Source organism: Carettochelys insculpta, chromosome 1 (genome assembly GCF_033958435.1).
Source record: "Carettochelys insculpta isolate YL-2023 chromosome 1, ASM3395843v1, whole genome shotgun sequence".
Taxonomy (NCBI): Eukaryota; Metazoa; Chordata; order Testudines; family Carettochelyidae; genus Carettochelys; species Carettochelys insculpta.
The window spans coordinates 248,296,424-248,873,139 of NC_134137.1; the positions used below are offsets into that span (position 1 = coordinate 248,296,424).

General features: G+C 43.1%; 5 protein-coding genes across 8 annotated transcripts in view; 3 read left to right on the forward strand and 2 right to left on the reverse strand.

Annotated features, from left to right (window-relative positions):
* The first annotated feature begins 104,884 nt into the window (after positions 1–104,884).
* SCUBE1 (signal peptide, CUB domain and EGF like domain containing 1) lies at positions 104,885–455,594 on the forward strand. The gene is made up of 23 exons (XM_075003815.1): positions 104,885–105,009; positions 107,763–107,885; positions 148,086–148,214; positions 197,323–197,457; positions 296,256–296,381; positions 305,967–306,083; positions 308,987–309,076; positions 324,243–324,359; positions 362,034–362,156; positions 394,152–394,268; positions 401,606–401,728; positions 409,346–409,465; positions 411,712–411,804; positions 414,343–414,459; positions 419,058–419,216; positions 420,741–420,944; positions 422,737–422,898; positions 431,111–431,278; positions 432,093–432,254; positions 433,394–433,591; positions 437,650–437,802; positions 438,956–439,035; positions 447,941–455,594. The coding sequence occupies exons 1-23, from the start codon at positions 104,922–104,924 to the stop codon at positions 448,091–448,093; spliced, it is 3,057 nt and encodes a 1,018-aa protein (XP_074859916.1). The 5' UTR covers positions 104,885–104,921; the 3' UTR covers positions 448,094–455,594.
* Positions 455,595–460,784: 5,190 nt separating this feature from the next.
* On the forward strand, positions 460,785–505,979 carry TTLL12 (tubulin tyrosine ligase like 12). Its single transcript, XM_075003828.1, has 14 exons — positions 460,785–460,945; positions 467,007–467,188; positions 477,896–478,094; positions 479,935–480,094; positions 480,815–480,948; positions 487,831–487,907; positions 496,276–496,392; positions 496,492–496,686; positions 498,659–498,770; positions 499,590–499,741; positions 499,851–499,932; positions 500,717–500,785; positions 503,082–503,220; positions 505,289–505,979. The coding sequence occupies exons 1-14, from the start codon at positions 460,826–460,828 to the stop codon at positions 505,438–505,440; spliced, it is 1,890 nt and encodes a 629-aa protein (XP_074859929.1). The 5' UTR covers positions 460,785–460,825; the 3' UTR covers positions 505,441–505,979.
* Positions 505,980–506,504: 525 nt separating this feature from the next.
* TSPO (translocator protein) lies at positions 506,505–527,741 on the reverse strand. Its single transcript, XM_075003842.1, has 4 exons — positions 527,586–527,741; positions 513,819–514,020; positions 508,928–509,066; positions 506,505–507,963 (listed from the first exon to the last, which is right to left on the reverse strand). The coding sequence occupies exons 2-4, from the start codon at positions 513,998–514,000 to the stop codon at positions 507,787–507,789; spliced, it is 498 nt and encodes a 165-aa protein (XP_074859943.1). The 5' UTR covers positions 514,001–514,020; positions 527,586–527,741; the 3' UTR covers positions 506,505–507,786.
* Positions 527,742–537,981: 10,240 nt separating this feature from the next.
* MCAT (malonyl-CoA-acyl carrier protein transacylase) lies at positions 537,982–542,134 on the forward strand. The gene is made up of 4 exons (XM_074983710.1): positions 537,982–538,459; positions 539,633–539,720; positions 540,525–540,742; positions 541,057–542,134. The coding sequence occupies exons 1-4, from the start codon at positions 538,007–538,009 to the stop codon at positions 541,477–541,479; spliced, it is 1,182 nt and encodes a 393-aa protein (XP_074839811.1). The 5' UTR covers positions 537,982–538,006; the 3' UTR covers positions 541,480–542,134.
* A 27,289-nt stretch (positions 542,135–569,423) lies between these two features.
* The window catches only part of LOC142007160 (uncharacterized), a 10,284-nt gene continuing 2,991 nt past the window's right edge, over positions 569,424–576,716 (reverse strand). The window contains exons 2-5 of one of the 4 annotated variants that reach the window (XM_074983712.1): positions 575,343–575,488; positions 572,896–572,997; positions 571,038–571,155; positions 569,424–569,936 (exon numbers count right to left, since the gene is read on the reverse strand). In XM_074983712.1, coding sequence (XP_074839813.1) covers positions 569,835–569,936; positions 571,038–571,155; positions 572,896–572,997; positions 575,343–575,488 — 468 coding nt within the window. In that variant the 3' untranslated portion in view covers positions 569,424–569,834. The other 3 variants (XM_074983711.1, XM_074983713.1, XM_074983714.1) reach the window with 3 other exon arrangements.

The following is a 576,716-nucleotide window of genomic DNA, read 5'->3' on the forward strand; positions in this document are numbered from 1 at the left end:
AAATCAGAATAATATAATCACAATACATAACAGTCTTAATTTAACAGCCGAAGGTACCGTCAGTAACACACACAAATGCCTTTGAGACTTACCTTTCACTCTCTTGATGCCTTGCTGAATAAGTAGCTGGCTGGTTACTAACATTCTTGGTGACTGATAGAACAAGCTGTCTCCCTCCAGCCTGACTGCTATCCAAACTGACACTAGTCACTCCCCTTTATTTTCCTTTACAACACCCCTTGAGATTTAAAAAAAAAAAAAAATTGAGATTTCCCTCATAACCCAAAACAGGGTGTGACATGCAGTAGGAAAAAAATACCTGCAGCTGTACCACATAAGTTTTAAAATTGCATGCCCAACACTTCCAACATACAGCAGTAAGACTCAAATCCCCACAGCAACAACATGCTAACTATTCTCTTCCCCCAGACTTATGGAGCTATGGGATGGCTGCCAGGGAGATACAGAGAAATGTAAAAAAGGGTTCAGGAATATGAATATTAAAATAAAAATCACAATCCTGGATGTTAGTTCTTTTTCAGTCTCCAACATTTATGAGTCTGTTAAATGACCTATCCATCTTCTTACCAGTGTAGGAATGTTCTCCACACAATTATTTTTCTAGGATTTTGTCCCGTTTACTTTTAAATGTCCCCAGAGCTCTGATCCAAAACCACTGTACTAAATGGATGTCTTCCCACTGCCTTCACTAGGAATTCCACCACTTCCACTGGGAGATTATTCTGCAAAGGGACTACTTATTTATTTGAAATTAGGCACATTTCTTTAATCCCCTGCTGAATTGGGGCCTCAGAGAACTCATTTTATGGAATTTTCCTGCATTTTTTCCCCAAACTTAATTTTTTTCTTTTTTAATTTCATGCCAGTATTCTCATGTGTAAGTACCAAACAAAATAATTCCAGCTAGTCTTTAGCATGAGTTACCTTGCCACTGAAAACTCACATTTCATATAAACTTCTCTTCCCCCATCCCCACTCCGATTCTCATTCTGCCTTTTGTTGTTCCTCCAATTCCCATCTTTCCTTGTACATTGTGGTACAATCCCCCTACCACATCCTTTTTTCAGTCCTATGGCAAACACATTTGTTTTTGAGGCTTGCCTGTAACCTTCCCAACTATTGGACAGAAGCCTGGATCCAAAACCACCATGGCTCAAGTATAGTAGTTTTCACCTTAAATGGCACATAGGTTGTTAAAATACCACAGTGTGAGCAGAGAATAGAAATGAAGAAGTGTAAGTGTGAAGAAGAGATGTATTGAGGTGAACTTTGCAAATATATGAAACATCAATGAGGCAGAGAGGATGGTTATTCCAGATCCTAAGAGCTACAGAGGAGAAGCTGCAGCTTTTTCACCAACAGCAGTGAGTTAATGTGAAGAACAAGACAGTGTTAGTTAAGTGGGAACAGGAGAGGATATCTGAGGTAGGTTAGAGTTTGTACGTGGAGAGCCTGAAGAACTGGGATTTGGGGATTCAACAGAGAAAAAATTGAAAGGAGATGAAGACATTTAAATGCAGCTTTAAAATAGTGAATCTCACATTTTTCAGTGCAAGGGGTTCTTAAAATAAATTACCTTACAGACATGTATGAGCATTTGTGACTGACAATATATCTGTAAAGTGTGGCTCCTTAAGATGCAAACTCATTTTTGATGGAGTAAATAAACCTAATAGTGCCTGGTGGAAGGTTTAAATCTTCTACTGCACTGCAGAAAAGCTGCTCTAATTGAGCTACTGTCTAAGAAATAGAAGCAACTTATGTGAGATAAATATGCAGAAACATTATTTTTAAAAAATCCAGTGCCACAAATTGTTCTACAGTAATGTTGCCAGCTATCACAGTAACACTACTACAAGATGTAGTGTTTGCATCAGTGTTTTTCTTTCTCTTTTTTTTCTTTTTTTTTTAAAAAAAGAGGTGCCAGCACACAAACACACACGCACCCAGCCAATCCCAGGGCGGTGGCTGCTGAGGTTCCAGTACTCAGTACCAGCAAGTACCAGTATGAAAAATAAGCACTGGTTTGGATCAATTATTATAAAATAATCTAGATGTTTTTGTTTTAAACAGGGGCTGGATTGATGGGGATAGTCCAGCATTAAAGGAATCTAGTGCTATCAGTAAAAATGTGGTTATTTAATTTAATGTGGGAAATGAATTGGATTGTCGAATAGGTTTTCCCTCTATAACTCATGTTTACATAATCCTGACATAAACTGGTAAATGGGATCATTCTGCTGCTCTCAGTTATGACACAAAGAACTGAATAGATGTTTTTCTACATGAAAGTCTTCAATTAAAAAAAAATTCAAGGAGTATGTTCTTTTTTTTATTTTTTCTTTGCTGAAACAATCAGAAAAATACTGGCAAGTCAAAACTACAGGACAATCTCTTCTAGCTTGGTTTGAATTTACCTTAAAATGGAAACTCAAATGTTCTCAGTGTATTTATTCACTTTAAAACAAAGCTGACACGATTAAATGGCAATTAGACTATGATATCCATTCAAATGTACTCATGGAACCATTAGGTCTCAAGTGATTCCTATAAGCCAGTGGTTTATTGTGTAACTGCATATTTAGAAAACTTTTTAAAATGTATATTTTCTGAACTAAATCTAGCACTGAAATATGCTCTGAAAAGTCTACTCTTCCCAATGGCGATGTGTTATGTACCTGCCATTAGTGTCAATGACAGTTAAGAAAGCATGCTGAAAGGAGTATAAATTCCTTGGGGATAGTCGAGTTATAATTTGTATTGTCATTTGAGGTGTTTTTCTCCCACTGAAAGCTCCCCAAAGGCTTCAATGTTATGAATTAGTGATCTAAAAGTTCTATTTAGAACCCCAGCCCCTTTTTAGGCACAGAAGTACTAGACCAAATGAACCCATTAACTTTTCTTTAAGATATCAGCTTAGTGCTTCCGAAAGGTGCCCGCATGACAGCCTTGCACGCTGAAGTCCTCTGCAAGCTTCCTTAAACTGCCTTTGTATCTCAAGCCTGCCTCTTAAGAGTAAGAAGTGTAGTTCAGACACCATTACCATTCATTCTGGGACCTCTTTGTTGCAACTGCCAATAAATATACTCGTTATGGTGATTTTTGTAACATGGATACCTCTCCACTGGAAATGCCCCTGAGTAGTCATGAGATGGCACAAAAGTTTTATAGTGTAAAAATTTAGAAATTGCACTTGTCACAGGTTTCATAGGCCTCAACTCTCAGTCATGCCTTTAGGCTGTGACTGAGGACAATATGGACAAAGACACATAACTGCAGCTATGCTGGCTTAACCTTGTGGTGTAGATGCAGTATACACCAACAGAAAGGGATACTATCTCCCCAAGCTATGGTAGCTAGGTCAACGGAAGCATTTTGCTATCAACTTAACTTGATCTAATCTGGGGGCAAGTTTGGCACAGCTACATCACTTGGGGGTGTGAGGTGATTCTTATCACCTAACAGGATTTAGTATCCCACCAAGGCCATCATTTGTTTTCACACATCTGAACTGCTGTTAGTAATGTCTGATTTGTAATGTGGAAAAATGTGTTTTGGTGACTCAGTGAGACCTCTTATTTCACTTTATCTGACACTACCTCGACCACTTTAAAAATAATTAAATTATTTTTCCTTATTTAAATCAAAAAGCCCAGACAATATTATGTCTTGTTGCTCATAACTCTGCCTGTCATATATTGAGTAAAAAAAAAATCCTTCATTAAAATTAATTTTCTTCAAATTAGTTTTCCTCCACTGATCACAAATACAAGTAAGTTACTGAACATGTTATTGTCATTATTTTAGTTTTAAAGAGCACTGAAGCAGTTGTTGGGTGCAACCGTCACATAAATATTATATGGATATTGTAAACTGATATAAAGGAAGGAAATAAGATACATTGAAGTCTGTTTCCTTTTTAAACTATGCCTCTGTGCTCAGTTCTGCAGAATTTGATCAACTGGAATGTTTTACTTATGGTATACTGCAAATCTGGACAGTCCTGTGGACAGACAGGCAGACAAAGAAGGAAGATGCGTACAATACATTCAGAACACATGATTACAATCTTTCATCCAAGTAATCTAGTAGTTATGCAGATTTAATACGTTCACCACTCAGAAACCTTTTAGAAAGTATTATTTTAAATTATGATCACATGATTGCACTTTCTAATAATTCCCTTATTCCAACACCAGCAGAAGATGTTCATTCTTCATTTTATAAAGATTTTTAAATGATTAGCAGTACCACTCACTGGATCATGTCCTGGAGTACACAAGTATTTGCTCACTTTGGTTTTTTTAATTCTAAAATACAAATGCAGCACAATAATATTTCTGTTCTCACTTCAAACCCTGAAGAAGCTCTGTTTTGCAATACATCATGAACACCAAGTATATCTTGGAGACAAGAGTAGTACAGTGTTTGCATTGGGAAACATCCTGAGCAAAGAGAAGACATTTATTGAGACTAAATAAATTATAATCGTAAATTAGATCTCCAGTAAATGTACCCAGAATATTATACTGGAATAAAGTGTTAAATTGGCCACATTTTCTTAGTATAAACTAAGGCCTGTTTCAGCAAAACAACAGTTGTGGTTAAAGATTATTTATATTAATCCCAAAATAAATTAGAGGAGGCCAATCTAGTTAAGTAAATCTAATAAAGAAAATGTTAAACACATACATAAAAGCTGCAAAGTTCTTCCATTACTCTTAAGAATCTTCTTCCTCTCTAAATGTTCATCAAACTTCATTTTATTATTATAGGAAGTTAAAAATTTGCATTAAATGAAAATGATAAACCCCTAAAGTAAATATTCATCTTAAGGAAAAAATGACTGTAAATGTATAAATGCCATAAAAGCATCAGCAAGTCAATGCTGTGCTTATTTAATTCTATACTTCAGTTTCAAATTTAGGTTTGTAATTTTATTCAGCACTTATGGTATGTTTAAAAATATTTTATATTTGAGAAGTTTGGAAGTATATACTACAACATAAATGAAACAAACCAGTAGTTGGAGTGTCTGGTTTACACTTACAATTGAGAAGCTCTGTTCCCAGTCATCCTTTGATACTCTTAACCCAGACAATCTACTACGTGGGTTATGTTATACACAATGGCCAAACCCTGGCCTCTGGACACACATATATGCAATTTCCCATTGAAATATCCTCACCTGAGGTGATTGATATGTCCCTGGCCATGGGCTGTGGTGTCTGTGTGTTCATCCCCACATCCTAACCAAAAGCCTTGGGAACTAAGCATTTTAACATCTATGTTGTTTAATTCATGATTTTGTTCCCTATCAGACCCATAGAAGCACTTTATAAAAATCTACTGTAAAAAATCACCTTTGAAAAACATCTTATAGAACTGTCTAGAATGAAGTAAACAAGAATGACAGTTAGAAAATGACAGTTGGTATAAATATTTATGAGGGGCAGTTAATATGTATAAGTTACAATTTGAAATCCTAATAGTTAGTTGGTTAGTTTTGGATACCTACTAAATATGTAACATATAGCGTTCCTCGCTTGCTATGGCAACCAAAATGCAACATGGACTTCAAACAAGTCCTCACAGGCCCTATAAAGTTAGGAGCTTGAGGCCCTTGCACTCACTCCTTCTGGGGACCGGGACCTGGACTGAGCTGAAATCACTAAAGAGCTGAAGAAGAAAGAAGAAAAGAAGGTGACAAGCTTCGTGTCAGTCGTCGTACCCCAGCCGCCGAGGGACATCGAAGACCCAAGGAGGACGCCTTCAGGAACTCGGACTTTGTGCCCCTAGTCATCGAGGGACAAAGAAGAGCTCCTGATTGCAGCCATTTTGAAGGCTCCGGTTTTTCCTGGCAGGTTTGCTCCGGCAGGTGACGCCACCTAACGAGCGTGCGCCCTGTGACAGGGACAAACCGCAGCAGCGGTCCTGCCCTTCTCCTCCTCGACCATTGCCGTGGCCGGTGGGGAGAACTAAGGCCGTTCTGAAATCACTACAAATTTGCTTGCTTATTTGCAAATTTGTTATAGGAGGTTTTTGTATCCCAAGTTGGTTCTTTTCCTCCTGGTTCTTTTCTTTAATCCTCTTTCCTGTCAGGCCTAGCACGGCGCTGTAAAAACACCCCTGTGCAGCCATACTTTCCTAGCTCCTGAAAGAAGCAATTGCAGGCCCAGCGCCTGCAAACAGAGCTAAGGAAGGAGAGGTAACAATCAAATGTACTTGTAATGACCTGGTTAATGTGTGTATTTTACACATGTTGTCGTATCTTTGCTTGTTGCTGGATGTGCTAACCAAAAGCAGCAACGCATTATAGGTGGTAGGCTGGGACTGCCCCAGTTCTGCTAACACAATCCGAACTGTGTAACCCTTTGTTTCTACTAGCCCATGTAAAGCACAGGGGGCGCTATTTATAGCCAGCCTGAGATATCTTCAACCCTCGGAGTATACTAAAAGCATAATTTACTTTGCCAGTAAGAGGCAAGGATTAATTTGACTGGCCCATAATAGGGCCAGATATTGTATTTGGAAACTACCGTGAAAGGGGTTTCTTACCTTGGGCCAGCCGTTAACTGGCAGTCCAATCTAGGGAGTCATAGTAAGAGGTGACCCCAAACCTCAGGAATCGTCGTAAGAGGCGATCCTTAAGGGAGTCGTCGTAAGAGGTGACCCCAAACCTCGGGAACTGTCATAGGAGGCAGTCCCATTCCATCTGCTCCCCCCTGTTCGAGAGGGAGGTTGAGCGCCCGGATCGTCGTAAGAGGTGATTCTGGAATTAGGGTTGAGAGCCTCGTGGCTCTCCCTCCTGCCTGTGAGGGAATAACTCCCTGCAGCAGGTTACTTCTTATTCTTTGCTGTTAACTTATAAAAGAGGATTGTGTAATATTGTGCTTTAACTACTTTCCCCTTGCAGCACTCAGCAAAGACGTCATGGGATTCCTGGGATTCGCTGTAAGTAGCGGGACACTTTGAGGGTGCTGCTCATTGCAGCTTTACATAATTCAAGGGCTGGTGTCATAAATAGACAAACTCTGTGCTAAAAAACTAGTAGAGGAAAGGGAAAACCTATAATCTGTCAATTTAGGTTTATCCTTGTGTGTAATTCCTCTCCCCTTAATAAATTCCTCTTGTGGTTGTACCTTTAAAGGGACTCATTCGTTCTTTCAGGACAGACAGTGTTCAGCACCATTTTTCTGCGGATCCTACCACAACCCTGTAAACCCCATTGTGAGCGAGCACTGCGTACACCGCACGGGGTTGCGGGGTAAAATCCAGTGAGACACTCTACCAGCATCTCTAAGGGTGTGGTTAGGTGTCTCGGGGGCAAAAAATCAAGAAAAATTTAAATTTGGTGCCGTGCCTCAGTTTCCCCAAGTGCACACACATTGCTTAACAGCGTTGCCCTCCGTGATATTTCCAATGGGCCAAATCCCATTTGCCTTGTTCACACAAGTAACTTCACACAATTGACTTCAATGGGGCTACTTATAAGAGTAAAGCAAGCAGCACTGGGACCACTGAATTATGCACGCACATCTGAGGGAAGAATATGGCATCCAATGAGGAGACATTGTAGTTTCGCCTATCTAAGGTATGAGTGATACAAGCCTAATATTAATAAAACTTATATAATTTTGTGTGTCGAATTAAATTTGTTTGCATTTAAACATTCAAATTCAGTGTTGACAATCCAAATGCTACAGCACAGTGTTAGTGCATGAAATTAGAAAGTTAAACTGACCAATCTATTTCTTTTGCTCAACGTGAGTGAAATGCAAAAAAGTAAGAAAGGAGTTTAAATGGGCAAAAGTAAGGTATAATTTAAAAATTCTCTGGTTAAAAACAAGGTGCTGGCAGTATTTTTTTTTAAAATGATCTAAAATGAATCAACAGTGCTTTTTGAAAACATATCATTTCTCTGTTCTGATAAGTAAATGATAACACCCATACAGAAGATGAAGCAATACGCCCTATTAACCATGAAGCCAGATCATCCCCTCTAGTGGTAAAATCTTTGGAAGAGGAAAGCTGCACAGATGTCCCTTCATATTATTCTATTAGGGGGCTACGATTAAACCAGCAAGTTTTGCCAGCAAAACCCTGTTTTTTGTTAACAAAACTCATGCAGTGTGCACACGCAAAATGGGATTTGTCAACAGTATCTGGACAAAACACAGCACTTTTGCTGGCACTTTGCTGTCAATGCTGCTGTTGAAAGATTCTGTTGACAAAAAATACGTGTGGCCGCTCTGCGGGGCCTCCTCTCGACAGACAGGGCATCCACAACAATGGGCAGCCCTGTCTGCTATGCTTCCGGGTGCCTGTTTTGTCAAGAAAGCAACCAGCAGTCCGACTCCTTTGTCAACAGAGCGGAGCACTCTCCCGATTGGCTTTTGTGTGTGGCCACACTCTGCCAACAGAAGTTTTGTCGGGAAAACTCTCTTGACAGTGACGTCTGTTGACAGACCGCTGTAGTGTAACGGTAGAATGAGGTTCTGGAAAGACTTGCCTGTAGAAAAAGCCATAGAATCATCCCCAAACCTTCTTTAGATAGCCTCTTTCAGCTAGACAAAATGTGTATCAGCTTCTGGACTCACCTCAATCCTCCCTTTACCTCTCTGAATAAACTCTAATCTTGATGCACAGGGTGCCTTCCACGAGGGCTACAGGAGAGGGGAAGGTGCAGAGACAGCTGAGCTCTCCTACCTTCCATGTCAAAGATGGGAAAGCCACATATTGAAAAAGCCCTCAGTGCATGCAGCTAAGGAAGCAGAGCTGGGGTGCTGAGTTCTAATCCAAATACACAAATATTGTAAAATGAAGCTGAAATGTATGTGGCTATTTTGTATGTTCCTTATGTATACCAGTATGGCTGATCAGGGTTACAATTCCTCAATCCTTTGCTCATTTGAGGAATGACATATCCCATTAAAGTTAACGTGGCTACTTACGTAAGAAAGGGTTCTCAAGGTCAGCCACTAGACGTAGTTCTGAGAAAAGAATGTCAGTTTATGCTTATAGAAACAGTAAAGCAAAACTTTGTGACTAATGTTCCCTGTAAGCTGAGTGCTTGGGTGGTCGCCCAAGAGAGATTCAGGAGCTGCCCAGCTGATTAGCAGACTGCCCACAGCCACTCACAACTGGCATGTATTTCTGTAGGTGGTGCATATCCACCATGCCTTGGTGCACATAACAAAATTTATTCCATCTTTGGATAGAAAAAATTAGAAAAAACACTGTTTGAGACATCGACAAGTCACCGGTATTCTCCTCCTTCTTCTTCTTCTTATTGCAGTGCCTAGGAACCATTTTAGAATAGGCCTCATTGTGCTATGGGTACTGTTCAAACATAGACTAGTAGACAGTCCCTTCCCCAAAGAGCTTAGCTGGCAATGCCACACTAGTGCTTTTACACAGGTGGGGGTTTGGGGAGTGGTTAAGAAGAGATCAGCTATTACACAGAAGACATGTTCAGGGACAGGAGTTATGGGAATAGAGCAGGTGAGAAGAGGGAAGGGATGGAAGGTAAAAAGGGTGGAATGGAGTAACGCTGATATTAAGAAACTGCAGGGGGGCAGTTGGAGCAAACGGCCAATCAGTAGAGGGAAAAGAAAATCCTGTCACAACTGTAGAAAGTATCAGTGTCCCCTGACCTCTCCTTAAAGGGCTTCTGCACTTGCCCTGCTGGATTCAGTCTCTGGCTGAAAAGAAAGGTTAATTAAAGTCTGAAGAATTGGACTAGGTCTATAGAGAAGGAAGTGGGATAGCAGATCAGGAACGAAACATTCTGCAGGAAAAAGTGACTTTAAATAGATGTATATACCTTACCATATTGATCGTAGTAAGTACCTATGTAATTAAATAAAATGGAATATGTTGAAAGAACATTATGAGCCCAGTCCTACATCCAGTGAAGTCATTTAACTCAGTGAGTGAATGGGGATTAAGCATTTTAGTCAAAGTAATGAACCCATTCCAGATTAGCTGTGACTGGAAGTTGTTAGATAAGGAGGGTGAGTTGGTGGTACTCACATAACTCCTGATAACACAATCTCATCTGGCACACTTGTTGGCAATTTCAACAAGGAATAAACAGACATAAAGAGTGCACTACTTTCCAACTCTAGAAGTGGTCCCTGCAGCACCAATAGGATATTCATTAGCAGAACACTTCCACTACTGTCCACAAAGTATCTGCTCTACACAGAAACAGTTGCAGGACACCATTTCCACTCTATCACCTTTCACTTGCAGTAAATTCACATATATTTTACCTGGGATGAACATTAGATCCAACACGTGAGCTTCTGATGTGGAATAAAAATGAGAAAATGAATTTAGAGAACTTCCTCTCCTACATGCACAAAAAACAGTTAACATTTCTGATAGCCACAAGCCAGAATATTGAGACTTAATGCTAAACTCCCTATCAAATTCAGGAACAATGTATAGGGTGGTGCATGATCACTGTGCACTCAAACCCCTCACGCCCAACTCTGTTCATGTGTGCACTCCATGCAGAGTCTTGCAGTGGAGGGTCCAGAATAGGCAAGCAGCTCTCACTCTTCTTTAATATAGTCACATTCTGTCTCTTCGAGTTTAGACTCCTTTACGTAAATACAGCATGTATAAAAGAGTCTCATGCTATCTTACATTTTGCCTCTGAATTTAGCTCTTTATTGGTCTTCTGTCAAAGCAAGATCTACAAAATGGCCTTTGTGGATTTATTTTTTATTATTACTAATACTTTGAATGAAAATTGTTATTAAAGTTTTGAGTATTAACATTTTCACTATACACTGTTTTTCTTTGTTAACTAATTATTATTGTTTTCTATGTCTGGAAACAGGACCTGTTTTGACAAATGGACAAAACAGTTTTTCTTTGTTTACTATTTATTATTAATTCATCTGCCTGGAAACAGGAACTGTTTTGATGAATGGATTAAATAGTAACCTGGTATTATAGGTTTAATTCTTTATCATAGGGCTTAATTCTCATGTACTTCAATGTCTAAACTCCTATTGACTTCAGTGTTGCAAAACTGTGCCCATAGTGACTTCTTCACATAACTCTATCTTCTACTGAAATACAATGGCCAAATCCAGTGGAACTACTCAGGTTAGTGTGGTTTGGAACTCAGAGCTCAATTCTGTTCCAAATTATTTCCACAGGAGCAGGAGCAAACAATTATTTTTTGTCTTCTGAGAGAAACTCCTCAGTGAACCACAACAGATATTCCCACAAAGCCACAATATGCTGGGGGCACTATTTCTCCCAAGATGCAGAAGCATGTGTGTCAACAAAAGATAGCATGAGAGGGGTAGCCGAGTTAGTCTGTATCTTCAAAAACAACAAGAAGTCCTGTGGCACCTTATAGACTAACAGATATTTTGGAGCATAAGCTTTCGTGGGCACAGACCCCCCACTCGTGCATCTGACAAAGCCAGTCTTTGCCCACAAAGGCTTATGCTCCAAAATATCTCTTAGTCTATAAGGTGCCACAGAACTTCTTGTTATTTTTAAAAACAGGTAGTGTGCTTTATCAGTTCTGTAACCCTCTTTATACTGATACCAATAGCTTCCACACAGAACATGTAGATTTTTTTTAAAAAAGTACAATTTGTGTAAATAATGCAAGTGTCAACTTTATAGTTGCACTTTTATACCATGTACTGCTTTGTATCACAAACAAATACCATTTCAATATTTTTTAAAAAAGATCTCAACTTAATGCAAGGCCCTAAAAGATGCATTATAGATTTGCTCTGGTCCATAAAGCACATTTGTATATCTTGAAATTGGCATTGTTCTATATGTGAACATGTGTAGGTATTTTTAAAATGATTCTACTTCTAATTAAATAGAACGAGGAAATGGTGTGCATGTAGATAATGTACATTACAAAGAAGATAAAAATTATAAGGGTGCACAATCAAGATTTTCTGTACTCTGAGATAAATAAAGTAAATCACAACAGAAAAGCCAGATCATACCCAATTAAGTCCATGGCTGAATTACAGCCTAAATACTGTGTATCCATAAATTAATGCATTTATAATATATAGCACATCTCCTAAATATAAGAATGCCAAGAAAATCCATATGTGATATAACACTTCAGAAAGTATTATGCATGCAACTCACTGCCAAGGCGTCTGGCACCTTGAAATACAGTTTATTATTCATGGGTCCTATTACAAGCAACTACTCCTCTGCAGGATATAATGGTCCCTTAAATATTTTTCTCAAAAAAAAAATATAAATTCTTCTCATAGGGGTCAAAAGCCTACTTTGGTACATAAATTTAGGATGCAAACTTGTATTTAAAATACATAGTGAAATGCTTTGGAAGTAGCATTCGCACATGTCAGCAGTAGCCACTTTCATAGTTTAATAATCTTGGTGACATTGATTGAGAATAGCAAAAATCATTTTAGATCATATTATAAATTAATCACTTGTTACATTTATTTAACTTTTACTGAAGTTGGAAAGGAATATTAACAGTATAATATATAGCAACTCCCTTTTTAACTATGGCATTGTCAAAACAGGGATTGTGCGTAGTGAGTACACCTTGAAACATTGATCTTCTTGCCAAGCAGTGATGGAATGTTTCAAACCTTCGGATATCGTCCAATTTATTTAAACCAATTTTTATTTTCCTGATTTAATTTTCTATATAATGCACACATACCCTATATTCCATATTGACTATGCCATGGTCAGTAAATAAAGGTTATTTGTAGCTGCAACATATGCAATACAGTAATTAATAAAGCCACAAGTTATAAATAGCTAAACAACGCCTTCATCTCCAAATGTTTCAATCCTTGCCCCCCTTGCAAAAGAACACATCAAACTGTATACAAACCCCACCACTATCTAACACATGACACCAGAAGCACCCTAAATTCTGAAAAAAACTTCTAGAACAGTTTCCTGCTAAACCAAAACTTTGGAAGGTCATTAACGCCTCTCCCTCGGCAAAGGGGACCACTCCAGGTACACCAGCCCTTGGTTTTGTCACTCGGGGGGAGACCACAAACCAACCTCGCGAGCTCTGTAGCGCCCGGCTGGGGACAGAGACTTGAAGATGGGGTGATGCAAATACCACCGCGATGCCCTGGCGCGAGGTCCAGCCCCGCCCCCCAGCGGCTGTGGCTCCAGAGGGGTGGGCATTGCCCAGGCTGCCCTGAGGAGCCTCCAGCCCGGGAACTCCACAAACAAAGTAACTTCCCCGGTGAGGCGGGAGCCCGGAGCCCGGGGAGTCGGCGAGGGGGCTCCCCTCCACCCCGCACCCCCTCGGGGAGCTCAGAAAGCCGGGAAGGGCGCGAGCAGCTCGGTGCTTACCTCCAGCCAGCCCCCGCCAGCGCCCGGCCCCGCCAAGCAGCAGCAGCAGCAGCAGCAGCAGAGCCGCGCCGAGGCAGGGGAAGAAGGGGAGCGAGCCGCTTGCCGCCGCCGCTTTCCCTCTTCTTCCTCCTCCTCCTCCTGCCGCTGTGGCGGGCGGGCCGGGAAGCTAACGCCGCGCAGCCCGCGCACGGCTCCGGGGCAAATGCGGGCGGCTTCAGCAGGAGCCGGGGGCAGCCCGCCCGCGCGGGAGCCGCCAGCCCCTGACGCGCGCAGGGGTGGGGAGGGGCGCGCGGGGGGTTCCAGACCCTCGCGCGGCGCCGCCCCCCGAGAGTTAGACGCAACCTGGGCGCCCGGCTGCCCATCGCCGCCCGCTTCGCAGCAGGGCGCTGCGGCGGAGCCCCCCTCCCCCCGCTAGCGGGAAGGGGGGGGCTGCGATGACCCGCCCCCCCCCGGTCCCTGGAGGGGGCCAGACCCCCGAGACTTACCCTCCCCGCCAGGCTGCCGGGCGGACGCAGCATTTTGTAGTGTGATTATTGTTATTATTGGCAAGCCGCCGCCGCCTGCTCCCGCGACAGCCCGGCCTCCCCTCCCCTCCTCCGCCTCCGCGGGGGCCCCTAACCCCCCCCCCGCCTTCCCGCGCCGCCTCCCCGCTGTAAAGCTCGGGGGCGGCCGCGGGGTCCGGGACTGCTTGTCCCCTTGCGCTCTGGAGGGGGAGAGAGCCCCCAGCGCTGGGGCGCGCGGGTGGATCCCCTCCCTTCCCACCTGGAGTGGGGGGATGGGGTGGTTGGGGGTCCCCCTCCAGCGCTGGCTGTTGCCCGGAGCAGCCTGCTGGGGGAGGTGGGGAGTGCGTGACCTGCATTAGGGACCCACCCTTGGGCTGCTTTCCTTGATCTCAGGAGGTGGGGGGACCCCCACTTGGCTGAGGATAAGGGGTGCCCAGACTGTGGCTCAATTGGTGTAGGGGTTCCAGAACCTGAGAAGGGGTACGCTGGGTATCCCTCCAGGCTTCTCTGGCTGGTTTGGGGCTCTTAGGGTTGGAACCCTGGGCCCTGCTCTATGTTGTTGGCAGGCCTGCGAACCAGAGTGGAACAGAGGGGAGGGAATTGCCCTGGACGGGTTAGTCAAGGGGCCCGGGGCTCACAGCCATTGCTATTGCTACTGTGGCAGCAGTGGTGGCTAGGAACCCTGAGCCCCTTAAATTGCCAATGGAGCACTGCTCTGTTCTGCTCTGAGGGCTGGGGAGCAGAGAGACAGTGCCTTGGCGCAGGCATCGCTGAGCACTGGTTGACAAGGCCCTACACCTTTCTGTCTAAAGCACCACTCCTTCTGGGGTGTGGAGCGGGTGCTCCCCCACACCTTGCCTGGGGGCCCATGGAAGCTCTTGGCCCCTCTGGTCGTTGGGGACTTTTTTTTAGAAGTCCTTCCCCAGTCTGGGGCTCTGAGCCCTCCTCCTCCCTGGGCATTGACTTAGGCCAGGATTGCCACCCAATGCCATAAGAGTGGCCAGACTGGATTGGATCAACGGTTCTTCTAGCCCAGTATCCTGTCTTCCCTCTGTGACCAGTGCCAGGTGCTTCACAGGGAATTAGGAGAATTCTCCCTTCCCTCCCCCACACGGCTTTCCTTCAATTTTATGCTGATGATTTGATACTTCTTCGAGGCTGAAAGGTATTTATCATCTCTGGCAAGAGCAAAAATATCCAGTGATCCTATAATGACATTGTAAAAAAACTAGGAGCTATGTGAACACCGTGGTTTCCTCTGGTATCCTTTACCAAAATTTCCCTTCTCTGCCTTGGTAATCCAAATAGAATGGTGGCTATCTTGCCACTCAGGGTGTCTGTGTTTCAGTGGTACTGCCTGGGCTTGTCTACGCTATCTCCCTACTTTGAAGGGAGCATGGTAAGTAAGATGTCAGGAGATTACTAATGGAGTGCTGCAGTACATATGCAGCACTTCCTTAAGCTAATTCTCCCCCGCGGCAACTCTGAAGTGTTAAACTTCAAAGTGTCTGTTCGTGTGTAGCCGTGGCTAACCCACTGGTACTTCAAAGTGCCTGGGGAACTTTGAAGTCCCTTTGCTCCTCAAAATTTTGAGGAGTAAAGGGACTTCAAAGGACCCGGGGCACTTCGAAGTACCGGTGGGTTAGCCGTGGCTACATGCTAGTTGACACACTGAAGTTCAACTCTTCGGAGTTGCCACGCGGGAGAATTAGCTTAATGAAGTGCTGCATATGCATCGCAGCACTTCATTAGTAATCTCCTGACACCTTACTTACCATGCTCCCTTCAAAGTAGGGAGATAGTGTAGACAATCCCCCTGAGAGGCACTTAGTAGTCCTTTGAGGGAAAGATGCTATTCAAAATGTAAAATATTTACACCGCTCCACTGAATAAGTTGCGACAAGGTCCCTGCCCCCGACTGTTTGTGACATGGCTTTCAAAGGTACTGAGCATGCACAGCTCATGCTAGTTTCAAAATCAGGGAAGGAACATAATATGATATATTAATGACCCTATCAGATGATATTATAGCTAGAGAACATGAAAATTAAATGAGTACACAAAAGAAAGATCATAAACGTAAGAAGAGCTATGCTACTCAACCTTCTTCTAGTATAAAAGAACCTTAGAGTTATCAGCTGACCAGTCAACTACACACCTCATTTGGAACTGGAACTATGTACTCATGCAGCAGCATCAGAGACAAACAACAAACAAAAATTCCTTCCCCAATACAGTGCACTATTTAGTTAAACATAAACTACTTAGAAAGAGGAAAGTTAAAAAAAGACAAGGTAAGGAAATTGTGTACTTGTTTGAGTTAAAAGCAGTATTTTTCTTCTGCACAGTAAAGTTGCAAAGTTGTAATAAGTCAATGTTCAACTGTAAAGTTTTTACTCCTGGGGAAATTGTGCATCACTGCATATGTGCAGAATTCATGGCCCTGCAGATTTCTTTTCTTCCCTGCAGAGAAATAACGTATGACAGAACAGTAAAGGGAGACTTCCAAGAGCTGCCACATGCCTCTCCCCAGCAGCGCAGGCAAGTTGGTTTGGCTGCTCAGAGCAGCTGGTAGAGACATAAATCGCTCGAAAGTCTGTATCTTCAAAAACAACAGGAAGTCCTGTGGCACCTTATACACTAATATATCAGTAGCTAATGTGGAGGTGTGAACATCAAGACTGGAGAAACTGCTTTTGTCATTGGCCAGCCAGTCCCAGTGTGTTCTATCCTTCAAACGAAACTGATAATGGGCCACATACTTCCTGACTGAATTGACCTGATTTCTCCTCTCTTGATGTTCACAACTCCACATTAACTGCTGTTAATGGGCCACATCCTCTTTGTGTTTGTGTATAAGGTGCCACAGGACTTCTTGTTGTTTTTGAAAGGGAGAGTGGGCTGAGCAGATACTCTTGGTCACAACTGCAACATGCTTGATCTGCAAAGGCAAGGCTTTGTGATATTTCTGAGAAGGTATGTATGGGGCAGGCTCTATCCCTCAGGCAGAGCACAATGTAGCAGCATGCCTGCTTAGTGAATTGTACCCATTACTCTTAATGATGTTCCTCAAGAGCATAAAACAGGTGTTAACATTTTAAGTCTCCTTTACATATCCAGAGTGGTGCAAAGGAACCATATTGTACAGTATGGCCTTATAAATGCTTATGGTGCTTTAGTGATCAGTATTGAAACATTTTCTTATCAAAGGTGTGTTCCATGAACTGTTTGCTACTGACCTTTCTAGAGATGATCAGTAGCCATTACCAATATAAATTGTGAGTTTGAACCCCCAGTCTTTGGTTGCACTTCAGTTTTCTATAATGTAACACTATACAGCTGTATATATTTGTTGACAAATAACTGAAAGTAAAGGATCAATACTAGCTATATTAGTATTAGAGGAGGTTGTTGAATGTTCCCCACTTCTGTTCTCCATCCATTGTACAATAGCTTAAATAAACTATCAAAATAATTGAAACCAGTATGGATTATATCGTATTTTACCAAGTAAAATTTGCAAAAAATTGCAAAATTGTAATATATTGTATGCATATTTTTGAATTTTTTTTTGGCACAAATCTCCCACAGGAGTAGTTTTTGAAAGAATAAGTGTAACATTTTGTTCAGAGTTATGAACAACCTCCATTCCTGAGGTGTTCACAACTCTGAAGTTCTGCTGTAATTCTAAACTGAAATCATTCAAACCTGGCCAGGAATACATTGGACACCTGTGCAGTGATTCAAATGTATCTTACTTGAAAATGTGCTCAGCTCTTCACAATTAGGCCACCTATTTAATGTTTAAATGGCTAAATGTGAACTTCAGAGGCTAGCTTTAGATATCCATTTTTGAAAAATCTTGGGGCATTTGGTTTTTCCATTTTTTTCACGTGTATATATAAGTAATATATAACTTTTTAAAAAAACCTTTAAGATACCTAGAAAAAAACAGGTCTGTATAGGTTCTAAGTATTATTATCTAATATTGATACCCTAACAGAAAATTATGGTCAAAAGCTCTATAAATAATCTAATCTCATATGTTACTCAATCAGTCATTTACATATATATTTGCTATATGATTTTAATTCAGTTCATGGGGTTACAAAACTTTTTAAAATATGAGCTGCAATTGCCCTTGGTTATGCAAAGAGATTGATCCTTGTATATGTAGATTTTATATCCTATTTTTAAATGATTATTATTGACAGCAGAAATTGCAACATATGGACATGTTATTTATGAAATAGCAGACAAAAACTGAAGAATTTCATATAATACAGAAAGATGCAACTTGTTTAAAGGACAACATAGTTGTGCAAAATAAGTTCATTGTGATCAGCAGGGATGGAGTGAGAAGTGGTGGAGCAGTGCATCACTTCATTTTTGTAAAGCTTTTTGGGGGATGCTGGGTTTACTTTGTTGTTAATTGACAATAATTTATGTATGGATTTATTTAGTTCAGTGCACTATAACCAGTATGGACATTTATTGAGTAAACAAAGGGTGCAGGCTCCTGTCACCAAAGTGCCACTGCAGAGTGGGATACAGGAGCATTAGTACAGTGATGAATGGCAGTCTGTAGTCAAATGTGGGCATCCAGTGGTGGTCCTGGGTTCTGCTGCCCATGAGTAATCTGCTACTCAACTTCTTCCTTTCACTCACTTCCCCATCCTCAAATCCTTCACTCACTACACAGCTCTTTTCCTTCCTCCACCCCATAATTCCCTTTTGCTGAATTTCCTCCCTCCCTGTAAAGTCACTGTCAAGTTTCAGGTTTGCTATCTGTCAGGTATTGATACTTAGTGGATCAAAACCAAAGAAAGAGCTGTATTTTTTACATCCTTTGTTTAATAGTGTATGGGATCATTCTTTCATGTCAACAAAACCACAGTCAAACTTGAAAGTATCTTGATTTGGATCACATAGAATGAGAGATGACAGAAGTTAACAGGTTGCATTTTCTAACACCAGTATTTAATTGTAGATCAAAATGTTCTGGGTTCTTTTCAGCTGTCGCCACATTGAGTGGCACATCTGCATCAGAGCAATTTTTCACTCTTTGTCCCATCATGCTGCTGGGTTTTCTTGCAATTTAAAGACAGGTGATACTGAAGTGAATATCCTCTGTCTTTCTGTCTGAGCTCTCTGGTGGGGCTTATGCAGAGACCCCCTTCTCTCCCACAGTACTGTCTACCTCTATGGTGATTAGCCAGTGCAGAGATCAAATCTAATCAGAGATGTCAGGAGTGGAATATTCTGTAGAAGAGGCAGCAATAACAAGAGGATTTGCCTTCTTGACACCCTGGCTATGATTATACTAGCAAGTTTTGCCGATAAAACTGGTGGAATGTCCTCATGCAAAATGCATTTTGTCTACAGTTTGTTGACAAAACTCAACATTTTTGCTGGCAGCATTCTGTCTCTCAGCTTCAGTCAACAAAAAAAGCCACATGGATGCTTTTGGGGGGTGGGGGGCTTCTCTTGACAGACAGGTCAGAACAATGGGCAGCCCTCTCTGCTGTGCTTCTGGGTGCCTGTTTTGTCGAGAGAGCAGCCAGGAAGTCCAGTTGCTGTCGGTAGAGTGGAGTGCTCTTCTGATTGGCTTTTGTGTGTGGTCACACTCTGTCGACAGAAGTTTTTTTTGGAAATCTCTTCTGACAGTGACTTCTATCAACAGATTGCTGTAGTGTAACCATAGCCAAAGTAGAGAATGGGAGACACAAGTGTGAAAAAGACACCTAATGTGATACTTCCTTGTTGTGCAAGGTGTGATGTCTGGGGTCTCCTGGTATAATTCCTGTCCAAACTACTACTGTTGTAATATTGAAGGCATGTTGCACAGTAAAGCCAATGAGATTGGAGAGATTAAGCTGGCCTAATGTTTAAAGGACGTGGTGGAACAGATGGGACCTCAGCAGAGACAAGTTTTCATTTTATATTATATTCATTTTTATATTTCCTTTTCTTTGTTTTTGTGTTGCCCTTCAGATTTTAACAGAGAATCACAGATTGCTATAGAATTGCATTGGATAGCTAAGAAATTTATAGAAACTGTAATTCTGAATTATATTTCATTTTGTTTTCAGTAAATACTATAGAACCCTATTCACTTCATCCCTATTACTTTCTATATGGATTTTCCATGAGGATACTTGGAAAGCACTAAACAGAGAATGGAAAAATCAAGACTTTTGTGAGATGTAGATTCACATTTGGGAACAGTAGAGAGGCAGAATTAGGAAACAGTTGCCCCTTTGAGCAGATTTATGCCCATGTGGAGACTGACAGGTATGCAATATAGACTTTCTTTCCTTAGTATTTCACTTGTCTTGCAATAGAAAGTGCAAGCTGATCAGTAAATAAATTGATTGGAAAAGTTGCCTAGTTTCACTGAAGCAGAATGTAGGTACTAGAGAACAGGTCAGAAAAAGTCAATGAAAATGAGATTTTGATGAAAAATGGACACAATCATTTCACCAAACTATTTCCTTTGTTTTCTGATCTCAAATATCTGTCTCTTCACAGCTAAACTGGTAGTCTACAATCCTGTAAGCTGAACCATGCAAGACAGGCTCAGTGCAGGCAACCCTATGTGCATCATCTCCAGGAAGGGGCTGTGTTTTGTAACATTTTAGCACAGTAACCTTCAGTGAATTATAATGACTATCCCTCTTCATCGTATAGTATTTAAGGGAGTTGTTTTCTAGGCAATGGGAGAATATCACTGTCACAAAAATATGCAAGATTATCCTAGACTTGTTTTATACTGATAGATTTACGAATAGATTTGGGGAGAGGCTAATATATTCCACAAGAATTTCTAAGGAGATCTCTTAAAACAATTAAGAGTAAAAAATAAATATGTAGTCAGTACCATATACTAGATTTGGAAGTCACCTCATTCTCACTATCACAGGCTGCTTCACTGAAAACTTGGACTGCCTTTTTTAACTAATGGGACTTCTGTTCCATCTGTTGACATCTAAGATATGAAACTCAAGTGCTTCTACTCAATGTAGTTTGATGACCAACAAGAATCCATGAACTGTAGACAGTATTATATAGCCTTTCCATCATATGGTATAGAATTTCCCTTTGCCAAGTTTGGCACAACCAATTATCCATTAACAAAGATCAAATGGACATCAGTTGCTAATCATTACTATTGTAAACTATTTATTTCTGCATCACTGGTGTCTCTGGCATTTTACAAGACACAACAGGTGACATGGTCCCTAAGTGGCAGTTTTCCTTGTAAGCTGAGAACTTGGGTAGTCGCCCACAGGAGATTCTGGTGTCACCCAGTTGATTAGCAGAACACCCTCAGTGGGCAGCATATGTTTCTATTGGGGGAAACACATCCACACATGTCTGGGTGCCTGTAACAAAATTTATTCTGCCCATGGATGGAAAAAATTAGAGGGAACATTGCTGAGTAGCAGATGAGCAACATAAAACAATTATATATAATCAGGCACTTATTTCTAAGTAACAGTGATACAGTAATTGGGAGTATTATAAGGCCTCCTACTTAACCAAGCACAAGAAAAAATAGTCTGTGCTACATATTGTATGGCTGGCATCTAGGATCCCACAGAACAGTTATATAAAGCTGTCAGGAAGAGTGGTACAAAGACAGTCCAGGCCAAGAGGGGGCACATGAGAGGAGGCTAACACTTATAGAAGGGGGAGTAGGTTGGTCAACTATTATTGCATTTAGGTGATGACAAATGAAGCAGTAAAAGTCCCAAATCATCCATTGTAGCATATAGATCACAACCACAATGTATTCTCCCCTTTTACCCAGAAAAGCTCCAATAGCATGCAGTTTGATGAGGGTGATTAGGGTGATTATTAACGGGGCACAGATTTTTGGTGGAGAAAATCCTCTCCATTGGTTTGCGTAGGGTGTTATGTTTTACTGGAGTTTTAATTGAGCATTACTGATGGTTGGTGTTGGTTGCTTTTTTTTTTGTATTAAATAATATCAGAGGTACCCAGAGCTGAAGATGGATACCTATTTGCTATTTCATATCATTATTAACAAAAGGAAATAACAATATTCATCCTCATCTCAGAAAACCAGGAGCCATATTTTTGAAAGGCTTTTATAGATTCCTCTGCTAATGCAAAGAAAACTAAAAATTGAGGTGAGACTTTCTGTGTTTATTAGCAAGTTGTATTTTTCATCAGTGACACATACATTCTTCAGTTTTAAAAATACACTTTTTGAAATTACTTTTAGTAACAACCAGTGTTAATATGTGTACTTGGGTTTTTAGGAGTGTGGCTCCTTCTGGATACGTTAGATCGTTTCTAATGCAATTTTTCATAGAATACAGCAACAATTTTGTAGAGTGTCTTTCAAGTAAAGTGTACACAAAGGGGTTAGTGTTTGATTTGGGTCCCTCCTCCCCTTTGTTCTTTTGTTTTTCCTTTGGATAACTCCCCCCACGTTCTCACCCCCCCTTTTTTTGATAGTTCTCATAATCTTTTCCATTCGTCATCAGCCAGGTTGCTGATTACGAGAGTAACTGCCAAGCTTTCAACTCCTTGTCATCAATGGGCTGTGAATGACAGACAGCATTAATGCTGGCAAGCTCCCACTCTCCTCTTCGCCTTTCCCAAATGTAATTAAACTGCAGTAATATGGCAAAAGAAAAGCTGCAGCTTTATTTTACTTACCCTAATAACATAACAATTAAACCACAGAAGCACACAATACAATCATATTAACCCATTATGACTGGGAATGCCTGTCTAGAGGTTACAGCAAAAGGCTGAATTAAGACTGCTCTCTTCTGTTCCTGGCTCTGCTACTAATTTATTGTTTGACTTTTTGGGCAAATCATTAAAGCCAAAATTTCCAAGAATGGCCACTCATTTTTGACCTTAACATCTCTATTTGCCTCCCACCGCTGAAAATGTAGATAATTATCATACCTTGCCTCATGGGTATCGTTTCTCAATGAAAGAGTGTAAGGGCATTTTGAGAGTCTCATATAAAAGGTATTACATAAGTGGGAAGTATTGCTACATGAATAGTGGGGGACATTTTGAAAAAACAAACAGATATCATGATACCTGATTTGTCATGATCCATAAATATTAGTACTTTTTACTGCTATACCTTTTGGTTTTCCACAAGATATAAGTTAATATATATGTTACAAAGTATCTATAGGCTCCCATCAGGATCAGAGGCCCATTGTGATAGGCACTGTACAAACAGGAAAAAGATACAGACTCTGCTTCAAAGAGCTTAAAAACTAAGAATATGAATAACTGAGGCTGGAGGGCCTGCCTATGTTTTTAACCTGAACTCTGGATTTCAGGATATTGTAGCCCAACAATGATGTTAACAAAGTTGTTTTATTAGATTATTTAGATGGTCAGAAAACGGTAAAATTCCCCACCCCCCACCCCAATAATACTGCACTTTTCAAATCTATTAGACATTTGAGAATGGGTGAGTCTTTCACTTGGTATTTTGGGTCTTCTGGCTAAACATACTAGTAATATTATACAGACCTTTTCATCTGTTGACCTAAAAAGACACTTAGAAGTACATGCAAAAGTATATTATTTTCTCCATACATCATTTTAAGACCCTTGCACTCTCTTTTTTTTCCCTATATTGTGACCCTTTAAATTATTCCCTGTAGCAGCTAGATGTTGTTTCTGTGTAAAGGTAATATTAGGGAAGTATTGAGGAAAAAGGAGGAACATCAACTTTTTTTTAATGCAGTCTTTGCACTTTAAAAGATTGGTTGCTTTTTGATTACTTCCTACTAGTTCCTATCTGAAATGGCTTTATTTCTTCTTTCCATAGGTAAGGCTTTACATTTATTAGGACTATCCTCTTCATGTCTCTTCATATTTAGAGTTGCCTCTGCATGGTTGTGGCTCAGCTGTCATGAAAAAACACCTGACAAAACAACACATGAACCAGTTACAAGTGTGAGGAAAGGAGCTATTTTTTAAAGCTGGTCAGAAAAATGTCTCAGATGATGGAGACCAAGAAATTAAGCTTGAAGGGCAAATTTCCAAACTTGGGTCTCAATACTTAAGGTTTTAAGAAAGTTTAATCCAATTTTCCAAAAAGCTGAATACCTTTAACTTCAGTTGACTTATGAGGAAATAGAGAGGGCTGAGCACTTAGAAAATCAGTCAATCCATTCCTTGGGTGTTTCCCAGTGTCCTTTGTCTTTAGTCAGGTGATTGATTGCAGCCCTCAGCTGACACTTCCTATAAAAAGGAGACTGCAGAGGTGGGGAGGAGGCCTGGGCTAGGATATGAAGGAGGTCAAAGTTTTGGTAGGTATTTCTCTTGACAGTGCAAATCTCTTTCATCTTCTTGTAGAGGATATCATGTCACAGCCACTAGCTATAGCAAGTGCAGAAATATCCAGTGCCCATAACATATTTTAAGAAGAACTGGATAAATGAGAATGTATGCCTTTTAAACAGTTTTAAATGCAGATTTACATTCAGGAAGTATATTAGAATCATCAGATGTTGTTCTTATTTGGATTCACAACTTGTGGACCAGAAGACAAGGAAACTGGCCACCCAATCCCACTGCATTCTCACAGTTGTGGAAGTTGTTATGCCAAATACCTGTATCTACTGTTGTATTCCATTCCCATCAAGTGATTATCTCAACGCATTGCCCCAACTCAAACTGTGAAATCCTGGCCCCATGGAACTCAATAGCAAAGCTCCCATTGTCAGCCAGGAATTCATTCCAGAATTTTAAAATATTTGGATTGGTTTTCTTTCAGTTCTCTCTGTGACTTTCATTCTGTGTGCATATTGCTTCCACACGTGGGACAAGGCTACATGCTTGACTGTAGTTTATACTAGTGACACAGGCAGTGACTTAAAAAAAAAGCAAAGAGGATCCTAAAGTCAGGGCCCTAAATTCCCATTGAGGCATCTGCCAGACTTTGAAAAGTGCTGAGCATTCAGTAGCTCCCTTCAACTTACACAGGATGTCCTTTCCTCACATAGGTATGTAGTTATACGGAAGACCCACCATAAAACCTCAAGCCAAGTTTCCTGAACCTCAGTTCATGAGAAGGAATGAGAACCTGTCTCTTTTATGAATATATTGGAACACTCCCCATATACTTCAAAGGTAAAAAGAGGTGGAGACCTGGGACCTGTTGAAGGAAAGGTAAATCTGTGAGGAAGGAAAAAGTAATTGTGACAAAACTCACTAGCTGCAAGTATCCAGAGGTCCATGGACTTCATAATCCTATCATTTTCATTTTAGGTGAATCTGAAACACCAAGAAAATGCAACAAAGTTAAGATGTGTACCATAAAAATAACCACCAGTTTGAGATTAGAATACCAACTCAAACTGAATTAAGTGGGTTTCACACAGTTCTACATACAAGCTTACTAGACTGCTTTTGTGGCTTACTAAAATAAAATTATTATTATTATTATTATTATTTATTAGTTGTGTTGTGGAGTTGCTTAGTGGCCTCAGCCATGGATTGGGACCCATTGCTCAAAGTACTGGGCAAGTAGAACAAAAGTATGGCTCCATAAGTTTAACAAAGTAAACATAAGGTGAAACAGCATGTGGATACAGACAAGGAAGTACATGGAAACAAGTCAACATTGTTGGTCAGCATGAAAGTGCACCAACCCCCTAGCTGTTGTGAGGTTTTTTGTAGGCATTATGGCAAAGGGGAGGATAATAATGTACGTTCATGGGTAGGGGAGCTCCTCCAGAACGTAAGGGGCAGTATTACTGACTGATTGCCCTTTAGAAATTGGAGGATCCCATTTTTGGACCAAGGCTAACATTATGTATTTATGTAGAACTTGCCAGCAAGCCTACCCTGGGGTTATGAAAATATTTAGTTTCGGGGTTTTTTTGTATGCAAAAAGAATGTGTTTGGCCATTTGAAAGTGTACAATGGAAATAAATATTGGCAAAGGCAGAAATGGTCCCCACACTCTACGGTTGTAAAAATGGGATGGGTAACACAGGTCCAAAATAGGAACTTTTTTTTACACTGCAAGAAAAAACATGTTAGAGGATAGTATTAAGCTTGGAAACTAGGAATCTCATAACAGGAATGTTACAGTCACAGAACTAATGTGTCAAAGATGTTGGAACATTTAGAAATATCATCTTTTATGGTTTCAATGTCATCAACATATTGTTCTATTTTCCATGACAAGAGAACTTATTGAATCAATTTGTGTTCAACATGTTAAATGTATTGTAGTGGGTGGATAAGCTATTGTTATTTATATTGTACTAGAACAGAAAACACTAACAATACATACTTAATGCCCCTAGCAATCTTGAAAATTTCTTTTAACAGCAAACCCAGTACATCTGTTCTGTAACAGTTATACTTTTCCTCAGACCTGACCTTGTATATTTTCACAAATGAATAAATTCAGGGGAAAAGGCAAGGAGACAAATTGATTTATGCCACTTAAGTAAAAATGAAGGATGTTGATGTGGCTTTTGTTATTTTTGCTTGAACAATTGCCCTATAGATAATGTTGTCCTTACATTCTTGCAAACTTTACCTAAGTATAGGGCCTTTTGATTCTGAAGTGTTTCCCCTTCTAGTCCATGTTTTGTATCAAACCTGTTGCTTCCTTTGCCATTTTTTCACTCCCTTTCATTCCCTCTGCACCCCCACCTGTCTTTGAACATGCAGTCTGCCCTGCCTGCCTCAGTTTTCTCTGTGCTAGATCATATATCCTGTGTAATACGGCTTCCACTCCTCCACTGTACTGAGACCTACTAATGTCCTGCTTCTGGCGAAGAGCAAGGAGCTTGCTCTCTGTGCTAATTATCCCTGATTTTGCTTCAGTCTTAAGAACAGCCAGCATTTTACTGTTTTTTGAACATCTGCTCCCAGGACTTTGTTGATATTGCATTTGACTGATCATCCTCCCTTCTTTCTGAATGCTCTGGCCCTATTCAGTGGTTCCTCTCTATCCTATGTGTCACCATGGGTCCTTGGCCTCTCTCTCCTGTTGTTTTTATATACCCTTTCAGTGGATGACCTCATTCACTCTCCTGGCTTTAATTGCCATCTCCTTACCAGTGACTCCCATGTCAACTTTGTATTCCCCTGACCTTTCCTTTTGCTATCAGTCTGGCATTTACAGCTATTTGCTTGAACTTTCATCTCGGATGTCTAGCTGCCCTCTCAAACTGCGCAGAGCTAAAATGGGACTCTTTCTCTTTAACTTTTCCCAAAGAATCTCTGTCTCTCTTTTTTGTCAAGCCGATACCAACTGAATCTCTCTTGTCCAGCACCCTTAGGACCTGACTGGTGCCAGACGAGAGAATTTGCTGGACCATGGGAGGTCAATATTTCCTAGCACATTACCAACACTTCTAGTGCTTACTGGGCTCTTAGAAGACATTTAGGGGTAAATTACACCTAAGTAACAGCACAGAACACTGACAGCTAGGACTGGTGGCTGGAAACAAAATTTATGGGACCACAGAAAACTCAGCCACAGTCATGATAGGTGGTTGTCCAGCTAACTAAAATCATGCCAGATTATGCAGTTTACCAGGTGAGAGAGTTCCAGATTAGAGAGGTTCAACCTGTAGTTCCACGACCCTTATCTGTTTGTTGCCATATTTATTTCTGTAGAATTTGATAACACCAAATCACATACCCATTGAGTAGTTGCAATAAGTTTACAAATTCAAGCTACTGGATTCCATGCACAAATTCAAGGTGCTGGCCATCTACATGCATCTAAACCCCCAAATCAGTGTCTCCCCATCCCCAAGTGACCATGAACAAAGGTGAAGTTTGGTGTATTCCTGGAAGATTAACAAATTTTTATATCAAATTAACCCCAGAATTAAAGAGAACTCTCTGCTGGTTACTTCCTCCTATTTAACCTGAGGTGGCACAGATGCCTCTGCTGATCAGTTAGGATATGATTGCCCAGAAAGAGAGAGAAATAGAAGTCAAACTAGCCATACAGGCTCAGAATCTCAGTGTCCTGCCTGAACTCCCTTTCCCTTTCCCAACCACATTCAGGGTGCTGCTAGATCTTTGTTTGTTTTCCTATAAGATCTCCATAATAAGTCCTTTCTTCTTTATCTCTAATGATAAAATCATTGGTCTTATCCGTCTCTTATTTTGCCTTAGCTACCACAGCCTACTTTTATCTTCAGGATTCTTACATCTCTGTTCCCAAATCTATCCACAGTGATTCAGCAAAAGTCATTTTCTTAGCTTACCACTCCAGTGGTGTCACTCCTCCAGTCAATGAGATTCCACCTTTCAATCTCTGCATTGGCTTCTGATCTCACTCAACATCAGATTTAAACTCTTCATTCTTAAATTCAGAACAATACCACCTCTTTGCTTTCCTATATATATCATTTTTGAACTAGTCCCATGCTCACACTCTGCTCTGCCAGAAAAATGTTTCTTGTCACTCCTCTGCTGGTGTGTGCAGCTTTTCTTAAAGCATATCTTTCTCTAGAATATAGACTGTGATCCTTTTCCATGCAACTGTACTTGCCTCAAAATACTTCTTTCAGTTTGACTTGTGAAAACCTCTCCTGATCTTTGTACCACTTTTTCTGTTGCTGGACTTTGCTCCTTTAAAACTGAGTACTTCCAAAAGAAAAAGGGAATTAACGATAGGTGTATGTACAACAACTGATATTCTTTCACAGTTGCAATGCTTGCCGTTTCCCAGCCCCCTTGCCATATTACTTGTTTGGCATCCTTGACGGTGCTGTGTCTTCATTACAACAAATCTGCTAGGCATAGAGTTTGCTTCAGTGGAATTACCTGGGAAAGTAAGACTACACCTGCTAATAAGTATTTACAGGTTCATGTTCTAGGACTGTAAGATCTTTATTTGTCCAGAACATTGCCTCCAGAAATAGTAAATAATAGAAATGCAAAGGAATTGGTATTTCTTCTTAGCATGTGTAAAAAATTATATTCAAAATACTCTCAGGAATCTCCAACAGTTGATGCAATAAAGGGTTTCAGCCACTCAGAGCTATATAATTGAACATTTAGAAAGAAGCTTGGATTTTAGAACAAAAGCTTCTTACGGCAGAAGTCTTATCTGCCTCTGTGTTACACAGAGTGAAGCATACTGTCAATGCTCAGCATATAATTGTTACATGAGAGTCCAATTTAGAAATGTGGGTACCTTAATAGCATGTCTAAATGCAGGAATTGGACACTCTATTAAGGTTACCCTATGCTCACATAATTTGAATCAATTTGCCAATAATGTTGGGTACTTTTTGTAAAACAAAGCCTAGACAAAAAAGAAAGAAACGTAAGACACAATACAGATAATGTGAGCATTATTCGAAGCACAAAGTAAAAGGTGTACAGTGGTAATGTAACTGTTAGTCTCTGGAAATAGGAAGAATAATTCTTGAATGTCTCTGATCTAAATCATTGCAAAGTCATGAACTAGGGGCTCAGCATCAGAAGAAAAAGAAACCCATGAGTAACAGCAGTTCTACTGAAGGTAGAAAGACTTGAGTAGTTTCTGTCATTTGCATGAAATGATAATTACATTATAAAACCTTTCATTTTCTAATTATGAGCTTACCTTAAAGTGTAAGTAAATCAGAATTCACAGCCAGTAATAGGATGCAATGTAAGACATAAAAAAGGTCTGCTCATACATTGTAACCATCTTGTTGTTTGGATTTCACTGCAAGCAGCTATAATTAATTCCAGATATAGCTTTGTACAAATATGGAAAATAAAGAGTTCAGCATTTCCAATATTGGGTATAAGAAGGAAGCAAGCCTGTGGGAGGGAGAGGGTGTAAGCTCTCTGGGGCAAGGACTGTCTTTTCCTCTGCGTTTGTGAAGTGCTTAACACACTGAGGCTACTGTCCTAACTGTAAACTTTGACCTTTGTGACTTTTACGGGATTACTGTAATAGTAAATCTAAGAGAGGAGGTAGCAAAATAAGCCTTTAAGGAGCATGTATTCACAGAACAAATTTAACCTGCCAGAAAATAGTTCACACTATGAATTAAAATTCTCTAAAGTGTTGCTTAAATAGAGAATTTTTATACACACAATTCATATGAAACTCTGTGTGTAGTAGAACATAATTGATAGCTTCCTTAATTTGTTTAATTATTTACATTTTTCTTTATGCCTATGCTTAGTGTTGTTTCATTACTTCCCAGGGCACCAAACTGTCACATAAAAAAAACAATAACACTTTTCCTTTCCCCTGACTTTCAAGACACAAAAGCATAACCTTTTAAAAATTCTATAAATGTGCAGAAGGAACCAGTGTTGTACAATGAGTTCTAAGTCAGAACTCATGACTTTTTTGCACAGCTAGATCAATAATGCCCTCTAGCCTGATTCATCTGAAATCAGTGTGAATATTCCCAATGACTTGTTCAAAGTCATGTAACCACTCTGCCTCAGTTTACCTACAAGAAACCTGAATATGGAAATGCTAATCTACTGCTTAATGGTGTTGTGATGCTAAATTAATGAATATGTGAAGAGCATTTTAAAATCTTTGGATGAAAGGAACTGTAGAATTTTTAAGGTAAGAGGTTTATTTATGGTAGCTTTTTAAAGAGGAAATTAAAGTGATTGAGGAAATAACCAGTATTTTAAATGTATATGAAATGTACTTGGAATATAGACTGTTGGAGAGGAATGAATGGTTTACTTTATTAGCTGGCGAGAAAAGTATATATGTCATATGTACTCATTCATAAGCTGAATTTTTTGGTAAAATGTGAATCATTGAAGGCCTATGAATGGGTCAGCAAAACAACATTGGCTCCCAGCCTGTTAGTGTAAGCTGTTGGCATGCCAGGATGGTTTGTTTTTGTGGAGAATCAGCAGATATGGAGTCCCATTGCTCCTGTGTCTTTGATATCTGTTCCCAGTGTGAGCTGTGGGACGTGGCATAGGCTGTACATCCAGACACTCCTGTTGTCCAGAAATGGCAAATTGCAGACACTGGTAATTCCAGGGCTTCATGCTTGCAGATGCTCCAGGTAAACAAAATATCGCAGCACTCTAGTGGTTTACCCTGGGAAACAAAGTTTGCCAGTACCTGAAATACAGGGTTGGTTTATGAAAGAGTCATAGCATTTTGCCATGTTTGCCTATACATCTTCCAGAGTCAGCTCAGAAATCAACAGGTTGATGAATGTGCATACATGGGTAATCCATTGTTTGTGGTTGCCGTCAAAATGCTACTAGGAATGTATGGCCAAATGAGCTATTTGTGTCTTCATTTTTGCTTTGTTTGTGATTTTGGCAAAACAAAAATAAATGGATAGAGTTGTTTTGCATTCTCTAGCAGTGGTTTCTGAGATATTCTCCTTGAGTTGGGTGCAAAAGAAGCTTTTTGTTACTATGTTGCAGTTGTGCTTAGAGGCCTCAGAGAAGACTGTGACTCCGTTGCTTGAGTCTAGGCACTGTGTCTACACATAGTGCGTGCTTACGTTCTAGACAGATGAAGGGTGGGAGGAGAGAAACGGAGGCACAGAAGGGTAAAATTAGCTGATTACATATCAGAGCCAGGAATTGAACACAGGGCTCCTGACTCACTGTCCAGTGACTTGTTGTCTGGATCATGCTACCTCCCCAAAAATTATTCCCCCTCCCCCCCACCAAAGAAAACCAAAACATACCCTAGGTTAAATTATAGCCTTTGAATGCTTCAACTTGAAATCGACTTACGTGCCAGCACATTATATTTGATGTGTTTAAATACTAATATTATTAAAAGATGCATACAGAGATACCTTTGTTGTTTTTAATTTTATGGCAGATTTTTTTTTAAAAAACTTGTTTTCCAGAACATGACCTGGCAAGAACATTCTTTAAAGAAAAAGTGATAAAGCCAAATGAGATTAATCAAAATCTTAAATCCTTACTATTTGTAAAGGAAATGGGGATGGTGTAAGTCTCTTATTTTATCTCTGTATTTTAACAACAGACACAAAACTTTCTTTGTATTATCCTTTGTTCTTCAGACAGAATTTTCCCCTAATTATTACTTGTCCTCTATGGTAAGATTGAGGAATAGCATTCTTTTAACTCAGGTAAACATCAAAGCAGCCTTACTTGTAATGGCACGACTGCATTCATGGGAGAGAGAAATATAGTGAATTAAAAAATGAATTTAGTACTGTTCCAAATCAAATCAACTATTAATTACTTCTGAATAATGGCTACCCAGTTCACCCAGCAACACTTGTCCTTCAGATCATTTGCAAAGTTAACTAGAAAAGAATTTTGGAACAGACTGTTTGCTATAGTGGTGAGTGGGATAATGTTAGTTATGTTTCTCTGCCCCAATTCAGAGACCCTCCGACTACCAAATAAATCAATAAAATCAGTTTGAGAAATGTGAAGATTGACACCAGCTACCAACGCTGTCCCCTGGATATTCTGGCAGCCAGATATTACCAGGATACAGGAAGGACACTCTTACTATGTCCTGTCCCATCCCCCAGCCATGCCTCCTCCGGTGGTTTGGAGGGATGGTGACATTAAAGCTTTTATGGTAGTTCTACACCACATAAGCACCTGCACACATTAGTAGAATCCTCAGTATTGCTAAATCTCATAATTATATCATAAACCTCAAAACATTTTGTACTTTTAAAAAGCCTCAGCTCCTGGAATCATGTGATTATGTGATAATCTCAATTTTCATTTACAAACCAAATTTCTAGCCTTCCTTATTGTGGCGAAAAGCTTGAAAATGTCAACTCTAACTGGTCAAAATTAAAAATGATAGATAAAAAGAATCCAAATCATTTAAAAAAAATCATGAATTTCAGCTGGCAATAGTGAATTTTTGTTGGGGAAATGGAACATGAATTTTTGAAAGATTTTCTGTCAAGATTTTTGCTCTATGAAAAATGGTGATTTTTTTCTTAGAAAATAACATTGAACAAAAAGATGTCAGCTGACATTGATTTTCTGGATTTGGTAACAAATATGCGTAAAGTGCTTTGAGATCTTTGCTACAGAGTATAATAATTAAAGGATGCTACTTTAATTTATTCTTCCTTTTCTTACAAAAAGCATCTTTCTTCAATAACATTGGCTACATATTTATGTGTAAGTGAGATTCTTGGTATCTTGTTTCTGATTTTACGTCACTTTTCTATAGTCTCCAGTGGAATTTTCTCAATGTGGTTGAAAACTCATACTTTATATAATGTTTGCTCCCTTTATATTCCTTAGCAGTGCTTTTTTTGTGCCTGTACTTGCTGGTACTGAGTACCAGCACTTTGGCATCCACAGCTGTGAGATTAGCTGGGGCGGGAGGAGAGCTGGCTGAGTACTGGCCCCTCTTTTATGACAAAAAAAGCACTTTTCCTTAGCAATTTTACAGTCCTTGTTTTTTAGTCCCACATTGAAACAGTTTTCGTTGTCATTATTCATTGTGCTCGTGTGATGGCTGCCACCCTGCTCAAGATATTGAAGACTGAACCCAAAACTCCCAGATCTAAAAGCATGAGTTGTTATTGCTTGTGCTAGAGAGCCAGAGTGGGGGTAGAATGGCTTCAGAGCATCTATGGATCGGACTCTGAGGGAAACGTGTGGTACACTACTAGTGGGTTACATGATCAGCATAGCTACCCTTTGAGCTAAGGGTGTGATTTTCAGTTAGGGGAGACATGCTGTTTGAGGTAGCATGCTAAAAAGAGTCCAGCAACAGCAGTGTGAGCTGGAAAAGGAGTATTAGCGCCTAATGGGCATGCATTTGAGGCAGCTAGCTCCTCTGGTCATTCATACAATCTGTTTTAGCATACCCCAGAAAGTGAGAATTGTACATACAGCTCCAACTGCACCCAAGCTCCAAGACTCACCCAAACAGATGTATGAAGTGGAAGTCACGTCCTTTTGAACGCCAATCAGACTCAGAGAATTCTACCCCAGTGTAATATGAAACAGGAGCTGCAACTAAGAATGAGGAAGTTTGTATATTTAATCACTGCAGCAGAGAATAAACATTTCCAGAAAGAAAGACACCATTTTTAATTAGAAAGAAACAGACTTTTAAAGGTGTCATTAAACAAAGGAAGACTCACAGGAAACGTGAATTTGGCAGAGCATGAAGGAGAGTGTGACTAATTGTGTTTAAAAGCTTTAGACAATATTGTTTTGTAAATTGTGCAGTTTTGGTACTAGGATGGGGCTTTGATTTCTTCTGCTCATTGAAGTTAGATACAGACACGATTCTCTGGAGCAAACAACCTTAGTATAATACTGATTTGGAGAAGGAGAGTTGCTTAGAGAGTGAGGCAGTGGGCTGGATGTCAGGATTTTGGGAACTTGCCTTACGTCTGGTACTCACTGTTTGCCTCTCTGGACTTAAACTGACCTATCTCTGAAGGCGCTTTATGTTTAATTAACATGCTTGCTTACCTTTGTAAGTTAGGTACTAAAGAGGGGCCTAATTCTACTGCTGAAATCCATGATGAGCCATAGCAGGTATAGAATCAGACCCAAAATGGTAATTACCGTAGATAATATGATGGTAAGGGGTTCATTGAAAGCACATAAGATAGATTTTCTTTTCACTGAACAATTAATCTACTATATATTTGAGAGAGAGTGTGTGCGTCTGTCTGTTTGGCTGCATGTTTGTGAGTCCATTTGTTCAAGAACGCCTCCTAAATGGTAAAGCTACACCTACACTAGAGCATGTTTTCAAAAGGGTGCCTTTTGAAAACAAGGAATTGACAGATGCCCTTTCAAAAGCTAGCATCCGCACATGAGCCAGGGCTGGCGCCATCAGTTTGTGCTTTGAAAGGGCTATCTGCCCTTTCAAAAGGGGCCAGGCACTCTTTCGAAAGAGAGTGTTTACACTGCCCCATGCTTTCTTTCGAAAGAAAGGGCCAGGAAACGCTGCGGACAGCATTAAATTGTGGACAAGTCCATTGGAGCCACAGCCAGCCACTCCTTTAAAGGACCCCGTCCCAGCACCCTCACCCTACGCAGCACAGCACAAGGTCTGCGGAGCTGCCACAAGCTGGGCAGATGCAGTGCCTGCAGGGACAAACATGAACAAGCAGTAGCAGCTCAAGACCCTGTTGGCCACTGCCAGTGGTGTGGTTGCCCTGCTGGCCACAGTAGTGGTGGCCACCCTGCACCTCCTGCTGGGGGCCACTCCCTTGGCAGAGCCATGGACACCTCAGACCTGCAGCTCCTCCAGCGGCCCCCTCTCCCCACCGGGGTGCTCCCCCGACTCTGGAGCTACCCACCAGCCCAGAGCGGTGGGAGCACCTGCTCATGGGGGAGTGAGACAACAAGCAGTGGTTCCAGAATTTCCGGATGTGGCAGCAGACCTTCCTGGAACTGTGCCAATGGCTGTCCCCCACCCTGAGACACCCGGATGCAGTGTGGCTTCACCGCCGAGAAGAGGGTCACGATAGCTGTCTGGAAACTGGCCACCCCAGACATATTCCACTCCATGGCCACCAATTTGGTGTGGATAAGGCCACAGTCGGGGCTGTCGTGATGGAGGTAAGGACCCAAGCAACACTGGGTAAATCTTCTAGTATATTAGTATTCTACAAAATCATGTAAAATCAGCTGAATATTTTAAAAATCATATGAAACTCCCATTATAAGCTGTAATGTATGATTTCCAATATGTGACTTCAGAGCTGCAGATTGCCAAATTGGTTTGATCTGTGCTTGAGTGCAGACTTTAATACATTGTTTTCTGTCTTGGTTGTAGTTTATTTTGTATTTATTTCATATATTCACATGTGGAAAATATTTTTAGTTCACTTCCCATGTTGCTACCATTTACTTTGAAGTACTATCCTGTACTATTTTATGTTCACTAAAAAAAATGAAGAGGCTCTGCATAAACAATGTATAAATCTAACTAGAATTCCATCAGTCTAAAGAAATTAAGTTTGACTGAAGTAGCCTATATACACTACAGAGCTCAATTCAATCATTCCATCTTTAGGAATTCAAAAATAAAATGCCCCTTATACCTAATTTGCCCTGTTCAGTGAAGGAGGACACATATTGGTGTTCAAAATATCAAATGTATACAAATTAGATGCACAGTAATAGTCTGTACTAGTACAGTCTCAGGCAAAACTGGTAGATTTACGTTAAGTGATAACCAGACTCAGACTTCTTTTTATTTTAGTTTTATAATTAACACACCCATGTACATCAAAGAACTAGATCCATATTTTTACACAGGAACTTTCACAGTGCTCAGTGCAGACATACAGATTTCCCCAAACACCCATACAAGGTGGAGTTGTCAGCGTGCATATTTATATGGATACATGTAATTTCACCTTGCATACTTACATATGGAGAAGTGTGCATCTAATTTGTATACATTTGAAATTTTGAACACCAATATGTGTCCTCCTTCTCTGAACAGGGCAAATTAGGTATAAGGGACATTTTGTTTTTGAATTCCTAAAGATGGAATGATTGAATTGAGCTCTGTAGTGTATATAGGCTACTTCAGTCAAACTTAATTTCTTTAGACTGATGGAATTCTAGTTAGATTTATACATTGTTTATGCAGAGCCTCTTCATTTTTTTAGTGAACATAAAATAACACACAAAATTTAAACTAAAAAGCACAATTATCTCTTTATCATCCTCTTCCTAGACTAAAACAATGACAGTGACTGTATTGAGCTATTTTAATGAAGAAGTAACAGACAGATTGAATTCAAATTGCCACTTTGGGGTTGAAGCTATCATTTCTGGGATGCTTGAATATCAAGATGTTTTAAAAATGCTGTTCTCTGTGAAATACATAGCAGACTTTGGGGGTTTTGTGAAATAACAAATAATACACAAGTAATAGAAATATGTGTAAATTTAGAAATGGATCTCTCATTTAATTTACACTAGATAAAATTCTACAACCTTTACTTATGTATATAGATCCTTTATTTGTTACAAAACAAGTGATTGAAGTGTAAAAATCTTCAGGTAGGCTAAGCAGTTTGATTGTTTTTAATCATAAACAAATATAGCAAATGCCATGAAAGGCTTCTTAAAGCTGTAGGCAAACCGTGTGTGTGTCTTACATATTCAGAATTGTCGTCTTCCATCTCTTGCATCTGAATTTTAATGTGTATTCTCTAAAATGGGCACTTAATATAAACATACCCTGATTTTAATTCATTCTGACTTTTGGGAATGATACACTTGCAAGAAAATCTGTTAGACGCTACAATAACTTATGTGACATTTTCATCCTGTGGAAGTTGGCTTAGCAATTCCTGGTATTAAAAAAACAAAACAAAACAAAACAAAAAACCCCAAAACCTCTGTCTCCTAGTAGATCTGCTAATAACAAGTAGTACTGTAGTACCTTACAAACTAAGAAATTTATTAGGTCATGAGCTCTCATGGCTAAGACCCAGCTGGGTTATTTGTGAAGCTACAGACTAACAGGGCTACCCCTCTGATGCTAGATCAGATGTGTGTATTGTGGAAAGTTGCACCATCTAGTGACAGGTTCTGCATTCTGCATGCAGGCTAGTAGAGATTCCTGGACTTGATTCTAGGATCCCCACTGAGGTTAGATGTTCACACAAGCAAGAACTTTTCAAGCAAAAAAAGTCAGGATCACACCCTCAACAGATCAGGCCCACAGACATTTATTACATTGAAATATTATCAGAGGGGTAGCTGTGCTAGTCTGGATCTGCAAAAGCAACGAGCGGTCCTATGGCACCTTATAGACTAACAGAAATGTACGAGGATAAGCTTTCGTGGGCAAAGACCTGCATCTGACAAAGTGGGTCTTTGCCCATGAAAGCTTATGCTCATACATTTCTGTTAGTCTATAAGGTGCCACAGGACCCCTCATTGCTCTTACACTGAAATAGTATTCAATAATCAACATAAACACTTCAGAGTTTTAGTCAAATAATCACAACCCTGGCTTGCTGCAGAAGGTGGAGCTTTCATTGTTAATGCAAGAGGCTGCTGCTATCCCTTTTCTGGCATAGTTGAGATTATGAGAGGCAGTTGCTGTGAATGCCACCAAGCATAAATAAAAGGAGGCTTCTGGCAGGACAATCTGAGTGGCCCTTTCTACAGAATATGCTTCCCTCAAGATCCCAAATCTGTTTATCTTCAAAAAGCACTGCAAAGAATATCATCTTGGGGTTCCTGGTAAAGCAAATGCAGTTCGAGGTGACATTTAGAGGAAAGAGTTTATTTTTGTGCAGCCTGGTTTAGAATTTTATGATATGTTATTACTGCATATGTTATTTTTGCAGTTACTGTATTTTTAAGTAGTTGTCAGAAGAAAGTAAATTGCTTGGATAAGCACCACTTTTTACTGTAGAAAGCAAATAAATATTGCCAGGCAAACTCTACAACAGCAAGTTTTGTGGGGAAATGGAAGCTGTTTTATTCAAACCTGGTCTGCACTAGGACATTAGGTTGAAACTAAGGGTCTTAGGTCAATTTATAAACAATCAGTCTATACCACAGCATTCAATTGGTCAATTTTAAGAGCCTCTAGGGTCGACTTTTGTAATGCCGAATTTACCAGGAGTAACTCCTAAAAGTCAATTTTACAATGTTGACCTATACAAGTACAAATGGCAGCATTACTAAAATCAATTTTATTAGCTTCCAAAGTATCTCACACTGCCCCTCGGTGTGGCGTTTCTGGTCATCACTTCATCTCTGCCGCTCATCTCCCCAGAAATGCCACTGTTAGGATGAGCTTCATGCTATTCTGGGGAGAGGCACGACTCTTTCCCCAGAAGACGCATGGACTCCTCAGTATGTGTTGGTTGGCAGGATGTTGATGCAGGGTCTGATTTGCTGGATGAGGAAGAGATGGAAGACAGCAGGTCAAGCTGAGTGCAGAAGCAGATCCTGCAAGCCAAGGCATGTTTCTCACATTGGAGCCCATCCTCTTATCTCAGGAAGAGGCTTCAGAGCCAAACCGGGATGCTGGAGAGGGCACTTCTGGTGAGTGTGTTTTTTTCCTACTGATAATAGTATGGTGCACTTGTGGGGGGAGGAGTCTATATCTGTTTCCTTTAGAATAACTTGTTAATATGTCTCGTGATGGAGTACTGATCCTGTTTGGTCATCTCATTGAAGTTCTTTTATTAGTCTGAGGAGGTTGATGTCTCTTTTGGCAACCTATAATGTATAGGAAGTTTTGTGAGTTACAAGTGATTTTTTGCCTGTGACCCACTCAGTGCAGAGCAAAAGTCATTCAGCATAACTGACTTTTAAATTTTGGCGTGGCTTTAAAATCCAGGCCCTGCTTTAAGCAGCCTATGCTGCAGCCACTCCCCACCCCCGCCCGCCCCCAAGCTGGCATCCGATTATACACATGGCAGCCTTCCCCACCCGCAGCCAGCATGCGATAGGACTCTGCCCTGTTTCTTGTGCATGCCTGCAGTAACTTTTAACGATTTTTTAAATCCTGGCCCATCCTGCTTTAAAACCCTCACCACTCAGTGGCATGCCTCATCCACGTGATTTATTTCCTGTGAACCATAAGAACTTACCGTTGTGTTCAAGGTAAACGCCAGCTGCAGAAGAGCTTAAATCGTTCTGCTTAGAATCATGCATTCTTCAGCCTTAAGAGCCCACAGAGGGACCCTGCAGTTGCAAGAAGCTCTTCCGTAGAGACAGACAGCCATTCATTCTGTCAGTGTGCCCATTGTTCTGAGTAAAGATATAAAAGTTGCTATTGACAGTGTCCTTAATATTTCAACATTTTTTAAGTGCAGGAAATGACCTCAAAAACAAGGTGTACAGTCCCCAGCAGAGAACCATTCCCCCCAAAATGAGGTTGCCACAAATGTGGAGGAGGAAGAGGTTACATCAAAAAATGATGGCAGATTATTTTGAAGTGGCAGGAAAGGAAAAAGAGCAGCTGAGAGAGTGGAGGGAAGCGATAGAGAACAATCAAGCTAAAAGGAATGCTTCAGTCCTGTCAATAATCAACAAACAGACAGAGATCATGAAAGCAATGCTTCAAAAATCAAACTCCATGAACTCTACATCCCCTGTCCAATACACCCTATCCATATTCATTCTCCTTACCTGGTCTGGGTTCTGTACCCCCCAGCCACTCCAGGAATCCCCATTTACATGCCACACTTGCCACATTCATTCACCTTCCCTGGTCACAGCTCTGTATCCCCACCCATTCCACCCCATCCTCTCACTGGGGACCCAGAATGAGAGGGGAAGATCATGGATATCCCTGCTTTATCCCAGGGAATCATCCACCAGCAGAAGACTAACATACAAACCATGAGCTTATTATCCATTTGTTTTCCCTATACCCACCACTCTGCCAATGGGCGCCCCTAAATAAAAACATTGTAGATTGGAAAAAGAAAGTTGTGTTTATTAGTTGACATGTTTTGGGGTTGGGTGTGGTGGTGAGGGTTATGATGCAATTGGAGGGGGTATCATAAAGGACAAGGAAAGAGCATGGGTATGTGGGGGATGCTAGTTCATGTCCTTCATACTCATTCACAAACTTGGTTTACGAGGCATCCCTGATTTTCATTGCCTTTTTCTCTGCTTTCCCGTTTGCCTTTGTGTTCAATTGCTGATAATTTCTGGCCATGATCTCTGCCTTTGCCCTGCATGCTGGCATGAAATTCTCCCGCTTCACTTCAGAAGTGTTATGAAGACTACAGCAGGCCTCAGTGACAAGGCCTGCGCTCCATGCTGTGCAGTGACTCCAGTGCTGCCACCAACTCCATGATGCTATTCTCCATCTCATCACATCCATTAGTACCCCCTCCCTGCATCAATCCACTGGTACTTCATGGACATTAGCTTCAGAATATACTGCATCACAATGTGGGAAGTCATCACAAAACACTGCACCAAATATTGAAGCATCTCAGGATCCATGTTATTCTTTGTAATGGCAGGTGGCAGCCAATGTAAAAGTGGTGAGAAAATTCCCTCGTCTGTTTCTTTTCAGCGGGAAGTGGGAAGACGGGGAAATGCACTCTGGGATGGTGACATCAGAAACCCAGAACCACTTGTGACTTTTTTTTTCCCACAAGACAGTGGCACAGAATCCCAAAATACAGTGAGTCTGCAGGAACTGTGGGATAGGCACCCAGAATGCACTTCTGCTGCAGTTGAACTTAGGCAATCTGGGGGGGACACTAAGTCGACTTTGTGAGCAGTTTCGGGACAAATTTGACTTTATAAAATCTAGTGTCAAAAAGTGGACTTCAGTAAATTTGACTTTATTCCCAAATGTAGCCATTTGCTAAAATACCTAGGTCTTGAGCATAGAGGGGAGAGCTGTCTATGTGCTATCATCTCATTGTGGGTAGTTAGGTCTAGCAGCATTCTGATCTGTATACAGATAGGACTATAGCCATGCTTTCATTTCAGCAGACTGGAATATGGGCATGATTTTTGGAAGCCCTGAATGCTGCCTGAGAGGGAAAATATGGTTCTAATTAGAGGCATTGAAAACTCAAATGTTTAGCTTTGCCGGCATTTGTGCAAACATTTTCTTTGGTTTCAGTTTGCATAGTCTCCCCTCCTATCTCATTTTTCCCTCCATATTTCACTATGAGTTTCAAGTTCACACAGATGCAAAAAGCTGGAAGTGTAACTCAAGTGAGTACTGCCAGGTTACTTACAGTTTTGTTTTGTTTTTTTTCAAAACCCCATAAGTCTCTGTCAGGCTTCACTTAAGAGGCTTACAGATTTTCAGTAAATCTGATGCTTGAACTTGTAACAGGATCTAGTATGCATCAAGTTTCTTATGGTTTTATATTTTGTTGCAAAACTGTTGCACAGCTCTGGTTCTAATCCATTTACAACTGATTTTGAGGTACAGTAGAACTAGTATTTTCTGAACTTTGGTTAACCAAAAGTCTTGGCCAGATGTGTGTCCTCCAAAGCTTACTGCACCACCAACTGAAGAAGGAATTTGAGCCATTAACTTCCCTTAGGCTAGAGGAGAGGAAAGGGGAGAACTGAACAATGTTATACATTATAGGCTTCTGTGCAAATGTATTTCCTCTTATTTTCTTCTCTCTTCTTCAGCTGCCCAAGGAAAAGCCAGCTGCCTCAGATATCTGCCTCTTTCAACTCACCTATTCCTCAATTAGCATAAATCCTGACTATAACACCCTATTGTGATGCATATTTTTAGGAAAAGTTAGGGACAGGTTATGGGCTTCCATCAATTTTTCTTTATTGTCCATGACCCATTTTGGCAAAATATCCATGAAAAAGATCTTGGTCTTAGTTATTAATTAAATTTTACTCCATCTTAAAACTCTCATTTGCACAAACTTACCAGCACTAGTCCTCTCTCCCATTGTGTTCAACATCTGTGTGAAGCCCAGATGGTACAGCAGCATGAACTAGAAAGCCAGCAGTATGCAGAGGACACCTGGTTCTCCATCCCCAAAACGTCAAACATCGAGAGAACCATGTAGCATCTTACTCGTCAGCCCCTGAATGGAGATGAGCTAGTTCTAAACCTAGGCAAGAAATAAGTGTAGAGAAGTGATCTGCCAAATTCCTCTATCATCCCCCACCACTGGAAGCATCCATCTTCCTTGAGTCGCTAGCATTATGGAATCTCCCCAAGAAAGCCAAGCCTATTCACGGTCTGTTTTACTAGATGGTGGGTCATGCACCCCCACCTGCTTTTCTCCATTATAATCTCTGAAGTGTCAGCAGTGTTAGCAAAGCAGCAAATATGAAAGATACATGCACAGGTCAATATTCCTAACTTCAGATACAAAAATGATACATGCATGTGAATGAGGTAATCATGTTCAGTAAATCATAACCTTTCCAGTGATACCTTGCATGAGCCATCTTGCACAAGCATATCTCAGTTATGTCTTTCATATAAATATTTTCATACAGCATATGGGGTGCCTCAGTGTCCATCTGAGTTTTAGTGCTTGATTCTTGTTTCTACCTGTTAATTGGGAATCCTAATAGCTGTACCTAATACTGATCTGTGTTCTGTTATTACCTTTGTTAACTATTATCTGGCCAATAAATAAATTCTGGGTTGCACCTTAACTGTTGTTCAGTTTTTGTTGCAACATAGCAGGGTACAATCCAGCCTAATGACTACTGATGTTATCCTTCAATGTTAGAGCCTTGCTGAAGTAGCTCCCACCTGGGCTGCCACAAATTCCAGCATGCAAGCCACACCCCAAGTGTGTGTGTGTGTGTGAGAGAGAGAGAGAGAGAGAGAGAGACCAGCCACACTTGGCTCTCACCAGTCTTGATTATTTTGCAGAGTGTCCCCAATACATCCCCAGTCCCAAATTTGTCCCAGAAATATATGTCCTGTACTGCCAAGCCCTCTCCTGGACTGTACAAATATTTTAAGCCCATTATACCTTAAATGAAATAATGTAACATCTTTTCAAATAGTTATTGTTTAAACACACTGGATTAAATAAAACAGTAAGGCAAATTTCTTAATTTGAAAGAGAGAGATTTTAAGTGAGTGCCTGCACTGAGGCATAGGTAAGAAATAGTTATAAGGAAAATAAAACAAAATGTTTACTAATGCCTAACTTGAACTATTTTAGATTCAAACAAAGTTTCTCACCACACGCTTTAAGCCAGGGGCAGACATTATGGGCCACGAGCTGGATCTGACCCACCACCTCAGATGCCACCAAGCCCATGGCCAGCCTCTGGGGCTGCAGAGTGGAGAGACCTTGGGCCAGAAACTGGTCAATGGGAGCTGAGAAATTGTGCTGCACTGCCCCTGTCTCGCTCCGCCAGCAAAATCTCTCATTGGTTTCTGGCCAGTAGAAGCCGAGAGATTTTGCTGGCGTGAGAGCAGCACACACAGCCCTCCCCCGCCAGCACAGACAGATGTATGGAGCAACTAGTGGGCTGGGACTGCTGGTAGGCTGAGAAGCCCTCTACACCTTCTTCTCCCCATGCCCCAAGTCACAACTCTCAGACCCTGCAACTACTCCTGCATCCCTCCCCCAGCTCAGAATCCTCTCCTGCACCCATTCCCCTTCCTGAACCCTGCACCCCAACCCCTGCCACAGGCCACAACTCCCTCCTTCACCCAAACTCCTTCTCAGAACTCACAACCTATTCTGCACTCCAGGCCCATTCCCCAAGCTCCCTTCTGCACCCAGCCTCCATCCCAGACCCCCCACCTACTCCACAGGAAAGCGTGGCTCTTGACTTCTTACCAACATTTTGGCGCGTCCCCCGTCAAATTGCCCACCCCCACTTTAAGCATTGTTGGTGATCAAACTCTGTAGGTCTAGACTTATCCGATGGAGACCAGCAAATGCTTCCTTTATCTCTTCAGCTATAATGAATGTAATGGGGGCGGAGAGGTGTGCCTTGTGGTATTTGTCCCTTCTTTTTATAATTTCAGTTCCCCTCTTGAAAAACATTTTCAGCTGTGCTGAAGGAAAGAAAGTCTAGCTGGAGTGATGTTCCCTGCTAGCTTTTTCTCAAGTGTTTGCTTCCCTCCCTGCTTGATGAATGTTTACTGGTTAAATGCAAATTAAGGCAACCATACATTCCTTTGTTTAGGGCATACCTGTTGCTGTCTTCTGCTTGAGCTGTGGGGTTTCGGCGCATGTGTTAATGTCATACAAGGAACTCTTTACTCCACATGCATTACAGTCAGTGGCATCAAAAGTCACCAAGGGCCCGGGGGCAAGTGGACGGGGGACCCAGCTCCCTGCCCTGAAAGGGGTGGAGTCAAGGGCAGAAGGGGAGGGGCTTAGGCAGTCAGCCCTGGGCCCTCCCCATGTTCCCTCAGAGCCACACATGGAGCAGCAGCACAGCACTTCATGCATTTCAAAGGGGCCCAGAGCTCCAGCTGCTGCTGCTGCTGCTACTTCAGCAGAGGTCATGGCTGGAGCTCCAGGCCCTTTGAAATGCCAGGCCCAGGAGCAACTGTCCCCTTTGCCTGTCCTCCATTGACGGGCCTGATTACAACGTTGCTCCACATTTTATCAAGACAATACTGAGCAGCAAATTATGAATTTTAACACTATAAGATTTGCCTTATGTAAAAATTACTACAATAGTGTATAGGGTGAAAACATTGGTATTTGCTGTTGCACACTACCACCATCACCACCTCAGTTCCCGGGCAGCATACTTTGTTGGGGCTATACTATTATGGACTGACCTGTATATGGGGATAGTTGTGTGAGTTCTACCAGGAAGATGATGCTGTCTGAGATTTGTAGTACCTTTCCTGCATATGTGTGTGAGGCCAGAGAGCTGATCATATGCTCCTGTCCTTTACTCACCAAAGGTGTATCTACATTACAAGATAAATTCAAATTTCAAGGCTTTAGCTCAATATTAAAACGTGACTGTCTTCACACACAATACCGTTAACTCGATTTATTAAGCAATAATACTGATTACAAAATATTGATATTACAGAATGGGTACAGCATTAATTTTGCATTTAAAATCTCGAATCAAGGCAAGTGTGGTCGCAACATGTCCTGAATTCGAATTTGTTAGCCTCCAGAAGTGTCCCATATGTATCCCACAAAGCTATATGGTGACCCGCCAAGTATGGCCGCTTTGTTGTGCTCAGGTGTGCAGGAAGAAGGTCAAATTAGGCATGTGAAGTTTTGATTGAATTTGAATTTGAATTTCAATTAAAACTTAAATTGGAATTCAGCAGCACCCATCCCTGCAAATATAAAGGGCGTCCATTATGAAAATATCCCTTTGCCCGTTGCATCACACTGCATCAGTAGCCATCTCACTGTATTGATAGCAATTATCAGTAGCCCTGTACTGCAATCAGGAGCACTCAGGGTAGTGATCTGACTAGCACTTTTCAGGTTCACAAGAGAGCCCCAGCTTGGACCACCAGTAGATTCTGGATCTCATTGCCATTTGGGAAGACCAATCAGTGGTGAAGAAACTTCGGGTGGTCAAGAGGAATGTGGTCATCTCTGATCAGATGGTGCATGAGATGGCAGCCTGAGGTTACTCCCAGGACCCAATGCAATGCCAGGTGAAGTTTAAAGAACTCCAGCAGGCCTATCAAAAAGGCCAGGAAGTCAACCAGTGGTCAGGGTGGCTCCGCTATTATCAACAGCTGCACATGCTAATGGGGAGTGACCCCACTGCGGAGCCTGGACTGAATTACGACACAGGTAAAGGCACTGGTATGGAGTTCAGGGTGAGCCCGAAGGAGCCGGGTCACCTGAAGGAAGAGAGCGACAGATAGGAGGAAAGGAGCAATGAGCAGGGGACAGAGGAAGTTGTTCCAGACTGCCTGGAGCTCTTCACTATCAGCCTGGTACTGGTCCCCTCCATGCTGGGACCCTCCATGCCAGTCACCTCCACACCAGTCCCTGAACCCCCTGGAGCAAGTGCTGAGTATTTATTCTGCTTGCTAGAAGCGGGTTGGGGATGGGTATAGCTGTAGGGTTGTGTATGGGTATAGGTTTGCTAGCTGTGCTTCTGTGCCCCTCAGAACAGCATGTTAAAATGTTTCTTATGATGGAGCACTTCTGCTTTTAGGAGATCTCCTTGAAAGCCTCATCTAGGCACTCTTGTATTTTTTTTTCACAAGGTTCTTGGGCAGGCCTGACTTGTTGCAGCTTCCACAGTAACGCTCGTTGCCATGTCAGGCAACCAGATAGCGATCTAGTGTCGTGGCACCACACAGCATTTTAGCAAATTTTCCAGGTTTTTGGTTACACAGCTGGAACAGCAGGAGTAGCTGTTCTTTCTCCATATCTGTTAGTTTTAGCAGGGTGATTTCTTCTTTGGCAACCTGCAGAAGCATGGGAATTTGCATTTGTTTTTTCGTTTTTTTAACATGCTTCCAGCCCCTTTACACCGGCCTGCAGCAGCTGGTGAGCACTCCATTCCCCACACCACAACATGGTTTGCAGGCTCTGCAAGGGTTCCCTCTCCCCATGTCCCTTTCCAGCCAGCATTTCTTTTAATTTTTCATGACTTGGCCATGCCACACTGCTGCCGGGCTCTGCTGTGCATTTCCCATGCCATGTCTCCTTCCTCCAGCATTTCGTTTCCAGCATTTCTTTTTGTTTTTCAGGTCTCCCCTGGTGCCGGGCTCTGTTGTGCTTTTTCCATCCTGTGTCCCTTTGCCCCAGCATTTCTTTGCATTTTCCTGGGGCTCCACAGTGCCCCACAGCTACTAGGCTCTGCTGGGCATTTCCCCTCCCAATCCCTCTCCCCCAGCATTTCTTTTGATTTTCCAGGACTCGCCGGCACCACACGGCTGTTGGGCTTTGGTGTGCATTTTTCCTCCCAAGTCCCTTTCCAAGCCCCATTTGTTTTCAGTTTTTAGGAATCCCCTACGCTATTACGTGAATTGTATCTTAATTTTGACCTTCTTTTTGCAAACCCAGTGCCCAGCGTTACAGAGGAAACCAGAAGATGGAAGAAAAGCAAACAAGAGCTGATTCTGCAGCACATGGAAAACACTGAGGCAGAGCACAGGAACCCGTCAAAGGACACTGCTCCATGGCATCACAGTACAGCTGAGTGGTGTCAGAGTCAAGGAAACTTTAATGAGAGAATGCTTGACCTGCAGCAGCAACAATTGTCAAAGATGAATGAGGACGTGGCAAAGCAGACCAAGATCACAGCAAAGCTTGGAAAGGCCGTTACTGAGCAGACAGAGGTCCTGTTCTCCCTGCTGCAGCTGTAGCGGGACTCCAAACCCAGCAGGGTATCAGCTGATACTCGCTGGCTGGAGATGCCTGAGGAGAGGACAGCCACTGCCCATCATTGCAATCCCCACGTTGAGTCCCCTGAGGAGATGTCGCCAACCCCCCGTCATCACAGCACCCTTGAGAAGTCTTCTTTTCCCAGCCACTTAAACCTTTCCTGCCTGCAAAATAAAAATATTTCTTCAGCTTGGTGTGATTTCTTGTCCTGCAGCAGTGGGAGAAGAAGAACACAAATCAAAACAGGCGGGTCAGGGGAGGTAAGGGCCGCTGAAGGCACAGCTGGCCAGTGGTACTCCCTGGTCTGCAGCGGAAGCGTGGCTGAGGGAACCAAGTGGTTGCAGGGGGCGAGCGCTGAAAGCACAGGTGCATGCCGGTTGCATTCTATTTACTGCAACTTAACCCCCTCCCACCAAGTAAAAGCATTCATTCATTACAGCACAGTACGATTTATTGGCCTTATGGCAGAGAAACACATGGGTAGCATGTGCATTACAGGTCAGTCATGAAGCTGTTTTTTAAAGTGTCCCTTGTTGCTGCAGCCTGAGCATGGCTACTGGTGGATGGCTGTATCAACAGCTGTGAATAAGCCCTGCCTACTGCCTTCGCTTCAGAATTCCAGATAGATGGGAAAGTCTCCCACCTTGATTCACATATGTTGTACAAAATAGCGCACACTGTAATAACGGTGGGGACATTAGCTTCAGAAACATCCAAATTAGTCAATAAACATCTGAACCTCACCTTTAAATGTCCAAAGGCACATTCCATGATCATTCTGCTCCTACTCAATCTGTGATTAAAGTTTTCCTTTCTGGGGTCCAGGGCTCCTGTGTAGGGTTTCATCAGGCAGGGAAGCAGAGGGTAAGCAGGGTCACCCAATATAACCATGGGCATCTCCACATCACCAATCTTGATTTCCCAATCACAGAAATAAGTCTCGAATTTCAGAATATGCACGCGTTGTGAACCTTCCTTGACCAGCTAATGTTAATGTCAGTAAAACGACCCTTGTGATCTACCAACCCCTCCATGACCATGGAGAAATACCCCTTTCGATTAATATACTCAGAGACCCGGTGGACCAAGGCCATGATGGGGATGTGGGTGCCATCTATGGCCCCACCGCAGTTAGGGAAGCCCTGGGCAGCAAAGCCATCCACATCTCTCAGGGTCACAGTCTTCCTGAGGAGACACCAACAGACTGAATGGGCCACCTCCATCACCATGGACCCCACTGTAGATCTGCCTACCCCAAACTGATTTGCCTCTGACAGGTAGCCGTCGGGGGTTCAAACTTCCACAGTGCAATTACCACTCATTCATGAACCATTAAAGCCTGCCTCATTTTGGTGTTGCTGAGCGGGCACCAGCACGTCACAAAGTTCCATAAACTTGGGCTTGCACATGCGAAAGTTCTGCACCCACTGCTGGTCATTCCAGGACTCCAAAATGATGTGATTCCACCAGTGTGTGCTGGTCTCTCGAGTCCAAAACTGACACTCCACTGTCAGCAATGAATTCATGGCAGCCAGCAGCCCTGATTTCTTGGGCCACAGTTGGGAGATTTGCTCTTCCAAACCATCCTCATCATCAGCAGCAGCAGCACCACCACCACCACCAGTAGGATAGCGAAGCATCATTGAGCTTTGGATTTGAAGGACAAACTGCGTGACTGGTTGCTGAAATGACCTATGCCATGAGTTGGAGAGTTCATGGATCCATGTTTGCAATGGAGTTCTGCAGCAGGAAATAGCGCCATCTCCAGTTCTTTTTTCATGAGGTTAGTGACGCAGTGAATTCTGGGACAGCGCTTGGAATTCTGGGATTCCAACGTGAAACACCCACAAGCAACCGGGCCTAAGGCACTGTGGGATAGGTACCCACAATGCAGTGCTCATGCTGTAGAACTTGCATAGGGTAATGGGGACACAGAGATGAGACACAGAAAAAAGGTGGGTCAAATTTCAAGAAGCTTTGAGGACATTTTATTAAAATTCATAATATCGAGGTTAAATATTTGAACGTATTAAATATTGAATTTATCTCCTAGTGTAGACGTAGCCCTAGTCTTCACCATATCGGCCAGCATAGACCTTGGCTGAATGGGGATGAAATGGTGTCATACATGCAGTCAAGCCACCCATGCCTTGCAGCATGGTGGGGAGCAAGGCATGGTAAATGAGGATCTAGGAGTCTATGATGTGTCCTTTGGTATATGTAAAGCACTAATCAGGATATATTTCTGAAAGCAGGGAAGCTGGTAGTGTATAATTCCTCATGGGGAGCTGCATAGTCACATGAACAACCGGAATATTTTACAGTTCTTCACCACTGTGGAATCAGTTCAGGCTTCCAATGGAGGTTTTGGGAATGAAAAATGAATCAGTTTTAGCAATACAGTTAAATAATGTATTTGTAGGGAGCTGAGCAGTACTTTCTTTAGTCATATTTTAAGTCAGCTTTAGCATTTGGCATAGTGGTCATGGCCACACTAGCCCTTCATTCTGGAAGGGCTATGGTAATGTGGAGCTTTGGAATATGTTAATAAGGCAGCACCATGAATATGCAGTGCCTCATTAGCATAACGGTGGTCACGCAGACTTTGAAATTGCTGGTTTTAAAAGGTGCACCACCCTTGTAGCCAGGGGTCTTTCGAAATGAACCCCCTGATTTCGAAAGCATTCTTGCCAAAGCCAGATGGGCGGAAGGGGCTTTCGAAATCAGGCAGCCGTTTTGAAAGGCCCCTGGCTACACAGGCGATGTGCATTTCGAAACTGGCCATTTCAAAGCCTGCATGGCAACCGTTATGCTAATGAGGTGCTGCATATTCCTGGCGGCACCTTATAAGCATATTCCAAAGTGCCATATTACCATAGCCCTTCTGAAAGGAGGGGCTAGTGTGGCCACAGCCAGTGTGTTCTGTCAGACTTTTTTTTGGTTATTACTAATATGCAGAAAGTCAGAACTATTTGATTTGCAAAAGAAACAGTATTAAGGTTCTGCTGATATGGTTGATTCTTTGGAAATTACTTTGGAACCCATTAGCTCCATAAAAGGAATACTTTCTTCCATGGATTAGAACTATTTTTAAATTCAGTTTTATTGCAGCATGGATTGAGACTGGTAGATTCCAAGTGGTCAGGGCAGGGGAAGAGGGAAGCATGGAATTTTAGTTCTGATATCACAACTGATAGTATGTGTGGGCTGAGAAATGGAGCTTAATCGGTTGTTTTTCTTGCTGATTGCTAATGATGTCTCAGTTTGCTCATGAATCTACGACACTCCCACATGTCTGTTTTGATGCATTGTTCCTGTTTTTTAATTGAACAGAAGATGTGAATATTATAAAGCAGATTTTAACTAGACCATGCTGATGCATTTCAGTTCTGGACATAGAGGAGACTGTGGATGGATACATACAAAATTCCACAAGGAGGCAGCAGCATACTTCATTTTGCTCACTTGCTTAAAAATTCAGAGCTTATATTTTAGGAATATTTTCATCTGGCATGTGTATGTTTTGTATAAGAAATTTTAAAAATGTTTAGTTAAGAAAAAGTTACCTCCTCTCTCTTTCTCCTACTACTAGGAAGTTCAACATTAGTCTTATATTTCCCTGTGAGCTGTCACCCAAATGATTTACAGGTCACATAAGAGGAGGAAGAAATATGCATTTGATTAGAAACTAAAAATCAGTGTTTCATATGAGAGAATATAGAGAAAGTTCTGTCAATATTTCCATTGTGAAACCTTGTTTTCTACGTTTTATCACCAAGAAGAGGAAAACAATTCTAATGTCTTGAAATTTGCATTTGAAGGCCCAAATATGACTAATATATGTGAGCAGTCCAGTGATGCCAGTTTCTGAAGGCTCCTTTCTAAACTCTGTATGACCCCACCTCAGCTCAGTATTTCATGGGATTCCCTAAATGTAAAAGCAGCACACTAAAAACCAAAGTCAGAGCTGCTTTAAATATGCCTAAAGATATACTAACAATTTGGACCTTAATCGCAGTAATTAAGTTAATCGCAGTTTAAGTTAAATTTTTCTTCATAGGGTAAATTTAACCAGATGAATGACAAATTTTCATTTTTATTCTTAAAAATTTAAGAGGATTTAGTGCTTACAAAAGCTGGTAGATTTGTCTCTACAACAAGAAGATCATGGCCCGCAGCAGTTAAGCTTCTTCCATGCAGTCTATCTGACCCGGAAGTTATTTCTAAGAAAGAAAAGTGCTTCTTCATGGTCTCTGCACTGAGGCTGATCACCTTAGTACAGTGCCAGCTATAGTATTGGTTTTGTTATATGGGTACCTCTTTCGATTCTTCTCTTTCTTGTAAAATTTTGTTGAAAACAAACTTTTATTTTAAAAATTTTAGATTTTTTAAAAAAAATAATATTCAATGATAAAACCAGATTTGTCTGTCTAAACAAAAAAGCTTCCCATATTTTCATGACAATGGTTTTTGCAGAAATTTATTTAACCAAAAGGCCATCCGCTTTCCAAGAAAAAGAGGGGGAGAAATTTTGACCAGTTTTAGTACTGAGAACTGGCCTGAAACCACCAAATTCATTTCACTTAGGTCAATGAAGAGCCATCAGATAGTAACTTTTAGCCCTGTTCAACAAGGGCAAAAAAGTACTGATGATCTAGAGATGAAAGATACTAGATCCCGTTCCCAAAGCATTCGTTAGCCAGTCCTGCAAAACATACTTTAAATTGAGCAGGACCAGCTTAAAGCATTTTATGTTGTACGGAAACAACTAACTTGGCTGTCCTTACTCCATGCCATTGGGGAGCCACACCAGCAAGTCTCCAGCACCTTTAAAGGGGCTGTGACACTAATATGTGCTGTAGTTTCAACAAAGAGGTGCAATATCAGGGCCTGTAGTTATGAAGCAGGAGAGTAGAATGGTCCCCCCCACCCTGCTCCAAACAGCAACAAGAGGTCAGCTCAAACTAGGAAGGCACTCAGAATCCCCCCATAGGGGCATTTGGAAAGTAAGAGAAGAAGACGAAGAAGACAATGCTGGGGTACAAAGGGGGTTTGCTGGGGAAAGTAAGCTAGATCTTGAAGGATAGTGTGCAAGGAACCAGTTGCAAGAGGCACAGAGCATATGACCTGTAAGCTAGACCCATGGGACACCAATAGAGGGAATACAGTTTGGGAGCCTGGGGAATGGTGGTTGCCCTCTGGCTGAGATTAGAGCTGTTGGAAAGAGGTGCAGTCATTGCAATGTCAAACTAAAGCAGCCTCACAAATCTTTGTTGAGTGAAGCTGGACTTTGCAGCCAGAGAGAGGAGTTGATTCTCTCTTGGAGTAACACAGTGTGATGTGGAAAAACATATTTTATTGTGATAGCAATTTGGTTTGCTATTTTCCTGAGCAAGGATTTGATGTTACTTTGTATTGTTTATTTATATAAATAACAGAATAATATCTATTGTTATTTCTGTCAAATTTCTGGGTTTGTCCTTTGTAAAGCTTAAAATGTAAGGTTATCTCCACTGTCTTGATTAGCTTCTGCCTCTCCTCGTGGTAGGCATAGCCTAGCCGAAGCCTGTGTCACTGTATTTCCTCCATTTCCAACATGAGAAGCTTCTTCAAACTACAGGCACAGTAAAACTCAAAGCCAGTCCTGGCACCAGAACACCTTTTGGGAGAAGGTGTCCTGCCCTTATAGGTTGTTTCCGATGCCAGTAGGCAGCAGCATCCGCATGAAATTTCACCAAGCTCCAGTTCGTGGTTATCTTCCAACCCCACCCCAGACCTGGGATAACTGAAAGCAAAGTACCTGCAGCACCAAAATCTTTAGCACTGGCCTTGAAGATAAATTGTGGGGTACATACTGGAAATTAATCTCCCTGCCCCAGTGCTCCATCTATAAATTGAGATTAATTCTTTAAAGGGGAGTTATTAAAATAAATGATAATAAAAATAAATGAGTTGAGGTGCTTGGGGGTTACGGTGAGAAGGGACATTTTGATATCTGAGACAGATAAATTAGCACACTCTTATTTTTTTGCTGCTGTACTCTTTTATTAGGAGTTGGTATCATCATTAAAAGTACTTCTCTTGGCAGTCTCGCTGTAAGTGAAATGCCATTGCAATTAAAGGTGAGGAAAGGTTATTTTTTTCAGGGATAAGATGTGGAACTCAGGTCGTGATGATTTGTAATTATGAAAGTTTCTATGGCAAGAGTCAGAGGGACTGTGGGGGCTGGGGTTCCTGCTCAAGCAATTATTTTCTGTCTATTTTTCAGTTAGATGAGGCATTTTTCACATCTTCAGTATAGTGTTCCTCTGTCATTTCAGCAGCTTTTCATTTTGCTTCAGATGACACCACATTTCAGTGATGGGTGAAGTGATTTCTATATATAGTCTGTAAAATAATTAGGGATTTTTCCAGATGACAAGAATGATATAAATGCCATTTATTAGTGCAGTGGTTACATAGTCTGATAAAGAATACGATAGGGGTGGGGGCAATTTCTGGCACTGTGTTATAAGCAGCCCCAGTTAGGCCAATATTGGGAATTGAATGTGAGACCTTCAGAGAGAAAAGGCCATTTTGCCCAATTTCATGGGGTAGCACCAAGCTCCTGGTTCTGTATTAGTGGCAATTTGTGAATGTGCTGTCCTTTTTCGCCTCTCACTACAAAAGGAAGCAACTACACTAGTCTTCAAGACTAGTTTAAAAAACGCAACGTTTCCTAGAATGTGGGATTTCTCAGACTGGATTCAGGTCACTGGCCCATCAAGTCAGATAGCCTGGCTCTATAGGATGCTTCAAAGGGAACTGAGTAAATATACATAGCTGATAATGGACCTAATGCTGCAAATGGGTGAAGCAGATACTCCTCTTAGGCCTGTAGAGTTCAGCTGAGAGCAAAACAGGAGATCTGATTACTTCTTTCTTAATAAAGGCAGGTCCACACTATTGCTTAAATTGATCTAACTTGTCACTCAGAGATGTGGATAAGATAATCCCCTGAGTGACACAAATTACAGAGACCAAAGTTCTGTTCACTCTCCTGCAGACATAAAAGCAGTCCAGCAGCGCTTTAAAGACTAAAAATATTTTATTAGGTGGTGAGCTTTCGTGGGACAGACCCACTTCTTCAGAAGAAGTGGGTCTGTCCCACGAAAGCTCACCACCTAATAAAATATTTTGTTAGTCTTTAAAGTGCTACTGGACTGCTTTTTTGTTTTGATAGAATATAGACTAACACGGCTTTCTCTGTTACTATACAATCCTGCATACGTAGGTACTGCTGCTCATGGAGATGGTATAATTATACCAATGGAAGAACACTTTCCTGTTGGTATAGAGCATCTTTACCAGATGCTCTACTATAGATTTACCGAGGTAGCTCTTCTCATGTGGGCCTGCCCTAAGTTATATAACCTAATGGTATCCAAAAAATCATAAAATTATGCAGGCCTTCAAGCACCAGTGTTTTACGGTGACCCTTCCATAATAATGAATTCCAGTGGCTGTAATATTTCCTTTTAGGTGTCTTCATTTAGCTGCTATTAATTTAATCAAAGAACCCCTTTTTGTATTATTAGACAGAATAAAAAAAGAGAAAAACAATCAACCCCCCCCCTCTGATTTTTCTTTCCATGCTTCCCTGGTACTTTAAGAGAGAAGGGAGGGGTGAGGTTTAACATATGAAAAGAGTTATTAACTGTTCCATTTACTTGCTTACTAAATGTTTCCATGGCTTTCCTTTTTTCTTTGGAGATAAATGTGGTTAGACTATCAAACCAATTTCAGATCACTCCATTTTTAGAAAGATGCAGAGAAGCAGCTCCAATACATGAAAACATATGAGTGGGATTTAAGGGGTAAGAAAACCAACAGGAGTTCTTGATTTTTCAAAGGTGCTCACAAAGCCCTTAAATATAACTACTCTGTGTAGTGAGTTTAGTCACAGAAGGTTTCTTGAACATTCCTTAAAAAGGAACTTGATGTGAATTGGAAAAAATATTACAATTCTTCTCTGTTAAAGGGACTAAGTGCAAGACTGACAACTGGATTTAGGAGTCTGGGTGCTTCAGGCGCTGAACTCAAAATGAGTTTTGCCACTGAAATTCAGTTCCTCACGCTTGGTGTATATTAGTGAGGCAAATAAGGCTCTGATTCTGCAGTTTACAGTGCATGGAAGTCACCTATCAAAATTGTTTACCAAATTTAAGTTACTGGATCATTTCTGCGTTCTTTGGTAGCTTCACTGAAAGCGGCAAGGTAGCTGCAAAGGTGTCACAGAGGGAAGAACCTGGCCTGCATATTCCCTTATTGGCAACCAAGTGAACACTCATGTTCTGATTCTTGACTCTATCAGAAGATAGTGTTGTAAGTTTAGCCATGGTCGAAGTTTTAATGCCTGCTGATATTTCTGTAAATGGGATATCACCCTTTAATAGGTGATCTTTTCCTTTTGTTGTTTAAGAGTTGATGCCAAACTACACTTAACCTTAGTGACTGTAATTACAATGCACAAGATCAGTGATTCCCAAACTTTTTGGCATCATGCCCCCTCTTTTGATTTTTGAGAAACCATCTTATCCCGCTACCTCTTCTTTACCATCATCCAACCCCCCTTTAAAAAAAATCAAATTGTCATTTAAAATAAACACAAATTCTTGATATAAGTGTTATTTAAAATGAAAAATAAGCACAAATAGTTTTTATTGCTCCAAAAATTTAATAAAAACATAATTTAACAGCAGAAACAAATTAATGTGAGAGATGATGCTGCATTTTCTTCATAAGTTGGGAAATCCTAGGAGACCGACATTGGACCATTCAGGCTAATGGCACAGGCCCCACCTTGTGGGTGCCTGGTGCAGCCCAAGCTGGCTGCCTGCCCAAGAGACAGGCCAGATGCCCCAGATGCCCATGAGCCACCCACCTGAGCCCCTCCCCTCTTCCAAAGACAGGCACCCCCAGGTCTCCATCCTACCCCATCCTCCTCCTCCCCGCAAGTCACACTTACTCACCTTTGCAGAAGGCAGTGAGCTCCATGTGGGCCCCCTTCAGCTGCCTGCTTTTTCTAGCGAATGCACTGGGTGACCCATGTTAAATGGCAGGGGCTGAGAGGCGGAAGCAAAGGCCGGCTCTTCCTGGGATGGGGAGAACAACAAGAGGGATGGCTGGGTCATCTCATGCCCCCCTGGAATTTCTTTGCACACACCTCAAGGCGGCATGCCCCCCCAGTTTGGGAAACCATGCACATGATACTGATGAAAAAGCCTCCCAAAGAATTCTTGCATGTTTCACCAATATCAGTGTGGTGACGTTGAGAAGGTTCACAATGATCACGTCTTTAAAAACACAGGATTGCTCAGAAAGCTGTAAGGGGGGACATTCTTTTCCAATTAGCAGCTTATCATTGGTAAGATAGAAAAGCCATTAGTGATCTTGGGGGATCCAGCCTATTTCTTGCTTATGAAGCTGTATGCTGGCCAACTTGACAGCTCCAAGGAAAAATTCAAGAACCAGCTCAGCAGGTGCAGAATGACTGTCAAATGTTCTTTTAGTAGATTAAATAATGCCACCATGTCTTCAGTCACAAAGTTGTAAATTGGCAGTATTTACTCACACAATTTGGATCTTGCTAAAAAAAAAAAAAGTAGCCTAATTGTTGTAGTTGCTTGATGTGTCCTGCATAATATCTGTGGGGAGAACTGAAGTAAAGAGACACTCATGTGGCAGACAGCTACTGCCCTCATCCACTTCCCCATAATCCTGGAATCCTTTCAGCCCTTTGTATCAGGGGTCCAGTCTGGCTGTTAGCAGACTGGAGCTTCAACCCCTTTTTCATTCACTTTGGCAGCCAGTCTTTCTTCCTTGCCTGTCAGGAAGAGGCTGCCTTCTGCTCTGCAGAACAGCCTTTTTTATCTGGCTGGCTCAACAAGCTTTCTCCCTATTGGCTGTCAATAAGTTCATCCCCACTTGGTTGGGTTCTGTGCAGGCTCCCTTGGGTCTGCTTTAACCCCCTCCTGTGCCCAAATGTCAAAGAACTCATGAGTTATATGATGCTTGTTGCAAATTTACACATATGACTGGATATTTTGTTGAAGCTTTGAGTTCTGTGGTGCTGTATACTTACAAGTACTGAGTGTTTTGAGTACCATTATGCATTTCTGTAGTATACATCTTGAACCACTGAAGATGTCTTTATTTTAAAAAAATGTGATTTTACTGAGTGGAATAAAACAGTGTAAAAATTAAAAAAAAGCAGTACAAATGTTTAGTGTAAATTAACCAAAGGGAACTTCAAAATTGGAAAACCGGATAACATTTCAGTTAATTTAATGCACAAGCATTAATGCATTTGACTATACATGTACTGACTTGCTACAGGTGCAGTTCATGTATACAAAACTGTGGTTGTTCTTACTCATCTCCAGAATGGAGTGGTTAGGGTAAGGATGTGACCGAAGATGCCATGTGGAATGGGTTGGGGAGTATAGGGAACAGTCATTATTGAGTTTTCCATGGTTTGCAAAGGGTGAGCAAATATGTAACTTCTCTATCTATAGGTCAAGTAGAGTCTGCAGCATTTGTGGTTGCTGGTTCAAAAGCCCCACTGTGTCCTGGTACATCTCGCTCTCTATTTTCTCCTGTCTCTCTGTCCCTCTCCATCCTGTCTGCCATATTGCCTTCCTCTGCCTCCCCATCTCCTGGCCCTTTGTTCTTGGACTGGGGCAAAACTGGTTTGTAGGATATCAGTAACCAGATTCTCCTTAGTCCTCTTGGTCAGCATCCAGTGTTCTGCATGGGTAGATAGGTCATGCCTCAGGGCTGCAATAGCTACAGATAAAACAGGCAGATGTAGAACTGAATTTACAGCCACAACAGAAAGTGAAGGATAAGTTGGAGAACTCCCTTTCCTTATTGCCATAAAGTTTTAAATGAGACATGCTTATAGGAGTGCCTCTGCACAGCACCAATCTCCAGTCTCATTCATGGTGAGCCTGAACTGCCAGGGATAGCAGGATGGGGGATGAGGAGGGCATTCAGATTGCTGGTTGCATGAAAAAATAACATTTCAGTCCCTATTTCAAGGGTATGTTTATAGGGAAAGGGCACTAAATATTGGCACTCAAAACAAAGGTTCAGAAAGCACCTCTGGTGCTGGCATTCTGAAGCCACCTAAGTCCATATGTTTCTAGTTTGTTTATTACAGCAGTACCAACTTCACTCTGCAGAGTGGCAAGGGAAAGTATCTGACTACAGAGGAAGAAATCAGGCAGTGCATATTTTGTCTCTCTCAGGCAATCGGCCTCTCATGCAAATAGAGGCTGAGCCAGAGCTGCAAATAGCTTAGATCCCTTGGCAGAATCCAGGGTAGCATAGAATATGAGCCTTCTGAAACAGCATGCCATGCAATTTATAATAAGCAACGGATTGGAGATGCAAATATAAACTGGGCTATGGAAAATGGGCCATCTCGAATAATCTGATTTAAGCAACACTTGGAGGAGCAAGTGATTCCAGACATACTTGAAAGCATCAAGGAAAGAATCCAGCTAATTCAGGAAAATCCCAATCTGGAATCATACCATTGCTTAATTACAGCTTGTCTGAAACTTGCTCAAAGTCTGATTCCAGCCAGTACCAAAAAACTACATTTACAATATGATTAATACATTCAGTACATTTTATTGCAAGAGACTTGCAATGCCTAACTGAACTTTTTGTCTCAAAACCACAGATATAAAATGGCATGTTAATGGGAGATTAGTCCTGAGTTGCATCTTTGGGATCCAGATACTGATCAGAACTTCTCCAAAGTCTGAAGGTGTCAGACCATTACAGAAATAGAAGCCAGCTTTAAAATTCAGATCTGAATCTAAACTTCCCAGTAGTTCAGCAGTTCTCCGGTCAGATTTTCAGCTTGGGTCCATTGCTAATATATAAACTGAAAGCTCTTAACCTGCTTACCAGGAAACAGTGCTTTCGACAAGCATCTTTAAAAAGAATTGGTACTAGGATGAATTGAAACAGTGTTACGTAATAACTATGTTACATTTGCATCTATAAGTCCCGGTCAGGACTGGAACAAGCTGTGCTAGGCCTCAAACAAGCATACCTGAGTAAATCCCTCCCATGAAGAGCTTGGAGTCACAATAAACAAAGCTGGCAAAGAGTGCAGGGGAAAGACCATTCAACATACGAACAGTGATTGGATTGGAGAAGTGCAGAATGGAAGGGATTCGGTGGCATATTGGATCAGAGTGTTACGATGTCTCTGCTGTACGGTTCCTTTTGTGTAAAATTATTCAGTTTTCTCTATCTTTTTATTAATGGCTAGTCTTCTGTCCCTTTCTGCGCAGGAGACAGATCCTCTTAAAACTTATCAAATAGCCTAGGTTTCCAAAAATCCTTAATAAGCCCTGCTGCACAAATGAACTGGTGCAAAGCATGCATGGTGAAGGTATGTAGACCTGATCAGAAATATCCTGACCCCACTTGGAAAATATTTATTTTAAATTGAAAAACTATGGCACACTTCAACATTTTCAGATTTTGATAAAAAAATTTCAGTTGAGGGGTTTGGGAGTTTAGATGAAGAATGAAAGTGTTTCAGTCAAATGGTTTCCACAGGCCATTTCCATTTTGTTGAAAACCCAGTTTTTTGTTGGAGAGGAAAAACAATTTTGTGGAGTGTAACTACTTTGCAGCATGCTCCAAAATGTGACAAGAGGCACTAGTTGCGAAAAATTGCCTTCTCTCCTTTCCAGAAAAGAGACAACTGAGTATGAAACATTTTGCATCTACACAGGAAAAGAGATGGAGCACTTTAATGGAATGTCTTCTCAAGTCTCCAGCTGGTAGCTTTAAATTCTCCCTAAAATTACGGGGTAGAATAAAATGCTGCAGCAGAGTGATAGAGAATGAGCACTGCAGTCAGTACAGAATTTCCTGTACTTGCTAAAGAACTTCTGATCCAGGTTGAAGTGTAGACCTTTATTATTAATTACTATTGCATAGATGTAGGGCCAGATCTTCAGCAGGTGTAAATTGGCATAGCTCTATTGACTGGAGCCATGCTAGATTACACACATCTATTATATTTTAGAGTTTGTCTGATTGATGAAGAACTCCTATATGCTAAGAACTAGGCACACTAAATTCAGTAGACAGCTTCCTCTTACAATGTAAAGCAATTTAAGGGCTTGGTTGTGCCAAGAAAATCAGATGTGCCTGGAATGGGATTGCTTCTCATAAAACAAAACAGAAAAAGGTAGAATCACCAAATCATGTACTGTACTCAAAACTGATATAACTGAGTGGATGTTGAAAGATACTGATCCAATATAAGCCAGAGAAATAGGAGAAAACTGGAATAGGATTGCTTCTCAATAAACCTTACAGAAAAGAGATACAATCAGAGATATTTGGAGTAATACTCTGTTTTGACACAGCTAAATCAATGCTTAAGGTTTGAAAACTAGAACACATTATTAGAAGCCAAATTTACTATAGCCCTTCTTTGTTAAAATACAGCGAATGTTAAGAGTTTATAGGGATGAGGGAAAATACACTTAATAGAATTCCCTTTTTAAAAAAAAATTACTAATATTAACTTCATAAAAACAGGACTGTATTTTTGAAAACTACAATAATTTCAATAAAGCATGTATATTTCCCTTCTATTTCCTTCCCCCTCAAAAAAATTTTAAGTTAAGGACTCAGGTGATGCCAGGTAAATCTGCTGGTGTGTAATAACCTAGTCCCAGACCACTCTATACAACCACCAGTCTGTTGCGATTGGACTTACTTGCTTGGTCTCAAAAGCTTTCAGCCTTCTGTGCTGGGTTGAGTAGAGTTAGAGTCTAGTCACTGACTGTGGCCCTGGACCACAAAGAAATGTTCCTGGGCTCTGACCTCTTGTCCAACAACCTTTGCTAAGACATGGGATTCTGCTGCTGAGCTGTCTTAGCCTCTGAAACCAGTGTGTCAGCTGTCCAGGGCCTCCCAGTCATTTACATATGCTCTCTCAGATCTCCACCCTAGGCTGTGAGCATCTTAGGGTTCTAGTGTAATGCATTCTGAGATGACGTTGAAAGGAACACAGGCTTAGCAAATAAGGCTCTTAAACACAGTAATGTTACTTTTAAAGCACTCTAGAGTAAGTTGTGAGGTGCACTCTCCCTTAGTCTGAGCTAACCCCTCCTGTGAGTGAGTAGTTTGGAAGCATTCTTGGCTTGGCAGAATTTCCTCAACTCTTTCTTTCCTGGATGTCCTCTACTTGTGTGACAATGGTTGACTCACCTACACAGAGAAAGACCCCTCCTTTAAATAGAGACCCTGTTTCTCTTTGCCATGTGCTCCACTTGGATGTTCCAGTTCTCAACTCTACCTTACTCAGACCCAGTGGGGTTGGAAGCATGTAGGTCCCAGTAAAACTGGTCCAATCGCAACAGACTGGTGACTACAGACGAGTACTGGGCCAGATTATAATAGATGTATGTAATCTGCCATTGCTCCTCTAGTCAATAGAGCTATGCTGATTTACGCCTTCTGAGGATCTGGCCTATATCTGCATAAAATAGTAATGATAAAGATCTATGCTTTAGTGTGCATCAGAAAGTCTGTAACAAGTACAGAAAATTCTAATCTGACTGTATTTCTTTCTTCCCCTTGAGTCATGCATCCAGCACCTGTAAGCTCCCATGCAGAAAAAAAAGCTTTTTATGCCAGGGCTGGCCCGTAGTTGTGAGACAAAGTTGATGGCCCCAGATTGCAGTCTTGACGGTTTCTCTGTGACAGTGCTTCAGTGAGGAAGCAAACACCTGGGCTAGTCCACTGTTTAGAATACAGTGCCACAGGCTTCCATGGAACAAGGCTTACTATTGTGTTCAACACCTAATACAAAAAGGGGGTACATGATGTGACACAGACATATCCCATTCCGTTGCAACAATAGGTGAGGCTTTTACCCATTATATGTTGTAGCGAATTATTTGCAAACTTCTTTTACCTGCTATAGCTAATATTAAGTTTTAGTTAACAGTGTTGGTGTTCCATTGTAAAATCAGTTTTAAATCATCCCTGGCACAAACATTTCCAATGAAATTTTATGGAGGAAGTTTTATGGAGTTGATGCACTTTTCTTGTTGAAAGCACCTTTCTATTAGTACAAAGTATTCTCATCATGGACTGCTATGGCCAGTCCTTAGTAGAATCCTGCGTACAAAATGTCCCATTAATGTCAAAGATACTTCACTTTTTAAAATATATAGCAATTGCTCTAGGCAACGAAAATCATTACACTTTCATGCAGCATGTAATGCTAACAAATAACTAATCATCAGATTCTGTCTCTTTATACAGTTAAATGAGTACATATACTTTACTCTGTGAGGACTGGAATTTAAATCCATGCAGAATATGGCTCTGGCAGACAACAGCTGTTTGTTACATAAAATGTTACAAGTGAAAAGATACAAACCCAATTTTACAGCACTACATTTTAAAGTAGTCCAGCAAAGACAGCAGGAGAAATGGTACTTCAGGTAACATGATTCATTGCAGCTTATTACATTAGATTTATTATACAGTTACTAAGGTAGATGATTACATAGCATTGATTCAGGCTACGTCTACACTATGAGATCAATTTGAATTTAAGGCAGTTAGCTCAATTGTACCAAGTGACTGTCTTCACTGTAAATACCATTAGCTTGATTTAGGGAGCACTAATATTGATAGCATAATAGCATCAGAACTGGGTGGGTATAGCATCAAATTCGAATTTAACAGTTCAAATGAAGGCTAGTGTGGAAGCGCCATGTCTTTGAATCAAATTCATTAGCCCCCAGAGGCTGACCAGCACTTTTGCACGTGGCTCCCAGCTGCCCACCGCTCAGAGGAGCTGGGAAACTGATCAGCTCAACAGCCCAGGTCAGTTTCCTGGCTCCTGCAAGTGGCGGGGAGCCAAGAAACTGCAGGCACTTCTGCACCTGGCTCCCAGCTGCCCACCACTCATGGGAGCTGGGAAACTAACCAGTGCAGCACCTGGCTCCTGGCTCCCCCTAGTCAGGAGCAGCAGTGCTGGTCAGTTTCCTGGCTCCCTCCAGATGAGGGGACCTGGGAACCAGGCAGCAGGATGAGCTCTGTCAGCAGTGGGCATACAGCAGGGGCTAGCGGAAGGGCACAGAATGCGGGGCTGAAGGAATTGTGGGATAGGTTCCCAAAATGCACTGCTGAAACAGTCAATATTTGGCCACTCTAGTGTGGCAGCACTAACTTGACTTTGTGTGGACTTTGTGGAAAGTGAGAATACACAAAATTGAGTTTATAAAACCCAGCATTATAAAATTAAATTTAATAAAATTGAATTTATGTGTAGTGAAGATGTAACCAAGTTCAAATTTATTAAAATTGATTTTGTAATGCTGGGTTTTATAAATTCAAATTTGACTATTCTCACCTCCCCACAGACTCCCTGCAAAGTCAACTTATTGCTGCCACACTCAATCGCCAAACATCAATTGTTGCAGCAGTGCATTGTGGGAACCTATCTCACAGTTCTCTCAGCCCCATCGCATTCTGGGTATTTTCACCGGTGCGGTATAGGAAAAAAAATGCCCTGCAAGTGGTTGTGGGAATGTTATGTCATCTTCCCACATTGCATTGCCCTCATTCCCTTCCCATGGAAAGCAAATGGCCATTTCTCCAGAAGGAAGGAAGGAAAAGTAGGGAACCAAAATATGTATGTGCTCTGGAATCATCTGGAGGACTATGCCATGTAAACTGATCCCTCAGCTTCTTTTCCTCCTTTGAAACCATAGTATGGTACGACCTGTCTTAAGGAAGCCTTTTGATAAGGAACTTGCCAAAAGAAATGAAGATTGGAAAGAAAGCATCAACAAAGATTGCCAAATTAACTGAAATATCTGGCTTTTATAATTGAATTATCAAAGATTTTACATAAAGCAGCAAATGGACATTTTCTCAGAGTGAAAGAAGTAAAAGTAGGGAATCACAGGTGAAGGACAACCCAAATAGGCTGGCTTCAGAAAGTGTAATGCACCAGGCAGGGGGTCTGTCATACTGATCTGGGATCACCCAGAAGTCTGTGTCATCTCAGCTGGCCCTTCAGCCACTCCCACACCCTTGAATCCAGAAACATCATCCCTGAAAATATTACAGGAACAATGCAAAGCTTGAAGAAAGAAAAGGAAAGTAAAGTTGAGGAAAAAAGACATTTTGTGATGCATGGTTTTCGGCTCCCCACTTCACTGCACAGATGTGTGCAACATGGGGGATGGAGCTGATAAAATTTCCACATGTATGAATGATTCTGTGCCCTGGGATCACCCAAGTGTCTGTGTCATCTCAAATGGCCCTCCAGCTGCTCCCGCAAGCCCCATTGAATCCAGAAACATCATCTCTGAAAATATTACAGGAACTGAGCACAGCTTGAAGAAAGAGAAGGATAGTGAAGATTAGGGAAAAAGACATTTTTGATGCATGGTTTTTGGCTCCCCACTACACTACACAGATGTGTCCAACTTGTTGAAATGGTCCCTTCAGTGTTGCTCAGGTGTGGGGGCCAGCCCCCCTCATTCCATTAGGGGGATGTCATGGGGTATGGAGTTGTCCATTGAAAGGCCAGTTGAAATGGGCCCTTCAGAGCTGCTCAGGTCAGGGGACAAGACCATGAAAATCCTTGCCATAGGGGAAGACTTTCCCTGGTGGACAGCAAGCACTCGCAATCTCTGCTGTTGGGGGTAGAGTTCCCCCCCAGCAGGCAGCCAGCCTCAGAAAATCTTTCCTGCCTTTGGAGCCTTCACCGCATGAAAGCCAGGACATGGTGCTGCCTGGCAGCATGGTCCGCACTGAACAGTATGTATGACCTTTTATTGGATCGGGGGCGAGCCACATGATGTGGTTGGGTGTGGGAAAGATCTCGACTGCACAGCACCTGTGGGGGAGGGAGGGCTTCCCCTGTATAAATGTTAAGCACATAAAAGAAGATTTTCAGCCTTTCCTACAAGCACGGCCCCCACAGACCAGCTGCCACATGGTGCAGTGGGGAGGGGCTGGCACTAGCACTGAAAAACAAAAAAAAATTCAAGAGCTCAGCTTACAGCAGGAGAGACAGAACCATGAACTCCATGTTGGGGCTATTTTCAAAGGGTAGATGGGCTCTAATAGTGCTAATAGCATAGAAAGAAAGAAGTTTCTCAACCTCTCTTACAAGCATGACCTCACAGACTAGCTGCCATGGGTTTCCTGGTGCTGAATTCAACTTCGCAGGCTTCCTCTTACCTAATTCCTGAGCACCTGGAGAGCAGCAGAGATAGAAGTGGCCAGAGTGGACAACTGTGAGGTATTGTGGGATACATACAGGACACCTCTGGAGGCTAACAAGGTCTATTAAAAGACATGGCATTTCCACACTGGCCTTAATTTGAACTTTTAAATTCGATCTTGACATTACATCAAGTCGCTTCTCACAGGGTTATAATAGTGACCTTACCTCTCCCTAAAATTGACCTAATGGTCTTTACAGTGCAGCCAGTGACATTGTAAATTCAAGCTAACTGCCTTAAATTTGACTTTATGATGTAGTGTAGACATAGCCTCAGAGAGACAATACATTCTGAAAAAGAATTGGTTTTCAAATTTGAATATGTAGCATCAAAATTTTACTTTTTCAGTATATCTTTCATGTGAGGGTAAGAGTCACAGCTCGTCTGTGAGTTATTTAAATATTGTTTCCATCTGAAGTGAAATATTTGCCCAAGATCATACAGTGAGGTAGGGACAGAATCAGGAATAAAGTCCTCAAAGGCCTAACTTTCAATCTCCAATTCCACCCATTTCAAATCTATTTCAAAATGCTCCCAACAACGAGATCAAATAATTTTCTAAAAGCTATGCTCCAATTCAGCCTAGAAGTTATGGGGTTTGAAATGTTAATTTGGATAAAGTTCTAAGGTCTGTGTTATTGTATTCAGGAAGTCAGACTGGATCATCATAAAGGTCACCACACAAAACCCACTGGCCTTCCTTTTCCCTAAAAATTAACAATTAGCAGTGGGGACGACAGCTGCCAAGGGCCTTTAGGTAGGGCTAAGGTTGGAAGAGTCAGTGCCAAGGGCAGTCAGCTCTCAGCGCCACCTGGACCACAGTGTTGGGCCCTCCCAACTCTCTCATAGCCACACACAGCTGGAGGAGTGATGCCCTGGCCCTTCAAAGGGGCCCAGATCTCCAGCCACTGCTGCTGTGAAAGTAGCGGTGCAGCGGCCAGAGCTCCAGTCTTCTTTGAAATGCAAGGCCTAGGAGTGACTGCTCCCTTTGTCCCCGCCATGTTGGCAGGCCTGGTAATTAGTCTTCTTTAAAAACTTCCTGCAAAATTGCATTCTTCAAAACTAACTCTTTTCATGCAAGAGGTTACAAAAAGTAGTTCAGAGACCCTGAACATTTGACAGATTAAATCAAACAAATCGATTTTAATTTTATTTTGACAAAAATTCACACTGGGTCTGGCAGCCCCTTGTAAAAACAGTGTAACTAGCCGCAGTTTGAAATATGTGAGATATAAAACCCTGAGAGCAGGTTTTATAAGACAAACCTGGCAGACTCTTAACCCTAGCAGTATTATCAGTGTATGTGATGATAATACAAAGATATGCTTCAGAGCTCTTTTATTAGATTCTGACATAAGAAGGGGAAATGAGATGCTAAAAGTTATGGGGAAATGGAGAATTTGGCCTCAGCTGTGCATATTTAGCACCTAAATCAAGTGAAGGCTGTTTATTGAGTTATTGATTCCAATAAGATCTTAATTAAAAGTTTGGTTCATTACTGCACTATTGCTTGGCTGCAGGTGCCCAGACTACTAAATTGCATATTTAATTAAGTACTAATTTGGTAGGAACAGATTCTCAGTTGCCGTAAATCAGACTTCAGAGGTACAATTCCAGTTAATAGCAGCTGAGGTTCTGTCCTATTTGTTTTCCATAAAGCAGGCATTTTTTGGAGGACGGGGGAAGGAGTAAAGGAGTTATAGTGTATAGTCCCCATTTGCTGAGCAGTAGAAGACACTGACATTTTGCAGGTTGGCCTCCCATTGAACTAGAAATCTGTGATGAAAAGTATAAATTTATTCTTAGTGCAGTTAGTCCATGAACGAAGTGGTCAGAAACAGCACAAAGAGATATAAGCTAAAATACTTATGCCTGGGTCCCAGAGAATAATTCTGCCTCAAATATTTACTTTAGTTAGAAAGGCCAAAGCAGAGACCAAAATCGTTTTCTGCTTGCTAGAGTTGCTCTGAAATGAACACACAGTCTGAAATTAACAATACAGCATTTTTTCAAAGGGATAATGCACTAAAAAGAATAACTTGCAATACTGTATATAGCAGTTGCTATCTGTTGTCTCCACCATAACAATATGAACAGTATTAATACTACTAGCACTTTGTTTAGCTAGCAACTTCCATCACAAAGGATCCTACAGAACTATGGATCAGATTTTCAGATGCTTGCATTGCTGAATGTTTCTATATGTGCTGGTATTTTCAGGCACAAGAAGAAGATAGGTGAATATTGGGCCTCCAAAAGGAGGGCACAGTGTGTACATGGTAAAGAAAGGATGACTGCAAACAAGCTGCATTGTGGTTGGTCTGCCTTCAGAGCCTGATATCCCACATTTATTTTCCAGTTTGCGAAGGGTGTGCTAGAGTCAGTTAGACAAGCAATTCAGTCATGGGCAGAGCATCAGTCATAGACGCAGGCCATGTCCAATCAGCCCTCCATATCTTCAGGCTTTCAATCTCAGTGTAGTGGATATCAGGGCATGTGGAGGGGTTGGGATGGAAGGGATGTGGAAATGGAAGCAGCAGGACTATATCTGTTTGGTTTGAGGTGAATGAAAGAGACATACAAACTACCATTGGGGCAGCCACTGTAGTCACCCATACAGCTGAATTCATATGCCTTTTTCCTGCCATGTTTTGTACTGCATGCTTGTCAGAGCACTTGCCATATGTTAGGTGCATCAGCACATGCTAATGAACCATTAGGATGGGTTAGCGTGACTGGTGGAGATGGGGCTACACAGCTGGACATGGGGAGCCTAAATGACACAGAGCTATTGAAAATTGGCCTAAGGCAGCCATATAAAAGAATCAATAGGGAGAACGGCATTTTAATAGCAGCCTAGCAGGTGCACCTGCTACACTTCTATTTCAGTCCGAATAGTATTTTCCAGTTATTGATTCTGCTGTGCCTGTGGACCAGAGCATATGTCTGCACCTATCCAAAGGCTATGCCCTCACAATGCCAGATGACCATGATGGCTGTTTGCCATCATTGCCTTAACTACCTCTGGGCCTAGAGGCCAGACATGTGCTATGTAGACCCTTACCAGGTTGTATGGGAAACAGTCTATGTGGTGCACATGGTATTGTTAGCTGTTGTAATATTTATTAATATGTTGTTCTTTTCATAGTGGTTGTGGACCACAGACTGAATTTGGGCCATGGTTATAGCAGATTTTTTCCTTCCCTCCTCTTAGTTGTCTCCTGCTAGAATCTGGAGAAGGGCCCAGTGAGGGCCAAGGCCCAGAAGAAGCAGGTGCCTTCCTGCAGTCCAACCATCCCCACACACAGCAATGGTCCCATGTTTACAGGAGGGGTGGGGAGAACTGAGAATTGTAGTTTTGGTTGCAGTTGTTACTTCATTTTCACTTGTGCATAATGTAGCACAGTGCGTGCATGTGTGTTTTTTCTGTGTGATTCACAAAACCCCTAATATTTTCTATTCCAGAACTCTGGTGTGTAGGATATAAAGATCTGGCATCTGCTGGATCCCACCAGAAGCCGTGTTAGAGCAAATATAACAGTTCAGTGGCTTAGGATAGCCAGGGGTGGCAGTAGACCAGCCCACTTTCACCTCTGAACTTAGCAGAACTGGTAATAGCATCATAAGCAACAGATGTGCTAAAATGCAACAGAGCACAAGCCATTCAAGTTGTGTCTTTCCTGTTCTTGGGCTGGTCAAGGCATGATTGAGAGAGTAGAAGAGGTGTTACTGAAGAGTCCCACAAAGAGGGCAAGGCAGCCTAACGCTCTTTTTGAGAATCTGTGAGCTGTGCTGGCATCCAACCTCTGTGTGAAGACAGATGTTGGCCACACTCTTGTAAGGCCTCATTTTCATGGGCTGGTGTTGACGCATTTACAAATAAGTAAGAAAGGGTGAAGAAACATACACAACTACAGGAGTCACTGTGCTTATACTTCAAGTTCTTTGAGAACTATAAACAATGGACTACTTCCCTGTGCAAATGCTCAAGAAGAACAAAGGATAAAAATTGTAGATGCTGGATTGGACCCTGATCTGGCAAATACATATGTTGTTGAACACTTTTACTACTTTTAGGAGTCCTACTGATTTCAGTGGGATTACTCATAGTAAAATTAATTATGCATATAAGTGTTTGCTGGATCAGGGCCCTGACATGTGGATCCTCCCTATGCCAGAAGGAATATGCTTATATTAGATGTACCTTGCACCATAAGAGGGCAAGTGTTGTTATGCCTATGTGCAGCCTTCAGATGATACTAGTCAGCGGCGCCGACAGCCACTGCAGGCTCTGGAGCGAGGGAGGAGTGGGGGCTGGCTCCCTGGCCTGGAAGGGGTGGGGCCAAGGATGGAAGGGGCAGGTCCTAGGGCAATCAGTGGTACTGCCCTGTCCCCCCACCCCAAAATTCTGTGGCAGCATTTCAAAGGGCCCTGGAGCTCTGGGTGCTGCTGCTCCTAAAGTAGCAGTGTCAGGGGCTGGAGCTCCAGGACCTTTTGAAACACTGGGCCCTGGGGCAACGGACTCCTTTGCCCATCCTCCCCTCCCATCAGCAGGCTTGATACTAGGGTTTGCAGCTGCCTATTGGATTATTCTTTGTATTTGTATATGATAGTGGTTTTCAACCAAACCACTTTAGAAGGCACTTTAAAAGGATGGCTCTTATCCCACATTTAACCTATGGGCAAACTATGGCTTAAAAAGGTTAACTGATTTACGTAAACACACAAAGCAGAGCAGAATCTGACTTGTAGCCTTCCACTCCAACTATTAATCCATGTTGCTTCTGCAGACTATGGGACTGACTTTATACCCATAAAAATGCAGACATGTTGGGTGAAAAATTGCATGTTCCTTCAGAGCTGACTACTGAGAAATGCTGATTGCCTTGAAATTTTTTAACACTACTGTTACATATTTTGCTGTAAATTTTGGGAATTTATTCCCAAACAGATACATAATTTCACCAGTAGTCTCAATATTTTGAATTTTGATTAAAAATTAGAACTATATAAAATTAACATGAAACATGTTAAATGAGCTAAAAACTGGAAAGCGGATAGGTTTCACTGATGGGATGATTCTGTAAAGGGAATCTTGCAAGGATTAGTTTTTGGTTCTATGCCATTTAAATGTTTATCTGTGTTGTGGGAGAAAAAACCATCACTGATCTAGTTTGCAAATGACACAAAAACTGGAGGAGCGGTCAAGAAGCAAGAAGACATATCACTGATACAGAGGGACCTAGATCGTATTGTAAACTGGGTGCAAGCAAACAGTATGTCAACATACACATGCATACATTAAGGAACCAAAAATATAGGCCATGCAATGGGGGGACTCTATCCTGAGATGCAGTGACTCTGAAAAAGATTTGAGGTTGTGGTGGGTAATCAAATGAACATGAGGTCCCAGTGATATGCTGTGGCCAAGGGAGTGATACAGTCCTTGGATGCACAAATAGGGGAATCTCAAGTAAGAGTAAAGAAGTTTTTAAACTCTGTATTCGACACTGAGGTGAGGGCAGCTGGAATAATGTGTCCACGTCCACAGTTCAAGAAAGATGTTGATAAATTCCAGAGGGTTCAGTGAAGAGCCACAAGAATGATAAAAGAATTAGATAGCAAGCCTTGTAAAGATAGACTAAAGGAGTTTAACCCCCATGTAGCTCAACACAGAGAAATCCCTTGATCACAGTTTATAAAGTACCTAGTTGGGGAACAGATATTTAACCGTAGCTTTACGTGTAGCAGACAAAAGAACAGAACAATCCAATGGCTGGAAGTTGAAGCTAGACACAGTCACACTAGAAATAAGGTTTAAATTTTTAAATTAATCACTGGGACAATTTTCTGGGGATGTTCTAGATTCTCCATCACTGGCATTTTAAATCAAAATTAGATTTTTTTTCTAAAGATCTGCTCTAGGGATTATTCTAGGGAAATTCTGTGGTTTGTGTTATGAGGAATGTCAGATTAGATTATCACAGTGGTCCTTTCTGGTCTTGGAATCCATTAATCTATGAATCAGCAGTTCTGGACTTGTCAAACTCAATATTTTTCAATGGAATATTCTGATGACTAAAGAATTAGTTTTACCTTTAAGATTAACAGCAGAGCTGGCTGAGAATTTTCAACAGTTTTGGCAAGAAGCATTTTACAAAACTGTTTTGCTGTTTTTCAGTCATCTTGAGGTCAATATTTGAATTTTTGATGAAATTTTGACCTTTTTTGAGTTTTTTTTTTCATTTTTGCCAAAACCATTCTAGTTTTCTTCAAATGTTGTATTTGTTCCTAGCAAATATTTGGGCTTTTCCATTAGGGGGTAAACACTATGCCAGATTCACCCCTGCATAAACTTCAGGTTGACACCATTGGAATTCCCTTTCAGACAATACAGAATGTTGGTGAATCAGACCCATTGAATTTTTTATCTTCTATTCTGAATGGAGATAGTATTCCAGTTCTATGGCTGTTTTTACAAAGCTACAATGGTCTTAATGCATGTAAGATCTCATCAAGCAAACCATTTTTGTACAACCATATTATAGTGATATGCAAGTGCAAAACACTGGGAAATGTGATTGCTTGTCAGCAGCCAAAATGCTAGCAACAGGAACACAAAACGTGTTTTGCAAATTGTACAAAAATAATCCAGCCGTCTCATGGGGAAGTAATGTTGTGTCAAAAGTGAAGTTGTACTTTAAAAAAATGTCTACCTGCAATTCTTTCACAATCATTTTGAACATAGGTTAAAATTTGGGTTGTTATATATTTGACATTTTCCAGTCAGTGCACCTTAAAAGTTTAAATGAACAGTACGAGCTTTGAAAGTTTCAATATGAGCTGCTGCTAACATTTTTTGCAAAGTTTAAATGTGGTTGTTTGTCCTGCTCTCTAAATAAAGTGTCACAAAGTTCTGTCAACACTGGAGACATTTAGAGCTAATAAAAGGAAAAATCTAAAGCTTTGATCAATGCAACATTAGAGGGTGTTTTGCAGCATGAATTAACAGTTTATTGGCATTAGGTTAAGGCAGCAAATTATAACTGAATAAGTACAGCGTTTTATAGCTGCACTATGAAATCAACTCCCCCACCACCTTTTTTCAACCTTTCATCTTCGTTTTGTTTTTATCTGCCAAACTTCATCACCCCGAACCTCCCTGAAAAAGAAGCAGGAAATGGTTGCCTCCACACACTACTAAGTTTTATCTACCCCCAGAGATATGTGAGTAAATGAATCTAACTTTCTAATAGTCATAGAGCATTTCTTTAACAGGGGCTAAACTCTCCAGAAACTAGCACAAGATTATACACTAAAATCTAATTTTCTGGCTAAGTTGGGCTTCTCTTGGGAACCTTAGTAGCTGCCTGCAAGAACTTCCCTTGAACCAGCAGTATCAGCAAGCACTCCTTAAGTTGCTAAAAATATATAATGTAAAAATAACCAAACCCCTAAAAAAATGGAAGATTTAGAAACTAGGAAGGGATGGAAAAGGGAAGTACTATAAAGAGAAGGGCATATATAAAGACGGAGGGGTCTAAGCCTTTTACAATAGAGGCAGTCTGAAATAACCATGGTTTCTTCTTTGAATCGTGAGAATAGCTATTTTCTTGTTTAAAAGCTTAAAGAGCTATTAAGTTGGGCAAATCACTGGTAAAACAGCTGGAAATGTAAATAGCAATTTAAACAGCCCATTGCCCCTCAATCCAAATGTGGAATGTGCAGATCTACTTCAAAAACGTCCCTCCGGTTTTATTATATTGTCAATGGTAAGAGGATTGAGTGGGGACCCTTTCTCAGTAGGTTGAATGGAGACGGTGTGCTTTATTTAGCAAATCCACAATTTTTTTTTATTTGCAAGTGAGCAGACGGGTCTCTAATTTTCACGCCATTCTCCCTTAGAGACCTCCTTCAATTGCACCGTTCTTTCATTATGTGGAACTAATGAAGTGCTCTGCAGCCCTTAGGTCTCCAAAGAATCCATTGCTCTAGGAATATAGCCCTTAAATAAAACATGTTTTGGTGGCCAACTTCAAAAATCTGTGCTGATGGGGGAGAGGAGGGAGCAAAATAAATAACTGGCTTGGAATTAGTGTATGTATGTGTGTGCAGAGTTGCGGGGGGGACTGCAGGATGGGTGGATTACCTAACATATGCTTTTAAATTACAGTTACAGTCAAAGGATACATTTGACAATGTCATTTTTGGCTCTTTGGATTCAGTCTAGAAACTAACCAAAAAGAAAGTCTGGAAAAAAGTTCCAATATAATTATTTTGTAAATAATGCATTTTCAGGGACTGCATCATACTGCTTGATACTGACAAACTCTACTGTGTTTTGCTGTTTGTTAAAAATAATGCACTGCTAGATCAATAGGTCTAACAATCCAGCAGCTCAGTTTGAAGTGTGGCTGCCTTGGGTATCTTAATAATAACACATAGCATCTTATACAGAGCTTTCCATCTTCAAAGTACTCTGCAAACACTAACTCATTAACCTTGCTTGTTTATTCAGCCTACTGAATGCTTAGCTCAGTATTATCCATGCTGCATCAATTTCCCTATTTTCCCAAGACTATGTTGATGTTAATACCACATTTTCATCCTCCACTCCCGGCCTTGTGGAACATGGTTATTCCCTGTAGTTTGGATTTGTCAAAACCTGAAAAACCTGCAAAACCACCCTGCAAGCAGTCCCTTCCCTCTGGCATTTTTAATTGATTCTCCTTTCTTTCCTAAAGCTTTTAATTGGTCAGAGCCCCCTTTTACTTCCCCCCACCCTACAATCGCATCTTTGCATCAGAAATGTTCTTTCCCACAATATCTTTGTCTCCAAAGTTCCAGTTTTTTTTAAAAAGAAACTGTATTTAAACATATGATTTCTTATACACACCCAGCTTATATATGAACTCAAGAAAGAAATGTAAACATTTTGTTTTTATTAGCATCCATTTCCTTTCGCATTACTCGTCTTGCTTAATTTTATTTAGTGCTGGTTCTAAGTTGTAGCATATTGGAGCTTGGCTTTCACACACTGAAATAATACTATCATCATGATTATTGTATTGCTGGCATGAGAAACTGGCTGGCTTAATTTCAGTGTAAACTAGAACAGACTGCAATGTCTGTCTTTGTCTGTAAAATAATTTATATTTATAGAAACTGTTGTAATACTGTATATTGAGCAAAAGGGTTTCTTGGAGCATAACTGTTATTCAAAACACAGGATTTATTCAAACTTCTTGCCTGAAGAATAATGTATTTACGTTCAGCTGAATATATTAAAACAATGTTTGAAGAACATTGAGGTTGCATTTTCAGACTTCTGGTGGCTGGGACTGAGACACTGCCTTTAATAAGCTTCCTTTGTGCCTTGGCACGCATGCCTGGCAGTATCATATACATGGGATCAGAAATCAGAAGGTGACCAGTAATTCTGGGTGCCTAATTTGAGATATTTCAGAAGGGTCAGTTTTTCAACCATGCTTTGAGCATTCACTCTTAGTTATGTCCATTTATGGTGTTCTATGAAGGCATCCAAAATCATTAGAAATATTGGCCCTGAGTTATGTTTCTAGCTGTATCAGAGATTGTCTGTGTGATGCTGGAAAGTCACACAACTTCTCAGCACCTCATTTTAACTGTCTTTGAATGCAGACAATAATCCATATTCCCTGTAATTGAGTCTAATTCATTAACTTGAATCACTGAGTAGAAGAAACTACTATATAGTATTGCTGTGACTTCCAAAGTACTAGGTATCCACAAACTGCGCTGATGTCCTGTGCATCTGCCACTCCCATTTTAACAACTACGAATTGCAGGCCATTATTACCATTACTGCTACTGTATGAATGCAATGTAAGTTAAAAACCCAGCTGAAGTGAATTAAAGATGAAGATTCAATGTGTATTTTTATCTTTGGCTGAGTTAGGATATGTCTGCATAGCAGACTTATTTTGAAATAAGCTATTCCAGGAGGCTGCCATCTACACTAGCAAGTCCATTTGAAATTGGGGTCGAAAGACAGCCCTCTTTCAAAATTCCCGACAGAGCATCTACACACACACACACACACTGAGATCTTCGAAATTAACTTTGAAAGAAGTGGGCCGTTCTGGGACAGCACCATGGGCCACCCGGCCATTGAAGGCGGGGGGGCAGTGGGAGGCCTGCGCCACACATGTGGGAAACCCCAGGATGTGGACATTGCAGGGCCCCCAGGATGGGGAGGGGAGGGGTGGGGCAGGGATGTAGGGGCAATCACATGGAACTAATGGCCCATTCCACTCTCCCCTTCTGTCTCCACAGCTCTAGCAGCTGGCAGCCAGACCACCCCATCCTGGGCCCAGGGAGCCCAACCCCTGAGGATGAGGGGGAATGGCCCAGACCCTGACCAAGGACAATGTGGGGCCACTGCCAGGCTGTCCACCAGTGCTACCAGGGTGGGGAGGAGGAGGCGGGGGATGCTGCCCACACCGCAGCTCTAAGGGACCTCACCGGCGTACTACGGGAGTGACTCGCCATGGAGCGGCAGTCTGGGACCAGGTGGCAGCCAATCTGGATGCCCTGACCCAGGCCATAACCAGCCACCTGGTCCTGGCTGCCGCCCCCTTGTAAGCCATTTCCACCCTCGTCCCTCCTGTCCCTACCCCACCATCCTCTGTCTCCCCATCATGAGGCCACCCTCCTGCCTCTCCGCCTCCAACCTCCCACCCACTCTGGTCCCCCTGCCACCCTCACCCCCTCTGACCTCTCACTCCATGCCAGTCCCTCCTTCCACCCCCCTACAGTGTCCCCCCACACAAGCCCAACCTTGCTGCCCTGGTCCCACCCCACCTCCCACCAGCCAGAAGGAGGCTGCACCCCCGACCCCTGCTCCCCCTGTGCTGACCCTGACAAAGCTGCAGGGGCCCAAGCAGTGCCCGTACCTCCCCATGCTCCTGGCTGCTCATTAAAAACATCCTGGGTAGGCTGCATGTGACCTGTGTTTGGCCTCACCAGCCAGGCCTACAGGGGATAGGCCATGTCTGCCATGATGCAGGACGGCATTGTGGTGTCCCCAGCAGGGAGCTCCTGACGGGGCATGAAGGTCCCCTCGGCCATCTGGTGGCCCAGCTCCGAGTTCTGGAACACCCTGGCATTGTGGGTGTGGCTGGACTAGTCCACGCAGGTGTCCTGGAAGTGACTATTGGCATCAGTGAGCGCCTGCAGGACCACGGAGTGGTAGCCCTTGTAGTTTACATAGGCCCCGCCACTGTGCTCCAGGGCCCGGATGGCGATGTGTGTGCCGTCCAGTGCCCCGAAGCAGTTCGGGAACCCCAACTTCTCCAAGGCCTGGATGGCATCTTCCAGGTCCCTGATGTGGATCGGCTGCCACAGGAGGACCCAGTTGATGGCCTGGATGACCTGCAGGGCATAGTTGGGGGGAAGCACTCATGAGTGTGGGGGGGGGGTGCAGCTTGCCCGCCTGTCTCTGCCCCCATCCCTGGCGTGGGCCACCTCCACCAGTTCTCGACAGTGCCCCTTGATGGGGTGCCCCCTGCCCCCTGGCTCCTGCAGTGGTGGGGGTGTGACACAGGCACGGCTTACCTCATCAAGGACAGCCCTAACAGTGGCCCTACTCACCCCAAACTGGTGGCCAATGGATCAGTGACTGCCCAGGGTGGCGAGTTTTCAGAGGACGATTGCCACCCCTGTCTGGAGCAGGAGTGCCGGCCTCATGCGGGTGTCATGGTGCTGGAGGACTGGAGCAAGCCAGTGGCACAGCTGTAGGAATGTCCCTTGGTCATCTTGGAATTCAGTAGCCACTGGTCATTTCCCCAGTACTCCAGCACCCAGTTGTTGTTTGTGGGGAAATCCCACAAGTGGCAGATGACCCGGGGGCCAGGTGGGAGCACCGTGCCCTGAGGACAGCCTCCAGGGTGGTGGCTACCAGGGTGGCCACCTGGAGCCAGTGGTGCACTGCAGCCAGGACTGTGGCCAGCATGCTGCCCATGGCCTCGACGGGGTGGGGAGATGATCGGGGTCCATGGGGACCTGGGATCCTCCTCTGCTCGGTCTTGGTCTGCATGGCTAGGGACAGCTGGCTGGCCGTCAGTGTGTGCAGGCCGAGGCTGGGGTGGCAGGCGGCAGCCCCAGAAGGGCTTGTCCACCATGCAACCCTGCCCGTGGCATTTCCTGGCCCTGTAATTTCAAAAGGGGACCCTGGGATATTTGGCTGCTGTCTTTCAAAAGTGCACTGGGGGCCTGTTGAGTGGGTGGATCAGACTTTTGCTCCCCGTTTGTCAGTGTGGATGCTCTCTTTTGAAAGGCCATCTTTCGACATTTAGTTTTAAAAGCCATCTTTTCAAAAGGGAGCTGTAATGTAGACGCAGCCAAAGAGTTATTCCAGAATAGCTTATTTTGAAATAACCCTGCTAGGCTATGGCTGTGTCTACACTATGAGATAAATTCAAATTTAAGGCAGTTAGATCAATATTCCCATGTGACTGTCTTCACTGTAAATACCATTAGTTCAAATATAGAGAGCACTAATACTGAGATTACAATATCACAGTTACCTGACATCAAGCTTGAATTCAGAAGTTCGGTTGAAGGCCAGTGTGCAAGCGCCACATCTTAAAATTGAATTAGTTGGCCTCCAGAGGTGTTCTGTATGTAACCCACAATGCCCCTCAGTGATCCACTCTGGCTGCTGCTCTCCAGTTAAATAGGTAACCTCTGAATTTCAAAGCAGGAGCAGCAAGTCCGTGGCTGTGGGCTTATGTTAGTATGAGAGCCTGAGAAACATCTTTCTTTGCTATTATCTCTGTGAGTGCTTCTACCCATTACAAATAGCCCCTGCAGGGAGTTTGCTGTTCTGTCGCTACACTTGTTATTTTTTTCTGCACTGCCTGGAGCCAGCCACTGCCCTGTCGCCCCACGTAGCAACAAGACTGTTGTGGGGGTTGTGCTTGCATAAGACACTGAGAAACTTCTTCTCAGTGGTTTACATTTGTGCATGAACCCCCGGTCCCTCCCCCACAGGCACCGTGCAGCCGGGGTCTTTCCCACGCTCAGCCACATCACGTGGGTATCCCCTGACCCAATAAAGAGATGTGCCGGCTGTTCAGTGCTGACCATGCTGCCAGACAGCACCACGTCATAGATTGCATGTGTTTAGGGCTCCAAGGGTGGGAAAGATATTTGGGGGCTTGCAGCCACTGGAGGGAAGTCTTCCCCAGTGGCTAAGCTACTCAGGGAGGACTACCTCAACTGGGCTGCCACTGAACGCCCGCCCCCACGCCCATAGCATGGGACCACTGGGGCTTGCTGCCGCTGGGGGAAGTCTGCACCGGTGGCTAAGATAGTCGGGGGGGGGGGCTACTTCAGCTACTTCAACATTCCAAGCCGCTCTGCAGACCACAGCACCCCCCCGCATTCCGCCAAAAATATTCTCAGGAGCTTGCTGTCCATTGCAGACACTAGGTGGTTTTATATTTCGGTTATAGAATCTTTTTGCTACTATCTGCTATCTGTCTTCATGCTTTGAAGACATCAAAATCATGGGGGTGGGGGCTAGTTGAGATTCCTGTTTGCATTAAAAGTTCAGTGTATGATATTTCACTGCCATCATCCATGTTGGCAATATCTGTATAATGAAGGGAGAAGCCAAAAATTATTTTTTCCTAGACTTTTCTATCCTCTTTGCTCTAACTTTGAGAATGCAGTCAGGGCCCCTGTATTATTTTCAGGGATTACATGCAGTGATGGGAGGTGGGAAACTCTGTGGATGGCCAGTTGAGTACACAGTTGTTGCACAGAGGTCTTATAGTGCACCAGAAAGCCAAAGACTCTCCCCATCAGCAGCTCTTCTGTCTGAAAAACTTTCCTATCTCCTCTTTCTTCATGTTTTTCAGGGCCCCTGTATTATTTTCAATAAAGTCAAATATTTTTTTCTAGACTTTTTTATCTCCTTTCTTTTAACTTTGAGAATAGAGTCAGGGCCCCTGTATTATTTTCAGGGATCAGATGCAATCACAGGAGGGGGGATGCTCAGTGGATGGCCAGTTGAGAATCCAGCTACAGAAGAAAGACATTTCTGTAAACTTTTTTGCCATCTGTGTGGATGCCTTACTTTTGGACATTTGCTTAGCACAGGAGGGGAATGATGAAACTGCAATGTGGGAAGGTGCTGTCAAAGACCAGCGAGCATACCCAGAAAGCTACAGGGATGAGGGTACTGTGGGATAGGTTCCCACAATGCACAACTGCAACAGTCGATGTTTGCCAACTGAGTGTGGCAGCAATGAATCAACTGCGTGAGGAGCATGTGGAAGGTGAGGCTGGTCAAATTCGAACTTATTAATTCCAGAATTACAAAATTGATATCTATAAAGTTGAATTTATCTCTTAGTGTAGACTCAGCCTATGTCTACACTACAGCAACCTTTCGAAAGCAATTCTTTCTGAAAGATCTCTTTCAAAAAAACTTGTTTCAAAAGAGCATGTCCACACACAAAAAAGCAGATCAAAAGATAGAGAGCAGCCACACAACCTCTGCTCTTTCAAAAGAATGGGCCAGGGATCAAAAAATCCAGCACCATGAGGCCTACTCTTTTGAAAAAGGAGCCCCTGGGGCATCTACACATTTCTTTTTCTGAAAGAATCTTTCAGAAAAAAGGCCCTCTTCCTCCTCTGGGAGAGGAAGAGGGCCACCGGTAAAAGTGCCTCATTCTTCCATTTTCAGATCAAAAGAGTGCATGTTGTGTGTAGACGCTCCTCGGTTCTTTTGAAAAAGGTCCTGCTTTTCCAAAAGAACTTGCTATTGTAGACCCAGCCCAACACACAAAAATGCATTTCAAAATAGCTATTTTGAAAGACAGCATCTACACATAGGCTGTGTCTACACTAGCTCCCAACTTCAAAGGAAGCATGGTAAGTAGGGTGTTGGGAGACGACTAATGAAGTGCCGTGGTGCATATGCTGCATTTCATTAAGCTAATTCTCCCCTGCGGCAACTTCGAAGTGTTAAACTTTGAAGTGCTGTATTGCGTGTAGCCACAGCTCACCTGCCGGTACTTTGAAGTGCCTGGGCTACTTTGAAGTCCCTTTACTCCTGCAAAATTCTGGGTAGGGAGCCCAACTTCCCTTTAGTCCTCAGAATTTTGGGTAGGGAGCCCAACTTCGAAGTCCTTGGAGTAGTGCCCTACTTTGAAGTTTAACTTCAAAGTAGGGAGTGTGTAGATGCTCAACTTCAAAGTTGCTTACTTCAAAGTTGTACTTCGAAGTAAGCAACTTCGAAGTTATTTTTGTGGTGTAGACACAGCTTCGTAGTTTTTAAAAATGGTTGTTTTTTAATACCTTGGTCCTTTCTTTGCTCTACGTATCCAGAAGTAATTTTAAAAATTGCAAGTGACGGGCTTTCCGAAGTCATCATAGCTTTCTGTGTAAATCAGTATTTAACAACACCATGCCAGTTCCTAGTCTGGGTGGTGGTGGTGATGATGATGGTGATGATGATATGCAGTGTTTGACTGTATGTGGCAGAGCCCTGTTGTGTTAGGCACTGAACTGGCATAGGAAAAAGATGCTTGTAGACCAACAGCGTAGGTCAGGAGTCAGCAACCCTTTGGCACGAGTGCCAAGAGTGGCACATGAGCCAATTTTCATCAGCATGTGAGGCAGGAGCTCAGCCCTCCTACTCTCCTCCTTGCAGCTAGGAACTTGCTTGAAGCCATGCCACCTGTGGGATTAACAGACCAGGTAATGCTACCAACCACTACCAAAATGGCAAGGCTCTGCATCTTAATTTATTTATTAATGAAGCTGTTGTAAGTAGGGCTGTAAGTGACTTTAAAAAGGAGCCCCGGCACTCCGACCATGCACAGAGGTCAAAAGGTCAAATTTCAGCATTCTGCCTGAGAAAGGTTGCTGATCCCTGGCATAGGTGCTGGAACTTGGGATGCAGGGGATGCTGCTGCACCATTCCCAGTCTGAAGTGGTTTCTCTAAGATAGAGGGCCTACAGTTTGGTCAACTGGCTGTCAGCTCCCCCCACTACACAACTTGTTCCAGCGCCCTGCCCAAAAGACCATATATGTTCTAAGTTTTATACAAGAGAGAACTGGTGGATGTGACAGGCAGATGGCAGGAGCACAAGGCAACAGGGAGATGAATGTGATCAGCCTGATAAGCAGAGGTCATGACACACTGGCTGTTTGTCCACAGCCCAGTGGTCCTCAAGCTTGTGAGAGTCATGCCTCACTTCCTCCTGCTTGTGCCCCCTCCATTTCTTCCCCAGAGCCAGGGCCAAGAGCAGGGCCACAGAGGGAAGGGGCAATGCAGACAGGGCGAGGGAGTTGAGGCTGAGACCACAGTTGGGGGGTGGGGATGGAGCTATGGCTCCACTTGTGGCCAGGAGAAAGACCATCAAGCCACAACCAGAGGTTAAGGGTGGGGGATGGGGCAAGAGTAGAACCACCAGCCAGGCTATGGTGGGAGTCAGAAACTGCATGAGGCTTAGTTCCTGGCCCCACTCCCAGCCTTAGCCCTGGACCAGGAATGGAGCCACAACCAGAGGCTGAGGCTGAGGGCAAGAATGGGAGCAGAGCCACAGCCAAGCCACAGTAGGGGCAAGTAACTGGGCCCATGGCTGCATGTAGAGCTATGTTGAGGCTGGGGCTGGGACCACAGCTGGAGATGGGGTGGAGCTGACGGCACTTCCTTCCTGCTCCCTGCGGGGGCTAGCCCCACCCTTCCCTCCCAAATTTTCCTCTACTCCCCCTTAGGGGGATGCTCCACACATTTTGAGAACCTCTGCCATAACCACATTAACAACATGAGCATACTGGCAATGAATCCTCACAGATCTAAACTATACTGAATATTGTACTGGAATAGTAAGGAGTGAGATTTCCAACCCAGTATGATGGGCCTAATACACTATTATCCTGTGCCCCGTCTAGTTATTTATAAGGAAAACACAAAACATTATCATATGGGTTTGACAGTGTTTTATACTTGTAATACGCACGTCTGAAAGCGCGGTGCAAATCTTTACATAACTTAAATCTGCTGTGGCCCAGGCCTGTCTACTACACAGAGAGTGCAAAGCAATGGAAAATCTTGGTTCTACATGACTAAATTGAGAGATCTGATGTGTATGGAGGGTGGGATATCACCGTGTATTGTGTTGTGATGGCAAATATTTAGGCATGTGCTCCAAAGGCAACACTGACCAATTTCTACCTGCTACTCAGAGATGTGTATATGAAAACTCTATCAGACTTCTTATGCTGGAGGCTTCAGGAAAACCAGTTCTGACTGGGCTGCCAACAAGACTTAATCTACCAGATGCATAGAAAGACCAGAAAGGACACATCAACCAATTGGGAGTCAGCTGGCCAAATAAGAAGGCGTGCCAGGGGAAATGCTGGGTGAGGCTGAAGTAGTAACACAGTGCCTCAGAACTAGTTCAGGCCACCAGGATCTGGTCAGGACCCTGAGTTAAAGCACCAGGACTAGCAGTTGTGTTTAAAGGAGCAGACAGCCACATTCTGAGTTTGTTACTGTTTGAAAACAGTAGCTGAGTTCTTGGCATGTATTACTCTGGTCCAAACAGGCTGTGACACCTTGAAAACTTAAGTAGGGAGGTCCCACAGTGCTATATTTCATCAGAAAGGACACTGATGGAGAGGCCATACATATGGCTATATGCCAATAAGAGAGAAATCCATTGTACAAAGTTCCCGGCAGAGTCTGAACTTCCAGAAAATCCAAGTGTGTTTTATCATCTGCAGTTCTCTTGCTTATCCTTCTGCAAACTTGATTTGCCCTTAGGGCCTGACCCAACCTCTCTGAACTCAATGGGACTCTTTCTGTTGTCTTAAATGGAAGTTGTATGGGACACATGTTGCCTGTATGAATCTATACTATAAGTAAGCCATTGGCATATATTAACATTTATTTTAACTGATCTTATTTAAGTAGTTCAAGTGTGGTCTGAATTTGGCAGGGGAATATCTTCAGGGCTGCCAGGACAGGATTTACTTCTCATATTTTAAAAGCAGATCTAATCTGCTGTTTTCCTGATGCTTGAAGCTTGGTCTGAACACACCTTTGTGAATTAATTTTATCTACCCACTTTAATAGGTACACAGCCTTCAATGAAATTTAGTATATCATGTATATTAACAAGATCAAGCCCTAACACTATACAAACCCTATCCTAATTGAACTTTCTAAATGCAGAGGTGGAAGGGACCCTGAAGGGCCATTTAATCTATTCCACCGTGCTGTGGCAGAGCTAAGACTAGCTAGACCAACCCTGACTGGTTGTATGAACTGTTCTTAAAACCTCCATAGATGGGCTTACATGTCCTTCCTAGGTAACATATTCTACTACTTAACTATACTTTTCGTTCAAATCTCTTCCTAATATCTAATATAAATCTCCTTTACTGGTGATTAAGCTGTGTGCTTCTTGTCCTGCCTTCAGTGGCCATGGAGTACAGTTGACCATGGTCCTCCTTATAACAGCCCTAAACATACTGTTATCAAGTCCCCCTCACCCCCACACCATCTTTTCTCATGACTAAACCTGCCCAGTTGTTTCAACCTTTTACTTATAAATCAGGCTTTCTAACCCTTTTATCATTTTCTTGATCTCCTCCAGACTTTGCCCAGTTCCTCCATATCTTTCCTAAAGTGTGGCACCCAGAACTGGACATCAAGGGCAATGCGCAGGAGGTGGGGGAAGCACAAGGGGACATGTGAACCTCCCCAACACTGTGAGTGGAAGGGGAAAGCAACCAGAGCCTCTGGGTGGCCTGCAGTACTGTTGGGGGTGGGAGGCTTGCCACCTGCAGCATGATGTGGGTCTCCCACACTCACTGGCAGTGGGGGTGGGTGGGGGCCAAAGTGGACCCATGTGGCTCTGCTGTCCCAGCTCCCAGATACATAACTGAGACCAGGCCCTGCTCTCACAAGCAGTGGGAAGCAGAGTGAGAAAGCCAGAAGTCAGGGAAGCAGAGTGAACTGGGGTCGCGTCACATCGCTTTGCTTCCTTCCTCCACCAGCAGTGAGTGTGGGCGGGGAGGGCAAGCCCTGTTGTCAGCACCAGGCCCCCACCAGTCCCCCTCCCTATTGCTTGTGGGAGGAGGCTTGGGGGAAGAGGCGGGATGGGGTGAATCGGGGCAGAAAAGCGTCAGGGTGGGGGGCAGAGCAAGGATGGGGAAGGAGCAGGAGTGGGAAGAGGCAGGGGAGGGCCTGGGAGAGAGCAGGACTGGGGCAGGGGCAGAAAGAGGCAGGATAGGCGCAGGCTTGAAGCAGAGGGGGCATTGTTCCAGCCCTTCTGCAGGCTAGGGGAGGAGCTGGAAGAGAGGTCATATGGCCAATGTCCCCCACTTTGTCCTGCCTCAGAAGTTGCCTCTGTTGGATACAATAATCCAGCTGAGTCCTCACCAGTGCTGAGTAGGGTGGGAACATTACCTCTCATGTCTTAAATATAACACACTGGTTACTCTCCATTATGCAGCTGCACCTTTGACTTTTCCTCCCTAATTCCAGTACTTTGCTTTATCTTGATTATTGCATTGATTGTAGACCAATTTTCCAATTTATCAAGGTCTTTGGAATGCTAATCCTGTTTTGCAAAGAACTTTAATCCTTCCCATCTTGGTGTCATATTTGGAAATATGGTGCAAGGCTTATAAATATACTTTCCACTTGATTACCGAGTCATTAATGAAAATATTGAATAATTCCAAATGGGGGACAGACCAGAGTAGAACGTCACAAGATACATCCTCCCAGTTTGAAAGTGAGCCATTTATAACTATTCTGAAAGCAAGAGTTTTCAACGTATTGGGAACCCATTTTATAGTAATTTCACATAGACCACATTTTTGTAGTTTGCTTCTGAGATTATCACATGGGATTGTATCAAATGTCTTACTGAAATTAAGATATATCTCAGTTACTCCCTCTACTCTCCTGCCATTTGTAGGCCAGTAACCCTGCCTGAAAACTACATTATGTTGGTTTGACATGATTTATTCTTGACAAATCTATGTGGGCTATTATTTATTGATCTATTTTCCTCTCGGGCTATGTCTACACTTAGGAAAAACTTTGAAATGGCCAATGCTAATGGCCAAATCAAAGAATACTAATAAGGCACTTAAATGAATATTCAGCACCTCATTAGCATTATGCTGGCCTCAGCACTTCAAAAGTGCCGTGTTTCGCTCATGCATGGCTCATCTACACAGCGGTCCTTTTTGAAAGGACCCGGCAAACATCGAAATCCCCTTATTCTTATAAACTGATAGGAATAAGGGGATTTCGAAGTATGTGGGGTCCTTTCAAAAAGGACCCCCCCGATAGACGAGCCACGCGCAAGAGAAACTCGGCACTTTGGAAGTGCCACAGCTGGCAGCATGCTAATGAGGTGCTGAATAGTCATTTCAGTGCCTCATTAGTATTCTTCAATTTGGCCATTACATGGCCATTTCAAAGTTTTTCTTAAGTGTAGACACGGCCTAGGTGTTTAAAGTTAATTGTTTAATAATTTGTTATAGCATCTTTACATGTATCAAAGTTAGGCTGACTTTATTGTAATTCCTAAAGTCCTCTTTGTTCCCCATTTCAAAGGTAGGTACTACATTTTCTCTTCTTGTGTACTCTGGAACCCCATCCATCCTCCAGGAATGCTTAAAAATAATAGCTAATGGTTCCAAAGTTACTTCATTTAGTTCATTAAAAAAATTAACATGAATTTAGTCAGGGCCCACTGAGTTAAAAACATCTAACTCTGGTGACTGGAGAGGAGGGTTCCAGGGGGCATCAGCTGCATGGCCCGCCTCCACCCCTGCCCTGCCCCTGCTCTGCTGCTGCCTGCCTCTTTCTCTGGAAGTGTGGCATTGATGGTGAGTGTAGCAGGAGTGGTACTAGGAGTGTGCATGTGACCCCATGCGCCCCCATATGACACCCTTGATATAATTCACCTAAATATTCTTTAATTTTTTCTTTCTCTATCGTGATTTGTTTTCTTTCTCCCTTTTTAATATTAATTGTGTTAAGTATCTGGTCACAATATTTTTAGTAGAGACAGAACAAGTTATGACTTAATCACTTAATCCATTATTATCCTCTCCTTTCCTGCAAAGTAGAGTCCCTTCATTTTATTCTTTATCTCTTTATTTTAAGATATTTATAGAACCTCCTCAAATTGCTTTTTGTGTTCTTTGCAAGGTATAAATCTTTTGTGTCTTTTGTGCTTTTCTAATTTTGCTCTTACATGCTTGGACTTTAGCAATTTGTTCTCATTTTGTAATATTCCTTTTTGGTTTTCAGGCCATTTAAGAGCTCCTGTTGAAGCCATGCTGGCCTCTGGTCTTCCTATATTTCCCATGGGATAGCCTATTGTTGTGCTCATATTATTGTCTCTTTATGAAACTGCCAGTTCTCCTGAACTCCTTTTCCCTTCTATTTTCTTCCAGTGGAACCCTACTTACCAGTTCTCTGCATTTATTAAAGTCTACTTTTTTGAAGTCTGTTGTCTTTCTTGTGTTCCTTTCCTTTCACTCCTTCCTTTCTTTAGAATCACTAAATTTATCATTTCATGAGTATTTCCACTTACACTGCCTTCCACCTTCAGATTTGTAACCAATTATCAAATCTGAATTACTGAATTACCCAGTCTGAAATGGCTGTCCCCTTGGTTACTTCCTCGGTCTTCTAAAACAAAGAAGTTGTATCCTGCTCAATCTCTGTGATGCCAAGTAAGTCATGATTCAGATTGTGTACTCAGACATCCAGTTTTTTCACTTTATTCCTATACTTCTTGCATATGTGTATAGACACCTATGATGTTGAGCAGATTTCCCACAGTTTCCCCTCTCATTGCTCCTGTGACTCTATTTTAGTTTTCCGTTCCCCCACTCCCAATCCCAACTTCCAGCTCTGTATGAAGGTCACTTTATTTTAAGCTTATTATGGAGTCTTTTGTCACCTGCACCCTTTGAACCTAGTTTAAAGCTCTCCTCAATAGGTTGGTGACTTGATGTCCTGAGATGCTCTTCCCTTTCTTAGTCAGGGGGACTCCATCTTTTACCAATAGTCCTTCTTCCTGGAATAGCACCCCATGGTGAAGGAAATCACAGACCTCCTGTCAACACCAACTTCACATTTGGTGTTAGGATACAAAGAGACTATGTTCATATCACGAATGTATGTTTAGTGTAGCATTGATTGCATAATAATAATCACTAGATCAAATCCCTCCCACTTTAGCCACATAGATAGTTCCGTTTATTTAGCTGCTAGGAACAGAAACAGCCAAAGCATGGGGCTGCTACACTGAGGGGGAAATGAGGCCCTGCTGGGGCTGCCTCTCCACTCAGAACCTCACTAGCTTTACAACTGTGCAGGGAATTCACACCCGCTCCCCTTCCCTTCCCTCCCTCCCCCACACTCTTAAGAAGGCCTAGGATCCAGATCATTCCTCCACTTCCCCCCTTCCCCAGCTCTGCCATGTGACCTTTCTTGGGGGAAATCCACAGCAAGCAACCAGCCAGAGACTCCAACCTATAGGAAAAGAAACAACCCAAGCTTTGTCACCTTTGGACATTCCAGTCATAATTGCTCAAACTTCTCTGACTTTCTCTGCCCTGTAGGGATTGGCTATTTGCTCCACCATTCTTCCTTCACCCCACTCCACACCCGCCCCTCTTATTCTCTTTAACCATGCCTCCTTCCTCCCCTCCCCCTGTCCTTTTCTTTCCACTTAGTTGCTTCCCTCCTGAGTAAACTCCCTTGCAAAAAATAATTGTGGTGCAAACACAACATTTGTCACCAGCACTTTGTTCCCTCTATTTGTTCCCTCTACACCATCTTCCACCCTGTGACTGTTCTCTAAGTAGACAATATTGCCTAGTTGTCATCTTGTATTTTGTCTATATTTAAAGAAGGTCATTGTTCTGTGTTTGTACAGCACAGAGTACAGTGAGGTCCTGGGCCATGACTGGGGCTCCTAGGCACTATGGTAATACAAAAAACCCTAATAAAATAATAATAATAATAATAATAATAATAGCAGCAAAATCTTGCCATTTTCCCTCTTTTGCCTCAAGGGCTCCAGAGAACTTTTCGTTACACCATCTGTATCTATAGCTACCTTTCAAGAATGGAATTTGAGGTTCAGCGATGTGACCAGGGGAGCTGACAGACTTGCTGGGCCCCTAGGCAAAGTGTGTGCATGTGTGGGGTTGTGGGGGTGGCTCTATGTTTCTGTGAGGGGAGGGCCTTTGACAGAAGGGATGGGGCTGGGGCACTCAGCTCTCAGCACTGTCCAGAGTGCGCCATACAGCATTCCGGGGGTGATTTAAACTTTCCAGCCCAGCAGTGGTGGAGACAGCTGGAGCCCTGGGTCCTGGGGCAACTGCCCCCTTTGGCTTCCCCCACCCATCAGCAGGCATGTGTATGACACACACTTTTGTGAAGTAATAATATCTGCCTTTCAATGGACCAGCAGTAGTCCTCATGGACGATTCATACCGCGCATAATAGAAAATTATAGCCTTTCCACAGGTTCTTTCAAGTACCCTGCAGAATTTAAAAGTCATGCTTTCTGGGCTCTTAAAAACAAAAAAGCAAACAAAAGAGTTTTCAGCAAGAAGGTGGTGTAGTGGTGTGACTATTTGCTTTGCAGGGATGGCTGTGGCTGGCAGGTTGCTTGTGGCAGGGCCTAAAAAAGGAGGTTTACTTTTATGAGTACTGTGTTTCATTTGTATCATCTTCTATTAAAACACTACAATGGCTGTACCACGCTCAACACTGGATAAGATGTTCAAAACCATATCATACCACTGAAGAACACATAATCAGTAGAAATTATATCTCTCTCTAACTTCCCTTTTAGACTAGCAGAAATGCATACTATTGCTCACAACAGTGTGCTTAAAGCTCATTATAAACTTTCACAAGCTTAAAAATTTGATTTTCCTTTTTTAAAGGACCTTACTCAATTCACCAGGTTACAAAAATAGCCCTTAGTGGCTTCAAATGCTTTTCACTCTGAGGTACAATAACCAAAACCTTTTAAAGACCATACTACACAATCCGAATAGTTCTTTTCACAGAATCAGAGGGCTGGAAGGGACCTCAGGAGGTCATCTAGTCCAGCCCCCTGCTTCAAGCAAGATCAACCCCTACTAAGTCATCCCAGCCAGGACCTTGTCCAGCTGGGACTTAAAAACCTGAAGGGATGGAGAATCCACCACCTCTCTAGGCAACGCATTCCCATGCTTCACCACCCGCCTGGTGAAGTAGTTTTTCCTAATATCTAACCTACACCTCTCCCTCTTCAACTTCTGACCATTACTCCTTGTTCTGCCATCTGACACCACTGAGAACAATTTCTCACCCTCCTTTTTAGAGCTCCCCTTCAGGAAGTTGAAGGCTGCTATTAAATCACCTCTAAGTCTTCTCTTCTGTAAACTAAACAAGCTCAAGTCCCTCAGCCTATCCTCATAGGTCTTGTGCTCCAGACCCTTAATCATTTTTGTTGCCCTTCGCTGAACCTGCTCTAGCAAATCCACATCCTTTTTATACTGGGGGGCCCAAAACTGGACACAATATTCCAGATGTGGCCTCACCAGTGCCGAATAAAGAGGAATAATTACTTCCCTAGATCTGCTCGAAATGCTCCTCCTAATGCATCCTAATATGCTGTTGGCATTCTTGGCTACAAGGGCACACTGTTTACTCATATCCATACTTTCATCCACCATAACCCCTTGGTCCCTTTCCATCGTACTGCTGCTGAGCCAGTCGGTCCCCAGCCTGTAACAATGTTTGGGATTTTTCCGCCCCAGGTGCAGGACTCTACACTTCTCCTTATTGAACCGCATCAGATTTCTTTTGGCCCAGTCCTCCAATTTATCCAGGTCTCTCTGGATTCTCTCTCTACCCTCCAATGTATCTACCTCTCCCCCTAGTTTTGTGTCATCCACAAACTTGCTGAGGGTACAACCCAGTCCCTCATCCAGGTCATTAATAAAGATGTTGAACAACACCGGCCCCAGAACCGAGCCTTGCAGCACTCCGCTTGAAACCGACTGCCATCCAGATATTGAGCCATTGACCACTACCTGTTGGGCCTGACCATCAAGCCAGCTTTCTATCCATCTTATAGTCCAAGGATCCAATCCATATTTCCTTAACTTATGGACAAGAATGTTGTGGGAGACCATATCGAAAGCCTTGCTGAAGTCAAGGTAGATCACATCCACTGACTTCCCCATGTCCACAGAGCCTGTTACCTCATCATAGAAGCTAATCAGATTGGTCAGGCAGGACTTGCCCCTGGTAAATCCATGTTGGCTACTTCTGATCACTTTCCCCTCTCCCAAGTGCTTCAAAATGGATTCCTTGAGGATTCCCTCCATTATTTTCCCAGGGATTGAGGTAAGGCTGACAGGTCTATAGTTCCCTGGTCTATAGTTCTCTTTTCCTCCAGAGAGATTTCGTCTTCCATATGGAGTCATTTTTCCCTGCTCTTAAACCCCTCCATGTTGTAGCAGCCTCATCCTCTGTTGCCTTACACATTGCCTTGTCACTTTTATCTATGGAAAATGGATGTAAAGCTGCTGTTCTGGTTTGGCAGCATTATAAAGCCTCTTTCCACAAGGGTAAATAATTACCTGGGCAATAGAAAATTCAATTGCTGTCTTTTATTGGTTCAGTTGTAGAGTCTAATAACAGGTTCAACAGTTGAAAGTGACATAAGAAGAGAAAGACCTTGATGTATTGGTTGACCACAGGATAACTATGAGCCACCAATGCATGGCAGGCTGATGCAACCCTAGGACGCGTTAGGGAAAATGTTTCCAGTACAGTTAGGGAAGCATTTCGCCATCAGACAAGGCAGTGGTCAGACCTCATGTGGAATATTGTGTAAAATTCTGCTTCCCATGTTCAAGAAAGATAACTTCAAACTGGAACAGGTGCAGGAAAGAGCTACTAGGATGATCAGGGGAACAGGGAGCCTACCTTATGAAAACAGACTAAAAGAGCTTTGTTTAGACTAGCAAAATGAAGGCCAAAAGGAGAAATAATATATTTTTCTGTAAGTGCTTCAGGGTAAATGTCATGGAGGGTTAAGAGTTATTTAAACTAATGGACAATGTTAGATGGACAGAATTTTGGGGAGTAAAGGCACTTTGAAGTAGCGCAGGCACTTCAAAGTGCCTGCAGCTACACACATGCCAGCACTTTGAAGTTTGATGCTTTGAAGTTGCCACGGGGGGGTGGGGGGGGAATTAGCCTAATGAAGTGCTGCATATTCGCCACAGCACTTCATTAGTTATCTCCCATCGCCCCGATTACCATGCCCCCTTCGAAGCTGGGGGCAAGTGTAGACAACCCCTTAGTGTACTTAAGTTTCTTCCTATTTTCAGCTCCTGCCTGGACTCCTTTGTGGGGTTGGCAATCATGCTCCTATTTTCAAAAAACATTCTCTTGACTTTTTTACTTTGCAGAAAATACTCACCAATAGGGAAGTTACTGCCTATACAGAAGAATACACAAGGTGCTCTCAATGCAAAACTAACTCAGCTACAAAAAGCAGTCTCTCAAACTTCATAATTAGCAGAAATAGATTTATAAAACCCACTCCCTACACATGTTCAGTTCTCACTGAACATCTGGAAACTCATTGATCTATGAAGATTATATACCTAAGCACAAGGAACGTAGAGAACAAGAAAAATATATGAAAACACCAGTACCACAGCTCATCTTTAGATAAAGGATACACCCAATAGTCATAATAACTTATCCTTACTACAGACGAGTTGAGTTGTACGCTATAGAAACATGCTGTTAAAAATAAAGGTTGGGTCTAGACTGCGGGGAACTGTTGGCACAACATACACAAATTGCACACCACAATTTGCATATCTTTTGCTGACAGTTCTGTTGCGAGAGGCTTTCCTGACATTTGTCCCATCCGCATGTCAGGAAAAGCCCCACTGCCAGGCCATCCCTTCTGCCTCATGGCATGAGGTACATAGGGATGTCAGCAGAACAAATGCACTTTTCCAAGAGTAGCCTCGGAAAAGCAGATGCATTGTTTGGATGTGGTAGACTTCTTCCAAGAAACCAGAGGTCTCTCAGAGAAAGTTTGAAGCCTCGACATAGCCTTCTAAAGATGCTTGCACTCAGAGCTCACACTGCCAGAGAACCTAAGCTGCACTGGTCAAAGAAGAACTTGTTGAAGATATAAAGAGGCAGGGGTCCAAAGTCTGATCCCACGCCAGTTTAATGCTGTTACATTGATTATGAGTTCAGATGGATCTCTCATTTTAACAGAGGAGAGCATTTGATCCCATTTTTAAAATATCTGTAATAACTCCTCTTTGTCAGTTTTTATCAAGCAAACTTAGCTTCACCTCAACTTCTTTCAGCTAAAATGTTTGAACTGCTTCTCTTGGCCAAATGGAGCTGCTCACTCTTGTCAACTCACTCTTGTCAACTCAGACATCCATCAGTTTGGAATTCTTCTCTCACATTTCCCAGGTTTGCACATTCTTTCACCACACTGCTGCTTCCCCACCATCACTGATGAAATCTTTATCCAGGCCTTAATTTTCTATTGCCTTGATTTATGGCAATGCACTTTCTCTTGATTGCTCATGCCCTCAAATCCCCAGACTCTTTGCAGACTGCTGCTGGATAGCTTATTGCAAATTCAGGAAAGTATTGCAACCTCACTCCCAGGCTCAGACAGTTCCACTGACTGCTGATTCATTTCTGCATGCATGCAGTTTTGACTTTCTGGCCTGTCCATTCTTCAGGACCCCTTCTTATCTGCCTGTCTCCCCTTGTACCTTCCCTCTGCTTCTCTGGCAGTGTCCTCCTCCCTGTCACTTAATATAATCTGTCTGATAACTGCTGGTATATGTTAAACAATATATTTTCTTGGAAAGCAAGGAAACGAACTTGTGGACTGAAGTTTGTGAAGCTGTTGTTTTTAATTAAATGGGAAGACTCAGTAAACAAATAGCTGAAGGTACAATATATAGGGAAAGAAGTCTGCCATGTTTTTTATGAGCAGAGTACCCTTTATTAGGAAATAAAAATAATTTACAAGTAGTTAATTTAAACTACTGGAAAAAACTCAGATCACTTGCTAGTATTCCATTACGCTACACTGGACACTGCAGCCAAACTTGTAAAAATGTCTGATAGAGTCTTGGACAGTGGATTACAAAAGCCATGCCTTGTATGGACTCCCTTAAAAGTCATGGCTTTTGCCAAGAGATTCAGGGTCACGTCAAACTCCATCCAGCCCTATTTTATTTTTATGATAAAGGTTTTCTCCTTTCCAGTCTCTTTCTCTTCCTTGATTCTACAGCATGAGGTCAGATTCCTGCAGTTGTGAAATCACCTTTATTTCCACTGCAAACACAGATGGGATAAACAAATGGCTTCCCAGCAAATTCCAGGCCTGAACCAAAATCTATCAAAATAAATGGCAAGACTCACTGACTTCAGGGGGCTTTGGATCACGTTCTCAAACTGTAGATGGTGGTGGTGGTGGTGAGGGAGAAATCATGTTTGGACATACGTCTTGAAAGTCATAGTGAGACCTGTGGGAAGATACTCTCAAAAGGACCAAATTCTTGTGGCTGTGAATCACCTGGGAACATAGGCTGTACAGGGGACATCGGGAAGCCTGGGAGGAAGAAATCATTCTCCTCAGAGCTGCAGACGTGCAAGTTCACATGCTTCACTGCAGTCATTCCCCATGGCTAGTGTGCCCTGAGTGATAAGACGGATGGACGGCAGAATGTGGTGCTGCAGATTTACCATGCCAGTCCCTTTGCATCGAAGGTCAGTTCATACATCTGTGCAGACCCTTGGAATTTACCTTGCTCCCCATCCTGCCAAGTAAGATCACACTGATTTCACTTAGAGCCCCCACACCACTGTGTGGGATAAGAGGATTTATTTGTATTGCAATAGTACCCAGAGACCGAATGGAGATTAAGGCCCATTTGTGCTAGGCGCTGTACACTCCAACACTGAAAGTCAGTCTCTGCCATTAAGAGCTTTACAATCTAAACAGAGGAGATCAACAGAGGGTGGAAGAGGAGACTGAAGTACAGAGGCAGGAAATGACTTGCCTACATTCACACATTAGGTAGGGGCAAAGCTGGGATCAGGATCCAGGTGTCTAAAGTCCCAGTTCCTGGACCTAGTCACAAGACCACTCTACCTCTCATTATGCTACATTGGAATGGTATTTTTTTTTTTTAATTTTCACTGTAAAGTCTGCTTTCCATCATGGAAGAATTGATTGTGCCATAAATGCTACGGTCTGCCCTCCAAAAGTGTTTCTGGAATAGTAAACATCTATAAGCTGCATTTTGGAAGTGATATTGTCCCTTCTGACCTTTAAGTCTATGCATCTACCTGTTATTTGTAGATCATCACCTCTGGCCTTGCTAGAAGAGTCTATTTTGTAGTAAATGCTCATGAAGTTGTGTTTGAAATTTTTAAAAAGAGACAAATCAAATAACAAACACCTTATTTTTTCCTTGTGGAAAAGGCCTATGAAACTTCAGACATTTTAAAATGAAGGACTAGAAACTTTTTGTAGTGTTGACAGAGGGCCAAAAATTGAACTGGATATCAGAGTTTTCAAGGGGTGTGCAAAGCAGTGTCTCCTGAACTTGTGGTTTGTGTGCCTCCCTTTGTACCTGGAGATCATTGTAATTATATTCCATTAATGCTGGACGGTCAATTCTAGTAGCATTAATGCAGATTTAAATTTCATGAAATATTGTTTGTGAAGCCAGAAGGATGAAAGGCTCAGGGAAAACTGTATGGTGACTTGCCTGCGTGATACGAAGGTTGTGGATTTCTCGAGGCATCTAGATGGACTTATGTGTAGTGCTGCCAAGGAGATGGTGGTTGTGGTACATGTAGGTACCAGTTATATAGGGAAGGATAGGAGAGATGTCTTAGAGGCCAAATTTAGGCTGCTAGGAAAGAGACTGAAATCCAGGGCCTCTATGGTAGCATTCTCAGAACTGCTTCCAGTTCCACACGCAGGGCCAGGTAGGCAGGGAGAAATTCAGAGTCTCAATGTATGGGTGAGTCAATGGTAGAGGGAGGAGGGGTTTAGATTTGTTTGGAACTGGGGAAACTTTGGGGATGTAGGGAATCTATGTAGGAAGGATGGACTCCACCTAAACCAAAGTAGAACCAGATTGCTGGCACTTAACAATAAAAAGATCATAGGGCAGTTTTTAAACTAAGCAATAGGGTAAAGCTGATTGGTGCAGAGAAGCATGTGGATTGGACAGAGACTTCTCTTAGCGAGTCTATTCATAGAGATTCTCAAGGTGTTAGTCAGGAGGAGAGGATGGAAGAGGATAAAGTTTGGGCCAGGTCAGATGAGAAACACTCACATGAAAAAAAATCTCACACATCAGGAAAGGGAAGACAAGCAAACAGTGACAAGGTTTTAAAGTGCTTGTCCACAAATGTTAGATGTCTAAATAATAAGAAGGGTGAACTAGAGTGCCCCGTATTAAAGGAGGATATTGACATAATAGGCATCACAGAAACCTGGTGGAATGACAAAAATCAATGAGACACAATCATACCATGGTACAAAATATAAGGAAGGATAGAACAATTCATGAGGGTTGGGGGGTGGCACTGTATGTGGGAGAAAATGTAGAATCAAATGAAGTAAAACTCTTAAATGAATCAAAATGTTCCATAGAATGTCTATGGATAGTAATTCCTTGCTCTAATAAGAATGTAGCAGTAGGGATATATTATCAACCACCTGACTGGGACAGTGATAGTGACTATGAAATGCTAAGGGAGATTAGAGAGGCTACCAAAATAAAAAACTCAACAATAGAAGGGGATTTCAATTATCCCCATCTTGACTGGGTACAGGTCACCTCAGGACGAGATACGGAGATAAAATTTCGTAATACAGTAGACCACCCGACTTGTGCAGACTCAACTTATGCATTTTTTATATTAACGTGAGTCAAGTACAGTCAAGAGGGGACCCTGCTTCCCTGTGCCCTGCCTCTCTGCTTAGCCCCATAGGACCCGCCTGCCAGCAACATGCTGCCGGATGGCTCAGGGCCTTCTCAGGAGGTAGCTCCTGCCTCGTGACTGCTCAGAGCTGCATCCCCGAGGTCGGGGAGGGGCAGGTGCAGCAGACAAGGTGCATAGCCAAATGCTGACAGGGCTTGTAGCCCTCCTGCTCCGGCTGGCGGCTCTGGATCTCTGTGCAGGCAGATGGGTGGGCAGGGGCCAGGTTAGTGGAGGAGTGGGGCCACCTCCTGCTCCTGCTGCCATGCTCTCAGTGCTGAGCAGCCATCATGCTCCTGCTGCCCCCCCAGCTGCCCAGCCCCTGCCTGCCCATGGAACCCTTAATGGCTCAGAGCCTGTGACAGCCAGCAGTAGTGGAGCAGCCCCAGAGCCACACATGGGGAGAGCATGGGGACCATTCGCAGCGGCAGAGAGGATGGCCCTGTGTGCATGTGACACCTGGGCTGTCTCCTCCTTCTGCAGCTCCTGGAGCTAAGGCTGGCCTAGAGGGCTCGGCTGGGACTGAGCAGGTGTGTGGAGTGATGAGCCCTGGCCAGCTCCCAGCCCCATTGCTGCTGGGGATTCCCCTGGCCCCAGCAGCTACCTGGGCATGGAGCTGGCAGCCCCACCCCCACTTGAGTTGCACAAAATTCAAATTTTGCCTGGTTCCCCAAAAATGTAATTCTTGCACAAGTCGGGCATTTACTGTACCTTAAATGACTGCTTCTTGGAGCAGCTGGTACAGGTACCCACAAGGGGAGAGGCAATTCTCGATTCACTCCTGAGTGGAGTGCAGGATCTTTTCCAATATGTAACTATAACAGAACCTCTTGGAAATAGTGACCATAATATAATAACATTTAACCTTCCTGTGGTGGGAAGAACACCTCGGTAGCCGAACACTGTGGCATTTAATTTCAAAAAGGGGAACTACACAAAGATGAGGAGGTTAGTTAAACAGAAATTAAAAGGTACAGTGACTGAAGTAAAATCCCTGCAAGCTGCATGGAAACTTTTCAAAGACACCATACTAGAGGCCCAAATTAAAAAACACAGTAAAAAAAAACAAAAAAAGAGCCACTGTGGCTTAACAATCATGTAATAGAAGCAGCAAGAGATAAAAAAGGCATCTTTCAAATAGTGAAAGTTAAATCTTAGTGAGGAAAATAGAAAGGAGCACGAACACTGCCAAATTAAGTGTAAAAATTTAATGAGAAAAACCAAAAAGGAGTTTGAAGAACAGCTAGCCAAAACAAAATGTGTTTAAGCACATCACCAGAAGTAGGAAGCCTGCTCAACAACCAGTGAGGCCCCTGGATGATTGAGATACAAAAGAAGCACCCAACGATGATAAAGTCATTCTGGAGAAACTATTAATTCTTTTGATTCAGTGTTCACATCTGAGAATGTTAATGTAACCCTTCTGCCGAAAGGAGTTGGCAGCAACTAGGGCCTAGTTCAACATCTGGAGGTTCCTTTTCATCCATCTCACACAGAACCGGCTCAAGCCCCCACCCAGTAGCCTGGGAAATTCACACACTCCTGGGCGCCTCCAAAAGTCAATGCTTGCCCACTCGCAAGCACAGAGTCTGAGTGTTGAAAAGAACATTTAATAAAAGAGGCAGAAAGGTCAATTAGCATAAGCTTGGGAACACCACACCCAGAGTTCATAATCAATCCTCAAGTAACTGTCCCAGCTCAAATGCATTGAGCAATCTCCTTGGCCTCTCAGACTCACCAGTCCAATACAGTAAACAGCCAATCCACACACCCAACTTCCTCTGCACCCCCAGTTCAAATGCCCCACTTACAACTTGGTCCAGTCTGTGCAGGCACTGACACCTCACACTGATGCATTCCCTCATAGAACCTGAGACTATGCCACCTTTGTGCTGGTCCAGTGTTCTGCTTGCTCCTACCAGCTGTCTGCTGGTCGCATCGTCCGTCCATCCGCTGCTCCTCCTACCGGCCGCCTGCCAGTCGTGCCATCCTTCCTCTGCTGCTCCTCTTACCAGCCATCCATTGGCTGTGCCATCCGTCTGCTGCTGGTTCTCCTACCGGCCGGCCACCAGTCACACCATCCGCTGCTCCTCCTACTGGCCATCCGCTGGTCACGCCATCTGTCCATCTGCTGTGGGTCTGACCCTGTGATTTCAGCTCTTAGTGGCCTCAGCTGCCACCCTGTGATTTCAGCCCTTAATATCTACCAAAATGGAGTCTCATAAAAACCCTAGTATTCAGCTCTTTCTTTTAACAGGTGGGGCAGGCTAGTCAAACCAGGCTTATAGATATATGGCCAAGGCTTAGGCAGGGCCAAGGCACTCAACTAGATTGTTCAACCCATATCCCTACCCTTCTTTACAATACTTTAAACCAGGGAGCCCTGTGTAATCCACGTCTTATGCAGTTATATTGACTAGCCTGTCCCCCACAATGACTTGGAGCATTGGTGAGATTTCACAATTTTTATACTGAGTGTTAGCATAAATTGTGATTTTGCAACAATGTGTTTACAAGAGACAAAATCTCATTGCTTCCTTGCTACCCATCAGTCTTTGTTTGCAAGGCATCACATATGCACACCTGCATTCTCATGCAAATGATCTCTGGGACACACATTCCTCCCAGCCTTCAGCAGCTTTGAGTTCCTGCTGCCATATTCCTTACATCAGGAAGATTCCCAAATCTGAGCCATCCTTTGTAGGTGAGGAATTGTCTCAGATTGAGGTGTCATTAGAGGAGGTTTTGGAATTTATTGATAAACTTAACAGTAACAAGTCATCAGGACCAGAGGGCATTCAACTAAGTGTTCAGAGAGAACTCAAATGTGAAATTGGGGAACTATTAACTGTGTTTTGTAACCTATCATTTAAATCAGCTTTTCTACCCTGTGACTGGATGATAGTTAATGCAACCCCAATATTCAAAAAGGGCTCTAGAGGTGATGTTGGCAATTACAGACCAGTAAGTCTAACGTCAGTACTGGGCAAATTAGTTGAAACGATAGTAAAGAATAAAATTGTCAGACACATAGAAAAACATAATTTGTTGGAAAAAATCAACATGGTTTCTGTAAAGGAAAATCGTGTCTTACTAATCTGTTAGAGTTCTTGAAGAGGTCATAAAATATAGTATATTTAGATTTTCAGAAAGCCTTTGAGCAGGTCCTGAACCAAATTAAGTTGTCGTGGAATAAGAGAGAAGATCCTTTCACGAACTGAGAACTGGTTAAAAGACAGGAAGCAAAGGATAGGAATAAATGATAAATTTTCAGAATGGGGAGTGGTAACTAGTAGTATTCCCCAAGGGTCAGTCCTAGGACCAATCAATTTAACTTATTCATAATTGATCTGAAAAAGAAGTAAGCAGTGAGGTGGCAAAGTTTGCAGATGATACTAAACTGTTCAAGATAGTTAAGACCAAACCAGACTGTGAAGGAACTTCAAAAAGATTTCACAAAACTAAGTGATTGGGCAACAAAATGGCAAATGAAATTCAATGCGGATACATGTAAAGTAATGCACATTGGAAAAAATAACCCCTACTAGACATACAATGTGATGGGGGCTAATTAGCTACACCTAATCAGGAAAGGGATCTTGGAGTCATCATGTATAGTTCTCAGAAAACGTCCATGCAGTGTGCAACGGCAGTCAAAAAAGCAAACAGGATGTTGGGAATCATTAAAAAAAGGATAGAGAATAAGACAGAGAATATCTTATTGCCTTTATATGAAATCATGGTATGCCCACATCCTGAATACTGCATACAGATGTGGTATCCTCATCTCCAAAAAAGATATTGCCATTAGAAAAGGTTCAAAAAAGAGCAATAAAAATTATTAGGGGTTTGGAATGGGTCCCATATGAAGAGAGATTAAAGAAACTAGGACTTTTCATCATACAAAAGAGGAGACTAATTGGGGCTTTGGTAGAGGTATATAAAACCATGAGCAGTGTGGAGAAAGTTAATAAGGAAAAAATATTTATTTGTTCCCATAATATAAGAATTAGGCAACATCAAATGAAGTTAATGGGCGGCAGGTTTAAAACACATAAAAGGAAGTTCTTCACACAGCTCACAGTCAGCCTGTGAAACTCCTTTCCAGAGGAGGTTGTGAAGGCTAGGACTATAACTGTCTTTTAAAAAGAGCTAGATAAATTCATGGAGATTAGGACCATTAATGGCTATCAGTCAGGATGGGTCAGGAATGGTGTCCCCAGTCTCTGTTTGTCAGAGGCTGGATATGGATGGCAGGAGAAGGATGGCTTGATTGTTACCTGTTTCATTCACTCCTTCTGGGGCACCTGGCATGGGTCACCGTCAGCAGACAGGACACTGGGCTGGATGGACCTTAGGTCTGACCCAGTGTGGCCATTCTCACGTACAGAGTAAGAGGGAATCCTGCGACAGATTAACATTCAATATAAGGATTTGAAACTAAATATTTTAATGCAATAAAAAGTACATTACCCCCAATAGTGCAATACAATGATTCTGCTGATTTAACAAACTTTATCACAATTATTCAAGATTGTAAAAATTAAACCATTCTCATTTTTGGATATTTCTAGTCACTTAATTTACTGACCAGCAAATGTTATTTGCCCTTCTGACCCAATTAAATGTAACTGCATGAAATTGAAAAAGAAAAGAGGTAATTTTACAAAACAGCAATCTAAATTAAATTTTCATAAAGGAAAGAATTTAATATTCTGTACAACCCAGTCAGTCCTTTATTTCTTTATCATGCAAAATTCTTACTACAATCTCTTGGAAAAAATTCCAGCAGGCTCAGGGTGTGATAATTGCTATCTACCAAACAGTGGTAATTCAGCTATTTATTGAGATTAACAGATTCTTACTACAGCATACAAAAAAATTCACTAGGTGGAGCTCAAAGGTACCAGGTAGTCTCTCTTGGGACTTACACAGAGGCAATGCCCAGTGTACCAATGGTAAGACTTCAGCAAAGAACTCACAAGTGCATCTCAAAACATTAACTCAAAAATAAGGGATTAAACAAAAATAAAATCAACGAACTCACCAAAGAGCTAACACCCAGAATGTGTAAAACACAGATCTAAACATTCAGAAAGCAAACAGCTTTATGAGCTGGCTTCTTGACTTAATCATCAGCAATTTGAGAGTAGCTCATTTGTCTATAAGAAAGAAGCCAGTTTGAACAGAAAGAAATGAGTCTTCATTTCATCAGTCCACATATATTGCACCACTGAGTGACAAGGGCAAATCTTCCTTTATTTCCTTCATGAGACTTTAAAATATTGGTGTTACTCTGATGAACAAATACATGGCAATAAAAACAAATGCATATAATTGGAGATACTCTGATAAAAGGAGGCAGATTAAAAAAGGATTTTCATTATTCTGAATATAGTGAGATGCCAGTTTTGTGGCTAAAAGGCATTCTACTTTGATTATTTGAAATGGGGAAAAGCAAACCTGGGGAAATGGTATTCCACTGGGGGCGATATTTGTAAAAAACATTGATATATAATCAGCCTGAACAAGGTATATATTTAAAGCATTTCATAGTCCTTCTTTTAAAAAAAGGTCTAATATGTATAGTTCTATGGTTACATTTGCCAGATTACTATATAAATTACCTACAAAGAAAATTATTCTCAGTGCTTGGGTAGGAAACAAAATATTTCTCTGAGAAGAGAGAGACTCAAAGATGAAGCTAATATGATCCTAAACAAAATGCATCCAGCTATGCCAACTTTTGCAGGACGGTGGAAGCAGTGGAGACAACAATGTTTTCTATTCCATAGAAATTGTCAGGAGGGTAGACTATAAAATGAGAACTCAAGAGTGTGCAACCTTGAGAGGACTTGAGAGCTGAGCTGTAGTTGTTACCTGCATTACCAGACAAGTGACATTTTCCCTCTGTGCCTGCTTCTATCATTTCTGGATCCCAGCAGTATGGCACTTCATTTATTAAAGAAATTCTGGTCGTTGTGTTGAGATGGTCAAACACAACCAGATCAATTTCCTCACTATTCTGCAGCTCTCTGCTTAAACCCTAGAATTCTGTTAAAATGTTATGGAAGTGTAGTGGCTGGTAATGACCCGAGGCAAAAGACAACACTGAGAGTTAGATGAGACTGGGGAAGGCAAAGGGGACAAAAAAAGTTTTCTTTTAGTCTGAGCCCAGGAAGCGGGGGGAGAGAAATCCCTCTTATTGGTTGTCAAGGAGATCTGCTGTTGAGTTTGCTGGACTGTCTGCCTTCAAAGCCTCCTGCCTCAACTGTGAAAGGAGCCGTCCCCTTTGGGAGGCAGGCAGACACTGAAACCCTCCGAGGCTACGTCTACATGTGCACGCTACATCGAAATAGCTTATTTCGATGAATAACGTCTACACATCCTCCAGGGCTAGCAACGTCAACGTTCAACTTCGACGTTGGGCAGCACCACATCGAAATAGGCGCTGCGAGGGAACGTCTATATGCCAAAGTAGCACACATCGAAATAAGGGTGCCAGGAACAGCTGCAGACAGGGTCACAGGGCGGACTCAACAGCAAGCTGCTCCCTTAAAGGGCCCCCCCAGACACAGTTGCACTAAACAACACAAGATCCACAGAGCCGACAACTGGTTGCAAACCCTGTGCCTGCAGCATGGATCCCCAGCTGCAGCAGCAGCTGCCAGAAGCCCTGGGCTAAGGGCTGCTGCACACGGTGACCATAGAGCCCCGCAGGGGCTGGAGAGAGAGCATCTCTCAACCCCTCAGCTGATGGCTGCCATGGAGGACCCCACTATTTCGAGGTTGCGGGATGCGGATCGTCTACACGTGCCCTACTTCGACGTTCAACTTCGAAGTAGGGCGCTATTCCCATCCCCTCATGGGGTTAGCGACTTCGACGTCTCACCGCCTAATGTCGATTTAAACTTCGAAATAGCGCCCAACACGTGTAGCTGTGACGGGCGCTATTTTGAAGTTGGCGCCGCTACTTCGAAGTAGTGCGCACGTGTAGACGCGGCCCGAGAGGGCAGAGGCTGAGTAGGCACTAGACTAGTGAAGGCTCCTTAAGGGCTTGAGACTTACCTAGGACGCTTGGCAGATGTGGTGGGAAGAGGGTCCCGCAGTACAAAGGGGCAGGGAAGGGAAGCGTGTGGTGTGTTATTTCACCAAGCAAGTCCCCCTCTCACCGATAAAAGTGAAAGGGGGCCGGGTTAGCAGAGCCCTCAACAGTCAAGAGAAAACAAACCTTGCCACCGCCTGGCCCCATGGTTTGGGAATGAGAAAGAACTGGTGGCAACAAAAGCAGGCGCCCCCCGCCTCCACCCCCCGCCTGCTTCTCACCTGTGGGGCTGAGCGCAGGGTGCCTGGGGCGGCCGTGTGAAACGGAGGAGCCCCGGGAGAGAGCGTGAGTGTGCCAGGACCTACCGCCTCACGTGGGGCGAACGGGCTGGAGCGTCTCGGCACGTTGTGAATGGCAGGGTGGGAGCTGGTAGACACTGATACAGATACACCCCCCGGGGGGCGGGGGCGGGGGCTCTTTTTGGAAGGTCCCAGGCGCAGCGCGCAGAAGGGGGACTGGAGCCAGGGCTGGGGCAGCCGGGGCGGGAGGGAGGACAGCTCTCGGCGAGGAGGCTGTGGGAAGAGTGCAGTGCCCTGCCCCCGCAGCCCCTCCCTCTGCCTTTGCGGCGCCCCCTCCCCTCTCTCCAGGCCAATCCCTCCCCGCCCGTCCCGCCCACCCCGCGGCTCCCCGGGCGAATCAGCGGGATGCTGTCAGCGCGTCAGTTTGGCTGGCTCCCCTCTGCCAGTCCCGAGCGCGTCTCGGATCAAAGAAACCCCCCAGCTGCACCGAGCCCTGTCATTGCCATGGGCGCTGTTTGTTTTGCGTGGCACTCGTGCGTGCTCGCCGCGCTCCTCTGCACGGGCAGCTTGGCGGGAGGCAGCGGGGTCCCAGGTAAGAGAGCGCCTTCGCCGCCGCCTGCCTCTCCGGGCGCGGGCTGTGCTCGGGGAACGCGGGTGAAGGGGGCTCCCTCCCTGCCTGCCCCCCCTCCCCTCCGAGTTCTGCCATGGGGAGGGGGGAGAGGCGGGTTTTTGCTGCTCCTGTTGGGAAGGGCTTTAGAAGTTGCCAGGGGGGTGGAGTTGTCCGCTGGGTTTGATGCTCTTGTGGTAAAAGGGACTTCGGGGAAGGGTTTGGTGTTTAGTTGCTCTAGGTGCGCGGGCACCAGATAACTGGTGCAGATAAATCGGGAGTCTGCGTCAGCTAAGGGGTTACCCAGTGGATAGCTGCCCTGATCCCACAGACTCGATACAGCCTCCACTTGCCTCTTCCCTTTCAAGGAACCCCCCCACCCCAAAATATAAACTTTGCCAAGTTGACACATCTCTGCAGAGATACGCTGTAAACCAGGCGGTTGACCTGATGTGCTGTTAAAGATGTACCCAGCTCTTCCCGTTTGACTAAAAACAAAAACCCTTGAGGTGGGATTTCTTAAAATCCCCCCTCGCAAAATGTCAGAGGGTCGCTGGAGCAAGAGGCACGCTGCCTGGGGAGAAGCTGGGGTAGCCCAGAAAGACGAACAGAAACGTGTGGCTGGGGGGGAAGCTCATCTTTGCTTTGGCCCTTTTCATTTGACTCATTGGCATTCACGCCTGACTCCCAGCCATCCTCTGCTCGCTGCGAAATGTCCCCCTTGGCTCGATGCAGTTTGAATTCTGACGGCATTATAAAGAGCCCAGCTGTCACTTTTGCTGATGTTGACTGGAGATGGGTGCCAGTTTAATGAGTCCAAAATATGAACCAAGGCGTTTAAAGCTCTTCTCTTTTTGTGCTTGGCTGACTCTGTGTCTGATCTGAGCAACACCCTCAGCGCCCCCTCTCCCCCCGCGAATTCACGTAAATCACAGCTAGATCTGAACTGGCTTAGCAGCTAAAATAAACGAAAGGGAAAGAAAAAAGGCACCCGGCTACAGCAGCCCCACGTTTCTCGAGGAGGCACAATACTCAGCCGTCGAGAGGGGAACAAACTTTTTTTCTTCCTAGTCCTGTTAAAAATCATCAAGATTCCTCCTTCAAACTCTTCAAGGAAAGTGAGGGTGCACCCCTGAAAGCAATTCTGTCCTTTATTCCCCCTCTTTGCAAAGTCCTCTGATGTGTGCATCGCCACAATATCTGATTATTCGCCTCCCTCCAAATAGCCCCTCCTGTCCCCGGTGACTTTGAAGGATCCTTGTTTCATCACTGGAGATGGCTGAGTGAGCATTTCTGAAACAATTAGCGTTAGGATTTCAAGCTAACAATACAACTGTTTTCACTTTACTGCACCTTTTCTGAGGATCTGTTAATCTAATTGGCATGAAACAAACTGCACAAGGATGTCACTAGATTCCTTTTCTCCTCCGGAGCTTGCTCCCCTTACTTTACAGCATTAATCCTAGCTTCACTTTATCCTGCTTTGTTGAATGTTACCCGGATAATAAAATATCACTCCTGGTCAGAGGGCTCTGCGTGTGTGTATGTGTGTGGGTAGAAAGCCCTAGATGTGCCTACTGCATTGAATTGTGAGGAAATCCATGTAAAGTGTATTCCCACTAAGGGGGGGCATTTTCCTCATTGACATTAAGAAAACAATCAATAGCCCATGGCCACTTTCTTCCTTTAGAGGGCTGTCTCCCACAGAAACTGACATTCTTCTAAAGGGTCAGTCATTTCCCTCCCCCTTAGCAGCTTCACCGCCTCTTCTCTGACAGTCACTTCGGGCATTAAACTACAGTAGCTGGAGATAGGTGGAAGGGTATGTAGGTTGCACTGGATTTCAAGTTTTCCCTTGTACACCAGCAGTACATCATTGAAAGGGATTAGCTTGTTTTTATATGTTCTCTTCATTAAGATACCCTTCTTCTCAAACCAGTCTTTCCATCTGCCTCCCCCCCCAAAAAAAAACCTAAAGAGAAAAGCAATGCTTATCTCATATGTGTCTTGGGGGGGGGTTCATTTTTTTTAAAAAAGCAATCTTATATTCTCACTTTAGAAGTCTACACATAAGTAAATACTCTAGAAGGAGAGTATCCTGAAAGTTTGGATGTGCATTTTCTTTTAAATGAGTTTTGAGATATGTGTATGTTACTTTTCTCCCCAAAAATTCTGGAGTTTCCTATGTTCTCCCATGTTTTTTATTTTTGGCCCCTTAATAAAAAAGATTAGTGTAGTTTGACTGTTCAAATATTTTTCCTCATTGCTCTGTTCAGATAACTTATTTAAACTGTATCTGTCTGTCTGTCTGAATTAAAAAGACCTGTTTTCTATCAATATTCAAATTTCCTTTCTTTTTTATGGGCCACTTATACCATCTCTTATTTTGATTAGACAGACCAATAGACTTGGTTAACATTAATTTGTATATTTTTCCCCGAGTAGGTCTATACTCCAGTGTGTAGATACAGAACACCTAACACTTACAAATCATTTGATACCTAATACACGTGAAGGACTTTTTAGCCTTTAAACTTGGGGGAGGAATAAAAGTAGCTTTAGAGAAGCTATTTATTTTGAACAAATATAAAAAAAAAAGCAACGGCCTTCTTTATGGTGAGACTCAGAAGGCAGACTAGTCTGTTGAACAGCTTTATGTCTCCATGTGAGGGGTTTTCTGATCTTTCACTACTGAGATCTCTTCTTATATCTCTCATATGTTCATTCTGTGATTACAGATGCTGATGAATGTGCAGAAGGGACAGATGACTGCCACATTGATGCAATATGTCAAAATACACCTAAATCTTACAAATGCATCTGTAAACCAGGTTATAAAGGAGAAGGGAAACAATGTGAAGGTAAGGATAACTCCTCTGTGCTTTCTCTTGCCCTCCTTTCTTATTTGCTTACTCTGTAAAAGCTTCTGTAAATAGCTGAATTCCTTCAACGATTAATGCAGATTTACAGCTGCTTAACCTCAAATCTTGGTGTTTATTGGCAAGCATCCCCTGCTGCTTCTGCTAATTGTTCTGCGTCAACAACATAGTGTCCTATAGTCCGCTTTGAAAATAAGAAAAAGGGAGAGTTGTCTTCTATCAAAGCCACTTTAGGCTTTGAACAAAATATGTTGCAAGAAGTGCACAAGGTTGTTTAGATTCCAGTGTTTTTTAAAAGGTCTTCTTCAGATCATGTGATCATAACTCTTGTGGAGAGGGATCTGAACTTGAAAAACTCCAAATAGTTTTGCTTGGTACTAAGCAGTAAGGCTGATCAGCTCTGGGTGGTTATTGGATGTGTATTTATGTAGTGGATGCAGGCACTAGATCTCTGGGCCTTCCTTTCTAATTCTCATATCACATAAATCAGTGATGGGAGAGACAGTTCATGAGTCAAGTGCAATTTCTCTTTAAAATTCCCCACAGTTACAGACAGCTAGTAGCATAAGGTGCTTTACTGAACCATTGGCCCATGTACTCCAGGGGCTCGTTCCAGCAGGTATTTCATATGATGCCAGATATTTCATAGAAAGATGCAAAAATTGTAAGCAAGTATAGGTTAACCTGTTTCTTCCCACAAAGGTTCCCTCCTAATCCCTAATATTAGACATCAATGTCAATTTTGAAGAAAGCAGGTTTATATATTTTCCAAACTTCTTTTTTTTACATAGTCACTATTATAGTTCTACCTGGTTTTGTTATACATTTAGATATATATGGATTTTTATTTAATATTGATAAGCTTTTGGGGCTCAGTGATGTCTGGTGATACCGGGGTCCACAGGAACCGGGTGTATCAAGTGACAAAAATATCTCTCTTCTCTTGTTGGCTTTGCATTTGCTACCTTTTATTGAGTGTCCCCTTGTTCTTGTGTACATGACACTTTTTCACCTCAGTCCCCTCGTTTGAATTACAATAAATAAAAAGTTCTCCAGATGTATCTATGTTTGATTCACCGACGTTATTAAGAGACTAGAAACCTTCCTGATTTTTTGGAACTTCCACCAGGAGCCCAACCCAACTCTCACTGCCATTGATTCCCATAAGACAAGAAAGGTAATCAAGACAAAAACGAGACCCAAAAAAACCTTGCGGGTGAGGAGATCTTAAAAAGACTGTATCTCTGGGTCTGTGGAACACTTTTCCTACCTGACCTGCGCAAAACTGTGGAATTAGACCTTTCTAAAGCCCACTTTTTCTTTCAAGAGGCCTTTGGCACGCTATCGAGTTTATTGTATTTACTCTGACTTTAATGGTGGCTTTGCTGTCTTATGTCTTGAAATCAATCCATTCTAAAAGTCTAGGGTATTTTCGTAGGCATTATGGAAATTAATATTTCATATTTTATAAATTCCATCTTGTCTTTTGCACTTCACCAGAGATCATTCTTTTGTTGGCAAGAATGAATATTATACTCGCTGCATAAAAGCGGGTTCTCTTTGGTTTTTTCATTTGTAGATTCTTAGCAGTTATATAAATTCCTTTCCAAATCTATATGTTTTTCTAGTGCAGACTGCAACTTTTTCAAAATGTTTAGTACAGTATAAATCCAGTCCATTAAAAAGATTAAAGACCTAAAAATGACTTTGCTGAAGTCCACAAAAATTTGAAACCACATATTATTCTCCATAGACTTTCAAAACGTTTGTTCAAGTGCCCTCAGAAAGCATTTTTGTGGCTGTCATATTTTTCTGTCTTGGGCTTAAATTGACAGAGATAAATTCCTACTGTCCATCTCTTGGTGCTATAGTGTCTCTAACCTCCAGTTTGTTGGAAACCAGTTTTTTTTTCCTCCCCTTGCAAACAGATCAAGAGAATGTTTATCCAGCACCATTTTCCTCTCCCAAGTTCCAGATAGTGAGCTCTCTACACTTTGGCTATGTCTATACTAGAGAGTTTTGGTGAAAAAACCCATGGAGCGTCCACTTTCCCAATGTGTTCTGTCAACAGAAATCAACAGAACGTGGCACTTCTGTCAACAGGGTTTCTCCACTCCCTCATGAGGCAAAATGCCTCTTTTCACAGATTCTGTTGACCGAAAGCTGGTCTGGACATTCCGGGGGGGAACCTCTGTCGACAGACAGGGCTTCTAGGACACTGGGCAGCCCTGTCTGCTGTGCTTCCAGTTGGCTGTTCTGTTCTTTCAATCCGCTTGGTAGTCTGGCTGCAATCTGTCGACAGAAGTTGTGTCGGAAGATATCTTCCAACAGAAACTTCTGTTGACAGATCTTTCTAGTGTAGACATAGCCTTAGCGAAAACCTACTTAAGGCTATTGCTGCAGAAAATGCAATGTCCTTAGCATTGATTGTTGTTGCTGTACTGTCTTTTCACATCAAACATTTCCCTGGTATTAACTTCTCTTATTTTACATGATCTCTGTTTAATGGTTGACCTGGCTGATAGCCAAATTTATTTAATGTATATATTTTTCTTTGCCTGACTTACCTTGGCTCATTTAAAACAGACAGCTCTCTAAGTAGTAAAGTACAGACTTTCCTGCACAATTGCATACAAAATGGAATTTGTATGGGTAATGTTAAAATCTAGTATTTGACGGTATTTAGCGTCTGTCAGAGTTGATAAGTAATGTAGGCAGGGCAATCTTAGATACATTCTGCATGGATGTGAAGTTGTTGGTTAATTCAGGGAAATTAATATAACCCCCCTAAATGATAATACCAGGAATTATGCACAGCACATGATATATAACCTTAGCTTCTACTAATGTTACATTGATTGTTGTGATAAGAACATTGCATCAGTTTTATATCCATCTTAAGTTCTTGTGTGACAGAAAAAAAATTTGGGGTAGGAGGGCAATCTGAGGTATTTCAGAAGTTTCCCTTCCTCAAACTTACAAACTCTTAAAACTCAGAGGTTTATAATGCTCATATTATTCCACTTAATTTGATTGGCTCAAATCACTTTATAACCATGCATTAACAATGCTCCACAAGGCCCCAGTAAGGTGGGTGGATATTATCATATTATTTTTATAGATGAACATACTCAAGTAGAGGGAGGTTAAGGTAGGGTCCCACTGTGAGGCAGTGGCACATCTGAGGTCTACCTGCTAGACTGCTACTCAGAAAGAGTAAATTAATGGTACATCTTGAGGACAAACTTACAAAAACCACAGAGAAAAATAGAGCAACAGCACTGATTGCCATGTAATGCTCTGCTACAAGACAAATATTGCCAGTGGCCAAGCTCACAGAAAGCTATTTTGTAAGATGCATACAGTTAGACCTGTGATAATGAAGATAACTCTCCCAATGAAATATGCCAAATAATAATATCTCCAGTTTCAAAGTCAGAACTGGAACAATTTATTATTCTGACTCTTTATACTGGAGTTCTTCCAAATGGTTTTCGATCTACTGAAATGTATTACCTATGAAAACAATGTCACTTTGAAAGATAATGTTCTGTCTCACTAAGGCTATGTCTACACTGGAGTTTTGTAGACAAAACTGGGGCTTTGTAGACAAAACTTGCAGAGCATCTGCACACAAAATGCATTTTGTTGTCAGAAACAGTCAACAAAAAAACTGCATAGATGCATCGGGGGGCCTGTTTGTCAACAGAGAGGATCAAAAGATCGATCCGCTTTTACGTGTAAATGCAGTCTCTCAAAAGAAGTTTTGTTGGAACATCTCTTCCAGCAGGAACTTCTGTAGATCGATGCTTCTAGTGTAAATGTAGCCAAAGTGTCCAATACAAACGCCTGTGAGAATCAGCCTATAAGTTGCTTAAGTTCTTACAAACATGCAACATAAGACAACCTTCTCTTTGTGCATTTGCTTTCTCCTTTGAACCAAAATATAATGAACTCAAGATTTAGACTCTGTTTAAGCATAAACAGCATTCACCAATGTTGCTAAATAGACTGTGAATGGGTTCAACTGTACATGGTAACATATTTTTACCAGGACCTGCCTTATTTTTTTTCCAGTTAATAGGAATGACATTTCTGGGGACTGGCCAGGGATTGAAAACACGACAATTTATAAAATTACATAAAATTGGTCAGACACCCACACTGCCTACCCAAAAAATACAAACTCACAAATCTGCTGAAAAGGCTCCTCCCCCAGTAAATCCCCTTTGGTTGTTGATAAGATTCATATCCACAAACAAGTTCATCCTCTGAGACTTCCAAATATTGCTTCTTTTCAGTTTGAGTGTTATCACAGCGCAGCCTTGTCAATATTGCCTGTAAACATTTGCTGAAACAAAACAGGAAGAAGGGTTCTTTCAAAGACAAGGTTTATTTTAGAAAGGGCCTGTCTACACTGCTTTCTTTCTTTCAAAAGAATCTCTTCCAAAAAAAGAATATGCAAATGAAGCATGAGATATGTAAATCAGTGTCTCATTTACATTTTCAATTTCCCTCATTTGCATTGCTCTTTCTAAAGAGGACTGCAAGTGTAGATGTAGCCACTGCGTCTTGAAAATCTGATGCAGGGGGCTAAGACTTGAGCTTGTATTTTCCCTGTAAGTACACAGTTTCAATCCCAATTTTTAGCCTTTACTATAGTTTTTTTATTTTTATGCCCTTTCAGAACCTGGGCTGCTTCTATACTCGCCCTCTCTTGTCAGAGGTGTCATGCTAATGAGGCAATTCAAAGCAGGCTAATGAGAGACTAACATGCATAGTCAGCCCCTCATTAGCATAACTGCAGCCACACAAATTTCAAAGTGCAGCCTTTAAATTGCAAATTGACAATATAGATGGGGGCAGCTTAGAAATAAGCACCCCAGTTCGACATTCTCTTACTCCCATCTAGTTTTGTAGAAGAATGGATATTCCATCATCTTCTAAACTCATGGGCTACGTCTACACTAGCCAAAAACTTCGAAATGGCCATGCAAATGGCCATCTCAAAGTTTACTAATGAAACACTGAAATACATATTCAGCGCCTAATTAGCATGCGGGCAGCCGCAGCACTTCAAAATTGACGCAGCTAGCTGCTGCGCAGCTCGTCCAGATGAGGCTCCTTTTTGAAAGGACCCCAGCTACTTCGAAGTCCCCTTATTCCTATGAGCAAATCAGAATAAGGGGACTTCGAAGTAGCCGGGGTCCTTTCAAAAGGGAGCCCCATCTGGATGAGCCGCGCGGCGGCAAGCCGCATCAATTTCGAAGTGCCGCGGCCACCCGCATGCAAATGAGGCGCTGAATATGTATTTCAGCATTTCATTAGTAAACTTCGAAATGGCCATTTGCATGGCCATTTCAAAGTTTTTGGCTAGTGTAGACACGGCCTAGGTGTGTTTTCCTGTGTTAAATTCTCCCATCACTCTTCACATTGAGCAGTGCCTTATGTAGTGACCTATGTTCCATCTGGAGTACAAGGATTTAAAGAAAAAAGTGCCTTATTCTGGGGACGGCTCCATTGGTTTCAACAACAGCTATTTCCAGAAAGAGGTACTACTCAATAATAGTAAGTGTGTGACAATGTAGCACTGAGTGATCAGCTGCCCATCTGACCTGAGCACAAAACTCTGGGTTCTTCCTCCAGCTAGTCCCTGTTGAGCTGAGAACATCATGTATATCTCTTGTCTTAAGCTGAAAAAGGTGTCTCTCAGTATATAATGGTAAGGTTTCTTGTTCCTCTGCAATTTTTTCTCTGTCTTGTGCAAACTTCTACATCTACATTCCAGGTATTTCACAAGATGAATCTTATGGGATTCATGAGATTACTGGATGTTGGATGGAACATAATAGCACAGAAATACTCCTTTGAGATGCTTAATGGAACTTCTTTGCACTGTAACTGAAACAGCCACTTAGGCTATGTCTATGCTAGGCAAAGTAAGTTGACTGCAAATACGCAGTTCTAGCTGTGGCCGTTTCATAGCTAGAATTGATGGACCTGCGCTCCGCTTACTTGGCTATCCTTACTGAAGCAGGTCAAGGGGACAGTTTCTCCTTTCAACCTCTCTTACTCCTCACATCTTGCAAGAAGTACAGGGGTCAACTCCAACCCGTGCGGTCAATTTCATCTGTCCCTACCAGATGTGTGAAATCAAATCCTGGAAGATTGACCTTGCGCAGAAGATCGACCCGCTCTAGTCTAAACATAGTTTTATGGTAACTTTTCTCCTCTTTCCCCTTTAATTCTTTGAGCAAGTCTCTCCTTCCTGTGCAAGGCTCTTTGAACCTTGAATTTACTCTTTTGGATTTAGCTTTTCTGCCTGTTTACCTGGTTCATACAATAAAAAAGGAAGTGTCTCCATTGTATTTGTTTTTATATCCACTATCCAGCCCACATCCCATTCATGCATCTTAGAGCACCACTATTGTCTGAGGAACAGCTCCCCCAGTGGTCCGGTTCTGAACTGTCTCCTTTTTATTGTGAACAAAATATTTTCTCCTAGCATTTTTTCAAAACTATATTCTTGAATATGAATATTGTCATGCTGTACTTACACTCTAAAGAGATACCAGGATAGGAAGTGTAGTCTTATTTATCAACAGCTCCATACCTATTTGTCATCACGGATTTTTTTTTTCCCAAGGACACTTCTCTAAATAGCTGTTAAGCTCCCCATTTGCCAGATAGGTGTATTTATGCTCTAGAAACTTCTTCATATATAAATAACTGGTCAGACATTGAGCTATGGAATCAGGTAGTGAATCCCAAGTATTGAAAAGAAAACTCTCTCTTTCTCCAAAGTACAAAGATATGGTATAAGATGTCTGCAGGGGCAATAAGTAAAATTCACAAGCCTAAATGTGTGTGTAATTTGTATTTTTTGTTGTTGCACTTCTCATGTATCTCATATATGCCTTCTTAATATTTTTTCTGTATTTCTTCTTTCTGTTTAGTTTTCTCTCCACTCCTTTTCCACCTCTTTCTTTCCACAGAAGAACATAGTTGTTCCTTGCATTCCGTCCCTTTTATATTGTCCCTAGCTTTTATCTACCTAAACACCCCTAGTCTTCATTTTGCTTTCTCCCATGTTACATAATCTTATTTCCTTTTCTGTTCTCACTCTTTACATTTTCATCTGTCTCCCTCATATTCTGTTCTCTCTTCTCTGGGTCCCCCTGAAATACTTCTAGTATCTTGTCTTCCTTTTGAGATCTTCTCTTATTCTCAGCTAATGATACCCATAGTCAACCTTCTGCCCTCACTGGGGTTGCCTTTGTTGTTCGTAAGGCACTGCCTTTCCTCTTTGCTGGTGGGGGAGCAGACTCCTTTCTGTATGGTTACATATTTCTAGAGCCCTGCAAACCCCAGATATCTGCTTTATATTTGCAGGTATCTGAATCCACAGATATGAATGTGAATATCTGTGTCTCAGTTTTGCAGATATGGATGTGGATGCAGATACAAATTTTGTATCTAGAACCCTGCAGATTTTCAGACATCTTCTTTATATATGGATGCAGATATCCACAGATCATTTTTGTAGACGTAAATGCCAATTTTATATCTGGGCAGTGCTCTACATATTTTCTCCTTGCATGGAAGGCTGCTGCCACGCTTAAGGGTGTGTGGAAGGCCAGGTCCCTTCTTTCCTTGGTCCCCAGGTGACCTTCTCTTTTCCCACCTGCTGTTGGGTTCTTATGCTATTAGGTGAAAGGCTGTGTGTACCTCCTCCAGATCCTTTCTTTTGCAAGCTTTTGATGGTCACCTGCATTGGGAGGCTCTCTTCTCTTGGTCATTATCTGCATTTGCAAGTCAACAAGAGACTGTCATCTTGATCTTAGTAGGGATCTTATGGAATTCTTAGCTTGACTGACACCAGCTGGAGATGCACATCATTCCCAAATGCATATCTTTCAGAGAATCTCACCTGACCACAGACCTCTAGCTGAAGGCTTTGATGAACCTGAAGACTGGCGTCAGTGGCTATGTTTGTGAATAAGCTGTGAGTGGAAATATCCGCACTGGGCACTTGCAAGCCTACATGATGTTAGTAATGAAGACTTTATCAATATAAAAAAGCTGGAAACTCTGTTATTGAAGGTGGAAGTTAGTTTTCACCTGTAAAGGAGTAGCTTAACCATGGGTGGGCCTGAGTGGGCCATCCTCAGCATCTAAACCCACCCCGACTGAGGCTGGAGCCCCCAAGTCCACAGCCTGGTTTTATCGTTTCCTGCTGGTGCCACACACTGCTGCCCCAGCACTAGCCCCATGAGGGGTATGCCTTATGGAGGAAGGTGTGGATGGGGCTAGAAGAGGGGTCAGAAACAGGGGCAGCAGCGTGCAGCGCCAGCAGGAGAGCTGTGCTGTAGGGGTGCAGGCTGAGCAGTAAGAGGGTTGGGGATATCCTACTGATGTTTTACTACTGTAATGTTGCTTGTTTCTGAGGAAGTGGCAAGAGATGAAAGCTTCTATCTCTGAGGTGGGCCCTGCTTATGCAGACACATAAACACGTTCAACATTAAAAGAATGGAATAGTTCCCCTTCAGTCAGGGCAATCTGCTGCTATGAATAACATCAGATTCCTGACCAAGTTCTCCTATATATTAACAATCTCGGGTGGCAATACCAGAGGTATTATTAAATACATAAAATGTTCTTAGATTGGTTTGATTCCTGCATTCAGTTTATTAGGCAAACAACCTTCAAAATGCATAGTCTAATAATGTGTTATTCATCAAAAACCTTTTAATACAGAACTATTGTGTTATGTATCCATTATTTGGCAGTTGGAGCCTTCATTCAATTATGAACCTGTGAATAGTCTCCTTAGCAATGATAGGATAATTCAGTACTTAAAGCTAAGCAGGTACGTAAGTGTTTTGCTGAAGCAGGTGATGATATATTGCAATTTTATCCAGGTGGGAGCTGAATATTTACAGTAGTGGCTTGAGTTATGCAAGGGTTATGTTCCTATGCACCCTCGCATAACTGAATTTCACATAAGTCGGGGGGCGGCTTTTTTCACTGGCAGAACACATGTTCTGCAGCTGAGGAAGCAGAAGGAGCAACTGGGGCTCCTTTCGAACGGTAAGTCCTGGGGGGGGGCAGTTGTGGAGGGTTAAGCCTGGCAGTGGTTGGGGCCATGGGAGTGGGCCAGAAGTGGGTGGGGAGGGTTAAGCCTGAGGTGGATTAGGGCTTCAGGGGTTTTGGGGGGTAGAGTTGATCCAGAGCCACATGTGGGGGTTGAACCAGGGCTGGGTGGGTGGGGATTGAGCCAAAGCAACGCATGGGGGGGTGGTGAGGTGGGCCGCATGTGCGCGGGTTGAACTGGGCAGGGGAGGTGAGCTGGAGCTGAGCCATGGGTGGGTTAAACCAGGGCTGCGCAGGCTGGGATGGGGTGTTGATCCAGGCCTGGGGGGAGCAGGATTGTGAGTTGCCCTTAACTCGCGTTAATGCACAGTTGCTTTAAGTTACAATAAAAGATGAACCAAATAGCCCCAAAGGCAGTCCAGTGCAGTGGTATGAAACATGATATCTTCAAAAAGAAGAGCAGTGAGGACCCAAGGAATTTAGCGGCTAGTCAGTCTAACCTCAACATCTGGAAAACTTTGGAACAAATTATTAAACCATTAATTCATAATAGCCTAAAGGATAAGGGTGGTAAGGAATGGCAAACATGGATTTGTCAAGAACAAATCATAGCAAATCAATTCAGTTTTCTTCTTTGACAGTGTTTACTGGGCCTAGTTAATAGGAGGAAAGCAGTAGATGTAATGTATCTTTATTTTAGGACAGCTTTTGACAGGGTGCCACATGACCATTCTTCTAAGCAAACAAAGGAAATGCAGTCTAAACGAAATTACTATAAAGTATGTGCACAAGTGGTTCAAAACCCGTGCTCATGGTAATTATCAGTGGTAAGAGAGAGAAAGCTGTGCTAGTCTATATACTATCAAAACAAAAAAGCAGTCAAGTTTATTTTGTTAGTCTTTAAAGTGCTACTTGACTGCTTTTTTGTTTTAATTATCAATGGTTCATTGTCAAACTAGGAGGACATGGGGTCCCAGAGAGGTCTGTCTTGAGTCCAGTATTATACTGTTCAGTGTTTTCATTAATGACACAGATAATAGAACAGAGAGTATGCCATCACTTTGGAGGATAGGATTAGAAATGAAAAATAGACCAATTGCTCTCAAATTAAAATTGATAGACAAGTGCAAAGTACCGCACTTAGTAAGGAAAAATCAAGTGCACAACTACAAAATTGGGAATAGCTGACTTAGTAGTTGTACTAGAGAAAAGGATCTAGGGATTGCATTGATCACAAATTGAATATGAAGCAATGTGGTGCAGGTGCAAAAAGACTGATGTTTTGGGCTGTATTAGCAGGAGTGTCTGAAATGGGAGGCAGTTTTTCCTCTCCACTTGGCGGTAGGGGGCGTCAACTGGTATATTATGCCCAGTTTTGGAAACTATGCTTTAGGAAAAATGTGGACAAACTGGAGAGTATTCAGAAGAGAAACACAAGAATAATGAAAAATTTAGAAAATATTATTTACGAGGACAAGATAGGCTTGAGTCAGAAAGACTGGGGATGGACCTGATGCCAGTTTCACATGTGTTTACAAAGATGGTGGTCTGTTGCTTTCCATGTCCACTGAATGTACGAAAAGAATGGACTTAGTCTGCAGCAAAGGAGAGTTTGGCTAGTTATTAGAAAAAGCTTTTTAATCATAGAAGAATTAATCTCTGTACTGTATTTTCTAGGTAGTTTGGAGAATCCCTGTATCTTCAGGTTTTTTAAGAACAGCATGGACAAATGCATGTCTAGGTACTGCCTCCGTTCAGGGGCTGGACTAGCTGGCCTCAGAAGCTCCCTTCCAGATCTATGTTTCTGTGAAGATGGAGCCACTCTAGTCTACTGCCAGAGATAGTCTTCCCGCAGCAGTTCCCTCCTGAAGGCACCTTTTCAAAGGATAGGTCTACTCCTTTCACATGTCTTGTTTGGACTGTCCACAAGGACTCCCACTTTTCAATCACTCTCAAATGCTCACCTATAATGGCTGTTGTTTGTCCCTTTGCCAGAAACAGTTTGTTTTTCCACCTTTCATCACAGCTCCTAATCTGCTTCACTCTCTCTTTACAATCATATTTTAAGCTGCTGCTTTCAGCACCCATATCTCCTCTACCTTCCCCTGACCTTTAGCAGGTGTTCCCTTCTTGAATTAATTCTGGAGCAGTCTACAGACTGGATGTTACATTAGAGCAGCGATTCCCAAACTAATTTGACTATGGAACACTTTTGGGCTTGAAATATATTAAGAGAACACATACATGCTCATACCGGGGCCAGAGCGGGGTTCATGTTTCATACCAAAAATTGTTGCACATAATACTCAAAAGTTGATTTTATAAGAGTTAAGTTTTAAAAATATCTTCTATTTCACTAAGAACAAAAAGTAACACAAGAAAATCATCTGTATGGACAGCTAATGTCCTTCTCACAGGAGGATGGTTAGGAACCGTATAACAAAGTATAAAAATTAAAAAGTAAAAACCCAAAATATCAATATAACAGCCAAAAGAAGGACGGTTGTACAAAAATAGAAAGGACAATATTGTTAAAAAATGACTGTCCTTCCTTAACATTTAAAAAAAAGAGAGAGAAAAAGAAATGCAAAACAAATTAGGTATTGAAAAATATTTTAAAATTTTGTGTTTTTATAAATGTGTTATTTTTACAGGAAATAAAAATAAGTGATATTTAACAGCTTTTTTTTAATGGGAAGCTTGTTTTTGCATCTCTGTTTCGGCAAGAGTCACATAATAACTATACTACTGGTTGAACCTCTCTCATCTGGCACCCTCGGGAACTGAGCAGTGCCGAACAATAGAATTTGCCAGGTGACAGGAGGTAAATATTTTCTAGCACATTACTAACACTTCCATTGCTTACTGGACTCAGGAAACATACAGAGGTAAATTTCAGCTAAATAACAGCACAGAACGCTGAGAGCCAGGACTGGTGGCTGGAAACAAACTTTTTGGGAAGTTTGGCCACACCCATGAATAGTGGTCATCCAGCCAACTAGAATCATGCCAGATTACGGAGTTTGCTGGATGAGAGAGTTCCAGATTAGAAAGGCTCAACTTGTATTATGAATGTGTTATACATATTAATGTACCTATGATCTAAATATTATTCAAATACCTTAGTATTTTTGATACACACATACTTTTTATTTAACATTTTAGAAGGAAAAATATCTTTAGCATCATAGTTTTTTCTTTCATGGAACACCTATTCACATCATGTAGAACACCAGTGTTCTACGGAATACAGTTTGGGAACTGCTGCATTAGAGATAAAGACAGTGTCCAGTAATGATCTGGCAGGTTCATTCCAATTTACAAATGATATGGAGTGATTCTTGCACCTGCAATAAGTGTATTTTCCTCTCTCTTTACTAATGAGCAACCTTTCACAGATCCTAATCCTTTTCTCCTGCACAGACAGCAGGGTGTTAGAGCTTCCCTGAGAACCAGCAATCCATGCCCCCAGGCTTCTGAGTGTTTAAATGAAGGGTAAATTAAACAAACAGAGAAACAAGGCAAAAGTGCCTTAACGTAGGGGTGAGCAAACTTTTTATATCAAGCCCCACTTTTCTTACCTGCAAGTACCATCCCCCACATCTTCCCACCCCCTGGCTGGCCAACCTGTCTAATGTAATCCAAGCCCTAGGAAATTTCAGTTATGTTCATATGAAAAAAAAACCTTTCGGCATGTGTAAGAAAAAAGTATGTAAAATATAAAAACTTTTAAAATCAGTATATAAATGTGAAAACACAGACATAAAAACAGTAACATAGTTCAACATTTTTAATGAGGGATGAGCCTGACACCCAGCAGCTGATTATGTTGTATCCCCCTGTCTGAAATTTCATGCCCCCCAAGAGGGTCCACACCCCACTTTTCACCCCCTGCCTTGATGTAGCATATGTCCAGAGCAAAATGGCAGAGGAAATTTTGCAGCAGTCCATCTTAGAACAGGTATAATCCATAAAAAGGTAAAACACACTCATGCCACACGCCATTTGAAGTTTTAAATGAAAAGTAAAAATAAAATTCTCAGCCTTACTTTGAAGGACACCGGGTATGAGGAATACAAAAGACTATTTCCTCTTGAATAGATAAAGTAAAACCACCTTGCACTGTCTCCTACGCAGCAATGAGTGCTACTGAAGTCAATGAGTCTCCATACAGGTATGACAGTTCATTTTCATGGATCAGATTATAGGATTGGGGCCCAACATTTAGTATTTTAAGTTTTGAGTGTCCCAATCCCTTTTTCCACCAACCTCTTGGACATCTCGTGTGTGTATACTGGGATAATCGTCTGAGCAAGAGACTTATCAATATCATGAAAAAAATCTATATTAGTTTTGTGACAAATATCAAAGAGGCAGTCGTGTTAGTCTGTATCTTCAAAAACAACAAGAAGTCCTGTGGCACTTTATTTCTGTGAGTCTATAAGGTGCCACAGGTCTTCTTGTATTAGCTTTATTTTCCTGAGGGAGCATAACTGAGAATTAGATTGAAGTCACAACTGGATTGAGCATAGTCAACTTCAGTAAATGCCAATCAAAATTACTATACTGCCCTTCCTCCTTTTCAGAATGTAAATCTTTTGGGTATTGGATAGTGACAAGTCAGAAGATATGAAGTTTGTGTCATAGACCAAGTCTATGCTAGGAGGTAAAATCAGTTTTTAGATACGCAAATCCAGCTACAAGAATTGCATAGCTAGAGTTGTTGTATCTAAAATCGATTTTTGCAGCTGTCCACACAGCGGGAGGTCAAGAGGAGAAACCATGACATTTCGATTTATCACATCCCTAGGATGCATCCTAAATTGAACCCCGGGATATCTACAGCCAGCAAGCCGATCCTTCCCTAAGTATAGCTATCCCATTAGTCATTCATCTTTAGTACAGATTAACAGGTTTTTTTAAATGTTTTATAATTGTGTAAACATTGTTGATAAACAGAACAGTTACACGAGGGCTACATTTTGGAATTAATCCACATCACAAAGACATGTTTTCCTCAAGTCTTTTTGTAGTGTCATTTTTAGCTCAATATAAAAGTGATTTTTGCATCTCATATGCCCCTTCCAGTTCAGATCCTCCTTTTGTTTGTGCTTGAATTTCTTTAATCTCCTTTTTTTAAAGGGTGAAATAGAGTTCCATTACAGAAGCATCTGTCTGTTTTAGCAGTCACCTAAATCATACAATCCTTTATGTGTTATAACATGGAGTCCAAATGGAGAACACACACGTAAAAACATTTAAAACACCCAGAAGTTGATGATGGCAACAAGTAGCTACAATTTAATGGAATCATGTATTGACCAATTTTATTTGCATCTGATTGGAAAGTTTTTGTATGCAATCCTCCAGAAGATTTCATTGTGCTATCTCCAAACAGAAGCTCTGTGGGATCAATTTTTGTGTGAGTTAAAGTCCATTCACAAAATCTTTATTACTGTACCATTAGGGTCAAGACACAAAATCATCAGAAAAAAAGACAATTAGGGCTAACATTTTGGTTCCCCTATTTTTATGTCTTTTTATATCAGTACAAATACTTGATTAAATAATATAAAGTGGAAGAAGTTAGGATAACTTGACGATTTATCTCACATTAGAGAAGTTACTGTGTTCCTAGATCATGTTTAAACTGTTTGGAAAGCCTGCATCAAGCTGATGTGTTGCCCTTATGAATCCCATGGAGGTGCTACCATACACACAAACTGACATTGGTATATTCATAACTTTCACCATCCCTCAAAACTAACCAAAGGTAGCAGCCCTTGTCAAGACTACTGGAATAAAACAAAATTTGATTTTCTGAATCAAGCCATATTGGAATTTTGAGCCCAAAATGAAGACATTTAAACACACTTTCAAGAAGTGAAATCTCTTTCTTTCCTATACCCGAAAATTGATTTTTATTAGACTTTTTGGAAATTTTAATGCAACTCTGGCATGTTGCTGTGATTGGATGAATGAGGGTATGAGCTGTCACGTTTTTTACAGTGCTTCAGTGCTAAATTTGAAGGAACTAACTTAACTCCACAAAGCTTCTGTGAATACAAGGAACAATATCAATGTTCATAACTGCTGGCTTTAAGGTGACCATCCGTCCTGCTCTGTCCAGAACAGTCCCGTATTTCAGGTGTTAGGAAGGTGTCGCAACATATTTTAAGAAAAGGGCTAATTGTCCTGTACTCGCATCCCCCTGATGAGCTGCCCTGCCCCCAGCTCAGCGCAGCCACAGCTGCAGGTTCCAGGTACTGACTGGAGAGCATGTGTAGCAAGTACTGACTGGCCAGGTATTCAGGCAACAGGATGAGAGGGAACTCGCAGGTCTGTGCCATAGGGTAAGGAAGGGTATGCTGGGTGTGGGTGGAAGGGTAGCATGTCCCCCACACAGTTCTTTTTGCTGTCTCTCCAGTCAGGGAGACACCCACCAGGCAGCATTGCAGCCCGGCTCCCCATGGCTTGGGGCAGTGAGGAGCTCCAGCCACAGGGCTGCAGCCCCATTCCTAGTGTCACGCAGTGTGGGGCATCTGGGGAGTACCTGCTCATGGGGCAGTAGCTCATGCAGGGCAAATGCCTGTGGAGCTTGGGAGCTCCCCTGCAGGATGGCAGACCCAGTTGCTGGCAGCACAGGGCAGCCAAGGAGATCCCCTGCAGCAGGGAAGCAGCCAGTTTCCAGCACCTCACAGTGGGAAACAGCTGGGGCACCCTTTGGTGTGGGGCAGCTGTGGAGGAGCTCTCCCCCACTCTTTTCTGGGACAGCAGCCCCATTGTGTCCCATTGCTTAGGGCAGCCAGGGAGACCTCATTTCTTGGGGCAGTTCCTGCCCCTATCTAGCCCCCTTCTCTGCCGGGTTGAATTCCTGGTGCCCCATGGCAGCTGCCCCCACAGCCAAGGAGGATCCCCCACAGGCCTGCAGGCTGCAGCCTTCATCCCCAGGGTCCTCTGTCCCCAGTGGGAAGCTGCAGCTCCTATACCCATGGCCCCAGTGCAGGGCAGGAGCCTCCCAATCCAGTGCCCCCCTGTGGAGCAACAGCTGGGAGTGGCAGGGCTTAATCCTGTATTCCCCATGTGCTCCCTGTGGAGGAGAAGCCTCCAGTGCCTATGGGGCAGAGTCAGGGCCAGATTAACCTCCTGTGAGCCTGGAGCCCAAACATTTATGTGGGCTGTTAGGCAGGCAGTGGAGCATAACACAGAACTGAGAGGCAGGCCGTTCTACAGAGCAGTAACCATTTACTTGCTAATCTATATTTTTAATTTTTTTACCTATTATTAGTTACAAAAATGTAGCATGTCTTTTTAATGGGTGTTCAGTAAACAATGTTATTTTGAACATTTGTACATGTAGTGGGGCGGAGTGGCCACTCCACTACCAGAAGGGAAGGAACCCTTCCAGGAGCCATTTTGTACTGAGCCTGTCCCCTGAGCCTGGCCCCTCCCAGACACCTGACCGGAAGTCAGCAGGCAGGGTCAGGACTCTAAAAGCCCAGACTGAGGACTCAGTCTGGGCTGAGACTCCAGAGGAACTAGAATATGACTCTGGGCTCCCTGCCTGAGGGGCTGAGGACTAGCTGAGGGAGGCTGAGGCCTGGATTGGGTTCCCTGGGCCATTGCCGGGCCTGACACCCTGTGGACCCCAGCAGAACCTGCCTGAAGAAGTCCACACAGACCCAGAGGACTGACCTGCATACCAGCCTCGGCCTGCACCCCAAGCCAGACTGAGGCAGCAGAGCCTGCAGGCCACGTAGGATTGGGCCACCTGGACCCCAGCCAGACCTAGAACCCTGTGAGCCCTGAGAAGCTGAGTAGACACTGGGTATGTGCCAGGGGAGACTGGGAGTGGCCCAGGGGGTAAGAGAGGACCATTCAAGAGCCTCAGGTCTGTGTATTGCATTGTGGATTTGCTGCTGACCCGTGCAGCAGACCACGCTGCTGTGACCTGAGCCCCTGGGCTGGGATGCAGTGGAGTCAGTGGGCCCGCATCTTCCCTGCCATTCACCTGCCAGGTGGAAGTCTCCCCTCATCTCCACCAGCACCGGCAAAGTGTCTGTGCCCATCTGGAAACTGTGTCAACTGTGAACTGGGTTGGTTGCCCTGCCCTGAGCTAGGGCTTGGGCTCAATTGTGAACTGTTTGATTTACTGCCCCACCTTGCACCAGGGCATGGGCCCTCTTGATTGTTGATTTGTTGACCTGCCCTGAGCTAGGGCCCGGGCGCATTGAGAGCGTGTGTGCTCCGCCCTGGCCTGAGCTAATTTCTGTAGCGCCCACCGGAAGTAAGGCTGGGCTTTTGAACTGCCCCCCTCGCACCCCCCCGAGGCAAGGTGGGACTCAAAGAACAAGTGACTTGGGGGTTTGTTGTGGTGCCTGTGGCAGTGGGGTGGAGTGGCTGCCCACTGACCGGGAAGGGGAGGAACGCTTCCGGGGCCCAAACTGGCTACAGTACAGCCTAAGTTTGATGGATTTCCATTGAATTTGCTGAAGTCCTAGCAATTTTACCAGGTGTCCCATATTTGGCGTAGAGAAATATGGCCAGCCCAGCTGGCTTGTACATGGCTTACAACTTGTCTTAATCCACGTTAACCTGTACAGGCAACCCATGTGCAGAGTCCCATTGAAAGCCATATGTCTCCAAGCGAGAACGGAAGATCATCTGGGGAAATCAAATAGCAGGATTGGGGCCCAATTTTTGGTATTTTAAACTATATGTATCCCAAAACCATGCCTGGAAAGTATGCAGAAAGCATGTGTCTGCTGTTTATGAATGTAGGACTCAAACTGGTGGACCAAATGTTGCTAATTTTGCCCAACATAAATTAACTTCGAAGCTGAGACCACGCATGGACAATTTCAGCCCCAATGAATTACTTGAGAAAGTTATAACACCCCACCTTTTCCAGATTGCTTATATCAATAATAAAAACCAGAATCCAGACATCACGTATTTTTATATTAACTAGTCATAGTGTGCATGCACACACATATGAGCAACTATTAAGTCAAATAGAAACAGATTAACTACTACACTTGATTAAATTGGAAGCTATTTTCCCCCTTTTGATATTTTTATAAATCTGTCCTTTACTGAATCATATAAAATTAAAGGGGAAAGCCCATAATGGAAGCAAGTTTTATACTATATTTGTAACATTATAAAACTTGTGTTTTATATTTTGCTCTTAAATTCATGTATTATAGACTATAAAACTTCACATACAGGACAATATTATATACCACTGAAGACCTACTTTACCAATGGATTTTTCTGTATGAGCTTATGATCAACAGGGGTGTATAAAACTTGATGTAAACTATGTCTGCTGGTCTCAATTAGTCATTGATATGTTCTTTTCTATTATATCATTTAAGGCAGGGGAGAGCACTTTAAGTGCTCCAGCCCATTTAACTTTAATTGCTGGGTTTTAATAGACATTTAATATGAAAAGAACCAAGTTATTTCATGAAGTAGGCTTTGCTAATTTTAATTAAAAGCTCTCTTTTGTAATTAGAAACAGTCTCAAATGAAAACTGTAATCCTTTCGTAAATGGCTTGTTTAAAAAGCTGAAGCCCTTTTGATAATAGTTATTGAGAGTGAACAAGGTTATCCATTTCGCTAGATATATTGCAAATAATTTAAAGCAATGACATCATGCAGTTTTGTTCTACTTCTTGGCTGTCAATGTTTGTTTTCAGGGGAGTGGGGAAATACTTTCTCTTCAGTACTTTAAAGGAGTATTGCTGCTCTTGTTTTTTTAAATTTGCTGGAGTCATAAATCACAAAATTAACATGTGAATTAATATAAATATTAGCTTCATGCATTTTTATATGTCCAAGTGAATGCTTATCGGTCTCTTAAATTAAATGGATTACTGGGTGTATAATTGCAAGTTATAGTAATATAGTCATTAATCCATTTAGTTTAATATCAAACTTGATATATGCAATTGATTATGGATGTCATCTTGCACTCCTTGCCCAGACAAAACTCCCACTAAAATCAAGGGCTGTGACATCAGAGAACTAAGGCACCAATTTGATAAATTGACTTAGTGTTCATGGACTGCTGTTGATTTCAGTGGAGGCCATGCAAGCATAGGGATCTGTCTGTCACATGTGAGATCAGAGCCTGAATTTGTATATACCGTAAGGGCCAGATCCAACACCCAATGAAATAAGTAGAAAACCTCTATCATTCTTCAGTTGAGCTTTTAATCTATTTAGTTAAAGGGATCATTACGTTGCAGCATTATCAGTACAGAAAATGTCCCCCTGATCTTTTGATTGTATGCTTATTTATTTTGGCATAGTCAGTCATGAGTCAGGGCTCTGTTGTGTTGAGTACTGTACAAACACGTAACTGGAAATAGTTTACTCAAATGTTCCTTTTAACACATTTTATTAGAATGAAGCTTTATTTTATTTTTTTTGCTGGATATCAGAGACTTTCTTTCATGACATATTGGCTATGTCTACCCTAGCCATAAACTTCGAAATGGCCATGCAAATGGCCATTTCGAAGTTTACTAATGAAGCGCTGAACTACATATTCAGCGCCTCATTAGCATGCGGGCAGCCGCAGCACTTTGAAATTGATGCAGCTCGCCGCTGCGTGGCTTGTCCAGATGAGGTTGCTTTATGAAAGGACCCCGGCTACTTCGAAGTCCCCTTATTCCGATGAGCAGATGGGAATGAGGGGACTTCGAAGTAGCCGGGGTCCTTTCGAAAAGGAGCCCCGTCTAGACGAGCCGTGTGGCAGCAAGCTGCATCAATTTTGAAGTGCTGCGGCTGTCCGCATGCTAATGAGGCACTGAATATGTATTTCAGTGCTTCATTAGTAAACTTCGAAATGGCCATCAGCATGGCAATTTCGAAGTTTTTGGCTAGTGTAGACACAGCCATTGTAAATCATTAATACTACTAGACAAAAGTAGTGGTATCTCAATCTTAATTTCCATACTCTCACTTATACCAGCCGTGAGTAATCTGTTTGCATAAACTAAGTGTAGATCCACTGCCTTTTACACGGAGCCTAATAGACATCCATGTGCTTTTAAGTATCTGCCGAAAGTGATTTGTATTAGTCATGCAAATCTGCAGAACTTCTTGAATTGTATTGTAGCTCCAGCAAGTCAGCTATTACATCTTTGGAACACATCTGAAGGGTTCTTATAACATTGTGTTAATGTCTAGATTGTTTGTTATAGTCTATGAGTAATAGATGTATGTCAGTTGTTAAATTGTATCCGCTAGAGATAGACAACACCAAGGTGTTCTATATCTTGGTTCAGATATCAAGTGTTCTGGTTTCCACTCGCCTCTTATACTGAGGTATGTGTTTTTTCAGTATTAAAATATCATTAAAATCTGTGGGTGGAAAATGAATATGCAGGTCGAATTTCCCTAGTTCGGCATCCTGGGGACCTGACTAGTGCCGAACTAGAGAATTTGCCAAACCACGGGAGGTCAAGTTTGTAACTTTATCTCTCATCAATCTCCCCTTCAACAATTGTTCCCATGTTGCTGGCTGTCATTTCTTCCTGTGTTGTGTTGGCCAAGACACTGATGTTACATGTTTTTTGAAAAATTTACCCATTTAAATCCCATTTTCAAAAATGATTTACTCTAAATCTCATTGACTTCCAAAGGGATTTGGTCTCCTCTACACTTATTTTTGAAAATAGGACTTGAACTCCTACATCTCTTTGGCACTTTTCAAAATTTTACCCATGGTGTCCTTGTTTTTGCTATTTTCACCTATATGAAAACAAATACAGTGTTCAGTTTTATACTGTCACTGACCAGGCTATCAAAACGAAAAGCAGTCAAGTAGCACTTTAAAGACTAGCAAAATAGTTTATTAGGTGAGCTTTCATGGGACAGACCCACTTCTTTAGACCATAGCCAGAAGTGGGTCTGTCCCACGAAAGCTCACCTAATAAACTATTTTGCTAGTCTTTAAGTGCTACTTGACTGCTTTTTGTTTTGATAGTGTATAGACTAGCACGGCTTCCTCTCTGTTACTGACCAGGCTACGATGACTATAGTGGAGTCACTGGCCATGTCTACATAGCCTGGCTTGTCAGCTCTGCTGCTGGCAGAGCTATGCTAAGCTGGTTTCTGGAAATTGCAAATGGCTTCCCATTTGCATACTCACGTGGCTAATTAGCATAGCCACATGAGATTTTGCTCTCAGCAGATGGTTCTGCCAGCAGGAAAGAGGCCATGTAGACATGCCTCTGCCAGCTAAATCCCCCTCTGTCATCAGTCCCTTATGCAGTGTAGATGTGTCCACTGTGAGTTGTGCAATATTTCCCTCTTCTAAAATGCATGCAACATTAACACTGCGAAGTCAGTGTTATAGTGAGCCTGAATCCTGGCTGCCATTGCTGTGTATGTAGAACATTGCTCTACAAAATGTCGGCAGCATGCTCAAGGTCAGAGCTACTAGCATATGCTGGCTATACCTGATCATACAAAGTGCCAGTCCAGAAATCTGCAGAGTGTGAAATTCTGTCCTGTTGAAGTTGGTGAGAATTTTGTCAATTACTTTATTGGAGCCAGGATTTTAACCCATAGATTTTGAAGAACAATGAGCAGGGTGCAACAGATGCATGGCATTATGTCCTTCTGACAGGCTTCTTTTCTCCTTAAACACGTTGGATTTGGATCATGGAGTTTAACGCAAAACTAGGCTATAAATCTACTGATTATAATGGTGTCTAAGCCTGAATACTCGCATAAGACCTTAGCTCCTACAACCATGTAGGAAAACAGGGTAATTAAACAATAAATCTTTCAGATCCTTCATTCTATTAGCCAGAACTTTCAAATAACTGACATTTTAACCATAAGTAAATTTCAGTTATGTTTTCCATAAGTACACTATAGTGAAAGTAAATACAGCAAATACAGTATTACAGTGTACAGTACTACTGTGGCTGGTAAATAAAGTACTCTGCGTACATTTTTGTTTTCTTCTGAATATCTAATTTTGTTTTTCTTTAGTGTTACGTATTGCTAGGTATACCTCTATTATCCAGAATATTTGAATATTCAGCAGACTCCTGGTTCTAGGGCTGCCAGGTTTGAGAGAGTTTACTGTACATGGAAACAGGTAACTGTACATGAAGTCAGAAATTTTTTTAAAAAAAGTATTGTTTATAGCTTCTAAATGTAAGTAAATCTAGCTTTTAGACAATATATAGATTCTGGGATGCATTAACAGGTATGTTGTGAACAAGACACGAGAAGTCATTCTTCTGCTCTACTCTGCACTGGTTAGGCCTCAGCTGGAGTATTGTGTCCAGTTCTGGGCACTGCAGTTCAAGAAAGATGTGGTGAAATTAGAGAGGGTCCAGAAAAGAGCAACAGGAATGATTAAAGGTGTAGAGAACGTGGCCTATAAAGAAAGGCTGAAAGAATTGGGCTTGTTTAGTTTGGAAAAGAGAAGATTGAGGGGGGACATAATAGTGGTTTTCAGATATCTAAAAGGGTGTCATAAAGAGGAGGGAAAAAACTTGTTCTTTTTGGCCTCTGAGGATAGAACAAGAGGCAATGGACTTAAACTGCAGCAAGGGAGGTTTAGGTTGGACATTAGGAAAAAGTTCCTAACTGTCAGGGTGGTCAAACAGTGGAATAAATTGCCTAGGGAGGTTGTGGAATCTCCACCTCTGGAGATATTTAAGAGCAGATTAGATAGATGTCTAGCAGGGATGGTTTAGACAGTACTTGGTCCTGCCACTAGGGCAGGGGACTGGACTTGATAGCCTCTTGAGGTCCCTTCCAGTCCTAGTATTCTATGATTCTATGATTTTATTCAGCATATGATGATGGGCTGCTGGGTAAACTATTAACTTGCCAAAATTGTAATACCACAGATGATCCAATGTGGGTTACATTGATACTGGGTCTGGTACTACCAGGGAACACAACTGATTTGTCCCACAATGCATTATTGAATGTGTTGTCATTACAGAAAGGTCTTGTCAGGCTTCCAGTACAAATAACATTAATGTGTTTTGTCTAATAAACTAAAGCATGGATCATAGTGTATCTCTCATGGCCTTGGGTGTGTCAACATGCAATTTAAGTAGTACTAATCTACCAAGACTGAAGCATGAAACTCACTGTATGCAGGAGTTACCAAATTTACAGTGTGTGATCAGCCACTGGTTCTTTATTATAGGAATGCAGAAGAAACTACAACTTTATGTGCTCCCACACAAAGGCCTGGAAGGGTAGGTTAGTGTTCACCAAACAATGCTGGCAAAATGAGCTTTAATTTAAAAAAAATCCATAACTATTTTTATTCTTTTTAAAATGGACAAAGATTTGAGTTACATATTTTGAATGTCAGAATTCCATGATCAGGAATTCCACCTGACTAGCTTAATACAGCTAGTGAGTTATACATGTATCAGTTGGTTGATCACATAATGGATCTTGCATCTTCATTTTTTAGGTGGCAAGAGTGGGGTATTTATTTGTTTAGCTTGAATACGTAAAGATTCTTCTTTTACCTATGACCTACTAAAACCCCAGCTGCCAAAATCCATGCATATCACATGGGTAATTAAAAAGTACAAAAGAGGCTCCCATAAGTCTTCTGAGGATTTCCTGGATTAGTCATGGAATCAACCATTTCCCTTTAAATTAAAAGAGGGAATTGTGGTGGAAGTGGTTGTGATTTAGCAGTGGTGGGAGAAGTACTGTCAGATGTCATGTTTCACATCCATAATGACTTGTGAACAGGAAGTCTCCCTGCTTGAGTTTGTCTGGTGCTGCAGCTACTAAATAAAGACAGGCTCTAAAACTGTTATGTGCTCTGCAGGTATCCATCTTTATTTTAATATCTCACTTGCAGATCAAAGAGTTTGTAGACAATCTTTTTAAATATAAATTAGGAAAAGAAAAAGTCAAACCATGAACAAATCCCAATTAGGGATTCAAGATGTCTTGGGTAGAATAACATCAATTTTGTCTTGATCTGGAGAAGTTTGGTATGCACACTGAATAGAACTAGGAATGTAGCAAGCATTACATGTGAAAGTGTTTGTTTATATCCATTTTTATGCATGTCTTATGTTCCATTATATTTGCCCCTCAATACACATGTGTAACTCCCTGGATTGTGTGTGTTCTAAGTTCCTTTCTGCCTTGCATCCACAGAGGATGTGCATGTGTAACTGCTGCTAGCTTGTGAGCTTGGCACTTATGCTCATGCTGAAGAGATGCATGCAGGCCCGCTGGTGGAGGAGGTAGGGAAGGGCATAGTTGCCCCTAGGCCTGGCATTTCAAAGAGGCCTGGAGCTTTGGCCACCACTGCTACGTTGGCAGTGGTGGTGGCCGGAGCTCCAGGACCCTTTGAATTTCTGTGGCAGCACCACTGTACGTGGCTGTGAGGGAACAGGGTGGGGACAGCGTCAGGGTCCAAGCGGCACTTACAGCTGAATGCACTAGACCCCTCCCTTTCCACCCTTGTGGAGCCGGGCCTCCCCCACCTTGCCCCAGGACCTACAAAAGCTGTCAGCGCTGCTGAATTCATGCTTTTAGGTGGGCTGGCTGGAAAACAATTCTGGTTTGTGAAAAAATTTGAATTTCTGAAAAATTCAAATTTTGGAAAATGCTCATTTAGTTAAAAAAATCCCATCAAGCTCTAGTTTTATAGCATTGGAATACTTGTCTTCAGTCCCACTCTGATGGCTAAGAAAGAAAGTGGCTGTCACACACACACAATACTCAGAATCATTTAAGGCAGTTGCATGCACCTTCGAGGAAGAGAGCTATACTTCAATGTATTCTTTTATCTGTCAGACTTGTGATTGGTCTTTTTAGAAAATAAATGAGCACTGTAGACAAAGAACACCAAATAAACTATGCCATTAGGCTGTGTTGCAATTAACACTGCTCAAGCTGAGTTCCCAGTCTTGAAAATTCACAAGCACATAAACTGACGACTTATGTTCACAGGTATTGAAGTCAGGCCGACTGGTCTGCGGTTCCTCCTTTTATCCCCCCTTTTTAAATATGGACACTAAGGTAGTCCTTCAGTCTTCTAGGACCTCTTTTGTCATTCATGAAAAAATGAAGCAGTTCCTTCAAGTGGAAATTGTATCTGCAATCTAAGGAGTGCCATATAAATTAAGACCATAGTCTAGTACTCAACCAGTTGAGCTATTGCAGGAAGACAGTAGCTTGTCCCCCACTAATCTGAATGGAGCATCATCTTTACAGCCCAGTAATAATACTTGAATATTAACATTACTTATTTAATTGCTGAACCTTGACCAAAAAAGAGCTCTGTGAAGTCTGAAAGCTAATACATTCCACCAACAGAAGTTAGAAGTAAAAGACATTACATCACCTACAAAGTCTCTTCATATTCTGGGACCAACTTGATTACAACAGTAATGCAAACAAAATATTTAATTGCTCATCATTTTAGAAGATGAGGTGGGTAAAGGAGTAAAAATGGCCCCTTGCAGTGGAAGTTGGGAATTTCTCCATGGAAGGCAATGCAGGAGAAAGAAGAAAGAAGATTCCCAAAGACAGGGATAGAAATGAGGAAGTGAATGGGGATTTAGGAGAACCCAAGAACAGAAATAGCTGTGGAGCTTAAAAGGAGAACATTTATCAATGTGAACCTATGTGAATATATAAGCAAAAATGTAGTCACTACATAAAACCTGTATTTATGCTTCTTCTGTGTGCAAACCTCCCAATTAAAAAAGTGTTGGTTATGAAAAACCCTATCATAGCAGCACATACATGCACCTGAGTGTTCACTGTGACTGGCAAATTCATATTTAAACATGTCTTTTTTGTCTCTGATATGCTAAGTGATATTTTAAAAAGAGAATTATAGAATTGTAGGACTGGAAAGAACCTCAAGATGTCATCTAGTCCAGTCCCCAGCACTCATGGCAGGAATGTTTATTCCTCAGAGCATATTAACTAAAACTAAAACTAATCTGTTTGCTAACCATCCTCTTTTCCTACTGATGCAAACCCACAAGTTTCATGGGATCTTTGATCTGGTGGTGGTGCTAAAAGAGGCATCATTATCCCATGTATCTTTAAGTAACTTGCTTCATATTTGCTATGATAATGAGATTTTTGGGCAAGGCTCAGGTTTTAATGCTGTTGTTAAATCTCCTGTGGAAGAGATGTCCTTAAGAATGAGTCTTTAAATAAGTGCCCTTTTTCTTAAAATTTATGACTCACAAGATCACTAGAGACAATATTCTTTGGAGAAGAGCAAAGACATTACACAGTGCTTCCTCAAATAGAAAAAAATTGCAGTAAGAAGTAAATCATCAGCTATTTCAAATGCTTTCCAAATGCATCATAAATTGTTGTAGGAAAGATGCAATAACAACATTAATTTTAGGACTTCTTTAGTAGAGATGGAAATGCATTGATTGGACTTTTGTTTTATTTAACTAGCATGATATATGTTCTTTTTTAGTTTGGTTTGTTATTTTTTTTTAAATATACAAGTGGCCTAAAAGGATATAAACCATAATACCAAGATATCGTAGGGAAAAAAGAAACAAATAAAACCCACACAAAGGCTATGTCTACACTAGCCAAAAACTTCAAAATGGCCATGCAAATGGCCATTTTGAAGTTTACTAATGAAGTGCTGAAATACATATTCAGCGCCTCATTAGCATGCGGGCGGCCGCGGCACTTCAAAATTGACGCGGCTCGCCACCGCACGGCTCATCCAGACGGGGCTCCTTTTTGGAAGGACCCTGCCTAATTTGAAGTCCCCTTATTCCTATCTGCTTCGAAGTAGCCGGGGTCCTTTCGAAAAGGAGCCCCGTCTGGACGAGCTGCGTCAATTTTGAAGTGCTGCGGCCGCCCGCATACTAATGAGGCGCTGAATATGTATTTCAGCGCTTTATTAGTAAACTTCAAAATGGCCATTTGCATGGCCATTTTGAAGTTTTTGGCTAGTGTAGACATAGCCAAAGTGTTGCATGTCTTCCAGAGACCACATGAAATGGTTCAAAAAACCCTGCAACACCATGGCTACGTCTACACGTGAAGCCAACATCGAAATAGCTTATTTCGATGTAGCAACATCGAAATAGGCTATTTCGATGAATAACGTCTACACGTCCTCCAGGGCTGGCAACGTCGACGTTCAACTTCGACGTTGCGCGGCACCACATCAAAATAGGTGCTGCGAGGGTACGTCTACACGCCAAAGTAGCACACATCGAAATAAGGGTGCCAGGCACAGCTGCAGACAGGGTCACAGGGCGGACTGAACAGCAAGCCGCTCCCTTAAAGGGCCCCTCCCACACACAGTTGCACTAAACAACACAAGATACACAGAGCCGACAACTGGTTGCAGACCCTGTGCCTGCAGCATGGATCCCCAGCTGCCGCAGCAGCAGCCAGAAGCCCTGGGCTAAGGGCTGCTGCCCACGGTGACCATAGAGCCCCGCAGGGGCTGGAGAGAGAGCATCTCTCAACCCCCCAGCTGATGGCCGCCATGGAGGACCCAGCAATTTCGACGTTGCGGGACGCAGATCGTCTACACGGTCCCTACTTCGACGTTGAACGTCGAAGTAGGGCGCTATTCCGATCCCCTCATGAGGTTAGCGACTTCGACGTCTCGCCGCCTAACGTCGAAGTTAACTTCGAAATAGCGCCCGACGCGTGTAGCCGCAACGGGCGCTATTTCGAAGTTAGTGCCGCTACTTCGAAGTAGCGTGCACGTGTAGACACAGCTCATGTGTCCAAGTCAGACCCATTATATTGGTGTAGCACTTTTATTTCATTGCAATGTTTTTCATATTGGAAAATAGGGCTTTGTGATCTTTTTTTAGAGGAAGTTGTAAGAACTAGATTATTTTTCTTTCTCTCTGGACACACTGACAAAAAAAAGTTGGAGTGAGGCTAACACTAGCAGGGATGCTCCTGTGGGCTTTTATCAAAGCACTTTGATGACAGAGATAGCGTAGTAACTTGTTGCACTTTTTCACTGGCCTCACAGAGAAACATCAAGCTCTCCTTTTGTGTACCTTGCCTTTCCCATCCTTGTCACCCTGGACCTTTGTTCGTAGAATAGTTCTAAAGGCTAACAAACCTTACAGTTTTCTTGGACACAAGCATCTTGAAGACATCATAAATGGAAACCAATACAAACACTTCATGTTTCTTGATGATTCATTGGAGCATATTTCAAATGTTACCAAAACTATATTAGCAGTTATGAGGCAGGAAAATGCTCAATGATTCATTAGACCATAGTATTTCAAAGGTCACCATAACCAAAAGAACATTAGCAGTTATGAAGCAAAATAAGAGATATCTTATTTCATCAGGTTGAGGGAAGGAACCAAATCTAATTAAGAAATATATTTCTTTCAATTCAAAGTAAGGAACAACCACATCCATGGAACTATCTTTTCAGGAGTTAACCTGACTTTGAAAAGGTTTGTTTGGGAAAAATACTAACTGAATCTCAAATCTCTTGCTACTCAGTCAAGATCAGACTATGTCATGAAATACTCTGCTCTCTGGAAGTCCACTGGCTGAAGTGCAAAAAATTTTAATAGATCTTTTGGGATGGGTGGAATTTGTAACATTCTTATATTTGATTTTTTTAATTTCTGTGGTTAGGCCAAATTTTGCAATTAATAAGCAAATCACAAATGACTCGAGATAACGTGCACATTGCTACACCATATTTTGCAACCTTAATTCAGGCTAATCTCCCATTGAGATTTGTATCCTGGCAGGAATCTTGCTATGGTTGTAAGTTTCCAAACAAATTTGTGATTCTGGAAAATTTGACTAATGTGGGTGAAGTTATCAGTAATGAGCTTTTTTTCCAGCTGTTCAATCCAGAATTGGCTTTCTAGTTTTAGGAAGATATATCTTTTCATATGGGAAGTATAAATATTCAAGTGGTTGTCTCAGATCACCCCTACAGGTTATCCAACATGTTTAACAATATGACCAAGAAAAGTAAATCTGTCCAGTAACCCACTCACAGGTTTTTCAATTTGTACAACTCTTACTGTTACAAAATACAGCCATTGTAACTCAGCTGTATTAGAGAAGAGGGCTGGCTTTATGTTTTTGACCTAGGACTGGGACTTAGTCCTGAGTTTCTGCTTTGCTATGGTCCTGTTGCACATTATTTAATCTCTTTCTGGCCGTGTCTACACGTGCACGTTACTTCGAAGTAGCAGCGCCAACTTCGAAATGGCGCCCGTCACGGCTACACGTGTTGGGCGCTATTTCGAAGTTGAAATCGACATTAGGGAGCGAGATGTCGAAATCGCTAACCCCATGAGGGGATGGGAGTAGCACCCTACTTCGAAGTTGAACGTCGAAGTAGGGCACGTGTAGACAATCCGCGTCCCGCAACATTGAAATAGCGGGGTCCGCCATGGCGGCCATCAGCTGAGGAGTTGAGAGACGCTCTCTCTCCAGCCCCTGCGGGGCTCTATGGTCACCGTGTGCAGCAGCCCTTAGCCCAGGGCTTCTGGCTGCTGCTGCTGCAGCTGGGGATCCATGCTGCATGCACAGGGTCTGCAACCAGTTGTCGGCTCTGTGGATCTTGTGTTGTTTAGTGCAAGTGTGTCTGGGAGGGGCCCTTTAAGGGAGCGGCTTGCTGTTGAGTCTGCCCTGTGACCCTGTCTGCAGCTGTTCCTGGCACCCTTATTTCGATGTGTGCTACTTTGGCGTGTAGACGTTCCCTCCCAGCGCCTATTTCGATGTGGTGCTGCCCAACGTCGAAGCTGAACGTCGACGTTGCCAGCCCTGGAGAACGTGTAGACGTTATTCATCGAAATAGCCTATTTCGATGTTGCTACATCGAAATAAGCTATTTCGATGTAGCATGCACATGTAGATGTAGCCTCTGTCTTTTTTCCTTTCAAATCGCTGGGCCCCAGAGCAACTGTCCCCTTTGCCGTCCTTCTTCATGTCCCTGGCTTTATGCTGCCACTTTACTGCACCTAAACTTTTTCACTTAAGGGGGTGAAAAATCACCCACCTGAGTACAGCAAGTTTCAGCTTTGTAAAGCAGTGAGGCTAGTGCTACTGCTCTGGCAACCCACTCCACTCCACTGCACTCATTGGGGTGGGGTGTTTTGGTGCATTGGTGCCAGAACTCCACAGCAATGTTAACGCACCATAGTAGCACCTCTTTGATATTTCTTGAGTGGGCATACCCTTAGTTTTAGTGAGCCAATCAACATAGCTATTTTAAACACGAATTAGCAAACTGTGTAAGTGAAGGGGCCTAGACTTCAGAAACTTCTAAGTCAGTTGCAAAACTCCTATTACTTTAATAGGATCAACATTTCCCCTTGGGATAATGTAACCTTCAGACACTGTAAAACACTCAGTTTTTCCTCAGACTTTTCTGAGAGAATGTTGCAATCAGGAAGGGTGGAGGTCTCATTTCTTATATTTGGGGTTGTATTCTTACTTGTACAATGCCTATAAATTTGCATCAGTAGTGTCGTTTTTTCCCCATTAATGCATAAATTTGAAAAATGAGGATCCTTCCTTATCTCAGGTAGGATGAGTGTCTGAGGTTTAATATGAAGTCCTTGTGTGGAAGGCATCATAGAAACACAAAATATCACTATTATATACCTGATCAATATGTATTACAACATTTTGCAATAAGGATTGTAATATTCAATCTAGTGCTGCAGGTAACATACTATAGTTGAAAAACTAGTGTGTGGACTGTTGCTTACTGCAATGAAATAAACAGTACAGTGTTGCAAGTTCTTCTCTCTCATATTCCTTTGGCAAAATCAGATCTAAAAACATATCTTGATGCTTAAGGTATGAAAATCTAAAATTATTTTCTATAATGATTCTTTATTACATTGTTTAAAATCACAGAAATAAAAAATATCTGGTCCTTTGAACATGTCTCCTTCATTTCTTGAAGAAATATTTAACCAAATGCTGGCATGGCAACAATTGAAACATTATCTTTCAAACTATTTTAGAGCCCAAACATTTTTGGAGGTATGCTGAAGTCTATGTGATACCTTCAGTATTCCCCAGATATCCCCAGTGCTAGAGTTTGCAATTGAATCTCTAATTTAGATGAAAGATGTATAAAATGGATGTGAGCAGACAGATTTCTGTTGGATATGTATTTAATCAGATTCAGAGCATAAATATTTTATTCAAATTCAATTGCAATTTAATTGTACTAAATTAAATTCCAACCTCTGCTTTTATAACTGGGACTACAGAAGGAGATTAACGTTTCTAAGAAAAAAACACTCCTTTCAATCAAACTATGCCAAAGTCTGAAGAATTATCATTGCAGACGCAGACAGCATGTGGATATTGGGATCTGTATCCTTTGATAGATTTCCGGGGGGAGGGGGAAGTCAAGCCAAATGTTCCATTTGCAGCAGTCTACAGAAATCTTCAGAGTGGAATAAATTGGATTTGGCTCTAACATTTTAAAAAGCAAGCCATACTTTATGTTTTGTGTTACTTACAATAAGACTGGGTCTAATTCCAAAACCCACAGAAGTCAAAGATTTCCGTTTTCAATGGGCTTTCGATCAGGCCCTGCATGAGCTACTGTTATGTTTCTGTGCCAAGTAGAGTAAATTTCATTAGATTCATTCCAGTGATCTTTGAAGATTCAATTGAATCTCCAGATCAATGCCCACTGAAATCAATGGAAGTCTTTGACGTCTGTGGGTTTTGGGAATAGACCCAGTCTTATTGCAAGTTACACAGCATAACAGTTGATGAATGTCAACCACTATGGCAAAAATAGGGATGGCCTCTGTTGGAGTTGGATTGTTTAAAGTCTTTGTACAAGATCCACATCTTTCTCTGCCTGTACAATATGAAACATGTTTTTAAAGCTCAATAAACATCACACTTACAACAGAGTGAACGTGGTTAGATAAAATGAGTATATTTAGTCTAAACTCTGCTTGTTTACCTGAGCATTTGTTGAGGTTCCCAAGTGTAAAACTTTTGTGTTGTTGTTGTTGTTAGCTATTATGTATCACTGTGCCTTTAGTTTCCACTGGAGTTGGAAGCAGAATTATTGAAATACTAGCAGAGAAAAATCTGTTGTTGGGGTATTTTTGACTTTGCTCAGTCAAGTATATGTGCATTTATAAGAAGACTGGCTCTGCTGAGAATTCTAGAGCGTAGTGGCTTTGCTAACCACCTGTGGACATTCTCCCTTTTAGCTAGTTAGCTGACCTGAACTTATAGCTGAATGAATACATACTTGTCAGCAGAGCCAGTCTAGTAAAAGGTCCTTCTTGCCACTGCAGTTCTTACTCATCTCTTCTTTTTAAATTTTAAAATGGACAGAGGATCTCACAGCTCATCCAGGAAGGACTTCAGGGAGAGAGAAAAAAACTTTAAAAATAAGCTGAAACACTGATGATGATGTTTCTTCTTAGTCCAGTGCTTTCACTTTATATTGGTCTTTTTATAATACTGGTTCACTAGGTAAGACATCATACACATGAGTTCGTTTGGGAATTATCAATGCTATAGAAGTTGGTTTAAAGTTTTCCTTGTACCCTTGGTGATGGGAATTTCATCAATGATATAAATGGTGCTTTTGCCTCACATAAAATCCAGATTCAAACTGTTTTAAGAGCTAAAATGCATATCTAAAAATATTTCAACCATTAGCAAAATGAATGTGATATTTTTCTTTACTGTGGGTGCAGTTTGTCCCTTGTCCTTTCCCAGCTTGACAGTACAGAAGAAAGTGTCTTACAGTCCAAGACAGATTTTCTGTCTTAGGCCTTGTAATTTCAATTGCTTACTTTTTCATGTGCTTATTTTATGTGTGCAAAATATGTGATGGGGATTGTTTTTGTTTTTTGGTATGCAGCAACTAGTCTGATGACTAACTGTCCCTGTGTGCATGTACTGTATATTAGTTATTTGTGTGCATAACTCAGGAAGTGCAATTGAAATCATGCAATTGAATGTCTTTGTCTTTAACATTCTGAGCTGCATATACTGAGGACATAAAGGGCTTCATAAATGCTGTAGCACAAATTATCTGAGGGGAAAAGTTTACAATAATTAAGACAGCTGTGGTGTTGGTAACAATTTAGTATTGGAGATGAAGAGGGATGGACGTGTTTTATGTGTGTTATTTATGATGTCAAAGGAAGACGAGCCCTGAAAATTCTCTACAGAGGATACACTAGTCTTGATTTTCAGCAGTCCTTGGTAAAGTTTTTGCACTGTGCTTAGATAAACAGGTCAGTCTTAGAACTCTCATTAGCCTTAACTACACACTTTCTAATACACATTTCCTATAGATTACTGAGAGTTGTTGCTAATATCATGGTAGCACAGGGAGCCAAATATGGACCAAACTCCCAAGTGACTTAGGAACCTAAATCTAATTTTCAAAAGTGACTTAGGCACCATGAATAAGATTGAGGCTCCTACATGCCAAAGACACTTTTAAAAATTGAATTTCGGCTTTTTAGTCATTCAGGGTATGTCTTGACTGCAGCATTAGCCTAGAGTTAGTGGCCTCTACCCAGCAGACCCTGTGTTAGAGAACCTAGAGCTTCAAACTCTACCCTGATTGTCAAGCACAGATTAAGAATTTTCTAACCTGGATTCAAAGTCATTGCTCTGGTGTCCACACTGCGGTACGCAGACTTTACTGTAACCAGCCATATGCCACTCTAGCCCCTTGACCCTGCTGACATGATGTTCATGATGACAGTTTTTCACAGAGCTGGACTGTACTTTCACGGGGAGGCTGGCACACTATTCCTGTCAAATGACATTATCATGAATGGAATTACTGTCCTTCCCAGTATTCTGGAGGACCTGGTTCATCTCCTTTTGCCAAAGTTTATAAAACCATATCCTGATATCAGAAGCCCTGGCAAAGGAAGATTTAATTTCACTCTCAGCAGGGGTAAAGCAGCTGTTGAATGTATTTGGCAGCTTGAAAACTCATTGGAGCAGAGCTGCTCATACTGTAGGTGCAGGGGGTTGGAGATGGCATCCCATAGCTTGAAGTGGTTTCTACTATAAACAAGATTTAAGGTTTGGTTCAATGGCTGAAAACACCCCCACTACACAGATTGTTCCAGCGCATTTGTCTGGAGATGTCTACAGATCCATTTGGATCCCAATGTCACCAATGCCATGTGTATTACTGTGGCTTGCTGTGCTCTTCACAGCCTGTTAAACCAGGGGCCAGCCATTTTCTTCTGAATATACCTGGGTTAGTGAGGTACTGCTTAGCAAAGGGGTCAGCAACCTCTGGCACATGTACCAAGAGCGGCATGCTAGCCAATTTTCTTCAGCACATGAGGTGGAAGCTCATCACGCCCCTCCCTGGGAGCTTGATTAAAGCCATGCCACCTGTGGGTTAACAAAAGGGCTATGTCTACACTAGGACACTACATCGAAGTAGACTACTTCAAAGTAGCAACATCGAAATAGGATACTTTGACGCGTATCATCCACACATCCTTGGGGGCTGCTGCTGTCGTTTTTCAATGTCAAAGTAGCGACAGGGAAGGTCAAAAGGAGCCACCCCGGAAGGAAATGCGGAGTGTCCACACACACAAGCGCTCCCCGTCGAAATAAGGGCCTGCGGACTGGGTCACAGACTGGACTAGCCCTTCCAGGACAACAGCAAGCCACTCCTTTAAAGGGCCCCTCCCAGACACACCCGGCCTGCACAGCACGAGGTCTGCAGAGTGCTAGCCACACTCTCACAGACCAACACACAGCAGCTATGGACCCCCAGCAGCAGCAGCAGCAGCAGCAGCAGCAGCAGCAGCTGGAAGCCTTCCAGGTTGTCACCCAGGGACCCTCCCAGGGGGCAGATGGGGATGCCCCTGACCACCGGGCTCCCTTGTTCCTCCCCTACCGGGTGCTCCGCCACCTCTGGAGCTACCCCACCAGCTCTGAGTGGTGGGAGCAGCTGGTCATGGGGGAGTGGGATGATGACCAGTGGCTGCAGAACTTCCGCATGTGCTGGCAGACCTTCCTGGAGCTCTGCCAGTGGCTCACCCCTGCACCGAGGCACCAAGACACCCGGATGCAGTGCTCGCTCCCCGTCGAGAAGACAGTTGCAATAGCTGTGTGGAAGCTGGCTGCTCCAGACAGCTACCACTCTGTGGGACACCAGTTTGGAGTGGGAAAGGCCACAGTCAGGGCCGTCATTATGGAGGTAAGGAGGCCTGGGCATGCACCCACTGGGGGGTGGGGGGGCCAGGGAGGGGGCTGGGTGTGGGGATGGGGAGGGAGGGGTGCCGGAGAGGGAGGGGCTGGGCAGGGGGTGCCTGGGGAGGTGCCCAGGAGGGGGGCGTGGGGGGAGGGGCCTGGGGAACCCTGCACACCCTCATGGGCGCTTGTGTTCCCTCCCCACAGGTGGTCCATGCACTCAATACCATGCTGCTCCAGAGGGTCATCTGAGTCGGGGACCCGGATGCAGCCATTGCTGGATTTGCTGCCATGGGGTTCCTGAACTGCTTCGGGGCCCTGGATGGGACCCACATCCCCATTCGCGCCCCAGACCACAGCAGGGCAAGATACATCAACTGGAGGGGCTACCATTCTGTGGTCCTGCAGGTCATGGTGGACAGCTGGGGCCGCTTCCAGGATGTCTATGTGGGCTGGCCCAGCTGTACACACGATGCCTGTGTCTTCTGGAACTTGAGCCTGTGCCAATGGCTGGAGGCAGGACCTACACCCCCCAGAGGAAGATCTCTCTGGGGGACACCATCATGTCCCTCTGCCTCGTGGCAGACACGGCCTACCCCCTCCAGCCCTGGCTCATGCGCCCATATACCAGCCACCTCACCACCAGCCAGGTGTGCTACAATGCCCAACTGAACCACGCCTGCCACGTGATGGAGAGAACCTATGGCCACCTGAAGGGCCACTGGTGGTGCCTCCTTGCCTGCCAGGACGTCGGCCTCCGGAACATCCCCCAGGTTGTGGGTGTGTGCTGCACACTCCACAACATTGTTGAGAGCAAGGGGGAGGCCTTCATCCAGGGGTGGGCAGTTGACGCCGGCACAGGCTTCCCCCAGCCAGCCGCTGCACCCAGTCGCCAGGGCCCACCATGAGGGAGTATGGGTCCGTGAGGCCCTGCGGGCCCATTTTGATCAGGGAGACCCCTGAGCACCTCCCTGGCCTTCCCCGGAGGGCCCTCTACACACTGCCCCCACTGAGCGCACACTGCCCTCACTGCCCACATGCCGCCCCCCCACCACCCGCACACCATCTCCTGCACAAGCATACATCTCAGGTTCTTTGGAAAATAAAACTGTGGATATTGAAAACAGGTAAACTGTCTTATGTGCACAACAAAAACTGGAACCAATATACAAGGGGAACAACTATATACAAATGGGGGACCAGCGGATAGCTCGGCCGTCGGCCCATCAATCTGGGGTGGGTGTAGAGGGGCACGACCCCCAGTGAATATGGGTCGTGGCTCCCCCCTTGTCCACGGTCTCTGCTGCGGCCGGCTGGGGGCCAGGAGGACTGGCAGGTACGGCCGGGATGCCTCCACTGGCCAGTCTTCAGCCCCAGTAGGCTCTGGTCCTGGGGGGCTGGCAGGCGGCATGGCAGGTGGCGCAGAAGGTGGGGCGGCAGGCGGTGAGGCAGGCTGCGCTGCGGGTGGGGTGGCAGGGGGCAAGGCAGGTCAGGCGGCGGGGGGGCATCGGGTGGAGTGTCAGGGAGGGCGGCGGGGGCGGAAGCGGGGGGCAGGAGCCAGGCTACAGCCTCCTGGATCGACCTGGCTATGTCCCAGAAGACGCCCATCAATTCCTGCCATGCTGCCCAGTGCCGGGTGGACTCCTCCCTATTGAAGCAGAGCCTCTCCTTGGCCACCTTCGCCTGCAGCCAGAGAGCCGCCAGGAGCTGGGGGTCCATGGGGGCCATCCCCTGGGTCCAGCGGTGGCGTGCCCGTCCTGCTGGCCTTGGAGGTGTCCCCGGGCACTGGTGGTGCCTGACCTCCGGCGGACTCTTTGGGACCACAGAGGGTGCCTGGCTGCCTGGGGCCTCGGATGGTGCAGCTGCGGAGAGGGAGAGAGGGAGGGGAAGACTGTTAGTACTGTGCCCTGGCCTGTGGCCCGTTCCTGCTTTTTGGACCCCCGTTTGGCTGCCGGGGGTGCCTGGGTCCCCTCAGGGGACAGCCTTGGGGGTACTGTGGGAGTTGGCTGGATGCCATGGCACTGGTTGGAGGGGTCAGGGTCTGTGGAGGGTGTGCAGGGCTGCCAAGTGCATGTGCTGCTACCTGCACGCTCTCAGCTTCCTGCCACAGGAAATCCAGGTCTGTGGTGCTTTAAGGGCTGCTGGGCGCAGTGATCATAGAGCCCCACAGGGGTTGAACAGATCGTTTCAACCCCTCAGCTGATTGCAGCCATGGAGGACCCCGCTATTTTGAAGTAGCGGGATGCAGATCGTCTACACGCGCCATACTTCAACGTTGAACGTCGATGTAGGGCACTATTTCCATCTTTGGATGGGAATAGCAATTTCGACGTCTCGCTGCCTACCATCGATTTCAACGTTGAAATAGTGCACGGCACTTGTAGATGCGACGCGTGCTATTTCAACTTTGTGCCGGCTACATTGAAGTAGCCGGCTAGGGTAGACGCACCCAAGATGAGCTAATACTACCAGCTACAGTCTAAACAATAAAGCTCTGCATCTTAATTTGTTTAGTAATAAAGCTGTTGTAAGTAGGACTATTAGTAACTTTAAAAAGTATCACTGGCACTTGGACCATATGTACAGGTCAAAAGGTCAAATTTTGGTGTTTCTGCTTTGGAAAGGTTGCTGTAGACCTTAGTGCTGTTACTGAGATTCAGAAAATTTCCCATCACTTGTGGGGATTTGCCTTTAGTTTTGTTTCCATTTTTGTTTGTCTCTGTGCTCCATGGCTTTAGCGAGAGCTAAAACTGTGAGGGAAGGGGGAAAAAGGAAAAGCTGCTTTTCTCCTGATATTTCCATTTGGGCTGAAATGAGGAAGCAGTGGAAAATGAGAAAATCTATTCAAATGAAATGTCCAGCCTGATTGGTTTGACCAAAGAGGTTCTCAAGAGGTTTTGGTTAATAGGACCTTGGAACTCAGTAACTTTGTGTTTCCCTGAGGTTAACTTGTAGGGTCAATGACTGAAGAATAATAGCTAAAATATAAAAATGTTGGGCCAGCTTCTGATCTCAGTTATGCTGGTATAATTCCATTGAAATCAAAGGGGTTACTTCTGAATAAACACTGAAGTAATAGAGATTAAAATAGAGGAGTCCAAATATTCACATCAGCCAGCCATTTTTATTTAGTTATCTCCTATGCAACCGCATTGGTCATTAGCAATATCGCTAAACCTACAATGCAGACCCTTAATATGATGATGTCCTTGTACTGAAGCAACATTACTGGTTTTGCTTTTTAAGGTGGCTACTATTTTACCTGCAACACAAAACCTATCAATGCCTCTATCATAGGGACAAATATCAATTTTAAAAAATGGGTGGCTGTTAAGAAATCCAAACCCATACAGAACTTGCCTGGTTCACTCCAAGTGCAAATGCGGTTGAAAAGTTTGTCTGAGTTCTTAAGCTTTTGAATAGCTTGGGATATGTATTTTATAAACCCTTCAAATCTCTGCCCAGATGCCAGGGAGAGATTTTTTTTTTCATGACATAAAACTAAGCAAAATGAATATTCATAGATCCATAGATTTTAAGCCCAGAAGGTCTGTTATCATCATGTAGTCTGATCTTTTGCCTAAAAGAAGCTATGTAGTTCAACCAGTGAGTCCTTCATCTAGTTCAACAACTCATGGATGGGTTAAAATTCTAAACCAGAGACATGTGTATCCCTGAGGGCATGCAGAGGTTTGCTGGAGGGTACTTCACTCCTCTATTTCATTGTGTCTCAGCCTGAAGCTTATGACCCCCAAGAAGGTTGTGGGACTGGTTTAGGTCGGGGAATAAGAAGTGTAGAGTTGGCCTTAGAGGGAGGCAGGCAAAGCAATTGCCTGGGGCCCCATGCTGTGGGAGATTCTGAGAAGCTAAGTTATATGCTTCAGCCTTGGGCATCAGGGCTAGGGATTTCAGATAAGGCGCACAAGTACAAAAACCCACTGAAGTGTGAGTGTTGTATAATTATAAAATTAATCAATTGAAATATATTGTAAAAATGAGGGAAGTAAGCAAAAATAAGTGAGCAGTATCTGATTTTGTAAGTAAGAATATTTTAAATAAAGGGAAACGGTGCACACAAGACAAATCTGACTCTTGTAAGTGGTAGAGTAGTCTGTAGAGGCTGAGAACCACCTGATTAAAACATATCTCGGTTTCACTTGCTTTGCTTTGTGTTGTTGGGTTCACCTAGAAAGGGGTCACAATGTCATCAAAGTCTGCCAGACTAAGGCTGTGTCCACACTTGCCCCAACTTTGATTACTAATGAAGTTCTGTGGTGAATACGCAGGACTTCATTAGGCTAATTTTCCCCTGCAGCAACTTCAAAGTAGCTTGGGCACTTCAAAGTGCCCACGGCTACACGCATGCTGGCACTTCAAAGTTTGATGCTTCAAAGTTGCTGTGCGGGAAAATTAGCAGCACTTCATTAGTAATCTCCCATGACCCTGATTACTATGCCCCCTTTGAAGTTGGGGGCAAGTGCAGACACAGCCAATATGTCCTTGCTGGGCAAAATCAAGCTTGCTCACCTAAATTCATCCCTGTGCTGTTTCAGTTTCTGAGAGGAATACAGTTATTCCTCAAGCCTCTTCAAAAGGTGTGCTCATAAAACAGAATGGCTGCTGTGCTGTACGCACAACAAGGTGTCTGAAATTCAGTCCTAGGTGAGCCTTTGCGTATACATTCCATAATGCACTGTAGGATCTCTATTGGGTATAAGATGTAATACAGATATATGATATAATTATTCATATATGTGTATTCAATGTTGCAAGTGTAGCAGGAGGAATGTTTCTGTATGCTTACACCTGTAACCCAAAATAAATAGAATTCTTGGTAAATTTGTTAATTCAAATTTCTTTCCCCCTCTGTGTTTTAGACATTGATGAGTGTGAAAATGACTTCTACAATGGAGGTTGTGTCCATGAGTGCATCAACATTCCAGGCAACTACAGGTGTACGTGCTATGATGGGTTCATGTTGGCCCATGATGGCCACAACTGTCTTGGTGAGTAATTAGAGAGGTGAAGATTAATGACTCTGCATTTTACCTATTAAAATGTGGTTAGCAAGCCATATTTTCTCTCTGAGGCGTACATAACATTGAGGTCTGATCCAGCCTCCAGTGAAATAGCCTGGAATCTTTCCACTGAGTCCAGCTAGCTTTGGATCAGGCTCTGAATATGTTCATTGAGAATGGCAAGCCCTCAGTCCATTCAGATCTAATTTGTCCTTCTCTAATATATACTTAAAAATCCACTGCCAAACACACTGGGTGGATTTTTTTCCCCTCCCAGAAAAGTTACTTTTCTTCATTTCCTTCCATTTTTTCAAAGAGAACTCACTCAGTTGCCTTCAACTCCTAGCATTCCAGGACTACGCAACACATTGCCATGTGTTTTGCCTGACTCATTGTTTTCTGTGCAGTGGTAGGGTATCAGTACGTGGTGCACAACAAGAATATGTGACTGGTCTTTCATGCGATTAAAAAAATTAAACTTCTAAGCGGATGCAAAGAATTAATAGTAATTAAGTGGTGTTTTTCCTGGTAGACACTTGGGCAGGGATTAACCTAGTTCTTGACTATTGAATCAATACATTTGGTGAGAGTACAGGATTCCTGGGGAGTAGAATGTGCAATGATACTATTATAACTGTGCCACCAATGTTTAAATTGGAGCAGAGTACAAGCTGCCAGATGTGCATGTAGGTACACATCTGGATTTCAAACACCCCAAGGTTCTGGGGTGTTTCAATCCAATGTTTTGTTTTATACCCATTTCTGATGTTCAAAACAGTTTGGGAACGAAGATGTGTATTCCCAAATTCTGTAAATTTTAGATGTGTGTATTTTACATGTAGTGCTGTTACATACATTTATAACTGTTCCAGTAAGTCTCCCCAACCCTGCCTTCATTATTCGTCTTCCTGCTGAATCCTATTGTCCATGCGTCTTGACTTCAACTCAGTTGTGCGGGTTACATGTGCATTTGCACATACATATACAATGTGCAATAGACTGAGTTACTCAAAAATCCCAGGCACAGATTACTTTGCCCAGTGTTTGACACAGACTAAACGCCATTGTGGGGTAGTAGGTGGAAAACTGTTAGGTAGATAGCAGGCACTATTGGTACTGCTAACGTTTTAGCTTAATTAAAGCTGAAAACACTGTTATATCTTGAAAACTGGGAGTTCAGTTAATGAATAACAGATAATATTATATAGTAATGTCAGTCTGCTCACAGAGAGGCTGTGGAACATTTAGAATTTTTGGGCAGGTGTTCCTTAATCTTGTAACTGATGTATTTCACACATTGCTCATTTTCGCACTGGCGTGTTGTTTGTTTAGATGGATTGTACATCTGGCCTATTACTGGCTTTTTGACTTGAATTACCACATTTTGTCTGTCGTAAAAACAAACAAAAATTTAAAAGGCTCTGATCAGACTAATTTTTAAATATAGCACTAGACTTTCCCTCAATTACCTTGCAGCATTCTCAAAATCTGTCAGTAAATTTAGGTTAAAGCTTTCTGGGCCAGATCATACCCTCCTGGATTAATATGTTTCAACTAGAGATGGCCAAATTATTAATTTCATGAGAATATAGGTCTAACAAAAAGCCATTAGTTTTAAAATATTCACACTAATGTTCATGAATATTTAGTAAAACAGGGCACAGACATGTTCAAATACTACACACTCAGTTGGCAAAAGTGCATGTGGGTGTATTGGGGGCAGTTACTGTTTTGTTTGTTTTGCAGTATTTGAACAGTTTTATTTTCAGCTCCATTTCTGAATGATCTTCTTGGTGATGGAGGGTTGGCATGGTGTGCTAACTAACAGAAAACAAGCAGCGTGAACTAATAAACACAAATTTATTAGATCTCTGCAGTTTTCCCTCAGGTCTCCAGCAATCCATACAATTATCGTTCTCTTGCCTTGTGATCATGGCTCTCTCTTGCCTGAAACCAAACCCTTATCTGAGGGATATTCAGAGCACAGAACGGAACTCTTCTGACTCTGTGGAGATGCCCATATTTTTGGTGGTTTCCCCATTGACTTTTGGCAAATTACATGTTGGTGGACATAACCCACCATAATATAGAACACTGTGTTGAAATTCATAGGCTGGGCCTACACGGCGCTCCATCCAGTGCCACTGCCAGCAGAGCTATGCAAAATGAGCTTCTTGGGATTGCAAATAGCGTACCATTTGCATACTCCTGAAGCTCATTACCATAGCCCCACAAGAGTTCAGCATTGGCAGAAAGGGGTGCTGGCACTGCAAAGGCTGTGGACGGCATAAGGGACTGGCAACAGAGAGGGGTTTAGCTGGCAGAGGCACACCCACACAGCCTCTGCAGTGCCAGCACCCCCTTCTGCTGTTGCCAAACTCTCATGGGGCTATGGTAATGAGCTTCGGAAGTATGCAAATGGCACACCCTCTCTGTTGACAGAACTGTCTACACTGTACTTCCGTACTATGTCCGCAGAGTGTTATGCCTCAAATTTTTGGGGAATAACACTGTCAAGGTAAAGGCAGAGTTCTGTTGAGTCTGTTGACAGAATGCTTTGTGTGTAGATGCTCCCTGAGTTATGTCAACAGATGGCCCTTTCTGCCAACACAACTCTTTAGTGTAGTGGGGCAGAATGACCACCCCACTACCTGGAAGGGATCCTGCCATTTTGTTTCAAGCCTGGCCCCTCCCAGTCACCTGACTGGAAGTCAGGAGGTCAAGCCAGGCCTATAAAAGCCCAGGCTGAGGACTCAGTTGAAATAGAGCCTCCAGAGGATGGCTCTGTGCTCCCTGCCTGGCAGCCTGAGGGGCCAACCTGCAGGAGAGCCAGAGGATGGCTCTGGGCTCCCAGCGTGGGAGGTGGAGGACCGGCTGAGGGAGGCCAAGGCCTGGATTGGGCTGCCTGGGCCCCTGCCAGTCCTGACACCTTGTAGACCCCAGCGGAACTGTCCTAGGGAAGACCAGCCAGACCTGGGTGACCGACCAGAGGACCTGCCTCAGCCTGCTCCCCGAGCCAGCCTGAGGCAGCAGGAGAACTGGCCTCAGCCTGCACACCAAGCCAGCCTGAGGATGCAAACCTGAGATGGTGCTCAGGCCAGGACTGGGCCACCCAGACCTGATACCCCCTGAACCCTGAGACATCGGTGGACTTTGGGTATGTGCTGGGGGGGAAGACTGGGAGTGGCTCAGGAGATAGAGTGGACTGGTAAAGGTCCTTTTGCAGCATGTTGTGGTGTGGATTCCCCTCTGACCCACGCAGCAGGTAGTACTGCTGTGACCAGGGGCACTGGGCTGGGACATGATAGAGCAGGTGGGCCTGTGACCCCCTTGCCATCCACTTGCCAGGTGGCAGTCTCCTCCTTACTACTTTGCCAAGCATGAGCAGAGTGTATGTTTGCTGCCCTGCCCTGAGCTAGGGCCCGGGCAACCCGTGAGACTGTTTCTTTGTTGCCCTGCCCTGTACCAGGGCCTGGGCCAGCCTCTCCTTGCTGCAGAGCCTGGGCTTCCTTTTGATGCGTGCTGTTCTGCCCTGAGCTAGGGCTGGGGGCCACCTAATGACTGTTATTTTTCACCCTGCCTTGCTCCAGGGCTAGGGCTCTTCTGTTGTTTCCAGCCCCACCTTGCTCCAGGGCTTGGGCATTCTTGGGCTTGCCATTCCACCCTGAGCTAGGGCTGGGGGCTGCCAAAGGCAGTGGGTTTGCTGCCTCACCCTGAGCTAGGGCCGGGGGCTGTCTGGTGACTGAGGGCTTGCTATCACCCTGACATAGGGCTAGGCCCTGACATAATAGCTAATTTCCCACAGCACCTGCCTGAGGTAAGGGAGGGGGCTCAAACTATTGCTTCTCACCCACCTGAGGCAGAGTGCGAACCCCTCCCCCAAACGAGTGACTTGGGGGTTGGTGGACTAGTGGCAGTAGGGTGGGACGGCCGACCACTGACTCAGAAGGGGAGGAGCCCTTCTGGGAGCCTGAACCAGATGCATGTAGACACAGCCATAGAGTTTTCTTGAGTAACTTCACACCACCTGTAATGAAGACTAGGTCCTCTTCATCTTATTCATCAAGTGTTGAAATACCAAGAGACTCTTGCAGATGTCAAGTCTTGTGTCCCCTAGTTGTGCTCCACTTTGTGAATTGGCCATTCTTCATCCTAATCCGAAGCCTCTACAAACCTGACTGCACAGAGGGAGATTCAGTGAACTAAAGAGGAGTGGGAGTAATATTATGTGGGCTCTTCTTCCTCCCAGGATAGATATTTAGGACATTGGATTAAGATTAAGCCTTCATCTTTTTGGCAACACGGCTCTTGGACAGAATATGTTCCTCAGAATGCGTATTGAAAAGTTGGGTTGGTGGATGATTGCTGGCATCTGGCAATACAATGATTGATCTTATACTTTCACTATTAAAAGAAAAATCAGGAAACGTTCTCCCCTTTCCCTCTTTTTAAATTTTAAATACATTTACAGTTGGTGAAATGTACCCAATAGTGAGCCCTCAGGATGGAAGTCTTCAGTCTAGAAAATGGCAGTGCAAGACCTTTGACATCCTGTACAGTCATGGTTTATTTTAGTCAGGATGACACATTTTGGAAAGTGTGTGCGTCCTTTAGAAACTGAACATCAGTCATCAAAGGGGAACATGTCTTTTTATGTAGGGGGTAGGTATATGCATAATTTCCTATAAGCTGAGAGTGCATGCCTTTAATTAGTGAGTGACATTTTTGGCTGTCTTAACATTAGTAACTGAGTTGATGAGCGCTTAAATCCCAGATAAACTGAGCTACAGAAAATTGTGCATTTCCACAAAAGAAGCTGAGGTTTCCATCAATTTTTGGAAACTTCATTGAGAGCAAACTTGAGCTATTGATGCCAGAAAGAGAGGATTTCCCCCTTCTTTTCTAATTGAGAAATTCAACCCCATAACAAATCAGAGTTGCTGTGTGTCCCTTTTCTCTCTCTCTCTCTCACACACACACACACACACACACACACACACACACACACCCTACCTTCTTTTCAAAAATCACCTTTGGGGAAAAAGGTCATTTTTTTTTTTAAATGGTTAAAAAATAGTTTTCTCATCTTTTAATCAACAGCTTTACTGATTTCTTTTTTTTTCAGCTCAATGTGCAAGTGAAATTTGCAGCAAATCTCAAAGCCAAAGGATAGCCAGTTTGAAACTGTATCATATCTTTTATACATACCTCCAGCCGCATCTACACTAGCCGGCTATTTCAAAATAGCTGTGCAAACTTCGAAATAGTGCCCGCCACATCTACACTTGCCAAGCGCTATTTCAAAGTTGAAATCGACATAAGGTGGTGAGACGTTGAAGTCGCTATCCTCATCAGGAGATGGGAATAGCGCCCTACTTCAACGTTGAACGTCAAAGTACGGCACATGTAGACAATCCGCGTCCCGCAACATCGAAATAGCGGGGTCCTCCATGGCGGCCATCAGCTGAGGGGTTGAGACGCTCTCTCCAGCCCCCGAGCTCTATGGTCGCCGCGTGCAGCAGCCCTTTAAAGCTCCCTGCCCCCTTGTTTCCTGTGCAGGAAGCTGAGAGCACGTGCAGGCAGCAGCATACACACGTGCCCAGCCTGCACATCCTCACCAGCCCCAACCCAACACCCAGCACCCATGGCATCCAGCCAGCCCCCCAAGTGCACACAGGGCACCCCCCCAAGGGTACCCAGGGCTCCCAGCCTGCCAGCCAGCGGGGGAAGAGGCAGTGGGGCCCCTCCTGGATGGAGGCCGAGATCCGGGACCTGCTGGGGTTCTGGGGCGAGGAGGAGGTGCTCCAGGTAAAGGGGAGCAAGAGGTGGAACGTGGATGCATTCGCTCGGCTGGCCGAGGGCCTGGCTGCCCGGGGTCACCCTGCCCGCACTCCTGACCATGTCAGGAGTAAGGTAAAGGAGCTGCGGCAGGGTTACACCCAGGCCCGGGACACAGCCAGCCGATCTGGGGCTGCCCCCACCACTTGCCCCTTTTACAGGGAGCTAAGGGCCATCCTGGGCCCCGGTATACCTCCTCCCCCCCCCGGCCACCCTTGACACCTCGGGTGATGAGCCCCAGCAGGCCCCGGAGACGGAGTCCACCCCGGAGGCCAGCCCTGCACCCCAGGGGCCCCCGCCAGGAGCCAACCCCTGGGACACTGGAGGAGGAGGAGGAGTCCTCCAGCGACGGGGGGCTCCAAATTGACCTCTTCTCCCACAGCTCCAGCAGGGCGTCCACCCAATGGGTGTCCCCCAACCATGGGAGCAGACCGTCAGGTATGTACCCCCCCCGGTGCACATCCCCGGGGTTAAGGGGCGGGGACAAGAGACATGACCAGGGCCCTCCACACACCCAGATGACCATGGCCCCGAGGACAGCAGTGGCATGTCCCTCAGAAGAGTCCATCAGCCCCTGCCCCCCAGCAGGACAGTGCCATGCCCCATCCCTGGGGATGGGGGGAGCGGAACCTAGGGTCCCCCGTGGGGGGAGGGTTGGACACCCATCATCAGCAGCAGCATCTCCGGGGGATGGGGATGGGGAACCAGCAGCAGAGAGGTGTGGGGACAAAGGCCACGGGTCAGGGCCCAGACTAATGGCTGTCTCCACTCTTCTTCCCCCCTCTGTTCTGCAGCTGCACCATCGGAGGGCCCGGAGAGCACCAGCGTGGTGTCTGTGGTCCCGGACAGCACACCGGGGCCATCCCAGGAGGCCAGCCCCTCGGCGGAGCATGGACCAGCCCCAGGATGAGCCCGACAGCATCGGAGCCATCCGCGGGCATCCATGGACCCCCACCTGCTTGCCACCCTCCGGCGTCAGCTGGAGGTGTCCGAGTGGTACCTGCAGGTGGAGGAGCGGTGGCTCGATTTCCAGGAGCGAGCGCTGGCCTGGCGCCAGGAGGCTTGGGGGACCTTCATGCGCACCTTCCAGGACATCACAAGGCACTTGCCCACCCGCCGCTCCACCTGCCATCCCTCCACCATCTACTGTCCTGGGGCCTGCCACCGAGGGGGACCATGGGCCTCCGGACACCGCCCGGCCCTATCTGCCGGTTCTCCTGGCCCCCACCCAGCCTTGACGGGGCCTCCGGCCCAGACATGGGTCACGCCCCCCCACACCAGGCTCAGGACAATAGGGGGTGCGTGGCCGAGGACGTTGCCCCCCAAGGCTCCCCTCCTTGGGACATATTACCCCCATCCTTGTAAATAGTTTTTGTTATACCCCTGTTTAGTTCCTGCCCCCCATGTACATAGTTTCCCCCTTCTTCTTTTAATAATTAATACACATTGCACAGTTTTGTTTCAAAAAACAATTCCATTTATTGCACAGAAGTGTGTGGGGGATGTGCTCTCAGGTTCTCTGTGGTGTGGTCATGAGGGCAGGGTGTGTTGTGGAGGATGGGGGGGTGCAGTGGGTGGCTCACCCGCAGCTGGCCCTGCCAGTGTTCACCCCGCAGCCTGCTCAAAATGGGCCCGCAGGGCCTCTCGGACCCGGATCCCCTCAGGGTCGACCTGGCAACTGGGGGCAGCGGGTGGCTGGATGTCGGCCCTGCCAGCCTCCACAGCCCAGCCCTGGAAGAAGGCCTCTCCCTTGCTCTCCACCAGGTTGTGGAGTGCGCTGCACGTGCCCACAACCTGGGGGATGTTGGTGAGCCCTGCATCCAGGCGGGTGAGGAGACACCTCCACCGCCCTTTGAGGCGGCCGAAAGTCCGCTCGACCACCTGGAGCGCATGGTTCAAGCGCGTGTTGAACCGCTCCTGGCTGGCTGTGACATGGCCCGTGTAGGGGTGCATGAGCCAGGGCTGGAAGGGGTATGCTGCGTCTGCGACAATGCAGAGGGGCAGGGTGGTGTCCCCCGCAAGGATCTCCCGCTGGGGGATGTAGGTCCCCGCCTCCAGCTGGCGGCACAGGCCCAAATTTCTGAACACCCGGGCGTCGTGGGTGCTGCCAGGCCAGCCAACATAAATGTCCAAGAGGCGGCCCCAGCTGTCCACCAAGGCCTGGAGGACCACGGAGTAGTATCCCTTCCTATTCAGGAAGTGTCCTCCGCTGTGCTCCAGGGCATGGATAGGGATATGGGTCCCATCTAGAGCCCCAAAGCAATTTGGGAAGCCCAGGCTGGCAAACTCCGTGATGGCAGCATCCGGGTCCCCAAGCCGCACGAGCCTGTGGAGGAGCAGGGCATTGATTGCGTGGACGACCTGCAGGGGAAGGACATGGGAGCACACCGGTGAGGGGTGTGCACAGTGTGTCTGGCCCTCCCCTCAGGGCTCCCCCCCTCCCCCCCCGGGTTCCCCCCTCCCCCTGGGTCCTCTTACCTCCATGAGGACAGCCCCGACGGTGGCCTTGCCCACGCCGAACTGCTGCCCTACGGATCGGTAGCTGTCTTCCAGACAGCGATGCTGACCCGTTTCTCTACAGTGAGGACACGTCGCATGGGGGTGTCCTGGTGGCGTAAGGCAGGGGTGAGCCACTGGCAGAGCTCCAGGAATGTCTGCCGGCTCATTCGGAAGTTCTGGAGCCAGCGGTCGTTGTCCCACTCGCCGAGCACCAGCCGCTCCCACCAGTCCGTGCTCATGGGGTGTCTCCACAGCCGGCGGCTTGTGCGGCCAGGGGGGGCTGGGAGGGCAGCAAGGTCTGGGGCTGCTTCCTCATCCCCTGGGAGCAGCTCATCTTCCTCAAATAAAAGATGGTCAGCTGCCTCCTGCATGGCACTGAGCAGGGCAGCCACTGGTCCGCCAGGGGCAGGTGTGTGGGCCTCTGGCTGCTGCTGCTGCTGCTGCTGCTGCTGCTGCTGCTGCTGCTGCTGGGGGTCCATGCTGCTTCCACAGGGTGTGCGTGCTTGTGGTTCTGCAGACCGTATGCTGTGCAGGCTGAGTGTGTCTGGGAGGGGCCCTTTAAGGGAGCGGCTTGCTGTTGCCCCGGAAGTGCTAGTCCGCCCTGTGACCCTGTCTGCAGCTGTTCCTGGTACCCTTATTTCGATTTGAGCCGCTTTTGTGTGTAGACGCTCCCCTGCAGTGCCTATTTCGATGTAGTGCTGTCCAGTGTTGATGTTCAATGTCGACGGCACCAGCCCTGGAGGATGTGTAGACGCTATTCGTTGAAATAGCTTATTTCGATTTCGCTACATCGAAATAAGCTATTTCGATGTAGCATCCAAGTGTAGGCGTAGCTTCCATGTCTCTTCTGGAAAAGCCATATAGTACCTGATAGGATGAAATAAGGTGCCATAGAAACAGGATTCTAAATCCTATAGACTTCACCATGCAATTTTGTCAGTTCTACAGCATTAGTAAACCATCCTATAGAATTTAGTAGAATTATATTACTACTGTAAAATTCCATGGACTGGTTTAAACATGGCTTTTTCTTTATGTATTCAGTTCAAAAGGGCCCTTCCCATAAGAGTTTAATTGACCTCACTGAGAGGTGTGCTTAGATACAAGGCAGAGGGGTGCAAATCTCAATTTTTAATGAGAGACTTATCGGTGATTCTGTAAGATTCACAGATGACTACATAGCACCTTTGGGATTGCATTTGACCTCTCTAGAATGCTGGTGACCAGAAGCTATAATCCAGTCAGAGCTGAGAAAAGAAAGCTACATCAGCACCTCCATATCTCTTGCTTCCTAAAGGGCCCTGAAAAATTTTGAGCCATCCTTCCTTGTCAAAGTTCACATTCCTTTCTGCTCCTGCATGGCATGTCTTGGCGGTTTAGTCAGGGTAGAAAAATGATTACAATCTCCTTCAGATGCAGCCAAAGATGGAGTTTTCTTAATGAATTAGACAAGATGTGGTTGATGGGTTAAGTGTTTTCTCCTGTGTTCATATTTAAACATTTTCCTTTCCTTTCTAATGAAGAGAACTTTTTTTGGATGACATATCTTGGCTACAAACTTATACTGGAAAATATCCAAATCTATTCTCTGGAGAGCTCAACTCACTCTCTGTTTGACACTTTTATTGAGGAATTTCTCAAATATAATGTGAAATGACACCATGGGGAATTCAAACTATGATGAGATCCTTGTCTTGCTAAAAATAACTGCTTTTAGTATGGCAATTCCTTGATACAGCAATAGTTCTTGAAAATTATTATTCTAAATTCTACTCATTGGATACAAGACTAGTGTTGAAGCTCTTGAAATAAACTTTCATTATTCTTAATTTGAAACCAGTAATGAAATATGTTTTCTGTTTCCATATATGGAGTACTGCTCTTTTTTTCTTAAATTAGCACATCTGACCAGATGTTGTTTTCAGTTTTATTTTCCTCCATTGATTTACTGATAAATTATATTTCCTTCATGTGCTTCATGGTTTTAACTGTACTGTCACTTTCAGTTGCTCTTTTTTGTCTAGCCCAGGCACTGGAATAAATGTGCATCCTCCCCCTGTGTGTTTAATGAGGAGGTAGGGCTGACTTAGAAGACTAAGTCTTAAAAGACAGAGGCTAAAGCAACCAAGGCACCACAAACAGCAGAGTCTGAGGGAGGGAGGAGTAATATAATCTCTATGTTTAGGAATGGCTGCATCACCAGTGCCAGCACTGCTCCTGTCTCTTCCACTTGTGCCTGTGTGCAGACAGAGAACCTAACCATGGATATCTCTACCCAGGTCCTGGTGTAGATTTGAAGGGAGTGTGGACAGTATTTCCCGCTGACAGGAAGCTAGGCTGTGGGGGGACAGCACCATCTAATGTACCGGTGGTATCTCTCAGGAAGCATGTGGGAGAGCTAGAGAAGGAGGTGGCTAGACTGAGAAGCATCCAAACTCACAAGGAATTCCTTGACAGTATTCATGTGGTGACAGCCACAGCTGAGGAAGCTATTCAGCTACAGAGGACTGCTGGCACATGACTGGAGAAGGAGGATACGGCTCTGTCACAGGTAGGACGTTGGCTGCTGATTACTTCTGGCAGCAGGTAGCGCTCTAACCCTACTCCCTATCCATCTGCCTTGGTGATGGAGAACTGTTATGCTGCCCTTAACAACAAGCAGCGAAGAATCACTCTTAAAGTTGGAGGAGGAGATGCCATGTCACAGTCACAACTCCAAGGAGGAAAGGTAGAGTAGGTGGTGGGTGGTGACTTCATTGTGAGGGGAGTGGAGACACCCTTCTGTTGCCTGGACATGGCATCCTGGGAGGTATGCTAGCTTCTAGCAACCTGTATCTGAGACTACTACCCCATGCTGCCCATTCAGAGGGGTACTAGTGGTACTGTGGGATATGAGTTCCAGCAGTTCAGAAATGACTACAAAGTTCTAGAAATAAAAGTGAAGGAGCTGGGAGTCCAGGTGATCTTTTCAATCCCTCTGTTCAATGGTAGAGTTATGTATCCTGAAGGTAAATGCCTGGCTAGAAGAACTGTGTCACCAGGAGGAATTTGGCTTCCTTGACAGGAGGGTGCTATTCCAGGAGGAAGGACTGCTTAGCATAGATGTGGTCCACCTGTTGAGGAAGAGCATACAGACTGATTAGCCTACTAAGGAGGGCTTTAAACTAGGTTTAAATAGAACAGGTGACCGAAGTGAACAATTAAGTCAAAAACGTTAAGACTTGGGAGAAGGGTGAGAATAAGGGGCAGGAATGAGCTGTAATAGCAGAGATGTGAGAGAGACGACACAAAATTGGGGAAGGAAATCAAATCTGTGTCTTAGATGTTTGTATATAACCTATCTACAAAGAAAAGGTGGATGAGGTTGTTTTTTTTTTTTTAACTAACAAAATCACCCAAAGCACAGAACTTGGTGGTAATGTGAAACTTCAATTTCTTAGTCATCTGTTGGGAAAATAACACAGCTGGACACAGAGTCTCTAACGAGATTTTGGAATGTATTGCAGACATTTTTTTATTTCAGAAGGTAGAGAAGGCTACTAGGGAAACTTGACTTTGACAAACAGAGGAACTGGCTGAAGAGTTAAAAGAGGAAGACAGTTTGGGTGAAAGTGACCATGAAGTGATAGAGGTCTTGATTCTAAGAAATGGTAGGAGGGAGAATAGCAAAATAAAGATAATGAATTTCAAGAAGGCAGAATTTAGCAAGCTTAGGGACTTGATAGGTAGGATCTCCTGGGAAGCAAGTCTATGAGGAAAAACAACTGAAGATAATTGGCAGTTTTTCAAAGAGACATTATTAGGGGCACAAGAGCAAACTATTCTAAGGAAAGATAGAAAGTATGACAAGAGACCAAGTTGGCTTAATCAGGAGATCTTCAATGACCTAAAAATCAAAAAGGAGTCTTACAAAAAACAGAAAATAGGTCAAATTACAGAGGATGAATATGAACAAATAGCAAAAGTAGAAAGGAACAAAATTAGAAAGGCCAAGGCACAAAATAAGATCAAACTAGCTAGAGACATAAAGGATAACAAGAAAACATTGTATAAATGTGTTAGAAGCACAAGCAAGACCAAGAACAGAGTATACCCATTTCTCAGTGTGGGGCAGGGGAAACAATAGAAAATGTGGAAATGGAAGAGGTTCTTAATGAATTCTTAATTTTGCTTTTCACCAAGAAAGATGGTGGTGATTGGACATGTAACACAGTGAATGCCAATGAAAATGAGGTAGGATCAAAGGCTAATATAGGGGAAGAACAAGTTAAGATTACTTAGACAAGATATGTCTTTAAGTCACTGGAGCCTGATGAAATGCATTTCTAGAATAGTCAAACAGCTGACTGAGGAGGTATCTGAGCCATTAGTTATTACCTTTTAAAAGTCAGGAAATATGGAAAAGACTCCAGAACACTGGAAAAGGGCAAGTATAGTATGAATATATTTTAAGAGAAATAAGGACAAGCTGGGAATTAAAGACCAGTTAATTTAACTTCTGTACATAGAAATATAATGGGGAAATAATTAAGCAATCACTCTGCAATATCTAGAAGGTAATCTACTATATATTTCAGTTTGCCCATTTAATTAATAACTCCTCTTCAATAGTCAGAGCTGGGACCACCAAATTTCAAATATAGCTTCCTGTTATCTTAACTTAAAGCAATGTAAGTTTTTGGTTTTGCCAGGAAAAATAGGATGTGCATGTAATGGGATTGTTTCTCACAAAGCCAAATAGAAAAACAGAGTCACCAACTCAAGTACAGTCTCAAAATTGACATAAATGAATGAATGTTGAAAGAGACTGAACCAAGATGAGCCAGAAAAATAGAATGAATCTAGGAAAGGACTGCTTCTCAATTAACCTTACAGAAAAGAGGTAAAGTGGAGAAATTTGGAGTAGTGCTCTGTTTGGCAGCTAAATCTATGCTTAGAGCTTGATAACTAGAAGAAAATGTTATTATAAAGCAATTAATTATGGTCCTCTTTTGTTAAAACATAGCAAATGATAAGAAAAATACACGTGATGGAATGCACATTTTTAAAAAGTACTAACAAATTAAATGGACAAATGTTAACAATTCCTTTTTAAAGAAATCCAAACTAAAAGTTAACTTAAAATGTATTTTTGAAAAATACAATCATTTAAATAAAACTTTTACAGTTTCCTTTTATTTGGAATAAACCTTTATTAAGTTAACGATTTGACCAGTACCTGGTAAATCTTCTAGTAAGGTGATAAATAACAGTCAACATGGATTTCTCAAGAACAAATTCTGTCAAACCAAGTTAACAGCTTTTTTTAGCAGAGTAACAAGCACTGTGGGAAGGGGAGATGTGGTAGATATGATATCTCTTGACTTTAGTAAGGCTTTTGATACTGTCTCACACAGCCTTCGCAGTAACAAATAGGAAAGGCAACCTAGATGGAGCTGCTACTAGATGGGTTCATAACTGGTTAGAAAACTGTTCCTGAAGAGTAATTATCAATGGTTCACAGTAATGCTAGAACCAGCCTTCGCAGCTAACAGCTAGGCTGGTGTCAGCCCAGCAGGGGTCAAGGTCTGGCAGGAGGTAAGGGGGCCCTGGGGCTGAGGGCAGGGGGGGTGGGCAGTAAGTCTCTGGCGGTTGGCGCACGGCTCGGGGCAGGGTGGCACAGCTCCGTTGAGTCTGCTATCCACTATTTTCCAGACGACTTTTCTGGCAACCCCATTTATAAATTAGTACGCAATCCATTCAATGATGATGTTGATACATTGCCAGAAATATTATAAGGACAAGCACTTGAAACAAAATATGATTCAAGTGCAAAAGATAATTTCAAAAACTCAAGCTTGGAGGAATTTTCCCAATATTTCCCAATGTACTTGAAAGCTGATAAAAGCGCTATGTATTCTTCAGCATACCTCTGTGGAAAAAAGGTTTTCAAATTTAGTCAGAGTAGAAATGAAACAAAGAAATTGACTGGGTGTCAAAAACGATTTGCATTGTGCGCTTTCATCTTTCAAATCTAAGATTTCCCAACTTGTGAAGAAAATGCAGCGTCATCCTTCACGTTAAATTCATTTTGTTTCTGCTGTTTCTGATGTTAAATTACATTTTTATTAAATTTTTGGGCCAACAAAAATTATTTGTGCTTATTTTTAATTTTAAATAATATTTTTATATTAAGTTTTTGTGTTTATTTTCAATTACAAATTGAATTTTTTGTAGGTGGGGGTGTGAGGGTCTTTCAAAAATCAAAAGGGGAGCATGATGCCGAAAAGTTTGGGAACCACTATATTAGTAGGAGTTTTGTATGTAAGACACAAGAATAAATGTTTCTGCTCTACTCCATACTTCCTAGGCCTCAGGTGGAATGTTGTGTCCAATTCTAAGTGCCACAGTGTAGGAAAGATGTGGATAAAGCGAAGCAAGTCCAGAGATGAGCAACAAAAATGATTCTAGGTCTAGAAACTAGGACCTCTGAGGGAAGATTGAAAATATTGATTTGCTTTATCTGGAAAAGAGAAGATTGAGAGGGGACATAACAGTTTTCAAGTACATAAAATGTTACAAGAAGGACGGAGAAAAATTGTTCTTAACTTCTGAAGATAGGACAAGAAACAACGGGCTTAAATTGCAGTGAGGGAGCTTCAGATTAGATATTAAGAAAATCTTCCTAACTGTCAGGGTGGTTAATCACAGGAATAAATTGCCTAGAAAGGTTGTGGCATCTGTATCATGGGAGATATTAAAGAGCACGTTAGACAAATGAGTCAGGGATGGTCTAGAATCCCAACTAGCAAAAACAAAAACTACCTCACAGACCTGGCTCCCAACCAACTCAAAGCTTCCCTCAATAGCAGGCAGAGGTGGAACTTGTGCTCTGCTGAGGCTCAGAGACTTGGTGTGGGGTTGGAATGCAAGCACCAGGTCACCCCACTGTGGGAGGGAAACCTTGACCCTCACCATGGACTGGACTCAAGTTAGCCAGGAGTTAGATTTGGCCTTTGGCCACAGCTTCCCCATTCCATGTCTAGATAATATTTAGTCCTACCATGAGTGCAGGGGACTGGAATAGGTGATCTCTCAAAGTCATTTCCAGTCCTATGATGCTGTGATTCTACAATCCATTCAACTGATGCCTAATAGACATAGTAAATATAAATCACCCATAGTAGATATATATTTTAAGCTTCAATGCATTGGATTTATCCCTTAAAAGTACTTATTCAGAATGGCTACGTCTACACGTGCACCCAACTTCGAAATAGATTATTTCGATGTTGCGACATCGAAATAGGCTATTTCGATGAATAACGTCTACACGTCCTCCAGGGCTGGCAACGTCGATGTTCAACTTCGACGTTGCTCAGCCCAACATCGAAATAGGCACAGCGAGGGAACGTCTACACGCCAAAGTAGCACACATCGAAATAAGGGAGCCAGGCACAGCTGCAGACAGGGTCACGGGGCGGACTCAACAGCAAGTCGCTCCCTTAAAGGGCCCCTCCCAGACACACTTTCATTAAACAGTGCAAGATACACAGAGCCAACAACTAGTTGCAGACCCTGTATATGCAGCACGGACCCCCAGCTGCAGCAGCAGCAGCCAGAAGCCCTGGGCTAAGGGCTGCTGCCCACGGTGACCACAGAGCCCCGCAAGGGCTGGAGAGAGAGTATCTCTCAACCCCCCAGCTGATGGCCGCCATGGAGGACCCCGCTATTTCGATGTTGCGGGACGCGGATCGTCTACACGTCCCTACTTCGACGTTGAACGTCGAAGTAGGGCGCTATTCCCATCGGCTCATGGGGTTAGCGACTTCGACGTCTCGCCGCCTAACGTCGATTTCAACTTCGAAATAGCGCCCAACACGTGTAGACGTGACGGGCGCTATTTCGAAGTTACTGCCGCTACTTCGAAGTAGCGTGCACGTGTAGACGCAGCCAATATGATCTCAGGCACCAGTGTAGCAAAGCAACTGGATGTGTTCTTGCGGCCAATTATTGTCAGTGTGACTTAACCCTTAATTCACAGTTAAACAGCAGATCAAGTATGAGCATAATGGTTTGCTATATTAGGTGCTGTGACAGGGTCAAGTCAAATGGCTACTGGAGAGTGATAAAAGACAGGTGCATTAGCCCCAGATTAAGCCAGTCCCTTTTTCCTGGGGTTGCTAATGGGCTTCTAGACAGCAATCAGGAGCTTGCTAGAATCAATAAAGAAAGGTTAATCAGGACATCTGGAGCCAGTTAAGAACTAGCTACTACTGGTTAGAAAGACTTCAGGGCATACAAGGAGTTGGGGACTGGGAGGTATAAACACTATCAGGTACCAGGAGGAAAGGTCCTGCAATATAAATTAAAAAGTTGCTGGGAAAGGGTCAGGGAAGAGTGGCCTAGGGACTCAGAAATGTCATACAGATGGCTTAGGAGGCACTGAAGACACCTGTTTTCCATGGGGTCCCTAGGCTGGAACTTGGAGTAGAGGGTGGGCCTGGGTCCCCCATGCCCAACTCTTTATTTAGCACAGGCTAGTGAGACACACCAGAGGGGAAGGATTACTTTGGAATGGGGTCTGGCTTGTCTACAACCTGCTCAGAGGGAGCCGCAGAGAAAATAATGATTGTTCTCCTTTTTTGACATGTTAGCCAGTGATGAGGATAGCTAAGTAAACAAAAAGCTTCTGCCCCTGGGGAAAGTGTCTAAACTTGGCTGCTGAGAGCCTCTGAGGTGAGCTGTGTACCCAAAAGCATGGGACCTACCAGCGCAGAGAAAGAGTTTTGTCACAGTCCCTAAAATCATATTCTGAAAGACAATGGGCCAGTGTGAGTAGAATTTAGCACTTAAGGTATTGCTATAATTTGATGGCTCATGCTTTGAGAAGAGTTGTCGGTTTCTTTGGGCAATTGTATTGCCTAATGGACCACAGTGCGGGTGGGTCTGTGGATAAAGAAGTTATATACCCTCATACTCAACAGACTGGTATCTAGATGTCCCTAACATTGCATGAGTTCTGTAGTTCTCTGGTTTCAATGAGTTAAGTATTAGGGGAGGTGACTAAAGCACTGGTGTTGTTAGGCTTCTTCCATTTCAGGCTAGTGTGAGTGGTTTGTATTTCTGTGATGCTGCAGTTGTGGAGATTTTAGAATTTGTTGTCCCTTTCGACTATAATGTCTGCGAGTTTGGAGTAACAGTCAGGGTGATAAATTGAGAATGACTTGAGTTTAAAAGGGTTGTGAGAGAGATTTTCTCTCTCTTTCAGTCTAATCCTGGCTTTGTCACTTGTTTGTTCTGTGGCTTCTAATCTATAAAATTGGGTGAATATGTGGTTGGCTAGACCCCCTGGGATGTCACCCAGTAAGCTGAGACATTACTGTGTCCTCCATTTTGCCAGCCTGGGTCACCTTTACCTGGCTTTGCTGGGCTAGGCTCACCAGCTTCTTCCAGCCAAGAACACAGGCAGAGCCACGTGCAACTGTAGAATGATTCTGACACTAAGGCTCTGTCTAGATTGCAGGCTTTTGTCAGGAACCCCGAGGTCTCCCAACAGAAGTCTCCTGCTCCAGGAGTCTTCTGCTGACATCCCGGTTACCCTCGTTCCATGAGCAAGAAGGGATGTGTTGGCAGAGGCATTTTCCTGACAGAACTGTCGGCAGGAAATGTGCAAATGCTTTGCACAATTTGCGTATCTTTTGCTGACAATTTTCTTGAGTCTAGATATAGCCTGAGAAAATAGAGGAAATCATGCAAACTAAGTTTGATTTACTAAAGAAATTGGTTACAAATAATAATTCCTCATCCTAGATATTGTTTGAATAGAGTCCTTCACAGTCCAGAGGTATCATTCTAGTCTGTGGTCAGCAACACTTCTTTCCCCGCCAGTTGTAGTCCTTCTGTTTGCAGGTGTTTTCAAGTATCTCCCTGAGCGGGGTGGTGGAGGATAAGCAAATTGAAGACTTTGGTTGTTTTCCACCCACATCTTATAAAAGGTTTCCATAAGGTGGGAATCCTTTGGATTCTCCCACCTCCCAGTGGAACAGTTCAGCAGTTAAAGATACAGGGTAGTGTCAGGTGACTAGGTCACCTGAATCTGTAGCATCACAGCATACATGAGTCAGTAGGAGTAGAGTATATGTAGGAAGGCCAAGCCTTTTCATAGTCCATTGTCCTCACTGAGGGGCCATACCTTTTCCATTATCGTACCTGATGTGTTGGCAGTTGGCATGACCTAAAGTAACATAGCAGAAATACAGATTCACTGGTCAATATTCTTAAGTTCAGATACAAAATGATACATGCAAACAAATAAGATACATTATATTTACTAAAACCTAGCATTTCTAATGATACCTTGCATGATTTATCTTGCCTAAATTACATCTGTTATAACACATTCATATAATAAATATATTTTCAGAAAGAATATGGAGTGTAATGGCATTATATCTACCTGCTTAGCTCACTGAAGTGTTGTGCAAATGATGTGAAGAAAGTATGGTTTGCACCTAGTAATGGTTTTCTAGGAAGATGTCTGTTCTGATTTTATCTCACAGCAGTCTTTCATCCCTCTTACAATGAGGTTTGTTGACCTACTTGCAGCGCCCTGCTGGTGGTGTTATGCGTTGGTGCTATTGTAGTACAGATCTTTCATGTGGGACATTGCTTATCATCACTATCTCCTGAGGGACTCTAAAATATAGGGCACTGCTTACTTAGTCTGGCCATGTGTCTTGCTCTATAAGCTTATAAGGTTGCTTGGAGCGACTCTGAGATATATTGGACTCAACTGTTGCCACCACTGCATGGATGATATTCAGTGTTGTGTTTCCTCTTCTCTAAACATAGATTCTGCCTTTTTCTGGGGAATCAAAGACAACTTCTAGGTTTTGGGCTTTGATGAGCAACATGGTGCTGGCATCTGTGGGGACAAAGAATGCAGTGAGCTGAGACGAACAGAAAAGTTTGAGTGTTCAGTTTTGGACATGTTAAAGTGACAAGGCATATGGGAGGAGATCTCAGCCTGAGATGCAGGAATAGATGGAATTCAGCTCAAAAACACACATTTTATACTTACCAGCATGAAGATGACTGTTAAAATTGGGTGGCTGCATGTACCTAAAGAGAGAGAATAAAGTGAGAGAAGAGGAGGTCAAAGATGGAGTCCAGTGGTACCACCATGGAGAGTAGGGAAAGAGGGCCTTCCTTTTCAGTTTCATTAGGAATCATCAGGGAAAGAAACAAAAAGAGGGTAGCTGCAACAGCCAAGCAGGAAGATCTGATGAATGTAGTTCAAGGAGAACAAGAATGAGAGATAGATCTGTGATTCAATCAAAAAAATGTGACTAGAAACTTAGGAGAGGGCATTCTAAATGCTGTACACAACTAAACATTCCCGATCTATTTAACAATTCAGAGCAGAAAATGGAGAATGCCTTGTCTATTTGAAACTGGAAGCTGAGAGAGCCTTGTTTTTCCTTGGCCTTGGTGGCTCACAGATAAGCTGATGTTCCTCTGTATTTCTGCAAAAGCAACGAGGGGTCCTGTGGCCCCTTATAGACTAACAGAAATGTATGAGCATAAGCTTTCATGGGCAAAGACCCACTTCGTCAAATGCAGGTAGTGGAATTTGCAGAGGCAGGTAAATAGGCAGGCCAGAGCAAGGCTGGAGATAATGAGGTTAACTCTGTCAGGGAGGGTGAGGCCTGCTATCAGTAGATGATCTGGAGGTGTAAACACCAACAGAAGAGAAACTGCTTTTGTATTTAGCTAGTCATTCACAGTCTTTGTTTAGTCCTCAGCTGAGGGTGTCAAATTTGAAATGAAATGCAACTCAGCAGTTTCTCTGTGGAGTCTGGTTATAAAATTTTTTTGCTGTAGGATAGCTACTTTTAAATCTGTTACTGTCTGTCCTAGGAGATTGAAGTGCTCTCCTACAGGCTTTTGTACATTGCCATTTCTGATATCTGACTTGTGTGCATTTATTCTTTTCCATAGGGACTGTCCAGTTTGTCCAATGTATATAGCAGAGGGACACTGCTGGCACATGATGACATACATTACATTGGTAGATGTGCAGCTGAATGAACCTGTGATGGTGTGACTGACCTGGTTAGGTCCTGTGATGGTGTTGCTGGTGTAGATATGTGGGCAGAGCTAGCACCGAAGTTTGTTGCATGGGTAGGTTCCTGAGTTAGAGTTGCTGTGGTGTGGTGTATAGTTGCTGGTGAGAATTTGCTTCAGGTTGGCAGGTTGTCTGTGGGCAAGGCCTGGCCTGCCTCCCAAGGCCTGTAAAAGTTGGGGATCATTGTCTAGGAAGGGTTGTAAATCACTGATGATGCACTGGAGAGGTTTTAGCTGAGGGCTATAGGTGATGGCCAGTGGTGTTCTGTTGGTTTCTTTCTTGGGCTTGTTCTGTAGTAGGAGTCTTCTGGGTACATGTCTGGCTCTGTTGATCTGTTTCCTTACTTCCTTGGGCGGGTATTGTAGTTTCAAGAATGCTTGGTAAAGATCCTGTAGGTGTTTGTCTCTGTCAGAGGGGTTGAAGCAAATGTGGTTGTATCTCAGTGCTTGGCTGTAGACAATGGATCGTGTGGTGTGTCTGGGATGGAAGCTGGAGGCATGAAGGTAGGCGTAGTGGTAAGTGGGTTTACGGTATAGGGTGGTGTTTATGCGGCCGTTGCATATTTGCATTCTGGTGTCCAGGAAATGGATCTCCTGTGTGGACTGGTCCAGGCTGAGGTTGATGGTAGGGTGGAAGTTGTTAAAATCCTGGTGGAATTCCTCCATGGTCTCCTTCCCATGGGTCCAGATGATGAAGATGTCATTGATGTAGCATAGATAGAGATGGGGTGTAAGTGGATGAGAGTTGCGGAAGCACTGGTCCAGGTCAGCCATAAAAATGTTGGCATACTGAGGGGCTATGCGGGTGCCCATAGCTGTGCCACTGATTTGGAGGTATGTACTGTCACCAAATCTGAAATAGTTGTATGTGAGGATAAAGTTACAGAGCTCAGCCACCAGTTGTGCTGTGGCATCATTGGGGATACTGTTCCAGACAGCATTTATTCCATCTATCTGTGCGATGTTGGTGTAGAGAGCCTCTACATCCATGGTGGCTAGGGTGGTGTTTTCTGGAAGATCACCAATGTATTGCAGTTTTCTCAGGAAATCAGTGGTGTCTCGGAGATAGCTGGGAGTGCTGGTGGCGTAGGGTCTGAGGAGAGAGTCCACATAACCAGACAGTCCTGCAGTAAGAGTGCCAATGCCCAAGATGATTGGTTGTCCAGGATTTCCAGGTTTGTGGATCTTGGTTAATAGATAGAATAGCCCTAGATGGGGCTCTAATGGTGTGTTTGTGTAGATCTGTTCCTGTGCTTGTGTCGGGAGTGTCCTGAGCAGATGGTGCAGTTTCTTAGTGTATTCTTTGGTGGGATCCGAGGAAAGTAGTCTTTAGAATTTGGTGTTGGAGAGTTGTCTGGCAGCCTCCTTCTGGTAGTCAGACCTGTTCATGATGACAATAGCTCCTCCTTTATCTGCCTCTTTGATTATAATGTCTGAGTTGTTTCTGAGGTTGTGGATGGCATTGCATTCTGCATGACTGAGGTTATGAGGCAAGCGATGCTGTCTTTCGACAATTTCTGCCTGTGCACGTTGGTGGAAGCATTCTGTTTACAGGTCCAGATTGTCATTTGGACCCTCAGGAGGAGTCCATGTGGAGTTGTTCTTCTTGTGCTGCTGCTGGGAGGGTGTCTGTGTACCGGTGTGCTGTTCAGTGTTGTGTTGAAAGTATTCTTTGAGTCGGAGATGGCGAAAGTAAGCTTCTAGATCACTGCAGAATTGTATCATGTTTGTGGGGGGAGTGGGGCGAAAAGAAAGTCCTCGAGATAGGACAGACTCTTCTGCTGAATTGAATGTGCAGTTGGATAGATTGAGGATATTACTGGGTGAGTTAGTGGTACCACTGCTGTGGCTCTGTGTGGCAGGTAGGAGTCTGGACAGCTTACAGTCCTTTTTCCTCTGTAAAGTAGTGAAGTGTCTAATATAAGTCTCCTGTCTTATTTTATTTATTTTATACCTGCCTCTGAAAAGTTCTACTACCTGCATCTGACGAAGTGGGTCTTTGCCCATAAAAGCTTATGCTCATACATTTCTGTTAGTCTTTTAGGTGCCACAGGACCCCTCGTTGCTTTTCCAGATCCAGACTAACACAGCTACCCCTCTGATACCTGACATCTCTGTACTTCTATTTCCCAATTGCTAATCTGAATTTGGAAAAAATAAGGAAAGAAAACAAAGTATACAGATTATACATGGGGAAGAAAAGATTGAACTGATTGTTGCATTTTAAAATCTCCAATTTGCATTGATCTTCTCTTGGTAGCAGAGTTAAGAACATTTTATCCATCTGTTTTTTGCTCAGAAAATTGTCTTTGATTCGTATTAACTAAACTGAATCCACATTTGGGGAAATTATCATGAGTCAGATTTTTTCTGGTGTAAAACCAGAATTGTATTGGGGATTAATTTTGCTCTGCATAGCTCAATAAAAGTGCTATTCATAGTTCTCTGGACTCATCCCCTCCCTCTGCTGCCATCCATAGTGTTCCCTTTTTAACAGGAGTTAGTGTTGCTTTATTACAAAAACACTGCCTGTTTTCTAGACTGCATTCACCTTAACATGTTAAGATTAGGTTTTTTTTTCATAGAGTTGTTCTTTATAACACTTCTGGGCAATAAGCCTTCTTGAGGAGGTGTAATGCAATTGTTAGCAACCACTAAATAAGATGTAATACAGATGATAATTTTTATTTCAGGCCCACCAACAGCAGGGAGCAAAGGAGGCAGTGGCTCCTGGGCCCCTTTGGAGGGCTGCAGCAGTGCTTCTCCCGCTGCATGCAACTGTGAGGGGGAGTTGGGGTGGGTGCAGCACCCTGAGAGCTAACTGTCTTTAGCCCTCCCCCTTTTGGGCCACAGAGCCTAGCCCTCCATCATATCTTGTAGAGCTGGAAAGGCCCTCAGGAAGTCAGCAAGTCTAGTCACAGCAGGACCTATCACCATCCCTCACAGAGTTTTTCTTTTTAAATTTAACCCACCCCTTCAAGGATTGAACTCAGAACTCTCACTTCACAAGGCCAGTGCTCTAACCATTGAGCAGCCGCCCCTCTGCTGATTGATTTATATTCATGACATACCAGTGAGGAAAGGGGGTTATTTTTTACATTTTAATAGAGAATTGAGGCACACAAAGATTAAGTGATCTCCTGATCTCCACACTGGATACATCTTTGAGGAGTTGGACCTAAGTGTTTATCAGATATCTTTACAGTGGGAACTTGACGACTCTGTTAATAGCAATAAAAATAGTACTCCTAAAATATCTTTCATTTGAAGGTTTTGTAGACCTTAATTAAATCCTATAACAACCTTTGGATGTAAAAAAGAGATTAATGTTGTTACCGAGATTACATCCACCACCATTGCACTGAAGCCATCCTTAACAGTAGGCAGTTGCACTGCACAATAGTGCAGGGGCAGGAATTGAAGTGAATTGACCTGACTTTGATTGGGGGTGGAGCATCAAACCAAAAGCCTGACTACTTAGGGTCATTTAGGAGCTAATTGCCCATTTCATAAAAGTTGGGATGTCAGCCCCAATGTGCTGGCCTGATTCAAACCCAGTTGACAATGATAATCTGCAACTTCAACTGGATAATATATATAACATTTTAAAGTGGTATTTCAGCATTTTCCACATCCAGCACTTCCGTGCCTTTGTTTTGTTGTCGAGGATAATTTGACTTTTAAATTGTTTATTTTAACAAGTTTACAAAATCTTGCCATGTAAGCATTAGAAAGAAACCAATCATTGCAACACTTAGCTACACTGGAACATAGTCATCAGATCTTTCTTTTTAACTGGGTATTACCATGTTACAGAGGAATCATCATTATAACTCCTATGTAACTTCTAATGATTTTTATTAAATGGGATGAAATCTCTATATATACATATTTAACAGTTCAGGTCTGTTTTACAGGTTTAACAGTCTGTCAAAGGATACTGTATAATTTGATTTTTTTTTAAATTCAATAGGAAGCCAAACCCTACCTGATGTATCTTCCCCTTTTTGATGTGAATGTGAAAACTGGGACTAGGATTGTGAGATTCTGCCTCTGAATCTAAAGCAAGAGAGGAGCTGCAAATATATAAGAAATCATTTCATATGCTCCCAGATGCAAAATGTCAACAAGTTGTAACACTAATTGATTTGAGCTTGCATAATCACTGGCATGGCTAAAAAGAGTAGTGCCTTACTTTTGATTCAGCTTTATTTTTTCTTCTCTTTTCAGACAGCTGTGTGCAATATGTTGCTCACATGAACTCCAAATGAATGCTTCTATTACTGATGTTTATTTTTCTTTATATTACCCAACAGTTCAAATAGCCTTTTTTCCTGTTAAAACATTGAACATTTTAAATGTGAAACTAAACAACTTTTGGAAAGCTTCATACATTTCATAAACACAAATATTTTAAGGAGAAACTGAATGATTGCCCATTTGTTTGGCCCTTCTGTGGCTGCCCTCCCCCAGCTTTGCTAAATCTAGGTGACAGGTAGGTGATCAGAGCGTTTGGTACGGTCACCCTCCAATACACTAGAGATGCTTTTAATGATATTATCTGTCATAAATTCTCAGAGATTTTCACAGCTGCTAATCTGATTGATTGGCAGATGGACGAGGGATGTAGAAACCCAATGACTTTATTTTCATAACTGGTCATTTTTGGTCAAACACATACAAAACCACATACTTCTATCAACTAAAGCCCTTATTCTTTTAAAGTGAACATTTTACATGAGGAAGGATTTTGGGTGTTGGCAGATGTTTGAAATGTAGGAGGAGAGTCAGACTTTCAAAATGAGTGGAAAACCTCCACACTGTGGATTGAAGTAAGGTGCAGAAGTAACTGATTTGCATACACAAAAGGAAAGTTTTTATGTGTGGGAACAGATGAATGCATGTTTATTTTACAGGCACCTTCTGAGTCCTGGTTTTAAAACCTACATTATATGACTAGGAACTGCAACATCGAATGTTTTACAAAATATTTCTAACTTCCTACTAGTTCAGGGAATTATTTTAACTATATCGTATTGTTTTAAAACAGCCACTAGTCCCCTCTGATATAGACCAGTGCCTCAAATGAATAATTACAATGATATACACATGTAAGGCAGCCATCCTTTTACTATTCAGATGAACAAAATTAAACACCTTAATTTAATAATGAACAATAGTCATCTGCATGTATATCTTCCTCCATGGATCTCTACATGTTTGACAAATACTAATTAATTAAGCCTCAAAGCTCCTCTTCAATGTAGTGTTATAATTATAGGATTAATTTTGATGTTGTTCATCCTCTTCTCCCCCCAACTAGTTTTAAGTTTCATGTTTTTCCGTCTCTTATCCATTTCTTACTACTGGCCACATGGTAACCAGAGAAAATTCTAGAAGTGCCTTCATTCAGCTCCTCAAAACATCAGGTCTGTGGCTTCTCTGGAGAAGCTGATTTTGTATGGTCCAGCAGGGACTGAAAAATACTGCTTAAAGCAGTGGAGTATAGATTTGATTACACACCCCACGGACCCTCTTCTTTCCCTCCCAGGGGACTCTCCTGCATCAGGAGTTTGACCCCCACCCAATCCCATAAGCTCCTGAACTCATCCCCTCCAAATTAGAGCAAGTGGCATTGCAATCTGGCACAGAGAGACACAGTGCCACTCAGATTTGACTCAGCCAGAAAGTAATCAGACCATGTTCCTGCTCGGTTTAAGCACTATGTGGTCCAGGCACATTTAGCTGCTAACAGTTTGTGCACCTCTTAATAGAAATACTAGTTCACAAAACACATCCTAGAGAGGCACCTTGAGTCCTTCCAGCTTTTTTAGCATGATTCTGATCAAAGGGTGATTGATGCTCCATTAAGTCTAAGGAAATTGTCACGGGTGAAGATTATGAACAATGTCTCTGTTAAAGGCACGCTCTATTAACATGTGAGAGGGAACAGGTGCTGAATTTGTTTCTGCCAGTGAGTGCTTCTCTCCGCCTCTTCCCTTCCCTCCATGTGAGCACTGGGCAGGGCCACATGGGGAAGAAGCCAAGCAGGGGCAGGACCTTGGGGATAGGCAGGCAAGCAGGCAAGGTGTCAGGGGAGTAGGCCAGGTGTGGGTGGGACCTCTGAGAAGAGAGCAGGCAGAGCAGGGCTATGGTCTGGGCACCAAGACACACAAAAGGTTAATCTGGCCTTCTAGGTACAGCTAAGTGCTTCCTTTTTTCTGGTTGATGCTTGAGCCCCAGAACACCCACAAAGTCAGCACCTATGATAGGAACTACTATCATCATTTTTGAATACCCATATGGGAAACTAAAACACAGAGAAGTTAGTGGTCTCTAAGTTTTGGATCCCTGAGTCTTTGGGAAACTCGAATTAAGAGGGCACTTTTGAAAATGTGTCCATATGTTATTGTCTAGTGTTTCACAAAGAAAGTCGAATGTAGAGATGGGAAATTCTGTTTCTGAATGGCCTGGTGTGAAGCCACTGAAGTTGATAGAGAAAGCATCATTGATCTCATTGAGGATGGGTTCTAAGCCCTGAATTTTTGCCATAAGACATTCCCTCCACCAATTGCCATGAGCCTTTACATGAAAGATTTTGTTCTCAGCACCTCTTAAATCTTTGAGCATTCAAAATTAATGCCCTGTGTTTATGTGACAGCTCTTTCTTTGCACATTCATTTGGTATATTATTGCTTTTTTTTCATCCATTGAGACTTAAATGGTCTCAGTTTGGGACAGCTCAATTGTAAATGCTGTTAGGTATGAAGAAACGGTGAAAATGGTGGAATAAATCTTGATCACAGTCTCAGCCTGTCGTAAATTTAAAAAGCCCAGAGACCGCGTGACAGCAAAATTGATTTCTTCCTCTTATTTCGTTGAGTCTTCCTGTGATTTGATTTTTCATTGCTCCCCCAGAGCAGGCAGTTAATCGAACTACAATAGTGGCATATGTTGACTGCCACTCGCAAATATGTTGTACAGTGTATTAGCATGAGTCAGTAATCTGGAAGCCAGACTCTTCTCCTTAGTGTATATTTGCTTCTCATTAAATCAGAAAGAAATGTTAAGGTCGGCTGTGACTCTGCTGTGCATATATTGACCCAGTTAGCTGTAATTGGATACTTCGACTGGCCTCATGAAAACCCAGAATGGTGTCTTTTTGTCGATATAAGTACTTTTGACCTGCATCAGTACAGTACCTGAGCATCTGGTATTTTCATGGGAGCCACTGAAATAAGGAGAGCATGAGTGACTGGGAGGAGGACATACAAGAGTGGACTGGTAAATCATTGCCCTTTTTGATTTATGATACAGTACTTATAATTACATTACAGTTGCATAGCATTTAGAATGTAGTTATATTTATCTGTGTTTCATGATAACTAATTACCACTTATTCATATAACCAGAATTTAACATGAATATATGTAACTCTCAGGTTTCATATTTAATACAAGTAATTTTAGAATCCAAGTGTAGTAACTATGTGGTATTTATGTTATCCTTATATTTCAATTTAGTTTAACATTCTGGTTTTAATAGTACGTTTAAAAAAAAAAGAGTACAGTATAAGTGTAGTGCAAATACAGTTTGAACCTCTCTAGTCCAGAGCTCTGTCGTCCAGCAACATCCGTAATCTGGTATGATTTTAGTTAGAAAGATGACCATTTATCCTGAGTGTGGCCAAGTTTCCCATGGTCCTACAAAGTTTGTCTACAGCAACCAGTCCTGGATCCTAGTGTCCTGTGCTGTTATTTAGCTGTAATTTGCCCCTAAATGTCTTCTCAGAGTCCAGTAATCAGTTGGAGTGTTGGTAATATGCTAGATAGTATTGACCTTCAATGTCCAACAAAGTCTCTCATTTGACGTCAGGTCCCAAGGGTGCCAGACAAGAGAGGGGCTCAACCTCTATAGAGTATTTAGAGTAATAGAAAAATAAAGTTACATTTTATAAGGGCAGGTCTAAAAAGAGAGTTAATACACAGCAAGCTGGGACATACATCTACTGTGAACTAGCATGCCCACACTCACTAACTTTAAGTTTTGTAGTTCAAATTGCTGTAGATCAAAGCACATTACAGAATATCTAGTGTGTGCTGGTAGGATCCACATGGCAGTTAGAGCACAGCAGTCTTTCACTATAGATTTTATATACCAGCTTGCCACTTACTCTCTGTTTACTGAAGTCCTAAAATAGATCAGCACCTAATGGGAAATATGATAATCAATAATTTTGTTAAATAGGTCCCAGAATCTTCATTTCTTTTATTTTCTCTTGGATCTTGTTCTTGCACTTCGATGTGTGCAATGGACTCCTTCATCCATGTCGAGTCCCGTTAACTTCAGCAGGACTATGTTCAGATATAAAAGACTGGATCATATTGCAAGATCAGAGTGTAAAACTCTTTGGATCTGAACATATATAACGTAAATAAGCTAGTAACTGAAATCCCATGCTATCGTACAAGTGTAATTTGTAAAATCATCCATTGAAAAAGTTGAAATGAGGGGGGATCTTGTTTCCTTGTGTTGTGAGCAATGTTGCTGTTTGTACATGATCCCCAAAGTTTTCACACAGAGCTGCCTCCTGCTGGATGCACAACAAACTGTTTGTTACCCACCACCCTTCCCATAGCTGTTACTTACGCTTACTCTGCTCAACTGTCACATACCAACTGCCAAGGAACCTTGAACACCAGCATTCCATCCAGTTCTCCCAGGGCCAAGAATGACTGAGCCTAAGAGCTCTCAACCATGTTTGTACCTCTTTCAGTTGCATCACACTGGCTTCCCAGGCATTCTAAAGTGACACAATGAGAATAGGTATGGATTTTATGTGTGTCATGAATGAGCTGTGTTTGACATTATTGTTTATGCTGGTTGTGTTATGTGGGTGGTTGTCCTGATTTGTTTTGAGGGCTAGGGGAGTTGTGCAAGATTTGTTTTGGTTTGGGTGGGTGGCAGTTAGGTTCATGGATATGACAAGTGGGTTAAGTCATCTACCATCTGTGCAGTCTCCCTCATACAACCAATAAATCATTGCATGCAAATAAACTGTAAAGTAAGGATTGTGGTTGGTTGAGTTGCCTTTGATATCAGTCTTTTTTGAAGCTGTACACAGTACAGAAGTAATTTGTAAGTTCAAAAAAGCTGAAACTGGGTGGTAACAGATCATGAATCTCCATGACGGTTGAATCTGGTGAAATCCTGAACAAAATGTGTTCTCATCCATGCTAGTGGTTGTTTCCGTATTTTCACACTGACACTACAGATATAATAACCTTCAAGCTGTGTCTACACGTGCACAAAAATTCGAAATAAGAGGCCCTTTTTCAAAAGAGCAGGAGGAGCATCCACACAAGTAAACCCATCTTTCGAAAGAAAATCGAAAGAATGGGGCGCAGACTTCAAAAGCTGAACCCCGATCCTGTATCAGGAAACCCTTGCAGCTGAGGGTTCCCCTTGCCCCAGCCCCCGCACCCAACCGGCCCCACCTTACGTCCATAAGTACAGCCCCAATGATGGCCTTGCCCACCCCGAACTGCTGTCCCCCGGAGCGGTAGGAGTCTGGGGTGGCCAGCTTCCATATGGCAATTGCGACCTGTTTCTCTAGGGTGAGGGCTGGCTGCATGCAGGTGTCATGGTGCCAGAGTCCGGGGGCAAGCCAGTGGCAGATCTCGTCAAAGGTCTGCCTTGACATGCAGATGTTCTGCAGCCACCTTTCCTCCCTGCACTCCCTTAGCACCATGCGCTCCCACCAGTCAGTGCTGCTGGGGTGGGTCCAGAGGCTGCGGGGCACCCAGGGGTTCACCTGGCGGTGCCCCGGGGGGGTAGCCCCACAGCCCCAGGGGGACCACCCAGCCACCCAATGAGATCGGGTGCAGCTGCAGCAATGGTGCACAACACTGCCAGCAGGGCATCCATGATGAGGGCATCCTCCTGCAGGAGCTGTCACTGGGCCTCCATGGTGGGCACAAGTGGGCTCTGCCAGGCTGGGAATGCCCGGGCAGCACTCAGCTTATGCAGAGGGGAAGGCGGAGGGAGGGGCCCTTTAAAGGAGGTGTGATGGAGTGGGGAGAGTGCATGTGAGACTCAGGTTGGATGTATGTGAGACAGGCAGAGCAGCTGCCAGCGGCTAAGGATGACCCTTGGGGCTGCCACCTACACTGGCAGGTAATACCTCTGACCTGAACAAAGATCAGGGAGGAGCCAAGCTGGGTTTTGAATCGGAGGCGGCAGTTAGAAGCTGGGGAAAGAGAGAGTTGGAAGGCAGCCAGCCTGGTGAGGGGGGAAGCTACACCCAGAGGGGCACCTCTCTGGCTCCTCTCCCCAGGATGGGTTGGAATGACCATCTCTGCCTGCTGTACTGACACCTCTGTGCTGAGCTGTCCCTCTATCAACTAATAAACTTCCTGTTCTACTTGCTGAGTGAGAGTCATTCCTGCCTGCGGACAGGGTGCAGTGCTTGGGGACCCCACAACCCCATCACAGGAGGCAGCTGACTGCAGCCCCGGAAGGGCTTGTTGGCCATGGGATGCCATCCGCTCCGTTTCCTGCCTCCCTTCTTTCGAAAGAGGGCTTGGAGACATGTGGACACTCTCTTTCAAAAGACCTCAACGGCACTTCAAAAGAGTGGATCAAAGTGTCGATCTGAAAAATGGCAGCAGGTGCTCCCTTTCGACAGCCGCTATTTTGACCACCGAACTTCGATTTTTGCCCTTTTGAAAGGGCTGTCACATGTAGACACAGCTTCAGAGTGCTGCGCACATATTCTGAAAGGTTTATTATATAGAGGAGACCTGAGGTGGCATCTCATACCCTTTACAAGTATGAGAAGAGGTGTGAGAACCAAGGACACATTGAGAAGTCCTGTGGCACCATATAGACTACAGATTTATTGGCCCATAAGCTTTTGTGGGCAAAGATGCACTTCAACAGATGTGGGTCTTTGCCCATGAAAGCTTATGCTCCAATAAATCTGTTAGTCTATAAGGTGCCACAGGACTTCTCATTGTTTTTGCAGATACAGACTAATATGGTTACCCCTCTGATACAAGGAGACTTTTTTTGGTCATAACTAAGCAAAATAATGGCTGATTATCACTGGGGGAAAGTCTTCATATTGTATATGATTAGACAGAACAAAGTATTTGAAGCCCTGTTGCTTGAGTCATTTAAAAAGGAATGGACAAATCACTGAAGAATGTTAAGTGGGAAGGATGGATATTTATTTAAGATTTCAGTGACATGAATATGCCATACCAAAGGAAGCTGTGGTATACATTGAAAACAATATAATGCAGGAGATGCATGATCTCATGAGGCTTCTACATCTGTTTTTCTTCAACATTAAATCAGGTTTTAAAATAAAACAATCACATTATTTAAATGTCTGAATTTTTTAAAATGTCAGTGATGCTACAAAAATTGTGTTTTAAATTGATTTTCATAAGTATTCTTAATTTAATGTAATGAGAATCATTATTACTTTAAAAAGAGAAAATAAGTGTCATTTTTCAAGGCTGAAATGGTAAATATGGACTGAAAATCTTTTCTATTATTTAATTAGTGTGATATGAAAGAACCCTATAACCTATCTAAAAATATCAGAAAAGTAATGGTGCTGTACATAGAATTTCAGCTTCATATTAAGAAAAAAGTCGTCTAAGTCACTATGATAAAATCTGTGTACTGCTGTATTTATACTCAACTGGGGACTTCAACTCATTTTTAAATGCTCTTTAGAAGCATTGCAAAACTTCATTTGTTAAACTCTGTCTCTCATTTATGTTGATGACATAAGTGAAAAACTGCTTTTGAAACTAGGCAGAGAGGCAATAAAAAGTGTTAATATGACAGTTAACATTTAACTGTACATCACATTATTGATTTATAGAAGGCATGGCCTGTTGCTTCAAGACCAACGTAGGGAGTAGAAGAATCTGAATTCTATGTTCCAGAGGCTTGCTTTGTGACTGAGGACACAAGTCATTTAGGACTTGATCCTGTAAGAGGCTAAGCATTCTGGTCCCAATCTGTCTTTTATGTTCACACATTATGGCAGTTCATTTCAGAAAAAGCAAGTTCTCTTACAAAGGAACTGGCAGAATTTCTTATAGAATTACAAACTTAAAAGAACAATTTTCTCCAGGAACATTTTCTTACTAACTTATAATGCCTAATAGCAACTGCTATAAATTAACTTATAAAACAAAGTTATAAAATAAATCCTGTATAACTTCTACTGTGTGTCAGGCCTGCAGGGTCACACCAAAAAGTGATGGGACATAATTAAGAAGTAGACCAGAGCTGTGAACTTAGACTCTCCGCTCGGAGGAACCTGCCAGTGATGCATCACACAGAGTCTTGGGCTGGGTCCCAATGAAGAGGGAAGGCCCAGGTCTCCCTGCCCCACCACTTTGAGGGATAAAGCTGAAATGCAAGTGGGGGACAGAAGATTCCTGGCCTCAGGTCAGGAACCAGGAATCTCCACCATCAAGTCAGAGAAGCAGGAGGCTGAACATTAGGTGCAGTAACCACAAGAGCTTCCAGACCTCTAAGCTGTCAATACCCATAAGAATGATAAATTGGGGAGCAGGCTGTTCTTTCTGTCCTTCTCTCTTTCCGTCTGTCTTATATAAGATTGAGCAAGTGGGTTGTTATGCCCACTTCATATTTAGGGAATCTGTGTCAGAGAGATTTGTTGTTTAAGCCTTTAGATTTCTGTTTAATGTTGTGCAAAACAAAGTCTTATGGATGTCAAATATAGGCCTTCTATGACAGATAAGTACACAACATAGATGGATAGAAGACCGTGACTTCAACAGTAGAGAAAATGTGTCACATACATAGCCATATTGTTCATGGTCCTATTATGGGTGAGCTTTAGAGGAGTTTGTTAAGCAGTCAGAAGCTATGAGGAAGTATGGGAACTGCTTTCTGTGCATGTCTGAAGAAATATTTGCCCCCAAAGGACAGAGCAAGGAAGTCAGACCATGACAAAAGATGGCCTGACATGAAATCTGGGCAATTCACATGATCCCTCCCCAGCCTTTTCCTGAATTGGTCTGATTCCATAATCTGTATGGCTGTACTAGCTGGTATAATTTAGTGCACAGATTATTGTTTGACCAATATTTCAGCAGTGAAAGTTAGGTTTCTAAATCCCTGTTCAGGCATCTGACTAAAAGCAGTCTCATTTTCAAGAGTCCTGGGGATCACCCACAGATTTCTTTGCTTCAGTCTTCACGGCTGAGGATATTACAGAGGTTCCCAAATCTGAGCCATCCTTTGTAGGTGACAAATCTGAGGAACTGTCCCAGATTGAAGTGTCAGTAGAAGAGGTTTTGGAACTAATTGATAAGCTAAACAGTAACAAGTCTCCAGGACTAGATGGCATTCACCCAAGGGTTCTGAAAGAACTCAAATGTGAAATTGCAGAGCTATTAATGGTGGTTTGTAACCTATCCTTTAAATCAGCTTCGGTACCCAGTGACTGGAAGCAGCTAATATAACGCCAATATTTAAAAAGGGCTCTAGAGGAGACCCTGGCAATTACAGACCAGTAAGTCTAACGTCAGTACCAAGCAAATTAGTAGAAACCATAGTAAAGAATAAAATTGTCAGACACGTAGAAGAACATGATTTGTTGGGCAAAAGTCAGCATGGTTTCTCTAGAGGGAAGTCGTGTCTTACTGATCTATTAGAGTTCTTTGAAGGGGTTAACAAACATGCAGACAGGGGGGAATCCAGTGGACATAATATACTTAGATTTCCAGAAAGCCTTTGACAAGGTCCCTCACCAAAGGCTCTTATGTAAATTAGGCAGTCATGGGATAGGAGGAAAGATCCTTTCATGGATTGGAAACTGGTTAAAAGACAGGAAACAAAGGGTTGGAATAAATGGTAAATTTTCACAATGGAGAGGGGTAAGTAGTGGTGTTCCCCAAGGGTCAGTCCTGGGACCAATCCTGTTCAACTTGTTCATCAATGACCTAGAGAAAGGGGTAAGCAGTGAGGTGGCAAAGTTTGCAGATGATACCAAGCTGTTCAGGATAGTCAAAACCAAAGTAGATTGTGAAGAACTTCAAAAAGATCTCAGAAAACTGAGTGACTGGTCAGCAAAATGGCAAATGAAATTTAATGTGGGTAAGTGTAAGGTAATGCACATTGGAAAAAATAACCCCAATTATACATACAAGGTGATGGGGGGCAAATTTAGATACAACAGATCAGGAAAGGGATCTTCGAATTATAGTGGATAGTTCTCTGAAAACATCCACGCAGTGTGCAGCGGCAGTCAGTAAAGCAAATAGGATGTTAGGAATTATTAAAAAAGGGGTAGAAAATAAGATGAAGAATATCATACTTCCCCTATATAAAACTATGGTACGCCCACATCTTGAGTAGTGCGTGCAGAGGTGGTCTCCTCGTCTCAAAAAAGATATACTGGCATTAGAAAAAGTTCAGAAAAGGGCAACTAAAATGATTAAGGATTTGGAAAGGGTCCCATATGAGGAGAGGCTAGAGAGACTGGGACTTTTCAGTCTAGAAAAGAGGCGATTGAGGGGCGATATGATAGAGGTATATAAAATCATGAATGGTGTGGAGAAAGTGAATATTGAAAAGTTATTTACTTGTTCCCCTAATATAAGAGCTAGAGGACACCAAATGAAATTAATGGGTAGTAGGTTCAAAACTAATAAAAGAAAAATTTTCTTCACACAGCGCACAGTCAACCTGTGGAACTCCTTGCCAGAGGAGGCTATGAAGGCCAGCACTCTAACAGAGTTTAAAATAGAGCTTGATAAATTTTTGGAGGTTAGGTCCATAAATGGCTATTAGCCAAGGGACAAGTATGGTGCCCCTCACCTTTAGTCAAAGTCTGGAGACAGATGGCAGGAGACAAATTGCTTGATCGTTGTCTTCGGTTCACCTCCTCTGGGGCACCTGGCACTGGCCACTGTCAGCAGACAGGATACTGGGCTGGATGGACCTTTGGTCTGACCCAGTATGGCTGTTCTTGTGTTCTTATAGAAATCAGCTGGATCCCATGGAAATTAATGGGAACTACAGGCATATGCTACCTTTAGGCATGTGTGAACCCCAAAAATGGGTTTTGGACTAAATTAAAGGGCACCCAGGTTTGTGACGATTGGCCTTCATTAAAATGTAGTAAGGGGCATCATGGGTAGAAAAGAACTGCTTCAAATACATGTAAATTCATGTAAATATGTTAACCTGTTCTTTTGGCAAAATATTTTAACTTGCTTTGAAATGGTGCTGAAAATAGTGTTCTGCTCAATGAGTATTGTCAAAAGACGTGTGTATAAAAAGGAGAGATGATTAATCAGAGTATAGATGCTTCAAATAAAATGTCATTTTAGTGAGCTCTAGTGTTTATTTTGGAAATGCTAAAAGCCGTGAAAAGTGTTTTGATATCTTAAAAGGGCAAATTGTGGTGCCTGATTGTTTGTGAGAAAGAAATAAACAAATGACGTCAGCAGACTTGACCTATGTGCTCTGTTGGGATAATAGCACTGAGACAGTTTATTTCTGTTCATCAGAAGGGCAGACAACATACAAACCAATATTAAGCTAACTGTTTGAAGGGAATTAAATTATTCCCTGTTATGACAGAACACAGTCTTCCACTACATTTGCGGACAGTGGAAGATATTTGATTTTTTTTAAAAATCTGGGTAGGGATATAAAACATTTTTCAATGTATTGTTTTCTTGGGGTTCTAGCTTGAGGACAAAATACCATAATGAGTAACCCAAATATTAGCATAGCAGATTGAAAGCAATTCAGGAAAACTGGTTTGTTATCTTAGCCTTCTATGCTGAGCAGACAGTCTGGCTGCATTTATAGTCTCCAAAACTGATGTTTTTTTGTTGACTAGAATAGGGATGATGATTTATTACTAGAACTGGATAAAAACCACTAAAATCTTCCCTCAAGTTATTACTTTTAAAAGGCATCTATTTCAGCCACACTTGTGCCTTACTGTGTTTCATTTTCTGTTGAAATTTGAGAAATCCAAATGTGTTTGTACAAACAGCCCTAGAAAGGGAATTTTAATATCCCACATTCAAGTGTTTGCATCGAAGACTGTGAAACCGAATAAAAACCCAGTTACGTTACATCAGTGACTGTATAGTTAGACCATAAGTTATAGCTATTGTGACACTATTTACAAGAGATAGGATATTGTTTGACACATCGTAAGTTCAAGTTGTCATTGTTCTAGAAGATGTACACCTCCATAGCAAAAAGACGGTATTAAAGAATATAAAACTTATACAGTTGATTGATAAATTTGTGCAGTTTTTTCTCCATCTTAGTGGCATATTCTTGGCAGTCACTTGATTATGAGTAGGACATCTTCATGTCACCCTCTATTTGTGAGACTGTTGATGGCTGATCAGCCCAATTCTGGAGCCATAGATTTTATCACAGTAGAGGCAGGTGTTAGTAGCTGTTGGAGGGACGCAGGGCAGTTTTTGACACTCTTTTCTTCTTCTCCTCCTCTCGTCATCTGCACTGTGGCAGGACCTCTCAAACTGCGCCACCCTCTCATGGATTACCATTCTTCAGTGGGGACAGTCTTGGGCAAGGTTCTCCCAAGTGTCGACACCGATGCAGCACTTTTTCATGAGTGCCTTCAACATGTCCTTGTATCACTTTCGCCGGCCCCCAACACTCCTCTGTTCTTCCTCCAATTCAGAAAACAGAATCTGTTTTGGGACGCACTGGTCAGACATCTGAACCAAGTGACCAGTCCAATGAAGTTGTTGATGAATGATAATGGCTTCAGTGCTAGTCATGTTCAACTCTTCCAGAACACTAGTGTTCGTACGCCTATCCTCCCAAGAGATATTTAGGATTCTGTTAAGGCTGTGTTGATGATATTTTTCAAGTGCCTTCAAATGATGCTTGTATGTTGTCCAGGTTTCATTTGCATATAGTATAGCAGTAGCATGTAGAGCATGCTTATAAAGCATAAAGGAGGAGGTGCAAGTGCTTTGACTGATCGGATTATAATTCAAAATGATCTGGACAAATTGGAGAAATGGTCTGAGGTAATTGAGATGAAAATAATAAGGACAAATGCATAGTACTCCATTTAGGAAGAGACAATCAGTTGCAGACATACAAAATAAGAAATGACTGCATCGGAGGAAGTACTGCAGAAAGGGATCTAGGGTTCATTGTGAACCACAAGCTAAATATGAGTCAACAGTGTGACACTATATGAAAAAAAGCAAACGTCATTCTGGGAGGTAGTAACAGTGTTGTAAGCAAGACATAATTCTTTTGCTCTACTCTGTGGGTATTAGGTCTCAACTGGAGTATTTTGTTCCATTCTGAGCATCACATGTCAGGAAAAATGTGGACAAATTGAAGTCAGTCCAGAGAAGAGCAACAAAAATGATTCAGGGTCTGGAAAATATGACCTATGAGGACAGATTGAACAAATTGGGTTTGTTTAGTCTGGAAAAGAGAAGTCTGAGAGAGGACATGAAAACAGCTTTCAATTACCTAAAAGACTGTTACAAGGAGAAGGGAGAAAAAAATATTCTCCTTAATTTCTGATGATAGGACAAGAAGCAATGGTCTCAAATAGCAGCAGAGGATGTTTCGTGTGGAAATTAGGAAAAACTTCCTAACTGTCTGCGTGGTTAAGCTTCGGAATAAGTTGCCTAGGGAGGTTAAGGAATCTCCCTGATTAGATATTTTTAAAAGCAGGTTAGACAAACATCTGTCAGGGAGGATCCTAGATGGTGCTTGGTCCTGCCATAGGTGCAGGGGACTGGATGAACTTTTGAGGTCTCTTCCAGTTCTAGTAGTCAATAATTCTATGACTTTTCGCTTTTAAGATAAATGAAACCCTTGAAGGGATGACTGCATTTTTCTTTTCTAAAGGCTTTGTTGTATAGACAGACTTTTCTGCTAAATCTTGTTATTACCTCCATACACCAAAAGAAGAGGAAAAGCATTAAAAGAAGCTGAAACAAAAGATGAAAAACAGGTTCCCACATGAAGCCATTGCAGGTAAATTGGTGTTGAAAATAATTATGTCTAATTAGAAGGATCCAGGAAAGAAGGCATAACCAGACTGCTACTAAGTTTTCAGCTGATGCAATTGTCTGTTTCTTATTTCTCCCTCTTCTGTAAAACTTTCTTTTTTAAGTTATATTTTAGCAAGTATTCACAGCTGCAGCATTTTTTTCTTTTTGAAGATGCAAATTATGTGAACTGATCTATACTTTGTGTAAAGTTTTGGTCACTATAATGGTGGCTACATGCTGAGATCAGTAGTTTTCATTTACCTTTTCATTCAATGTTTTTTCTGACTTTTGTCGTATTCCCTTTTTTAATCAAGGCCAGATTTTTCAGGTGTCTAGCTTTATGCATATATGTTTGAAAATTTTGGTCATGATCTGAAATTCTCTGCATGATCTGCTCCCTCATGTCCTGAAGATTGCTGATTATGGCTGTGCAATAAGTATTTGTCCCTTTCTCATTCATTCATGCTCCTAATACTTGCTGTTCCATTATCAAAAAGTGGTCCATAAACATGGCTAGAAATGATCTCACTTATAAACCTCTTGCTCTTTCACAATCACATCAGCTGTTATGATCCATCACTGTTCCCTTGACAAACTTGTCACCTGTGGTGTGAACATTTCCATAGAAGTTGCTGTCTCAGGTCAGGTCTACGTTAGAACTTAAAGTCAATCATAGATACATAGTCCCAGTTATGGCAATTGCATAGCAGGAATCGACATATCTATAATTGACTTATCTGACTGTCATCACAGAGGAGTTCCCTTACTTCTCTCAAGAGTGAGGAATATGAGTGTCAACTGTTGACACCTGATAGTTTGATTTTGTGCATCCCCATTAGATGCGAAATCGAATCCTGGCAGATCAGCCCTGATTGGGCTGACCTCTTGGTAAGTATAGCTGTACCCTCTGATATCTAACCTCCTGCCATTTGCTCAGTTCCCATGACCACTTCCACATTTAATCTTGGTGCCTCCGGTGTCATCCTGAAATCAGATCTTGCAGGATACCTCCTGCACAACATTGTTGCACTCTTGAGGAGTGTAACAGGGAGGTGAAAAGAGAAAAATGACTATATATAAGTAACTCCACAGCTAAATTAAAATTAGGCTAAGTTTTAGGAAGGTGAAACTTAACTCAGATGAAATAAAAGCAATGAATCTGAGTCATTTTTAAAAGTTTAAAGTATTCCATATGTATGCATCCGTTACATTTTGTGCACTTTTGCCTTTTTCCAAGTTATATATATGGAGATACACATCTCATGGAGCTGGAAAGGACCTTGGGAGGTTACTGAGTCTAGTCCCCTGCCCTCTTGGTAGGACTATGTGCCATCTCTTTTTTGTGGCCCCAGATCCCTAAATGGCCCCCTTAAAATTGAACTCACATGTGGGTTTAGTAGGCCAGTACTCAAACCACTAAGCTATCCCTCCCCCCCAGCCAAAGTATACAGCAAAAGTATCAAAATACTACAAATGATAGCTATAAACAGTATTTCCAACTTAGGAAGCCCTGTTCTCCTGAGATTTATGGTCAGCTTCTTGATTAAAGAGGTTAGAACCTACTGGCTTTAAGATCCCATTTCAAACAGTCAGACTTTTTAGCACTTAAATATCTCTACCCATATCTCTTATAAGTCAACAGGTGCCCCTCTCTTCTCCAGAATTGGTGTTGTGTTTTGTTAAACTATCTTGAAATCCATCATTCCAACTGCCAGCAAGCTATTTCTGTGTCACGCAGTGCTATCTTGGCAAAAGCAGCATTCTAAGAGACAACTTCCAAAAATTTTAAAGAAAAAGTTTTTGTAAATTTTTCAAAAGTTGTTCAGAAGTGATGTAGGAACTTAACTCTTACAGAAGGTCACAGGGACTTACTTTTGAAAATGAGACTTTGACTCCAAAGTCACTTAAACACTTCTGAAAATGTTGCCATAAGGCAGGGACCTGGAAAAACGGAAGAGAAGAGATTCTCCAGGAACAAGAATGGAGTGGGAGTGGATGTGCTTCCCTTGACAACCAGTCTGCCTGATTTGTTTCAGGTTTTTTCCCCTAGAAGCTTGTGGTTTTGGTCTGAGATGGGGTTGATTTTAGATGTGTCCTTTGATTGTTGGCTTTTTCCCTGGACTGTGTTCAAAAATATAGTTGATCAAAATTATTGTTGAAGGCAAGGCCCTTGGGGATATTGTCTGCAAGAGGTATGACATATCCATATGGTAACTATGATGAATTAGCGCCACAGGTGAAGTACAGGTAGGCTGTTTTGAAAAGTTTAGAAGATGGATTCATTGACAAGCCAGAACCAATTTATTGGTTTTACTTAAAAAATACTTTGATCATACATACACATGCTTTTCTAACTCCAGGTACAATACAAAGCATGCACAAGATCTGATCTCAACATGTTATTAACTATGACTCCATGCCCACTAAAAGTATGTGTCTAGATATCTGGTGGCAGTGGCACCGACAGCTGCTATGTGTCCTGGGACAATGTGGGAGAGGTTCTCAGCTTCATGCATGAGAAGGGGTAGAATCATAGACTCATAGGACTGGAAGAGACCTCAGGAGGTCATCTAGTCCAGCCCCCTGCTTCGAGCAGGATCAAGTCCCACTTAGTCATCTCAGCCAGGACCTTGTCAAGCCAGGACTTAAAAACCCGAGGGATGGAGAAGCATTGGAATGTGTTGCCTAGAGAGGTGGTGGATTCTCCATCCCTTGAGGTTTTTAAGTCCCGACTGGACAAGGTCCTGGCTGGGATGACTTAGTGGGGGTTGATCCTGCTTGAAGAAGGGGGCTGGACTAGATGACCTCCTGAGGTCCCTTCCAGCCCTGTGATTCTGTGATTATGTGAGAATCCACCACCTCTCTAGGCAACGCATTCCAATGCTTCACCACCCTCCTGGTGAAGTAGTTTTTCCTAATATCCAACCTACACCTCTCCCTCTTCAACTTCATACCATTACTCCTTGTTCTGCTATCTGACACCATTAAGAACAGTTTCTCACCATCCTGTTTAGATCTCCCCTTCGAAAAGGTGAAGGCTGCTATTAAATCACCCCTAAGTCTTCTCTTCTGTAAACTAAGCAAGCCCAAATCCCTCAGCTTTTCCTCATAGGTCTTGTGCTTCAGCTCTTTAACCATTTTTGTTGCCCTCCACTGAACCTGGTCCAACACATCCACATCCTTTTTATACTGGAGGGCCCAATACCGGACACAATATTCCAGATATGGCCTCACCAGTGCCGAATAGATGGGAACAACCACTTCTCTAGATCTGCTCGAAATGCTCCTCCTAATGCACCCTAATATGCTGTTGGCATTCTTGGCTACAAGGGCACACTGTTTACTCATATCCAGCCTTTCATCCACCATAACTCCTAGGTCCCTTTCTGCTGTGCTGCTGCTTAGCCAGTCAGTCCCCAGCCTATAGCAATGCTTGGGATTCTTCTGCCTCAGGTGCAGGACTCTACACTTCTCCTTGTTGAACCACATCAGATTTCTTTTGGCCCAATCCTCCAATTTATCCAGGTCACTCTGGATTCTCTCTCTACCCTCCAACATATCTACCTCTCCCCCTAGCTTTGTGTCATCGACAAACTTGCTGAGGGTGCAGTCCAGTTCCTCATCCAGGTCATTAATAAATATGTTGAACAGCATCGGCCCCAGAACCGACCCTTGCAGCACTCCACTAGAAATCGACCGCCATCCAGATATTGAACCATTGACCACTACCTGTTGGGCCTAACCATCAAGCCAGCTTTCTATCCATCTTATAGTCCAAGGATCCAGTCCATATTTCCTTAACTTATGGGCAAGAATGTTGTGGGAGACTGTATCAAAAGCTTTACTGAAGTCAAGGTATATCACATCCACTGACTTCCCCATGTCCACAGAGCCTGTTACCTCGTCATAAAAGCTAATCAGATTGGTCTGGCAGGACTTGCCCCTGGTGAATCCATGTTGACTATTTTTGATCACTTTCCCCTCTACCAAGAGCTCCAAAATGGATTCCTTTAGGATCCCCTCCATTATTTTCCCAAGGAATGAGGTAAGGCTGACTGATCTATAGTTCCCTGGATTGTCCTTCTTCCTTTTTCAAAGATGGGCACTACGTTTGCTTTCTTGCAGTCATCCGGGATCTCTCCCGATCTCCAAGAGTCTTCAAAGATAGTGGTCAAAGGCTCGGCAATGACATCTGCCAATTCCCTCAGTACCCTCAGGTGCATTAAGTCCAGGCCCATGGATTTGTGTGCATCTAGTTTTTCTAGATAGCTCATAACTCGTTCCTTCCCCACACCTTCCCATGCTGCATTGTATAGCACTGTAGTGTGGGAGTTGACTTTTACCGTGAAGACTGAGGCAAAAAAGCACTGAGTACTTCAGCTTTTCTTACATCATCTGTTACTAGGTTACCTCTCTCATCCAGTAATGGCCCCACACCTTCTCTGATAACCCGCTTATTGTTAACACGCCTGTAGAAACCCTCCTTGTTACCCTTCACATCCCTTGGCAGCTGGAGTTCCAGTAGTGCTTTCGCTTTCCTCATTACTCCCCGGCATTCTCCACCCATATGTGTATACTCCTTTATAGGGCCAAGGTGCAGGGCTTAATGCATTCAGCCTTTATGGACACCTGAATCCTGGCCCTGGCCCTGCCCCCACCCGCCCCCACCTTCCCTCACAGCTATGGGCAGCTGGAGTAGCAGTGCCACAACAATTCAAAGAGGCCCAGAGCTCCAGCCACTGCCACCACTGCAAAAATAACAGTGGCAGTGGCTAGAGCATCAGTTCCTTTTGAAATGCTGGGCTCAGGGGCAACTGCCCCCTTTACTCTGCCAGCAGAACTGCCCAGTGGTTTTAGATAAATGAAATTATGCTTAATTTTTATCCAATTTAATGTTACCATATTCACATACATTCTCCCAAACTATCCTGGAGTTTTCCACATTTCTTCCTTGCCTGTTTCTCCCTCCTCCTCTTCCCACCTGAAGTTGCCCCTTGCCTGTGCTCCTTGACTTTGCAAAGCCTGGGTAGAGCATAGTACCCAATCTGCCTGTGGCCATTATTATATTGCTATGGGAAATATCTGCACGGTGCCACTCCAGACATTGCACTATCCATTGTTTTAGCCATAACTCTGTGATCATCTGTGGGTTATACTCCTGGAGGCCTTCTAGAATGAGGCTTGTGGTACAAAGGTCTAGTGCAGCACTCATTTGAGACTGTATCAAAACACACAGTCTAAAACCACCCCCCTTTCTCTGCCCTCTCTCTCCATGACTGGCAGCTTCCCTGCTCTCCCAGCAGAGTGTGGAAGAGTGGACCAGGTGCTTGTGATGGGAATCCTGAGATCAGCTCATGTGAAAATGATTCCCCAGACAGTGAGTAAGAAACAATCCATCAGTAAGGGGTGGAGCCAGTCTGATAAGGACAGGGATCTTTCTATCTTTGTCAATTTGTGACCTCATAACCTTGTAATAGAAAAAAGTTTGCGGAGTTCATTTAGCCAGAAAGTAAAATGGGGAAAGGAGGCTGTGTCCCCTAAAATGGGGTTACTTGCCCTGGCAGGACAGCTTATGGTGTAGAACAGTCAGCAGTAACTGATAATGTACAAGAGCTCCAAATGAAGTATCCTTTTTTGTTGTTTGTTTTAAATAAATATGTTGTTATGTAAAGAGGAACAAAGAAACAAAGTTATCTGATCAGGTATATTTGTATCTATCTAATCTGACACAATTTGGAATATTAAAATGAGTTTGATTTGAATTTAGGGCAAGTGTTTCATGAGAAGTAGAGAAGAGTTGCTTCTTCAATCCAACATGGCCTTTTCTTTCTGTATCTTGATTTAGACCTCTACAGGTCCTCTGCCATAAGAAATTATGGCATTTCATCCCAGCTAAGCATCTGCCTGCATATTTTATAAACTGCTGAGGGCCAGATTTTCACGTGCTCAGTCCTCACCAGGTTTTCAAAGAGAACTCGGAACCCAACACACAGAGCTCTTTTGAAAACCTGATCATTTATTTTGGTGCTTAAGCTGGAGCTGCCCTTTCTGACAAGTCTTGCCCTTTAATTTTGTTCCTATATTTTTGCCGACTGCTATTTATATGTTGAGCACAAATACTGTTGCTGGGCAAATAATGCAAAATATCTTGAATTGTTTACTTTGAAAATTTTGAAGACATCCAAGAATATGCAAGAATTACTCTTCCAGATCAGCAAAGGCTTGTGCCAAAGTTCGATGAAATCAACAAAAGAGTCTGTACTGATTTCAGTGAGGTTTGGCTTTGACTCTAAATGGAGCTAACAATAGGCTAGCCAGGAAATAATAATTCATAAAACAAATTTTATTGCAAAAGTAATCATCTAAATTATTTGATGGAAGTTTATTTAGAAAGCTCCAGCAAATGGTGTGCTTGACATTTTAGATTGGTGTTTCTCAACCAAGGGTGCATGTACCCTTGGGCGTAAACCAAGATCTTCCAGGGGGCACATCAACTCATCTAGATATTTGCCTAGTTTTACAACAGGCTACACAAAAGCACTGGTAAAGTCAGCACCACCTAAAAGTTCATTCAGACAATGACTTGTTTCTACTGCTTCACATACCTTATGCTGAAACGCAAGTACAATATTTCTATTCCAATTCCTTTATTTGATAATAAGTTGGTAGAAAGTCTGCAAGTTTTCAGTAGCAGGCTTCTGTAATAATTTTGCATGTTTTTGTAAGTAAGTAGTTTTAAGTGACGGGTAACTTGTCGATATGCAAAACAAATCTGACTCCTGAAAAGGGTACAGTAATCTGGAAAGGTTGAATGGCACTTGTTTCAAGACTTCAGATTACCTTAGGATCATATTTCTCAACCAGTGGTACACATACCCTTAGAGGTACATGAAAGAAGTCTGGAGGTACCTATAATTTTTTTTAAAAAAGGTACTTCCTTAAAAAAAATGTTTGAGAAACACTGTTGTAGGTAATAGAGGACATATGGGCATTGTCCTCTAAAGCACAGTTATGCAAGGAGCTCTAAATGGGCTGATCCAACGGTAGACTGGGGCCTAAATAGAGAGACAAGCCAATGCTATACAGCAGTGGTCACCAACTGGTTGATCTTAAGGACTCTCACAGTCATTCATGATTGACAGGCTTCCTGCCTGCCCCTGCTCCACACTGCTGGCCTGTTTCCAGGAGTGGCCAGCACAGCTCCAGGTGGGGAGCAGGGAGTGTAGGCATGCTGCTCCTGGCTGCAGGCACTGGTCCTTGCAAAGCCCAGTGGATAGGAATAAGAAACAGTGGCCAATGGGAGCTGAGGGGGCAGTGTTGGCAGAGAAGGGCTGCACATTGAGCCACATGCCCTCCAACACCCCTTCGGTCCCTTCTAGGAGTGACTTGGGCACAGGGCAGGCAAAGAGCATGCATCAGCCTTGCTGCGTTACCAGCCATGAGCTGCTGGCAGTGCATGTCACCTAGTGGGAGGCCCCTTGCCAATCCTCTACCTCTTCCCATAGCAAGCACCCCATATCTCTCCTGCACCCCAAGTCCCAGCACTGACCCACTCCCTGAGCCAACATCCCAAGCCCCAGCCCTGAGACCTGTCCCTGAGCCAGCACTCCATACCACCTCCTGTACCCCAGCCCTGGTACCCCCCAAGCCCATATCCCAAGCCATAGCCCTGAGCTCCCTCCAAGAGCCTGCATCCCAAGCACCTGACCCCATTGTCCAGACCCAGCATCTATACCCACTTCTGTACCCTGACACCCCCACTGCACCCCAGGTCCCAGTCTTGACCCCCTCTCCCAGAGCCAACACTCGTACGTCATGCCAAAGCCCAACTCCCCTGTCCCAGCCCATTAAAAGTGAGTGAGTGCAGGTGGGGGAGAGAAAGTGACCAAAAAAGGGGGGAATGGAGTGAGCAGAGTGGAGTTGTGGGGAAGGGGCAACGTAGATCTTGAGTTACCCTTAACTCCAGAAAGTAATCTTGGGTATAAAAAGTTTGGGGATTGCTGCTACACAGTATATGAGGCAATCAGAACATCAGAGTTTACTGTGGAGGGAAGGGGTAGTTGTTACAGTATGGGTGTATGTGTGTTCTAGAGCTGAGAATCGCCTTCTACTCACATCTTCTCCTTTCTTGTTTTGAAAATCATGTCAGTGCAGGTAACTGGCAACATTTTGCTGTTAGATCTTCAATTGGTTTCAAAGTCTGAACAGCAGCAACATTGATTCTAAGATATAAAGAATAGGGGTTGGTGATGAATAGGGTGATCTCATTACAGACAAGGTAAATCATCAGATTTTACTGTCAAGCAGAAAAAAGTTGATAAATTACTGTGTTTGTTTCAAATTATTCATCAGAATAGCAAAGCAATTGTTCGAGTCATTTGGTGAATCTGTTAAAAGCAGCCTTTAGAAAAACCTCTCAGTTTATATCAAAATTTGTCTGTGTGTCTTTAAGTGAGATTTTTTTCTCTCCAGTTAGCATTAAGCTAATCTTCTAAAGAGCCAAGTCTACAGTCCAGTGCATAATTTTTGAAGAAATTTAGTCCAAAGCTTATAGCATATAGATTGAATTAGGGCTATTTGTGTCAATATTGACATTGCTGCAAACTCTGTTCACACACAGATGCAGACTCTTGCAAAGTCATGTATTGGAGGGGTAGCCGTGTTAGTCTGGATCTGTAACAGCAACGAAGGGTCCTGTGGCACCTTATAGACTAACAGAAAAGTTTTGAGCATGAGCTTCACAAAAGCTCATGCTCAAAACTTTTCTGTTAGTCTATAGGGTGCCACAGAACCCTTCGTTGCTGTTGCAAAGTCATGTGACTGCTCCCTGCCCTCCCAGCTCCAAGGAATCAGTCTCTCCTTAAGTGCACTTCAAATGGCTCTGAGCCTGCTGAAATGGGTCAGTCTCACAAAGGGATAAGAGGAAGTGATAATATGTTGTGAAGGGTGAGAAGCAGGCAGTGTTTGTTAGGGAGGGGAGGGGAACTTGTGGGAATTATACCTCAAAGATTCCTGGTAAAAGAGAGGGATAAAAACTAGCTACATTTTCCCATTCTGGTTAGTGTTCCCTGTAAGCTGAGCATTTGGGCAGCCACTCAGCAGAGATTCAAAGCCTCCCCACTGTTTAACAAGGTGCCCACAGTTAGGTTTTGTTTCTACTGGTGATGCACATTGAGACATGCCTCAGTGCACATAGAAAAATTTATTCCACTCATGGATGGAAAAAGTCTGCACATGGATGGAAAAGATTGGAAAGAAGATTGATTCTGGTCCGTGATAAAGGAGAAGGCATTCTTGCTCTCTAGGGCTCGAGTTATCTTCATTATACATCTCTGTGCCTGCACCAAGGTCTGCATTTTCCATCCTATATTGTGCTGAAAACTGATCGGTAAACATTGCAGTCACTTAGGTAGATCTCCATGGTCTTAAGCTGTCAGGTTCACCAGGAATGCCCAACCAGCCCGCCATTGCAGGATTAATTACTATCAAGTGTTGCTAGCATTTTAAATCTTCTGGATGCAGTATGCCTGCCTAAGCAATGTATCTGTCACTTTCATATCCCATTGTCTTTCCTGAAGAAACAGTTACTGCAGTAGCAGAGCCAATCCTGTGGAAGCATTTACAGTTTTGTCCCTTTCTGAAATGTTGGTGCTTCCTGTGAAATAGCTGGTTGTTTGCAATGCCTCATAAAAGGAACAAATTTTGAGTGTTGTAGGTGTCAGAGACTCTATTGTCCAAAGAGTTAACTGGGAAGAGGGATAATTGGCAATCTTATGCCCAAAAGATGACAGTGCTTGAAAGGTTGAATACAGGTCAGGTACACTCAGTATATCTTTTAGTGTCAGTGCTTTCCAAATAGTAAAACATATGCCACTGTTAAACAGAACAGTCTAGAAAAATTCAGTGCCAAAGGGAGGTAGTTGGGGAAGGCGGCACAGGAGGAAGGAGGAGACCCTCAAAACAGCCAGTAGCTAATGCTCAGGTCGTGGTTTTATATATTTGCCTATTAAAATGACAAAGCAGACATGGAACATTTAGATTTAAGAAGCCTTTCTTTCATTAGACAACATTAAAAAAATGGACAAAGTAGGGGGTTACGACTTCAGTAATTGAAACATGCTGTTCTGTTCAAGACCACAACTCTATAAAGCCTCTTTTCACCCAATAATGTATTTTGTGTTTGCCTGCTACCCCTGCTAGAAATTACTGGAGACCTGAAGTATGCCTTTCCAAGTGGCTAGGGAATGACAGAGCACACCACCACTCTTGGTGGGTGGGGGATCACAGCTCTTTAGAACATTAACATTCATTGTGCTTTGCAAATCAGTTTGCAACTCAGAATCCATAGTGGTTTCAACTGGATCTCTCCTCTCCCCCACCACTACCATAGCCCTTTTGATGTTAACTTTAAACCTACAATGTGAGTAAAGGAATAGAATGGATTAATTTGGACTAACTAAAATAGTGCCCTTGTCAGTTTCAATTAGCTTAATTTACAGAGTGCCTTTTGATTGGTGCTTGCTATTTAAATATGATGTCTGCATATAGATACTACATTCTCATTTTTTTTCTAGATGTTGATGAGTGTCTGGATAACAATGGAGGATGCCAACAGATTTGTGTGAACACAATGGGCAGTTATGAATGTCAGTGCAAGGAGGGTTTTTTCCTGAGTGATAACCAGCACACCTGTATTCACCGCTCCAATGGTAAGTACACCCTCTCAGAGATGTGTTCAGTGGAGATGATATTGTATTACAAAACTATGTTCTTTATGGTTGTATCCTCAGATCTCTGGAAATCATTGTGCTATAGAAGTTGAGTAGTGTGTTGTATCCATAGATTTCTGTGAGATGTGTCTGTTGACAGATTGGTGGTTTTTTGGGTCAGGTTCTTGAATCTTATTACTCAGCCACCAAAACTGGTTAATTAGTAAGGCAGGAAAAAAAAGATTTTGATATGAAATAGTAATATCTGGAATGTAAAACCACTCACTATTAGAACTGAGGAGTTGTTTAAAATGGCAACCCTCCACATTAGGCACTGTGATATCAAAATTTGCATGTAAACAAATGAGCAATTTATTTGGGAAACTATACACATTCTTTTTTGTGAGAAGCCCACAGACTGTACTTGAGTTGTTGACTCCTGATAGCCAGTATTTGTAAAATCAAGGATGTTCCATACATCTGTGCTCATAAAATAATGATGATTCTGGTTAGAGGAAGCTCCTCTTTTCCTGTAAATTTCAGTCACAGAAAACAATCTTGGGTGCAAATAGTTAAAAAGGAGCAACACAATTATAAATATTTGCAAGTAAGGGGATTCTTGATGTAAACATTTAGACTTCTGGTGACCCTAATAGTAGCAGGATTATATTCTAGTAAACTCAATTCAAAAGAGGTGATGGTGAGTCTCAGAGTAGCAAATTAAGTTTGGTCAACAAAATGACCACTTTAAATTTTCACTTTCCACACAGTGTATGAATTATTTTAAAGGATGTGAATTTAGTCACTGCACTGTCAGAAAAACAAAATCTTATAGTCTAACAGGAGAAACTTTCTTAACATTTTAAATATATTTCTCATGAGCCGTGTCTACACGTGCACGCTACTTCGAAGTAGCGGCACTAACTTCGAAATAGCGCCCGTCACGGCTACACGTGTTGGGCGCTATTTCGATGTTAACATCGACGTTAAGCAGCGAGACGTCGAAGCCGCTAACCCCATGAGGGGATATGAATAGCGCCCTACTTCGACGTTCAACGTCGAAGTAGGGACCGTGTAGTCGTTGCGCGTCCCACAACATCGAAATTGCGGGGTCCTCCATGGCGGCCATCGGCTGAGGGGTTGAGAGACGCTATCTCTCCAGCCCCTGCGGGGCTCTATGGTCACCATGCGCAGCAGCCCTTAGCCCAGGGCTTCTGGCTGCTGCTGCTGCAGCTGGGGATCCATGCTGCATGCACAGGGTCTGCAACCAGTTGTCGGCTCTGTGGATCTTGTGTTGTTTAGTGCAACTGCGTCTGGGAGGGGCCCTTTAAGAGAGCGGCTTGCTGTTGAGTCCGTCCTGTGACCCTGTCTGCAGCTGTGCCTGGCACCCTTATTTCAATGCGTGCTACTTTGGCATGTAGACGTTCCCTCGCAGCGCCTATTTCGATGTGGTGCTGCGCAACGTCAATGTTGAACGTCGACGTTGCCAGCCCTGGAGGATGTGTAGATGAAATAAGCTATTTCGATGTAGTGTTCACATGTAGACGTAGCCATGGTGTGCTTTTTTATTTAGCATTTCAGAGCTAAATAATTTTGAGTTTAAAAATATGTACAATCCAGAAAATACTTTGTTTCTCTGTATTTTAAAAAGCTTGTCAAGTTTAAAGCAACCAAAGCACTCTGATTTTGAGAACCTGCAATTAAGCTCCATCAGCCAATGTATTTTAAAGGTTATTCTCTACTAGATTTTTAGTCATTCTGCTCAGTATGAATTGTTCAAATATCTGTCCAGCATAAAGTAACCCTGACACAAAGATATCCAACAGAGCAAGGAATAGTAGCTGGAGGCTTAATGAAAACCATTTGCAGAGTGCTGCAATACAATCATTATTTCAATTTGCACATTATAAAAATTCCCAGCTGTAATAAAAGGGAATTTAGATATCCGAGATGGAAGCTAATGAAACAAATGAAAAATGAGATTCTGAAGGCAAAAGATTTTTATATGAAGTAGACTTATTGCAGGGAAATGACAGATTTTTATGGTGAGGACAATTCATAGTGTGCAGGAGGACTGGGGAAGATGATTTAAAGGGTGACTGAGGTATGCCCATAATAAAAATGTGTGGGTTGAGTGTGTTTGTGCTAGCTTGTTTATAAAGAAAGTGTGAAATGAGGATTAATTAAAGCAACTCAGTCCAATTATTTTGGATCTGAAATAAGAGGGTAGAAACCATTACAAAATGAATTTGAATGCTCTAACATTTCAGAAATTGTATTAATTTTTTTTCAAGTAAACATTATTCTCTAGTACTGTGAGTACTTTGAGCTAGCTAGCACATTAGAACTGGAAATTAAACTGAGCAATGTGTTTTCATTGTCCAAGCTGCTTGAAATTCAAATAGTAACAAGGCATTGTGAAAAGTACATGTAACCCTAGAAAAATGTCTCCAAGTAGCAAGGGTACCCTTGGTGGATAGAAAAAAGATCAAAAAAATGTCAGTCAGTAGTGCAGAACAAGTACACAGGCTCAAGGTAATGGAATCCAAGAAAAAATGCAAGTAGACCACCTGAAGATGAAAGTACAGGTTGAACATCTCTAGTCCAGCACTCTCAAGACCTGACCAGTGGCAACTTGCCAGACCACAGGAAGTCAGTATTGTCTAGCAGCATTGCTAACACTTCCACTTCTTACTGGGCTCTTAGAAGACATTTAAGTGTAAATTACAGCTAAATAACACAGAACATTGAGGACCAGGACTGGTGGCTGGAAACAAACTTTATAAGATCCCAGGAAACTTTGCCACACACATAAGGGGTCACCTGGCTAACTAAAATCATGCCTGATTACAGATATTGCCAGATTAGAGTGCCAGAGCAGAGAGGTTTAACGGGTATCACAATCTAATGTATATACTATTGTTGTACTGAAATGTACTGCACGGGATCTTTTCAGGGGAAAAGGCAAAATGCTGCATTTATTGGTAAGACACATATAGAAATCAACACTTGTAATTTTCATATGATATATTACACACACACACACACACGGTCTTGTTGCTGTTACCAATAGTTGCTCCCCTTAACTGCACTGGCCAGGTGAGTTAGATGGAGGAGGGGAGGAGCTGGGCTTCTGCAGATCCGGATCAGTGCTCCAGTGCTGACAAAACAAACCAGGGGTCTGTGCGCAAGATGCATCCCATTTATAGCAACACAGGGTCCTGTGGCACCTTGTAGACTAACAGAAAAGTTTTGAGCATGAGCTTTCATGAGCACAGACTCACTTCATCAGATGAAGTCTTCATCATCATCAGAGTCTGTGCTCACGAAAGCTCATGCTCAAAACTTTTCTGTTAGTCTATAAGGTGCCACAGGACCCTTTGTTGCTGTTACAGATCCAGACTAACACGGCTACCCCTCCAATACTTGACTCCCATTTATAGTGTCCTCTCCCTCATGCATGTTGACACCAGCTAGCCAGCTCATGCATATGCATAAACTGGAAGAGCAATCTTATGAATATGCTTTCAGCACCTTCTTCTGGGTGATGCTTCCAAAGACAGGGACTTGCTGGTGACTCCCAAGGCATCCATATGTCCAATCTTCTTTCAATGAGCCCACTTCACAGGTTCTATTGTTCTTCTTATTGGTCTGGGATCTACCTTCTCCAATTCTTGCAAGTACCTGGAAGTGCTTGTCTTCCATGCCCACCTCATTCACTCACCAGGGCAATCAATTAAGCAATCCAAAAATAAAGGGTACAGAGAGGTTTTTCTTTACCTTACCTACTTCTAGGAACTGTTCTACAAAATATAACTAAATTTCTATATAACAGGATTTAGTGCAACAATACATAAAATAACTTGATACCATATTTAAAAACTCCAATGAAAAATATAGTTAAAACAAAGATGTATCTACACTATGGAAAACAACATGATAAATGAAAAGACAATAGGCAAAGGTGCAAGAAGTGTGGGAAATGAAGCTACTTTGTTACAATACCGCAGAAATATACTTCAAGAAATATAGAGCAGCCCGTTATGCAATTATTGAGAACATAGTGATGTTCAGTGAAAGGAGAGCACCTGTACCATGACTCTTGAACATATGGGGATATACCACATGTATGCCTTCCAGAAATAGGCTGACAGAAACTCAACTGCTACATCTGCAGCTATTCTATTTGCTCACCAACTAGTTCAATTCTAGCAATTCTGTGGAACCAGCTGCAATGTAATCCACAGAACATTGATAAGCAGTAATAGTAGGGTGGAGGCGTATGACCAAGTGCTGGTACAATAAAACCATAAGAGGGCAGTGGGCAAATGCAGGCTAGTGCTGTGATGCTAGAACTAGAGGTGCTGTGGCTGCTGCCACACACCCTGGCTTGATGTAGTAATAACAAACACCAACTAACTGGTTTCTAGCATCTGTACTCCCACTGTAAAATATTGTTTCAATACTGCTCGGTTGGTGTCCCCCCCAGACTTTTCCTTTCAGCAACCTATATTCCTCATTCCAAGCTCCATGTAGATTGCCACAGATGCCATGGCCTGGATGGCAGAATTATACTCTCCAGAGCGACGAGGGTGTAATGGGGCAAGACTCACTGCCATGGCATAGTCTGCTGGTTGCTTAGGAAATCAAGTCTTCCAGTCTCTAGGGCATCCTCTTCTGGCTGGTGTCTCTCCTGTTGTTACCTGCATTTTGTCCTCCACCACTTACATCAGCACCTGTGTCCCTCCCAGACCATGGTGCCCTTCCTGAGACCACTGCCCTGATGAAGTGCACCATACTCTGAGGTCCTTCCCTCCAAAGGAACCTCCAAGCCCCAATACCCACCTTGCTTCAGTGGCTCACTGCCAGTCTTCTTCTAGCCGTTATCTCAGAGGCAAACTACAGCCTGAAATGGCCACTCATCATTAGCAAGGGGCTGTGGACCTGCTGCCTTTTTCTGCTCCCCCTGTAGGCCTAGTACCCTCCAGCCTTGTCTCAGGCCCTGCAACCTGGGACCTTACCTGGTCAGAGCTTCCTCAGCTCTGCCTGCCTTTCCTCCAGCCCTGCTCTGTGTTAGAAAGCCTCTGTAGCTTCCTTGACAGCTAGGTCCCTCTTGCTCCACGAGTCTTCTCACCTTCTGTCCAGGAGACCTCATTTATACATGTATTCAGCTGGAACCTAATTGACTGTTACATGCCACAGCTGCAGGCTCCACACTCTCAGCCCTCTTCCAGGGCTAGGTTTAACCCATGCTAGGCCATTGAGGGGCAGCTGCCCTGTCTCAGAGAGGTAAGGCTGTGCCCCTTCTCCCTTCTGCAGTGGTCATCAGATGCGGGGGGGAGAGTGCGTGCAACATCCCGCTTCAGAATATATGAATGCCTGATGCTGCATACACTTCACCCTAACATTCATAGGTATCGTGGCTGCCATCATCTCAACATCTCCAGAAGCTGCTGGAGAATCATTGGGTCTGCACACACCATTCCCATGGGCTGTGGTTAACAGCCACAACAATGTATATTAGAGGTTTTAATATCCTTTTCTGTGTATCCTTAATGGTATGTTTCTATGACTTCCAGAAGTTTTCTCATTATTTCTTATGGGCAGGAAGGATCAACTTAACTTAGCCACAGAGAAGTTAGAATTTTATAGTGAAGGGGTTAGGCTGACATTCAAGTTAGGACAAACAATCATTATGCAATGTTTGTTTTATTTTACTTTTTCCGTTGCTGACCAACACTCACAGCATCTTTTGGGAAGAGGCTATGCCCAGTAGAATATGTAATTTATTTGTGGCTAAAATTAATTTGATTTCCCTGCAGCTAAGCCACGTTTTGGTACTTTAGTCACACAAGGAAAAGAGAAGGAACAAGAACAGTGTCTTGTGCTGAGCGAGAACTTCAGAGCAGCTAAAAGAAACTTGCAATTGTTTATATAAATATTGTGCTTTTTATCTGCATTGGTAGGGCTGTGGTGACTAGTAAATTATAAAAGAGAAAACTGTGTTTTGTGGTGGCTTTAATAGACTAGTAGGTAGCTTCTAACACATATTTAACCTCTTATGCAGCATGCATTCCACAAATCCTGGGAAGATTAGTATTTTAGGCACCATCAACACTACATCAAACAAGAGTACACTAACACAAACCAGGTACCTTTTAGTTCACGCCAGCAGGTTCTACATGGGGTAATTGGTATGATAGCATTCTTTATAATTAACGCTCATCTTTCAGACTGTGTGGTCATTTATACAAGCAATTAGACACAGCTCAATTACGTATCGATGGTCCATATTGCAATTGGATGTGTGACTGAAGCCTGTGTATACATGCCGGAACTAGCTTTCAGATAAGTAGGTCATATAACAGAGTGGGATGTATAGATTCAGTAGGATACTCGGTGTGTATTCAGAAGCTACCCCATGTTGCTTCACTGTTATTGGTAGTTTAGATTTCGTTATCTCAGATAATAACTTGGATATGTCTACACTAGCAGCCTTTATCTACCATCTTTGGAAAATCATGGGAAACAGGAGAGATTCTATGATCAGCTTGCAATGTAGATGCATTCTATACCTCTGCTGAAGATTTGGACTACCTTGGTCTTCTGTACATACAGGCTCTGCACCAGTAGCCCTGCAACACAGCTGAGGTGACGTGGGAAGCCTTGAATGCAGCCACTTATGAATGTCTCACAAAATATCATGAGTGTCTAATCACAGGCATGCCACCTTTGAATTTGTCTCTTCAGTGTTCTCGAAGTTGCTTGTTTGGATTTAGCTTTAGCTTTCATGATTTTATGCGTTATTCTTTAAATAAACAAATGAATTCCACTCATAAAGTCATTTAAAACCCTAACACTTTTTTCTCTATCCAAGAAACATGTTCACTGGTGGGATTATATCAGCTAATTATTTGTTCATGAAGCCCTGTCTATTCTGGTGGTGTCAAGCAAACTTAAAAGGCAGAAATAATTGGGGGAGGTAGATTTAAGGGTTGGGAGGAGGCAGGTGGAAAGAAACTGGGCTATAAAACACAGAAAATTAAAGGGATTTGGTCAAATTATATGAAATGCTTTTAATTGGGTGTTGCCACGGTTTTTCAGGCCATTTAAAAGCCATTTGATGAGGAGTTGCTTATCCTAGAGAGAAATGGGCTTCAGTTTGATATTATTAATTGTGTAGCACTAGCCTTGAAATGTTTTGATGGAAGGTTGAAAGATTGATGCCTGGTATCAGTTCTGGTATGGACAGATATGGTCTTAAAAGTTCACTTGCTACTTCAACCTCCTGGCTTCATTATTGGTGGAGGGCAAGAAAATTATACTTCAGTTTTTCTTCGCCTCCACCTCAGCCTCACATTGTTCCCCAATTTTCATAGTTCCAAAAGGATTCTGCAGCAGAAGGATAGCAGAAAGCCAGGGGTCCAGGGAAGAAATTACACCCAGTGGGTAAAGCAGGTGGGGACTGCACGATGTACTTGTTTGTTCTATTTCCAGCTCTTTTGCTGAAACTCTGTGTGACCTTGGTCAAGTTCTTAACCTCACTTTAGCATATTTCAACCATACGTAAACTATTGTACTTCCTAAGGTCTTCAAAAGGTGAGATATCATCAGTTTCAGTGCCAATGGTGAATGGCATCATAGAAACAAAAATAATATATTAAAATTTAATATTGGTTTGTTAGGATGACTTTGAATAATAAATATGTTGCCACATTGCCGTGACTTTGGAGCATCAGAGATTCTCATCTCAGTAGTAAAAGCCCCTAAGACATGTGTAACCTGTTAAATTATTTGGATGCACCAGATCTCACCTATTCTAAGAGCAGATGCCCTGTGCAATGGAACAGTTTCTTTAACAATACCTTGTAATATTTAAATTCAAATCCTAAAATACAATGCCTATATTAACAGAGAAAAGTATGTGAGGCATGGTTTAATGAAACCAACACCTCTACACTAATATGTATAGATAACTGTCCTTTCGTCTGTTAAAACTTTGTTGTCTCAAGAACCTTTTACTAAAATACTGCTTAAATGTAGAAATAATAACTCATGTGTTTGTTCATTTGCACTGTGACTCTTGGGCAAACAGTATAACTGCTTATCTGTAACTGCATTGGAGAGAGAGGATACCAGGACAAAGAACAATGTTTAATAACATTTTAAATCACATTGTGCTTTGATAGGCACGTGCACACCCTAGCAAGGTCACTACAGATTGGATTGTAAAGTTTCTCATCTGCTGTACAGGCATTGTGTGAGAGTATCCCCCACTTGACTTCTTAGTGCAGTGCTCTAGTCCAACAACTAAGTTACTCATAAAGCACCTTATTCGTAAAGAGAAGCCTATAGACATAACGGTTTTTAATTCTTGTTGTTTCTATAAATAGTGAGAAGGTAGAACACTCAACAGCCTCTGCACTAACCTGTACCACTTTAATAGGGTGAGTTTTAAATAGAAAAGCAAAAGCTGGCTGGATGTAGGGGATTGATTTTAACCCTTGAAGTACTCCAGTAAAATTGAAAAACAGAAAGCAGTGTTGCTATTTGGAACTTAAGTTGCATCTTATTTTATAATTTTGCACATTTCTTTCCCTGAATTGTTGTCCCTGGCTTTTCTAGTGTTTGTTTGGTCTGTCTCCAGTTGTGAACTCTGAGGCAAGGTACATTTAAATGTAGGTACCGTAGTAGTAGTAGTAGCTGTTGTTGTTAAATTAATGTTGTGCCTTTCACCGTATTGACTTACTTGATTTAAACCCTTGTACTCTGAGTGGAACACATGTTATCTACAAGTCTCTTCCACTTTACTCTGTCTTGGGACAAAACTTCTAGCTGACTCCAGGAGTACTCCAGTTGTTGTCCTTCAATCTCAGTAGATCTTCTCTACATTGTCCAAGGTGTTTCTCTTTTACATTTTCCTTGCAGTGTCCATTTAAGAGCTTGACAGACTGTGCTGGATAATGGCTTTCTGAAAGTATGGCCTAGCCATCCCCACTTTCTTTTCTTGATTTGAATGTCAAGTGGTTCTTGTCCTGCTCTGTTCCAAAGTTCCTCATTTATGACAAAGTCTTGCATTTGATGCAAAGGATGTACCTCAGGCATCTGACAGAAACATCTACAAAGAAACCTACAACTGTACAAGTCTTGGGAGGCGCTGGTAATCCTCACAGATTGAGTATGAAGCACAGTAGGGAAATCCGAAAGGGAGCTGCCCTGCAGATAACCCTTCTCTCACCCAGGACAACTACCTGGTTTGGTATGTGGAACATTCAGACAATGTATCAAGTGGGGAAGACAGCACAAATTGCAGAGGAGATGAAATAGTACAAGCTTGCCGTTTTGGGCTTGTGTGAGACAAGGGCTACGTCTACACGTGAAGCCAACATCGAAATAGCTTATTTCGATATAGCAACATCGAAATAGGCTATTTCGACGAGTAACGTCTACACGTCCTCCAGGGCTGGCAACGTCGATGTTCAACTTCGACGTTGCGCGGCACCACATCGAAATAGGCGCTGCGAGGGAACGTCTACACGCCAAAGTAGCACACATCGAAATAAGGGTGCCAGGCACAGCTGCAGACAGGGTCACAGGGCGGACTCAACAGCAAGCCGCTCCCTTAAAGGGCCCCTCCCAGACACAGTTGCACTAAACAACACAAGATACACAGAGCTGACAACTGGTTGCAGACCCTGTGCCTGCAGCATGGATCCCCAGCTGCCGCAGCAGCAGCCAGAAGCCCTGGGCTAAGGGCTGCTGCCCATGGTGACCATAGAGCCCCGCAGGGGCTGGAGAGAGAGCATCTCTCAACCCCCCAGCTGATGGCCGCCATGGTGGACCCCGCTATTTCGAAGTTGCGGGACGCGCAACGACTACACGGTCCCTACTTCGACGTTGAACGTCGAAGTAGGGTGCTATTCCTATCCCCTCATGGGGTTAGCGACTTCGACGTCTTGCCGCCTAACGTCGAAGTTAACTTCGAAATAGCGCCCGGCGCGTGTAGCTGTGACGGGCGCTATTTCGAAGTTAGTGCCGCTACTTCGAAGTAGCATGCACGTGTAGACACAGCTAAGGTGGCCACAATTTGGGCAGCTACACCTGGCAAACAGGTGAAACCCTCATCTACTGAGGACATGACAAAGGGGGCGCACCACACACAGAAGGCATGGGCTTGATGTTATCAAGAGAGGTATCTGCTGCTTCAATGGTGTGGACAACATATCATCACAGCCAGATTCTACACCAAAATGCAGAAGGTACTAATTGCGCAATGTTATGCACCAACCAACAAAGCAGGTGAGGAATGTAAAACAGACTTCTGTGAGAAACTACAGTGTTGTGAACCAGAAAGCAAAGAAGTATATCTTGATTTTGATGGGTGACTTCAATGTGAAAATTGAAAGCATAAATACAAACAGAGAACAAACCATGGGAAAAGAAGGCGTAGGCAACAAGAATGAAAATGGAAAGCACTTCAGTGAATTTTGTTCTTCAACAGTGTGTTGATAGATGTTAGTGTTTCTCCACCCAAAAGGAACCAAAAGGTCACTTGGGTTTCACTGGACCACTAGATAGAAAACCAGATTGATCACATCTGTATCAGCAGTTCTTTCAGAAGATTCATGCAGGATATCCCACTAGAAGAGGAGCAGACGTATGTGCACACACCATTTGGTCACGATAAAACTCAAGTTTGAGCTCGAGATACAGCACAAAAGCGACCAAGCCGGAAAGACAAGAGACAATTTCACTATATTGCCAACCCTAAAAAACTGAGACAGGCCTTTAAAAATCATGAAATTTTCTTTAAAATCACTTTTTTATTTTATTTTTTATTTCTTTTTATTTACCTTTAGGGTTTTGAAACTTTTAGTTTAAACTCAATTGATGTTTTCAAGCTTTTCTTTCACAAACATGATGTCTGGAAACTTATCCTGTTTTTATGAAAACCCAAAATGACTTGCCCAAAGCATCAAAGGAGTTGGTGGCAGAGCCAGTGATGAGTACTCAGGTACTTACTTCTCTCATTCCATTGTCGTGAAAAATGCTATGAGCTGTCTAAGGCTGTACTTTAGTTTGACATTTCACATGTTTTTGCAAAGACCACAGAGCACTTTTCCAGAGCTTAGGTTTAGTTCTGACTCAGGGAAAAAGAATAGTGGTATTCAATAACCAACACCATGGTTTATGTCCTAGATACTGAAGAGTTACCTAAACTCAATGGCTGTGAGTTCACTGCAAATGAAAAATCAAATCTTCCAGAATTCAGAGACAGCTATGTGCCTGGGTATATTAAAATATGTACTTGGATTCTAGGGCATTCGACTGAAGCTGGTTTGCGAAGCACTGGAATATTGTAGGGGCCTCTGAGAATTAAAAAACTTTTATTCAGTGAGGTTAAAGGAGATGTTAAATACAATCAGAAATATACAACCTGCAACTCTCAGCTGGCAAGAAGGCAACAAGCCAAAAGTCTAACTTACATATATGCCACGATTGACTGGAACAGTAATCAAGGTAGATGGATACTAGAACTAGGCTCAGGGGATGAAGGGAGACACAATAACAGAAAATGTGGAAATAACAAAGGTGCTAAATGACTTCTTTGTTTGTTTTCACCAGAAAGGAACTCGTGATTGGACATCTAACACAGTGAATGCCAGTGAAAATGTGGTAGAATCAGAGGCTGAGACAGAGAATGAAAAAGTTAAGGTTACTTAGAGCTAAGTTAAATGTCTTCAAGTCACCAGGGGCTGATGAAGTGCATCCTAGAATATTCAAGGAGTTGACTGAGGAGATAGCTGAGCCATTAGCAATTTATCTTTGAAAATTCATGAAAGACGGGAAAGATTCCAGAGGAGTGGAAAGGGATAAATATACTACCAATATATAAAACAGGAAATAAGGACAACCCACGGAATTACAGACCAGTCATCATACCTTCACTACCCAGAAAGTTAATGGAGTAAACAATTAAGCAATCAATTTGCCAACACCTCGGCCTCATTGACATTGCCACTTAAGTTGACGAAAATTATGATACTTGGGGGTGTGGGAAAAAACCTCTCTGAGAAATGTAATTTACATTTTGATTTAAAGCAATTCTACACTGCACTGTGTTAGTGGGCAATGTTCTGCCACTAACATAGCTTCCATCTCTTGTTGAGATGAAGTAAGTACCTTGATGGATGCTCACTCTCCTACTGAAGCAGTGGGACTTTAGATGCAATAGATTGGTACTTATTGCAGCACTGATTTACCATGGTAGTGAAAACAAGTCCTTAGAAGAAATAAGATGATAAGTAATGGCATAGATTTATCAAAGATAATCATGTCAATCCAACCTAGTTGCTTTTTTTGACAAGGTAACAACCCTTGTGGATAGGGTGGAGCAGTCAATATGGTATATCTTGACTTCAGTAAGGCCTCTGATGCTGTCTTGCACGACTTCATAAACAAACTAGGGAAATACAACCTACATGTAGCTTCTATAATGTGGGTGTGTAACAGGTTGGAAAACTTTTGCCGGAGAGTAGCGATCAGTGCTTCACAGTCAAGCTGGAAGGGCATATCCAGTGCAGTCCCACAGGGATCAGTTGTTAAAAAGTTTGCAGATGACACTAAACTGGGAGGGACTACAAATGCTTTGAAGGATAGGATTAAAATTCAAAATGATCTGAACAAACTGGAGAAATGGACTGAAATAAATAGAATGAGATTGAATAAGAACAAATGCAACATACTCAACTTATGAAAGGACAGTCACTTGCACACATGCAAAATGGGAAATGATAATTTAGGAAGAAGTACTATTGAAAATATCTGGGGAGCAGAGTGGATCACAAGCTAATTATGAATCAACAGTGTAACACTGTTGCAAAAAATATTCTGGGATGTATTAGTAGGAATGTTGTAAGCAAAACATGAGAAGTAATTCTGCTCTACTCTGTGGTGATTAGTACTCTGCTGGAATATTGTGTCCAGTTCTGGGTGCCACATTTCAGAAGGGATGTGGACAAATGGGAGAAAGTCCAGAGAAGACCAACAAACAAAAGACCAACAAAAATCTATGAGGGAATATTTTAAAAAATTAGGTATGTTTAGTAAGGAGAAAAGACGACTGAGAAATGACATGTTAATTATATTCAGGTACATAAAAGGATGTTACAAGGAAGAGGAGAAAATTGCTATCTTTAGGCTCTGGGATTAGGACAAGAAGCAATGTGCTTAAATTGCACCAAGAGCAGTTTTGGCTGGACATTAACCATCCTGACCGAAGCTTTTTCCTAAACTTTTGAATAAATTGCCCAAGGGAGGTTGTGGAATCTCCATTATTGGAGATTTTTAAGAGCAGGTTAAACAAACACCTGTTGGGAATGGAATAGATACTTCTTATTCCCACCATGAGTGCAGAGGACTGGACTAAGTGACCTCTCACAGTCCCTTCCAATCATATGAGGCTAAGACTGTAAGGGTTAAATAAGCCTGGAAGGAGGAGTAGAATGTACATTTTCCCTCTCAGGCTACGTCTACGCTTAGGAAAAACTTTGAAATGGCTGAAAGGAATAAGGAGATTTTGATGTTTGCATGGTCCTTTCGAAAAGTACCCCTGTGTAGCCAAGCCACACATGAGTGAAACGCGCTTCATTAGTATTCTTCGATTTGGCCATTAGCATGGCCATTTTGTAGTTTTTCCTAAGTGTAGACACGGCCGCAGTGAACCAAAGATGAAGTTGTGCAGAGGTAGAGTAGTTACCTCTCCTAGTTGCAATAGCCAAGAGCATTTGGCCAGAGCAGGGGATGGAACCAATGGGAAAGAGCCTGTCAGAAATTGCATAGCTATAGATACCAACCAGTGTGGCATGGAAAGAGCAGTTGTTTAAAACACCTAGCCACAGCATGACAGGCAGGCTGCCTGCCAGAAAGGGAAGGGAATTTATAACTCCAATAAAAAACTTCTCCAAGCCAGTGTGACACAGAATGCAATGAATTCTTTACCACTCAGCTATTGACCAGGGGTCTCCAGAGCTGCATGCGTCTCTTTAAGGATGTCTTTGTGGCTCCTAATGCTATAATTGCATAATAATAAAACCTTCCTAACTATTTTCAATAAATGGTGAATGTCTAAAAGCCCAACAATGAACAACTCATATCTAAACAGCAAACGATAAATGATCTCAAAATGTTGGATAACTCCCCCTAGCATCCTCCAGAGAGAGAGAGAAGGTTCAGGAGTGAAAGTCCAGAACACAGTTGTACAAACACACACATAAAGTGGGAGAAAATAGAATATGTAAAAAATGCGTGAGCATCCTGCAGTAAACAGTAAACACATATCACATTACAAATCATTGTGTGTGCACCATTCTTAAAATAGGGATTACAAAAAGTATGGTTTGATTTTATTTATTAAGTACAGTTTTGTATTCACATGCACTGTGCCTCTTGAATTATTGAGTTATTTACTGAATCGGATAGCCGTCCTTGCTATTTTGGCTGCCAACCCCTGCTCTTGACTGACTAGCAGAACTTATGAGACTCAATTATATGCACAGTTGGAAAAGCAGCACATTCACAAGAAGAAAATATGCAAAGGAGGCCTTCACACTCAGTCATCTGACAATACTGGATGTGTACCAACATTTTGTTCACACTTTCTGTTCAGCAATCAGCAACACGATAATAAACAAAGAACTGGAGGTCCCTAGTGTTCAGCAGACTAAAACTTCAGGTGAGAAAGATCTGGGGCCATAACTAAGCCAAAATATCCTGGAGGAAATTCAGATTCATGTATAAACTATGACTAAATGAGAATAATATTAAATATTCTGTATGTATTATGCATCATGGTCCATATCTCGGATGGATGGAGGGATAAATTGCTAGATGAGGAATGCTATTCAGGCCCAGTCCTGTGGTGCTCTGAACACCACCTGAAAGATGTTCAGCTCAGCCAATGACTACTGAAGTTGTCTAGAGCATTTATTGTGGCCCTTACAATTTTTTTCCCTACATTTTTCATTAGGTTGCAGCCTACATTCCTCTTGTCTGTTGATCATGGCAATTTCATGGACAATAGTAGTTAGGTATAGTGGTTCAATAGAAGTTGCATCTGATAAAGTGGGTGTTTGCGCGCAAATGCTTATGCTCCAAAAAATCTGTTACTCTATAAGGTGCCACAAGACTTCTCGTTGTTTTTGCAGATACAGACTAGCATGATACTTGTCAGCAGGAGTTGTGAACCAGGGGCTGGATTTTCAGTCAGAGTTACAGTCAGAGTCAAGAGTTGAGACAAGGATCAGATCCCAAACTGGAGTCTGGATAAAACCAAGAGTTTGGGCTAGAGTCGGTAGCCAAAGGTGAACCAGAGAAGCATGGACTTGGAACAAGGTGGAAATCAGGCAGGGCTCAAGAGTCAGGTGAGAAGGCAGCATCCTATGCAGCAACCAGCCATCAATTTATCCAGTTTGTCCAGACAACTTCATGAGTGTCCTGGCTTAAATAGTGAGTCCTAGGCCAGTGGAGAAGCCAGACATCTCCAGTCGTGAGCTTCAAGGGGGAATCCTCTGCTCAGCCGGAGTCCACCAGCTGCAGACTTATGGGCTAAGGTCTGTTGTCAATGATCCTTCACAGGTGAATATAGGTTATGATACCCACTGAAACCCCTGTGGTTCAGTACCTCCAACCCTGCAGTGCCTCCCACTGATTGGCTCCACCCCATCCCTCCCAGCACCTCCTGCTCAAGGCAGATTTTCTGTTCCACAACATGCAGGAGATGCTGAGGGGACAGGGAGGTGCAGGGACAGGAAAAGAGACAGAGCAAGAAGGGAAGAGACAGGACAAGAATGGGTTTTGGAGGAATGGGTAGAGTGGGGATGGAGCCCATGTGAGGAAGTCAAACTTCTCCCAGCAAGCAGGTAAGTTGGTGCCTATCAATAAACCTTTTTTTCAAGTCAGCTTCCATCGCAGTGAAGATCATTAGCCTGAATAATTATATACTCCATCTTCACAGAGAAGTAGCCATGTTAGTCTGTATCTTCACAAAAGAAAAAAGCAGTCACATAGCACTTTAAAGACTAATGTAATAATTTATTAGGATATGATTATGCAAATCAGAAGAAGTGTGTTTGCCCCACTGAAAGCTCATCTCCTAATAAATTATTCTGTTAGTCTTTAAAGTGCTACATGACTGCTTTTTGTTGTTGTTGTTGCTGTTTTGTGAATATGCCGTCTTATTCATTTTAAAGGTTTCTGGGCAATAAAGGTATCTTATCTTCTCCTGCTTGCTCAAAAATTGGGCTCGGGCTCAAGGAAATGGCCTTTCTTCAGAGATTCCACTACTAATTTGTGGCTCAGGCAAGAGACAGAGTGGAGATAACAGCCCCTCTTATGGTATTCAACTCTTTTCGCTTCTGTCTGGAATCCAGAAATATACAGGCATATATGAAAAATAATGCAGAAAAGTTTTCTATAATGTTTAAGTTCTGGCCAAAAGGTCCAAGTCAATTTTTTTCTACTAATTTCTCCAATAGTCAATAAAATACATGCCCTTGTTACATTTACCTGGCATCTTGTATGACAGCATGTATTCAAAAGACTTACTTAGTCATTGAGGGACCTGAAGAAGAACTATGTGTAAGCTCAAAAGTTTGTCTCTCATGAGCAGAAGATGGTCAGACACTTTGGCCATGTCTCTACTGGCACGAATCTTCGAAATAGCTATGCTAATGGGCATTTCAAAGATTACTAATGAGGCGCTGAATTGAATATTCAGCACCTCATTGGCATTAGGATGCTTCCGGTTGCAGCGCTTTGAAAGTGCCGCTTTCTAAAAGACCCCACACATTTCAAAATCACCTTAGGGGAATAAGGGGATTTTGAAATGTGTGGGGTCCTTTCAAAAAGGAGCCCCGTGTAGCCTCACCAAGCCGCGGGCGTTCAAAAGCGGCACTTTCGAAGTGCCGCAGCCGGAAGTGTCCTAATGCTAATGAGGCGCTGAATGGTCAATTCAGCACCTCATTAGTGATCTTTGAAATGGCCATTAGCATGGCTACTTCAAAGATTTGTGCCAGTGTAGGCACGGCCTTTGTCTCTCTAATATCCTGGGAATATATGGCTGCAAGAATGCTCATTTGCCTGTAGATAATTGTGGAAAATATGTTTCTTTCACAGCTCCATCATAACACATCTACATATAGAAAAATACACTTTTCCCTTTCCATTATATGTGGTACTCCCTTTATAAGTTTTTCAGTGCATTTATATCTCATTAAACCACAGCACAAACAATGTAACCCAATATAACCTAATACAATGTGCTGTAAGCATCAAGTTGCAATGATGATTTACCAGTTTTGGAAGTTTTCTCCGCAACAAGCAATATGGACCGAGGATAATGTTAAAGCTGAAATCTCCAATCTACGTCAAACTATAAAGTATTAAATGAGTCAGGACCAAGAAAACCCATTTCTCCTCCTTTCCTAAGAGCTAACTTTTGTCAGACATTCACATATCAGTGTTGACATGGTAGTAGTTTATGTTGTAAGAATCATTTATTTAACTGACTTATATATGGCATGTTACAAGCAAATAGTGGGAGAAGTAGCACTACAAAAGTACCCTGCAGTGTACAGTCTTGACACATGTTAAGGTAGCTTCTGCCTTCCAAAGTACTGTTCTGCTAATTTATTTGCATTTCTGATACCATCTTTCATATGAAGACATGAAAGCACTTTACAAATTCCACCTAAATGTCATAATACACTTATAAAACTGATGCATAAATACTGGCTTGTGGGCTGGATTCAGTTCACCAGAGTTATTCAGTGGCAGGCCACCACCCTTCTATTTTCCTATACCTCCACAGGTTTGGGCACTTGCAGCTCCCGGTGGCTGCAAATCACTGTTTCTGGCCAATGGGAGCTGTGGAAAGCAGCATCCCAGTCTGCTCTGCTTCTCGCAGATCCCATTGGCCAGGAAAGGTGATCCACCGCTAATGGGACCTGCAAGCACCCATACCTATGGAGGAGCAATTAAAATATAGTGGTGATAACCTACCAGGGCTAACCATCTGACTGCCCACCTCAACCTATAAAATTGGTGGTATTATTTCCCATCTTATAGATCATGTAAGTGACAGAGAGAAATGTTAATTGACTAACCCATGGTTACACAGGAAGTCTATGGCAGAGCCAATAATGAAAACTGGTCAGCCAAACTTTGACAAAACTATTTTCATTCAGAGAATGCAGTTCCATCTAAATGAAAAAGCTTTGTGAATGCTGAATGCTGTGAAACTGTGCTGAAATCTAGTTTTAGCAGGAAAAAGGGCCCTAATTATTTTAAAAATCTCATGTTGACAATAGAGAAACAAAATGTTTAGTTTTTTTTCTATCAAATCTACTTTTCTTTTCTATTTTTTAAAAATATGTTACATTTTAAAAGAAAATACACTGTCAAAATCAAAATGAAACATTTTAATCAACCTCTTCTTTTATTTTGTGGAAATTTTTAAAGTTTTGGAGTTGTTGTTCCTAGTAGAGCAAAAACCAAATTTGAAATCTTCATCAAAATAGAATTTCTGTATTCTTCACAGCTCTACTAATAATAGAGTCCTGATCTCCTGGATCTCAGTATCAAAACCATACAATGCACAGCATTCCCTTGGGCCATCTGTACCCTCTCACTGGCATACGATAGTCTTTTATAATCAGAGCAACTTACATTATGCTTTAAGGACCAAATTGTAGAATTGTAAAATGTAAGCCTGAAAGGAACTCTAAGAGGCCATGTTCCTGCACAATTCCTGTGGGGGGTTCATCCACCCTGTTTTTAGAAGCCTCCAGTATGCGGATTTCACAACATCCAATTCCACCTGTTTCAGAGGTTAACTTTCCTTTTAGTTAGGGTTTTTTCTGCTGATATCTAAACCAAGTTTCTTTTGCTGCTACTTGAGCCCTTTATTTCTTGTCCTGCCTTCCAGGAGTATGGATGATGGTTGATCAACATCCGCTTTATAACAGCCCTTAGTGTATTTGAAGACTGTTGTCAGCACACACACATGCACACCTTAGTCATCTTTTCTTAAAATTAAATATGTCTAGTTCTCTTAACTTCTCTTCATAGGTCAGGTTTTCTAAACCTTTCATAACTTTTGTTGTTCTCCTCTGTGCTCTCTCTCCAGTTTGGTCACATTTTTCCTAAATCCTGGTGTCAGAATTAGATACACAACTTTAGCTAGTGCTCACCAGTATTGAGTACAGTAGGGCAATTTTGTCTCATGTCTTACATATGAGACTCATGGTAATACATCCCAGAGAGATATTAGCCCTTTTCTTTTTTTTTTTCAACAGCACTACATTAATTCATATTTTGTTTGTGATCCACAATAATCTCCCAGATCCTGGTCTACAGTACTATCACTTAGCCGGTTATTTCCCATTTTGTAGATGGACATTTGATCTTTTCCATTCTGTGAAACATACTGGAATTTCATCTTGTTGATTTCAGACTAATCCTCTAATTTTGTTAGTCAATGTCAATTCTAATTCTGTCCTGCAAAGTGCATAGAACATCTCCCAGCTTTGAGTCTTCAAGAAAGTTTCCAAACATACTTTCCATTCCATAATCCAAGTAATTAACAAAAACATTGAATATTTCCAGATCCAGAACTTATCCTATGGGACCCCACTAGATATATCCTCCCAGTCTGACTGTAAACCATAGATAACTACTTTTTTAGGCCATTCAGTTATTTCAGAGAAGATGTGGGGCCATTACTGGATGAGGGAGGTAACCTAGTGGCAGATGATGCAGGAAAAGCTGAAGTATTCAATGTTTTTTTTGCCTCAGTCTCCACAGACAAAGTCAACTTCCCAATGATGGTCCTAGATGATGCAGTACGGGAAGGTGGAGGGCAGCCATCTGTGGAGAAGGAAGAAGTTCTGAGCTATCTAGAAAAACTAGATGTGCACCAGTCCATGGGTCTGGATTTAATGCACCCCAGGGTACTGAGGGAATTGGCAGAGGTGATTGCTGAACCTTTGGCCATTATCCTTGAAGACTCTTGGAGATCAGGGGAGATACTGGGTGACTGGAAGAAGGCAAACGTAGTGCCCATCTTTAAAAAAGGAAAGAAGGACAATCCAGGGAACTATAGACCCGTCAGCCTTACCTCAATCCCTGGGAAAATAATGGAGGGAATCCTCAAGGAATCCATTTTGAAGCACTTGGAAGAGGGGAAAGTGATCAAAATTAGCCAGCATGGATTCACCAGGGGCAAGTCCTGCCTCACCAATCTGATCAGCTTCTATGATGACGTAACAAGCTCTGTGGACATGAGGAAGTCAGTGGATGTGATATACCTTGACTTCAGCAAGGCTTTTGATACAGTCTCCCACAACATTCTTGTCCATAAGTTAAGGAAATATGGATTGGATCCTTGGACTATAAGATGGATAGAAAGCTGGCTTGATGGTCGGGCCCAACAGATAGTGGTCAATGGCTCAATATCTGGATGGCGGTCTGTTTCAAGCGGAGTGCCACAAGGCTCAGTTCTGGGGCCGGTGTTATTCAACATCTTTATTAATGACCTGGATGAGGGACTGGGTTGCACCCTCAGCAAGTTTGCGGATGACACAAAACTAGGGGGAGAGGTAGATACGTTGGAGGGTAGAGAGAGAATCCAGAGGGACCTGGATAAATTGGAGGACTGGGCCAACAGAAATCTGATGCAGTTCAACAAGGAGAAGTGTAGAGTCCTGCACCTGGGGCGGAAGAATCCCAAACATTGTTACAGGCTGTGGACCGACTGGCTCAGCACCAGTACAATGGAAAGTGATCTAGGGGTTATGGTGGATGAAAGGCTGGATATGAGTAAACAGTGTGCCCTTGTAGCCAGGAAAGCTAACGGCATACTGGGGTGCATTAGGAGGAGCATTTCGAGCAGATCTAGGGAAGTAGTTATTCCTCTTTATTCGGCACTGGTGAGGCCACATCTGGAATATTGTGTCCAGTTTTGGGCCCCCCAGTATAAGAAGGATGTGGATTTGCTAGAGCAGGTTCAGCGAAGGGCAACAAAAATGATTAAGTGTCTGGAGCACAAGACCTATGAGGATAGGCTGAGGGATTTGGGCTTGTTTAGTTTACAGAAGAGAAGACTGAGGGGTGATTTAATAGCAGCCTTCAACTTCCTGAAGGGGAGCTCTAAAAAGGAGGGTGAGAAATTCTTCTCAGTGATGTCAGATGGCAGAACAAGGAGTAATGGTCAGAAGTTGAAGAGAGAAAGGTGTAGGTTAGATATTAGGAAAAACTTCTTCACCAGGCGGGTGGTGAAGCATTGGAATGTGTTGCCTAGAGAGGTGGTGGATTCTCCATCCCTTGAGGTTTTTAAGTCCCGGCTGGACAAGGTCCTGGCTGGGATGAGTTAGTAGGGGTTGATCCTGCTTAAAGCAGGGGGCTGGACTAGATGACCTCCTGAGGTCCCTTCCAGCCCTATGATTCTGTGATTCTGTGATTTCATCAAGACCTATATCCCTAGTTTGTGTCTGGATGTCAAGTAGGACTGTATGAAAAGCCTTACTAAAATCAGTGTATATTCTATCTACTGCTTCCCACCAGTCCGGTAAGCCAATAACCTTGTCAAATACATAAATTAGACTGATTTGGCATGATTTGTTCTTCACTAATTCCCCGTGACCCTATTATTCTCCAGGTGCTTACAGATGTTAAGGGACAGCAGGTTTAAAATAAACAAACAATGGGTTGTGTTTCTTCACAGTCAACCTGTGGAACTTGTTGATACGGGATGCTGTGAAGGCCAACACTGGGGTAAAAAAATTAGGTAAATTCCTGGTGGATAGGTCTGTTGATGGCTATCATCCAGGATGGTCAGGAATGCTACTCCATACTTTTGGCGTGTCTAGACCTATCACTACCAGATGATGGGACTGGATGACAGGTGATTGCCCTGTTCTGCTCACTCCCTTTGAAGCCTCTGGCATTGACCACTATCAGAAGACCAGATACTGTGTTAGATGAATCCTTTATCTGATCCAATATGGCCATTCTTATCTTATGCATGTTATTGTTCAAATAATTTTTGCCAATATCTTTACAGATATTGATGTTAAATTGACAAGTCTGTATATAATTCCATGATTCCTCTTTGTTCACATTTTTTAAAGAATGTCTATTGAGTTTTGCCCTTCTCCAGTTGCCTGGGACCTCACGAGTCTTCCTTGATATCCTTCCCAAAGGATAACAGTTGATAACAATTCTGAGATGTCCAGTACCCCCTAAGATGGGTTTCATCAGTCCCTGACAACTTGAATACATTTAACTGACCTAGTATTCTTTAATTGATTCTGCCCCTTTTCAGCTTGCATTCTTATCTGCTTGTTGTTGATATTAATTGTAACCATTTTAACCATTTTAATTTTTACAATAATGTTGCAGCAAAACAAGGATTTAGGGTGTGTCTACACTACAAAGAAATTTCGAAAGGGGGAACATCGAAAAGCAAAATTGAAATAAGGGATTTCAAAATAGCATGGCTACACACACAAAACGGATCGCTGTACCAATCCACTATTTCAAAAGAACCCCTACCCATGCTTCAAAAGGCAGCGTCTACACAGGAACGCGGGCTCTTTCGAAATAAGCAGCTAGGAAACACCATGCACAGGGTCACTTGACTGACAAGCCCTTCTGGGTCCCACAGCCAGCAGCCACCTTAAAGGGCCCTCCCAAACACACCCACCCTGCACACACAGAGCACCTCAGAGCTGTACACAGCACTGCGTGGACCATGCTCCAAGAACAGGAGGAGAATGGAGCAACAGCAGCTGCCCAAGGCTGATGCCCCCACCCACACCGGGACCCAGGTGGTGATTGCCATCCTGGGTGTGGTGGATGCCTGGGGTACACCTCCCTGCTGCACTGGGGTTCTGCAGGCCCTGGCAACAGGGCAACTGCTGCTCCCCATCCCCCATCCCCCATGGCACCTCTGGAGCCACTCCAAAAGTGGGGATTGTTGGGAGAGGCTGGTACTGGTACTGGGCCAATGGGACAATGAAAGGTGGCTCAAGAACTTTAGGATGACAAAGCAGAAATTCCTGGAGCCAGTCAAGAAGTGTGTGAGGATCACTCACCACCCCGAACAGCAACCGTGCAGTGGGGCACCAATTCAGGATGGGCAAGGCCACCGTTGGAACCGTCCTCCTGGGGGTAAGTCAGACCAGGGCCCCACACCCACCCCAGAAGGGGGGCAGAGGGGCCCCCGGGTGGGGAACCTGCAGGGGAAGAGGGAGGGAGCGGGGGTGTCCCCTCATGTGCAGCTACCACATCGGTGCCCACCTTCTACAGGTGGTCCGGGCCATCAATCACATCATCCTGCAGAGGGCTATCCACCTCGCTGACTTGGACGATGCCATGGCAGAATTCGCAGACCTTGGTTTCCTGAACTGCTTCAGCACATTCAATGGCACCTACATAGCTATCTGCACCCCAGACCATAGCATGGGATGCTACGTAAACAGCAAGGGGTACCACTCGACGGTGCTCCAAGCGCTTGTTGATGCCCAGGGCCGGTTCTGTGACATTTGCATGGGCTTGTCCAGGCAAGCCCATGACACCCAGGTACTACACAATTCCTGGCTGCGGTGGTGCATGGAGGAAGGCACCTACATCCCTTCCCAAGAACTCCCCGTGGAGGACACAACAATGCCACCATGTATAGTGGCCGATGGGGCATACCCTACGCAGCCGGGGCTGATGTGCCCCTACGCTGGGCTCACCACTGCCAGCCAGGACACTTTGAACAACCGCCTGAACCACACCCACAACACTGTAGAGCAAGCCTTCCAACACCTCAAGGGGCATTTCCAATGCCTGAATGCATGGCTGGATGTCAGCCTGCCCAATGTCCCTGGGGTGGTCATGGCCTGTTGTCTTCTGCACGATACAGTGGACAGCAAGCACGAGCACTACATGCCAGGGCGAGCTGCGGACCACGGCCCCGGCTATGAGCAGCTACCCACGGCCCCGTGCCACCAGGTACATTAAGAAGGGGTTAGGATCCGGAAAGCCCTCTGGGAGGCCTTCGAGTGGGAGCCATGCTGACCTCCACCTGGCACTTGGCTCACAGCCACCCTGCAGTATGCCCCCTCACACACAGGGGACACTGAGGTGCACAAAAAGGGCTTAATAACTGGGAGCCAGCTATGTACATATAAATAAACAGCTCTGGAAAAATGGTGTGGGGTCTTCCTATGGGAGCTAAATATGGGAGGGAGTGGGAGAGAACTATATACAATGAGGCTGGGGCATGCCCCCATGTCCGGGGCCACAGGCACAGGTGGGCCCAGTCCCCCATGGGGGTGGGGGGGCAAGACCCCCAGCAGGTACAGGGGCCCCTGCTGCCCCGGGTGTGGGGGCCCTGTTGAGGCTGGGAGGGGGTTGGCAGGACGGGGAGGTAGGATTGGCCAGGGGCTAAGGGACAGGGTGGGCTGGGTGAGGCAGGGGAGCCGGGGTGCTGGGGGGCCCGGGGGGGAGATCCTCCCCCTGGCTTGCACTGGCAATCAGCCAGCGGCCCAGGGCGAGCCGGGAGGATGGGGTGAGGGTGGGTGGGACAATGGCAGTGAATTCGGGAGCAGCCGGATCAGGTTTGGGGGCGGTGGTAGTGGATTCGCGGGCAGTGGGGGGGGATGAGGGTGGCGGGGGGGCCGGCAACGGGGTCAGCCGTCAGAGGGCTGCGGCTGCCTCAACCCAGACCTCCCTCCACCAGACCCTTTCCTCCCGCTTCATCTGCAGCTGCTCCTGGAGCACAGCAGTCTGCAGTATGGGCCTCCGCCGCCTCCTGAGGGTCATAACAGCGTCGCCATCAGGCCCTCTGGGGCTGGGCAGGTGGCAGCCTGGGCAATGAGAAGGAGGATTCTCCGGCTCCGTTGAATGGTGGCACAGGTGTGGTCCGGCCCTCAGAGGATGATGCTGTGGAGACACAAGGGGGAGAGAGGCCACTCGTCAGTGCTGTCGCCCGAGCCTGGGGGCTCCACCCACGCCACCCCCACCACCCTCGGACCATCTCCCAAGGTGGTGCCTCCCCTGCCAACCCCCCTTGGGGCTCCTATGTGCCCGCTGGGACCTCATCTGTGGGGTGACCGCTGGCTGTGGCCTGGTCCCCGCATCCCTTCCAGGTCAGGAGGGCCAGGGTGGTGTCCACGGGTGCGCGCTGGATGGCACCCTGCCTGGGTCTGGAACGGGGTAGGGGACCATGGGATAGGCTGCCTGATCCACCTGTTACCTACCTGGGGCTCCAGAGACCAGGTCTGGGGACACGGGCCTCGAGGGAGCTTGGCTGGAGGTACTGGAGCTGACTGTGATCACAAGCGCCCCCCCCCACCCCCTGAGTCGCTCCCTGGCTCTGCTGGTGTGGTCTGGCTCGAGGGTCCCAGCTGTTCGTGCAGGTCCATCTCCTAGTCAGTGTCGGGCCCGCCTGTGTCAACTGCTGCTGAGGGCTCGGGGACATCCTTCAGGCTGAGGAGCTGTTCCAATGCCCGGTAATGCGGGCACCTTGGGCTAGCCCCAGCCCCTGATCGCCTGCAGGCATCCCTGACCCGGCTATAGGCCTGCCTCATCTCCTTCACCTTGGATCGGACCTGAGCAGCCGTGCATGGGGTGTGTCCCCGCTTTTGCAACCCCAGTGACAGCCGCTCAAAGGCAGCTGCTGTCCAGGAGGGGCCCCTCCTTTTCTGGCCCTGACTCTCAGGTGACCCCCTCGGGCTGGGAGGTGGGAGCCTCCTGGGGGTCCTCAGAGTGTGGGGGGCTCATCATCCAGCTGATGGGCTGTGTGGCATGTTTGTCTGGGCTGCTGGAGCATGTGTGAGGCAGAGCTCATGCTCCTCAGGCCCTGGGCACGCTCTCAGCTTCCTGCACGGGGTTTCCAGGACCATGCAATTTTAAGGGCTGCCCCGGGGTCCATAGAGCCCCACCGGGGCTTGCTAGTGTGTCTCAGCACTCCCTGGAGCCGCTGCCGTGGCAGACCTGCAATTCAAAATTGTGGGCCTGGGGCGTCTACACATACCCTATTCCGAAATTTGGTTTCGAACGGGGCCGCTCTTCCCAATCCCGGATGGGAACAGCAGTTTCGAAATTTGGACCCCTTTTCACTGAAAACAATTTCGAGAGAGGCTGTTGGGCATGTAGACACTCAGCAGCCTCTTTAGAAATTGGGCCCCCTTTTGAAATTAATTTTGAAACAAGGGGCTAGTGTAGATGCACCCTTAGTGTCTCAGCTTTCTTAATGTCACCAGTTATTCGCTCTCCTAGCCCACTAAGTAGCAGACCTGTACTCTACTTTATCTTTCTCTTGCTCTTAATATAAGTAAAGAACCTCTTCTTGTTTCCTTTGATGTTCCCTACTAGGTGTAAAAAGCTCCTGGTACAGACATATTAGCTTCTTAGTAATCTTCCTATCTTTTCTTTGTTTTGGGATAGTTTGGTGAGCAAATACTTTCCTAGCTAATCTTGGTCTCAGTGTACTATGATGCGTGATCTATTTACCAGTAGCTTTGGTACCTAGATATCATCACATTTTTGGCTAAGATGCAGTTCATTTTCAGCTAGCCTCACCTGAGATAGCTTTTTCCATGGAATCTTAAAAGAGTTCACAAAAGGAGATAATAAACTGCCATTCCTAACTGCACCTTAAAGACATTGAACAGTTGTCTTGACAGCGAATTCTGAATTAATCTAGAGAATGTCAAGAAGTCAGTGGACTGCTGTATGCAAAAACCTTAGTGCAGAAAGCAATCTGCTGTAGTAAAATAAAAGCATAACAATACAGGTTGGACTTCTCTTGTCCAGCACCCTGGTGACCAGACCAGTGCCGGACAAAAAAAATTGCCGAACCACAGGAGGTCAATGTTGTCTAACGGTATTATCTGCACTTCCAGTGCTTAATGGGGCCTTAGAAGACATCAAATGGTAAATTAGAGTAAGTAATAGCAGAGAACAAAAACAGCCAGGGCTGATGGTTGTAAACAAATTTTACAGGATCATGGGAAACTTGTTCACAGCCATGATAAGTGGACATCTGGCTAACTGAAATCATGCTGGATCAGAGATATTGCCAGACCAGAAAGTGCTAGACTAGAGAGGTTCAACCTGTAGTTATTCTGAGTACATAGATTTTAAAAACAGAATAAAGCTGGGAGCAGGAAAGTTTGTTTTTTCTTTGTTTACTGTTCTCTTTAGGGCGTGTCTACTCTGCATCTGAGAATAACCCTCTCAGTCTGCAGACTCTGGAAGTAGAGCTCCTACTAGTGCTCAGTCTAAAAATAGCTATGTAGATCAGGGGGTCAGCAATCTTTCTGACAAGGAGTGTTGAAATTTGACCTTTTGACCTCTTTGCACAGTCCAAGTGCTGGTGATACTTTTTAACGTCACTAATAGTCATATTTACAACAGCTTCATTAATGAATAAATTAAGATGCAGGGTGTTCCCATTTACGTGATGGTTGGTAGCATTAGCTGGTCTTTTGTTAATCCACAGGCAGCATGGCTTTGAGCAAGATCCTGGCTGCATAGGGGAAAAGGGGTGGGGCTGAGCTCCTGCCTCATGTGCTGAGGAAAATTGGCTTGTGTGCCCCTTTTGACATATGTACCAGGTGTTGCTGGCCCCTGATGTAGATGCTGCCACAGGAGTTTGGACATTGAAGACCACACCCCAATTCTCCAGGCTTAGAACTTGTGCTACTGCCCAAGCTACAATGTCTACTCAGCTGTATTTAGAACGCTAGTGCAAGCCCAACTAGGACAAGTCTGTGATCCCCAGGCTGGGAAGCCGGTTCCCAGATGACATACAGATGTGTCCATAGAATCTGTTAAGGTATTCTCTCTGATCTAGAGTGAGCAAAGAACCTTTCCTACTCTCCATACTCTGGGTCCAGTTTTTAATTCAGCTTTCAGGCACACCAGAGCTGGCCATGAGCTACTTAAGTTGTGTCTATATGTGGTGGCATTTTCTTAATATAATTATTTTCAAAAAAAATTGTAAAGACTTAGAGCTATATTTCCATTCTGGATTTAAGTGCTTAAGGTTATTTTTATATCACCTGATTGGAAAGGAATAGGGAGACTTGTTTTGTTTCTTCATTTCCTGTAAAAATACCTATAAAAACATCTTTCTATTTGGAGATTCTGGCATGACTCATTGCATGGGAATACACCTGTGCTGAGTTACGTCAGTCGTGCCATGTCAAAAGTATGATTGTGGTCTGAAAAGTGGATCTATTAAAATGACATCTGAGTGTTCCAAATTTATTCTCCCCAGTGACTTCCAGGTGATATTTACATGATATTTACAAAATTTTCTCACTTGCCATCATAACCTGAGGTCAGAAAAAAAAGCATGCACTATGATTTTCTTTCTTTCTTTGTGCAACGTCCCAGAGGTTGCCAACAGTAGACTCCAGAATCAGAAAAGTAACAGAGTGTAACAGAGTGTTAGTCTGTATCACAACAAAACAAAAAAGCAGTCAAACCCAACCCCCAAACCCTACTCCCACTTCATTTCCTCCTGCCCCAGGCCTACCCATACACCAGTATGATCCCATGAGTACAACACCACTAATGATATGTATTCCAGTATGAAAATTAATATACAGGATGCCGAAGCAGCTGATTGAGACAGTCACTTTTAAAAAATGCTGGCATCAAAAAAAGTTGGGTTTGTAATCTAAATAACCAGATCTTCCTCATGTACTCAGCATCAAATAAATCTCAAAATGCAAGGAAGAACAAGAACATTAGGGCAGAACAGTAATTTAGTCCAGATTGCACAGGGGATGTTTCTTACTTTGAGTATAATATTCCATGCAACTTCACAGTGTTATAACAGAGCCAAGTTTTTCTCCCTTACTTATACAGTGCAGTACTTGGCAAATAGTCTCACTGATTTCTAAGGGGTTACTTGCAGGTTAAGGTCATACTTAATGTGCTAAGAAAGGTAAAAGTTGGCTCTACATGATTAGTAATCTGGGATTTCTTAATAGAGATCCTTCCACCTGAGACATGGTATGGGGTCCCCCTGAAGAAAATCAACCTTTGTGGGACGGGTACAGTGCAATTTGATGCCTCATAGCAGCAGGCTCTGTGAGTGTAAGAGAGAGAAAGAGGGAGGAGAGAAAGCAGGAAGGGAACAGAGACCAGAGGCTTCTTTTGCTGAAGGTAAATACCCAGATAAGTTAAAGCTAAAATATAACTGCTCTTCTCATTAACATGCTTGCTCAAAGTCTGTTGCCCACTGAAATATTTTTGCTTGCCATACTATCTGGATCATTCTTATTAACAGGCAACCTCTGACACATGACAACACATTTGATTTCTCCTCTCTGCATCAATCTTTTTCTCCAGCACCTTTCACTGCTCCTCCCAACCCTGGCTGCAAAAGCCCTTTTAACAAACCATAAATCACTCACATCTTGCCGTGCTCCCACCACTTAGCATTATTGCTCTGACTTGAGCCCTGAAATCTGATTTGTGTGTGTTAGGCTTCCTACCTGCCTTAAGCTGACATTTAGTTCAATTTTTTTCTTACAAGAAAGCAATGTGACATATTCCCTGTCCAAAAGGCTGTAGCTTATTTCACTGTAAAAGAAAACCTTTGAATTAAGTGGTTTGTAAACGCTTCAGATTGCAGAGCAAGGGAAATTCCATCTGCATATGGTACATAGACTGGAATTTGCTGTAGAAGGTTTTGTTGTTTACGTGTTAATACTAAGGTGTGTGTAAGTAATATATGCAACTGTATTGTCTTCCATGCCCTCCCATTCTTAATGATCCCATATTTTACTACAGTCCTTACAGATTAATGTGCCCCGCTCCTTATCTGGTGATGCCTAAAGGGAGTCAATAACATTTTTTGTTTTTTTGTTTCTATAGGGTTTTGTTGAATTCCAGAGAAAGTCTTATAGCCATTTTGGGTGCATCTACACTAGCCGGCTACTTCAAAGTAGCCGGCACAACGTCGAAATAGCACACGTCGAATTTACACGCACCGTGTGCTATTTCGACGTTGAAATCGATGTTAGGCGGCGAGACGTCGAAATCACAAAGTAGGGCGTGTATAGACGATCCGTGTCCTGCTGCTTCGAAATAGCAGGGTCCTCCATGGTGGCCATCAGCTGAGGGGATGAGAGACGCTCTGTCCAACACCTGCGGGGCTCTATGGTCACTGTGTGCAGCAGCCCTTAGCCCAGGGCTTCTGGCTGCTGCTGCTTCTGCTGCTGCTGCAGCTGGGGGTCCATGCTGCGTGCACAGGGTCTGCAACTAGTTGTTTGCTCTGTGGATCTTGTGCTGTGCAGGCCGAGTATGTCTGGGAGGGGCCCTTTAAGGGAGCAGCTTGGGGCTTTGCTGGCCCCTTATTTTGACGGGGAGCACTTGTGTGTGTGGACGCTCCACATTTCCTTCCAGGGTGGCTCCTTTCGACATTCTCCATTGCTACGACAACATTGAACATCGACGACACCAGCCCCGGAGGACATGTAGACGATACACATTGAAGTAGCCTATTTCGATGTCCTTACGTCGAAATAGTCTACTTTGACGTAATGTGCTAGTGTAGACATAGCCAGTGTGTTTTATTTTAATGCACATCCAATCTTTCAGATTTTTGTCATTTGTCATTTTTGTAAGTAATGTTAAGTATATACTTAAGTGTTCTCCTGGATTGGAACCATAGTGCAGTAATGAATTTACATACATAGCAAAGTACAGCATTATCTTTCCCCTTTTCCTGGTGTTTAATATTTCCAGCCTTTGTATAGTATGCCTGGGCAAGATAACAAATAGCATAATTTCTTTATGGTGAAACTGACAATTGCCATCTTGGTTATTGATTTAACTCTGTCATTCCCTTGACATAGCCTTTTAGTAAACTCTTCCCTTCATTGAAGAAATGTTTCTAGTGCCAACTGTCTCCATACTCCCTTCCCAGCCTTGGCACCATTATGTTAAGATGATGGTCTATGGATATTCACCATTGTTAGAATTTGGATTTAGATGCCTGATGACCAGAAGAGGTGAAGGGCAAGGCACTTAATATAGTTTGACTTCTTCTAATGTGCAGGGATTCCCAACCTATGGTCATGATTAGATTTGCAGCTCCTTAATGCTGCCACATCCAGCAGCTATCATTATCAAAAAAGAAGCAGTTATGCATTACTAAGACAGTTTCTCCACCTTTGATATTAATAGCCATCCCAGGCAAGCTACTTAATAGACTCTTGCAGTAAGTAATTTTTGCCTCCCATCCTTCTTCCCGCTTTTGCCCACTTCTCTATGTAGCTGATTTGTCAGTTTTCATTTTTGTTTGTAACTCCCCCAGTCTTGGAGTGTGACTCACCCAGCCCCTCCAGCTTCTGAGTGTGACCCTCACAGCCCTCCCCAGCCTGAGTGTGACTTTCCCAGGCTTTGAGTGTGATCCCCAGCCCCACAGCCCCTGAGTGTGACCCCCCCCACCGCTAAGTGTAACTTCCCAGCCCTTAACCCCCCCAGCCCTTGAGTGTTACCCCTCCAGCCCCTGAGTGTGACTCACCCAGCCTCTGAGTATGACCCTCCCAGCCCCCAGCTCAAGTGTGATTTCCCCAGGCCCTAAGTGTGCCTTCTCCAGCCCCCCCCATGTCCCCACCCCTTGAGTGTGGCACCCCCAGCCCCTGAGCGTGATGCCCCCCAGCCCCTCCAGCCTCAGAGTGTGGGGTATAAGCTGGGGGAGTGGGAGGGGAGTGGGCTGGGGAAGAGGGTCTTTCCCCCACTGCAATGTAGATCAATGATCATAATAAAATAATACTTAACTACTAATAATACTTACATACTAATAATAAATGTAGTATTACTTTATTATTATTAACATATTTTTCCTTTTTCTATGAAATAACTACTATGAATATATAAACATGAAAAGGCACAATTTTATTTCTTGTCTCAGGTGCAAATTTAGCTCCTTACAGCACTGGTCCCCCACTTTTTGAATTGCCTTGAGTCACCAAGGCTTCCTGAATTGTCAAAATGTGTCCCTATCTGGAATAGGTTGGGAAATATTTGGCCCTTTTCTTATAGAACTCATGCTTATCTGTTGCTATGGATTTGGTCAGTCATAGCCAGGCTTGCTGCCGAGAACCTTTTATCCCTGTCCTCCTTTTTCTCTGTGTGGGTTTATATAGTGCATGCTGTCATGCCCTTCATCATAGTCAGTTTAACTTCTGTGCTGGGAAAGATAATAAAGCAAGTAATTAAGGCAGTCTTCTGCAAACGTCTGTAAGAAAATAAGGTGATAAGTGACAGCCAGCATGAATTTGTAAAGAACAAATCATGCCAAACCAATCTCATAGCTTTCTTTGATAGGATAACAAGTCTTGTGGATAAGTGAGACGTGGTGGATATGGTATACCTAGACTTTAGTAAGGCATTTGATATGGTCTCATATGATCGTCTTATCAATAAATTAGGCAAATACAACTTGCCTTGCCTGTAGCGCTGGAGAACAAATGAGACCTCCCTGATAATTTTTTTTTATGGTTGAACTTTCAACCCAGGGTCTGAGTTGAGGAGCACAGGGATTTGGCCATGCTGCTTAAGAGGCAGCAAGTGTCTGAGTTCTACTTGTACTAAATTATTTCTAGTTCTCTTCTTGAAATGTTTCCCCTTTTAATCTTGATCAACACTCACTGTTTATATTTGGTGGCTTTCTCAAACTAAGGCCTGGCCCTGCCAAAGAGGTTTGTACCTGGGTTCCCTTCCAGCCCTCCAGAGTGCAGCATTTTTGGATGCATCCTACATTATTTGTTGACATAATTTTATGGGCTGCCAAGTCTTTTTCCATCTTGCATCTTGGTGCTGTCTCCCACGCTTAGACACATTAACTTAGAGTTCCTACATAGCCTGGTAGAGCAGCAAGTATTTTAAAAGTCAGTGATATGTCTTGTCTGCTCATTTTGGTGCCTCTGTGATAATTATCTTACATTTTTATATAGCACCTTTCATCCTGAAGGCTCGCAGAGCTCTTTATCCTATCCTAAGTGGTCCTGTGTAGCTGCAGATTGCATTTACTACCCGTAGTTGTTGCAGTTGCTTGGCGACTTTTAAAATCAGACCCTTAAAAAACTTTTGTATGCAAACTATGCACAGAAATCTTTTCTCCACTACCAGAATGCAGAAGTTCAAAAAAACAATGGTTTAGCTATGTACAGGAGTACCATCTATCAGTATTACATTAGGAAGGAAACAGTACAACATCCAGCTGAAATTGCAAAGAGAATATGTACAGCAGACTGTAATTACCCATGTTGAGGGTATCACACTGTCTGGAGTAGCCCACAATTGAGAGCTCCTATCTAAGGGCAGACACTCAAAGCCACTGGAGTGTTCTGTAATTTGACTCACCAAACCAGTACCAAATGTGATCACTATAGCAGTCTTGTCATGGAGTCACAGCCTCTCCAGTTTATCTCGCCACTCAGACAAATTGGACTTGGTGATACATGGTCACTTCCACCACATCACATTCAGTTTATTTCCAGTTCCAAAAGACCAGTCACTTAACCCAGATCAAATACTCAAGATGACAAATCCATTTCATGACAGCTTTTCAGTTTTGAAATTTGTTTTTGTTTCTTATTGGAAACATTGCACTAAAACACACGTTTTTGACACAATTCTTTTTTCAGTTGGAACTGTGTCTGTGTCCATCCTGGTGGTCAGGTCCCTGACCTGGGATGTGAAAGAGGTAGGAACACATTTCTGTTGTGCCTAAGTCAGAGTGGAGCTTTTATCCCGGATCATTCTGAACCTTGAGAGGTCATTTAGCCCAGCCCTCTGCCTTGTGGCCAAGCATACCTAGACCATCTCAACCAGAGGTTTGTCCAACTTGCTCTTAAAAACCTCAAAAATGATTATTTTACAGATTACCTGGGAAGCCTATTCAAGAGCTTAGCTACCTTTATAACTAGAAAAATTTTCCTTATAGCTACCCTAAAATCTCCCTTGCTGCAGATTAAACCCACTACTTCTTATCCTACTTTCAGTTGTTCATCCTTTTTATAAAAGCTCTTACCCTGTTTGAATACTATTATCAGCCAACACTTCAGTCATCTTTTTTCAAAACTAAACATGCACAGCTTTTGTAGCCGTTCCTCATAAGCTGAGTTTTCTAAACCTTTTGTCATTTTTGTTGCTCTCTTCTGGACTTTCTCCAGTTTGTTCACATCTTTCCTGAAGAGTGGCAACCAGAATTAGGCATACTACTACACTTGAGGTCTCACCAATGCTAAGTACAGCATGGTAATTACCTTCCATCTAACTGTCTTGTTAGTAACATCTTCCATCTAAATGTCTTCTTAATACACTCAGAAGGCTATTAGCTTTTTTCACAACTGCATCATACTGTTGACTCATATTTTGTCATACACTGTAGCTCCCAGATCCTTTTCTGGACTCTACAGTCTTCTGTAGTCTGCCCGCACCCTATTTCTAGTTGTGCTTCAATTTTTTTTTCTCCTTTCGCAAAGCACTATTCATTTGTCTTTATTGAATTTCACCTCATTGATTTGAGACTAAATTTGTCAAGATCCTTTTGAATTCTAATGCTGTCCTCCATGGTGCTTGCATCCCATCCTAGATTAGTGTAATCCACAGATTTTAGTATTGTACTCTCTACTTTGTTATCCAAGCCTTTCATGGAAATATTGAATTGTACTGTACCCAGAACTGATCCCTGCGAGACCACACTGGAAATACCCTGAGTTTTGCTGTCCTGTAGCACCTTAGAAACTAAAAAATGTATTAGGTCATGAACTTTTGTGAGTAAAACCCATCTCCTCAGATGATGTCGGTTTCACCCATGAAAGTTCATGACCTAATAAATTTGTTAGTCTCTATAGCAGGGGTCAGCAACCTTTCTGAGGTGAAGCGCTGAAATTTGACCTTTTGACCTCTATGTGCGGTCTGAGTGCCAGCGATACTTTTTAAGGTCACTAATAGTCCTACTTACAACAGCTTAATTAATAAATTAAGATGCAGAGCATTTAGATGGTGGTTGGTAGCATTAGCTGGGCTTTTGTTAAGCCATGGGTGGCATGGCTTTGAGCAAGCTCCCGGCTGCATGGGGGAGGAGTGGCAGGGCTGAGCTCCCTCCTCTTGTGCTGATGAAAATCAGCTTGAGTGCCATTCTTGACACCCATGCGGGGGGTTGCTGACCCCTGCATTAAAACTTCGTAAAATCAGTGTACGCTCAGTCATGGCCAGGCTTGTTGTCAGAAACCTTTTATCCATGTCCTCCATTTCCTCTGGGTGGGCTGTACACTGCATGCTGCCGTGCCCTTCATCACAGTCAGTTTAACTTCTGTGCCAGGAAAGATAATGGAGCAAGTAATTAAGGTATTCATCTGCAAATATGTGGAAGAAAATAAGGTGATAAGTAGCAGCCAGCATGGATATGTAAGGAACAAATCACGCCAGACCAATCTGATAGCTTTCTTTGATAGGGCAGCAAGCCTTGTGGATAAGGGAAAAGTGGTGAATGTGAAATACCTAGACTTCAGTAAGGCATTTGGTACAGTCTCACATGGTCTTCTTTTCAATAAACTAGGCAAATACAACTTAGAAGAGACTACTATAAGGTGAGTGCATAACTGGCTGGATAATCATACTGAGAAGCTGGGTGTACACAACTGTTAGGAAGAAGGGGCTTTTGAAAACTGGGGGGGTCCCTTCAGACTTTTGAATCGCCGTGGCTGCCATTATGCTAATGAGGTGCTGCATATTCATGGGAGCGCCTCATTAGCATCTTTTAAACCCGCTCATTAACATGCCGGAAGGGGCTCATGTAGACACAGGGAGAGAGTAGTTATTAATGGTTTGCAGTCATCCTGGAAGGGCATAACAAGTGGTGTTCCATAGGGGTCTGTTTTGGAACCAGTTCTATTCAATATCTTCATCAACAATTTTGATATTGGCATAGAGGGTATACTTATTAAGTTTGCAGATGCTACCAAACTGAGCGGGGTTCCAACTGTTTTGGAGGATAGGATCATAATTCAAAAGATCTGGACAAACTGGAGAAACAGTCCGAGGCAAATAGGATGATGTTTAATAAGGGCAAATGCAAAGTACTCCACTTAGGAGGGAACAATCAGCTTCATACATGTAGAACGGGAAGTGACTATCTCAGAAGGAGTACTGCAGAATGGAATCTAGGGGTTATAGTGAACCACAAGCTAAACATGAGTCAACAGTGTGATGCTGTTGCAAAAAAAGCAAACATGATTCTGGGATGCATTAACAGGAGTGTTGTGAGCAAGACATGAGAAGTCATTCTTCCGCTCTACCCAGCACTCATTAAACCTCAGTTGGAGTAGTGTATCCAGTTCTGGGCACCACATTTCAAGAAAGATGTGAAAAAGCTGGAGAAGGGCCAGAGGAGAGCAACAAGAACATGAGTTATGAGGGAAGACTGAAAGAAATGGGCTTGTTTAATTGAGAGGAAAGACTTAAAGAGCACGTGATAGCGGTTTTCAAGTACCTAAAAGAGGTTTACAAGGCAGAGGAAGAAAAGTTGTTCTCCTTGGCCTCTGAGAATAGGACAAGGAGCAGTGGGCTTAAAGTGCAGAAAGGGAAATTTAGATTGGACACTTGGGAAAACTTCCTAACTGTCAGGGTGGTTAAACAGTGCCATAAATTGCCTAGGGAGGTTCTGGAATCTCCATCACTGGAGATATTTAAGATCAGGTTAAACAGACATCTGTCGGGGTGGTCTAGACCAGTGGTTCCCAAATGTTTTGGCATCATGCCCTGCTTTTGATTTTTGAGAAACCCTCATGCCCCTCCCCCTCTTTTTTTTACCATGGGCCAGCCATCCCAGCCACCTGTGAGCTACCTGCCTGAGTCCCTCCCCTCCCCAAAAGCCAGGCACCACCAGCCCCTCATCTAACCCCATCCTCCCTACAACCCACATTCACTTACCTTTGCAGGAGGCAACTAGCTCCACGTGGGCCTTTGCTGGCTGCCTGCTTTTTACAGGGACTGTGCCGGGACACCCACATGAAATGGCAGGGGCTGAGAGCCAAAAGCAAGGGCTGGCTCTTTTTTCAGGTACAGGGAATGACTGGGGTGGGGCAGGGGGGGCTGGGTTGCCTTGTGCCCCCCTGGAATTTCTTCATTGCCCCCCAGTTTGGGAAACGATAGTCTAGCCGGTGCTTGGTCCTGTCATGAGTGCAGGGGACTGGATTCAATGACCTCTCAAGGGCTCTTCCAGCCCTAGTGTTCTCTGATTCTATGACTGCTCCAGGATCCAAGCTCACTAGATTAATGTTGGCTCAGAAATGTTTACTTGAGCTGCAGTTGCCCATTGTGGTTGCAGCGTAGACAAACACTTTCTGCCTGTCTCCTACGTCTGTAAGTACTTTGTATTTACGTCAACACCGTGGGATGAGGTGTAAATCTATTTCTGCTTTTTTTTTTTTTTTTTACTTTTTTGAACAGCACATTGTGGATACTACTGGAAACATAATAGATTGTAACAGTATATAACGGATGGGACATGCATGTATAAAGGAAACTAGATTATAAGATGACATTGAGAGAGCCATGAGGACCAATGGGTGGGGGCAACCTGGAGGAAGGGGTGGGACTGGAAGTCTAGATGGGAAGGACTGCAAGGGAGACTATAAAGAAACTACGCAGTTGGTGATATGTAAAGGAGGGTACTATGCTGTAAGGGGGCAGGGGATAATTGAATGAGTTCATTTGGTGAAGTTTTCAAATTCCTTGAGGCAGAGTGACAAGAAAAGAGGAGAGGAGCATAAAAAGAAGGTAAAGGTGGCAAATAGGTATTAATTTGTAGGACTGAGCATTAATAAGGAAAGATATGTAGTGCTGTTATGTGAAAAAAGATGGCAATAGTGAAGGAGGCAACTATACATTTAAAGTGGAAGAAATCTGCAAGGCCAATGGTCCCTGGAAAAGAGGGCAGCACAGCAGGGGGATGAAAGGTAAAGGAGAGAGTGGAGTTAAAGGGGTTGAAGAGGGAACTAATGAAGATGGGAGAGGACAGTAAAGCATCAAGCCCCCTTAACCTTCTAACAGAGAAGCCAAATATTGATGGATTAGTGTTCAGAGAAGAGCTTGAAGAATGGGTAGGGAAGATATTGAAGGGATTAAGTTTCTGGTTAGAAACAGAAATTCAAGGACTGTTTCCTTAGGATCTTTCCTTGAAAACTTCCTGGTCAAGTTTCTGCCCCCTCCACCAACCCCATGCCAACTCCCCCTACATTTTCTCCTTCCCCACACATGTGCTATACAGAAGAGGGTAAAGACATTCATCCACTTCTGTAGCACTGTCCTTTCTTGCCCTTCTGCCAGACTCTGTGTCAGACTCTCCATAGGGCCAAGGATCTGCAGGTATGAAAAGGTGGAAAGTGGTGCTTTAGGTTGGAAATGTTGCCTCTAGTGGTTTCATTAGACAGCAGAAGCTGTGTGCAGAGCCTTCTGTGTGCTGGCTCCCAAGAACAGATACAGCTATAAAGTCATACTGCCAGAGGTCTGGAACCCACAAGATCCAGGGGTGTCTGTGCTAAGCCCTGGTTTATTCTACTGGGGACAGCAGGCAGTGTCCCCCACTTGAAAAAGTTGGAAAAATCCTATGATTTTTAGACCCTCCACATGTATTTCTGCATAGGAACATGATCTGACTCTGTAAGTGAAATGTCAGCGGGAGCTGTAGTTGAAAAATATTTTTTCAAAAAAAAAATCAGTTGCTCAGCCTAGGAAAATGGGGTAACAGTTTACGCATTATACTACATGCAGGAGCTGCTCTGTGTCTTGCTGACTGCTCACAATATATCTGCACACATTTGATTGTGTGTGTAGGGGTGGGAGTGGTAGTCTACTCCAAAGAATGCCATGGATCTCTAGAGGCATACAAAATAGACAGAGCATAACCACTGGGATGAAGGAAAGTGACCCACTCACACAAGGCATTCTGTAGCAATACTTGTGAAGTAAACTCTTCATAAAGCCAATCAGTCCTGAGTTCATTCTGAACCCTTGTTGCATTCTCAACAGAGCCTAGGTTGATAGCATCATCAGTACCCTGCCCTTCTCCTCACACACAGCATTATTGACTGTCTCCTTTTTGGTCGGGATGGATCTGCTGACATGTAGATCATCTCAGTCTTTGATGCTCGAAAGGAAAATTTCTGCTTTCTGTGGTAAGGCTCTGCAGAGAGCATAGAATCAGGTTGCTCTCCATTGTTCCTGCTGCGAGCTGTAGAGTTACTGTATGCAGCACCCTCCTGTGGTGTCTTGTGGCTTTTACTAATTTAGTTTCACTTTCTTTCTTGTCCTTCTTAATCAAAAACAATGCTGTGCTGCTGACCCATGAGTGTAAGCCAAGTGTGAAGGTCTAATAATGTCCAATAGTAACTGATCCAAGTGATACTACTAGCTTTCCTCAGTTATTTTTTGTCTAAGCCTCATCCCTCCATCTCTCAGTGTGCACTCTGTATGCCATCAAAAGCTGTATTGATCCACTTATATCATCTGAATCTTACATTTCTTTAGTGTGAGGTAATGAGGGAAACATACTGAGAAGAGGCTAAGCATCTCCACACCAGGGAACTTCCACAGCATCTCAGCTTTGAGCTTTAACAGTATCCATGTTAGTACAGTCCTGAAGCCTCTTTTGAGCAGAGACTGTCAATCATAAGGAAATGTATGTAATATTTTATAACATGGATGATATTCCTCAGCATCAGGAATGGCACTTAAGACTTATCTCCCAAAGTGAAAGGCAAGTGCATTAACCCATTTTAGTTCTCATTTTATTCTGGATAGATTCTTATACTTCATGCATCACTGTGATATGGAGTGCCTTCCAGACATCTTTCATCATATATTGTTCTCTTATCTGCAGGAAAAGCATGCAAAGTGGTATGCCTTGTTTTGTGTGTGTGTGTGTGTGTGTGTGTGTGTGTGTGTGTAAAAATAAAAAAACACTCTTCTGTGTTTAGAGAAGGTAAGGTCAAAGAAATGTACCTTGCACTTGGAATGGATGGAGGTGAGGTTCGTAGTAATCCTTAGTTTCCAGGGGGGTTAGTTCCACAGTCCTGGACCAACCCTGAAGAAAGCTCTGTCTTCCACACAGACATGCTCTCTGATGAGAGTTCCATTGTGACAAAGAAATGGAACTATTGACCATGGTCGTCTTTCTGTAGCTCTAGGTGCTCTTTTAGATATCTGGGGCTGAGGCCATGGAGTTCCTTTAAGATAAGGAACAAGTCGCAGAGAAGTAGCCATATTAGTCTGTATCTTCACAAAACAAAACAATAAAGCAGGCATGTAGCACGTTAATAAAATAATGTATTAGGTGATGAGCTTTCTTGTGGCAGACCCCCTTCTTCAGACCTGGAAATAGGAACCAGACATTTTTGATAAGGAACAACACTGAAAGTGATTTGAAAGGCTATAGAAAGCCTCAGGCAGGTTTACAGAGAGATCCAGAAAGATGAGACTGGTTGTCTCTATCCATTGACAGGAAGAAGTCATCCATCATGATGACTAAAGTAGTGTCATTTCCATGTCCTGGGCTGAATCCACATTGTGCCAGGTCTAGAATATTAGCTGCAATTAGATGAGACGGTAGTTGGCCTTTGGCTATCTTCTCAGTGGGTTGTTCAGAAATGGGAGGTTTGGCTTTGGGAAGCAATTGGCTAAATCTCATGGTTTCAGCCCACAGTGGGTTTCTTCTGTGTTTGTCAGACTGTTTCTTTAAAAGAGAAAGAGGAGATTACTACTTTGAATGATACACTGGCTATTTTGGTGAGGAATGGAACTGTTGTTCATGAGTTTCTCTCACGAGTCAAGAAGGGCAGGAGTCAGATTCACAAGTCTTGGTATTTAATTTCATCACCTGCATCAGTCAACTCCACTTTGCTATCCTGGGTTGGCCCTTTGGTCATCATCTAAACTAGGAATGGGATAGGGCACCTTTTTGATTGATAGCTGAAATACAATAATAACATGTGAACCCTCTAATGAAGGACTGTTCTCCAATGCATTCTAAAATTAAACATTAGTGTTTAGATTACTCTTTGTAACTCTGCATTGCATTGTTTGTTCCTTTGAAGTACAAATTGACAAGATGGTCTGAGGTAAACAAGATGAAGTTTAATAAGGACAAATACAAAGTACTCCACTTAGGAAGACACAATCAACTTCACACATACAGAATGGGAAACAACTGTCTAGGAAGGAGTACTGCAGAAAGGGATTTAGGGGTCATAGTGGACCACAAGCTAAATATGAACCAACATTGTGATGCTTTTGCAAAAAAATCAAACATGATTCTGGGATGCATTAACTGGAGTGCTGAGAGCAAGACACGGGAAGTCATTCTTCTGTTCTACTCGGCACTCGTTAGGCCTCAGTTGGAGTACTGTATTCAGTTCTAGGCACCACATTTCAAGAAAGATGTGGAGAAATTGGAGAAGGTCTAGAGAAGAGCAATAAGAATAATTATATGTCTAGAGAACATGAGCTAAATAGGAGGATTGGAAAAGCGGCCACAACTCTGTCCAGACTCAGCAAGAGAGTGTGAAATAACAACAAGCTGTACACTCACACCAAAATGCAAGTCTACAGAGCCCACATTGTCAGCACCCTCCTTTATGGCAGCGAGACTTGAATCCTGTATGCCCACCAGGAAAAGAGGCTGAACGTCTTCCACTTGCGCTGCCTCAGGCGCATCCTTGGAATATCATGGAAGGACAGTGACCAACACCGCCATCCTCGAGCAAGCTGGAATCCCAACCATGCACACCCTCCTCAGGCAGCGTCGGCTCTGCTGGCTTGGCCACGTCCACAGGATGAATGATGGAAGGATTCCAAAAGACATCCTGTATGGTGAGCTAGCCTCTGGCAAAAGACCTCCCAGACGCCCCCAGTTGCGCTACAAAGATGTCTGCAAGAGAGACCTCAGAGAGGTAGACATCGAGCTGGACAACTGGGAAGAACTAGCAGACGACCACAGCAGATGGAGGCAGGGGTTACACAAGGGCCTTCAGAAGGGCGAGATGAGGATCAGACAGCTAGCAGAGGAGAAGCAAGCGCATAGAAAGCACACTAAGGACTTGCCAGACACCCACCACATCTGCAAGAGATGCAGCAAGGACTGTCACTCTCGTGTGGGTCTTCATAGTCACAGTAGACGCTGTAAATGAAGTCCTCAGTTGAAACTATAAAGGGCGCGATCCATAGTCTATGCAGACTGAAGGATGCCTACTACTACTACTACTACTACTACTACTAGAGAACATGAGCTGTGAGGGAAGGCTGAAAGGAATGGGTTTGTTTAGTTTAGAAAAGAGAGGACTTAGAGGGGACATGATAGCAGTTTTCAAGCACCTAAAAGAGGTTTACAAGGAGGAGGGAGAAAAATTGTTCTCCTTGACCTCTGAGGATAGGACAAGGAGCAATGGGCTTAAACTGCAGCAAGGGAGGTTTAGGTTGGACATTAGAAAAAACTTCCTAACTGTCAAGGTGGTTGAACACTGGAATAATTGCCTAGGGAGGTTGTGGAATCTCCATCACTGGAGATACTTAAGAGCAAGTTAGATAGACATTTATCGGGGATGGTCTAGGCAGTGCTGGGTCCTGCTGTGAGGTCAGGGGACTGGACTTGATGGTGTCTTGAGGTCCCCTCCAGCCCAGTGTTCTATGATTCTATGATTTTATATCATACAAATGGAGCTCTTCTATTTTCTTTATGAAGGCAAACACAGTTAGAGATAGAAAGTTTAATAAATGTGTGTTCTGAAAAACAGTCATGCCAAGACTAGACTGAGTTGAAATTTCTCCAAATCTTATGATCACTTCAAGAATATTGCTTCCTTAAATTACATCAAATTGCTACAACATAGCACTGTACAGAACAAGAGAGAAAGACAAAGATCAATAGAAGGTTCTGAAAATACACTGTTTTTGCAGAGTCCTCATAGAAATTCATAGCTTTGGTACCTTTCCAATCTTAAAGTAGGGGAGAAGGAGAGATTTCAGTTGAGATCATATTTGTATAGTTCTGTGTGAAGGTGTTTGTCTTTTTAATGCATTAGGAGTTGAAATCTATACAGCTGTGGTATTTTGCCAGATTAGTTGGAGATGGTGCATCTCTCCATCTAATACTCAACTAACACTGAGCATCATATCCAACAAGACTAGGAGGACAGAAAGAAACACAGGTTTTTTTTAAATGATCACTGAATAGATGTTGTAAAATAAATAAACACAGAAAGCATATGAAGTCTTAAGATTTTTACTTATTTCAAAGCTAATTGAAGGTTACCCTTTTCCAGACATACATGTAGTTTTTGGGAATTTTGAGATCTGAAAACTGCTAAATTTCAAAGGAGAAAATGCAATGAAAGAAAAAATCCGATTGTATGGAAACTAATTTAATGTAATTATTTTATTTAAAAAGTTGTTGTCCCTGCTTTTATGTATTACTTATTAATCTTTAAAGTAAAAATAAATACATACAGTTGAATTCCTTGCTGGTTTCTGTTCATTAAGCTCTTTCTATGTGAGAGAGCGTGTAAACTTCTCCATAAAACAATGAAGGAGTATGCAAGGCAGCCTGGGGGAAGGAGGAGGTGCGAAGTGTGGATTTTTAAATAAATATAAGGAATATTTTCACAAATAAACAGTTCTAATTTTCACAGCGACTGTTTTGCCCACTGTTACATGTTGTTTACTGGTATGGGGTATTAACAAAACCAGAAGTTCAATTAAGGTATAAATAAATTAGGAAACCAAAATGGCACACCAGGTCCAACCAGACTTTTCTTGTCTTTGGAAGAGCTCTGTTCCTGACCTGAACTTGAGTTTCAGTTTCTCTCTTTGAGAACCAAGATACCACATCTAAGCCGTGTCTACACGTGCACGCTACTTCGAAGTAGCGGCACTAACTTCAAAATAGCGCCCGTCACGGCTACACGGCTACACGTGTTGGGCGCTATTTCGATGTTAACATTGACGTTAGGCGGCGAGACGTCGAAGCCGCTAACCCCATGAGGGGATGGGAATAGCGCCCTACTTCGAAGTTGAACGTCGAAGTAGGGCACGTGTAGACAATCCGCGTCCCGCAACATCGAAATAGCGGGGTCCGACATGGTGGCCATCGGCTGAGGGGTTGAGAGACGCTCTCTCTCCAGCCCCTGCAGGGCTCTATGGTCACTGTATGCAGCAGCTCTTAGCCCAGGGCTTCTGGCTGCTGCTGCTGCAGCTGGGGATCCATGCTGCATGCACAGGGTCTGCAACCAGTTGTCGGCTCTGTGGATCTTGTGTTGTTTAGTGCAAGTGTGTCTGGGAGGGGCCCTTTAAGGGAGCGGCTTGCTGTTGAGTCCGCCCTGTGACCCTGTCTGCAGCTATGCCTGGCACCCTTATTTCGATGTGTGCTACTTTGGCGTGTAGACGTTCCCTCGCAGCGCCTATTTCGATGTGGTGCTGCGCAACGTCGATGTTGAACGTCGACGTTGCCAGCCCTGGAGGATGTGTAGACGTTATTCATCAACATAGCCTATTTCGATGTCGCTACATCGAAATAAGCTACTTCGATGTAGGCTTCACGTGTAGACGTAGCTCTAACCACATTTGAACACAGCAAAAATTTCGATTCAGTTTATTCTGGATCTGAACTCTATTACTCACCTTTCATTACTGTTAGAAATAGACTGATGTTTAAAACTATTTCCTCACACTCAAAGTGTAAAATGAACTTTTTAAACTATTTTCAGTTTGTTCAGTCATTGGGGTTAGTTCTGCTACTCATGACATCAGTGACGTTTTTGACATTGACCTCAGTGGCTTCAGAGTAATCCACAGAATAATACCTACAGGTTGTGTCTACACTACAGTCCCCTTTCGAAAAGGGAATGCAAACAAGGCAAATCGGAAATGCAAACGAAGCACCGATTTACATATATCATGCTTCATTTGCATAATCACCTTTTCGAAAGAGTCTTTCAAAAGAAAAACAGCAGTGTAGACGGGGTTCTTTCTGACTAAAACCCCGATTTCAAAAGCACCCTTCTTCCTGAAAAATATTAGAAAGGAGTGCTTTCAAAAACAGGGTATTATTTCAAAAGAGCCCCGTCTACACTGCTGTTTTTCTTTTAAAAGACTTTCAAAAATGTGCTTGTGCAAATGAACCATGAGATATGTAAATCGGTGCTTTATTTGCATTTCTGATTTGTCTCATTTGCATTCCCCTTTTGAAAGGGGGCTGTAATATAGACGCAGCTAAAGTAAACTTTGTTTTGTAGCATTAAAAATAATTTCTCTGACAGACAAAAATCATTCATTTGAAATAAACACACCCCCAAAACATAATTTGAAACTTTTGAATCTCTGGGGCAATTAGCGATGGTGCAAAGGACACTGAGCATGTATCAATGGGTAGTAGTCACTTAAAGCATCATTTAAAAATCACCTGCCTGAGTGGGAAGAAGAATACTTAATCAAGTTGAAATCCCTAATATCTTTCATTTGTCCCACTCTCATCCCACCCATGCTGAATCTGTCGCCCACCCTTATTATTGCTACTGTCTGCCTTGGTGAGCTTTGTCAAAGCGTTAGGGTAAAATCCTGACTCTGCTTAAATAAATGACAAAATTCCAGTTCACTTTAATGGGGACAGGATTTCACCCTTGGATCATAAACTATTTTGGCAGCAACTGTCACCTTGTGTTTTCTGGGGTGCCAGTACATTTTTGGATGTTAGGCTCAGCAGCAACCACAACACATTTTTCTAGAGATATGCAAATACTAGAATGGTAGCTACTTACAGGTTGAATATCATACTTTCCTGTGTCTGAAATACTGTCCTAAATAGTACCACTTCCAGAAGGGGCAATCCTTCTGAAAGTAATGCTTCAATCTCAGTTCAGTAGCTGTTGCTAAATTTGAGGGGCCATTTTGTTATTAGTTGCTACCCCACTGAAGGCAGCAGAACATTTGGCAGAGATTATGAGTTATACCAGTGACAAGTCATTGCTGACTCTGTCAAGATACGCCCACCTTGTTCATAGGTACAACACGGCAAAGTAAAACATAGTTGAATATTCTACTTGAGCTGAGCCTTGTGTTTTGAACTCCTGCATGAAAAGTTTGCTTCCCAGCTGCACTTTTAAGAGTGTGTGTGTGGTCAGTTGTGAAGTTGCTCAAAAAGGTAATTCGAACCATTATCAGCTCATCTCTGCAGATATTCTGTGTAGTGGCACACAAGCTGTCTATACAGTAACTCTTGCTAGTGGAACTGTTTATGTGAAGAGCTACTGTAAGCAGTTAAACACCATTTTTAAAATATCACATATGATTTGTTCATTCATTTTCACCAGTACAGGGTAATGTGTTTTAAAATTATTTACAATATTTCACAATATTTTAGATCCTCTTTTGACAAAATCCACTATAAAGTTGTGCACTATTTGCAAACTTAAGGATTAGATCTGGATTTATAATTAACACTGGTGAATTGGTGGGTTTTCTTAATTTGCTTTTTTTAAAGTTTTATACATATATATATATTAAAATATGCAGTGTCTTTAAAATCTATTACAATTTTGTCTCTATGCTGTTTCATATAGCTTTGAATATAGAACACACTGATCTCCATTTGAAAAGCCTGTGTACTTTGTGCTTTGGAAAGGCACATAACTATCACATAGGTGATGAATATTTCAGTAAAGGACCTGGCACTGAACAAGGTGATGCTATTTTCTGCTTATACCATTAAGACTGCTTAAAAGGGTACTTTACTGTGCTAACCACAGTACACTGGGCTAAAATATCTATTGCAATGCACAGACTTTGCATCAGGTACTGTGGCCAAACAGATACATTTAAACAGCCTGAGAGATAGTACGGGTGAAACAATTACTATTAAATTCTATTACATTTGTGCTAGAGAGTCTGTTGGAGCCCCATTACGTAAGCCATTGTATATGCATTAAAGCAATATGTGTCTTAAGGGACTTGCAATCTAAACGCTCAAGAAAGGCAAAGTATAAGTTGAACTTCTGGGCTGCGTCTACACGTGCACGCTACTTCGAAGTAGCGGCAGTAACTTCGAAATAGCGCCCGTCACGTCTACACGTGTTGGGCGCTATTTCGAAGTTGAAATCGACGTTAGGCGGCGAGACGTCGAAGTCGCTAACCCCATGAGCGGATGGGAATAGTGCCCTACTTCGACGTTCAACATCGAAGTAGGGACGTGTAGACGATCCGCGTCCCGCAACATCGAAATAGCGGGGTCCTCCATGGTGGCCATCAGCTGGGGGGTTGAGAGATACTCTCTCTCCAGCCCTTGCGGGGCTCTGTGGTCACCGTGGGCAGCAGCCCTTAGCCCAGGGCTTCTGGCTGCTGCTGCTGCAGCTGGGGGTCCGTGCTGCATATACAGGGTCTGCAACTAGTTGTTGGCTCTGTGTATCTTGCACTGTTTAATGAAAGTGTGTCTGGGAGGGGCCCTTTAAGGGAGCGACTTGCTGTTGAGTCCGCCCCGTGACCCTGTCTGCAGCTGTGCCTGGCTCCCTTATTTCGATGTGTGCTACTTTGGCGTGTAGACGTTCCCTCGCTGTGCCTATTTCGATGTTGGGCTGAGCAACGTCGAAGTTGAACATCGACGTTGCCAGCCCTGGAGGACGTGTAGACGTTATTCATCGAAATAGCCTATTTCGATGTCGCAACATCGAAATAAGCTATTTCGAAGTTGGGTGCACGTGTAGACGTAGCCCTGTTGTCCAGCATCCATAATCCTGCATGAGTTTAGTTAGCTGATCAACCACTTACGGGTGTGTCCAAGTTTCCCAAGGTCCCATAATGTTTGTTTACAGCCATCAGTCCTGGCTCTCAGTGTTTTGTGCTGTTAGTTAGCTGTACTTTATCCCTAAATGTCTTCTAAGAGCTCAGTAATCAGTGGAAGTGTTGGTAATGCTGCTAGACAATATTGACCTCCTGTGGTTCAGTAAATTCTCTCATTCTGCACCAGTCCAGCCCCGAGGGTGCCAGACAAGAGATGTTCACCCCCTGTAGTGTCCCTCTTTTAGAGGTAAGGAACTGAGACAGCCAAAAAATCTCTGGTATAGCCGGAGATGGAATCCAGGTCTCCTGATGCCTGGCCTACAGTCTTAATCACAAGGACCGTCTTTTCTCATGGCTGTTTAGGTGGGTGCAGGAAAAGAGACTCTCCAGAACTTTGATCGTTCCTTTAGATGGAGTCACTGATGACGGTTGAAAGCAGAATACCAAGCAACCAGTGTGCATTTTGTGTTCTGCTCTGGGAATCATGTTCACAGCTGCAGCTGATTTAATTTGCTTGTCAGTGTAAATGACGGTGAGTGGATAGGCTGTAAACCCAGCACTGACTGCTAAAGCAGCTGAAAGTGGGGATGGTCACCGCTGCGTCCTCTGTTATAGAAATTATTCTGGGATTCCCCATGGTGGACCAGCAGAAGTTGCTGCTGTGCTCTTGTTCAGAGAAACAGCATTTTGTCCTGGCTAGCCCTTGCTTCTAATAATGGAATATCCATTAATCATCTTGGAACTGGACACACTGGCTTTACTGCAGACTGAGCACCCACAAACATGTTTTTATTAACCAGTACCTTAGCTGTATGAGCTCTTCAACAGTGGAGCTCAAACAATTTTTAGGGTGAGGGTGCTGAACTGTGCCCTCTTTACCCCATCCACACCCCTCACCACCCCAGGCTGGGGCCAAAGATGGGGGTGGATGTGGAGCCCCTCTGGGGCTGGCAGCAGACCCCCAGAAGGGGGCCAGCAACAGAACCCCCAAGCACAGGGCCGGCAGCCAGGATACTGGGGCTGGCAGTGGAGACCTCAGGCATGGGGCTGGCAGTGGAACTCCTAGGAGCATGGCTAGTGGTGGGGCCCTTGGGCTGGCAGCCAGTACCCTGGTGAGGGGCCACTTTGGGCACAAAGCCTAGGGATGCTGCAGCATCCCCTTTACTCCTACTTCCTGTGCTTATGCTCTTCAGAGCTGTGCAGAAATCCAACCTTGCTTCCTGAAAGGGCTCCCAAGGGATTATATTTGTCCTCTTCCATCCCATTTTTCAAGCACCTGGGCAATAAAGGGCAAGATTTACCCCAAAAGCTATTCCTAGTTTATGGGACAGTATAGGAGTATAATAGTATATAGCATAGATGTAAAGCATATGCGAATAGTATTCTGTTTAGTGGGTGTTGCACCTCTGTCTGAAAGCAGAATTTGACTCTTACATGCTAAAATAAACAGCAGACCAAACCCCATGTTATGTAACAAAAGAGCATGATGTGGAGCTAAATTTTAAAACAATTAAATATCTTCATTTTGAAATTAACCGCTTAACTAACACTGGCCATGACTTATGCATATTGGTGCCTAAAGGTAAGCTTCCAGATCCACAGTAGGGCTTGTTAGCTTCTGGTGGAAGGAAAGGGGATTCATACCACCCAGCTGGTGCTTGGCCACCAAGTTATTTCTGTCAACAAGCTGGAGTAAGCCTAGTAGGCCAAAGAGGGGAAGACAGAGCAAGTGCCTCATGTGCCTCTTAAGACGCCCATTCTTCACTCACACGCTGCTTCCTCTGCACTGAGTGTGAGTCCCGTGAAGTGGCCTTATGACCTTTTTCCACATTTTGCCAAAGAACACAAGAGCACATAAAGCTTTGAGGTACCTACATGTAGCCCCGGCTCATGCTTCTTACTGTCCTCTGCCCACAGTCACATACTTTGATCTCAGAGGAGTAGCTGTGTTAGTGTGTAGCTTCACAATTAACAAGCAGTCCTGTAGCACCTTAGAGGCTTACAAACTAATAAATATGTTAGTCTCTAAGGTGCTACATGAATTTTTTGTTATTCACATACCCTGTGGATAATAAGTATAAAAAAGGTGAGCATAACAGGGTCCAGTGTTTTGCATTAAGTTCATGAATTTAGGTTTTTTTTCCATGAGTCTGTGTGTTGCATTGATGAATGGAATGCTCCAAGAGATAATCCTTACAGTTTTAACTATTTACATGTAGCGGTGTTTCTTATATGTCTCTGTGAGAGCAAACTAAAACCATACAGTGAAAACAATCCGCTGTATTACACTGAATGAAAGGGGATGCTCTCTTTTCGGTTTTCGTCTCAGCCTTATGTTAATGATGAATCTGAAATTCCTTAGATGAGTGCTGAAGCACACAAGCCAGTTCTTTGCAAGTACTGTAAGTCTGCCTGCTAGAGAGCAGAAGAATCTACTTCTGCTGAATGATTGATTTTTATGCTCAGGATGAATTAAGCTAATTCCACACACACAATAATGATACCAGAGGTAGACTTGCTATATTCAAAAGGAGAGAGAAACCGAGGTCTCTTTAGACACAGCATCAAATATGTCTCAAAGTAAATATTGAGTATAACTGGAAGTCTTTGAACATATTTTTTCTCTTCAAATAGGCTAGTTAATATTTTACAGTTCTGCTTCTTCAGGGAAACTTACTTTTTTAAATAATTATTTTTGTAGTACATACCTTGGAGTAATACAGGAAGGTCAATTTTTTTCCTCCTTCGTTTCTTAAAGGTGTAGCAACTGTTTCTGCCTCATTAGTGCTAACCATGCCGATATTTGTGTTAGTTCTTTCCTGTCTAAACCTAGGCTGTTTTTAATGTTTGGTAAAAACTTGTATGTGTTATCACTGTCTAAAACTTCTATGTCTGATATTTGGGTATTTCTGTAACCATTGGACTGTTGTTTTCAAAAAAGCCATCCTAGCATGATAGTTTATTCACTCATGCTCTGTTTCACCCTCAAGTTATTAAATGGATTCACGTGTGAGGTGATACAAAGGAAGCAATTAGATTACTGAATAGAAAAGCTTTCAACCTGTATTGACATGGGAGTTGGGGGCATGGGGTAAATACAAGTGGTAGATCATATTAAACACATGAGGATCTCTGTACTGAGGTAAGAAATGTGAAGGAAAACCTCTAAACTGGTGTATTCTAGAATTCTAAAGTATCTGATCTTGATACACTTATACACATGCTTAACTTTGCTCATAGGATTAAGCCCATATAAATCAAAATCAATCTGTTTTTGTGTGTGAAATTAAATGTGTTTGCGGGATTAGGGTATTACTGAGAACAGGAAAGAATTGCCATAAATGGACATATTCACGCGCTATTATTCTACCTTGCATTCTGGAGTGATCTGTATGAACAGAATCAGCGCACGGTGAAACGGCTAGAACTCAGTGCAGATACAAATTTGTACCTGCATTTGTATCCACAAAAATGAGCCACAAATATCCACATTGACATATGTGGATACCCACGGATATCAGCAGATCTGCAAGGCTCCAGAAATGGCTCCAGTATGCTGTACAATAGGATATCATAGGAGCAATCTCAAATATAGCAAAATATTTACAATATGTGAATTTTTTTCTTTTTCTTTCTTTTTTGAAATTGTGATCAAATGTTATACTTTGATTGTAACAGGTATAATAAATGAAATATTATATTGCTTTAAATCATATGGAAATAGTTTGTAACAGGATTTGATCTTGCACCTTTGGGAAGGAGTGGCAAACATTTTATTAAATTTAATGGTGGAGGATTAGCCCCATAATACCTAATTATTTGTTTAGTATTTTTAAATTGTTGCTTCTGATATGTGGTTTCCCATGATCACTCACAAGAGACATGTCCACTGTATGGTCACCTGCCTCAGAGATTTAAATATCAAAGAGTGCCTTAAATTTGATTAGTGGGCAGTATATTTCAGTGAAAAAGTAAATTTCTAGTAAGGTGCAAACACACACGTTTACAAAACCAGAAAAAATAACTTAGAATTCCCATAAATACCTCTTTTTTTCAAACGTTAATTCCTTGTGAATCCAACCATAACATGGATCCAGTTACTTCTCCACAGATGTCAATGGCAAAACTGCCACTGTCTTTCAACCTGAACAGGATCCCACTTTAGTAAAAGAAAATTGTGCTAAGGTCCAGTGTTTTTCAGTGGTTTGAGCATTAGCTTCTTAAGCCCATGATTGTTAGTTCACTCCTTGAAGAAGCTATTTAGGAGTCCGGGGCAAATAGCTTGAAAAAAAAATTTTCAAGGATGGAACTTGGTTCTGCTGAGGGCAGGGGACTGGACTTGCTGATCTCTCAAGGTTCCTTTTTAGTTCTATGAGATATGTATAAGTATGTATGTATATCAACAGTCTGTATTTCTAGAAATGAAACTGCCAATGATTTAAGCAATTCAAGTAATTTTCTGAACATTAAGTATCGAAGGGGTAGCCGTGTTAGTCTGGATCTGTAACAGCAACGAAGGGTCCTGTGGCACCTTATAAACTAACAGAAAAGTTTTGAGTATGAGCTTTCGTGAGCACAGACTCACTTCATCAGATGCTGGTCTTGGAAATCTGCAGGGCCAGGTATAAATAAGCCAGAGCAAGGCTGGGGATAACAAGGTTAGCTCAGTCAGCAAGGGTGAGGCTTACTACCAGCAGTTGATCTGCAGGTGTGAACACCAAGGGAGGGGAAGCTGCTTCTGTATTTAGCCAGCCATTCGCAGTCTTTGTTTAAGCCAGAGCTGAGGGCATCGAATTTGCAGATGAATTGTAGCTCAGCAATTTCTCTTTGGAGTCTGGTCCTGAAATGTCTTTGCTGTAGGATAGCTACTTTTAAGTCTTCTACTGTGTGGCCTGGGAGATTGAAGTGCTCTCCTATGGGTTTTTGTATATTGCCATTTCTGATATCTGATTTGTGTGCATTTATTCTTTTACGTAGAGACTGTCCAGTTTGTCCGATGTATATAGCAGAGGGGCATTGCTGGCACATGGTGGCATAAATTATATTGGTAGATGTGCAGCTGAATGAACCCACGATGGTGTGGCTGATCTGGTTAGGTCCTGTAATGGTGTTGCTGGTGTAGATATGTGGGCAGAGCTGGCAACGAGGTTTGTTGCATGGATGGGTCCCTGAGTTAGAGTGACTGTGGTCCGGTGTATAGTTGCTGGTTAGGATTTGCTTCAGGTTGGCAGATTGTCTGTGGGCAAGGACTGGTTTGCCTCCCAAGGCCTGTGAAAGTGGGGGATCATTGTCCAGGATGGGTTGTAAATCCCTGATGATGTGCTGTAGAGGTTTTAGCTGAGGACTGTAGGTGATGGCTAGTGGTGTTCTGTTGGTTTCTCTCTTGGGCTTGTCCTGTAGTAAGAGGCTTCGTGGCACATGTCTGGCTCTGTTGATCTGTTTTTTCACTTCCTCAGGTGGGTATTGCAGTTTCAAGACTGCTTGGTAGAGATCCTGTAGGTGTTTGTCTCTGTTGGAGGGGTTGGAGCAAATGCGGTTATATCTTAGTGCTTGGCTGTAGACAATGGATCGTGTGATGTTTCTGGGATGGAAGCTGGAGGCATGAAGGTAGGCATAGCGGTCAGTAGGTTTACGGTACAGGGTGGTATTGATTATCTCCAAAGGATTTCTCTTGCTGAATGGGAATTTTGTCATTGATTTGAATAAGGGCAAGATCAGGCAATTTTGAGTGTCCCCATTTTGGGGTGTCCAACTTCAGGCATTTTTAAGGAGTATTGTTGTCAGAAGGCAGGTCTCCAGGGTTTTCAGAAAGTACTGGGCTCCTGCTTTCTGAAAATAAGACCTCTTTAAAGTAACCTGAAGTCAGACACCCAAATACTGAAACTAGAATCACTTTTGAAAGTCTTGGTCTATATGAATGGCATCTGAGCAATATATGCCTAACCCGGTTCCCACTAAAGTCAGTGAGGCTATGTGCATTTACTTTAATGGCTATTGGATCAGACCTTATGAGTCTAGGACTCGTATATAATGAGTCAGTTTATTTAGCATAATGAACTGGCAATAGAAGTATTCAAAAGGATAATTATTCATGTAGGTGAAAGGCCAAATCTAAATCTTCCCAGCCTTCCCTCTAAGTTATATTGTGAGACATCTGTGTGTGATTCAGCTTGCTTGAAAACTCTTTCCCTTCCTTTTTGCAACCACCTTTCAAACACAGAAATAGACTGAAGTGGATAACTGCTCTGGCCTTTCACTCCCAATACGCTATTTCAATAACAACGTGTTTTCTTAATGGAATGACTTAGGTGGTCTCAGATCAGATCCTAGTTGACCATAGACTATATTATTAAACCACTGTGTACAAATTCAGTGGAATTGGCAGTGTTTGCTTGAAAAAAGTCCAGGGCCAAGTTTGCATAAAGAGTGAATTATTTCTTGTTCCTAGAGAGGGTCTCTTTAGGTCAGGGTTGAAAGCATTGGCAAGCCAATGTAGGGAAGCTTCCACTCCAGATGCCTGCATTGAAATTAGACTGTGAATAAATAGAGGACTACAGTTTCCATGCTTGCCAAATCCTTAACCTTCATTAGCACAAATATTTGCTCAGAATTTTCTAAATATTACATTTTCAATGTCTCCTATTGTATTTTGTTACTAGAACATCATTCTTTTATGATAGAATCCAAAGATTGCTTTTTAAATGCCTGTACAATAGCACACAGAAGGTACACAAGAATATGGATCACAGTGGGGATATCAAAGAGATAAGTTTCTGAATATTTCTCCAGGTATTTCCTCTTGCTCTGTGCAAGTTGATATATGGTAAGAGGTGGCAGGGATTTTTTTCTTTTTAAAATAAGCTATGGAGCCCACAAGGACTCATAACCTAACTTCAAAAAACTGTTTTCTTAAGCCACTCCTTATGGTTGGCTAGTAATCCCTTGAGACCTGGGTTAGTCTGTGGTCTTGGCAGGGGTTTCTGCTGGCCCACCAGGTCTAGTGCAAGCACAGGTAGTCCTAGGCATAAATAACTCTGATTTTAATGAAAAAGATTTATGTGGTCATAAAGAAAATGTTTCCCACAGAACCAGCTCTGCACATTGCTTGATACCCAGCAACAAAAGCACAGTAAAATAACATCAATTATTTTTTATTACCTTACCACATGAACAATAGAGATGACTTTGGGTAACACCATTTCAGCATTCTATGATGTGGCCAAAACAAAACGGTGCCTTGATCCATAACTTCTGGCAAATTCATTAATAATTCAAAAATGGAAGGGGAAAATCCCCCAAATAAATGGACAAGCCTACATATGTATACTGGAAGGGGAAAAAAGCCTCATAATAGCATACCATCCTCTTTCCTGTTCATAAGCACAGGATGTTAATATGGTAGAGTGGTGGGAACTGTGAATACCATTTTGCTCTCTTCTAAACTAATGTACATCACCCACAAAAAAGTTTAACTATATATACAAGGCACGTGACCACTATCCAACTGACAGCTGTAGTGGCAAGTTTCCAGGAGACTGATGACAATGCCCTAATCTGCACAAACTGGCACAGATTGCAGCCATTATTATTCTACATTCAGAAGTATGCAAATATACAATGTTCCATCTCGATATGAGTGGCTTTCCATTGAGATGAGGCTCAAGCATCACATGTAGCAACCTCCAATCTTTGTGTTCACTGTTCAGTACAAGGTTGGTCATGGACTTTGGAACAGAAATTGCCCCTGCTGAAAGTATACCTTTGCAGGAATTTGTTATTTGTTGGTAGAGAATAGGGATGTAAGAGAAACAGGGCAGAGGAATAACAGGAGTAGAGGATGACGAGAGTATAGTGGGAGTTTGTTGATTATGCAAAAGATATCTAAAAAAATGTGCTGCCCTAGGAGGTACAGACAGTGACCGCCCTTGGTAATATAAAGAGTATCATCAACAGGAATCTGATGAATCTGCCACCAAAATTGTTATATAGCTGAGATGGAGCCTTAAGAGCTCAGTTTGTACGAAGAACGAGAGAACTGGCAATTGGGGTTGCCAACTTCCAATAAATTCAAAGGCAGTCTGTAAAAAAGAGCTAAAGTTGGAACTGTCTGTAAAATCAGTAAGAGCATTTAGATGTCAGTTACAAAAAAAACAACCGAGGTTTGCAGGGTGGATGGTCTGAGCCAGGAGGGGCTGTAATAGGAATAGGATTGTGTTTGCATGCCTGGCCAATGTGCTGCTGTCCACCTACCTACGTTATGGGCCCCACTCTTCCCCCAGCTGCTTGCCTGCTGCCCAGTTCATTTTGCTGGTAGGGTGGGGTTTCACAGGTGCTGTCATTGTCAGCTCAGCTGAGAGGCAGGCATGTTGTGATGTCTGAATAAAACCAATTAATATTGTGTGATCGGTTGTGTTCACAAAAGTTCCCTTGAATGTCCCCTGTTGTGTTGATCATGCCACTGCTACCCTTCTTCTTGCTCTCTGGGGCTCCTCACCACCTTGTCATGCTCAGCTAGATCCTCTGGTCTGTCTCAGCTAAAGCACAGAGTTGGGGCTCCCACCCTCTGCAGAGTAACACAGAGACTGATTAACCACAGTTCTAGGAAGGTGCGGTTTTAGGGCACAGCACCTGGGCAATCAACTCCCAAAAGGCATTTAAAACCCCAAATAAATCCATCTCTCTCCATGCAAAAGGTTTGCACAGGGAGGTCATTATGTAAATGCCCTTTATCAAAGAAAGGGATATACGCACAGCAGTAGCCTTCCCACGATAATAACAATTTAAATTGGGACTGAGTATAAACTAAAGAGTTTTTATTAAGCCAGATGGTGAAATTTAAGTGATTATAAGAAAACAGGTAGCTCAAAGTGAGTTACTAAATTAATACAAAAGAAAACACATAGCTCATTCTGTTCCACTAAGAATCTAGTTACGTACGAATTCTTACCCTAAAAAGCTGTTCTTCTCACGTGAACGCTTCAGATCAGAAAGTATCTCATGATAACCTAGGATTTCAGTCTGCTGTAAAGCACTTCTGTTTTTCCTTAGGGTGTGTCAGGCTATTTCCAATGCAGCTGAAGACAAAGGAGCTGAAGATTCCCCTTGTTTAAATAGATTTCCCCCCTGTGCAGGAGATCTTTGCTTTAACATTCCCCTTTCATGGAAAAAAAATGAATTACAAAATGGAGGCCTGTACCAGGTGGTATAATCACATGTCTTTCTAGGACAAATGCAAAGTGCTCCACTTGGGAAGGAACAATCAGTGTCACACATACAGAATGGGAAACAACTGTCTAGGAATGACTACAGCAGAAAGGGATCTAGGAGTTATACTGGACCACAAGCTAAATATGAGTCAACAGTGTGAAGCTGTTGCAAAAAAAGCAAACATGATTCTGGGATGCACTAACAGGTGTGTTGTGAATAAGACATGAGAAGTCATTCTTCCACTCTACTCTGCACTGGTTAGGCCTCAGCTGGAGTATTGTGTCCAGTTCTGGGCACCACAGTTCAAGAAAGATGGTGGAGAAATTAGAGAGGGTCCAGAAAAGAGCAACAAGAATGATTAAAGGTCTAGACAATGTGACCTATGAAGAAAGGCTGAAAGAATTGGGCTTGTTTACTTTGGAAAAGAGAAGATTGAGGGGGCACATGATAGCGTTTTTCAAGTATCTAAAAGGGTGTCATAAGGAGGGGGAGAAAACTTGTTCTTCTTGGCCTCTGAGGATAGAACAAGAGGAAATGAACTTAAACAGCAGCAAGGGAGGTTTAGGTTGGACATTATGAAAATGTTCCTAACTGTCAGGGTAGTCAAACAGTGGAATAAATTGCCAAGGGAGGTTGTGGAATCTCCATCTCTGGAGATATTTAATAACAGTTTAGATAGATGTGTATCAGGGATGGTTTAGACAGTACTTGGTCTTGCCATGAGAGCAGGGGGCTGGACTCAATGGCCTCTCAAGGTCCTTTCCAGTCCTAATACGATATGATTCTATGATTCTAGACCACAGGTGCCAAGAGTGGAATGTGAGCTGACTTTCCTAAGCATACAAGGTGGGTGAGCTCAGCCCCACCCCTAATCTTCCATGCATCTGGGAGCTTGCTCGAAGCCGTGTTGCCTGTGGTTAACAGAAGACCAGCTAATGCTACTAACCACTACCTAAATGGCAAAGCTCTGCATGTTAATGTATTTATTAATGAATCTGTTATAAGTAGGATTGTTAGTGATTTTTAAAAGTATCACTGTCACTAGGACTGTACATAGAGGTGAAAAGGTCAAATTTCAATAATCTGCTTAGGAAAAGCTGCTGACCCCTGTTCTAGAACAACCAGCTCCCAGACCTACAGGACAAATAAAGCCATTTACAAGTCATCAGGTTGATTGCCCAGTTGTTAGGGTTGGGGCAGCAGTGAGGACCCTCATTAATACATTTAAAACTATAAACAGATATACACTCCATATTTCTAACTTCACCTAGAAAAATAGTAAATGTGCAAACTGTGACATATAGGGCTTGTCTACACTGCCACCTTCCTTCAAAGGAAGGATGGTAATTAGGGTGTTGGGAGTTTCTAATGAAGTGCGGCGGTGCATAGGCAGCACTTCATTAAGCAAATTCCGCCCTCCTCCCCGCCAGCCTCCCCGCGCGGCAGCTTCGAAGTTTTAAACTTCGAAGTACCAGCAGGCATCTAGCCGCGGCGCACCCACCGGTACTTGGAAGTGCCCTTACTCCGAAGTCCCCTTACTCGTCCCCCCACTGCTCCAGCCCTGGCAGCCTCCTTATGCCAGAGCCTGGCCAGGAAGTCACTGGCCCTGGCCTCAGCCTCTGCTGGGCTGATGCTGGCCCAGACCACCAGCCCTGGCTACCAACAGCCAACCACTGGCCCTAGCCCTAGACATTGGCCTGGATGTAGACCACAGGCGCTGGCCCCATGGACACCAGCTCCAGCCCTGGCTAGGCTGCTGGATGTGGCCCTAGCCCTGCGGATGCTGGTTCCAGCCCCAGCTGGGCTACCAGATGCGGCCCGGTCCTGCAGATGCTGGCCCTGAGGACACATGCCTCACCAGGCTTCCGTGTGCAGGGCTGCTGGCCCCCTGTCACTGAGCTTCTGCTCAGCAGGGCTCCCAGCCATTGGTCTTCTTCTCACTAGCCTCCCAGCCTGGGGCTCCCTGGTCCAGGAACATCCATAGTCCTGCCAGACCACGGATGTTGCCAGACCAGAGAACCCTGGTTTTGGGAGATGCTACCTGAAGTTAAAAATGAAAATTGCCTGTGAGGGTGGGTCTGGTAAATTTGTTTTACAACCCCCAAGTTGGAGGATACAATGCTAGCACTGCGTCCAAAGACCAGTCTCCTTAGTCCCAGGAGTCGATTTGCCATGAAACAGAAGGTGCTGTGGCACAGGGCCCACACTGGAGCAGCAAAGCAAAACAAACAAATGCCTCATTTTCCGGTTTTTTGCTGTGTGTTATGTTTATGTTTGCTTTTGTGGTAATGTCCACAAGGTATTTAACTAGCACATGAAGGCACAAGGGGCAAGTCAATAGCGAAGTTGAATGACTCATTAAGGAACACTTAGCTCACAACAGATCCCTGGAAAATGCCTGCCCTGTCTAGACTTGACTGAGTGGACTTTTCCTGACCCAGAAAGGGAAGGGGCAGGGCAGAGATGCTTGTGGACCTCAGAAAGAAGAGACAGCCAGGGAAGGGCTAGCCAGGATGGAGGTCTGAGGCAGTTCAGCCTGGACAGGAACTGCACCTTGTTGGGGCTCATCTCTGATATCTCCCAGCCCAGGTGATGTTAGAGTCCTAGTTCCTCCAATCAGTGACTCAGAGCCTGCCCAGGGGAGCCCTTCCCCAACTTCTGCTTGTTTCTGGAGCTCCAAGAGTGACACCAGTGGAAATTTTACTCCTGCTGTAATAGGGAGCACAGATGCCCAATGGCTCACCTTCAAGCTTATCAGAGAATCATAGAATTCTAGGACTGGAAGGGACCCCGAGAGGTCATCATGTCCAGCCCCCTTCCCTCATGGCAGGACCAAGTACTGTCTAGACCATCCCTGATAGACACTTATCTAACCTGTTCTTAAATATCTCCAGAGATGGAGATTCCACAACCTCCCTAGGCAATTTATTCCAGTGTTTGACCACCCTGACAGTTAGCAACTTTTTCCTAATGTCCAGCCTAAACCTCCTTTGCCGCAGTTTAAGTCCATTGCCTCTTGTTCTATCCTCAGAGGCCAAGAAGAACAAGTTTTCTCCCTCTTCCTTATGACACCCATTTAGATACTTGAAAACTGCTATCATGTCCCTGCTCAATCTTCTCTTTTCCAAAGTAAACAAGCCCAGTTCTTTCAGCCTTTCTTCATAGGTCACATTGTCTAGACCTTTAATCATTCTTGTTGCTCTTTTCTGGACCCTGTCTAATTTCTCCACATCATTCTTGAACCGTGGCGCCCAGAACTGGACACAATAGTCCAGGTGAGGCCTAACCAGTGCAGAGTAGAGAGGAAGAATGACTTCTCCTGTCTTTTTCACAGCACACCTGTTAATGCATCCCAGAATCATGTTTCCTTTTTTTGCAACAGTATCACACTGTTGACTCACTACAGTTAACTACTACAGTCCTGGGTTAGGGTGAGACTGACTTCTCACTGAGCTGACAGAAGGCAAGGGCAGAGCAGACTATCCAGGTGAGAGAAATGAGCCCCAGACAAGAGAGGAGTTAGGGTAGGGTGGGAGAGAATGAGGTGGATATGGTATAGACAGGCCTGCTGATGGGATGGGGAGGAAAGAGGGCACTTGGGAGAGTAGCTCTCCCAAAAAGTATCTCTTGATTAAAAGACGCTTTTGCTATGCCTCATGTAGGTCCTGGGGAGGGTTACTTGTCCGTAGAGCATGCACAGCACATATCAAAAGCATTTTTCAGTAAGAGAAGCTGCAGTAGCTTTCCCCAGAGAAGGTAGGTTGGGTCTGGGGAAGGGAGAGGTTAGAGCTGGGGCTGGCTGGCCCAGGGTTCCTCATGGTCAGGGGGAGCACTTGGGGTTTCTCCATGTGGGAGGGGAGGGGAGCTTGTGGACCTGGCTGAGGGAGGGGGAAAGGGACCCCTTGATTTTTGCTCGGGAACCCCAAATTGTTGTCTGTGGGCCTGGGTACAGAAACTCTTCTAGCCTCATTGATTGCTGATTTCTCCTTTTTAATGGACAAAGATCAGATGTCTGCAGACTTTCTGACATCAGCCTTTGTTTTCAGCAACATAGCCCTTGGTCTAGTGGTTTTGTTCTCTCCTCTCCAAATGTCAAAGCCTGTTCCCATTGAACTCAATAGCGAAACCCCTTTTCATTTCCATTGGAACAGGATTAGGCCCCAACAAGAGATGAGAGAATGATTTTGATCAATTGTTATCTATCCAGACACTGTTCCTCATGCATGTTATTCTGCCAGGCTGATTTTCATTGCCCTGCCTGTACATCATGCTGAGAAAAATTGTGAAACAGTTGATGCCCATCATCTATACATTTTATTTTTGCATATTTTTCACATCAGCATAATGCAAATGCAAGCTGTTATCTATACGAGAAGACCTCAAATTGCGGTCCAAGAACCCCACTGAAGTGGACCAAAGGTTACTGAGGTTTTTTTAACGAAGTGCACTTTACAATAGCTAGCTAACAGTACAAACAATATGTGGAATGACATTAAGCAGCAATTTTCAAGTGGTCTGTGACAAAAAAAGCTAGGCTACAGAAACAATCAAGATACCTCACTTTATTGTCATTCACTCTCTAATACATATAATACATGCGGAGGGTAAAGAAGGAAAAAAGAATGAAAATGAGGTGTGAGGAGATACAACAGAATGTTCTTTTTGTTTCCTGGATCCCGAGGGAGAGAGGGGGCAAAAATAAAGCTGAGCAGAGGGCCCCACTAATTGTAAATCCACCACATCTTAGTCTGTTGCAGACATAGCAGGAGTCTAATTTTAATAACAACAAATAAAATAATACTAAGATTAACTCCAACTTTCCCTGGTTGGCTGCTGCATTTGTTTCATCCCTCAGGAGTACTCAGCACAAGAACTTAGATCCCCTCTCCTCAGAGAGCCACTCCTACCTCCCTTACATCCAAGTCACCTGCCTCACTAAGTCATCAGAACCATCTTAACTCTTTCCCAGCCCAATCAGTACCTTTTAAAAGGGTGGGATCTTTCAGGCAAACATGACCAACCTGTTACAAAGCCTTGATGAAAATGGGAAAGGTTAAAGAATGGAAGATTTTCTGTAGATCCACTTTAAAAAAGAGTGGAACTGGGAAGAACAATCAATCTCTAGTGCAGATTTTAATGGAAAGTCTGTCTGTCAAGTTATAATATAACTAGGGATGGGTGCGGGTGGTGGTAGTCTGGTCTATTTGGGGTTTGGGTTTGGGTATCTCATATGCAAGATACCTGCCAAAAGGAGCACATATCTCATAAGAATATATAAGAACAGCCATAGTGGGTCAGACCAAAGGTCTATCTAGCCCAGTATCCTGTCTCCCAACAGTGGCCAAGGCCGGGTGTCCCATAGGGAGTGAGCAGAACAGGTAGTGATTGAAGGATCCCTCCTCTATCATGCATTTCCAGCCTCTGACAAACAGAGGCTGGGGACACCATCCCTACCCATTCTAGCTAATAGCCATTGATGGATCTAACCTCCATCTCACAAAATCTCTATTTTAGTGGCACACTCACCAATCTATTCAATGAAACACATTTGAAACTGGTTCTGAATCCTACTCAGAACTGAAGCTGTGATATTTTGAAAATCTTAGCTCAGGCATGCAACCATGTACTTGAACCAGATACATTAAATCTGAATTCTTTCTTCCTTCCAGATGTTCAAGTGCTGGCCTCCCTCTAAATAACCACATACATTGCACAATGCTTTTTCCTTTGCCACGGAATTATCTTACAACTGCTACTTATGCGTCCAACAAATCGATCTGTGCTCCAGTTCTAAGGGGCCACAGTGGGAATGCAAGGCAAAGTGCTGTGCATTCTGCATGGAACTGGCGTCACTTAATTTTCCAATTATAAAAATGTGTTTTTTCCAATGAGCTGCAAATGCATATACAAGGTGTAAACAATTCTCTAATGATCTCAAAGCCAAATGGATTCCCACTTTCAAAACCCCAGTCATCTACTGCCATCAACTGTTAGACATTGAAATCTAGTCATGGGGAGCAAGGTCATTTAGCTTTTGAGCTGGTCAAAAGATGTGTTCTGTGAAAAACATTAACTTCACATTTTTTGTGATTTTTTTTTTAATTTTCTGGTTTTTAAACAAACAAGTATTTGTTTTTATTTTTCATTTTGGGAGGATGTTTTATTTTTCCCCTCTCTGTTTTATGACTTTTCTGGGTTTTAATACAGATACCATTTTTCACTGGAAAAAAAGGTTTCAATAGAAAATATCAATAATCTCTAGTAAGCTCTTTGGAAGGACCTCCAAAATATTTATGTAGAATCCTAGCACAATGGGACCCTGATCTTGGATGAAAGTTCAATGCACTTCTATAATACAGCTACTACTAATAATAAATAGCTAAAATATTAAATTTGATCTCCAGTACTAGAGTGGTATACAGAAAGTGGTATTCTCTCAGATGGTTGTAGCAATGAATTTATAAATCATAAAGAATAAATTGACTGAGTTCATCTCTTTCTGTCTACACATTGTCTGTGACCAGGTCACAATTTTATTATATTTTTGTTACAATTATTTAAATAATTGATAATATTAATAGCCTCGTTGCTATTTTATTTTAATATGACAGTTGTTCCAAGAGACCCCAACTGAGATTAGGGCTCTATTGTGCTAGGTGCTGTACAAACACAAAGTGAGATACAATTCCTGACCCAAACATACGATGAAGCAGACAAAAGATGAGAGGAGACGTAGTGGCACCGAAAAGTTAAGTGACTTGCCCTAGGAAAACGCAGCAGATCCATGTTGTTGTCAGTTTTTCTGACCTCCAATCTAGTACTCTAGATGCCAGACCCATCTCTCAGGTGGGTACTTTCTCTGAAGGTTTCTTAGTCTGGAGCATGTCCATTCACAGTTTGTTGTGATTTTTTTATGTTCAAAATTATATTTTGATTGCACATCACCTCTTTGCCTGAGTACAGTAGCGTAACTGAAAATTGGGATTCTGATGTGAACGCTCATTATTACAAATTCAAAATTTTGCTTTGCACAAATAATTTGTTATACTCACTTAAAATTTTGTTGTTTCAGACTCCTGCCAGTACATTTTTTGCTACAGTATTCTTTCAGAAGAAAAGAAAAGGAGAAATACAGGTTGAACCTCTCTAGTCTTGTACCCTTGCAACCTGACAGGTACCAAAAAGAGAATTTGGCAGGCAACAGGAGGACAATATTGTCTAGCAGCATTACCAATACTTCCACTGCTTCCTGGGCTCTCGGAAAACACTAAGGGGTAAATTAGAGCTAAATAACAGCACAGAACACTGAGAGCCAGGGTACTGTAAACAAACTTTATGGGACCAAAAGAAACTTTGGCCACACCCATGATAGGGGGCCACCCAGCTAAATAAAATCATGCCAGATTATGGATATTGCCAGACCAGAGAGCGCCGGACTAGAGAAGTTCAATCTGTATAAGCTCAATAAAACTTCATTTAAAAATTCAAGTATATTAAAGGCTTTTTTAACAATATTCATCCAGTTCTAAGAAGCCAAGCTCAAACCATATAGGGTTTTATTGCTCAACACTAACATCCATGTTGACCATATTGATAGTGATTCATGGTCAGTATAGAACCACATAATAGCTGGGTTTAGTCCTAAAAAGTACTATGAGAATACATAGCTATTTCATCTTCTTAACCACAGTGGAGATTCATGGTAAATGTTTTTGGACCAACTAAGATTAATTACCAAGTAAGCTGTGGGGATATGTAATTATTATGTTGCTCTTAGCTAATTACCAAGTAACATTGGTGTAGTTACCACATAAGTAAAATGTACTTAGTTTATTTGTTCCCGGTAATGTTAAGTGTTGTCAGTCGTTAATGTAGGCATTTTCCTGAGGAGTCATTCATTCAATCTTCTATGAATGTGTCCCACTGCATCCCACAGCCCTACTCACAGAGGATGTGATCCTGCAGTCTTTGCCCACCCCAAGCTCCCATGCAGGATTGGGTCCTAAAGGAAGGGAAGAGGATCTATTTGATTACGTTTCAGAAGCAGATTCTTCTGATCATTGTAGTGTTCCCACTGCCTTTTGGTCACAGGCACGTACTGAAATTGACAGAAGCTTCTGTACAGGGAAGAGTCCATTGGTTCTGCAAACCTGTCCCATTTGATATTTTTACTTAAACCTCTTTGTTTTCATTGTATCTTCGATGTGTGCTATCTCCATAAAATTGTGTGATGGTGACTACACACTTCACGTTTTGATCACCATTACAACTTTCCCCTAGACTTCACTAACATAGATAAAAGCTGCCTATTGGTTTGTGCAGAAGGATTGCATTTTAAAAAAGAAAAAAAAAGAAAAAAAATCAGTGTGTATGCTTTGCTGTTAGCATGGATGGACTTGAAATTGCAGGCCTAGACTCAGCCTATGCGTAATATAACTAATATTGATGACAAGATGAAATTTAGTGCAGAAAGGTCTGATAAGAAAGGGAAATTGAAGTAGAAAATGAAAGTATGGCAGGGCCACGAGCAATACAGCGTTAGCATGGCACATATTAAATGCATTGAAAGTAGAATTACAGGTCCCCAGATGTAAATTGTAAATGAGGAATCATCGTCAAGTTAGGATGTTTCTAGTAGGGTGTATTGGGGATCAGTTCTCACGCCTATGCATTTTACATTGTATCTATGGCCTGGAATTAAAAAAAGTAATTCTTGTTAAAGATTTTGTTAGTGGCAAATAACAAAGAGGATAGGACACTAAAACAGAACAGTCTGGATCGCTTAGTAAGCAGAACACAAGCAAACAATGTGTGCTGAAATAAAACCAAATGTAAAATTATATATCTAAGGAGCAAAGAAAGTAGGACATATGTAGAGGATGGAAAATTCTTTCCTGGGAAGCAGCACTTCTGAAAAAGATGTGGGAGTCGTGGTAGATAATCAGTTTATTCTGAGCTCACAGTGAGGTGCTGTGGCAAAGATGGCTAATGTGATCCTTGGAGGTATAAACAGGAATATCAAGTAGGAAAGTTATGTTACCTCTGTGTGTGGCATTAGTTCCATGGCTACTGAAATAATACTTTAAATTCTAATGCCCATCAATCAAGAATAATATTACTAAGGGCTACAGGGGGACAGGGGTTCCATCCCTTTTTAAAAGCAAGATTAGATAGGTTCCTAACAAATTGGCTACGTCTACACTAACATTCTTCTTTTGAAAGAGGCATGCAAATGAAGGAAATCAAAAATGAAATGAGGCACAGATTTACATATCTCGCACCTCATTTGCATATTCTTCTTTCAAAAGAAGAAAATCAGTGTAGACATGGCTCTTTCGAAAGTAAACTCCTCTTCAAAAGAACCCTTCTTCCTATTTTTCTTAGGAAGAAGGGGTTCTTTCGAAGACGGGGTTTACTTTCAAAAGAGCCACATCTACACTGCTTTTCTTCTTTTGAAAGAAGAATATGCAAATGAGGTGTCAGATATGTAAATCTGTGCCTCACTTGCATTTTTGATTTCCTTCATTTGCGTTCCTCTTTCCAAAGAGGAATGCTAGTGTAGATGGAGGAATATACTTTAGTTCGAATAGGAATTCATTCAGGAAAGTTCTATGGCCTGTGTTTATACAGGTAGTCAGATGAGATGATCCTTTCTGGCTTGATAATGTGTGGGCTACTTGAGGTGATGGTAACCTGGCCAAGTTCTAATTTAGACAGACTACCATTGCCCATCTTTTTTTAAACAAAAAAATGCACATGTAATGTTAACATTCTTCACTTCCTCTCTCTCAAAAAAGGATCAAGTCTTCCAAACAACTACAGTGAATCCACCTCAAAGATGGTTTCACTTTTTGCTCTGACATAAAGGTTGCTTTCAGTTTCCCATTAAACCATCCTTTTGCTGTGAGGGGCAGTGTTTAAGGGTCCTCATTTAATTGGTGCCATTTGGCTGGCAATGCTGTCTGAACTTTTTCAGACTGATTCCAGAATGTTTTGAAAGTGTAGCAAACAGGTATGATTATCAACAGGCAGTATGAATAATGGCTTAAAAAAGGCTAGTTATTTCTATCACATTCTCCTCTGGTTCTTCCTCTTTGCCTCTGACACTGCTTATGTCTACACTAGCAAATATTTCTGGCCAAACCCGAGTTTTGTCAACAAAACCTGTGGTGCATCCACACACAAAATGCGCAGCGCTCAGCACGTTCGTGGACAGCCTTCTGCCCCTCCCAGATGAGGCAGAATGCCTTTGTGAACAGATTCTGTTGACAAAAAAGCTGTGTGAATGCTCCAGGGGCCCTTTTGCTGACAGAGATGTCCTCCATGGCACCAGCCAGATGGATCTGGGAGGCACCCTCTCTACCACAATCACAGCTCTACGCTCTCTGCCTCTGGATGCTTTTAAAGGAAGCTGAATGTGTAAAAGCAGCAGGGAGACAAGCTACTGAGACCCACACCCTCACACACACACACAATGCAGAAGTACCACAGTGATGGCTAACAGCCAGCAGCCCTGCAACTCCCCAACCCAAGCCCTCCAGGGAGCCAGCAGAGGGGTTCCATGAGCCCCTCCAGGCCACCAAATACAGGGCCCTGTCCTGGACCAAGCTTGAACTGTGGGACCTCCTGTTCCTCTGGGGAGAGGAGTCCCTGCTCTTGGATGTCACTGCCAAAAGGTGGAATGTGCCTGCCTATGCCTGGTTCGCCTGGCAGAGCGGGGCCAACCCCAACCCCTGCCCCCAACCATGATGCAGGTCGAGGCAAAACTCAAGGAGCTGTGGAAGAGGTACACCAGGGCCCAGGATGCAGCTAGGAGATCAGGGGCAGGACCCTCCACCTGCCCCTTCTACCAAGAACTCCATAACCTCCTCAGAGCTGATGACAGCTCCCCAGCCACTATCTTTCTGGATACTGCTGCGGAGGCCCCCTCACCACTGACCAAGCAGGAGCTAGAGCTGGAGGAGGACCAGCCCAGGACCCTGCCACACCTGGAGCTGGAGCCAGAGCTACCCTCAGACTCCAAGTCCAGTGAGAGGATCCTCGATCTGGGCCATAATCAGCAGGGTATCTGTGGACCTCTTTGAGGTGAGTACGCAGCACATCACACACCCTGGGGCATGGGGCTGCCCACCCCTGCCATGGCTGGAAGCAGGCCAGCTACATGGGAGTCAGCCTGACCCCAGACACACCATGGAAGGCCATTGTTCACAGGCAACAATCAGCACTGGCTCCCATGGACAGCACTGTGAGCTGCTAGTGTGGGGAGAGGTGGGGTGGGCCAGGCTGCACCTGGCACATGTGCTGCCCATGCAGGGACCCTTGTGTGGCTGGAGTCCCCCTGGGCCACTGTTCCATCACGTGTGGGGGCGCAGCAGTCAGCCCAGCCCCTGTGGCATTGCCAGGTCCGCATGCGGGAGGGCCCGCCATACAGGGCTCACATGTCCGTGCCCCCAGGACATCCCCATCCCTTGGCTCAGGGTGGGGGCTGCTGTGCACGAAGGGTGGGGGACAGGACCATAGAGGCTATGTTGCAGGAATGATTCACCATCTTTTCCACATCTCCTCCTTACAGCTGCACCATCCGAGGGCGGCTAGCCAGCCCCAGCCAGGGACTGGTACCAGGCAGTCTGGGTAGGGTGCCAGGGAGGGTCAGTGCACCACCACTGCCAGGGCAGATCCACAGCCAGAACACCAGCTGCCACCCAGAAGACAATGCCCTGCAGGCTACACGATTGCCCTCCCTGCCAGTACCTCCCTGTGCTCTCGGTCACGTCCTAGCCCTGATGGGTACCCTGAACCTGAGGCAGGAGGGGATCCCATGGCTGGCGCCACTTGGTGTCCCACTTCCCTGCAGGGTTGTGGCCCCCCACTCTTTCCCTGTACTGAGCCCCACTCCCCCTGTGTCCCCAGCCACTTCCAAGTTCGGATGTCTCCCCCGTATATATGTTAAAAGTTCAACTGTGAATAACTTATTTTGCACATGTTATTCCTGATTGTTAGTAAATGGTTTATTTTTCTAGCACCTCCGTGTTCCTCATTACTGGGGAGGGGTTGGGGAGAGGTGGGTGGGCAATGGGAGACATCGTGGTGGGAACAGGGTTGGGCTGTGGGCCCAAGGCACATGTCAGGGGTGTCCTGGGGAGGGTAATTAGGAGCCACAGAAGAAGATCTCCTATAAGGCCTGCCAAATCTGCACCCCATCCCTGTGGGCTTAGTGGATGGGAGCTGTGCCTGGCTGTTCATACCCACGGCTGGCATTGGCACCTCATCCCAGGAGGAAGGCCTTCCCCTCCCCAGTGTTGTGGAGAGCACACCATGCCTCCACAATTTGGGGGACATTGTGCTCCCACATGTCCAGGCAGGTGAGGAGGCACCTAAACCATGCCTTCAGACAGCACACTCCACCTGCAGCCAGTTCGCGATGAGGTGGGCATTAGAGAGTTCTTGGGTGGGGTCCAGGTGTCCAGTATAAGGACTCACGAGCCAGGGCAGTAGGGAGTAAGTGGCATCCCCCACTGTGCACAGTGGCATGTCCATGTCCCTGATGGCCAGCTCGCAGCGGAGGACATAGGTGCTCGCCTCCATCTTCCGGAACAGGCCGGAGTTGCAGAATATGCAGGCATTGTTTGCCCAGCTGACCGCACGACGTACATGTTGAGGACCCATCCCTCATGGTTGACCGGGGCCTGCAGCATGATGAAGTAATGTTCCTTTTTGTTTATGTACCAGACCGTGCTGTGGTCCAGGGCACAGATGGGGATATGGGTGCCTTCAATTGCTCCGAAGCAGTTGGGGAACCCAAGGTCAGTGAGTCCAGCCACGACCACGTCCAGGTCTGCGAGGCAGATGACTCTGCAGAGCAGGATGGTGTTGACAGCTGTCACTGCCTGCCTGGGTCAGAGACCAAACACACACAGGAGAGTGAGGGGGAGAGCCTCTCTGCCCCACCTCCTCCTCCCTCCCCGTAGGCTCTCCAGGCACCTCCTGTGGGTTACCCCCCCAACAGCAGGTCTGTGGGAGGGTGGGACAGCACAGCCCCTGGGGACAGGGCTTCCTACGCACAATCCCACCCCTCGCACTCCGAGCCCTGCTCCCCATAGCTGTGTCTACACGTGCACGCTACTTCGAAGTAGCGGCACTAACTTCGAAATAGAGCCCGTCGCGGCTACACGCGTCGGGCGCTATTTCGAAGTTAACTTCAACGTTAGGCGGCGAGACGTCGAAGTCCCTAACCTCATGAGGGGATCGGAATAGCGCCCTACTTCGACGTTCAACGTCGAAGTAGGGACCGTGTAGACGATCCGCGTCCCACAACGTCAAAATTGCCGGGTCCTCCATGGCAGCCATCAGCTGGGGGGTTGAGAGATGCTCTCTCTCCAGCCCCTGCGGGGCTCTATGGTCACCGTGGGCAGCAGCCCTTAGCCCAGGGCTTCTGGCTGCTGCTGCGGCAGCTGGGGATCCATGCTGCAGGCACAGGGTCTGCAACCAGTTGTCGGCTCTGTGTATCTTGTGTTGTTCAGTGCAACTGTGTCTGGGAGGGGCCCTTTAAGGGAGCGGCTTGCTGTTGAGTCCGCCCTGTGACCCTGTCTGCAGCTGTGCCTGGCACCCTTATTTCGATGTGTGCTACTTTGGCGTGTAGACGTTCCCTCGCAGCGCCTATTTCGATGTGGTGCGGCACAACGTCGAAGTTGAACATCGACGTTGCCAGCCCTGGAGGACGTGTAGACGTTATTCATCGAAATAGCCTATTTCGATGTTGCTACATCGAAATAAGCTATTTCGATGTAGGCTTCACGTGTAGACGTAGCCCATGAGTCCCATTTGGGCAGGACCCTCTCTGCTTCCCCCTCATGAAGGGCCTGCAGCCCGAGAGTGCCTTACATGCATGAAGACAGCCCGCACAGTGGACTTCCCCACACCAAACCGGTTGCCCACTGAGCGGTAGCCGTTAGGGGTGGTGACCTTCTGTAGGGTGATGGCGACCCACTTCTCCAGGGCGATGGCAGGCTGCATCTGTGTGTCCTGTCTGAGAGAGGGAGGGGCAAGCGGAGCTCCAGGTGGCCTTCTGCATGCGAAAGTTCTGTAGCCACTGCTGGTCTTCCCATTGCCCCATGAGCAGCTGGTCCCACCAGTCGGCACTGGTGATGTACCTCCAGACCGGTCACCTGGGGGAATGGACGCAGGTGGGGCCTTGGGGCAACAAAGACCTGTGCTTCAATCCCAGGGGCAGGTCTGTCCCACCAGAGGAGGTGGAGGGCAGCCACAATCAGGGTGATCAGCAGCTTGAGCGTGTGGAGGAAGGCCCAGCGCATGCGCAGGGGCTCATCTGGCACTATAGTCGACTGGAAGGGTCTCTCACAGGAAGTGTGTGAGCCCTGCGGCAGCTTTGCTGTCCCTCAAGGAGGTTGGCAAGCCACAGCGTGGGCAGAAAACACGCTTGGAGGAGTCCCTTTGAGGGCACACCTGGCCAGGGATCCCAGAAGGGCTTGCCACCCATGCAACCCTGTCTTCCAGGGATTCAGGGTCAGCGCTGTCAGGAAAGCACCCAGGGCACCTGGCCGCTTTCCGTTGACAGAGCAGATTGCTTTTTCAATCCACTTTTGTGTGTGGACACAATCTGTCAACAGACTTTGGGTCAGAAGATATCTTCCGACCTTGACGTCTGTCGACAGATCACTGTGATGTAGGCTTCACTGCTCTGATTCATCATATCTTCATGGCTATAACCATGCACATTACCTTTTTCCATGCTCTAAGGCAATTAAGTCCAGCAATGAACTGTGCCATATTTTCAGAGATGCTTTTGACACCTGCCTGAGACAGTGAGAAACTACTTGGACTTCCAGCTCAGCTAGAATAGCAAAGTTGGTTCATATAAAATAAATAGAATACTCTCTAATGATCAGACATCACCTTTGTCACCTGCAAAAGCTTGTGAATGAATCATCATTAAAAACCTCAGCACTCACCTTCCATATATATTTAATAGTACTACTTTAGTACAATCCCTGCAGTATAGTACAGGTTGACCCTCTCTAGTCCAGCATTCTTTTGTCCAGCAATAGCCATAATCTGGCATGATTTTAATTAGCTAGATGGCTACTTATCATGGGTTTGTCCAAGTTTCCCATGGTCCCATAAAGTTTGTTTACAGCCACCACTACCACCTCTCAGTGGTCTGTGCTGTTATTTAGATGTAATTTACCCCTAAATGTCTTCTGAGAGCCCAGTAAGCAGTGGAAGTGTTGGTAATGCTGCTAGACAGTATTTACCTCTTGGTGGTCTAGCAAATTCTCTCGTTCAGGACTGGTCAGGTCCCAAAGGTGCTGGACTAGAGAAGTTCAGCCTGTACGTGTTGAGGTTTTCAATCATATCCATTAGACTGAACTTTGTCTATAACACAGAGTATCATTTTGCTAGAACTTAAGCTATTGCTTTCTTTTACAGAAGAAATAATAACTATGTAACAACATTTCATACAGTGAGAGCCCACAGTTTGCATCATGTTACTGCTTTTCTGTTTAATGTGTGACAACGCAAAGTCTAGAACCATTTTTGTGTCATGGCCTCCTTGGCTACATTTACACTACATTCTTCTCATGAGAGAGGAATGCAAATGAGGGAACCCGACATTGCAGATGAAGTGCTGATTTACAAATCTCACACTTCATTTGCAGAACCTCGCGTGATTGGGCAGTCAGGAGAGATTTTGGCTAAAAAAACAGTCATGTAGATGGGATTCTGGTGGCGAAAACGCCCTTTGTTACCAGAACCCTTGTATCTCATTTTTTTCAGGGATAAGGGTCTATTGAAGAAGGGGGTTTTCACTGACAGAAGCCCATCTAAACATCTGGGGTGGGGGAGTTTTGCCAAAATCTCTCCCGACAGCACAGTCATGCGAGATTGTGCACTGTTGGGTTCTCTCGAGAGGAATGCCATGTAGACATAGTCTTTGTGTGAAGATTCAGTTTTGTCTTAAGTTAGGCTGAGATCTCCTAAATTCTGGAAAGTCCCACACACAAATTGCAGCAAAAAGTCAACAAAAGTAACAAGAAGCTAATCACCAAATGGACAAGTTGAATACAGCAAATGGAAAACGTTCAAATGCTGCATGGGATATGCACAGCCTACAGCACACAACTGATAGCCTAATGAGAAATAAGAGGGATATAATAAGTAATCCTGTGGCTGTGAAAGGAGAGGACACTAATAAGTCAGGGGACAATTTTAGAGGAACACAAGGGCATAACTAGAATGAATAAAATAAAATTGCTGAAAAGTGAAAAGTGAATGCTAAATATCAGGAAGCGGTTTCTAACTGAGAGTGATTATATTATATAATAGTCTTCCAGTTGGAAATGGTGGAACCCCTGTTGTTTGACATTTAAAACTAGACTGAACAAAATACTAATGACTACACAGTAAGACTAATCCTGCACTCATAGGAAGTTTGATTAGAAAGACCTAAGACTGCAAGATGTTCTCTAATATCAAGTATTATATTTTAAAAGCCATTATTGTTTATCAGAAGGGGTTATGTTTGTTGGTTTGTTTTGTAATTTAGACATTTAAAAATAACTTCCCACGAGTAGACTCTGGACTTGTTAGGAAGTCTGTTTATACATGTAAATCGGCAGTTTCACAGCTGTGTATAATAACTACTTAATTCACACAATAACTTCAGGAACTCCTGCTGCTGGGCTGTGTGGCTTTCGAAACTGTCAACCACTCATTCAAACCTATGAGCGTAAGTGCTTGGGCCTATTACTGCAACAGGGCCTTTGTAGTTGTCTTTTCATTTTCTTGTAAAGTCTTTGAAATCATCCTTAATTTTTATTTTGTCAATGTGTACCATTACAGTGAGCTTTTTCCATATGTAACACAACTAGCTATCCAGTCCCCTTAGTAATGACCTAAACCTTTTCCTACATAAAAGACATGTTTCTGACATGTTAAGATCAGTCCTTCTTACATAAATGATTTCACCGAAAATATTCAGACATTTTTGTCTTTTCTTCCCATTTCCAATATATGGAAGAGAAGAGGATTAAATTATAGACAGGAAAAGGTTATTAATGCAATGAGATCCAAACCCAGTACTTCTGTATTCCAGCAAAAGGCCAAACAGCCAAATAACTTGGAGCAGAGTTTGTAAAGCAGGGAAGTGAAGGTAGTAAGAGGTTTGCTTCCTTCTACTTAACAAGTGACACTGTCTTTATACAGGGTGATGTCTTCTTATTTATCTATTCTAAAAGAAACATTTGTAATTGTAGTCTATATATAGTCAGATATAGTCTCTTTCGTCACCCAGAACTCAGAATCTTTCCAGTGTAGAGCACCCAGCAGCTCTCAAATTCCAAGTGATTTTTTCCCATGGATTTCAATGATATTGGATAGGATTCTGAGCAGATCTGGGCTGGTACTTTCAAAAGTCCACAAGTAAGATAGGATGAAAGGTCCCGTGAAAAGCCAATAGGATTAGTCCCCCTAAATCAATTAGGCTGTTTTGAAAATCCCATCCTTTGGACTTCACTGACTCATCCTGTGTTTAAGGAATGCTTTGCTATGGCGTTTGGACCATTCACTTCACTCCTAACCAAGAGAGGCCATTACCAAGGTAAGGGATTTTCTGACAGACTGGAATACTCCTGGAAGATAGACTTGGAGTAGGAACTTCTAAATAGAACAACAGATGATTTGTGGTGCTTCTCCTCTCTGACTAGAAGGTATGTAACTTCTAGTAGTAGATATGAAGCACCCACTTTATCCCCACCAAAACCAGAATGCCCCCTTGTTCCCTTCTGTTAACCATTGGCTGACAACAAACTCCAGCAATGGCAGCAGGAAGGGAAGCATAGCTGTGCAGACTTCATCATTTTAGCTGCTGATGACCCTCAGTTTTCCAAAGCAGCCACCTGATTTCCTCCCAGTCACAATTCTGATTTCACATTAGCAGCATGCTTCTCTCTGTCACTTGGCTGCTCATTGTCACAGAATCAAAGAATTATCGAATCCGAGGGCTGGAAGAGACTTCAGGAGATCATAGAGTCCAGCCTCCTGCCTAAACAGGACCAATCCGAACTAAATCATCCCAGCCAGGACTTTGCCAATCCAGGACTTAAAAACTTCTAGGGATAGAGATTCCACCACCTCTGTACGCAATGCATTCCAGTGCTTCACCACCCTCCTGGTAAAATAGTGTTTTCCTCATATCCAACGTAGACATCTCCCACTGTAACTTCAGACCATTGCTCCTTGTTCTGCCATCCCTCACTACTGAGAACAGCTTCTCTCCATCCTCTTTAGAACCTCCTTCAGGAAGCTGAAGGCTGCTATCAAATCCCCCCTCACTCCTCTCTTCTGCAAACTAAATAAGCCCAAATCCCTCAGACTCTCCTCATAGGTCACGTGCTCTAGCTCCCTGATCATTTTGGCTGCCCTCCACTGGACTCTGTCCAGTGCATCCACATCCTTTTCTATACTGGGGGGGCCAACAACTGGACACGGTACTCCAGATGTGTCTTCACCAGTGCCAAATACAAGGGAATAATCACTTCTCTAGATCCGCTTGGAATGCTCCTCTTAATGCACCCCAGTATGCCATTAGCCTTGTTGGCTGTAAGGGCACTCATATCCCTCATATGTCGACTCATATCCAGCCTCTCATCCACCGTAATCCCCATATCCTTTTCTGCAGCGCTGATACTTAGCCAGTCAGTCCCCAGGCTGCAACAGTGCTTGGGATTCTTCCTTCCCAAGTGCAGGACTGTTGGATTGTTTCTCCATTGAATGTCAATTCATTTAGTTTATTAACTCATTGCTGACTGACTCACTTAACAATTTGTTAGTTTCAATTGATTTTTGATGTTTTGATGATATCTCTTCTCCCCCCCTCCCCATATAAACTTGGCCTATAATTTATTCAATGCAGGGACTGTTTTCTTAAATGTGTTTGTTGGCACATTGCCTTGAACAATGGAGGCCTTATTCCGGACATTAATTCAGTAAGAAGAAATAAGAGTAAGAAATGTTGTTCCCTTACATGGGATCACAAACTGCTGGTAATTATTCCAGTCATAACATAATGTCAAGATCTCAATCCTGTTGCAATAGCAAACATTTCCTTTAAAGAATTATGATTTATTCTGAACTATCAATCCCCATTACCAATGTTCCAGTGTAAAAAAAGATCAGGTTGGTGGTATTGCACATGTCATTTTAACAAAGCAAATAAATCAATGCAAATTGATTTAAATTCTATTTGTTCACAAGAAACTAAAGTTTCAGCTATGAACAGGTTGATTCCTTTGTATTTTTTAACTTTTGATATTTATTGAAATGAAACCGTTCTACAAAAATCCCATGCAAACAACAGCACCAGTGTCATAAATAACACTGTAACTTTTTGACCACTTATAAAATCTGGCAATTAGCATCTTGGGAGAAAAATAGCAAGTGGCTGCCAATAGGCTTTCACAATACTAACCCAAAAAGAGGAATTTTATCATTTTTCTCAGACCATGAAGTTTAAGATGTAAACTGGATGGCACCAGAACTGCAGCGTTGCAAATAATAAAAAATGATTCTCTAATGGTGCCGGCTAAATGTCACGTAGACTGTGGTAACACAAATTCACGTAAACAGACATGCCCAGACTCATAAATTGTGTCTCGGTTGATGCTGAGGTTATAAAAGCAGCTCCACAAAAAGATTTTAGGCATGGAGAAAGAGGGAAAAGGCTTCCTGTATAGTCTCTTGTGGGGAGGAGAGAGACACTGTTCCAATTTCACTTTCTGGCACCCAGCACTTGGCCTATAGTCTTCATTTCCTTGGCAGAACAAACTTAGAACACAGAGGAAGGGTAGCACTTCCAACTCAGCAAACATGTCCATCTGAAAATGAGCATTGTGTTTAGCATTTTGACTAGTCAAGCAGAGTAGCTGGAGTTTGTGCATATGTTGATCATAAATCAGATTATGGTAGTCTACAGTTTTTAAGCATGTGGATAAGGATAATGTTGGATTTAAACTTTTAAAGCCAATCTTAAATGCATAATCTTTGTCAGATATACTGTTTCTAGGATTGAAGCAAAATAACTGCATCAGTGATGTGTCAAAACAAGATGAAGCAGCTATTAAAGTCATGTAGTCCAAACCCTTACGGCAAAATTTCAGATCTGTAATTTGGTGGCACGGTGTGTTTTTGTTTATTGTTTTATGACTGTAATAACCCAAATAATTATACTTTCTGGTGAAACAAAAACATACTTTTTATTAAACAAAATATCATTTCATAAGCCCTCTGAAAATGCTAAGAAGTATGTCCAATGAAGTAACTGGAGCCTGAAACTGTTGTTCCTTCCATAGTTTAAGTTATCATCTAGTATACGCTCTGCTCCTGAAGCTGTAGTTTCCAGTCTCATTGTATTAGTGGATGTCAGTAATGATGGTACTTATGCCAGTGAGAGGGCAGCTTGGTTATAAAGTTACATGGCAGGAAAGATTATAGCGAGTGAAATGAAGTCTTCCCAGAAAAGGCAGTTGGTGTTCCTGAAAAATACATTTGTTCTGAAATCAGGATCTCCAGGGACATTCAAGTAATCTTAACATAATAGAGAGACTTAGACTTTTTGAATAAAATGTCAGATGCTCTCCTTTATAAATTGTCTGACCAGTGTGTTAATTTAGCCCCTCTTCCTGCCTCCCCCATCACCACTTCCTCTGAGGTCCCTCCCATTCATTTCTCCTTTTCACCCTTCACCTGTATAGTTGTAATTTGATGAGCCTTTTTCATTTTCCTTCCTTGACTTTGATGGCTGACTGTTCATTTTTCCTCTGTTTCCAATCTCTTGCTGTTCCTATTGCTCAGGGAGGTGGGGATCCTACAGTGATCGAAAAGCCCCTTCTGTCACTATAGTTGTTAGTCTATGGGGTTACGATAGCATAGCTAATGAGCCTATAGGGTAATCATAGCTTTAAAATTGTTCGCTTAACTCCTGATTCCCCTGCACTCTCCTTCTGAACTCTAAAGTGCAACATCTCTCACTACTCTGGACCGCTCTCCCTTCCTTCCATTGCCAGCCTCATTCCATTCCATTGATACCATGGTTTACGCTTCACTTTCAACCTCTTCTTTACAGATAGTTCCTGCACCTGCCTTTCTCTTTGCTCTCTCTGTCCAAACTATCCCCAACCTTGGTATGCCCTTCCATTTCCCTTCTTCCCAGGATCTTGACAGTTTCTTAATGGAAACTTATTAAAAGTCTACTCAGCCTTACAAGAGTGGTGATAACAGAAGAGCTAGAATGAATGCTTATTAGTTTGTGTTTCGACTGTGGCAAGAAATAAACCAGTAATAAGTTCGTAGTGATAGCTTTAAGAATGATAATACTTTTTTATGATATAAATGGAAGTGGAATACACCCCTTCAGTGATGGTCCTTAGAGAGGCAGTGATAATGATGAACAGCTATGGAAGCCACACAACTTGTTAAATCTGTAAGTAAAACTCAGGGCTGTACAAACTGAGGATTCAGGAACATGCAGAGCTGCTGCTGCTTTTTTTTAATTATTAATAAATGTTATTGCTTTGGCCATTGGTTCCAAATCAATATAAGGCAAATTCTGTCACATAAAATTATTTTCAGAATACCTCTCCATTGATATCCCTGAAGCTGAAAGTAATAGTTATTCACCATCTTTATAACACTATGACTACAGCTACACTGCTCCCTTAACTTGAAATAATTTAGAAATAGTTTTTGGGGGGGATTTGGCACTGTTTACACAGCACCAAATTTTGAAATACCAAGCTATTTTGAGGCATCCCTTACTCCTCCTGCAATGAGATGTAGAGAGATGCCGAAATAGTATGCCCAGTATTTTGAAAAATATTTTGAAATAACGGACACATTTCATAGGTGCTGAGTAGCTATTTTGGGATACCTCGGTATCCCGAAATCACTCAGCAGAGTAACATACCCCATTAGTGTTTATGCTACAATAGTGGCTACTCCTGACAGGGAAATTTAGAATGGTATCACTAGCTTTTCTTTTTTGCCCCAAGTCATTATCATTATGAGCAATCAATGGGAGCTAGAGCTACAAAGAACATAACTGTTGAGGTTTTGGTTGATGTTTGTTTATTTTAGGATGTACATCTGAAAAATTTCTGATGAAATGCAATAATTTCATGATTCAAGGGGGTTGGTTTGGGGTAAATTATCTGTAATGATTTGAGAATGAACAGTATCCAGTGTGTTTGAATGAAGAATACTATAGAACGCTGATAGCATATTCTGGACATAGATTGCATATTTAGCTGCTATGGTGGTCTTTACAGATAGGGTCATATGGATGTCAAAAGCAAGGAAGAAGGCAGCTGAAAATTAAAAGTAGCAGAAAGACATGGCGACATCCAGTGAAATGGCCAGGGTGTGTTTTCCATCTTTTGAAGGTTGATATTTCAAAAGCTACTTTAGCAAGAAGATTTTTATGTTTTTACCTAAAAATACACCAGCTTCTAATCTGATTAGTTGCATCTAGGAATTCATTTGGGCATATCTGTATTGATGTCAGAGCTTGGGTTTTGTTTTGATTTATATCTATTATAGAAACCTTGGACAATTGAAAATGGCATGCTTTTGTTTTGATTTCTCTTGAACATTCTTGGTTTTCTGACCACCTAGTCTTACCATCCTTAGAAAACACTGTGGTTCATGATGTCCTTCACCGAGGGAACTCTACGCTTGAGAAACACCATGGCTTTTCTGTATTTGTGTGATTTCAAGGCCCATTTAAGTCAACTGGAGCCTTTCCATTGATTTCAATGTCAGCTAGATCGGGCCCTGGAAGCTGAACATTAGATAAAATAAATACACCCCTTCAGCCTATGCATTTGTATAACTTGCCATTAATAGGCCAAATGATGATGGCAGTACCATTGATGGTCTGAAAGGCTGGATGCAAGGGGTCTCCATTACCAACACTCCTGCCTAAAAAGGAAGTCATTCTGTCACAGCCAATGTTCCCCCAAGCACAAAGAGGTTAGGAGATTAGCTAAAGACTTCAGGAAGAAGAGAATGCTGCACCTGACCAGCAGGCCAGTAGCCATACAGCTCAGGTTACAAGAAAAGGTTTAAGACAGGCTGTTACTGAGCAGCATTCTCATAGCCAGAACCTTGTAAGCACACACCAAAAGCATCTAGTCCCCTGCCATCATACTATACCCACTCCCTTCCTCAATCTCCAGCCATTGTGGCTCTAGGAGGTATGAAAAGTACTGTGCCTTTTTCTCTGGTTGTCAAATATGTTTGTGACATCCAAATTATTGGCTGGTCAATAAAATAAGCACAGTCCTATGATTTCAGTGCATGGTGGAACAGGAGGAAAAGCTGGATGGTGATGGGGAGAGAGACCCCATTCTAACCAAAATATGGTTGATGATAGTGAGAACACAGAAAGCTGCTGACCAAATGCATTTTTTTTATATAACAAAGCTATTCCCTGCCTCCCCAAACATGTTTCATTATATAAGGCCTGATTTTAAAATATGCAGAACAGAGGTAAAATGATGCTTGTGGTGTATATTACAGCAAAAATAAGGAAAATAAAACATGCAAAACTCATATCTGGATTTGGCCCCACGGAGCAGGAGGTATGCAGATTCCTACAGGAGGCATGCAAAGGAGGGCCCAAAGTCATCAGGGCATTGGGACCCAGGTTTGATTTATTAATGCTTGTAGAGTATTATTGCTTATCTACAGCTGGCTCGTTGCCTGTCACTGTATACACAACAGACATGCCTTCTAAATTTTTCTGTTGCCATCATCCACTAGATCCATGCTTTAAAAAATATGTTGTTGGTGCACTTTTAAATCCATTTAGAAAAGAGCTATCCCAGTAATGCAGGTTTCAATTCTACAAAGACTTATGCAGTTTTGAAACTTTACATACAACAGTAGTCCCTTTGAAGTCAAAGTTTTGTGGCCTTTTACTGACAACACAGCAGCATCCCAGAGCATGTTAACTGGCTAATGTGTTCTAAAACTAGTTTTTAAAAAGAATTTTTTTATCAAAAGAAAAATAGCTCCTGCCTGCTCTTGATTAAGCTAATAGCTCTTGGTGAAGTCTACACTATGGTGTACACATAAACCTCCTACTTTATTCCACAGGAGGAAAATCGTAATAATTTAAATAATATGAAATACAGAAGTGATCTGCATGCAGCTATGATTAACACAGCCCAGTCAAACAGACTACTAGTGCATGAAACAGCTAAGAAACAGTTGCTCAGCAAAATATTTGTGTACTTGGAACACTTAATAAAAAACTTACGTGTTCTCAATATCTAATGATCCAGTGACATTTAAAAGTTCCTTTTGCTAATTCATTGGCCACACTGGTTCTTTATGCTGACATTTACACGGTTGGTTGCTATAAGAGTTCATATAAGCTGGGAACTGCAGTTCAACTTTTGGCCTCTTTGTTCTGGCTATGAAATTACAAGACGTGGATGGTAATTTCTTTTTTCCTTCCAAATATCAAGCAAACCAGAGGGGAGAGAATGTTTGTTTCCTTCCAAGAGGTTTTCTTCTCTTCCTAGGATTTCAACTGTTTTGGACGGTAGGGTCAGAATTCAAAATGATTGGGACAAACTGGAGAAATGGTCTGAGGTAAATAGGATAAAGTTTAAGAATAACAAATGCAAAGTGCTCCACTTAGGAAGGAACAATCAGTTTCATACATACAGAAGGCAAACGTGATTCTGGGATGCATTAACAGGAGTGCTTAGAGCAAGGCCTCTTCTATACTAGGGAACAAACTTGATCCCAGATACACAATTCTAGCTATGCCATTAGCGTAGCTAGAATCGACATATCAGAATCGACTTTCTGCCCTGGTGTAGGTCCGGGCACTTTGGGCTCATGCTGATGTCCCTTACTCGATGAGTAGTGTGGAGTACGAGGGTCAATGGCCGAGCCCAGAGAGACTGATTTTACTGAGTCTGCACATACACAGCAAAATTGAACTCCAGAACATCTATCGTGGTGTGTCTAACACCCGGTAATTACAGACATACCCCAAGAAATGAGAAGTCACTCTTCCGCTCTATTCAGTGCTGATTAAGCTTCAATTGGAGTGTTGTGTTCAGTTCTGGGCACATTTCAAGAAAGATGTGAATGAATTAGAGAAGAGCAACAGGAATAATTAAAGGTCTAGAGAACATGAACTATGAGGGAAGACTGAAAGAACTGGGCTTGTTTAGCTTAGAAAAGAGAAGACTCAGAGCAGATAAGATAGCAGTTTTCAACTACCAAAAGGAGTGTTACAAGGAGGAGGGAGAAAAATTGTCCTTAACAAGGCTTCAGTATGTGACTATGTAGATAGTGGGACAGAAACTTTTTCTCAGCAAACAGAACCAGTCTAGTAGTAACATTTGTGAATGTTAAATTCTCTGGTTTAAATTCAGCTCAAATTCAGGAAATCTCATTGCCTTCAGTGGAATTGTTAAGGGTGCATATGAGGTGAGAATTTGGTCCTTTATATCTAGAAATGCTGTGTCTCTTCAGTAGTACACTGCATAGGAATTACATCACCTTTTCCATCCATATACCTAAAATCTGTACAAAGGCATTATTATTCCCATCTTAAGGATGGGGAAACTGAGGCAGGAAGAGAGCAAATAACATTATGAGCCAGTGGTAGAACTGGGAACAAAACTCAGGCTTGTGACAATGTCTGTTCCCCTACAGCACTGGGCTTGATATAGTCAGTCTCACCAACTGGTGTAGGGACAGAGGGGTGGTTGCACAGGGGCCCTGCATTTCAAAGAGGCCCAGAGTTCCAGCCACTGCCACTGCCACTTTGTCAGTGGTGGCAGCCAGAAGTCCAGGCTCCTTTGAAACACCAAGGCAGTGCTGCTCCACATGGTTTGGAGGGGGAGCGGTGCCACGATTTAAGTGGCACTAAGCGCCGACTACCCTAGGCCCTACCCCTTCTGCCCTTTGTCCCACCCCTTCCAGGGGCATGGAGCTGGGATCCCCTCCCACCTTCCCCCAGGGCCTGAGGTGGCTGTCGGCCGCACTGGTCAGTCTGGAAATGAGGCTGTACAGGTATCCATCATTTGTAAGCCTCCCAAGAGGGTCTGAAGAGAAAAAATTACAGCCTCCTCATCTGTGTTGTATCTTTCAAAGGACTTAATTCTCTGTAATATTTGTTATTTTCAGACTAGAGAAACCACCTACCTTGCAATGTATAGCTGTAGTCTGATGCCTTCTAGCAGTTCCTAGGGCTGATGTAGGAATTTTGGAGCTCCTTTGAGTTTGATCCTGGGAGCCTCTGTTCTAGACTTCAGTCTCCAGCCAGCTGCCCACCACAAATGCTGTTGCTCCCCATCTCCTTTTACTTACGTTCTCATCCCTTCTGCCATGCCTGTTACAGGGAGAACAAAGTCATGGATGTTCCCTACACCCTCTTCACGTCTGCTCACATCCTAAGCTCTGTCAAGTAATTCCCAATTCACACAGATATACTTATTATGGCTGTCATCTGTGCTAGCACACCAGAGCTGTGTCTACACGTGCACGCTACTTCGAAGTAGCGGCACTAACTTTGAAATAGCGCCCGTCGCGGCTACACGCGTCGGGCGCTATTTCGAAGTTAACTTCGACGTTAGGCGGTGAGACGTTGAAGTCGCTAACCTCATGAGGGGATCGGAATAGCGCCCTACTTCAACGTTCAACGTCGAAGTAGGGACCGTGTAGACGATCCGCGTCCTGCAACGTCGAAATTGCCAGGTCCTCCATGGCGGCCATCAGCTGGGGGGTTGAGAGATGCTCTCTCTCCAGCCCCTGCGGGGCTCTATGGTCACCGTGGGCAGCAGCCCTTAGCCCAGAGCTTCTGGCTGCTGCTGCAGCAGCTGGGGATCCATGCTGCAGGCACAGGGTCTGCAACCAGTTGTCGGCTCTGTGGCTCTTGTGTTGTTTAGTGCAACTGTGTCTGGGAGGGGCCCTTTAAGGGAGCGGCTTGCTGTTGAGTCCGCCCTGTGACCCTGTCTGCAGCTGTGCCTGGCACCCTTATTTCGATGTGTGCTACTTTGGCGTGTAGACGTACCCTCGCAGCGCCTATTTCGATGTGGTGCCGCGCAACGTCGAAGTTGAACATCGACGTTGCCAGCCCTGGAGGACGTGTAGACGTTATTCATCGAAATAGCCTATTTCGATGTTGCTACATCGAAATAAGCTATTTCGATGTTGGCTTCACGTGTAGACGTAGCCCAGAAGTGTCATGTAGCCATAGTAGCACAGAGAGTGGAAATACTGGTGAGCTGCCTGAAGAATAAACCTGTGGGAATCCTGTGGCTAATGTAGTCAAGGCGACCAGCCCACCACTGCCCACGCTACTCTGGCTGCGCTGGTACTTAGAACACAATAACTTTGATGAGAGCCAGAACAAGCATGTCTGCCTACCCTTGGAATAACATCCCTAGCTTGTAATGCAGGTGTAACTCTTATAAAATAGAAGGCCTGTTGTTTGGATCTCATAAGCAGCCAGTGGTGTGCATGATGACCTTCACTGTATTGCAGAGCACTGAGAAATGCTTTCACAGAGTCGTAGATTTGAAGAAAGGTTTGGACCATCAGATCATCTATTCTGACCTCCTATGTATCACAGGGCATCAGCACTACCTGCACTAAATCCAACAACCCAAATTAGACCAAAGTATTACAATCCACAGGAGATAAGATTATTGTGTGCCACAAAGAGGGACCAAGTGCATCAATAGTAAGGTCCCTACAGTGTTAAAGAACTGATTAAATTCGTTATAGCTAGATAATCGTAGCGAGTGACACACACCTCACCCTGCAGAGGAAGGCGAAACATCTTTGATGGCTGCCCTTCTGACCTTGAGGGGGAAAAGTTCCTTCCTGTCTCTACATATGGCGATCAGTTAGGCTCTGAGCATGTGTGCTGGCTAGTGCCAGTCCGCCACTCACATGAGAGAAAGAATTCTCAGCACAACCTTAGAGCACCACCTTACTCTGTCTGGTGTCCCATCTCAAGATGTGGCCATTTCTGGTGCTATAGGCAGAGGAGAATTGAAAAAAAACCTCCCAAAATACACTGGGGTGGGGAGATTCAGATTTTCCTTTGTCCTATAATTTTACATAATATTCGGGACTATTCTGCCAGCATAGGTTTGCCTCATGTGTCTGGATATGCCTTTGTTTGTAAGTTCTAGGGGTTTGAAAAGCTGGCACTGCAGCTTTAGGTAGCCTCGGTAAAAGGATGTTTACTTAAGCAGTGACTGAGTTCTGTCCAGCTACAGGCTGAACCTCTCTAATCTCTTAATCCATCTTGATTTTAGTAATCTGGAGGTCCACTTGGTGTGGCCAAGACTCCTGCATTCCCATAAAGTTTGTTTTCAGCCACCAGTCCTGGCTCTCAGTGTTCTGTGCTGTTATTTAGCTGTAATTTACTCTTAAATGTCTTCTAAGAGCCCAGTAAGCAGTGGAAGTGTTGGTAATGCTGCTAGATAATATTGACATCCTGTAGCCTAGCAGATTCAACCGGCAGTGGTCCCATCTCCAGCATGCCAGACTAGAGATGTTCAACCTGTGCCATGTTGTTATGATCTTTGCAGTTTTAACTTGAGTAACAAATATATAACTGTACTGTGGATTTTATAGCTCTTTTGTAATATTACTTCAGTTGAAATCCCAATGTTATTAGTACTACAATACAAAATAGGAATATTTTTCCACTACCATATCATTTAAATGGCAGGAATTTCCCACCAAGTTGTACCTGCTAGTTTGGAAGTTGTATTGATCTTGTCACTAGCATAACTGCTTTGATATGAGTCCTTTACTCTAAAGTGCAGGGTTTTTTTCAATCTAATTGCAGCAGATGTTTCTGTAGGTTTCCTCTCTTCCACTGGCACTCTGGAGTTTTACTTGTTTTTTTCCTTGGAAAGGTACATGAAAGGGAAATCCTTGTATAGTCAAATGTTTGTTTTACCATTTAAAGCTTGCAAAGGGTCCTTAGCCTGGTCTGATTTCTTCTTGAAGAGTTGTAATTATTCATGGAAAGAAAAAAAGTCTTTGTCACTAATAGGCTTCTTGGTGCTTCTTGTAACAGTCTTTATTATTCCTTTCTACATAATTTTCTATTGATGAGGTGAAAAAAAGCTCTCCTCTGCTTTTGAGAGAGAAAAGGTAATTGTTCTTTTTTCACATTTACCAATGCTTGTTGTGTTCCTTATGTGTTTAAAAGGACAAGGATGCAGAAAATTATGTTATTGATGGCATCACCATGGCAACAGTTCTTTAGAATAACGCATTCTGGCATTGTTATTCTGGACACACAAAAAAGGGGGACTTTCTTTTAAGCACAAACAGATTGTGCCCCTTTTAAATGCACCCATGAACTTTGCTTTTCTGAAGATTTACACACTGGTTTTGGGCAGAAAGGATTCCAACATCATTTACCTCTCTGTGTACATCACATTATGGTGCTAAAGAAAAACCACTTTGAAAAAAGCCAATGGTTTAAAGAGACACAGTATGGGAAGGGTACATAAACATTTCTTTGATCAGAAGAACAAAAACAACTTGAAAGTATTTTGAAAATTTATGAGCTCAACCACCAGACCCCTCTAAATAATCAATCAAGAGGTAGAGGAGAGTGGAAAAGAGCCAAACCCTCTGAAATGACTGACCTAGTTAGCACTGGTTAATTTAGCATTTACCCACACTAGTACTATACAGTTTAATAAGTTTAGACTGCAAAACTAACTGCCCCAATTATGGTGCAGTTCACAGAAGTGCTTACCTTTCATCTATAGCATACCACTCTCTTCACATGTTGACATCCCACTATATATATTAAGCCGCTTTTGCACAATATCACTGTATTCTATCTTGGCTCAGCTGTCATTTCCTAGTGCTGAGTTATTTAATTTTTCCAAAACTCATCAGATGATATGTTTCTATGAAGGAACAAAGTGAAGCATTGAAACTAGAGAAGGGCCTGATATCCATTACGCAGTATGTCAACTCACCCTTAATTCTGGGGAAATTGGGAGTTGACACACTAGAGCCAAAAATATGGTGGCAATTTTGGTTCTAGATTGTATCCAAACTAGAAAGGGGCCAATTGTCTGATTGTTGCTGAAAACAGTAGAAATAGTGTTGGAACAACTGATTTCATGAGATTTTTCAACAATCAAAATTTTGGTATAAAGTTAAATCTTGCAAAAAAAAAAATTAATTCCTGGGTTTGGCACCACCGTCTGTTGATCATACCTCAGGTTCAGTTGGAAACCTGAGCTTTGAACCTGGGCCAAAATCTCATTGAACAGAACTCTCTCTCTTTGTCCGTTTCTAAATAAAACAAGGTGAAATCCTGTATGGCTGACTGAAATGGTTAACAACGTTTTAAAAACATATATTTTGCGGGGAAGAGGGATTAGACACAGACGGATCATCAGAGAAGGTTCAGAAACTGTGCAATTCACTGTCATCAGAGTCTGGCCATAGACCCAGCATATGATATGCTCTGGAAGAATCAGCCCAATGTAGAATAATCTTCTGGTAGCCTAGAGCCAGAGTAGAGACTGATGCTGCTTCTCCCTTCTGCTGCCACTGCTGCAGAGGTTGTGATCAGAGGCCAGGTGCCCATTCCAGCTGGTCTTTTGGCACTTTAAAAGGTTAGCAACAGTGTAAACTAGAGCAGACTTTGATGTGGTACCAGCTTCCGCACACAGCAACCTAGCATTGGGAAAGTGGAAAGATGAGCTTTATACCACTTTTTTTACATGCGTGCATAGGCACCAACTTTGTGGATGCTCCAGTCCTGGAGCATCCAAGGAAAAAAAATAGTGAGTGCTCAGTGTCCACCAACCACTTGCAGAGGAGCCGTTTGGCAGCAGACTGGAAACACTGGGATGAAGAGTTGAGCGAGGATGAGAAGAGGGACTTTGGGAGAAGGGCACAGTGGAAACGGGGCCTAAGGGCGGAGAAGGAGTAGAGCACACACCTAGAAAAATGAAAGTTGGTGGCTGTGCATGCACATGCAGTCCCAATTTGTGTAGTGTGTCCTTAGACGCTTGTTGAGGTGCTGCCCCAGACTTGTTCTGTATGGGGAGAGGAGGAGACTCAGGTCCTAACTTAAACATTCATGGGGACTTTTCAGCTGCTGCATGTGTAAGGTCTGTCGCACATCCCCATATTAGACCAGTATATACCAATTCCCTGTACCTGGGGGTTTCTTGTGGTTGAGGGAAGACATGGAGATTTAAAGAGGCGTTGCCTGACTGGCATTTGTGAAGAGAATTCTGCTTCCAGTGTTTTGAAAGGGGCGGAGTGATGTCAAGACAGAGCTGGGGAGTATGCAACATGCAGGCTAATGAGAGGAAGAGAATGGGAGACAATTTTACCAGGATCATCATCTCATTATCCCTCTCCCTCCCATAAAAAAGTCTCTAACAGGTGTTAAATTTGAGAGGGTATGGAGTCCCAACAAATGTGGTGTACTAGGTCCCCAGATTTCTCTTGATGGGCCTGCCTGCCCTTCCCTCTTCCCAAATGCTTGCTGCCAGTCAATCTACGGGAAAAAATGAGGGACTAGTCATATTATCATCCAGACTTAGAGTATTCACATGTACTTGAACCCAAGGAAAATACTGATCCTCGTGCTGGCCTTCTCTTCTCTATTTTGTCGACAGTTCCAAGATTCAGTGTGTTTATATCTTTCTTCCCTTCAGACTCTTATTCTCCCTTGCCAAAAAAATCTAACAGTAGGTAAATATGGGTGGCACTGCAGAGACAAAATGGAGCCTGAAAAGAAAGATGTCTGACTAGGGAGATGCCAGTTGCTTTGCTTCTTTTGGAAGGCTATGAATTATCTCAGCTATCAAAGTTAAAGTGCCACTTGTTTTGTTTTAAGACAGAAAATGTATTGGCTGACAACAATTTCTGAAATGGACAACTTCCTTTCTTTCCACAGGTTCCCCCCCGCCCCTGCCCCCGCTGCCCCCACCCCATAATCCTCGCCAGTAGCCACATACAGGCTGCCCCTGCATGAGTTTATAAATTAGGCAAAATAATTATTTTTCTTGAGTTGAGGTATCAGGGGGTTGTTTGCAAAAAAACAAGACCAAAGGCTGGTGTAAGTTTAGCTCTTGCTCCCATTTCAGCCCTAGAATTCAGGAGGGAAGAGATAGGGATACATGGGTACCCTAGATACATGGGTTTGATCTAGCCTCTGTTTCTACGTTACCCCTAGGACAATGGGTAGCCTTGGTGTTTTTTTAAAGCAGCACTATATTTGTAAGTTATTTATTCACAATCTCTACAATTTAGTCTTAGCATGTGTCTTGTGACGTGTATTTTCATGATGTTTATGTAAAAGAAATCTTGGAAAACATCTGTGGCATCTATTAAACTTTCATCAGCCATCAACACAAAGTACTTAAAAATGTCTTTTGGTATTTGTTCATTATACAAAAATAATCCCACAGAATCAACATAGCCAAAGTCAGATTTTTGAGGAATAGATTTGTACTCTCATAGGGGACTGTTTATTTGACTTGGGTCATGTAACGCATTAGTAGGGAATATCTACAAGTCAAGGCCATGGGAGAAGTTTTCTTGTCTTACAGAAGCAGACAGGCATTAGGAGCATATTGTCAGTGCAGCATAGATGTTGCTGAGCTAGCTCTTCAATTAATAATTTACAACAAAATGCACACATACAATCCACAGCTGTCCCTTGTGGTTTAATTTGTGATAACCGGTGCCAGTTAAATCTCAGCAAGAACTAAAATAAGAAATCTGCTGTAACCTGTCGTATTGAGAGGGGGAAAAAAGCCTCACAGCTTACTCAGATAAGCAAAACTGAGAGTAAAGCCCCTAATGAAGTAGCCCTGTTTTCGAAGGTGTGAATAATCAGCAGGCACATTATATATTTTATACATGATGTTGGGAGGTGACATAAAAAGTTGTACTGGCATGACTTCAAAATAAGTTATGGAGAGTCACCCCAAGCAAATGCTGTTAAAACATTCATACCACACTGCAGAATCATGTATTCTGGGTGTGTAACCTGTCTTACAGAAAAACTATTCAAGAAATGTTTGAGGTTTAAAATATATTATTGGGATGATTTTTTCACATCTCTCTGCCTGCAAAGCAAGGCTGCCTTAGTCTCATAACTCCAGATGAGCAAACCTCACAGGAAGAGCAAAATTATAACATGGAACACCCCTGTTTTTTAAAAAAATCTTCCATCCCTTTTTGTTAAATAAATCAGATTGTCATGGTTTAAAGTCTTACTAGAGTGGATTCAGATTTGTCTTTAACCTTTTTTAAAACAGAAAATTGGGTTTTTAACTAAATGAAAATGATTGTAGCCAGTGTCTACTTTCCCTATAAAATTCAATTTTTCATTGGACAACTAAAAATTATTCATTTTGGGAGGAAGAGGGTAGGGTTAGGGTGAAATTTTCCTGAGTAGAGAAAAAAATATAAATTTTCCAAACCCCTCTATGTCTGATATCACACAGTGTTCCAGGATAAGAAATAAGGACAGAAGACTTTTGAAAAAGACTCAGGGGGTAGCTGTATTAGTCTGTAACTTCAATAACAACAAGCAGTCCTTTGGCAGCTTAGACAGGAACAAATGTATTAGGTCATGAGCTTTCGTGAGTAAAACCCACTTCATCAGATGGGTGGAAATAACATAAGCCAGGGTATATATCTTGGAGAAAAAAGGAAGAGAGAAAGGGAAGGAGGTTACCTATCATTAGTAGGACCAGTTAATGAAGTGAATTAGGGTGGATTTGTCTCATTCATAGCATATGATGTAGCTGAAGTATGACTATCAAAGGCAGAAAAATTGCCCTTGTAATTTTTCCTATTTTGATATATGCACTTCTACATCCACCTTAATTTGCTTCATTAACTGGTCCTAATAGTGACAGGTAACTCCTTTTCCTTTCATCCTTTTTTTTCCTGCTATATACAACCTGGACTCTGTTATTTCCACCCATCTGATGAAGTAGATTAGTGAGTTTTACCCATGAAAACTCATGACCTAACAAATTTTGAAACAGAGTGATCAGCAAGATTTCCAGGTCCATACTAAGAAATATGACTGTTTCCAGTTCAAAAGGACAACATTTTCAAAAGTAACCATTGAATTTGGCTGCCTCTCTTTTGGCGCTCATCCTGAGGCAGCCTGAGCCTTGTAAATACTGTGTGCAGCAGTTGGGGTTTGAACAGCTCTTGACAATACCGCTGCTTCCAGTATTGAGAAACCAAGGTAGCGGGACTGTCAGGAGCCACATCACCATAATGCAAGTCACTGGTGCTTCAGCTCCTCCAATGCATCCTGAAGGAGTGTGGTAGGGGGGAGTTTTCAAACATAGAAACTGGATTTCCAACCCCAAAGTCTCCCACACCCATCTTCTCTCCCATTCTGGGCCTCCTCTCCTTATGGCCCTGCTTTTATGTGTGCAGTGTCATAGCAAGGAGTCCCCATAGTGCATAACTCCTGAAACATTTGTCTCCTTGCTATCCTAGAGCGGCCACCAAGTTGCAATCTAAAGATTCAACAAGAGTAGAGTAAGCCAACCAGCAGTTCAGAGAGTTGTTTTCACATTTTATTTTAAACCTATTTATGTGAGCCAAGCTCTCCTAAAAGGTGCCAAAGAGGCAGACCCAGTGACTCAACTGTTTGTTCAAGAATATGGATAGTGTTGGCAGCCGCAGCCCTAGCCCTGCAATACCATGCTAAATTTGCCTCTGGGTGGACTACGTCTATGTGTGAGAGAGTAGTTCAGTACCTGGTCTCTCTACTAGACTGCTGACCAGTGTGTCACTTGGCACCAACTCCTAGCAGTACTGTGGTGTGAGAAATGGTCTTCAACTGCCAAACAGCTCTCACACTGTGATAATATTCAGTGACTACTACCCTGGCTTGAAATGGCAACTATGCAGCCAGAAACTGCTGACCTGTGACCTTGATTGCCCAAGAGAGTCACCTTCTCTTCTGTGGGAGGACATGAACCTGTTTCCTCTCCCTGCTGCCTCTGTTCTTCTGCGGCATGGGATTTGCTCAGTCACTCTTACAGTTTTCAGACCCTTACAGTTGCATTTTCTCTTCCTCTCCCCCACAGCTACAGTACCTTTTAAGAACAGCAAATCTTTGCCTTGTATGCTGACAAGATGAAGTTGTATTTTTTGGCACATGTCTATTTTTAAATCTTGAGACAAAACCCCTCTTCAGGGCTTGCTGACAGATGTGGTTTTACTGGCTGCCACTCAGAGCAGGAGCATCCTGTCAAGCAAAAAACCACAAGCTTGTCTGCTGAAGAAGATGACCCTGAGCATGTTTTATTTCTCAACATGTAATTGCTAAACAAACTGGCATTTGTTTGCTTTGTAATGTGCAAGCAGGTTATTTTCCCTGTATAATGTCCAGGATTTATCCTGCTAGATAGATTGTTTTTCCGTAGGCCCATTTGCTCTGTATTTTTAAACCTTCCAACTGAGTAGATATATTGACTGAACAAAGTAGATTTCTCTTAAAAAGTTTTAAATGGAATCATTCAACTTGTTCAGAGAATCTTGAAGGGACAAAGAACACATTGATTTGACAAACAATGCAAGAAAATACCAGAGTATGAAATAGTTCTTTGCATACCTGACACAAGATTGCTCATTTAGTTTTATTGATCTGTTCACAAATGACTTTATTATGCCTGATGATATTGCCCATCATGTCATGATCATCAAATGGAACTCAGCTGGCACTACGTAGTCAACTAGTTTCCACCTTTGTTCTTTTCTGCCTAATAAGCAGAGAATGGGTTTCTTTGTTTCCTCATGCTGGGCATGATCCTGGTTTGTGATGAGGCCATTAATCACAATGGGTTTTGCAGATGCTCTCTACCAATCAAAATGAAGCCCTTAGAAATGGGAAGAAAGGGTCCAGGAGAGCTGAACAAATTACGTGGCTCAAATATTAAGGATGAAGTGTAGGCCCCGTTAAATTTAATGGGAGTTTTGCCATTGACTTCAATAGGGGCAGTATTTTACCAGAGGACTTTTGACATTTTGCTGTTTGGTTAGTTGTTGGTTTTGTTTCAGGACATCATGTTCATGCTGAAAATATTAAGGACAAATATGCAAAAATAGATGCTTGTGCTGAGCATGTCAGACAGGTGCTTGGAGGTGTGGATGGCCAATCAGGTGTCCCCAAAAAGGAATTAAATTTACAACATGGATAAACAGATCCATATTCCATTAAGTATTTTGGACACACGGCAATGTATTTTGTGTTTGGGCTCTCAGGAGCATATTTTCTATACATGATACAGAGGCTATTTGTCCTCTGTACAACAAAGGAACATGATTGAAAGTCAGGGAAAATGTAGAAGGGCAGTAGTTATGGTGTCTCCGGTCAGGAACAAAATACTAATAACATATACATTTAAAATTAAATTACACTATTTGTCCACCAATAGCACTATTCTGCTACCCACCATTTCCAACAAACACAGTCTGCACATTTATATCCCAGTTCCCTAAATACATACTTACGAGGAATACTGGAACTTCCTAGAAAGAGAAGAATTTATTGGGATATACTGTTCTCATTGCCAGCAGTAGGTCTGTCCTGAAATTGTTGTTGAAATTTGTAGAACCCATCATTGGTCATGGTTTTCATACCTGATAACTCCTCTGAATTTACCTTATGTATATAAAAGTCAGAAAAGGGGCACATGTAGATTTTTACTTATTTATGCAATGTATCACTGTATTAAAAGGTGTTTGTTTCTTTTACAGGGAAAAAAACAACCTTGTAATACATTTTGTAGGCAGACTGCAAGTAGAGTTATTTACCAGCTATATTGAATAACAGCACACATGCATGAGAATCAGGTATCACTTTATTTTACAGGTGACAAGGAAAAGCGTAGAATCTTTTAGTATTGGGACACTTTAGCATTAGATAGGGGGAAAAAGCAAAGGTGTTTTGGTGTGCAGATGATTCTCTTTCATCTACATTTAGTCTTTTATTTGACTTGTGAACTGTGATCTTTCAGTTGACCTGTGAGCTCATAAATTCTGGACCCTGGTACCCACAAATCATGGCAAAAATCAACAAAAGCAGCAAGAAGCAGTGAGCCAAACCAGAGTGCAGAAGTTGCATACAATCAAGGAAGAAGCACAAAGCCTGCAAATACCTTAGGAAACAATGAAAGCTCCATTGGCTGTTTTTGATATTTAAACCTGGCCTGGAGAAAACACTAGAAAAAAACCTACTGCAAGTATAATCCTGCTTTGGCTGGGAAATGGACTAAAAAGATTAATTTGGTATTTCCTATCCCTATTTCTTCCAGGTTTCTTCAATATAGTTTTCAGTTGTAGGAAGAAGCAATACATCAGATCATACTATGATCTCACTTACGCTGGTGCTCTTCCACTGACTTCAATTTGGCCTGCAATGACTAAGAATAAAACCTTGGCCTTATTAAATTCAGTGGCAAGCCCCCATTTGACTTCACTGTGATCAGGCTTTGCTCCTAAATGACTAATTTCCTGTTTCTTTCTGTCTCTTAAACTATAATCTCAGGACTAGACTGTGGCAGGTATTCTACAGCTTGATATAGGAGGTGATACAGAGCTGCACCATCTAGAGAGGTGGTTCAGGCAGGTGCGCACAATCTCTGCCAGTGCTGCTCTTGAGGCATGGAGAGGAGCAAGGCAATCCATCCATTAGGAGGCATACAAGGTGGTGCAGAGGAGAGACTAGAATCAAGGCCTCATCCTGTTGCTGCTGCTCCTCCTTTTCTAGTATTCCTGCTTTCTGGTTGTAAAGGACGTTGGAGAAGACAGAGTGCTGGCTTCCATGAGCCCTTAAGAAGCTCTCTGAGGAGAGGGAGGCATCTTGGATGTCCTTTTGCGCTGAGCAAGATCCTCTCCCTCTCTGGTGCTTAATATAAATAAAATCTACTTCTCAGTTGGCTGCTAAACTTTAAATCCAACACACAAATATTGTTCCTGTGGTGGCGATCTCACACTTGGTGCCTATCACAACATAGTAGAGAAATAGCTGTGTGGACCAACCCATCTCCAACAGATGGCACATGCCATTTACTTTCTGCGTGGAAATACAATATTTGGAAAGCACTTAATATATATTTAGTCCAAACCTTTTCCATAGCTCAGATCATATCTTAGTGAAGAGAGTAACTCATGGGTCAATTGCCTGGAGGATCTCCCCTGCTGTTGGTAATCACACAACATACCAATGGCAACTAACTGGTACACTAAATTTAGTTTATTTTTGGCTTTGTTCAGTATGATTTACCTATATAAACTAAAAGACCCAGCATCATGTAAGCAGTCAGCTCTGCAAAAACCCAGCAAATGCTTCCTGTATCGCTGAGGTTTCACAAACCACTGATATACAGTAAATATTATACCTGAAATGCCCTTGTTATACACACAAATACATGTACAAAATTCTTATGTGAATCTGTTTGTTCCTAAATTGCAGTTAATCCTTAGATTTTCTTCCACATTCCCAGCAATATACAATTCAGCATTTTCCAAAGTGATTTTTAACAATGGTGGATCTTCAGTGACTTAAATCAAATACTGATAATCACTTGCTTCCTTTGGCTTCTGTGCCATTAAATGTCTATGGTCATCTGTCTAATTCCTCCTCATTTCCTTAGCAGAGTCACTCATTCTGGCATGTGTTATCTTTCCTAGATCCTTTTCTGACCAGAGGGTAGTGTACAGGAATGAAGTTTGTTGAACACATTGTGTATGAAAAATGTTGTTGGGGAAGTGTGGAGGAAAGCGATTATAAATTTCCTCAAACACTTCAGCAAGGCTGTTCCCAGGTTTTTTATATCACTCATTCATGCCTTTATGATGTTTTATTCACTTTCTGTTCTCATGTGACTGTGGCTATGTCTACATTAGCCAAAAACTTCGAAATGGCCATGCAAATGGCCATTTCAAAGTTTACTACTGAAGCGCTGAAATACATATTTGGCGCCTCATTGGCATGCTGGCGGCCACGGCACTTCAAAATTGGCGCGGCTCACTGCCGCGCGGCTCATCCAGACAGGGCTCCTTTTCGAAAGGACCCCGGCCACTTTGAAGTCCCCTTATTCCTATCTGCTCATAGGAATAAGGGGACTTCGAAGTAGCCGGGGTCCTTTAGAAAAGGAGCCCCGTCTGGACGAGCCGCGCGGTGGCGAGCCGCGTCAATTTTGAAGTGCCGCGGCTGCCCGCATGCTAATGAGGCACTGAATATGTATTTCAGTACTTCATTAGTAAACTTTGAAATGGCCATTTGCATGGCCATTTCGAAGTTTTTGGCTGGTGTAGACATGGCCTGTATGTAGCTACAATATAGTACAGCATACATTATATGCTCTAGGAACATGCAGTTATTTTGTACTTTAGCAAGCTTTTAGACTCATAGGCTATGTCTACACTAGCACACTACATCGAAGTAGTCTATTTTGAAGTAAGGACATCAAAATAGGCTACTTTGATGCGTATTGTCTACACGTTGTCCAGGGCTGGTGCCATCAACGTTCAACATCGAAGTAGCGACAGAGAACGTTGAAAGGAGCCACCCTGGAAGGAAATGCGGAGCGTCCACACACACGAGTGCTCCCCGTCTAAATAAGGGGCCAGCAAAGCCCCAAGCCACTCCCTTAAAGGGCCCCTCCCAGACACACTCAGCCTGCACAGCACGAGATCCACAGAGCTGACAACCAGTTGCAGACCTTGTGCACGCAGCATGGACCTCCAGCTGAAGCAGCAGCAGTGTGGGATAAGCCGTTAGAAACACAAGTGTTATTGAAAGACTAAATCATCCATCGATGCTATTAAAAATCCCATCCATGGCCATTAGGCTGATAAAAAGAAAGCTGATCTATACCATCCCCTAGGTCCTCAGCATCTACAGAATGGTTGGGGTGACATTATGTATTATATGCAGGGAGCATATAAAATAGCCAACAGCTACATTTCTGACAAAGAAGGAAAATGAAAGGAGATTTATAGTAGAAAAAAAGAGATTCATGTGTAAAACAAAATATAACATGCATAAATATAATCTTCAGTGGATTCACAACTTGAAAAAGAGCTTTCTGAGAATTTCAGAAACATTGACAGACCAAAACAAAAACCCAAAACCTGGGTCTCTAATTTTACAACATTTTACAAAACAAAAAATAAAAAGCAATGGGTTCAGTCATTCATTTCATATATCCACTTTTGAGCCAGGAAACTCCAGGGCTATGTCTACACTACAGAGTTTTGTCAGCAAAATTCATGGGGCATCCACACCACAAATGTATTCTGTCTAGAAACTGTCAACAGAACAAAGCAGTTTTCCTGGGAGAGTTAAGTCACTACCGTACAAGCCATAATGCTTAAAATAGTGTAGATGCTCCAGGGGGCCCTCTGTTAACAGAGGGGGCTTCCAGTTCATTGGGCAGCCCTGTTTGCAGAGCTTCCAGTTGGCTGTTCTGTCGACGGAGGGCTGAGCAGTCCGGCTACTCTCTGTCAACCAAGGGTGTCACAGGGGAGCCTCTATTAGGTGTGGACATGTTCTGTTGACAGAGATTCTGTCAGAAAACATGTCCCGACAGGAAGTTCTGTTGACTAAACTCTTTAGTGTAGACCCAGCCCATAGGAGTGAACTTTCTGAATGTCCTCTGCATTCTCCCGTTGAGAAGCAGGGTTGGCAACCCCCATCTTGTGGTGAGAAATTAGGCTCTGGCTCCAGGAGTTCACAAGAGCTACATCTGCATTAGAAGCATCTGTCTACAGAACTTACTGTCAGAAGAGGTGTTCCAACAAAACTTCTGTTGACAGATCGCTTCTACACATAAAAGCAGATCCTGCAGCATGTTTTATGCCTCTCCATTGGCTCTGGTCCCTGGTACTCTGCCACTGTCCCAAAGAAGCTATACTACTAGCTCTCCCCCATGCTGGGCAAATTCTCAGATGTCTAGAATTGGATCCCCTATGGTGTGTATGAATGTATGCAGATATAAACACACACTTTAGTCTGTGGCGTAATTTCGGTCTCTTCATTTTATTGCAAAATTCTATTCCCTTTTCTTTGAGCTTCTACAGTACATAAAACATTCTTGAAAAGGAGATCCTTTAATGTTACAAACTTGGAAAAGTGAAAACATGATTAATTGTTTAACTGCTCACTACACTCTCTTAAATGTTCAAAATACATATGGCTGCAAGGATATCATTTCCAGTAGATTATGATAAGTTCTAAACTCTTTTTAAATTTCAGGCAGCTTCTTCACCTGGTCACACAATCTGTCATTAAAAACTTTACATTATATAGTCACAAAAATAACTACATTAAAGTGATGTATAGGTCTGAAGTAGAGGTATAATGGTTCCCAATTGGATGCTTGTTTTGTAATTTATGGTGCTCATATGTTGCTTTTAGAACCCTATTGCTGTGGCATTTGGTTGTCTAATTGGACACTCTCCAGATGGAGGATAAAATTTATGCTGACAATGGAACAATGGACCTGTTAATGTGCAATGGGATTTTTTTCAGTACTTGTGTTTTCTCTCTCTCTTTCTCTCTCTTTCTCTTTCTCTCTTTACAGAGGGTATGAACTGTATGAACAAAGATCACGGGTGTGCACATATCTGCCGGGAGACGCCCAAAGGTGGGGTTGCCTGTGAATGTAGGCCTGGCTTTGAGCTTGCCAAAAACCAGAAGGACTGCAAATGTAGGTAGATGGAGACTAAATGTCAAATGCCCCAACTTGTATTATTTTCCACTTTGCTGTTATTTTCCAGAGATCAAGAAATCAGCTAGGCTTTGGCCAAAGGGGATTGATGGTCTTGCTATATATAGTGTATGAAAATGTGTTCTTTTTGTGATGTACTTATTTGGGGGCGGGGGTGAAAAGTTTTCTTTCAGAGTACACCCTCAAGCAACATGAGTTTAATACCAAAGTCTCAGCCAGAACTCCACCGATAAATACTGGGGAAATTCAGGTCCAAACCTGAACTTACAGTTCAGCACCATTTCTCCTCATGAACAGAGGCAATGGGAAGGTGGTAGATGTTTTGTTTTTAAGGTGAGAGGGCAGGGGAAGGGGATGGTCAGGGGAAGAGTAACTTAATCCAATCTGTATTAAGAAAACAACAACATCCACTCTAAATGAATGCATATCAATAGGACTCGTCTTACAATACAGTCATGTCTCTTGAAGTGCATCTGGGCATTAGAACTGTAAAATGAAGTGCACCTCCTTTGCATATTTAAAAGACAAAAAAGTTCCAGTACTATTGGTTGCATTGCACATGTGCTACTGCCCTTGGCATTATTAAGAAGGCACAAGGACCTATCACACACAGCATTCTTGAATACCACGTTTTAGACACTGGAAAGCACTGAAATGTATGGTGTATGTCAGCCAATACAATTGGGATCATAGGATTTTCTATACAGGGGTAAGACAATTGATATCGCTGTAAGAGCCTTGCTCATAGCCCACTGAAGTCAATGGAAGGTTTTCTATTGATTCCCAATGACCTTCAGTCAGGCACTATACTTTAACTTTGATCCCAAACTAGAAGTTTTGGAAAGGATTGAGGGAGAATTGCTGTAAAATTTCTTTAATGTTTTATGGAATAAAATGACTAAAAAAACCAACTGGGTTTCCTTTAAGAAAGACATTTTTTCCATGATGTTTGCCTCATCTTAACCTCTTTCTTTCTGTGACCTTCCCCAGTTAAATATGATAAGCAATACAGGAAAAGAAAGGATCATCTTTGTCAGTAAGAAGTCCCACAGATTAATGCACAACTTCTCAATATTGTAAAGAAAAGTAAGCGCCCACAGCAACAAAAATAATTAGTGTTCTAGTGAAGTTTCCATTCTAAATGGCTATGTCTACACTTGCTCCCTTCTTCGAAGGCGGCATGGTAATCAGGTGACGGGAGATTACTAATGAAGTTTTGTGATGCATGTGCAGCACTTCATTAGGCAAATTCTCTACCCATGACAACTTCCAAGTGTCAAACTTCGAAGTGCCGGCATGCTGTGTAACCATGGGTACTTCAAAGTGCCAGTGCTAATTCAAAGCGCCTTTAGTCCCGAAAATCTTCAGGAGTAAAGGCACTTCAGAGTAGCACAGGCACTTCGAAGTGCCCACAGCTACACATCATGCTGTCAGCATATGCGCTACAGCGTTGTTTCAAGTGATGTACATCTCCCATTACACCAATATAATTACTGCACTTTGTTGAACGGCATAATGCTTAGGTCAATGTAGTTAGGACAATGCAGGGTCTATATACACACTGGCCCTGTCTACACTTACAAAACACTTCGAAATGGCCATGCTAATGAATATTCGGTGCCTCATTAGCATGCCGCCAGCAGTGGCACTTCAAAAGTGCCGTGGTTCAATCCCTCTTGTCTTATCTACACGGTGGTCCTTTTCAAAAGGATCTCGCCAACACTGAAATCCCCTTATTCCTATCAGCAGGTCCTAACTACATTGACCTAAGCATTATGCCTTTCAACGAAGTGCACTTATTATATTGGTGTAATGGGAGATGTATATCACTTGAAACAACACTGTAGCGCACATGCTGACAGAGGTAGGTCATCAGCTGACACGAATAAGGGGATTTCAATGTTGGCAGGGTCCTTTCGAAAAGGACCCCCGTGTAGACAAGCCATGGTCGAACAAACTGTGGCACTTTCAAAGTGCCACGGCTGGCGGCATGCTAATGAGTCACTGAATACTCATTTCAGTGCCTCATTAGTATTCTTTGTTTTGGCCATTAGCATGCTCGTTTCAAAGTCTTTTGTAAGTATAGATGTAGCCACTGTGTTACTTATGTTAACTGTTGGCCATCAGCCCCCAGGCATAGACGCTCTAGGTATGAGCTATGCATGGGGCTGACAGCTCAAGATGTCATCTCGGGTGTTCCAGTTGACCGTGACCCAGATAGTTAAGTTGGTAGAAGTTCCTCTGGAGAGAATCTGCACCAGTAGCAGAAGAGACATCATGTGGACATGAACCACTGCAGCAATTACTGCAGTGGCTGTAGGACAATCAAAGGCTGTATCTACACTAGGGAAAGAAAATTAATTGCAGATACGCAATTCTAGCTACAGCAATTGAGTATCTAGAATCGATGTATCTGCAATCAACTTACCTGACTGTCCTCACTAAAGAAATTCTCCCATCGACATCCCTTACTCCTCGCATCTCGTGAGGGGTACAGGGTTGATGCCAAGCCCGATAGGTCAATTTTGGGTGTCCCTGCCAGACCTTGAGTGGGTCGGTCTTCTGGAGTAGTGTCAACATTGCCTAAGACAATTTAATTGTGTAGTGTAAACAAGACCTTTAGTGTTTGAAATTGCAACCTTAATAACATATATTTATATTAGAAATTTCTATTGTATTTAATGTCTAATTTAAACTGGCCTTTATCTGTTATTCATCTTCTGAGCTATTCTTCCTCACTGTTCCTGTCTTTTCTGAGGCAGCCATCATTCTTCCTATTAGTGTAATTAAAAATGTTGGCTCACACACTAAGCTGTACCTCAGGGCACCTTAGACTAGCTCAGAATGGAAGTGCAAAAGTGACCATTACCTTCCAGCCATCTTTATGATCTCCTGATCCTCAACTATTCTCTGGAGGTCTGATTCCCCACCAGCCATACGGCTCCTCTAAATTGCCCCAGCTCCAGTGGCCCCAGGGTGATGTTATGGAAGCCAGAAGCTGGTGGGGCACAGGGACACACTACCTATGTCTCTTCCCCCCTACCCGCAAGTGACGTGCCCTGAACTGACAGTCAGGAAGAGAGGTAGAGTGGGATGACCTGAGCTATAGTAACTATATCACCTGACAGTCTCCCCTACATTGGGGTGACGCTCCTGAGGGCACATTAGCCAGCTCTAGGATAGCTTTGTACTGGGAAAGTGGATGAAGCTGTCCCAGTGCAACAAAGAATCTGGCTCTTTACTTCTAATAATGAATCATTAGCATGACCAATGTAAGATCATCAGTTTTTACACTGTAAGGGCTTGATTATATTCTCTGTTGCTGCACAAGGGGGCATGCCTAGGTGATTAGAAAGCCAACTACCTCATATGCTGCCATCCGCAGAAAGTGCTAATGGACATATGGTGAGTGTGCCTCTTCCCTCTGCTTGGTGATGCAGCAAAGAACACTTGTTTGTGCTTCAACCATGGCCTGCCCTGTGAAGTGCTGCTCTCTGCTGATGGAGACCCAGCAGCAGATAATGTGTTACACAGAGTGTATGCTCCCCATAGATTGAAGGGTTTGGTCAATTATTTCTAATGGGTGGCAGCTAATCCTCTGCATAAGACCTGCTTTTAGTACAGTGCCCTAGTTCTCATAGGATATAATAGGTACAGTTGCCAACTCTGACTGAAAGTATTCTGGGAGATTCCCCCCCTACCCATTTTCTTAAAATAGCCTATTAAATTTTCCTAGACTGCTTTTACTAGTCACTAGGAGATCAGTGCTGATTCTTGTATACTCCTGGCCTTTCCTGGAGGGTTGGTAGTCCTTGATATAGGCTACGTCGACACTATGAGATAAATTCGAATTTATTAATATCAATTTTGTAATTCTGGGTTTTATAAAATTCAAATGTGACTATTCTCACCTCCCTACATGCTCCTCACAAAGTTGACTTATTGCTGCCACACTCAATCGGCAAACATCAACTGTTGCAGCAGTGCACTGTGGAAACATATCCCAAATTCCCTCATCCCTGTAGCAGTCTGGGTATTTACGCTAATATTTGACATCATCTTCCCACATTGCATTGCCCTCATTCCGCTCCCGTGGTAAGCAAACATCCATTTTCCCAGGTTGAAGAAGGAAAATTAATTTATCAACAAAGATCATCAAATGCACAGAAATCTGTTTCTTCTATAACTGAATTGCTTTTTAAAACTGTAGCTGTAACTGAATTATGAAAGATTTTATAAAAATCAGCAGGTGTGATTTTATAAAAATCAACTGGCCTTCCACTGATTTTTCCCTGTGTCCCTTGATTACATCTGATTCCTGAAAATAATAGAGGGACAATGAAAAGCATGAAGAAAGAGTAGATAGTAAAGATTTATAAAAAAGAGAGTTGCTGAGGGGAAGGAATTTGATTCCCAGTTCATTATACAGCTTCTGTGCACAATCTGTGTTTTCAGCTGGCCCTCCACTGACTGTTCCCTGTCCCTTGATTGCATCTTATCCCTCAAAATAATACAGGGAAAATGAAAAGCATGAAGAAAGAGTAGACAGTAAAAGTTTTGAAAAAGGAGATTTGGGTGAGGGGAGGGTATTTGCCTTCCCTGTTCATTATGCAGCTTCTGTGCAGTCTGTATTCTCAACTACCCCTCCACCCACTCTTCCCTGCATGAAGGGGTGCAAAGTTAGAAGAAGAAGAATAGAAAAGTCTAGGAAAAAATATTTTTGGCTTCTCTCTTCAGTACACAGGCACTGCCAACATAGGGTGTGAAGGATGGGGCTTGCCAAATTTCATTGCCATTGTGGGTCGGTTTGATATTTGGGAGGTTGAATGGCCAATTGACACGGTCCCTGAAAATCTTTTTTGGCTGTGGAGTGCAGAGTCCGTGGCTCAAGGACTACTTGAACTGTTTGCCCCAGGTGGCAGCCAGGCACTGCAATTCATAGCTGCCGGGAGGAGACTTTCCCCTGGTGACAACTAGACCCCTAGGTCTTTGTTGGGGTGGGGGTATGAGGGGGTTTCTGTGGGGGGGGTGCTAATTGAGGTGGTCCCCCTGGGCAGCTGCAAGCTCCTGCAATTTGTAGCCGCTGGGGAGACTTCCCCCCGCAGTGACAGCTAGCCCCACAAGTCCTTGTTGGGGTGGGAGGCAGGGGGGCTTCAGTTGGGGAGCAGTTGAGATAGTCCCCTGCAGGCAGCTGTAAGCCCCTTCAATTCATAGCTGCCAGGGGAGACTTCCCCCAGACAGCTACAGACCCCCGAAAACCTTTCCCATCCTTGGAGCCCTCACCTCCTGCAAGCCAGGAGATGGTGCTGCCTGGCAGCATGTTCAGCACGGAACAGCAGGCACATCCTTTTATGGGGTTGGGGGCTAGCCACATGATGTGGCTGAGCACAGGAAAGACCCCAACTGCACGGCACCTGTGAAGTAGGGAGGGGTTGCACACAAATGTAAACTGCTAAGAAGGAGTTTCTTGGCCTTTTATACAGGCATGACCCCCACAACAAACTTGCTGCCCTGTGGTACAGTGGGGCAGCGGCTGGCGCCAGACAGTGCAAAAAAAATACCAAGTGCTCAGCTGGCAGAGGTAGACACAGAACCATGAAGTCCCTTCAGGGGATATTTGTAATGGGTAGATGCACTCACAGTGCTAATAGCAAAGAAAGAAATATGTTTCTCAGCCTCTCATACAAACGTGAGCCCACAGCCCCGGGCTTCCTGATCCCAATCTGAAATTCATGGTATTCCTGTTACCTAATTCCTATGTACCCGAGAGCAGCGGCCGGAGTGGAGCACTGAGGGGCATTGTGGGTTACACACAGAACACCTCGGGGGGCTAATAAATTCAGTTTGAGGATGTGGCACTTCCACTCTGGCATTTATTTGAACCTTTAAGTTTACACTTGACGCTACACCCAGCAGGTACCAACAATATTATGATATCAATATTAGTGCTCCCTAAGTGGAGCTAATGGTATTTACAGTGAAGGCAGTCACATGGTAATTTCGAGCTAACTGCCTTAAATTCGAATTTATCTAGTAGTGTAGATGTAGCCATAGTCAGAAATTTTGATCTCTCAAAAGTGCCCAGGGTTGGCCTAACAATGCTCCCATACTGAAGACAATAGTAAAACTCCTGTTGACTCAGGTAGAAACATGATCAGGCCAATACAGAGCAGTTTTGAAAATCTCACATCAACTTTTATTTCATGACACCCTGTTAGTGTGAGTGTCAGTGTGATCATTTTCATGATTTTGCAAAATGTAATATTATGAAGTTAATGGGGACACTTCACTACACGGAGGAGCAGAAAAATTGGTATTTAATCCTACATGGACTACTTTAAACTGCATCATTATACACTATTTTAACATGTAAGAAGAAAAAATCCCTTACATTACAGTGATATGAGCAACTCTGTTAAGATATTCTCACTCGTCTAGTGGGGGAGGTTTTCCACAAGGACAAATAGCAACGTATGCCACAAATAAGTATTCCAGTCAAATTTTAAAAATAAGACCTTGTGGGGTAAGTGTACTTTATCAGGCCTAATAAAAAAGTGGCCAAATTGTTAGCAGCGTATTAGTACATCTGGCACAAACCATAGTCATAGTCAGATATTATAAAATGAATTCCTTATAGCATTGATGCCAAGCATAAGGCAGGCCCCTTGAGAGAGACCCCCAAGTAACAAAGATGCAAGCAGGGGAGATAAGGACACCAGTGCAGGATGAAGGAAGTTGCATTACCTTGGATCTGCATCCTCCAAGCAACGTGCTCCTGTGGTTCTTGGTAAAAGTGACAGGTGATTTCCTTATCCTACAGAAGGCCCTAGCATAGCTGGCCATGGGAGCAGCTCATATTACAAGGAGCTGGCTCAGACATCAGTCTGGTGTCCAGGTCTATCTTTTCTCCTCCCATAGTTCTCAGCAGAATTGCAAGAGACTATGTGATCTGGCCCACGAACCACCAGTTGATGTCCTTCCTTCAGTCCAGGGGTTGCTCAGAGAGAGAGAGAGAGCTCAACCTAATGAAAACAATTAAGAGCAATTACAAAACAAACAAATGAGAAGGAAAAATTAATGTAAGAGAAGAGAGGCAAATAATGACAGAAGACAGATTCTGGATGGAAAGGAAGTGTGTGGCTGGAGCATGGCATGAGAAGTGGGGCATGGGAGATATACATCCACCAGTTCCACACATGGGGGAGGGGGAGATCGACTACACCAAAATTCTTCTCTACAGGATAATGAACAGAATACTGATAGTAGATTCTAATTTACACACACACACCCCTTCATCTGAGATCCTTCCAAATGAATATATACAAAAGTCTTGTCTACAAAATTCTCTTCATGCACAAAAGACAAAGGATCATAAGCCTCAGGAAATGAACTCTGTTCTCCTTCTACCACTGTAGTTCAGGAGTAACTCTATTGAAGTGAAGAGAGTTGCACTGGTTAAAACGAGTGTAAGTGAACAAGAATCAAGTTCCACGGTTATACATTCTATTGTGCACATTGAAAAACTCCATTCCAGGCATTTCTCTCATTATGGATGGCTCTGTCTACATTTGATCCCTTTTTCGAAGGGGATATGGTAATCAGGGTGATGGAGAGTAAAGGCACTTCGAAGCAGCATGGGCACTTCGACGTGCCTGCAGCTACACGGCATGCCAGCACTTCGAAGTTTGACACTTTGAAGTTGCCACGGGGGAGAATTTGCCTAAGGAAGTGCTGCATATACATCACAGCACTTCATTAGTAATCTCCCATCACCCTGATTACCATGCTCTCTTTGAAGAAGGGGACAAGTGTAGACATAGCCAATTTGAATCTCTTCTTGCTTACATTCGTGTGAATCAGGAGTGGCTCCACTGAAGTCAATGGAGTTTTACTGGTGTAAAACTGGTGAAAGTGAAGAGAATCAGGCCCTCTCTTTGGGACTCTTCTGGTAAAAAAAAAAAAAAAAATGTAGGCCAAGATTTCAAAAATAGCCTGAGGTTACACTTCATGTACTCAGATAGCTGCCTGATTTCAGCAAGTGTTGGCCTCCGGTTGAAATCAGATTTACGCATCTGAAACTTTGTTCTAAAATATGCAGCTTAGATCCATCTGTAGTTTTAGCCTCCTAATATTTAGATACATTGAAGATTTTCTTTCTCGAATGTGATTACGCCCCATAAAATTCAGATATACTCCATTTTGAGAGGCTAGTAAAGTGAGATCATTAAGCTGAATTGGACCTTCAGGGAGTTCCACGCTTCGGAAAATGAGAAGTGTTTTAGGGTACTTTACAGGGTACTGTTGACCTGAAGTATGCAACTCCAGCTACATGAAAATGGCATCTGGAACAGATGTAACTTAGCTCAAGTTGCCACAGCGTTTTGTCGGCAGGGTGGAGGAGGGCACAATAGGAGAAACTCTCCTGTTGACTTCCCTTCTCTTTCTCATTCTGGTGGTCTACCAGAGTTGACAAGAGAGCAATCAGAAGTCAGTTTAGTGGGTCTTCACTACAGCCTCACTTTAAGTTCCTAAAAACAAAAACCAAAAAATGTGCAAACACACACATACAAAACAAAACCCTTGGCTTTAATTGTCAAACTTACCAATTTGGATACTTTATAAATTCTCTGCCTAGCAAAGGAAATGTCAATAGTAACATATAAAGTGGCAGAGAACACTATGGGTCTAGAATCTCTTGGGTCTGGTGTAAATAAAACAAGAAGAGAGAGAATCAGACCCACTGTAAATCTGTTTGGTATTTTGGAAATGATGGCATTCTATGAGTTCAATTGATATAATTCAGTATTTAAAATGCCATAATATTTAGATATGCCAAAACTCTCTGGAATAATTCACATAACTAAATTATTAGATATTTGATTTCCTAATTCCAGTATATGCATGCACAAATGGCCTGATTCTTCTCCAGCTTGACCCTGGTGTGAACATTTGGACCTGTGTATAATGGCAGAAAAGTGAGTTTAAAACTCTGACAGATCACAGCTGTTTCATTTTGTGCACACTCTTCACATGTGCATGAATACGAATGGTATAAAACAAGAAGAGAATTAGTCCCATTGTAAATATGATTAGTATTTGCAAAATGCCAGCATTCTATGAGTTAGAAACAAAATTCTCTGCTCTAAAGCCCAGCAGAAGAAGAAGAATGTCATCTGTCAACTGAAAAATGTATCTGTATTAGTAAACTGCTCATTCCTTCATGCCATATATATCATGGATATGAACCATGTAGTTTTAGGTGGAGATGAAATTGCCTGATCATTCGTGCTAAAACAACTAATCCAAAAAGAATGAATTTTAAAAGTGCAACATTGTGGGGGGTGGGGGGTCTTTTATTATATAGGACAGAGAGGGGTTAGTCAGAAAAAAAGGGGATCAGGAAAAGATGGGAGAATGGACATACCTATAAACAAAGATCTTGCGTTGTCTGATCTCTTACTTTATAACTGATCTGTTTTCTGAAAAGGCCCTCAAAAACTAATTGGTTTCATTGTCATTTTATTTATGTATTCATATATAAACATACATTTTGGGCATAACTAGTAACCTGTAACTATGGAAATGGAGGCTGCCAACACACCTGTGATGACACAGATACTGGTCCTGTATGTGGTTGTCATCAGAAGTATGCCCTGCACTCAGATGGTCGAACATGCATTGGTGAGTACCTCTCTAACACATACTTTTTACTGGCAATATGTCAGAATGAGGTGGTGTGTTGTTTATGCCAGGAGATTAAAACTAATGTTGTGCAATAAAAGGTTTTGACCATAGAAGTTGCAGTACAACTCTGCAGAGAGATTAGCAGGATGGAGTTATGATTGTTTTATGTAAATCTCAGTGAAATATCCCATTGTCATTTTTGTCATTATAATTCTCTTTTTATAAATTCAATAAATTTTAAAATTGAAAAACTCAAAAGGTAACTATGAATCAAGGATCAACTCTACTCCTTTTTACTCATCTGAGCAGGCCATTGATTTCAGTGGGACTGCTCACATCAGTTAAGGTGAGCAGGATTTCAATCGTAATATGCTTTAAATTCTATTCGGGGATCATTTAATATCCAAGGTGTGCTTTCTTTCCTGTTTTTTTGTTTTTGTTTTGTTTTTGTAGCAAAATAATAGTACTCATTGTGGGTAAGCTTCCAATGTGACTGTCAATGGGAAAAAGGCCTAGCTGGAAGTGAAGCATCCTGGGTGAGGCCATGCAAATATTAATTAGCACAGAGTACATTGTTTGCATAATATTATCTGGCTTTGTACAAAAAGGAACTTGGTGCAGTAATTTAATCAGGGATTATGATCCTTTTCTACACCGTTACTATTAAAAGCAGAACTTAAAAATCCATAATGGTTTTCATCATCTTTGCATTGTTGTTGATCAGTTTATTTAAAAAATGTATAAAATAATGAAAGAAATAGGAAATGAGATTAAATACTTTCAGAATTAGATGGAAGTTATTAATCTGTTCCCTCACTTTTCCATATTTGGAAATGTGGGTCCTGATCCCCAGCCCACTGAAGTAAACGGAAATCTTTCAGATTACTTTAGGGGGCTTGAGAAAAGGCCCATAGGCAGTGAAATCTACATAGACAAACTACTATGCTAGCACATGGAACTAACTTCAGATGGAGCTCAGTATGGTGAAATAGATCTGATGGCACAGATCTCATGGTAAGATCAGAGCTGTAGCCTTCACAAAGCAAAAGTAATTAGAATAAAATGGTTATCATGTCTTGTATACATTTCCTATTCCTGGACTTTTAGGATCTCCCTGTCATTACTTTTTGTTAACTTGCTGCTCTGAGTCCTTCAGCCCTTCTGCATAAGAAACTCTTAATAAAGTCTATGCTTGCAGGATCGAGGGCCTTATATCCAGTTTTATAAAGAAACGGAAAATAAAATTCTGATGCATCCATTTACCAAGAGTTCACTGTTCATTAATATCCTCAGGTTGATGTTTAATTTTTTCCATCATGTTCAAAGGATGTATACACACACTCATGGCTTTTTTATTACCATTATTTTTCATTTCTGTAACGTGACAAACACAACTCCGTGTCACATTCTTTGATCCTGTGATGTAAGTCACATATAACTGCTTGTGTTGATTTTCCTCCCTCTGAGTAGTTCTTTCTTTTAGAACACTCTTTATATATATTTTACATTTTTATTCCTGCTTTCTGGTGATGGTTCCTGATTGCCTGTCTTGTCTGATAACTGACGTACATTAATTATTTACAGAACAATCAAAAATCCCACAATATCTTAAACAAAAGCCTCTATTGCAGCCTGATCCCATCTAGAACTTGTTTTAAAACTTCTGTTACAACTCAGCTTGTAGTGTTGCCACAGATAAAACCTGCCAGCCACTGCCTTCTCCTCCTCTTCCTCATTTCCATTATTCCACTGTTTGCTGTCTTCAGTGGTGTATATTACATTATGGGCATCACTGCAAGAATGCAAACTTCTGCAATACCAGATAAATACTTTTGACCCTTTGTCTAACCCATGTTGTCTTTGTTAGCCTGACTTTTTTTAATGTTTGCTGCATGTGAAAGTCCCCACTTGCATTTTGTTTTGGCTTGTTTAATAAAGCAACTCCCCACCCTGCATAAATCATTTTATTTACCCAGCTGCTGCTTTCTCCATTTCTTTCCTGTATGAGAAACCTTTATTTTTATTTCACTTACCGCTCATCTCTTGCCTCCCTTGTGAATGATTGTTTCTATGTATTTCTAATGAAGCATAACTCAACTAAAGTCCTTGTTATGCTGAATTGAAACTCTTCCGTGTAGGATATCGGAAACGATCTGTAAAATTACCTTTGCTGACATCATCTTGCTTACTGCATGCTTTTATAAAATTACTAAACACTGTTCTTGCAACATCTTCTCTAGCATTGAATGTTTAGCTAGTAGTGTTTCATAGACAAGCAGGCAACCAGCACTGCCCAAATTGATCCTTTTATGTTTGTTTGGTTTGTTGTTTTGGTTTGTTGTTTTGGTTTTTCTATTTTTAAAAATTTGCATGCATTGCGTTTGGTTTTTAAACATTCTTTCAATATGTACATGACTATGTTGCACTCATGCCCTTCCATCACCGGATTCTTTTAGCTCTGTCTCTCTGTCTCAACTTGGTCCTTAGCCTACCATTTTCAGATCCTGGTCCCACCATCAGCCCAAATCACTTTACAGTTTGTCTTTAATAGTTTGTTTAACTAGAACCCTTGTATTTAAAGTTCCATTACTAACATCTCTCTGGGGCGCTCCTGTTTGCTGTCTCATTCTCTAGTAGGAAACAAGCTTTGTGTGTGTTTTCTGGTTAATTACTTTGTCATTTATCAGTTCTCCTCTGCCTCCTTCCCCCCTTTTGCCCCAAGCACCCTTTAATTTTTTTCTGGGGATTCAAGTGGAATTAACTCTCTAACAGGGATTTAGTGCTTTCATGGCTTGCTTCTTGGCTTTGGTTGTGCCTTGCCAAGAAACTGTCTTAGGCAGCGGAAAATTGGGCTTTTAATTAACCAACTGCTCCATGTTTGTCCCTTACTTGTGTTTTAGAGAAGGATGAGGCTGCAATTGAGAGTTCTGAGTACAATGCCACGTCAGTAGCTGATGTGGACAAGCGGGTGAAACGGCGGCTACTTATGGGTAACACTTTTCTTCCACTTCCTTTGTTGTGCTCTCACTTTTGTCCATGTGTGTGTGCGTGTGGATGTTTTTATTTTTGTTTTTTGTTTTTTTATATTTCATTTCTTTCATGTGTTTATGAGGTCACTTTTTCAAGTTCTTATCTTCCATCATACAGTTTCATTCCTCAGATGTAAACTTTTTCCCTAACCCTGCAGACTTCATGTTCAGCTTCTTCTGCATAGAAATAAACTTTTTCCATTAACTTTACTTACCTTTTGCAAACTACTTACGTGTGATTTGTGTGTGTATGTGTGGATACAGGGTTCACATAAAATCTCATGTGTCAGATCTACCTTTAGTTTCTAAGTGGATGATGATGTTATAAAATGATGCCCTTTTTCATATGTGGTATTAAATGAATTATTAAATTTGCTTAGTTAAGTTTTTGCATATTTTGGAGAGAAATGTATATGTTATTGCTAGCAATTGATTTATTTGCTTAGTATTGATAATTCTGAACTATTGTAACTAGTGAGATTTAGTAGGATTGTCTCTCAGGACTGGCATATGGTTTGTTTCTGTGGGTAGTTATAAGCTAAAGAGTGGGAAAAAATTACTAGGGGACATCAGAATGAAGAAATACATTGAACAATCAAGGTGATTCTTTTGCCGCTGATGCTAATCAATTGCTCTGGCATCTAATAAACTGCATGGTTCAAATTATTCACATGACCATTGATGATGGTGTTCTTTTTGCAAATAAAAAGGAGCTTGCATCTTTGGTTTTCACAAGAGACTATTATATGGGAACAGAATCAACAATCTAGTTGCTGTTCCTGCTGAGTTATTATTTAAGGTCATGGTGACTGACTCTTTGCCACATTCCTTTTCACGTAACAAACGTCATCAAGGTATGGATTGCTGAACTGTCCTGCTACTTTGGTGAAGTCTGGTCAGTTGTTCAGACTGCAGCTTGGGTTTTGGTCAGTCTCACATGATGTAAAATGGCCCCACTAGATATTAAGAGTGTTTATGGGTGAAAAATGCCCAATTGTCAGTCTTTAATATGGATAAATAAAGAACTCCAGGTTCAAAGGTATGGCATATATATTGGCAATTCCCAGGCAATTGTGAACGCAGTCCTAAAAGGTGCTGAGCACTTCATAGGTTCTGCACTGTCTGTGAACCTCAGTCCTGATCTAAAAGGACCACTTCTAGAAAACAGGAGGACTGTTCCATGTATATGCTAATTTAATCCTTGATAACTAGGAAAATTGTTACTATTGTGTTAGCTGTGTTGATGCTATTTTGCTATCGTGACCATTTAGAACCGATTTGAGACCATCAATTCATTTCACATAAGGCAACAAATAACCATCAGATGGTAGTGACTTTGCCATTATCCATCCAAAATGGTATTAAATGGTTATATGTAGGTAAAATGTTTTATATGCTACTACTGAATTCCTCAGCTATCTGCTCCCCTTACTGCCAGTAGAGTCTCCACAGGTTTGCAATGCAGTAAATGTTTGAAATGAAATGACCCAGCACAGGTGTGAGTTGTTGTATAACAGTACATGGAATACCCACAAATCACATTAGATTTGCATAAGTTATTGCACAGATAGTGATTTTCAACCTTTTTCATCTGAGGACCCCTGAAAAATTTCAAATGGAGGTGTGGGCACACTGGAAATCTTAGACACAGTCTACAGACATCAAGTGGTACATGAACTCCTTGTTGAAAATCACTGGTATAGGTCAACCAGCCTCCTCAGAGCACAATTAATGCTTTGGGCAGGGATTTCAAAGAGATTCTAAGGCCCTCAGCCTCACCTAGACCACAATGTTCCCTCTCCCCAGCCCTCAGAGATGTGTGGAATGACACTCCAGCAGTGATTTAAAGGGCCTAGGGCTCCAGCCACCAACACTGCTGCAGTTGTAGTGATGGCCAGGAGCCTTGGACTCCTTTGAATCACTTAGATCCCCATGCCTGTCGAAAGTCAGCAAGATTTGTGTGCATAGCTTCCTTAGGTCCTTCCAAAAATTGAAATCTGATACCTGCTACAGGAAAACTTGTGAACAAGAAATGATTTCATGCGAATTAAGAGAAGACAGGAAGCGGAGATATTCTCCCACAGCACTCCGTAGTTTAGAGAAAGGTGCACTAAACTGTAAACCCAGCAACCATCACTTCTGGCCCCAGCCTCTCCAGTGACTGCTGTTAGTAGTTCTGTTTCCTTCACAACTCTTACTGTGAACCAAGGCTTTATACTGCTACCTGGAATATTCATTAACCCATTTCACAAATAATTGAGAGGTTATGCAAGCTGACTTCAGGCAGCTCTGGGAACAGATTCCTGACCTCCACTATAACAGCCTTGTATCTCATCCCATTTGCTGTACTACTTTTCATAAGCAACATAAATTGGGTTCTTTTTATAATTCATATTAGTGAGGTATGACTGTTTGTCACCTGCTAGTAGCTAGACATCATAAAGAAGGTGCAGACAAGAGACAGAATCTTCTAAAACAATGTGCAGTCCTCATCTTCAGAAACAATCAGCTCTCCCAAGGAGTTTTCCCACAGTTTTTCATATTAGCTCAGAAGAATAAAGGAGTTTGAACTGTTCCAGTGGTTCCCAAACTGGGGTCCACGAGAGTATTGAAGGGGCTCCATGAAAAAAATAAAACATAAATAAAAATGGTCACAGAAAATAAGTTTTAAATACATTTCACAGTTACAGTCAATTATTAGTTTTAAATTACATATCTTCCAATAATGTTATTAATTGCTCTCTGTTGCTGTTTCCTTTTTCATTTAATGAAGTGTACATAGCAGCTACAATTGCTTTTGATGGGAGTTTCTGAATGCTTTGAGGGGATTATTGAAGGTCTGCACTAGTGGAAAGTTTGGGAACCACTGAACTATCCTTTATATCTCCCCACCCTACCCTCCGCCCCCATGTCTCCTCAGTGAACACTGCCAGGTGCTGAACAGAGACTCTTGCCTTCATTGTTCAGGAAGTTTCACTGAATGATTTTCTCTTCTCTATGGACTTAAAGGAAGCATAGCCCCACATTCCTATTCATCAGTGCCTTGACGGGTTCATTCATCTGTGTCACAAGTTTCTTCTGAGCAGAAGCATGGGCTTATTACTAGAATCCAGGAAGAAGAAGCTTCATCAAGGTACCTGAGATTGTTTGCTGTGCCAGCATTTCTCAGTCAGAAGCCTTTCCTCTCTTGAAGTTAATGACTGCATTGGTAGACACAGTCCAGTTGGCACTGCTCCATAACAGAATTCTACTGGTATAACAGCTGTTGGTCTGGGATGACCAACAGGAGTTCTCCAATAATCATGTTTCTCAGACCTTCGCTGTCCAGAGGTGTCTCCAAAGTCAAAAGTTTCGTCATATCCTAGTGTACTAAGGCTTAGGGCAGAGGCTATTTTCCGGGTATGGGATGCCCACACAGGAAACCAGTCATTCTAGGGTCTCTGATTCACACTGAAAGCGTGATGAGGAGTCAGCTTTCTTGTGTTTAGGACTGTGTGCTATGGTGTTCCGCATTTTATATCTTGGATCTTCATGCCAGATACCCTAACAAAATGCAATGATTAGATAGCAACTATTTCTTTAAATCACTAAGGAGACACAAAGCACTCCTCACTCTGTTTTGGAAATCATCTTGATCCCATTGACTTAAGAACAGACTATTTCACATTTGTTTACTTCATATGTTTCTGACTCTTTATTGTTCCAGAACAATGAGCCCATATCTTGACATGTGAATCCTTTCTGTGCACTTAAGTATGTATTCCCCCACCCCAACACCCACATCTTCTGATTATCTCCCAGAAAAATTGGCAGGTTCCTTTTTAGCCTCAGAAGGAACATTACAGAACTGTGGATCCTGCCTCAGCCAATCAGTCTTCTGCTACCAAATTCCAGATCCTGACTTTCCTGTCACTAACAGCATGGAGATGGACAGACTAATGCTTTGTATTGCAAACTACTCCTCAAAGATGCTTCATTTTCTGGTGCAGCCAAGGCCTACCAAAATGGCTGGATCACTTTTTGACAATAGCACCTGTTGCGCTGTAAAGGCTATCAATTTTATTTAGTAGGTAATGAGCTTTCGTGAGTAACACCCACTTCATGAGAGTTGGGGTGCCTCTTCAGATATGTACCTCAACTACAGACTTTGTGATATGCTTTCTTTGATCTTCTGCCCCAATCCATCCTGTCAGAAGGAAATTGTTCTACATTCCATACTCATGATCAAAAACATCAAGGTCACCTCAAGAAAGGTTGAAGCTGTCTTCAGCTACTATATATTTTTTAAATGTGTGTCTGTGAGTCCATTTGTTCAAGAACTTCTCCTAAACAAAAAGAGCTAGGACACCAAATTTGGTATGCAGCTTCATCTTATCATAACTTAAAGCAAGCTCTGAGTTTGGTTGTGCCAGCACAATGGGATGTGTCAGAAATTTTATTGTTTCTCATTAAATGGAAAAGGGAGGGGTCTGATAGCAGGGACATTATGCTCTGCAATGACCACTGAGTGTCAGCAAATGCAGGAGACTGTTATACTGCAAAGGGACCACAGCAGGATGGCCACCACAGTAAAAGAGTGGCCAGCTGGGGCCAGGGCTCTGCACACCTGCCTTGTAAAGGGCCATAGTCAATGCACATTTGCTTGTAATGTCTATTGGGCATGGCCAATGTCAAGGAGGTTTTGGACTGGTAGATGTATATTTTATGAGAACAATTCTGGGGTATTAATAATAGGTCAGATGGAACTGTCCTTTTCTTAATAAAACAAACACTGAGCACTGCAAACAAGTGGCACAATGGCAGAGATTACCAACATTTCTATGCTCTGGACCCCCCTCTCCCATCTGGAGCATTAGGCTGGGAGTATTGGTCTAGTGTGTCACAGATGTACAGCAGAGGCGCCTCCTCCACTGTGTTCCGCTGAAGTGTTGGAGAAATAACCCAGTGTTTTTCCATCGGCTATGCCACATAATTGGATATATGAAGGAAATAGCTTTGTCGACCCTTCTGCTCGAATCAGTGATCACAGGTTCTGAGCAGTCCTACAACCTATCAATCAGGTAACAGGCCAGTCCTTCTCGGATCTGACAAGCCCATTGGCCTGGACATTTTAAGGAGCTCTTTCAGGTGTTCTGTGTCTCTTCCAGCACATTGCTTCTGACACCCTCCACTCATATGTGTTGTCACAAAAAGTTATAACCACTTTGACTTCATATTATATCTTGGTTCTGCCTCTTGTTAAGAATGCTTGAGACAACCGTTTTTCCTCTTTCCTCTTTCTGTCTGCAATTATGAGAATTAATTTCAATAGTGCTCTTGAAAATGAGCAGCTAAGCAAGGCACACTACTGATGGGTACTCTGCCAGTCCCTCTCGCATGTTTGCTTAATGATACCTTAGTTTTTGCCAGCATCACAACTATCATTCTTCCCTGTGGAGAGGCTCTCCTTTGACTGAGATTATAAATAGGGGTTTAGGATAAAAAACACCAAACTTTTTCTCACTTATAACCTGAACTATGATTTGATTCCAAGTATTAGCCTACTACACCATATTACTTCCACGAGTAGTTGTCGTCTCATAGTTCCACTCAGCAGTTACTGTAGAACCACTCAATTTTATTTTGATAACCCTTTGTTAACACAGATTAACTGTGAATTAATAAGATTAGCCAAGAGGGGGTTTGGTGCATATTTTGACCAAAAAAATCTGATTACAGTGAACTCTTTCATATCGAGCAGCACCAGGACTGGGAGGTAGCTGGATATTCAAATATGCTGGATAATAGAGATGTGCACCTAGTAATGCATAACATTAAAGAAAAACAAGCTTAGATATTAAGAAACAAACAAAAATGTGTTCAGAGTACTTAATTTACCAACAACAGCAGTATTGTACACTGTAAACTTATAGTGTATTTATTTGTATTTACTTTCACTACACTGTACGTAAGGAAAACATAACTAAAATTTACTTATGGTTAAAATGTGGTTATTTGAGAGTTCTGGATGATAGAATGCTGGATATAAAAGTGTTGACTGTATTATTTTTCATATCATCATAAAAAGGTGTGTCCATCTGCACAAACACACCAAACAACCAACCCCATGAGATTCCACTTTAAACCCTTTTAAAGAATTCTTATTTCAAATGTTACCCTCTCGCATACTGCTTTCTCTGCCCCTGACTGCAGGGCTGCCCAGTGGCTTCTGTTAAATCAGCTCTGTCTCACATAAAGCTACGGCATATCTACACTAGCAAGTTTTTTCAGCAAAACTAAAGATGCTGAGTGTCTACACACAAAATGCATTTTGTCAAGAGTCTGTTGACAAAACCTGGCACTTCCACCGACAACCTTCTGCTTCTCTCAGATGAGGAAGACTGCATTTGTCAACAGATTCTATCAACAAAAAAGCTGTGTGGATGCTCTGGGGGGCCCTGTTTGTTGTGCCTCTGGGTGCCTGTTTTGTTGAGAGAGAGGCCAGGCAGTCCAGGCGCTCCGTTGACAGAGCAGATCACTCTTTCTATCTGTGTAAGGCCGCACTCTTTCGACAAACGTTTTGTGGGAAAACCTCTTCTGACAGAAACATCCGTCGACAGATGCTTCAGGTATAGCCATAGCCACTAAGAATCAAGGCAGAGAGTAAAGAAGAATGGGAAAAAGGAAAGAGGCAATGTTGTGACTAGAAATGATGTCTGCATACTTTTAAAATGTCTTTTAGTACTTTGTATAAATTGCTTATGCATTTAGTTTCCTTTCAGGTGTTGCTTTAATCCTCATGCCTTTGGGAATAACATGTCTCACAAACACTCTAATGTTGGTCTGTGTTTTATATAAGCTACAGAATAGACAGTTGGCTTGAGAATGAATGCTCATTTTCTTGTGACTAGGGCTGGTATGTAAGTCGTACATTTAAACCTTTACTCTGACAGACTGAATTTAAGATTGTCATTTTGACAAGAATTTGTTGTACTCCACCAGGTTTACTATACAAATCTTGTGTAGTTGGTTGTGAGAGACAGGACTGGGCTCAGGACCTTATTAGCCAGATAGTGGACCACGCATCAGCATTGGTGGAGCAGTGCCCATTACGGGACCTGAAAGTGGCCCTAAATGAACACTGAGAATCTCTTCTCCAGGAAGAGATCCTTGGTTGGCATAAAACTGGCTCTGTCTTGGCCCTCCTGGTGTAGTATATGTGTTGAGTGAAAGGTGGAATACACTGCATTCTGGTGATCCCGTCATAAAGTTGGAACTTCTGCATCCACTGGCTCAGAGTAATAATGACAATCCTAATTCATGGTTTCTACCTTCAGTACCCCCACTATGAAATATTGTTCCATCATTATGGGACCCTGTTGGAATAACGGCCTTTGGGCCATTTCAAATTGTCTCACTTTAGTGTCTGCTTTTTAGGCTGCTCTAACTTGCACTAAGTTCATTGTGGCCCTTCGCCAACCCTAGAGTCTAAGAGGCTTGGATCCACCATTTCCTCTTCCTATACGCACACCCGCATGTATGCACACCCTTCTGCACACCTGCCCACCTACCTAATTTTGCCCTTCAAAATTGCTTTGGCGGATTAAAGGAAAAGTTCTTCTAAGGGAATTCCATCCCATCAAGTTGTCCTCTGCCATTTCTTTTCTTCCTCAAAATGAGGCATGCTTGGACAGCAGTAAGTCACACAGAATCCCATTAGATTTGGGATTTGCATACAATCTTGTTTTGAAAAAAGTTGTGTAACAAAGTGTCTATTGGCAAGGAAAGCTATTTAAGCTATAAATGAATTGACCCTCAGTCTTTGAGGTATATTATAATTAGGGGTAGCAGAACCAATTCTTATTGAAAGAAGAACCTGTTCCAACCTTAAAACAGTTTCTACCCTTTTATTAAGGGTTCTTCTTGTGACAGCAGATCCTGTTGAGCTCCACATATGTCCCTCTTGTCTCAACCCTTTAAGCAGACAGCCATATTTTCATTGCAATGGTTGTCTGCCCCCTTTCCCTGCAGTGTCAGGTCTTCTCTACAGGAACTGGCTAAGGAGAATACCTCCCATACTCACCAGCTCATATGTTCTTACCAAGACCTCTTTTGAACTCTTGTCGTAAGTAAGATCATAAATACCATGATCTTTTCTGGTTTAATGTAAGTTGGTCCTTTGGCTGTGCAGAGCCTCCCAATAGTTTTGGGTTTGTTTCTTTGTTTATTAATGTGAGTCCTGGGTTATTGCACTAGCCACTATGGAACATGGCTGGCGTATCTAGAAATGCCCACCAGTCATACTTTGAGGTGAGTTGACAATTGCACATCAGCAATGAGATACTTGACATTCTTCTTTCACTTCATGCTACTCATCTTATATGAGACTCCTTTGTGAGATAATTTCTAAACAGCATTAAATATAATCACATTTATATGCAAATGACACAGAGCCCTGCCCAGTCGACCCTGCATCTCTGTTCTGAAGGAATGCTTGGATAACAGAATTTGTTGGAAGTGTCAGAGATCTCTTATCCTAAATCCTATTGGGAAAAGTCTTGCTGCTGTATTGAAGTTACTGGTATGAGGAGGCTTACTCTTGCTTTGACTTCCTGCTCTTGAAGAGGATTCCTGGAATGATAGTGAATAAGGGACTGGATATGACAAGAAAGTGGAGAAGTTCCATTTGTGAAATTCTTACATAAATAATATCCCCTGATGACTTCACAACAGTAGAATATGCCCTCTTGAACCTCAGGTGTAATTACAACCTTTCACTCCTTACAGTGCTTTCCTGAACACTTCACTGTGTCTTGTATCTTGCTCAAAATACAGCAGCAGACTAATGTACAAGTCTGCAGAGCATTAGTATATACCCCTACCCAACATTATTAACACTGGCTGCCTATCTGATGCCAGGTTGACAGTAAACTTGCACTACTGTTTTTCTAACCCTGAATATCCTGGCTATATTCAACAGTAAAAGTCTTGGCTATATTGCAGGCCTGAAGCTTTTTCTGAGGCTATGTCTGTACTTACCGCAGGTTCAACACACTGCAATCGATCTGCTGGAGTTTGATTTTGCCTCATTGGTGAAGAGGTGGCAAAATCAACCACTCTGGGCTCAGCCATCAACCCTGGTACTCCACACTTCTATATGGGCTAAGGGACATCAGCATGAGCCCAAAGAGCCCTGATTGACCCCAGGGTACAAAATCAATTCCAATATGTTAATTCTAGCTATGTTAATGGTGTGGCTAGAACTGCATATCTGGGATCGACTTGGTCCCTAGTGTAGACCAGGCCTGACTCTTATCTACCCACTAAAACAGTACTCTAGTAGGAGGTATGGATCCACACCTTTATTGGGTGTATGTTGGAGCTCATTCCCCTTTAAAATCTGCCTCTATTCTCCCCATACTTCTGATTTTTTTTAAAAAGCACTTCTTTTATTTGGAGGTTTTTAGAAGGCTCATCAATGATTCCTTTGCTGCCTTTCTGCTCTCTTCCTTGTCTCCCTGTTTGTATTGGATCTTTGCTTACTTTAAATTAATATGATCATTTAGCTGTTGAATTGAGGTAGGGGACATATAAACAGGAGGATGCAGTAACTGGGTTTGCAGCAGAAATTTTAAATCCAAACCAGTTTACATTATTTTTTCATAATTGCATAAAAAACATTTTGTATTGGATTGAGTTCACCTCTCTGTTGCAAAGATGAGAAGTAATATTTCCATTTTATGCAGTGGAAACTGAAGTATAGAAAGTTCCCATATAAGCTCTATCTCAAGTGATTTTCCCACAGTCACACAGCAAGTCAGCGTCAAAGCTGGGAAAGAAATTAGGTCTCCAATTCCATGGGGAAATTAGTGCTTCCTACTGTAAAAGTGAGTTTTATGTTCACAGTGTTTGAATAGACAGTTGAATAGGAAGCTCGGTGGACTTCAAGTGTCCTGTTTAAACTTAACATGTTGCCTGATGAGATGTTTGATGGAGCTTTTCCCATACACACAAGAAGGGAGTAATAAAATATCAGCTCTGGAGCCTTAGGCTCTGTGGAGTCCATGTGTACCTTCTTGTGAAATTTAGCTTTATATGGATTCAGAGTTCCCAAGTTTTTTGCTGAGTTTCACTTCTAAAGGATCCAATTGGCCAAAGTAAACACACAAAAAATCTAAGTTTTGCCTGATTGTCAACAAAAACCATAAAATCAGCTCCAGGTACCTTGATTCCAGAGATTACATGAAGCCACAAAAATTGGATCCAGGTTTTGCACACACAAAATTTTGAGACATTCAGATGTTGACTGGGGTCATAAAAGAAGGAGCCACTTTCAAAAATCGAATTTGAATATAGAGTTGGGTTACATGCCAGGGTCCAAGAGGCAGAACTTCAATGTTGTAGCTTAGACCTTTCATTCAAACTCAATTCTCTGAAAGGTTCCCAAACCATGGTGAATGTGCTTAGAGTCTCAGACTTGTAACAAAACCGAGAGCCCAAGTGAGCATGGTCTAGTGTTGGTTTTGCTTTGAAAAGTTTTACAAGAGTGCTCTTGCTGCATCCTGGAGAGTCTCCTTTAGCTCAAGAGCTTCAACTTGTGGACCACTTTTTTCAATCCTGAAATGATAGGCATCTCTCAGGCACTTGAAAAGGCATTCGTTACATTAAAAGAATTGATCTAATACACATGGATCTCCTCAAATAACATTTTGAGGACTACTGATGGGCTACTAAGGAACTTTCAGTATCATGAATTAGCTTTGTTGTTTTTAGGACAACACCTTGATATGCAGCATCCGTACATATTCCTTAATGTAACAGGAGGCGAGGCTGCTGTTCCACTAACAACAATGATTTAATAGGGAATCTAGACATATAAAATTTATAATAATTTGTGTTTTATAGTGCCTCCTATCTAAGATTCCAGTGAATCAATATGTGAGATCCTGTCATCGAGCAGTAGGAGATTATTCTGAGTAAAGAAAACACAGCTTTACCCATAGTACTTTATATATTTAAACATCTCATCCTACTCTGTGTTGGAGCACTAGTTCTGACCTTAACTTGAAGAACTCAATAAAAGATTTATGTACGAGTGCAAGCTTAACTTTAAAATCACTGAAAAGTCTTACACATTCACCAAAAGTGAAATATCCTGTTGGCATTATATTTTCTCCAGATGTTGACTACCCAACCATTGCTTGATTTTGATGTTTACTTAGGAATCACTAAAATGGGAGTAAGGCTCACACCTCCATATTAGAACAGAAAACACATCAGCCTAACATGAGTAAAGCAAAGCTACAGCTACACTATATCCTGGATCAATGCTCTGACATCAATCCACTGGTGGTTGATTTAGAGGGTCTAGTAAAGACCTGCCAAATTGACCACAAATCACTGTCTGGTCAGCCCTGTTGCTCTACCCTGGATGAGAAGAATAAGCGAAATCTATGGCAGAGTGTCTTCCATCAATCCCACATCATGTAGACCCCGTGCTAACTCAACTTAAAGTTCATCGACTCCAGCTGTATGATTCACATACCTGGAGTCATGTAGTTTAAGCCAACTTTTTACTGTAGTGTACATGTAGCCCACATTTAAAATGTAGCAAAACTTGAGGGTAATGTCTGTGCTGAGGTTGTCATGCACAGACATTAAAGGCTGATATGATCAGTGCCATTCAATATACAAAACTCCAGAAGTATTCAATGTGTAAAATTCTGATCCAGATTTTGGAATCCCCAACCTAACCCGCTCTGTCTCACACCTCTGCATCTGCCTCCACAAACATGCCCACCCCCTAAGAATTGTGTTGGCTTTGAATCAAGAGTTTAGGTTCTGCCTCTTATTTGGATCTGGGTCTGAAATTAGATTTCAAATACATCCTAAATTGTGAAGATATTTTGATCCAGATTGAACTGAACTCCTTTCTAATAAGAACAGGTATGTTGCGGATGCTGCCAGGGTTAAATGTTGAATGCAGTCCAACACATTTTTATTCCATACATTGTTTAATGCACCCTTCCACCACTCTGCTTTTCACATTCTCCTTAACTAACTTTTTCTCCTGCCATCTTTCTTATAATGGGTTTCTTCATTACAGCTCCCATTATCCCAGTTACCATAGGTATTGTCTGTCAGTCTTGCTGATCTTACCATAAGTGTTCATGGTATTAAAGTTTGCCATTTATTAAAGACATAGGCAGCTTTGCTTTGAGATCTTGAAGAGCATTGTTCTTTTTGCTTCGTTTTACTAAATCTCTATGAATATAAGAAAATCTTGCATGATATCTTCAATGTATACATTGAAATAATTCTTGTTCATTGGCTGCCCCTTACTCTACAGATCTAGTCATCCATGCCAGAGGGGGTAAAACGTTTGTTGTGTCTATTCATTTTCATTGGATGTCATCCAGAAAGCAGAAATATAACGTTCATCTGTTGTTGATGAACTGCAGTAAAGGGTTCTTCATATGCTATAGCTAATCTGTTAATATAAGATTTACAACTCACTGCAATGCCATGCCAAACGTGTATCTTCATCACCTTTTCATGTTTTTTAACATTAACTGTTTGCCCTGACAAATCATTCTACTTTTTAAACTGCTGGGGCTCTGAAGAAAATGGTCTTAAATGAAAAAGTGTTTTAAATGACCCTTCCCCCCTCTGAATTAGAGTTAGAGTTACTTGATATTTCAACCCTCTGAAATAGATATGAAAATATCAACATGTAAACGTATAAAGGAATTCCTCCAGTCAGACAGGAAAATGGTCATTGGAATTTACATTGCTTAAACAAAGCAAGTCCAGAATATACAAATCCTTATTCGTGCAAGAAGTTCCTTTGACTTCTTGAGAGTGAAAACTGCGCTTGTAGATAAAAGAAAACAAAATAAGTCTCATCTGTTGAAAGTTTTCTGTTAAATATATATTGTTCTGTTCATCAAATGTGCTCTTGCTAGCAATTACAGGTGCTTCCACACATTGCAGTATGAATGTTGGTACTAATACACACACACACGTGTGTGTTTGTGTGTATTATAATCTGTGGCTATTTCTACACAAGAAGCATCTGTCGACAGAAGCGACTGTCGGAAGGGATTTCCTCGCAAAACTGTCAGCAGATTGTGTGTAGGCACAAAAGCAAATCAACAGAGCAATCCACTCTGTCAACAGAGAGCAGCCAGACTGCCCCGCCTTCTCTTGACAGAATGGCTGACCAGAAGCCCAGCAAACAGGGCTGCCCAGCGAACAGGAAGCCCTGTCTGTTGACAAAAGGTCCCTTGAGCATCTACGTGGCTGTTTTGTCAACAGAACACTGTCGAAAGAGGCGTTATGCCCTGAATGCAGAGAGGTATCATGCTGCTGGGAGATGTGCCTGTCGACAAAGTGCATTTTGTGTATAGACACTCTGCAGTTTTTCCTGACAAAAGCCCAGTTGTGTGAGGAAAAGCCTCTCCTGTAGACATAGCCCCTACGTATATAGAGTTATTTTATAAATTATGCCATGTTATTAATGCATACCCCTCTGCTCCCCGTCCATGGTTTCATAATGCACATAAATGTCAGCAGCACATACCAAAGCTGATATAGATTTGTGCCAGTGAAAAGGAGGTAAATGAAGTTTTTCTGATCTGAAGCAGTGATGGCCTTCCAGAGTGCAAGGGAAGGTACTTCCTGGGGGAAGCAGCAGTAGGTTCCATCTGAAGAACAGCTTTGAACACTCATCAGCTTAAAGTGCTTTATATTTTGTGTAAATTGTTTTGAGCAATATCATATATTAAGGAGATTCAGCATGAGTGTGTCCAGTTTTTTGTTGCCAGACCCTGTTTAGAAAGAACACTTGAAAAACAAATGCCAAATAGGTGGCAATGGAAGTCCATCAGTAAATCCAAGTGGGCTTTTATAAAGCCTCTCTGGGGAAGGCCAGGATGAAGACCGAGATAAACAATGGCATCCTTATCATTTTAAGTTTTATCTGAACTGACCTAGAGAAACTGAAAAAGAAATTGTGCAAAAGACAATGAAATATTTCCCCTGAGGTCACAAAGTAATTGCAGATGTAGTAGCTGGCTACATATGGTTCTTGGTTACTTCTGTCTGCCATAAATACCTATCAAAAATGTGCTATTCAGACTAACAAATAAAATTGGCATTCTTACATCCCCTGTGTTCCGCAGTTCAAAGTAAAGACAATAATTTCTCTTGCCTTTTATCTATTTTAATAATACTGATGTGTGTATACACACACACAGAGATAGGTACCATTCCACACAAAATAAACCTCCACTTCACTGTCAAAAATGCCCACTGTAATTATGAATGCATATTTGCTGTGGGGTTTTTTTTGTGGTGTAGTTGAAGATATTTTATTATGGTGCGATACCTAATAGTCATTGCCAGCTATTGTAAAATCTAAAAAGTATTGCATCTTTCTTTTGCCTGTGTTTGCCCTGCCACTATTCTACATACTACAAGCACTGGGAAATTTCAATGACACAGCTTGGAATGGGTTCAGTGACCTCAATTATGCCCTCCCACCCACTCCAAACTCCTTTCAATTTGCAAAAAGCTTTAAGTGGACAAAACCCAGATGCCTTTTGCTTGTAGTTCAGTAAGAACAGATTGGGCATGTAGATTCTTGTCAAAGTGATGTATGTAGTTCATTTTCCATTAACTGTTTCTTAACTAAGGATTTTAAATTCTCAATTCCAAGTCCAGCACTATGTCTTGCTTTCTATTGCTTTTTAAAGTTCATTAGACCATGAGTCTTCTTTTTAATGAACCTTGGAAAGCCATGGCTAGAGACCAGCTGATATGAAGCAGACTCAGGTCCTGGTTCTTTTAAAGGACAATTGTTTTCTTTTGTTTATAAAGCTGACCTTTTCATATTTAAATAGTTCATCTTATTGTCTAAGATATTGCAGAAGGACTAACCAAAGATAATCGATATATACTTAATTTTTGGATAGAAATAATTACTTGCAAAAATGCTATCCAGTTCAGCAAGTACATTGGCCATGGTTTATCTTAAGAGCTTTGCCAGCTTGCTTCAACTTAGATTGCTTATATGACTTCTTAGTATTGTCCAGAACAGTTGATAGCCCCCAGAATGTTTTGTTACACTCTCTCTTTCATTCTGCAGAAACATGTGCTGTCAATAATGGAGGCTGTGATCGTACATGCAAGGATACAGCGACAGGCGTACGTTGCAGTTGCCCAGTTGGATTTACTCTGCAGCCTGATGGGAAAACATGCAAAGGTCAGCTTCTGTTAGCTTTACAATGCACTATTTGCCCTCAGTGGTAACAGTACTGTATGTAAATATTCAGATATATAATCAATACGCAGATATATAATCAATAAAGGCTGTTGCTGCTATAGTAAGTGCATTTGAATGTATTAGGGTTTTTTTCCTTCCTCAGGAGTAATTTTGCATTATCCATTCTAATTATTTTTTAATGTTTATTTGAGGTTTTTTATTTTAAGAAATTAGATACAGAGGCCAAGATTTTCAAAACTGACAAGTGATTTTGTGGAAACACCCTGAGAAAGCCTGATTTGCAGAGGGTAGTGTCTGAAAATCAGCCCTCTTTAATGTGTCCACCCATTGAGGCTCCCAGAATTGCAAATCACTTGAAAATCTTGGTCAGGTTATTTACCCATACAAATAAACAACGTGTTACCACATTCAAATAAGAAATAGGGGAGAAGGATTTTGAATCAATAATCGAGGCCAAGTGATGTCTTCAGAGTATTTCACCACATTGAAAAGCAAATGAACAGACTGCCTCATTGCCCACTTCCTCCCAAAAACAACTAACCAGTTACAATACAAAATTACATCATATCAGTATATTTTCACAAGGTCAAATACCATAGGCCGTACTCAGCTTTCAGTATTCCAGTGGGAGTTTAGGTTCATAGAATCCTTGCAAGAGCTTCACTTTTGGTCCCTAATGAATGGCATTAAGACAGGGCTAAGAAGAGTAACATCTAAAATTTATATCAACATTTGTTCTTGGTTAAGGAGACAGGGATTTACAGCTGTAATCCCTGTTACTGCAAACACAAATGTGCTTAATCTCACTCAATGGGTCTACTCACATGAGTAGAGATGCATATGTTTTGCAAGATCAGGACCTACCTAAACCATTTTTCCACCTTAATATGAATTTCTTTTGAACTCAGCTGCTGGGTGCTTGGTGATGGATATATAGTAGGACACTGCCTATAATGGTGCCACAGAGAGTATTTTGTTGTGACAGTGATTTAGCTGAAATTGACCTACCTCACTGAGTAGCTGTTTAGATTTTTTTTTTTTTTTTTTGCTAAGAAGCAACCAGGAATGCCAGAAAATCTCCAATCCAGACCCAGATGTTACTTAAAATAGTAAAACCCACAAAAATAAACACAAAATGTGTGGTTTCCCTTTGCTCCAACTTGCAAACTCCCACTACTTGGGCACGATCCTGTTAATATTTACAGAAATAACCATCTATTTGCATGTTTATTCAAAAATGTAACATTCAGACTGCCATTGCTCACAATGTTAGATGTTAAGGGTAAGCAGACATCAAAAATAATTCATTTCTGTTCAAACCACATAAAAATAAATGTTCATTTTTGCAGGCAGCATAGCTCAGGCCCTAGAGGTGCAGTGGCAGTGACTTCACAAAGTACTGAAAAAGACATTTTAATGCCGTAACATACACCTACACTTGATCATAATGTTTATTACTCAAAACTACAGCATGGAAAATAAAATGAATTCTAAATTTAGTTGGCTTCCAATTTGAGGTTGTCCCATTGAGTTAAAATGAAATAATATTTATATAATAATCAACTCCATAATTTGCATGATAAAATGAAATATGCAATTGATGCTCAAGCCTAAGCTCAGAGATCTGAACTGTTTCACAAAATTTGTATAGAAAGAACATATAAGAAAGAGAATCTGTGTTATTTATGGTATTGCAGATTTTTTATTTAATTTTTTAAATAAATATCTACTGGAAACTCACTTTTATGGTTACAAAGATCCATCAAGTCATTTTTCACCATTCTGAGAGCTTTAGAAAAATGTTCTTCATTGTAAAAAAGTAAAGTTAATGTTTTGCTTTCGATTTAACTAGGTTGCATGTTTGTCTAATATAGTATATTGCAGGCATTTAGGGCTTGATCCTACATCAGTGAAATTAGCAAGAGCTTGGTTGTCGTAAGTGGACACAGGAGCCACTCCTTTAAAAAGAGGTAGTTGGGCTGCTTTTGTATTTAACCACAGGCAATCCTATAAACAAGTAAATCAGAATTGCATTATAAAATGTATAGCTTCAGCGTGTGAAAGGGCAAAAGTGTCTTCTAGCCCAACTGAGTACTTTAAAAGTGATGACACTGCTGCCTTTCAGGATCCTCTTGATAACAGAGAGAATCTTTAAAAGGTGAACTGAATCTTGAGTTTCTGCAGCAGTGTGATGTTTCAAGCTGATTTTTTTTCCTGGCATTTTTGGGGATTGAGTATTTCTTTCTGTGAAAGTTTATAGTGAATAAGTCACAAGAATGATTCACTCCTCAAAGAAAATCTTTCAGGTACATACACACAGGCTATGTCTATACTATGAGATAAATGCAATTTTTAATATATTCAATTTTTAACCTCATTCTTATGAATTCGAATTTCAGTGTCCACAAACCTTCTTGAAATTTGACCCATCATTTTTTCATGTTGAGTTTCCACATCCCCAGTGCCCTATGCAGGTTCAACCTCATGAGCAGTGCATTGTGGGTTGCTTGTGGTGAGCCCGGTTGCTTGTGGGTGTTTCGTGTTAGAATCCCAGAATGCAAAGCACTGTCCCAGAATTCAGAGCACCCAGTAACAGAATTCAGCCCTCCCCCAAACCTACCTCTGCAGATGTCGGCGTAGTGGTGTGCAGCTGTACCATCAGTCCTGTCCACCCTTGCCCATTTCTGTCAGCTGCACATCCAGACCTTTATATTTGCAGGCCTGGATGCTGCAGAATTCAAATTCAAATTCTAATTCAATCAAAAATTCTCAGGCTCCCTGTGACATTCTTCCTGCACACCCAGATGGAGAGCAGCAGGGAAGGAAGTGGCCATGCATGAAGGGTCACCACATAGCTTTGTGGGTTACACGTAGGACACTTCTGGAGGCTAATAAATTGGAGTTAAAGACATGGCACATCCACACTAGCCTTTATTCAAAATTTTAAATTCGAAATTGATGCTATACCCATCCCATAATATTGACATTTTGGTATCAGCATGAGGGCTCACTAATTCGAGCTAATGGTATTTACAGTGAAGACAGTGACATTTTAATATCAAGCTAATGCTTTTAAGTTTGATTTTATCTCATAGTGTGGACACAGCCAAAGTTTTCATCCTTTCCTTTTTTTTCCCCACTCTTATTGTTTCATTCTTCTTGAGTTAAAACATGAATTTCCTGAGTCTGCAGTAAGTACAGAGATAGGGTAATACACTTTTAAAGCATCTTTGGGGACCACACCACTATCACATCCGTAGTGGGACAGTCTCCAGGTCCAACACACATAGTATCCACAAATGAGAATTTTCATAGAAATATTATTTTGAGAGGGTGTTATTTCCAAATACTGAAGGGAAGAATACAACAATTGAGAGAGAAAGCGTGGGTGTGAGTAGCAAACTAGCCATCCTGAAGGGTTTCTCCATTCCCCTTTGCTTCAGCTAGAGATAAGCAAGCCGGCTACAGAGCCTTGTTCCAATAGTTTCCTGTTCTTCGAGTGATTGCTCGTGTCCATTCCAGGTTGGGTGTGCGTGGGCACACACCCAATCACCAGAGGCTTTTTGCCTTAGCCAGTAGCCATAGGCTTGGTGCGGTGCCCCCTCGAGTGATGACAATATGGCAACCAATAAATGCACCTCCCCAACGCCCACCTCCTCAATTCCTTCTCACCGCACTGCCCATCATTGAAGCTCTCACTTTCTCTGCTCAAATCTTTAGCCAGTAGCCTATTGTAGTGTAAATAGTTCTTGAAGAAGTGTAAATAGTTTAGTATTTGATAGTTAGTCTTAGTGTTTTAACTACTAGCCAAGGTGGGACTTTCCATCCCCTTCAGTGCCTTGGCACTGGGGAACACCTGGCTCCCCAGGCTTTAAGAGTTGTTCAAAATGCAGCAAACATAGGCCAAAAAATGACCCCCATTCAGCCTGTTTGATTTGCTTGGGGGAAGGACACTTGCTGTCCTATTTGTAAGGCCTTTAAGCCCAGAACTTTGAAAGATAGGGCCCAACACCTTAAGTACTCTCAATGGAGGCGGCTCTTAAGCCTCAAGAGTCCCCTGCAGGAGCAGAGAGTGAAGCCTCCTTGGTGCAAAGTGCACCAACGCCATAAACCACAGTGCCACCTAAGGACTTCCAGCACCGAGAGCAGGTACAGGCACCGTTGCCTTCTTGGCGCCATAGGAGTCAATCTCTGGTGCCGTTGAAGAGGAGGAGGATGAGAGGCATTGCTTGCTGATGTCAAATCAGGGCAGCCTCAAGTCCAAGGCTCCAGCACACACTGCTCAAGGGCAGGAGGTGCATCCTTTGAAGCCGGTGTGGAGCGGGAGCCGCCGGCACTGGATTTGCCCTCGACATTGGAGGCATTTCGGGTGGCACAAGGACTTCTTCAGATGATGGTGCCGAGTCCTTCTCCGTCTATGGAGGACAGGCACCATAGCACTGAAATGGAGTGATTGGGGCTCATGGACATGACACTGGTGCCAAACTCTGCACTCACAACGACACCGGCACTGACACCATATTTTATGCTGAGTGCTCTGGTGCCAGCCCAACAGACTGGGCCAGTTTCAGTTGCCCCATGTTCTGGCACCAGCACTGTCCTTGACACACATGACATTGGCACCGACTCCGATGGCCCCGCCGGGGTCATCTGCCTCTGAATCAGCATTGGAGTTGGACTCCTTCTACTCAAGCTCCAGATGAAGCGGGAGCTCAAGAAGGTGGCACCATAGCTGTTGCAGGCACCATAGTCATCACTCGGACAATATGGGTTGGCCGCCAGCTTCTCAGGTGACTCAACGGTGGCCCTTCTGGACCCTGTGAGTATTCCCCAAGACAGAGGGCTAGGCCATTGGAGTGCCTTTAACAGCCCCAGGGCCCGCCGATCCCACGCTCTGCACCGTCAGCATCACTGGGCACCCCACCACTACCCCACTTCCCAACCTCCTTTCCTGTCCCTCTTCAGGGACCCCTCTCATGAGATCCTGTTACAGCAGGGATTGCAATCCCTCCCAGGTTCTGGGGTCATAGAAGAAGTTCCTCCCAGGTTCAGGGGATAGGTGTTTTATTCCCACTATTTCCTAATTCCGAAACCAAAAGGGGGCTTGAGATCCATCCTGGACCTAAGAGGTCTCAACAAGTTCATGAAAAAAGTAAAATATCTTATGATATCCCTGGGTCTCATACTCCCGATGCTGGAGAAAGGGGATTGGTTCACAGCTCTCGACTTACAGGGCGCGTATTGCCATATTTCAATCTAGCCTCTTCACAGGAGGTTTCTCAGGTTTATGGCAGATGGAAACCATTATCAGTTCACAGTCCTGCCTTTTGGTCTGTCTGCAACCCCAAGAGTCTTCACCAAATGCATGGCGGAAGTAACAGCGCAACTACGCAGGCAAGGGGCGCAATTGTTCCCATACCTGGACGACTGGCTGGCCAAAGGTCAATTCAGGGAGCAAGTGATTCAGCATGTACAGCTGATCCGTCAAACCTTTGTAAACCTCAGTCTCTTGATCAATGAGGAAAATTCAGTGTTGGTCCATTTTCAATCAGTAGAGTTTGTAGGGGCACGACTGGATGCCAGGTATGCCAGGACATTCCTGCCAGGTGACAGGTTCAGGTCCATGGGAGCCATCATCCAAGATATCCTGGCAGTTTCCACCACAATGGCCAGGTGCTACCTGCATTTGCTGGGTCACATGGCAGCGTGGACCTTCATGGTACAGCACACCAGGTTAAGGATGCGCCCTCTACAGCTATGGCTGTCATCGTGTATCGCCCTGTAAGAGACAATTTAGACTTGGTGGTTACAGTGTCGACATAGACTTTGACGACCTTGCACTGGTGGTTAGACGAGGAGGTCATCCTCACAGGAGTCCCCTTTGCCCCTCAGCAGCCCTCACTTTCCCACGTAACAGATGCTTCAGACCAGGGGAGGCGAGCTCACCTGGGTCAGCTATGACCCCAGGATCTTTGGCGTCTCAGACCTTCAGCTCCACATAAATGTGAGGGATCTCAGGGCCATCAGACTAGCATGTGTGACTTTCAAGGCCAATCTGATGGGACATTGCATGTCAGTCTGTACAGACAGCACAACAACAATGTACCATATCAATAAACGGAGGGTGCACACTCCTCTCCCTTGTGTCATGAGGCCATGATTCTCTGGGACTTCCACATACAGCACAACATCATGCTGCAGGCCCTCTACCTGCCGGGTGTGCACAATTCACTGGTGGACCAACTCAGCAGGTCCTTTACGGATCACGAGTGGTCTCTCCACCTGGAGGTCATTCATGCTATGTTCCAGAAGTTGGGGTATCCCCAGGTGGACCTGTTCGCCTACCACCTCAATGCAAAATGCAGGATGTTTTGCTCCTACCGCAATCAGAGCCCGGGGTCCTGGGCAGACACCTTCAGTGTCCCCTGGTCAGGCAGGCTGACATATGCATTCCCTCTGATCCCGCTAGTTTACAGGATCGTCCTCAAGATTCTCTCTGAAGGGGCACTGATCATCTTGGTGGCACCAGCATGGGCCCGTCAGCACTGGTACACGACCCTCCTGCACCGGCCAATCCGCAAGCCGATGACGTTGCCGATCCAGCTGGACCTGTTGATGCAGCAAGAGGGAAGACTGCAACATCCCAGTCTCCAGTCACTGCACCTCACAGCGTGGATGCTCCATGGCTGAGGGACCAGGAGCTGGCCTGTTCTGATCCCAGAAAGGAAGTATTGTTAAATAGTACAAAAACCTTCACAAGGGTGACTTATTTGGCTAAGGGGAAAAGGTTTTAATTGTGGGTGTCTCACAGAGGGCTATCTCCCTCGCAACCCCCCATCCCATTGGTTTTAAATTACCTATGGGGTTTGGTACAGGAGGGCTTGACCCTCTCCTCAGTTAGGGTACACTTAGCTGCCTTTCATCCAGGTCATGGAACGTCTTCTGTGTTCTCAGACCGCATAGTCAAAAGGTTTCTGAAAGGTTTGGAAAGAATCAAACCCCAGGTTTGGGCACCACTGCCCCTGTGGGATCTCAATTTGAGTTAGCCAAGCTTATGGGGGCCCCCTTTGAACCTCTGGCTACCTGCTCCCTGCTGTTTCTGATTTACAAAACAGCATTTTTGGTGGCAGTCGCCTCAGCCAGGAGGGTAATTGAGGGCGCTTTCGGTAGACCCCTTGTACACAGTGTTTCACAAGGATAAGGTTAGGTTGAGTCCCCACCTGCATTTTTGCCCAAGGTGGTCTCTGCGTTTCATGTTAACCAAGACATTTCCCTACCAGTATTTTACCCAAAGCCCCATGTCTCCCTGACAGAGCAATGTTTACATACCTTGGACCTTAGAAGGGTGCTGGCCTTCCATATGAATAGGACTAGGCCCTTTAGAAGAAAGCAGCAACTCTTTGTGGCAGTTGCTGATAGGATGAAGGGCCTTCCAGTCTCCTCCCAGCAGATTTTCTCCTGGATAGTGATGTGCATCAAGGAGTGTTACAAGAGCACAGGAGTTCCTCCCCCACTGGTTAAGGCACACTCCATAAGAGGGAGGACATCGTCTGTGGCGTATTTGGGGCATGTGCCTGTCCAGGACATCTGTAGGATGGCCACCTTGTCCTCAATTCATATGTTTACAGCACATTATGCTTGGACGCAGCACACATGGGAAGACGCTATAGTGGGCAGGACTGTCCTGAAGTCTGTTCAGAACTCCAGCACCACCTCCTAGGCATTGGCTTGTGTTCACCCAACTTGGAATGGACATGAGCAATCACTCAAAGAAAAAATACAGTTACCTGTTCTGTAGCTGATGTTCTTTGAGATGTGTTGCTCATGTCCATTCCAATACCCTCTTGCCTTCCCCACTGTCAGAGTAGCCCTCAAGAAGGAACTGAGCAGGGGACGGGGCGGGCAGTGCATGTATTGTTCACCATATCAGCACCTCTCCATGGGTCCAGACTCAGCAAGAGAGTGTGGAATAACAACAAGCTGTACACTCACACCAAAATGCAAGTCTACAGAGCCTGCATCCTCAGCACCCTCCTTTATGGCAGCGAGACTTGGACCCTGTATGCCCGCCAGGAAAAGAGGCTGAACGTCTTCCACTTGCGCTGCCTCAGGCGCACCCTTAGAATATCATGGAAGGACAGAGTGACCAACACCGCCGTCCTCAAGCAAGCTGGAATCCCAACCATGCACACCCTCCTCAGGCAGTGTCGGCTCCGCTGGCTTGGCCACGTCCACAGGATGAATGATGGAAGAATTCCAAAAGACATCCTGTATGGTGAGCTACCCTCTGGCAAAAGACCTCCCGGACGCCCCCATCTTTGCGCTACAAAGATGTCTGCAAGAGAGACCTCAGAGAGGTAGACATCGAGCTGGACAACTGGGAAGAACTAGCAGACGACCGCAGCAGATGGAGGCAGGGGTTACACAAGGGCCTTCAGAAGGGCAAGATGAAGATCAGACAGCTAGCAGAGGAGAAGCGAGCACACAGAAAGCACACTAAGGACTTGCCAGACACCCACCACATCTGCAAGAGATGCAGCAAGGACTGTCACTCTCGTGTGGGCCTTCATAGTCACAGTAGATGCTGTAAATGAAGTCCTCAGTTGAAACTATAAAGGGCGCGATCCATAGTCTATGCAGACTGAAGGATGCCTACTACCACTCCAGGGGGTGCTGCACCGACCCTATGGCTACTGGCTAGGGCAAAAAGCTTCTGGCTACTGAGCGTGCACCCACACCCACCCAACTTGGAATGAACATGAGCAACACATCTCAAAGAACACCAGTTACAGAACAGAATTTTCTTTTCCTAGACATGGCTGTGAATAGACCGGGTTGGGAATTTGTCAACAAACATTTTTTGTAAGCCTATGCCAATTTATCAAAACCAAAACTCTGTGGAAAAGTACCAGTTTCAACAGTCTGGAGTGGAATTTCTGGTTCCAATGAAAGCAAGAGACCCAGACCAGAACTGCCAATCAAGAAGTAGATGGAACGCTCGCTTAGGTCTCCCACGTCCTAACCACTCAGCTGTAGAGTCAGTCTTCTTCTCTCTGGCCCAATGAACATTTACCTATTTATACAAAATGGAACAACTCCAACAGGAGGGAAGTAAGAGAGCCTGACTTCGTAGTTTGGAGCTCTGCCTGACTCAGAGCACAGATTTAACCCTGGGTTCTCCTTTGTCTAACATGAATGGCCTAAATACTAAGCCACTGGCTAGTCTAGGCTCTAGTTGTTTCTCACAGGGATTTGCTTTTGTTTGTGTTTTGTTATGAGCCTTTTGGAAAGGTATCATTTTTGTACCAATGAAAAACAAAAACAAATGCTAATACTCCGGAATTGTTTAGGGAACCAATTTCAAGTTTTCCATCCTGCCCAAATTGTGAATTAATCTCTTATATTCTGAAATATTTGGAAAATAAATGAGATAAAGAGAGGGGGCGGGGGGGGGGTGTGTATCTGGGGTTGGCACGTGAGGGGCACGAAGTGCCTATGTCCAGGAGTGAGCAATTCTTCTTATTTATTATTAATTGCTGAGTAATCTAAAGGCCCCTTCCCACCTTAAAAATGATAACATTTATAAATGTTTTGTCATGACCAGAAGCCCCAGTCAAAGATCAGGACCTCTTGTGGTGGGCTCTGTATGTACACTTTATGAAAAAAAAACATGTCCTTGTCCCAAAATGTTGTCCTGGTTTTTAATATTGTGTATGTCCATTAAATGTTTAATATAAAAAAGACACAAGCTGACATATAAAAGAAAAAACTAAGTATTTTTATGTAGTCTGTGTGCATGTGCACACTCAAATTAGCAAAGGTCAGCACGCAAACTACTTTAAGCATCACTAACTGGTCTATTATTCACAAACACAAAATATCTCTTCATATTTCACAGTTGTATCCTAAAATCAGAAATAGGCCCAAATTTCAGAATTCAGATACAAATTGCGGTTTGAATTCTGAACCTTATTCTGGCCCCACCACAAAATTTTAAGGAGTGGATTCAAATGCAGCTCTGAATAAAAGTAACATACAAGGAATGGGATGGACTGGTTTTTTTTTCTGAGGCACTGTACATCCACAGCTCCCACTAACATCAGTTGGAATTGTGAGTCCTGTGTACCTGTGAAAATGCCTTTCTTTCTGTTCTGTTTGGTGCAGTGTGCAATCTGAGTATTATCATATTTTTTAAAACAAAATAGGAGAGCAACTAGTTAGTTTTTCAGTTGCAAACGAGAATGTATTTTGAGCAACTTTTGCTGTTGTGACTCCTCTACCTTCTCTTTTGTAGGTTTTTGTTTATTTTTCAGTTTGTGAACGTCCTGACTTTTAATGCTGTGTCAAAGACTTAAGTAATCCATTATTGTCATATGTAAGATGGTAATTCCAGACTGCTTGGTTGGTTGGTTGGTTGATTGATTTTTATTCCATAATAAGACTGGAGAAGAGCAAGAAAAATTATCTAGAGCTGAAAGATCTGATTTATGAAAAAGAAGATTGCAAGGTCTATGTGTTCATAGCTTGGCTGAGCAGCAGTTCCGAGTGGGTTGCGGACCTTCAGAACCGTGTAGCTGGATGTGCAAGTTAAGGAAGGGAACAAATTATTCCCAGTGATTCAGTAGAATTAATCAAAACATAAAGGTTGAAATAAAGAAAAGGAAAATTTAGACCAAATATTAGACATAACTTTTGAGTGGGAAATGAAATAGTATCACAAGAGCAGTGGTGAAAGCCCTAGGACATGAATATCCCCAGTTAGACTGGCTGCAACATTACATAATGTGCTGTAATGCACTGGCCCCAGGAAATGGACTGGATAGCATGAAAAATCTTTTCCACCCCAGATTTGTATTGTTATGCAATTTTATGCCCTTACAGATACTTGTTGTGCAGTCCCACTGTGGAGTAAGAAATCATGGCAATGTCAGTGGTGCAGACAGAGAGAATCCAGGGCCATAATGAGAGTAGTCAGGACACAGATTCACCAAAATTTTGCTCTCCCTCTAAAAAATAAATACTCCCCCACCCTTGGGGTATGTACGATTAATCTTCATGGGTTTGATTTAGCACACCTAGGCTGCGTCTACACGTGCACGCTACTTCGAAGTAGCGGCAGTAACTTCGAAATAGTGCCCGTCGCGGCTACACGTGTTGGGCGCTATTTCGAAGTTGAAATCGACGTTAGGCGGCGAGACGTCGAAGTCGCTAACCCCATGAGGGGATGGGAATAGCGCCCTACTTCGACGTTCAACATCGAAGTAGGGACGTGTAGACGATCCGCGTCCCGCAACATCGAAATAGCGGGGTCCTCCATGGCGGCCATCAGCTGGGGGGTTGAGAGATACTCTCTCTCCAGCCCTTGCGGGGCTCTGTGGTCACCGTGTGCAGCAGCCCTTAGCCCAGGGCTTCTGGCTGCTGCTGCTGCAGCTGGGGGTCCGTGCTGCATATACAGGGTCTGCAACTAGTTGTTGGCTCTGTGTATCTTGCACTGTTTAATGAAAGTGTGTCTGGGAGGGGCCCTTTAAGGGAGCGACTTGCTGTTGAGTCCGCCCCGTGACCCTGTCTGCAGCTGTGCCTGGCTCCCTTATTTCGATGTGTGCTACTTTGGCGTGTAGACGTTCCCTTGCTGCGCCTATTTCGATGTTGGGCTGAGCAACGTCGAAGTTGAACATCGACGTTGCCAGCCCTGGAGGACGTGTAGACGTTATTCATCGAAATAGGCTATTTCGATGTCGCTACTTCGAAATCAGCTATTTCGATGTAGCGTGCACGTGTAGACGTAGCCCTAGAATGGACCTGGCCAATAGAAACTATTGGGGAACAGCAAGAGGAAAGTCAAACCAGATCAATTTGTGAAGAGCAACCATCTTGGTTGGTGTTGAAAATGTAGGGCTCAGTTATCTCTGGGCAAGTACAGAGTGGATGGAGGGAGAAAAGGTTGGAGGGAAGTTTTCTGACCAATACATACACCAAAGAAGGTCAAGAAACAATTGCTGTCACTGCACTTGGTGGATTACAGAGACTTCCCTCTTGTGTGCCCTTAGAGCCATAAACTGGAACAAGAGGATAGGCCACAGGCCCACTCTGCACTGGTTGGACACTTGGGACGACGAAGCAGTCTGTATGGTCCTGTAGAATGGGAAGCTTGTGTGCTCCAGGAAATTAACAAAAGAACTGTGTACCCTGAAGTTCCCACTGGGTTAATGCAAGTCCCCACAGCCCTGTGTAGAGATCAATGCCTCAGACACCCAGTATGACCCAGAGACTGCTGCACTGTGTACTCTAGGAGTAAAATGGCAGGGGAAAAGCTTTTTAAAATAGCATAATAGAAACAGAAATTGTCAGGGGTTTGGAGCAGAAGGCATGTTTTATTCATGTTCCGTAAAGTGCCAGGTAACTGTGTGACATTCTATAGGTGTTTTTAATAGTAATTGCATTTATTACAGTGTATTAACGATTTCCTGCTAACTTGAATTTATAGGCAGACTGCTAATCAGAGGACAGATTCTGAGCTAGTAAAAATTGTCATTGACTTCAAATGAAGCTATGACAGTTTACACCAGATGATGATCTGCCTCCAGGTATTTGCTGAGTGACTAAATGTTGCACTGTTAATTCCTATTCACAAATAGATCTGTGCAGGAGGCAGGTGGTTTCATGGATGCTTACTCAAGAGACATAAAAATCTTCAAAAGATTCCCAGCTAAAGATGGGGCATTTTATTTATTATGCTGTTCTCAAGATGAGCCCTTCTTAACCTTCTGGCATATTGTTTAACTAGTGGGGTGTTATGCAGGGGTTATGTGACTGGATGCTGTTTAGGCAAACATTTCTTGATCCTGCTGTCTCATTGTCATGGTTACCCAGCAAAGTAATGTGCTCTGTACTTCCTTGAAACAGGCCTCCATGTTTTTGCATTCAGATGCAGCAGAGAAATGTGGCACTCCTGTGTTTAAATACTTGACTGTGCTGCAGAGGGAGCATCAGCAGGAGGTGTGTTTGTAAGCTGTTCGCTATGCCTACTAACTCTCCTTTGCAACCTGCTGACTCTCTGACAAAATGAATGCTAACCAATTGAAAGATTTCAGTCCAGTGTGTAAAGTCATGAGCTAAAGCCTATTGAAGTCAATGGGAGTCTTTGCATTGATTTAGTTGGGCCATGGATAAGGCCTAAAGTGTGGGTTAGATTTCCATGAAACATCTTGCCATAGCAGAACGCACTTGAAATTGTTTTGATTGTGACTATTTGCAAATGAATTAAATATGCAGTGTTGAATTGTTTCTGTGAGGCCAGTGTTTCTTTTGCTACAGACTAAACTTCTGTACTTTCTAATATTAAATTAAGCAAAAACTGTCAAACCCTCTTGAAGCTGTAGAGTAATCCTTTCTGAAAATAAAATATTAAAGTAATAGTTGACACCACGCTGATACCAGGGTACAGCGCAAATCATGAGGTCATACTCTGGTTCAGACCTTACTAGAACTAAGTGAATAATTCACAGTAACTATTTTCTCTGGACAGAAAGGTGTTTCTTAGTCTGCCATAGAATATCTTGAGCAGCTGTGATTTCCTCAAATTTATTAATTAGCCAAAATTATTAAATATGTTTCCCTCTATTGGGTCATATTGACTAAAGATATGAGAATAACATCTTGAAGATCTGGATCAAATCATCTGAAACTTTGAGACAGTCACTCCTTTCTTGGAAAGGCCCACCAAACACAGTCGTAAGTGCTCTTTCCAGTGATCTTGAATAGTGCGTAATTGTTATTTGGTGCTACTGGTATTTGCTTGATTGATTCCTGTTATTGGTTATAGTAACTGATTTGATTTAACTGTAATTGGTTAGATCAGTGCCAGACTGGATCAGGGCCCCAATTTTAATGAGATTGCCAGTGCTGACTTAGACTTGCTGGACCCCAGGGTTGAAGCCAAAGCCAAAGCCAAAGTCCTGGGCAGCAGGGTTTAAGATACAGGCCCTGTTCCTGGGGCTGAAGCACTTGGACTTTGGCTTTTTCTTCTTTGCTTGGGCAGGCTCAGGTTTAGCCACTCTTGAAGTCATATATTAATTTTTGTTGTCAGAAGCATGTTGCGGTGCAGTGAAATTTGAGAGCCCCTGGGGCCCCTTGAATTGCTGTGGTAATGCTGCTGTGCACAGCTGGGCAGGTGCAGTGGTGGGGCCCAGAGCTATGGTCCAGGCAATGTTGAAGGCTGAAAGCCCTAGGCCCCATCCCTTCCACCCGTGGTCCTGCCCATTTCTGGAGGCAGAATTGAGCCCCCCTCCCACCATTTCTTCGTCCACAGATCCTGCTTCAAACTATGAACAACTAAAGTCTGCATCATGTTGTCCTGAATGGGACTTAAGTGGCACATTGGGCCAAGTTTTTGAAGGTATGTTGGCAGCTAAATGGTTTTCAAACACCTTTACGTCACCTTATTTTAAACCAGGAATTGAAATGAACCTTCTCATTGGGGACCCCCTAATAAAATCTTCATCCTGGGAAATCTTCTGTTGATGGGGTTTGGCTCTTCCTTACTTGGAGTCAGAAGGTTCTTTTTGTGCATCTCCTCTAACCCTTAATGATATCAGCAACACCCAACATTGAAGAAGAGATGCAGTTCCCTGCTCTGTGTTACATGGTGTTAGTATTCTATGGCCCACACTGAGTTCTGAATTCAGGCATTGGCAGATACAAAACGAGTCTTTTTCCCATTGACCTTTGAATAGAAGTACAAGTTGGATCAGACTGTCAGACACTTAAAAAGTCAATTTAGGTAAAGAATGTAGCTTTCTCTTTCCTACAAACTCACCACATATAGTGAACAGAAAGGATTTCGGCCATCAGTGTTCTCATCTTTTAAGAATGAAATACTTAATGCAGCTATTAAAAGTCTTACTGTTTTATTCCTACCAATAATACTGAATCATACATTTCCTATATTGACACTTTATTTCAGTGACTATGTGTATTCTATTAAACAACACAAAATTATGAAAAATTCTGCTTATGTATCACACTGCACCAATAACTGATTTTTGGAGCAGAATGGGGAGAAAATGAGCCTTTGACTTAACTCAGTCTAATATATAATGGTGAATGCTGTGGTCAGTTTTGCGTTTAGAACCATTATGTAGCCCCTCCATGATTGTCTGCCTATAAAGTATGCTACTTGTTTCAGGCACTGAGGGTAAGTCTATCCTAGGGAAATAAGTTGATTTCAGACTCACAATTCTAGCTGTAGAGCAACGAAGGGTCCTGTGGCACCTTATAGACTAACAGAAAAGTTTAGAGCATGAGCTTTCGTGAGTTAACTCACTTCTTCAGATGCTGGTCCTGGAAATCTGCAAGGCCAGGTATAAATAGGCCAGAGCAAGGCTGGGGATAACGAGGTTAGCTCAGTCAGGCAGGCTGAGTTGTATGGTCATCAGTAGATCTGGAGGTGTGAACTCCAAGAGAGGGGAAGCTGCTTTTGTATTTAGCCAGCCATTCACAGTCTTTGTTTAATCCTGAGCTGAGGGTATTGAATTTGCAGATGAATTGTAGCTCAGCAATTTCTCTTTGGAGTCTGTTCTTGAAATTTCTTTGCTGCAGGATAGCTACTTTTAAATCTGCTACTGTGTGTCCTGGGAGATTGAAGTGCTCTCCTATGGGTTTTTGTATATTGCCATTTCTGATGTCTGATTTGTGTGCATTTATTCTTTTACGTAGGGACTGTCCAGTTTGTCCGATGTATATGGCAGAGGGGCATTGCTGGCACATGATGGCATAAATTACATTGGTAGATGTGCAGCTGAATGAGCCCACAATGGTGTGGCTGATCCGGTTAGGTCCTGTAATGATGTTGCTGGTGTGTATATGTGGGCAGAGCTGGCAACGAGGTTTGTTGCATGGATGGGTCCCTGAGATAGAGTGACTGTGGTGCGGTGTATAGTTGCTTGTTAGGATTTGTTTTAGGTTGGCAGGTTGTCTGTGAGCAATGATAGGTCTGCCTCCCAAGGCCTGTGAAAGTGGGGGATCATTGTCCAGGATGGGTTGCAGATCCCTGATGATGCGCTGTAGGGGTTTTAGCTGAGGACTGTAGGTGATGGCAAGTGGCGTTCTGTTGGTTTCTCTCTTGGGCTTGTCCTGTAGTAGGAGGCTTCGTGGCACACGTCTGGCTCTGTTGATTTGTTTTCGCACTTCCTCAGGTGGGTATTGCAGTCTCAGGAATGCTTGGTGCAGATCCTGTAGGGAATTCCACCAGGACTTCAACAACTTCCACCCCAGCATCAAGCTCAGCCTGGACCAATCTACACAGGAGATCCACTTCCTTGACACTACCGTGCTTATACACAATGGACACATCAGTACCACCCTGTACCGTAAACCCACTGACCGCTACTCCTACCTCCATGCCTCCAGCTTCCATCCCAGACACACCACACGATCCATCGTTTACAGCCAAGCACTTAGATATAACCGCATTTGTTCCAGCCCCTCCGACAGAGACAAACACCTACAGGATCTGCACCAAGCATTCCTGAGACTGCAATACCCACCTGAGGAAGTGAGAAAACAAATCAACAGAGCCAGACGTGTGCCACGAAGCCTCCTACTACAGGACAAGCCCAAGAGAGAAACCAACAGAACACCACTTGCCATCACCTACAGTCCTCAGCTAAAACCTCTACAGCGCATCATCAGGGATCTGCAACCCATCCTGGACAATGATCCCCCACTTTCACAGGCCTTGGGAGGCAGACCTATCATTGCTCACAGACAACCTGCCAACCTAAAACAAATCCTAACAAGCAACTATACACCGCACCATAGTCACTCTATCTCAGGGACCCATCCATGCAACAAACCTCGTTGCCAGCTCTGCCCACATATACACACCAGCAACATCATTACAGGACCTAACCGGATTAGCCACACCATTGTGGGCTCATTCAGCTGCACATCTACCAATGTAATTTATGCCATCATGTGCCAGCAATGCCCCTCTGCCATATACATCGGACAAACTGGACAGTCCCTACGTAAAAGAATAAATGCACACAAATCAGACATCAGAAATGGCAATATACAAAAACCCATAGGAGAGCACTTCAATCTCCCAGGACACACAGTAGCAGATTTAAAAGTAGCTATCCTGCAGCAAAGAAATTTCAAGAACAGACTCCAAAGAGAAATTGCTGAGCTACAATTCATCTGCAAATTCAATACCCTCAGCTCAGGATTAAACAAAGACTGTGAATGGCTGGCTAAATACAAAAGCAGCTTCCCCTCTCTTGGAGTTCACACCTCCAGATCTACTGATGACCATATAACTCAGCCTGCCTGACTGAGCTAACCTCGTTATCCCCAGCCTTGCTCTGGCCTATTTATACCTGGCCTTGCAAGCTGCGTCTACACGTGCACGCTACTTCGAAGTAGCGGCACCAACTTCGAAATAGCGCCCGCCGCATCTACACGCGTCGGGCGCTATTTCGAAGTTAACTTCGACGTTAGGCGGCAAGACGTCGAAGTCGCTAACCTCATCAGGAGATAGGAATAGCGCCCTACTTCGACGTTGAACGACCATGTAGACGATCCGCGTCCCGCAACGTCGAAATTGCCGGGTCCTCCATGGCGGCCATCAGCTGGGGGGTTGAGAGATGCTCTCTCTCCAGCCCCTGCGGGGCTCTATGGTCACCGTGGGCAGCAGCCCTTAGCCCAGGGCTTCTGGCTGCTTCTGCGGCAGCTGGGGATCTATGCTGCAGGCACAGGGTCTGCAACCAGTTGTCAGCTCTGTGTATCTTGTGTTGTTTAGTGCAACTGTGTCTGGGAGGGGCCCTTTAAGGGAGCGGCTGGCTGTTAAGTCCACCCTGTGACCCTGTCTGCAGCTGTGCCTGGCACCCTTATTTCGATGTGTGCTACTTTGACGTGTAGACGTTCCCTCGCTGCGCCTATTTCGATGTTGGGCTGAGCAACGTCGAAGTTGAACATCGACGTTGCCAGCCCTGGAGGACGTGTAGACGTTATTCATCGAAATAGTCTATTTCGATGTCGCAACATCAAAATAAGCTATTTCGATGTTGGCTGCACGTGTAGACGTAGCCGCAGATTTCCAGGACCAGCATCTGAAGAAGTGAGTTAACTCACGAAAGCTCATGCTCTAAACTTTTCTGTTAATCTATAAGGTGCCACAGGACCCTTCGTTGCTCTACAGATCCAGACTAACACGGCTACCCCTCTAATTCTAGCTGTGGCATTTGAGTAGCTAGAATTGATGTATCAGAATCAACTTACTTCCCTAGTGAAGACCAACCTTCCGTACTCATGTGTCGACCTCCCTTACTCCACACAATAGCGTGGAGTAAAGGGGTCAACTGCAGAGCCCAGAGAGATCGATTCTCCTGCATCTTCACTAGAAGTGCAAAATCGAACTCTGGAAGATCAACACTAACCAGGTTGCTCTTCCGCTTAGTATAGACACACCCTGAATGGAAAAACTGTCCTGAGTCTGTAGATTACTTTGACCAAGGTTTTCAAAAGTGGCTGATAATTTGCAGTACTTCCATTTTTGGGTGCCAGCTTGAGACAGCTTAAAGGCTTTTCAGAAGGCAGGTTTCTCAGCGTCATCTGAAAATTAGGAATTGATAGCAGTCCAGTTCCTAGCAAACTAGTGTCTGCATCACAAACCTGTCATCTACGGTGGTTACCGCTTTTACACCCTTGTTGGCAGCCTTGATCTAAAAGTTAAGCCTGAGTAGGCCTGGAGAACAAGCTACCTTCTGATCAAGGTGTGGGGCCACCAGACGAGGGATGGGGAAGGATGAGGTTCATGTTTTTGCTGTACCTGATACGTGGATAAATAAGACAACTCAGTCTCCAGAATGAGCAGGCAGGCACATTTCACACGGATTTTCAAAGAATTCTTTTGTATTGAGATAAAGAGAAGATGATGACCCTGAAGAGTTTTCTTTTTAGTCTTACTCTCTGCATATCATTATGTCAGCCAACCACATTAGTTTAGAATAAAGTGGAAAGCAGAGAGAGGTCAATATGTAAAGAAGGGTATGTAAAAGGGATAAGAGTAGGTGGAGATAGAAGAGCAAAATACTACACAGTAGGAAAAGAGAATGTAAGCAGTGAGTAAAATAAGAAACTGTGATTTAAACGTGAGATGGTCTGCAAAGAAACACTTGAAATGTAAGAGAACAGAAACAGGATGATACAAGAGAGGAAAGGAATCAGTTATATATGTAGAGCAAGTGTTACAGGTTGAACCTCTGTCATCCAGCACCCTCAGGACCTGACCGGTGCCAAATGAGAGAATTTGCTGGACCACGGGAGGTCAATATTGTCTAGCAACATTACTAACACTTCCACCGCTTACTGAGCTCTTAGAAGATATTTAGGGGTAAATTACAGCTAAATAGCAGCACAGAACACTGAGAGCCAGGACTGGTGGCTGTAAACAAACTTTATGGGACCATGGGAAACTTGGCCACATCCATGATAAATGGTCGTCTGACTAACTAAAGTCATCTGGGGTTACAGATGTTGCCAAATGAGAGAATGCTGGACTAGAGAAGTTCAACCTGTACGTGTCTTAAGTCATAGTTATGAAAGCTTGTGAAAACCTGTCACTTTTCTGTTACACTTCTCTGTTGCCAAATGGGAGGTAGAATCTTCACATTTAAGAGTTGGGATATTGTCTCATAGCAGCTGAAAATAAGCCCATTTTGGTAAACACTTGTTTTCCTTTCAACCCTCCCTTCCTCAATAAACTGAACCAATATTTTCATATGGTAGATGTCCTAATAACCAGGTCAATATAAAGTTTCCATAAATTATTACAGAGCAACTCCAGTTCCTCAGGCATATTTGCAGAATGAATGACAAATGAAAAATCAAGACCCTGGTATTTGGCATAATGGACAGCTCGAATAGGAGAGGCAGACCCCACAAAGAATGGGTAGATGATATAGTAGATTGGTGTGGACCTAGGCTACAGGAAGTAAGCCACTCCACACTGGACAGAGAAAAATAAAAGGAAATAGTGAGAGAGGCATCAGACACTAACAAACGCTGAGCCTATGGTTCTTGATGATGATCATGATGATCTCCAGTTCCATAAGGTTTCCTATACAAGGCTGTGTGCAAACTACAATCCAGCCTTGTATGTCTGTCTGTCTAAAAAGAATAAGAAAGATAAAATTCAAGCAGCACTCAAGTTTACTTCTTTCAGTTCCATTGCATTTTTATGTTTTTTTAAAAAGCAATGAATAAAAAAGTACACACACACCCACACATACTCTCACTAGCCAAAAAAATTGTAAAATTGACAAGAGAGACAACTGACATCTATACTATTATAGTAAAGAATCCAAACCATAAACACTTTGGATCTGTTCATGTTTAACAAGGAGCTGTATTTAAGAGCCTGGTTTCATCCTGTAACAGCTATTTTGTGGCTGAACCAAAACCCAGATTTGAACAACTTTCTATTTTGAGGGATTGAAGAGGGCTTGAAATCCACACACAAACTTTGTGGCTGAAAACCCTCTTTCATTTTAATGGCAGAACACCATCTTAAGTTTTATGCTCATGAACTGTGTGTAATCGAACAGAGAATGGGAAGAAGAATACATTTGCTTCATAAATTCACATTGGAAGAGTGCTGATTCATTCTTCAAGAGGCTACAGAGTGCAGAAGCATAAAGAAACTAGTTTGAATAAATGGATTAACAAAGATTGATTTGAAAAAGGATAGTAATGAAAAGGTGACTGCTTGAATTACTCGCCCAGCATTTATAGGAGAGAAAAGAGAACCAATATATTTAGTGATGGCTGGACTATCACATTTTAGCAAACGGCTCTCCTTAGATATCTGTTATGTACTGGAAGATCATTCCTGCCCACTTTCAGTGCTGTTAACTACCTAAAGAAATTGGAGAACAGCATGCCACTTTGAGGAACCAGCTGACAGCTTTATAGTCAGAAACAGAAGAGATGAGGCAGCAATTGAGGTGCATTTTTAGGTTGAATAGGAAGAATGAAGGAAGCTGGCAAACTCTCTGGATAGATTCTACAGCTGCAAATAAGGATCAACCCCAACATAGGATAGAGGAGAATAAAGGAGTTCTTGGTAAGTAGAACTGGCAAAGCAGGGGCAACAAAATGTAAAATAAGACGCTGTAAGACAATGGAAATAGGCTGGGTGTAGTCATGAAGGACTTTGTGAATGAGGAGAGAAACTCAGAATTGGAAACACATCTCTTAGGGTAAGAATGAAAGCCCTTTAGGATGACTGAGTGAAGTTACAAGGTTCTGGGGAAAAAAGTTAGGTGAACAACTCTGGCATAAAAGTAGTAATTAAGGTCAGGTTGTTAGTTGCCCAAGTTGCACTAGAGAAGAGTACAGAGCTGAGACCAAAACAAAGACTTGGAGGCCAAGTGGTTGAGGTCAAAATTTTCAAAAGTAGATCTAGAAAATCAGGTCACTTGCCTAGGAGCTACATGTAGATTAGAAACTTAATTTTAGGCTTCTGTTTGATAGTCTGGGCCTTTCCATCCCAGGTATGGTGACCACTAGAGGCAAAAAGCAAGTAGGACTTTAAACAAGTAAGGAGACAGCTAGTGACATCTGCAGCACAACTGAGAAAAATGGTGGGGTCAGCAGAGTCAAATGCTGCATGGATGTTCTGACTAATGTGTGACGGATCACTTGTGGGTAACTCAACCCTCTGAGAGCATCTGCATCAATGCTGTGGGGAGGTTGGAAGACCAATCGGAATGATGGATGGGAAAGAATGAGAGAGTGGGGCTTTTTCCAGTACTTTGAGGAGAAAGGGAAATTGAGTGTGAGGTGGTAGGTGCTGATGAAGATCAAAGGCTAGTTTCTTGGGGAGTGGTATGATGTATCATCTGGTATAGACAGGCTGACAAAAGAGATTGAGACCTTGTGTGGTGAGATGGTAAGGGGGCAGGAAATTTTGTTTTTATTTGAGGAGTAGATGATGTTAATAAAGTCAGATACAGTGAGGCAAAGCAGTTGGAAATTTAGGGATTTGAGGAGTGTCGATTGTAATACAATGTTGTTGACTGCTATAAAGCCATCATCCATGGATGCATTTTTGGCATAGACGAATGCAGCAAACTCTCTTCACTGGCTCATGGTAAGGACAGAGAAGGAACTGGTTAAAAGAGTGAACAATGCTTGCCAGTGCTTGGGTAGATTACAGAATAACCAGTATCTGTTTTTTCAGATAGAAAGCAAGCATGACGTATGGCTATGTAGCATTTACAGATTGATTGGGCAAGATTTCCCTATGCCATTGGTGTGGCTTTTGCTCTGAGAGCTCAAGTTCATCTGTTGTTGTGAGGGTTCTAGAAAAATTGAGAATGTTTCTAAGTGAGCACGTTTGGCTGTGAGATGTGGGAAGAATGGAGTTATACTGTAGTTTTGGTAGTAGAAAGTAGAAGAGAGGGTGAGATAAAAAAGAGTCCACAGAAGTTAGAGGGTAAAAAATGTTCAAGTTAATATTAGCAAAAGGAGAAATATGGATAATTTATAGGGTTAATGAAGGGGAGATTAAATTTATGGGGAATAGTCAATGAGTCTAAGCAGGCACCTAAGTGGTTAAATTGAAGGGTGATATCCTAATGATCAGAACAAGGGATTTGGACAGTAACAGGCTGGGATGAATTCTGCTGACAGGGATGTTGTATTGGGGTAACCAAGAGCAGCATTTATTTGAAACGTAAAAGGGAGACGGAATTGTGGCAAGGTACTGTTTTTAGCTGCTGTTGTGGTAGATATTTGTCATAAGAAGGAATCTCAACAAGCTGAGGTGATGTGATATGATAAACTGTCAGGATTCAGAAAACAAAGGGTAATGCTGGTTAATTGCAAAGATAGGCGGAAAGTACAGAACTTGAGCCGAGTGGATGAGAAGGGCAGATGGAGTTGGGAAGCACTTTGTTGATGGTGTTAACTTTCGCAAAACCTCTAAGGGACTATCTGCGAGCATAAACTTACTGGGGACCCCAAAATCTTCTTCTGGTCCTGTCAGCTGATCTAGTTTCTGAATACTTCTATGGATTCCATTGCCTTTTTACTTTGTTTCTGATGAGCAGGTCTTTGTATTTTAACTGAAGATGTTCCATCCATTTGTCCAGTATGTAGTGTGCCAAATTACCTTCCAATAACCAATGGAACATTCAGGTTAGATGTCATCTAACTTGCATACTTTTATTTCATTCCAACTACTGAATCATATCACACAGTAAGTATTTGTATTATGGTTTTGCTTGTCATAAATTGACAATATCCCTTTTCAAAGGAAGCTAAAGGTTGTTATTTTGTCTGCCTTTGTTGCATTTAAAAATACTGGCTCCTTTAAACTACTGCTTGAGAGGGTTATATTTTGCCTTTTAGTTCTTAGAGGGATTTCACATTCCTCCAACAATATAAAACTCCCTGAGGGTCAAGAACCATATTATGTACTACATAAATACATGTCATACATTCTGCAGTTTGAGGTTTGCAAGCTATGCATAGTCAATGATATTCAAGGCTGAAAAGTAATTTTTTTCTTCTTCTGTTTTATTTCCATAAAACCTGCTACTTTTTATACATGGCTGGATCCTGCTCCCACTGAAGTAACTGACTTCAGTAATGGGGACCTTCAAGGTTAAACCCTATGTCAGGAGCTATGAAAGTTCTTCAACGGAAATTATTCCTTGATCCATTTGTTTGTTTCTTTGTTTGTTTGTTTGTTTATTGTGATTCACTATAATCTCTGAGTGATTTGAACTGGTGTAGAATTGTTTTCTCTTTGTCATATTCCTTTTCGTGGGGAGTTGCCAGGAAACATGAGGTCACACTGCAGCCCCAATTGTCAATATTATAATAAAGGGGATGTTGCAGCCAGCAAGATTTGAGTGGAATTAGTGAGGGTGCAGGGCAGTGAAGATTTTGTCCCTAGAACCACAGTATGGTACAATGTTCATTTGATTTATCAAAAAGGCTTCAGTTTTAGTTTTAAACTCACATAACTAAATCAAACAAAAATCATAGCAACCTTTCCAGACAAAGATTTGTAACTATATTTATTTGCAATAAATACATATCCTTCTTCAGCAAATAGTAGTTCAAGAAAGAGTGAAATAACCCAGATTAAAGACACTCTTTCAAGGTAAAGAATAATAAGCTAAACCCTGAGGTGTTTACTTAGATCTTAGTTCTGCATTCACTGCATGCAGGCTCTGTGGTATGTCTGGTCCTTTAAGTTCACTGGTTCTTCATGCTGGGGCAGCGAATCGTGAAATCCGCACTTTGTTTTCACTGTGTTCTGATCCAGGCAACACTTGTATAGGTGTGGGTGGGTGTTTTCCTAAAACAGGGGTCTGCAACCAAAATATCGAGAAGAGCCATTTTTTTCAAATATGGTTACAAAATCAGTACTTCAAGAGCAGCATTGCACATGAATACAAGACAGTCCTTAATAAACAACATCAAACTGTACCTTTTGTAACCCCTGTTTTAAGAACAGTGCACACACAATGATTTGTAATGCAGTCCATGTAAATATTTATCCCTTTTCTGAGTCGTGGTAGGCTCCAAAATCAGTCCTATCCAGTGGCAATGATACCAGAATGCTACCAGAAATTAATTGGCAATCCAAAGGGTCAATATAGGAGCATGCCGTAGAGGAGGGGTCAGCAAACTTTTTCATGTTGGGCCCCACTTTTTGTCCCTGCAATTAGCAGGGCCCCTCCCCCACTTGTCCAATGCCCCGGAAGCGAGCGTCGGTCTCCCATAAGATACACACCATGCTCCATTGGCAATGGTGGGAAGGAGGAGGGGAGCTATCAGAAGCCACAGGGGAGAAGCTGATTGCACTGTGCCCCTGTTATGAAATGTCATGCCCCCACTTAGTGCTTAGAGCAGAAGCTGAGGCATCTGGAGATGAATTCTTTTTCCAGCAGTTCATTGGTTCAGCTTAAGCAGAAGTCCATAAATGGCACACCAAGCTTCAGAGTGGCTTTCAGAGCACACTGGCAGCAAAGTAGAATTAGATGAGGCCCGTTTTTCAGACACTGGTTTGCAGCACTTGTGAGGCCTGGCCCTCTCCCAGCCTTAGTTGCCCCATCTGTGAAATAGGTTTAATAATAATGTAACCGCTTTAGTTCACTGGCCCAGTGTGAGGTTATTCAGCAGAGGGGAAGCCTTGTGATTTCTTACGTAACAGGAGGAGACTAGGCCTGAGGCTCCTTGGTGTGCTCTGCATTGTGTGTTAATGTGTGTGTACCTCAGACCAGACCCACTCAGACAAACCACCAAGAACAGGCTTTATTCTGTAAAAAAACACAAAACAGAATCACAGTTCAGCAGCCCCGCTCCTCTCCCTGCAGCCTGCATGCTGCTTCCCGCTCAGTCTCTACTGAGACCCTGCTGAGGGCAGAGGGCACATCCTGGCAGGAACTAGGAAGTTCTCCCAGCGTGCTGCAATTTGCGATTCACAACTTGTAGTTCCCAGGGCTGCTGTTGAAATGCACCGGTCCTAATTCCTGTCTCGTGGAGATACAGTACTCCCTCAAGTTATGGGAAGGTTGCATTCCCAGGCACCTTTGCATAACCTGAATTTTGCATAAGTTGGGGGGTGGCTTTTTCCCCCAGCGGAACACACGTTCTGCAGCTAGAGAAGAAGCAGGAGCACCTGGAGCTCCTTTTGAAAGGTAAGTCCTGGGGTGGGGGGAGCAGCTGGGAAGCATTAAGCCTGAGGGTGGGCTGGGGCCATGAGAGTAGGACAGGGGGCTTAAACCTGGGGTGAATTAGGGCTGCAAGGGGGCCAGCACATGGGGTTGAGCCAGAGCTGCACACAGGGGGAGGGAGTTGAGCTAGAGCCACGCATAGTGGTGGTGAGCCAGAGTCATGTTCAGGTACTGAGCCAGCAGGGGGGCTTGAACTGGGGTGGTGGGGGTTGAGCCAGAGCTGCACGTGGGGGCTGGTGACCCAGAGCCAGAGCCAGGTGCAGGGTTGGAGGGTGAGCCAGAGCCATGTGAGGGTGGTGAGTGGGCCTAGAGGGAGGATGAACCAGGGCTGGGTTGGTTGAACCATGGCCAGGGGAGTGGGATTTTGAGTTGTGCTTAACTCAAGTTAATGCAAATTAAGTGGAAATCGAAATCATGCATTTCAAGGGTTTTCTGTATTGGGAGAATGAAACAAAACTTATCTGGTTGATCCCCATTAGCAGCTTATGGCAAACTTGCTTTTGAAACATCCTAGTTGCCTGGACCTACAGCCCAAGACATGAAGGGAAGCTGTGAGCCCATCAGTGGTGGGTAGACCCTGGGCCTTAGATCCCCACAGACCTAAGGAGATAGGGGGAAGAGAATCCAATAGCCCCAGCGAATGTGAACACCCTTTTGCCATCCAATCTGAACGCTTTGTTTATTCTCTCCTGCTCCCCTGAGCCCACAGCTTGGGAAAATCTCAGTATTAATTAATTTGAGCACAATGTCCAAAACCCCAACAGTAACTGTACAGCAACCAGGCCAAGGCAGCTCTATGTGGTATCTGTATCAATGCAGCCTCCCTGGGGGCTGCTTCTCCCCAGCCCTAGGCTGGCTGGCTCCATTCACAGCTGAGCTGCGATCATTCTGCCTGTGGGGCCCTGCTCCCAGCCTGAACCTGCCCCTTCAAGGAGACTACTTACCTTGCCAGTGAGTGGCAGTGCCTGGGCTTGCTGGCTGTAAACACACTGCTGGCTGAAGGGGCTGAGCTTCCAGCCTGAACCCGCCCCCCACAGATCTCATTTCCCTAAACAACAAGGGAGGGGAGAGCCCTCCTACTAGCTCCTAGCACAGCTCCAGTGCTGCCGGCTCTGTTTCTGACTTTGCTCCCTGCCGAATGCTAGAGCAACTGTAACTTGAGAGGAGACAAACACAACGGGGTGGGGGAGTGGGGTTTGAGAGGGAAGCCCTGGGGCTGCAGAAAGAGTGTGCAGGAGCTGAGCAAAATCGCGGACATTTTCTGATTTTGTAAAAACCCGGCCGGAGAGAGAGTTAACAGAGAGATGTATGGTAAATCTAATTCCAGCGTCCAGAGCCGCAGAGGAGTCAGTGCTCAGAGCCACAAGTGATTCCTCAAAGAGCCGCCTGTGTCTCCGGAGCCGCAGGTTGCCGACACCTGTCCTAGAATTTGCCCTTAATGAAAACTGATGGTCTGGTCCTACAAACATTCTCACACATCATGCTCTGTGCATACCACAAGCAATCTTGATTACTAGGGATGAGAGTGAGGATGGGTCAGTGGCTAGGAGGCTGGTTTAAAATCAGGTTCATGTGCTGCAGACTACCTGTGTGATCCCAGACAAGTCAACTGATGCCAGACATACACTAGAGCTGAAAAGCCAATCCTTGATATGCAATTCCAGCTGGAGTTGACATATCTAGGATCGACTTACCTGGCCGTCCTCCCAGAGGGAAGTCAAAGAGAGAAACTCTCCCGTCGACCTCCCTTAATTCTCGCAAGCCTGAGGAGTACAGGGGTCAACTGTCAAATCGTTATAGTTCGATTTTGCACGTCCCCACTAGGCACATGATCGAACCCTGGAAGATCGAACCTGACCAGGTCAGTCTCCCAGTATGTACAGATGATACCCTTAGTTTCTCTCGGCTTCAGTTCCCCATCTGCGAAATGCAAATACATTAAGGACTGAGCCTCTGAGAAACTGTAGTATTCAGAGTCATGTGAGTACATCAAATAAGTAAATAATAAGCTTAGCAATATTAGCCCCGTTGCTATTGAAGTCCACTATCTACTTAGATGGCCCGTATTACTTTTCTGTCGTAGCATCTTCCAATCCTTAATGTACCCATCCTCACAACACCTTTTTCTTGGAAGGAAGTGCAATTGTCCCCATTTTACAGAAGGGTAATTAGTTCCTAACCACTGGACCATCCGTCTTCTATGTTATCAAGTGTTATTGTCTCCAAGTGTTATCAATAGCATTTGTATTGTAGACATTTAAAACTTAGTATACATGTTGGACAGTGATAAAATTGTTGTTTGCATTTCACTTGCCTTGGACATGAAAGCTTTCTAAGTCAGTTTCACTCTCTTTCCAGTCCATTTCCCTTTGTGGTTGTCAGGCCTCAAAATCAGTGCTGCAGTTTGAGCTGACAACGCTGTACTGACATGTTCATAAGTTATTCTGAAAAATAAACTGTGTTCAACGAAATTTTAAAAATAAAAATCCTGTCTTTTCATATTAGGTTTCACAACTCCTTCCCTTCAAAAAATTAAAATTCAGGGCCCAAACTATGTTGACAATGTGTCTGAAGTTTTCCACATCCGATGCTTTTTGTACTCTACAAATTGAATTAACAGTAATAAGAAAGTAATGGAATATAATGTGTGTGTTACAAGGTGATTGATCCCTTGGCAGTCTGGCATGCTTTTTTATTGATTGACTGGTGGATAATGTCAGAATGGATATGTCCTGAAGGAAACAAACTGACACTTAAATCCATGTTTGACAGATTATTTGAAGACAGGCTTCTTCTGGAAATTGCACAGATTTCCAGAAGAAAAGAGAGAAAGTGACATGAGAAACATTTGTTGAAACCTGCCTCAACCTTTTCATGCTCTGAGAACATTTGCATAAAACTCTGTGCTTTGAGGGGACAATGTTTTCAAGGAGAGAGAGACGTAATTCTTATTTGGTCCGTCCGTATCTGACCGATCTAGTTGTAATTTTGATAATTAAGAAAATGTCATACTGAACAATCAAACCCACAGAACTAACTGGATGAAAAACCTTAAGTTACAACATAGAGGGTTATTGTATATTATACTTTATTAGCTCATCAATAGAAAAAAATGGTTGTAAAGGATGGAATTTAGGGGTATCAAGGAGACTGGCTTATGTGATTAGCTGTTTCTTTTTATGACTGTTTTTCACTTCATGTGCGATCCGAGGCAAGTCACTCATCATCTTCTTCCCATCTTGGTTTTCGCACGTGTAAAGATTGCCATAATTTGCAGTACTTAATTGCCATAAAATTGCAACACTTACCACCCAGTTCACCAAAGTGTTGTGAAGTTTGTAGCACACTGACCTTTGTTGTCATCAGATGCACTAGATAAATGTTCAAGTAATGTTTCCTCTGGACTGATATAAAGCAATTTACAGGCCATGAGCTATATTCTGCACGTGCATTCACATGCACTGTAAGGGGATCTGCATGCACGTATCTGAAGGCAGAATATGATGCCATAGATTTTAACCCGCCTCCAAAATGCAGCCACCTCACAGCTAGAACACAACAGCTGATGAACAGCATACAGCAGCCCTAAATAACTGGTACTTTGGCACAGGAAGCTTAAACTGTAAATGCCTTTAAATAAGAAAAACTCCAAAGTAGTAGTCTTCAGTCAATCCAGAAAAAAAAATCAGTTTTGGTTAAGGCTTCTTCTGGGGAATGAGATTGCATAACAGCTGAGGTGGGAATGACAAAAATGCTGGTTATTATATCAGTGACACTCATATGGAAATAAGACAATACTTTGTGTTTTCTCCCTTGAGCTTAAAGAGGCAAGTATTATCATTCCCATTTTGCAGATGGGGTAATTGAGGCACACAGCTGTTAAGTGACTTGCCTGAATTCTTAGTGAAACTAGACTAGTCTAGTTCAGACTAGAACTCCTGACTCAATACAGTCCACTAGACCATAACTGTCCTGGTGTTTTTCAGAGATAGTATAGCCTAAATTCTGACTTAGATTCCATTACAGTTCCATCAAGGCTAAGGGGTTGCAACATGGGCTGCGGAGAGAAATTGGCCCTAAAGAGTCAATAAAATGTATGTATATACATTATTGGAAACATGACAGAACTAGCCAATTTTCCTGATATTTAAAATAGCCCTTGAACTATGAACAGTGCTGTTGATATGTATTAATTCCAATGTATAAAATATATTTCTGATGTATTGTCAGATTGTACATAATTTTAATCTTGTGAATACTGGCCACGCTGGTAATATTTTGAATGCATTTTATATAGTGGTGTGTATTTTACAGAGGTGCACAGCTATGCCTTCTGCCCCTGTGAAAGAAGTGCTGCCTAAACAGTATGGCTTAGTAGATAGTTCAGGGGTTCTATTCCTCAGTTTCCCAATCTGTGAAATGGAATTGTATTAGCCTCCTTTGAGATATTAGCTTCTAAAAACGTACTGATGAAAAATTCTATGTAAGAACTAATCACGTCATCACTCAGTGGGAGCAACTCACTAGAAAATGCATCAGTGAACCAGACCTCCCAACAATCCCATGTTTCACAGGACTATTGTGCTTTATTCCACAAAACACACATATGCATACACACTGAGCCTGTCAGGGGAGCCAGGCCAAACCTGAGCAACACCGTGATTCCATGCACCAGGAGCCAGGCCACAATGCCTGGAGTAGGAAGCTAAGCCTAGCCAGCATGAATGCAGAATGGGCTCACTGTGAAACTCCACTCCCATGGTCTTCCCTCCACCCAGGGACAGCACCTTACCCCTTTGCATCTCCTCCTAACAGCTAGAGCAGCACCCAACATTTCCTGCCAAGCCTCTCAACATCCCTCTCCCGCTCCCGAGGACAGGACCTGTCTCATTTTAGCTTCTTTGCAGGTTGGGAATATGAAGGATTAATATCTGTATCAGCAATGGTGGTTGTACTAACAAGATTTTCAAATGACTGGGACCTTTAAAAGGCAGAAGAGCAAGGTCTGGTCTCTACTAAAAATTTTAGGTGGGCGTAGGTATGGTGCTGGGGCAGAGAGGCTGGAAAAAACACACCCCTAAATGCCATTGCTGTGGCATTGCTGCAGGTGGACCAATGGAAGGATTCTTCTGTTGACGTAGTGACCATCTCTGAGGAAGAGGGTGTCCCTACAGTCAGCAAAAAAAACCATCCATTGCTGTAGTCTGCATCTCTACTTTGGGATTACAGCAGCATATAACTATGGCACTGGTGCTATGCCTCCATAGCATAGACATGGCATGGCATAGAACAAAGGTACAACAGTGACCTGGGGAAAGAGAGAAAAGGTTAGGATGAATTAGTAAGATAGTCCACTCCGTTGACAATTTGGATGTAGCTGTCCTGGAGAGGGTCAGTGAAAATGTGAGGTAACACCTCCACTGGGGTGGAAACAGTGGGGGCTCCATGTTCACATATACTCATTCACACCGTGGCGCAGGGATGGGGTGAGAAAGAGGCAAGTGAGCGAATACTGCAGGGCCCAGGAAGTGGGAGAGGAAATATGAGGACAGAGAGGGGCTGGAGCAGATGCTACAGGGTCTGGGGGCAGGATGCTAGTGTTAATGGTGAATTCTCTGTAACTTGAAGTCTTTAACATGTGGTTTGGGAATTTCAGAAACTCAGCTGGAGGTTAGAGGTCTTTACTGGAGTGGGTGTCTGTAGCCTGCAATGTGCAGGAAGTCAGACTAGATGATCTTGATGGTCCCTTGTATCAGTGAGTCTTATGAGGGGCTGAAGTAGTTCCAGAAGCCTGTAGGAACTCCTGAAACCCTCCTTTCTGCCTTAGATTTGGGTGGTTCCTTCCCCCCGCAATAGAGTATCAATATGTCCTGTCACACCCCTGTCTATCCCTCTCCCTCCCCTATCCCATCTTGGAAATTCTGATATTAACCTTATTACTCTGGATGGTCTGTCAATAATCAACGTAACATAGCATGTGAAGATTTTGTGACATTTGAGCTTGGTCTTGGAGTGCATTGTTTTCTGGATGTGATAGCATTTTAAAACTGTGAAGCATTAGTTAGGCAGACAATGGCACTTCAAATATTTGTCCAGTCATGTAAATGAAGAGCCTCACTTCTGGCATATAAGGTGGCTTTGTAAGTTGTTGTCAGGTATCTGGGGAAGGGAGAAGTGATAACTGCACATTGATTGCCTTTTCAGTGCCCTTTAACTAGCTCATTGAAAATTTTAAATTCTGTAATATTCAAAAAAATCTACTTTTTAATGTATTCTCCTACATTTAGCATGGCAAATTTTTGCAGTATATGTGCATACGCTTGCATGCAAATCTGACCCAAACCAGGTCCTCGTGACCATTTGCAAACCTACATCGATTACTCTGAGCAGATCTTAGAGGTGCAGCACTAGTCATCTCCTTTCATCTTCATAAAAACATGAAAAGAAAAACAACGAAGGACAGGCAGTTCCCTCTGATCAATTTGAAGCCAGGCCACTTATCACAAAATATTTGTTTTCTGTTCCTTTTCATAAACTGTCTTCTCCACCCTACTCGCAATTTAAGTTCCTAAGACAATTGAGGACAATCCTATGACTAAAGCGATTCTATATTTCAGAACTGCATTTCCTCACCCCTATTTGTCTAAAACTGTTTGGTAAGGATTAAGAAGAATAGACAGAGCTTTACAAAGTGTGTACAAAAAGGAATATTTAAAAATATTCTTGGATTCATTCAACAACATTGTATGCTATTCACAAAAGATTTAAAACCTCAATCCTACCTTTGGATCACATATGCAGACCCTTAAACATACATTAATTGATTTGGGGGAGGGTCCAAAAGGGTGTAGGCTCTGCTGTAGTAGAAGAATTGTGGGATTTGAGCTGCATCTTACAAGATGTCTTTTGAAAAGGGTCTGAGCTGTAAAGTCTGAATCTTGAATTTTTCCACATTAGGAGAGTTCTAAAGAAAAAGGCATTTTGTCTTGTTCCCTAGGATGGACATAAAGGGCTGCTTATAAAGTTTAATTTTGGTCCAAAGTCCTTCAATAGTTTGGGTCATTTGGGTGCAGGAGCATTGATTCGTACCCATATCTAAGGCTACATCTACACTGACTACGGAAGATCAACCGATCAGGTTCGGTCTTCCAGGGCACCATTTCACGCATATGTGAAACAGTGCATTCCAGGGTCAACGTCAACCCCAGAACTCTTCACAAGCCATGAGGGTTAAGGAAGGTCTACAGGAGGAGCACTCCCTTCAACTGTCTGCTGTGAAAACAGCTGCAGAAGTCAATGGCTGCAAAGTCGATTTTTGGTACGCAATTGGCATACCAAAAATCATGTAGCAGCTGTTGACCTTCTGGGTAAGTTTAGACATAGCCTGAATCTAACTTGTTTCTCCCAAAGTACAATGGTATCATTCAAGATGATTTTGCGGCCTTTGTCTTAACCACACTTACTTAATTTTATTTTATTTAAATTTTATAAACATTATTGAGAGAAATAAATGAGGCACTTTGGGAGCTAATGGAACTTGATTTAGGAGGATGAGTTCAGAAGTTGTCTCTATGCTCCCACTCACACAAAATAATATCTGGCCTGATATGTCTTTGACTAGTAAATTCTAGTACCCTGATGGTATTTTTGTCTGCAGAATGTTTTCCATTTCTATCTTGCTGCACATTCCTCAGTGTTTATAATTCAGCATTTGTGGTGTGTCAATCACATGGGTGAGTAAAGGAACACTTAATAATGCTGACTTCTTGCAATAAAAAAGGCGCCTTCAGGGTTTCATTATTACTACATTGTAAACCCATCACACACCTTGGTTTGCATATTTGAAATGACTGACAGGCTGTCTGAGCATGCCAATCTCCAGACACATCAGTTTTCAAGGCACTTTAAGTACTTGTCCCCACGGAAGAGTGCACCATTTCTGCATTTTCGTATTTCTTGGGGTACTGCAGAACATAAAGCAAAGGAAAGAGAGAAAAAGAACTGAAACCTCTTGAAAGTAATCTCTATTACCACCTGAAAATGGTACACTTTAAAATCAAATGCACTAAAAGCCCCAGTTTGATAGGCCTTACCCAGGCAAAGCACCATTAACTTCAGGGGGATGTTTGACAGAGTAACAAGTGCAGGACTTTTCCTAAATGTCACTTATTCAGTAATCAATTCCCACCTTATATTATTTTTCCTTGATTTATGTGAATATAGAAGATTCAGTGAAGGACAGACATTTCTTGGAGCCTTGGTGCAATTCACATCTACCACTTGGACACCCTGAAGTTGGGCAGCCGTTAGTTTAAAGATAAATGGGCCCCTTGCCCTTTCACACAAGTGGGGCCATTTATTATTTTCACATGCCTCATAACAAGAATTATTTGTAGCTGTGGAAAGAAAAATACTCGGGAGATAGGTTTGGTGTAATTTATATGAACCAGTCAGACACAATACGGTTGGATACTATTCACTTTCAAGTGAAATGTGGCAAGGCTGTGCCTTCCATAGAGTGAAATAATTTCTACATGCCTTGTCAATCTCGCTATGCGCATGGAAAGAAATACAGTGAATGCAAAGACATGGTGCTATTTATGGTTTTTAGACTGTTATTGCAGTTAACTGTTTTGACCTCCATTGTGTTTGGAGTGTCCAGGTTTGGAAAGGCCACATGAAAACTCACCCTCCCGGTCATTATTTCAACTAAGAGACCTAAAAAGTACCAAATTGGGAGGGTGGAAGCAGAGTAGATATTCTCTTTCTGTGGGTTCTCTCTGTTTCACCCAAATCCTGGTCCAGATTCTCTGCTGGTGTAAATTTGACAAAGCTGTATTTTCAGTGGAGTTATTCCAGCATCAAACCTCTGAGTTTGGGAAAATTTCGTTTAGATACCATATTATCTTCACAGACCCTGAAAGGAGAGCAAAATGCTACCAGAATTTGGCATTAAATGTGGTGAAATACAATGGCTCACATTAACAAGCCAGTCGTTCTCCACCGTTACCCTACCACATAGTCTGAGACTCAGTAGTTATTTCCTATTTTAGGAAAGCCTGGCAGTTGGAACAATGATGGTCTTCCATCTTCAGATCTGAAAATCACCCCCAGCTGTACAGAGTGCTATTGGAACTGAAGATTAATAACACTCAGAGCTCTTGAGGAGGAAATAAGCCAATAGGGTTGTAATGTATTACCCTGGTTGTTATTGAGACAGGAGCACAGTTTGACATCAGATGGGATCTGTCTCCAGTATTTAGGGCCATGATAGTCTGCAGAGCAGTCCAGGGCTTCTCTTTGCTAAAGGCCAACATTTTCAGATTTGGGAGCCTAAACCTACTGTTTTAGACCCCTGACTTCAGGCACCCAAGTTTGAAAATGTGTAGCCAAAGAACTCACTGTAGTTGGTTTTTTACACTGATTCGACCTGGAAAGCTTGGCTTACATATAGTATGTAGTACTAAGCAAGGTTCCTTCTATTAATTCACCTTTAGAGGTGTATTGCCTAAACACAAAGAATTCAACTAACCTTCTAAAACTCACACAAGGATTGATTCTGCCATTGCTTCCATTGAGTTGTATCTTATTCTGTGAATAATCTATTGAAATCAATAGGGTGAATTGCAATGTAAGGTACTACTCCACATGAATAATGGAGCTGCAGAATTGAGCCCATGGTAAGGCTCACGTTCACTCTCAGAGTTTTCACTGTCAACCCACTGGACCGCGATGATTCCCTCCTTTGTATTTGTCATATGAGTATCCAATAAGAAAAATCTTCTAATTACAAATGCAGTGCAAGAATCTGCCACCCTTACTCACACTGAATAGTACCTCACTCTGTTGTCACCAATAGTACCTGGAGGAAAAAGACATAGAGGCTGCGTCTACACTAGGAACTAACTTCGAAGTTAGGCACTACTTCGAAGTAGCCACCAGAGAGTCTACACACATTTTTGCTTACTTCAAAGTTAACGAAATGGTAGTACTGTGTGTAGACACTCAACTTTGAAGCTGCTTTTTTTTAGTGTGGACACAGCCCAAGTGAGAGAATCTGGCTCTCAGTGATTATAAATTATATACTGTACATAATCCAAGTTTATGTTTTAACTCAATTCTTCTTCTGCTGCCATATATTACTACTGTATATATCCAGAAATATTACACAGTAACAGGAATAACTACGTACACATACTACAGTACATTTTCATAGTAATCAAAATGTCTTTTTGAAAGACTGATTTACTTGTTTGCTTATCACAGGTATTATTTACTTATTTAATCAAGCATTTATATTAAAAAGAAAAAGCTTCCCTCAACATCATCTTTTCTGTCCTATATCTCAAAGTAATGCTTTCTAATTGCACCAGCTCACTCAACAGTTCTATTCATATCTTTGGCAGTTTTCCATTTCTATGCAATCCTTCTTTTAACACCTAGATTTGTTCTTAGTGGGATTTATTTTTTAAATGACCAATTGATATTCCTAAAAGATTCGAAGTTTTCTTAGTAAGAGGCTTCCTGGGTAACTGGGAAAATCACTCTCCAAGATCACAACAGGTCTTGTTTCCTTCATAGAAAAATACGCTGCTGTTTATGTGCATAAACCCTACCATGTTACCTCTTCTGTTGTATACGGCCTCAAAGAAAAGTGTATAGTTTCTTCTTTTGTTTCCTTTAACAATTAACTGTTTTCAAATGAGTTGTGACTCCATAGTCCCTAATCTGGGAGCGGAAAAAAGCTAAAATAACAAATGCGGCAATGGAGGTTCTGGGAAGTATGATGGTCCTATTATACAGGGTTTATAGGATGGAGAAAAGAGAAAGCTTTTCTTAGAAATTTTAGGGCAGGGATGGGGCACTTCCAGCTTGACAAAGGAAGCAAATCTCTTCTGATAGAGCCCCTCACAACACTTTGGTCATTATTTTAAGCACCACACACTTGATTCTGCGCTTCTTATAGGCGTATGACTCCCAAGTGGAGTTAATGAGACTATTGCATACATAAGCATGGGCAAACAATAACATACATGAGTTAGAGTCTGCTCTCTGCTAACAGTGAATTAGGGAAAATAAACACAGGGACTAATAGTATTCAGTGGACCCTGTGTTTGCACCAGAGGCAAAAATCATATATTTTTGATGTTGTTGTAGCTGTGTTGGTCTCAGGATATTAGTGATACAAGATGAATGAGGTAATACTTTCTATTGGACCAATTTTGTGTACAAGCTCTGTGTAGCCCTGAAGACATCTGCCTTCCACCAACAAAGGTTTGTTCTGTACAAGATACTACTTCCTTCACATTGTCTCCCTCATATTTTTAATTATTTTAATTTTTTTCCTGTGAATTTTGTTCCCAATGACAGTTGTAATCTGAGAGCCATGGAAACTGAAATCTGTGTATCCACTTGTCTGGGCAGCATGGGGTTCATGTATTCCTGCCTATTTTCACCAAAGTACCTCAGCCAGATTAATTTAACAGTAGCCCCTCAAGCAGACAGATGTAGAGGTCAGTCTGCAAGATCATTCAATCCCTCAGCTTTGTGAGCATTGCCAATAAGGATGGAAAGAGAGGATGTTCTGATATTATTTCTAAGGACAATGTGCGTGAGGTAGTATTTTTGGACCAGCACCTGTTGGTGACAGAGACAAGATCTGGAGGTTAACAGAGCTCTTCTGCTGTTCTGCATAATCTCAAACATTTCTGTCGCTCACCAGCAGAAGTTGGTCAAATAAAAGATACTATCTTACCTACTTTGTACCCTGTGTATCCTGGGGCCGACACATCTATAAGACCGCAGCATACAGTTGTCTAATTGAGAGATGGGCAAGATCTCATAGTCCTACCATTACTCCAAAAAGTAAACTAATTTTTTTCCCACCTGTTCCTTATAGACATTGATGAGTGCTTGGTAAACAACGGCGGCTGTGACCATTTCTGCAGAAACACTGTTGGTAGCTTTGAATGCAGCTGCCAGAAGGGATATAAACTGCTAACAGATGAACGAACCTGCCAAGGTAATATTCATTCTTTTACTCTGTTATTATAAAGTTAATTTTAATTTCAGTGAATTCATTTTAAATAATTTCTGTTTTGGATTTTAATCATAAATCATAGAACTTCAAGCTGGATAAGACCTATTATGTGACTGTTCCCCAGAGACTGATACAGGAGACTTTTACACTTTCAATTCTGGAGTCACGTCCAGTCTAGGTGTTTCTAATAATAAGAATGGCATCCAATTGCAGTAAGTCTAGCTGGAGCATAAGCATCAGTATGGTGTAGTGGAATTAGCATAGGGTGACCATCTGTCCCGTGTTGGGTGGGATGGTCCCATATTTGGGACACCAAAAAGGTGTCCTGACTTATTTTTAAAAAGGGACTCATTGTCCTGTATTTGGGTTGTCCCCCCGCTGACCTTTTCCACCAGCAGCTGCACAGGCGCAGCTGCTGGTGGGAGTCACTTCCCTGAGCCTCGAGGAAGCAGGGGGAGTGTGGGCAGTTGCCACTTCCCCAGGGCTCGGGGAGTGCTGGGGGCTGCTGCTTCCCTGGGGCTCTGCGGAAGGGCCGGCGGCTGTCGCTTCCCCGGGGCTCTGGGCGATTGCTGATGGCTGCCACTTCCCCGGAGCTCCTGGGGATCACCAGGGGCTGCTGCTTCCCCATGGCTTCCAGGGAGGCTGGCAGCTGCCGCTTCCCTGGGGCTCCAGGGGAACTCCAGCAGCAGTGGCTTCCATAGGGCTCCAGGGAATCGCTGGTGGCTGCTGCTTCCCCAGAGCTCCCAGGGAGGCTGGCAGCTGTGGCTTCCCAGGGGCTCAGGGGCAGGGCCGGCAGCTGCCACTTTCCCAGGGTTCCTGGGGAACACCGGTGGCTGCCACCTCCTTCCTGGCTCCCCAGGGCTTGGTGCAGCCTGGAGGAGCCACCCCTCCCCCACATATCTCCCTGTCCCGTATTTGGGAGAGGGAGGTATGGTTGCCCTAAATAAGCACCAGTGAGGGGTCCCTCAGTTCTAATCAAAGTTCTGCACTAATTTGCTGTGTGCCACTGGGTAACTGCCCCTATAATGTCTCTGGGACTTGTATTTATCTCAATCACGCTGGATTCAATCCAGAGTAGCCCAATGGGTTCCTAGTACTGGAAATGAGATTAGAATCTGGCCAGTGCCTTAATTCCCCTATCTGTGAAATGAGGATAGTGAAGCTTACGGACATACGTCACAGGGATATTGTAAAAATGTAAAAAAGCTTCATATATTTTATATTGATTGATTGCTGTGTACATTGTCATTGGCCAGGTGAGTCATGTGCTATTGTTTCTTTTCCTCAACTAGATCAGCACATAGCCATTTCCAAAAAACTCATGCCTGCATCTTTACAATTCAGCTTCTGCAAACATTTGTGCAAATAAAACTGGACTGCCAAAATGTTCCTAGGAGTTTATAGGAAAAGTGAACGTGCATGGCCAAGTAATTTTAAAATCTGAGGAAATATTCATGAAGTTTTTGCAGGAGATGTTCAACACTGTTACTGAGTGAATGTTTGCATTGTGTTTAGAATGTGCAAAGGGCTATTTATAGTACTAAACAGTATTATTATTTTGGGATTTCCGTACTTCTCCAGTGCTCATCAACAAAGGGAAGGGAGAACTGGTTATAGGGATACACAAGCAGTTTCAAAAGACTTTCCATTGCATTTCACTGGTACTGCCACTGTCTGGAAAACCTACCTTGCTCTGACTCTGTGGTTAGACACAGGGGAATTACAGCAAAGGGACTGGTGCTGGGCAAAGCACAGACTGGCACAGTTTGTGTCATGTGACTAGACAGAAATAGTACTGCAGGATTGTGTCAGACAAGGACAGCTTGGTAGGTGTGGAGTTAGCCAACAAAAATAGGGACAAAAATTTTAAAAGAGAGACTCTCTTCATCACACAATTAGGTGTGTAGGCAGTAGATTTAACAGCCGTGATAGAAAAGAATAATTCACAGTGATATTTGAACCCCATAAATCTGGATCTTCTCACACCCTGGTTTAAATGGAATGTCACTCACTGAAGCCAATGTAATTAGACCAGTGTAAAACTTGAGAGAGAAATCAGGCCCCATACTTCTACTATGCAGTCTCTGACACAAAGGAAGAGAAGGATAGGATTAGTTCTTATAAAGCTGATGGTCACAATTGAAAGATTTATCAATTGACTTCTTAATACAAATAATTATGAGATAATTGGGTGCTGACTGGAAAACGAAAGCATCAGTTCAACAATCAGAACTTCATCTGTGTTTGATTTACCCATGTGCCTGGGTTTCTGGAAGAAGTTTTTGGTAGTGAACATTTATATGCAGGGGGCAATTCACAAAACTATATTTAAAGGTATGATTTTTCCCCCCATTTTAAAATATTCCTTTTATTTGCTCATAACTTTTTTCAATCCACATCTTTTCGGTCTTAATTATGTGATTAACATGCTGTTAAAAATTTAAACTAATGAAGAAAGGTTAAATTGATTAGGATTACTTTTATCCTCTTAATTTGCGTAACTGATATTAGAATTTGACAAAATATAAATATATCTACTATCACTACGAAGAATTGCAAAACAAAGCAAGCGGTCCTGTCACATCTTAAAAACTAACAATTTCATTTATTAGGTAATGAGCTTTTGTGGGAAAGACCCATGAAAGAAGTGGGTCTTTCCCACAAAAGCTTATTACCTAATAAATGTAATTGTTAGTCTTTAAGGTGCTACGGGATTGTTTGCTTTGTTGTGCAAAGATACAGACTAACACAGCTACCCTCTGAGACTAAGAAGAATTGTTTGGTACTAGGTATTACAGCCGAGCAGTTTGGCTACGTTTACGCTACAGAGATCTTTCGAAAGCAGTCCTTCCGGAATACCTCTTCCAAAACATTTCTTCTTTTGAAAGAGAACGTTCATACACAAAAAATGTGGATTGAAAGATGGATCCCCTCTTTTGATAGTGAGCGTCCACACAACCTCTGCTCTTTCGAAAGAATGAGGCAGGGATTGAAAACTCCAGCGCCATGAGGACTGCTCTTTCAAAAAATGGACCCATGGAGTGTCTATACATGCTTTTTTTCTAAATAAGCTTTTGAAAGGAAAGTATCAGAAAGGTAGCTGTGTCACTCTGTAGCTTCGAGGACAACAAGAAGTCTTGTGGCATCTTATAGATTAACAGATATTTTGGAGCACAAGCTTTTGTGAGCAAAGACCCGCTTCATCAGATGCAGCAGGTCTTTGCCCACGAAAGCATATACTCCAAAATATCTGTTAGTCTATAAGGTGCCACAAGACTTCTTGTTGTTCTCTTTTGAAAGAAGGTACTCTTCCTGCTCTGAGAGCAAAAAAGGGCTTCTGGCAGAAGGGCCGCATTCTTTTGATTTCAGATCGAAAGAGGACATTTTGTGTGTAGACACGCCACATGTTCTTTGAAAAAAAGGCCAGATTTTCTGAAAGAAGTTGCTAATATAGACACAGCCTTTGTAATTTGCCAAAACTTAATATATTTTAAAATCAAAACCATACAGGTATGAGTTTTAGCTACCCTTCCTAAACTGATATCTGAGCCATTCTTCTCCCTGTCATGTGATCAGACAAGATGTTGGCCTTTCTTCATTCCCAGTGCTCTGGGGTGGGGCATGGTGCACTTTGTATCCTCTAGGCAGTGCATTGGCTGGCCATGTCAACTTTCTCCTAAGCTATTGCTGTAACAGGTACATCGTTACAAATCCAGAGGATTCCTGGGCCTGTGAAATTGCTCCAATCACAAAGCTTCTGCTTCTTCCTAGGATGAAATGGGAAGAAGCAAGTTTTTTCTTGCCTAATGTCTGAGGTATTTGGGCCCTAAAGACAGATTACAACAATACAGTGTGATGCCTGCTTTGAGGAAGACAGTGATTTGTGATTATTTAGCTCCTGTCTGGTGCTTCGAGAGATAATTGGTGAACTCATGCAGTCAGCATGACTGCTGCTGATGAATGAAGGGAAGCTAATAAAGATCAAGGAATCACTGAAGTGTGAATCACTTGTGTTTTGTTTTGTACTCTGGAGGAAATCTAGTCAGCAGTGATGGTTCCAGCTTTAAATGGTAGGCACTGGAGGAAAAAAAGGATCTGAGGCTGGTGACAGTTGCATTATAAATTTGTCTGATTGTTCTGGTAATTACTGTGTCCTTGACAGATTCATGGAAGCGTATTTTGGAGTGTTTTAGCCCCTCCATAGTGTGAATCACAAAGCTTTAGTTGTTATTTATGGAAGAGGATGTTGTTCATTTTTTTTATATTTTAAATTCATTTTCCTGTTCTTAATGGTTATTATGATCATTGTAACTTTTATTGTATGGTCAATATTGCCTTTCATATTCTGATCTCATTCTATGAGGAAAGAATCATTTCATTTATAGAGTGTTTGTATATTTGAACAGTGGATTTGGGAACCAGTAATGAAGGGAATGTGTTTGATGTACTTTGTTTCACTCAGAATCAATGTTTCTTGTTTGTTCTTAATCCTGTTCTAACTGCACTTGGGCTAGATGGCTCTTTAATTTGGAAAGTAGTTATGGAGGTTCATCTGCAGACTAAAGTGTTGATCTTGAAACTCTTAGATAAAATGACCATTGAAATGAATGGAAATTTTGTCATATCAAACACTACAGAATCAGGCCATGATTGTGTCCATGTGCATTAGATTTTTCAGTTGGAGAAAAGTAACAGCACAGTAAACCCTCGATTTAACCGACTAATGGGGGGATGTGGTATCTGTTAATGCCAAAAGTCCGTTATATGCGAATGTTTATACTGTGTGATGGTGCACCGACCTCCCCAGCCCATCACTCACTCCTGTCCCCTGCTTCCCCTTTCCCTTCCCCTCTCCTGCCCCTTTCTTCCCCTCACACCTCCATCTCCCTCTCCCAATTGCCAGGGGAGGAGCTGAATGCCAGCCCGGCTCCTTCCACCTTCTGCAGCTCTCAGAGCTGCGGCTTCTCCAGCCCCCAGCTCTGAGCTGCCCGCGTAAAGGTAGAGCATGGCCTCCTCCAGCCTGCCAGTGGGCAGCAGCCTCCGACACCACAGCTGCTGCTCAGCGCCATTGCAGGCAGCAGCAGCCGGGCGCCAACATGCTCCAAGCACACGCAGCTGGGGGAGGAGAGCTCCGGTGCCCCACTGCAGCGTCCCAGTCTGTCCCCAGTGGCCCCAGCTGCTGTGATGGCTCCTCCAATGCTGGCAGTCCCAGCCACTCTGGCAGCTTCTCCAGCCCCGGCAGTGGCTCTGGTGAGTCTCTGGCATTTATTTAGCAGGGGTGGAGGAGGGACTGACAGACAGCATCCATTATTTCTGAAGCCTGTTCTACTGGGTCCATTCAATTGAGGGTTTACTGTAGAAGGGGAAGAGCCGGCAGGTGGTGTACAATTCTTTCCAGAAACATTGTCTTTTTGAGTATCAGATGCAAAATATAGATTAAGTGCTGCTGCTTTTCCTTACTATTTTCATCATTGTCATCATTCGCTAATTTACAGTTTTCCATCCCAGGTCCTTAATGTGAAACTCTGAGGTTCCCTCATTTCACTCATTGCTGTGTGGTCTCTTCATTACAGGTTCCTAATCCAGCTTTAAGATTTTAGGAAAACCTAGTGCAATTAGTCTTTAACAGTCCTGCTTCTCTCTATTCAGATAGTTCCTACCACTTCAGGGCTATGTGTAGATTGGAGCGATCTGTCACGAGAGCTTCCTGTTGGAAGATATCTTCCAACAAAACTTTTGTCAACAGATTGCAGCCAAACTGCCAAGTGGATTGCAAGAGTGATCCACTCTGTCAACAGAGTAGCCAGATTGCCCAGCATCTCTATTGACAAAACAGCCAATCAGAAGCACAGCGGAAAGGGATGCCCGGTGTCCTGGAAGCTCTGTAGGTCTACAGAGGGGCCCCTGGAACATCCAGACCAGCTTTCTGTCAACAGATATCTGTCGAGAGAGGTGTTATTGCTCAGGGGAGCAGGATAAGACTGTTGACAAACATGTTGACAAAACCTTCTAGTGTAGACATAACCTAGTGTCTGAGTGCCTTGGAAAAATATATTCAGCACACCAGCAGTGTCCCCCTGAGCAAGTTACAGCACAGCATGCTGAAGTTCACACCCATATAATCTGAACCTGGGGGAAGAGAGGGGAGCATGTAGATGTAGCCTGAGTCTCAGTTCTGATTCCTTAACCACAAAACTGCCTTTCCTCTTACAGAGGTACAAGGTGGGTGAGGTGGTATCTTTTACTGGACCTACTTCTGTTGGTAAGAAATAGAAGCTTGAAGAAGAGCTCTGGGTAAGCTCTCCTTTAAGCTGCTCTCTCACCAACAGAAGTTAGCCCAATAAAAGAGATTATCTCAGCCACCTTGTCTGTCTGATATCCTGGGACCAACATGGCTACAACACCACCACATACATTTGCTCCTACAGTGGGTTAACATCATAAAATAAAAAATTCATTGGTATCAGCAGTTTTGAAACCTGCTAATCATTAGATCAGCTGACTTCAACACGAGCAAATGGTGCAATTCATATTATACAGCATGTAGCATGTAATGAGTACGAAAAGTGGTTTGCATTTACCTGTCTGTGACCAAACCATTTTCTGCCCTGGTTGCAGGGAAAATCTTGCTGGTAACAAACATTGTATATCACTGATCATTTTTAGGGCCGTGTGTCTCAGTCTTTCCCACATTGCAGCCCCATGGTACAACAGGTTGTTTTATTTTGTTTTGTTTTGTTTTTTGAGGGTGGGAGAGCTTCCTTTCCTTCTGTGATCACCAGGTTTGAGAACCCATGTTCTGAAAAATCTCAGAGGGTTAGCCATGTTGTTCATGTTCTGAAACAGACTAACAAGTTCTGTGGCACCTTAAGGATGAACATATTTAATTGGGCATAAGTTTTTGTGGGCTGGAGCCCATTTCACCACATGCATGCAAAAATATTAAGGAATCCTGCATTCATCTGACGAAATGGGCTCCAGCCCAGAAAAGCTTACACCCAAATAAATTTGAAAACAACCAGGAAGTCCTGTGGCATCTTATAGACTAACAGATATTTTGGAACATAAGCTTTCGTGGGTAAAGACCCACTTCGTGAGATGCATGAAGCGGGTCTTTGCCCAGGAAAGCTTATGCTCCAAAATATTTATTAGTCTATAAGGTGCGACAGGACTTTTTGTTGTTTTTGAAGATACAAACTAACACGGCTACTTCTCTGATACCAAATAAATTTGTTCATCCTTAAGGTGCCACAGAACTCCTTGTGGTTCATGTTCTGAAACAGTCCTGTAGAGCAGTGGCATATGCAGGTATTTAAATTTGACTCCTTTGGGGGAACACAGAAGCTTGCTTTCCTGCTTCAGCCTTCTCCTTCCCCATGAGGAGCTCACAGTGCACTCTCCCCACCCAAGTCCCAGTTGAAGCTTGATTTCCCCCATTCCCCATCCTGGTCTCAGGAAGAGCTCAATCTTCCATCCCTCCATCCTGATCTGCTCCTGGTCCTGGCCCAGGCCAGAGCTCCATCTTCCCTTTCTCCACAGCCCCAGGGCTGGAGAAGTTCTGTGACACCAATTATTATAGGGGGTGAGAATCCCTGCTTGTCACCCCTTGCACACATCATTGCTGCAGAGGGAGGCTTTTTTTCCCCAGAGTTCCCATTTTAAGTGATTTAAATTTAAATCAGGAGTTCTTCCTTTTTTAAGCAATGAAGACATATGTATAAATCACTAATTATTTCAACAAAGTTCTTGAATTTAACAGATTGGACATTTTTCAGTACAGGGAACAGGTCTTAGTACATGTTTGTGTGTCACCTGACATAAGAGCTCCCAGTCTTGAGGAGAGCCTTTGAATACAACTGAAATGTTAAATACGCAGAAAATGAGATATTTGTAACATGTACCATAATTAATGGCAAGAAAGCAACCAGGGTTAGTTTTCACACCACAACTACTACTAAATAGCAAGCAGATTGTGTAGGGTTACAATGAATCCCTACAAGTGCAGCCTTAATTAGCTTAATCCTTGGACCATGGAGTTTACAGCCAGTTAACTTAATTGCTTATTCACTATCTGTTTGTTGTGCAGTGATCTTGAAAAAAATTCAACAATAAACGCTCTGTCTGCTCCACTGAAGTTCAAGCTTCATTAAGCTCCCAGAAAAATGTGCAAAATGCTATCATAAATAACAGTTTTCTTTTCCTGCTGTAGGCAGCGCCTTTTGCAAGGAAAGGCAATGTGCACATTTGTCAGTACTCTTGAGGAGGGGGAGTGAAAGGAGAGAGAGCGTAAGTTACATTCAGGAGCCTTTAGTGAGAAAATCCAGGGATTAATGTGTACTACCTTACAGAGCTAAATATTTACCAAAAAAAATACAACAGAATCCTCAACTAGGGTGAAATTTGCCCCTGTAGCATTGCGTGGCTTATGCGCTACTTGAGTTCCACTTGTATCTTCAAAAAACAGGGTTTAAGTGAGACTTGAGTGGTTCAAAGGTCTTGTACTGGCACAGGCCTCAGTTTCGTCCACAATGAAGCGGGGGCAGGGAACGTGTCACCCAAAAAGTGAATTGACACAGACTGTAAAAGGAGAGGGCCTCTCTGGCAACTGACCTCCTCTTCTCTTCACCTCAGGGACCACTGGGAAGACTTCTCCTGACCTGTTGCATTGGCATGGGGCATTAAGAGCTAGAGGAGCTTCTAAAACAGAATAGGCAAGATACAGCATGATGGCCAAATCCAGCTCACCAAGCCTTTTAATCTAGCCCACGGTCTGCTCCAGTGGCAGGGAGCAGTACCATTTAAAGGGGCGAGCTGCTCCCTGGGGCTCTCTGCGCTGCTGAAGAGGGGTGGGCTTCATGTGCTGCCCCATCAGCAGCAAAACCTCTCAGATCCCATTGCCCCACCCCCAGTGCAGAGAGCCACATGGGACAGCCAGTGGTCTGGGGCTGCTGGCAGGCAGGGAAGCCTGCCTGAAAGTGCTGTTGGCCAGGAGCTACTTAGGCAACCACTTCTCAGACAGAGCCTCCCTTCGGCACCACATCCTAACTAATTCTCAGATCCTCCCCCAGGCCAAAATCTTCTCTTATACCCATACCCCCTCCCAGACTCTGCTTCCCAATGCCCCACCTCAGGTCATCACCCAAACCCTCCGCACTCTCCTCCTGCCCCTGCCCCAGGTCACAACTCCCTCTCAGGCCTCTTTACCTGCTCCTGCATCCCTCACCCAGGCCAGAATACTCTCCTGCAGCTGTATGCCTTTCCAGATCCTGCACCTCCATACCCTGCCCCAGGTCACAACCCCCTCCTCCATCCAAACTCTTTCTCAGACCCCACACCCTCTCCTGCACCCCAGTGCCCTACCCAAGCTCCCTGCTGAACCCAACCTCCATCCCAGACCCAGACCCATGGGAATAAGGGGACTTAGAAGTAGGCGGGGTCCTTTTGAAAAGGAGCCCTGTTGGGACGAGCTGCGCGGCGGCGAGCCACGTCAATTTTGAAGCGCCGCGGCTGCCCGCATGCTAATGAAGCGCTGAATATGCATTTCAGTGCTTCATTAGTAAACTTCGAAATGGCCATTTGCATGGCCATTTCGAAGTTTGGGGCTAGTGTAGACATGGCCACAGAGTGCAAAAGCAAGTTAATTATTCTACCAGCAGGTGAGCCAGCAAATTATCTCTGCCAAGTTACCATTTGAACCAGTTTTCTGATTTTAAAAAATTCATTTTTTTCCTGACTGAAAAACAAGCAGAAGCAAAGGTAAAATATTAATTTTACTCAGCCTTCCTCTTTCATTTTTAGCTGGAAATGTGGTAAGCAATATTTCTCTGGCATAGTCCCCTGAGGCCAAACAGGAGGGCAACACAGGGGTTCTAGAGGAAAGTTACACTGATTTTTTATTATTATTATTTTAAATAGATGTTTAACTGCACCCACACAAACCCCCATTTGAGACGTGATCCTGGTGGTCAGGTTTGAACTTTATCCTGTGGAGAGAAGTGTAAGAATGCCGTCAAGGCTCAGTCTGTTCCCTGGAGAGGGGAAGGAACACCGCAGTAGGTGTGGATTCCACAGAGGGTTAGGAAAGTGGCCTTAGCAGCTGGAATACCTACACGTCTGCTGTCTGACTTTTACCCCAGCTTGTGTGTGTGTTTGCAATGCTCATGAGGAATGGCTGCAAGTTTCAAGCCTTACAGAAAATTTACAGGGACTGAGTCATCTTCTCAATTAACTCAGGCATAAGTACATTGAAATTAAGAGTTGCCAGCCTTCCTGCACTGGCCTGGAGTCTCCAGGACATAAAGATGAATCTTTAGCTAAAAATTATGTCACCAGATTAAATCCCCAGGAATACATCCAACCAAAATTGGCAACCCTAGTTGAAATGAACAGGGTTACACTGATATTCAAGTAGAAGACGCTCACAGTAATTATTCTGTGTTACAGCTTAAACAGAGTGGATTCTGCAATGTACATCCAGGACCAGATTACCCCATTATGGAGCCCTCAGCAATTATAAACTTCTGGGCTCCTGCCTTCTAATATGAATAACAACAAACTGCCCAGATTCACTGTTCTGTCTAGAAAAAATGCATGTGCCATGGAGCTGGGGGGAAGGGCATGGAGTGGCAGGAAGAGGAAACCACCCAAGCCATGGCCTGGCCACTTTTAGGAGGTACTCAGACAGAGTCTGCTTAAAGCATAAGGTCACATAGCCATTCCAGTTCATCTCCAGACTCGGTCTGTTATGATAGCAGGGGATATGTGCCAAATTTGAGCAAGGGGTGTACCTTGCAACCTGGTGCCCATTGCGACCTGTTGCCCCGAGTCTCAGCACCACTTCTGTTTAGTTTCACCACTTCCCCTCATGACACACCCCTCCCCGACCCCAGCGCATATGAATTTGGGCCCAGTGCTCTTCTCTAGCTTGCCTGTGCATTAATCTTGCCCTCAGTGCACCCAGACAATGTAAAACAGCCTGACCAGCCTTAGGCTGATTTACAGCAGCCCAAAAGTTGGCCCAGTTTGTTTAATTATCTTTGTATTTCACTGAATGGGTTGCATGCCAACATTATGATGGCTCAGCTGTGAAGGTGCCATATAAACTCCTCAAACTCAGCAGTGTGCTGAGGCAGTTCTTACGAGTCCCTTTCAAAATTCTGCCACCTAATGAAAAGAAAGATTAAAGTGAGTTCCCTGCCTCCAGTGATGCTCACTCCATATTTGGGTGCTGTCTGTCCAACAGAGTTTCATCCCAGAAACTCAGAAAAACACTTCTAAATGTCTTGTGCTGGCACACACCAGATTGTTCCATGTCTCATTTTTTAATGCCCCAGTAGACAGCCCATTCCAGCCAGCAGGCTAAACAGTGTGTTTATATCATCAGTACTGGGCCTATTTGTGCAGCCCTGATCCATGCGCTTAGTCCTGACTCTTGAAGCCAGTGGTTCCAGGACTGGGCCCACAAACAATATGTGACTCAGGGACGAAATAGAAATGTTTCCAGTAAGTGTGCTCAGTGTAAGCTGTTTCCCAAGGGGTGATACATCCAAAGTTGGCTGTGGTTGGGAGAAAATAGTTCTGCTTCAACGTGAAAACAAATAAATAGATTCCCCTGGCCCTCAAGTCTCTCCTGTCTGCATCACGTGTGCTCCTGATCCACAAAGGAAAGAGGATTGTTATGTTCTTACCCCTAGATCTCACATTTCAGGGTGTAACCCAGTCTCTAACTATTAGCAATCATTCTAATTGTGAGGGCTCAATCATCCCACATCTGCCTACTTATGTCTTTCTTGGTACCATCTGGTGCTGCTGCTGTCAGAGACAGAACACTGGATTAGCCCACCCACAGGCCTCATCCAATACGGCAATTCCTATATTGGGAATACACCACTGGCTTCCTAAAACACCCTGATGCTTCCCTTGTTATATAATGAACCCTGGAAGCCAACCAAAATATTTCATTAGTGTCTAGAGAAAGAAATGCTTCTCAGTTCACTTTCCTGTGGATACACTTTCCTGTGTTACAGGAGTGGTTGTGTTGTGGATTACAGTTGTGTTCTGTATTAATGAATTAGCAGGAAATGGTTCAGCCTTAGAATAGTTTGAATTGGTTGATAGAATTCTTCCAAAACAATAAAGTGTTGTTACATGGAGCTGGCACTTGCAATTAATTGAGTTTTTAAAGCATGGGACAGGACATGTGTTATTTAGTACACCTTACTGTGGTGATGTTGCTTGTGCATTGTGCTAGGTGTTGCACAGCCAAAGATAGTAAAAAGACAGCTCCAAAGGGCTCAGAAAACTTCAGCTTTCCTGTAAGTACACTGTTCAGGGGTGAGTGGAATGGTTTGGCTTGCCTGGGCCTGATTTGGTTCGAACGTGTGTAAAAGCTCTTTAAGATCCTAGGTCACTAAAACAAAGAGTACAGGTTTCATATCTTAGCTGTGTCATCAGTTGTTGCCACATGTTCAAATATTATAGAGAAGAACCTCAGATGGATTAGATGAGATGGAAACCAAAGTACTCTGGGCTCAGATCTGAGCAGAGAAACATGTGGCGGAGGAAATGATTAAGCATATTCATAATTTCAGAAAGTCTACATGTTATCTCTTGTAGGGAGAAAATACTGCTCCCACACCAACCCATGTGTCAAAGTGGTACTGCTGTGGTTCCACTGCAGGGATGGGGGATTATGTGGGGAGCCCATGCAGAGGGGGTACACCACCCTGTCTCCCACAGCACAGACCTGGAAGTTTCTAAGACACTGAAACACTGGGGGGTTTTGGGGGTGGGTCATGGGGAGGGGGAAATAAACAGGCACTGTACCAGTAACCCCTTGACAAATCTGTTTAACCCCACACACAGTTGTGGGGCAGAAGTGTTCCTGAATCTCTCAGCCCCAGCTCCCTTGCATATGATCTGATTGTCAGATTGTATGCTCGCAGGAAGTATGTGCCTCTTGCTAATTTAAGATCTCAAGGGAAACAAATATTTTTCAAACAGATTTTTTTGGTCCATGTCAAAGGCCAAGTAAGAAGGCAGCATATCCCTCTATTGATAAGCCATGCAAGTGGCCTGTGATTCTATGTCCTGGGTCACTCCAGGAGCTCAGATTTGCACATAAGTAGTGTCAGTTCCTTGCAAATAATAAGAGGAGTCCAATACTGTATTTCTTGTGTACTCCCAAACAAGGGACTGTTTTCTGAGTTATGCAATCCTTCCCCTCCTCCTGACATTTTTATTATTAATAATAAGCATTATTCACCTACATTCACCAAGGGTATTTCTTGCTGCTTTTTGCACTCAGCAAGTCCCAGGGCTATTGTACAGAAAGAACAAAATAAGGGGCATCCCTTTTAAAAAGGGACTGGTGGCAGCCTTGAGTCTGGCATTGATTTCAGCAGGAATAACGAAAAGTTATTTACTTGCTCCCCTAACAAAAGAACTAGGGGTCACCAAATGAAATGAATGTGCAGCAGGTTTAAAACTAACAAAGGGAAGTTTTTTTCACACTGCACATAGTTGGCCTGTGGAACTCCTTGCCAGAGGAGGTTGTGAGACCAAGAATGAAACAGGGTTCTAAAAAGAAATAGATAAATTCATGGCGGTTAAGTCCATCAATGGGTATTATCCAGGACAGGTAGAAATGATGTCCCTAGCCTCTGTTTCCCAGAGGTTGGAAATGGATGTAAGGAGAAGCATCGCTTTGGTGGTGACCTGTTCTGTTCACTCCCTCTCAGGCATCAGGCATTGGCCTCTGCTGGAAGACAGGATACTGGGCTAGATCGACCTTTGGTCTGACTCAGTGTGGCTGTTCTTATGAGGCTGAAACAAACCAGGAATGTGAGACCTGGCCAACATTTGACAAAGAGAGTTTTTACCTGTTATCTTTCAGTGAAAAATTCATCTCTGCTTTAGCACTTGCTCTGGCAGCTACTTTAAGTACCTTAGGCCTGATTCTGTCCCTGTCCTCTCCCCGTATGCAACTTGACTAGTACCACATTTCTGGAAGAAATCCCACTGAGTTCCGCATAAGGCCGGCGGGAGCTGCTCTACTAATTAGAAGGCTGTTTGTAAAGAAACCCTTTTCCTCCTCTTAGAAATCTGCCTATAAAGCAAATATATCCTGGAACACGGGGAATATTGCTTGCTCAATGCACAGAGGGTAAAGGGCCTTTCTCTGTTGGTATCATTAGGCTGTTAAGTTGTTCTTACAGGATTGCTGTGTAAATAGTGGCTGGAGAAGAGTGTGGGCTACTATAGCGTGTTTATGTTTGTCGGGAAACAAATAAACCTGCCTGAAGTTTCTTTAATGTACTCCCGTTTTGATCTATAGCTTCTTCTTGCCAAGCACTTGAAGTAGTAGCACAGTTTATTGCCATAATGGAAGTAGATAACTCAGCTTGCTTTCGCCTTGGAAAATGATTAATTTTGGAAAGGAATATATGTTTGCTCATAAAACCTTGGCAATGATTTTGATGTGAGTACTTTGTTTTCTTTAAAATGTTGGGAAAGCATTTGTCTCTAATTGCATTTTAGACTGTTCTAGCAAAACAATGGTAAAAGGATAAATGTAATGGGAGTCAGAGCCAATTGCCCCCTACTGGGTCCCTTAGATTAATAAATGGAGGGGCCTGACTATAAAAAAGGCCTCCTCTAATGGAGCTGGTGGCTGGAAAGCGGGTGAGAGAGTTAACTCAGATGAGCAGACAACAGGAAAGCCCAAGTGCAAGGGTTATTTACTGAAAAGGCCACGGTCACTTTAAGCATTAGGACAGCCCCCATCTCCAATTTTTGTAACATCTTTTCCACAGAAATTGCTTCTCTCCTGCTGTCACTTCCTTATTCCCCGCCACACCTCCCACTCTCAGTTTCACTCACTATCCCAGTAGGTCAAACCCTTCCAGTAGCTTTGCACTGCTTCAAGTCCTTTGGGTTGCTTCCAACCTATTGGAACCAACAGTCACACACAAAAATACCCATGCGAGCCAACTCGCTCAAGGTGGCACTTATTCTGGTGCCATAAATAATGATCTGTTTCAAAAGCACATATCAAAAAACAATCTGACCATAAGGCTGTGAGGCCACGAAATCATTAATGTGATCCTGAGGCATGTGATTGGGTGGGGGGGAAGGCATGTGATTGAAGCTTTACTGAAGAATGGTTTCCAGTCATCCTAATGCAGTCTGTCTGAAGGTATTGTTTTCACTCTGGCCTCTGTGGGAGCTTTCTTAGCCTTTCTCTGATTTTCCAGTGCAGTTCTGGACTGATAGTGTAATTCTCCTCTGAGGACCTCAGTCTGCAAGCTGCTTAGCTGAACTTAGTTCCTCTTGACTTCAGATATGATTAGCTATAATAAGCAATGTTATTAGAGACTGCAATGTAATAATAATAATAATAATAATAATAATAAAAACAATAACAATAATAATCCAGTAGTCCACACAGGCATCAGCTGAGATCAGGGCCCCATGAGCCCCAATTAATTTCCAACATTAATCATTCATCAAATTAATCAAAAATAATAAAGTATTTTTATTAATTTAGAGTCCAGTAGTCCACATAGATATCTGCTGCTGGCAGGGCCCCGGGGTGATAGACGCTGTATGAGCAATGAGGGAGCCATGATCTCTCTCCAACATTTGAGGAGCTTTACAAATTAATTGCAGGCCATTGGGTAACAAACAATAAAAGGGAAAGGAAGGATAAGAGGAGCTACGACCATAACACAATCAAGTTAACTGTACAAAGTGGGGATTTGGAATCACTGTTCAAAATCTCCCAGTCAGACCCACAACATGCATGCATGTGCTTCCTTTACATCGTTGAGCCTGGCCTAGCATATTAACTTTATATTATTTTATCTATTTATTGGTTGGTTTTGTTTCCCTTTCTATACAGGCAATTCTCAGCTGCCTTTTGACCTGATTGTTAATTCCTTCCAAAAAAAACGTTCTCCAGAAGTCCCTAAGTCTACATCTACACTATGAGATAAATTTGAATTTAAGGCAGTTAGCTTGATATTTCCCCATGACTGTCTACACTGTAAATACCATTAGCTCGATTCAGGGAGCACTAATATCAATATCATAATAGTGTTGGTACCTGCTGGGTATAGCATCAAGTTCAAATTTAAAAGTTTGATTAAAGGCCAATGTGGAAGAGCCATGTCTTAAAACTGAATTTATTGTCCTCCAGAAGTGTTTCATATGTAACTCACAATGCCCCTCACTGCTCTGCTCTGGCTGCTGCTCTCCAGGTGATCCAGAATTAGATAATAGGAAGACTGTGAATTTCAAATCAGTGCGAAAAAGCCTGTGGCTGTCAGTTCATGCTTTTATGAGAGCCTGAGAAATGTCTTTCTTTGCTATTAGCACTGTGAGTGCGTCTACCCATTACAAATAGCCCCAGCACAGAGTTCGTGGTTCTGTTTCTACACCTGGTATTTTTTCTGTGCTGCCTGGTGCTAGCCACTGCCCCGCTGCATCACATAGTAACAAGGCTGTTGTGGGGGTTGTGCTTGCAAAAGAATAAGTGCCCCCCACTTCCCAACAGGCGCCATGCACTCAGGGTCTTTCCCATGCTCAGCCATGTCAAGTGGCTAGCCCCCAACCCGATAGCCCTAGCATTCGGTGCTGACCATGCTGCCAGGCAGCACCCTGTCCTAGCTTCTGTGCAGTGAGGTTTCCAAGGGTGAGGAAGGTTTCTGGGGCTTGCAGCTGTCTGGAGGGAAGTCTCCTCTGACGACTAACATTTTTGAGGGCTTGCAGCCATCCAGGGATACTGCTTCAACTGGCCCCCCACCACCAGAAACAGTCATTTGCCGATTGAGTGTGGCAGCAATAAGTTGACTTTGTGAGGAGCATGTGGGGAGGTGAGGATAGTCAGATTCGAATTCATAAAATCCAGTGTTACAAAATCGCTGTTAATAAATTTGAATTTCTCTCATAGTGTAGATGTGGCCTGAGATGATGGGCCTTCCCTCTTTGCTTAAACACCTCTCCCCTGCATGGCCCCAGGGTCCGGGGTTGGGGAGAGGGATTTTTTGTTCTCTCTGCTGCTCTCTGACAGAACATGGGGGGATGCTCTTTGCAGGTGCTAGAGAGCAGGATGTTCATTAATCAGTTATGGAGTGTGACCTGAGGCTGTGAAGATGCCACCAGAGCACCCCCATTACATCATCCTCTACATAGCTACTCACCAGCTCCATAAGATGGCTGATCAAATTGCTCACATCATCAGGGCTGCCAAAGAAGATGGAAAGGCAGTGACCCCCTCGTGCTGCTGGGAGCGAGAGTGAATTACACCACCCAGTTCCTGGCCTTGCAAGAGTATGGGGAGCACAGCTAGTTCCCTCGCCTCATCCTCTGGTTATTGTTAGCAGTAGCTGCTACTATTTAATTACCTCTCCCGTATCTCTGTGGAAAACACTGGAGGCTTTGTAAAGGATCCTCTGAGAAATTCCAGTGAGAGCTTTTGGCCACACGGCTTTCCTAGGAGGGGAAACTGCTGAGATTATGTGCTCAGGTTTACAGATGGAAGTTAGCTATGATTTCCCATGTGTTAAAAATATTAGGCCAAAGGAATTACCTTTCAACAAATCCCTCTACTAGACAATCTGCTACTTTTATCCCTTGATTGTGGGGTTTCTTAAATGGTTATTTTTAAAGTAACAAAATAACCTATCATAAAAACAAATTCTTCATAACGTTAAAGGGAAAAGAATAAAAGTAGACAAACGTGCGGCAGTGAAAAGCGACAATTTTGAAGAGCCATGGCCAGTGGCATGCTAATGAGGCTCTGAATATGCATTTCAGCCCCTCGTTAATAATCTTTGGAATGGCCATTTGCATGGCCATTTCGAAGATTTGGGCTAGTGTAGACACGGCCAAAATATTATATATATTTATATATTTATAATATATAAAATATAATAATATATTTCATTTGAAAAATGCAGGCCAAATCCTGCTGACTTTACTTAGGCAAAACTCCCAAATGATGCAAATATTGGCTAAGCCACCAACTTTTACCTGATTGATACTGCCAAAATTCCACGGTTGCCATCTAAAATATAAATCCTTCTCCAGCACCCAGAACCCACCTGAAATTCCTTCCAGATTCCTAATGCTTTCAGTGACTCAGGAATGAACTGGTCATTTGGTGGATAATGCAGAAGGCGGAACAAAACGCTGCTTGATGACCTATAGCAATATTGGTTTTTCAGTGCTGACAGGAAGAAAAATGTGTGTTGGTCAGTAAATTCATTACATATGTTTAGAAAGACACATAGGGAGCAGCTATTTACCTCACTAAGATGACAGTTTATGGCCTTTTGCTGTCTGTGACTGAGCAGTAAGTGCTGAGGGAAGCATGTGGCTGATGGTGAGCTTGTGGGCTCCCTGTGGGAGAGAGAAGTACAGTGGGCAATTTTTGAAAGAAGCTGAAGAAAAGAACGGGAAATTAACTTGCCAGTACATGAGATCATACAGGCATCACTTGGAACAGAGTCCAAGGAAAGGCTTGTATTTATACTGGAGGGGGAGCAAATAATTTGGACCTACGTTTTGATCACCAGGTTTCAGGATTCTTAATCATTTGCTTTCAAATCCCAGGGATATCACTGATCTTTTAATAAGGACTCAGCACAGAGATAAAGAAAACCAACTTGCCATTTGACTTCAAGGACTACTACCAAGACATTGGAGCTTCTACGTAAATGGTGGGAAATTATTGTGGTGATGTTGAAGATGATTTTTCTAAGGAGAAGATCGGTCCTCTTGGACCATGCTATCAAAAGGAGAACTGTCTGTTATGGCTGCTCTGACCACTGAAAGAGCCAGATTATGAGTTTGGCATTTAACTGCAGTTGGGATTTGATTTGATTTACAAGAGACAGACAACCCCATCCATGGGAGCTATTTCTGTGGAATACTAACATTTCTCAGTGCAGAAACAACCTCAGATGCAACAAAATATCATACAATATATATCAGAGGATGCCTTATGTTTTGTGAGTGGACAGGACTGGCAGTCTGCACTATCAAGTTAAATTTTCAGGTTATTGACCTTAACAAAACTGGTTACACAAATCTCTACATGCAAAAGGTTTCAAAAATTAACTCAAGCTCCAAGTCAGAAAAGCATTTAGCTACGTATTCAAGCCTTTTCCTGGATAGGGATACTTTTCTGAATCAAATCGTAAATCACTGAGTGAAATTCTGTGCCATATGTTAAGCAGGAGGTCAGAGTAAATGATCAAATGAGTGCTCCCAGCCTTAAAATACAATCATTCTATGAAATACTAAAATCCAGGTGGCAGCCTACCCTCTTAGGAATTGCTTGATGTCTGTTAGTTCTAGGCACCCACTAGAAGTGATGACTGTATCTGTGCAAAGCAATAATTTACAGTGTTCTTCTGAAAGAATCTGAATGGCTCATTTCGTTCTCATTGGACAAAATGAATATCTCAAGTCTGAAGAAGTGGGTTTATCCCACAAAAGCTCACTTGATCATCTTTAAAGTGCTACTTTTTTCTTTTGATAGTACATAGACTAACACGGCTATCTCTCTGTTACTATTCAGAGTGTTAACAATGTACTCAATTCTGTAACCAGCCTAGAGCTGAGTTCTTAGAATTCTTAGTTCTGTACAAGTACATTCAGCCAATGTCTGAAAGTGATACCACAGTAACTGAGGAAAACCTAACAGAGAAAAGACCTGTTGATGAGCCTTCAAGCTCTAGAATCTATACATTCCATCCTGTATGTTATCAGGAGTGCAGAGGAAAAAACATGGAAATCTTAATGGTAAAACTCTTCAAAGTTGTTGTGAGACATGATGTTGCCAGTGGATCAAGACCCACCTCTGTCTGATGGTAGGATTTGACCTATCCTTGCTAAATTATTCCACTTTAGGATCAAGACAGAGGTATATCTCATAATCCACTGTTTGGTGTTCAGAGGGAGGGCAAGAGTGAAGTTTTAAGTGAGACCTCAGGGATTAAGGAAGGTGGACTTAAAATTGTAGGAGAGGAGGCAGAACAAGAGGGGTAGTAAGTGGAGTGTTTGTCGGTGATATCATTCACGACATGGAGGAGAGCATCTTCCCATGGCCAGCTTTCACTGGAAGATGGTGTCATGCAGCTTGAGAGCCCTTGGACTGAAAAAGGAACATCAGTAAAGAAAACTTGTAGAGTGTACTAAAGAGAGCCAAATAGCTAAGAATCAATCTTAGGTTGATGGGTTTTCCCCCCAAGATTCCCTAACATTGATTAATTTAAAGTGCTTAAAGGAAGCACAAGATAAAGATTGTCTCCCTCCACTCTTCTCAGGAGATTTCACAGTATTTTGTGTGCTATTATTCCTCACAGATGCCACAGAAATCCAAATAAAGTCACTGATCTAGCTACTGGATCTACAGGAGCACTGTTCAGAGTCTCATTGATCCTACAGGGTTGTACATGGGACCTGAGGTAACTGCATAGATCCAGCTGCAGTACCTGTGAAGCTATAACTACAGCACATTCACAGTTGCGTCCCCAGCTGTTAATAGAGTGGAGTGTACAAAAGAATGGGAGCTGCTCCTCCTCATCAGAGCAAGGAGAGTAAAGAAATTGGCCCAGCCATAGATTTTTGTCTATGGGCTGGTGCATAGCAACCCAGTTGAATAATGGATAATCCAGTAGATGTAAAGTTTATTTGACTTGACGGTAACCATTTAGTCTCCATAACCCAGCTTTAACTGCAGCTCTGCCTATTCTCGAAATTGAAAAATAGCAATTTTATCATGTTTTGTTGTGTGCCATTGAAACAGCAAAAGAAACATCCCCTTCTTCACATCCGTCTCAGTTTTTGGCATTTATATGATTAGTCACAGGCTTCTGATTATTTATTGTGTCTCCCTGCAGTAGAGCTTGAAGGTTTGTTCTGCAATTTATATCTATTTATTTGTTTTACCACTGGTTTTGAATTCTTACAGAGTTAATCATTTGTAATAAAAGGCACATTTCCCCTTGCAAGCAGACTCAATTTCCTTCAAAAGTCCTTCATTCTTTGATTAGTGCATTGCATTTGGTCTTCACTAATCACTTTGCTCACTGAGAGCAGTAAAGTCCTTAAATAAATAAATACTCTGAGTTGAAGTTAGTCATAATGGACAGAGCTGCCTGTTCTGGTGTTTGAAGTGCAAGATGTGGCTAAGCTACTTATACATTTAAGTTCAAATAAAAGGTGTAGTAATTAATGCCAGATATTTTTCTTCTGCAGATCATTAGTACATTATTAACAGCTAGGTCTCGGCAACAAGTGAGTGGACTTGTTTGCAAGTCAGTCACGCAACAGAAAGCTCACAGGGGTTTGGTGTTTGGATTAAATTTAAAGGGTTGGGTGCAGGGGTTGGAGGGAGGAGGAAGGATGGCAACCTGCACTAGTTCTTGCCCACTAAAAGCACTCAGCAGGAAAGCAATAAAGTAAGAGGTTTTATACTCATAATATTCTCTGTTATCTCTTTTTCATTTGCGCCATCCTTTATTGGTTTGTCATTGCAGACCCTGAAACATAATGGCTGCATCTACACTAGCAAGTTCTTTTGAAAGATTTTTCAAAAGACGGGGGCTCTTTTGAAAGACCCAGTGGAGCTTCTACACACAAAATCGTTCTTTCGAGAGTAAATTGAAAGAATGCGGTGCTCCTTTTGAACACGCTCTTTCTTTCCCGTTTCAGGAAGAAAACACGTGTAGACGCTCCGCAGGACCTTTTTCTCAAAAGAGCAGTCCTCGTGGGGCCTGATTTTTTCATCCCTGACCTGTTCTTTTGAAAGACCAGGGGGCTGTGTAGATGCTCTCTTTCGAAACAGCAGATCACTCTTCTGGGCTTTTTTTTTGGTGTGTGGATGTACTCTTTCAAAAGAAGTTTCAAAAGAAGCTTCTTTCAAAAGATCTCTGTAGTGTAGACATTGCCTATGAACACTTTGTTATAACTATATGTGGTTTCTTTTGGCCTGTGCTGGACTTCTATATTAAAGAGCAACCTTGACGAACCAAAAAGTGATCTTGTTATTTTGTGGGATGTGTCTACACACTCTGTTGCACCAAGTCTCAGAGCCTGGGTCAGCTGCCTTGGGCTCACAAGGCTCTAAAACTGCAGTTGTAGATGTTTTGATTAAGGCAGGAGCCCAGGCTCCGCAGTCCTACCCCCTCGAGGGATCTCAGAGCTTAGGCATAAGCTGAGCCCAACCATCTACATTGAAATTCTGTAGCCATGCAGGGTAGGCCAGCTGACCTCAGCCAGCCCAGGTGACCTGTGAGAACATATGCAGATGAGTTGTGGACAGAAGTAGGTCAGGTTGTGTCAGAAAGTGTGTGATACCATGAGGTTGCCAGCTATATACATCAGCATCAGGCCATCCGTTTCCTGACACTGAATGCAAGACATCCTTTGGTGTGGTGTGGCCTAAAGCAAGGCCTCTTTTTGCTCCAGCAGCCCCTCTGAGTGGGATTTCTAGGCTCGCTAATGTCCACAGGTACCTTTGGCAGCCACTTCAAGTAGTCTCTGATTATGAAATGCACAGTGCTGTTGACAGGTGGCAACTGGGAGGCAGTGAAGGAAAATAGAAAATTACTGTTTTATGCCCGTCTACAAAGGTGGAAGTCTTTTTTTTAAAACATGGACTCACTATTTTCAAGGAGTTTAGCGTGTGTGATTAGAGCAAGACTAGGCAGTAGATGAGGTAAAGGAAGTTCTCTTTTCTTCTAAAGGATCCATCGGACTGGGTGCTTAGGAACGCGAGGAGAACACAGACAGCTGTAATTGGCTTTCGCTTTGACTGATTTGAATATGCTGTGTGTTCTGTAGCATATGGTTAATTATATGGCACTTTCTGAGTATGTCTACACTGCAGCTGGGAAGGTGTTTCCCATTGGAAGAGGACAGATACATTTTAGCTCTGTTCAAGCTAGTGCACTAAAAAGAATAATGTAGCCATTACAGTAGGGGCAGTTGATGGCACAAGCTAGCTTCCCCAAGTACAGACTCACTCCAAGCCCATGAGCAGGGCTAATGACAGACTTTACCAAGCCCTGGAAGTGGTGAGGCTTCTCATGGAAGGGGTGGGATTGGGGCAGGCAGTGCCACCTGTACGTCTTCATACCTCCCGCAGGCTGTTTCTACACATGCCACCTCCCATCGGAGGTTGCATGGTAATGAGGCAATTCAAAGCAGGTTAATGAGGCACTAACATGCATATTCAGCACCTCATTAGCATACTGGCAGCTGCACAAATTTCCAAGTGCAGACTTCAAATTGCAGATTGTCAGTGCAGATGGGGGCCGATCGGGGGCAGCTTCGAAATAAGTGCCCCACTTCAACATTCCCTTACTCCCGTCTAGTTTTATGGGAGTAAGGGAATGCCAAAGTGGGGCTCTTATTTCGAAGCTGCCCCCATCTACACTGGCAATCTGCAACTCGAAGACTGCTCTTCAAAATTCGCGCGGCTGCCATTAAGTTAATGAGGCACTAAATATGCATGTTAGTGCCCCATTAGCCTGCTTCAAATTGCCTCATTACCATGCCACCTCCGATGGGAGGTGGCATGTGTAGAAGCAGCCCCAGACTGTGGCATGCAGGGCCAGCGGTGATTAAAGAGTCTGGAGACACAGGCCCTTTTAAATCACTGAGCCATTGGGCAACTGCTCCTTTTGCCACCAACAGCCCCTTTGCCATCAGCAGCCCTGCACATGAGTACAGGTATGGCTGGCCCATGTCACCACCACATCAAGCTATGCTATTATTTTCAACACACAAACTTGATGAAAGCTAATGCAAGCCTGTGTACTCAAACTATAAATCAAAGCTCCAAGTACTGGACAAGAGGAGCTCCTGAGGTCCCTTCAAGTTCGAGGAGATGTGTGTCTCCAATAATATATAGACACAGCCAGAATTAGGGCAATATAAATGGTTCAGCAGAAAAATCAGACCAGGATGTCTTAGAGAGCTAAAATAAATCCAAACCATGAATTTGCGTTTGGTGGACAGGATCATCATGGTGTTATATTGTGACCTAGTACTGAAATAGGACTCTATTACACTGAAAAGTGTTGTAGTAGGATGATAGTTACATTGTGACAGCAGTGTCATCACTTCAGGTTTGAGGTACAAATTCTGTGAAGCCATCAGTCGGAACCCAAGAGGATTTTTCATTTCATATGTTCTCTGCAGATCCTAAGAGAAGGGTCACACAATCCATACAGAAGTTTAGCACAAAAATGAAGATAGATTGTAAGTTCTTTGGGGCCAAAACTATGTCTTTGTACAACACCTAGCACATTGAAGTTTTCTTATAATTGTGGCCTCCAAGAGCTAAACTGATATTGTTACCTTGTTATCCCTTTTGGCCCCAGCAGATAACTGGTACTCAGGATCTTGTGGGTTGATAATGGAGTCAGGTATTTCTTGAGTCAGTCTTGTTTATTTACCCAGAAAAAAAAAAGCATAAAGCCATGTTTCCCTGAGCACAGTAGACATCAACCAAGGGAAACATGATCTTTGCTCACAATTCCAAGCCTCTTACCAGCCAGCACTCTACCAAAAAGCTCTCTCTCTCTTAGTTTTTTTCTTAAAGTCATGCTCTATAGGCATCTTTTGCTGTCTCCTTGCTGCCTTCTCTGTATCTTGTCATGCTTCCTCTCTCTCTCTCCTCTCCCTCAAAGAACACTCAGCCCTCCACATTTGTATTCAGACCCCACAGAAAATGCCCTCAGAGCACACAGTTCAGCTCCTACTCCAGCCTTGGATGAAGCCTGAGGTTTGGGCAGTGGCTCCTCTTATTTCAGCTGTATAGTCCATAACGCAACTTAATTACTTTTTATAGGAACACTGGTTTGAGGCAGCTGTTACACCTACTAGCTTCAGTAAGGTTTCACCCTTCCTCCAGTTTAACAGTATTATAAAATAAAACAATGGGAAAGAAATTAAGAGAAACAAATCCATATTTTTATAGATTTTCTTTTAAATGCCTGAGTGGATCAAGCCATAAATTGGTTGCATTCTACAACCATATCCCCAGATAAAGTCAGTAAACACACCTGTGCCTCTATCAAAATGAGTTCTACATCGATAAATGCAGTAAACACGCAGATAGCTGGGGATCCATATCAATTTGTGTATGAACAAAATCATCTGAAAAGCCAGTAATTTTTCTCAGCCTCATATTTAAATGTTCAGATGTTTATCAGTTTGCCTCACAAGCCCAATGCTATTTAAAATGTCCCGTTATGTATTTAACATGCTCTGTTCTGAGGACCTGAATGCAGAGCACTGAATTCAGGGATGGGTAGTGCAACACAGAAAGAAGTCTTTCATTTCTAAGGTGACACTGGTATGAATCCAGCTCAGTTTTGGCCTGGCCAAAAATCATTACTCTGGGTGGGTTCTCAATGCCCTGTGCTCTCAGTCCACAAGTGAGCAAGTGTCCACATCACAGAAACCCCAGTACAATTAGTGCTACTGTAATTGGAAACCCACCACCTCAGCAGAATGGCCAAGGACTGGGTGAGCATGTAAATGAGGTACTCTCTCATGCCCAGAAGTGGCTCCTTCAGCTTAGCACTAAGGCTCAGCTGTCTGAGGAAGCTGCAGGAAACTACTTCTGCCTAGGCAGTAACTCTTCTTCTGGCAATAAAGGAAAGGCTTTTTTGTGGCAATAAATGAAGGGCTTCTCTTTCCAGTCCAGTCAGCCTGGCCCATGTTTACAAGCACTAAATTCAAGAAACTAAAGATGGTTTAAAAGATGCCTTAGTGCATTTAAACATTACAAAAGGGCCAGGATAGTCACAAAACCAATGTGTAAAAACCCCCAAAGACCAAGCTGAAATAAAAGGACCAGGACCAGAGCCAGAGAATTATAAAACATACCTGTTATTGTTGGATGATGGATGGGTGTGGGCTCTGGGGGGGGTTGAATGTGGGGTGCAGGCTCTTCACTGGAGCAGGTGACTGAAGGACAGGAGTGGGGCAGGCTCTGGGATGGTGTTCCGGTGCTGGAGGGGTTGAGGGCTGGAGCCTGGCGGCGCTTGGAAGCAGGGTGGGGGTCTTGGGTGCAGGATCTGGGAGAAAGATTGGGGAACGGGGTGCAAGAGGGAGTTGGAGGTACAGGCCTCGGCCTTGGGGTGGGGGACCTGGGGGCAGACTCTGAGAAGGAGTTTGGGGGCTTGAGGAGGAGAGGAAATTTGGGGGCAGTACAGAGAGCTGCCCCCACCACCATCACAGGACTTACCCAGCAGCCAGGGTGAGTGAGAGCTCAGAAGCTGCATTAACCCTGCTGCACTGCTGCTGGGGCCCCTGGGGCATTTTTAATTGCCCAGGGAGCAGCAGGTGGGGCTGGAGGATGTGCGGGGGAGCACATGAGGCAGCAGGGGAGAGGGCGATGCTGGGGGCATGGAGCGCAGGTGGGCAGCAGCCAGGAGACCATGCCAAGCCAGGAGTATGCCTGGTGCTGGGGCACCACAGGCCCATGTAACTCCCCAACTATGTGTCAAACACTCAGCTCATAAGTTCCAAGGCCAGAAAGGACCCCTGTGATCCTCTGTGCTGATCTTCTGTGGAACCCAGGCCAAAGAACTTCCCCAAGATAATTCCTAGGGCAAACCTTTCAGTGAAACAGCCTGTCTTTGTTTAAAAATTGTCGGGGTGGAGAATCTGCCACGCCCCTTGTAAGTTGTTCCAGTGGGGAGTTAATCTCACCTTATTTCCCCTTTGCATTTGTTTCGCTTCAGCTTCCAGCCGGTGGGTGAACTGAAGAGCCCATTATTAAATATTTGTTTCTCATGGAGGTACTTACAGACTGCAACCCTTTGGTGACGTCAGCCAATATGCTGAGACTCCACTGAGCTTGTTTTCCATGCCAGCTTGGGCCCCCAGTACTGTGTCTTGTTGAGTGAGGCACAGCAGTCTGGTGCAACATGGATACAGGATCCGGGTCAGGCCCCCAAAGCTGCAGATCTTAACTGAAAACATCACAGTGAGATACCTGCCTTCAACACTCATTTGCCCAGTCCCTCTAGCAAGGGCACCATTTCAAGATGGCCAAGTGCGCTACAGCCATGCAAACAGGCAGGCTGCTTTCTCTTCGTCCCTTCCCATCACTGTCGGGAAAGTCCGCAGCTTGTGTCACTCACTCCCCTGCCCCTCTTCTCACCAGCTGGGAGTGAGAGGAATGCATGCAAGTTGTGTGCTTCCCTCGTGCCCTGATAGTGAGGAGATGAGGAAGAAGAGCAAGCCCTGCCCTGGTGCACATGGCCTCCTCACCCTCCCAGAATGGTGCCCTTGCCCTCTCGAAGCCAAGTTCCCAGATCAATTCGTCTTATGCTGTATAGAGAGCTGTATGGTATAACTCATGAGAGTCTCCCTCCTTCTCAATGTAAAGAGAGTTATGCACAGACTGCTTGCCCCACCCCCAGGTAAAAATGATTGACACTGAGTTTATTAATAAACAAAAGTGATGTATTAAGTTTAAAAAGTGGGATGTAAGTGAGCATGAGAGCAGACAGAATGATGAAGTGTACTTGACAAAATAAAATAGAACCGGCAAGCTTAAGTTTAACATGCTAAGAAACTGATTATATATCTCACTCTCAAAGTTGTTCTAATAAATTTTTTACAGACTAGAAGGCTTTCCCAACTGGGCCCAATCCTTCACCCAGTTCAGTCTTAGATGTGTCCAGCAGACATCTTGGGTGGGGTAGCCAAGAACTAACAACCTGTATTATCTCACTCTCCACCCTTAATTAGGTTTTGCAAAAGGCAGTAATGCTTTGTATTCAGTTTAAACTTTCCCTTTTCTCTTGTGGAAAAATACTGCATCCACAATGGATCTCAGCATCAGGTGACATTTCCACATGTCTTGGTAGGATCCATCAAAGTTCCTCCTTCTCCTGTGCTTACAGGAAGAACAAGTCTATTTTCAGATCTTTGTCCTGAGTACTGGGCCATTAAGTCCCTTGAGTATTACTAATGGCCCTCACTTAGCATGACTCCATTACTAACACAGGTTTATACTTCATGTTTTTATCTTAAAATACAGGAATTCCACATACATTAAAATGGTAAAATCATAATCAATAGATTACAACCTTTCCAAAGATATTCATCTGAAGGACCTTGCATAAAGCATGGTATGTCATATTCAGATTCATAAACATAGCCCCATAAAAAATAGGGAATGCCCCCTCCCACCTTCTGCGGTGATTTTCTTTTTTACGAAGAGGTCAAGATAAAATGCCCAGAGTCATTGTGTGTTCTAAATAAGGCAGTATTTAATACCCAGAGCTCAAGGTGAGGGATGGATGTAATACACTAAGCTATCTCCTGTGTAACATAGAACAGATTGTTAATATAGATGTGTGAGAATAAAGGAACCTTAAACGAACCATGATCAAACAATCATTTGCAAGCATTCTGGAGATGACTGGAGAGACCCTGTCATCTCTGGGCAACCTGGACCAACAAGCCAATAAAAGGAAGGCACTAAAAGAACCAAGAAGTTCCAGAGTCACATTTCTTCCCCAAGTGGCTGAATAAACTATATCTGTGAAGTTAAGCATAGTCCCATTCATACAGCTGTGTGTTGTTGTGGTGCCCTCGTGCAAGCAGCTTCCCACATGGCTTGACCACATGTGGCAGTGCTATTTAGAAAGTCACTTTTGAAATGCTGCTCTTGCTGGTTTTCCCAGCTTTAGCACACATGCCTTGTGTTGCAATGTTATAGCAAACAATGGCTCTGTAATGAAAACAAAATCAGTGTGTATCTCAACAAAAATGCCTCACAGTGCAGAGAGTGCCAGTGCGGGCCTCAGCTTTTTTATAGCAAGATACAATTCAAATGATTTTTAGAGCATAAATTTACATTCTTATTTCCTCTTCACTCTGACATCTCCACTATCTGACCCTTCCTCTCAATTGGTTGAAAGGGGATGGCAGGGACCATCTTATGTCTCCTTCCAGAGTGTGTTGGGGCAGAGGGGGAGATGGTTGCTCCCATACTGCCTAGCCTGTTTTGTTCAGTTTCCCCTGCTGTTATATAAAATACTCAGTGATCAAAATGTGGAGTGATGATTGTCCCATATCCATCAGGTCTTGACTGCCTAAAGCATACCAACTTGTGTTGGCATTTTGCCAAGGCTTGAGCTCTGTTGGTGAAACTAAATGAAACTAGGCCCTCTTCCCAGGGGCAACTCAGTTCAGACCCTGTTGCTATCTCTTATACAGTGCTAGATTTCAAGGGAGAAAATCTTCTTATCCCCATTTTACACATGGGGAAACCGAGGAAGAGAGCAATGGTGTGACTTGCCCAAAGCTACCCAATAGGCCCCTGACATAATTTGGAATAGAACCCAGGACACACGAGTCCCAGTTCAATTTGCTAACCACTAGACATCACAGCCGCCACTAAAGAGTGTTGTTGAATCACTATTAAGATGTGCATGTTTCATTGTGTTAACCAGAGTTAATGCTGGTTAAGCACAGCCTTCTGAAGAAGACATGGGCATGGACTTATGCAACAGTGCTAACTAATCAAAGGATTTCTAGGAGTCAGCAGTCATACTCATCCTGAACACTAGTAGCACAGTCGAAAAGAGATTCTGAAAAAAGATTCTACCCTCCTGACTGTAGTATGCAGCCAGCTTCCTTTAATGCAGAGTAAGTGGTGAATATTTTCCCTTTTCTATGGCTAGTGTTGAATTCCACAGGAGACTGGTGGAGTCTGTAGTCACAAGGTTGCAGAAAATTCAGAGCTTTGGGGATAGCCTAGCATGGGGACATCTTGCTAGGTCAAACATTGAGGAGAGAGTACCAAACGGGTTATTTTTAAAATGAGAAGTCTGCATACAGGGTTTCCCATCCCAAACAGTTACAGAAAGAGCATAATCCTGATTGGTTGGGTGCTATAATTAAGTGGGAAAATTGCCTTTTAAAAAAGTATTTGTATTATAATAAAAATGCTTAGCATCTCTATTAGCTTATAGTAGATACAGTATTTCATTCCATAGAAATCATTTACACATTCCACGAGAGTATGTTTTTGTTGTAAGCAAACTGTTGCTTTTGGAGTCAAGAAGTGGTATAAATCCTTGTTAATGTCAAAGAAGTTAGGGCTTAACCCTGCAGTCATTTATGTTAATGGCATGATTCTGGATGACTTAAACGGTGCAGGATTTCACCATTACTGAAGAATGATGAAGGGATTTTGTTTAGTTTGCATTTTGTGTTTAAGAAGAAATCTCAAAATTAAATCAGGGGCCAACAATGAATGGTCCTTGTGAATTTCTAGTGGAGCCATACCGAGGATACTGTCATACATGAATGAAACTAATGTGCATTATTTGGCTGCTTCTAAGTTTGAATTCTTTTAAACGTCAGCTGTAGTGGTGGCTTCCAAATTCAGTTGTAAATGTTTTGTTTATTTGGGGGAAACAGTTTGACATTTTTAAAATATATTGAAATCAGTAAATATTTCCAAAGTTGGAAATATAACCCCAAGAAAATAACTTTAGAAATCAAACACATTGAAGGAAAACTCAAATGGGAAAACTCATTTAAAAGGATGTATGCAAAAAAGGAAAACCTGGAATCATTATTTTTGGTTTGAATGTGTGAAGAGAGCGTCTCTCTCTCTCTCTCTCTCTCTCTCATACACACACACGCACGCACGAATGAGAATTTCATGTCTTATGTCTCAAGTGTATTTCACTTTATATTATGTATTGTACATGTATGAATACTTTTTATTTTGTTCTTTAAATTTTTCTGTGGATTATCTTTGCATGTGTATGTTCAGCACATTGAAAGAGCTGTGTAAATATCACATGAAATATAAATGGTATAGTGTTAGAAATATGGCCATAAACAGACATGAAAATCCTGACCCTGCAAATACTTACATAGAGCTTAATTTCAATGGGCAAATTTTCACACTTTGGGCGCAAGCAGTTCAGTGAGGGGTTTGAAAGAGCAGGCACAGAAGTGTCCATTAAACATCGAAATATATGAACATTTATAGTGCCTATGCTTTGGATAATATCCCCATAAACAGTGTCTGATCTCAGTAATATTCATGGGTGTTCACTGTTTCCTAAATAGAGACAACATACAGGACCTAGTACCACGTATGTACACTGCTGCTCTGGCTGGTTTCTAAAATGCAGAACACAGCGAGGATCACCAGCAGGCTCCCAAACTATTTAAAAGGACAGCACCCAATTTCTATACATTTCAATACACTGGAGTTCAATTTCTTTGTTTAATTTCAAATGAAAACCTTAAACCAAGCCCATTTTATTAAACTAATCTATTAACTGAAAAATATTCCTGAGGAATTGGTCTAAACAGGATTTTAGGGGAAAAAATGGGATTCCAGGTGACAGATTTACTGACAAAATTTGCTCTGTAAAATTGCTGTCATCCTGCATGTGTTGTTTAAAATGTCTATAACATTATATCTTGTCTGTGGTATTTTCTATTAAGTGCAGCTTTATTTCACTCTGCTCAGCATCATATTTTTAAAAATGCATTTCTTCCTTACTAATTCTTGTGTGCCCTGGGATAGAGCAGAAATGCCATGCAATGCTGTTCATTATTCTTGTAAGAATTGAGAATGGAATAGAACATCTGAATATGCATCTCATGTTTGTGAGGCTTGATATGCTATCAGAGGTTAAATGGTGTCACCTACAGGACAAAGTGTATATGTGCTGACATACTGCTTTATTCCTGTAAAGTTCTTTCCTTCCTTCCTTCCTTCCCATACTCTGAATCCTCTGTTCTTACAACTCTACGAAAATTGAGCTTGTATTTTGATTCAAAGCTTTGTAATGCCTCAGACAATTTATTAATTATGTTGATGCTGTGAATGAGAAAGTTAAATTCTGTCCATCTGAAATAACTGCATTCTGACTTTTTTAAACGTATTTGCTCTGAATTCAGATATAGATGAGTGCTCATTCGAAAGGACTTGTGACCATACCTGCATCAACTACCCAGGAAGTTTTGAATGTCTCTGCCACAAAGGCTACACCTTGTACGGCATGACACACTGTGGAGGTTTGGAGACTGATTTTAATGTATATATTCTTGTTTTGTGTAACCATCTACTGACCCAAGGATATTTGCCTGTTACGATTGTAGACATCAGATTAAAGCTAGGTGAACCTAGCCAGATATGACCAACTATATAAAGCCTCAAATCTGCCTAGGTATTCTTGGGAAAAGAGCGTGACAAGGAAAATGACCATCCATCATTTCTGTTGCAGTAGCATCCAAAGGCCCCAATTTAGACCGTGATCCTCCATTGAGATCCATACAAGCTGACTGCTGCTTTCCCACGGAGTCTCATTAACATCAATGAGCCTCCACAAGGACATGACATAACAGTCCTCCTCACAGATCACAGTTCAGGACTGTGACATCTCTGAGTGCAGCAATGTGTAAGCACACAGGAAAATATGGTCTCCCACCAACCCCCCCACACACACTCCTAACAAATTGCAGCCTGAGCCCTGACTCTGCAACTCCTTGCACACATGACTATCTTCCACATGAAAAAGACAAGGTGGGTGAGGTGATCTCTCTCTTACTGGACCAGTTTATGTTGGCAGAAGAAATGAGCTTTTCAGCTCACTGAGTTCTTCTTCAAGTCTTCTCTGTGTAACAGAAAAGCGTCTCCTTCACCAAGACAAACTGGTCCGCTGTAAAACATCACCTCATTCGCCGTGTTTCCATGGGAGGGTGACCGTCCATCCCGCTTTTGGTGGGATAGCCCCATATTTCAGGCGCCAGAAAGGCGGCCCAACTCTTTTTTAACAAAAAGGATCTAATTGTCCCGTATTTGACCCCCTGCTGGCGCGCAGGCATGGCTGCTGGCTGGATAGCACATGGAGAGCAGGTACTCATGTGCTTTCTGGCCACGCCCAAGGGAGCCAGCAGGGGACCCTGCAGAAAGAGAGGTATGTTGGAGCTCGGGCTGGGGGTGGTGGCTGCCTCCTGCTTCCTGCCTCCCCAAGGCGGGGGGAAGCTGGGAGCCCACCCCTGGTGGCTGCCACCTAGTTCCCAGCTCCTCACACGTTGGGGGAGCCGGGAGCAGCACTGGAGTGGCTGACGCCTCCTTCCTGCCTCTGCAAGGCTCAGGGAAGCTGGGGGGGGAGCATGGGTGCCACTGCCACTTCCTCCCCAGCTCCCTGAGGCTCGGGAAAGCCGGGAGGAGTACCAGAGCAGCTCCCACCTCCTTCCCAAGGTGTGGAGAGCCAGGAGCCCACCCATGTGGCTGCCATCCAATTCCTGGTTCCCCATGCCTCAGGAGAGCCGGGATGAGCACTACTGCAGCTGCTGCCTTCTTCCCGGTGCCCGAGGCATGGGGCAGCCAAGGACGTCAGCTGCAGACCGGGAGGACCCCCCATATCTCCCTGTCACATATTTGGGATAGGGAGATGTGGTCACCCTATTCCATGGGCATAGTGGGGGTGGTGTAGGGAGACATTGCCCACAAACACACAAGCAACATGTACGGGGAGGGGTTTCCTATTAGGTCATGTGCCACTTCACCCAAGTACCACGGCAGGCTGGGGGCTAGGGGAGCCAATGAGCCAAAGGAACTGCCTTCAACGTGTGTGTGCACACGCATGCTTCCTCCTTCCCCCCCGCCACCAAATATAGCAGTCACACTACACCTATCAGTTGTCTCTCTAATGTCCTGGGACCAACATGGGTATAACAACACTGCAGGCAGCTTCCACATGGGTAAAGTCTCTTTAAACAATTACGTTCATTGCTGCACGTGTCCTCTGTCAGCAGAGCTGCTTCCTGCAGTGGGTCCTCACCCTGGCCAGCCTTTGGGGTTGACACAGCCCTCCTATTGACAAAAGTCTTGTTCACTGTGATGAACAAGTCCATCTAACATCAAAAGCCTTTGCAGATCTGCCCATCTTCTGCAGTTTGTTCCACTTCCCTTTCTGGGATTGCTGCGGCGTCTCTTCCCCTGCTAGGGTATTGAGCACTGACACCCTCAGAGTGCTTCTTCCTGAGCTTCTGGTCTCCTGCAGAGTCTAGATCTAGACCCTTCACAAGAACTTTTCTCCTCCCTGTGAACTCCCTCTGCCTTCTCTGAGGCCCAAGTGTCACCTGACCCCTCTTCATCCTGGCCCAGTTAGCTGAAAAACAACCAACTACTTGCAGCACAGGTGTAATTAATATGGTTCATGGGCCTTTAACCCATTATGGGTGTGTCTACACTAGCCGGCTATTTCAAAATAGCCAACCCTATTTCGAAATAGCATGTGGTGCACCTACACATGCTGTGCGCTATTTCGGAGTTGAAATCAACACAAGACAGCGAGATGTCGAAATCGCTATCCCCATCAGAAGATGGGAATAGCGCCAGCATCGAAGTAGGGCATATGTAGACAATCCGCGCCCCACTACGTCGAAATAGCAGGGTCCTCCATGGCAGCCATCAGCTGAGGGGTTGAGAGATGCTCTGTCCAGCCCCTGCAGGGTTCTATGGTCACTGCATGCAGCAGCCCTTAGCCCAGGGCTTCTGGCTGCTGCTGCTGCTGCTGCTGCTGCAGCTGGGGGTCCATGCTGAGTGCACAGGGTCTGCAACCAGTTGTTGGCTCTGCGGACCTCGTGCTGTGCAGACCGAGTGTGTCTGGGAGGGGCCCTTTAAGGGAGAGGCTTGCTGTTGCCCCAGAAGGGCTAGTCCACCCTGTGACCCTGTCCACAGGCTTTCCTAGCCCCCTTATTCTGATCGGGGCTGCTTTTTTGTGTAGATGCTCCCCTGCGGGGCCCATTTAGATGTAGCGTTATATCGACGTTCAACGTCGATGGCACCAGCCCTGGAGGATGTGTGGACACTACATGTCGAAATAGCTTATTTCAATTTCGCTACATCAAGCTATTGAGCTATTTCAATGTAGCGTCCTCGTGTAGACGTAGCCTATGGGACTCATGCATGTATATGTAGGGTAAGGACCTACGAGGACAAGAAACACACAAAAATAATAGGAGGGGATGGAATTTTTAACCTATGTAATTAAATATAATCTGTTGTTTTTAAATAAATAAAAACACAACATTTATATCAGTCTACCTTCAACATACTTTTAATGAGTTGGTTAATTTAAAGCTGGTCCTTTGCCCCAAGCTATTAATGCATAGTACTTACAAAATATTGTCCACATTCAAATCATTTTCTGTACATTATCTAAATAATCCTCCTCTTCCAGTTAGAAAAGTTAGTAATATCCCCATTTTGTAAATGGGGAAACTGAGGCACATGGTTTGTGTGACTTGCTAAAGTTTTGTTGAGCCAGTACTAGAACTCCGGCCTACTCATTCCAGTCCTATGCTTAATAAAACACACCAATCTCTCACACCTAATTCATAACTGCTGGCAGCTAGGATTGGGTTAGGGTATATCTAGTGGTGTTTGGGAGATTATCTGACAAAATGTTTGATGGAATAATAGCCATGTGGCCGTTTTCTCTCACATAGCCTGGACGTTATAAACTTTGCTGTGGGCACTATCTCTGCATGATAAGGATCACAGAATTTCATGCCACTTTTGAGTTTAAGTCCACTGTGCAGCATGTGTATCACAGTTCGCAACCTTTTGTCACGACACGGGCTATTACTCTGAGGGGAGTATCACTCTGAGGGGATGTCAACACTGCAGTTAGACACCCACAGCTAGCTTGTACCAGCCGATGCAGGCTCCTGGGTCTCAGGCTGCATAGCTGTTTAACTGTGGTGTATATTTTCTGGCATGGGCTGCAGTCTGAGCTCTGGGACCCTCATGCCTCACAGGGCACTAGAGCTGGGCTCCAGCCAAGGCCTGGAAGTCTGCACTGCAGTTAAACAAGCCTTACAATCCAAGCCCTCTGAGCCCAAGTCAGCTGGCACAGGCCATCTGTGGCTTTTTAACTGCAGCATTAGACATGCTCTGAGGAATTTCTGTGGTCTCCTATCTGAACCTTTACAAATTCTGGTCAAAGCAAAATTATAGATTTTCTGGTTGAACATGTCAAGTATATGAGGTCTGAGCAATGTTTTTAATTAATCAGATCATTCTTATAAAAACACAGTGTAAACAAACAATATATGAAAGTCCATCCATTCCATCCTTCAGCCTTTCACCTAAATTAATGTTAGAAAAGACCGAGGGTCAAAAGGATTTTTCTGGTCACTCTTTTTACTTTAATGTTTTGTTTGGTAAAAGTAGAGATTTTGGCGGTGTTTTTTTCCAGAGAACCCTGAAATTATGCAAAATATAATCTGTGTAACACGTGTGAAGCTATCAACAAAAGTATATTCAGATCATGTTAAGGGCCTAATTTTAAACCCGCAAAAGCAACATGTTCAGAGTCAGATTCAGTTCAGTCACCCCCCGACCAGTGTAGAAACACAATAAGCCTATTTAGCTCAGGAGAGTTACTGACAGCTGAGTATGGCTCTAAGCATTCATCATTTTGAGGTATATGAAAAAATCTGTGTCAGTTTCCCCCACCTACAGTATTAATAGCCAGGAATTAACAGGGCAATCAAAGAAATTGTGGTATTGATTAAATGATCATACAACTCAGTTTGAAGATGTTATATACAGGAGTAACTGAGGCAGAATTTGACTTATTATTTCTGCCTCAATTGCCCAACTTTTATGAGGTTAAACTAGGACCTCCACTCATGATAGCCATGTCTTACTTCTCTTTGGGAGAGAAGCAGGAGCAACAGGAGACAGCATATGCATGCAGTGAGTTAATGAGGGAGCAGAACTATCCAGGGACTGGGTGAGAGAAATATAAGGAGTTCATCTGGGCTGAGGAACTGGGGAGCAGAATCCACTCGAGTAGCTGTAGAAACAAGATCAGTTCTGAGGGCTGTGAGTATCTATGCCAGATAGGGAACAAAGAGGAGATGTTTATTTTTGGAGACTCCAAAGTTTTGGTTAATAGCGGCCCTGTTTGTTGTTTTGTTTTAATAAAAATGGGCCAAGACCCAAATCTTAGCTCTCAATACCCATAAATGTTGGGCCAGACTCAGTTCAGATTCAGATAGCCTTATTTCTGGAATGGGCAGAACTAAAATCTTCAGGCTGAGTCTACCCTTGTTCAGATCTTGATCTGGAGCTGAGCTTTACAGTTCAGCCCTATGTCATCAGGTTTCATCTGTTCCCGGGGAAGATGTTTGATAGAATAAATAAACCATGCTGGGTATAGTCCATGTGGCACAAAAGCGAAAGTTAAAATTCAGACAACTGGGAGGGAAGAGGAATAACACATTTCAGAACCCTCAAAAAGTTGCAGTTCAAATTTGATTCTTCATGAACTTTCCACTGTGTAAGAGCTGAGGCAGGGAATTGTCAGAATTCTATTGATATCAAACCACTTCCATCTTATTTTTGTTCTCTCATTCTTCAATAGCATCTAAATAATGAAAAGGAGTGCCCTCATAATGGGCCATAGCATTCCCTCCATCTGCATATACAATCCTTATTGCTTTCATTGGAGCTCTGTTAGAAGTGTATGTTCTGGTAAAGGCCACCTGTACTTACAGTGACCATTTTTCACAGTCCTTAATCTGACACTGCCTGACTGTGCAAGTCAATAAAGGCTGCATGTCTCCAGTACCTCTGAAACCAGGCGTCTTCTTTAAAGCTAGCCAAAAAATACAAATCTCTTCCCACAACAACAACAAAAAACTATGTTTCTGAGAAATGTCCATCCCCAGTTGGGCCACAATGCCAAAACTATGAAATTTTTCAGTGAAGGTCTTTTGAGAAAAAGTCCACTTCAGAAGAACCAAAACAGAATGTTTCTACTTCCCAGCTGCTCACCTGAAAGAATCTTGTCTATTTCCTGTGTGAAATTGACAAGAATCGACCTGCTCCAGTCTGGAGATACAGAGAGCTGAGATATCCACTATCACATCCTCCAATTCCAGGGCTGAGAGGCAGAGAGCCAAGCCTTAAAGGGTGAGTCAAATCACTCCAGCTCTCTGTGCTCCTCCAGGTCCTGAAGCTGGGAAGAAGCAGAGTCAGGATGTCCAGCCTCTACACTCCTCCAGGAAAGTTCTTCTCAGTTTTACAGGCAATAAGTGAAATTCACAAGAGCCTTACAGGAAGGTAGGGAGCCATAGAGCTGTCGTTTCACTTTCAGGAAGCAATCATCAGTATTGCCACCCCAAACATTCACAGACCTAGAGTTGGGCCCTAAAAAATACTCATAATAGTATTGGTTTAAAAAAACTCCTGATTTTTTTTTCCAGCCAGACGTTATTTCTCTGAGACTTTACAGTATAGTGGTTTCATATTTCACAGCTTGTCTTTGCAAGCATGAAGGTTAGAAACTTTACTTTTTAAAAGAAATGAAAGCTAAAATTTTCATGCAGTCTCTTGATTCCAACATCTGGGGCTTGAAGAAAAATGCCAGATAGCACAAGACTGGCAGTAAATTCATGTGAGTTGGCAACACAGCACTGAACGTACTGTTAACTACTTTATGACTGTAGAATAATGGGTTTCTAGTGGCCAAAACCAAACTTACATTTCTGACTAGGAACAGCCATACATTATGAGCCCTGAATTAATTTCAAAGCTGTGTCTCTTTTCAACCTCATACAGCCAATGGCTGCAACAGCACTGAATATTTTTACGGTGTTTTATTCCGGGATATAAATGAAATCTTACATAAATGCTGATGGAGTAAATTAAACAAGTAACGCTTAATTCTGAACAAATATTTCTGAAGTTTAAAACCTTTAACGAGAATATCAGTTGACACATTTTTGGTAATTGCTTTGCTTGGCTATAACAAGACTCCTTCTTTTCATTAATACCATCTGAGTAGTAGACTAAACAAATTATGCTTAATATACCCATTCCCATCAAATATGTGTTGTCTCCCTTAAATATAATCCACTTTTAAAACATATGTTCTGTTCCTCTATATTATACAACTTATGTTATGAATAATATATTTTTCTGATAAGTAAAAATTACTAATTCTCACGGAAATGTACTGCTTTGAGGTTGTCAATTTAATGCAATATGCATTATGGTTCCAATCCTGTAGCACGTTACACATCTGCTTTACGTATGGTGAGTAATTTCATCAATTGTAGTGTGACTAGTTCCAATAAGTAAACTGACACACGTGCATAAATCTTCACAGGACTAGGGGCTATGTGAGTGTCTGTATAAGGATGCTTAAATATCCTCTGCACTAAAATGTTTTGCTGTCTGCATTATACATATTTATATATAATTATTATATGATTATATGACATGCATAATAGAGACATTCGGGCTTATGCACACTGGTTTTAGTACACAATGTGTGTGTATTACATATTGTATAGTATTATACTGAACTGTTCAAATGTATTTTCAGATGTTGATGAATGCAGTATCAGCAACGGCAGCTGCGACTATGGGTGCATTAATACAATGGGAAGCTACGAGTGTGTCTGTCCACCTGGAAAGAAGCTACACTGGAATAAAAAGGACTGTGTTGGTAAGTGAGTTACTTTTATTTTTATGTGATCATGTCATGCCGTTTTTTCCACTTGGGACTAGTAACTTGGAAAGGCCAGAAATAGAAATCTATTTTTGATGGACCACATGGGCATCGGTGATCCTCAGTGTGTGTAGTCAGGTACTGTATGGTAAACTTCTGTTACCACCACATCCACCTCTTTTTCTTGTGCTTTGGAACAGTTTAGGTCTAATTTTACACACAACAGAAACAGCTGTGCTGTGACATTATCTTGTAAATATATTTTAATTTGATTTACATATTTCTGGAGTGGATGGATATGATTGTTATTTCATTAACAAGGGTAAAACTCTTCACTCAGTAGTGACAGATGGCAGAACAAGGAGCAATGGTGTCAAGTTACAGAGAGGGAGGGGGAGGTTGGATATTAGGAAAAACTCTTTCACCAGGAGAGTTATGAACCACTGGAACGTGTTACCTGGAGAGGTGGTGGAGTCTCCATCCCTAGCGGTTTTTAAGTCTCAGCTTGAAAAGGTCCTGGCTGGGGTGATGTAGTTAGGGTTGATCCTGCCTTGGGCAGGGGGCTGGACTCAATGACTTCCTGAGGTCCCTTCCAGCCGTAGGATTCTATGATTTTATGAATGCCTTCTGACAGCTGTGTTTGGGGCCTGATCCTGCATTCCTCATTCAGACAAAACACCCACTTACTCCAATCTATGTTCCAGCCTAATGAAGACCACAGGGTTAGCCCTGTGTTTAAAATAGCACATCATAATCCTAAAGGATTTATTGTATTAGTATTAGTATTAGTATTAGTATTAGTATTAGTATTAGTTAGGGTTCTTTCATAGCCTTTGTCATACTAATTGATGGTGTCCGACCAGTTTCTAAGGGCTACATCCACACCACAGAAATGGCAACCTCTGCTAGCACTAATAAGCATTGACAGAGGTCACTGATACAATGGACATGTAGCCTGAACTTCCTGTTGTGGCTAGAGATTTGAAAGCATTGACTGTGAATGCCTGAGGGCACAACCCACAGAGAAATTAGCCCAGCCCTTGTAGTGGTTTCTTTATAATTTTTATTGTTATTTACAATAACAAAGCAGATCTTTTGAGGAAAATAATTTACGTACATTCACCAAGGCACAAACTACAAACAAGTAAGCATATGTGTAACTTTATATACTTCAATAATCTCTTTATAGGACTATGACCATGTTTGAAGGATTATGGGTAAACACGCTCCTGCACTGAGATCTTTTCTTCCCACTTCCTTGGCCTTCCAGCCTGTATCTTTAAGGCCAGTCTCAAAACCTCTGAAAACAGAGATTGGCTCAAATAAAGCATAATGTGAGTTCAGTATCTGAGGCATCCTTTGTGAGAATTAATTTCTGCCCTTGCAGGATTCAGTGATCTAAGAAGTCTTTATTGCTTTGAGCTAGTCTGAAAAATCACCAAACTGCGAGTACAGGGACTCGACTTGCTTGTACGACAGGAAAAGTCACAGAGGTGGGCAGCTAATAACAATATTGAAGAAAAACAAAGTGAAGTCATGTTGATATTCTACAGTATTTCCTTAATTACACAAAATGGACATCATCTGACTCTTCCAGCTAACTTAATATGAATTATATTTTTAAAGGATAGTCCTGACATTTTAGAAATAATTTGACCTATGTTTAGGTTTCAAGCTTCTAGGAATTAATATAAGCATCTAGCATGCATTGGTAGACAGACAGAACAATAGATAAAGACATTTACTTTCTACAATAAACCCTTCTCTAAATGGAAGGCAGTGTGTTCATGTGGATAGGAGATTGTGTTCTGTTTCCTCCTCTGCCCCTGGATTTCTCTGTGAGTACAGCCAAGTCACAGCACCATTCTGTGCCTCAGTTTCCTCCTTTTTCTTTGTCAAGTTATTTCTGCTCTGTAGAAGAAAAATGCTGTATAAGAGCTCAGTATTGTTATAGAAACTGGAGATGGAAAATTCTTTCTCGATTGTCCCCTTCCCAGCGTACAAACTAGTCCTCAGAAATGAGCCATAAACGAGTAATAGGAATAATAATATTTTGAGGCATAGTATATAATTATACCAATAACATATTGTATTGTATTCCCTTTCTTTCTAGAACAGAATTTGTTCCCACAATAAAAGACTCTGTTAAGAGTATTTTCATAGCATAATTTTTCTTCATTCTTTGCTATATCCTTTTGGAAGATTGAAAATAAAATATTCTTCTTGACTGACATTGTCCATTACTGTTTGATGGACAAAGATTTCTCCCCTGTATTCTAATGAGGTTAAAATGAACATGATTTTCCACTGACCTGTTTTTTTACTAACAAATTGTGAAGAAAACTAGGTTATAAACGACTGTTGCAAGATGAGACTGTGTAAGCAATGGCGGGGAGGGAGGAGGAAGAGACTGATGACAGTGAATGCTAAGTAACTCATGAACGTTCCCACTACAGAATTCTCTTTTGATCAGTAACAGAGAGTAAGCCGTGCTAGTCTCTACACTATCAAAACAAAAAGCAGTCAAGTAGCACTTTAAAGACTAGCAAAATGGTTTATTAGGTGAGCTTTCGTGGGACAGACCCACTTCTTCAGACCATAGCCAGACCAGAACAGACTCAATATTTAAGACACAGAGAACCAAAAACAGTAAGCAAGGAGGACAAATCAGAAAAAGATAATCAAGGTGAGCAAATCAGAGAGTGGAGGGGTGCGGGGGAAGATCAAGAATTAGATTGAGTTAGGTATGCAAACGAGCCCCTATAGTGACTCAGAAAGTTCACATCCCGATTTAAACCATGTGTTAATGTTCCGAATTTGAATATAAATGTCAATTCGTCCGCTTCCCTTTCTACAAAGGAGCGATAATCTCTTTTCAGTAACACACATACCTTGAGGTCATTGACAGAATGCCCCATTCCATTAAAATGTTGACTAACTGGTTTGTGGATCTGGAGTGTTTTAATGTCTGTTTTGTGCCTGTTGACCCTTTGTCTAAGGGAGTTAGAAGTCTGTCCAATATACAAAGCATCTGGGCATTGTTGACACATGATGGCACATATGATGTTAGTAGAGGAGCATGAGAAAGTGCCCGTGATTCTGTGAGTAACCTGGTTAGGTCCAGTGATGGTATTTCCAGAGAAGATATGTGGACAAAGCTGGCAGCGGGCTTTGTTGCAGGGAAAGGTTCCAGGACTGGTGTTCCTGGGGTATAAACTGTGGCTGTTAGTAAGGATCCTCACGAGGTTGGGAGGTTGTCTGTAGGAGAGGACAGGCATGTCACCCAGGGCCTTCTGGAGTGTAGCATCCTGATTAAGGATGGGTTGTAGGTCTTTAATAATTCGTTGCAGTGGTCTGAGTTGGGGGCTGTAGGTGATGACCAGTGGTGTTCTGTTCTTGGCTTTTTTGGGCTGATCTTGGAGTAGCTGGTTTCTGGGTATTCGTCTGGCCCTGTTGATTTGTTTTTTTACTTCTCCTGGTGGGTAATTCAGGTTTATGAATATTTGGTAAAGTTCTTGTAGTTTTTGGTCTCTGTCAGTTGGATCAGAGCAAATGCGATTGTACCTAAGAGCTTGACTGTAAACAATGGATCTAGTCACATGTGCAGGATGGAAACTAGAAGGGTGTAGATAAGTATAGCGATCAGTAGGTTTTCGGTACAGTGTGGTACTGATCAGGCCATCCTTGATTAGTACTGTAGTGTCCAGGAAATGTATCTCTTGCATGTTGTAATCGAGGCATAAGTTGATGGTGGGGTGTAGATTGTTAAAGTCTCTGTGGAATTCTTCTAGAGCCTCTGTACCATGGGTCCAAATCATAAAGATGTCATCAATGTATCTTAAGTAGAGGAGTGGTAATAGGGGACGAGAGCTGAGGAATCGTTGTTCCAGGTCAGCCATAAATATATTAGCATATTGTGGGGCCATGCGGGTGCCCATAGCAGTTCCACTAATCTGGTGGTATAAATTGTCCCCAAAACAGAAATGACTGTGTGTGAGAACAAAGTAACAGAGGTCAGACACCAGATGGGCTGTGGTGGCATCAGGGATGGTGTTCCTGATTGCTTGTAATCCGTCTTTATGTGGAATATTAGTGTACAGAGCCTCTACATCCATTGTGGCAAGGATGGCGTTATCAGGAACTTTTCCGATGTTTTGTCATTTCCTCAGGAAGTCGGTGGTATCTGGGATATAGCTGGGAGCATTGGTGGCATAGGGTTTGAGGAGGGAGTCCACGTAACTGGATAGTCCGGTGGTAAGGGTGCCAATATCTGAAATGATAGGGTGTCCAGGGTTTCCAGGTTTGTGGATTTTGGGAAGTAAATAGAATAACCCAGGCTGCGGCTCGGATGGTGTGTCTGAGTTAATGAGGTCCCGAGTAGCAGCAGGGAGTTCCTTCAGTAGTTGTCGTAATTTCCTTTGGAATTCCAAAGTGGGATCAGCGGAGAGAGGTCTGTAAAATGTGGTGTTGGAGAGTTGTCTGGCTGCCTCCTGCTCATAGCCTGACTTATTCAGGATGACAACAGCACCCCCTTTGTCAGCTGGTTTGATTATGATGTCTTGGTTATTTTTGAGACTCTGGACAGCATAGCGTTCAGCATAGTTGAGATTGTGTCTCATTTGGCATTGTTTGTGTATAATGTCAGTCTGAGCACGGTTGCGGAAGCACTGTACGTAGAAGTCCAGACTTTCACTACGACCCTCAGGGGGAGTCCACGTAGAGTTCTTCTTTTGTTGTTGGTGGGGGGGTCGAGAGAGTCAGACTGCTGTTCATAGGTGTGCTGGAAAAATTCCTTTAGACGGAGGCAGAGAAAGAAGGCTTCAAGGTCCCCACAGAATTGTATTAAGTTCGTGGGGGAAGTAGGGCAGAAGGAAAGACCCCGGGATAAGAGAGAGTCCTCTGCGGGGCTGAGTTGGTAGTTTGAGAGGTTAACAATGTTGTTGTTCGAGCTACTGTTATTGTGGTTGAAGTATCCTGAGGAATGAAGTAACGAAGAAAATTTATTCTCTTTTCTCTTTTGTAGATAGAGGAAGTGTGTTTTATAAATATCTTGTCTGGCACTGGTAAAGTTTCGTACTGTGGGGTCTTGTGTGGATGCCTGTTCGTTGATGATAATTTCAAGTTCAGAGAGTTCATTTTTGATCATCTTTTGTTTATTGTAAAGGATTTTGATCAAGTGGTTCCACAGTTTCTTAGAAAGCGTGTAGTATGTTGATTGTAATGGGTTTTTCACTGCCAGTCCCTTGGGTATAATGTCCATTTTCTTGCATTTGGAGAGAAAGATGATGTCTGTCTGGATCTGGCCGAGTTTTTTCATGTAGTTGATGGATCTCCATTCCAAACAGCTAAATGTAGTGCCTTGCATGTTGAATAGTAACAGAGAGTAAGCCGTGCTAGTCTATACACTATCAAAACAAAAAGTAGCACTTTAAAGACTAGCAAAATAGTTTATTAGGTGAGCTTTCGTGGGACAGACCCACTTCTTCAGACCATAGCCAGACCAGAACAGACTCAATATTTAAGACACGGAGAACCAAAAACAGTAAGCAAGGAGGACAAATCAGAAAAAGATAATCAAGGTGAGCAAATCAGAGAGTGGAGGAGTGGGGGGGAAGATCAAGAATTAGATTGAGTTAAGTATGCAAACGAGCCCCTATAGTGACTCAGAAAGTTCCCATCCCGATTTAAACCATGTGTTAATGTTCCGAATTTGAATATAAATGTCAATTCGTCCGCTTCCCTTTCTACAAAGGAGCGATAATCTCTTTTCAGTAACACACATACCTTGAGGTCATTGAAAGAATGAGAAGATATGTGGACAAAGCTGGCAGCGGGCTTTGTTGCAGGGAAAGGTTGTAGTAGTTTGTATTTCTGTAATTTTCTCAGTCCAGGGATCTCAGTGTTTTACATACATTACCATAGTAAGTGTAAAACCTGCCCTGTGAGGGAGGGAGGGAGGTATAATTTATTTTGAATTCAGAAATCAGCATTTATTTGGGGGTGGGGGTGAGGCTGGCGGACAGCATCCCTTATATCAGGGTCCATTAAATCGAGGCTTTACTGTATAGGGTTTAAGCAAGGTTAGCCATACAGAGACATGATTTGGTTTTGAAACCCCGATTTACCCTTTCGTGTCTGCTTGAAGAAGGGCCTAACAACCCCGCAACTCCTTAGTTCAAACAAAATGTTAAAAAGAAGATTCTAAAAGGGCGCAAAAGAAAAATCTTTATATATTGTGTCAGTGCTGTGGATCCAGATGCCACCCAGTGGCTAAACCTGAGAAATGCACATAACAGTAATTTACCTTTATAGTAATGGTTTATGTTTAAATAGTTCTTACTTCTCAAGGGATTTCAATTTAAATCGCTGACATACAAGTATTTCTGCGCTGCATCCTGGAAATTGTTCAACAGCGCACAGTGAAATGAGGGGAAATGGGTGCTCTCCTTTGCAAATGAAACTAGTTAGCTGTTATTAAACTAAAGGCTACAGACAACTCTGCCTTCTACCTGTAAACTGTGTGGTGGATTACATAGAAATTACAGTAGATTGGCATGCTTCTGGGCCATATGAGGTTTGCTTCTTTAAAGGCATGTGCCATGTCACATGCACTGATAAGTAGTGATTGGAACTTCTGTAAGGGTGACATCTGAAATTCATTGGAGTGTCCTTAGCCTCTGTTTGCCAGGTCTGGGAATCAACAATGGGATGAATCACTTCATGATTTCCTGTTCTGTTCATTCCCTCTGGGGCAACTCTTGGAAGACAAGATACTGGGCTAGATGGACCTTTGTTCTGATCCAGTATGGTTGTTTTTATGTACACCATGAATGGGGTAATATTGCTGAAAGAAAGGCAAGGGATCTCATATGAATATTATTCCTTTCCTATTTCTGACGTCGGATTTTTCATTGAAATACTCTGATAACTTGCCGTGCCCTCAAGCTTCAAAATTTAGATCTGGCTTTGGAGCATTCCTGTAGTGGGGGATTTTCTGTTGCAGAGTTTGGGCTCAGTCCATTATAAAAGTCTGAGTCAGATACAAACATTTAAATCCAGATCCAAATTCAGATTCCAGATTGTACTAAAAAGTCTTCAGATTACAAACTACAGACATTCATAAACAGATGCCTGAGGTACATTCTTCACATCAAATGCCAAGACTTTGTCACAAATGAGGGGCTTTGAAACAGAGCCTGGGAAGGCCCAACTGACATTGAAATCAAGAGAAGAAAGTGGGAATCGCTAAGCCACACTCTCAGAAAATCATCATCGAGCAAGGAAAATGCAAAGGAGGAAGACCTCAGACAACATGGAAAAGGTCTACTGAGACTGAAGGACAACAACTGGAGTGCTCCTGGAGCCAGCTGGAAGCTTTGTCCTGAGACAGAGTGAAGTGGAGGAGACTTGTAAATGACCTATACTCCACTCGGAGTACAAGAGTTAAGTAGTAGTAGTAATTCCTCCACTTACACAAAGCTCAGGGATTCTTGGACATGGATGGTTGTTCATGCCTGTCTCTGCTAACAAGAGTATGTTTTACTGTTGTCAGAGAGCTGCCTATTAAGGCTGCCAGGCCACAGAGTGTTTGATTTTTCATTTCTTTTTCCTCAGAGATGGTGAAATGCCTCCCAAATGCCAAACCAGCTCCAAAAGCTCAACTTGTCTGTAGTAAATCAGGAGGAGTAGAGAGCTGCTTTTTGTCATGCCCTTCCAATACACTTTTTGTTCCAGGTTGGTACAACGTCATTTTTCCATATCTAGTTATGTCCATAAGGTGACTTTCCTGTCTTTTATATTATATTCAGAATACTTTCATTAAGTTTTTATTATGAACAAATACAAGGGGGAAAACATTAACTGTAGAATAAAGTACATGTGCAAATGATCATTAAATATATTTACAGCATTCTGTAAGGGCCTGATCTTGTGTCTTGCGAAGCATCCCTCTAATGTCATTGCTGGATTGGATTCTATATAATTAATTAATGGCAACTTTTGAGAAAACAGTGAAAAAAGTACAAAAAGTGGCGAAAAATGTGAAGGACTAATGCATTATCAAGGATGAAATGCTAAAGAGAAACCCTGATAACACTAAATCAGCAATTCAGCAAATTTCATTTACTCAGTTTTCTGGAATCCTTAATGTCAGCAAATTCCCAACAGCACTTCACTGTAGAACTAGAGCAACAGGACTTCAAAGATAGCCACGTTTAGGGTTGTCATCTTTTCCTAATTGCCACATTCCCCCCCTCCCCACCCTCTAAATAAATGCTCTGGCCCTCTCCTCGAGCCAGGCACCCCCCAATCCAGGGGTCAGCAACCTTTCTGAGGCAGAGTGCCTACCTAGGCCTTCTCACCCCTCTGCCTGCATCCTCCATTACCAGTGAGGGGATCCACTGCAGTAGACTCCAGCCCTGGCCCGGCACTCCACAGGTGCCCCGTGCCCTGGGGGGCCGCACAGCAGAGGTTCGAGTTTGGGCTGCAGCCCTGCACTCTGGGAGGGCCCCACAGCAGGGTTTTGGGCTCTGGCCTCGGTGCTGCTCTCTGACAGGGGTCCCACAGCAGGGGGTCAGGCTCCAGCCCCAGCCCTATGCTCTGGCAGGGCCCAATGGCAGGGCCTTGAGCTCCAGTCCCAGACCCACACTCTGGTGGGGCCCCATGGCAGGGGATCGGACTCCGGCCCCATGCTCTGTGGCGGGGGCCCCATGGCAGGGAGTTGGGCTCCAGTGCCATGCTCTGGCGACGGCTCCAAGGTAGGGACTTGGGCACATTGCTTCGCTCCAAGAGCCCCATTCACCACATGTGAATAGGCTCTCTCACCCTCCTCAGATAGCTGTTTAGAAAGATGACTGTACATTCTATCCTGCCAAGTCAGCCTCTTTGGGTAGTTGGACAAGGATGGGGAGTGAATTCCAAAGTAAAGGGTCCCTCATGTATGTGCCCTACCAGCAGCCTGTCAGTGGCAATATGGCACAGAGACAAAGGAGACTTCAGGCAGGTTCCAAGCTAATTAGAGTATTGAAGGTCATAATGAACAACCTAAACTCCAGGGTCACAATGGCAAAGAACTTTATTGCTCACACAGGGACTTTGTAGAGCAATGGGATGATCAGAGCCCAGCACTTAACTGCTCTTAAATTTATCCTGGGGCGCATAGCAAATGGACATTCACTATTGGATCTAGTTCTGTGGCACTTTAGATTAAATACGAACTACCTGGCAACAAACCAAGCCTCAACTGTATTATTTGCTACATTAACTATGAAGCTAGAATCAGCTGTTCCAAAACTAGTCCAGCTGGGTTTCAAGTATACATGCAGTACTGGTTACCTCATCCTTTTTTACCTATATTCTTCTGTATCACTTACAAAGGATCCTGTTCCCTACGTTGTTTTTTTATTAAATATTCACTGTTCCTTTATCTTCTCTCGCACTGTCTGAGATATGTCCTTTTATATTTGTTTTTGATACTGATGTTAAATGTTATGCAGAAATTCTAGTTTTATTATCGGTGTAGAAGACCTGGGTGGAACTCTGTAACTAATTTGCACACACAAATGCATAATTTTTATTACATAATTTTTTCTTATAAAAATTCTATCAAAATGCTGAAATTGGAATTACTCAGTATACCATGTGATGTATTTGTGAATTAACTGAGACTATCAAAGTCCATTGATATACCTTAAATAATTCATGGGTAGCAACCCTCCTTGCTGTATATAAGATGAGTCATTCCAATGCTGGAAGATCATAAACTTTGTTGTCGACAATAGGAAAGAGGTAGATTTTGACAAACCCAAGTCCATGTCCCTTTCACCTCTTTAAAGTGTTAATTAGTCACATCCAGTTGATAACTGATATGATTATTCAAAAATTGTTTGTTAGTACTGGTTAATGAAGAGTGAAGGCAATGTGTCAGAAAGGTTTTTTTTGCCTATGCCTCACTGTGCATGCACTTTTTCATTTCTATTTAGACTCAGAGAATAGCTATACTCTGAGCTGTGGCATTCCAGTACAGCAAGGCAAAGCCCAACAGAAACGCAATGCAACACTTCCCAGTTGTGCAGGTAGGTGTTACACAATTTGTTTGTGAGTGCACATTGTTGTATGTGTGTTTGTGTTTTGATACATAGAGCTATAAATAAATATTGATAGATAATGTTGGCTACGTCTACACTAGGCAAAAACTTCAAAATGGCCATGCAAATGGCACTTCGAAATTGATGCGGCTCACCACTGCACAGCTTGTCCAGACAGGGCTCCTTTTTGAAAGGACCCCAGCAACTTCGAAGTCTCCTTATTTCTATCTGCTCATAGGAATAAGGGGACTTCGAAGTTGCTAGGGTCCTTTCGAAAAAGAGCCCCATCTGGACGAGCTGCATGGCGGCGAGCCGCATCAATTTCGAAGTACCATGGCCGCCTGCATTCTAATGAGGCGCTGAATATGTATTTCAACGCTTCATTAGTAAACTTCGAAATAGCCATTTGCATGGCCGTTTTGAAGTTTTTGGCTAGTGTAGACACGGCCGTTGTGTTTTAAAACAATGTTAGGGTAGCAAAGTTGAGCACCGACAAGCTAGAAACGCCAGAATTAAGGGTGTTCATGCCTCCCTTTAGGCCTGCTTGTGAACACACACTATAGGAGTCTATCTTTAGTTACACAATCACCTGGAACATGGTCAGCTGGGTCATGGGTATGGCACATGTCTTGTCCAGTCAGGATATAGGAGTTTTGAGGGACAGAACCTTGTTCCGAGAGGATGGAGTTTTTGAGAATTCAGCTCCCAAACTCTAGCAAGTCTCTAACTGAGCATGTGCAAACTGCATTTGTTCAGTAGCTTCTATCATAGCCAAACTGGGACAAATTTTAACCAGGGCAATAAAAGGCACACCCTTGGCACCAGGTTGTCCACCACTGAATTTTAAACCTTGGCTCCAAAGCATGTAGCTTCTAGAATTTCTCAACAAAATGGTTGTAAGAATTTTGTTTACCATGGGCAAACAATATCTTTTTCTCTAATCTTGTTCCCCCAAATGTTTGAATGATTTTTGCTACAGCTTTTGAAAATAAGCTGGCCTTAGGCAGACATCCCATGTAAAAATTTTCAGCCCCAGTTGTTATAGTTTAGCTAAGTTACAAGCAACTGAAAATAGGGTATTAGAATGGGAACTTTCCAAATAACTATAAGCATTACTGCCCACACTGCCCGTTTTCCTTGAATGGAGAGTTGATTAATCATCTGGATGTATTTTCCAGATTTGTAAATAAATGTTTTATGTATACATAATGTATATTACAGGGTTGGGAGGTAGGAGCTTAGTTGATGGTAGAATGTAGGTAAGCAGAGAAATAAAACTAATCTGCCTGTCAGAGAGGAGGTGGATAAGCCTGAGGTGCCTTAAAATGTAAAAGGGGCATATAAAGTACGTAACCAATAAGGAGCACAAGTGATGCTCCAGGAAAAGTGGCTGATGTGCAGCTGAGCATGCGTGAGATATAGCATGAATTTGAAGTGTGTTGTCTGTTATCAGAAGAAGTCTGTGCTGACTGGGAAGGAGAGAGATTTGGGCTTGGTTTTCCAGTTACAGTTTGGTGGTTCAAAGGCAGTTATATTCATAGAAAGGCAAATGATAATTACATTTTCCAGCCAACTCTTAGTTGTGTAGCGACATTTAGAGTTCTACAAACTTAACAGCAACAGCTTCTGACATGATTTGATTTGTAAGAGGGAAAATGGAGCTTGCAAGCCATGGAGTGAAGTTGAGTTAAAAGTAGTTCTTTTTGCCACACAAGCAAGGGATATTTTTAAACTGCTGACAGCATAATTCTATTTAGTTCATTTTACATTAGTGTACCTAGATCAAAATCAAATCCTTGGTTACGTGGAGAGTCAGGAGTAAAGATAGAAAAATTACACCAATAGATTTTATTTTAAGGGCAGGTCTACACGAGACCTGAAAGCCGATCCTAGATACTCCATTACAGCTTAGACAATTGCATAGCTGGAATTGACTTATCTAGGATCGACTTATTCGGCTGTCCTCACTAAAGGAGGTTGACGTGAGACTCTTCTCCCATTGACCTCCTTTACTCCTTGCGATAATGAGGAGTATCGGGGTTGACTGTCAAGCCTTGATAGTTCGATTTCGCATGTGCCCAGTATGCATGCAAAATTGAACCCCGGAAGATCAATCCTGAGTGGGTCAATCTCCTGGTAAGTGTAGATGTAACTTGAGTAAGAGACTAACTCAGCCGAACACCACCAAAGCTGCACAGGCAAGCTGGCAAGGAAGAGTGCCAATTCAGTTGGTTTCTTCAGATTCTCTGAGGAATATCAGGATATAATCACATTCACCTAACAGATTCTCATTGGCTGGTGAGATTGTGTGGGCCTCAGACTACTCTTAACTGTCTGTAGGAAAAGGAGCCTTGTGGAAATTAATTCACGAGTCCCATATAGAATGTATACAAGATATATAAGATGTTTGGATTGATAGAGTCCTAGCTATTGTGTTGCAAAAAGACTATAGTTTCAATTAAAACTAGGTGCCAAGGTCCTTTAAGACTGCATTAGAAATGATAACTTTTCATTTTATTTCAGCAGATTCATTATCCCCACCAATCAAGCAGAAAGCTCGTTTTAAAATTAAAGATGCGAAGTGCCATTTACGGCCTCGTAGCAAAGAGAAGATTAAAGATGCTGGAAAGCAAGCTGTTATAGGTATGTCATTTCATATAACACATAAGCAAAGAGTTATCAATGGTTAGTTTGTTTTGATATCTTGTGATTATTGTGCAGATGGAGAAAGTTATGGTTTACAGACTTGGACGCTAATTAGATTTGGGCCAGATTCAGATTCCAACTGAATTTGGGCTGGGTTTTGGATTTGACATTGCTGAAAACTTACAGTTGCTTTTGCCTGGTATGGGCCCAAAATGGCAAAAATCTCATGAATTCTTTACTCTTGGAGGAATTTTATGCCTCATGCAGGGAGCAGAATTCATGCCATAAGCAGATTTCTTGGATCCCTTGCAGAAAAAGGAGGAAGCAAATCAAACTGTAGGGAACACATGTCCTTGCCTTGACAACTCAGAAATATCCACTGGGAGCAGCTGGCAACAGAGAATGGATCACTATGGTAGGGAGGATGGAGGCTGGGCCATCGAGAGACATTAAGAGGAGGCAGGGCGCCTGCCTGTTTGTGAATGAGTGAGAGAGATTTATTGTCCCTCTCAGGACTGTCAGAAGAAGGTGGTGTCTCTGAGGCTTGGTCTATACTAGGAAAATAAGTCCATTTCAGATACACAATTCTAGCTACGGCAATTGCATAGCTAGAATGGACGTATTGAAAATCGACTTACCTGCCTCGCCTCACTAAAGAAGGTCAATGGGAGCGTTTCTCCCGTCGACCACCCTTACTCCTCACAATAGTGAGGAGTACAGGGGTTGACTGCTGGCCCCAGTAAGTTCGATTTTGCAAGTCTTTAACAGATACACAAAATTGAACTCCGGAAGATCAACCAAGACCGGGTCGATCCTCCTGGAAGTATAGACATGCCCTCAGGCAGAGCAGAAATGTGACAACCAAACAGGGAGGCAGCTAATGTTTGTTAACTGTCCCCATTTTCATCAATTACGGCTCCTTCACCTTGCCAAAGTGGTGTAAAGGAGCCTTATTGTGAAAGACAGTAACTGAATCCTCAGCTAGGAAGGTCTATGTGGTTTCTGGCTTTTCTCCCTGTGCCAGAGAGGCACAATGATGTTTGATTAACGCTCAGCCTCTATTTTACTTGCCCATTTTTAAAAATTGCAGGGCAATAATTAGCAAAATTCTGAGGGATTTGAGCTTATTTAGTTTGCAGAAGAGAAGACAGATGGGTGATTTGATAGCAGCCTTCAACTTCCTGAAGCGGGGCTCTAAATAGGATGGAGAGAAACTGCTCTCAGTGGTGTCAGATGGCAGAACAAGGAGTAATGGTCTGAAGTTGCAGAAGGAGAGGAGTAGGTTGGATATTAGGAAAATCTACTTCACCAGGAAGGTGGTGAAGCACTGGAATGTATTGCCTGGAGAGGTGGTGGAATCTCCATCCCTAGAGTTTTTTAAGTCCCGGCTGGACAAGGTCTTGGCTGGGATGGCTCATTTGAGGTTGATCCTGCTTGAAGCAGGGGGCTGGACTCAATGACCTCTTGAGGTCCCTTCCAGCTCTGTGATTCTGTGATTCTATGAAAACTGTATGACTTTCTTGTGTGAAAGTCTGAGCAATTTAAAGACCATTCTGCTCCACAGACCATCAAACACTGAAAATAAAAGTAAAATCCATTATTAAAATTGAAATGCAAGACCTTGGTCACAACTATTTGTAACTTAATTTTAATGTGTTTAGGAATTGCTGAATAGTTTTGTGATTTTCTTCCTGGCTGCATCTCCATGTGGCACTTCTTCCAGAAGCGGCACACTAATGAGCTAACTGGAAGATGCTAATGAGGCACAGATGCAAATTTTCCATGCCTCATTAGCATATCAGCATCTGGTTCAGAGTGCTTAATTTTCCCCAAAATTCTGGGGAGGAAGGGGCTTCTGGAAGGAGGGTTTCCTTCTGGAAGATCCCCATGGGCTGCATGTCTCCACATTTACTTTGGAGTCCAGAAGAGCTTCTTCCAGACTCTGAACCACATGCCAATATGTTAATGAGGTGCAGAAAATTTGCATCTGTGCCTCATTAGCATCTTCTGGTTAGCTCATTAGCATGCCTCTTCCGGAAGAAGCAGCACATGGAGACACAGCCCCTGTCTGGTAGTTTAAATAAATTATCAAAAAAAGTAAAACTTTTGTAATTATATTCCATTATTTCAACAAATAAAATAAGAATTTTGCATTTTTTGGTGCAGCCCTTTGCAATTTGTTTATTCATTTGTTTATTTATTTATTGGTGCAGAATTCTTTCAGGAGTACTTTTGTAAGTTTCTAACATTGTCAATGGTAGAATTTCCCATAAAATTGGTAGTTAATGGCCAAAGGGAAATAGAATGACATCACATCCGTTAAATTTGTTTTTGTGTCCTAGAATGAATTTAAAAAAAAGTATACTATAATAGCACAATATATTATTATTCCTAGTTCAATTTTATTATTAGGTTTCAGCCTTATTGTGTTGGGTGCTATTCCTAAACAGTAAGACCAATGGTCTAAATCTATTATGCCATTCAGTCTTCAGATGGCTTCCCTTCTATTGGTGCATTAACCTATGGTTTCACAAAACAGATCAAGAGAGTGGAGTGGATTAGACACAAACTCCAATTTTAACAAAATCAGAAAGGTACTTCCAGTATTTGAGTTTTACAGATTTGGATGAATATGAATAGTTTCATTAACTCTTTAGTTAAAGTTTTATTTCTTTTAATTCTAGTAGTTATAATCTAAGTAGAGTGGAATTGTTATATGAGTGGATGTGTGTGTGTGTAGGAACAAGGAAGAGAAGCTGACTAAATACAGAAGTGAAATTGATCATTCTAGGCTTAGTGCCCAAACAGAGCTGAGGACAAAAAGTAAATAAACAACATAAATAGTGAAACAGAAAGTAGATTGTTAAAACTGTTTTCGCTTTAATCTGTTATTGGTTACATAGAAAAGATTATTTTTCATTTAATTTCATGATTTCTCTTACCCTGCAATATAAACCTTCCCCTCTCTGTAATTTTCAATGCACCACTAAAGCAATTATTCTATTACTTGAAGTACTATTGTATCATCTTGGTTGTTTTCTTTCTGTAACATTTGGAAGTCAAACCCATTTTGAAAGTCAAAGAAATTCTTTTTCAGTCCATACAGTAAGTGTGTTTTCTTGGCTGTGTTTGCTTTATATTTTGCTAGCTATTTGACTTGAATCTGTAAATTCATCTGGCTTGAATTAATGCTACCAACTGTATGACTGCTCAATAAGATTATGTAATATAATGCCATACCCAAAATGAAATACTTTTGAGGGCACTTGGTGTTGTACAGTCATGCACTACAGCACTGGAAGGGCCACTGTGGTATTGAGGTCCTGTCTACAGTGCCACAGTAAATTGATCTAATCTATGCTACTTCAGTTACGTGAATAATATAACTGAAGTTGAGGTAGCTAGATCCACTTACGGCAGTGTCTACATCATGCTGTGTTGACAAGAGTGCTTTCCTGCCAACTCTATTCTTCTCAGGAAGATAAAGCACAGAAGTAGATGGGAGAGCACTCTTGTATCAATTTAGCATGTTTTTACCAGACCTGCTAAATCAACACTGCTTCATCGATTGCAATAGATCCAATTTAACTCTATAGTGGAGACTTGTCTTAAGTTATTAAAATCTAGGAGGATATCACTCAAATCTCTGTACAGGCCTGAATGCTTACCTTGTTGTCTCCTAATTGAGATCACTCCCTTCTTCCTCAGTAGCACAGTAGTCTGTTCATTTCTCCTGGCCATATATACCTAATCTTAAAACCTTCCAAAATATGTTTTATAGCCCTCCACTCTCAGGAATTTTGAAAAACTTTGTTGCCCAGAATTTGTAGCAATATAAATGTTGCTTTGTGGCTAAACCACAATCATGATGTTGCCTACGGGCTAGAACACAAGTGGGATGCCATACTCCAAGACTTTGGTCTTCGCTGTGCCTCTAATGTGACCTTATACAAGTGATCCCTCTGACTTATAAACAAACTAAGGGTTTGTCTACACTTGCCCCCAACTTCAAAGGGCCATGGGAGCTTACTAATGAAGTGCTGCACTTCACTAGGCTAATTCTCCCCCGCGGCAACTTTGAAGCAACCTTCAAAGTGTCTTTACTTCCCAAAAAAGAGACACTTCAAAGTTGTCATGTGGGAGAATGAGCCTAATGAAGTGCTGTGTATTCTCCACAGCACTTCATTAGTAATCTCCCATTGCCCTGATTGACATGCCCCCTTCGAAGTTGGGGCAAGAGTAGACCCAGCCTAAGTGTTAAAAACATTGACTTTTAACTAGTGTTCGTGAAGAACTTCCATATCCTTAGATGCAGTATGTTGGAAAGATTTATTATTGTTATTAAAGACATAAGCAGTATCAACACACAGCTAAGCATTGCCACTCTTGTACCTGTGCTATATAGGCTTCTTCTGCTACCCTCACTCACAAAAAGCAAAAATTGCCCAAATATGGGTACACCTAACAATGCATGTGGAATGTTACACAACTTGCCAGAGCATTAATGTTAACCCAGCTGAAATATCACACTCCAGCTTGTCACTTGCTACCCTTGCTACTTTATTTCTCTTCCATGTCACTTCTGTTATGCAAAGGAGGTCAATTCCCTTGTACAGACAACTGCCAGGTGACCTTTGTGAACCTCAAGTGTGATTCCTCCAAGAAAAAACGTCGGGGCCGCAAGTCACCATCGAAAGAAGTGTCCCATATCACTGCTGAATTTGAAGTGGAGATGAAGTCTGAGGAAGTCTCAGGTTTGTGGGAGATTTTCTTCTGGTGTTCTGTAGGGAAATCTATAACAGTGCCTCACTGTGGTCAACAAGCTAGTATCTCTCTGCTGCTGTTTCACCAGGCTAGTCTACAAAGCATGTTACACAAAATGCCTGTCCCCAGTTAGAACTTCCACTGACTTCTGAAATTCAGCTGCAGGTTGAACCTCTGAAATCCAGGACACTCTGGTCTGGAAGGACCATGGCTGTTGCTGGACCAGAGAGCCCTGCCAGCTGGGAGTGAGTGCCTGCTCAGAGTCTGGCGGCTGGGAGTCTTACCCCAGCTGGGCCGCTACAGCCAACAACTGGGAGACTAGTAGTGATAGAGGAGAGCTGTGGCTGGGCCAGGAAGCCAGTGTGAACCTCACTGGGGAGTGGTGGGAAGTTGGCTGGGGGCTGTTGGGACTGAGGCAGCTGGGGAGCCACTGAGGTGTGGTGCATCCACAGTGGCTGGGGCCAGTAAACTGCAGCCAGGGACGGAAAGCCAATACCTGGGGCTGGGGAGCATGTCCCAGCAGGGGAAGCCAGTTGCTCGAAGCTGGGGCCAGAAAGCTTTTTGTCCCATGGCTGGGGCGAGAGATCTGGGGCCAAGAACTGGAAGCCAGCAACTGGGGTCGGGGAGCTACAGGTGGTATCAGGAAACTGGCCATGGCTGGTGGCCAGGAGAGGAGCCTAGAGAGCATTGACTTCCCCTGGTCCAACAAAATCCCTGGTCTGGGACTGCTAAGGTCCCCGGGTGGCAGACCAGGGAAGTGAAAATGTCTCCTAGAATACATATGCCACAGCTCGTCTACAAATCAAACTTTTTTTTATCTTTTATTTCTACATACCTACATTTGTCAGCCATGTGGAGAAGACTCAGGATGCGGAAGAATTGTTTAGGGCTCTGCAGAGTTATAGCATTGTGATATAACATCAAAGAGAAATTTATTCTTATCATAAATATTTCAGTATTCAAGAGTGTTATAAAACTATGGAATAACATTTCCAAATAGAATGATGGGATCTGAATGTTTTTAGAACTGAACTAAATTAAATCCTTGGAAATACCCTGTGGAGGAAAACTACTAATACCTCCATTACTAATACCGCCAGGAATCCAAGTTGCGATATCACTGCCACAACCCATAATATGTTCACTTGATGCTAGCTCAGCTCTGCCAGCTGATGTGATGTGTTTACTGTGTGTCTGTGTATAGACAGTCAGTGGAACCAGCCTTGAAGTTTTCTATGCTGGGACTGAGACAAGATCAGAGCTCCATGTGCAATTTTGGATCGGGAAGCTCAGTTTGTCGGAGCAGAGGGTGCTGGACTGTCCTTTTCAGAGGGGCTAATATCAAGCTAGCCAATCCTAACATTTAAAAAAACCACAACTTCTTTGCCTCTTTCTATATAGTGAGAAGTAAACAAAGTAGCAGAAAATGTTGCTGGTTGATAATTTTTTACTAAGCATCTTTGCTTGAACGTGAATCTCCATTGCATATAGTTTTCTTCTTATTTCCCATCTAGACACCTGTAACCTTGACTGTGTGCGGAAAAGGATGGAGCAGAAGCTGCAAACTGCAATCAAAACATTGAGGAAATCTATTAACAAACAGCAATTTTATGTTCAGTTTTCTGGGACAGAGTACGAAGTGGCTCATAAGCCAGCTAAGGCTACTGACGGACATGAAGCGTGCAGTACAGGGCAAGTGCTGCAGGATGGAAAATGTGGTAAGTCCCAGAAAAACTGAAGTTATGTTCTGACCAACAGCACCCAGAAATAAAACCCCCTTAAAATTAAGTGGTCAACCATAAGCCATATAGTAAATACTACCTAGACAACCTAGAGATATCAAAAACAGGTTAACCTAATCTAATTATATGTGGAACAAGCAAGGCCTCTGACCAGAAGGGGAGGTGGGCAAAGGGGGTAACTTCCCCAGAGTACAGCAATTCAAAAGGGCCCAGGGCTCCAAGCTTTAAATCACCACCGAAGCACTACACAGCACTCTCCAGGTGTATCTGAGTCTGCTGAGGCGGCAGAGGGTAGTGCTAAGGCTGACAGCCTGCAGCCCTTTCCCTTCTGAGAATGCATAAGAGTGCTTCCCAGGAGCCTGGGAAGTCAGTCAGCCTCCCCGCAAAGAAGGATAGTCTTGTTTAAATGTTTTCCAAGTTGCCAGATTTTTGCCAAATGCGAATGCTAACCCATTTACTCTAGTTCAAAGCATTATGTTCCTAATTCATCAACAATAAAATTTATTTTCCTTGCTGCCTCCACCACTGTAGTTACTTTGAATCGAATTTTCATACATTTTTCAGAGAAGTTTTACAGTCCCAGTGGCTCTCATGCAAAAATAATAGAATTTGCACATGTGGCTGTGATAGATGTCTGGTTATCTGGTTCTCACATGCACACACTGCAGTTCAGAGGCTGGGCTGGAAATTTTAGTTATTATAGCTTAGAAACCCTTAAAATTTATCCCATAGATCTAATGCTATAAAATATTTAATATCCTGTTTTGGGAAGAGAATGTTGATGAATGTATGCGTTTAGAATGGTTTCTCATTAAACTGTGTCACTGTCAGGAAGTATACAACATGAGGTGGGACGCGCTGCCTTTGAAGAAATACTGTATTAGTCTATATCTGCAAAAACAACAAGAAGCCCCATGCACATTATAGACTAACATTTATTGGAGCATAAGCTTTCATGGGCAAAGATTCTCTTTGTCAGATGCATGGAGTAGAAATGCCAGAGGCAGGTGCAAATATTCTCCCTGACTGAATTGACCTTGCTAACTCTTGCCTTCCTCTTGATTGGTACCTCACTTTTTCTCATGTGCCTGTATATTTACACCTGCCTCTGGCATTTCCAATCCATGCATCTGACAAAGCAGTTCTTTGCCCATGAAAAGCTTATGCTCCAATAGATCTGTTAGTCTGTTAGGTGCCACAGAACTTCTTGATATATCAAATGTAATGAAAAATTCACTTAATTCAGCATCCCTGATGAAAGAGGGAGGGATAGCTCAGTGGTTTGAGTGCTGCCCTACTAAACTGGGGTTGTGAGCTCAATCCTTGACAAAGCTGTTTAGGGATTGGGGCAAATAGATGTTGGGGATGGTGCTTAGTCCTGCCAAGAGGTCAGGGGACTGGGCTAGATGACCTTCCAAGGCCCCTTCCAGCTCTAGGATGTGTGCATCTCCGCTTATTTAAAGAGCATTTTGCTTAAATACAATATACATGTTTTAAACCAAGTTACCTATTTTGGAAGCACCTGTCTGGTGAAAGTTTAAATTCCGTAAACTACCATTTAATGGTTTAAACAATACAGGATGGGTCTTCAGCTGTTGTAAATTGACACAACTCCATTGATTGACCTAGTTCCCTTGGTCCAAAATCTGCAAAGTGCCATTGGTAATGGTGGGATGGATTGAAGAGTTCTATTCTCCATAAATGTTTCATATGAAGACAAAGCTACACAATGAAGGTCCTTACATAGATTTTGCTTTTCTTTCCTCAGTTACCTGCACCATGGGCACCTATTATAGTGGAGAACATAATCAGTGCATTCCTTGCTCACCAGGCACATACCAAGACACGGAAGGTCAACTTACCTGTGAACCTTGCCCAAGTAATGACGGACAGGGAATAGCAGGTGCACGGAATGTGTCAGAATGTGGAGGCAAGTTAAGTTTAATTATAAAAGGAGTAGGTGCAGTCCAATAAAAAGCAAGGTGTGGAGGCTAATGGGGGGGAAAGCCATCCACAATTCTGCCTTGTAAAGCTAACAGAAAAGAGCTCTGTACACTTACAAGAAATGCAAAAGAACCTTTCCGTTTGTTCCAACTGTTCCCAGACAAGCATTGCTCCCAAGTCAAAGAGAACTGGATCTACAGTTTGGGTAGCACAGGTTGTACCTCCCTGGTCTGGCATGGTCAGGACCTGATGGGTCCCAAACAAGAGAATTTGCCAGACCAGAGAAGGTCCAGGTCTTCTACCCCCAGGTGGTCTGTGCTCCCTGAGCTGCTGCAGCCCCAGCTTCCAGCCTCCATCCCCCAGGACTCTGGCCTCAGGCTAGGATCTCTGGGGTTTTCACATGGCTTTAGCCTCACCCGGGGCTGCCGCATGGTTGCTATTGGCTCTTGCCCCCTCGCTGCCTTGGGGCAAGCAGGACTCAAGCCATGGCCCCAGCTTACTGCTGGCTGCCACCCCGGCTGGGCCCACAGACACTCAGATGCCAATATCCCCAGCCCCGGTACTCTCTCATCCAGCAACATTGGCGGTCCATCTGCATTTTGTCAGACAATAGTGTACGAGCTTTGAGAGGTGTAACCTGTACAGTAGATGCTAAGATTCACAAACACTTTTGAAATAGAGGTTTTTTTGTAAAGCAGCCAAATATTCTGGTTGTTCTTTCAAAAGTTTACTGCTGAATATTGACTTGGTACAGCCCTGAAGAATTAAAATGCTATTTTCCCTTCAATTTTTATTGGTTTGTATTTAACACAACACTGTACCATATTTCCTTTTTTCTTTTCTTTTTTTTTTTTGTCTATGATGCAGCCTGATTGTTTACTTCTGCTTCCAAATGAAGTGTGTGATTCACTGGCCTGTTTATAACTCTGAGGTTCTACTGTAGTAGGCAAATGAGCAAACTAATGATGGATGGACTTTGCCTTGGGTCAGCATGTCACTCTGGAATTACCTTTCCTTCTCAGACTCATTAACATGGTACACTATGAACTAGGGCAGGGGTCTGCAACCTGCAGCTCTGGAGCCACATACATCTCTTTAAGGACTTCTTTGTAGCTCCCGATGCTGCAAATGCAAAGTTTAAAAAAAAGATTATTTTCTATAAAAAGTGAACATTTAAAAGCCCAAAAATGAACAACTCATATCTAAATAGCAAATGATATGTGATCTCAAAACAAATGTTGGATAACTCCCCCAGGTGTCCTCCAGAGAGAGAGAAGGTTTGGGAGTGAAAGTCAGCAATATAAGCTGTGTCCACACGTGCACGCTACTTCGAAGTAGCAGCACTAACTTCGAAATAGCGCCCATCGCGGCTACATGCGTCGGGCACTATTTCGAAGTTAACTTCGACGTTAGGCGGCGAGACGTCGAAGTCGCTAACCTCATGAGGGGATCGGAATAGCGCCCTACTTCGACGTTCAACGTCGAAGTAGGGACCGTGTAGACGATCTGCATCCCGCAACGTCGAAATTGCTGGGTCCTCCATGGCGGCCATCAGCTGGGGGGTTGAGAGATGCTCTCTCTCCAGCCCCTGCGGGGCTCTATGGTCACCGTGGGCAGCAGCCCTTAGCCCAGGGCTTCTGGCTGCTGCTGCGGCAGCTGGAGATCCATGCTGCAGGCACAGGGTCTGCAACCAGTTGTCAGCTCTGTGTATCTTGTCTTGTTTAGTGCAACTGTGTCTGGGAGGGGCCCTTTAAGGGAGCGGCTTGCTGTTGAGTCCGCCCTGTGACCCTGTCTGCAGCTGTGCCTGGCACCCTTATTTCGATGTGTGCTACTTTGGCGTGTAGACGTACCCTCGCAGCACCTATTTCGATGTGGTGCCGCGCAACGTCGAAGTTGAACATCGACGTTGCCAGCCCTGGAGGACGTGTAGACGTTACTCATCGAAATAGCCTATTTCGATTTTGCTACATCGAAATAAGCTATTTCGATGTTGGCTTCACGTGTAGATGTAGCCATAGTGGTATAAACACACACGTAAAGTGCGAGGAAACAGAATACATAAAAGGTTTTGAACATCCTGCAGCAAACATGTATTGCATTACAAATCATTGTGTGTGCGCTGTTCTTAAAATAGGGGCTACAAAAAGAATGGTTTGACATGATTTATTAAGGCCCATCTCATATTCATGTGCATTGCAGCTCTGACATTATTGTTTTTTACCAAATTGGAAAAATGGCTCTTCTTGCCATTTTGGTTGCTGACCCCTGAGCTAGGGGGATAAGTTACAGTGGAGTGGGGTACGCAAAGAGCATGATAATACTGCTGTTGAAATCGTTTGGGAGCTGAAGTCTATGGTTCTTCTGTGTCATCAACAGCAAGCATACCTCAGAGACATGGCCATGAGCTGTGCAGTGCCCTCAGAGTGAAAAACTGATGAGTTCTAATCCTATTCATTCTTCTCAGTGATCTTTGACAAGTGACCTAACATTCTTACAAATAACAAGCTCTCCTGTGGCACCTGAGAGACTAACAAGTTTATGAGGTCATGAGCTTTCATGGTAAAACCCACTTCATCAAATAGATTTGGAGTGGAAGAACAGAATCCAGAGTTAATATAGCAGGAGTAGGGGGTGGGAGTTCCCTGATAGTAGTAGCACCAGTATATAAAACAAATTAAGCTGGGTATGTCTCGTTCCTGTGAATATCAAAGATGGGGAAATTGCCCTTGTCATTCATAAGCCAGTTAAGATCTCTATTCAGGCCGAGGTTAAAGGTGTTAAATTTGTGAATGAATTCCAATTCAGATGTCTGCCTCTGTAATCTTGTGGTAAAATTCTTTTGTAGAAGAATGGCTACTTTCAAATCCATTATTGAATGTCCAAGGAGGTTAAAATGTTCACTTACAGGTTGATGTTTCTAACCATTGCTGATGTCAGATGTATGTCCATTTATCCTTTGGCACAGAGACTGTCCCATTTGTCCAATAGACATGGATGTGTGGTGAAATATAGGTAGGATGAGGAAAGTGTAGCTCTATGGCTAGCTAAATGAATTAACTAAAAATAAATCCAATGGTAGGCCTGTGGAACTCCTTGCCAGAGGATGTTGTAAAGACCAGGACTTTAACAGGGTTTAAAAAAGAACTAGATAAATTCATAGCAGTTAGGTCCATCAATGGCTATTAGCCAGGCTGGATAGGAAAGGTTTCCCTAGGCTTTACTTGTCAGAGGCTGGAAGTGGATGACAGGAGAGGGTTCTCTTGATGATTATCTGTTCTGTTCACTCCCTTTGGAGTATCTGGCATTGGCCACTGTCAGAAGACAGGATATTGGGCTTAGCTGGACCTTTGGTCTGACCGAGTATGGCCGTTCTTGTGGTCTTAACCTATCAGTAAAGGGGTGCCACTCACTGCAGGTACGCCTGCTTGTGGCTGTTGCTGAGGCTGTGTGGGAAATAGCTCTTTGGCTATCTGGAGTCCCCATCCATTGGTTGCTTGTGCCGTGGCCACTGTCTCTCTCAGTGACTCAGTGGTCCTATTTTGTGACTAAGCCCTCTTCCAGGGTGACAAAATGATGTCTGGATCTGTCTCCGACAGTCTTCCATTCCACGTTTTCCAGTCCTGTGCAACTTCCCAGTGGCTGCTAAGAGAACCCAGTCCTGTCCACTCCTCTGGTTCCAGCACAAGGACCGTATGATGAACAATCCAGTGCTTCTGAGACTCAGCCGTGTTGCTGTTTCCCTGGGTTCCTTCCTGCCCTGCCTCTCTGGCTATTTGCCTATTCCTGAACATACCTACAACTATTTCACCTTTCTCAGCCTCTTGACAGACTCCTAGATCTTAGTTTTTTCCTGGCTGTCCTCCTTGTCATGCTTCAGAGCTTGAGCCATATTAAAAGGTGGCAACTCCTTTTTCCTCTATGGAGTGACTATAAACCTCCTCCCTGCAACCTCTCACAGAATCACAGAATCCTAGGGCTGGAAGGGACCTCAGGAGGTCATCTAGTCCAGCCCCTGCTTCAAGCAGGATCAACCCCCACTAAGTCATCCCAGTCAGGACCTTGTCCAGCTGGGACTTAAAAACCTCGAGGGATGGAGAATCCACCACCTCTCTAGGCAATGAATTCCAACGCTTCACCACCCTCCTGGTGAAGTAGTTTTTCCTAATATCTAACCTACACCTTTACCTCTTCAGCTTCAGACCATTACTCCTTGTTCTGCCATCTGACACCACTGAGAACAGTTTCTCACCCTGCTCTTCAGAGCTCCCCTTCAGGAAGTTGAAGGCTGCTATTAAATCACCCCTAAGTCTCATCTGTAAACTAAACAAGCCCAGATCCCTCAGCCTATCCTTATAGGTCTTGTACTCCAGACCCTTAATCATTTTTGTTGCCCTCTGCTGAACCTGCTCCAGCAAATCCACATCCTTTTTATACTGGGGAGCCCAAAACTGGACACAATATTCAAGATGTGGCCTCACCAGTGCCAAATAGAGGGGAATAACTACTTCTCTAGATCTGCTCAAAATGCTCCTCCTAATGCACCCTAGAATGCCGTTAGTCTTCTTGGCTACAAGGGCACACTGTTTACTCATACCCATCCTTTCATCCACCATAACCCCCTTTCCATCATACTGCTGCTGAGCCAGTCAGTCCCCAGCCTGTAACTATGCTTGGGATTCTTCCGCCCCAGGTGCAGGACTCTACACTTCTCCTTGTTGAACCGTATCAGATTTCTTTTGGCCCAGTCCTCCAATATATCCAGGTCACTCTGGATTCTGTCTCTCTACCCTCCAATGTATCTACCTCTCCACCTAGTTTTGTGTCATCTGCAAACTTGCTGAGGGTACAATCCAGTCCCTCATCCAGGTCATTAACAAAGATGTTGAATAACACCGGCCACAGAACCGAGCCTTGCAGCACTCCGCTTGAAACCAACCACCATCCACATATTGAGCCATTGACCACTACCCATTGGGTCCGACCATCAAGCCAGTTTTCTATCCTTCTTATAGTCCAAGGATCCAATCCATATTTCTTTAACTTATGGACAAGAATGTTGTGGGAGACCGTATCAAAACCCTTGCAGAAGTCAAGGTATATCACATCCACTGACTTCCCCATGTCCACAGAGCGTGTTACCTCATCATAGAAACTAATCAGATTGCTCAGGCAGGACTTGCCCCTGGTGAATCCATGTTAGCTACTTTTGATCACTTTCCCCTCTTCCAAGTGCTCCAAAATGGATTCCTTGAGGATTCCCTCCATTATTTTCCCAGGGATTGAGGTAAGGCTGACCTGTCTATAGTTTCCTAGATTGTCCTTCTTTCCTTTTTTAAAGATGGGCACTACATTTGCCTTCTTCCAGTCATCCGGTATCTCACCCAATCTCTAAGAACCTTCAAGGATAATGGCCAAAGGTTCAGCAATGACCTCTGCCAATTCCCTTAGTACCCTCGGGTGCATTAAATCCAGATCCATGGACTTGTGTACATCTAGTTTTTCTAGATAGCTCAGAACTTGTTCCTTCGCCACATATGGCTGCCCTCACTGCTCTGACTTTCTGTTTTATAATCCTATCCCTGCTCCTCTCATAGCTGGGCTTCATCTGCCAATTGCCATTATCAGTCTGTAGCTTCCCTATCTTCATGTCCACATAAAAGGCTAACCGGCCCTTACTGGCCTACATTAACCTGCTCTGGGCTTATGTGCATAGACTACGCATATAATCCCACTACAATTCATTATATTTTGGAACCATATTGTTCTTTGTATAAATGCTATTTGCTTAAAGGTTCAGTACAGTAAAAAAACATTGATTTCTGAGACACTGCAGTTTTTTAAAATCAGTGGGAGCATTTCACTAACTTCTTAGAATTCTTTGGGCATGTCAGTAAATTAGTGGACAAAGGAAAGAAGACTGACATGATTCATTAAGCATTTCAGTAGATTTTTGATAAGGGCATGCACAAAAAAAGTTTCTAAAGAATTCAAGTACTCATAAAGTGTGAGACAAAATATTGTCTTGTGTCACAGAATGCCTGGGAGAAAAGGTTAGAATTAAAAGGTCAATTTTCCTCGTGGGGAGTGGTTCCTCAAAGTTCCTCATTGGGTCCTATGTTATAAATGTATCTGTTAATAATCTAACATAGCAATATTTGCAGATGACATAAAATTATTAAGGTTAGTTAGGACCAGCAAGAAATATGAGGCTCTAGAGAGACCTAAACCTTGCAGATGAATGGTCAATTCAATGTCAAATGAAATTATATGTTGATAAATGCAAAGTAATGCACAAAAGAGGGAAAAGTTTAAAATACTCCAACACAATACATATATATATTCTGATAGCTGATAGAAGACTTTATTCGATCTGCAGTTGTGATCAAAAGAACATACAAGAGGATAGGTTGCAGAAGGTATGGAATGGTGAAGAATATGAAGAATATTGTAATTTTATTTTGTAATATAGAAATGGTTCAACTTTAATATTGTCCATGATATTGCTCACCACATCTCAAAAAGGATGTTGCTGAAGAAGAAGGGCTTGAAGAAGTGCAACAACAATGATCAAAGACATGGGAAAACTCTCACATGAAGAGAGATGGCAAAAATCAGGTTATTTCCTTTACAAAGAAGACAAATATGAGGGATATGATAAAAGTATGTGAAATAATGGCTACGTCTACACATGAACGCTACATCGAAATAGCTTATTTCGATGTAGTGACATCGAAATAGGCTATTTCGATGAGTAATGTCTACACGTCCTCCAGGGCTGGCAATGTCGATGTTCAACTTCGACGTTGCACAGCACCACATCGAAATAGGTGCTGCGAGAGAACGTCTACACGCCAAAGTTGCACACATCGAAATAAGGGTGCCAGGCACAGCTGCAGACAGGGTCACAGGGCGGACTCAACAGCAAGCCGCTCCCTTAAAGGGCCCCTCCCAGACACAGTTGCACTAAACAACACAAGATACACAGAGCCTACAACTGGTTGCAGACCCTGTGCCTGCAGCATGGATCCCCAGCTGCCGCAGCAGCAGCCAGAAGCCCTGGGCTAAGGGCTGCTGCCCACGGTGACCATAGAGCCCCGCAGGGGCTCAAGACAGAGCGTCTCTCAACCGCTCAGCTGATGGCCGCCATGGCGGACCCCGCTATTTCGAAGTTGCGGGACGCGCAATGACTACACGGTCCCTACTTCGACGTTGAACGTCGAAGTAGGGCGCTATTCCTATCCCCTCATGGGGTTAGCGACTTTGACATCTCGCCGCCTAACGTCGAAGTTAACTTCGAAATAGCGCCCGACGCGTGTAGCCGTGACAGGCTCTATTTCGAAGTTAGTGCCGCTACTTTGAAGTAGCGTGCACGTGTAGACACGGCTAATGAGGGATAAAGGAAGATATAAGTATATGGGGAACTTCTGTTCTTTCTGTCTTGTAAAACAAGTGCAAGGGAACATTCAATTATATTAAAAGGTGTCAAATTCTAAATCAATAAGACAAAGTACTTTCTCATAAAGCATGTCATGAAACTGTGAAATATATTTCCCAGGAAATCACTGAGGCCAAGAACATAACAAGGTTAAAAAAGGACTGGACATTTATCTGGCTATCAAGAATATCCAAAATTGTTATAACCAAACTTTGTGAAAGGGTTGTTAAACCTCATACTTCAGAGCTTAAGCCAAACGCTATCAGAGATCAGAATGAGAGCTAATGTGGGGTGTAAATTTTCCTTTGTAGCATAATAGTGCTGGTCACTATTGGAGATAGGATGCTGGGCTTGAAGGACCTCACATCTAATCCAGCCTGGCAAATCCCTTGTTTCTATTTGCCTCCACTTCCCTATCTATCATTTGAAGATAAGAATGATGGTCTACCTCATTGAGATATTGAAATGGTTAATTAATTTCTAGACAGTGCTATGAAATTCTTAGATGAAAACAGCTTTAAAACCACAAAATACTGTTATAAAGATACCTTACTGGAGTTATAGACCAACAAACAGAAGTATAGAGAAACAAAGAGTTTACACAGAAAGTAGCATTGTTTTTAGCATATGGTTTTTTATAAAATCGGTACGTTTAGTGTTATGTTTTCAAAGTTTTAAGAGGCACTGCTAAATAATACTGTTTTTTTACATTGCGCGCACAGCAGTAGGCTTAATAATGTAATTGACACTATTCAACTTCCAGGGCAGTGTTCTCCTGGGTATTTCTCTTCAGATGGCTTTAAACCTTGCAGAGGGTGTTCTCTTGGTACATACCAACCTGAGCCAGGCAGGACCCTTTGCTTTCCATGTGGTGGTGGACTGGTAACAAAATTTGAAGGTGCTGTTTCATTTCAGGACTGTGAAACAAAAGGTAAATTTCAGAGATTTTCCCAATTTGTAAAATAATATTGCTTAGTATTTTTTCTAATATTTTTCCTTTCACTTGGAATCTGCTGACACTGTAGAGTCCTCAGCAATCAACATTGTATTTTTTTGAAACACATGACATGCAAACTCAGGGCCACATCCTCAGCCAGTACAAAACAACATAGCTGCATTGACTTCCATGGAGCTAAACTGTTTTTTTTTTTTTAATCAGATGAGGATTTGGCCCTGATGAGTTACCTACTTTATTTTTATTTAAATAACTAGAAAAACTGCATGATGCTGATGGCATGAGTATCCATTAGTTATGAAAATGATAGAAAATATGTATGTGCAATATACTGTGTATGCTTTCAAACTTTCATGAAAATGCCACAATGGTGAAGGAGAGTTTGTCAGCCTGTATACCTGTCTGCTTGATTGATTGTGTACAAAGGCACTGTCTGAGGTCTGCTAATGGAAACCTCTCATCTGCAATTCAAAATTTATTTTTGTTGTTGCTACAGACAGTTATTGACTATCTGTTATAAGCTCAGGTATAAATGTCTGATTTGTAAGTCACCATTTCTAAAGGTGATAAATACAGCATATTTTATTAGATTAGCAATAGTTTAGGTTTTGGTGTTGGAACATGATTCCAGTCAAAGGTCTTTGAAAATAAAAATGCATTAAAACTGTTTGTTTAATTGTCTGTTAAATACTTGGGGATATGGAAATTACTGAGTTTGTAAATAGAGGAGGGATGATGTCTCTATTAAAATTGTTACTTTGTAAAAATTATATGCCTTCCTGTCACACAGTTCATTGTTCTCCCGGCCACTACTACAATTCCACAACACACAGATGTATCAGATGTCCTGTTGGAACCTACCAGCCTGAATTTGGTCAAAATTACTGCATTAGCTGCCCTGGGAATACAAGTACAGATTTTGATGGCTCTACTAATGTTACACACTGTAAAAGTAAGTTCTATGTGTAGTTCTATGTTCTATGAAACATATATGTTCTGTATGTGTTTTCTATATGTTGGGATTGATTGAACTCGGAATACTAATAGCTCAGACATTGGTGTGTTCAGAATCTAGATCTGAACCTGAAAGTTGCAAATAATTCCACTCATCACCAGAACTGATTCTGAAATTTTACAGTGGAAGAAAACAACATCAAAAGACTGAGAACAAAATCCAGAAAAGAAGGCCTGCATTAGTTTAATTTGGAATTGTACAGATTAGAATTTAACAACGAGTTTCCATAAATATTCTAGGTCATGCAAGTTTTGCAGTGACTCATGATCCTGTGAGTATCTGTAGAGCTAAAATAATTGAAAATGGAGTTATTGCCATTAATCATAATGAAATACTGTGAGACAGTCACTCATTCATGAACACGTCACTGTCTGCATGTTGTAAATGCTCCATAATCTTTGACTACAGTGAAATCCACACTCAGAATCTCCTAATATAGGCAGGTCTTTGTCTTAAATTACCACTTTAAACTGTCCCCAAGGAGTCCACTACAATTTTACTTGACCTTTAAAAGTGGTTTCTTCTAGACAAGCAAATTTTACTGATCCCTTGTGTGTTCATTTAAGATAGTTTCATGGTAATTACTAGATTGCATATGTCTTCTGAACTATGCATTAGTTTATGTCAGTCATAAGTTTTCACTCATTGTATGATGTGTAATCTTTGATGTTCTTGGTCATTTCAAATGTAGTTAGAGTAAATTAGATATTTGCCTGTAATTAGGAGCAGTATGACAATTGTGAAATAAAGTGATTCAATTATTTTTCCTCCCTGCATTGATCTCTCTTCTCCCTGCACTTTCTCATCCTTCTCTAGCATCTAAAATAAGCAGTCCTGTGGCACCTTAGAGACTAACAAATGTATTAGATCATGAGCTTTCTTGGCTCAACCTCACGTATTCAGACAAAAAATGGAGAGGAAAAACAGAATCCCAGGTTTTATATGCGGGGGCAGGGAGAAAAGAATAAAAAGTGGGTTACCTGTCACTAGTAGGACCAGTTAATATTTGCTGTGACAGATCCAAACAACTAAAAAGATATTTCAAAGCACAAATGCTGACTTACATTTCTTCGCAGACCAGCACTGTGGAGGGGAGCTTGGAGATTATACAGGCTATATAGAGTCTCCCAATTACCCTGGCGATTACCCAGCTAATGTTGAATGTATTTGGAATATAAATCCACCACCAAAGAGGCGAATACTCATTGTGGTTCCTGAGATATTTCTTCCAATTGAAGATGAATGTGGTGATGTTTTAGTAATGAGAAAAAGTGGTAAGTTGCCAGTCAGAGCCATTTAAATGTTTACATCAAAGTGTGATGTGGGGAAGGTCCATATGGAATGGACAAAGTCCAAAAATAATTTTTCCATCAGCTCAGCCCAATATTATTACAAGTGCTTTTCAGTGAATTGGCACAGCAACTTGTGGCTAGTGCTGAAACAAATTTAACAATAAAGTCAATGTCTTAATTATCATCAGAAAGTATCTCCAATGAATCAGAAGGCACATAATGTAGTCTTGTCTAACTAGACCCTTAGGAGTGCAAATCACTGTACTTCCATTGAAATCACTGGAGCTATGCCAATTTACACCAGCTAAGGATCTGACCAATCATCTCTAACATTATTCTCATGAGTTTTCAGTTCAAGTGTTAAATATGTACAGTAATGAAGAAGGAGGTTGTTAATTTAATGGAACATTGTAATGTTTCCCAAAGCTTGCCTGGAACTTCTGTTTGGCCCATAGATATATTCCCTCTGGGAGTGGAGGTTGTGAGGATCCTGAGGTAGTGGACTCCCTGTGTGGGGCGGTCTTCTGTGAGAAACAAGTGTGCTGAAGGCTCAGAGAGATGTGATTTCAGGAGGTGGAGTGGCCTATGGCTTAACCCCCTAAGAAGGACTGTCATATACTGAAGGGCTGCATAGAGCCACAAGACAGCACAAGTCCTATGAGTCTGTGACCCCAGTATAGCTGTTCAGAGCTCTCCCCAAGTTTTCAGTTTCTGTTTACCTTGTTAACTTTCTAAAAGTGCTAAGAGATACCATGTGTGAAAGACGTGATTTTTAAATCAGCAGTATTGAGTAGCCCTCTATTTTAATTAATAGAATGGTTTCAACAGCTTTTGATACTAAAGGACTTACATTCACAGTCCTGTATCTCTGATTAATGCAAAGTTCTTTCCTACTCTTTTTAAAGAGAATGATGATATAATTAATCAGATCATTTGATAAGAGCCAAAAAATTGCTATACTGGGGTCACAGACTCATAGGACTTGTGCTGTCTTGTGGCTCCATGCAGCCCTTCAGTATATGACAGCCCGTCTTAGGGGGTTAAGCCATAGGCCACTCCACCTCCTGAAATCACATCTCTCTGAGCCTTCAGCACACTTGTCTCTCACAGAAGACCCCCCCCACAGGGAGTCCACTACCTCAGGATCCTCACAACCTCCACTCCCAGAGGGAATATTGCCACCCTGATCTCTAGTCTAGAGTTTTTCTCAGCCAAACTAAACAAAGGGTGTGTTGAGCATCTGAACACAGCATAGGAAATTATCAGCACCTCAGACCTAACGTCCCTCAGCACAGTACATCTAGGTCTCTTCTGTATCCAGTTCGATTCTGGCTGCTCTCTCTCCCCAGTCCAGAAACCTCCTCCTCCTAGTTGAGCATCTAATACCACTTTCCCACAAGCCCCACCTCTCTCCTTTGTCTTCTGACCCAAGTAAAGAGGTCTCCTGGACCTCCTCTCCTCTCAGATACTCCTTTCATCCATCCTTTGTTTCCCCATTTGCTGGAATAAGCTGGTCAGGACACCAGGATCCACTCTCCTCAGCCCATTGTCCACCAACTTCTGTAGTCACCAAGTCACTAGTTGCTGGGGTATCTATTTTCCAGGCTGTTGTTCAGAATCCCAGCTACCGGGCAAGGTCACAGCTGTCCTCTGTAATAGCCAACTCACTCCCTCACCACTTCATCAAATAAGTAATACCAATGGAAGTGAGTCCCACGCACTCTGCATACAAACCATTGGAAAAAAAGAACCAAGAAGATTTCCTGCTTTATCACATCTAGCTCAAGGGTCCATCAGGTCTTCCAAGAGTGTTGAATGCTGGAGGCTTCACAGGAAAACCCCTTCACTGCAAATAATGCTGTTATAGGAACAGCAACCCTAAAACACAGAAGGAAATATCTCATGACCCTGTCTACACTAGTGATCAGCTCATGTCCAGAAGTAGGAGAATAGTTCTTCAAGTGTTTATCCTAGCTCATGTAACTTTTTACATGCTATTTTGACTGTGTAAGTAAGATTAGGATGGTCTGAGTTATGTTCTTCGAGCAGCATTTCAACCATTTTATTAGAATACAGTGTGTTCTCCCCCAGATTACAACCTCTTACCTCTATCTTACCTCTGTTCTGTAGTGACTTCATAAAAAAAAGAAAAAATACTATGTAAGCAAAAATCAATTTACTCTAATCCAGAATATCAAATTTGTATATGCTAATCTTAGTTGTATGGTTAATATAAAACATCACTACACGGTGGAGTTAAGTCTGTTGGGAGCTTTCACTGTGCAATTCCATACTTTAGCATGTTTTGCTTTCTCATATTGCAATTTGCCTCTGAAGTTCTTGGCTTGTTTGGGAGATAATTGCCCTATTCCTGTGATGTTGTTGTCCTTAAATTATTTATAAGTATGCAGTCTTAACTCCAGTTTAACAGTGGTTCTGTCTGGGAAAACATTCAGATCACCCTGAAGTCAATAAAACTGTTTACACTAACTTCAGTAGGAGCTGGATCAGCCCCATAAAACCTAATCCTTTTGTAAAACTTATTACAGTAAGCTATTTTCCTGTATTATCCTGTGGATATGAATTCTCCACATCACTTTTAAACTAGGTAAAAGGGCCTAATTTTTAAACACTGGCTTCATTTTAGGGTTACAATCTGTCATGTTATTTCTAGGAGCTGAGGCACTGTCACAGCTTCCTATGGTGTTTGTGGGGTCCTTTCTATTTCCCCCCCAATATCAGTTGTAATTTGATATTGCACTGTAGCGTGATGATGTATTGCTCTAATGTGATGGCCAATCTGGTGCAATCAAACTAGCTTCAAATGTTGCGAGTCTTATGAGCTCGTCTTTGAGTGTAAGCTTTTTGGGATAGAGAGAACCTCTTTCCAAGATGTTTTGTTAGTATTAAGTATAACGGGCCCTACCCACTTGGCATATAAGTAATAACAATTACAACTAGTTGGAAATTGTTTCATGAAACAGCATTTTCTGACAAAAAAGCTGTTGAGTCAAAATCAAAATGTTGCATATGGTCAAGTCAACTTTGATACAATTTTTGATAGAAAAATTACTAAACAATTTATGTTTGAAATGGGATATTTTATTGGGACATTTTTATTTTATTTTGATATTTCTGTTTCATTTTGGCTATAGTATTTAATATGTCATATATATTGAATATCATGTCACACTATTTTGGTAGTGAAACAAAATGTTTAGATAATGTGGCTTTGATGCCTCTGAAGCATCCATTTCCGAATTTCCATTGCAAAAAATATTTCAAAATTTCAACTTTTCATCCAGATATGGGTCAAAAATATATTTCAAAATGTCAGACTTCCCCACGGGATGGAGATTCCATTTTTGATCATTTCTAATCAGAGTAATTTAGGCTGTAGCCACACTAGCCCCCCTCCTTTCAGAAGGGTCATGTTAATGAGGGATTTTTAAAGATGCTAATGAGTCGCTGATATGAATATACAGTGTCTCATTAGCATAATGGGGGTCACGCGTGATTTGAAAGTGCCGCTTTTGGAACACACGCCACCTGTGTAGCCAGGGCCCTTTTGAAAGGACCCCCCCTGACTTCAAAAGCCCCTTCTTCCCAAAACCAAATAGGTAGCAGCACATGGGTAGCAGTGTGCCAAAAGTGGCGCTTTTGAATTGCGCACAGCAACCATTATGCTAATGAGGTGCTGTATATTCATGTCAGTGCCTCATTAACATCTTCTGAAATCCCTCATTAACATGCCCCTTCCGAAAGGCGAGGGCTACTGTGGCCACAGCCTAATGTTGCATACTGCTGCCTGCTTACTAGCCCCACCTGGAGACAGAAAGGAAGAGTTGCCCCTAGTCTGGAGAAAAGCTTTCTCCTTATGCACAGAAAATGATGGCATGCCTTCTATCCCCAGAATATCACTTTCTTAAAGGGAAAATATGGGTGGATGAGTGGGCTATTAGTTGACAGCCCTATCTCCAGAGAAGGACAAGGAAATGTGATGTTACAAAGATTGTTTATTTATTTAATTAATTTTCTAGCATCCCCTACGTCAATTACCACGTATGAAACATGCCAGACTTATGAGAGACCAATAGCATTTACCTCCAGATCACGAAAGCTATGGATTCAATTCAAATCAAATGAGGGAAACAGTGGCAAAGGATTTCAAGTCCCCTATGTGACATATGATGGTAAGATTGGAGTAATTTTCTGTCTCTGAGTTAATTTCTGAATGTAGAAGTATGTGTATCTAAATCTACTTTGTACTGAGTAAAGGGGGAAAATGGAAAGCATAAAGAATTTGATGTGACTCAGTTTTGGTGTTTTGGTGGATTATTCTAGTGCTAACCATCAATAGTTTTGGGTCTTCTTCCAAGGTTTTTCCTATTTTTTTTAGGTTTGTACTGGTGATTAATTAAAAATTTTAATCCTTGCTGCAATGAAATATATACAGAGCCCTGAACCTGCTACCTTTAAAGCCAGTGATCATAATGATGATGAGATTACTATTGATAATAGCTCTTTGTTTATATAGGAAGTCCATCCATGAAGGCCTATTGGTGCCCAGCAAAATATAATTAAAAATATGAGTTTGTTGAAAAAGAAAGCCAGCATAGACAAATAATTTCCATGAAAATCTCCAATAACTAACCAGCTCTCATTTGCAATGTACAATAAAGAAAATCGTGAGCAACATTCATAAAACTAACCAAAGTCTTGATCGTCATCTGGAAATATGTCAAAGATATTTTAAATTTCCTTTTAAAAATATGGAGGAATTTCATAATTAGTGCACCTCATTTCCCAAACACTAATGCAATTTGCTGAATTGTTAGTCTATCTGGAATTAGTCTGGGCTGGGGGAGCAAAGTGACATAATGGTTAAAATATCATCTTGAGGCACATGACTAGGAGTCAGAAGACATCAAGTCTGTTCCTGGCTGTGCCACTGGTTTCCCATATAACCTTGGCAAGTCACTTATCATCTCTGTGTCTCAGTTTCTTTATCTGTACAAAGGTGGATAATATTACTTATCATCCTTGTCATCAACCATGAGCTCAGTGCCCATTGGTGTTTCCTGCCTTATAATGGTTTTGTGAAGCTAAATTAGCATAAATAAACCTGAGCACCTCAATTGGAAGGCCATATAGAGCTCAAACTATAAACCTGATCGTATTAAATTGCAGTGGTATTGGAGACACTGAAAGAGTATAGAACTAAATTTGTTCTCAGATGCTTTCTAGCTAGTTAACAGTTGTCTGGATACTAATCTCTGTGATGGAAACTCAACTGTCACCATGGCAACTGTTGCTTACCAGCCCCTTTACTTTTTTATTTTTCAGAGGATTACCAACAACTGATAGAAGACATTGTTCGAGATGGACGATTATATGCATCAGAAAATCATCAAGAAATTCTAAAAGTATGTCCACATTCTTTTAGCTAAGCAAGGCCAACTTTTCAGTTTACTGACACACATGTAGAATATGTTAGTGCTATGGTAAGAGTCCCAGTTCTAGCAACGCAGTATCTGTCAGTCACCATGTTCAGGAATTAGAGTAATCATTTCCAAAGCTTCTGTTTTTTATTACAATCTAGCTGCAATCAGTTAAGAACAAAATTCTACTCTGAGATTCACACAGTGGATCTCAGAACCAATATTTTTCTTTCTTAACATGCATAGCCATGAAAAATATTGGAATTCAAATTAGCAGGTAAGGAGGAGGCAATTTATAAAGACTTGTTAATGTCTGTGTAATTCTTTATACTTAAACTTAAAGAATGAAACTGCCAAAAAAGAAAAAGCAAATAGAACATTTTACAAAGAGCTTCTCCTGTGTGTACCTTAGTACAGTCAGCTTCTGAATGCCCTGCATGTAGCCCATGTGTTAATGGGATCAAGCTGCAGAATTTCAGCCCAAATTTTAAATACTGTGAACGGTTAGGTCTGGTGTTTGGATCCCATGATTTGGTTTAGATCCATCCTAGAGACATGATGGAAGTGCTACACGGGGTTTAGAATCGCTGGGTATATCAAGATACCAGTAGGGGAGTGGCTATACAAATGAGCTGATGCTAGATCACTCTGGTGGTGACTGTGCAAATACTTTGTTAAGCCTTCCGATAGGCCAAGGCTGTTTACACACCACAGGCTCGGGTTGTGATTCCCAGCTTATTTTCACATATTCCCGCTAGCATGGTGAGAACTACCACAAATATGAATAACTGTGTAGCCGCAGTAGCACTTGCAGCAGCAGCTGCAGCATGACAGCTATGCCAGGTGCAAACTCATCTGAACTCTGTGGGTGTGGACTCAACAGGTATCCCCAGGATTCGAGTAGGTTTGTACTGCGTGCGGAAGAGCATGCAGCTGCCGTTCATGCTCAGCACAGATGGGTCATCCTATTGCTGCCCAGGCTACCGTGGCTGCACTATTTAGACTCACCCGACCTCGCAATCAGCTGACGAGAGCATATTTACACAAGCTGGGAATCATGCTCCGAGTCTGTAGTGTGGATATAGCCCCTGTGTGAACTAGATATTTCTAGAAGCCTGAGCAGACGCAGAAGGAGCTGAGTGTTCATGCGCTTAGTGAACGTGCTAAACCTTCTCGCTAGCTAGCCTGTCTGCTGCATGCCTTCTAAATGTTACATTACTGGCTGATACAGAGACAATCATTTATACAACAGGATGATGAAACACACACACTATATACAGTCACTGGCAGAATGAGGTTGACCTTGTCTCCCTCAGTAGGGAAAACTCGGAGCTTGTACACATTTAAATCTGGTTTTCAAAGTGCTGAGTATTTGCAGCTCCAGTTGAAGTCCATGCCACCTGCTCAGCAGCTTATAAAATGAGGCCCTTCGTGCGAGGATTGCCATGGACATAGGCCATGAGAGAAGTGCAGCAGGGCCCAGCTGGAATGATTTACTTCATCTTCCAGGAAACTATAAGATGTATGGTTAGAGAAGTCTGATGGTTTGATCTAGCCTAAATTAATGTCCAGATTCACCCTGGGGAAGCTGAAATTCCTAAGTCATTTCTTTCACATGTTGTTGTGCTTGGACAATGCCATTCTTTCTGCTTCAGTTCTTCCACAAATGCTGCTGTTCTTCCCCCTCTGCAACAACCCTCCCTTTGGGATTAATTCAGAAACTAACTATGAGAAGCCACTTGTCTTACAATTTATCCCCCTCCTTTCTGAGGCTCATCTGGCATGTCACATGTAGCTTTGAATCAACTGGATACACGTCGGCAACACCTGTGTGGCTTGCCATGCCTATAAATTAGATTGGATTGAATTGGCTACTGCAGGGGTGAGCAACGTGGGGGGTGGGCCTCCTCGGGGGGGGCATGAAATTTTGAAAGGCGGGTGCAGCACGATTGGCTGCTGGGTCTCTGGCTCATCCATCTCATTACAAAGTTGAAATATGTCACCGTTTTTATGTGTGTAGTCACTTTTATATACCAATTAATACCATTTTAATACCGTTCTGCAGACTTATTTTCTCACATGTGCTGAAAGGTTTTTTTTCCTCATATGAACATAACTGAAATTTCCATTTGTTTGGATTACATTAGACAGGCTGAGGGGCCCTGCCAACTGCAGGGAAGAAAAGTGGGGCCCGACTTAAAAAATTTGCTCACCCCAGGTTAAAGACCACTAATTTCGCATCTATTTAAGGCTACTATTCAGCAAAGAACTTAAGACTGTAACTAACTTTAAGCGGGAATGGTCTCATTGATTTTAACAGGACTACTCATATGCTTAAAGTTGAGTATGTGCTTATTATGGACTGTATCAAGACAAAATGAGGTTCTCAGTTATGTATGAATATATTAGTAGAAAACTTAATCTGTCAGGAAAAGGTATTGTTTGAACAGCACTCTTAATTGCAAAACTGGCACTTGTTTAAGTGAGTCACAGAGCTATATTTATTTAAATGTAATAAATTGTCTTTTCAAACAATTGTCTCAACAAGATTCACCCACATCTCACACTGCTAAAAAAGTGATTTTTTTTGAAGATAGATAAGGAATGGTTGGAAGCCACAGCAAACAAAGTGACACAGTGAGCAAACTCAGTGTTTTGCTTTACAAATCAAAGCCTGTAGGAGTAAATGTGTGGCCTGGAGTGATAGGAATTATTATGCCAGAAAAAAGGAAGAGAGTGCAAAGGCCAAACCATTGTTATAGATGTGGTGAAAACCCCTGTCATATGTTTAACAAAACCATGTCTTACAGTCTCCAGGCAAATTGCTAGAAGCTGCCAAAATCTGTAGTTCCATCTTCCTAAGCATTTTAATTATTATGATTGTATCTCCCCCCAGAGGTATCTTTTGTATATTACAACCTGCGTGCAATGACTTAAAGCAATAAATATTTCTGAAGCTTTATGAAAAGTTGTTGTTGTAGATATTCAGCTACAATCTCTCAAACATTAATAACACTAGTTTTGAACATACAAGTAAATTAGGTTTGTGTTACTTCCATCTACTTTGATTAATTTTGTTTCTGTTACTTCTTTGTGGCTGTGTCTGCACATGGTAATCAGCCTGAGCAGAGAATACTAATGAAGTGCTGTGATGAATATGGCTAATTATCCCTGCGGCAACTCTGAAGTTGCAAACTTCAAAGCTCCGACATGCCGTGTAGCCAAAGGCACTTTGAAGTACCCATGCAACTTCAAAGTGCCCTTATTCCCAAAAAATGGGAGCTAGTGTAGACACAGCCTCTGTGTTGTGCATTTGATCACAGACTGTGCCAGGTGACACCATCCAACAAAGGCTGCTGAAATCAGACAAGGTCAATCTGAATCAGATGTATTGTGACCTTTAACCACTGTTGTAAATTGGTGTTGTTGGTACTTTTGCACATCAGTTTGCCTGTTCATATTCAGATGTCTAAATCTGTTTTTTCCCCCCATTAAAAAAGGGAAAAAGGGTTCTTTCGAAGATGGGGTTGACTTTCATAGAATCATAGAATATTAGGACTGGAAGGGACCTTGAGAGGCCATCGAGTCCAGCCCCCTGCCCAAATGGCAGAACCAACTGCTGTCTAAACCATCCCTGATAGACATCTATCTAATCTGTTCTTAAATATCTCCAGCGATGGAGATTCCACAACCTCCCTTGGCAATTTATTCCATGGTTTGACCACCCTGACAGTCAGGAACTTTTTCCTAATGCCCAACCTAAACCTCCCTTGCTGCAGTTTAAATCCATTGCTTCTTGTTCTATCCTCAGAGGCCAAAAAGAACAAGTTTTCTCCCTCCTCCTTATGACACCCTTTTAGGTACCTGAAAACCGCTATCATGTCTCCCCTCAATCTTCTCCTTTCCAAACTAATCAAGCCCAATTCTTTCAGCCTTTCTTCATAGATCACATTCTCTAGACCTTTAATCATTCTTGTCCCTCTTTTCTGGACCCTCTCTAATTTCTCCACATCTTTCTTGAACTGTGGTGCCCAGAACTGGACACAATACTCCAGCTGAGGCCTAACCAGCGCAGGGCAGAGAGGAAGAATGACTTCTTGTGTCTTGTTCACAACACACCTGTTAACGCATCCCAGAATCATGTTTGCTTTTTTTGCAACAGCATCACACTGTTGACTCATATTTATCTTGTGGTCCACTATAACCCCTAGATCCCTTTCTGCTGTAGTTATTCCTAGACAGTCTCTCCCCATTCTGTATGTGTGAAACTGATTGTTCCTTCCCAAGTGGAGCACTTTGCATTTGTCCTTATTAAGCTTCATCCTGTTTACCTCAAACCATTTCTCCAATTTATCCAGATCATTTTGAATTATGACTTTATCCTCCAAAGCAGTTGCAACCCCTCCCAGCTTGGTATCATCTGCAAACTTAATAAGTGTACTTTCTATGCCAATATCTAAATCGTTGATGAAGATATTGAACAGAACCGGTCCCAACACAGACCCCTGTGGAACCCCACTTGTTGTACTTTTCCAGCAGGATTGAGAACCATTAAGCACTACTCTCTGAGTATGGTTGTCCAGCCAGTTATGCACCCACCTTATAGTAGCCTCATCTAAATTGTATTTGCCTAGTTTTTTTTTATAAGAATACCATGCGAGACCATATCAAATGCTTTATTAAAGTCAAGGTATACCACATCTACCGCTATTCCCCTATCCACAAGGCTCGTTATCCTATCAAAGAAAGCTATCAGATTAGTTTGACAAGACTGGTTCTTTACAAATCCATGCTGGCCGTTCCCTATCACCTTACCACCTTCCAAGTGCTTGCAGATGATTTCTTTAATTACCTACTCCATTATCTTTCCTGGCACAGAAGTTGATCTGACTGGCCTGTAGTTTCCTGGGTTATTCTTATTTCCCTTTTTATAGATGGGCACTCTATTTGCCCTTTTCCAGTCTTCTGGAATCTCTCCTGTCTCCCATGATTTTCCAAAGATGATAGATAAAGGCTCAGATATCTTCTCTATCAGCTCCTTGAGTATTCTAGGATGCATTTCATCAGGCCCTGGAGACTTGCAGACATCTCATTTTCCTAAGTGATTTTTAATTTGTTCTTCTTTTATTTCAACTTCAAACCCTACGCCTTTCCCACTATCTTTCACTGTATTGGGCATTCCTTCATCAGACTTCTCAGTGAAGACCAAAACAAAGAAGTCATTAAGCATCTCTGCCATTTCCAAGTTCCCTGTTACTGTTTCTCCCTCCTCACTGAGCAATGGCCCTACCCTGTCCCTGGTCTTCCTCTTGTTTCTAAGATATTTATAAAAAGCCTTCTTGTTTCCCTTTATGCCTGTATCTAGTTTGAGTTCATTTTGTGCCTTAGCCTTTCTAATCTTGCTTCTGCATTCTTGTGTTTGTCTATATTCATCCTTTGTAATTTGTCCTTGTTTCCATTTTTTATACGATTCCTTTTTTATTTTGAGATCATGCAAGATCAAAAGATTTGCGTCTACGCAGCTTTTCTTCTTTCAAAACAAGCTCTTTCGAAAGATGAATATACAAATGAGGAAGCAGATATGTAAATCTGCACCTCATTTGCATTTTCAATTTCCCTCATTTGCATGCCTCTTTTGAAAGAGGAATGCAAGTGTAGACTGTGGCTGTGTCTACACTAGCAAGTTCTTTCAAAAGATTTTTCTAAAGAAGGGGGCTCTTTTGAAAGAGCCCATGGATCATCTCTGCACAAAAAGCATTCTTTCAAAAGTAAATTGAAAGAATGTGGAGCTCCTTTTGAAATCATTCCTCATTTTTGGTTTCAGGAAGAGCGCCCCCTTTCAAAAGCTTCTTTCAAAAGAAAAAGTGTGTAGATGCTCCACAGGGCCATTCTTTCAAAAGAACAGTCTTCATTTGCAGAAGAGCAGGGTGTGTGTGGACGCTCTCTTTCAAAAGAGCAGATCACTCTTTTGATCCGCTTTTTTGTGCGTGGATGCACTCTTTCGAAAAGTTCTGTCAGAAGAAATCTTCCGGAAGAGCTTCTTTTGAAAGATCTCTGTAGTGTAGATGTAGCCAGAGTGATTTGCTCTGGATTCATAACCCTCTACGTCTCTGCCAGCTTTTATGCTACTTTTCTCCACGTCAGAATTGCATACCACACCATTCTGTTCCAAAGATCACCAGCCCTGCAAGGCTCTTTATTACTCCATTAATAGCCGACCTCTGCAGCCCTCTAACTTCCATTCAGCCTCTGCTGTGGGGTAGACCTGCTTCTTGCCATGTACACATTAGATGTTTTCAGGAAGATGCTGGTCCATCATCTTTGGCAACATCTCGTTTTCCTAGATAAGGTTATGCCTAAATCCTCCCATTGTCACTCTTACCAGACTGATAGAAGCCACTTGTGGCTGAGTTCCAGTGTCATTCAGAAAAGTAACTAACCACAAACTTGTTTGTAGTAACAACTCCATTATCATGCAGTCTTGCCTGATATGCCCAGGCTTGCTGTAGCAGATGGACAGAAATGCTGTCACTAGATTGCAGGATTGATTGGAGAAGCCCTGCTAGAACTTGTGTATCCCCCAACTGTTTCAACTTACTTGGGACTGTCTCCCACCAAGAGTTTCCCTGAAACTCCTCAGACTGGGGTATATCTTTTTCTGGAATCCCTGAAGGGCCACAGTTAGTCTGCTAGGGCATTCAGGCCACTGGGCACCTCCAGCTGCCATGATTTTCTGTAGGGATTTAGCCACTGGGTATAACTACCAGGCAGCAAAGTGCCACAACCTCTGAGCCACTGCCCATGGTCTTGCTGTATGCAGAAATGATTCAGCCTTGAAATTGTGCCAGTCTATCCAAGGTTATGAGCCCACCTGCTCGTTACTCACCAATCTGTAGGGTGCCTGTGCCTTGCCTCTCAAAAACAGTGCTATGGGAGCTGCCCAGATAGACTCTTGCCAATCCATTGAGGTGGGTACTGTCATTCAGCGGTATGGAAGAAAGGGTCTGGGTCATCCTCTGGCCCTAACTTTGCCAGGCCAGAGACCAAGCAGCCTGAGCTATTCTTTCCAACAGAAGCCAAAGTCCCAATAATTCTGTGACCTAGCTGCTTCTACAGCTACTATTATTGCTATAATTGGTCTTCTGCCACCACTACTGACTGGCAAAGTGTGTTCCTGCTGTTTCTGCAGGCTCTCCCTCAATTGTAGGAGTAGGCCTGGGTCTGCTGTTGGCCACTGTACTGCAGCTACCTGCTGCTGCAAAATCACCAGCAGATGTACCATCTTCTCCATCTTTCTTGATTATCCAGACTGGTTGGTGTGTTAGCAAATACTCATGGGCTTCAACTTCTCCTCACCTCCAGCACTGCAGGCTCCATTCTGGTAGACCAGGCACCATCTTGCAGCATTGGGCACTGCCATAGCCACCCATCTCAGTTTCCCAGTTGGCCACCTTCTGCTCCATCTGGTTTGCAGTGACATAACCATCCAGCTAGGTCTTTTACAGGGCAATTTAGAAATTTCAAAATACAGTGACTGAAAGGACTGCTTATCCCAAACTGAAGTCTCTTTGAATTTGATGATACAATGAAAATGCTTCAAATCATGACGGGTCTACAATGACCAACACTCATGCATGCCTTAAGAGATAGTGAGTTGATGCGTAGATTCTCCCAGGCCCAGACTCATTTTAGTCACATGTGTAAGGCCAGACATATGCCTGAGTACTGTGCTGAATCAGGGCATTAGTAGGGTGACCAGTAGGATGGTCCCTTATTTAAGCTGTCCCACAGCTGTCCTGACCTTTTTAAGAAAATGGGCAAATTGTCCTGTATTTTGTGGGGCTCTGTTCCCCGGCACCCAGTGTCTCAGGGCAGCAGCCTCTGCTGCCAGGGAGCTGCACTGCAGGGCAGCTGCCCAGTTCCCTGGCACCCCACTGCCAAGGAGCTCCTCTGCAGGGGGCCTGCCCTGTTACTTGGTGCCCTGTGCCTTGGGGCAGCAGCTCCTGATGCAGGGGAGCTTCTCCATGGGGAAACTGCCCCATTCCCTGGCACCACATGGGATGGAATGGTGTCAGCAAGCTCTGTCACAGGGCAGCTGCCTCACTCCCTGGCACCCCACACCTAGGGGAAGCAGCTCCCACTGCCAGGGAGCCCCTCCATAGGATTGTTGCCTTGTTCCTTGGTACCCCATGCCTCAGTGAGGCAGCTTCTCCTGCAGGGAAGCTCCTCTGTGGGGCAGCTGCCCTGTCCCCACTTCTGGGAGGCTGTGAAGCCCCTATTTTCAGCATCACTACCCCCAGCCCTCGCCAACAGGTTGCTGAGCCCCCCATCGTCTGCTCTCCCTCATTGGGAGGTTGTGAAGCCTCATCCCCAGTGCCTCGCTGCGGGGCAGCAGCCTCCATCACCAAGGAGCCCTGACATGTGAGAGCAGCTCCAGAGAGAAGTGTCCCATATTTGCCACAGGGCAATGCGGTCACCCTAGGCATTAGCATCTTACTGGCTGAGATTCATAGAGACATCTGTGCTTGAACAGGGTCAGGAGACCTCTAATATATAAACAGAAGGCCTCTGCAGAGAGGCATTGACATACACTGGAAGATCTTCCTGAGATAATTTGGAATACTGTTGCCCATATACCAATTGTGTGGTTAACAAGCTGCTTGAATGCATCAGCCTGGTACCTACCATAAGCACTAACTACATGTTAAAGTGGAGAAGTTAGTAAACTGCCTACAGTATGCAACGAGCAATGTGGCCTTGAGTATGCTTAGACCTGCTTTGCCTAATGACAGCTTTTGCCCAAGAAAATCATAATGAACATTATTTTAAAAGTTGTGCAGAAATTAATACAATCCAAATAAATGTCTAACATATACTTTGTCTCTCATAGGACAAGAAATTGATCAAAGCCCTCTTTGATGTACTGGCACATCCTCAAAACTATTTCAAGTACACAGCACAAGAGTCAAAGGAGATGTTCCCAAGATCATTTATAAAGCTATTGCGATCAAAAGTTTCCAGATTTCTACGACCATATAAATAGCTTCCTAGTGAAATTCAATCTGAGGTTATTTTGCATTCCTGTCACATATTGTATTTTCCTCCACAGTAGAACATTTGCTAATTGGAAGGCTATTTTCACAGTCTTTATTTTCAATTATATATTAAAGAATAACTATAATCTTTTATAATTTTAAAAGCCAATGTGCTGAATGGGATTTTTTACTTCAAAGAAGAATACTTGTGGATACTTGAGTGCATCCAATTGAAGATCCAAATTTGTGTCTGCACTAGTGTGTCTTCATATTTCATTTGAAAATGTTTGGTTTAGAAAATTTATTTTCTAAGCATTTTTATTTTCTAGCAAAAATAGTTTTCTTCTAAGCAAAGAAGAAACCTATTCAACCTGTAAAAGAAACTACCTGCAGCTGAGTTTTGTGATAGAAAGGAGTATGTAGCATCAATACTATTTGGATTTTGAATTGCACTTGAACTTTATTTTTGAAATTTTAGGAAAAAAACAAAAAAAAAATCTAGATTTTGTTATTTCCCATTTGTGCTTTTGTGGAGAATTTGTTCTAGTATAAACCAAAAAAGAAAAGGAAAAAAAAAAGAAATGGATGTATAATTTTGTTTTATGGATTATACAAGAGTAAATCCCATGCCCTATCTGTTTTATCTGCCCTATTATAACCTTCTTCAAAGGTCTACCACTACCTGACCTGCTGCAGAGACAGTCGTGGAATTTTCTATGCCATTTGGTCTCTTTGAAGACTTTTACAATAGGGTAGATGAGAAATAAGGAAAAAAAGTAGTCATCCATTTTTCTTTTCCTTATTAGAGCATCTAACTAAGTACAATATATAAATATATAAATATATACTTCTATTTGTGGGTACATTAGTAATATTATCTTTAGTTACTGTAAATATTACTCATGTTTAAATCGCTACTCCCACGCACAGTATTTACTCATATGTATTTGTGACTTCACTTAGATGACTAAATAACATCTCCAAGTGCTGGCAACTTCTGTTTATGCCAAACTGAAGTCTCTTTGAATTTGATGATACAAGGAAAATTAGTTTTCACTTTGACAGTCTTCAAGCATAAGTGATTGTAGTTAATGTAGATTTCATTATTTTGCTAACTGCTTTATGGTATTTCCTTCAACAAGTGGTCCTATTCTTGCTCTTTCTTTAGATATTCAGTACATCAAAGTCAATGGGGCTTACTCCTGAGAAAAGAGCAGAGCAAGATCACAGGAGATATTAACTTTTACATTAGCTTTGCCGTCTCTACATACCTCTTGTATAAGCAAAATTTCTAAAGTGGAAAAACAGTAATTATTTTTTGCAATCCATTTTAAATATTTTTAAATTAATTAAATATACCATAGTGGCCTGGTCCTGCACTCCTTGGGGTCCCAAAACTCCCACTTATTTTAGTACTGGTTGAATCTTTCTAATACAGAACTCTTTCATCTGGAAACATCCATTATCCAGCATGATTTTAGTTAGCTGGACAATCACTAATCATAGGTGTGGCCAAGTTTACAGCCACCACTCCTGGCTCTCAGTGTTCTGTCCTGTTGTTTAGCTGTAATTTACCCCAAATGTCTTCTAAGAGCCCATTAAGCCATGGAAGTGTTGGTAATGCTGCTAGATTATATTGACTTCCTGTGGTCTAGCAAATTCTCCCATTTGGGACTGGTCTCGTCCCAAGGGTGCTGAACTAGAGAGGTTCAACCTGTAGCAGATTCAGCCCCAAAATATCAATTAGCTACATATAACAAAAGAAATCACCGTACTAGGTCAGACTGATGACCCATCTTGTCTCTGACAGCAACAAGTACCAGAGGTCGATGGAGAAGGTACAGAATCCTGCAATCTCCATCAGCTCATTGACATAATGGGATTTCAATGAGAAACTATATATTTTTAACAGCAACGAAGGGTCCTGTGGCACCTTATAGACTAACAGAAAAGTTTTGAGCATGAGCTTTCGTGAGCACAGACTCACTTCATCAGATGTATATTTTTGTTAGCACCACAGACTCTTTATTTTTCAGTTTCTTCTATGTACCACCAGGGGACCTGGTTATTTGTTTAATTAACCAAGGAGGTTCACCACCCTCTCCTTGGTCTCCCATCTTTATTACCTAAAGAGAATAGGTATCAGCCCAACATCCCTTGTGGTTGACGGAGGCTGATAAATCATTTAGCTTCTTTGCTGCTCCCTTATCTTCCTGAAAATCCAACAGACCTATGAATTCTTTCAAAGCCTTTGTGCTTCTGATATATACTTTAAAGGTGTTTATGCTAATTTATATGCATATGTTTTTATGTCTGGCTAATCACTCTTCAAACTCTCATTTCACTGTCTTAATTTCCAGCATACATTTTACTGGCAATAGTTTCTGTTCTTTTCTCCTGGGTACAGTTGAGCTGGGTTTCCATTTCCAGAAAGATACCTGTTTCTGTTTGGTTTGAATACCGCTTTTTAATCTGACCATTTAGCCATGCGTGTAGAACATTGCCTTCTCTCCTATTTTTTTTTCTTATGGTGTGCTGGAATAGTCCCCATGCTAATTTTAAGTTCTTCATTTCATACAGAAGGGACTTTTTGAGTCACTGTCTCTTTTTAAAGGAAATTTTTTCTTTGAAAATTGAACATTATCAACTATGCTAGCTTTTGGTAAAGTCTCTTCCTCAAGAATCATCACCCTAAATTTTTAAATGACCCTTTGCCTAGTAGGAAGTGAAGGGTGGGTGTTTGCAAGGGATGTACAATCAGTGCTCAGCCTAGTGCATTCACAGAACAAAAAAACAAAAAAAAAAAGAAAAGAAAAAAACATTAAGTTTTTTTTTTAGTAAAATTGCTAATAAGTATACATAGTTTGTACAATAGAGTGAAGTGGATAATAGAAGAGTTTATATATGGATGATCACAAATCCCATGTATAAATCTGAGAGCTGAAATACAACTAAAAAGAAACATAGTATTTCAGAGTGATGTGCACATTGCAAAAAGTGGCCGAGATTATCCAAAATGGCTGAACTGGTCATGATTACAGGAAGCCAACTAAAGCTACTGGAAAAGTTACTGACATTCTTGAAAGGAGACACAAAATTTAAAGAAATGAAATAAAAACCACGATTTTGCAATGGCTGGACATTGTTCTCTGAAATTTCAAAGTGCATTTCTGAATCAAAGGCGATAATTCTGGGTCTACTGCTGCAACCAAAAGAACAATATAGCCATTGCAAGTATTTAGCTGATGTACAGAATGTTTCTTGTATGATATAGGTAGAAAATTATATGTTTTCTGTTGTGTTTGCATTTCCCCTTAGAAATGTGACAGGCAGATGTGCAAATTTCTTATGGTAGATAGTATTTTCTAAGCAGATTTGGGGTTCTTGTAGTTAATGCAAGCTGGTTTTCATTAAAAATATGTAGAATATTTCACTTTTGATAAAAGTAAAAATTGCTATTAAAAATCCCCATCCCAATTATGGTATGAATTTCAGAGATGTGTAAGTGCTTTTAAAAACCAGTTTGGTGACTTGGCAGAAACTGTCATTTATGAAATGGAACATGATCTCCTATTAATGTGAGTTGCGCTTGGAGAGAGGCATGCTCTTGATATCAAAATATAAGAGATTCAAAATTGCAAGTTGCAGATGTGAAAAAATGTAGGTCTTGCCTAAATATTGCATCTAAATCTAATGTGACAAATGATCTCCCATTTATGGATTCACATGTTACTGCAGGACAACTGAAAATGTATTACTTTGTGATGGCCTAATGCCATATCCATAAATGAGCTTTTTTATTCAAATTGAAAATACTCCTATATTTAAAAGTTGAACACCAGTAGCACTTATTTTTTAAGTCTCTCCTCCAACCCTATATTCCGCACTTATTGTTTTGCGAGATGGTAATGAATCATCCCTAAATATTCTTCATCTCCCAAAAACTAACTGAATTTACCTACTGTGCTCTTGTAGATTGCTGTAATTAGAAGTGTCTGGGTAATAATGCCAAAATCATTATATTTTCCTGATTATTAATAACTGCGATGGGGTAGGCACATGGGTTTCATTTGAAAACTGCCAGCAGCAGGGCACTAAATTAAATGAGGCAGATCCTCAGATGACTATTGCCTTCAATTGAGTTACAAGACTGAGGCACTCAGTAAGACTGAATTTTTAATTTTTGATATAGTCTTTCTTCCGACCATATTTCCCTACTTCCTACATCTATCATACACAAGTTGCTGGTATACAAACAACCTCTTTCTATAACACTTTTTTCTCTTTTCTGTTTTGTTTCGCTCCAGAGAGTAAAGTCAAAGCACTCTGTAGTATAATTGTTGGAAAGGAGCCCAAACAACAAGAACACACTCATACTTTGTGGAAGCTTTGAATTCCAAGTTCTGTAATTTGCCACTCATTCCAAATCCTTTAACCAGTCTGAAGCAAAGTCCTGTATTTGAACTTCCCAAACTTTAGGAAGTTTGGCCAGACCTGGACAATGCACTTGCTGTATGTGTCCAGTAATTATGTTTCCATGGGAATCATCAGAAGATCATGTATTTAAATGATTAACTCTGTCATGTATCCTGTTTAGCCGTGGAAATCATGACATGCAAAGTCTGTTCTCCACGGGCAGACAGCATGTACGTATGACAGATTGTACATCCAAAAGGCTGATAGCTAGTAGTCCTTAACTATTGAAGTGGGTTGGCAGAAAGAACCGAGGAGCTTTTTTGTGAAAATCATCCCATTCTTACACTGTATCTAAGTGGGAGAGTCGTATGTTGCATCCATGAAAGTCTTCAGTAATTTAGTCCATTTATATCAGCTGCCACAGTGAATCTTATTTTTCCCTCAATGGTGATACGATTATTGGAAAATAAGTTCTATCTGTGAAGGATGCCAAACCCTGAAATTTAAACAGGAACAAAGCTATTTCTACTAGCTACAAACGAATATTCTACAAATCTTGGACTTAATATGTAGAATGACACAAAACTGAAGAAAGGAACTATTAAAAATTCACTGAAGCCAAATCTTCCCTCATTTTACACCAGGGCAATGTCACCAATTTAGTGAATTTATTTCTGTTTTACACTAGCTTAACTGAGAGGAGAACTGGCCCAGAGTTTTCAGAGTCTGTAGTCCGATCTATTAAATGACTTTTTAATGCTAGTTAATTTTTCATTCTTATGTCACACAAGTCAAACTAAAGAAATTTTGATGCCATGTGAACAAATTATTCAAAATTAAACTTCCAAACTATAAAGGCTTCCTTATTAATTTACCCAACATATTTAATTTATTATTTCTATCATTTTATAAATAAACCAGGATTAACTATTGAGGATAGCTGCTATCAAAATAATCTTCTGAGAGTGAAAGCAGCATGGTGATTCAGTCTACGAGAACTGCTAAACCAACCGGCTTTTGACTTCACTGTTGTCTGGGTTCTGACTAACTTGTCATGCTCTTTTTAAAAAAAAAACTAACTGGGATGAAATCCTGACACCCACTCCTCTCCCCACGGAAGTTAATGGCAAAGCTCCCATTGACTTCAGTGGAGCTAAAGAGCCAGACCAAAAGATAAAATTACACATACTAGTGTGATGGTTTCTTCTAACTGCTGTTTCTTTCATAGTTTAAGCTGTCATTTGATGGGAATGTCAATACTTGGGAAAGTTCTAGAGAGTTTCAGTACATTGAGACTTGGTACTTAGATAGTTTTCTAGGATAAGAGAATGTTGTGAGCACTTGAAAATAAAGACTTTCGTCTTCCACTGGAATTGTGTTTGGAAGAAGGGAAATTACTGTAAAATAATATGATTTTATTCCTCAGTTTTGGGATTGGATGCAAAAGAAATCGCTCCTCTTTCTTTATCATCACATTTTCCATTTGAGTAGTTATGTACAGGAGAATTAATTCTTTAAGACAAAGTATTGTTATCTAAGTATCTCAATATGTACAATTCCAGTTTACGATTTCATTTATTTATTCTGTTTCTACAATTAGTTGTTAATCTATAAAATTAATGTGTAATATACAACAATAAAAATGTACAGTGATACTTTAGATGTAATAATTTAAACCATCTGTATTCAGAAAGCTGGGATAACAAGGTTAAATACATACCAACTATGGCAATTGGGTTTCAGCTGAAGTTTTGCTTATGTATGGCACTGATTCTACTTTACAGACAATAACCAGAAGTAGTATCTACAGCATTTTAGGACTATTCAGTGTGTGGTATTTTATATGACTGTAGTAAAGGAGTAACTTTAACACTTGCATTGTTTTTTCATTCAGTGACTGTAGCTTTATACTTCCACAGCATATACAAAAGTGTGTATTCCAAGAAAGACAATTGAATTACTCTTTGCAAAATCAAGTTCCACATTCAGGAAAACAACTTTTCAACAAAATTTTATTTTCACAGGAAACGTTGTCATTTTAGGGGTTTTTTTTTTACTGTTTTGCTTTTTATCATTTTTATTAAAATTATTTTGTAAATATGTTTTTCTGCATTATATATCTCGGAAATACTGCTATTTGCATTGCCAGCAATGGTTATTGAAATGTGATGATTAAAAATATTACGTTTGGGCCTGAGTTGCATTTAGTCAGTGTTAAGATTCATTTCTACACATGCTTAGTCCTGTTATCTTTGCAGTCTCCCTGGAATCAGAGCACAGGTTTTCTGGGGCAGTACAGCTTACTAGTTTTGGTTGTAGTTACTATCAATTACCATTCTAAAGTGCTTATTTTCGTAACATGAAGAAAATGTACGTTAAAGTTAATGTTAGCTCTTATTACCCTACTAGAAAAAGGGGAAAAATAAAATCCAGAAACAAAATGGGGATTCAAAATATTATGCCCAATATAGTTCAGAGGTCAGGAAAATTACAATATATCTGTGTGACGTGGTTGCCGTGGAAGTGGTAAAACTACACATTGATTTTGATCTTCGAGTCCTTAATCAGGCATAACTGCCGCTAAGGTCAGTGAGTTTTTCCTGATTAAAGTCAACTATATCATTTATATGTTGGACAGGAACTTCTGTTAGACTAAATCTGTGGGGAGGGATAAATGACTGGTAACGTAATACTGGTTAATGTACTGTTTTGCTGTTTATAGCTCACTGGGCATCCAGGATGATTTGAACTAAATCCTTGTAGATGCTCCTGGTGAGGCAAAGGTTTATTACCTATGTAAATTATGTACAAACAGCTATTTCCATATGAATTGTACCACGTTAGTTAGAGCAAAGATAGTGAATAACTGTACAAAGTTTGATACTTAGAAAATACAGTGGTCTGAGCTTTACCAACATTTTAACAAAGCTGCCGGATTCCATAGTAGAAAATGTTGTTGTAAATGTATCTTATCTGATTCTGCATATCCCTTTGCCTCTGTATGCCAATAGCTGTGTTTTCTATGTCAAAGCTCAAAGTGAAGCATGTAATAAAACTTTTGCTAGACTCCCTTTCATAATAAACATAAAATGGAATACATGCTTGCTACTCCTCTCATTCTCTTGTGCAAACTCTGCAGGTGCAGGCATACCACAGAGAATAATCAGATGAGAAATCTTTTCATTTAATGATGTCATCTTTATATCCTTGGCTATTCTGCAGTGGTGACAACGAGGAGCTTCTTGACACCCCAACAGCAGGAAGAATTCTTTTGTGTTGAGCATCACAGGCTTGTTTCTTACAGAGAGCCTCCAAGTGGTGATGTAGTCAGGACAGGTGTTCTCTCCATATTTTCTCCATGGTGGATAAGCCCCAGAGATGGCATATTTACTCTCTTCATATCTGGCTCTTTGATCACTTTGGAAAATGTGGGAGCGTGGAGAGTTGGATATAGCCATGGGAGATCCACACTCTACACATCATCCCTATTGCCCATGCCCTAGAATTTCCTTGCATGAAATACTTCTGACAGTATCTGGTTTCCCTCATTTGAGTCCTGACACCACATTCAGGCTCCCCTCAGGTGAGGAGTTGGTCCACACACAGGCACTATGTTGATGAGCATGGAGTGCAGGGAGAAGCATGGGGGCACCAGCCCTCTGTGGAATCCACCCTGGATATTAGACCTGTGACTTTCAGACATACCTGACACTTGTTCCACACAGCCATGAGCAAGAGGGTGTCATGTAACACTCCAGCAGGCCTGTCTGCAGGCCTGAAGGCCTTAAAGAGCAGCCTGCAGGCCTCAGAGCGCAAAAGTGGAACCTTCCATTCCTGTAGTACAGCCAAGTTCCAATCTCTGTGTTACAGCCTGTTACAGCCTTAAATCCCACAAACATAAACACCAGGTAGCCATATCAGCCCTGACACCTGTACTTGAGCTGGGAACATAGGGAACAAATAAGCAAGATAGTCTTGGCTCCAGCCTCATTACACCACTAAAAGTGGCATTTAGCTAGTGTGTGCACACCCAGTAAACAGCTAAAGGATAAAATCACTGTGAGGCCCTGCCCCGGGGAGAATCACCGGCGACTTTCAGCCTCAGAGGTCTCTGGATTCCCTCCAGCTGGAGCCATGTCCACCATGGCCCTGGTGTGAGGCATCCCAGGATCAAGACTTTCTGTGGCAGAAGGGACATGAGCATTCCAACGAGCTTCTTATTCCAATAAAGCATTGTCCTGTTGTGCTTTTTTCTTGCTAATGAGCATTATTAGCTCTATGTAGAGGGCTGTGCCTTATATCAATCCAGAAATGAACAACAGGTCAATAAGCAGATGCCCACTTACCAAGCAGTTCTTCTCTGTGAGCAGCATTTTACATCTTTACCCCATCATTGCACTGGCCACCTATTGGTTTCTGGGTTGAGTTTATGGTGTTAGTTTAGAGCTATAAAGCTCTGCCACAACCTTCTGCCTTATGAGACCACCTCTTGCTCCCTGTGGCAGAGTGCTCCACAATCATCATCAGCGGAGGTACCTGAGTTGGATCCTACTTCATTTGAGAGGTGGGTTGATTATAGCTTACACTGTGAGCTCTGAAACAAGCTCCTCCACCTGATCTAAAAATGACCCTGAGCTGTTTGCTGTTAGAGCAAGCTGGTTGAAGTTTGGTAAGGGATTCAGTGCCATTGGCTATCAAGGACAAGCTGCTACTTAAGTCTGTTTTTGGTTTTGTAACTGGGCTGGAGATACCTGGAGCTTTTGGATGTATTTTATTATTTTTTAATTGTTTAGGTAGCTAGGCAGATATGGGGCCAGAACTGCCAATCTTTATGGCTTTTCTCATGCAGCTCATAACACTGTAAGGGTTCCATGAGTGTTTGCATCAAACGTGAACTTTTCTACATGCCCTCTGGCTATCATCTCCCCTTGTTTTCAATAAGACTGAAGCGAGGGTGCTCTCAAGAAAGAGGGCTACTACTCTCTGAGCAGGATGCTGGTTAGGAAACCATGACAGTACGGATGAATGTAGGGAGTATGGGACAGGGCAACTGGGTGAGTGCTGGGGATATAGGAGGGAAGGTGTGGAAGAGACTGACAGGAACACTGAAGAATGCTGAGAAGAATCGGAAGTAGACGGCAAAGAGCAAATACAGGGGAAATGAGGAGGCAGATGAATGTAGGTTGTGGACTCATCACAAGAGCAGCGGCGACTGTGAAGGGAGAATGTGCATGGTCATGGTGACTGGGTGGGAAAGCAAGAAAGACAGGCTAATGCTAGAAACAGGGATGGGGAAGGACAGATGGAAGTTCCCCATTCATAGGGATTAGGAGAGGGTAGGTGGAGTTCCCACCAAACACACACGAGATGACTGTGGTCTGAATGTATATTAAAAGTTGAATCTTGAACCTGAAACATTTGTGCACACTCTGGGCAGGGGAGAGGGAACAGGAGATAAGAGCTCGTCCCTAATGGCTCAAGGGCAAAGACAAAAATTACCAACATTTTTTTAAAAATCAATCATGATTTTGGGGGTGTTTTCGGATGTACGACTTTCTACTGCAGTGTTGGCAGTCCTGGCCCCATCTCCTCTTCTACATTGACCTGCTGGAGGATAGGTGCTTACTCTGGCTGTGGAAAATTCACAGTGAAAGGAGAATGCAGCTACATAAGGCATCCATCGCTCCCTGGGAGCTCTCAGGCTGCAAGAGGACCCTAAAAAAAGTGGACAGCTCTGGCCTGAGAGGAGTTTTAGCCCACTGCCCCCTCCAGCAAATCCAAAGGTACTGGGCTTAGTATTGGTTGCCAAGGTACTGGTGCTCAGTGTTGGCAAGTACTGGCACAATAAAAGCACTGGTTTTAGCTAGAGCATCCAGGAGCTGTATGGACTGATGGCATTTTTGTTACAGTTTCATAATCCACTTCTGACTTTAGGTCAGTTCCATCCACAAAATTTATGATGTCTCAAGCAAAACTGAATAATGGCATTGCATCCCATAGTAAATCAGAACATGTGCAAATTTAATGTGTATTCAGCAGCATGTGGTACGGATATGAGACATTGTTGGTAACGAAAGATTCTAAGAGAAGGATATTGATGTACAAAAGGAGTTGTTATAGAAAGATCCTGAGAATAGGATGGATGCAAGTCACCAGTGAGGAATTATATATGAAGATACAGCTGAAAGAGAGCCTATTGCAGAAGGTTATACAACAGACGTTACCATTATTTGGGCATATCTGCAGAATGAACAACAAACAAGAAGTCAACACCCTGGTATTTGGCATAAGGAACAGTTCGAATAGGAGAGGCAGACCCCACGGCGAATGGGTAGACGATATAAGAGATTGGTGCAGAGCTAGTCTAGAGAAACTAAGCCACTCTGCAGTGAACAGGAAAAGATGGAAGGAAATAGCAAGGGAGCATCTGACACCAATGGGCGCTGAGCCCATGGTTGATGATGTACAAATTTGGCAGAAATAAACTGAAAGCTTTGGGAATTTTTTGCTTCACTGCAAGTGCCTGCAAAAGCACACCATTTACCAATTGCAGTGGTAGACAGAGAGAGACATCCATGAAGGGAGATGTAAAGTTTGCACTCTGTATTTCCAAAATAATTTTTTAAAATAAATTTGTTTTATACCATTGATGGTGTCTTTTTGGTTCCTTTGTTTGGACAATGAAAACAGATTACTCAGGTTGGTTGCAGTTGGGCTCTAGACTGACACTGAATTCCTGAGGGAGCTGATTGCAGAATTTTGGAGGCCCTTTTGAAAAGCCTATTAAAGTAATAATTTGAAAAGTCACTCTAGGTCAGTGCTTCTTAAACTAAACTATGCTCTGCAGAACACTAGTTCTTCCTTTAATAGCTTGCAGCTTTTTTGAAATCATACACTGAGCATGGAATAATCCTAAACTGACAGTGCAAACAAAGATAGTAATCTACCAAGCATGTGTATTGAGTATCCTGCTATATGGTTCTGAGGCCTGGATCACCTATTCAAACCAGGAGAAAAAAACTGAACAGCTTCTATCTTCGCTGCCTCCACAGAATTATAGATATCAGTCAGCAAAATAAAGTTTCAAATGCAGATGTCCTGTCAAGATCTGGCATACCCAGCCTCATAGCGATCCTCAATAGCAGAAAACTATGCCTTGCTCATCTGAGAAGAATGGGTGATGAATGTCTTCCCAAAGAAATCCTCTTCGGTGAACTATCAGGTGGGTTGAGAACAAGAAGACCAAAGCTAAGATTTAAGGATACATGCAAGAATGCCGTCAAAAAATTCAACATCAATCCAAAATCTTGGGCATCTACATCATCAGATCTAAATACCTGGCAACCATGGCTATAACAGGGCACATCATCCTTTAGTAGTATATGTGCAAGCCACAACTTTATCTTAGAAGGAAAAACTCTCAAACTCAAGAATTCAGAAATAGACTGACATGCAGTTATTGCAATCAACTGTGCAAATCCAATATTGGATGGATAAGCCACGAGAGAAGCAGCCCATAGATCCTCACCACCACTGCTAACCACTATCTCTTGAGATGAAAAGGGGCCACAGATTCATAGACACTGATGGCATATATTTTCTGTTATTAAAAACAGATACAATGTTACTTTTTCATTACTATGCAACTTGATTATATTACTGCATTTTGTTTTCTGTTGTATATGTTATTGATAAGGGGATTTTTTGGTATGACTATTTGTTTTTGGAAGAAAATTTTCATAGGTGTTCTGCACGAAAATATTGTTGTTTGGTGTTCCATGGTCTCAAAGAGTTTAAGAAACACTACTCTAGTGAGACCCAGGTCTGGCTGGTATCAGGGAGTGAAGGTGTATTGTAAAAAGCAACGCCAGAGGCGCTAATGAAGTTCATTGAAATACCACCTCGGCATATATGAATTAAACGTTGGCCTCCTGACCTAGGGTCCCAAACACACCCGATCTTTGGACACTGGGGCTCTAACCACCTATTCCACATGGAGCCCTGTTTGGTTTTTTGAACGGGCTAAACCAAGAAGACGCTCCGCACCCGCGTGTGGCTGAAACCTGGAGCCGAATGCTGCAGGTTGAACATCGGCCAGCTCCAGGGCTACTGCAGCCGTCCGGCTCGCGCACTCCCCCGCCTCGCTAGGCGCGAATGGCCCCACCGCCAGCCCCACAGTGCAAACAAACCTGCAGCGGCGGCTGCTCGTGGTTCCCTCCCCCGCGCCCGCCTTCCCCTTTAAAGCGCGTCCCCGCCCAGCACGCTTTGGTGGCGCCGGGGCTCCCGAGCAGAGAGCAGGCGCCCGCCCGAAAGGCGGAAGCAACATGGAGGAGGCGAGCCCCGCGGAGTACCAGGCCTTCGTGGCCCTGCACGGCGCGGCGCTGAGCGCCTCGGGGGTCCCCCCGCGGTACTGGGGGCGCCTGTGGCACAAGCTGGAGAACGAGGTGAGGGCGCGGTGAGGCGTCCCGCGAGCAGCGGGCGGGCGTCGGAGCCTGCGTGTCGCGGCTCCCTGGCGAGAGGCGCTGCCCGCGCCGGAGTCGCCCCCACATGTTCCCTGGGGGCGCGGTGATTAAAGAGGCGCCGGGCGCGGCGTGGCTATCGCCCTGGCTGGCTCGGGGCTGTTCCTCTCGCGCCTCTCGTTAAGGCGGGCCTGGGAAGGCCCCTTGAGTGGTGTGGGCGCTCTGAACCGGGGCGGGGGCGGCGGCTCTCAGATCCTAGGGTAGAAGCCAAGGCGGCTCTCCGGGCTCTCCTTAGAAGTGCACCTGGAAGGCTGATGACGCTGTGTGGCGTTAGTGGGAGCTGCAGAGCGGCGAGCCTTTCAAAAGCTGGACAAATGCTGATTAAACTTCTGTAGCCTGGGAAGCGCAGCTGGATTGTTCTCTTTTCCCTCAGTATGGGTTGGAGGTAGGTTGGGGGAGGGGAGTGACCAAGGAAACACTCCAGAAATACTAAACCTCACAGAGCAAATGCTCATTGAGCCTGTAAGAAAATTCTGGTGTGTTCTCTGTTGTACTGTAGTAGTGCCTGGAGGCTGCAAGAAACCTGTGTGTTAGGTATTGCACAAACCTGTGAAAATCATGCCCTTGGCAAGCTTAAAATCTATGGTAATAGGAAGGAGGTTCCCTTTACTCGTTTGGGGGGGAAAAGCATGAACTGATGCATTACTCCGTAGTGTAAGAGTGAAGGAGATCCTTTATGCCAGCTGTGTTAGTGAACCTAAAATATTAGGTAATAATGGCAGAGAGGAACTGTTGGAAATATATCTGTAATAATTGATGCAAGGTCTGGGGGCACATTGGGATTTGATTGGCAGTGGTAGGCAATACACCCTATTGCAAGGGTGTGGGGGAGAGGGCCTTGCTGTGTCATGTACTGCCCCCCCCCACCCCCTGGAACTAAAGGGGATATGAAGAAAACTGTGACCTAAATGGTGTATTTTTAAATACAGTATTGGTAACTTCAATATCTTGGTGTATCTTGGTTTGGCTTTTTAAAACAAACCAAATACCCCTTTTCATCCACCCAGTTGACCTCCAAAGTTTCCCATTTGGCTTTCAGCAGGTCTCTTGACAGCCTATAAACTTGTTTAAATGAGCTCTTGCTCTGGAGATTAGAGTACAGAATACTGTAATGTCTGAACATGTACTGTGCCTAGATCTGTGGACTTCCTACTGCTTCATGTTTTCTTACTACAGACTGATAGTAGCCACTTAAGTTTTATGCTTAGTATGCCTACAACAACCCACCTCCTATATTCACCTACTCATTTTCTCCAGAATAGTTTAGTGCCTGATTGCTTGTCTGCACATCTCATCCTTGGGCACTACATTCCTGAGAAAATCCAAAAATACTCAATTTCTTACTAACTTCTTTACACACTTAAAACCGAGGAAATCACTGCCTAGGAGGGAGTACTGCAGAAAAGAGTCATAATGAACCACAAGCTACATATGACTTGACAAATTGTCACAAAGTGAACATCATTCTAGGATGCATTAGCAGGATTGTTGTAAACAAAAAGGTAATTCTTCTGCTCTACTCTGTATTGTTTAGGCCTTCTCATGTCTTGCTCACAACACTCCCATTTAATGCATCCTAGAATCGTGGGGAGGGTGTGATTGGGAATAAGGCATCAACTTCCCAGGATACAACTGCGTGCCTTCCATAATGTCATCTGTGTATGCCATTATTTCTGCACCTATCTTTTTAATAAAAAACAAACTGAACATCTATAGCCCTTTTCACTGTCTGCCATATCTGACAGAAGCATGGAACCTGTGTGGCTCTGTACCAGGCTCCTAAGCATTTCAAGAACCGCACAGGGTGCGTAATCCTACTGTATTTGCTGAACCATAGGAAGAATCAAATCAGCATGGAACACGGCAAGAACAAATTCAAGGTTATAGTGCAGGTGATAGAACACCACTAATGAAACCAAGAAACAAGCACTCTCCAGGGGGATCTCTTCCTACTGGTTGGGATGATTAGCAGTAGCTTCAGAAATTTCAAATTCACAAGGCCATGCTCCAGTGCAGGGACGTGAGAATGAGAGGCCCGGACAGTGGAGAAGCCAGGTCTGGTCTGGCTGTGGAAACTGGCAATAACTGAGTTATTATAGAGCAGTTTTTAAGCTAAGAGGCGGGGGAAAGCCAATTGGTGCGGGGGAGCACGTGGATCGGACGGAGACCTCTCTTACACGAGGCTCCATAGATAGGGATTCCCTAGAAGTTAGTCAGATAAGGAACGTGGGAAATAATATATGGGCAAGATCAGATGTGAAACAATCGCATATAAAATCCAACGCGTCTGTGAAAGGCGGACATATAAATAGTGGTAGTTTTTTTCTAAAGTGCTTTTTACACAAACGCTAGGAGTCTGTCTAATAAGATGGGTGAACTGGAGTACCTCATATCGAAGGAGGAAGTTGACATAATAGGCATCACAGAAACATGGTGGAATGAGGACAATCAGTTGGACACTATCATACTGGGATATTAATTATATCGGAAGGACAGAACAGGTCGTGCGGGTGGCGGAGTGGTACTATATGTGAAGGATAATATAGAATCAAGTGAAGCAAAAATCCTAAAGGAATCAAAATGTTCCATAGAATCATTATGGATAACAATTCATTCCTCTAATATGAATATGGCATTAGGAATATATTACCGACCACCTAACCAGGACAGTGATAGTGATGCTGAAATGTTAAGGGAGATTAGAGAGGCTATCAATAAAAAACACAGTAGTAATAGGAGACTTCAGTTATCCCCCTATTGATTGGGTACATGTCACCTCAGGACGGGATTCAGAGATTAAATTTCTTGATGCCTTTAAATGACTGCTTCTTGGAGCAGCTAGTACAGGAACCCACAAGGGGAGAGTCAATTCTCGATCTAGTCCTGACTGGAATGCAGGATCTGGTCCAAGAGGTAACTGTTACTAGACCGCTTGGAAATAGTGACCACAATATAATAACTTTTAATATTCCTGTGTTGGGAAGAACACCGCAGCGGTCAAACACTCTGGCATTTAATTTCAAAAAGGGGAATTACACTAAAATGAGGAAGCTAGTTAAACAGAAACTAAAAGGTAGAGAAACTAAACTAAAATCCGTGGAAGCTGCATGGAAACTGTTTAAAGACACTGTACTAGAGGCCCAACTTAAATGTATACCCCAAATAAAAAAACAGTAAGAGACCTAACAAAGAACCACCATGGCTTAACAGCCATGTTAAAAAGGCAGTGAGAGAAAAGGGCACCTTTTAAAAAGTGGAAGTCAAATCCTAGTGAGGGAAAAAAGGAACACAAACACTCCCAAATTAAGTGTCATAATGTAGTAAGAAAAGCCAAAGAAGATTTTGAGGAACAGCTAGCCAAAAATTCAAAAAACAATAGTAAAATGTTCTTTAAATACATTAGAAGCAGGAAGCCCGCTAAAAGAGCAGTGGGGCCCTTAGACGATAAAGATATAAAAGGAGCGATCAAGGAAGACAGTGCCATTGCAGAGTGATTAAATGATTTCTTTGCTTCAGTCTTCACGGCTGAGGATGTTACAGAGGTTCCTAAATCTGAGCCAGCCTTTTTAGGTGACAAATCTGAGGAAATCTCCCAGATTGAAGTGACATTAGAGGAGGCTTTGGAGTTAATTGATAAGCTGAATAGTAACAAGTCTCCAGGACCAGATGGTAGTCACCCAAGGGTTCTGAAAGAACTCAAATGTGAAATTGCGGCGTTATTAACAGTGGTTTGTAACCTATCCTTTAAATCTGCTTCAGTACCCAATGACTGGAAGATGGCCAATATAACGCCAATATTTAAAAAAGGCTCCAGAGGAGACCCTGGCAATTATAGACCGATAAGTCTAACATCAGTACCAGGCAAATTAGTAGAAACACTAGTAAAGAATAAAATTGCAAGGCACGTAGAAGAGCACGAATTGTTGGGCAAAAGTCAGCATGGCTTCTACAGAGGGAAGTCGTATCTAACTAATCTATTAGAATTCTCTGAAGGGGTTAATAAACATGCGGACAAGGGGCACCCAGTGGACATAATATACCTAGATTTCCAGAGAGCCTTTGACATGGTCCCACACCAAAGGCTTTTATGTAAATTAGGCGGTCATGGGATAGGAGGAAAGATCCTTTCATGGATCGGGAATTGGTTAAAAGACAGAAAACAAAGGGTGGGAATAAATGGTAAATTTTCACAATGGAGGGGGGTAACTAGTGGTGTTCCCCAGGGGTCAGTCCTGGGACCAATCCTGTTCAACTTGTTCATCAATGATCTAGAAAATGAGGTAAGCAGTGAGGTGGCAAAGTTTGCAGATGACACCAAGTTCTTCAGGACAGTCAAAACCAAAAGGGATTGTGAAGAACTACAAAAAGATCTCAGCAAACTGAGTGATTGGGCAGCAAAATGGCAAATGAAATTTAATGTGGGTAAGTGTAAGGTAATGCACATTGGAAAAAATAACCCAAATTACACATACAACATGATGGGGTCAAATTTAGCTACGACAGATCAGGAAAGGGATCTTGGAGTTACAGTGGATAGTTCTCTGAAGACATCCACGCAGTGTGCAGCAGCAGTTAGTAAAGCAAATAGGATGTTAGGAATTATTAAAAAAGGGATAGATAATAAGACAAAAGAGATCATACTTCCCCTATATGAAACTATGGTATGCCCACATCTTGAGTACTGCATGCAGATGTGGTCTCCTCACCTAAAAAAAAAAAAAAAAAAAAAAAAATATTGGCATTAGAAAAGGTTCAGAAAAGGGCAACTAAGATGATTAGGGGTTTGGAATGGGTCCCATATGAGGAGAGGCTAGAGAGACTAGGACTTTTCAGTCTGGAAAAGAGGCGATTGAGGGGTGATACGATAGAGGTATATAAAATCATGAATGGTGTGGAGAAAGTGAATATAGAAAAATTATTTACCTTTTCCCATAATACAAGAACTAGGGGACACCAAATGAAATTGATGGGTAGTAGGTTCAAAACTAATAAAAGGAAATTTTTCTTCACACAGCGCACAGTCAACCTGTGGAACTCCTTGCCCGAGGAGGCTGTGAAGGCCAGGACTCTATTAGGGTTTAAAAAAGAGCTCGATAAATTTTGGCAGGTTAGGTCCATAAATGGCTTGGCCAGGGGTAAAGTATGGTGCCCTAGCCTTCAGTACAAGGGCAGGAGATGGATGGCAGGAGACAAATCACTTGATCATTGTCTTCTGTTCTCCTCTGGGGCACCTGGCATTGGCCACTGTTGGCAGATGGCATACTGGGCTGGATGGACCTTTGGTCTGACCAGTATGGCCATTCTTATGTACCAGTCAGTGGGAAATCATTCGCTACGTGGTGGGGGTTGTTAATCTTCTCCTGCTCTCAATTATTGCTGCTGAAAGTAGCATGCAGACATAGTGGATGGATTTGCAGCAGTGGGGTTCTGAACTGGGTTGGAGCAGTAGATGACCTGCCTATCCCTATTTTTGTCCCAGGCAACCTTGCCACAGCATGGTTGAATATAAGGGGCTACCTTTTTTGTGGTTATATTAGCATCAGTGGATTGCCAGCAACAGTAACTGTGATGTACCCAGGTACAATCTCAGCTGTTCAAGAGCAGAGAGGACATAGCGGTTCAACCCTAGGGTGTTTTACGTTCCTTTGCTGTGGGAGCTGCCACTTCCATTCTGTTCTCACCAGGCAGGTGCAAGTGGGAGACATGTCAGTGCAAAGTGGCCCAACTCTGGTGTAGACCAGGCTTACGTAAATTAAGGAAATGTTTAAATTCTCCCCTCCTCCTGGCCCACTTTGGAGGGGAAACAGTGATGTAGGCTGTCTGCCTGTTCCTTTCCAAACACAAAATATTTGTTGCCTCACCAGCCAGACTTGACTAGTTGAAACCTCTAAATGTTGGACGACCAATGTTGGGTAACTTCAAGATAACTTTGGAGTGTTACCACTTCAGCTGAATGGTTCTGGTTATATAGTTCTTTCATTCCCAGGTGTTTGATGCTGGTGAGTTTTTTGGAATAATGCAAGTAGAGGAGGTAGAAGAGGAGGCAGAGGAAGAAGGTAATGAAGAAGTGGAAGATGAATTGAAAAAGAAACCAAATCCCGGAAATGAGCTCTGTTACAAGGTTATTGTAACGAATGAGAATGGGTTACAAGCAGCAGATCCCAACAGGTAGATTCTAATTTTAGAATTTTTGCACAATCTAATTGGTTGAATAATCTTACCTCCCTGAGGTGATTGTCACTTGTTCTGAAACTTGTTGGTTTAACTGGCGTTTTTTCCATAATTATTCCCTACTGAAAAATGTTATTGCTCACCTTTTGAGACAGACATCTTGTAAAATGGTGCTCACAAATTATTTCATATTGATTCTAGACACCTTGTATCAATACGTTACACACTAATTCAAGGGTATTTGGACACTATGGGCCTTGGAGTTATGGTCTATGTCCTATGGCATAGAACTGGAATGGACCTCACGAGGTCATTGAGTCCAGTCCCCTGCACTCACAGCAGGACGCATCACTGTCCGGGACAGTGGGGTGGGGGGTTGTTTTTTCTCCTTTTCTTTCTTTTTTTAAATCTAACCTGCCCCAGATCCTTGAAAGGCCCCCTCAAAGATTGAGCTCACAACCCTGGGCTTACAAGGTTAAGGCTCTAACCACTGAGCTATCCCTCCCATGACAAGTAACACAGTGCTCAGTAACATGATGGTGAAACACACCTGAGAATGCTGTATTTGAAATTAGGTATAGTCCTCTACATTACACTTTAATGTCTGTGACCAAAAAATGCCTAAACCAGGGATGTCAGGAGGAGTTGATACATAGTTTCTCTTTCCCCTTCCTGAAGGAATCCTAACACCTACCTCTGCAGTGTGGCCAAACTCAGTGTGGACTATTTGTTTTGTACCAAAGATTGCAAGGAGAAATCATTGATTGGTTTGTTTGAGAGAAGGAAGTGGTGGTGGGGGGGGGGGGAGTGATCCCTGAGGGAGACAGCCTGAAGTTCACATGTAATAGTATGGTCCACTCATTAAGCAGAGCTAAGAAATTTGATCTGGGTATGCACTGTACAAGGTTCCTGGATCAAACATAAGGATTTTTCCCCCTTCTCTCTTTAATCTTTCATCTAATGAGACATTTGAAAACCAGCAAAGTAGACTGTGTAAGCCTTGGCTAAGGGCTAATTTGCTATTGCTAGAAAAGGAAGATGGTGGGGAAACTACTTAACTTAGAAAATACATTTTGACTTGTTTGTAACCTTCTGTCTCTGCTCCACAGCCCAAGATAGAATTATGAGTGCTTGTTTGTCTGTTTTTTGTTTAACCCCCAATATTCCCCTTTTCTTATTAATGTGAACAAAGACTTTTCCATCTGCCCAGAACCCAATGTAGTTTATTGCATGAGAAAAGAGAAGAAAAGTTAATGTTGCTGGTTTTGGTTGGCGTTTAATAAAAAGTGCTTTGACTATTAACTTGAGACAAGTTCAAGGAATTAGTCAGGGGGTGCAAGAAGAGCTGATGGAAGGGAAGGTATAAAAATGCTGAAAGCAAAAGAACACCCTTTTCTGACTGAAGTTACCGCTCTCTACCCCTCCCATGGGCCCCAAAAGAGGTGATAATGAAATGCCCAGACTCTCAAACTTCCACAATGTTACATGACCATAACCTGTAACGAGTGGGACCCTGGGCATGCAATACAGGTACAACTCAGCCTGCTAAGAAAAAGGAAGTGGGCCAGGAAAAAGAGTAGGGTGACCGTCCATCCATTTTTCCTGTACAGTCCCTTATTTAAGCTGTCTCACAGGCATCTCTGCTTTTCTTTAAAAAGGGAGGTGCGGGGCGGGGGGGGGCACACGCAGCAAATTGTCCTGTATTTTTGCGAGGCTTCTGTTCCCTGGCACCCTGTGTCTTGGGGTGGCAGCCTCTCTGCTGCCAGGATGCTCCTCGACTGGGTGGCTGCCCTGTTCCTTGGAGTGCTGTACTGTGTGGCAGCAGTAATTACTGCAGAGGAGCACCTCTGTAGGGCAACTGCCCCATCCTCTGGCAATATAAAGGGCTTCCAGGACACTGTGCAGCCCTGTTTGGTGAACTTCTGATTTGCCATTTAGTTGAGAGAGCAGCTGGGCAGTCCGGCCACTTTGTCAACAGAGTGGATCACTCCTTCAGTCTGCTTGGCAGTCTGGTCGTCATCCGTCCAAAGAAGTTTTGTTGGAAGATATCTTCTGACAGTAACTTCCGTCAACAGATTGTTCTAGTGTAGACATAGCCCTTATGTATGTTTGTGCTGATACCTATGACTTCTTGTTTAATATCAGCTTTCAATTCTGTGATCTAAATAAGCTTATGAAACCCCATTTAAATTAATGAGCTGCACTGTATTGACTAATTAAAGGAGCAATGAACTTAATACCCTCCTGAATGCCGTGTGCAGCCCCATCGCTGTACAAAGACATCCCTAAGAAGCTTGGGAATATTGGAATTCACTGAGTGCTATCTTTAACCTAGAAAAAGGATTAAGACTGGTAGTGTCTCAAGGAATTTGCTAGTGAGGAAAATGGACTGGTGTGGCAAGGAAATTACATGGACTGATCACCAGTAAAGCTTGCTCTTGCTGGAGCCTCATCTGTGCTACTGCAGGCCATTAACCTGAGTTACATAACTTCAGCTATGTGAATAATGTTGCTGAAGTTCATGAATTTGTCTGCTTACCACAATTGTTATGTCTAGCTCTGCTAGACATGATAAACTCAGATCCTGCCTATAGTGAAGGCATGCTCGCAGGTGCAGGGGACACTGTACCATGCACTTTATGGCTTGTAACATGAAACTTGCACCTTTATGTAGCATGCCCTAATTTATTCAGATGCAGCTAATATAGGAAGGTTCATTCTTTATCTTGTCAGTTCCTCAGCTCAGTGAAAATGTCATTGTTTCTTGGCTGCCAAGAGAAAAGTTTCCAAATCCTGTATGTGAAAAGTCAACGGAGGAAGAAACTGAAAAGAAGTTAAGTGCTGGTACACACGATTTGATGGGGAAATGAGAGTGCGAGTTCTGAAATGCATTAGATTGCTTTTTAATGAAAAGGTATGACTGTGAATGGCTATGGGCACTTTGCTGGAGCTCAGTCCGTGGGTCATGCAAAAAATTTCTAAAAAGGCTACTTCTTAGTAACCACACAGCCTGTACTTCAGAATTACTTCTACATAAATGTAGCTCAGAAGTGGGATCCAGTTTGCTGAAGCTGAATGTCACCATCACAAGTCAACTGTGACTTAGAAATTATTGATGGTGGCATCAGACAGAAGACCTTTTTCAGGTTAGTTGTCAGCAAGGACTTCCTTGCATATTGATGTTTAACATGGGTGTCAGATACGGTCAAAGGGATGTGCATGCACTAATTCTATGTTAGCCTGGCATTCTGCACTTGTAGTGTAAGAAAACAGGCTAATCTCCATAGAGCTAAAACATTCTTGGCATAGTGGGTGGAGAGGTTAACCTCAGTCAGCACACACATGATTACAGAAAAGCTGCCTGGTAGAGAGTAACTGTTCATTACACAGAGCCACAACAGTGTAGAATGGTGGGGCTGGTGCTTTGTGTCCCAGTTCCAAATCGGGAAACAAAAAAGGCACAGATTATTCATTTGGTTGTTAAAGCACTTAGATATGATACACAAAACATTATTACCCAGATTTGTTTTTTGTTGTGGGTGGGGGGGACCCAAATGTAGCTGCAGCTCTAAGTTCTGTATGTGAGTAAGTTGCTGGGCCCACATTATAATGTACTTGAGCTAACTAACCAAGGGTGAGACAGAAGAAGGAAGGAGTAACTGAGCTGCTCCACACCTGCAGAAATCTTACTTCAGGAGATCTGGACTTCAAAGTTAATGAGAAAATTCTTTGAAAGGAGCTGTAGAAGCATATGGGACCTGTAAAGGAGCCATGATTATGACAGTTTTAGGAGCAGTGAGACAGATAATGAAATTTTGACAGAAAAGGGGGATACTGAATGATAACATTGACCACACCATCTTGAGCATCATAATAAAGTTCTTGTAGCCCTTCAAGGAAGCATCAGATGTACTAGAGCAGTGTTTCCTAACCACCCCCGCCCACACACACCCCTACCTGTCTCTCATGTACCACTAAGGGTAGGCCTATTGCCAGTTGACAAACATGATCCTAAAGTAATCTGAGGTCCTGAAACAAGTGCTATTCAACCTCTCCAGCTTACTGTTCCATTTGCAGCAGTCATGTTTGTTTCACATTACACCTCACTTAAACTACTTACTTACAAAAACATAAAGTATCACAGAAGCCTGCTGCTGAAAACTTGCAGACTTTCTACCATCTGATTGTCAGATAAATGAATTGGAATAGAAATATTGTACCTACATTTCAGCATAAGGCATATGGAGCCGTGGAAACAAGTCATTGTCTAAACTTTTAGGTGGTGCTGACTTTACCAGTGTTTTTGTGTAGCCTGTTGTAAAATTAGGCAACTATCTAGATGAGCTGATGTACCCCTGCCCCCACACCCCCTGCCAAGGTACACATACCCCTGGTTGCAAAAAACTGCATGACAGCACACATTACAGCCTAGTCTCCCCTTGGTGTGCATTTGGTATGAAAGGCTGGGGGGGCAGAGAAGAAAACACTTTCATCCTTCTACCACTGACTGTAGGTGGTCTATTATCACAAATCCAAAGCCATGCAGTGTTTCATTGAGAAGTTTGAAATCCAAAGTATGAAGAGAGAAGTGGGTTTTTTTTTCTCCCCCCTGCACCCGCAGGGGAAGGCAATGGATGACTGTTTCCTCAGGGGAGGAGCGATGGGAGGTTTTTGCCTCTTTTCAGGAGGGAAAAGGTTGGTCAGTGAGTCTTACTCTTCCTTCACCCTCTACACAGATGCCATCACCACAGTTGACAAAAACGGTCAAGTACAAAGCTTGAGAATTCACATGGCAGTTGTGGATGTGACAGTGCTGAAGTGTCAAAACATATTGCCCTCGGGCAGGGGAAGAAGGGAGATGTGCAATTTCTGGAGCAGTGAAAACAACACAAGCAAACTTTCCCCTTCTCAGTGGTTTTGTGGTGTCTTGTGCATTCTGTCCCTGCATCCAGTACACCTTCCGAGAGCCTTCTCATGCCCTGCGTGTGCACAGTTAATGAGAATTGTACTTTAACTTAAGCCAACCGTTGTCAGTGAGTTAACCTTCTCTCACAGTAATGTACCAAAGTCAGCTGTCCTAAGGAGGACTTCTAAGCTGAAGCCCTACAGTTCAGGGGAGGTGGATAACCTCTCAGTGCTTAATCTGTATTGGAAAAAGTTGTGGGGGCTCAGCCTCACCACGATTTTAGTATGAGCTCAGCAGCCAGGGAGTGCACACCCCTGCAAGCACACACACAACCACCCCTCAAGGGGGGGGGAAATGACTTGGAGTCAGGGGCACCTGCTGTCATTACCCCCCCTCCCGCCCCTCTGATCTCCTCTAGGACAGAGGTGGGGTACCTATGGCCCACAGCCTGGATCTGGCCCTGAACTTCCCTGGATCTGCCTCGTGACAAGGCTCGGGGCTTCCCTTCCTCTCTTCAGTGGAGCAAGTCAGCACTAGCAATAACAATGACAACATTTGTGGCCTTGATAAGAGTCACTATCAATATCCCCCCCCCCCCCCCCCCCCCCCCCCCCCCACACCTCTCCAGTGCAGGAGCCCTAGCACTGGCCTTCCCTAATGCCGGGGGGGCAGGGCAGGGAAGGACCCGAGAAGCCCTGAACCTTGCCACGGCCAGATCCAGCCCTGCAGGGCTGAAATGCGAGGGAGCCCCTGCACCCTGAGTGTGTTTCTGTATTCCTCAGGGCCAGGCCAGTGTGGGTGTGTTTATTGTTTTGTTTCCTGGCAGGTGGCCCAGCCCACCAAAGATACTGATTCTGGCCACTGGACTGCACTAACCTGACTGCAGAGGCTGTTGTGTTGACTCTTGGCTGCATTTCCTGGACAGCAAAGGCTGTAGTATTGACTTTGGCTGATAGGCAGCACTGCCCTACTATCAAGGGCTGTAATAAAGGATGCTGCCCCTGAGCGGCATAGCCTGAAGCTGAGGGCACTCCTTCAGATGTGCTCTGGGGCTGTGAGCTGTCTCTTCCTTGCCTTAATGCATGATAGGTTTTTTATCAGCCGTGAAACATCCTGCAATAATATTCCTTTTGCATGCTTTTACAGGGAGAACAGACTCCCTGTCCCCTGCGCTATATGAGCTATTTAGAGAATCCTCAACTTCAGTTACCTCTTTATCAGCAATTCACGCTGGAAGAGGTAGATAATCTTCTCCCTGAGCCTGGGGGATCTGTGATCAATTAAACCCAAGCATTCCTGAAGAGGAACTAGTACTTAAGGCATTTTTTTCTCAGTGTCACATGTAGCCTATCACACCACAGGCAGCAAACAGCTTTTATTGACGGAGACCTGATTGGGGATGGAATATTGCAGACCACAGCAAGAAGTGTTGAGCAGACAACCTGGAAACTGACAGTTACATGACAAGGAGGCAAAAGCTCTTTACTCAGCCCCTGACATCCCAGCTGTTTTGGAAAAAACTGCAAACTCTGAGCGATAAGGGCAGGAATCTGGACGGATACATACTGCTGATGGCCTAAGCACACAAACTGATGCAGTGGGCGGGAACCAACACTAAGCCAAAGGTGGTGCAGTGGAACTGGGATTGCTGAGCTCTGTGTGATGACCTTATAAAACACAAGCTAAGTAGGCAGCTGACTTTATTTTGTAGTTCAGTTTGTGATGTTGAGAGTTATTGACTTGACATTTTATTTTCATTGTAACCAGCTGTTTGTTCTGATGCCTGTTGTGTAAAATAATAGTATGCGCAATTAAGCCATAGAGCTTACTTACAGGGGTGTGCATGCACAGATGCTCTCGCCATTCAAGCTTCCCCTGCCAATGCTGAAGTAGATCTGAGGGGGGAAAAAAAGGGTCTGCTCTCAGTCCTCTGGCGTGTCAGGGTGGCCACTTGACATCAGGTCATACATCAGGTACCTCTGGGATGCAGAATAAGTATTCTACATTGCAGTTCTTGAAGAAATACTTCTGTTTCCTGTGTGTACATAGGTGCATTCATCAGCATGGATAATTATCCATTTAAGCAGTTCATAGACAATTCAGTTCAATGGTGTTCTTAAATTCCTGCAGGTTTAATCTACCTCTTAATATTCCTTTTTGATCTTTGAATCAATATAACATCGTAACAGAAAGGAAGAAATGTTTGTCATTTACAAGTTAAGGAGATCATGTTGTGAAGCTTCTCATGTAGGTAAACATAGACAAATACAACTTAGTATTTAATATCTAGTTTTTTGACAATGTAAAACTGCATTTCAGGCACTCTGGGTAATGAAACATGGGTTTAATCACTATCTACAAGAAATGCCATGTTTACCATTTCAGTACATCTCTAATATGCTTTTAAAGGTTGCTCTGGGTCAATCTAGCTGTCTTGTTGCTTAACCCTTTCTGACTTAGTGAAAGCCTGGATGCCTTTATCAGAGAGATGTGCTTGTCGCCTGTTGCTCCACTGCATTGCTAAAGAAATGTCTGTGGTCCCTATAAACACTCAATTTATAGAAAAGCAGTCCAGTAGCACTTTAACAACATAATTTATTAGGCAGTGAGCTTTCGTGGGACAGACCCACTTCTTCAGATCATAGCCATACCAGAACAGACTCAGTATTTAAGGTGCAGAGAACCAAAAATAGTAATCAAGGTTGACAAATCAGAAAAATATTATCAAGGTGAGCAAATCAGAGAGTAGAGGGGCAGAAGCGGGGGGGGGGGAGTCAAGAATTAGGTAAAGCCAAGTATGCATAAGAGCCCCTATAATGACCTACGACAGCAATGAAGGGTCCTGTGGCACCTTATAGACTAACAGAAAAGTTTTGAGCATGAGCTTTCATGAGCAGACTCACTTCATCAGATGCTGGTCTTGGAAATCCTACCCCTCCGATACTATAATGACCTAGAAAATTCCCATCTGGGTTGAAACCATGTGTTTAATGTGTCAAATTTGAATATAAGAGAGAGTTTAGCAGCCTCTCTTTCCAAACTCTTGTGAAAATTCCTCTTGAGTAAGACGCAGACCTTCAGGTCATTAACAGAATGGCTCACTCCATTAAAGTGCTGACTGACAGGTTTGTGAATCAAGAGTGTTTTTTATGTCTGTTTTGTGCCCATTAACTCTTTGTCTAAGTTTGAAGTCTGTCCACTGTACAAAGCACGTGGGCATTGTTGGCACGTGATGGCATATATGATGTTAGTTGAGGAACATGAGAATGTGCCTGTGATTCTGTGAATAACCTGCTTAGGTCCAGTGATCGTATCTCCAGAATAGATATGTGGACAAAGTTGGCAACAGGCCTCCCTCCTCAAACCCTATGCCACCAACGCTCCCTGCTATAGCCGAGATACCACCGACTTCCTGAGGAAATTACAAAACATCAGAAAAGTTCCTGATAACGCCATCCTTGCCACAATGGATGTAGAGGCTCTGTACACTAATATTCCGCATAAAGACGGATTACAGGCAACCAGGAATACCATCCCTGATGCCACCACAGCCAATCTGGTGTCTGACCTCTGTAACTTTGTTCTCACACACAATCATTTCCGTTTGTGGGGGCAGTTTATACCTCCAGATTAGTGGAACTGCTATGGCCACCCGCATGGCTCCACAATATGCTTATGGCTGACCTGGAACAACGATTGCTCAGCTCTCGTCCCCTATTACCACTCCTCTGCTTACGATACGTTGATGACATCTTTATGATTTGGACCCATGGTATAGAGACAGTTCCACAGAGACTTTAACAATCTGCACCCCACCATCAACTATATCAACCATATCTATTCTGGAGGTACCGTCACTGGACTTATCCAGGTTATTCATACCATGGTGCCAGACCCTGAATATCTTAGCGACTGGCAGAAACTTCCCCCTTAGTGGCAGCAAGCCCCCAATCATTTTAGCCATTGGGTGAAACTTCCCACTGGTGGTAGCAAGCCCCCTGAATATCTTTTCCACCTTTGGAGCTCTAACCGCATACAATCCAGGACCAAATGGCAGGCACGTCCTTTGATTGGGTTAGGGACTGTCTGCATGATGTGGCTGAGTGCAGGAAAGACCCTGACTGCATGACATTGGTGGGGGGGGGGCAGTTTTCACACACAAATGTAAATGGCTGTGATGTTTCTCAGCCTCTCTTTGCAAGCATGACCCCCACAACAGCCTTGCTGACACATGGTGTGGTGGCTGGCACGAGCCAGCACAAAAAAAATTACCAAGTGTAGAGAGAGAGCCACAAATTCCCTGCTGGGGTTATGTGTAGATGCACTCACAGTGCTAATAGCAAAGAGAGAGACATTTCTCAGGCTCTCATACAAACATGAGCCCACAGCCACAGGATTCCTGGTCCCAATGTGAAATTCACAATCTTCCTGTTACCTAATTCCTACGCACACGAGAGCAGCGGCCAGAGCATAGCACTGTGGGGCATTGTGAGCTATACACGGGGCACCTCTGGAGGCTAGTAGATTCAATTTTAAGGTGTGGTGCTTCCACCCTGGCCTTTAATCGAAATTTTGAATTTGAGCTTGACGCTACACCCAGAAGGTATTGACGATATTACAAGATCAATACTAGTGCTCCCTAAATCAAGCTAATCATATTTACAGTGCTCCCTAAATCAAGCTAATCATATTACCATGACATAGTAATATTGAGCTAACTGCCTTAAATTCGAAATTATTTCGTAGTTTAGATGCAGCCTTCCAGAATAGCTTATTTTGAAATAAGGCAGCTGTTTAAACATACCCTCAGAGCCAGACTTTCATCAGTGAGATGTGGACATCTAATATGCTTTCACACTAGTAGGAATGTGAATTTTGAGAAGCTTGTAAAAATATAGACTGAAATTTTCTAAAGAGTGGGATGGAGCTGTGTTGCCCTATCATCTCTCTCTGTAGGGTCTTGCACATTTTGAGCAATATGATCTTAGCAGTTCCATAATCTTTCAGAACAAATAAGTTTAACTATTGTGTTCCAATAATGTGCTTTAGATCATTCAAATTTTTAAAATAATTTTGAAGGATAATATCCATGTTTATTTTTAAGCAATTTTTTTTCTATTTTTAGGTATCAAAAAAAATCATGGTGTCTTCATACTATTCAAAAAGCATAGTACTGAGATTCAAAGTTAAAGCTTTTACAACCATTAAAACACAAATTGTCAATATCACACATCAACATATACAAAGTAAATATCCTTAAATCTAAGTTATTTAGCAGCGTTTTTCTTACTAATCTGTACCTTTTAATCCTTATACATGGAAATATTTGTCAGTTTGTGTGTGTGTATATGGTGAAATTGACTTTTGCCAATTAAAGATCTACTCCTATAAAGCCTAAATGTGTAGCACTTTCCTTCTTCAAACGTGAGTTACTCTTCTCGGGCTCATTGGAAGGTAAGTATTGCTAGTTCCGTTATACAGACTGCAAGAAGAAGAGATTAGTATATCACAGGCCTCAGAGGAGAGCCAAGATTGTCAGCTTGGGAGTTCCTGTTTCTGGGTCTGAACTTTTATGGAAGTTGTACTTGTTCCACCATACACTTTACACAGCTTAGGGTACTAAGAAGAAGATAAGCCTACTCATAGGGATGCAAAAAAACAAAAAAATCTCATTTTGATGAAGAAATAACTTGTCCATTCTACAAGAAAGCACAGCCTTTCTCAACTAGAGCATCTTGTTTTGTATGTATGTAGACAAGAGGCAAAGGATAATAATGTTATTGGAATTCTCTTATTAGCATTTTCCTTATCGACCATGCCTGGACGTACCGCGTTGAACATGCACGCCAACAGCTGTTGCAGGTTCCTGGTCTGCTGCATAGAATGGCAAACCTCATGGGAATAGACTTTCATGGCGAAGTTGCAGATGAGGGTGCTGTTGAGCAGGTGTTGCAAGAAATGTGGAAGTACAATCAGACTTACCAGCTGTCTCAAGGCGTAAGTGACTCTTCTAGCCAAAAATATTGTACAGTTCTGCTGGATCCTGAATTTAACCATACCAGCACATGTATAACTAATACAGACATCTCCCTTAAGTACAAAATCCCTCCTTTCTAGCCATTTAAGAATGGACTGCTTCTCAGAATTGGGAAAGCCAGTGCCTAGCAGTGACAAGCTGCCAACCTCCTAACAACGGGGTATTTGTAAAAGGTTTCCCTTAAACTATGACAGGTGTAACAAGGAAGCGTATGGATCAGAGAAAGGTTACTAGGAGGAGTCTGTTAGTGTTTTTTTCTTTGTAGAACACCTACTATATTTGAGAGTCTGTTTGTTCGAGAGCGCCTTTTAAAGGGCAAGGGCTAGAACCACCAAATTCAGTATACAGCTCTTATAATGTAAAGTGAGGTCAGGGTTTGGTTGTGCCAGGAAAATGGGATGTGCCTGGAGTGGGCTTAAGGGGATTTGTTATATGACCACATGGTTCCAACAGGGCATAACAGATGGAAAACAGGGACAGTAGTTTGCTGCAGTCCTCACTCTGGCTGGGGAGTGCAGGAGGCAGACAAACCTGGACCTGCCCCAGCTGGGGGACGTGCGTGCCTCCCCTGGCTGTACCTGCTGGAGGTGCAGCAGACATGGAAAAATGCTTCTCACCTGGCCCCAAGTTGCTGTGGTAAGAGAGCTTGGGGAAGTCCTCCTTCCTGGGGATAGTCTGCAGCCTGAACATGTCAGCCCAACCCCTAGCCTAGAGCAGTGATTTAACTGAAGCATGTACCTATTTATTTTATCTTCCGAAATACAAACACTAATTCAGTTAAGTACTGGACCAACGTCAGATAAATTTTCTAGATTCGTGTAATTTACAAGAGAATAAGCTCTCTTAAAACAAAGTAAGGCAACATACAATTGGGAAGGTAAACTCGGTGCATTTGTTAACAGTTATGCATTGTCTGTCTGTAAACTATGGTGAGTGCAGGTGTTCTGATAAATAGTGTAGTGAGGTATGCTAATAAACAAAGCTATGAAAAGCAATATTAGGATAACTCATTTTTAAGTGTTGGCTTGGTTGTTTTAAACATAATCTTCTGGGACATAGTTACGTAGAGCGGTGTTCCTTACTTTTTGAGACCATGGGACACCAAACAATAATGTTTTTTTTACATGGAACACCTATTAATTTTTTTTTAAAAAAAGAAAAAGTCAGACCACACACACAAAAAAAGCAGCAGCATATACAGCAAAAAACAAAATGAGGTAACTTAATCAAGTACCATACAATGTTACCTTTTCATTGCTATCTGGTTTTAATAACAGAAAATGTAGACCATCAATGTAGTTTTTTTCCAAACGCTCGCAGCATACCTGCAAATTATTCCTGGAACACCAATTTTTGGCAGAACATAGTTTAATAAACACTGATCTAGAGGATAGAGCAGTGAACTGGAACTTGGGAGACTTGGGTTCTGTTCTAGGCTGGGCCACTGGTCTATTTAGTGACCTTTGTCAAGTCATTTGACTGCTTTGTGCCTCAGTTTACCCAGTTGTAAAATGGGGATCATGATACTGACCTCCTTTTGTAAAGCACTTGGAAATCAACTGATGAAAGGCACTAAATCAACAGTAGCTAATCCAAAAGCATCTGACCTTTCCTTCTATGATCAGGTCTTCCTTCACTGGAAAATCATAAATCTTGCTTAATGGAAACAGAGCACACTAATATGGCTTTAGCATAAACTTCTAACCCCTTCTATAATTGCAGCATTCTTTTAATATCATGATACATAAGGGATGTCTTTTCTTTCTCCTTCCCTGCTTTCCCATTTTTCTTCCCCACCAGACTGCAGAGGAGAAAGTTCCTGTCTGGTATATTATGGATGAATTTGGATCCCGAATTCAGCATTCAGACGAGCCTACCTTTGCGACAGCACCTTTATTTTATATACCTCAGCAAATTGCTTACACTGTTCTCTGGCCTTTAAGGGATCTTGAAACTGGTGGTAAGTGTCTGTACATTGAGTAGGTTATCAGCTTCAGCCAAGTGCAGAACTCCACTGAATTTCCAACCCAAACAGTTATAACTTTTCACAATTCTGGTATGAGCTTTTCTTTAAAAACAAACAAACTCAAAGCATCATGTGTCTTAAAAAGGTAAGCATTATTAGTGTTTTAATGGCAAAATATAGCTATAATTTCACACTCACATCATTAATTATATTAAAAGGGATGTGGAGGCTTTCATCTGTCCAGAAATGTTGTTCTGGTAACAAAGAATTGGAAAGTTGTTGTCCATCTGAACTGCTTAGTTAGATACATAAATTACACAAACGATAGTACAGGGACGCTATTTAAGCTGCAAAGTACTCAAAGTAAGAAAATGAATGATTGATTGAAAACTGCCTGTGCGGCCTTAATTTGGCACGCTTGAGCGTCTAGCCTGTGCACTGAAATAGGCAAAGATTCTGGGACGTGGGAGAAGGCTAAGCTGTGAAAATAGAGGCAATGTTATCAGAGTACACTGCTCTCCCTGTGTGTGTAACTTCTGAGTGCTTGACTTCACGACCTAAGTAACATTTCACATTACACATTTTAAAATACTGCACTTCTAATCATTTGAGTAGTTGTGGTGTAATTTATGGTGGAATTATGTAATTTGCATGAATGTGGTGTGGGGAAGATGACTGACTGGCAACCCTACAATTACTTATATCCCCCTGTAGAAGAAGTGACTCGAGATTATGCGTATGGGGAAACTGATCGTTTAATCAGGAAGTGCATGTTGTTGCCATGGGCACCTGCTGAGGTATTGGATGTTAACTATTCTACTCCAGAACCATCAGAAGATCACTACCAGGTATAGTTGAAGTGAATCTTTGCTTAAGGGTTTCTGTTTTAGTTGGGTGGTCTCTTAAAGCCTGGAATTGCTTTCTTTTTCTTTCTCTTCCTATGTGCCATATGAAGTATAAGGGTTTCCTAACCTCAAAGACTGCCTTGTATAGAATTCTGAATAGAAGATGGAGCTGTAATGAAGCCAGAAATAAAAATATGTAACTGTTTTAAAACTAAAAAAAAAAGTGGCTTGCCAATATTGCAGTTCCCTTTGCTATCCCACATCTTAACAGAGGCATCAAGTAGTCTAGTTCAAAGGCTATCTGACATGCCATAAAACAAAATTCTCCAGATTTCAGCATTCCAACTCAAAGGTTTGAGCAGTTTCCAAATAGGTTCGTTCCTACTGGATTTATTGTTACAGAATATTTGGTCAATCCTCAAATAGGAAAATTTACCCTTGTATGGAAGGAACAAAACCTTTTATTTGCAGACTTGTTGTTCTTTTTGCATTACGATCTGAGGGCTTGTCTACACGTCCTAGGGGATTGGCGCTGCAGCAATCGGTCCCCTGGGGGTCAGTTGAGCCAGTGTAGTGAAAACCTGCTAAACAGACCATTAATTGCTCTCTTGTCAACTCCGGTATTCGAATGGAACGAGACGCCTAGGTAAAGTTGATGGGAGAATTTCTCCTGTTACCTCCCTACTCAGTCTCCATCACCATCCCTATGCACAGTGTAGACCTGCAGTCACTTGACCTGTGTAAGTTAGGTTGCCTTTGCCCCACAGTATAGACATTCCCTAATGCAAATAAGTGTTGCAACTGCTTTGGAGGAGAGGCTCATAATTCAAAGTGGTCTGAACAAACTGGAGAAATGGTCTGAGATTAAAAGGAAGAAGTTTAATGAGGACAAATGCAAAGTACTCCTCTTAGGAAGGAACTGACTGTCTAGGAACGAGTACTGCAGAAACAGATTTGAAGTCAAAGTGGACCACAAGCTAAATATGAGTCAACAGTATGATGCTGTTGCAAAAAAAGCAAACATGATTCTGGGATGCATTAACAGAGTGTTGTGACCAAGGCACTTGATGTGGATTAGACCTCAGTTGGAGTATTGTGCCCTGTTCTGGGCACCACATTTCAAGAAGGATGTGAAGAAATTGGAGAAGGTCCAGAAAAGAGCAACAGGAATGATTAAAGGCTTAGAGAACATGAGCTGTGAGGGAAGGCTGAAAGAACTGGACTGCTTTAGTTTAGAAAATAGAAGACTTAGAGGGGACATGATAGTGGTTTTCAAGTACCTTAAAGAGGGTTACAAGGAGGAGGGGGAGAACTTGTTCTCCTTGCCCTCTGAGGGTAGGACAAGGAGCAATGGGCTTAAACTGCAGCAAGGGAGGCTTAGATTAGACTTTAGGAAAATACTTCCTAACTGTCAGGTGGTTAAACACTGGAATAAATTCCCTAGGGAGGTTATAGAATCTCCATCCCTGGAGATATGTAAGTGCGGGTTAGATAGACATCTATTGGGGATGGTCTGGATGTTGCTTGGTCCTGCCGTGAACGCAGGGGACTGGACTCGATGGTTTCACAAGGTACCTTCCAGTCCAAGTGTTCCATGATTACAGCAGTGACAGCCTTTCCAAGCTGATAGTTCTGTTTGGTTTTGTTTTTTTAAGTATCTTCACACAGATATTTCCCTTTTGTGCTTGTGTGCTGTGACCAAGATGTCCTTAGAGTTTCAGTATGTGAAGGGAATGTAGTGTGGTGTTGGTTTTGGTTTTGGCAATTGGACTTCAGAAAATATGCTAAGACTTTCAAAAACAGGATCCTAACTTCTGTGCCTCACTGAAACTGATGGTTGCCCATAGGGTGGATTGATTTTAATTCATGTTTAAATTGGCTATTGAGAAACTTTGATTTTAAATAATTGAATTTAATCATGTTTTGAATTTATATCCTTTTAGGAAAAGAATTTACCCTGTGTTAAATTAAATTGGTGAATAATCATTAAAAATGTTGATTTGCAACTAAACATAGTCTTTTACACTCAATCTGATGCTGCTTTTTTGCTAGCCAGGAAGATATGCTATACCTGTGTACATTTGTGTACATTTATTTAAGCAGTTATGTAATTAACTTTTTTCATTAGATTTTGATTTTTGTTACTTTTATATTTGGATGGAAATACTATTTCAATTACAATGCACAGTACACTTTTTTTATTAAATGAAATTAAAAATGGTGGATGCATAATTTTTTTATCACAGATTATCAAAACATATTTTGCATTTAAAACTAACTTTAAGTGAAGGAAGTAATATTCGTAGCTAAGAAATTGAATGGATTTGTTTTGGGTCATTATGTCTGCCAACATTTTAGAACTAGTAGATTCATCCTCTCACACACTTTTTATTCGTAGAGGGGAAGAAGAAAGCAAGCTTTCCTGCTTTTGCAACTCCCAGTTGACTTCTTAATTTTGAATGAGCTAATTTAATCACTGAACTGAACAAGGGAGGAAAAAATCTGAAGTTAAGAAAATATTCTCTCTGCACCTACAGAAGAGAGGCTGCTGTTGTCAAGAACTGATTTAACACTTCATGTGACTCTCGTTCCAGTTGCTTAGCCTGTAACTTCCACCATCTCACTGTGTTGACTTCCTTTAAAACTTAGCAGCAAACATGTACTGCTTAATATTTTATTTGTTTAATTTCAATAACTTAATAGATATTATAATTTAGGCTTTAACATGGGTGGCTAGTGCCAAATCTAATTTAAATAGCTTTTAAAATATTTTTAATTAAAAATCCTGTTTTTGCTTTTTAACTTAATAAATCACGGAGTGCTGAAAACTTGCAAAATTCAGGCAGTGCCTTTCAAAGCTCCCCTCCTACACCTCGCTGTTCTGCTGTGCTTGCATCAAATGGCAAAGGATGGAAAGTACCAAAAATATTCAGTCTCTTACTGCGACGGACTTTTTTGAGGAGCTAGTATTTATTTTTGTAGGGCTGTGTTTCCTGGGTGAGAAAGGAGGAGGAGAAGGAACGCTTCGCTCTTAATTTTGGTCAAGCTTGTGCTTTTAGGTGTGTGGGGGGGGGGGGAAATATCGAGATACACATCTCACAGAACTGGAAGGGACCTGGCGGGGGGGTGTGTCAAGTCCAGTCCCCTGCCCTCTTGGCAGGACCAAGCACTCATCTCCCCTACCCCTTTTTGTTTAAAAATATATTTGCCCTGGATCCCTAAATGGCCCCCTCAAGGATTGCGCTCGCAACCCTGGGTTTAGCAGGCCAATGCTCAAACCACTGAGCTATTCCTCCCACCTATTTTATAATTAGAGTTTAAACCTCTCTAGTCCTGCACTCTCTCATCTGGCAACATTCGTGGCACAGCATGATTTTAGTTAGCTGGATGCCTGCTTATCCTGGGTGTGGTCAAGTTTCCTGTGGTCCCATGAAGTTTGCTTACAGCCACCAGTCCTGGCTGTCAGTGTTCTGTGCTGTTGTTTAGCCCTAATTTTACCCAAAATGTTTTCTCAGAGGCCAGTAAGTGGTGGAAGTGTTGGTAATATGCTAGACAATACTAACCCCTCATAGTTCAGCAAATTTTCTTGTTTGGCACCAGTCAGTTCCCAAGGGTGCCGGACTAGACAGGTTCAGCCTGTATCAGGTTAAGTTACGCCGGTGATGTAGCTGGCAGTTGTTCCCATTTTACTTGTGATGATGCACTATAAATTTACAAGGGAGATGATCTTTAGATCCCAGTTATTCTCTCCTGTCTCATTCTGGTACCCGCAAGCGTTGTCATGGGAACAGATGCTAGAAGCACCAGCCTCCTGAATACATTTTGTATTTTCATACCAGTCAGTTGCTGAACTTCCTCAAATGATGAAATATCAGTGTAAAATAACTCTAGGTGCTTGAAGCCATCCTGTACATGTAACTAGGACACCATCCACTTTATGCATCCAGATAAGATAGAGACAAGTGCAAAATATCTGAAAACCTTCCTGAGCATGTTTGCAAATCCTGTGTTAGCAAAACAAAATTTTTACAACTAACTTAATGTCCAGTCTCTCCAACTTATTTATAACATGCAGCTATCTTCAGTTTATGAAACTTCTGTGCCATCTTACTTTACAGATGTTTCTGTCAAGTTCTGCTGCACATAAGTTTGTTAGCACAGTGCATTAGTACTCTGTCCTGCCTTGAATCACTAGCACGCACTTAGACAAGTTTCCTCTTGCATTGGTCTGAAAGGCTTTAATATTTTGTCTAGAAGAATCGAAAACATGATGCTTCTAAGACAAAAGCATGCAGCTGCTGGATCACTAATCATCTCACTGTTACCCATTAGTAACTGTAGAACAAAGTTAATAAAAAAAAAAAAAAAAAAAGCTTTAACTTAAACTGGGATGTTAACAACACTGAGTAATTTTAGATTTCTGTAGTAGTATCTTGGGACTATTTAAACAAAAAAGCAGTCCAGTAGCACTTGAAAGACTAACAAAATAATTTAGTAGGTGATGAGCTTTCATGGGATAGAGCCACTTCATCAGAACATAGCCATACCAGAACAGACTCAATATTTAAGGCACAGAGAACCAAAAATAGTAATCAAGGTTGACAAATCAGGAAAAATTAGTATCAAGGTGCGCGAATCAGAGGGGCAGAAGGGGGGCGGGGAGTCAAGAATTAGATAAAGCAAAGTATTTAAAAGAGCCCCCATGAGCTAGAAAATTGCCATCCAGCTTCAAACCATGTGTTAATGTATCAAATTTGAATATAAAAGAGTTCAGCAGCCTCTCTTTCCAAACTGCTGTGAAAATTCCTCTTCATTAAAACACAGACTTTCAGGTCATTAACAGATTGGCCCACTCCATTAAAGTGCTGGCTCACAGGTTTGTGAATCAGGAGTGTTTTTATGTGTGTTTTATGCCCATTAATTCTTTGTCTAAGAGTTTGAAGTCTGTCCAATATACAAAGTGTGTGGGCATTGTTGGCACATGATGGCATATATGATGTTAGTTGAGGAACATGAGAATGTGCCTGTGATTCTGTGAATAACCTGGTTAGGTCCAGTGATGGTATTTCCAGAACAGATATGTGGACAAAGTTGGCAACAGGCCTTGTTGCAAGGAAAAGTTCCAGGGTTGGTGTTCCTGTGGTATAGACTGTGGCTGTTGGTGAGAATCCTCATAAGGTTGGGAGGTTGTCTGCAGGAGAGAACAGGCCTGTCGCCTAGGGCCTTCTGGAGTGTGACATCCTGATTAAGGATAGGTTGTAGGTCTTTAATAATGCATTGCAGTGGTTTGAGTTGGGGGCTATAGGTAATAACCAGTGCTATTCTGTTCTTGGCTCTTTTGGGCCTATCTTGGAGTAGCTGGTCTCTGGGTATTCGATTGGCCCTGTCTTTTTTTTTTTTTTTTTTTTTTTTTATTTCTGCTGGTGGGTAATTCAGGTTTATGAATATTTGGTAGAGATCTTGTAGTTTTTGGTCTCTGTCAGTGGGATCAGTGCAAACGCAATTGTACCTAAGGGCTTGACTGTAAACAATGGATCTAGCTGTGTGTGCAGGATGGAAGCTAGAAGTGTGTAGGTAAGTACAGTGATCAGTGGCTGTCCAGTTTCCTACTGACAGAGACCCAGAGATGGCCCCAACCCTTGCTACCTGCCTTTTCCAAACAGAACTCCAGTTATGCCTATGTCCAAGGCATCTCCACTGAGGCCCTGCACCTGCTGGGACCTGAAGTTTTTATAGCATATTAAGTGGGGGCCTCAGAGAGAGAGCTCCTGACAACCCCTGGTATAGACTTCTTTCTCACTGGGCAGTGAAAACAAGAAGCAATTGATATGCCTGCAATCCACTCTCTTGAGAGACACGTGTCTCAGACAGTGCCTTTGACACTTTGTAGATTTTTGTTTTTGTTTTTGTTTTTTAAGGTTTTTGTTTTCCATTCTTAATTGAATCCCCAGCAACAATGCTTTAAAGATTAGGACCCTGATTCTGAACTGGATTACCTGTCCCAGCAGCACCCTATGTGAGGACAGTATTAAGTTTATATATCACAATTAGATCTCTGTTCTCAAGAGCTGCTGTAACTGTATCCAAAAAAACTGTTTGGTAGCTGCAGCCACTCTAATTCCATGCAAGACCCTTTGCTTTTCATCCCAAATACCCAGCACAGTTTCTTTGATGCACGCTGCTGCAATGGATGATGGAGCATAACAATTTTCCCTTTACAGCCAAATACACCGATGATGACATGGGTGGGATTTTCCAAAGCACTCTTAGCCTAGCACTAATGCCTTTAAAGTCAATGATAAAACTCAATTTATTTTAATAGCAGCAGAGTTAAGTCCGCACTGTTTTTTGGTACTTTGACTGCCTCTCCAGTGCAGTACATTAAACCATTGTTAATGTAATTAAACTATACACTGGCTGTAATTTAAAAAAAAAATCCATGTAGATTTCTCATATTAGAATCCTAAGGGAGTTTTTTATCTTTTGCTAACAATTTAAAAAAAAAAAATGATTGACCAGGTTTGCAAGTGAAATGCTGTCTAACCTGATGCTCTTTTATTTTAATATGGGACTGGAGGGGGGAGAGAGGATGACCTCTGGAGTGTTTGTGCTTCAGGGAATGCATCATATGCCAACACTAATGGAAAACCCAAATGCTGCTGTTTTATGTCCAGTTGAATCTTTTATCTCTTGTATTAATACTTTTTAGGTTTTTTAAATTATTTTCTTTTCATGGCTTTTGTTTCCATTGCACTTAAAAAACTCCAACTCAGTTTTGCGCGTAAATTACTGTATGTGTTCCTTTACCATGTTAAGATGGAGGGTTTGATGAAAGTTTGCTGACTTCGCTTAACATAAGCTTGTTTTTCTTTGTTTTGCCTTTAGGCTATTCTAAACAACAACAAGGAGAAACTACCTGTTACTATAAATCCACCAGTTTACGACCAGAACAAAATTTTCAAGTATGTATTTATAAACTAAATACCTTCAAACTGCTTCCTTAGAAGGACAGTTGCAATATATACAACCTGAATAGGACGTTTATCCTTTCTGGAAGGTTGACATAGGTTCCAGAACTAGTGATGCTGCAACACCCTCTGGCTTGAAAAGGTTTCCATGATGTACAATATCAAGGGCTCCCAGTAGCCCCACAATGCAGATTGTTCCTGTACGGGTGGAAGATGTTTTATAAATAGCTACATGCTTGATCCTGGCTCGGATTCTGCAGAACTGGTGCTCCAGCCTCATACAACGAAGCGTGGGATAGCTAGCTGTTTTTACCCAAGTTACTTTAGTGGCTGCAGCCAGCCAAAAACCAGAATAGTCTCTTTCCACCCAAACAAATGAAAATACCAAAAATGTCAGTCTGATTTCATAGATTGCATTTTCCTTTTTTCCTAAGCAGAGGTGATAATAGACAGTCTGTTCATGTTCCCCCAGTTGCTCAGCTGTCAAAACACAGTTGAAATCTCATGTCAGAAAACTTGCAGAGATAAGCCAGGGTTCATTTCTCAGTGTGGTTGCTTCTGTATGTCAGCAGCTGAAAATTAGAGGAACAGAATATGAAGTACAGCAAGGGTAGGGACAATGTTGCTGAATATGCCAGCTGGTTTTTCTCTGCTAGAACTTTTGTACACCTCTGTTTTCACAAGGCAAATATGTGAGTTAAATGCCATTCACAGCAGGAATCCAAAGTCTTGCAGCATCCTTGGAACAATCTCCGTTTCCTCATTCTTAAGGCCTATAACCAGTACAGTAGACCCCAACGTACGCAACCCCCGCATAAGTCAGATTTCCCCTGCAACTGAGGGGAGCCGGGAAACTGATGAGGGCACAAGCCCTGGTCAGCTTCCTGACTCCAGTGAGTGATCTGGGAAACTGACCAGGGCTGGTGCCCTCATCAGTTTCCCTGCTCCTGTCCATGGCAGCAGATGAGAACCTGACTCTTGGGTGCCACCACTGACAGGAGCAGCTGTTTCCCTGCTCCTGTCAGGGGCAGCAGTCACATTAACCTGAGACACGTGCAACTGAGTTGCATGTATCTCGGGGGTTTACTGTACTCGTATATTTTACCCCCCCCCCCACACACACACATTCTTTCTCTCTCTCTCTCTCTCTTCTTGACTTTAACTTCTAAAATAACTCCTTATAACAATCTCTCAAAGGCAGAAAGTCTCTCAGCTGCTCTGCCTTTCAACCTGTTGAAAGAGGTTGCATGCTACATGGGTGAGAGAGGTTTGTTATCATGATAGGCAGTTGTGTGGTGTGTATGTATGCAAGAGAACCTTCTCCCCTCTGCAGCTGCTACGTGGGCACTCTGCTCCGTGTTGGAAAGGAGGAAGGGAGATGCAAAAGGAATCAATCCATATCTTGTTGAGCAATTGACAGCTTCCAGACCATGTTGAATGGGTTTGTCTCAGGGCTGGTGAGCCTGTGGTAGTGGCAATGCTGTATCCACGTCAGCACTGGTACCTGTTGCTGGGAGGAAAATCACGTGTGCATGCAAAAGCAGAGGGATGTGGATAGCCCAAATTTTGGGTCTCTACCTGCTGTTCCCCTTCTGTACAGTTTGGGATGAAGTTAACACCCTAGAGGGTGTTTCCAATCTCAGTTTTGAAAATGTGTATGTACAGTAAACGCTTTCATATTCAGCAGCCTGGGGACCAGGAGGTTGCCAGTTATTCAGATGTTCTGGATAATAGAGGTATACTTAGCAATGCATAACACTAAAGAAAAACAAGATTAGATATTAAGAAACAAACAGGAACGTATGCAGAGTACTTTATTTACCAACAACAGTATTGTACACTAAAGTTTTCCTGTATTTGCTGTATATATTTGCACAGTAGGGTTGGAACATTCGCGAGGGTTCGGTGTTGAGAACCCTCATGAATGTTGAATTTCGCAAATATCATTTTACCCTGGTTGGGCTCCTGGGTGGCTCTGGGCAGCAGTGGGGGGAGGTGGAGACTGGCAGGGCTGTGGGGAGCTGGTCAGTGGCTGTGCTGTGCCCCTGGCTGGCTGTCAGAGCCCTGGGGAAGCAGCCATCTGCACTGCTCCCTAAGAGCCCTGGGGAAGTGGCAGCTGCCGGCACTCCCCACTCCAGAGCCCCAGGGAAGCAGCAACTGCTCATTAATAATTGAATTCGCAAATGTTAAACTTGCAAATGTCGGGACCTTCCAGTATTTACATTCACTATCCTGTATGTATGGAAAGTGTAATGAAGATTTGCATATGGCTGAAATGCCAATTATTTGAGTTTTCCGGATAATAGAATGCCGGATATGAAAGAGTTTACTCTAATAGTCTTCTCTCAGAGTAGCGGTAATATGCAGAGCATGAGGAACATGACAGATATAGAGAATAAATGCTTCCCTTGTTTTACAGTTTTAGAATTTAACAGATATTTCTAAAGGACAGGTTGGTGTTTTGTGGAACTTGAAATGTTTGTACAGTTCTACGCATTGGTGGTTAATATTGTCTATTTATTTATTTTTATTTATTTATTTTCAAGCCAGCTCCTAATTTCAGAAACAGCTGTTGCTTAATCTTTTGCAAATTAAACATCCTTTTTATGTGAGGTCAGGATTTTTTTTGTTTTTTGTTTTGGTCTTGAGATCTTTTTCCAGCATTTCTCTTCAGTTCTATCAGTCATCTTTAAAGCTTCCAAAAGTGCTCAAAGCTGTCATAAGAAGAAGTCTTTCAGTTTTGATTAGTTTATTCAGTTCTGAGCTGTACCAATTCACTCGCAACCCCAGATGTGGTGTCAACAATACAGACCTTCATGGACACTATTGAATTTGTTCAGTGTCAGGGTTTTGATCTAATATGGATTGCATTTGATATATCTGTAATCTTATTTCCTATCCCATGATTTAAGTTGTGAATGTGCAAGCTTCTGTATGTTTTGGAGGTAGTAGGGTGGAAATCATTCAGAAAGTTCAAATGTATGCTGCTGCTTACTTTCCTTGCTGGTTTTGAAGTGCAGTTATAAACATTAAATCAGTGCTGCAAAATAAATCCAGATAGAACTAGAATTATCAAAACATACGACTGGGGATCATGTGGGCCAGCTCCTTGCACTGAAGCAGAGCCAAGTAAATTTGGTGGTGCATGTTAAGGCTTATCCTCTTGACACCTGGGAGGGAAAAAATCAGTTTTGTAGTAAGAGACCCTATCGTGGGCTCCAAAATGAGATTTTATGCATTTTTACTAAGGTTTTACAAAGCCTAATACTTACTTCACGTGCAGATTTGAAGGAATGCCATGGAGGGCTGTCTAGTCCAGTTCCCCATTTCTGCCAGTGGGCAGTTCCAGATGGTTCAGAGAGGGGTGCTACGTAATAGCCTAGTGAACCATTGTACACTAACCTGCTTGTTGGGAAGTGTCTTGTGAGCCACAATAATTAGTTGTGTCCTTAATTGTGAGGGTCTAATGCTAAGTGTGTGTAATGGAGAGCAAGAGAGTGTGTCTATATTGGATATATTAGAAGTCTGTCTCTGCATGTAGTACACTCATCCTTCGTTAAACCAGTACTTTACTTACAAGTGCTTGTTTAAACGAGGGACGCACATACTTACCTTTTGTTTACTGGATGAGTGAACTCCCCTGCTAATACGAGCCTAACCCTCCCCATACCAGCCATGCACAGGTAACCAGCTGCAGCCTTAACCCTTCCACTCACCCCACAGACCCAACCTGCAGCATCCTGACCCCTCCCCCGCCCCGGCCCACCCACCTGCCCCACAGACCCAACCAGCCACCAGGGTTTTAGCCTACCCTCCCGCTTATGGCCCCAAACTGCCCCCAGCCTTTAACCCTCCCCAACCACTACCCCCAACGCAAGGTTCACTCACCTTTCAAAAGTAGAGCCACCTGCTGCCACTCCTTCCCCGAGTTAGGAGCCCTAGGAACTAATCAGAGACTTGAACTTGTATTTTAATGGTAATTTAGCGTCCCTCTTATGAGTTTTCACCTACGAGCAGAAAGTTGGGAACCAATTGCGCTCATATAGCGAGGGATGAATGTATAAATTTTTCATTATGAAACGAATCTATTTTTTTAATATTCTGTTTCAGTATTGGCTTTAAATGGTATCTTGTGATTGACAGCTCTGCGGTTCATTCAGTCTTAGATGTTTTGCTTTTCATTTTGTTCACATGTCCCAGGACTTCTGGGGGAGAGTGGGATGGGTGGAGCTTCAAAATGTGGAAGAGACCAGGTTTTAAGATGGTGAAGTGCATGACAAGGTCCAGCTCTTTGTTTATATTCGTTGCAAAGGAGACAGATGTGCACAAAGACTCACATTTAAGTTGGCTGACTCTAATCGGCTTCCTGCAATCATTGCCATCAAAGGGGAGAAGTCATTTTGAGCAGGCTTTGGATCACATTTTTTTGTGGCTTAGCAAACAAGAAGTGCAGCTGTATAGGACCTGTGGTGCTATATTAACTGTAACCCATATTTTAAGACAATTTGGCATTCTTGAGTGGGATAATATAGTCGTCATGGTTTAGCAGATGCCATTACCAAAACAACAAGTTAAAGCTTCGAGAGTATCCAGCAGTGGCCTTGATTTCCACCAGCTGCCCTTTCTGCATGGTTCTGAAAAACTATATTGACTTATGTTTGGGAAAGGAGTACTGGGAAGCTAGTCCCCCTACATGCGCTAAAGCTGAAGCTGATGTGTAATATGTAGCATATGGTAGTTGCAAGGTGGATGCTGCAAGCAATCTGTTTTTGGGACTGGTTCTGTTCAATATCTTCATCAGCTATTTAGATATTGGCACAGAGTGTATGCTTAATAAATTTTCAGATGATACCAAGCTGGGAGGAGTTGCAAATGGCTTGGAGGATAGGGCCAGAGTTCAAAATGATCTAGATAAACTAGAGAAATGGTCTGAGGTAAACAGGATGAAAGTCATTCTTGTTTTATCTTTCAGCTAGTACCCAAGGCTCCTGAACCAACTGGGCGCTTTCACAAAACTGCTACTACTCATGAAAATAAACCTCTGCTATTTTCAGAGCTTTTAAGATTAAGAAAACACCAGGAAAATTCATAGCCTAGCACAATGCGTTGTGTGTCCAGTTCAGGCTGGACCAAAGTACATGCATACTGCCAAGGAGTTGAAAGTTAGGTTTCTCAACAGTGCGTACCTCTGGTCCAGTACCCAGAGATACAGAATCATAGAACACTAGAAATGGAAGGGACCTCAAGAGGTCATCGAGTCCAGTCCCCTGCCTGCAAGACCAAGTACCATCTAGCCCATCCCTGACAGATGTCTGTCTAACCTGCTCTTAGATATCTACCTTGACAAGTATTCCTGGATAGCAGGAGACGTAGTTTGTAAAAGATACTGTTTGCGTACTTACAGGATTTGTTTTTTAATTTTACTTTTCAAATGGCACAGGTGAAAGGAGAGCTTATTCTTTAACCCAGCAGTATAGACCAGGGATCTGCAACCTGCAGCTTCAGAGCTGCATGCAGCTAAGAACTACTTTGTTTTTTTACTTTGCAATTAGAGTCAGGAGCCACAAACAAACCACCCCTCCTGATTATTTTCAATAAATGGTGAACGTCCTGCAGTAAGCACGTATCACATTACAAATCATTGTGTGTGAGCTGTTCTTGAAACAGGGATTACAAAAGGTATGGGTTGACATTATTTATTAAGCACCATCTCGTATTCATGTGCATTGCAGCTCTTGAATGACTGAGGTTTTTTACTGAATTTTAAAAAAAAAAAAAAAAAAAAAAAAGGCTCTTCTTGCTGTTTTGTTTGCTGACCCCGGGTATAGACTAACCATATTTAGATCAGTATTTCCATTTCTCTGTGATGCAACACAGCACGAGAGCTTATAGAAACTTCCTCGGTCAGTTAGTGCTCATGGGAAATAGATTTATTGAACTCTTATAGTGTTAAGAGAATGTGGCATACTTGTCAGTGGAATTATTAATGAGCGAAAAGTACATCCAGGTCTTCTGACTAGTGCAGCAAATGTCTGGTGTACAGCTATCAGCAGAAATCTATTACGATGGGCTATTCTGCAAAAGAAACTGTAGAGGAGAAATGTATGTCTAGGCATGACACGGAATGGAGACTTACTAGAGGCAGCAGCTGTCACTTGAAAGGGGTCTCCCCTCTTCATTCAAAAGCTGAATGCCTTGACTTTTGGACCAGTGCTAGCCACCAATGGAGGTGGGATTGGGTTTCTTTTTGTTGCTGTTCTTCTGTGGCCGCTTTAGGCGTGTTCTTCCTGCCATTAGGCTAGAGCTCCAGCCTATGCTGCAGTTGTGAATGGCAGTCTTTCTCTACAGCTGCTTCTGCACTTGCCCACTCCTGTTGGAGGGGCGTGGTAACAAGACAGTTCAAAGCAGGCTCATGAAGTGCTGATGCATATTCAGCTCCTCATTAGCATAATGGCAGCCACACATTTCGAAGTGCAGACTGGCAGTGTAGATGGGGACAGCTTTGAAATAAGCGCCCCACTTCAACATTCCCTTAGTCCCCATTAGTTCTGCGGGAGTCAGGGAATGTCGAAGCGGGGTGCTTATTTCAAAGTTGTCCCCATCTGCACTGTCAATCTACACTTTGAAGGCTGCACTTCAGAATTTGCCTGGCTGCTGTTATGCTAATGAGACACAATATGCATATCAGTGCCTCATTAGCCTGCTTCGAACTGCCTCATTACCATGACCCCTCTGACAGGAGCAGGGGCAAGTGCAGAAGCAGCTTCAGGGTACATCTTGTGATGCCCACAATTTCATAGAATGAGTAGATGTAAATTAAAAGCTCTTGGTTAGGGCAAGCTGTGGGAGAGGCAAAGGAAGGCAGTTAACTTCTCCTTGTGGTACCAGAAAATACTCTGGCCAATGATTTGCTGAAATCTTTGTTTCTCCCTTGCAATGTGTATACTATATAAGGAGGAGTTCCTGGCCTCAGCCCTTCCAGTGTCTGATGCTAATATCTCTGTGCACTAATTGTGAACCAGGGTGAGTGTTACTTGAAGTTGACCGTGTGCACCCTCTGTTACCTTATTTCGGGCAGAGCTGTCACTAGATCACAGGTATGTAATATGACAGGTCAAGTTTAACCATGCTGACTTTCAGAGTGCATGTACCAAATTTATGTGTCTGTCTGTCTGTTTGTGCCTGCTCCGGTCCCTGGAAAGAACACTCTCTTGGACCGGAACCCAGGATTCCCAATTCCCAATACTCAGTGCTGGTTCCTCAAATCATTACATAGCTGACTTGCAAAATGTTTCTATACTCTGCTTTAGAGGCTTATTCAGAGAGGGATAATGAGCTGTTATTGGTACTGTTTCCTCCCGTAGCTCAAGTGGGAGAGGTCTGTGCTGTGGATCTGAAGGTTCTGTTCATATCATGGGTCCAAACCTTACTCATGAGATGTGCATGGGGCGGCTGGGGAAACCACTATGTGATCATGTAATTAAAGACTGTATCAAGTGCATTGGTACAAGATGGCAGAATTGAGGTTGCACAGGCAGTCTCTGTTCTGGCGCTTCCTAACTTATGAATTCTTGAATTACATTAGGATGCCCAGCCTACAGCCTGTGGGCCATATGCATCCCATCAGAGCATTTCATAACGCCTGCAGTCTGCTTCAGCACAATATACTAATGGCTGATAGATTAGCGTTTTGTTCTGATGTGCATATAATTTTAGTCTACACAATTATGTACATAGACCTATACTGTACATAGGTTATTTTTTTTTTAACTCTAAATACTCATGAAACAAGCTGAATCGAAAACCTAAAACAATACAAGTGACTTCAAATCTGTTTGGTCCACACAAGGTTGTGTTCTGGTTATCTAGCCCTTCTGTGTGATAAGCTTAGACAAATACCTGTGACCTATGGTCTAAGTAATACTTAGTCCTGCTTTTTGTAACTGATTAACTAAATTTTAAAAATAGCTTTAACGGTGAACTGGGAGGGTGGTCACTGTGTCCCACCCCACCTGATGTTGCAGTGCTGCATCTGCATCTCTAAAATGAAATTCACTTCCTTGTTTGTCCAACTGTGATGAGGCAAATGCAGGAATATGACTTTTTGTAAGCTTAAATTTTTCCATGTGGAAGATAAAGACCTGGTGTTCTGAATGAGAACAGAGGGTGCTCAGCCCCTTGTACTTACCATCATGTTTGCATAATGGGGAAAAAAATGGGTCTCTGAAGTTATCGGGTTATTAACCAGTATAGTCCTTTTGTGTTGCATGTCTTCCATTGAGAGAGCCATGAGTTTTAGTTTAGAGAGGGGAAATTGCTCTCGCATTCACAAAGGATGTATGCATCTTTTCCTTTTGCCCAGGGTCTACACAAACCTTCCCCAAGTCCTCAACAACTTGAAACACCCACGCTTTGAGTTCACGGAAGATGAGAGAGAAGCGGACATCCTCTACAACTTTTCCCACTTCAAAAATTACAGGTTATAGCTATTTCCTTGCAAGTACGCATTATCTTTTTGCTATATAAAAAACCCCTCTACTCCAGGGAGTAGTCTTGAAGTGACTTCTATCTCTTATAGGAAACTAAGTGAAGAGAGACCCCATGTGATGGTGAATCAGTTTCCATGTGAGAATCTCCTGACCGTAAAGGATTGCCTAGCATCCATATCAAGACGAGTTGGAGGGGTGGAGGGGCCAAAATGGCTGCCTCGTACTTTTAACCTTCACACAGAATTACCCCAATTTATCAGCTACTTTCAGCAGCGTGAGAGGAGGTAAGCCATGCTGTTGCTGCTGCTGCTTGTCTTGCAATTTCCTAGCCAACGTTTTCCAGGTTACCAGCAGATGCATGGTTTAGGGGTTAATTGCATTAAACAACTGCTCTGCTGCCATTAGTTTGTACTAGCTTCATTTCATTTACATACTAGTTGATTTTATCTGAAACGTATGAGCTTTACTTACTACATATTTTGGAGTTTAAAAAATGCCAATAAGATGAAATCAAGATTCCATTAAAAAATTCCCAGCATTTCTCCCACATGACATTGAACAAATGTACTAAGATGCACAACTTTTGTGTAGACAGCTAGCTTTCTCTGTGCGTCAATAGCAATTAAAAGCTCTTAAAATTAGTGTCATTGTGTCCAGATTTTCTTGGTTAAAACACTTCATTTCTACATGAAAGTAGAAATTAAATTTAGGATTACCTGTGGACTCCCTTAGAGAGGCTAAAAGAAAAGTGAATCTGATTCTCCATAGGCATTCTGTCACCTTACTGCTAAGCAACTTCCTGTCTCTGCAATCTTCTCCTCATCCAGATCTGACAATAGCAAGGAATTTGTCTGTTAGGATATGTCTGTACTTACAGAACAGATGCTCCATGTTTTTAGCAGTGTCTAACATGAGACAGAGCTTAGACCTGAAGATTTTTACATTGCACACTGGGTCTCTCCCCACCCAGGCAATGCTTCTCCCATCTGCACTGTCATGTTTAGCAGGTTAGTGTCCTTTCCTCACCGCAGTAAGAGTCCAGCAGCAGGAAAGGCTGTAGCAAAAGTTAGGCAGCAGGGAAAGGCACTGAGTGCCAGAGCCTTTCACTGTGGAGTGTAGCAACACACTGTAGGGACAAGTGTGGACGTCTGTGTCTCCCTTCAGTGTGTGGTTACACACGCCCCTGTGCTCTGCATGCTGCCATAAGGATAGACACAACTTTGGCGAGGGACTGGGTGGAGTTAACATCTTGCTCTTCAACCCAAATAAACTCTATTTGGTATCACAGTTAGCTCCCTGCTTGTTCCAGGGGTTGTGCTTGCTAGAGGGTACTGTAACCACCTAGCCGCTTCCCTTGCTTCATAAGATATATTGTTTGTTTAACTCCTGAATGGGCTTAACCATGAGGGGAACTTTAAAGAAATGTTTTTAGTGTGTAGTGTTCTGACTTTTAGTTAACAGCCATCATATACAAAAAATAAACTTTTGGTTAAAATACAGGCCCTTCACTAAAACCAGTACTGCACTTTCGTACTAACACTTAACCACAGACAGTCTTTCAGATTACCTAGAGAACCTTCTCTGCATGCCTTCACGCATTCACTGGGGAAGGTGGGACCTCTAAAGTCACCCTGCCGTTGTTCAGTAGCATTCACTGAAGACTTGCATATCACTCCTCTTTCGTCAAAACTATCCAGCGTCCAGCACTTCAGATCTCTGGGTACGGGAAGGAGAGTGAGGACACGGTATCCTTTACTGAGCTGGACAGAGGTGTTGGGGTGAGGGATTCACATTACTATACTCAGTATTCAGTTCCCAAAGAGAGTTGCTGTGTGTTACATGACTTGCCTGGCTCAGAAGTGGCTGTGCGGGGAACCCAATTTACAAGTTTTAATGCGCCCGCCTAGAGTGTTCTCAGATTTTCTGATCGACATTTGGAATTGTCTCTTTTACCTACAAACAAGCACTTGATGTAGTCATGGCTACGTGGGACCGAGAAAGGGATTCATCCTCAGAAGCATGGCGGTCCCTTGCTGAAAAAGAAAAGGAGAGCCTCTAAATCCTGGATCATGTTAGCTGTGAGCCAGGTGTTTGTGGTTCTTCCCCCTCATCCATTGCACCGAAAGAACACTCAGATTGGTAAAGTGTGGGTCAGTGCCAGTGTGTGGCTCACAGTGGAGGTTTGCCGGTAAAATATCTACAGACATAAGATACATAGTGATATGCTATGATCTTGATGTGTTTTTTAAATTGCAGGGGAGAAGACAATCACTGGATATGCAAACCATGGAACTTGGCCAGAAGCCTAGACACCCATATCACCAACAATCTCAACAACATCATCAGACACAGGGAAAGCAGCCCGAAGGTTAGAGGAAAGTGGGCTTTCCACTTGGTTTGAAGCGAGTTTGGGGGTGGTGGTGTGTGTGGGTGTGTCAATGTCTGCTCTTACAAAGAGCCCCCCCCCAAGAAAAAAGGGGGGCGTTAATTTCCTTCTTCAAGAAGTTGTAATAGCTGCTTTATGTTTGTGAGCACATGCACATTAAAAGGGTAAACTTTTTTGATGGATTCATCCTGACATATCTTTGCATTGTGTGGGGCAATGTTCAGCATATTTTTCTATTTGCTCATAGCAGACCAGGTGTCTCTCTTCAGGACAGAAATAAAATTTGCCTGGATAGTAAAAAGTGCTTAAATGTGTTGCTGCTTTTGTGCTACTCAGTAAGAAGTCAAAGAAGGCGGAATTCTCACTTGTTATGTAGCTTCTGGTGCCTATAAGAAAGTGATCACTGCTTTCCTCAGGTTGATCATTTTTCTTCATTTTTTGAGCGTTCTTATGCACAAAATGCTTCTTCCACCCATGATGGCTACATCACATGGTTTTTTGTTTTTTGTTTTTTGTTGTTTTTTGTTTTTTGTTTTTTGTTTTTTATAGGAAGCCAACAGTGTGTGGTCTTACATCAGACTACTTTTGGTTCTCCATACTGACTTGAAGCGTATGCACTCAAGCTGTTTGCTTACAATCAAAGGCTACATTGCTTATATTAAGAAACTTTTTAAAAATGAAAATTTTGATTTATTGTGTATTGGTAGAATATCTTGCACTGGCTGAACATCTTGATTCTAGTTTCTGTGCACCTTCATTCCTTAGGGTTTAATTGTGTTCAATCTCTGTTTTTGTTTTTAGGTAGTGTCTAAGTATATTGAGAATCCAGTATTGTTTCATCGGGAAGATGTGGGGATGGTTAAATTTGACATTCGTTACATTGTGCTTCTGCGATCAGTAAAGCCGCTCAAGCTATATACTTATGATGTTTTTTGGCTGCGGTTCTCAAATCGGTAATAACCATTTTTCCTAGGAGTAAAGGAGTTAGCAGTGTTAAATCATGATGCCTTGCCTTTCAAAGTTCTCATATTATTAACATTGTCTCTTTGCTTTATGTGTTAGTGAATTTTCGCTTGATGACTTGGACGACTATGAGAAGCATTTTACGGTCATGAACTATGCCCCTGGTGTAACCTTAAAACAGGTAAGCAAGTGAGACATAAAAAGCAAATGTCCTCCATCAGTCAAGTTGCTGATCCTACTGTATCTATGGCTGTCACTAGATGCATACCTACCTGACAAGATTGTGGCTGCTCTGATGCAACTGTCTTCTAAGATTGAGGCATCCAAAGGAAATAGAAATTATAGCACAAATTTGTCTCTGATCAAAGCTGCATAAAAAGTATTAAAAGAATATTTTACCACTCCCAAACTGATGCCTTAATATAGATTTTTAACCACGTAGTCAAAAACGCTGTCTGGTAGAAATGGGAACAGATTGGAACAAATAGTTCTCATTTCTGCACTTTATAAGCAGTGAAATTCACCAAGATCTTATTTGGAATTTGTACTGTATAGCTAAGGCTACACTATGGTTTCTATTTCAGGGTACATTTGTATCCTGAAATAGAAACTGCACAGCCGAACACTGCGCTCAAAAGAGCAGGCCTATTTTGAGTGCAGTATTTTACTCCCTCTACCGTTCATTGTGGGAGGGATAGTGGGAAGTTCAAGATAGCCCCTTATTTGAACCTCTGTGTAGTGTAGCCTGCACTGGGTTCAAAAGAAGGTAGCTCAAAATAACTTAGGCAATTTGTGCATAAATTATTTCAAGCTAGGGCTACAGTTTAGCCCTAGCCTATGTGTTTATAGATTCTGCAGCTCATATTCTTTTTTCTACCCTTTTTTTAAAAAAAAAAAAAAAAAATCTTAGTTCCCAGTGGGAATAATCTAGGAAACAAATCTCTAATGCTATTAAATGATTTTAGGTTCACTGTGATGAATTTATTCCTCTGTTTGAGAAGCAGTATCCTGAATATTCCTGGAGAAGTGTGCAAGTAAGTTACCAATCCATGTTATCCACATAAGAAGTTCACGAAATATAGTTTAGGCAAAGATGTTTTTCAAAGGTTTGTGTGCTTTTGCCATGGTAGTGAGTAGGGAGCCAATGTCTCTTCAGTGTGGCAAAAGCCAGTAGTCCCAGAGTTTTAAAGTCTGCAAGATGCACAGTGATCTGTGTTACTGCTATATTACGGATTGATTTCTCTGCGAGAAGTTGTCATGGTGCTTGGGGGCAAAATTCGTACTGATGGACATACACTGGAAGCAGAATGCTGTATATTTCCAGAATGCTGCAGAACTTGTTGTAAGACTCACCCCTAGCTGTAGAAGGGTGCAGAAACTATAAACTTTCATTTAAAACATTAACTTGTCACAACCACAAGGGCTGGGTAAACCTGGATTGTAAAAGAGCAGTGGCTGCAAAGATATCCGCATGAATCGGCATGAAGCCTGAAATAGTAGTTCTTAAAATGTGAACCTGTCCTGCCACTTGAGTATTTTAATGCTGAGATTGAAAGACTGCAGTTTAATTAGCAACACTTAATTTTTTTTATGCTGAACTTTTAGACAAAATTCTTCAGAAACTTTCATGACCTTAGCCCAAACAGCTTCTGCAAGACAGAGAAGTAATATTAAAAATAAGTCTACTGTGGTGATTTGAGGGTTTGGAATTTATTTTCCTCTATAGTCTCTTAACTACATAAAGCTGCTGCTTGATTTGTATCCTGCAGCACTCATACAAAACAGTGCTGCAATTCTGAGGACCTTATTAGAAAACAGAATTCTCTATGATGTGCAGTACACAGCAGGCTGTTCAGAAGGGTATGCGTGTGCACACTAGCTGTTGCGGGATAGGATATGCAAACGAGTATTTTGCAAATATCCCTTTCTGGTTACCGCTCTTGAAGCGGTAACATTTTAAGTTTGGATTGTACAGAGCCTACATTTGGATGCCTGTGGGGATTTTTTTACTACAACAAAACAAAGGGCAAATGGATAGCTTAGAAGTCTATTATCTCTATTCCTGCAACTCAGACCCTTAGGTGTACTTGTTGAACTAACATTTTTCCTTTTGGGTTGAATTTTCAGTTGCTGCTCCAAGCTAACATATAATTCTAAACTTATGAAAAGTATCGCTGCTTAACATAGACCCCTTAATGTCCTCTTGCCATGAAAAGTGCTCAGAATGTTGTCAGTCTGCTAATGACAAGATAAGGCTTTAATATAGAGCCATGCAGAAGCTCCAAATACGATGACTCCACAAATGAAAATCGGTGCATTCTGAAACAGCTACCTGGGTTACTTTGTGATATCGGGTGGGTCTCTACAGAACAAGTCAAAGGCAATAGTTGAGATGACTGTTTTCCTATTTATCAAGAGTCAGGAAGGGCGGAGGTAGTTAATTTAATCCTGCAGACACTTTCACGAGTCATTTTGATTACTCACTCATGTTTTTCAGTTGATTTTACTAGTGGTCATAGGATGAGCCTTAACACACAGAATAATCTTTTTTAAACAGTGGGGGTCATTCAGGGGGAGTATTCAGGCAAACTACCAAGAATTAGACTTTAACATTTACAAGAGGTGTATTATACTTGATGGATAGTAACAACTTCAGGTACGTAACTTTTTAAAATCTCTTTATTTGGTTTGCATATTGTATCCAGAAACATCATTGCAGTGTGGTGATACTGGAAGTAGTTCAGTTTTTTAAAAGTTTGGAATCTTCTTTGTATGTTTTGTAAAATGATGAGAGAGAAGTGGATTGATTGGACTAGATGCTGCAACTTCTGAGCTGTAGCTGTTGGTATTCTCAGAACATCCTACCTTACTTTTATAATTTGCACTCCACCTACTGAAGAGGATACATGAGTGTATTCCTATATAAAATGACCTAGACATGGATTCAATTCCAGCATAATACCACAAAAATCCCTAAAAATGAAAGTTCTTTTATAGTAACCAGGTCAATTTTGGGTGTTCAGCACTTACAAAAATCAGGCCAGTTAAGTACATAAATTTAGATCTAGAAGCTTAATTTCAGACCCTCTGTTTTTGAAAATCTTGGATGTATGTGGGGACACATACAAAATTGTCTTTGAAGAAACGTGACTCTCTGAAATGCTGAAGGTGGTGATTGTTTGTGGGCTTGTCATTTATGATGGCATTAAAGCTCTTTAATATGACTCGTAAATGCAACTTTCACCTACCAAAGTCAGAGATTTATCACTTTTAGTAGATTCTTGCAACTATTTACATTTTACTCAGAAATTGACTTCTCTTTGCTAATAGGCAGAGATATTTAAGGCATTTGCTGAATTATTTCAAGCTGCTTCAGCTAAACCTGCACCATTTGGCATCTGTGATTATCCATCATCCCGAGCAGTATATGCCATTGACCTGATGCTTAAGTGGGATACCACCACAGATGGTAAGATGCTTCTCTTCTGTGAGAGACTGAATTCATTCTGATTTTGTTTTTGATACTTGGGGTGGAGGTTTGCTCTACATGTTTGCTGTTTTTTAAGAATAGTAGGACAGGCTCCATGATATTTATATTTAGACTGTTTTGATGTCTTGGAGGTTTCATATGTGTGGGCGTGGAGTTGCTGCCCTGCATCTAATTATTTTTATTGCTTTCCATTCAGCCATTGCTTTTGCACTAGAAATAAGTATACATAACACTTTGCAACTATGTTAATTCTAACTATGGGACTTTCCTATTGTGGTGGCACACCTATACAAGGAGAGCAGTCTCTGTAAAAAGTAATCATTACACATCCTATGGCTTAATTCAACACTGTCAGTACAGATAGGAAAGAGAACTTGCATTTTTATATTTAGAATGATAAAAATGCATTTTATGCATAATGTTATTACAGTTCAAAAAGGAAACAACCTCCTGACCTTGTTTTGGGAGTGAGAGGAAGTAGACAGTTAAGTGGGGGAGTCCTGAGGTCTCTGTATTACAGGTGGCCAGACTAGAATCTTGATCACTATGCTGCCTTCTGACTTTGAAATCTGTAAGTGTGAGTAACAAAGAGGAAGCCGTGCTAGTCTCTACACTATCAAAACAAAAAGCAGTCAAGTAGCACTTTAAAGACTAGCAAAATGGTTTATTAGGTGAGCTTTTGTGGGACAGACCCACTTCTTCAGACCATAGCCAGACCAGAACAGACTCAATATTTAAGGCACAGAGAACCAAAAACAGTAAGCAAGGAGGACAAATCAGAAAGATAATCAAGGTGAGCAAATCAGAGAGTGGAGGGGTGGGGGGGAAGGTCAAGAATTAGACTGAGCCAACTATGCAGACAAGCCCCTATAGTGACTCAGAAAGTTCCCATCACGATTTAAACCATGTGTTAATGTGCCGAATTTGAATATAAAAGCCAGCTCGGCTGATTCTCTTTCCAAAACGGTGCGATAATTCCTTTTCACTAACACACATACCTTTAGGTCATTGACAGAATGCCCCATTCCATTAAAATGTCGACTAACTGGTTTGTGGATCTGGAGTGTTTTGATGTCTGTTTTGTGCCCATTGACCCTTTGTCTAAGGGAGTTAGAAGTCTGTCCAATATACAAAGCATCTGGGCATTGTTGGCACATGATGGCATATCTGATAGTAGAGGAGCATGAGAAAGTGCCTGTGATTTTGCAAGTAACCTGGTTAGGTCCAGTGACGGTATTTCCAGAGAAGATATGTGGACAAAGCTGGCAGTGGGCTTTGTTGCAGGGAAAGGTTCCAGGACTGGTATTCGGCCGAGCTGGCTTTTATATTCAAATTTGGCACATTAACACATGGCTTAAATCATGATGGGAACTTTCTGAATCACTATGGGGCTTGTCTGCATACTGGGCTCAATCTAATTCTTGACCTTCCACCCCACCCCTCCACTCTCTGATTTGCTCACCTTGATTATCTTTTTCTGATTTGTCCTCCTTGCTTACTGTTTTTGGTTCTCTGTGCCTCAAATATTGAGTCTGTTCTGGTCTGGCTATGGTCTGAAGAAGTGGGTCTGTCCCACGAAAGCTCACCTAATAAACCATTTTGCTAGTCTTTAAAGTGCTACTTGACTGCTTTTTGTTCTGTAAGTGGGAGGTGAGAGATTTCATCTCTCAGCTCTGTTTCTATACCAGGTGAACCAGAGAGAACAGTAGAACCATATAAAAAACAGAGGTGGTGTGGTGCCTAAAAATGAAAAAGGGTAGCAGTCCTTCATGGAAGATGCATCTCAAAGTTGTGGTTAAATAAAATAAATGCACCAGTTCTGATCTCATTAAAACCATGCACATTTCTACTGTGGACAGATCCTCAGATTTGCCCCAGGAATGGGTTTGGTGTCTTGCTCTCATAACTTTAAGCCTCAGAATCCTACTTGGTTTGTGTAGTAAGCGTTAACCATCTTCAGATGCTTTCTGCTATAGCAAAGGGAGGTGGCTGCCATTGTCTCATGTATCTCTTCTTTATGAAAATGTAATGTTTTATTTCTCTTCAGGGAAAAGAACTATGCAGCCTCAGATCCTGGAGGTGAACTTCAACCCTGACTGTGACAGAGCCTGCCAGTACCACCCTACCTTTTTTAATGATGTGTTCAGTACCCTCTTTCTGGATGAAACAAATAATTGTCATGTGACATATGTTGTGTAGAACTAGAAGGCTTGAATTGGTTGTTTCCTTTTAGATATGCTGAAGAGCAATATTTATATTTCAGTTCTATGAGCTGCTTATGTGACACTTTTCCTATAATGGCAATGAAGAACTTATCAGCTAAATGGGCATATACTGTACTTATCAGTAGTCTGCCTTTTCTTGTCTTCGTTCTAGATCATCAGTGTGTGTTGACTTAAATATTCCATTGAGCCTGGAAAAATACAATAACTGGAGCAATCAGCTGTTTCTTAGGTAGCCTTGTATAGTTCATTTGCAGAGCAAGTAGTGTTGTACAACTTTTCTGTGTCATTAGGCTAATAATTTACTGTATCATGATATGTGAGGTCATCCATCATCTCTCCCTCTCTGTGTAATACCTCTGTCTTAGGACCAGTAAAATGCTTTATTCCACAAATTATATAAAGCAACTTACTTTTTTAGGTTGCCTCTGGTAACTCCAATGAGCAAACACTTAGCTTGTTTGTAATAAAGCATTAGAGCAACATTAAAGGGTTTTTTATTCCAGTTTCTCAAAAGCTAGTCATAGCTGCTGTTCTTTTTAAAGTTGAATTACTGCTCTAAGTATGCCAATCTAGCAGTTTTGAGCTGTTCACCATGCATCGTAATGCAGAAATTAGATGGAAACCATAGCTCTTCTGTTACATATCAAACAGTTCTTTCCTGTTTCACTGCAATTAAGTTGAATAGCTCATGGCAAAACTCTCCTTGAGGTCAGTGGGAATCTTACCTAAGGGTTGCATCAGAAATAGCAAAATGCATAATTAATAAAGAACTGCAGTACACTGAGATAATGGAGACTTGAGATGGGCTGGATTAGGGGCCATTACAATTGAAGAAATATCTTTTGCCAAATGGCTGAAAAGAATTTTTTTCCAGTAAACGGTGCAGGAACAAAGGATCCCTTTAATTGTTGGCAACTTCTGTATCAAGAGCTACAGCTGAGAAATTTTACCCCTTACAGTTTAATTTGGACAGTACTATTATGTGCTGAGGAACAGTTTGTATTGTTATGCTTCAGCCAAACAAGTTACACTGTGAAATACTGTAACCTTAAAGGTGATATTAAAATTTTATTTTTGACAAACATTGCAACAAACTAATCAATTGCAGATTTTAAGACAAGTGTAAAAAGATAGTTATAAACAATCTTAATCTGCAGTAATTAGAGAGAGCTTCTACTATTGCACTAATGTGAAGGAAGTGAGGAATATAATCAGTTATCTTTCACTCCCCACCCAGAGAGAGGTTGATTATGCCATATAAAATATTTTTAAAGCAAATACTCTTAATAGTCAGTTTGAAGAACTAATGTCTGCCAAGCACTGCAGCACAATATTTCAGATTTCTGGGAAGCTTAAAGTTGCTTGATATGTCTACGAAACATGGCAGTGAAGGGCAGAGACAATTTCAGGGTATACGGCTGTCAAATGATAAAGTTAAAAAAAATCAGACACTGCTGGAAGTCTTACCATGTGTCTGAGGCAAAGAAAAGTTTAAATCATTCTCATCTAAAGGGGGACTCGTAAACATGGTCATGAAAGCAGTAACGTGTTGCAAAAGAGGAAAAGGTAAACTTCATGTCCTAGGATTCTAGTTAAGACATGCAGAACTCCATGCCATCTGGTCTAAGGCTGCAACACTAATCTTGAAGCAGCAGACATGTTTGAATAGTTAAGTTACTTATTGTTTTTCCTGTGTTTGAAACTTCCCCTGCTTCTCAACTCTAATGGTCCAGGCTGCAAACTATACTATGCTCTCAAAGTTTATATGCACAGGTATGGGAAATTCTTCCTCTCCAGAAGGTCTAATTGTAAACCTGTCTACGCACATCACTTTGAAGACAAGACACTGAAGCCACTACAACCCCTGACAATAATAAGCACCATGCCAAGTGATATATGGTTGAAGGATCAGGCCAATTGTGAGTAAACAATCTTCTGAAAGGATAAGGAACAATCCTCTGAAAGTCATGAATATACTTTGCATTTCCAGACATAACTAGCCCCCAGTTCATAATCATTGCCAGTAATTGCTAAAAATATTACCCATAAATGACTTATATGCAATCAACAGCAGGGGCAATAGCAAAGGGGACACATTAAACCACTTCATTTACTGTGCTAGCAGATTCACACATGCACACATTCCATTCTGATTGTATAGTAAGCCAGCATTTAAAGGTTGCCCTTCTATCAGACTGCAGTAAGTTGTGATATTTTAACTGTCTCACACTAAGTACTTCAAACAGTAAAAAAAAATTGAAATTTAATTTGGAAAAATGCATAAAAAAATCTTCTGCCTTATCTTCTGCAAGAAGCTTCTCTATTCAGATTGCTTCTTGTTGTGATTGTCCTTCCAGATGTGGTAATTGAGCACAGAAGCCATAGTTAACCAAGCTAAATAAGGGAACATCAAATATGCTGCTCTCTTGTTGACATGGTACCAGGTGACAGTTGTAGCTGTTGCTGCACCAGTAAGAAGTAGGAGATCAACCAACCCCTGAAATAAAATAAGGTGGTTAGTGTTATTTTACATGCTGTATTTTGTTCAAAAATCATACTTGGGTATTTGCACAAGTTCTGGCTAAACTCTTAAAAAATTCCGAAACAATAGAAAACATGCTTAAACTTCAAATGCATCAACATGAGGCATTCTGAGACACTCATGCAAATCTAGACTATATGCACAAAGCTAGTCTGAAATATTAAATTCATTCATCCTATTAATGGATACTACAGAAAATTCCAAAAAAGTGGGTGGTAGCTATTTTTTGACCAGGAGGTGTTAAATTTGACTGTTCAGTACTTCAGATGGGGTGGTTAGGGTAGTCCACCGGCAGTTTAGGAGACTGCTTCAAATCCCTGCTATGCTGCAGATTTGTTGTGTGATTGTAGAGAAATAAATATCAATTCCCAATTTTGCACATAGGATATGATCCCCATCTCATAGGGTGCTATGCAGATAAATATTTTAAAAACGACTGTGTTCCTTTATGGTAATGGTGTATTGTAAATATTGAAGCTAGCGCTGTGTCGTTAAAAGACCAGCCAAGTAGTCAAAGTAATAGTTTTGTTGTTTTGTCAGACCAGCTTTGCCACCCGCTGAAATCATTAGTGCTGTTTAAAACTGACACTATTACATGAGTCATCTTATGGTAAATTCCTTTCCACAAGTTTTTGTCTACAGGGCCCCGGGGCATAATTATTTAGTCACACGAATAATAACTTCTGTTCATCAAGAAAGGGTGGAAGAAAGATTCCACTGAGTTTACAGTGTAATGACACTCTAGATAAATTATGCATAATCTCTCAGAGCAAGAATAAAGGAATCACACAAAACTGCTACTTTAAGCCAAATATTTTCTGTATCTACTGAAGTAGAATAAATTGTAAAGTTGAGACCTCGTAAATGATGGTGCAGGGATATGATGAGACTTTGACTATCAATATTACTTTGTACTTACCCATCCTATTTTGTGAGCACCAAAGAATATGGGAGTCCATGCCCAATTCAATGCCAGCTGCCCTGCATAGAGCCCAAGTGGAACCACTGAGTCTTCATTGAAACCTCCCAACTCCTTCCATACCAGGTATGAACCGTATCTGAATAAAATGAATGTGTCAATGCAAATATTCTGGCAAATTATGCAGTGACAAAATGTTTAATTAATTATGTAATATAAACTAGGTGACTCTCACAGATAAGGCAAGTAAAATTTTTCAAAGAAGCCTGAGACTTAGGATTCTCCATTTTACTTTTTTAGAAGCAAAAATAGTATTGACTTGCAAGAGACTTTGGCTTTTTAGGGTACAAGGCAAAATTGTTTTGAACAGCAGCAATATTTTTGTGCAGATTTTGACAGTGTCTATACAATGAAAACCACTATTTTGAAATAAGCGCAAAATAGCGGATGGCTTATTGCAAAATAGGTAAACTTCACTGCATGATGAATGTACCTATTTCCAAATAGCTATTTCCAAATAGGGGCTGTGTAGACAGGGAATAGAGCTTATTTTGAAATAAACCATAGCATGTCCTATGGCTCTGTTTCAAAATAGGCTATTATGTGTAGATGCTGTATTTCAAAATAGCTAAGTGCCATTCTGAAATGCATTTTGTGAGTAGCAGTGTTATTTCAAAATAAGCTATTCCATACGGAAGGCTGCTGTGTAGACATACCCTAACTGACTTGAAAATGTTACTAAGTGTAAAGTGGAGGTAAGACCAATGGATTTAGGACAGAATCCAAAACTGAAGAGCTCATTTTTGAAATCTTCAATGAGTGGTTTCATACCTCTGTCATTTGGGCACAATGAGAGAATAGACCGCATTGAACCGTCCAATCAAAAAAAAACTGAAGTAAAATATTTTGCTGTGACTATTTTAATTTCTGTGCATAGGGGAACAGATGAGCTACTGCCCTTTGGACAAATAAAAATTGTGAGTTGAGACCCAAAGACTATAAAGGAAGAAACTGAATTAGTCTTGAACTGAGAGCATCAATTAGAGTGTTTCAGTGACAAACTGTTCATTGTGTGGAGAACATAGATTTGATAAGTTACACTGGCAAATTTTCAAAAGTGGGAGATTTAATCTGGGAGTCAAGTTGAATGGCTAGGCTCTTAACTAGAAAGTGAAGTGTTACATTTAAGTCATTTCACCAACCTCATTAATGAAAATGCTTTTAATTAAGCTATTCCTTTTTAAAATTTAATTAATGGAAGGGAACAGAATAGAACAGGCAAAAAGTGAGGAAAGAACAGTGGTGAATATACATTTAGTCAGCATCTACACAGAAGTGATGTTTTCATAACCACATTTGACTTTTGGAAAGGAGGTCTCAACAAGCAGAACAAAGATTTGGAGAGGAGCTATACTCCCTGTCAGTGAAAACCTCCTGGTAACTGGTTACTAGAATACAATTTTTCAATTGCAAACATTACCAAGATTCTCATTGCAGTCCATGCTCTCGTAATGCCCCGGACTTCTGCATTTTGGGATATCTTCAGTGAGGACTGCTCAAGTGTGGGGGACATGAACCTAAAGTTTGTGTGCTAAAAGCCTCCCACAGCCTGGGTAGCTGGAACATTCAGCATGTAAGTTTGCTCCTTTAACTCCATTTTTACATTTTGCTTTGTAGTTCATTTTTCAGTAGTACTGGATGTTTGATTTCCGAATCCATGAGTGTGTATTCCAAGACAGTCTGCTCCCTTGTGTTAATAATTTGCCAGCTATTTCACTATAGTTTCATATTGAGATGAAATCTAAATTATAGGTATGAATGCAGATTTAATTGTGCACCTGGCTAGGCAACAAAGAGCTCTATATGCAAGTGTTGCTCCACAAATGAGGGCTTAAAAGTTGACCTAATTTTTCAGCAAGATAGAGTTGTAATTGTTTAGCTGCTAGCAGATATTTGAAACCTCAAACTCTACTGGAGTTCAGCTTCACTCACATGTAGCATGGATGAGTTTACTTTTATTTGGAAGTAAATGCTTGCATGGTGGCTGTTCCTTTAAGGGCACAATTCAATATGCTGTCAAACATATGATTTAAAAAAAAAAAAAACAAAAAAACATGTTTCTTCATCACTAGGGGGAACCTAAACACAGTTCTGCTTCCAGAGGATTTGTGAAACTCTTGTTAATGAGCAATTGCACTTGCACACAGATACAACTTTTTGACTTCTGCTCTTGATCTCTTAGATTTTCTGGCAAATACCTAAAGCGTTCAAGGCCAGCTCTTTAGTTACACAACTCTCTGGGAGAGCTACTGTTCTGCTAGATAACAGAGATTCCTCACAATGCCCAACCAATCCAGTTCCTCTATTTGTATTTAGCAAATGCAAAAGATTCTGGGGTGCAATGGTGCTGTTATGTCTACAGAACACAATTATCTGGTTTTGAACATGATTTGGGCTCTGGGAAGAAACACCCAACTGTCCACAGGAGTACAGTAATCAGTTAATTTTTTTTGTCAACAATAGGTACGATTAGGACATTAACCAGGTCAGAATGCACTGGTCTCATGAGGAGACAAGAGCTTATGAAACACCTTCAAAGTGACTTAAAACAAAAAATGTTACCTGGCTCTCCTCATTTGTAATCAGAAACTCAGACATTATTATTTGCATACTGAACAGTTCATTGAAAGGCATATTTCAGGAACAGTCTTTTTGGTATGTAATTCTTAGGGCCTGTTTTTTCCGCACGAAGCCATCGGTGATAGCCTTTCTATGGAAAAGCTATCTGGTCTCACTTCAGTGGTCTTATCCCATTTTCCAACAAAAAAAAAAAAAAAGCTGCTCATGTCTTGTGATTTCAGTACTAACTAAAAGAGGCTTTACTAAATATATATGGGAGGGAACAAAATAAAAATTTTCCCTTAGTTAATTTCAGGCTAGAACTGTAAGAGGATATATGTACAAGAGGAGGGGGAAGCATTAAAAACCTGAGTAGTTGGTCACACTAACTGGAATTGATGTGTGCACTGTGTGCATGGCTGTCAGTTTTCCCTAGCAACTACCCATCAGGTTGGCTGTGGAAACCTCTGGCATTATATGATCCTGCTGACCTGGGTCTCCCCCACTCCTCCTGCAGTTCCTTCTCGCTATCTGTGTTTACTGGAACGCTCTTGAATGGCAAGTGTTCCACACTTCCCTCCCATTCTAACTGTTTGTTCATCTTGTTCCTAGTAGTTATCAGTTGTTTCTAGTTAGTCTAGTCTTCCTTTGAAGCTTCCTTCCCATGCTCCCTCTGGCACTTAAGGCATGCTAAAGTCTCACGAGTTCAAGTCCCATGTGAAGGTTGTGCCTATAGGTGACCCCTGTTACTTGTGTCTCCAATGTCCTGGGGGAGGCTCACCAGTAAATGAAGTGCAGGATTGGGAAAGCTTTCAAACCCTGCACAAGGAAGGAACAAGACTTTAGCTTTAGGCAGCTCCAAATGGAGTCTGCCTGTTGGCCCCAGCAGAGGCAGGACACATCTGTCTGCAGTGGTCCCCCTGCAATCTCTGAAAGGCTACCAAAGCAGGACTCGGCCCAGCAGCTTCAACATACAATCACTGGGACCCCAGTCTGGTGTCCTGGAGCTGTTCCTATCCCCTGTCAAATGTTGTAAGAGGGAAAAGGGAGCTGTATGGGCAGCAGCTACTGCCCTGCTGTCATCTGCCAAGAATGGGGCAGGTGCAGGGCTCTCTGTGGCCAGGTCACAGGGCACCATGCTAGATGCCCTACCTTTCTGGAGACTGAGACTCAAGGTAAAGGATATTGTGCTGTCTCCTACCCTGGATACCTCTGAGACTGCAAGGGGGGACCCTATTGAAATGATGGTGCAGAAGTTCCCCACCAGGGACAGACCCCCACTTCTCCATCAGACCTCACCCAGTGGCATATGGGAGATGTTGAGTCTCCTGCGTTAGGCTGTCTCTCAGCCCCATTCATGTGCGCTACTGGTCAAACTCATGGTGTGTGACTCGTAGTATAGATCCCATGGTCCAGCCCCTTGAAGCCACTCCCACTCAAGGGTGTCTTTGGGCAATAGATCCTGGGCCCATTGCAGATCTGGAGTGTGGGCCCAACTTCTTATCAGTCATTGCCATAGCACTTTTGTCCCCAGCACCATTCAAGATGACCACCACTCCCTCTCCCAACACCACTTTAAGCTGCCAAACAAACCAACCAACCAACCAGATATGAGAAGGTGAATAACCATCTTTTTCAATCAGTCAGCGCACTACCTCAGAGTTCTGTTCCTTTTACTGAGACAGTCAGAAGCAAATTAATGGCAGTTTTTCTAACTGATGCATTTAATACAGCACTTTGTGCAGACACCTAAATGAAGGGCAGGTTGTCCTAAGTACAGTGAACTCTTTCATATCTGACATTCTGTCATCTCGAGCTCTCAAATAACTGGCAATTTAACCACAAGTAAATTTTAGTTACATGTTCCACAGGTACAGGATGATGAAAGTAAATACAGCAGACAAAGTAAGTTTACAGTGTACAATGTGACTGTTGGTAAATAAAGTACTATGCATACAATTTGTTGGTTTCTTAATATCTGATCTTGTTTTTTTCAGTGCTGTGCACTGCTAAGTATACCTCTCTAGTATCCAGAGTATTTGAATATTCAGTCTCCCAGTCCTGGTGTTGATTATGCAAGAGTTTAGTGTACATTCTTACCTGCTGGAACAGTGCATGATCAACTTTAAACTGCTTCTTAAAAGTCAATGTACCTTACCTATGGGTACAATAGCACAGCTCTTCAGTGTTGTGCACTATGACTGACTCAAAGCTTTGCTACTGTAGTTGAAACAATCATCAAACTAGTTAAGCGTATATACACAAGACATACCCCATGGATGTATACAGCGCTCCCCAGACAGGGGCAAACATCCAGTTAGGTGGACGCCAGGATGGCTTTTGTAGCGATTCATACCATATAGGGATTTCTTTCCTTGTTATCATGCCTCCCAAAAATCCTCCTGCATGGGGCAAGAGTGTGAAACCAACAGCTGGAGCCCATGTTGGTACCATTTCCAAGGCCGTTGCTGAATCTGAAACAGACCCCAAACACCAGAATGTATGTTTTCAAAGTGACTTTTAGAATTGAATGCTAGCAAAACACTGTCAAACTGAACACTTACTTGAAAGATTATTGTAATCCTTAATTCTTCTAGGATGTGGTAGACTCCAGCCCCATTGAGCAAACCACCACCAGTGCCTGTACCTTCTGGGGGCTGGAGGCCTACATGTTACTACTAAACCTTGAGTTGACCCCCTCTCTACAAGGGAGATTTCACATCCCATTTTTCATCCATGGAAAATGCAACACTGTACTGCTAAAACTTTATTAAAGGTTTTGCATCTTGTCATCCAACCATCCATTTTGGTAAAATGCTAGCCCAGCAAAAGCTCATAGTGTCATCACTATACAAGCAATTAGGTTAATAGGGAAACAATTAACAAGTAATCTGCAAAGTCCTTTAGGCTGATCAGACAAGGTACTAATTCTTCAACAGCTCCCACTGAACTCAAAGGCTACAGTTACACTAGTGAGTTTTACTGACAAACCCCCAGTTTTGTTGACAAAACTTGTGGAACATCCACACACACAAAATGCACTTTGTCAACAGTTTGTTGACAAAACTCAGTCCTTTGGCCAGCAGCATTCTGCCTTTCAGCCGTGAGTCATAATGCTGTTGACAGATTCTGTTGCCAAAAAAGCTGTGTGCATGTTCTGGGGGGTCTTTTCTCCAGAGACAGGGCATCCAGAACAATGGCAGCCCTGCCTGCTGTGCTTCTGGGTGCCTGTTATGTTAAAGAGCAGCCAGGCAGTTGGGCTTTTTGTTGACACAGAAGTTTTGCCCAGAAATCTCTTCTGACGGTGACTTCCAGCAAGAGATTGCTGTAGCGTAACTGTAGCCAAAGGGAATTGGGCTGTTCAGTGCCTGACAAGACTGAAACCTTTTGTCTGAAGTGAAACAGCTGGTGTCAATGGAGCTAACCCAGTTTAGACTACCTGAGGATCTGCCCCAGAAAATTGGAGGGACCATCCAAGATGTTAAGGGCTGTGAATGAGAACGCAAGCAGCATATACTGGGTATGGCAAATGGCTGAAAAACTGACAAATTTTTCTTGGTAGAATCATAAGCAATGTATCAGATTAAAACTGCATGTAAAAAAGAAACAGGGCCTGAGGTGTTCTAGCTTGCCTATGTAGTCCTTGCTCTACTGGCAAGGTAAAGGTAGCATTAAGAATAAACAAGCTGGAAAAACTCTATTCCAAGTTTGGTGTCCATAATACAAATCGCTACAAAGAATCTTTTGCCAGATGCCTCAGTCAGGTTCACGGGACCCTGGGTAAGGAGCTGCTTTAGTGCAGTGTAGACATTCAGGCTCTGGCTGTAGCTAAGGGGGGCAGGAAGCTGGTTTAACAACCAAACACCTGGTCAAAAAGGAACTCCAGCAGCTCTAGTCAGCACAGCTCAATGGGCAGTTAATAGCTCAGTTGCAGCTGGAGCTGGGGGAGAGCAGGGTTGTAGGCAGCATGCTTGCTCCACTCTGCAGTTCCTGGGATGCTGCTGGCATCTCCTGCTGGGTCCTATGCCCCGGGCATCAAGGGGGACTGCACACTGTCACCACCCTGACAGCTGGCTCTGCAGCGCCCATGGGCTGGGAACCTTTCCCACAACTGCCTTTCAAGACATGCTTATAACGACTTGTAGGGTACCCATCCCATGCACTAAATGCCCAAATTAAAAAAAAAACAAAAAAACAAAAAACAAAAAACTCCACTCTCAAATGAACTCACAGAAAAATAAGACCAAAAACAGCTTGTCACCTACAAAAATCCTGTAGCACCTTAAAGGCTAACAGATTTATTTGGGCATAAGTTTTTGTGGGCAAAAATTCTCTTCATAACATGCATCTGCTGAAGTGGGCTTTTGGCCACAAAAGCTTATGCTCAAATCAATCTGTTTAGTTAAAGTTACCACAGGACTCCTCAGTGTTTCTGTGGATACCAACTAACATGGCTGCTGCTCTGAGACATGTCACCTTCTTGCTTGTTGGTGAACACTTACCATGGAAAAAAATGATCACTCTATATCTGAACTCAGCCCTCATTCTCAGAGGAAATCTATGCAACATCTTCAAAGAATGAGACAGATCTTTAATTTTCAACTTTGCTAGCTACTAAACGTGATAGATACTGAATTCAGAGGGTTATTTTTTACAGTAATTTGTAACCCACTAAATACATGATGACCTAGCTGCTCCCTCCCTCCCTTTCCCCCCACACTACTGGAGGGGTGTGACAGGGCATCTGCCCACAGTGGCCTAGCAAAGGTTAAACCCAACTCTGAGAGGGATGAGACTGTGGAGCCTGTGGGTGTGACATATCAGCCAATCAGGGTTGAGTGCTGTATAGACCAGGACTCCTTGTGGGGAGGAGAGGCACAGACTCTTACTGTAGCTGTGAGGCAGATGGGACCTGGCTGAGGATGCCAAACACAGAGCAGTGCTGGGGAAAGGGCAGACAGGGCTGGGGGAGTTCTAGCCAGCTATGCTTGCAGGCTGCAGGGCCTGAGACAAAGTCAGAGGATAGTAGGGCTGGGGAGCAGGGGCAGGCAGGGTGGGAGACAGCAGCAGATCCACAAAACCCTTGCCAATAATGAGGGGCAATTTGCCCCTGAGGTAAGGGGCTAGATGATAACCAGTAGTGAGTCACTGAAGCATGCTGGGAACTAGGGTTTGGGGTTCCCTGGGCAGGGAGAACTCCAGAGCCTGGGCACTGTAGCAAGGTGGTAGCTTGCAGGAAGGGCAGGGTCCTGGGAGGGATGCGGGTGCTGACAATACTGGGTGGAGAACAGAGAAGCAGGTAACGGTGGGTGAGACGCTAGTCTGGCGGGGGCACGCTGGAGGCTGGAAAAGCTAATTCTCTTATGTCCAACCAATGGTGTTGTGGCAATGAGTTGTGCCGGGCTATGTGGGATATTAACAGGACCCTTCATTTTAATGTGTCCCTTGAAACATATGCTCATCGTGTAAGCTCCCCCTAAGCTCTGCTTCCACACAGCTTCCCATTAAACCCTGCACAGTGGCTCAGGGCTAGAGCAGGGAGAGATCACTTGCCCCAAGCCCTGAAGCTGCTGGGGCCAGTGGAGGGGAACCCCTGCTCTCTAGCCCATCAGGGAGCTGCTCAGGCAAGCCCAAGCCCCGGCCTCCTCTTGACCCCCCCCCCCCCAGCCCTGTGCACCATCCTGCCCCCACCACCCAAAAAAGCCCTCCCTCCTGGTCCCATCCCAAGCCCACACCTCCAACCTACAGCCATTACCCCTTCCTGCCCACTAAACCAGAGCCTCTCCCCCAACCTGGAACCCTGGTCCTCCATCCCAAAAAACCTCATCTCCAGCCCCATCCCGGAACCCGCTCTCACACTCCTGCACCCTAGTCCTCTGCTCCAGGCCTGAGCCCTTCCAACACTATGCTCCCCTGCTTTATCCCCAGCCCTGCCATCTGGATTTTATGTCCACCAATATCAAGGTGATGTATTACCTATTACCTCCACATTGGTACACTTAAGAATATTCATTCTGCTCAGGTCTGGAAGAAAATAGAGGGAACATTGTTTAGCATTATTAGTAACCAACGTGTTCTACTTTGTATTTAGCGGTGACATCAAGTGTGCTTCCCACAGCTGTATGCAAGCTCATCTCGCCACAGAAATTGGTGCAATAAGATACTACTCACCCACCTTCTCAAATACAATACTAATCTGAGAACTGGCATCAGACAGTGGAAGAGGGGCCTCACAGTAATAACAGATACTGAAGGAGATCAGTGAGAGAAGAGGGAAAATATGATTGTGCTAAAAGGAGAGAAAAATCATGTTGCAGAGCGTGACCAGTCGTTTCAGAGACAGGTCAAAGAAATGTGTCCTTTTGATTTTGTTTGGGACCTTGGTGAAAGTGTTATGAAAGACTGAAAGCGGAAGCCAGCTTGGCAAATATCAAGGACAGACATGGGAATAGCAGTAGGCCATACAGGCAAGGATTTTAAAGGCAAAGGGAGCGTGCAGGGGAGGACTGGCTGGAAAAATGTTAAGGATGCGTCTTGATTGCCGAGAACCATCAGCAAAAGATATGCAAACTTCACAATACCTCTGTATCTCTTGCTGACAGGCCTCTTTGGAGAGGTCTTCCTGACATTTGGCCCATCCACACAGGGTCAAATGTCTAGGGGAAAACCCCCTCTGCCAAGATATCCCTTGGAAAACACAGATGTCGGCAGAATACTCCCATGGTGGCACTCTTTTGCCAAGAGACCTTTGGTCTCCCAACAGAAGCCTGCAGTCTAGACATAGCTCAAGAGAAGAGAGAGTTTTTCATGAGTGGGTAAACAAAAATAAGGAAAAAACCAGAGAGAAGAAGGCGTTTTGAAGACCGAAGGTGGGGAGAAGAGCAGGCATGCCCAGGAAGGGATAAGAGAGAAGGAGGTGAACAGAAGAAATCCTGAGCCAGTGTCTGTGCACAAGAGGAGAGGAGAGATCTAAGTGGGGGCAGGGAGCAAAGGAGAGATAAAAAACACATTCTGCTGGACGGCGTCCATTAAGTCTGACGGAGAAGGGAAAGCTGGGAAGAGCAAGGAAAAAAACCTGTGTAGCTTGTTGCTACAAATATTGCTGTCATGCCTCTTAACTAATGTAGTCTACATGCCAAGTTCAAAACTTTCAGGTCATATTTCAAATCCAGAACAAGAATTGCAAGTTCTTATATTTAAAAAAAGACCTGGGGGAAGTGTGTCTGTTGAAGCACACAGTACTTCGCAGGTGCATGGGCAGCACAAAAGTGACACAGTGCAACTTGCTTTCATTACTTCTACTGGGACCCAAGGGAAGGAGATCTGCAGGACCAACAATCTTTGCTGGGAACAGGAGCTCCTAACCATTGTAGAGGATCACACCTCTGCTGCTTTTACACAGTAACTGGAAAGGAGTCCGCTAAGAAAGTGAAACTGTGATCCCCATTGCTCTGCTGCTCTTATTGTTGTTGCTGGGAAAATGGGAGGTCCAGTTCTCCACTGCCTTACAGTTTGTCGCATCACTTGTACAATGGATATAAAATTATATCCCATCAGAACTATAATGTTCTGCAACTAAAGTGACTACACAAAGAACAAGTTAGAGGGAGAATGTGGCTCGATATGTATAGGGGCAACAATACAGTGATTACAGTAATCCCGTTACGTACAGTTTCGATTTTGCACTTAACTTGCAATAGCCCAAGTTAAGTGGAAATCAAAAGCTCTCCAGCTCCCCAGCTGGTGGAAGCAGGGAAGAAGCCCCACTGCAGTACTGTCTGCCCATCAGCAGGGAGCAGAGAGCCGTGGTGGCCTGGCTTCCCCCCAACTTTCCACAGCTGAGAGTTGGGGAGAAGCCATGCCTGGTTCCTGTCAGCAGCAGGGAGCTGAAAGCAGGCTGCTGCTTGGTTCCCAGCTCCCCAGCACTTGCAGGACCCAGGAAGTTGACCAGCACATGGCTGGTCAGCTTCCTGAGACCTGAAAAGGTGGGGGACGGGGGGGAGGGGAGAGGAGATGTACTCCCTGACACTCTGGGAGCCAGAAAACTGACCAGCCCTAGTGGGCTGGTCAGTTTCCCAGCTCCTGCAGACCCCAAGGATCTGGGAACCAGGCTGCAGGAATGCAACCCTCGCATAGCTCTGGGGTCTACTGTATTCTGAAATGGAGAACAGGAAGTAAGGGAGGCATCAGACTCGGAAATAGCTACTGAACAGGAAGAGGAAAGATGTGCACAAACTACGTAAGGGAAAGCTATGAATGTGTCAGGATACAATTTGGGTGCCCTTCCCTTTGAGCTACTAATACTAATTTAGTATTAGTATATTACTTGTCAAAACAGAACTCCAAGCATTTTCAAAGAGTTAGAAGGTTTCCATACCACTGTTTTACAGGCAGGATAACTGCAATAATGTGACTTGCTCTAAGACACACACAGTCAGTTGCAGCATCAAAATCAGAACATAGGTCACTTAACTCCCAGCTCCAGGCCCTGTCTGCCAACCACAGCTATCCCTAGATACTAGAAGCAATACAGTGCAGGTTTTCAGTCCCTGGGAATTAGCAACAACTCATGCCACACTCAGATGAAAATCAAGGCTGAGGGAAAGAGCAGCACTGACTGACATGGGAAGCCATATCCAGCCCTCCATAAGTGTTCCATGTGGGTCTTTAGAAAGAATGATCAAATGGAGGGAAGCTGCGGGGGGGGGGGGGGGGGGGGAAGAGATCTACAGACACTGTTCCTGCAAAAAGAGCTGAAAATAAAACAATAATGGATGAAAGAATGGAGAAATGCACAAGACGGAGGGACTAGGTGAGAAGTAGTAATGCATAAAATCCAAACATGGTGATCAAAGAAAAATATTAAAAGGCCTGATTTCAGAACTCCTCTCTTTGGAGTATTCCTTACTCGAATTTATCTGTTGTCAGAGAGTCTGTTACATAGAAGAGCATAAAGAAGCAGCGGACACATAGGTTTAGGATGTTTAAGCACTGGAATAAAGTGCCTAGAGAGATTGTGGAATGTCCGTCAGGAAACTTTAAAGAGCAGGTTAGACCCATTGTATCCCACACCCTAGCCACATGTGGCTATTGAGCTGGTTGTGTGTGGCTAGTTAGGCTGAACAATAACTACATTTTCAGAATAATACAGCTTGTTCACCATAGCGCTAGCTGCTTCAGAACTTGGATGCCATGGGTTAGACCCACGACTCACCACCTGTGGCAAACCAGACACCGCAGTGTGGTGAAATGCAGTTCCTTAAAGCCGCACATGCGGAGCATCTGCCACCCGCTCTGTGCCCCACCACTTGGTGGGACAAGTGTGTGGCAGCAGCTCCTCCTGCACCTTTTGCCCTGGCGTGGCTCCTGTGCCACTTGCCATGGGGCAGCCCCAGCAGCTATGGCCCAGCGTGGCTTGCCTCACGTGGCTGCGGCTCCAGCAGCAGTGGTTGCTCTGGTGAGTTGCTGTCAGTTTGGGTGGGAGGGCCTGGGGGCAGGATGCCTCTTGGGGAGGGGAGGCGAGGCTGTGGCAAATATGGAAGGACAACACCCACAAGTGTGGCGATCCTTCAGTTACTATTGGACACCACTGAGTTAGACAAATACCTGTCAAGAATGATCTAGTTTGGCAACTTGCAGCCCAAGGGACCTGTGTGCCAAGAGAGATTCTGCGTGTGTCCCATGAGACACTTTATTTACCACTGCCCATGCACAGGGTTGCCGGAATCTGCTGGATTTTCATCTGAATTGTTTTTTCCTGTCAGTGTTACAAAAATGTCATTCAAAGCACATGAAGCCAGGTGTGTGCTGATTGCACACAACATGGTGCAAGCCAAGTGCTCCCTCTGTATCCAATCAGCACACCCCACAAATTCTAGGTATGCAAGTACAGTTAGTCTCTTGGGACAGTGTAATTTTGCTATCTTGGTTATTAGTAACAGAGGTAGCCATGTTAGTCTGCACTCCAACAAAACAAAGCAGCCAAAATGTAGCACTTTAAGGCTAAAAAAAATTATTTGGGTGGGTCTGTCCCATGAAAGCTCATCACCGAGCACATCTTTCTGTTAGTCTTTGAAGTGCTACATTTCTGCTGCTTTGTCATCTTGGTTATGACAATCTTACCACCCACTGAGATGAAGGAGGGCCACCCATGCAGCCCGCTCACTAGCAGAGCTTGTCCCTCACTGGTCTCGTTATTATGTAGTCCTGACTTGAGTGCAGGGGATTAGACTAGATGCCCTACTGAAGTCCCTATATTTCTGTGATTCTGTGTGTTCCTATCCCACTGCATCCTTGCGCTAGATTTCTTACACAAATGACAAAATGAGCAAGTCACAAAGACAGCAGGACCTGCATTAGTCCCATGGTTTTCGGATTTCACTTATAGAGGAATTGAATGACTGTCAGTTGCATTACTGAGTTTTCCCCTTATTACCAGATGGGACAGTTACAGAGCTTACAAAATAAGTTTCCTAATAATTGCTTGATCAGGAGTGTTTTCTGAGGGAACACCAACTAGAAAACTAGTCACTCTAGAAAAAGTGTTCAAAGTAGATTCAGCACTTAGCCGCATAAGACCTGGTCCATGACTAGGGATCCCAGGTGACACCACAGTACAAATAATAATACACAGGCTCTTAAGTCTGGCATATTTTGTGAAACAATCACACTTTAAATTTTTATGAATGTTTTTCTCATCCCTGTTCCTCTGTGAAAGACCCACACAAACAAGGGGAGGTGATTAACAGGGTGAGTAGTCTCCATTAAATTACTTTGTTTCAAAATATAAAAAGTTAGTGCTGGAAATATTTCAAGGAACTCCATCCATCATCCAGAATATTACATTTTCCTTTACAATTGTGTTTTAAATTAAGAGCCTGGAACTAAACAGAGGAATCAATCCAGTTCCCATACTGCCATATAACTTTTCATTATTATAATATCAACCACTCTTAGCTTCACCCCACTATTAATTCTGTACTGGAAATGTGCCATTAGCCATATTATGTTTATTAAATGTATAGTAAATATTTAAAAGGTAATATACTTGCAGAGTACATAAACGTCTCATATCTGGCTTTTCAGAGCAGCAAAGTGTTTATATTAATTTAATTTGCATGACTGATATTTCATGTTTGTAGCTTTGTATCTAAACCTTGAAAGTAGGTATCTTAACTACAGTGTAGCAACTACACTATGTATCAGAGAGGTAGCCGTGTTAGTCTGCATCTTCAATATCAAGAAGTCCTGTGGCACCTTATAACCTAACAGATATTTTGGAGCATAAACTTTCGTGGGCAAAGACCCGTTTCATCAGATGCATTTGACAAAGCAGGTCTTTGCCCACGAAAGCTTATGTTCCAAAATATCTGTTAGTCTATAAGGTGCCACAGGACTTCTTGTTATTCAGCTTCAGCTACATCACCTCTTTGTACTGAATAATTTACTGTGGAACGGGTTAGTGAATTATTCACCCACTAAATGTTTCTTGTTTCTGCTCAATTAAGCGTCATAGTCAAATAAGTCACTCCCAGCTACGTGTCGTTAGTAGGTTACGTGTCTGCTGCTTTCATGGGTGAAGACTCAATCTCTTCAGCAACATGCCTCTTTATACAGCCAGGGCATGCATTATTAGTGACCACTTATGTTTGAGGGGGGGGGGGGGGGGAGATGCATGACATTGATATAATGTTTTGACCATTTATAACTAATTGAAAGAATTATAATAAAAATCACTGAGCCTTAACAGACTTGAAACAATTGGTTGGTTGTCATCTCTATGCAGGCTTTTATACTGGCACCTACGAGCTATTTTTAAAGGGCCTGACAATCATATTTCTTCCAGCCCAATATCTGAAGGCAAATATTTGATTAAAGATTTATTTAAAATGTATTTAAGAAATGAGGGCTGGGCCTTAGAGAGGAAGCTAGGTTTTAAAAAGGTGTATGCTAGTTAGTCCTAAATGTGATAACAGTCAATCTTCTCTCTTCTGGTTGGGAGTTCCACGATGGTGGACGAACTCCTGTGAAAGTTTTGTCTCCCAGGCTCATAAATATCCCTATAATAGAATGGAGCTGTTGTGGGAGGCCAGAGCTTCAGAAGTGACTTCACGCTGGCAGGTCCAGTCTTGTCAAGGGTTTTGACCTGGATTTTGTATTCAGTGGGGACCAGTCCAGAAAGAATGTCATTGCAGAAGGTAATTGCAATACAAAATTGGTAACCACATCTGCAAAACATGATCTGCAGATGTCCACATCCATATCCACAGATGAAGTTATTGTGCTCTGTTGCTAAATGGATATTTCTCTGACATTTTGTACTAACTGGATACTTACAAGCCATAGTTCATTCCTGGATTTGAGCTGTAATAGTCATGCCTAGATGTCATTAATATATGAAATTCACCAGGCTGTGGCTGGCCAAAAAAAAAAAAAAAAAGATCATACTTCATCCAAACAGAGGTGATAGCTTTTGCTGCTGTGGATATGTGGTCATTTAACAGCAGTTAAGAGACCTTAGGACCATCTGTAGGGGTGTGCAAGACTTAGGACAAGTCAGCCCCTGCCAGCTGAGGGCCCCGCTCTGCATTAGCGGATGGGCCAGTGGCCTGGATCCAGCTTGATGCTAGGTCATCTGCTGTTTCTGGCAGTTGCTAACACCTACTGCAGGGCTCTTTTTGCCCATAGTGCCATGGCAACTTAGAGATCCAGTCAGGGCAGGGGACTTGCTGTATTGAAACACAGGCAACCAAACCAGGCACTGTCCCCACTTACTGCCTGCCACATCACTTGGGCCCTGCTGAAGTGATGGCTTCATCTTCCAGGATCAATCATGCTGGCCCTTGGGCCCCCTCAAAGTGCAGGTTCTGGAGCAGTCACCCTAATTTGCCCTATCCAAGCAGCAGCTTTGGCTGCAGCTTGATATAACCACCTGAGAGCAGGTGCCCTTGATGACGGAATGTTAAAGGAGAAGCAAGTTATTCAAAGCTTTCAGCTTTTCCTACCAGCACTGCCTCAGGTCAGGCCCGAGAGCAGCTTTAGCCAGCTGTTCTTCGTCCAACTTATCTCTGTTCAGAAATGCAAAAGAGTGAGAACTTTTTTTTAAATCAAATATAAACAAAATATTTAGAATGGGCTGGTGTCCCTATTCTGTTGTCAGTTCAGCCCAGACTGTCTCACTGGCTCCTCCAATGACTTTGCTGAGGTTGAATAAGATAAAGGGGAAGACCTGAAATTTCTCATTATGGTGCTCCACAGAGGAGGGTGCTGGAGTTAAAGTAACATTTTCCCACAATGACCTTATGGTCTCAGAAAGGGGTCTGGCAGTTTTACTTGCTATTCTGAGACACTTTTGCTCCACTGAGTTAAATAATCCAATTCCTTTTATTAAACTGTCGCCAAGAAATGTGACTCATTGTTTGACATTGTTTCGTAACACCAAAGTAACGCCCAGTGATTACACAAGTGCAAGTGCAGGTTTCCATACTTTCACTGTTTTATTGTAATATCTCCATTTGGTGCTCACTTTACCAACATGTATTTCACATCAGCCTTTTATGAATTCGTTCCATTTCATTACATATTATCACTCAAAAGAGCAAAAATAAGCATGCTGTTTTTTCCCCTCTAGCTAATAGGCAGAATAAGCTTTAAGTAAATACAGGCATAGCAATTTAAATAAGTGAGATTTATTAGAGGGGAAATTCCACTAATCATACTCAAACTGTCTCAGCCTAACTGGAATAAGCAAACATTGACAATAGGCTACAATTCAACATCCCTGTGAAACCTAGAATACTATGGGGGACAAAGAAGAGCAGAAGTAACACTGTTGCTGTTGTTAAACCACATGCAACAATCCACTAGGTAGGGCCTGATTCATTGCTGCTATTACAGGAATGTGCAAACTGCACTTATTCTGTGGGCTCGAACTGCCTAGGGGCTCCACAATGGCAGAGGCAACTGCTGTGGGTTTCAGCACCAAAGGCTGAATCTGTGCATCTTCAGGCTTCCCTGGTCCCATCTCTTGCCTGTTTATACCTCCCACTTCCTCTGCTTTGCCTGCCAGCTCCAGGGCCTTCTGGAGATACTCTGCTACTATTGTGCTACAGGTTGAACCTCTCTAACCCAGTATCCTTAGAACCTTACAGGTGCCAAATGAGAGAATGTGATGAACCACGGGAGGTCAGAATGGTCTAACAGCATTACCATCACTCACTACACTCTTAGAAGACATTTGGGGGTAAATTACAGCTATATAATAGTACAGAACACTGAGAACCAAAACTAGTGGTTGTAAACAAATGTTATAGGACTGCATGAAACTTGGCTACACCCATGATAAATGAACATCCAGCTAACTAAAATCCTGCTGGACCACAGATGTTGTCAGATGAGAGAGTGCCAGACTACAGACGTTCAGCCTGTACAACCCAAGCTCCACCAGTGGAAGCCAGTATTCCATACATAAGGGAAGATTATTAAGTAGTATTTCTCATTTTTCCCTAGAGCAAATGGTCCTTCTCAAATGTTTTCTTTTCATGTTCACGCAAAAATAAACATGGCAGAAAAAGAAAAGGAAACAACCTTCTTAAATATTTTAACTTCAAATGCTGGTGACAACAGCAAACCCCTGTAAATAAAATGCGGCTCCAATGGAACATTATTAGCATACATTGTATAGTACTTTGTACTATTTCATACTAATAATTATCACTAAGTGCCTCTCAAACCCCACTGTGTATCTACAGTTAATAATTTAACCCAGCACTGCAAGAAACCCACCTCAGAACTGAGATATGAAAGCCAGGAAAATGAAAGCTACGTAATACGCAGGCCAGCCCTGGAGAGAGGATTGACAAAGAATAGGAGAGAGAGTTCTCTTTTGAAAGGACTCTGAGGGCAAGATGGAAGTAAAGGCATACATAACCTTCCCCTTCACGAAAAAGGCATTGCTAACACAGACCAAACACAATCATGTTAGTAATAGTCAAACTCCCCTTGTCCTGGGTGTCTCTCCTCTGAGAATTTCCAAGGGTTTTAGACACAATTAGGAAGTGTCCCACCACTGTTTGCAAGCATTCAAGGATTGAATCAAGGATTGGTCAGCTCTGGCCCTCCCTTTTACTGGGACCCCCTCTTAAAATCCTCCTCTGGAAACCCTCTCCCCCACTCATGCATCTGATGAAGCGGGTCTTTGTCCAGGAAAGCTTATGCTCCAAAATGTTAGTCTATAAGATGCCACAGGACTACTTGTTGTTATTCCAGGATTGGGTTTTACAGTTGAACTTACAAAGGTAAGTTCACAGCTTCCTCTTTGTTACTTACAAAGGTAGAGTGACTAGACCAAGACCAGGAATCCCACTCCTTGGCTCTGTCACTACCAGGCAACACAGGTAAGAAGGCGCTCTGCTCTTCTTACCTGACAATGTGACACTACATTGGGGTGTGTAAAGAAGGGGCACAAAATTTCATAAAGGAGGAGCAACATGATTGGCTGCTGGTTCTCAGGCACATTCCTCTTATTACAAATGTTGAAATATGCTACTGTTTTTATGAATGTGTATTCACATTTATATGCGGATTAATAACTTTACATTCTACTGACTTATTTTTACACGTGCTGGATTTGGTTGTTGGGGTTTTTTTCCCTCTTATATGAACATAACCGAAGTTTCCGAGAGTTTGGATTACATTAGACAGGCGGGGGGCGGGGCAGACTCTGCTAACTACCGGAGTGAAAAGTAGGACCCCTAAAATTTTGCTCCCCCCTGCACTAGAAGACACCTCGCTGCTACTCGCTGCCTCGCTGCTACTCCCAAGCAGCTACTGTGGCCCCCCAAAGGGGCTAACCCCCTCGTGCTGGTACCCGTGGCCCATCGACCGCCAGACTGGCCCTGGGGATCCCCTCCTGCTGCACCCGCGAGGCACGCCGCTTCCCTTTGCAACGAGCGGGTCCCTCCTCCCGCCGCCTTCACGCGGAGCCGGTGAGGAGCCTCCGCCAGGGACTCGTGGCCGGGGGAGGCCGAGGGAGACTCACCTGCTGCAGCCGGGAGTTGCGCGAGGCACGGGACACACCAGGCCCAGGCCGCTGCTCTATAGACCCTGCACAGGCGCAGCCTAAGCGCGGCGAGAGCAGGCGCTCGGGGGCGGAACTGGCTGCCTCGTGGGCGGTGGGGTTGGCCCGGCCCCGCCCCGCCCCGCGCCGCGCCGCGCCAGCGCGCCCGCGCGCCCGGGGTCTGGGGGAGGAAGAGGGGGAGGGGCGGCGTGGTTCAGGCCGAGGCTGTCGGGGCGGTGGTCCCGGCTCTGTCCCGCGGGGGCGATTGCAGAGACGTGCAGGGGGTGAAATCTCCGCGCACGCAGACCGCGGCCAAGTGCTGCAGCCCCTGCGGGGCTGCACGAGTTCAGTGTGTTCGCCCCCTGACGCGCCCGGCGCCTCCCCCCACCCCCAGCTCTGCCCAGGGCGGCTGCTGTGCTGTGGGTGAAGGTTGCAGCAGCTATTGCACAGCGCTTGTTCAGTGGTTCGTCCATGGGCCTGAGCCGCTCGGGGGTGAGAGTTCACTGCTTGCCCAGGGCCTGGGGTAGAATCAGAGAATAGTAGGACTGGAAGGGACCTTGAGAGGCCATCAAGTCCAGCCCCCTGCCCCCACGGCAGGACCAATCACTTTCTAGACCATCCCTGAAAGCCATCTACCTAACCTCTTCTTAAATAGCTCCAGTGATGGAGATTCTATCACCTCCCTTGGCAATTCGTTCCAGTGTTTGATCACCCTGACAGTTAGGAACTTTTTCCTAATGTCCAGCCTGAACCTCCCCTGCTGCAATTTCAGTCCATTGCCTCTTGTTCTATCCTCAGAGGCAAGGAAGAACAAGTTCCCTCCCTCTGCCTTATGACACCCTTTTAGATTCCTGAAAACTGCTATCATGTCCCCCCTCAAACTGCTATCATGTCACCCCTCAATCTTCTCTTTTCCAAACTAAACAAGCCCAGTTCTCTCAGCCTTTCTTCATAGGTCATGTTCTCTAGACCTTTGATCATCCTCGTTGCTCTCCTCTGGACCCTCTCCAATTTCTCCACATCCTTCCTGAACTGCGGTGCCCAGAACTGGACACAATACTCCAGCTGAGGCCTAACCAGCGCAGAGTAGAGCGGGAGAATGACTTCTCGTGTCTTGTTCACGACACACCTGTTAATGCATCCTAGAATCATGTTTGCTTTTTTTGCAACAGCATCACACTGTTGACTCATATTTAACTTGTGGTCCACTATAACCCCTAGATCCCTTTCTGCTGTACTCATTCCTAGGCAGTCCTTTCCCATTCTGTATGTGGGACACTGATTGTTCCTTCCTAAGTGGAGCACTTTGCATTTGTCCTTATTAAACTTCATCCTGTTTACCTCAAACCATTTCTCCAGTTTATCCAGATCCTTTTGAATTATGACCCCATCCTCCAAAGAAGTTGCAACCCCTCCCAGCTTGGTATCATCTGCAAACTTAATAAGTGTACTTTCTATGTCAATATCTAAATCATTAATGAAGATATTGAACAGAACCGGTCCTAAAACAGACCCCTGCAGAACCCCACTAGTTATACTTTTCCAGCAGGATTGAAAGCCATTAATAACTACTCTCTGGGTACGGTTATCCAACCAGTTGTTCACCCACCTTATAGTAGCCCCATCTAAGTTGTATTTGCGTAGTTTATTGATAAGTATATTATGTCAGACCATGTCAAATGCTTTACTGAAGTCTAGGTATAGCACATCCACCGCTTCTCCCTTATCCACAAGGCTTGTTATTCTATCAAAGAAAGCTATTAGATTGGTTTGACATGATCTGTTTTTAACAAAACCATGCTGGCTGTTCCCTAGCACCTTACCACCTTCCAAATGCTTGCAGATGATTTCTTTAATGACCTGCTCCATTATCTTTCCTGGCACAGAAGTTAAGCTGACTGGCCTGTAGTTTCCCAGGTTATTCTTGTTCCCCTTTTTATAAATGGGTACTATATTTGCCCTTTTCCAGTCTTCTGGAATCTCTCCCGTCTCCCATGATTTTCCAAAAATGATTGCTAAAGGCTCAGATACCTCTTCTATCAGCTCCTTGAGGATTCTAGGATGCATTTCATCAGGCCCTGGTGATTTGCAGGCATCTAATTTTTCTAAGTAAATTTTAATTTGTTCTTTTCATATTTCAACTTCTAAACCTACCCCTTTTTCACTAGCATTCTCTATGTCAGGCATTCCTTCAGATTTCTCAGTGAAGACTGAAACAAAGAAATCATTAAACATCTCAAATTCCTTGTTACTGTTTCTCCCTCGTCACTGACCAATGGCCCTACCCTCTCCGTGGTCTTCCTCTTGTTACCAGTGTATTTGTAAAAAGCCTTCTTGTTTCTTTTTATGCTTGTAGCTAGCTTGAGCTCATTTTGTGCCTTAGCCTTTCTAGGCTATGTCTACATGTGAACCCTACATCGAAGTAGCCTATTTCGATGAATAACGTCTACACGTCCTCCAGGGCTGGCAACGTCGATGTTCAACATTGACGTTGCGCAGCACCACATCGAAATAGGCCCTGCGAGGGAACGTCTACACGCCAAAGTAGCACACATCGAAATAAGGGTGCCAGGCACAGCTGCAGACAGGGTCACAGGGCGGACTCAACAGCAAGTCGCTCCCTTAAAGGGCCCCTCCCAGACACACTTTCACTAAACAGCTCAAGATACACAGAGCCGACAACTAGTTGCAGACCCTGTGCATGCAGCATGGATCCCAAGCTGCAGTAGCAGCAGCCAGAAGCCCTGGCCTACGGGCTGCTGCACACGGTGACCATAGAGCCCCGCAAGGGCTGGAGAGAGAGCATCTCTCAACCCCCCAGCTGATGGCCGCCATGGAGGACCCTGCTATTTCGATGGTGCGGGACGCGGATCGTCTACACGTTCCCTACTTCGACGTTGAATGTCGAAGTAGGGCGCTATTCCCATCCCCTCATGGGGTTAGCGACTTCGACGTCTCGCCGCCTAACGTCGATTTCAATTTTGAAATAGCGCCCAACACGTGTAGCCGTGACGGGCGCTATTTCGAAGTTGGCACCGCTACTTCCAAATAGCATGCACGTGTAGACACGGCTCTAATCTTGCTCCTGCACGCTCTTGTTGTTTGCCTATATTCATCCTTTGTAATTTGTCCTAGTTTCCATTTCTTATACGATTCCTTTTTTAGTTTGAGATCATGCAAGATCTCCTGGTTAAGCCAAGGCAGTCTTTTGCCATGTTTTCTATCTTTCCTACGCAGCAGGATAGCTTGCTTTTGGGCCTTTAATAATGTCCCTTTGAAAAACTGCCAACTCTCCTGAGCCGTTTTTCCCCTCAGTTTAGCTTTCCATGGGACCTTACCTACCAGCTGTCTGAGTTTACCAAAATCTGCCTTCCAGAAATCCATTATCTCTATTGTACTGTTTTCCCTTCTACTCTTCCTTAGAGTTGTGAACTCTATGATTTCATGATTGCTTTCACCCAAGCATCCTTCCACTTTCAAATTCTCAATAATTTCCTCCCTATTTGTTAAAATTAAATCTAGAACAGCTTCCACCCAGTAGCTTTTTCAACCTTTTGGAATAAAAAGTTGTCTGCAATGCAATCCAAGAATTTATTGGACAGTTTGTCCCCTGCTGTATTGGTTTCCCAACATATACCTGGATAGTTGAAGTCCCCCATCACCACCAAATTCTGGGCCCTGGATGATTTTGTTAGCTGTTTAAAGAAAGCCTCATCCACCTCTTCCACCTGGCTAGGGGGCCTGTAGTAGACGCCTAGTAGGACCTCATCCTTGTTTTTAACTCCTCTGAGTCTAACCCAGAGACTTTCAACCCATCCATCTCCTACGTCCATCTCCACCTCTGTCCAGGTGTATACATTTTTAATATACAAAGCAACACCTCCTCCCTTCTTTCCCTGTCTGTCCTTCCTAAGCAGGCTGTACCCTTCAATACCAACATTCCAATCATGAGTATTATCCCACCAAGTTTCTGTGATGCCAACGATATCATAGTTGTATTCATTTATTAGTACTTCCAATTCTTCTTGCTTATTTCCCATACTTCTTGCATTTGTATATAGGCATCTCAGACATTGATTTGGTCTTGCCTCCCAGTTTTGCCGGGTAGGTTACAGCTAAAGGGGAGGTGACTGGAGGGATAGCTCAGTGAGTTGAGTAGTGGCCTGCTAGCCCCAGTGATGCGAGCTCAAGCCTTGAGGGTCAATTAAAAAAAACCTGCCAGGGAGGGTGATGTATTGTGGAGTCATGACTGGGGTCCCTTCCAGCTCTATCAAGTTGGACTTCAAAGTAGAACACTTCTCCATTCCCAGGTGTAGACACTCTGGCTACTTCAAGGTAGTACCTCACTTTGGTCAGTTCCTGGTGTAGACACACCCAGATATGAGAGACATAGCTTGCGGCAGTTCCTGTTTCAGGAGGAGGTCAGTGGTTTGAAGAAAATTTAGCTTAAAAGCTTTTAAAGTGAAAATAATAAGCTACACATTTTACTTTTGAGAGGTTCTGGAGGGTCTGAGCCACAACCAGCCAAAGACAATCCTGACTTCCACTGGGTCAATGTAGAAATGGTATGGGTGATTAGACAACAAGTGCACTAAACATTCATTGAGGAGGTGTGGGGGGTAGGGAGACAGTATATCATGTACCTCTTTGTGGAGGATCACTTGAACTCATGATAGCACTGCCTTTGCTTCAGTCTAGATTAGCACAAAATGGGTCTTCTAACTGAAGCACTGGAAAGTGCAGAGGTGGCAGGTTTGTGTGATTTTTGATGGTGCCCAAAATGGATGCTGCCTCATAAGGACCAGGGGCTGGTAGGTTTGGGTCTAGATATGGCTCAGGGCAGGAACAGAGGGTTGGGGTGTAGATTCTGGGCAGGGTTCCCTCTGTTTTTTCCATCCATGAGTGGAATAAATTTTATGTGCGCTGAGGCAATAGACATATGCTGCCAGCTGTGGGCAGTCACCTAATCATCAGGGTGGCCCTGATTTTCTCCTGGGCAGCTTACAGGGAGCACCGATTCTGGGCTGGTGATGAGGAGATTGAGATATAGGAGTGGGGTTCAAGACTTGGGGAATGGGTTGGGTCAGGACGGTGAAGGCTCTGGGACGGGGAAAAGGAGCTCAAACTTTGGAGTGCAGCAGACAGGCTGCCCTGGGGTTGGAGCCAGACAGGACTCCTCTCCCTGGAAGAATTCTGCTCTGAGGTGGCTGTTGGGAGGGGGGCTGCCATGCACCTCCACCCTTCTTCTTTCTGCAGACACAACAGCCAGCCTGCAGCTGGCCCCCTTCCCTTACAGGCAGGCTGTCGTGACAGCAGCCAGTGAAAGAGTGCAGGGGGCTCTAGGCATCTGCCAAGGTGCAGATCTGGTGAGGGTGGGAGAGGCACGCACAGTTGGCAAATGGGGCCAGGGGAGAAACCCAGCCCTGACATTGGTGGAGCCCAACAGAACCATCCCATCCATGGAATGGTGCAGGGCAGCCACCCTGGCCCTATACTCTGGAGAGCCTGCAGTGGCTGCCTCAACCATTCTGTGGACCACTGGATGGTCTCCCATCTTAGCCAGGGCAGCAGGATCCAGGGTGGTCAGGAGGAGTACTGGAATGCCTGACATGTCAAGTCCCCCTACACTGGCCACAGCTGTGAGAGCAGGAGCAACCCTGCAATCTGCTCTGTGACACCACCGTTTCCTAGCCCACTGTGCTCTGCTTTACCACAGTGGCAGGAAGTGGAACAGCCCAGCCTCAGCCCCGGCCCACTCCACTCCCCTGAGCAAGTCAGGGCTTGGGGGAGCAGGCTGGGATGGCAGGAGCTGCTTCTCACCAGTGTGGTGAAACTGAGCAACCCAGCTGGGGAATGGGCAGTGGGGTGGAGCAGACTGCAGTGTCTCTCTGGCTTCTGCAGCTGTTGTGAGTGCAGGGGGGCCCAACCTCTGCTGCCACCCCCCGTCAGGCCCACACCTAGCAACCCCTCCAGCTCATATTGTTTGGGGGAAGGGGTGCAATGGGAGTGGAGTGGGGAAGAGTCAGGGTGGGACCTGTGGCAGAAGGTTGCCCCATCCCTCCTAGGGATGGCCCTAGAACATGGGCGACATGGGCCCACATAACACGCAGTCCTTGGTGGTTAGAAGACTTCGTTTGAGCTACTGTACTTGTAATGGCATTTAAAACAATTGGGAAACTTTTTTCTTTTTATGTGTGGCACCCTACATGTAAATCCCAATTTATCTCCTGGTATTCCAGCACATCTGCTTGCCAGATTTCACACCGGCTACGTCTACACTAGGACACTATGTCAAAGTAGCAACATCGAAATAGGCTACTTTGACACATATCGTCCACACATCCTCCAGGGCTGGTGCCGTCGATATTCAACATTGAAGTAGCGACAGGGAACATTGAAAGGAGCCACCCCAAAAGGAAAAGCAAAGCATCCACACACACACAGGCACCTCCCCCCCTTCGAAATAAGGGGCCAGGAAAGCCTGCAGATGGGGGTCACAGGCTGGACTGTGGGGGCAACAGCAACCCGATCCTTTAAAGGGCCCTTTAAAGGGCCCCTCCCAGACACACCCAGCCTGCACAGCACGAGGGCTGCAGAGTGCTAGCCACACTCTCGCAGACCGAGTCACAGCAGCCATGGACCTCAGCAACAGCAGCAGCAGCACCTGGAAGCCTTCCAGGTTGTCACCCAGGGAGCAAGCGCCCTGCTAGATGCTGCACGGGAGGCCGCCCAGCAGCTCCTGCCGGGGGAGCCCTCTCTGGGGGCAGACAGGGATGCCCCTGACCATCGGGCTCCACTCTTCCTCCCCCACTGGGTGCTCCGCCACCTCTGCAGCTACCCCACCAGCTCAGAGTGGTGGGAGCAGCTGTTCCTGGGGGAGTGGGATGACGACATGTGGCTGCAGAACTTCCGCATGTGCTGGCAGACCTTCCGGGAGCTCTGCCAGTGGCTCACGCCTGCACTGAGGCACCAGGACACCCCGGATGCAGCACGCCCTCCCCGTGGAGAAGAGGGTCACAATAGCTGTCTGGAAGCTGGCCACTCCAGACAGCTACTGCTCCATGGGACACCAGTTTGGAGTAGGAAAGGCCACGGTCAGTGCCGTTGTCATGGAGGTAAGGAGACCTGGGCATGCACCCACTGGGGGGTGGGGGGCCCAGGTGTGGGGCTGTGGAGGGAGGGGTGACCTGGGAGAGAGGGGCTGGATGGGGGGACATGGGGGGCTGCTCGGGAGGGGCGCCCAGGAGGGAGGCCTTGGGGTAGGGGCCTGGGGCACCCTGCGCACCCTCATGGGCACTCATGTCGCCTCCCCACAGGTGGTCCATGCGCTCAATACCTTGCTGCTCCAGAGGGTCATCCAAGTCGGGGACCTGGATGCAGCTGTCACCAGATTTGCTGCCATGGGGTTCCTGAACTGCTTCGAGGCCCTAGCCAGGACCCACATCCCCCTCCACACCCTGGACCACAGTGAGGGAAGATACATAAACCAGAGAAGCTACCAGTCTATGGTCCTGCAGGCCATGGTGGACAGTGGGGGCCACTTCCAGGATGTGTACGTGGGCTGGCTGGGCTGTACACACAATACCTGCATCTTTCAGAACCTGGGACTGTGCCACCAGCTGGAGGCGGGGGCCTACATCCAGCAGAGGGAGATCCCTCTGGGGGACACCACCATACCCCTCTGCCTCGTGGCAGATGCAGCCTACCCTGTCCAGCCCTGGCTCATAACCCCATACACTGGCCACTCACTGCCAGCCAGGAGCAGTTCAACGGTCGCCTGAACCACGCCTGCCAGGTGGTGGAGAGGACCTTTGGCTGCCTGAAGGGCCAGTGGCGGTGCCTCCTCGCCCTCCTGGACTTCGGCCTCCAGAACATCCCCCAGGTTGTGGGCGTGTGCTGCACACTCCACAACATTGCCGAGAGCAAGGGGGAGGCCTTCATCCAGGGATGGGCAGTCAATGCTGGCACAGGCTTCCCCCAGCCAGCTGCCGCACACAGTCGCCAGGCCCACCACGAGGAGGGTACGGGTCTGCGAGGCCCTGTGGGCCCATTTTGATCAGGAAGACCCCTGAGCACCTCCCTGGCCATCCCCGGCGGCCCTCCTGCACACTGCCCCCACCACCCGCACACTATCCCCCCAACAAGCACAAATCTCAGGTTCCTTGAAAAATAAAACTGTGGATTATTGAATACTGATAAAACTGTCTGGTGGTATGTGCACAACAAAAGCTGGAATCAATATACAAATGGGGGGACAACTATATACAAATGGGGGGCCAGCAGACAGCTTGGCTGTCGGCCCATCCATCTAGGGAAGGGGTAGAGGGGCGCAACCCCCGGTGGGTTCAGGTCATGGGCCTCCCCTTGTCTGCAATCCCTGGCGTGGCAGGCTGGGAGCCGGGAGGACCGGCAGGTGGGGCTGGGATGCCTCCACTGGCCAGTCTTCAGCCCCAGTGGGCTCCATTCTTGGTGGGGCAGCAGGTGAGGCAGGCGGGGCAGCAGGCGAGGCAAGTGAGGTGGCAGGGTGGGCACTGGGTGGTGCAGCAAGAAGGTGGGGAAGCAGGGGCCAGGAGCTGGGCCACAGCCTCCCAGAACAACTCAGCTAAGTCCTGGAAGACCCCCATGAACTCTTGCTGTGCTGCCCAGCACCAGGTGGACTCCTCCCTGTCAAACCACAGCCTCTCCTCGGCCACCTCCGCCTCCTGCTGGAGAGCTGCCTGGAGCTGGGGATCCATGGGGGCCATCCCCTGGGTCCAGTGGTGGCACGCCTGTCCTGGCCTCAGCAGTGTCCACAGGCAATGGCGATGCCTGACCTCCAGTGGGCTCTTGGGGACTACAGAGGGTGCCTGGCTGCCTGGGGCCTCGGATGATGCGACCGCGGAAAGCGGGGAGAGAGGGAGGGGAAGGCTGTTAGTACTGTGCCCTGGCCCGCGGCCCATGACCCCCGTACCCACTTGGGTGCTGGGTCTCTGTCTGCTACTGAGCCAGTCGGTCCCCAGCCTATAACAATACTTGGGATTCTTCCGCCCCAGGTGCAGGACTCTGAACTAATACTATTACTTTTTCATGTCTGTGCACCCATGAACTCTCTCTCTCTCCTGCCTGGCTCACTCCTCTGTCCTGCTTGACTTTACTTGCTCACCCAAACACTTGCTGGGAACCAATCAAAAACAGCCAACAAGCCAACACTATTTTAAGTGATTTTGGCAACCTGCAAGTAGTTTCCTTACACTCCTGTTTATCAATAAAGGGAAGGAATTGAGAGAGACTGGCTGGCTGATCTGAAGGGGAGCCTACTTACTTCCATCACTGTATCCAAGCAGACATGAAAAAGTAATAGTATTAGTTCAGAGTCCTGCACCTGGGGCGGAAGAATCCCAAGCATTGTTATAGGCTGGGGACCGACTGGCTCAGTAGCAGTACGATGGAAAGGGACCTAGGGGTTATGGTGGATGAAAGGCTGGATATGAGTAATCAGTGTGCCCTTGTAGCCAAGAAAGCTAACGGCATATTAGGATGCATTAGGAGGAGCATTTTGAGCAGATCTAGAGAAGGGGTCGTTTCCCTCTATTTGGCACTGGTGAGGCCACATTTGGAATACTGTGTCCAGTTTTGGGCCCCCCAGTGCAAATCCCTTTATAAACTGTTCCTGCTGTAAATTATTTATTGGGGGCAACATGTCTGTCTGTGATGCATCCTGCCCTGAAGCCTGAGTGAATTTTACTAAATCATGCCATAAAATTATGCAGTCATTTAGTAAACAGCTTGCCCCCAATAAATAATTTACGGCAGGAACAGTTTAAGAGAGGAAAGGAGAGGGCCGCCACTCTTTCCTGTGTGGGGGAAGCCCCTGGTGTGTTGTAGGTAAGCAGTGCTTAAAACGATCTGAAAAAAGTGAAGAAGGCTGCCATAATCTGGGAGCAGGACTTCGGTGAAGGAGTGCTGGTACTGCACCCCTCAGCTTCATTGATGTGATATTTATTGTCTAGTGGGGGGAAAGCCCATGTCACCCCCCACACACACACTTCTTGGAGCACAGGATGTAAGTGACTGCGAGTGGGGCGGGCAGGCTTGGTAAGGGCGTAGGGCCTGAGTGTAAGCCAGGCCCTGATGTGGTTAAGGGAGGGTGCGGCGGGGGGAGGGTGGCATGTTCACGGTGCTTGCTTGGGGGGTCTCCGAACCTGATAGATACGTGCATTGGGGGTGGGGGGAGAACATTTTAGTCGGCGGAACCTTCCTCTCGCGTCCTGTTTCCCGGCGCGGGGAAGCCTTTTTCCATCGGCCTCAGCGCGCGCTGGTGACTTCACTGGGGGGGCCGTGTGAGCCGAGTGGCGCTGCAGAGTCCGGTTGCCGTAACAACGTGGGCTTCGGTGGGGGCTCGACGCGGCCTCGCGGGACCCCCTATGGGCAGTTGGGCCGCCGGGTGGGGGCGGCTGCTAGGAGGCCGCTGGGCGCGCGCCGCCGCCGTCCTCCCCGGAGTCTCCGGGCGCCTGAGCAGCTCGTGGCCCGGCGGGGGCCGCGCCGCGAGACTGAGCGAGCTGCTGCAGAGCTCGGTGGGGGGGGAGGGGGAGGAGGAGGAGGAGGCGGCGGCAGCGCGGCGGCGGCCCCCGCAGGACGGCACGGTGCTGCTCTTCCCCGGCCAGGGCAGCCAGTTCGTGGGGATGGGCCGGGGGCTGCTGCGCTACCCCAACGTGCGGGACATGTTCCGCGTGGCCGAGGAGGTGCTGGGCTACGACCTGCTCTCGCTGTGCCTGCGGGGGCCGCAGGCCGAGCTGGACCGCACCCTGCACTGCCAGCCGGCCGTCTTCGTCGCTTCCCTGGCCGCCGTGGAGAAGCTCAACCACCAGCAGCCCAGTGTGAGTGGTTGGGGTGGGGAGGGAAGTGCCCGGCCCCGGGCCCCTCCCCTCCGCAGCCCGATCGCTAGTGAGTACAGCGGAGCCCGGAGTTACGCGAGGTTCGCGCTATTGCACCTGCTGGGTTACCTCACATTTTGGGCAAGTCTGGGGAGCTGGGAACTAGGTGGCAGCCTGGCTCCCCTGGGCTTGTAGGAGCTGGGAAACTGACCAGTGCTCCAGGGCTGGTCAGTTTCCTGGCTCATGCCAATGGTGGGGAGCCAGGCCTGGCTTTTTCCCAACTTCCTCCAGCTGGGGAGAAGCCTGGGTGGCAAAGTGGTCTGTCCCCTGGCTCCGGAGCTGGGCGGGCAGACAGCTGCCACAGAGGGGCTTCCCCCTGGTTTCCCCCAGCTGGGAAAGTAGGGAACTGGAGTGGGGAGCTGGTGGAGGAGCTGTACTCCCCATCAGCCCCGGGAACTCCAGTATTTTGACTTGTGCCCAACTTGTGTTAACGCAAGTTAAGCGCAAGCCAAAATCACATATATTGGGGGTTTACTGTAACTAGTCCTGGTGCCCTCTCTGTGCAGGAGTATCCATGTCCAGGGTCTGCATGCAGGACTGCTGGGTCCCCAAGGATTAATGCTGGATTTCTAGCTAAGTATAGTGGGCAGGTGCCTAAGGGTGCTAGGGCTCTAGTGGTGCCTTATCTTCTTAAAACTGCAATATAAGGCTGCCCCTGCCAACACACAAAATAGACAGCTAGCTAGCTAGGCACTGTGAAATTTGGAGGTGCTGGGTAGAGCACAGATGATGCTGTGCCTTGAAGCGCTTAAAGAGTAATTTGGGCATTGGTGAGGACCCCTTGGTGGGACATTTGTCCAGGTCTTTTGTGTCAGTGTGAGTGTACCCTCCCTGTGTAAGCCCACATCTTCCAAAGAAATGCTTTATTTTAGACATCTCTGTTTTTTAGCATCCATCTCAAAACATGATGTGCCTGCTACTAGTGCTAAGTAACCTCAGGTCCAGTTGATGTCTGTGGGAACTGCCTGTGCTTAACATCTTGGAAAATCAGGCCTAAGTTTCTTATGGTTGGGCATCAAAAATAAACACAGTTATTTCTGAAATGCTGGACTTTGGTTTTTCTCAGGACATCTTGACATAAGCTAAGTTGTTGGTTTGTATATTTTATTATTTCAGGTAATTGAGAACTGTGTTGCAGCCGCTGGCTTCAGTGTTGGAGAGTTTGCAGCCCTGGTGTTTGCTGGAGCCTTGGATTATACAGAAGGTAATTAACAGACTCTTTCTAATACATTTGGAATTGCCTTTCAGAGTGGTTTCCCCTCTATGTATATACTGCTCTTTCAAAACAGCCCTCTGTGACAGCTATTCCTTGCTACTTCATTTCCTTTCCTTCTAATATAACTTTCTAAATTCAGTTTCTGACAAAGTGACATACTACATATTTCAAATTTCAGTTAAAAACATTGTATATTATAAACACATAGTAATAAAATAAACTTATTTTAAGCCCTCAATCCTGTAGCTTAGTGAATGTAGATGAAATTTTTTTCACATTTGGAATAAAATTGTAAGAACAGAGTTGGTCCCTTCATTTAGAGCTAGGTTAGAGTTACTTTGTAGCATACATAAACTGATTCACAATGTGACAGACTGTTAAGACATTGAACTTTAAGACAAAATTTCTAGGTCTTTTAAAAACTGATCACTTTTGAAAAATGAAATTTTTATACATACGGTGTTATATATTTTCAGTTTTGCCTTAAACTTGCTTCCAGCAAATTCAGAAATGCTGAACTACTCATTTTAGGAGAACATAAAACTACTGACTCCAAACATTGTGAGAAGTGTAAATATATCTATCATTATTTTGAATTAAATATGGTGAAACATTCATTGTTGGACTTCTGGAAAGGAAAGAGGTGTATATATAAGGGGTATATACAATTAGTTTTAATGTGTGTGGGTTTTTTGTGAAAGGTTGAGAATAATAGTCTGCAACATAATAGAGTGAAAGTAACTATTTTTCATTGAGGTTTAAGCTTATTTGGAATTTTTGTTCTATGTCTAGCCTTGTATGCAGTGAAAGTACGTGCAGAAGCTATGCAAAAGGCATCAGAAGCTGTTCCAAGTGGGATGCTATCAGTTATTGGTCATCATGAGTCAAATTACAATTTTGCCTGCTTGGAAGCTCGTGAACACTGCAAATCATTGGGTATAGAAAATCCTGTTTGTGAAGTTTCAAATTACCTGTTTCCAGATAGCCGAGTCATTGCTGGACATTTGCAGGTATTACTTCAAAATAAATATCTAAATACATTATTCTAAGTGTTTGCCATCCTTTAGGCTTAAAGGAAGCCTAACAATATTGGCCCAATTTTGACCAATGGAAACTTGTCAGAACAAAGGTTACGGTTTGGGTTTCTGCAGTCCTTATCCCATTGTACTTTTTCTCTGAACTGTATGATTTAGGTCCTTAGTTGAGAATGAATTTAGTATGTGGTTTGTAAAAGACAAACAGATCAGGGTAATGTCATGTTGCCCTAAGTTGTGTAAAGTAAAGTGACTAAATCTGTGGCCTTTTGTTTGTTTGTTTTTCCCAGGCTTTGGAGTTCTTGCAGGAGAATTCCCGAAAATATCATTTTAAGCGAACAAAAATGCTTCCAGTCAGTGGTGCTTTTCACACAAGACTTATGGAACAAGCAACACAGCCTTTGGCTGAAGTTCTAAAATCGGTTGAGATTCAGAAACCATTCATCAGTGTCTATTCAAACGTCGATGGTAAAAAATATATGCATTCAAAACGTATTCAGCATTTATTAGTAAAGCAGCTTGTTTCACCTGTTAAGTGGGAACAAACTATGCATGCTATATATGAAAGAAAACAAGGAGTAGAGTTTCCTTATACATATGAAGTTGGACCTGGGAAGCAGCTAGGAGCAATGCTCAAAAACTGCAATTTAAAAGCCTGGAAATTCTATAAACATATTGATGTTTCAGAAGATGAGGAAGAAGAGGAAACATAGTTTTGTACGAGACTACATGGTACTTTTTCCTCCCCCTGCTTAACTTTAAATACTTTTTGTTTCTCCTGAAAAAGACTGACATGAATCTTAAAAAATAAAAGTGTCTCTTATTCCCAGAAGAGCTCAGAACTCACAATTGCCAGGAGAGGTTTCCTTCTCCATATTTGGCTGCAGCATATGTCATATGGAAGGACTACTTTTAAGGTTCAGCCATTCAGCCTGTCATTTCCATGGGATTGCTAATAATTTGTCAGATTTGGACCTAGTTCTGTAAGCAAATCCACATGTGAAGGCCCTTTGACCCATGTGGCGTCAAGCTGAAATCAGTACAGTCCCGGTCACGTGCAAAGATCTCTCTCTTGGCTCTAGTTGCAGAATCAGTCCCTTTTTACGAATGTTTTCTTATGTGGACTTTGTGTTTAGTGAGATCAAGAATTTCATTTAGATAAATGGATTAACTTTCAGTAACTATCATGTTTTGTTTCATAAGTTATATAATCAGTGAAAGAAATAACCAAAATGCTCTTTCTTTTATGTTTTGTTTCTACAGGAAAATTTTATTTTTTTTCACACGTCACTTAAGTTAAAGTATTAAAAATACAATTTTCTTAAGGTTATGTTATTAATAAATTATTTATAAAGCTTTTCCTCCATGAATTAATACTATTGGTTTAGTAATTATATAAATTTTCTCTGTAGAAGGAAATGTTTTCCTTCCCGTGGGCTCGCTGGGGCTTGAGATTGTTGTAGAGGGCTTCTTTTCCTAAGTTACCAGGGACAGATGTGATGTTTCAGCCTATAGCCACTTCTCCCAGAAGCTTGAACAGAATTCGTTACTACCAAATAAGTGTAAATAGTAGTCTTGAATTCTCTGTCTGTGAAGTCTCTTTAGATCAGGGTGGTCTAGCTACAAGCCTTCAGGGCCACGTGTGGCCCACGGATCAATCATTTTTTGTGGTTGCTGTAACAATGTGGGCTTTGGTAGGGGCATGATGTGGCCTTGCGGGACCCTCCATGGGCAGCTGGGCTGCCAGGTGGGAACTGTAATTCGAGCCTTGCATATGTTTCATACGGGTTCCGGGGCAAGCCAGGAGGTGCTCTGCTTCTTTGCCTTCCCAGCCACCCTAGAACCTGCCTGAACCATACTAAACATTAACAGAGAGTAAGCTGTGCTAGTCTATACACTATCCACCTAATAAACTATTTTGCTAGTCTTTAAAGTGCTACTTGACTGATAGTGTATAGACTAGCACGGCTTACTCTCTGTTAGTATTCAACATGCAAGGCACTACATTTAGCCGTTTGGAATGGAGCACACACAGTCATTTCCGTTTTGGGGACAATTTATAACTCCAGATTAGTGGCATACTAAACATGTTCCACAGCAACACAAGGTGAAAAAGCAGGCGGGGAAGGGAGAGGCCAGCATCAACCTAGCATTCCCCTGCGCTTCTTTGGCTTCTGTCTGGGAAGGCAGAGCCTTTCTTTGCCCTAGTCATGAGCCACCCATGCTGGTAACTGATGCATGGTTACAGTGCACTCAGTGATTTTCAGTTTGTAACATACAGATTTTTCAGGTGAACTGTGTGTTTAACATGAAATGGAAAGAATTTCTATTCCTTGAAAATAAAGGAAAGCTAATATGTCTCACACGCCTGTAAACTGTTGCTGAGCTGAAAAAATATATTAGGTGGCATTAGGAGACAATTCACAAAACAGTATGTCCCAGTATATAGGAAAATCACAAACTGATATTTTGATGGACCTGAAAAGCCAACATCAGAAGCAAAGGGATGTGCTATTTAAGTGTGGGAAGCCTCAAAAGGCAAGCCTTACTCCATTGTGTGAAGTCACTCTGATGCTTATGAAAAAGAACAAGTTATTTAGAGCTGCAGAATTGATAAGGAAATGTGCAGTGAAGGTGGCACAAGCATTTGGAGAAGGTAAAATGGACAGAAAATTTGAAAGTGTGTCATTGTCTCATCAAATGGTTGCAAGAAGAGAGAAACTTATTGAGCTTTCTTAAAACTTAATGAAACTTTCTTTCACACCCAAAGGTATAATGAAGCAGTGTAAATACTTTTCATTGGCTTTGGATGAAAGTGCAGACATCTGTGGCATAAGCCGAATGCTCATATTCACAAACACTGTAGATGAGAATGCTGTGGTACAATAAGAACTGATAAAGATGCAGCCCTTGGATGACAAGTCAAAAGGTTCAGATATTTATCCAGCTCTTGATTCTGCTGTCAGTGAATATGGTGAATTTAAAAATGTTCCCGAATTGTAACTGACAGTTTAAGAACCATGACTGGCAGTAAAGGGGTTAACTGGTTTGCTGGAGAAAAATGGAGTGCATTGTATCACACTACACTGCAATACTCATCAAGAAGCATTATGTGGCAGGTTATTACAGATGAGTATCATGCACAGTGTTGTCAACATAGTGAGCTTAGGGGAGGCAACAAATCTCAGACACCTATATCTCTCCTTGAAGGACTGAAAGCGCAATGTAGTGACCTACCACTACACTCAGATATCAGGTGGTTAAGTGTTGGGAAGACTTCAGAATTTCTTTGTTCTTTTCATTTCTTCAGAATGAGCAACACAAGATGATTTTCTTCGCACCCCAGTAGTCAGTCTGACAGTTCACTTGAATGTGCTGAACCAGAGCTTACAAGGCAGGCAACAGAATGTTTTCCAGCTAGCTGGACACACTGAAGCTTTTTTCAAGAAACTGCCACTATTCATTGTGGCTACATCTACATGTGCTGTTTCTTCCGGAAATGGCATGGTAGTGAGCCGTCTGGAAGATGCTAATGAAGTGCAGATGTAAATTTTCTGTGCCTCATTAGCATATGGGCACGTGATTTGGAGTCTAGAAGAAGCTCTTCCAGACTCCAAAATACATGTGCGGATGTGCAGCCCATAGAGGCCTTCCAGAAGGAAATCCTCCTTCCAGAAGCCCCCTCTTCCTCGGTGCCTAATCCATTATGCTTTAAGTACAACAATCACCCCAAATAGTGGAACTCCATGCTGGGCTAGAGGAAAAATACAGTCTACCTTTTTTGTTATGATGGCAAATAGCCACCACATAACCTCATGCTATTATGTGGCAAGATATTACAGATAACTGTCATGAATGGTGTTGTCATTAGCACAGTCACCAGAGCTTCAGCTTGAATTCTGTGAACTGCAATTTGAACCACTGTTGCTAACAAATAAATGAAGATCAGGATAGTTTCTGGAAGTTGATCTGCAAGGGTTGCCCCAAGCTAAGAGACTGTGCATTCAAGATATGTAAATACTACCAAACATTGACTATATGTGAAAAGTACATTTTCTGTGATGAAACAAGTGAAATCTGAAACCAAATGGGAAATGAAACACTGGAGGCATGTCTTTGACTCACTGTCATCACCACCACTGATACTGAAATGGATACTCTAATAAAAGAAAAACCTCATCTCCAGACCTTCCATTACTAGGAAAGAGTAAAACTACAATAGTGTGACAGAAATATAGTATCTCCTTTTCATCTTTAACATTTTCTATTTCTATCTGTTCTAGTTATCAGGTTTTTTATGCATTTTTCATGGAGCTTTGGAGGAAATAAATTTCTTCTTTGAGTGGTCCCCGTGGGTGCTCCACAGTAGGTGTCGGGCTCGCCCCGGCGCCGCAGCTCGGAAAATCTTCAGCAGTCTCCGTCGGGTCGCGCATGCGCCGATGCATGTCGGCTCTTCGCGCGCTTACGGTCACGTGCGCGATCCGGTCCCCGCCAGTTCCTTCTCAACCGCCAACGGCTGCAGACAGAATCTTCTCCGGCTCCAACGCCCGAGACAGATAAATCCTTATTTTTTTCTAGTGTTAATAGTTTTAACAGTTATAGTTAGCAGTTCTATAGTTATTATAGTTAGTCTCTCTGTTAAAGTTGTTTAAAACCTAAAGACTATCTTAGAACAGCAGCGGCCGCCTCTGGGCGGGCCCGCCGCGTTTGTTGTCAGCCTTCAAAGGCCAACGGTTGTTTAACATCAACTAATAGACTGTTAAGTGTGCTATTAGCACATAAAGGACTCAGAGTTAAGTTTTAACAATGCCATCCCCCGGCTTTAAGAAGTGTGAATCTTGCCGGGAGGCCATGCCTGCTTCGGATGGCCACAGCAAATGCATACGGTGCCTCAGGGAGACACACGTTCCTCAGAAGTGCTCCCATTGTTCTAAGTTGACTAATAGAGCTAGAAAAGACAGAGAAATGAGGCTGAAGATGCTGTTAGTTGACAAAGCACTTCAGCCTGCCGCATCGGAGACAGTACATGCGGAGGGCTCTTCAGGAGCGCACAAGAGGAAGGCTGCCTCTTTGACCTCCTCTGCGCAGAAGAAAAGAAGAGCCTCACCTACTTGATCCCTGCCCCTGACTGTTGGGAGTGGGACGAGTGTAACAAAGGGCCCGCGCACGCTGGCTTCCTCTACTGGTAAAGTTGCGGCGCATGCAACAACTCAAGGCCCTGCAGTGACTGGGGAGTCGGCACCGAGAGCCGTGCGGGCACTAATCAGTTCAGCACCGGCTACTGTGGCACCGATCGGGACTTCCGCGGCGGCACCGAAGACGGCGGCACCGAGGACAGCGGCACCGGGATCGGCGACGACGGCAGCGACAGTAGCGGCACCGACAACAGTGGCACCTGGAGCAATGGAAATCAGCATGACACCTGCTCCGGTACCAAGTTCACCAATAGGGCCACCCAAGAGGGTAAAGGCTAAAACGAAGACCAGGCACCACATCCCCTCTCCTGAGGGAATTGCACTGCCTCTATCACCGCGATCACCACCAGAGATTCGATGGGCAGCAACACCTTCAGCCTGCCACAGACGTCCTCCTTTTCTTCGGAGCCTATCACAGGGATCTGCACGCTTTTCTCCAGCATCTAGCAGAGACCCCTACGAGTCTTCTCATAGAGGCTCTCCTCGCACATCGGTATCATCTCGGAGGTCTCGTCATTTCAGGCACCACCCTTACATCCTTGGGTCATGGTCCAGGTCTCCATCGCTGGGCTCCTGTCCCTGTTGCTACGACCACCATCATTATGCGGGGCGTCATCATAGGAGTTCGATGTCTCGCTATGGATCCCCGTCTACCACTCCTCAACACCAAGGTGTTCTGCTTCCACCTGGGGGAACACCACGGCTGCCCCAATCAGAGGCTGGGTCTAAGGACACTGAACCCCACCTCGAAATTCCACAAAGACAATCACAGCAATACAGCCAGGATCCAGAGGAATTGGAGGAGAGATACCATAGTGACGCCTCCTCATCCTTGCCAGACGAGGCCGTGGTCCCTGGAGACATTTCTCCCCCAGATGACCTGAAACAGTTCCAGGAGCTGTTCAAACGGGTAGCTCAATCCCAAGATATTCAAGTGGCGGAGATGCAGGAGAAACACCACAGACTCCTTAAAAACCTCAGGCCTCCATCTTCTTCTAAAATTGCTATTCCCTTGGATGATGCAATCATGGAGGCAGCCACTAATATATGGCAGACCCCAGCATCTGCTCCGCCTACCAACAAAAGGGTGGACAAAAAGTACTTCGTCCCTGCGAAAGGGATGGAACTTCTATTTAGTCATCCACAGCCAAACTCGCTGGTGGTTGAATCGTCCCAACACAGGTCCAAATCGGCCCAGTACAAATCTGGGGGATTGGACAAGGACATAAAAAAGTTGGATCTTCTGGGTAGAAAAGCCTACTCCTCCTCTACCCTATTGCTACGTATGGCCAACTATGCCGCTCATTTGTCGAATCACAATTTTGACAATTATTCCATGCTTACTGCCCTCATGGACTTCCTTCCAGAGGAAAAAAGGCCAATTCTTAAGTCAATCGTGCAAGAGGGTTACGCGGCTTCTCGAGCGGGCGTGCAGATTGCACTCGATGTGGCGGATACAGCGGCCGGTGCCGTGGCCACTGCAGTGGTAATGCGGAGAGAGTCTTGGCTTCATACATCCAGCATTCCAAAGGAGTTGCAAGTCAAAATTGCAGACCTCCCCTTCGACAAAATAAAATTGTTTGCTGAATCGACTGACTCAGTTCTACACTCGAGCAAAGATTCCAGAGCGACGCTTCGGACCTTGGGGATATATACCCCACCGTTCAGAAGGAAGAAATTTTATCCTCAACAACGCCGTTATGGTTACCAACAACAAAGTGCCCAATTTCAGCGGGGGTATGATCAAGGGCGTCATCAACAAACACATTATAAAGGCCCTAGGCGCCGGCCTCAGCAGGGCAGCGCCCCCACAGGGCAAAGCGCGAGACAGCAAGTTTGACGGGTATGTCGAGGGCAGTGAAGCCAAGACTGTACCTCAGTGCCTATCTCAGTACATGTTCCATCACCGACTCAAGCCATTCTACCCACAATGGGAAAGCATCACGTTGGACAAGTGGGTACTGGAGATTGTAAACACGGGATACACGATCCCCTTCCAGTCTTTACCTGAACCAAATCCTCCCACCGCACCCGTCCTCAGAGACCCCTCTCACCTACCGGAATTAAGGCGGGAGGTGGACCATCTCCTATTCATAGGGGCGGTGGAGAGGGTACCGGAACAATTTCAAGGCAAAGGCTTCTACTCCAGGTATTTCCTGACAGAGAAGAAGACAGGGGTGTGGAGACCCATTTTGGATCTACGTGCACTGAACCAGTACCTACGCAAACAACGCTTCAAAATGACTACGATGGCTTCAATAATCACGGCACTAGACCAGGGTGATTGGTTTGCGGCCCTCGACTTGCAGGGCGCGTATTTTCATATTGCAATTCATCCAGCCCACAGGTGCTTCCTCCGGTTCCTTGTGGGTACAGATCATTTCCAGTACAGAGTCCTCCCATTTGGACTCTCTTCAGCACCCAGAGTTTTCACCAAGACCTTAGTGGTGGTGTCAGCATACCTACACAGACAGGGAGTTTTCATTTTCCCGTACCTGGACGATTGCCTGTTAAAGGGGACCTCCCGGGAGGAGGTACTACGGATGATACACATCACCACAAACACATTTACCTCACTGGGCCTCATCATCAATTTCTCAAAATCAAAGACCGACCCCACACAAAATATAGAGTTTATAGGGGCTCGGATAGACTCAGTCACGTCAAGGGTGGATTTACCCGAGGCATGTTTCTGTGCCATCGAATCTCTCGTACAACTACTAACGTACAGCCCCACTGTTCCAGTTCTCACGTGCTTACAACTGTTGGGGCATATGGCAACCACCACATTTGTGGTGCAAAACGCCAGGCTGCATATGCGAGGATTGCAGCATTGGTTGGCAACAGTATACAAACCCTCAATCCACAACATCCACAAGAGAGTGTCACTTACAACAGAGGCATGAAGCTCGCTAACATGGTGGGAAAACCCCAGGAATCTCCTGACGGGGTGCCCTTCCACCAACCGCAAATCACGGTGTTCATTACAACAGATGCCTCCCACATGGGATGGGGGGCTCACATGGACGACAAAACCACTCAAGGATTATGGTCCCCCACGGAGAAGACACTGCACATAAACATATTAGAGCTCAGGGCAGTGTTCAATGCGTGCAGGCACTTTCTTAATTACCTGCGTGGAAAAGTAGTCGGCATGAATACCGACAACACCACCACCATGTTTTATATAAACCGACGGGGGAGCCAGGTCTCGTACGCTTGGTGCGGAGGCGGTCTGGCTCTGGAACTGGTGCATCACCAACAATATAACTCTAAAGGCTTCATACCTACCGGGGATCCACAACGTCAAGGTGGACCAACTCAGCAGACACTTTGCGCCCACTCATCAGTGGCAGATCTGTCCAGATCTACTCCACCAAGTGTTCCGCAGATGGGGTTTTCCCAAAATCGACTTGTTCGCCACCCGAGAAAACAAGAGATGTCCCCAATACTGCTCCAGAGCGGGCATGGGACAGGGGTCTTTGGGGGACGCCTTCATGATCCCATGGAAGGGCCCTCTACTTTATGCATTCCCTCCCACGACACTTATACACAAGGTCTTGGAGAAGACCAGAAGGGAGAAAGCACGCGTGATACTCATAGTCCCAACATGGGACCGACAACAGTGGTTCCCGTTGCTCTTGCGCATGGCTCAACATCAGCCATTTCTCCTACCAACAGTACCAGACATTCTCTCTCAGGCTCGGGGGTCAATACTGCACCCGCACCCGAACAGACTTCAGCTACAAGCCTGGCTAATCCATGGCTAAGCGCCCTAGAGACTACATGCTCAGAGGGAGTACAACAAGTCCTTGAATGTAGTCGGAGAACCTCCACCAGAAAGACTTATCAGCACAAATGGTTGCGTTTTTCCGAATGGTGTTCCTCCAGGCAACTAATACCCCAGGACGCCACCATACCTACGATTCTGGATTATTTGCTACAACTCAAACAAAATGGACTTTCGCTATCCTCTATAAAGGTGCATCTGGCGCCTATATCAGCGTTTCGGCATGAAAAGGATGGATCAACCACATTTGCCCATTCTGTTGTCTCGCGTTTCCTAAAGGGGTTGGTGAACCTGTACCCCCCTCGGAAACCAATACCACCGTCATGGAGTTTAGACCTAGTTCTACGCACCCTCTCGGGACCGCCCTTTGAACCATTGGCTACGGTCCCCCTTCGACTACTTACTATTAAGACGACTTTCCTCCTGGCAATCATGTCAGCTCGCAGAGTGAGCGAGCTCATGGCCATATTGTCCACACCACCCTGCACGATTTTCTCCAAAGAAGCGGTGGTCTTACGATTACACCCAGCCTTCGTTCCGAAGGTCTCTTCAGACTTTCACATCAACGAACCAATAGTGCTGCCCTCGTTCTGTCCTAACCCTCACAACTCAAATGAAGAGGCACGGTTGCACTTACTTGACGTAAGAAGGGCACTGGCCTTCTACATCGATAGAACTAAACATTTCCGGAAAACGGACAGACTCCTGGTGTCCATTGCATCCAGGTCAAAAGGAGAAGCGCTATCTTCACAGAGGATTTCAAATCACATTGTGTCTTGCATAAGACTGTGTTACGAGATTCGCAAGACTCCTCTGCCAGTTCTGCCAAGAGCCCACTCTACTAGGGCAATGGCGGCGTCAACAGCCTTCTTCAAAGGCATCGCGCTGAGAGATATCTGCAGAGCGGCGACATGGTCTTCCTATGACACCTTCACCAAGCACTACGCCATGCACAGGATGCTTGATGAGGATACACGCCTGTCGACAGCAGTCCTTTCACGGGCAAGCTGCGCATAAATCGAGTACCCACCTCCTTTTTCAGGGCGGGTTACTGCTGGGTAGTCACCTACTGTGGAGCACCCACGGCGACCACTCGAAGAAGAAAGAGAAGTTACTCACCTGTAGTAACGACGGTTCTTTGAGATGTGTCCCCGTGGGTGCTCCACTACCCACCCGTTCCTCCCCACTTCGGAGCCCTGCTTGTGTGTTTTTTAGGGGCATCCGGAGCGGTTGATCAGGAACTGGCGGGGACTGGATCGCGCACGTGACCGTAAGCGCGCAAAGAGCCAACGCGCATCGGCGCATGCACGACCTGACGGAGACTGCTGAAGATTTTCTGAGCTGCGGCGCCGGGGCGAGCCCGACACCTACTGTGGAGCACCCACGGGGACACATCTCGAAGAACCATCGTTACTACAGGTGAGTAACTTCTCTTTATATATTTCTGCACAAAAGCAGTATTCTTCATTGTATAGTAAAGGTGCTCTATTATAGCCCTATTTGATCCACAAATGGACAAGTGCCAAAACTACCAGGCCTCATAAAGTAAGGATCTTTACATGCTATTGCCCTCATCTAGTCTTATATGGTCTTACAAGATAATATTATCACATATAGTCCATGAACTTTAAATCCTGTGTCCACGTGGCCCACACTGTTGATGAACTTGGACCACCCTGCTTTAGATAATACTGCTCATCCAGGTAGTTACTTACTGTACCAAGTTATTCCTTTGAACTTCTTTTAAGGAAGCAGACAAATGGCTATCCTAAATGTTTCCAACCACTTCTTGCCTAGTTGCTTAGAATAGGGGCCATAACGAGCTGGAAGACTTGTGCTAAAAATGCTTCACGTGCTTTGCCCACTATAGAGAATCTTGGGGTTTTTTGATGCAGCATTAGGAGAGGAATTCAGGCACTGGAGAAAAGCTAGATCCCTCCTAGCAACTCTCAAATTATGCCATTTTTCTTGTGGGTTTGGAGGGTGCTAAATTAATGAGCAGATTATGCTAGTCCACCATCCATACTAGGGGCAACTAAAGCATGAACAACAGTCTGGTCGGTTGTGTAAATTCCTTCACTTGAGATTAAACAACCAAAACAGCCCAGTGCAGCCTCTCCTCCCCTCGCTGGGACTGCAGGCTTACAGTGGATGGGCTAGGCTTTTTCTGAATACTGGGAGTAAAAAATGGTGCTGTGGGCCCCTTTCCACGTACTCAGCCAACTAGCAGAAGTGCCATAAGAGGTTATGTGGTAGCCATTTGCCATCATAACAAAAGAGGTAGACTATTTTCCCTCTTGCCCAGCATGGAATTGCACTATTGGGGTGATTATGTCTTAAGTACAACAATGGATTAGGCACTGGCACTCACTCACCCTGCCCAGGTTCTGTACAGAGAATTCCTAGCCAACAGTTGATAATCTAGGGCCTTAAATTAAACAGGTTCTTTTCTTGTTGCTCAGTGTATTAAGGAACCTCTAGCTTTAAACTAGTATTCATTTAAATGAAAATATTTCTGTCTAAGAATTAATCTTGCCCTCTGGAAGTCTGCCTGCTCAAACGTCATATGTTAGTTTTAAATGTAATCCAAAAACAGGGAAAAAATGATTATTTTGAGCTCGGATGCTGCTTCTCATTCCATCTAGCCTCATAGCCACAGGGGTTAAAGCATTTTAAAACTGTTCTAAAAGTTTTTATAGCAACCTAGCTGAGTCCCTGTAGTAAGGGGTTACGAGACTGCATTAATTGGACTGAAGCTTTGGATTCCACATGTATCTAAGCTAGCTGGGGCTGACATGGTAACATCTAAGCATTGTTTCTGACTTTGAGACCCACTCAATGCAGGTGTCCTGTTTGTAACCCATTCTTTGCATGGTAGACTTCACAGTGTAACAGTGCTTGACACCCAAGACTAAGCAAGGTAATGAATACCTGAATGCAATCCCCACTTCCCCACTCCTAAGAGGCCATGGGTTTCGTCAGCATGTTTGGGAGAAGAGCAGAGCTTCTCAACACTGTCTTGTATTTCTTGTGATGGACTAGCTCGTTTGCTTAGAGAACTTGTTTCTTTTAAAAATTGTCCATGACATTTTTTTCTCCTTTTTCATGAGGACTGTTCGATATACTAACCCCCATTAGCTGTTAGGCAAGGTGCTCCTTTCCCACTCTAGCAAGATAAATGCAGAAGTGGGGGGCCAGCAAAGGTACCTCCAAAACCTTATCTACCAGCTTTTGGTGTAAACTTCCCCCCAAAATCCTAAAAACCTTAGATTTTGGGGATAAAATTTGCTGCCACCACCCAAGTAGTAATAAGGAAACCAGGGAGAGACTACTTGGGAAATCTCAGCCCCAAAAGTAAAAACCAGGACATAAACATTAACCAATACCAAGTTAATAAAAAGAAAAAGAGAGAATCATAGAACACTAGGACTGGAAGAGACCTCGAGAGGCCATCGAGTCCAGCCCCCTGCCCCGATGGCAGGACCAAGTACTATCTAAACCATCCCTCATAGATGTCTGTCTAACCTGTTCTTAAATATCTCCAGCAATGGAGATTTCACAGCCTCCCTTGGCAATTTATTCCACTGTTTGACCGCCCTGACAGTTAGGAACTTTTTCCTAATGTCCAACCTAAACCTCCATTGCTGCAGTTTAAGCCCGTTGCCTCTTGTTCTATCCTCAGAGGCCAAGAAGAACAAGTTTTCTCCTTCCTCCTTATGTCTCCCTTTTAGATACCTGAAAACTGCTATCATGTCTCCCCTCAATCTTCTCTTTTCCAAACTGAGCAAGCCCAATTCTTTCAACCTTTTTTCATAGGTCACGTTCTCTAGACCTTTAATCATTCTTGTTGCTCTTTTCTGGACCCTCTATTATTATAACAATATTGGTGTTGCAAGCCTCGTGACTAGATGGAAGAGTCACAAAGTAAAACACATGGGGAGTCTGCACCATGGGCCTAGAACTTAGTTACAAGGAGAGTAAATGAACATTTCTAAAACGTGCACAGACATCAGACCCCACTTCCCAAACCATAACACAATAAAGCCTAACGGATCTATCTAAACTTCACCTACTTAGACGATTGGACCAGGGCCTGTTTTTGGAGGGAGATAGTTTGTGTCTCCCTCCCTCATGGCTGGAAAGAAGAAGAAGAAAGAAACAGAACAGAAAAGGGAGGAGCCAAAATTTAATTTTTACCTACATTCCTATAGGCCAACCCCACCTGGCTAAGGAAGTTAACCCTTTTTCTTCCAGATTGCTGGCTAACCCTCATGATCATGACGCAAGGGGTAACTAAAAAGAAAAATCAATGAAAAACAAGAAGCAGTCCTGGGGCACCATATAGACTAACAGATGTTTTGGAGCATAAGTGTAGTGAGTCAGTATGGCCTCCTGCTGACTCAGAGGCAGAGGAGGCTGAGCAGAGGCCCTGGTGGGCAGGCCCGGAGCCAGAACACCAGTGGCCTGCCCCTCAGAGGGCGGGGCCTAGGGCTAGAAGAGCCAAGGGCGGGGCTCGGGACCCATTAAAGCCTGGGCCTCCGGGCAGGGAGGAGGCGCCTGCGCGAGCTCCCTGGTGCCAGAGGCAGAGGGCCTGTCGCCACCTGGACGGGCTGGAGGAGCAAGCCTACAGCGGCCCCGAGCAACCATGGATCCAGATGCCCGAGGGGGACTACCCGGACTTCCCAGACCTGCCAGGACCCTCATGCCAGCGGAGACCCCCCGCCTTGGAGGAAGCCCCAGACCGGAGAGGGTGAGTGACCACGAGGCCCCCGGAGCGGCCTGCCCCAGAGTCCCGGCGGACCCCTCAAGCCCAGGATCGCCTCTGGACCACCGTGCGACCACCGCCCGACTATCCCAATGATATTGACGTGAGCGACTGGCCGGAGCCCCCGAAGGTGGACGATTTGGAGGAGACCGACCCCGTGGGACCCCCTGACCAGATGGACTGGGACCTTCCCCCAGTGGAGGTAGAGGTAGGAAGTGGCCCGGGGAACAATACTCCTGAACCCATGGCAGTGTGTTGCAGCCTGGATCCCCACTGCTGTGGTCATGTGTGAGCGACGCCCCTGGGCTGGGTCGCAGTGGAGTGGGAGGGCCTGCGACCCCCTACCCCCTCCTCGACAGGGCCAGCCCATGCTGGGCCTGTGCTCAAACCCTTGTGCTGTTGCCTCGCCCCAAACTGAGGGCTGGGCCTGTACGGTGTTACTATTGTGAACTGCTGTCCCATCCTAGACTGAGGGCTGGGCCGGGATTGTGTTACAACGGTGAGCTGCTGCCTGCCCTGAACTGAGGGCTGGGCCTGTATTGTGTTACAATGGTGAACTGCTGCCCCGCCCTGAACTGAGGGCTGGGCCGGTGTTATAACCCTCTTTTGGTTGCCGCCTGCCCTAGGCCAAGGGCTGGGCGTCCCAGGACTCCTACAATAAGCTTTCATGGGCAAAGACCTGCTCCATCAGATGCATGAGGAGAGTTCCAGAGGAGGGTTTAAAGAGGGAGTCTCAGTGAAGGGGAGGGCCAGAGTTGGCAAGGTCTGTCAGTCAGGGAGGCTGTGGCCCATTATCAGTAGCTAACGCGGAGGTGTGACCATAAAGAGTGGAGCAACTGCTTTTGTAATTGGCCAGCCACTCCCAGTCTCTGTTCAATGTTTAGTTGGTGTTGCATTTGCAAATGAACTGCAGTTTCTCCTTGGAGTTTCTTTTAGAAGGTGGTGCTTTTTTTTGGTTGTAGGATGGCTACTTCTAAATCTATTACTGAGTGTCCAGGGAAATTGAAGTGTTCTCCTGCAGGTTTTTGTATGTTACCATTCCTGATGTCTGATTTGTGTCCATTTATTCTTTTACCGAGAGACTGTCCACTTTGGCCAATGTAAACTGCAGCGGGGCATTGGTGGCACATAATGGCATATATTATATTAGTAGATGTGCAGGTGAAAGAGTCCCTGATGGTATGGTTGATGTTAGGTCCTGTGATGATACTGCTGGTGTATCTGTGTGAGCAGAATTGGCAGTGAGGTGTGTTGCAGGGATTGGTTCCAGGTTTAGAGTTACTATGGCACTTCTTATAAAAAAACCAAACTTCTTATTTAAAAAAAAAAAAAAAAAAAAAGAAAAGAAAAACCTTGTCTAACCAGTGTAGGATTATTCAGCTTTTGAAAGCTGTAAAAGGGAAGGTGGCCACTTAAATGAGGTGGGATAAATATGCTTGGTAAGAGTCCAGGTGCTCTCATTGGGCCAATTAAGAGGGTAGGGCAGCAACCCAGGAGCTGTAAAAGGCTGGTTGGGAGTCAGTCAGGTGATGACAGCTGTTGAAGACAGAACTAGTGTCTGGTAGAAAGTAAGCTGGTTAGCTACACGTTTTTCTAGCTGATATCATTCCAGGCTATGGCTAGAGTGCTAGGGAAAGTGGGAGTTGTCTCCTGTTCCTATCCTAAACCTAAGCTTTTGAGAGGGCTGAAGGTAGCAAAGCAGTGAGACTTACTGCTGATATGTCCAGCACTGGAGAGCTGGATCTATGGGAATAGTGGAAGGGCCAATGGGAGTAAGGAATATTTCCCTGATAGAGATACTTTTCCAGCATAGACATTTTGTAGGCGGGGGGAGGGCTCCTGTTGGGAAGAGCACTGTTGTATTCTAGGTGGAAGGACTGAGTGGCTGCCCTTCTGGGGAAATAGAAGAGGATGGACAAGGAGTCTGTCTGTGGTGGAAGACATTGATGTAGGGTAAGGACTTTGTGTTCCTGCTGGAAAGAGCAGGGTTTTAAGGACAGTGTTCTGGGGATCATACGGGCTATGTTTTAAGAAGGCTATTATGGACTACTTGCTCTATGTTTTGTTAGCAAGCTTAACTGACTAGAGCAGTGTTTCCCCAAACTTAAAACATTAGCTTACCCCACTTCAGGTTCTCAGCCTTATCAGCATACGCCTTCTCCCAGTGCTTAGCTCCTGATCTTTAGCCATTTATTTTCTGCTACATACCCTTGAAATCCTCTTGCCTACCACTGGCAATACACATCCCACACTTTGGGAAACCCTGGTCTTGAGGTTAACTTGTGTGATGGTACTCAAGACTCGCAAGACAAACTGAGTTGGGGTGTGTTCATGCGCACGTGCACGTGCGTGCACGTATTTGTACAGCTTCTCTGGGCCAGGAGGCTGCCCAGGTGGAGACTGTTTGCTAACTGTCCAGGTTCAGCTTCCCAGACACAAGCACTTCCTCCTACAAAATGAAAATTCTAATCCATAGTGAAGGCTACAATCAAATGTTATTAATTTAAAAACCCTGTAATAAATGAACAAATGTCCACCTATGGCATTATATACAGAGGGGGAACTGTTCAGTGTTGCCCTATATGCAAATCCTGAGATTTTCAGTTTTATCTGTGGCTTTGAATACTTATAGACAAATCTTTTCCTCTCGTGCTGGAATGCTGATACACTGGCATAGTGGCTCACTGATAGCCTCAAATAATGTAATTATAACATCATAGGAAAACCTCTGTATCAAAAGAAGTAACAGATGGGGTCCTTCTCCTTTACTGAAAAAAGAGCTACTTTTCAGAGCCTCTAGTTTTAAATTAATGAGATGAAATTATATGGAAAGAAAGAGAATTAGAAAGGGAGGAAAGGAAAAAGCAGACAGTACCATCCAAAATTTTCAATTAAAATAATTTTAACCTGAGATTCTCTCTGTCTAGGGAAAGTAGTCTTCTAAGAGACAAGACTGAAAGACAGCCACAAATACAGGAGACTAGCAGATTTACATAGCGTTGCTCAGGTTCTTAACATTTGGAAAATGTACATGCTTTATTTTAATGAGTGTATTTTTAAAAAATGTATGTATGTTTGGTTTTGTTTTTTTAAAAACAAAAAAGGCTATAGTCAAATAACATTTTGTTCTAGGTTTCAAATCTTTAGCACTGATTTAGACATGCTGGAAGAGCTCACTACTCCGAACTTGTCCATTTTATCCCTTTTTCTGTAAGGTTTATTGAGAAGCAATCCTATTCCAGATTCTTCTTCTTTTTGGCACATCTTGGATGGTCTCTTTCAACATTTGCTCAGTTATGTCAATTTTGAGAACTGAACTTGGTGATTGTTTTTTTTGTGTTTTTGGTTTTTTTGAGAAGCAATCCCATTCCAGGCACATCCTGTTTTCCTCATGCAACCAAGCAAGAGTGACTTGGGGATGTACATGGAGTCATATGCACACTCCCCTTTACCACAGTTCATCCCTCCATTTGGAGTGGCACCGCTCTTGGGCCTGTCCCTGTACTCATTGGAAGTGGTGTGGCACTTCTGGAAGAAGAGGCAGGTGGAAGTGGGGCAGGGGCATGTGGCTAGTGGTGTGCTCCTCCCGCTTTGACTCCCTCACTGCACCCAGCCAAACCCTTACTTTGCTTTAAGTTTGTAAGAGGAAGATGTACACCAAATTTGGTGGATGTAGCTCCTACAGTTTAGGAGTCCTTGACCAGATGGACTCTAAAACATACAGTAGATGGTTCATGTACACTGAAGTTGAAACTTTACCAACAAATGCAGCATGCAAACATGCATTTTGCTAGCACAGCTGCTCTGACTGGAAAGCCAAACCATGGTCTTCACCCACCCCATACAATTGATATTGATGAAACTAAAAAAAAAAAATTCTAGAGAAATGAAGGAAAACATTGATCATTTGCATCTCACGGGTGACACAGTATCAGTACAGTCAGATAATCCTGTACAATGTATTTAATTTGTCATCCTGAAACAGAATTGGGATTCTTGGACTTCAAGGCACTCAATCAAGAGAAAGATCTTATGTAACACATAGTGGCAGCTCCCTCCATTCAGAACTTTCATTCTTTAGTAGACGTAAAAGTTGCAATAACTTTGCTGGATAGTCATCTAATGGATTGAAAGTCATGGTAGTTCTTCTATCACAGGGAGAACATCTAGTATAGGATCTTCTTCTTTAGACTACTGAAGTCTCTGAAAGTGTTCAAAAAATTCAAACAACGTTGATTCTTGCTGCTGTGTTTACCCGTTACTGGATAATGTGTGATTTTACTCTGCCTGCTATATATAGTTGTAGATAGTAACATACAGAGATCCCAGTTGAGTCCAAATCCATTGTTCTTCTTCGAGTGGTCCCCGTGGGTGCTCCACAATAGGTGTCGGGCTCGCCCGGCGCCACAGATCGGAAATCTTCCAGCAGTTTCTCCTGGATCGTGCATGCGCCGGCGCGCGCCACTCCCCCACGCGCCCCTGGCCACATGCGCAATCCGGTCCCCGCCAGTTCCTTCTCAACCACCATCGGCTGCAGATGGAATCCACTCAGGCCAGAGTCAGATTAGATAGTTTTCTACGTGTAATTTGTTGTTTTTGGTTACTAAAAAAAAAAAGAGAGAGAGAAAGCAAAGACAAAAAGAATATCAGGAAAAAAAAAAAAAAGGGAGAGAGGAGCGGAGAAGAGAAGAGCGTACGTGAAGGCCATTTAGGCCGCCCACTGCCCAGCAGGCCGGTGATCGCTATATGGGGGGAAAGGCACGGATTAAGTGCTAAATACCCTATTAACAGTAAAGGACTCGCCGCAATGGCTTCTTCAAGTTTTAAAAAGCGGGAGTCATGCCGCGAAGCTATGCCGGCCTCCGATGGGCATAGCAAATGCATCCGCTGCCTGGGGGAATCACATGTTACCCAGAAGTGTTCTCACTGTGCTAAGCTCACAGCCAGGGCCAGGAAGGACAGAGAGATGAGGCTTAAAATGCTCTTGTTTGATAAGGCTCTCCAGCCGGACTTGCTGGAGAAGCCTCACCCAGAAGGGTCCTCTGGGTTGCATAAGAGGAAGGCAGCTTCTCTGACCCCCTCGGTGCAGAAACGGAGGAAACTCTCCCCGGCTCAATCCTTGCCGGCAGGTTCAGCGAGCAGGATGAGCGGCGCGCACAGCCCCCAGCCGCATACTCAGGCAAGCGGCAGCGCACGTGGCAGAGGCTGAGCATCTGGTTACACAACAGCCGGCATGCGCGGCACCCAGAGCATCAGCAAGGCAAGCGCCGGACCCGGCAGCACCACCGCAGGTGGCACCAACAGTGCAGGGGCACCAGGCATGGAGCCTGGAGGCGCCAGAGGACGCTACCTGCGCGGCACCGCAGCTGATTGTGCCGAGCGTGGCGCCGATAGCGGGGCCAAGATCCCCGGCATGGGAGGGGGCGGTGCCAGCCCAGCAGGGGAAGGGCAAGGCAAAATCAAAAACCCAGCACAGCAGCCCATCTCCAGACAGGGCTGCGCTGCTGTTAGCACCAAGCCCTCCCCGCTGTGATACACACGCCGCACCGAAGGCCTGTGTCTCCACCGGCTTATCCAGAACCTCCTTCTCCATTCCTCCAACCAATGTCACCATGGCTTGGGCCACCTTCCACATTTCTGGGAGTGGATCCCCTGGAGTACTATCACAAGCCAGTTTCACCTCTATCTGTGTCATTGCGGAGGTCTCGCTCTCCCAGACATCGGGGGTACACACTCCGTGGGTGGTCCAGGTCTCCATCCCTGGACCCTTGCCCATGCTGCTATGGTCGTCCTCATCATGCTGGACACAGACACCACAGGCCTACATCCAGGGGCAGGTTCCCCCCGGCCGCTCAATACCCCCGTGGACACTCTCGATCGGGGACGGAAACACAGTTGTCTCAAGGGGAGTTAGTTTTAGAACCCCGAGACTTTCCTTCACAATCCTCCAGGGAGCAAGCGTATCATCGACCGCAGGAGCCTAAGGGTTCGAGGGAGGTTTACCTCAGTGGTGCCTCCTCATCCTCCCCAGATGAGGCCATGGCCCCCGGGGATGTCTCCCCCCCGGATGACCTTAAACAATTTCAGGAGCTATTTAAAAGGGTAGCTTTCACGTGAGACATTCAAACGGCAGAGGTGCAGGAGAAAAATCACAAACTCCTGAAAAATTTGAGACCCCCAGCTTCATCCAAAATTGCTATTCCGCTGGACGAAGCCATTATGGAGTCAGCCACTACCATACGGCAGACTCCGGCCTCTATCCCGCCTATGAACAAGAAAGCGGATAAGAAGTACTTCATCCCGGCAAAGAGCATGGAGTTCCTCTTTAGTCACCCACAACCAAATTCTTTGGTGGCCGAATCGTCCCAGCAGAGGTCAAAGGCTTCTCAGTACAAATCGGGGGGATCGGACAAAGATGCTAAGAAGCTAGAGCTGTTTGGCAGGAAGGTATATTCCTCTTCTACCCTGCTATTGAGAATGGCAAATTATGCGGCACACCTAGCAAGCCATAATTTTGATAATTACTCCAGACTTACTCCCCTCATGGATTCACTTCCGGAAGACAAAAAGCCGGTGTTTAAAGGCAATTGTTCAAGAGGGCTATGCAGCATCGCGGACGGGAGTCCAGATTGCCCTGGACGTGGCGGACACGGCGGCACGTTCAACGGCTACAGCAGTGGTCATGCGTAGAGAATCCTGGCTCCAGACCCCTGGTATCCCTAGGGACATACAGGCAAAGATCGTGGACCTTCCCTTTGATACACAAAAGCTATTTGCAGACTCAACCGACTTGGTCCTCCACTCCAGTAAGGACTCGAGAGCTACACTTAGACCCTTGGGCATTTATACTCCCCCATACAGGAAGAAAAAATTTTATCCTCAGCAAAGACACTACGCTTACCAACCACAGCGTGCTCAATATCAACGGGGCTACGGCCAAGGGCACCATCAACAGCAGCAACAGTACAGAACTCCCAGGCGATGTTCTCAACAAAGCCGTACGCCCTTGGGACAGGCCCAAAGGCAACAAGCTTGACGGGTATGTCGGGGGCTGCACTATCAATACCATCGCTCAATGCCACTCTCATCTCATGTTCCATCATCGCCTCAGACCGTTCGACTCCCAATGGCAAAAGATCACCACAGACAAATGGGTGCTGGAGATCATAGCCACGGGTTACATGATCCCCCCTCCAGTCGCTCCCACCGACGAAGCCTCCCACCAGGCCTCGCCTCAGGGACGCTGCCCACAAGGCAAGGCTCAAGCAGGAGGTGGATCACCTTATGTTCATAGGGGCGGTGGAAAGAGTGCCAGAAGAATTCCAAGGGAAAGGTTTTTATTCATGCTACTTCCGAACAGAGAAGAAAACAGGAGGCTGGAGGCCCATCTTAGATCTTCGGGGCCTCAACTATTACTTGCGCAAGCAACGTTTTCGGATGATCACAGTTGCCTCGATACTCACGGCACTGGATGATGGAGACTGGTTTGCAGCCCTCGACTTACACGATGCTTACTTTCATATAACGATCCACCCAGCACACAGGCGCTTCCTCCGCTTCACGGTTGGCAAGGAGCACTTCCAGTACAGGGTTCTTCCATTCAGCCTCTCCTCAGCCCCCAGAGTCTTTACCAAAGCCCTGGCAGTGGTATCAGCCTACCTGCACAGACAGGGGGTGTTTGTTTTCCCATATCTGGACGACTGCCTGCTGAAAGCGGCCTCGAAGGCAGAAGTCTTATGCATGATACGCGTCACAGCGGACACGTTTTCTTCGCTGTGCCTAGTTATCAACCTCGCAAAGTCAAAGACCGAACCCACACAAGATATAGAGTTCATAGGGGCACGCATAAACTCTATCACAGCAAGCGTGTACCTACCCGACGCCTGCTTCCGTGCCATCAGTTCGCTGGTGCAAGTCATCGCATACAGCCCCACGGTGCCGGTCTTAGCGTGCTTACAGCTGCTGGGCCACATGGCAGCAGCAATGTTTGTGGTACAGAATGCCGGGTTACACATGTGAAGCCTGCAGCACTGGCTGGCGAGCGTTTACAAACCGGCATCCCACACTGTCCACGGGGTGGTGTCGCCCACAATAGAGGTGTGCAGATCCCTGGCGTGGTGGGAAAACCCCAAGAATCTGCTAGTGGGGGTGCCCTTTCACCAACCATAAATTTCTATTTTTCTTACCACCGACGCCTCCCACATACGATGGGGAGCGCACATCGGCGACGAGGTGACACAAGGGCTATGGTCCCCTGCAGAACAGACACTGCACATAAACATACTGGAGCTCAGAGCAGTGTTCAACGCCTGCAAACATTTTCGAGATTACCTACATGGCAAAGTAGTTGGGATCAATACCGACAATACCTCCACTACGTTTTACATCAATCGACAAGGAGGAGCACGATCCCGTGCCCTATGTGCGGAAGCAGTCCGATTGTGGAACTGGTGCATCGCCAACAACATAACGTTGAAAGCCTCGTACTTGCCGGGTGCTCACAATGTGAAAGCAGATCAGCTGAGCAGGCGCTTCGCACTCACTCATGAATGGCAGATCCGCTCCGATCTGCTACGGCGCATTTTTCGTACATGGGGGTTTCCCCAGATCGATCTGTTTACCACCCAGTACAATAAGAAGTGTCCCCAGTACTGCTCCAGGGCAGGAGTGGGGCGGGGGTCCCTGGGGGACGCATTCATGATTTCATGGAGGGCCCCCTACTTTACGCGTTTCCCCCCACAGCGCTTATCCACAAGGTTCTGCAGAAAGCCAGAAGGGAGAGAGCTCACATGATACTCATAGTCCCAACTTGGGATCGGCAGCAATGGTTTCCCTTGCTTCTGTGCATGTCGGACCGCCCACCGCTTCCTCTACCGGTGGCGCCGGACTTACTCACGCAGGCTCAGGGGTCCATAGTGCACCCGCACCCTCAGGGTCTGCGTCTACAAGCATGGCTAATCCATGGCTCAGCTCCTTAGAGAGCATGTGTACGGAGGGAGTACAAGTCCTGGAATGTAGCCGAAGGACCTCCACCAGGAGGACTTACAAGCAGAAATGGACTCGATTTAGAGCCTGGTGTTCCGCCAAGCAGTTAGCTCCCCTTGATTTTCCTATACCTGTAATACTAGAATACTTATTGGACCTCAAAAGAGGCGGGCTTTCTCTGTCCTCGCTAAAGGTCCACCTCGCTGCTATATCAGCCTTTCGGCACACAGAGGAAGGGCCCACTGTATTCGCCCATCCTATCGTTGCAAGGTTCTTGAAGGGGCTGGTACACCTGTACCCTCCTTGGAAACCGCTTCCACCATTGTGGAATTTGGACTTGGTGCTCAGCACACTATCGGGTCCACCTTTTGAACCATTAGCCACAGTTCCCCTACATCTCCTTACGATGAAAACAACCTTCCTCCTTGCAATTACGTCAGCCTGCAGGGTGAGTGAGCTCGCAGCAGTGATGGCAATGCCGCCCTGCACAGTATTCTCAAAGGAGGCGGTAACCTTAAGGCTGCACCCAGCCTTTGTTCCAAAAGTTTCTTCAGAGTTCCATCTTAACGAACCAATAGTATTACCCTTGTTTTACCCAAAGCCTCACAGCTCCAGCAAGGAGTCATGCCTGCATCTCCTGGATGTGAGGAGGGCGTTGGCCTTCTACATAGACAGAACTAAGTCCTTCCGGAAAACAGACAGGCTTCTAGTCTCTCTCGCTCCCAGGTCAAAAGGAGAAGGTCTCTCTTCACAGAGAATCTCAAAGCACATTGTGTCCTGTATAAAAATGTGCTACAAGCTTCGAAAGACTCCTTTGCTGGCCCCGCCTAGGGCTCACTCCACCAGGGCGGTGGCGTCATCAACAGCCTTCTTCAAGGGCATCGCATTAAAAGACATCTGTAGAGCGGCAACCTGGTCATCCTACGACACCTTCGCCAAGCATTATGCCCTACATCGGGTATTTGAAGAGGATACCTGTCTGTCGACAGCAGTCCTCTCGGGGGCAAGCTGCACATAAACCGATTACCCACCTCCTTACTTGGGTTACTGCTGGGTAGTCACCTATTGTGGAGCACCCACAGGGACCACTCGAAGAAGAAAGAGAAGTTACTCACCTGTAGTAACGATGGTTCTTTGAGATGTGTCCCCGTGGGTGCTCCACCACCCGCCCATCCTCCCCACTTTGGATCTCTGTCTAGTGTTTTTTCAGGAGCATTCGAGGTGGTTGGTCAAGGAACTGGCGGGGACCGGATCGCACACGTGGCCGGGGGGTGTGTGGGGGAAGCAGCGCGTGCTAGTGCATGCGCGATCCAGGAGAAATTGCTGGAAGATTTCCAATCTGCGGCGCCGGGCGAGCCCGACACCTATTGTGGAGCACCCACGGGGACACATCTCGAAGAACCATCATTACTACAGGTGAGTAACTTCTCTTTTCCAGCTCTGGGCAAATGCAGAGGAAAAGACAGGCCCGATTTTGAAGAGCTTACGAGCTATGAAGACTAGAGACTAAGGAAATAAAGTAATCAATTAATATGGGAAAATAACTTCAGTATGTAAAAGAACATGATGCAAGACTTCATCTACATACTTACTTTTTCTTAAATGTATACTTTTTTAATAACATTTACTGGTTGGTGTAAATATGTGACATCATACAAGATGTACCATACAGAGAATGACCTCTTGCCTGTTGCACAATACCTTCTCTAACATTGTAGAAAATAAGTATAGGCATATACTGTACTAACTAGGATGTAGTCTGTTATGTAATTGAAGGCTGTGATTAAAAAGGCAAAAATATGCAAATTTAAGACTTTCCTGAATTTGGTTTTAGTATGTCAGCCTTCAAGTCCTTATAATAGGAGAAAGCTTAATCCACTCAGTGAATAAATCTAGTATAATTATATATTTCATGTGTTTACAAAGTGGTGTTATATAGAAGTTAACTTCTGTAGAATTTAAATATTAGCTACAGATTAAATGAAGACAAGATTCTAATAGTAATCCAAGAGCAAATACTTGTGAAAGGCGGAATTAATTGAAAATGGTAGGCCCACAGTCTGATAACTGGAGTAAACTAATAGCAGTTTTTTCTGTGGTCTGAAACTTCTCTTTACCAACTTCTCAGTACAAATTCTGCTTTTGGCATGTGTCAACATTAACTGCAATAAAGTGCAGATAAGGACTTGATTTGCTTTATCATCTGTTGTAGACGGTCAATCTAATGTCTAGATACTAATGGTTTCGGTAGGCATTCAGTAAAATACACACTGGATCACTAGGTAGAGAACAGACTTGCTGGAATAGTTTAGTGGAGGAGGGGGGGAATATGTTTTCTAAAGGATGATTTACGTGCATTACTAGCCATGTCTCTGAGATGCTAAATATGTTAGAATTTTTTCACTAACAAAATGAAGAGTCCTACCTAGTTTACTTGCTCTCTTTTGTGATGTTTCCCATGCTAGGTCTACAGATACGAAATAAGATTACGTATGCCCTGGATATTCCGAGTGGGGGAGGGGAGGACAGGACACTAGGCTGTAGCTATAAACCCACTTTAAAGTAGATAGTGACACACAAATAGACATACAAATTACCATAGTGTAGTTTGGTACAGTGAATTATCCTTTCCAAATTGTAGCTTAAATTTCTCCTAGTTCTAAAAATACCACACTTTCTTCCAAAAGGTGGACTGTCATTGTGAAAAACATCCCCTCTTCTTTGTCCTAGGCCATCCACTATGAAGAAAATGTAGGATGGTAATCTTGTTTATTGCTGCGCGTGGTGTGGGGTTTGTTTTGTTTTTTTTATAGAGAATTCCTAGGTGTTTCAGCAGATTGGTGAGAGAGCTGAGCATGGCACATTTGTGTGTGTTCATAAACCAAACCATATACAGTTATATATGTACCACCTAAAAGTCCTATCACCATTTTTTCTATTTGTTATCCAGAAATCTAAAATGACAAATTTTAATATTGGTTTCTGTCATAATACTGCAGGCTTAAACGTTACCATAATTATGGTTCAAGGGAAAGCATGCTAAAATTCTTCAACAAATGTCTTCAAAGCTAGAAGCAAAGAACATGAACATAATCTATCGGAACCCAAGTGCAGTCTTCAGCTTGAGGGTCCTGTTTTTTCAGGAAGAAATGGAAACTAGAGGATAAAGGTGTGGCGTTTTTTTGTCTAATCTTCTGTAAAGTAGGGTTAAACCAGGCAAATATCAGTCAGTTCACAGCAAACCATGTTTAGATAACCTATCAAGTTTTGTTTTACTACTGGACTTCCACAAATAGCACCAGCACTCTTAATTCTGTCCCCATTAATTATGGTAGACATGACAGTTTGTAAATATTCCACAACAAAACATGCCTACATAAAGGTATGAGGTAAGAGGATGCCCACAAGTATTTGACAATTCCATACCATACTTCTACTGGAAGATTGTAAACAAGAGGGTGGAGTGTGTTTCATTTTATTATTTGTTTGTGGTAGGTAGGAAAGCAGTAATCATGGAAGACCCTCATATTAAGAGCCTTGCACCTGTAGTGCCGAATTGACACTTCCTGCTGTTGTATACTTTCATCCTTCCAGCTATGCTGACACCACACAACAGCAATCAAAAAGCAGTGCAGTACCCCTATACAGGGAGAGACAGTAAGCAGGTTGGGCAAAAAAAGGTGCATTGAAGATTCAAATGACTTGAGTTTACAATTCCCTAAAAATGCTGCCCACAAGCTCTTAAAAATAAAAGCCATTGTCTGATACCTTTTTGGACTCAAATGAGACCAAAGCCACTTGTGGCTGTTCAATTTGGTTTCTGGGTTTCTGTGCATTTTAATCGTTCCCACCTGAAAGTAAGAGAACTCCCGTTTGCTGCTCTGCTAGTGTGACTGAAGCAGAAAGCATGTTGTACAATAGTTTTAAAAAACATTGTTCATTCTACTTGCTGTCTTCACAGAAAGACAACGCAAGCCTCTCCACTGCATATCCCTGCTTCTTTGTAAACAGTAGCTACCATGCAAGCTGTGCAGAGCCAACAGGATGTAATGCAATTTTTTTATATTGTTGAAATGATTGAACCAGAAAGAGGGTGTCAAATTGCAGGTTGACCTCATCTAATAGATTGTACTAGTAGCACAATCCAATATGGATTTTTTTCCTCATCTTCCACAGAGTATTTGCTTTAAAATATATTCTTTGATCTGCTGCACAATACTTTACTGCAGATATTGATTGAACAAATAGTTCCTGAACAAAATGTTGTTCCATATCTTTTGGTTCTGGACCAAAATTTCACTGATTCCAGACCCAGTTAGACAATTTACGGTTTTAGTAGGACTCCGGCTGAGGAAAGCTGGCATGCTTAGAAACACGATACAAACAATCTCGTATTCTGCAAGAGCTGCGTAAACTTTCTTTAAAGCCTGATATTTTTAGAATTTCAGTGACCCACAACAAAAAATGAGCGACCAAAGTTTCCACAGCCACCAAACTGTGATTTTTTTTTTCCCTTATTAATTTCAGTATAATTTCCTTATTAGTACCTGTGCTGATTGCTAAAACCAATCCAGTTTTTTTTTTTGGCATACATTACACTCAAACAGTTATGGCTTCCAAAACAGGATATGTAAAAAGAAATTCCCAGTACAGTTATCCCTCAAGGCACAATTTCAAGTTGTGCATAACTCGCATTAATGCGAGTTAAGCACATCTCAAAATCCCACTCTCCCCACATACGTGGTCAAAACAAAAAGCAGTCAAGTAGCACTTTAAAGACTAGCAAAATAGTTTATTAGGTGAGCTTTCGTGGGACAGACCCACTTCTTCAGACCATAGCCAGACCAGAACAGACTCAATATTTAAGGCACAGAGAACCAAAAACAGTAAGCAAGGGGGACAAATCAGAAAAAGATAATCAAGGTGAGCAAATCAGAGTGGAGGGGTTGTGGGGGAGGTCAAGAATTAGATTAAGCCAAGTATGCAGATGATCCCCTATAGTGACTCAAAGTTCCCCTCCCGATTTGTTAATGTGCCGAATTTGAATATAAAAGCCACCTCAGCTGCTTCCCTTTGAAGAGCGGTGCGAACATACATGGGTGTGCCTCTGGCTCACCACCCCTGCATGCATGGGTGCTGCTTCAGCTCAGTGCCCACCCGCCCACTCCTGCCTGTGTGACCACAGCCCAACTCTACCCCCCACCTACCCCCTGCAGCCCTAACCCACCCCATGCTTAAACCCCCATACCCCAGCCCCAACCCACCGCCAGGCTTAAGCCTTCCCAACTGCTCTCCCCCTGCCCAACCCCAAGACTTACCTTTCAAAAGGAGTGCCAGGTGTTCCTGCTGCTTTCCCAGCTGCAGAACACGTGTTCTGCCAAGGTAAAGCCACCCCTCGACTTACATAAAATTTGAGTTATGCATGGGTCCGTGGGAATGCAAACCTCGCAAAACTTGAGGGAGTATATAATTGATTCTTTCACAATTTTGTTTTGGTGGGTGGTGGGGAAGGGGAAGCAACCTCAGCAGGCAGGTGAAATCATGGTCTTACTGAACTCAATTAATTTTCTTATTGACCTCTACAGAACCAAGGATTGCACACCATGATTATAGGCTCTGGCCTATATAACTCTTAATTCCTCTCCCTTTCCTATCATGGGTCCTTACAGGCCCAGCGGGAAAGGACTATCCAAGGTATGACTGGGCCTAGGATACAGAAGCACAGCTTCTGACAACTCACTTGAGATAAAGGTAAATAACTCATCTTTCTAATGAATTGTCATTCTACATGGTAATTTTAGCTGATAAATTAAGACCTTGGTTGTCATTATTAGCCCATGTTATACTGTTATCTTTCACTGTACAAGAATGTGTCTTTCCACTTTTCGAAGAGTAAAACAGATGACTCTGGAAAACTTATTTCAAGCAACAATTTTAATTTAATTAAAAAAGATCTTTATGATTTTCATCTCTGCTATAAGTCTCACAATGTAATTGTTAAAGGATGACCAGCATTCCTTCTGTCCTCCTCAAACTGTCATCATTAAAAAATATTATGTAATTTGTTGCATAAAAAAGACAGACTCATTAATCACCTAGACTTACATATTTCAAAACTAGCAGTACAGGCAGTTATCCAGCAACAACCCCATATTTTAAACATTTTTCTTTAAAAAAAAAGTGTGAAACAGCAGTGACCCAGCACTAGCCTAGGTTTTAAATATAATAAGGCTTTCATTAACAACACTTTAAAAAACAAACTATATGCCACCTCCTGGGTGTTGAGTACAATGGTCAGAGACCAGCAGTGACCTCCTATTCCAACTCTTCATATTAGTTCTGCAGTCCATAACTGACAGTCCACCAAAACAGAACGACAAACAGGGCTGCAGGCATCAACCTCTGGCACATTGACTTAAGAGGAAGCCAAGAAATCTGTTCATGGAGAGAGGAAAAAACAGAAACTTAATTAAAAATGATGAGGAGTAGAAGAAATGGTAATGTTCATACAGAACAGTAAGTTTAATATTAAAGGTGAAAGAGTAGACAAGCTTCTTGAGCAAGTGACAGAGAATTGGGACTTAGGGGTTTTAGTTTTGACTATTAGGCTGCATCTAAAACTAGCAAGTTTTTTCAGAAAAGCTGGGCCTCTTTCAAAAAAGCCCCATGGAGCCTCTGCACACGCAGCGTGCTCTTTCAGTCTGAAACTGGAAGAACGTGGCCATATTTTTGACAGCCCTCTTCTTCTCCCAGATGAGGAAGAGCACCTTTTCCCAAATGAGTCTTTATAGAAAAGCATGTGTAGATGCTCCACGGGTCCTTCCTTCAAAAGAGCCGTCCTCATGGGGCACTGAATTTTTTCGATCCCGGCCCCCACTCTTTTGAAAGAGCAGTCTAGTGTAGACGTGCTCTATCAAAAAAGCAGATTGATCTTTTGATCTGCTTTCTTGTGTGTGGATGTACTCTTTCAAAAGGGTTTTTTTGGAAGAGATATTCCAGAAGAACTTCTTTCGAAGGATCGGATTAGCGTAGACACAGCCTTAGATGTGTGTATATATAATATGTTTGGTAGTTGAGGAATCTCCAGCATATAAAATACTAGAGAAATATAAATAAGTAACTTTTTTCATACAGACTAGGAATGATGTCACTCTTTTACTCTGAAAAGTCCATTGTTTATACAATGAATAAATGCAGACATGCTCTAGATCACTTATTGGCAATAGGATTCAGGGCAAGCAGAAGGATCTGCCTACATGACTTCAGTGGCAGAATCAGGATTTAGTAAATGCTCTAAAGGCACATGCAGACTGATATAAAAATGTAATGGAATTTTCAGGATAAAAGGCTGAGCAAAGAATACAGGCTAAAATAGGTCTAATCCCCCAGTCACCTTACATGCTTAACTCACTGAAGTCTAAGTGAATTAGGCATGCAAAGGAGACAGGATCCAAAGTCTCTCAAACTCCAGTTGCTTCTTTTGTTACTACTCACTGTCCTAAAAGAAAGTTGGGAGAGTAAACAAATAAACCTTACCCATCTTCCATAGGCAACAGCTCTCTTAGTCCAGCCATTGCTTAAAAGACTTCTGAAACTTTTTTTGACACTTCTCCAAACATGCATCTGGAGCATCTTTAAAGCATTCACAGCCATCCTGCTAACACACGAGTGGGATACGAGAGTTATTTTACTAATTGAGATTCAACTCCCAAATGACTGGGGATGAGGTAGAGGGACAAACAATGATTTGTTTCAAAATAAATAATCTACCACATCACTTATAAAAATTAAGAACTGTGAACAGACCACAGAATTAAAAGCTATTCCCCCTGCCTCCACTCCCCCACCCTGCCGACCATATCTGTAAGTTATCTAATATCCTCCGTAAACAAAAGTTTAGGTTCTGCCCCAAGAATGCAAAGAGGTAGCTTTCCCCTAATGTCCCGCCCTGGAAAATCACTAGAACAAATAATTAATTTGATAACCTGAAAACAGGTAACTGTTGTACTTAATATCTTCTTTCAGCTGCTTATTTATCTCCTTACACCATAGTGTCTGACGCTTCAGCCAGAATGTGTGTTTTCTCTCATGTGCTCCTCTCTGAGATTAGGAAGTCTTTGTTTCCATTTTACAAGAGAGAAAGGCTTGCTCAAGGTCACACAAAAGCATGCAATGACACAGGCTATGTCTACACGGGCAGCCTCTGTCAACAGAGGTCACTGTCAACAAAAACTGCAACAATACCTCTGTTGACAGATTGCTCTTTTCATCTTCTCTTATGTGTAGGTGCAATCTGCTCTGCTGAGAGGGCTGGGCAGTCTGGCCGCTCTCTGTCTTGACAGAACAGCTGGACAGAAGCTCTGCAAACAGGGCTGCTCGGGGCACCAGAAGACCTCTCTGACAGAAGAGTCTACACTGGCACTCTGCCAAAAAAACACTGAAGGAGGCATTATACTTGATCAGGGAGAGGTATAATGTTGCTGGCTGACTTTTGTTGACAAATGCTTGATGGAGCATTTTAACAGTGTAGAAGCTCAGCCAATTTTGTCGACAAAAGCCCAGTTTTATTGACAGAGGCTGCCAGTGCAGACCCGGCCACAGAGAAGAGCATCCAGCAACTCAACCACATGACTATCCTGCCCTCCAGAGATGGGAAATTTAACAATTACTCTTGACCTCCAACGAATCTAGTCTCTGGGCAGCAATCTGGGGCTGGGTTGTGCTCTTCTCTTAACTGGGTGATCAGGGTAGCTTCTTGGTCAAGAAAGACCTGCCTGGATCTTGGTTACAGGTTCGGTGTGAAGTGTAGCCCCTACTCTGTGGATATTCCACCGATGAATAAACAGATAGGAAGGGTGCAGTCAAGTGCCTCTGCCTGCTGAGTTGGTGTCCCATATGGGGACAAGTAAGTTATATGCTGTCGATTACTTTCCCACCATAGAAAAGAGGCAGAATTGGTGTGTAAGAGGTCCTAAAAGCATAAGCTTAGTGGGGTGGTGCATTATTTTATCCAATTCTTCCTGCTTAGGGATGCCCTGGAAGACCCTTTTGCCAGCGGTGGTACTCACATTTAAAATACCAATTAAAAACACTGTGTTGTAATCTTGTGAATTCACGTAGCCTGAGTTGAGGGAAACAAAATTTGCAAAACCGTTATATTTATTTCTCTCACACGCAACTCTGGAACTATATATCAGAAGCAGAACAATCCAGGACAACTTACTCCTTTTAGATAGCCTATGTACATAATAGTAATAAGAGGTAATTGTTTTAATCTGCTGGTTCAGTGTAAAAGTAACTCATTACAGATGCACAGACTTTATCAAGTGCTGTATAAGACAAGTCTATTTAGCTAAGAAGAATCTGAATACTGAAAATATCCAACACTTTTTACCCCTGTGCAAGATGCAACAGCGTGTCCTCTAACTTCCTAGTGTATGTGATGTTAAATTCATCCCCAATGACTGCCAGCTGATGGCCAACTTGGGTGGCAGAGCTGTAAGAAGCAGCACACATTTGTCAAAAAAAGGAAAACAAATAGTTATAAAATAGTTCATAAAAGATTACAAGTGTTGATTATCAAACAAGTTACTTTACAATAAGAAGCAGGAACTTAATCACCAAGTGAGTGCTTTTTTTTTTTTTAAATGCAGATAAGTTGATCCTCTCTAATGCAGCACTCTCTCAACTAGCAACATCTGTAATCAGGCATGATTTTAATTAGCCAGATGCCCACTTATTATGGGTGTACCCAAATTTCCAGTGGTCCCATACAGTTTGTTTATAGCCACCAGTCCTACTGCTCAGTTTTCTGTGCTGTTTGGCTCTAATTTACCTCTAAATGTCTTCTAAGAGCCTAGTGAAAGTGTTGGTAATGATGCTAGACAATACTGATCTCCTGTGGTTCAGGCAATTCTCTAGTTTGGCACCGGTCAGTGTCAGAGTGCCAGACTAGAGAGGTTCAACCTGTACATAGAACTGGGCTCTCAAATCCACTCTTGGGTGCCTAAATAAATGTCCTAATTTTTCTGAGACAACTATTCAGCACTTTTGAGGATCAGAACACTTATTTAGGTAGAACTATTGGAAATAATTGGGAAACAGAATTTTTGTTCTGTGGGGAAACTGCAATATTTCCCTGTTTCCTCAAGGGATGAAAAATTAAACAAATTTTTTTTGTGGAACAGAGTTCAGAAAATTTCAACATGTCAAATTTAGACATGTCAAAGTTTTAGGCCAAATTAAGCTGTGACTTTTTTGCTATGGAAAAAAAAATTTTAGTAGCACCATTTTTATTTTTGACTGGGGAAATTTTCATTGGAAATATTTCAGCCAGCCCCACTAAATCCGGATGAAGGCGCCCACCTGTAGGCATTAATCCATTTTTTTTAAAAAAAAAAAATTAGTCCAAACATATGATCAATCCTGTTCTTGGCTACATATCAGTGAGTTACTGTGCATCTTGTTTGTCAGTCTTCATAAAGCATCTTAAGTACCTTTTTATAAGGGTAACTAAAATAAACTCTTTCATATCTGGCATTCTATTATCTGTAACTCTCAAATAACCAGTATTTTAATCATAAGCAAATTTTAGTTGTTTTCCATAAGTACCATATAATTAAAGTAAATTACAGATACAGCAAATACAGTAAGTTTACAGTGTACAATACTACTGTTGGTAAATAAGGTACTCTGCATAAATTTGTTTTTCTTAATATCTAATCTTTGTATTTATTTAGCGTTATGAATTGCTAAGTATACCTCTCTATTACCCAGAATATTTAAATATCTGGCAACGTCCTGGAGCTGCTGGATATGAAAGAGTTTCCTGTAAGTGTGAGGGTTTGGGATTTGAAGTAGGAATTTCAAAAGTGCTTAAAAAGGACTTGGGAACCCAAGTCCAACTGAAAGTCAGTGGAACTCACAAGCATTTCTGAAAACCCTATCCCTCGTAACTTACGTCTGTCTCTTGGCCTGCTACCAGTCACGACAGATTATGGTGACTAATAGTCTTCCTCTCAGCTTCCAGAGAACTGCTGTGCTTGTAGCAGAACACTTTGCAGGCAGTGGGCTCAAATTTGATCACCCAGGAAAATTATCAGAATTCAGTAAGCTTCAAACAAGAATTATATCCTATCTATACAGGCACTTATCCTGTGCAGCATTTTGAAGAGTCTTGTCTGAATAACAATGTCAGTAACAGAATTACTGTCTGTGGACAGTTCTGCCAACAATAGTTTTCTGAAAGCAAGTGCAGTCCAGCTTGCACATTCTTAAATGAACTTAAAAAGGTACTGTGACAGGAAACATGTAAAATAGGTATTTTACACCCCTGTGTAAAGGTATACATTGCTTGGGGTAAATAAGTATCTACTGTATATTGTATGAAGTATAACTGTATATTTTATATTGTATGAAGAGTCCTGCACTGGAAGAATTATTGAAAAAGTCTCAGGAAAACTTGGACTGAAGTTTAAGGCAAGAAGAGAGACTGGCTAAATGTCAGGAAAGTAGGCAGATGGAAACTGAATACCTATAGCAATGACACTGCTTTTTTGAGAGAATGTTTTTAAACCCTTATGGAATTTTTTCACAAGCTCAGAAGACCCCTTGAATCAAATTTTTTTTTTTGTTAATGCCTTTTGAAAAAAGTCTCCATCCCCAAGTGGTTCTCCCAAGAAACAGCTAGGGAACTCTGTAAAAAGGTCACTTAAACATTTCATTCTGTTTTTTTCATGAGTTTGCAGGGCAACTATTTGGCAACTATTTGGCTTGGTAAAGATCCTGAATCAGGGAGGGGGTATATAAGTCTAGGCGGGGAGCATTAGTACAGTATGATACCTGATATTAAACTCCATTTGCTCTGTGGTGTCTGGAATTGTTAAGAGTCCATTGTGGCTGTCTTCATTTGGTACTGTTACTCCACTTCGGTCATGAGAGAGAACAAAGTGCCTAGAGATTCTTCTTGGCTGAGACATACTTTTATTCTGAAGAAGGAAATTACAACACACAAGAACACAATGTTAAGGATCTTCCTTAACATGTAATATTTTTCAGTTGAGTTACAAATACCGCTTTAAATCTAGATATTCTTTCTGAACGTTAGGATTCTACACTGCAGGGTAAAAAAGAAATCCATGGACAATTTTCAAAAGGCTTAAATTGCTTTCTTTTCAAAATGTATCTTACTGCTTTTTGAGTTCACTAACTGGAACAGAATATTCTGGAAATTGATCATAATTGAGATATGTATAACTTGTTAATAGGTTAACCTACATTTAGATGTTCTCTTGTAATGTCTGAAGTACTACTACCTAGACATGTAAAGCACAGCAATTGACAAAGGCACCTTATAAACACCCGCAACTTTACTGGGACTACTTGCATGCTTAAAGTTTAGGCATGCATTTAAGTACCTTTAAACTGTGCCTTAAGGCTGCAATCCTACAGACAACAAAGTCATTGAAGAACCAGAGCATACAGCAGTGATTGGCAATCTGTGGCCCACTGGGGTTTTGGGGGGCCAGTGAGACATTTGTTTACCATTGCCCACGTGCAGGGTTGCCAGATTTTACTCGTTGCCCAGTGATGTAGTGGGTTTTCTACCTGTATTAGTGACATGCACGTAAAGCAAGGGCACATGATATAAGGCACATGCAGATTGCACAGAACATTGACTGTGAGAGCCATGTACTTTGCATCCAATCAAAGCACTGCTACAGTTCAATCAGTACAACCTGAAAATTCTAGATACTAAGCACAGTTAGCAAGTCTACCTGATCCCCAGAGGTCACCTTGATTAGGACAATCTTTCAGAGCCCTCACTAGCCAGGCGGCCCACTGTTAGGATACGGTCTTGGCCCTGCGAAGACTAAAGCACTTCATGCACTTGAGTAGCCCGAGTACTCTGGAGGTACACTGAAGTGCAGACCTATCCCAGAGGTCAACTGGACATCTCATGTGCATAAAATCTGTCATGGAGGGGCTCATGGTAAGGGCTGTTTAACTGCAATGTAGATAAATGGTAGAGGTCAACCTGTAACTCTGGGCTCTACATGTATTCACATTTATATAAAATAAAGATTTTACATTCTGCATACTTATTTTCTAACCTGTACCAAAAGGTGCTTTTTTTCATACGAACATAACCAAAGTGTCCATTGGTTTGGATTAAATTAGACAGGTGGGGGCGGCTGCTAATTGCAGGGGTGAAAA

Coding starts and splice junctions, on each gene's coding strand:
- SCUBE1 (XM_075003815.1), top strand. CDS start 104,922: ATGGGCGCTGTTTGTTTTGCGTGGCACTCGTGCGTGCTCGCCGCGCTC. Junction 411,805..414,342: donor AACACTTCCCAGTTGTGCAG/GTAGGTGTTACA, acceptor TTATTTCAGCAG/ATTCATTATCCCCACCAATC. Junction 437,803..438,955: donor CCCCTATGTGACATATGATG/GTAAGATTGGAG, acceptor TTTATTTTTCAG/AGGATTACCAACAACTGATA.
- TTLL12 (XM_075003828.1), top strand. CDS start 460,826: ATGGAGGAGGCGAGCCCCGCGGAGTACCAGGCCTTCGTGGCCCTGCAC. Junction 478,095..479,934: donor CTTACCAGCTGTCTCAAGGC/GTAAGTGACTCT, acceptor CTTCCCCACCAG/ACTGCAGAGGAGAAAGTTCC. Junction 480,095..480,814: donor AAGGGATCTTGAAACTGGTG/GTAAGTGTCTGT, acceptor ATCCCCCTGTAG/AAGAAGTGACTCGAGATTAT.
- TSPO (XM_075003842.1), bottom strand. CDS start 514,000: ATGGTACCAACATGGGCTCCAGCTGTTGGTTTCACACTCTTGCCCCAT. Junction 509,067..513,818: donor GCGCTGTATACATCCATGGG/GTATGTCTTGTG, acceptor CATTTTATTCAG/ATACGGTTCATACCTGGTAT. Junction 507,964..508,927: donor GTGCTCACAAAATAGGATGG/GTAAGTACAAAG, acceptor ATTTTATTTCAG/GGGTTGGTTGATCTCCTACT.
- MCAT (XM_074983710.1), top strand. CDS start 538,007: ATGGGCAGTTGGGCCGCCGGGTGGGGGCGGCTGCTAGGAGGCCGCTGG. Junction 539,721..540,524: donor AGCCTTGGATTATACAGAAG/GTAATTAACAGA, acceptor TTCTATGTCTAG/CCTTGTATGCAGTGAAAGTA. Junction 540,743..541,056: donor TCATTGCTGGACATTTGCAG/GTATTACTTCAA, acceptor TGTTTTTCCCAG/GCTTTGGAGTTCTTGCAGGA.